This window comes from Pelobates fuscus, chromosome 12 (genome assembly GCF_036172605.1).
Source record: "Pelobates fuscus isolate aPelFus1 chromosome 12, aPelFus1.pri, whole genome shotgun sequence".
NCBI classification, from domain to species: Eukaryota; Metazoa; Chordata; class Amphibia; order Anura; family Pelobatidae; genus Pelobates; species Pelobates fuscus.
This window is the reverse complement of record NC_086328.1, coordinates 105,275,905-105,810,434: the sequence shown is the minus strand read 5'-3', so window position 1 is coordinate 105,810,434 and position 534,530 is coordinate 105,275,905. Positions and strand designations below refer to the sequence as shown.

The following is a 534,530-nucleotide window of genomic DNA, read 5'->3' as shown; positions in this document are numbered from 1 at the left end:
CTCATTTTGAAATTATTAATTTATTTTTACGACTATTTATTGAGTATGTAAAAGCCGGTAATGGTTTTCACTTGGATCGGCAGATATAAGTGATGAGCCGCATAGTAGCCTAGCGAGTCTGACCGACGGTAATCACAATCATGGGGCCAGAATATTAACGCAAAATAATAGTGCCTTATCCAGAGCTCAAACAGGGTTAATACCGAACACCTTGTGTCAAATAAACCTCATTCTAATGTCAGAGTGAAGGCGTAGAACAAAATATCAAAATCTTATGCAAGATTTCAATCTGTTTATCCTTAACCCTGGATATGAGTGATCTAACTCACCGAATGCTATCTGGCGTTCAAACTTCATGGGGTATAGTCACTAAGAAATTAATTGCACTTAATAAAAAAATTGCGGAATTCAGGATTAAATAACCGAAACCATGGTCGAGTTGAAGAATTTTTCCAGATCAGTGTTTTTTGCCCTAATTTTGCATTTTTGTATTTTTTTTTTATTCCCTACAACATGCTGTTTAATGAATAATCCTTACGAAGTTACACACACAGTATAGAATCCCCATATGAGATCAGTACTGCCCACAAAGGCCATCCACGGACAGTTCCACTCTGCAACGACTGCAAACAATTAGTTTCAACAAAAAGACCCGAGAATATTAAAAAATGACAAAATAAATAAATAACCTAACCCCATACAGGCTGTATCCACAAACTCAGGCATCTTGCTGACACAACATACTTTCCAATGTTTTAAAAAAAATAAAAATATATATATATATATATATATATATATATATATATATATATATATATATATATATATATATATATATATATATAAATAAATGTGATATCTGTAATCTAGTTATCCTTTAACAACAAAAATCCTGGTCATAGAAGTGCCACATAAATGTGAAATGATGGGATGATTGAGGGACTCTTTTTGTAAAATCAAGACACTTGGCAGGTATGACAACAATATGTTGGCAACACAAGTCTACATGTCTATATAATGAGTGACTATGATCCCAGAACTAACAATACACCGATATGCTGCTGTCCAGAGATTGTACATAAATCACATACTTTAATCCCAGTCGGTATGCGAGATTATTTAACATACTGTGTTCCTATACTGGGGGGGGAAACAAATTATATTTTAATCTTTACTTTGATCTTCTCTAAGAGGTTGCCTTGATAAGTACTATTTATTGTCTTTCTTTTTATACAGCATGGAATTAATTTGATTTGCACAGCACTGAACATGAAAATGTAAAGAAAAAAAGTCACAATTTGTTTTTGTGTAGATTGTTTAAGGTTTTGTTTGTTACATTGCACACACCATGTGCCGCGGCGTACTGTAACATACCACATACTTGAGTTTGGAAATAAAAAAATAAACAGGTTTCTGTCTGTTTTGTGATCTTTGTAATTTCAGAACGATACAATATCTTCTGTGGGTAGATTCATACCCAGCAGGAGTGGGAGAGATATGGGGAAAAATGTACTCTTTTACGAGTACGAAGTTGTGTGAAAAGTGCAAGCGAAGAATAAAAAAATGATGGAAATGTCCTTTATTCCATGCAAGAAAATTAGAAAATGGCAATATGGGATGGAATTTGTGCCAAGTGAGGACAGGAGTTTTTGCAACTGAAACAATGTATCATCCGCTTTGACATTAGGAACTGTTGGTAGAATACCTCCCAAGTGTCCCTATTTTGGGCCCGAATCCCTCTGTCCCTCTTTTCCATCTTAACCCCTTAAGGACACATGACATGTCTGACACGTCATAATTCCCTTTTATTCCAGAAGTTTGGTCCTTAAGGGGTTAATGTCCCTGTTTTCTCGGAGCTCCATATTGTCGGTGTGTCTGAGTGTATAACAGAGCTCCACAGCAATAATAATGTGTTTTTAACCCCTTAAGGACCAAACTTCTGGAATGAAATGGAATCATGACATGTCACACATGTCATGTGTCCTTTAGGGGTTAAACTACAATAAATGCATTTCGAAATCAGTCTGTGTAGATAAGATACATTGCTCTTAAACAAAATTACTTCTATAAAGTGTAAGTAGGTCTGAACAGCCCCGCCCCTGCCCACACCCCTAAAGTTAAAGTCCCTTCTGTGTGTTTGAAAAATGGTATATATAGGTACCGGTTGAAGTGCTACATCTACCATATATAGTACTGGGCCATGAGTGAATAGTCCTGACCTGCAGTCTGTAGTACTCATTTGCTGCAAGTCTGAATGCGCCTGGTCTGAATTAGTAAATTAATTTGCCATTAGTTTATTAACTAAACTGGCTATTCACATGGAAGTACAGCGCTGTGGAATTTGTTGGCTCTATATAAATAATAATAATAATTCCAAATGTTTGGACAACATATTCAAATGGAAAACCAACACATTCTTTTCCGGTTTGACTGTTTGGTCTAAAATGTGCAATTTTCTTTTCAATCCTATAGAATGTGGATGAGGTGGCTGAGGGTGATGTGGGTTAAAAACTGCATGTAGGAGCAAGCTTCTGTTTATATAATGTACGAGGGAGATGTGATTGATTATCAGGGATGACAAGATGCTCTCGATAAAAGACATAATGATAAAAACGTTGTGAGTGTAGTCTCTCCTCTCAATGAGCTCAGAAGGGATCATATTAGACTACCTAGCACAGCGGCTCATGGTAACGGAGATATATCACTCTGTTGCTGACATATTACACATGGGACGTAATTTAGCTTTTTAACATTCTCGCTTCCTGAGATAGGGAAAAAGCAACAAATTATTTTGCAGCAAGGCAGTGAAAGGATGTGATACACAAGTTACTGTGAGTTTAAAAGGGCACGTCAGTCACCATAACTACCACAAGAACAGGGGGGGAAGAGTCAGTGCTAGATAACAGACTAAAGGGCAGCAACCCAAAAAGGGAATCCCTCAATACCCTTTTGAACAAGGTAGAAAGATACAAAGGGTGTAAGGGCTGCGCCCAAGGCTAATAACAGTAATCTATAATAAACAACCAGACCAAATGGTCTAAATGGAGATACAACAAATATGCCTATGTTAAAAATTAGAACAGAAAGGAGTGAAAAGTTCCAAGTGAATAATAAAATTGGATAAAAGGGGTAATCCTCAGGAGTATAACATGGTAAATAAAAGTCACATAAAAAGTGTCTCTATATACCAGGATGGGGGGGGGGGGGGGGGGGGGGGAGTTGGCAGTCCTAAGGAGTTGATCGGTCCGGATGGTTAAAATATCCGTATATGTGGAGAGAAAGGAAAAACGACAAAATAGCCAATGGTGTAATATAGCCAGGATCCAGTAAAAGGTTAATAAAATTAAGGTAATACACTCACATTTAGAAGAGCTCTAGCCAGCTCTGGGGTGAAGGGCGTGCAACGGTATGATCCCAGCTAACGCCTATAGTGGAGAGGTACGTCCGTCAATCCAGTCTGGTTTGGCAGTGCTCCAGGATATATATATATAAAACAGCAATAGTGCTCTCAGTAAATAATGGAATAATAATAAAATATGTAAAATGTACTTACAAGTATAGAGCAGAAGGTACTGCTCTATTAACTCAGCGCTGGTGGAATAATCCCCACCTCAGATTTCTTTAGTACAGGATACAGGATAAAATAGAAAAAAAATGCCATGAGAGTAAAAAAGTGCAAATAAAATACAATAAAAAGAGAATTGGTAAAAAAAATGTAGTGACCAAAAAACTTTTAATTCTTTAAAATACACAATTTAAAAACATTAACGCATTTCACCTTAAAAGGCTTTATCAAAATGGTATGATATCAAAATGGTAACTACCACAACCTGCTGGAGTGATTATGGTACCAGTTGTACGCTGGTGCTGTCCCAATATAAACTGTCAAACCATTTTATCATGGTTTGACAATTACATGGGCCCTGCTGAGATTTAAATCTTTTTGACGCTCTTACCCACCTGTCCTATTTCTAGACTCCCAAAACGGGAAGCATGACTGCCTCACAGAGTTTTACACCACCTGAATCCCGCCAGGTGCCCACACTCTACCTCCGCTCCTGGATGCTCTCAGCCAATCAATGACTTCCCATCTTGCACAAAACTGAAATTTAAGCTCTCTAGCTTGAGAATAGCGGAGGTAGCGTGGGCACCTGGCGGGATCCAGGTAGCGTGGAGCTCTCTGATACATTCTGTTTCTATACATAGGACAGCTGGGTAAGACAGGCTAAGTATTGAAATCTCTAAAAGGATTGTCCCTCCAAAATTGGATCCCTTATCTGTGTGAAGATCCATTTGCAATTAACAACACTAGGCTAGAGAGGACCCGTCTTTCTAAGAGAGGAGAACTCCAGAAATTATCTAAAACTAGATTGTGAAATGCATAGAAACAAGCATTTGTTTAATGTTAGAGTGCAGATAAAATAGTGATTTTTATAACAACCCATTTACTAAGCTAAATAAATGACTAGTAAAAAATGTTCAATCTGCAATGAAACCAGAATACGAGCGATTCACACATTGTGCCAAGGTTGTCAAGATGAACTTGAGATTTTGCCAACTGTTTATAAGTTCGTTCCTAAACAAACTTATCTTATTTCCTCAGTTTGACTGCAAGGGGCCTGAATCAGCACTGTCCTATCTTTCCAAACAACCCTACAGCACACGAATTAGGAAAAAGAGGGTCCCTTGGAACGTCACAGGTTTCCACCCATTGTCCTTTCATCACCATGACCGGAGCATAGTTTATCAGCTCCAAACCTAGATCTGAAGTTTCATTGTTAACGGAGTAAAGACAGAGTCTGACCAAAGACCGCCTAACGTCCGCCGTAGCGCACGGATTAGCAGTTATTTGGTCCTCAAAATTCCAACGTGCGGACACTAGTTTTTATATTGAACCAAGATGTCCTCAAAGCTTGGGTTTTCCCCTGTTCTGCTGTCAGTATTTCTGTGGATTTCCGTGGCTCAATGTTCGTTTGATATACAAGGTATGAATTTCTATTTGACAATAGATCTGGCTTTTATAAATCAATAAGTTGAGAGAGATCAAGCCACCGCAGGTCTCCTGCAAGACAATCAAATCAATTACATTTTCCATGAATATCTGTGCGATTTTCTCTATATTTAAATGAAGGCGAGAAATTTTGCGATAATGTATATGATATTATACAGGTTTATATAAGGTGTTCCAGAAATAGTTTAGAGCTGGGTTAATAAGAAAAGATTAGATGATCTTAGAAAACCTAATAGTGAAGGATCACAGGGTATGGAAGGCATGCATTATTAAATCATTTTCTAAGAGCTAGGTAGATGGATTTGAGAGGGATCTATTATTAAATCATTTTATAAAAGCGTAGGTGGATAGGTTTCGCTATGGATTTATTATGAAATATATGAATTAATCAGAAGCTATGGCAACTGCACTTGTTCTCTAATTTTAATTAAGAGGTTGTTTCATTTTATTTTCCCGTGTTTGGCTGCCTCCTGAGATCATTTCTATCACCGATCTTCAGCAAAGCTAATTAAAATGATTTAATAACAGAAGCATTTTAGTAAAATAAAAAATATAAGTAGAAGGTTTGATTTGCTTGCTCAGTTCTTTCTAAACCCGTGGATGATATTGTTTGGAAGATGCTGGACCTTTGGATAAAGTAAGAAAGTGTTGCGATTGAGTTGCATGAAAGGGATTTTACAAAATCCCTCTGTCTGCGGCAGATTTAATTTGACGTAAGATTTGTGGGTCTTGCAAAGTAGTATTACAAGAGTGTATCTAGATCGGTGGGAGGATTTATTACTTATTGTGCCAGGCTGAAGAATCTCAAAAGAATGACAAGGCTGTGCATGTCTAGAGAAGTAAAGCATGTATTGATGTAAAAAGCTGCTAGAAAACTGCGGGTAGACTGAGAGACAACAACTGAAACGTGGAAAGGGGAATCAGATAACAAGCAGAGCTGCCTTCACGCATTTACATATATATCTGCTTTATGGCATTGTGGGCAAGTATGGCAGTTCACAGAAATAAATACAGGAATTATAGAAAGAATAGTACATACTGTATCTGTACCTATTACCAGAGTAAAGACAAACAGTGATATTGAAAGGGTAGTAGATACAAGGAATAGCCTTCTAGTGGAAGCAGTAAAGGCTAACAGTGATAAAGAAAAGGTAGTAGATACCTGGAATAGCCTTCCAGTGGAAGCAGTAATGGCTAGCAGCCTAGCAGTGATATGGAAAGGGTAGTAGATACCTGGAATAGCCTTCCAGTGGAAGTGGTAGTGGCCAACAGTGATACATAAATGGTATTAGATACCTGAAATAACCTTACAGTGGAACCAGTCAAGTCTAACAGTGATACAGAAAGGGTAGTAGATATCTGGAATAGCCTTCCAGTGGAATCGGTAATGGCCAACAGTGATATAGAAAGGGTAGTAGATACCTGGAATAGCCTTCCAGTGGAAGCAGTTAAGGTGAAGAGTGATATAGCGAGGGTAGTAGATACCTAGAATAGCCGTGCAGTGGGAGCAGTTAAGGCTAACAGTGATATAAAAAGGGTAGTAGATACCTGGAACAGTCTTGCAGTGGAAGTGGTAATGGCCATCAGTGATATAGAAAGGGTAGTAGATACCTAGAATAGCCTTCCAGTGGATGCAGTAAAGGTTACCAGTGATATAGAAAGGGTAGTAGATACAAGGAATAGCCTTCCAGTGGGAGCAGTAATGGCTAACAGTGATATAGAAAGGTTAGTAGATACCTGGAATAGCCATGCAGTGGGAGCAGTAAAGGCTAACAGTGATATAAAAAGGGTAGTAGATACCTGGAATAGTCTTGCAGTGGAAGTGGTAATGGCCATCAGTGATATAGAAAGGGTAGTAGATACCCGGAATAGCCTTCCAGTGGATGCAGTAAAGGTTACCAGTGATATAGAAAGGGTAGTAGATACAAGGAATAGCCTTCCAGTGGGATCAGTAAAGGCTAACAGTGATATAGAAAGGGTAGTAGATACCTGGAATAGCCTTGCAGTGGGAGCAGTAAAGACTAACAGTGATACAGAAAGGGTAGTAGATACCTGGAATAGCCTTCCAGTGGAAATGGTAGTGGCCAACAATGATATAGAAAGGATAGTAGATACCTGGAATAGCCTTGCAGTGGGAGCAGTAAAGGCTAACAGTGATACAGAAAGGGTAGTAGATACCCGGAATAGCCTTCCAGTGGATGCAGTAAAGGTTACCAGTGATATAGAAAGGGTAGTAGATACAAGGAATAACCTTACAGTGGAACCAGTCAAGTCTAACCGTGATACAGAAAGGGTAGTAGATATCTGGAATAGCCTTCCAGTGGAATCGGTAATGGCCAACAGTGATATAGAAAGGGTAGTAGATACCTGGAATAACCTTGCAGTGGGAGCAGCAAAGGTTACCAGTGATATAGAAAGGGTAGTTGATCCCTGGATTAGCCTTCCAGTGGAAGCAGCAAAGGCTAAAAGTGATAGAGAAAGGGTAGTAGATACCTGGAATAACATTGCAGTGGGAGCAGCAAAGGTTACCAGGGATAGAGAAAGGGTAGTGGATACATGGAACAGCCTTCCAGTGGAAGCAGTAAAGGATAATCAAGAAAGCATAATATCACATAGTGGAATAGTAAGGGTAGTAGATGAGCAGATATAATCTTGGTCAATAAATCTGCTCCACCTTTTACAGTCAACAATTAACATATATTAATTTCTGCTGTAAACCTTTCAAAGCATAAAATATCCAGGCCCACATACTCACAAGGAAGCATTTAAAGAAATGATAACAAACCATCCAATCGATTTTAATCTAAAACTACCAGTGTGACTGTCTGATATGAAACATCTGACTTCCGTCAACTCAATTTAATTGGGTTACTCCGTCAATGCCTCCCACCCCCAATGAATAAAATGAGCAGCACAGGCCAGTTCATGTCTTTAGAGAATGGACAGACGGGCACAGAAAGTGGAGGATATTAATTCTGTGAGTTTTTATTAATTCACCAAAATGTGAACACAGTCTAGCTTAGCAGGATTCAGTGACAGTTCACCAGATTTTCCTGTATTTGCCAATTGGATATTTACTACAGACAAAGCCTAGGATATTCAGTGATAGGCACATCTCACTTGACACTTGTTTATAATGAGAGATTCACAGGGTCGATTCCAGTGCAACAGAGGTGCCCAAAAGGTAGATCCTCAGATGTTTCAAAACTACAACTTCCACAATGTTTTGTCATTCTAAAGGCATGCAAAGCATGATGGGGGTTATAGTTTTTCAACTTCGGGGGATGTACGTTTTGGGCACACCTGTCATACAAAGTAATGATCCTGGTTCTCAAACCCTGAATTTCTGACCCATTCATTTTGAATTGTTCTAACAGAAGGAACACAAAATAAATTCACGTTTTTATTTCCAGGCACTCTACAGAAATCGCCAGCAGGCAAATAGTTCAAACAAAATTAAATTACTAAAATAAAGCAAATTATGGTCCCACAGATCCCATATTAACTAAGGTGTAGGGTAACACACAATTTTCTACTATGGGCAGTGGTGTGAGGTTTAAAGATGGAGCAAGTGGGAAGTTATAATCAAACCTCTCACCACCATTTCTATCATTTTGAGAGAGAGAGAGAGAGAGAGAAAGGTGTCAATCATTTGTGGTTTATGATAGCTTCTAATTATTTAGATAACTGTTCTTGAATGGAACACTCTGTGCACCATAACAACTTAATTAATGGACAGTTTAACTCCAATGGCCAGTGTTTTTTCACTGCTCAGAATCTTCAAAGGAGAAGCCTTGGTCAGGGGCACCACTGATTGGCTGAAAGCACTAGCCGATGCTCTAAGACAATCAGTAGCTTCCCATTCACACAACGGCTTGAGAAAAAGAGGTTTCCTATTTGAAGACTCTGGGCAGCGGAACGGCAGGGGTGCAGAGCGATCAGGGCGCTGGATACTGAACTTTTCAAGCTTACTAACGGTAACCCGGTGCCAGCAATACCCTTGCTCCATAACAATTTAATACCAATGAAGTTGTTATGGTGTACAGAGTGTTCTTTAAGCTTGTTTGACTTAATTCACTACTGACCACTAGCAAATTCTAAATATCTGGATTTTCAGGGTTGGGTGATATCCGACGGGAGTGCAATCCACTGTAAAGTTATAAGAAGCTAACTTAATAGACTAAAAAACTTTTAATGTCTGAATTCTTACTTTTGAAGTTCCGAATGCCCCAGATTGTCACTAATTTTATTTGCTATCTGAGCTAGATTTGTTTTGTATTTTCGTGAATTACCTTGTAAGAGATAACATTTGCAAGACTTGCATGGACGTACTCCACTATTCAGTTTGCTTTATCTAATATATAAAAATAATATTTAATAATATTTAGAATCAAAAGTAATTTCTTTTATTTCAACTGACTATTTATAATACTGTTATTTATATTGCTTGCATTGTATCCACACAGACTATTTTGTTATCATCAGGATTTTGCAACTAGGATGTGACTGAAATGCATTAGCAATTCACTGACCCTTTAACCCCTTAACCCCTTAAGGACCAAACTTCTGGAATAAAAGGGAATCATGACATGTCACACATGTCATGTGTCCTTAATGGGTTAAGGACACACGGCAGAATTGTTTTGCTGGCCTTTCAATTCTGTAGCTGGTTTCTTAAGGGGCTTATCTCCATTTCCACAAATTAGAGACACACAGCACAGGTAGAATGAGAAGCATTTGTGTGACATAATCTAATGACATGAATGTGAAAATCACACTTCCTGTGTCTACTTCCTGCCTGTTCCAATCCATTTCCTGGTGGAAGCTGAGGAAGTCATTGTAGGTTTCACCAAGAGCATACACTCTGTACCCATGGCATCTTCCCTTCTGTTAGTATATATTCAGGAAAGTTAAAGTTCCTAACAGGAAATTCTAAAATAGCATTTTTTTATTTGTTCCCCTAAATTAACCATGTTTTAAAATAAAGGTACACTATAGGCACCCAGCTCACTTCAGCTCATTGAAGTGATCTGGGTGCAGTGCAGTAGTGTATCCTGGTTTTGTGCTGCCCTAGGCATGACAAAACTCATATTCCGGCTCCGGCATCACTTGGGTACGCGCGAGGGAGCTGAACAGGAGGATAAGTGCTCCTTCGCCGCCAGCCCTCAAAGCTCCGCCGCTGCCTGCCTGGGGAGCCCTGAGGTGGCCATCCAGCCAGCTCCTGGGCCCCCAGGACAAGAGGCTAGCAAGGCACCCCTGGTGCAGTGTCCCAGGTCCCTTAACATGCAGTGATAATTATTGCAGTTTTTGATAAAGTGCAATAATTACCTTGCAGGGTTAACTCCACCTCTAGTGGCTGTCTATTAGACAGCCACTAGAGAGACCTCCGGGGTCATTAGGCGATTTTTGGTCATCTAACTAATGCTGGATGTCCTCATGCTATGCATGAGAATATCAAGAGTCAGTCAACTCCCCATAAGAAAGCATAATGCAATGCTTTCCTTCTATGGGGGAAGTCTTAATGCAAGCATTGCGAGCGCCTCCCATGCACATTAGGTCCCCCCGCTGGTTGATGGAGGGGGAGAAGCGGAGGCGGAGTCTGAACTAGCACAGAGCGGACATCGGTTTTTAACCCCTTCTACACCATGGGGGTGGAGGGGGGGGGGGGGAGAGGGCGCTATAGGGAGCTATAGTGCCTGGAAACCAACTTTGTTCTCCTGGCACTTCAGTTTCCATTTAATTATCTACAAAGCAAAGGTGAATTATGAAATAGAAAATGGTTCAATATTACTATCAGACTGGAAAAGGTGGAAAAATTGCTGTTTTTAAATTTAAAATAAGCTAAGCGATCACACGCAGGATGAATTAATCTCCCGGAACTAATGTAAGAAGTGTAAGCTTGTTTGAGCAGTGTCTTCACCAACCTACTGTTCCTGTAAAAATTTGTAACTGTCTCATTTATCGTTACATTTTCCCATTTACAATATTGTAAGGCGCTGCGGAATAAGTTGGCGTTGTATAAATTCTAATAAGTGAAAACGCCCAGTTGCGCAGTCAGTGTACTCTGGTCACGCTACATGCTTATATAAACGCTCAATGATGCTATAGCACTCATCTTTTCTTTTACAGATCTTAATCCAGTGAAATGCCGACTTGCAGGGATACTAGTGGCTGTGCCAAAAGATAATAAATATAAATTTAATTTTACAACAGCAGTAAGCGTGTGTCAGGAACTTGGATTAACTCTGGCCAGCAAAGTGCAGGTGCAGAAAGCAAACAAAAACGGATTCGAAACATGCAGGTAATGTCCCTGCACAGTCCCTGTTTTGGACCCAAATCCCTCTCTTCTTCTTTTCTATCCTCTGTTATGTTTTGTTATGACCAGACAGTGTTATCTATCCCATATATCCCTGATTTCACTTGCCTTATATATGCCGTTAACTGGAAAAATCATTAATAAAACTGTTTTAATATACACTACAATAAGTGCAAATAGAAATCAGTCAGTGGAAATAGAACACTTTGATCACATTCAATATTTATTTTCATTTCTATATATGTTAATTTCACCTAAAAGACAACTGGTTAGATGGATCATATCGTGGTCATATCACCCAAAAGACCACTGGCCAACTACATCATCCATTAATCTCTGCATCATGAAGACCACTGTCTTCTTGACCGATGCAGGTTAATATCACTCTGAAGACCATTCTATGCATGGTTAATATCACTCTGAAGACCACTCTATGCATGGTTAATATCACTCTAAAGACCATTCTATGCATGGTTAATATCAATCTAAAGACCACTCTATGCATGGTTAATATCACTCTAAAGACCACTCTATGCATGGTTAATATCACTCTAAAGACCACTCTATGCATGGTTAATATCACTCTGAAGACCATTCTATGCATGGTTAATATCACTCTAAAGACCACTCTATGCATGGTTAATATCACTCTAAAGACCACTCTATGCATGGTTAATATCACTCTGAAGACCATTCTATGCATGGTTAATATCACTCTAAAGACCACTCTATGCATGGTTAATATCACTCTAAAGACCACTCTATGCATTGTTAATATCACTCTAAAGACCACTCTATGCATGATTAATATCACTCTAAAGACCACTCTATGCATGGTTAATATCACTCTAAAGACCACTCTATGCATTGTTAATATCACTCTAAAGACCACTCTATGCATGGTTAATATCACTCTGAAGACCACTCTATGCATGGTTAATATCACTCTGAAGACCACTCTATGCATGGTTATTATCACTCTGAAGACCATTCTATGCATGGTTAATATCACTCTGAAGACCATTCTATGCATGGTTAATATCACTCTGAAGACCACTCTATTCACGGTTAATATCACTCTGAAGACCATTCTATGCATGGTTAATATCCCTCTAAAGACCACTCTATGCATGGTTAATATCACTCTGAAGACCACTCTATGCATGGTTAATATCACTCTAAAGACCATTCTATGCATGGTTAATATCACTCTGAAGACCACTCTATGCAAGGTTAATATCACTCTGAAGACCACTCTATGAATGGCTAATATCACTCTGAAGATGAAGACCACTCTATGCCTGGTTAATATCACTCTGAAGACCACGCTATGCATGGTTAATATTACTCTGAACACCACTCTATGAATGGTTAATATCACTCTGAAGAACACTGGCCTACACAACATTGGCCATTCTGGCTTTGGTGTATCACAGACTGATATAGCTTGATAGACTCCTGGTCTGTTGATGTACACTAGAGATGTTTGATTACCCGTGCCCAGAACTGTCTAGATTAAATCCGAACCATGTTCTATTTCCTGCAGTTATGGATGGGTTAGCGATCAAATCGCAGTGATTTCACGCATCCAACATAATGAAAAATGTGGCAGAAACCAGACGGGCGTTCTCACGTGGAGTGTGGAAATCAGCAAGCCATTTCACGCATATTGTTTCAACTCATCAGGTGAGTCTCCCATTAAAAAAAGATGTAGACATAAAAGACAATTTGTCTGTTTAATAGATGCTCACTTTGCATCCAGTTTTAGCATTCGATTACTAAGATACACAATATCACAGTATTCCTCTGACATCCCACGTGTGGACACCAGAAACTAGTATCTAGCAAACACACAACAAATGAAGCACTAAATATTGCATTTCCTTTGTGCGAGAGCTCTTCCCCTGGGCTCTGCGCATGGGCTGTCCGGGACGGGGCACTGTATGGACATGCCCACTTCGGGGTGGTGCCATATCACGCCCCTCCTATTTGGCTGCTCAACCTTTAAAATCTGGGTGGGATTGTTGTCCCAGTCTGGCCTTGCTGTCTGTTAATTTACACATAGAATTGCTGTGAACTCCCTTACACAATACACCATGTAGCATGGGTGAGCTTTTTCCTCTGCTCAGTAGAGCGCTGTGCAGAGCGGCAGGGGCATGATATGAGTGAATAAACCCCACTGATGCACCACAATGTAATGTATTTGGGGCCAAGATGATTAACAGATTTTAAAGGCTGTGATAACAAAGAGATGGTGGCATTGTAGTGGTTATAGGACCAACACACAGATCACACACATAACACTCACCCAAGATACACATAACACAGGCCATACACATTACACACAGTCAACATGAACATTAAAAATAGCACACACTCTTTAGTTTGCAATTCACTATAATTCAGTGTTTAGTAAATACAGCCCTTTGTCACCGATGGAGCAATACCGTGTTCTCTGATATTCATATTTGCTTTGTTTGTCTTTATCGCAGATATGTGGATTAATTCCTGTAAACCAGAGTTTCCCACCACGAACGTCCCCACTAATGTCCCCACAACAAAACCCCAAGCCTCCACGGCCAGCGAGGTTTTATCTAACGAGACTTCAAGCACAGAAATTCCTCGCACAACCGTGATGTTACATCATTTACAAACAACATCGACTATCTATAATATAGAGGAGGATACGGAAACAGCCACCACTGAAATGTTATCGACTTCGACAATCCCTGAAACAGAAGCAGACAACAAATCGGGAAAACAAGCTTCAACGCATAATGGAAACAGCTTTGGAAGTAAGCGACCAGGATCCTAACGCTATCAGTTATACTCATAGTAAATGTAATTTTACTGAATAGAATTCTAAGTAACTAATCCCCCACTTGCCTTCTATTTGAAATAACAGTTACTAAAATGATTGATGTTTTTCTGGTAGGGATTTTTATTATCACTATTATTAAAAAGGGACACTATAATCAGTAAAACAACTTTAGTTTAATCAGGAAGTTTTGGTGTATAACTCATGCTCCTGCAATTTCACTGCTCAATCCTTTGCCATTTAGGAGTTAAATAATTTTGTTTATGAACCCTAGTTACACCTCCCTGTATGTGACTTGCACAGTGCAACGGGCCGTTTCGCCCACAAGAGGATAAAAACCGTTTAGGCGATAATCCCCTTCCAGATAGACAAGCCACTACTGCAAGCACCAATCTCCCGAACTACAAACTGTACGAATTCACCAACTCCCGAACTGGAAACACACGAACCCTGGAATCAGCCGAACAGGAAAAGCATACAATCCGCTTACACTCCTGGCAGTCAGCATACAATCCAATTCCCCCCAAAAACGAGACGACACATCGATTTGAGGGTCAAGCAGAATCTGATTTTACTGAGGGCTACCTGCCCAGTATTTATGCAGGTCTCCCACCTGGTGGACACTCCCCTAAGGGACCAAATGGGAGTCTGAAACAGCAGACAGACATGTATCACTTTAGTACACACAGCCACAATACTTTCCCACAATGCATCCTGGCTTCCTCCTCTCTGTCCTGGAGATAATTAGAGAAGTAATTCAATTATCTCCCAGGACAGAGGCAAGACTCCATTATGCACGTGGTGATACAAATACAGTATATCACTTTAAAATATACAATAGCACAAATGGTACAGAGAATATACACATTTAACATATTCCGAGATAGCTCAGGTCTGAGTGCACATTATTAGGTGAATACGAATACAGTTTAATTGCCATGGAGCCAAAGTCTTTAATTACACGAACAGGCTCCATGGCATGGCTATCTGGGTTAAAACATTCACATAAACCAAACTACCGAATTTTCATGCATTCGCCTAATCCATACGAATAGAACCAGGAGTTGGAGGTTCAGCTGTGCCTGCACGTAAAAGTGTCCGGGTTTGGTGCATGAAAGCCGGGCAGACAAGCGCTGGCTGCCCGGGGAGCTCCAGAACACCGCCATCGTGTGGCGGCTGAGTGTAACCGCGACCACCCAGTAACAATCAATTAAGCTGCGGTTAACCGCAGCTACTGGGTGGTCAATTGCCGGCACACGCTTGTTAAGCCGCGGTTAACCGCGGCTTCTGGGAGGTAGATGGGAGGCACACGCCAGACTCTGGATGGCCCATTAACAACGCCGGCCGGCTTCCCACGGCTCTGGGGAGGTTGGTAAACGGCTGTTTGTTCGGTAGATGGAATTGTTGGGTAGTTCGGTATGGAATCTACCGAACTGCTGTGCAGAAAGGGAGAAATAAATCCTTCTGCACAGCAAAATTAACCCTTTAGTTGCCGGCCCATAATCTAAAGGCAGCAGGCGGGCAACCAGGCTCCTCTAGTTCACAGTGGCGAGGTTGGCTTCGCCACACAAAGCCTTCCTAAACACTTCCTGTAAAGAGTCAACTAATGTTTACACTTCCTTTATTGCAAATTATGATGAACTAAGAATGTCCTATCTCCTACTCTGTTAATAGCTTGCTAGACACTGAAGGAGCCTACTGTATGTCATTAAAATTACATTTACATAGCAGGAGGAAAAAACTTTTAAAGTAAGTTACGTCTGAAAGAAAGTGAAACCAGTTTTTTTTTCCTTGCAGGCTGTGTCAGTCACAACCAGGGAAGGTGTGGCTAGGGCTGCATAAACAGAAAAAAGAAAAGTGATTTAACTCCTAAAGGGCAGTGAATTGAGCAGTGAGACTTCAGAGACATGCACTATATGCTATAACTGCTTAACTAACATTGGTTGGACTTGATTCATTGTTTTATTCTCATACAGGCTTACCAGCTGCCCTCCTGACACTTGCGCTGCTGTTTTTTGCCGTGGCCGTCGTACTTGGCGTTTGCTATATCAAAAAGTAAGTAAATATATATGTTACACTATCTTGCTTACCTGTATTATGCTCTTGAAAAAAAGGGGTATGGCATAAACGAATGAAGCTGAACATAATATTTGATTCGGTACAGAAACCATTTCTAGACCCATACCTCTCCTGGGCTCCTTCGCTATAAGTTTACATGGAGAGGGCAGGGTGGGCTGCCTCGGGGTGTTGGTAAGTAAGGGGTATCTCTTCCCAAGCTTAGCCTGTGGATATCTCATCTTCCCCTCAATATCTCGACTGAAGGGATTTAATACTCCCAACTCCTATTGACTGTAATGGGAAAAATTACTCCACCTTTTCCAGAAAAGTTCCATTTTGTTTTTTTATATTAATGGGAATGACCCCAGTAGCATGGCCATATTCATTATCAGGCATCCTGAGTTATCTTACCACTAGTGGGTGATTTCACCTGTGTGTCCTATGATGTAACCCGTGACATGTTTTTTTTAATTAATCTGGGTGGGATTAGTGCAGCCTGATCTATCAGTATGAATGAATCTGGGTGTGATTAGCACAGTCTGATCTTTCAGTGTAAATTAATCTGGGGGTGATTAGTGTAGTCTGATCTATCAGTATCAATTAAACTGGGGGTGGTTAGTGTGGTCTGATCTATCAATGTACATTAATCTGGGTGTGATTAGTGCGGTCTGATCTATCAGTTTAAATTACTCTGGATGGTTTTTTTATTAGCACAATCTGATCTATCAGTGTACATTAATCTGGGTGTGATCAGAGCAGTTTGATCTATTAGTGTAAATTAATGTGGATGTGGTTAGCGCAGTTTGATCTATCAGTGTTAATTAATCTGGGTGTGATTAGTGCAGTCTATCACTGTAAATTAATCTGGGTGTGATTAGTGCAGTCCGATCTATCAGTGTAAATTAATCTGGGTGTGATAAGCACAGTCTGATTTATCAGTGTAAATTAATCTGGGTGTGATTAGCGCAGTCTGATCCATGGGGAGGAGTTTACTTTGGCGTTGTAACTGATCACGTCATAGCGTACGTCCACTCCAGCTCTCTTTATATTTCTGTGCTTTTTGCTCCAGGTACAAAACAAATTTGCTCTTCACTCAAAAGAAAGAGGAAAAGGAAAATGTAGAGACAAAAGTATTTAAAGAAAATGGGAACGGAGAACTTCCAAAAACAGAGGAGCAGACGCCTCCATCGGCGACCATGAACGAAACCTTAAACTGTTTAGAAGCTGAGGTGTAATGACCACTCTCTACCAGTAGGGGACAGAGATTATATGGACAATGAGAGTACTGAAAACCGAGGGTGAAAGGACTGTTGAGTCAGACTGTATCTTTTGGTGATGTTGGATCCTGCCGTATTGTGCAACCAATGGGATCGCAAACATTGTCCCTTATGGTTGGCAGCAAAAATCCCAGTAAGGAAAGCACTCCGCTCCATGTTAAACCTCTCTCTCGGGTGTTTGTAAAATATAATATATTAACCTTTGTATAAAGCCATGCATGGAAAAACTACATTAGCAGGACTTTACAATAAACGGATTGTCTTTACAAAACTAGACTGTATTCACGGTAACGGATTGCCTTTACAACAACAGGACTGTCTTCACAGTAACAGGATTTTCTTACAATAACAGGACTGTCCTTACGGTAAACGGATTGTTTATACGATAACAGGACTGTCTTTAAAGTAAACAGTTTGTCTTTACGATAGCAGGACTGTCTTTACTGTAAATGGATTGTCTTTACAATAAAAGGAGTGTCTTTATGGTAAACAGATTGATTTTACAATAACAAGGCCTTCTTCACGGTAACAGGATTTTCTTACGATAACAGATCTGTTTCTACAATGATAACACTGGAAATCATTACATTTTTTATAAATTGTGTGGCTTATCTGATCAATTTCTGGGATATGCTGTGTATTGTTTGTACATTTTATGAAACTTAGTTCTTGTTTAGTGTTAGGAAAATCTGCAGCATTTGGTTATCTGTTAATACCTGTTAAAGGGACACTATATTCACAAAAACAACTCGTGTTAATGAACCCGTTTTTGTGTATAGAGCATGTCCCTATAGTCTCACTGCTCATTTCACTGCTAATTTAGGAGATAAATCACTTTTGTTTCAGTTTATGCAGCCCTAGCCACAACTCCCCTGGCTGTAACTGACACAGCCTGTTTTAAAACAAAATGTTTTCATTTTCAATAAGAGGTTACCTACTTGAAAGGTTTTTCATCTCCTGCACTGTATACTGAACTTCAATTACATACAGGATGCTCCTGCAGGAATGCAGCAGGCTTATAACAGAGCAGGAGAATAGAAATGCTAAATTAAACATAATTTGCAGTAAAGGAAGTGTAAAGATTAGATCTCACTTTATAGGAAGTGTTTTGGAAGGCTGTGCAAGTCACATGCAGGGAGGTGTGACTAGGGTTCATAAACAAAGTGATTTAACTCCTTAATGGTGAAGAATTGAGCAGTGAGACCTCAGGTGCATGATCTATACACCAAAACTGTTTCATTAAGATAAAGTTCTTTTGACGACTCTAGTGTCCCTTTAAAATTACAATTGATAAATATTTACAACTACCTTTTAAATGAGGGAAATTTACATGACTTGGATTTAAAAAAAATACAAAACATTTTTATATTCTAACTCCAAGCTGTCTGGTTAGTTGTCTAAAGACAGAATGTTATCCTAGGAGTTTGTTTAACTCTCTTTGATTTGGTGATTTGGGGACGTGTGAATTCCCAGGTTTATGTGATGTGACGCGAGTTTAATAAAAAAAAATAAAAAAAGGAAAATGCTGTCAAAACAGAACTTTAGAATAGAAACAAAAACAGAACAAAACTTCAACATGAAACTGACACTTTATATTTGTAACACAATAACTGTGAAATCTCTAAAGTGGGAGTCATGGCAACTGTTACTCACATTTCCGTGGTTTGTACTAGCATGAACTTCTAGCGTGTTGCTTTCCAGGCATAGGCAACCTTCGACACTGCAGATGTTTTGGACTACACCTCCCATGATGCTTTGCCAGCATTATGTGTGTAAGAGCATTATGGGGGATGTAGTCCACACATCTGCAGTGCCAAAGGTTGCCTATCCCTGCTTTAGACCATTGTCAAAAACTTGTTGGGTACGCTATCCCTCATTTCCTGACCAATATGTGGGCCTCTGGGCTGCTGTAACCTGACGCTGTCATTGATTTGTTGTAGTCGCTGACACAGAACAAGGCAAACACAAACAGACAGACTTTCAGTCACACATACATACTGTATATAACAGGAACTCATAACTTTTTTGACGTGTTTTTTTTATTTCATTTTGTTTTTGTTATTCTGTCTCTCACTGTTAAAATACACCTACCATTAAAATTATAGACTGAACATTTCTTTGTCAGTGAGAAAACGTTTAAAATCATCAGGGGATCAAATACTTTTTTTCCCTCACTGTATATCTTTGTTATTTTTAGTATATGGGGTTCTCTCTAGTAGATGGGAGCTATTTCTATCTTAATCTTAAAAACTGTAAAACAGAGAGAGAATGGTCGTCTCCAATTCCATATTTTCAGAAGATTGTAAACTCAGAGCTGGAATTTTTCAGGATTCCTCTTGCGGCCCCAGCCGGTACAATGCCCAAAACAACATTCCTGGGTACATATGTAACATGTAAATTATTCAGACCCCAGTAACATACACCGCCTTAAAATATATGCAATGATCAGCAACAACATTAAAACCAACTGCCTCATATTGTGAAGGTCCCCTTCGTGCCGCCAAAACAACTTCGATGCATCGCCGAATGGACTCCAAAAGACCTGTGAACGAGTCCTGTGGCATCTGGCACCAAGACATTAGCAGCATATCCTTTCGGTCCTGCAAATTGCAAGGTGGGGCATCCATGTATCTGATATGGTTACTATGAAATAGTGGTGGGCTCAACACAAAATGGCCATATGGTGAAACTGAATCCCCATGTGTGTTTGTTGCAATTATAAGTAGCCTTATAAAATTCTAAAATGTAAAAATGTACTTTTATGTTTGCACTGTGCCTTAATCTGTATAATGTATACATTTTGGTTACTACTGCAGTACCATTCCCTGCAGAATTCATGTCTCGGATGTGCCACCAATTCGTTTTTGTCTTTACTATATTTAGAAATCTGGCACACCACTAAAAACTCACTGTGATATCACTATATATGGAAGAATGGCACACACAGTTATAAACTCACTGTGATATCATTATATATAGAATTCTGGCACACACAGCTACAAACTCACTAGGAGAATACTGGCACACAGCTATAAGCTAACTGTGATATCACTATATATGGAATTCTGGCACACACAGTTATAAACTCACTGTGATATCACTATATATAGAATTCTGGCACACACAGCTACAAACTCACTAGGAGAACCCTACATATGGAATACTGGCACACAGCTATAAACTAACTGTGATATCACAATATATGGAATACTGGCAAACAGCTATAAGCTAACCATGATATTACAATATATGGAATACTGGAGCACAGCTACAAATTCACTGTGATATCACTATACATGGAATTCTGCACACACAGTTATACACTCACTGTGATATGACTACAAATAGAATTCTGATACACACTGCTACAAACTCACTGTGAGATCACAATATATGGAATACTGGCACACACAGCTACACACTCACTGTGATATCACTATATATGGAATTCTGGCACACACAGTTATACACTCACTGTGATATGACTACAAATAGAATTCTGATACACACTGCTACAAACTCACTGTGATATCACTATATATGGAATACTGGCACACACAGTTACAAACTCACTGTGATATCACTATATATGGAATACTGGCACACACAGTTACAAACTCACTGTGATATCACTATAAATGGAATACTGGCACACACAGCTACAAACCCTCTGTGAGATCACAACATATTGAATTCAAGCACACACGGCTATAAACTCACTGTGACATCAAACTCACTATGAAATAATTATATATAGAATTCTGGTAAACAGGTTTAAACTAATTGTGATATAATTGTATATGGAATACTTACTGGAGCACAGCTACAAACTCACTGTGATATCACTATATTTGAAATACTGGCACACACAGCTAAAAACTCACTGTGAGATCACTATATATGGAATTCTGGCACACAACTACAAACTCACTGTAATATCACTATATGGAATTCTGGCACACACAGTTACAAACTCACTGTGATATTACTACAAATAGAATTCTGATACACACTGCTACAAACTAGCAGTTACTAGCAGTTACTAGCAGTTACTAGCAGTTACTACTATATTTGGGATTCAAGCACACGCAGCTATAAACTCAATGTGATATCACTATATATGGAATACTGGCGCACAAAGCTATAAACTCACAGTGATATCACTATATATGGAATACTGGCGCACAAAGCTATAAACTCACTGTGATATCACTATATATGGAATACTGGCACACACAGCTATAAACTCACTGTGATATCACTATATATGGAATTCTGGCACACACAGCTACAAACTCACTGTGATATCACTATATATGGAATTCTGGCACACACAGCTACAAACTCACTGTGAGATCACTATATATGGAATTCTGGCACACACAGCTACAAACTCACTGTGATATCACTATATATGGAATTCTGGCACACACAGCTATAAACTCGCTGTGATATCACTATATATGGAATACTGGCACATACTGCTATAAACTCACTGTGAGATCACTATATATGGAATTCTGGCACACACGGCTACAAACTCACTGTGATATCACTACATATGGAATACTGGCACACACAGCTATAAACTCGCTGTGATATCACTATATATGGAATACTGGCGCACACAGCTACAAACTCACAGTGATATCACTATATATGGAATTCTGGCACACACAGCTATAAACTCACTGTGAGATCACTATATATGGAATTCTGGCACACACAGCTATAAACTCGCTGTGATATCACTATATATGGAATACTGGCGCACACAGCTACAAACTCACAGTGATATCACTATATATGGAATTCTGGCACACACAGCTATAAACTCACAGTGATATCACTATATATGGAATACTGGCACACAAAGCTATAAACTCACTGTGATATCACTATATATGGAATTCTGGCACACACAGCTATAAACTCACTGTGAGATCACTATATATGGAATACTGACACACACAGCTACAAACTCACTGTGAGATCACTATATATGGAATTCTGGCACACACAGCTATAAACTCACTGTGATATCACTATATATGGAATACTGGCACACACAGCTACAAACTCACAGTGACATCACTATATATGGAATTCTGGCACACACAGCTATAAACTCACAGTGATATCACTATATATGGAATTCTGGCACACACAGCTATAAACTCACTGTGAGATCACTATATATGGAATTCTGGCACACACAGCTATAAACTCACTGTGATATCACTATATATGGAATACTGGCACATACTGCTATAAACTCACTGTGAGATCACTATATATAGAATTCTGGCACACACAGCTATAAACTCACTGTGAGATCACTATATATGGAATTCTGGCACACACAGCTATAAACTCGCTGTGATATCACTATATATGGAATACTGGCGCACACAGCTACAAACTCACAGTGACATCACTATATATGGAATTCTGGCACACACAGCTATAAACTCACAGTGATATCACTATATATGGAATTCTGGCACACACAGCTATAAACTCACTGTGATATCACTATATATGGAATTCTGGCACACACAGCTATAAACTCACTGTGAGATCACTATATATGGAATACTGACACACACAGCTACAAACTCACTGTGATATCACTATATATGGAATACTGGCACATACTGCTATAAACTCACAGTGATATCACTATATATGGAATTCTGGCACACACAGCTACAAATTCACTGTGATATCACAATATATGGAATTCTGGCACATGCAGCTATAAACTCACAGTGATATCACTATATATGGAATTCTGGCACACACAGCTATAAACTCACTGTGATATCACTATATATGGAATACTGGCACACACAGCTATAAACTCGCTGTGATATCACTATATATGGAATACTGGCACACACAGCTATAAACTCACTGTGATATCACTATATATGGAATACTGGCACACAAAGCTATAAACTCACTGTGATATCACTATATATGGAATACTGGAACACACAGCTACAAACTCACTGTGATATCACAATATATGGAATTCTGGCACACACGGCTACAAACTCACTGTGACATCACTATATATGGAATTCTGGCACACACAGCTATAAACTCGCTGTGATATCACTATATATGGAATTCTGGCACACACAGTTATAAACTCACTGTGATATCACTATATATGGAATTCTGGCACACACAGCTATAAACTCGCTGTGATATCACTATATATGGAATTCTGGCACACACAGTTATAAACTCACTGTGATATCACTACATATGGAATACTGGCACACACAGCTACAAACTCACAGTGATACAGCTATATATGGAATTCTGGCACACACAACTACAAACTCACTGAGACATCACTATATATGGAATTCTGGAACACCATTATAATCGCATTGTGATATCACATGGAATTCTGGCATAGTTACAAACTCACTGTGATATCACCATATATGAATTCAGGCACACAAAGCTATAAATTCACTGTGATATCACTATATATGGAATTCTGACACACACACACACACACCTATAAACTCACTGTGATATCTTTATTTATAGATTTCTAGCATCAGGGCCAGTGCTTCCTATAGGCCAACTAGGTGGCCGCCTACAGCGCTGCTGAAGGGGGGGCGTCAGCACTGACTTTATGTGCCTGTTTGTTCTGCAGCTGCCCCTCTATTATTTCGAGTGTGTCGTCAGCCATGTTACCGGGCGCTAGGGAGCACATACATTGCTGCTTACTAGCGCCCGGTAGAACACCGGTCCGGCGGCATCCACATCAGCCCTCAGAGCCAGGCCTCCTCCCAGACATCCAATGCTGAAGCAGCACGAGGCAATGGCAGATCCAGAAGCTAATCTCAGGAAGGGCACTGGCAGATCATTTAAAGAAACAATCCAGGCACAATAACCACTACAGCTCTCTGTAGTGGTTTTGGTGCCAGGAGTGCCGTAGCGCCCTCCCAGAGTAAGTAGTCAAACTGTTTAAATAACAGTTTGATAATTTAACCAGGGTCTGCCGGGGTAGGGGCAGTAGTGTGTATGTGTGTGAGGGGTGCAGTGTGTGTGAGGGTCGCAGTATGTGTATGGAGGAGCAGTGTGTGTGCGAGAGGGGTGCAGTTTATGTATGGGGTAGCAATGTGTATATTGTGAGCAGTGTGTTCGTGTGTAAAGGGTGCAGTGTGTGTATTGGGAGCAGTGTGTTTGTGTGTGAGTGATGCAGTGTGTGTATAAGGGGGCAGTGTGTTTTTGTGTGAGGGGTGCTGTGTGTGTATGGGGGGCAGTGTTATTTATATCTCCTGAAACAGGCAGTAAATGCAAGGGTGACAGTGTGTGTAAGGGGGGGCTGTGTGTGTAAAGGGGGTTGTGTGTATAAGGGGGGCTGTATATTTGTGTGTGGTGCAGTGTGTAGGAGTTTATAGTTTGTGTGAGCGGATAGGGGGGCAGGCTAAAGATATTTTTTTTAAATTATTAAACAATTACAAAAAATATAGTTAATGTCCCCCTTCCCTTCTTACCTTTGCTGAGGGAGGGGGAGACATTGCTTTCTTTCCAGTCCCTGGTGGTTCTAGTGGTGAGAGTGAACCCTACCTTGCAGTTCAGGGTAGAGTTCACTCTCGCGAGAACGGAGCGTTGCCATGGTAACAGCGGCAACGCTCCGTGCTCGCGAGAGGAGAACCTGGCGGAGCTGCAGGTAAGAGCTCCCTCAGGTTCTCTCTCTGTCTCCCTCTCCTCCCGGCGGTCCAGCAATGTGCCTGTGGGCTGGGAGGGAGATCACTTGGATAGCGCCAGCCCTGCATGGGCCTGCAGGGGAGAGCCTCGGCCCACTATTTTCTCGGGAGGGGAGGGGTGGGGGAATTGCCCCGTTGTCCCCGGATCTGACACTGGCACAAGGGCGCTTTAATTGCTTGCTCCCGTCCCTTCCCCTGTATGTGGGGGCAGGTGGGCGGGAGGAGAGCAGAGGCGGGGCTGAGACAGGAAGTGATAGGCCACCAGGCGCAGGCAACATAGAAACAGCTATGGAGGTAAGATGTTTGTCAGAGAATGTATGATAGTCTGCTTCAGTCAGTAGGTTTGTGTATGTCAGTCTGTATGGGTCAGTGTGTGTCTGCATGGGTTATTGTGTGTCTATATGGGTCAGTGTATGTGTGTGCATGGGTCAGTGTATGGTTCAGTGTTTGTTTAAGCATAGTGTGTGTCTGCATGGGTCAGTTTGTGTCTATATGTGTGTCTCTGCATGGATCAGTGTGTGTATGTGGGTTAGTGCATGTGCGTTCGTTTGCATGGATCAGTGTGTGTTTATACTTGAGTTAGTGCGTGTGTTGGCCTGCATAAGTGGGGGCGGCAAAATATTTTTTGCCTAGGACAGCAAAAATGCTTGCACCGGCCCTGTCTAGCATACACAGCTACAAACTCATTGTGATATCACTATACATGGAATTCTGGCACACAGCTACAAACTCACTGTGACGTCACTATATATGGAATTCTAGCACACACAGTTACAAACTCACTGTGATATCACTATTCATGGAATTTTGGCACACACAGCTGCAAACTCATTGTGATATCACTATATTTGGAATTCTGGTGCACACACAGCTATAAACTTAATGTGACGTCACCATACATGGAATTCTGTTGGTCCATGTAAGGGTTAAACAGGAAACCCTTAAGTTAATCACAGTTGCAGTGGCCTACATCTTTAATGATTACAGACCAGGCCGGTGAGAGAGGAGGAGCCACCACCATGGGTGAGTGATTGGCGGCATTCCCATCACCACGTGGGAATGACCCAGGACCGATATGTGCCTGCCGGGTATGAGCAGACCCGGCGGGCGAATACCTAAAAGGTAGGAGATCTGCGGCATTCCCCGTAGTGTGTGGGAATGCCGCCGCAATGATGTGCGCCCGCTGGAACCCATGCCTCTCTCTGACAGGAGCGGACCCGGCGAGCGGGGTGACAATTTGGAATTTTGGCACACACAGTTACAAACTTACTGTGTAATCACTATTTATGGAATTCTGGCACATACAGCTATAAACTTAATATGACGTCACCATTTATGGAATTCTGGCACACACAGCTATAAACGCACTGTGAGATCACTACATATGGAATATTGACTCACACCGATAAAAACTCACTGTGATATCACTATATATGGGATTCAGGAACATTCAGGAACACACAGCTATAAACTCAATATGATATCACTCTATATGGAATTCAGACACAGCTATAAACTCACTATGAAATAATTATATATAGAATTCTGGTACACATGTATAAACTAGTTGTGATATAATTATATATGGAATACTGGAGCACAGCTACAAACTCACTGTGATATCACTATATGGAATACTGGCACACACAGCTATAAACTCATTGTGATATCACTGTATATGGAATTCTGGCACACACAGCTACAAACTCACTGTGATATCACTATATGGAATACTGGCACACACAGCTATAAACTCATTGTGATATCACTGTATATGGAATTCTGGCACACACAGCTACAAACTCACTGTGATATCACTATATGGAATACTGGCACACACAGGTACAAACTCACTGTGATATCACTATATGGAATACTGGCACACACAGGTACAAACTCACTGTGATATCACTATATATGGAATACTGGAACACCATTATAAACTCACTGTAATATCACTATATGGAATTCTGGCACACACATTACAAACTCACTGTGATATCACTATTCATGGAATTCTGGCGCACACAGCTATAAACTCACTGTGATATCACTATATTTGGAATTCTGGCACACACAGCTAAAAACTCACTGTGAGATCACTACATATGTGTCAGGATTACTAGAGATGCCCAACACGCAGAACTAAAGTACCTAGATAATAAGAAAATACCTAAGAAGTATTACCGAGCCTTAGAATGGCCGGATTTAACATATAAAGGTAAATAGCCACAAGACTGGGAAAAGACAAGACGTAGAAATAACGTAAACGATAAACATGCCACGGGTCAAGGAATGGAGAAATCAGAATAGTTAGGAGGCAAGCCAAAGGTCAAGGAATACAGAGATTGAATAGTCAAAAGGGAAGCCAAGGTCAAATACACTAGAATCAATACGCGCTCTCGAATAACCAAATGGAAACCATGACAGGACACAGAGAAATGGACAAAATAGTTTTAAATAACTTAAGATGTTCCCTGATAGGCTGTAGGGAAATGTGATCATAGGTGAGTGTGTAACACACCCACATGATAATTAATGGTCTGGCCCTTTAAGGGTTAAACAGGAAACCCTTAAGTTAATCACAGTTGCAGTGGCCGACGTCTTTAATGATTACAGACCAGGCCGGTGAGAGAGGAGGAGCCACCACCATGGGTGAGTGATTGGCGGCATTCCCATCACCACGTGGGAATGACCCCGGACCGATATGTGCCTGCCGGGTATGAGCAGACCCGGCGGGCGAATACCTAAAAGGTAGGAGATCTGCGGCATTCCCCGTAGTGTGTGGGAATGCCGCCGCAATGATGTGCACCCGCTGGAACCCATGCCTCTCTCTGACAGGAGCGGACCCGGCGAGCGGGGTGACAATTTGGAATTTCGGCACACACAGTTACAAACTTACTGTGTAATCACTATTTATGGAATTCTGGCACATACAGCTATAAACTTAATATGACGTCACCATTTATGGAATTCTGGCACACACAGCTATAAACGCACTGTGAGATCACTACATATGGAATATTGACTCACACCGATAAAAACTCACTGTGATATCACTATATATGGGATTCAGGAACATTCAGGAACACACAGCTATAAACTCAATATGATATCACTCTATATGGAATACTGGCACATACTGCTATAAACTCACTGTCATATCACTATACAGTGGAACCTCGGTTAACGAACGCCTCGGTAAACGAAAAATTCGGTTTACGAATGAAAATTCGTAAAAAAAAATGCCTCGGTTTACGAATTTTTTTCGCAATACGAAACAAGTGTCCTGGTTTATAGCTCCGCCCCCTGCATACTGAAGTGTGGGTAGCACGTGAGTGTGTAGTGTGGAGGTGTTGGGAGGTTTTGGAGCCATTTGCAGCAAGTTGTTGAGCCTTTTGGAGCCATTTGCAGCAAGTTGTTGAGCCTTTTGGAGCCATTTGCAGCAAGTTGTGGAGCCTTTCGGAGCCTTTTGCAGCAGGGTTTGGAGCCTTTTTGGTGCATCTCAAGAAGTGGAAAGGTAGGGAGCTGAGCTTGGTTGTTTGCATGCCTTTTACTGTGTGTTCTGCATTCTGGGGGTGATTTCCATGCCAGCTCATGTGCTGTGCATGCCTGTTACTGTGTGTTTTGCAATGTGGGGTTGCTTTTCATGCCAGCTCATGTGCTGTGCATGCCTGTTACAGTACTGTACTGTGTGTTTTGCAATGTGGGGTTGTTTTCCATGCCATCTCATGTGCTGTGCATGCCTGTTACAGTACTGTACTGTGTGTTTTGCAATGTGGGGTTGTTTTCCATGCCATCTCATGTGCTGTGCATGCCTGTTACAGCTCATCTGCTGTGCATGGCTTTTACTGTGGTTTCCATGCCAGCTCATGTGCTGTGCATGCCTGTTACAGCTCATGTGCTGTGCATGCCTGTTACAGCTCATGTGCTGTGCATGGCTTTTACTGTGGTTTCCATGCCAGCTCATGTGCTGTGCATGCCTTTTACTGTGTGTTTTGCATTGTGGGGTTGTTTTCCATGCCAGCTCATGTGGGTGTAAAGCATCTTTAATTTTTTTTTTGCATACTTAGGGACGGTGGTGTCATGGCACCCAAGAAAGCAGCGGAAGCTGGGAAGAGGAAGAAGGTGATGATTCTGCTTGAGGACAAGAAGGAAATCATCAGGAAGCATGAAGGAGGAATGCGATTGACCGACCTTGCCAAAGAGTATGGAAGGAGTGCATCCACAATCGGTACAATCCTAAAAATGAAAGAAGATTACTGGGAGAGATGCAGCCAAGGGAGTCACCAGGGTCTCCAAGCAACGCCCACCTGTTCTGGACGAGGTCGAGAAGTTGCTCCTGCTCTGGATTGAACAGAAGCAGCGTGCAGGGGACTCAGTGACCAAGGCGATCATCTGCGAAAAAGCCAAGGCCTTGCACGCTGACCTCCTCAAACAACAGCCAGGAACGTCAGCAGATGCAGAAGGCTTCAAGGCCAGCAGGGGGTGGTTCGAAAGGTTCAAGAACAGATCTGGCATCCACAGTGTGGTCAGGCATGGAGAGGCTGCAAGTTCCGATGTTGCTGCAGCTGAAGAATTTGCTACGGAGTTCCTGGAGGTCATAGTTTCAGAGGGCTACCTTCCTCAGCAGGTCTTCAACTGCGACGAGACTGGACTCTTCTGGAAGAGGATGCCAAAGCGTACCTTCATCACAGAAGAGGAGACCTCATTGCCTGGCCACAAGCCGATGAAGGACCGTCTTACCCTCCTGTTCTGCGCCAACGCCAGTGGGGACCTTAAGATCAAGCCTCTGCTTGTCTACCATTCAGAGAACCCACGGGCCTTCAAGAAACACAAGGTGAACAAGGAGCAGTTGAGCATTTTGTGGCAGTCTAACGCAAAGGCTTGGGTCACGCGCCTCTTGTTTGTGAAGTGGGTCAATGCGGTTTTTGGTCCTGCTGTGAAGAAGTACCTTCTGGACAATAACCTGCCACTCAAGGCCATGCTGCTCATGGACAATGCTCCTGCCCATCCTCCAGGCCTCGAGGAAGACTTGCTGGAGGACTTTAATTTCATCAAGGTCATGTTCCTTCCGCCTAACACCACCCCACTACTCCAGCCAATGGACCAGCAGGTCATCTCCAATTTTAAAAAACTCTACACAAGGGAGCTTTTCCGGCGATGCTTTGATGACAGATCGCTCAAGCCTCACCCTCCATGGATTTTGGAGAGAGCATTTTGACATTGTGAGCTGTCTGCAGATTATCACCATTGCCTGGGCCGGGGTCAGCCAGACAAACCTAAATTCTGCTTGGCGCATGTAACGGATCACCTGGCACCCCGACTTGGTACCTCCGTTAAAGGATGCTCCTAGCGCTTCCTGAGGACTCCAAGCACTCTGGCAGACACCACAATCACCGAATCGGAGAAGCATATGAATACTCTCAAGCATATGAATGCCGTAGACAGTTGAATAGGAACCATACGAATAGGTTTGCATTCCTAGCAGTCAAACTGGAACAGCATACAATAAATCCTCCCCCAATAATGAGACGACACTTCACTTTGAGGGTTAAACAGGAACTCTGGACTGGCTCATCCAGCCTGGCTTTTATTTCCAACTCACACATACAGGCCACACCCAGGGGGAGGCATAAAAGAACCAATGACATAGATGTTACCTCCCACACATCCCCTCCCCTTAGTGTGACACATAATCCCATTATTCATACAGTTTAAAATATACTTTTTACACAATATTTATAACTTCAAAACCATACATCACATTCACACAAAATTACATATCCACAATCAATCCATTCAGGGGAACAACATATTAAAAAATGGCATGGATCAGACCAGGGGTTCAAAAGTTACTAAAAGTATCTTTTAAAACCCCTAGCTTTCCAGGGCCTTCTCTGTGCTGGAGAAGTAATCCAATTATCTCCCAGCACAGAGACAGACTCCATTAAGCACATGGGGACACAAAGACAGTAAAACACTTTAAAATACATAAATTCACCTTTTACACATAACACACAGACATTTCACCTATCCCCAGATAGCTGGGATCTGCGCGCACAAAACTACCGAATAGCGCGCAGATCCTACTCACACAGTACAATTGCCATGGAGCTAAAGTCTTTCCCATAGTCTTTCATTATGAATAGGCTCCATGGTATAGCTATCTGGGGTATCACATTCCCATAAAGTCTGGTCCATAGTCCAAAGGCAAGAGGCGGGCAATCGGCCCCCTCCAAGGACACGTGGCGAGGTCGGTTTCGCCACAATCCCAAAAAGTCCCAATATGTCCATCGATGATTTTAAAAGGGCCAGTTGCAGCAATATAAAGTACAATATGCCCCAAATAACCCAGGGGCCATAGTCAGCAGGTAGGAGGCTAGCAAACAGGCTTCTCCAGGGCCCAGTGGCGAGGTTGGTTTCGCCACATTTCTCCCCTTTTCCAAACAGACTAACAGGGTACCTGACCTCTTGCCGGTCAGTGCCCTTGTTAGTCCAGCAGCCCACCCACAAGACAGAAACAGCAGTACAGCCCACCCGCAATAAATGGTTGCTACACCTGGGTAAGGGAGAATCTTGTCCATGTCCAGGTGCCTTACCACGGCTGTGTGGGGGACTGGTAGGCTGCCTTGGTGGGTTGCTGAGGGGGCAGAGACCAGCGGTACTCTGTCCTGGTGCCAGCACTACCACGGGAGTAGTCTGGTTGGAGCCTGGTTGCTGGAGACCGACTGTCTCCTCTTTAGTTGCACAGCTCTGCTGCTGGAGACCGACTGTCTCCCCTTTGGATACATAGCTCCGCTGTTGGAGGGGGAGACAGACTGTCTCCCCTTTGGCTAAGCAGCCTTGTTGCTGGGGGACAGGACTGACTGTCCTTACCCCCTGTGCTGTAGGTGCAGAGACCACAGTCCCATCTGCACAGTTGTGGGGCTTACAGTCTCCCCCTGGTACATTAAGCTGCCGCTGGGGAGAGGTGGTAACCAGCTCCTCTCCCATTAGAACACTCTGCCGCTGGGGAGAGGTGGTAACAATCTCCTCTCCCATGCATACTTTCAGTCTTTGTGGAGGGAGACCGACTGTCTCTCCTCCCAATGCAGTGTCCTGCTGCTGGGGAAAGGAGACTGGGCTCTCTATTCCCTGCTGGACACTCTGCCGCTGGGGAAAGGAGACTGGGCTCCCAATTCCCAACAAATCACACTGCCGCTGGGGAGGGAGGACAGCCCCTTCAGCTCCCTGTAACTTGGGCGCAGAGACCACGGTCCCATCTGCGCTGGTGTGGGGCTTACTGTCTCCCCTTGGTGAGCTGCGCTGCCGCTGGGGAGAGGGAATAACAAACTCCTCTCCCTTACACACCTTCAGCCGCTGGGGAGAGGGGATAACAGGCTCCTCTCCCTGCACCGTAGACTGCCGCTGGGGAGCAAGAACGGCACCTTCAGCTCCCTGTAACGCACACTGCCGCTGGGGATCTGGGCCGACTGCCCAGCATCCCTGTAGGGCCGGTAGAGAGACCGCAATCCCATCTCCACCTGCCATCTGTGGGTCTTCCCAGGACCAATCCGTGAGGCCCCTCAACATTTGTGAGTAAGGGCCAGGGCCACCTGCTTCCCCACCTGGCAACTCTGGCTGCTGCTGGGGATCTGGGCCGGCTGCCCAGCATCCCGGTGGGCCCGGTGGAGAGACCCTGGTCCCATCTCTACCTGCCTGTTGTGGTTCCTCACAGGACCAGTCTATGAGGATCCCCACTTTGGGTTCCTCCCGCCGCCTCAGGGAAAGACGGCTAACCTCCTCGGATGCAGCCTCTACTCGGCTGCTGTAACGCTCCTGCTGCTGAGCATACTTCCTCTCTTTTGCCAACCGGAATTCTCGGTCCAGCCTTGTGTTTCGCTCAGCCATGACCTGGTTCCAGATCACCCGGCGTGTCTCCATGGGTATATCATCCCCATACTCGGCCACTCGCTGCCTCACCTCGGCCAGCCAATCATCTCCAGAGCCAGAACCTTCCATACTTGTCTGCTCCCAGGGGCGCTGCACGACTGCTAGCGTTGCCCTCAATTTGTAAATCCAAACAGTGTCTCTGAGCTGCTTTACCTCGCACTAGGACGCCATCCCACCGCTTGCCACCAATGTAACGGATCACCTGGCACCCCGACTTGGTACCTCCGTTAAAGGATGCTCCTAGCGCTTCCTGAGGACTCCAAGCACTCTGGCAGACACCACAATCACCGAATCGGAGAAGCATATGAATACTCTCAAGCATATGAATGCCGTAGACAGTTGAATAGGAACCATACGAATAGGTTTGCATTCCTAGCAGTCAAACTGGAACAGCATACAATAAATCCTCCCCCAATAATGAGACGACACTTCACTTTGAGGGTTAAACAGGAACTCTGGACTGGCTCATCCAGCCTGGCTTTTATTTCCAACTCACACATACAGGCCACACCCAGGGGGAGGCATAAAAGAACCAATGACATAGATGTTACCTCCCACACATCCCCTCCCCTTAGTGTGACACATAATCCCATTATTCATACAGTTTAAAATATACTTTTTACACAATATTTATAACTTCAAAACCATACATCACATTCACACAAAATTACATATCCACAATCAATCCATTCAGGGGAACAACATATTAAAAAATGGCATGGATCAGACCAGGGGTTCAAAAGTTACTAAAAGTATCTTTTAAAACTTCTAGCTTTCCAGGGCCTTCTCTGTGCTGGAGAAGTAATCCAATTATCTCCCAGCACAGAGACAGACTCCATTAAGCACATGGGGACACAAAGACAGTAAAACACTTTAAAATACATAAATTCACCTTTTACACATAACACACAGACATTTCACCTATCCCCAGATAGCTGGGATCTGCGCGCACAAAACTACCGAATAGCGCGCAGATCCTACTCACACAGTACAATTGCCATGGAGCTAAAGTCTTTCCCATAGTCTTTCATTATGAATAGGCTCCATGGTATAGCTATCTGGGGTATCACATTCCCATAAAGTCTGGTCCATAGTCCAAAGGCAAGAGGCGGGCAATCGGCCCCCTCCAAGGACACGTGGCGAGGTCGGTTTCGCCACAATCCCAAAAAGTCCCAATATGTCCATCGATGATTTTAAAAGGGCCAGTTGCAGCAATATAAAGTACAATATGCCCCAAATAACCCAGGGGCCATAGTCAGCAGGTAGGAGGCTAGCAAACAGGCTTCTTCAGGGCCCAGTGGCGAGGTTGGTTTCGCCACAGCGCAACCTTTGGCCAGACTGTGTTGTAAAACCTGCCTCCAGTGCTTCTGCACCTGCACCAGAGTCAACAGTGTTGGAGGAAATTGTTTCCTTGGGGAGGACCATGGGCCTGGAGGTGACTGAGGAGGATGTCTACGAGCTGGTGGAGGAACACAACCATGACCTAACCACCGAGGAGCTGGTGGAATTGCAGAAGGAGTCGATGGAGGAGCAGATCGCATTTGAGGAGGAGGAGGAGGAAATGAGTGAGGAACAGCTCTCTTCCACGGAACTCAAGGAGGCATGCCAAATGTGGGTAAACCTACAGACTTTTGTACAGCAGCACCACCCAGATAAGGCTCTAGCCCACAGACTTGTGAGCAGTTTTGACACAGACATCATGTCCCCTTTCCGAGGGATGCTTAAAAGGCGCCAGAGGCAGCAGACAATGGAAAGGTTCCTACAAAAACAGCCTAGACATGAAGAAGAACCTGCTTGTGTTAGTGCTGCCCAATTGCCCTCATCCTCCTCATCTTCCAAACAGTGTTGAAATAGTTTTGCTATTTTCCATGTTTTCCCTGTTGACGTGTGATTTATGTACAGTTAAAGTGTACTGTACCATGTTACCAACAGTCTGCCATGTTTTAAAAGTTGATGTGTGATGTTTTAAAACATAAAGTTGGATGTTTGAAATGTTATTTCTTGATTAACCATGTCCCTGTACAGTATTTATGCCTTTAAAGTGCACTTTATAAAGAGTTTTGAACAGATAAAATACTTTATTTGACTTTTTTCTCACCTCCGGAACGCATTAATTGGTTTTACGAATTTTTCGCAATACGAAACGTCCCGGAGAACGCATTAAATTCGTAAACCGAGGTCCCACTGTATATGGAATTCTGGCACACACAGCTACAAACTCACTGTGATATCACTATATATGGAATACTGGCACACACAGCTACAAACTCACTGTGATATCACTATATGGAATACTGGCACACACAGCTACAAACTCACTGTGACATCACTATATATGGAATACTGGCACACACAGCTACAAACTCACTGTGATATCACTACATATGGAATACTGGCACACACAGCTACAAACTCACTGTGATATCACTATATATGGAATACTGGCACATACTGCTATAAACTCACTGTGATATCACTATATATGGAATTCTGGCACACACAGCTACAAACTCACTGTGATATCACTACATATGGAATACTGGCACACACAGTTATAAACTCACTGTGATATCACTACATATGGAATACTGGCACACACAGCTACAAACTCACTGTGATATCACTATATATGGAATACTGGCACATACTGCTATAAACTCACTGTGATATCACTATATATGGAATTCTGGCACACACAGCTACAAACTCACTGTGATATCACTACATATGGAATACTGGCACACACAGCTACAAACTCACTGTGATATCACTATATATGGAATACTGGCACATACTGCTATAAACTCACTGTGATATCACTATATATGGAATTCTGGCACACACGGCTACAAACTCACTGTGATATCACTACATATGGAATACTGGCACACAACTACAAACTCACTGTGATATCACTACATATGGAATACTGGCACACACAGTTATAAACTCATATATAGACTGAGCTGCAATAATACAAATAGCTGTAATAGCACAATGAGCTGTAATAATAATACACAGACCTGTAATAGTACAATAAGTTCTCGGGGACTTCAATATTCCTATAAACCCACCTTTGACCTCTGCAGCCACTAAACTACTTTCAATTACTTCCTCCCTCGGGCTATCGCAGTGGGCAAATTCTCCCACCCATGTAGCTGGCAATACCCTTGACCTAATCTTCACTTATGCATGTACAGTATCTAATATCTGCAACACTCCATGTATCCACTCTCTGATCACCACCTCTTATCATTTGCTCTCACATACCCCCTCACCCAAAAACCTCAGCCTAACCCCCCTCAACTCAGGAGGGACCTTAATTCTCTTGATCTCCAACAGTTGTCAGCTGACATTGATTCACAACTGCTGTCCATCCCTTCCCTCTCCTGTCCTTCACAGGCCATCTCCATATATAACTCTACTCTTACATCTGCCTTGAACACTGCAGCGCCACTCCAAACAAGCACCTCGAGGAGGACCCACCCCCAACCATGGCATACTAAATCAACGCGCTACCTGCAAAGATGTTCCCGTTGTGCTGAACGCTCCTGGAGGAAGTCTCGTACACAATCAGACTTTCTCCATTATAGATTCATATTGTGTTCATACAGTGCAGCCCTTGCCCTTGCCAAACAGTCCTATTTTTCCACTCTCATTAGTTCATGTTCCCGCAACCCCAGGCGTCTCTTTCACACCTTTAATTCTCTTCTTCGCCCTGCTGTTGCCACCCCTAAAACTAACCTTACTGCTGATAACTTTGCATGTTACTTCACTGACAAGATTGAACAGCTAAGGAAAGAATTCTCCCCTGCTCGCCTTTCTGTTTCTCAATCACACATAGATCATGCCTTTCCTACCCTTCAGACATTCTCCCCAGCTACTGACCAAGAGGTGGCTGCTCTTCTTTGCTCCTCTCGCCCCACCACTTGCCCGCTCGATCCTGTCCCATCTCACCTTATTAGATCTCTCTCCACTTGTCTTGTGCCTTCTCTAACACACATCTTCAACTGCTCGCTCTCTTCTGGCATCGTTCCTGCTGACCTTAAACATGCCACTGTAGTACCTATACTAAAAAAACCATCCCTCGACCCATCCACCCCCTCTAACTACCGTCCCATATCCCTGCTCCCTTTTTCCTCAAAGCTTCTGGAAAGACTTGTCTTTACCCGTGTGTCTCATTTCCTCAATTCCAACTCTCTCCTTGACCCCCTTCAATCTGGCTTCCGCCCTCTCCACTCTACAGAGACTGCCCTTATCAAAGTTACTAACGACCTAATCGCAGCTAAATCCAAAGGCCACTATTCCATACTAATTCTTCTTGACCTCTCAGCGGCCTTTGACACCGTTGATCATGCTCTCCTTCTTCAAACTCTTCAATCGCTTGGTCTCTGTGACTCTGTCCTCTCATGGTTTTCCTCTTATCTCTCCCAACGCTCATTCAGTGTCTCCTTTTCTAATGATACCTCCTCCCCTTGTCCTGTCTCAGTTGGCGTTCCCCAAGGCTCCGTCCTTGGTCCCCTTCTATTTTCTCTTTATACTGCCTCTCTTGGCAAACTTATTACCTCTTTTGGATTTCACTACCACCTGTACGCTGATGACACCCAGCTATATCTCTCCTCCCCGGACCTCTCCCCTGCCGTCCTGCAACGTGTCACTGCTTGCCTTTCTTCCATCTCTGACTGGATGTCCTCCCGCTTTCTGAAACTCAATCTCTCAAAAACTGAGCTCCTTGTCTTTCCTCCTCCTAATACTGATCCTCATCTCTCCCTCCAAGTTTGTGGTACCAACATTAGTCCATCCTTGCAAGCGCGCTGTCTTGGCGTCATACTTGACTCTGGTCTCACCTTTGAGCCTCACATCCAGCATGTTGCCAAATCCTGTAGATTCCATCTTAAAAACATAGCCCGCATCCGCCCCTTTCTTGCACCAGATACTACCAAGGAGCTTGTCCATGCTCTAGTAATTTCCCGCATGGATTATTGTAACCCTCTCCTGATTGGTCTTCCCAATAGCCGTACTGCACCCTTACAGTCCGTAATGAATGCTGCTGCTAGATTGATTTTCCTCTCTAGTCGTTTCTCTCACACCTCACCCCTCTGCCAGTCCTTACATTGGCTTCCTGTATGCTATAGGAGTCAATTCAAGGTACTAACTCACACCTATAAAGCACTGAACAACTCTAGCCCCTCTTATATCTCCTCACAGATCCATAGGTATGTCCCTTCTCGGTCTCTCCGTTCTGCCCGTGACCACCTGCTGTCCGTTGTCCGCACTCGTACGGCCAACTCGCGCTTGCAGGACTTCTCACGGGCGGCTCCCTTCCTATGGAATAGCCTGCCTACCGCCATCAGACTCTCCCCTAGTCTTGCATCTTTTAAGAAGTGCCTTAAAACCCATCTCTTTAGGAAAGCTTATGGCCTCCAAGACTAACCCTTACCTCACATACCTGTCTCTTGCCCTCTCCTAAAGGGCAGCCCACCTTATTTGATTGTAAATTCCTGTCCTAATGTGTTTTACACCCCACCTCCTATAGAATGTAAGCTCGTTTGAGCAGGGTCCTCTTCAACCTATTGTTCCTGTAAGTTTATTTGTAATTGTCCTATTTATAGTTAAATCCCCCTCTCATAATATTGTAAAGCGCTACGGAATCTGTTGGCGCTATATAAATGGCAATAATAAATAAATAAATAAAATAAGTTATATAACAGACTGAGCTGTAATAATACAAAAAGTAATACTACAATAAGTTGTATTGTGATGTAATTCCAGTAAAATACAAGTTTAGCAGGCTAAGATTGCCACAAGGCATATGTATGTATATGTGTTTGTAGTATCAGTTAGTTAATTACACGTAGCTAAGATACTGTTATCACTGTACTGACCAGGTGCAGGAATGTAAGAACTGGAATTACGCGTCCCTCTCCTTTGTATCAGATGAGCCACGTGGTTAGACCGGATGGATGAGTTTAGACTCTATTTATTAAATAGGTTAAGGGTATGTGTGGGTGTAGTTAATTGTGGGAGGAGCTACAGTGCTATATAAGGAATGTACTCTATGTATTCAGTACTCAGACTTTGCTGTATTTTGGTGACGCTAGTCCCTCTGAGTCCCGATCGGTGATCCAATAAAGAATCTCTTCCTTCCTGAAGAAACCTGTGTCCATCTCTCTGTGCTTGGCTTCCGTCAGTTTCTCCGGTATCATTTGGTGCATTGGCCGGGAAGCTCATCGTTCAACGGTAGCTGAGAGGCAGAGGCGTGAGACGGTCTATCTTTGCCCACGTTCTCTACGGCTGCACCCCTGAACTTCTGCGTGGACCTCCCTTCGTCTCGGCGCCACTGGTCTGTTGTCCAGGAGATCATCGGCCTCTACGTGAGAAGTGCTGGGGTGTCCCCGTCGATGAGTGTGAACTCAGGTTCAGGAACGAGGAGGTAAGACAACTGCTGTTTTAGACGGCAGGACCCACTAGGGGTATACCGATTGTGCGGTAGGCCCAAAGGGGTTTTGAATCTGTGTATCTGCCCCCTCTGTCGGAGGGAAGGAGCGAAGGCGCACCGCTCGATCGAACGCTCTTTAGTCAGACCGTTTGATTTGGTTAGTCAGGCGGGGTCCTGGTGTAAATAGCCCTAGCCGGACACCGGTGTCTTGTCTAGACTAGCGTTCTAGGGTGTATATTACGTTCGCTAGGTCGGAGGGACCGGGAGACTAAGCGGCGCCTGTGTAAATTCGGTTCGCTAGTTCTCATCCTATCTGGGCTAAGTGGGAAGGCGTGTAAATTTGGAACCCACTAGACTTTTGATAGTGCGACTAAGAGGCGCCTGTGTAAATTCGGTTCTCTAGCTCGCTATATATGTGGTGATTGGGCAGTGTGGCTAACCAAAACGGGTGTATATAGTTTTAGGTAGTCCATTCAAGGTACTGGCCAATAGTTTAGTTGGGAATTGTAAATGTGTTAACGATTGTTTTAGTAAAGTGTATATCTTGTTAGATAGCGCGAGCTCAGCCGTCTAGCGAGAGTGTTAATAGTGTGTTGCTGTATTATAGTGCACGGTACCATAACCCTGTATATTTACTGACATTATATAATAAGTACTAATCATTGTCGTCCATTGCATGTTTAACACCATAACCACTAATAATTGTATTGTGACCTTAACTTGTGCTTTGACCTATGCTAACCGTACTGTAACCACTATTTGTAAAAGACGATGTTACTGGGGTGTGTTATAGACGGGTAATTCGTATATAGAGAATTATAGCGTGGGTGACTGTATAGTTACGCCAAAGGGCATAATATTGATTATATAGTGACTGGTGTAACAGCTGTGTGTGTACGGGAATTCCCTGAGTGTTTATTGTTATTGTGTACGTTTCACTTGGTAACCGTACCACGTGGTGCTGTTGCCAGAGGAAACGGGTGTGACTGTTGAATAGTACGCGTGTATAGTATTCGTTGTCGACGACGTTCCATTGTTAAGTATGGGTGCGTCGCAGTCAACGATTCCGGATCCCTTAGGATGTATGGTTAAGAATTTTAAAAAGGGATTCAAAGTTTGTGATTTTGGGGTAAAGATGTCTCCTGTACGTTTGGTCACTTTGTGTACTAGGGAGTGGCCTACTTTGGTTGCGGCATGGCCGCCACGTGGCAGTTTGGATCCAACTCTGGTACAGCGCTTACACGTGGCTGTATCGGGTAGGCCTGAACTTTACGGCCAGTTTCCTTATATTGACTGTTGGAGACAGGCCGTAAATGACTCGCCAAAATGGCTCCAGACATGCCACGAGGAGCAGTGTCGCCTCATGGTAGCTAGGACTTGCTCGTCCACTAGGACTGGTGTTAGGCCCATTTTGGACACGCCCCCTGAGTCCGAGATCCCTTTGCCGCCCCCTTACTTTCCGTTAAGAAGAAGTGACGCAAACGCAGGAAGTCCTGTAACCCTTCCCTCATTACCCTCATCCACTTCCGCTTCCTCCTCCAGTACAGGATCCACCCCCCCTCGTACTAAATCTCCCCTTCCGGAACCAGAACCCACCCCCATTAGAAACGAATATCCTGATTTGGCGCCACTTCAGACTTCCGGTCAAGCTTCATCTAGCTCGGCTCGAAGTGTTTTATTTACGACCTTTTCCCAAAACCGACCTCCCACATCCCCATACCCTATCTCTCCCCGACCGGAACCCATGACTGACGCCTCTCTACGTAGCCCCATCCAAACCCGACAGTTGACTGGTGCCCAACAATTAAAGCACTATCAGATGCCTCTTCGTCTGAATCCCGGGTCAGCTTATATCGATGCCGCAGGTCAAATGGCACACGCTGACCCAGTCTTCGTATATGTCCCATTTACCACAACCGATCTTTTAAACTGGAAGACCCATAATTCCTCGTATACTGAGAAACCACAAGCTATGACTGATCTGTTCACCTCAATAGTACAGACGCATAATCCGACATGGGCTGATTGCCAGCAGTTACTAATGACTTTATTTAACAATGAGGAAAGGACAAGAATAAATCAAGCAGCCATTAAAGCATTAGAGGATAGAGCCCGTGCTTTGAACCAAGCCAATCCAGCAGCATGGGCCGCGACACACTATCCCAACACCGATCCCGATTGGAACGTAAATGGTGCTGATATGGTTCAACTCAGAGCCTATAGAGACGCTATAATTGCTGGCATGAAAGCCGGAGGAAAGAAAGCCATTAACATGTCGAAGACAGTTGAGGTGATCCAGAAAAGCGATGAAGCGCCCAGTGTCTTTTATGACCGATTATTGGAGGCATACCGCTTGTATACCCCCTTTAATCCGGAAGACGCAGACAATTCCCGAATGGTTAACTCCGCCTTTGTCAGCCAAGCATACGGAGATATTAAGCGCAAGCTACAAAAGTTAGAAGGGTTTGCAGGTATGTCCATCACCCAACTAATGGAGGTAGCAAATAAGGTCTATATGAACAGGGATACAGAAAGTAAGAAAGAGGAAGAGCGCAAGATGCGTAAAAAGGCTGATATGCTAGCGGTAGCGATCGCAGGCGTAGATAAACGGGGCCCAGATAGAGGCAATAATAGATGGAGTAGGGAGCCTTTGAGTAGGGATCAATGCGCGTATTGCAAGGAAGAAGGGCATTGGAGGAACGAATGTCCGCAAAGAGAGCAGTACGAGAGAGACCAACCCAGGGCAGGCTACGGAAACTTTAGAGGTAGAGCGAGAGGTAGAGGAGGCCCCGGAGGGAGTAATGGTTATAGAGGGAGTAATGGGAACAGAGGAAGTGTTAGGGAAGACAGGTATATTCCAGCAGCGCAAAGGTCCCGCGATAGAGAAGGTAGGGACTTTGTAGGATTGGCTGACACTGTCATGGAGGACTATTGATACCGACCGGGCTCCATCCCCCTTGGTCGAGCGGAGCCTATGGTCGATGTATCAATAGGGGGGAAAAGGAGTGCGTTCATGATCGACACTGGTGCTGAACATTCAGTGGTGACTAATCTAGTTGCTCCTCCATCTGGAAGGACTATTACTGTGATAGGAGCAACTGGAAGAAGTGCTGAAAAACCGGTTCTTAAAAGTCGACTCTGTACATTGGGAGGCCACGTAGTAAAACACCAATTCCTTTATATGCCTGAATGTCCAGTCCAATTGCTGGGACGTGATATGCTATCAAAATTACAAGCGCAGATTACGTTCCTACCAAATGGAACAACATCCTTAAAGTTTAATGGACCTTCAGGTATTATGACTTTATCCGTACCAAAGGAAGAAGAGTGGCGACTTTATACAGTGTTGACTAGCCAAAACCCTAGGAGTGATGAGACATTGTTTAACATACCAGGAGTTTGGGCAGAGAACAACCCACCAGGACTGGCCCGCAATATTCCACCAATAAAAATTGAACTGAAACATGGGGTTTATCCAGTGAGCCTAAGACAATATCACATTCCGCAGAAGGCTAAGAAGAACATCCAATCCTATCTGGATAAGTTCATACGGTATGGTATCCTAAAATTCTGTACTTCCCCCTGGAACACCCCATTGCTGCCTGTTCAAAAGCCCGGTACAGATGAGTATCGACCTGTACAGGACTTAAGAGCAGTCAATGATGCGGTTGTTAGCATACATCCAGTGTACCCAATCCATATAACCTGCTTGCTTTAATTCCGGGCGGGGCTACTTACTTCACAGTCTTAGATCTCAAAGATGCCTTCTTTTGCCTCCGAATTGCCGCAGAAAGCCAATGTATTTTCGCTTTCCAATGGGAGAACGCTGTAACGGGCTCAAAACGCCAAATGACTTGGACAAGACTGCCCCAAGGGTTTAAAAATTCACCTACCCTATTTGGTTCAGCTCTAAGTCAAGATCTACTGGATTTCGAGTCTATCCCAGGAGAATGTGTATTGTTACAATATGTAGATGACTTGTTGATAGCAGCAGTTACAAAAGAAAAATGTCAGCAAGCAACGCACGATCTACTACATATTCTCTGGAAGGCAGGATACAAGGTGTCCAGGAAGAAGGCTCAGTTGTGTTTGCCAACTGTCAAGTATCTGGGATTCCATATCTCTGAAGGTCAAAGGATTATGGGGCCAGAGAGAAAAGAAGCTGTCTGCCAAATACCAATACCCAAGAATAGAAGACAAGTGCGAGAATTCTTGGGGGCAGCAGGCTTCTGTAGGATATGGATTCCCAGCTATGCGATACTGGCAAAACCTCTGTACGCAGCCATCAAAGGTACAGAGCACGACCCCTTCTTATGGACCCAAGAACAGCAAACGGCATTTGAAGATGTGAAGAAGGCTTTGATGAGTGCCCCAGCATTAGGTCTACCTGATCACACACGACCATTCTACTTATATGTACACGAGCAAAGAAGAATGGCTGTGGGAGTATTGACACAGTACTTGGGATCATGGCAAAGACCTGTTGCCTACATGTCTAAGCAACTGGATGCAGTGGCCAGCGGACTTCCACCTTGTCTAAGAGCCGTAGCTGCAGCCGCCCTGCTAGTAGCTGAAGCCGATAAACTCACTCTGGGTCAAGAACTTTATGTACGAGTCCCACATGCAGTACAGACGTTGTTGGATTACAAAGGAAATCATTGGTTTAGTAACAGCCGTATGACCAAGTATCAAGCAATGTTGTGTGAAAACCCAAGAGTGCATTTAGAGACTGTAAACACCTTAAATCCAGCTACCCTTTTGCCGCAACCTACTGAAAGTCAACATGATTGTTTGGAAGTAATGGATGAAGTATTTTCAAGTAGACCAGATCTTCGTGATTTTCCCATCCAGAACCCTGATGTTCAATATTACACCGACGGCAGTAGTTATGTGAAAGAAGGGATCCGCTATGCAGGATATGCAGTGACAACAATAGACAAGGTGATAGAAGCTCGGCCACTGGCGAAAGGAACATCAGCACAAAAGGCAGAATTAATAGCACTAACACGAGCGTTACAATTGGCTGAAGGTTTAAGAGTAAATATCTATACGGACTCTAAGTATGCGTTTTTAACCACTCATGCCCACGGAGCTTTGTATAAAGAAAGAGGACTACTGAATTCAGAAGGCAAAGAAATCAAGTACGCAGCTGAAATCCTACAACTATTGGAAGCAGTGTGGGAGCCGAAAGAAGTCGGTATCATACATTGTCGAGCGCATCTGAGAGGAGATGGTGATGTAACCAAGGGAAATCGGATGGCAGATAGTGCAGCTAAGCGTGCTGCTGAATCAGGAAGACAGGAGTATGTGGGGCATATAGCTGCTCTTATACCAACTCCACTGTCCCAATGGACTCCAGTTTATACAGCTCAAGAAGAGGAGTGGTTAAAGACTGAACCGGGAAAGTATTTGGAGAACAAGTGGTATCAGCTAGAAGATGGAAGAATAGTCATACCAGCATCACTAGCGGTAGAAATTGTCCAAAATTATCACAACGGGACACATTCTGGGAGAGACAGTACTGAAGAATCTCTCAGGAAACATTTCTACATACCAAGATTGTCCAACTTGACTCAGGCCATTGTACGTAGATGTGTAACGTGTGCTAAAAATAATGCAAGACAAGGACCAGTAAAGCCACCAGGAGTCCAGTTTATGGGGGGACTCCCCATGTCCGATCTACAAATAGACTTTACAGTAATGCCTAAATCGGGTGGACATCGTTACCTGTTGGTAATTGTGTGCACCTATTCAGGTTGGGTAGAAGCATGTCCTACTCGTACAGAGAAAGCAGGAGAAGTTGTGAGATTCCTGCTACGAGAAATAATACCCCGATATGGACTACCCTGTTCTATAGGATCGGACAATGGTCCAGCTTTTGTTCATCAGTGCCTACAACAACTGACTCATATGCTTGGTATAAAGTGGAGGCTTCATACTGCATATAGACCCCAGAGTTCTGGTAAGGTAGAGAGAATGAATAGAACTATAAAGAACCAGTTGGCTAAAATGTGTCAGGAAACCCAACTTAAGTGGAACGTTCTCTTACCCATAGCTTTATTGCGAATCCGCAGTACCCCTACCAGAAGGATGGGCCTCTCTCCTTTTGAAATCATGTATGGGCGACCACCTCCCGTACTTGGTAACTTAAGGGGGGACTTGAGTCAGTTGGGAGAAGGAATTACCCGGCAGCAGGTTGTAGAGTTGGGTAAGACTATGGAGGAGGTACAGAAATGGGTACAAGATAGATTACCTGTGAATATTTATCCCCCTGTTCATAGTTATCATCCAGGAGACCAAGTGTGGATTAAAGAGTGGAATAATGTACCGTTAGGGCCCAAGTGGAGAGGTCCTTATGTTGTTCTTTTGTCTACCCCTACAGCGATAAAAGTAGCCGAAGTAACTCCGTGGATACATCACTCCAGGGTTAAACCAGCAGCAGTCGATTCTTGGCAAATTACAGCAGATCCAGAGAATCCCTGCAAGATCCGGTTGAAACGCACTACTCAGTCGGAGTAACGAGGAATTATTGTGGATTACAAATTTTATTGTTACAGGTGTGAGTGAGAAGGCCATAATAAAGCCTGTCCGCTTACCAACACATAGTGTATAAGCCAGGAAAGTCTCGAAGGGACACCTGTGAAGACGAGCAGAACTCCATTCCCTGCAGCCCTCACATCCTGGAAGCTGAGGTTCCATCGCACGGACGAAGACTGAGGATGACGGCGAAAGATGTGCTTTTGATTGTGTTTATTTATATGTGTTTTTATATTCAGGAAGGTAGAGGTACCGACACTCCTAGCTGTGAGGTATGCATTAAGACTACGAGAACAGGTAACCATATTTCCCAAACCCTAATTTGGCATTCACAATACGAATGTAAAGGAGAGGTATCAAGATGTAGATACCTAAATATAGACTATAGTGTGTGCCATTTAGGAGTAGGAGAACCTAAGTGCTTCAGTCCAGAGTATCAACCTCGTACAATTTGGTTGACTCTCAGGAATGGAGATCCTCAGGGGACCCTAATTAATAAGACGGTGTTAGAATCCGTACATTCTTCGGGTGTTCTGCTATTTGATGCATGTAAGGCGATATCAAGTGGTAGAAAACCGTGGAATGTATGTGGGGATCTTAGATGGGAGAGGACGTATGGGTCTAATGATAAATATATTTGTCCCAGTAGTAAAAATAAATATGTGAGTCCTAGATGCCCAAATAAAGACTATAACTTTTGTCCATATTGGTCTTGTGTGGGGTGGGCGACTTGGGGACAGACAGTAGATAAAGACATGATAGTGACTAAGTTGCCGACTAGCCCTTATTGTAAGTCTATGGAATGCAACCCAGTCCATATACTTATTAATAACCCCGACAAGTTCCTAGATAAGTATGGAAATTTATTTGGGTTTCAGATATACGGGACGGGTTTAGATCCTGGGACATTATTGTTTATAGGAATAGAGACTGATACGGTATCCTCCCAGACTCATCAAGTATACCATTCCTTTTATGAAGAGATGAGTATAGATAATAAGATCCCCCATAACGCTAAAAACCTGTTCATTGACCTAGCTGAAAGTATTGCCGGTAGTCTTAATGTTACCAACTGCTATGTGTGTGGAGGTACTAACATGGGAGACCAATGGCCTTGGGAAGCAAAGGAGGTAATGTCCGGTTCTGAGGCAGTTGACCAACTAATATCTACACAAGCCGATTATCATTTGAGTGTTAGAGGTAAATCTGAGTGGAGATTAAAGACCTCCATCATAGGTTATGTTTGCATAGCAAGGAAAGGAATAATGTATAATACTTCTGTAGGAGAATTAACTTGTCTAGGGCAAAAAGCTTATGATGATGATACTAAAAATACAACTTGGTGGTCGGCTTCAAATGTCTCAGAACCATCTAACCCGTTTGCTAGATATGCCAGTTTAAAGGATGTGTGGTTTGATTTATCCATCACATCTACCTGGAGAGCCCCAGCAAATTTGTACTGGATCTGTGGTAAGAAAGCCTATTCGGAGTTGCCACAGGACTGGGAAGGGGCATGTGTGTTGGGTATGCTCAAACCATCCTTCTTCTTGTTACCGATTGAAACAGGTGAGACTTTAGGTGTTAAAGTGTATGATGTGAATCATAGGAAGAAAAGGGGACCCCTAGAGATAGGTACCTGGGAAGATAATGAATGGCCTCCCCAGCGTATCATAGATTATTATGGGCCAGCCACGTGGGCAGAAGATGGTACCTTTGGTTATAGAACCCCTATTTATATGCTCAACCGTATTATAAGATTACAGGCGGTGGTTGAGATTATTACTAATGAGACCTCACAAGCACTCAATCTTCTAGCGAAGCATAATACCAGGATGAGGACAGCAGTGTACCAAAATAGATTAGCCTTGGATTACCTTTTGGCAGTAGAGGGAGGTGTATGTGGGAAGTTTAACCTGAGCAATTGCTGTCTTCAAATAGATGACGAAGTGCAAGCAATAGCTGAGCTTACTAGCCATATGGTTAAACTAGTGCATGTGCCTACTCAGGTATGGAAAGGGTACGATCCAAGTAGTTGGTTTGGTAGCTGGTATGAGTGGTTTGGAGGGCTTAAGGCAGTGGTAGGTGGAGTCCTACTGATTTTACTGTTGTGTCTACTCCTACCGTGTCTTATACCCTTAGTAGTTAGGTCTGTGCAAAGCCTGATAGGAAGTATAGCAGAGAGGAAGGCTGCTGCACAGATAATGGCGATATATAAGTATAAGGCTCTAGATCAAGGAGAACCAATGCAGGAAGATGAGTGTTAAAAGATTCACATCATAAGATAAGTCTGGTCTGGTTCATGGTAACCTGAGGTATATGCAAACCAAGGTTAAGTGATGCCTCAAGTAATTGTGAAATATCAGAGGCATCAAAGGGGGGAATGTGATGTAATTCCAGTAAAATACAAGTTTAGCAGGCTAAGATTGCCACAAGGCATATGTATGTATATGTGTTTGTAGTATCAGTTAGTTAATTACACGTAGCTAAGATACTGTTATCACTGTACTGACCAGGTGCAGGAATGTAAGAACTGGAATTACGCGTCCCTCTCCTTTGTATCAGATGAGCCACGTGGTTAGACCGGATGGATGAGTTTAGACTCTATTTATTAAATAGGTTAAGGGTATGTGTGGGTGTAGTTAATTGTGGGAGGAGCTACAGTGCTATATAAGGAATGTACTCTATGTATTCAGTACTCAGACTTTGCTGTATTTTGGTGACGCTAGTCCCTCTGAGTCCCGATCGGTGATCCAATAAAGAATCTCTTCCTTCCTGAAGAAACCTGTGTCCATCTCTCTGTGCTTGGCTTCCGTCAGTTTCTCCGGTATCAGTATTAATAGACTGAGCTGTGACAATAATATTAGATGTAACAATAAACTGAGATAATACAATAAATAGTACAATAATGATGATGATAGCACTTTGTTTTAGTACAGGGACAGTACTCGGAGGGCATTTGCCCAATTTAAAGATGGCCACCGGTCAGTTATACAGAGAGCTCTAAACAGAGAGTTTTCACAACTGTAGGTGACAACGGTGTTCTATGAAACATAGCAGATGGCTCCGACAAAATGGTTCCGGATAAACTCCTGACAGACTTCTCTGTGATTTAGAACTCCGTGACTGTGCCCTCGCGCGCCCACTGTTTGGGACGCGGCTGGTGATGACGTCAGAGAGGCGTGGCCAGGTCTGAATGTTTGAGGGGTCGGATTCTCGCACCATGCCGGGCACTGACGGTAAGAACTGACAGTGTGCTCTGTGTACAGCTTAGTAACCTGAATTACCCAGCATTCCGTGCAACAACACCATGTTATTACCCAGCATTTCCTGCAGCAACAACACCATGTTATTACCCAGCATTCCCTGCAACATGTTTATTTACACCCAGCATTCCCTGCAACACCATGTTATTACCCAGCATTCCCTGCAACATGTTTATTTACACCCAGCATTCCCTGCAACACCATGTTATTACCCAGCATTCCATGCAACATGTTTATTTACACCCAGCATTCCCTGCAACACCATGTTATTACCCAGCATTCCATGCAACATGTTTATTTACACCCAGCATTCCCTGCAACACCATGTTATTGCCCAGCATTCCATGCAACATGTTTATTTACACCCCAAATTTCCTGCAATAACATGTTATTACCCAGCATTCCCTGCAACACCTTGTTATTACCCAGCATTCATTTGAACATGTCTGCTCCCGGCATTGCTCTGCGTGACATAGAATGTGTCTGTTCCCGGCATTGCTCTGTGTGACATAGAATGTGTCTGTTCCCGGCATTGCTCTGCGTGACATAGAATGTGTCGGTACCCGGCATTGCTCTGCGTGACATAGAATGTGTCTGTTCTCGGCGTTGCTCTGCATGACATAGAATGTGTCTGTTCCCGGCGTTGCTCTGCGTGACATAGAATGTGTCTGTTCCCGGCGTTGCTCTGCGTGACATAGAATGTGTCTGTTCCCGGCGTTGCTCTGCGTGACATAGAATGTGTCTGTTCCCGGCGTTGCTCTGCGTGACATAGAATGTGTCTGTTCCCGGCATTGCTCAGCGTGACATAGAATGTGTCTGTTCCCGGCATTGCTCTGCGTGACATAGTGTCTGTTCCCGGCATTGACATATGTGTCTGTTCCCGGCATTGCTCTGTGTGACATAGAATGTGCCTGTTCCCGGCATTGCTCTGCGTGACATAGTGTCTGTTCCCGGCATTGACATATGTGTCTGTTCCCGGCGTTGCTCTGCGTGACATAGAATGTGTCTGTTCCCGGCATTGCTCTGCGTGACATAGTGTCTGTTCCCGGCATTGACATATGTGTCTGTTCCCGGCATTGACATATGTGTCGGTACCCGGCATTGCTCTGCGTGACATAGAATGTGTCGGTACCCGGCATTGCTCGGCGTGACATAGAATGTGTCGGTACCCGGCATTGCTCTGCGTGACATAGAATGTGTCGGTACCCGTCATTGCTCGGCGTGACATAGAATGTGTCGGTACCCGGCGTTGCTCTGCGTGACATAGAATGTGTCGGTACCCGGTGTTGCTCTGCGTGACATAGAATGTGTCGGTACCCGGCGTTGCTCTGCGTGACATAGAATGTGTCGGTACCCGGCGTTGCTCTGCGTGACATAGAATGTGTCGGTACCCGGCGTTGCTCTGCGTGACAGAATGTGTCGGTACCCGGCGTTGCTTTGTGCGACATAAAATGTGTCGGTACCCGGCGTTGCTTTGTGCAACGTGGTACGTGTTGGTGCCTGCCATTGCTCTGCATGACACGGAATATCTCGGTACCCGGCATTGCTCTCCATGATGGGGAACATGTCGGTGCCTGGCATTGCTATATTGCTATGTGTGATGTGAAATGTGTTAGTTCCTGGCATTGCTTTGAGTGATGTGGAACGTTTTGGTACCCGGCATTGTCCTGGGCAACGTGAAACGTGTCGCTACCCACAGCCCTGTATGAGCTGTTGATTCTGATCTCACTAATGGTGGGTTTAAAATAGGTGAACGATGTGACGTATTGACACTAAACTCCTAAATATACACTTGTTTTACTTGTTAAGGTTTTCCACTATTTTATAGGACCTGTACATCTGAATGAAACTTAATTCACCTGGCAAGTTGTGTGCTATTGGCTGAATGATGGGACAGCAGTTATCCAGTCAGACCCAAAGTGTGATGAACAAGCTGCCGGAGAAAGTTTTAAAACATGCGGCTTTGGTACGAGAGAGCGGCTTTCTAACATATGAGGAATTCCTGGGAAGAGTTGCTGAGCTAAATGATGTGTAAGGTTATATGTTTCTTACAAACTTCGCTCTCACTCATCAGTGAGTTTGAGCTTTGATGTCATTAATGTGTACGTTTATTCACTATATTGAAAACCATTAGTACACAAGAAACAGTTTCACACTTTAGGTCAAAATTGCAGATTGAGAATATTTTCCAACTATTTTTTTTCTATTTTCCCATGCTTGTCTAGAATTAGCAATTCCATGGTCAATTTCCACAAATTATTTGCTAATTAACTGTGATCATGTTTACCAACAAGCAGAAATTCCATTCAAAGGAACCCTCCAAGCACCATAACCACCGAAGCACACTGTATGCACCACTGGGCTTTGCGCCCGACTTTCGTAAAACAGAGAGCTGTAAGGATGTAGTGGAGGAGAAGAGCTGACTCCAGCTAAGAAGTCTAACCGTTCTAAAACAGTTTGACTACTTACATTGAGGGGCACTAGGGCACTCATGGCACCATAATCACTGCTACTCACCAAATACTGGATTAATACATATAGTCTATTCGTTATTCCCAATGTATGAATTGCAGGATTTCAAAACAAAGTCAGCTTCTCCCTACATTTTGGGAGCGGTGGACCTTGGGGCTGGTCTTGTGGGGTGCTGGATTTTGGGTGGCGGTTTTGGTAACTCGACATACTGTCCCTGACCACAGTTGATGCTACTGAATTATCTGCTGTTTGACTTGCAATATTGTCTTGCAAATATTTTCTCAAATTAAAATTTATTTATCTCATATATTAAAGTCAACTCTGTTTTCAGTTCTGCTGTTTTGCTCTAAAATGTTTAATTCACTTTGAATTCACAGTAATAACCATATGGAGTTTATTCATTAAAATTGGCAGACCTATTGTGTCAGTAGGTAAGGTGCTATCTGTAACATTTTCAATACTGGTAGTTGTCTTATACATAAGTAACTGGCCACAGTGATCCATTATTCTAGACCAAGGGTAGTCAACTTTTCAATACCTACCTTACCACCCGCCTGTGCCACATGAACTCAATTTTTTAGCTCATGTGCACATTGTTTTTTTTAATTTTTTTACAAAGGAGGGTTTAAAAAAAAAAAAAAAAAAAAACTTAAATGTATCCATATATAATATAAAATATAAATCTAATGAATTTCAGCATCTCCATCGATGCAGCACCTACTAATGCAGGAGCTGCTTAAATTGAAGAAAAAGAAAGTTAAATGTGAAAACAATAAATAGAAACAATAATAGATTTCTTTATTTTATATCCTATTTTAAATTATTTTTTTCTTTTTCTCCTTTTCCTTTTTTTCTTTTCTTTTCTCCTTCCTTATTGTGATCACCAGCAGGAAGGCTGAACTAGGATCCCGCTTTATTATTAGCCAGCAACAAAAAAATAAAACCGAAAAAAAGGAATTTCTATATATCAGGGGTCCTTTTTTTCCCTTTCTCTTTATTCCCTTTCTCCTTCCTTTACGTCTTTTCCTACTTACTTTTTTTATTTTTATTTTTTCTTATTTTTTTTTTATGGTAAGCAAACCAAGTAAACAGAAAAACACAGAACTTAGCTGGCCAAAATTCAATATCAGGAACCCTTCTAACTGTCCCTGCTTTCACATCGATTGCATCAGCTCCCCTCCTTTTCCGACGCGTTACATCATGCCCCTGTCCGTCCTGATTAGGAGTGCAGTAGCGCACGCTTTCTTTTAGCCATCGAGAGAAATTTAGCAAACAGGCGTTCACACAATGCATGTTTGCCTTTTTTGTGAGGTCTCTCTCGATGGCTGGTGGGAGGCGCACGTCTGGGCTGAGCATGTGGTTGTGCCGGAGAACGATAAGTCGGTGGCGCCCACCATGAAAGCTTGAATCGCCCACTGGTTTGCGGTAGGAACCAAGTTGACTACCACTGTTCTAGATGGTTTTCTATTAGTAGAGGAACCGAATACCATATCCCAAAGTATGCACAAGACCTTGTATCTGGTTTTTATCCCAGAGCTTTCCTAGACATGGTCCTGAGTATCAGGGAAACATGGAGTCCTTCCTTGAAAAAGATACCTGTTCCCTTTTGGATCTCCATTCTATCCTTGGTTCTCTGAACTTTGCCATACGCGTGTACCACAAGGTCACTACTTCATTTCCCGACTACTCAGCCTGCTTCCTGGTTACCTACCGACAATTGCACTGAGACACTTGATGCTCAAACAGACCCGTTCATGGGGCTAAACTTCCTATCCCTCTGTAACTGAAAAGCCATGTTCATTCCCCCACTGTCCCACAAATCTCCCATTATCTGTACTGACACTGCTGCCCACACTGGGTTTGCAGCCATTTTCAAGAATAACTGGTCCAATGACATCTGGCCTACAGAGACGCTCTTTGAATTAGACCCCATCGTGGCCACTGCACACGCCTGTGGGTCTCTATGTAGGGGATATTTGTCAAATGCTACTCAGACAACACATCAGCATGTGAAATTATAAATAAAGGTTGGTTCTCCTCACTAACAATAATGAGGTTAATCAGGTAGTTGACTTGGTTGGCAGCAACACCGCAATCTTACCTTGTCCGTATACACATATCAGGCCGTCACAACATAGCAGCTGAAATATTTCAATTTTGGGTATTCTTCCAAGTACACCCTACGGCTCCCAAATGACCTACCAAAGTTGTGGGAAGGGATATTCAGCCTATAAATACACAGGCCGCCCCTTCCTCTGGGACGATACTGCCTGGTTTAGCCCATCCACCACTTCCTTTATCAAGCCATTCAATGTTGGTTGGCCCTCTTTTACAGGCTTATCCGAATGTCAGTTTCTGCACACCACAACCAGCCCACACCACCACTATAACTAGGCATATTGTCCCTGACCACAAGTGATGCTACTGAATTATCTGACTGTTCGATTTGCAATATTGTCCTAAATAAAAAAATATATTTACCTCATAATCAAGTCAACTCAGTTTTCAGGTCTGCTATTTTGCTCTTAAATTTTAAATTTACTTGGAATTCCCAGTAATAGCCATGTAAGGAGTTTATTCATTAAACAAAGTTTGCAAATTGTAGCATTACATGTCCAGTTATTTTGGTAAACATTTTGTATAGTCTGTTTTGAATGTACTGTACTGGAATGCCCAGTTTAGTAAATAAGTTCCCTGTATATTAATAAACATAGCACATATATTAGCACCATACACCGAATTATTGGTGCCCCTTACTATTTTTTTTTTTTATGCTTAAAGTAACTTGTATTTTGTGTCATTTTTGTATTTGTGTAGCTCTCGTATTTCTAGCATATTTTCCTCGTTTATTTTTTTACAGCTGACGATATTTAGAGGATTTTGTTTACGCTGTTGTAGGGTGTTGGGCTTCTTGTGTATTGGATTCATGTTACTGGATATGGGCTGAGTTTTGGTTAAGGTATGTGTTTGGTACAGTTAATTCCATGTTTGTTTTTTTTCTTTTTCCAGGACTGCAAAGCTGGCTTCGGGACAGGACAAACATCTCCTGTTTGAAGTGCAGCCAGGCTCGGATTCCTCAGCTCTGTGGAAAGTTGTTGTGCGTGTTTTGTGTACGAAGGTGGGTATTGCTGAGTGTTGTGTGCGTTTTGTGTATGAAGTGTGTACGGGTGTTGCTGAGCACTGAGAAATGTGGGCTGTAGACTTTAAATGACAATGTCCCACTGATATTGCATGAGCCGCCATTTTGCAACAATGAGACCTACGCCCAGCTGCTCTCAGTTCTGTCTGCAGCAAATTATATGGACACTATAGTCACCAACTTAATCTAGTTGTTCTGGTGTGTATATTATGTCCCTGCAGGCTTTCACAAAAGTCTTAATTCCTGCAAAATATCCCAAATGGCAAAATTGAGGCAGAAATAACTACGTTGTGACTAGAGGAGTTAGATAATTTTTCCATATCTGCTATTTTTTTCCCTCCATTTTTCCATTCAGGTTTAATTTGTGAAAGTTCAGCAAATAACTGTTTATGTGCAGGACTCTCGGCAGGGGCCCCAATCTTTGTAAATTGAATTATTTAGTGTCAGGACAAGTAGGTTGTCATGATGGACAGGTCAGTTGGGCTACTGCTTTAGACCATTGGACAAGTAAATTAAAAAAAAACACAACCCTGTATATGTAGTATGTGTGTGGAGATTTTGTGTTTTTTTGTTTGTTTTTTTTCTTTCCTTTTTTGCATTAAACTAATTTCTGAAGCAATAGTTCACTTATTTTTTGGTAGTGGAAGAAAGGCATTAAAGACTCACAGCAGGTTAATCTTTTACAGAGGGAAAACTAGAGGATATGGTACAGCTTATTATAGATGTTGAGATGGGTGCAGTTTTTTTTCATACTGTTTTCAAATGGTTTGGAAAAAAAAAATCTGTTTTTGATTTTCTAAGACCCAAAGCCTGGCTGTGATAGAATGTGATCCACACCCTGCACTCATGGGCCGTTGGTGTTCACATTTAAGATGAAGATAATGGTGGAACTGATATCTGTATTATATTTAAAGAAGCATAAGGGACAGGACCATAACCACTTTCAATGCGCTGTAATGATTATGGTGCTTGTCATGTCTGTTCATTCTAGTGAAGCTATGAGAGCTATCTACACGTTTAGAATTGTTTAACGTAATGGGGATCACACTGATGTTTAAATGTATAATATTATTTCCATTCTGCAGATTAATAAGGTCACCGGCATTGTGGAAGTGTCCAGGATCATGAATCTCTACCAGTTTATCCAGCTCTATAAAGATATCACGAGTCATGCTACCGGAGCTTTTTCCCAGGACAGCTGTGGTGCCGCCGCAGAGGATAATGCTGAAAGTTTCTCCTCCGTGTCTTCATGTCAAGCCAGCATTCTAATGGGAAAGTATGTCCTCTCTTTAAAGGGAAACTTCCCTGCCCAAAAATAAAAATCACTGTTTAGTAGATATAACCCAAATTAAAACATGCGTGTGCATTTAGTTATGCATTTTTTTCCATTGGGGTTATATTTAAAAACAACTCAGCTCTCTTGTCTGCAGCATTTGCAAGCCCTCCCCTTCTAACCCTGCCCAGACTTTCTGTGGCTGTCCAATCACAGATTTCCTAATGCAACTCAATGAGAAGATAGGTGCTCTGGGCATTTGCTGCCTCTTGAGTTTAGCTCCACTGAGCTAACCAAACTAGGCAGTAACAGGACTCTTTGTTCGATTGACAGCCAAGGGGGTGTAACAAGATTAATTTATAAAAGCGCTAATTTCTATTGAATCTGCACTTTTTGTGAAATGAAAAAAAGAGGACACATTTTTCACACATAAAGCTTTTCAGCAAGATAAAGTGCTCTATGTATACAACAAAAAGAATACAGGTTTAGGAGATTGTAGTTCCAAAAAACAAAAGAAAACAAAACTCACTTTTTTGCAGCAAGTTCAGCAACATTGTCTCAAAGACTGTGTAATATAATATAGCAAAACTATAGGCACAAGATTTCATTTCTCACAGCGAATTAAAAAATTGTTGATAACAGCACCTAAGTGCAAAAGCATTTCATGAATACCTTTCCGGTATGACCCCTTTAAAGGTCTGAAGTGTCCCTTTAACTGCTGCCATGAGTGTGCATGTTTCAATCTTCACTCAGTGATCCATTTTCTAGGCACTGTGTATTTATTTTTATAATAGTAACCATTAGTAATTCCAGTATTTAGATTTACAGTTTCCATGCTCTTCCCCAACATGATGCAGGAAAGTGCATTTTGACTGCTACCTGTTTATGTTAGATTTTTCATTAATTATCTTTTTTTTTATAGTAGCGACAGGAAGGGCCTTCACGGGAGACTCTCTGATGACAGTGGGTTTGGCAAACACTAGCATTTTGGTGGAAAGCGCAAAAGGGAAATAAATCAGTCGTTCTGAATATTTTGTTATATGTTTACAAGTCCTGATATGATAATGTTCTTTATAAGCTGTTTCATCCGATACGGCTGGATTCTGGTCTTTATAGTGCACACCTGCAGTTCCTGGACATAGTGTCCACATTGCGCACTCTGCTAACCTGCATTGACCTTTACACACGGCAAATGGTAAATGTTCTTTTCCTGTTTTAGTTTGAAAGGAAGGACAGCAAATACAACAGGCAGTTAGTCTCGTCAAGAGGTTCTGCAAGTGCTACATTACTATGAGAAGAGGTTGTGTGTCTGCCAGTTCTTTTAGCAGGTGTTGTACTAAGAACATTAGGCCCATGATAAACATTGATGGGAAATTTCAAGATGAACCTTTTGAGTTTTGTATGTTTGAAGTTGGACGTGGGTTTCCTTGTTAAATATTTTCTTTCTGTGTTTTAGGGTGAAACAAGTGACTGATGACGAAGAGTGCTGTATATGTATGGACGGTCGAGCAGACGTGATCCTGCCATGCGCACACAGCTTTTGTCAGAAATGCATTGATAAATGGTGAGAGTTAATACCCCCACACTATGCTATGCTCCAAATACAGTGTTTGTTTCCCATTTAGGTGGGGCCCGCTTTACCTGCTGTTCCTGTATTTCAAACATGTTTTGTAAGAATTGCTTGTCTTGTTTTTACCTGTTGTACATTGCTGTGGAATATGTTGACGATGTATGATTTATTGTAATTACAAAACTTTCATCACTCCTGGGCCACTTGAATGTATACTTTAATAACCCTTGCTTGTTCTGTTGAAGGTTTTATTGGGGTTTGATAACGAGCCCAAGTAAATCAAATTATTCTACGTTTTCAATCTTAGCTGCCCAGTTCAAGCTTGATGTTCCTATTATTTGTTGGCATCTGTGAAAAAGTAATGAAAGTTAAAGGGAATAGGCCCTTGAGTCTTGATTATAATATTATGGGTAGTGGACGTCCTGTTTCTGACCTGCTCTACACAATATCCTGAAATATAAACAAAAAGGTAACCTGAACAATATGAATGTAGAATCTGGTGGTAGAAAATCCTTTTGGAATTGTTTTATTTTTAAATATGAAAAAGCTTGGGGCGAACCCTTTTATAGTCCTGGATCAGTGTTAAAACCATCCCTGTGACATTAGTGGTCCGTGTTCATGCTAAGCATAATCAGTAAAAATGTGAAGCCCTCCTTTCTAAGCGGAAAACTACCAGATTTCATGATTAAAAAAAATGAAAGGAAACAGTCTGTTGAACTTTGATCCAAACAAGACCGTTTGAGAATGTATTTTGACAGTTCCTTTTCCTGGACAATTCCATCAACCTTTAACTCTTCCATCCTCATCCTCCTCCACCTCTATTAAAACCCAAATAACATCAACATTAAAGTGTTTTATTTCCCAATAATGACCCACGAGGAACCCAGTAATATAAACCCGTCTGCTGTGTTTAGTTGATAAGGAGGTGCCAGGTAAAAAAACTCTGCCATTGCATTCCAGTATTACCCCTGCTGTCATGTCTGCCTCTAGGGATTTGAAAAGGATGGTGCTTCCTCTGAAAGGAAATTATGATTTTCTGTTTGTTTTCTAAAGCGAATCAGATTCATATTCCCACTCATGCATGCCAAAAGATTTAAGCGTTTTGTTGCATCTTGCCAGTCTTGTGGTGAAAGATTGATGCTTTTTATGATCTCATAAACCTGTAAGCTGAGATCTGGCCACTTAATAGTATTTACTGAGAGATGGGACCCTCTGGGGACAATCTTTTAGGAGTGCTAGGCTCTGTACACACCGAGCAAAATGTTCCATTCGCACACCAGGACAGACCACACCCAAAGTTGAAGGCGAGTCTCCTAAAGCAACACCGGACGTATGTACATTTAAGTCTGTGAAGAGTCTTATCCAAAAAGAATTGACACCCCTCTACACACAGGGAGCTAGATTCAATGCCTGTATTAAAGAGACTGTCACCATCTGGAGTCTTGGCATATTTTGCAAAGACCCCCAATAGCGATTGCTCCTCTTGCAGTGCTGTGGCCGCAGAGTGCAGGGAATACTGAGTTTTACTTACCTGAACCACTCTGTACCTCATAATTCAGGCCTCACAGGGAAATGACTACACAGTAACAGTGAGCAAAAAAACATACGGTTATCGTTTTGTGTTTAAGGTTTTATTAAAACATTTCCATCAATGCTTCCTGTCTCTTGGTCAGTTTATCTGCTTGGCCTATCAGTGTAAATATTTGTGCCTGGGTGTAACTCGGATGGGGGAGGGTAGTCGAGGGTGCCTTGGTAATCTCTGGTTTGTAAATGTCTTCGCAGGTGAATTGATACTTTTTTCATGAAAAGTTTTAATTAGAAATAATTTGAAAAGTGTAATTCAGAAACAAATTCTACAAAAGTACAAACCATATCAGCATATTTACATTTCACAATTATTTTTGATCTCTTCTTGCAAGGAGTGACCGGAATCGCAATTGTCCGATTTGTCGGCTACAAGTGACCGGAATGAATGATTCCTGGGTGGTTTCGGACGCCCCTACCAATGAAGATGTGGCTAGCTACATACTGAATTTAGCTGATGAAGTCGGGCAGCCACACGACACGTTCTTCTGAGCACTGCATTGTGGGCAGGCTATCCATTCCCAATAACATGGTCTGTGTTCTCAGAATGTAACAATCTGTGTATTGTATTCGTATTAAATCTCCTACAGACTCTCAGATGTTAGGGTGTAAATAGAACTCAACATGTCAGCAATACATTATTATGCTACTGAGTTATATTAATTCTCTCTGAATCCTGGAGAAATTAACTGTTTGAATTCTTCCATTCGGCTAACACTGTAAGAGACGTACTACTATGTAAATTTTTTGTTTTGGGGGTGGGGGGGAGAATTTTTTTGTTCTGTTTTTTTTCCTTTTTTTCTAATAATTTTAATTTTTTTTTGCTGATTTGTAAATGTATAGTTATTTGGGATGGATTCCTTTGTACTGTGTTAATCTTTGGTTTTACCCCATTTGGGGCTCCCTGTAAGTAATAGTGGATTAAAGCACAGAGCACATCCCTTTGTCTTACAACTGCTTAAAATTGTAATAATCCCTTTGTTGTGCTTTGTTTTAGGTATTAATACAGTTGGGTTTGACTGCTCTACTAGTGTCTCATTGTTGGGGCCTTTAATGCAGTTGGTTTGATGGTTCTGTCAGTTTCCCAGTGTTTGGGGGCCTTTAATGAACTTCAATAGTTCTGTCAATTTCTCAGTGTTGGGGGCCTTTAATGCAGTTGGTTTGACGGTTCTGTCAGTTTCTCAGTGTTGGGGCCTTTAATGCAGTTGGTTTGATGGTTCTGTCAGTTTCTCGGTGTTGGGGGCCTTTAATGCAGTTGGTTTGATGGTTTTGTCAGTTTCTCAGTGTTGGGGCCTTTAATGCAGTTGGTTTGATGGTTCTGTCAGTTTCTCGGTGTTGGGGGCCTTTAATGCAGTTGGTTTGATGGTTCTGTTATTTTCTCAGTGTTGGGGGCCTTTAATGCAGTTGGTTTGATGGTTCTGTCAGTTTCTCACTGTTGGGGCCTTTAATGCAGGTGGTTTGATGGTTCTGTCAGTTTCTCCGTGTAGGGGTCCTTTAATGCAGCTGGTTTGACGGTTCTGCCAGTTTCCCATTGTTGGGGCCTTTAATGCAGTGGGTGTGGTGGCTCTTTTTTGCAGTCATATTTGGGGGTATTCTAGGAACCTCTACTTTCAGGGCTACACTGACATGCCCAATATTCTCATCCAGTCAATGACTAAATTACATCCTGACCCCTTGGAGATGTTGGGAAATGGAGAAAACATCATCTCTCTATCACTAAGGTTATAGTGTGCCCTAGACTATAATGTCGCCATGTCACTTGGGATTGTGGAAACTGCTTCTGCTGCTGCTTGTGGACATGCTATTTATAGCCCTTACTGCTAGGCCAGTGCCGTAACCATAGTAGAAAAGTCCAAGCAGAATTTAGTCCATTCTTAAAGGGTTTCTCCAACCCTGTTTCATGGTTAGAAAGATACTCTATTGGCATTAGTCTGTATGTCCTGCTGTACAAAAATGCTCAAAGAGCTCTTTAACTGGGTGAAGCTCCCCTGCACTGCTCGGTGTATCCTCGTCTTACAGGAGCCGTGCCAAGGTCCAATCTAATAATGTTCATAGACCAGGCTTTAATTGGACCATTTTCCCAGCTCATGACACATACGTGCGCTCTGAGGGGAAGTGGGAGAAAGGGAAAGAGGAAAAGATGGGAGGGCGGGGGAATTTAAAATGATAACGCACTGAATTGGCCAACATAAAATATGCACAGAATTGACATTAGGCAACGTGAAACAGAGTTCTAGACTGCCTAAGTCATGTGTGATAAGAGGAGCAAGTAACCCTGGCACACAATGAGGAAATCAAGTAGAAACACTGCACATCCAGACTCCTACTACCATGACCACTTCAAAAAGCAGAAGTGGTTGGATTAACCCTTTCAACGGATTGATTTGGGCAATAAAAAATTTGCTTCCTATAAAAGCTGTTATCTAGCCTGAGTACATCGAAGGAAGGTGGCTGATCCCGTGGCCAGGGTGGTGTCTGATTTCTGTGTTGCTGCAGCTAAAGCAGACCGCATGACTGTGCTCAGGGATGCAGAGATCCAATTACTTGGCAATATTAGTACCCAAAGGATAAAGACTTTTGCAATAGTATGACTTAACCAATTGGACAAGCACTGCTTGACAATCAATCAGAATAAACTAAATGGGAATTTATCAGAATTGGGATGTTCTTTCTGATGATCCGTAATGATTTCCACTTGTAAACATGCCGCACAGGCTCTGTAATGACCCTTATTAACACTCCTTCCTTTCTCTGACGCAGTGATATAAATTGCTTTTATAAATGGTATATGAATACATGTATACACACATTCCCAATATACAGATGTGCAATATCTTCTTTTCATGATTTAACATTTTTTTTTTTTAAATGCCCCATTTGTAACAGCTCTGAAAGAGCATATTTCCTCTGCACTCCCAAAATGCATTGCAGTTATATGCAAATGAGTATACTTAAATGTCCCACTTTAGATTTGCTGCCTATATTTCTGTAGGTTTCCCTTGTAGTTGAATCAAACTCATGGTTAGTTATAAAAGCTTTCCGAACCAAGTTAACAGCTAGTTATCTGTAACAATAAATAACCTGGGATAACCACGATTTCAGAGAATGCTAGTAATAGGCTGTATGGAGAAACATGGAAAACAACTGGCTACGATTTAAAGCAGCGTTATTTACACATTTTCATTTTACGGGTCACTCCAAGTACCCTGGGTTTAATAAAATCCCAACCGCTTTACACTGTGCAGCACAGGTACAATGCAGAGGTTTTATTTACCTTTTTAAGGAAATTATAATTTATTAACTTTTTAAACATAATATTCCATCCATTGCAGCCACGTGTCGCATGCATGTGTTTTTAGTAAATTTAGATTTCACCAATTTAGAGATATTTGAAATATTTTGTACATTAATATAATGTCTCATCTGATTAGCCAGAAGGACATAGAATTTCGGTGAACATGAGAATCCCAGTAAAAGGTCAGTTAATGAAAAAGGTGTTTGGGAGACAGTCACCCTTGGAATGCAGAGCTCTGCGTTGTGCCACACTGGCAATTTAAGGGTTAAATGTATTGTGTAAGTGGACGGGGCTGAAACCCCATAAGGCAGACACTAGTCTTTTGCCTAGGAGTGGTTTACAAATCGTTTTACCCCTGAAACGTAAAGGGAATGTATATATCTTAGACTAAAGGCAGATCCCCAACTGCGGTATAGCTACAGCTCCCGTTGATGTTTTACCAGTTTTAAGGCTTTCAAGCTATCATGGAATTTTTGTTTCTGAGCAGGGATGGAGAGCAACATTTGTGCTTTTCTGGTTTAGGTTGTTATTGGACTATTAGCTTAGATTTGTAAGGAATATAACACAATAATTCTTGTTAATTTCAGTGTTTTTGCTTTACTTTTTTTGCTGTTCCCAATTTTTTTTTTCTTATGGGTGAAATCCTGTCCCCTGCATGTAGTTTGTTTCGTCCCAGAGCACTTGTTATGTCACAGTTACTGTTCGAAGGAACACTTGTTTATTAATTTAATGTACTTAATGCACTTTAATTAATGGAAACCTACGTTTACCCTAGATTCACACCACGAGGGTGTCTACCGCTCTCTGTTCCCACGGGCAGAGCATATTTTTAATGCAGACTACTGGCACATTGCTTTGTTTTGAGAAGAAACCAATCTGGTTCAGAGAAAATCTCATAAAGCATTAAATTGCAATATTTAATGAGTTTGCAGAAGGTCTTGGTGTATTTTGAATTGTGTGATAAATAATAAAATATTTTGAAACAAATCTGTTGGCGTTTGATTTATCCTGATCTCATGTTAATCTGGTAGGATCACTGTGGATCGGGATGTGTTCTTTCTAAAGTAGCGAGTTCGTTCTACCCTTAATGTTATTTACCTGATTAAGCCTAAGTGCTATCTGCCAGTGATAGTCCCTTTGCAAAACTGGGGGTTTTGAAGAACTGAAAAGTGAACTGTAGATTTCAGTTCCATTTGAAATTCTCCACAATTCCTCAAAAAAAAAAAAAAAAAAAATTAGTAAAAGACAAAAATATCAGAATTGAAAAAAATTCCCGAACTGCACTATAGTCACAGTACGGCTACTTTAGCGTGACTTTTGCAATTTTATATTCAGTTCATCACGTTTGATATAAAGTACCCATGTGATGGATTCCTGGACAAAGTTTATTTAATGACTATATATTCCATTCCATGTAACCCATTATAAATTTGAGGGTGATTTTATCCATTAAAGATTTGTACTGAGTAAAGTAATAATTTTGGGATTTTCTGATTGGCTTTGCTTGCCCCTTATTTACTAACTAAAAATCTAATCAGTTGTATATATATATATTTTTTTAAATCTTTATATTCAGCTATAAAGTTGTCAGTTCACATAGATTGAAGATGCACAGGTAAACCTGCTTTCACAGAGCAAGTTATAAAAGTGAAACATTTGTTCTAGATACCTAGGCCGGTGTTCTATCAAATCCCCCTACCCCGTAAGAATTCCTAACCCTAACACCGGCATTGCCCGAGAATAAGTCTGTAGGTGTGCTCAGTAGTGTTTATCAATGTGTGATCTCTAAACACATGCTGGCAGACATACGGTGCCCATTCAGAAAGAACTAGTGTGCCAGTAACAGACTGTGCCCCCAGCACTGGCAATTGGAGGATTGACTTGTGAGTGTTCCTTGGTAGTGATGTACCGAACTGTTCGCTGGCGAATAGTTCCTGGCGAACATAGCGTGTTCGCGTTCGCCACGGCGGGCGAACACATGCGCGGTTCGATCCGCCCCCTATTTGTCATCATTGATTAAACTTTGACCCTGTGCCTCACGGTCAGCAGACACATTCCAGCAAATTAGCAGCAGACCCTCCCTTCCATACCCTCCCACCTCCTGTACAGCATCAATTTTAGATTTATTCTGAAGCTGCATTCTTAGATAGAGGAGGGAAAGTGTAGCTGCTGCTCATTTGATAGGGAAATTGATAGCTAGGCTAGGGTATTCAGTGTCCACTACAGTCCTGAAGGACTCATCTGATCTCTGATGTAAGGACAGCACCACAAAAAGCCCTTTTTAGGGCTAGAACATCAGTTTGCTTTTTTTTTTTTTTTTTTCTGTGTAATGTAATTGCAGCTGCCTGCCTGCCAGCTTCTGTGTCAGGCTCACAGTGGATACTGTGCCCACTTGCCCAGTGCCACCACTCATATCTGGTGTCACAATAGCTTAAGCTTGCATTTAAAAACAAAAACATTTTTTTCACTGTAAAAGATTGAATAGCAGTTAGTTGTCTGCAAGCGTCTGGGTGTCAGGCCTTCAGCGTGTACTCTGCCAACCTCTGCCAGTGTACTTTGCCACTCATATCTGGTGTCACAATAGCGTGCCTTTAAAAAGAGAAAAAGTTTTTCACTGTAAGCTAATAGCAGTTAGTTGTCTGCAAGCGTCTGGGTGTCAGGTCTTCAGCGTGTACTCTGCCAACCTCTGCAAGTGCACTTTGCCACTCTCATCTGGTGTCTCTATAGCGTGCCTTTAACCCCTTAAGGACACATGACGTGTGTGACACGTCATTATTCCATTTTATTCCAGAAGTTTGGTCCTTAAGGGGTTAAAAAGAAAAAAAGTTTTTCACTGTAAGCTAATAGCAGTCAGTGTCCTTAAAGCGGGTGTCAGGCCTTCAGCGTGTACTCTGCCAACCTCTGCCAGTGTACTTTGCCACTCATATCTGGTGTCTCTATAGCGTGCCTTTAAAAAGAAAAAAAGTTTTTCACTGTAAGCTAATAGCAGTCAGTGTCCTTAACCCCTTAAGGACCAAACTTCTGGAATAAAAGGGAATCATGACATGTCACACATGTCATGTGTCCTTAAGGGGTTAAAGCGGGTGTCAGGCCTTCAGCGTGTACTCTGCCAACCTCTGCCAGTGTACTTTGCCACTCATATCTGGTGTCTCTATAGCGTGCCTTTAAAAAGAGAAAAAGTTTTTCTCTGTAAGCTAATAGCAGTTAGTTGTCTGCAAGCGTCTGGGTGTCAGGCCTTCAGCGTGTACTCTGCCAACCTCTGCCAGTGTACTTTGCCACTCATATCTGGTGTCACAATAATGTGCCTTTAAAAAGAGAAAACATTTTTCACTGTAAGCTAATAGCAGTTAGTTGTCTGCAAGCGTCTGGGTGTCAGGCCTTCAGCGTGTACTCTGCCAACCTCTGCAAGTGCACTTTGCCACTCATATCTGGTGTCTCTATAGCATGCCTTTAAAAAGAAAAAAAGTTTTTCACTGTAAGCTAATAGCAGTCAGTGTCCTCAAAGCGGGTTTCAGGCCTTCAGCATGTACTCTGCCAACCTCTGCAAGTGCACTTTGCCACTCATATCTGGTGTCTCTATAGCGTGCCTTTAAAAAGAAAAAAAGTTTTTCACTGTAAGCTAATAGCAGTCAGTGTCCTTAAAGCGGGTGTCAGGCCTTCAGCGTGTACTCTGCCAACCTCTGCCACTGCACAGTGCCACTCATATCTGGTCGCACAGTAGCTTGCACGCATAGTACCACTAATCCAAAAAAAATGACAGGTGGAGGCAGGCCACCCCGCAGGGGCCATCGTGGTCGTGGTGCTGTGATTCCCTTTTGCCCTAGAATAATGCCCAGTTTTCAGAGGCCACGAACCCTGAACTTGAAAAGTTCTGAGGACATAGTTGACTGGCTAACACAGGACACCCAATCTTCTACAGCTTCCGCTCGGAACCTTGACGCACCATCCTCCTCCAGCTTAGCTTCGGGCACCTCTCAAGATACCACTCACCCGCCTGCCGCCACCACCAACACTAGCACCACAGCGGCTTCACTTGGTATGTCAGAGGAGTTATTTACACATCCGTTTGAAGAAATGAGTGATGCGCAACCATTATTGCCAGAGGATTTAGATAACAGGGATATGTCTCAGTCAGGCAGCATTACACACATGGACATACGGTGTGATGATGATGTTGTACCTGCTGCTGCTTCCTTTGCTGAGTTGTCAGATACAAGTGAAGCGGTTGATGATGACGATGCGTCCATGGATGACACGTGGGTGCCCGCTCGGCAAGAAGAAGAACAGGGCTAAAGTTCAGATGGGGAGACAGAGAGGAGGAGGAGGAGACGAGTTGGAAGTAGGGGGAGGTCGTCGCAAGGAGCTAGTGGCACAGTCAGACAGCATGCATCGGCACCCGGGGTCAGCCCGACAGCACGCCAATCAACGCATGCTGTGTCCACCACCAGAATGCCGTCATTGCAGAGCTCAACAGTGTGGCATTTTTTTTGTGTGTCTGCCTCTGACAACAGCGATGCCATTTGCAACCTGTGCCAAAAGAAACTGAGTCGTGGGAAGTCCAACACCCAACTAGGTACAACTGCTTTGCGTAGGCACATGATCGCACATCACAACGCCTATGGGATCAACACATGAGTACAAGCAGCACACAAACTCAAAGCCGCCATTCTCCTCCTGGTCCAGCATCTTCAGCCACGTCAACCACTGCTGTCCTCCTTGCCCCCTCTCTACCATCCGCCACTCCGTCTCTCGCCTTGAGCAGTTCCCGCTCATCTGCCCACAGTCAGGTGTCTGTCAAGGACATGTTTGAGCGTAAGAAGCCAATGTCAGAAAGTCACCCCCTTGCCCAGCGTCTGACAGCTGGCTTGTCTGAACTATTAGCCCGCCAGCTTTTACCATACAAGCTGGTGGAGTCTGAGGCGTTCAAAAAATTTGTAGCTATTGGGACACCGCAGTGGAAGGTACCCGGACGAAATTTCTTTGCACAAAAGGCAATCCCCAACCTGTACTCGATTGTGCAAAAGGAAGTAATGGCATGTCTGGCACTCAGTGTTGGGGCAAGGGTCCATCTGACCACTGATACCTGGTCTGCAAAGCATGGTCAGGGCAGGTATATCACCTACACTGCGCATTGGGTAAACCTGCTGACGGCTGCCAAGCATGGAATGCGTGGCTCTGCAGAGGAGTTGGTGACACCACCACGACTTGCAGGCAGGCCTGCTGCCACCTCCTCTACTCCTCCTACTCCATCCGCTTCCATAACCTCCTCGGCTGAGTCCTCTTATGCTGCTGCGTCTTGCTCCACATCAACGGCACACCCCCAGCTACCCAGGTACTATTCCACATCCCGGATACGGCAGTGTCACGCCGTCTTGGGTTTGACTTGCTTGAAAGCAGAGAGTCACACCGGACAAGCACTCCTGTCCGCCCTGAACGCACAGGTGGAAAAGTGGCTGACTCCGCAGCAACTGGATATCGTCAAAGTGGTTTGTGACAACGGAACAAATTTGTTGGCGGCATTGAAGTTGGGCAAGTTTACACATGTGCCGTGCATGGCACATGTGTGTAATCTGATCGTACAACGCTTTGTGCATAAGTACACAGGCTTACAGGACGTCCTGAAGCAGGCCAGGAAGGTGTGTGGCCATTTCAGGCGTTCCTACACGGCCATGGCGCACTTTGCAGATATCCAGCGGCGAAACAACATGCCAGTGAGGCGCTTGATTTGCGACAGCCCGACACGTTGGAATTCAACACTCCTAATGTTCGACCGCCTGATCCAACAAGAAAAAGCCGTTAATTAATATTTGTATGACCGGGGTGCTAGGACAGCCTCTGGGGAGCTGGGAATTTTTTTGCCATGTTACTGGACGCTCATGCGCAATGCCTGTAGGCTCATGCGTCCTTTTGAGGAGGTGACAAACCTAGTCAGTCGAACCGAAGGCACCATCAGCGACATCATACCATTTGTTTTCTTCCTGGAGCGTGCCCTGCGAAGAGTGCTGGATCAGGCCGTAGATTAGCGTGAAGAGGAAGAGGAAGAGTTGTGGTCACCATCACCACCAGAAACAGCCTTATCAGCATCGCTTGCTGGACCTGCGGCAACGCTGGAAGAGGATTGTGAGTCAGAGGAGGATTGTGGCTTTGAGGAGGAGGAGGAAAACCAACCACAACAGGCATCCCAGGGTGCTCGTTGTCACCTATCTGGTACCCGTGGTGTTGTACGTGGTGTCATGCCTTAACTATGGTATCCTCTTACTTCCTGGTTCCACGGAGCTTAGCCACACCCCTTTATGACACGGTCTCCCTATTTAATCCGACCGCACCAGCTGATCGACGCTGGATTATTGAACTACGTTCCGTACTCACGAACCGGCTACAACATCGTCGTGAAAGCCCTCTGTTACCGGACCGGACTGGAAGACTTCAAGTTCCCTTCACCTCTCCTCATCCACGACTAAAGCTGAACTCTCTCCATCCAGGATAACCGCCTCTGAGGAGATCTCGGGAACCAGTGTTCTATGTGCCGGAAGCTAAGTAAAACCTCTGTGATAAGCGTTGCATCTCAAAGCTGTTATTTCCTGTCTCCAAAGTCCTTCGATAAAACAAACCCGTTACAGCTAACTTCAACTCATACTTTATCTCAGTTAGCTGCATCTGTCTCGCTTCAGTTAAAGTCTATGGAACAGCTATTGTAACTTCTTATCACCTAATTCATTAATACTACTAAGAGACTCTTTCTGATTCAGTGTCTGCTAATTACTACCGTTTACTACTTAAAGCTACAGTGCCTATAATTGTGGACTTCAGTTATCGTTTACTACTTAAAGCTACAGTGCCTGTAATTGTGGACTTCAGTTATCGTTTACTACTTAAAGCTACAGTGCCTATAATTGTGGACTTCAGTTATCGTTTACTACTTAAAGCTACAGTGCCTGTAATTGTGGACTTCAGTTATCGTTTACTACTTAAAGCTACAGTGCCTATAATTGTGGACTTCAGTTATCGTTTACTAATTAAAGCTACAGTACCTGTAAATTGGACTTAAAGTCAATACCTTTTACTTTTTATAATAAATATTCAAACTATAAGAAATCTGCAGTTGTGTTCCTTCATAACAAATGTTTAGACGTGACAGAATAATCCAGCCCTTGTAATGGATCCAGCAGATTTCGATTCTACGATAACTACGCTGAATCAAAGAGTTGATACACTAGCCCAAGGTGTGCAAGACCTGCAAGTTACTAACGAAAGAATTCTCACTTATGTCAGAGATCTACAAACTCATACTCCTCATACTATTCTGCACTCGGCTAGTGATCCTGCTGTATGTAACCCTGAAAAGTTCTCTGGAGATCGTTCTAAATACAGGGAGTTCCTCAACTCTTGCAAACTATTAATTGCTTTGAAACCTAGATCTTATCCTACAGAAAGAACTAAAGTTTGTTCGGTTATTTCCTTTCTAAGAGGTGAACCTATGTCATGGGCCCATTCCTTTCTGGAAAACGATGACCCCATCTTAGACTCACTGGATGAATTTTTTGAAGCCATGTCTCTTCTCTATGAAGATCCTAACAAACAAGCAACAGCTGATTTAACAATCAGAACACTACAGCAAAGACATAGACCCGTTGAAGATTACATTGCTGAATTTAAAAGATGGGCAGTAGAAACGCAATGGAATGACATCACATTGCGCAACCAATTTCGAATTGGTTTATCTGAAGCTGTAAAAGATGAACTATCTAGAACAGAACTCCCTACTACTTTGAACGCTCTAATTCACTTATCAATCAGCATTGACAGAAGATTAAGAGAAAGAAAGGCCGAAAAAGCCCTCTTACATTCTAAAGACCGCAAACCTTTCACTCCCTCAAAAGCTCCTGAAAAGACTTCCTTACCAAGTGAACCTATGGAAATAGGGGTAATAAGAAGTCCTCTCACTCCTGAAGAGAAGAACCGAAGACGTCAATTAAACCTATGCATGTATTGTGCTTCTCAAGATCATTTGGTTCCTGATTGTCCCTTATTAAAACGGACAAAGGCCGGTAGGCAAGCCTATACCTCTGCGATCTTCAGTGCACTCCCTTCTACACCAACCACTCAGTTCACTCCTATATCTCTTATACTACAGTGGGATAAGGTGAGAATTATGACTGAATCTATCATCGATTCTGGTGCAAATGGAGTATTCATCGATTCAACCTTTGTAACAAAGAATAAAATTCCTTGTGTTCGAAAAACCATTTCTGTTCCTATTAAAGTGATTGACGGCTCCCTTATCTCCTCGGGACCGATTCTTCATGAAACCATCCCTCTAAAGGTAACCACCAATCATATTCATACTGAATTTCTAGTATTTGATGTTATTCCATCACCTCTCTATCCCGTTATAATAGGGATCAACTGGTTAAGGAACCACAACCCTCAAATTTCTTGGTCTCCTTTCTCTCTCACCTTCAACTCACATTATTGTAAAGAAACATGTTTACAGCAAATTCCTATTCTTCAGATCTCCAAAGAACCAACTATACCTCCTTGTTATTCAGACTTTTCAGACGTATTCAGTAAAAAAGAAGCTGAAACGCTCCCACCTCATCGTTCCTATGATTGTCCTATAGACCTCATACCTGGTGCCCCAGTACCTTTTGGGCACATCTACCCTCTCTCTGAGGCTGAATTGCAAATTCTCAAAGAATATCTGGATGAAAACCTACGGAAAGGGTTCATTAGACCCTCTAGTTCACCTGCTGCCTCAAGTATGTTTTTTGTGAGAAACAAAGACCAGACTATACGTCCTATCATTGATTACAGAGCCTTAAACAAAATAACAGTTAAAAATCGTTATCCTCTTCCCCTCATCAATGAACTGGTTGAACGATTGAAAACTGCTACCATCTACACTAAGCTTGACCTTCGCGGGGCATATAACCTCTTCAGGATAAAGGCTAACGATGAATGGAAAACTGCTTTCCGAACAAGATATGGCCTCTTTGAATATCTGGTGATGCCTTTTGGCCTCTGCAACGCCCCTGCAACTTTTCAACATTTCATAAATTATATCTTTAGAGACCTATTGGACGTCTGTGTCATCATTTATTTAGATGATATTCTCATATAGTCCAACACTCCTGATGAACATAGAAAACATGTCAGATGGGTGTTATCCAGACTCAGAACTCACAAACTATTCGCTAAACCCGAAAAATTTATTTTTCACGTCAAAGAAATAACCTTCTTAGGTTATGTTATTTCCCCTCATTCAATAAGTATGGATAATTCAAAAGTCGATTGTATCATCAACTGGCCTGTTCCCTCTACAGTAAAAGAATTACAGCGATTTCTAGGGTTCGCCAACTTCTACAGAAAATTTATTAAAAACTACTCTGAGATAGCTCACCCACTCAATCAACTTAACAGTAAAAAACATCCCTTCAATTGGAACGAGAAGGCTCAAACTGCCTTCAATGAATTAAAGAGAAAGTTTACAACAGCTCCTGTTCTTCAACTTCCAAATCCTTCATATCTTTATGTCCTTGAAACGGATGCTTCGGAAATTACAATTGGAGCTGTCCTTTCTCAACACAAAACTCCTCACGAACCTCTTCATCCTGTCGCCTTCTTCTCACGATCATTATCTCCTGCTGAAAAGAATTATCCTACAGGGGCAAAAGAATTATTAAGTATCAAAGTGGCTTTAGAAACCTGGAGACACCTTCTTGAAGGTGCTCAGAACTCTTTAATCGTATATACTGACCATAAAAATCTCGAATATCTTCACTCCAATAAAACACTGTCTGCTCGACAAGTAAGATGGAATCTCTTTTTTTCCCGGTTCAACTTCCAAATCGTCTTTAGACCTGGGTCTAGAAACAAAAAGGCTGATGCCCTTTCCAGGATCCATAAAGACACTAAAATTGAACCTCCTTCGCCTACAGTCATTGGAATCTTATCTTCTCTTATTGACGACATTAAAGATCTCAGTGAAGATGCTCTTGAACTTCCTAAATCAATTAAATTATCCAAAAAAAACGGTCTCTACTATTTTAAAGACCGGATTTACGTACCTCCCTCTTTCAGAATTAAAGTACTCGAATTTATTCATGATTCTCCTCTGGCAGGTCATCCAGGTATAAAAAAGACCCTTGAATTGTCTAAAAGATACTATTGGTGGCCTCGTCAAGACCAAACTATTGAATCTTATGTCAAATCTTGTTCTATATGCCAAAGATCCAAACATGTCCACCATCAACCATTCGGTCAATTATTGAATTTACCGATTCCTGAACGACCTTGGCAATCCATTTCTATGGACTTCTTGGTGGAATTACCTCCTTCTCATCATCATACCACCATTTTAGTGGTAGTAGACCGCTTCACGAAAATGTCTCATTTTATTCCTTTAAAGAAGTTACCCTCATCCTCTGAACTTTCGAAAATATTTCTTGACAACATAGTTAAACTTCATGGACTGCCAGACGAAATCATTTCAGACCGAGGAACTCAATTTACCTCCAAATTCTGGAATGCATTATGTGCTACTCTTCATATCCAACGTAAACTATCATCTGCATATCATCCTCAAACAGATGGACAAACTGAAAGAGTCAACCAATGCTTAGAGCAATATCTACGATGTTATTGCTCTCACTTACAAGACGATTGGATAACATGGTTACCCATGGCAGAATTCGCATACAATAACTCTTTTCATACCAGCAGCAAAATGACTCAATTTCTATCCAATTATGGATTTCATCCTTCCTCATTTCCTGCTCAGACAGTTTCTTCATCTAATCTCTCCGATTCGAATCAAATCTCTCATATGTCCTCTTTATTCAAGAAATTGCATGAAAATCTAGAATTGGCCTCCTCCAATCAAAAGAAGTTTTTTGATACAAAAAGACAACCTTCACCCTCTTATAAAATCGGTGATCTTGTCTGGCTTTCCTCAAGGAACATCTCTACAAACCGTCCATCAAAGAAGTTAAGTTCCCTTTTTCTTGGTCCTTTTCCAATAATATCGGTTATCAACCGTAATGTTGTTAAATTGAAACTTCCACCTACTTTGAAGCTACATCCTGTTTTTCATGTGTCCTTACTAAAGCCTCATCATCCTGACCCTTTCCAAAGAAATGTCACTACTTCTCCTGATCCCATATTGGTCCAGGGTGAAGAAGAATACGAAATTCAAAGTATACTGGATTCAAGGATCCATCGTGGCTCTTTACAATACCTCATCAGATGGAAAGGATATGGAATTGATGAAGATACATGGGAAAACTCCTCTGTCGTTCATGCTGACAAATTGATTTCCAAATTTCACGAGCGTTACCCTTCTAAACCAAGTCAATAGCACCCAGAGGTTGCTCATTAAGGAGGGGGTACTGTCATGCCTTAACTATGGTATCCTCTTACTTCCTGGTTCCACGGAGCTTAGCCACACCCCTTTATGACACGGTCTCCCTATTTAATCCGACCGCACCAGCTGATCGACGCTGGATTATTGAACTACGTTCCGTACTCACGAACCGGCTACAACATCGTCGTGAAAGCCCTCTGTTACCGGACCGGACTGGAAGACTTCAAGTTCCCTTCACCTCTCCTCATCCACGACTAAAGCTGAACTCTCTCCATCCAGGATAACCGCCTCTGAGGAGATCTCGGGAACCAGTGTTCTATGTGCCGGAAGCTAAGTAAAACCTCTGTGATAAGCGTTGCATCTCAAAGCTGTTATTTCCTGTCTCCAAAGTCCTTCGATAAAACAAACCCGTTACAGCTAACTTCAACTCATACTTTATCTCAGTTAGCTGCATCTGTCTTGCTTCAGTTAAAGTCTATGGAACAGCTATTGTAACTTCTTATCACCTAATTCATTAATACTACTATGAGACTCTTTCTGATTCAGTGTCTGCTAATTACTACCGTTTACTACTTAAAGCTACAGTGCCTATAATTGTGGACTTCAGTTATCGTTTACTACTTAAAGCTACAGTGCCTGTAATTGTGGACTTCAGTTATCGTTTACTACTTAAAGCTACAGTGCCTATAATTGTGGACTTCAGTTATCGTTTACTAATTAAAGCTACAGTACCTGTAAATTGGACTTAAAGTCAATACCTTTTACTTTTTATAATAAATATTCAAACTATAAGAAATCTGCAGTTGTGTTCCTTCATAACAAATGTTTAGACGTGACACGTGGCTGGGGGAAGAACATACCTTCATTGAGATGGGGTCTTTCATGCTGAAATGGGGTCTTTCATGCTGTCGTGCCTGTTGAGGGACCCTCGTATAAAAAGGCTGAAGGACGGTGGGAAATGTACATAGTTTATAGCTTCGCTGTGGTTATATGACCATTGGGCACCCTACCAAACACAGAACCCAAATCATCAGCACCCCGGGACTCCCACGCACCTAGGACCACAGGCCCTGGAGGTCCCACAACAGTGACACACAGGGCAAAAGCTTTACTACACGCGGTTACACCCCGGCACACACCCCGGGGCACCGACAGGGCCAATGCATACATTAGGTCAGCCAACAGCCCTTGCAGAGGCTATCCTCAGCCGCCCCCCTCCTATGACAGACATCTCAACGCGGTAGGAAAGGGCCTTGGTTGTAGGGGAATGCCCGCTCACTCGCAGGAGACCACCGGGCCGCATGAGCGGCACCCACAACAAGCACATAACGAGGGCACACACATACACGACTCTAACAACTGCTAGACGGACACTGCCCGGAAAAACACCTAGGGACTCACGCCACTGAGGCAGAGGTGACGCAGGGGTTGGATGGAGGCAGACGCAACTGCACTATACACGTGGATCCCCAGCGATAGGGATGGAGAGCCGGGGACTCGGACACGGCAGGGCAGGCCACTACAGACTGGGGTGGCACAGGGTTGCCAAGAGATCGAGGGCAACACACCAGACACACACACACAAATCTATCCCCCATACCGGACTAGAACGCGACCTGGGTGCCGACGGAGGGGATAGAGGACACACTACAAACCTCCCAGATGACCATTCTCACAAGGTGGTACCACAAACCTCACTGTGACCGACCCCAACTGTAGATACTACCGAAGTTCATAGGAGCAGACGGGAGACGCAACCCTTGAACGACTAACTCGGTACAGGGTTAAAGTCACACCACTACCTAACACACTCTTAAATTGACCGCGACTTAGACCTACCCAGACTCATCCCCCCCCCCCACCTTCTATCCTTTTCTCATCCCTTTCCCCTCCCTGCTTGGGCCGTGGCGGGCCGGATTCCCCCCCCTCGGGATGCAGGCGAACGGAAGGGGCTTTGCCCCGGCACGGCTGACCTACTGGTCCAGCAACGTCAGAGGCCTTAACATCCCGGAACGACGAACACAACTGATGAGGAGGCTGTGGACGGCGAGAGCGTCCGTGGCATTCCTACAGGAAACACATTTCAAGAACAGAGAAGCACCGAAACTTGAAAACCGCCGCTTCCCAGTAGGATTCTACGCAAACCACCCCGACGCCAAGAAAACGGGAGTGGCGATACTGTTCGCACATACGACGCAGTTCACCTACACGGCGACACAGGCGGACCCGAATGGACGATTCCTATTCGTTAAGGGCACCATTGCATACCACACCTATACCTTTGCTTGCCTGTACAGCCCCAACAGGAAGCAACATACCTTCCTTAACTGGACGTTGACCAAACTGGAGAGCTTCAGAGAGGGTCTCCTGGTGGTCGCAGGATACCTGAACCTACCGCTAGACCCCCGCACCGATACCTCCAGGGGCCACAGCACAATCCCCGCACACTGCCTACGGGCGACGTTACGATCCATACACAGGTTAGGGCTGGTGGACTGCTGGAGAGCGAGTCACCCGGAGGGTCGAGATTACACTTATTACTCCGCCGTCCATGCACATTACAGCCGAATTGATTACATATTCCTCGCTCAAGAATACCTGACATTACTACAAGGCGCAGAAATCGGGACAATGGAACAGTCCGACCACGCACCGATGCTAGTTCTCCACTCTTCAAACCTAAAGAACGGCAATGGAAGCTTAATGAGACCCTCTTAGACGACCTCGAACTCACCACCACGGCGGCACACACATTGACCCAATACTTCACAACGAACGCCACCCCAGATGTCGCACCACTCACGCTCTGGGAGGCACATAAGTGTGTCATACGGGGACACCTCATAGCAGTTAGCACCAAACGTAAAAAAGACCGTACTGCACGCACGGTCCAACTGACTACACAGATTGCCGACCTGGAACAGGAACATAAACGTACCCTCGATGATGGGACCTATCTCCTCCTAACTGAAGCCCGTAGCTACGAACCATACTCTCCCAGGGCCTCCTGAATACCGCACGTAAATCAGCAAGGTTTTTCTACGAGCACTCTAACAAATGCGGCAGACTGCTCGCAAAGATGCTGCAGGAGAAGCAGAGGACACAACACATTCATAAGATCTGCCCGCTGGGACAAAAAGCCACGCATCTTCCCGACACGCGTTTCATGACTACTACGCGGCATTGTACGACCAAACGCAAACCCGGACAGACGCGGCAACTCGGCACCACCAGGACCGAATAGCCACTTATCTTAGAGACCACGTCGCCCGCAAGCTTACCCCAGAAAGGAAGCCGAACTAGACCAACCCCTGACAATTGAAGAGCTGGCCAGTGCACTGAAGGCAGCTAAGCCGCACAGAGCCCCCGGCCCAGACGGTTTACCCGTTTCGTACCTGCGCACCTTCAAGGAGATCCTGCTGCCGAGACTTCTGGAGGGATTCAACTCGATAAGAACAGGCGGACAGTTCCCTACAGACGCGCTGAGGGCGACGGTCACAATCATCCCGAAAGAAGGAAAGGACCCCACGAACTGTGCCAGTTATAGACCAATCTCGCTACTGAATGCTGACCTAAAGATCTTCGCCAAAGCTCTGGCACTCAGGGTAACCCAGGTGCTACCTGACCTAATACACCCGGACCAGGTTGGTTTTTTACCAGGGAGAGAGTCTCGAGACAATACAATTTGGGCCCTTAATGTGATCCATGCGGGCAACAAACGCGAGCTGGTGCTTCTCTCCACGGACGCCGAAAAGGCGTTCGACCACGTAGACTGGACGTTCCTCTCTGAATCCCTGCGACACATGGGGTTCGGACCACATCTACGTACCTGGGTGGCAGCACTACACACGACACCAACGGCGCGTATACGGGTCAATGGAGCACTCACTGGACCGTTTAACATCCGAAATGGCACACGGCAGGGCTGCCCCCTATCCCCCCTCCTGTTTGCCCTCACTCTAGAACCCTTTCTGGAGGCGGTCAGACGAGACGGGGGCATCACGGGGTTCCGCGTGGGCCGGGAGGAACATCGGGTCGCGGCCTACGCGGACGATATGCTCTTCTTCTTGGACCAGCCTAGAGTCTCACTCCCGGAGTGATCCTGGAGAGACCAAAAAACGCAGGAGGCGTGGGACTACCGTCGATACTCGCCTACTACCAAGCGACCCATCTACATCGACTGGTCGATTGGCATGCCAACCCGACCACCAAGCGATTGGTTTGGACTGGAGACGCAGCAGGCACGGGGATAGATCCCCTCCCTGCTGTGGCTAGGAGGAGCCACCCCGGGGGAAATGTATACAGAAAACCCGATGATAGATTCCACACTGAGGATTTGGTGCAGGATTAGATACGCCAAAAGACTTACCACATCACCTAATCCCCTCACTCCCATCACCAACAATCCAAGACTGGCAGGTGGACTCCAACCTGCGGCCCTGAGGAACTTTCAGGCGTCGGACTGGACGTACTTACGCCAATGGTGCTCCAACTCGAGACTCCACACCCTCTCAGAACTAATGCCAGAACACAGACCGACAGGGCTGGATGAATACCACTATCACCTGCTACAGACTTACTTTTCCACCCGAACGGGTAAAGGTCATATACATCGATCGCTATCACAAATGGAACAATTATGCGTTGAACCGCGACACCTCACACATGGCGTATCAACGCTGTACAGCATGCTCCAGCAAAGCGGTGATGGGAACCCACTGGGCTTCACCAGGCGCTGGGAACGGGAGACGGGAACGGAACTCACAGCCCATGAGTGGGACAAGATCTTCCAACTGACGCACAGAGGGAGCATTAGTTCCAAATACCAGGAGTGTAATTATAAAATATTGACACACTGGTACAGGACCCCAGACATCCTCCGACACGTACACAAAACCATATTCGGGGAATGCTGGAGATGCGGCACGGAAACGGGCACAGGACTCCACATATGGTGGACATGCTCACTTATCGCACCATACTGGCAGCTGATCCACCGAACGATTAAGTAAATCACCGACGCGGACCCACTACAACCCCTGACGATGCTGCTCAATCACACACAAATACCACTGAAGGAGTACAAAAGGGGTCTCACTATACACCTGCTCACAGCTGCAAAAACACTCATCCCGACACACTGGAAACGCACAACGGTACCCACCTTCCAACAATGGGTTGACAGGGTGGAACACATATACAGCATGGAAATGCTGACAGCCTCCCTGCAGGGCCGATCGGACAAATGCGCTTTTACCTGGTTCCCGTGGATGGACTTCATGTCCAAGAGGACGACGCGAGCCGGCGCCCGGGGTGGGGAGGCTGTGCCCGTCGCGGAGCTGGCTGACTCGACAGGCGACTTTGGAGGTGACGGCCCAGGCGCATCTTCCACCCCTTCCCCTGACCAGTGGTGTATCTTGGTTTTGTGCTGCCCTAGGCAGGACAAAACTCAGACACCCCCCCTCCCCCCGCGCGCCACACCCACCCAACCCTTCCCCCCTGCCCCGCCTTCTAAATACACACACATTCACTGAGAGATACGCATACACTAGCTAACACACACACAGTCAGACACACACAGTCGGACACACACACACACTAACAAACACACACACACAGTCGGACACACACACTAACAAACACACACAGTCGGACACACACACACTAACAGACACACACAGTGAGACACACACACTAACAGACACACACACTAACAAACACACACAGTCGGACACACACACACTAACAAACACACACAGTCGGACACACACACACTAACAGACACACACACTAACAGACACACACACTAACAAACACACAGAGTCTGACACACACACTAACAAACACACACAGTCGGACACACACACACACACACTAACAGACACACACAGTGAGACACACACACTAACAAACACACACAGTCGGACACACACACACTAACAGACACACACACAGTCAGACACACACTGTCAGACACACAGTCAGACACACACACTAACAGACACACACATACACACTAACACACACACACTATCAGACACACACACTAACAGACACACACACTCACATTAACACTTTTTTTTTTTTTATTTACTCCCCCCCCCCCCCCCCCCCCGCCTCCCTACCTTTGGGAATGCTGGGGGTGGGGGGGTTCTCCCATTCCCTGGTGGTCCAGTGGCTGCAGGACGGCACTGGCGGGCAGGCTGGGCAGCCGGCAAGGGAGCTCTTCCCCTGAGCTCTCTGCTCAGCTCCCTCGCGCGCTGCCCGCAGAGTGAGGCTGGGAGGCGGAGCCGGAATATGACGTCATATTCCGGCTCCCAGTCTCACTCTGCGGGCGGCGCGCGAGGGAGCTGAGCAGAGAGCTCAGGGGAAGAGCTCCCTCGCCGGCCGCCCAGCAACCAGCCCAGCATGTCTGTTAGCCGCAAGGCTAACAAGACATTTGCCTTGGGCATTTGGGGGCGGCGTTTTTTGCCGCCCCCTGGAAAATGCCGCCCAAGGCAAATGCCTTGTTTGCCTCGCGGCTAATACGCCCTGCCCCTGACCCTACTGCCCTCTACCCCCCTACACAAGACGGTTGACAATCTTAGCTCACACTACTGACGAGGAGACCGACCACGCTGTGAGAACACACCAACCCGAGTCCCCGAGACACAGAGGAGGGAATGGAGATGTGGGGACCCTCGGGTTGCACAGGACACAGACAACACAACACACCCCCAACACACACACACAGTCTACGAATAAAGAGATAGATAGACGACACTAGTAACCGACCTAGTGACGGGGCGACAACCCCCTCGGAACAGAGAGGGTCTACAAAGCCAGAGGGGTTGCTTAAGTCACACGAACTGGGAACTTCATGGGGAAAGAACCGGGATGCCAGAAGACCGATAGTAGACGAGACAAAGCTGACGAACTCCCAATGGAATCAGACCCATCAAACTGACATTCAAGGACCGGGACGTAACCCGGGATCGTAAGCAGCTAGCACCCCACATGACATTCTCAAACATGATAGGTCTCCGACGGCTAAGGGTCAGATGCCACCACTAGGGCATACATGATCCCCTAACCACACACCGACAGACGCCTGATGATATGCTCGGGCTTCCTACAAACCTACCCCACTTCTGCTGAATACCAGCTCTACTCACCCACGATAGAAAACCACATAGCCATACACCCTCAAACCACGGAGAGTCTGACATCATAACCCGATCCCCAATTCGGTACCTACTGCCACGGACTTGCCACGGGGCACGACACTAGCTACTCAGTTAACTGTAGACACAACGCTGGGGCCGGGTTGTAGGATGACACAGTAACGCCATACCAGACTCCTGTCTAAATGTTTCACTCATGCACGTCATGGTGTAATATATGACACAGCGAAACAGGGACAATCACATGGGGAGGGGGAGGGAATGCTGAGGGAGAACAAAACTACGTTATACTTCTTCTATTACTTAACACCCAGTGGCAGCGAGGCAGTTACGACTTCGCTATTTGGCTAACAAGTACACCCTCTTGCACTCACCTACATAATACCTTCATATATACTCATCTGGACTCCCAGAGATGCCAACCCAACGCTCAATGCATAAGTTCAGCCAGTTTTTTCTTATACACAATCCGTATGTTTAACATTGTATACGTGTTCTTGTACTCTTATTCTCAACTTACAACGAACCACCGCAATCCTATATGGAACTTACGGTACTAATTATGCTGAAACGAATGTCAGATTGCTAAGAATATTTACTGTGTATGTTACTGTAATTCACATACAAATGTTGACGCCTGTACCACAATCTCATGCTTCAATAAAATTTGATTGACAAAAAAAAAGGCTGAAGGTGAATGACCTGTACTGGGTGTCCACGCTACTAGACCCCCGGTATAAGCAGAAAGTGGCGGAAATGTTACCAAATTACAAGTCGGAAAGGATGCAGCATTTGCAAAATGAATTAAAAAGTATGCTTTACACAGCGTATAAGGGTGATGTCACAGCACAACGGGAATCTAACAGGGGAAGAGGTGAAAGTCATCCTCCTCCTCCCACGACCACGCCGGCAAGGACAGGACGCTTTAAAGACGTGTTGTTGATGGAGGACATGCGGAGCTTTTTAAGTCTTACGCATCGCCACAGCCCTTCGGGATCCACCCTCAGAGAACGACTCGACCGACAGGTAGCAGACTACCTCGCCTTAACTGCAGATATCGACACTCTGAGGAGCGATTAACCCCTTGACTACTGGGTGTGCAGGCTTGACCTGTGGCCTGAGTTATCACAATTTGTGATAGAACTTCTTACCTGCCCTGCTTCAAGTGTCCTGTCAGAAAGGACCTTCAGTGCAGCAGGAGGTATTGTCACTGAGAAGAGAAGTCGCCTAGGTCAAAAAGTCTAGATTACCTCACCTTTATTAAGATGAATGAGGGATGGATCCCGAAGGGACTGACAGTGGGCGATATATTCGACTAAAAAAGGCCTGATGAGATGAGCTGCCTTGGGCTAAAAATGGTCCACACGCTGCTGTATTTTAGCTCTGAATGCCGGTTGACTTGCGTGACTTATCCGCCACCAACTAGGGTTCAAGCTGCAATGTTTCAGGGCACTTTCTGCCTGGGAAACAAACATCAATTTTTATGGCCGCTGCTACAGCAGCGGCTGCAACAATACCTAATTTTTCAGGCATGTGTACATGCCTAATTTTTCAGGCCTTTGCTGCTGCACTGTGGCTTCAAAAACCAAACCAAAAAAAGGGCACATAACAGGGATTAAACTGATAGGAGTGGTGTGTTAAGTAGTACTATTCCTATCTGGTGGCACATTAGATTGCACGCACAGTGCCCCAAATTTGAAGTAGGAGGACCGACCAAGCATCTTTTTCCATCTCCCGGTTCCTAAAATCGATGCCATATACACGTCCCCTGATAGGGCGCCAGCTCGTTATTCTCTTGGGCGCCAGCTCGTTATTCTCTTTTTCACTCCACTAGGGACACTTTACTGCACTATGGGCACTTAGACCCACTCTTTGTCTTGCACACTGTTATTCCTAGCCGGCATCTGTGATGGGAAGTCAGGCAGTCATCTAAACGTTTAGATTGAGCTTTAGCTTAGAACACCCTTGAAGGTGTTTAAGGAGATTAGGGCTAGTTTAGAGGATTCTTCTTAGACCTCTCTGAGTCTTTATAGCCCTTCTACCTATCCAGCATTTCTGGAAACTAGCTAAGAGAAAGGGTGGCTGTGTGTCTGTGATACATTAAACTTTATATCACCTTATTGACACTTTATCACTCCGGTCTCCATACTCTCTGCCTATACCCATCTATTTAGAGGGAATTTCCTTGCCCCTGCCAATATTATATAATAGGTAATAGTATTACCATTATTACACAATTAGGTCACTGAGGACAGGTGTCAATCCATTTCTGCCAAGTGACCCTATGTAGGGGGAACAGTCCCTATTCTGCTCTGTGTCAGTGTGTATCAGGGATCCTTAGGATAGGTGTCAATCCATATCTGCCAAGTGACCCTATATAGGGGGAACAGTCCCTATTCTGATCTGTGTCAGTGTGTATCAGGGTCTCTGAGGACAGGTGTCAATCCATATGTCAAGGTGCCAATATGTCAGGTGTCAATCCATATCCATTATGATTTAGGAATGTTAGGTGCTTTATGCCCTTTATGGATTAAAACCAGACTCTTCATCAACTGTGTAATTTTCCATGGGAGTTTTGCCATGGATCCCCCTCCGGCATGCCACAGTCCAGGTGTTAGTCCCCTTGAAACAACTTTTCCATCACTTTTGAGGTCAGAAAGAGTCCCTGCGTGTTTTAAAATTCGCCTGCCCATTGAAGTCAATGGCGGTTCGCCCGGTTCGCCGGTTCGCGAACGTTTGCGGAAGTTCGTGTCAGCCGTTCGCGAACCGAAAATTTTGTGTTTGCGACATCACTATTCCTTGGTCACCCAGCATTACCCCTGTATTGGGAAAGGTGAGACAGAAGTCTGGGGCTCCCCTGTACTCCTGCCCCAAGCACAAAATACATCTTTGAAAGTTCATGATTTCTCTGTACATCAACTACATCTTAGGTTTTTAGGGCTATGATCCTTAACTAAATATATGTAGTTAGTAATGTGGCTTCACATTTAAAGGTGTGTTTGTTTTGTCGGGTTTTTTTGTCTTTTTTTTTTTTTTTAATTGACAAAAAGTAAATCTTAACAAAATAAGTAGTCATTGGCTTTAAGTTATGCACCAATGACGACACATAACAACATTTTCCTTTTCAGACTTTTATTGATAAAAGTAAAACATTTAAGTAAAACGTACAGCAGCTAAATATTACATTTTAGTACATTGAATACATATAACACAATGGGGGAGATTTATCAATGTTTTCTGTTTTAAAAAGTGCAAAAATGTAAAAGGAGAGGAGTCACCAGTGGTTCATTTAGTTTCAATAGTGATTGCCCCACATTTAGAACTGTAAACCACTTTTTAGAACAGAATGCTTTGATAAACCTCCTCAAATACAATCTGCGTAAAATGCACAACCTTATAATATACTAAGCATTTCGGTAACTCTATGACAGCTCTGGCGCAAAGTATTAGCGTTAGACTTGTGACACAGATATGTATATCTCATATATAATAACCTTTTCTATCCATCAAACACGTCATACTGGATTCGAGACTTGGACACACTTGATGGAATATTCTAAGTGATTCGGTTGTTGTAGTCCTACAGAATATACAGAAATATTGGACAGGACCATAAACTTGCAATCCGCTGGTTTTATTCTTCTGGCAGACACTGCACCCCACTACAAAATTCAAGCAGGAATTGGGATGTAATTAAAGTGACACGCCACTGTCCAAATACAAATAAAAAAAAAAAATGCAGCTCAATGAGAAGTCTTTGCAAGGTGGTTGCTCTGGGCAATTGCTGCATTTTGAGTTTAGCTCCACTGAGCTAAACAAACCAGGAAGTAACAGGTAACTTGTTGTTTGATTGACAGCTGGGGGGGTGTAACATGGTTAATATATACGTTAATATATAAGTGCCACTTTCTATTGCAATCTCTTTTGTAAAGAGAGGGACACACTCTTCACACATAAAGTGCTTCAGTGAGATCAACTGCTTTAGGGGCCTGGATTGTCCCTTGGAAACAAAATAATAATTTAAGAGTTCCTGGTTTAGCTTAATCCGTATAGGCCAAAATAAGTTGGGAAAAAAATCATCATTTAGTGAATTGCTCCTAAACATATTCCAAGTTCTACATTATTACATGGAGAACGAGACACAAGCTGGGCTTGACTCGGAGTATTAAAATATATTCAGCCATTGAGGTGTGATATGTTACTGCAAATCTACCCTTTTAACCCCTTAAGGACCAAACTTCCGGAATAAAAGGGAATCATGACATGTCACACATGTCATGTGTCCTTAAGGGGTTAAATTAATATTGCTGTAAGATTTCTAATCCCATGTTCAGAGTATTGTAAATGTAAAATGGGTTCATAAGAGGGGGTTGTGCGTTAAAATACATTGTTTTGGGGACAAGCAACAAAACAACATAATTTAATTTCCATCTCAGACAGATCTAAGCTAATTCTAGGCATCTTGTGTAAACTATTGTTACTATTCATTGATTCTCACAATCTGACTGACGGAGCTCCCCAATACCTGTCTCATTAAATATCTCTATATGTTACATATAAGAATAACGTCACCTGCAGTGACATTCAGAACAGAATCCAGGCTGAGAGCAATACATTTTTTTTCCTAACTTTACATCTGATAACTATGAAATATTCCAAATAGAATTCACGGTGACTCTTCACAACCCCCTTTAGGACCAATGACGTTCTTTCGCAATCTGGGAGCTTTTTCACCCACATTAATAAAGCGCACTAAAATGTTTTACTGAAATAAGAAATTCACAGATCTGGTAACATGCTAAACATTCTTCATCGCTGTAACAGCAGGAAATGCTCCCAGTGTCACATTATGTAAATTGAGCAACATTTAAAATTATTGATAAATTATCTATGGGCAGTGTCTAAGGCATTGAAGAGTGGATGACATAATTAGTCCTTAAGAAAATGACTACACAAACCGATCTATTCACCGCAGTGTAAACTCTTGTGATTGTCATTTCAAACGGTGAAAGATTTATTAGGCACAACAATATGCGCTTGGCAAGTAAGAAATCTTAATTTGCATGAGTGTCAGTAATCTCCGCAGAATGCATTGCGTCTGCCAGGAAACTGAGCTCATTGCATAAAGTTTCATATCTGTAAGCCATCCGGATCTGAGCGACGTTCGTTCTGCTAATGTCATTTCCCTCGGGACCTTCCTTCATGTAATTTGCACCCAGGAAATGCTTCTTTTCCTATAAATTAAATTTAAAAAAAATAATCAATATACCTTACTAAAAATACCATTTGTACCATCTGCAATTTAAACCACGCACTCCGTATTTCAGAATCAAATTACCGTGGGAAAGATTTTTATTTGTACAACATAGGACTTTGGATTCTATATTTTAATACTTTATGCTTTGTGTATAAAAATATTATACACAATATAGTTTATATTAAAGAATAAACTGACCAAATAAAGTCCTAAAGGAAAAATAAAAACAAATATAGCCCACCACACAAACTTGCATTAGTTATATTCTGTGTATCCTGCTTTTGTCATAACAGCAATAGTACGGAAAATTTGTTTAAATGTGATCAATCACAGATGGAGTGAGCGAGTGGATCATCGTTGAGTTATATTATCTGTCGCCAGTTTTACTTTTCAATGTTTCATAAAGATATACCGTATTTTTCGCTCCATAAGACGCACCTAGTTTTTAGAGGAAGAAACCCAGAAAAAAATATTCTGAACAAACTGTCCCATAGTGTTTCTTACTATGGGACAGTTTGTACAGAATATTTTTTTCCCCCCCTCCCATAGTCTTCTCCTCTCTCCCATAGTCTTCACTCACCCCCTCCCCATAGTCTTCACTCACCCCCTCCCCATAGTCTTCACTCACCCCCTCCCCATAGTCTTCACCCACCCCCTCCCCATAGTCTTCATCCACCCCCTCCCCATAGACTTCATCCACCCCCTCCCCATAGACCTCATCCACCCCCTCCCCATAGACCTCATCCACCCCCTCCCCATAGACCTCATCCACCCCCTCCCCATAGACTTCATTCACCCCCTCCCCATAGACTTCATTCACCCCCTCCCCATAGACCTAATCCCCCCCCATAGACTTCATCCCCCCCCTCCCCGTAGACTTCATCCCCCTCCCCATATTCTTCTCTCCCATACTGTCCCCCTCCCCTTGTCCCATAATTACTTACCTGTCTTGTAGCGTTGGCCGGCAGCACAGGGCGCACCGCGGTAGTGGAACTTGAATTTCATGTTCCGGTTTCCGGCGGGACTGAAAGGAAGTGCGCACTCAGCTTGTGCGCACTCAGCTTTCAGTCACGCCGGAAACCGGAACATGAAATTCAAGTTCCACTACCGCGGTGCGCCCTGTGCTGCCGGCCAACGCTGCAAGACAGGTAAGTAAAGCTTCATATTCGCTCCATAAGACGCACAGACATTTCCCCTCACTTTTGAGGGGAAAAAAAGTGCGTCTTATGGAGCGAAAAATACGGTATTCTTTATGAAATACTGATCCAAATTCTAAATCCACTGAAATGCCAACACAATCCAAATATACCATAAGACAAAGTGGGTATTACATTGTCTTTTGGACAAGAGTTAGGTTCACAAACGTCAACCTAGAACTTGTGTCAAGGTCATCACTATGGGATTCAGGCATCGATCTCGAGAAGCGATGTTTATGGTGGATCTCGTGGGATCCTCCTTAGACATCTGTGTTGTAGCCTTGCGCATGCACAAGAGTACATAACCAGTGCCTTGATGTATAGATTGAGATTTTATTACCGCTAGTCTCCACTACATAGTTACATAGCTGAAAAGAGACTTCCATCAAGTTCAGCCTTCCTCACATTTGTTTTTTGCTGTTGATCCAAAAGAAGGCAAAACAAAAAAACACAGTTTGAAGCACTTCCAATTTTGCAACAAACTAGGAAAAAATCCTTCTTGACCCCAGAAGGGCAGTCAGATTTATCCTTGGATCAAGCAATGTGTACCCCAGATACTGACCTTGTCTGACAGGCCACTCTGTAAGACGCTGTATCGTGCAATCTCGCACAAGTCACATGTACTGAGCTTCCAGACCTGGGCTGCAATGGCGTATTCCTCCATCAGTGCTTCCTGTAACAATGCAAGATACGAAAATGTGAGTAAATAAAACGATGTAGCACCTTACTGTATTGGAAAAAAAACACAACTATAACACAGGGCTGTTAGTGGGATTTTAGCTGTACAGTGGGCAAGCGTCGCAGTAGCCACATCTATCAAGCATTTAAGTTATAATATAGTTATAATATTCACATGACTTCTCATATACTTGCAGAAATCCTGTTTTTTATTTCTGTTTCTGGAAGACCGATATTACAAAAGATGTCGATATTTAGTCCTTGCAGCCGAGTTTGTGTTTTTGGGGTGCCCTAATGGTAATATGGAAAGGGGTGAAATAGGGATACCCAAAAGGTGGATGCCCAGACGTTGTAGAACTACAACTCCTTTGATGCTTTGCATACCTTTAAAATGCTTTTAGAATGACAAAGCATCATGGAAGCTGTAGTTTTAAACTGTCTGGGGATCTACCATTTGAACAACCCCTGACCTAAAGCATATATAGAGATTTCCCAGAATACTTTGGTCCCCCATGGTAAATACTGGGGTTTAAAGATCTGTTACATTATATCAGAGTGCCGGAGTTAGTACAGGAGACCGGCTGCACCAAACATACCTTGGTGTAATGAAACTGCATGGGATCATCGGTGGAGAGAGACACAATGAGCCCTTTGTGTAGAAATTCACGGAGTGGATTCTTGGAGTATTCCAGGAACAGACTGTTGTTACTCAGTGGGGACATGGCGATGGGTATCTGGGCGAGGTAATATAGATACTGCAGTACTGGACTCTGGAGGGAAGAGAGACACCATGATTATTATTCCAGGAACCCAGAATAAAGATCACAGGAAGGGTGATCTTGTGGACCCAAGAACCACAGTTGTAGAGGATAGAATGGAGGCCTGGAAAGTCCTCCCTTGGACTGAAAGATTATACATTATTTTTATTTATATATTTAGGAAACATTTCAGCAGACATTTTCCTTTTCTAGCAGACTACAGGTTTTCAGGTTAAATTGATTTTCCAAATTATACAAATCACTACGAAGATAGATATAACTACAGATTTTCCAGGTTATTCACCAAAGTGAGAACTGTAGAGAATTTAAAGTGAATTCTAAATTTTGGACCAAAATGGCCAAACTCCAAGCTGGGCTTACATAGCGAATGTTTTCAGTTCTGGAAACGTAAGTTCTGAACTTAAATTTGAAAGTCACTTCAAATTCTCACTTTAGTAAATAACCCTGTTAGTTTTTGTTGCGTTAATGGACCAAACAGACTGGGAAAAATGACATCTATATATATATATATTTTTTTTTTGTTTGTTTTGTTTGTTTGTTTGTTAAACGTTACCTTTTTGAGGTTTAACCCGTGCGATATATTGTCAGCCGATAAAAAGGCAGATACAAGGTGTGTGATGGAACCAGCTTCTCCACAGTGAGGTCTAAACAGAAATGTGCTCATCCCTCTCTCCCTGCCAAACATAAAAAAACAACTGTAAATATCTAGATAAACTGGCATACAATATTCAACAAATCCACATCGATATAGAGCAAAGCTGTCCAACTTTGGCCCCGTGTAACTGGTAGCATCATATAGACATGAAGGAGGAAGAAGGGTTGGATATTTGTCCTCTAGAACATTTCCTTCTTTACAATACTCATGAAGCAACGCATTTCGCAGTATTCAGGGCCATAAAGTCACTCACTTGCGCAGGTTGTTGAGAAGCATGACGTTGGCGTACATATAGAACAAATAGTAACTGTACGGAGGGTTCTGTTCCTGGGTCCACTCTTCAGGGGCTGGACTTTTGTTTGAAAACATGTGGTCGTTGTGTTTTGACTCATCATCCACACTATCAAACCCGGTCACCTGGGGTAAAAAAAAACATGTCCCGTGAATGACAAAGTATTGGAAAAAAAAATATTATTTATCAGTAACAAGTTCTGATCTCCGGCAAGAGCTGCGCGCGCATTCAGCTGGTCTCATAGGAAAGCATTTACAATGCTTTCCTATGGACGCTTGCGTGCTCTCACTGTAATTTTCACAGTGAGAATCACGCAAGCGCCTCTAGCGGCTGTTAGTGAGACAGCCACTAGAGGATTTGGAGGCTGTATTAACCCTATTATAAACATAGCAGTTTCTCTGAAACTGCTATGTTTATAATAAAAAGGGGTTAATCCTAGAGGGACCTGGCACCCAGACCACTTCATTAAGCTGAAGTGGTCTGGGTGCCTAGAGTGGTCCTTTAAGGGGTTAAACTGATTAGTGGTCTGAGCTCCAGGCTAGAATTGCTACACTGTGATTATAGCAAAGTATAGAACATTCCCATATCTGTTATTCTGGTAACTCATCTTCTAGATAGACTATAATCTAGTGCAGGGATGCCCAATAGGTAGATACCAAGATATCCCATGATGCTTTGCATGCCTTTAGAATGCCTTTAGAATGACAAAGCATCATGTAATCTGTAGTTTCGAAACATCTGGGGATCTACCTTTTGGGCACTCCTGATCTAGTGCTTAGCGTATGAACCCTGTTGTGGTTTCATTGCATGCAGACATATTGCTCCCTCCATATTACGGCTGCCGACACAAAGCAGATATCTGATACTCACATAGTTCATGAAGAGATAAAGCTCTTTGTGATCCGAAGGGTTAATAGTCGCCTCAAATAACGGCAAAAATATATTTTCTAGCATTTTGCCAAAATCCGGAAGAATCTTCTTTGTTCTGAATATGTCACTGAAAAGGGAATTAACATATTATTAACGACAGATAAACTGTCGCCAAATTCCCCTAGAGTAAGGAAGAAAACATAGAGGGAAAGGAATAACGTCGGTCATGCCAGATTGGATACCGCAATGAATATCCGATAATAAACAGACAAGGGACAATTAGCTGCCAGCAGGGCCGGTGCTTGGATTTTTAGGTACATAGGCAAAGATGCATTTTTCCGCCCCCCCCCCCCCCCCCCAAAAAAAAACATCTTCACCTATGTGCCTCTTAACCAGCCCCTCCCTGGTCCCTTCCCTGTCCCTCAGTGTTCTTCTCCCCTCCCCCCTCTTTTCCCTGTCTCTTGGTGTTTCTCTCCCATTCCCTCCCTGTCCCTTGGTGCACCCCACACCCCTTTAGTGGTCACACTCCCCTTCCTGGTGTGTCAGTGTGTACAGAGTGTAGCGGAGCGGAGCGCGGTACAGGAGCTTCAGTTTTCTGTACCCGGCAGAACTGACAGGGAGTGCTCTCTCTGTGAGCACCTCCTGTCAGTCTGGCCAGGTACAGGAAACAGAAGCTCCTGTACCGCGCTCCGCTCCGCTCCACTCTGTACACACTGACAGTCACACACTCATACACTGACAAACACACAGATCATACACTGACAAACACACTCATCATACACTGACAGACACACTCATACACTCACATGCACACACACAGACGCACTCACTCACACACACACTGTCACTCGCAGACGCACACTGTCACTCGCAGATGCACACGCCGTCACTCACAGACGCACACGCCGTCACTCACACAGACACATACACTCACACACAGACACACACACACACACATACACTCACACACACACACAGACACATACACACACACACACACATACACAGACTCACACACAGACACATACACACACACATACACACATACACTCACACACACACACACACACATACACACACACACACACACATACACAGACTCACACACAGACACATACACACACACACACATACACACATACACTCACACACACACACATACACACACATACATACACACACACACACATACATACACACACACACACACACACACACATACACAGACACACACACACATACACAGACACACACACACTCACATACATACACACACACACACACATACACAGACACACACACACATACACAGACACACACACACATACACAGACACACACACACTCACACACAGACACATACACTCACACACATACAGACACATACACTCACACACATACAGACACATACACTCACACACATACACTCACTAATTATTTTACAAATAAATATTTTCCACCCAGCCTCCCTACCTGGAGAGCTGGTGTGGATGATGAATCCTTCCCTGGGGTCCAGTGGGACTGCTGGGCGGCGTGCGGCTGTGCTGAGATCAGACGCGGCGAGGGAGCTCTAACCTCTCTGCTCTGCTCCCTCGCGCGCTGTCTGCTGATACCGCGGGAGCCGGAATATGACGTCATATTCCGGCTCCCGCGGTATCAGCAGACAGCGCGCGAGGGAGCAGAGCAGAGAGGTTAGAGCTCCCTTGCCGCGTCTGATTACAGCACAGCTGCATGCCGCACCGGGAGCGGGAGCTTCCCTCCTGTCGGTCACTGAAATCTTGCGCCCCCAGAGCCCGTGCGCCCTAAGGCGGCCGCCTGTGCCGCCTTATGGACGCGCAGGCCCTGGCTGCCAGTATGGGTTTGGAAGGAATGGAGGGGGCAATCGTTCACTCTCAGTCGCTTCCTAAACTTGCCGCGTGGGTTTAAGCTGACCAACTAGGGTTGTGCAGCCACAGCAGTTCTCCACTCGTTGAGAAGAACACTAATTGATTTGCGATGCTTTGCTCTGGAAAAGAGGTTATAAATAGAGGTGGTCCCTCCCAAACGTATGGAGATTATGGAGGACGGAGAGGTAAGTTGTATATTATAGGCCAGTTGTAATAGTTGAGTTATAGAAGTAGCAGCCAGCAGTTGGCACATTTCACAGATCAATACACAGCGGACATAAAACAGCACTTTAAATAACACAGTGATTTGTGGCCGTTTGCGTGGTACGTACAAGATTCGTGGAACTTGGATCATGAAGCGCATGTGGGGAGAATATACCCTGTGTTTAATGAACCATTTTGCCAAGACATCCCATTCCTTGGGGGATCGTCCATAGATGGATAACCGTGGCTCACTGTATTGATATTTACTTTCTTCCAATTCACCAGCAACTTCCTGGTAACATAATCAGAGGAGAAGGGAGTAAGGAACACAGAGATAGCTGGAATAGGGAGTTATGAGCCTGGAGTCATCATCAAATGGACTTTACAGTCATATATAAACCATCGCCACCTCATTAATAAACTTCAAATATCAAATATATCAAAATACATATTCACAAGCATAACTTTGCTTTAAAAGCAGTCACAGTTGATCCTATAGCTAACGGAGCACAGGGAATCTATCCTATCAGTAACAGGGCCCAGGGAATCTATCCTATCAGTAACGGAGCACAGGGAATCTATCCTATCAGTAACGGAGCACAGGGAATCTATCCTATCAGTAACGGGGCACAGGGAATCTATCCTATGAGTAATGGGGCACAGGGAATCTATCCTATCAGTAACGGGGCACAGGGAATCTATCCTATCAGTAACGGGGCACAGGGAATCTATCCTATGAGTAATGGGGCACAGGGAATGTATCCTATCAGTAACGGGGCACAGGGAATCTATCTTATCAGTAACGGGGCACATGGTTTCTATCCTATGAGTAACGGGGTACAGAGAATCTATCCTTTTAGTAGCAGAGCACATGGTATGTATCCTATGAGTAACGGGGCACAGGGAATCCATCCTATGGGTAATGGGGTACAGGAAATCCTTCCTATGGGTAATGGGGCACACAGAATCCATCCTACGGGTAAGGAAGCATAGGGAATCTATTCTATCAGTCACAGGAACACAGGGAATCCATCCTATGGGTAATGGGGCACAGGGAATCTATCCTATGGGTAATGGGGTACAGTAAATCCTTCCTATGGGAAGGACACAGAATCACACAGGGGCACACAGAATCCATCCTATGGGTAAAGAAGCACAGGGAATCCATTCTATTGGTAGCAAGGCACAGGGTATCCATCTATAGGTAATGTAGCACAGGGAATCCATCCTATGGATAATGGAGCACAGGAAATCCATCCTATGGGTAGCGGCACATGGAATCTATCCTATGGGTAATGGGGCACACTGAAGCCATCCTATGGTTATGGGGCACAGGGAATCCATTCTATGGGTAATGGGGCACACAGAATCCATCCTATGGGTAATGGGGCGCACAGAACCATCCTATGGGTAATGGGGCACAGGGAATCCATCCTATGGGTAATGGGGCACACGCAATCCATCCTATGGGTAATGGGGCACAGGGAATCCATCCTATGGGTAATGGGGCACACGCAATCCATCCTATGGGTAATGGGGCACACGGAATCCCTCCTATGGGTAATGGGGCACACAGAATCCATCCTATGGATAATGAAGCACATTGAATCCATCCTATGGATAATGGGGCACCGGAGATCCATGCTATGGGTAATAGAACACAAGGAATCCAGGTTTGATACAGGAATACTTATTGTGGGCTGGGCAGAACCTGGAGTCTGTCAAATCCAACCAATAGGAAACAGTGAAAATTGTATGGCAAACCAGTTTTGGTATCACCTATCAGACTCTGACAGCTTTTTACAGATAAACAATGTTCTAATGCTGGTTGTACAAATGCACAAAACAAATAGATTAAACAATTTGCCTCAAGTGGAATATAGAAGGGATATACACTAAAAATAGTGAATAAACCAGTTATGCTATAACTTTGATAACTCCAGCCTTTTAAACTTTCCTAGGACTGAGCTCCTGAATTCAGACCCCATGTGAGACGGTGTACTGTTGCCATCTAGGGTCCATCTACTGTACTTCAGATCAAAATCATGCTTCAAAAGTATTGGAGATATTTTTTTTAATACATATCTATACTTACTGTACCTTAACAATCCGAGCAAAATATTCCCCGTCTATATAGTTTTCTGTCTTCAGATAGAGATCACGTAACTCGCTGGCTCCCACAGGATTATATTTGGCATTAAATTTATCAAACCGATGAAATGTCTGTCTACCCTGTAATAAAATTGAAACCTTTTAAAAACAAGACTCAAAAATATTAAATAACATTCAAAGTGAATTTAAAATGTAAGTTCAAACTAGATAAAACTTGGGCCTTCCATAAGAAATTCTCTTTGAATTTGGTAAATAACCCAGATTGTACAAATATTACGGTACAAGAAAACACATGACTGTAAATCGTATATAAGTGACAATTGTAATTGCATGTTTTCTGCCAAAATAATCTAATTGGAAAATTTTCCGTTACAGTTATTTTGAGCCAAAATGTGCAATTTCCTTATCAATTCTCCACAATTCCTCGATACGTGAAAAATCCCAGCAGTGTATTTATAGTACAGACGATAATTTCCCACTCACAGCGTGAACATCAAGTGAGTCCACCGTCAGATCGTAGGGGTCCATGTGAAGACTTTCAAACAATTCCTTCAGAGTCATCTTTTTCCCATTTTTCTCCGTTACGACCTTGTCGGGCTCAGTGCGGTAACTGTGTTTGATGAATCGTAGTAAGTGTTTCTGGTTCATGCAGGCCGCGGCGTGGATATGAGTGTCCACCTGCAAATAAACACCAGTTACTCGGCTTCTAACTGAACAAATCTGATATTTACTGTGTTTTAATGGTTTTAATAGCATATAAAAAGCACTGAGCAGTAGCTGCATGTTATTCCTTTCACTGGCCCTTTTCAGAACAAAAAAAAATCACGTCTTTCTCTTAAATGTATCCCTTTTATCAAGGTGCTTAGAATGTACTTTCTATATGTGGGGGTAAGTTGAAAATTGAAATAAAAATGTGAACAGCAACATGGTGGAAGTATAAATATTTATCCCAGAGCTCAACGGCAATGAAACTCCCAGTTGTGTGCATGTGTTTGTGTGTCTACCAGAGCTCCACAGCAATAAAACTCACAGTAATGTACAGTGCGTATAAGTGTATCACAGAGCTCCACAGCAATAAAACTTACCGTAATGAGAAATCTGTATGAATGTATCACGGAGCTCCACAGCAATAAAACTCCCAGTAATGTAGTGTGTATGAGTGTATCACAGAGCTCCACAGCAATAAAACTCACAGTACTGTACAGTGTATCGCAGAGCTTGATAGCAATAAAACTCACAGTAATGTATGGTGTGTATCAGTATCACAGAGCTCCACAATAATAACACTCTAAATGTGTGCTTAACGTTCCGTAAATACTCTTTGTTTATCCCTGTTAGTAGGTTTTGTATGAACCATATAAGGGATTGAGAATCTGCAATAAGTTAACTGGTCACCTATGTTACACATCGGTCCATTGACGTGCTGGGAGGTATGTGTTGATGCAACCCCATCATATCACCCAATATTCAGACACACTTGGCTGCTGTTGACATTCATTACTGAAATTAGAATTCTTATCTTCCCCGATGAGTCCGGAATAACTTTCTTTAAATACATACAGATATCCCACACATTCTCAGAAAAGCTAGGACAGAACTAGCATCACGCAGCTAAGGTTATTGACAATCATCTCAGTATGTCTGCCAGATGTCTGTCTATAACCAGAAATAGATGGTTTAATGTGTCTTTATATTAAACTGTCAGCAGTTAACCTTTTAATAAATCATGTTACCATAGGAGATAAATATAACGGTAAAGATAAATTAATATTTCAAAAGTGAAATAAAAGGTTTATTCAGTAACCAGTTAAAAAAACACTCTGGACACCATAATAACGTCATCTCAATGAAGTTGTTATAGTGCCAGGAGTGTTCCTTTATCTGCAGTGAATCTCATTTTTAAATTGACACTCTAGGCACCATAACCACTTCAACTAATTACTGTGAAATGGTTTAATCACAGATGTTCTGCCATCCAGACCCTAATTGAGATATGGAGAAGACAGTGGTAGTTATGGTGCCTGCAGTGTCCCTTTAAGGCCATGATCAGGGCCGGTTTTCCCAGAAGGCCACTGAGGCAGTGTGGCAGGCATGAGAGGGCCAGTGGGGAGATCAAAAATCACTGGCCAGCCCATTCTCATATGAGCGGAGCATTTGTTGTGACAGACCGGCTTGTTCTCCGGCAGGCTGTTGAGCTGCTAGACCAATCAGATGAGCGCAAGCGTAGTTACATGACATCACTGTCTGGACTCCCACGCAACCTCCACCTCACACGTAAGAGAAGCAGAGGGAGTCAAAAGAGGTCTGTCAGCACAGAAGGCCTGCAGGCAGGAGCAATTGCTCTCAACTCCCCTACTCTACACTATACTGCCCTTTTCACCCTCCATTCCAGCTAGGCAGAGGTGAGTGCCAGCCACCAGCCTTCCCAGCAGGGTCAGTGTGTGTGTCTGCATGAATCAATGTGAGTGTGTGTCTGCATGAGTCAGTGTGGGTGTGTGTCTGCATGAGTCAATGTGAGTGTGTGTCTGCATGGGTCAGTGTGGGTGTGTGTCTGCATGAGTCAATGTGAGTGTGTGTCTGCATGGGTCAGTGTGGGTGTGTGTCTGCATGAGTCAGTGTGTGTGTCTTCATGGGTCAGTGTGTGTGTCTGCATAGGTAAGTATAAGTGTGTCTGCATGGGTCAGTGAGTGTGTCTGCATGGGTCAATGAGTGTTAGTTAATCTGTGCTCTCAGTCTAATCACTTCAATCCATTCCTCTCGCCCCACCACTTGCCCGCTCGATCCTGTACCATCTCACCTCATCAGATCTCTCTCCCCTTGTCTTGTGCCTACCCTAACACACATCTTTAACTTCTTTCTCTCTTCTGGCACTGTTCCTGCTGACCTTAAACATGCCACTGTAGTACCTGAAAAAAACATCTCTTGACCCATCCTCCCCCTTTAACTATCGTCCCATATCCTTGCTCCCTTTCTCATCAAAGTTTTTGGGAAGACTTGTCTTTACCCGTGTGTCTCGCTTCCTCAATTCCAACTCTCTCCTTGACCCTCTTCAATCTGGCTTCCGCCCTCTCCACTCTACTGAGACTGCTTTTATCAAAGTTACTAATGACCTAATCTCCGCTAAATCCAAAGGTCACAACTCAATATTAATTCTCCTTGACCTCTCTGCTGCCTTTGACACCTTTGATCATGCTCTCCTCCTTCAAACTCTTCAATCGCTCGGTCTCTGTGACTCTGTCCTCTCTTGGTTTTCCTCCTATCTCTCCCAACGCTCATTCAGTGTCTCCTTTTCCAAGGATACCTTCTCCCCTCGTCCTGTCTCGGTTGGAGTTCCCCAAGGCTCTGTCCTTGGTCCCCTTCTATTTTCTCTTTATACTGCCTCTCTTGGCAAACTTATTGCCTCTTTTGGATTCCGCTACCACCTGTACGCTGATGACACTCAGATATACCTCTCCTCCCCAGACCTCTCCTCTGCCATCCTGCAACGTGTCACTGCTTGCCTTTCTTCCATCTCTTACTGGGTGTCCTCACGCTTTCTGAAATTCAATCTCTCTAAAACTGAACTCCTTGTCTTTCCTCCTCCTAATACTGATCCTCCTCTCTCGCTCTCCCTTCAAGTCAGTGATATCCACTTAAGTTCAACCCTGCAAGCGCGCTGTCTTGGCGTCATACTTGACTCTGGTCTCACCTTTGAGTCTCACATCCAGTTTGTTGCCAAATCCTGTAGGTTCCAACTCAAAAACATAGCCCACATCCGCCCCTTTCTTACACAATATGCTACCAAGGAGCTTGTCCATGCTCTAGTAATTTCCCGCATGGATTACTGTTACCCTCTCCTGATTGGTCTCCCCAAAAGCCGTATTGCCCCTCTACAGTCTGTAATGAACGCTGCAGCTAGACTGATTTTCCTCTCTAGTCGTTTCTCTCACACCTCACCCCTCTGCCAGTCGTTACATTGGCTCCCTGTATCCTATAGGAGTCAATTCAAAGTGCTAACCTATACATTTAAAGTACTGAACAATTCTAGCCCCTCTTATATCTCTTCACTGATCCATAGGTATGCCCCTCCTCGTTCCCTCTGCTCTGCCAGTGACCACCTCATGACCGCTGCTCGCACCCGTACGGCCAACTCGCGCTTGCAGGACTGCTCGCGGGTGGCTCCTTTCCTATGGAATAGCCTTCCTACTGCCATCAGACTCTCCCCTAGTCTTAAATCGTGTAAGAAGTGCCTTAAAACCCATCTCTTTAGGAAAGCTTATGGCCTCCCAGAGTAACTTCTACCTCACATACCTGTCTCTTGCTCTCTCCTAAAGGGCAGCACTATACTCTCTCCTCCAGCTCTGCTTCACTCCCACCCTATTTGATTTATATTTCCTGTCCTAACGTGTCTTATACCCCACCTCCTACAGACTGTAAGCTCGTTTGAGCAGGGTCCTCTACAACCTATCGTTCCTGTAAGTTGTCTTGTAATTGCCCTATTTATAGCTAAATCTCCCCTCTCATAATATTGTAAAGCGCTACGGAATCTGTTGGCGCTATATAAATGGCAATAATAATAATAATAATCCAAGGTCAGATGGATTATACTTTGTTAATGCTGATATGTAATTTTGTCATTATCCGTGCGAGTAGGAGAGCCAGGGAAAGCCAAACTGCTTTCATTGGCCCTTAAAACGCTGTTTTCTCTAGTGTACGTTTCTGTATAAATCTCTCAGGCAGGGTGCATTATAGACATCACAGGATTATTCAATAAAATCTGAACTGCCACTCGGCCAGGAATTCAGTGAATTTCAACATTGAGGCCAAAACAGCTGGAACTTGAAATTCACTTTGAATTCCTGACAATTGAGGCGGGCACATACCTTCCGCACGTTATAGAAGTCACGGTGAGGCACGCTTTTCAGTTCCTTTAATTCGGACATTTCATTCAACATCTCGTGAAGCTTAAATTTAGATTGCAGGAAATTAAGTCGTCTGTGGCAGTACGTCTTTCTGCAAGTAAAATGTAAAGTGGATTAATAAAACGGTTAGAACTGTATGAGCCGTACAAAACTATCAGTAAAATCATCTGTCTGGAGCCATGTCTGCGGTCTGCTTTTGTCGTTGGGCTCGGACAGGTGGTTATAGTAGCTGAAGCAGCTACAATGACCGTGTGAGGAGACGGCAGCACTGAACCAATGGGGACAGAATCTCTGCAGATTTGTTTTATTTTATAGAACATCAACATTGTATCAAAACACAAACACACACAAACAAACACACACGCACACATCCCAGACGACGACAGCAGCTCACCTTAAAAAAGGAAGTACAGAATAGGTGTGCGTATCCCATTTTATTAGGATGCAGACCCATTTATTTATTTTTATTTTAAAAGGTCAGACATCTTTCGATACGCAATATAAGAGGTTTATTGTATTTTTTATTGTAATTACTAATCTTTAATTCAAATTTACTAATGTAAAAATGTCTGACAATATAATGAGTAACACAAAGGTATCTAAACACACAGCTAAAGTCTGAAACATGGAGGACAATTTAGCAGTTTATAAATGGCCTGATGCGACACACCCCTTGCGCGTGACTATATCCTACGCACTGTCTGTCTCTTTATATCCCTGTACTAAACACAGTGTTAATAAGTCAGTATTTACTAACAGAAGCAATGCTCAGATATCCGTGTCAAAGAATGAACTGGCGAACAGGGGAAATACATTCAGTATCTATTATCACACTCCCAACGCATTTCACATAATGTCTGGCTTTGGAATGAAATAGACAGATGTAGATATTGGAGGCGACTCCAAATACAGTTCAAACCCTGCATAATGCTACACTGATAATAAATACAATAAGAACAGTGACAAGGTTTGCATAATACTATAATAATCTTATTACTAACAAAACAGACTGATGCAATGTTATAAGTGCAATTTAGCTGTTGTTTCTCTGAGTGTGAACGATTTGCATCTTGCTATAAACATGTATCATATCATATTTCTGGTAACACGTGAATCAGTGCAGAAGAGCAAGCATTCTCTCCTCCGCTTTGGTGTGTGCTTGCGTTAATAAAGAATTTGCCCACAAAACCTGCCAAACCAGAAATGAGTCTTTTGTAACCGCAATGAATAATAACCAACCAATGCCAATAGGCCCAGAAACAACAAAGGAATGTCAGGGTTTAAAAAGCAATGTGACACAATTATATCTGATAACGCCTAATACAGCCTAGAACATGACATGATTCACATAAAACATGCATTTCACATTCTTTAAACACCTAACCTGCTTACGCGTGTGCTTTAATCATCAATCTAGAAACCAATTTATATCCAGCGGCAATCTCAAAAAATGCTAATATTGAGGGCAATTCTAAAAACTGCTATTATCCAGGGGGCAATCTTAAAACTGCTAATATCCAGGGGGCAATCCTAAAACTACTAATATCAAGGGGGCAATCCTAAAACTGCTATTATCCAGGGGGCAATCTTAAAACTACTACTATCCAGGGGGCATTCCTAAAACTACTAATATCCAGGGGGCAATCTTAAAACTACTAATTTCCAGGGGGCATTCCTAAAACTACTAATATCCAGGGGGCAATCTTAAAACTACTAATATCCAGGGACAACCCTAAAACTGCTAATATCCAGGGACAACCCTAAAACTGCTAATATCCAGGGGGCAATCCTAAAACTACTAACATCCAGGGGGCAATCCTAAAACTACTAATATCAAGGGGGTAATCCTAAAACTGCTAATATCCAGGGGGCAATCCTAAAACTACTAATATCAAGGGGGTAATCCTAAAACTGCTAATATCCAGGGGGCAATCCTAAAACTGCTAATATCCAGGGGCAATCCTAAAACTACTAATATCCAGGGGGCAATCTTAAAACTACTAATATCCAGGGACAACCCTAAAACTGCTAATATCCAGGGACAACCCTAAAACTGCTAATATCCAGGGGGCAATCCTAAAACTACTAATATCAAGGGGGTAATCCTAAAACTGCTAATATCCAGGGGGCAATCCTAAAACTACTAATATCAAGGGGGTAATCCTAAAACTGCTAATATCCAGGGGGCAATCCTAAAACTGCTAATATCCAGGGGCAATCCTAAAACTACTAATATCCAGGGGGCAATCTTAAAACTACTAATATCCAGGGACAACCCTAAAACTGCTAATATCCAGGGACAACCCTAAAACTGCTAATATCCAGGGGGCAATCCTAAAACTACTAATATCAAGGGGGTAATCCTAAAACTGCTAATATCCAGGGGGCAATCCTAAAACTACTAATATCAAGGGGGTAATCCTAAAACTGCTAATATCCAGGGGGCAATCCTAAAACTACTAACATCCAGGGGGCAATCCTAAAACTACTAATATCAAGGGGGTAATCCTAAAACTGCTAATATCCAGGGGGCAATCCTAAAACTACTAATATCAAGGGGGTAATCCTAAAACTGCTAATATCCAGGGGGCAATCCTAAAACTGCTAATATCCAGGGGCAATCCTAAAACTGCTAATATCCAGGGGCAATCCTAAAACTACTAATATCAAGGGGGCAATCCTAAAACTACTAATATCCAGGGGGCAATCCTAAAACTACTAATATCCAGGGGGCAATCCTAAAACTACTAATATCCAGGGGCAATCCTAAAACTGCTAATATCCAGGGGCAATCCTAAAACTGCTAATATCCAAGGGGCAAACCTAAAACTACTAATATCAAAGAGGGCAATCCTAAAACTACTAATATCCAGGGGGCAATCTTAAAACTACTAATATCAAGGGGGTAATCCTAAAACTACTAATATCCAGGGGCAATCCTAAAACTACTAATATCCAGGGGGCAATCCTAAAACTACTAATATCCAGGGGCAATCCTAAAACTACTAATATCCAGGGGGCAATCCTAAAACTACTAATATCAAGGGGGCAATCCTAAAACTACCAATATCCAGGGGGCAATCCTAAAACTACTAATATCCAGGGGGCAATCCTAAAACTACTAATATCCAGGGGGCAATCCTAAAACTACTAATATCAAGGGGGCAATCCTAAAACTACTAATATCCAGGGGGCAATCCTAAAACTACTAATATCAAGGGGGCAATCCTAAAACTACTAATATCAAGGGGGCAATCCTAAAACTACTAATATCCAGGGGCAATCCTAAAACTACTAATATCCAGGGGGCAATCCTAAAACTACTAATATCCAGGGGCAATCCTAAAACTACTAATATCCAGGGGGCAATCCTAAAACTACTAATATCAAGGGGGCAATCCTAAAACTACTAATATCAAGGGGGCAATCCTAAAACTACTAATATCCAGGGGGCAATCTTAAAACTACTAATATCCAGGGGCAACCCTAAAACTGCTAACATACAGGGGGCAATCCTAAAACTACTAACATCCAGGGGGCAATCCTAAAACTACTAATATCAAGGGGGCAATCCTAAAACTACTAATATCAAGGGGGCAATCCTAAAACTACTAATATCCAGGGGGCAATCCTAAAACTACTAATATCCAGGGGGCAATCCTAAAACTACTAATATCCAGGGGGCAATCCTAAAACTACTAATATCCAGGGGCAACCCTAAAACTGTTAACATCAAGGGGGCAATCCTAAAACTACTAATATCCAGGGGCAACCCTAAAACTGTTAACATCAAGGGGGCAATCCTAAAACTACTAATATCCAGGGGCAATCCTAAAACTATTAACATCCAGGGGGCAATCCTAAAACTACTAATATCCAGGGGGCAATCCTAAAACTACTAACATCCAGGGGACAATCCTAAAACTACTAACATCTAGGGGGCAATCCTAAAACTACTAATATCCAGGGGCAATCCTAAAACTGCTAATATCAAGGGGGCAATCCTAAAACTACTAACATCCAGGGGGCAACCCTAAAACTATTAACATCCGGGGGGCAATCCTAAAACTACTAATATCCAGGGGCAATCCTAAAACTATTAACATCCAGGGGGCAATCCTAAAACTACTAATATGCAGGGGGCAATCCTAAAACTACTAACATCCAGGGGGCAATCCTAAAACTACTAACATCTAGGGGGCAATCCTAAAACTACTAACATCCAGGGGGCAATCCTAAAACTACTAACATCCAGGGGGCAATCCTAAAACTACTAACATCTAGGGGGCAATCCTAAAACTACTAATATGCAGGGGGCAATCCTAAAACTACTAACATCCAGGGGGCAATCCTAAAACTACTAATATCTAGGGGCAATCCTAAAACTACTAATATCCAGGGGGCAATCCTAAAACTACTAATATCCAGGGGCAACCCTAAAACTACTAATATCAAGGGGGCAATCCTAAAACTACAAATATCAAGGGGGCAATCCTAAAACTACTAATATCAAGGGGGCAATCCTAAAACTACAAACATCCAGGGGGCAATCCTAAAACTACTAACATCCAGGGGCAATCCTAAAACTACTAACATACAGGGGCAATCCTAAAACTACAAACATCCAGGGGGCAATCCTAAAACTGCTAATATCCAGGGGCAATCCTAAAACTGCTAATATCCAGGGGCAATCCTAAACTGCTAATATCCAAGGGGCAAACCTAAAAACTACTAATATCAAATCCTAAAAATGCTAATATCCAGGGGCAATTCTAAAACAACTAATATCCAGAGGGCAAATTGTTATTAAATTAAATACGTCTCTATCACCGTTACCCGTTTCTGGATTAAATACGTCTCTATCACCTCTACCCATCACTGGATTAAATACGTCTCTATCACCGTTACCCATTACTGGATTAACTACGTCTCTATCACCGTTACCCATTACTGGATTAACTACGTCTCTATCACCGTTACCTTTTACTGGATTAACTACGTCTCTATCACCGTTACCTTTTACTGGATTAACTACGTCCTTATCACCGTTACCTGTTACTGGATTAACTTCATCTCTATCACCGTTACCCGTTCCTGGATTCAATACGTCTTTATCACTGTTACCCGTCACTGGATTAAATACGTCTCTATCACCGTTATCGGTCACTGGATTAAATACATCTCTATCACGTTACCTGTTACTGGATTAAATATGTCTCTATCACCGTTACCAGTTACTGGATTAAATACTTCTTCATCACCATTACCTGTTACTGGATTAACTATGTTTCTATTACCGTTACCAGTTACTGGGCTAACTTCGTCTCTATCACTGTTACCCGTCACTGGATTAACTACCTCTCTATCACCGTTACCTTTTACTGGATTAACTTCATCTCTATCACCGTTACCCGTCAATGGATTAACTACGTCTCTATCACCGGTACCCGTCACTGGATCAACTACATCTCTATCACCGTTACCCGTTCCTGGATTCAATACGTCTTTATCACTGTTACCCGTCACTGGATTAAATACATCTCTATCACCGTTACCTGTTACTGGATTAAATACGTCTCTATCACCGTTACCAGATACAGGATTAAATACATCTTTATCACCCTTACCTGTTACTGGATTAACTATGTTTCTATCACCGTTACCAGTTACTGGGCTAACTTCGTCTCTATCACTGTTACCCGTCACTGGATTAACTAGGTCTCTATCACTGTTACCCGTCACTGGATTATATACGTCTCTATCGCCGTTACCCGCCTCTGGATCAAATACGTCTCTATCACCGTCACCCATTACTGGATTTACTACGTATCTGTATATTTTATACACTGATATTAAGTTCATCACAGGTTTCCTAGTGAGGTTTATCCATAGAACGTACGTTGGACCGTCCGTGATGAGAGCCAGGATGTGGCTGAGGTCCAGGGTGTACGTCTCTAAATCCGGGTATGGATAGCTTCTCGGCTCATGCTTTTCTGCCATCTCGTTATTGTCATAGATGTGAGGGATTCCGGCTCTTAGTTTCACTACATAATTCAGATTTGCGGGAACATTTTCCAGATTGTACGTATCCTTGTCAGGAGGAGGGTTTAGCTCTGTATGAAAAAATAAAATAAAATACAAAGACAGAATGGGTTAACACTACGGGAAACAATGCCATTAAGCATCTCTGCCAGAAGTTACTGCGGTCAATCATTAACAACTGGCAGAAAGAGAAATAGTGCAATGCCTCATGTTCTGTATAATTACTGCCCATCGGATAATTACAAATTCCAGCTGCTCTGTTTGATTAGCAAAACATATTGACCAGGTAATTCTATCCGATGAGATATAATCTCACTCAGTCGCACAATAATGTCAGCAAAGCTATAGGTTGAGCATAAAAAACTAAAAATAACTGGGGGCTTCGTCCTGTGAATATTCTTATGGAGGAACTGTTACTAACGCTCAATAAAGGGACACTATAGGAACGCAGACCACGCCATTTCATTGAAGCGTTCTGGGTGCAGTGTCCCTATTGCACTTAGTGCTGCAATATAAAACATGTTTTAGAGAAACTGCAATGTTTACATGTCTACCAGAGAGCCACTAGAGGCGCTTTCTGCAGTTTCACAAAGTTTATTGAACGCAGTATAGGAATTGAAGAGTGCTCAAAATGTGTGTAAGGCTAATGCAGTAAAGGAATTGAACAATGCTCTAGATGTGTATAAGGATAACATAGTAAAGGAATTGAAGAATGCTCAGGATGTGTATAAGGCTAACGCAGTAAGGGAATTGAAGAATATTCGGGATGTGTATAAGGCTAACACAGTAAAGGAATTGAAGAATTATTAGTATGTGTATAAGGCTAACACAGTAAAGCAATTGAAGAATGCTCAGGATGTGTATAAGGCTAACACAGTAAAGGAATTGAAGAATGCTGGGGATGTGTATAAGGCTAACACAGTAAAGGAATTGAAGAATGCTCGGGATGTGTATAAGGCTTACACAGTAAAGGAATTGAAGAATGCTCGGGATGTGTATAAGGCTAACGCAGTAAAAGAATTGAAGCATGCTCGGGATGTGTATAAGGCTAACACAGTAAAGGAATTGAAGAATGCTGGGGATGTGTATAAGGCTAAAGCAGTAAAGGAATTGAAGAATGCTCGGGATGTGTATAAGGCTAACACAGTAAAGGAATTGAAGAATGCTGGGGATGTGTATAAGGCTAACGCAGTAAAGGAATTGAAGAATGCTCAGGATGTGTATAAGGCTAACACAGTAAAGGAATTGAAGAATGCTGGGGATGTGTATAAGGCTAACGCAGTAAAGGAATTGAAGAATGCTCGGGATGTGTATAAGGCTAACAGTAAAGGAATTGAAGAATGTTTGGGATGTGTATAAGGCTAATGCAGTCGAGGAATTGAAGAATGCTCAGGATGTGTATAAGGCTAACACAGTAAAGGAATTGAAGAATGCTCGGTATGTGTATAAGGATAACGCAGTAAAGGAATTGAAGCATGCTCGGGATGTGTATAAGGCTAACAGTAAAGGAATTAAAGAATGCTCAGGATGTGTATAAGGCTAACGCAATAGAGGAATTGAAGAATGCTGGGGATGTGTATAAGGCTAACGCAGTAAAGGAATTGAAGAATGCTCGGGATGTGTATAAGGCTAACACAGTAAAGGAATTGAAGAATGCTCGGGATGTGTATAAGGCTATCACAGTAAAGGAATTGAAGAATGCTGGGGATGTGTATAAGGCTAACGCAGTAAAGGAATTGAAGAATGCTCGGGATGTGTATAAGGCTAACGCAGTCGAGGAATTGAAGAATGCTCAGGATGTGTATAAGGCTAACGCAGTAAAGGAATTTAAGAATGCTCGGTATGTGTATAAGGATAACCCAGTAAAGGAATTGAAGAATGCTCAGGATGTGTATAAGGCTAACACAGTAAAATAAATAAAGAATGCTGGTTATATGTGCTCTTGCAATACATGTATACATTGTTGCCCAAAAATACATGATCAGTTCTAGCAGGTAAGTGTTACCTGGAAAGACTTCATCCTCCATTTTCCAGCTTTCATCATTCATAGTGCACAGATACTGGGAAGTTGTTCGCGGGAACCGATGATATGCCAGTCGCGAATATTTCTCTCGGATGAGCAAGGCTTTGGAGAGTCCATTTGCAGCCTGTTCATAGTCATCTAAGGTTATCTGTGTTGGACAAAACTGGAACATGAGCACCGGAGAATGGAAATAGGGTGTGTGTCTGTGTGTGTGTGTGTGTGTGTGCATGCGTGTGTGTAAAAGCATTGATAAAGAGATACATGCATTGCACTGTCAGCGTTTTTTTCTAACCATAAATCACAGCGCAGCAGCAATTAATAAATAATAATTAAAAACATTAAAATGCAGGTTTGTGATGAAAGTACTAATGGTTTAAACTCAGAGTAAAAATTTCCTTTTTATATAAAAGGTCCACAATAAAAAAAAATACTCTATGACTGCAGGATTTCATTTGTTTGGTTATTTCTTTTTTGCCGCATATAAATTAATGCTGAATAATACAGCGCAGCAATTTCATTCATGGTACGTACAAGTAGGTATATGTCCCTGTGCATCTGATAACCCTAGTGGCAACACTTGGCATTGCATTACATGTTAAACGATCCAGCAGTAGACCCCCTTACCCCAGCACAGTAATCTCCAGAAATGGTCATTCTCTGAAATTCAGGAACATCATATGCCTCTTGGACTGATGGCCCTGGACCTCGAATAGTGGCTGGCGGTGGAACTGGAGACACGGGGGAAAGAATAGGCGTCACGGCTGGTGCCTTCCAATCCAGAGATGGGATTTGTAAGGATAGGGACTGGGACCGGATCATCTTAAAACTTTTCTTTCTAAACCAGACCATTACAGAAAATTTAAGAGACACAAATTTAAAGAAATAAATTGGAATAATACATAACGCTTATTGATATGTTACAAAATGATGGAAGTGATTCTTGTACGTGGTAGACAAATATAAACACATAATGTTTAACTGATTTACAAATATCCTGCCAATATGTAATTAACAATCTATCTATAGCTCCATCTATCAATATGTAACCAATGACCTATCTATAGCTCTGTCTACCAATATGTATCAATAATCTATCTATAGCTCCGTCTGCCAATATGTAACCAATAATCTATCTATAGCTCCATCTATCAATATGTAACCAATAACCTATCTATAGCTCTGTCTACCAATATGTATCAATAATCTATCTATAGCTCCGTCTGCCAATATGTAACCAATAATCTATCTATAGCTCCATCTATCAATATGTAACCAATAATCTATCAATAGCTCTGTCTACTACGATGTATCAATAATCTATCTATAGCTCCGTCTGCCAATATGTAACCAATAATCTATCTAAAGCTCCACCTGCCAATATGTAACCAATAATCTATCTATAGCTCCGTCTGCCAATATGTAACCAATAATCTATCTATAGCTCTGTCTGTCAATATGTAACCAATAATCTATCAATAGCTCTGTCTACTACGATGTATCAATAATCTATCTATAGCTCCGTCTGCCAATATGTAACCAATAATCTATCTAAAGCTCCACCTGCCAATATGTAACCAATAATCTATCTATAGCTCCGTCTGCCAATATGTAACCAATAATCTATCTATAGCTCCGTCTGCCAATATGTAACCAATAATCTATCTATAGCTCTGTCTGTCAATATGTAACCAATAATCTATCAATAGCTCTGTCTACTACGATGTATCAATAATCTATCTATAGCTCCGTCTGCCAATATGTAACCAATAATCTATCTATAGCTCCGTCTGCCAATATGTAACCAATAATCTATCTATAGCTCCGTCTGCCAATATGTAACCAATAATCTATCTATAGCTCCGTCTGCCAATATGTAACCAATAATCTATCTATAGCTCCGTCTGCCAATATGTAACCAATAATCTATCTATAGCTCCGTCTGCCAATATGTAACCAATAATCTATCTATAGCTCCATCTATCAATATGTAACCAATAATCTATCTATAGCTCTGTCTACTATGTATCAATAATCTATCTATAGCTCATTCTGCCAAAATGTAACCAATTATCTATCTATAACTCCGTCTGCCAATATGTAACCAATAATCTATCTATAGCTCCGTCTGCCAATATGTAACCAATAATCTATCTATAGCTCCGTCTATCAATATGTAACCAATAATCTATCTATAGCTCCATCTATCAATATGTAACCAATAATCTATCTATAGCTCCATCTATCAATATGTAACCAATAATCTATCTATAGCTCCATCTGCCAATATGTAACCAATAATCTATCTATAGCTCCATCTATCAATAAGTATCAATAATCTATCTATAGCTCCATCGGCCAATATGTAACCAATAATCTATCTATAGCTCCATCTATCAATATGTAACCAATAATCTATCTATAGCTCCATCTATCAATATGTAACCAATAATCTATCTATAGCTCCGTCTGCCAATATGTAACCAATAATCTATCTATAGCTCCGTCTGCCAATATGTAACCAATAATCTATCTATAGCTCCGTCTGCCAATATGTAACCAATAATCTATCTATAGCTCCGTCTGCCAATATGTAACCAATAATCTATCTATAGCTCCGTCTATCAATATGTAACCAATAATCTATCTATAGCTCCATCTATCAATATGTAACCAATAATCTATCTATAGCTCCATCTATCAATATGTAACCAATAATCTATCTATAGCTCCATCTGCCAATATGTAACCAATAATCTATCTATAGCTCCATCTATCAATAAGTATCAATAATCTATCTATAGCTCCATCGGCCAATATGTAACCAATAATCTATCTATAGCTCCATCTATCAATATGTAACCAATAATCTATCTATAGCTCCATCTATCAATATGTAACCAATAATCTATCTATAGCTTCGTCTGCCAATATGTAACCAATAATCTATCTATAGCTCCATCTATCAATATGTAACCAATAATCTATCTATAGCTCCATCTATCAATATGTAACCAATAATCTATCTATAGCTCCGTCTGCCAATATGTAACCAATAATCTATCTATAGCTCCATCTATCAATATGTAATCAATAATCTATTTATAGCTCTGTCTACTATGTATCAATAATCTATCTATAGCTCCGTCTGCCAATATGTAACCAATAATCGATCTATAGCTCCGTCTGCCAATATGTAACCAATAATCTATCTATAGCTCCGTCTGCCAATATGTAACCAATAATCTATCTATAGCTCCGTCTGCCAATATGTAACCAAGAATCTATCTATAGCTCCATCTATCAATATGTAACCAATAATCTATCTATAGCTCTTTCTACTATGTATCAATAATCTATCTATAGCTCCGTCTGACAATATGTAACCAATAATCTATCTATAGCTCCGTCTGCCAATATGTAACCAATAATCGATCTATAGCTCCATCTGCCAATATGTAACCAATAATCTATCTATAGCTCCGTCTGCCAATATGTAACCAATAATCTATCTATAGCTCCGTCTGCCAATATGTAACCAATAATCTAGCTATAGCTCCATCTATCAATATGTAACCAATAATCTATCTATAGCTCCATCTATCAAGCTGTATCAATAATCTATCTATAGCTCCGTCTGACAATATGTAACCAATAATCTATCTATAGCTCAGTCTGCCAAAATGTAACCAATGCAATCACATGATTTCCCTGACCCACTGTACAGAACTACGGAACTTGCTGGCGTTGCATAAATAAAAAAATAACAATAAAATAATAATGAGTCCCTGGAGCAGATGTAAACCCATCCAGGATAGAACATGAAGTGTAAAGGATTTAAAGGACCACTATAGTGCCAGGAAAACAAACTTGTTTTCCTGGCATTATATAGTCCTTAGGATCCCCCCACCCTTAGGGTCCCCCTCCCACTGGGCTAAAGGGGTTAAATCCCCTTCAGCCACTTACCTTAATCCAGTGCTAGGCTTCCTCAGTGCTGGTGACCTCTCCTCCCCCTCCGACGTCAGCTCTTGCGTGTAGCCGAATGCGCATGCGCGGCCAGTGCTGCGCGTGCAGTCTAACCGCCCATAGGAAAGCATTACTCAATCCTATGGACGTTCTGCATGCTCAATGTGATTTTCGCATTGAGCGTCGCGGAAGCGCCTCTAGTGGCTGTCAGGAAGACAGCCACTAGAGGCTGGGTTAACCTTCAATGTAAACATAGCAGTTTCTCTGAAACTGCTATGTTTATAGCTGCAGGGTTAAAATCTGAAGTGGTCTGGGTGACTATAGTGGTCCTTTAACTACATTTTAAATAGGTCAATTGTTTGTTTCTTTTTCCTTAAAAACCTGTTTTATGTCACAAAGTTTAGTTTTGGCTGAAATGATGTTATTTCATGAACACAGGGGATTATGTTTTAAATATTATAACTCTTAGCATACAGAGAGGCAGTGTGTTTTCTGAAACCTATCACGTACATTTATAAATTTCTGTTGGTTTTTTTTTTTTAGAAATTTTTCAAAACATGTATTTTCATTCCCAATCTGTTTCACATGCACAAACCTTTTAACAGTTTCAGCGGAATTCTGCTCCGCGAATTCCCTCTCCAGTTCCCTCTCTTTGGCCTCCTTCTGTCCGATAGGACAATCTTCGGGAACGGTGAAGAGTGAAAAGGCATCTTTACTGTCTTCTTCTCTTAAGACTTTAGCAAAGACCTTCTCGGCCAAGAGCCGGACCTGTTCGTCCACCTCCGAGACACTGAGGCGCGGAAACTGGCGCGGCATCTCTCCTGAAGAGGGAAAAAATATTTTATGAGAATGAAAAGTGAGTTTGGGTCATGGTTAAGTCGCAGTCACAAACACATTACATAACCCCTTATTTATTCTGAAACCGATTCAAAGACGCAATATTATTCTTTTTAGATTTAAAAAAAAACTTATTCTTTTAAACTTTTTAGAAAAATATTTCATTTTTATTGTTAACATCAAGATAGGCATTTGTTTCTACACAGCAGTACCGCCAGACATGGATCTTTGTTCCTCAAAGGGAAGGTTTTATCCAGAAAAGAGAAGGAGGCCAAGTGTACTTAGGAAGCTGGTACGAAATGCCACAATGTAATCATCCTGTAGGAAGTTTCTCAATGCAAAAAGCTGTGTGTTGTCAATTTAAAGAACTTTTTGAATTGAAATAAATGATCTGAGCTGAAATAAACATGTATAACGAACGATGTGTTTGCCATAACTTGTTCAACTAATTAAATTTCTTTAATGCTCAGAATACATCTCGTGTGGTCATCAGATTATTGGAATCTGATCTTCCACATTCTCTGGAATGTATACCAATAAAACATTGACAATCTGCTACAACTTGTGTTAAAGATTTATCAAATTACACCACAATCCAGTTCAGACAAGGCACAGCCAGGGCACACAATGCCTGGAGGCAAAGGTTTATGGCCCTTCCCAGCCCTATACAATGCCCTATGCCCAACCCTATATTCTAATCACATTGTGACTACAAATTATTAACTGAAGTCAGAGTACTGTTTAAACTGCACACTTGCTGTATTAACCCAATATCTCCTGTTTTAATCCTCTTTCCTGCTCTACTAATCTTAAGCGATGCTGTATTAACCCTGCTGTACTAATCCCCTACCTGCTGTATTAACCCCATACCCACTTTATTACCCCGTACAGTTAATACAGCTGTATTAACCATATACCTGCTGCATTAATCACAAGCCATGCCTTATTAGCCCCCTTTCCTGCAGTATTAACTCCACATCTGCTGTATTAACCCTGTGGCGGCTGTAATAATCACATACCTGCTGTATTAACCCTGTACCAGCTGTTTTTACCACGCATCTGCTGTTTTAACCACGCACGTGCTGTATTAACCCACAGAAATGCCGCACGGTTCTATATCAAGAACTTCAAATTTGACTATTTTTCTACTACTCTGCACTATTATTCCACGGACATGCCACGAGATCTACAGTTATCATTTTCTTACAGTATAATGAGTCTTACAGAACAAGTAACCCCGAGCATTTTCCCACCATACTCCGTCAACTTTCCCTTATCATTTACATTGTCACCTACTGAATTATCCCCAGTGACGGGTAGCCAAACAGACAAAATAACACTTAATGCTCACCCTCTGAGCCAAATGCCCTCAATGGGTAGATTTAATGGTGGTGCAAACAGTCTTTATTGGATGGATCCACAGCCTAAATACAAACAACATTTAAAAAATAAGATATACCCTCAATGACAACTTAAATGTGTTTAATTATGCATTTTTGCATCGGGGTATATATAAAAACTGCTTGCTACAGCTGCAGATCGCTTGTCTCCCCTTCTAACCCCGCCCTTAAATTCTGTGGCTGTCCAATCACAGACTTGCCAATGCAGCTCAATGAGAATTCTTTGCAAGGCAGGTGCTCTGGGCAATTGCTGCCTTGACTTTAGTTCCACTGAGCTAACCAAACCAGGAAGTAATTGGACTGGTTGTCTGATTGACAGCTGGGGGGGGGGGTGTAACAAGGTTAATTTATAAACGTATCAAATTTCTATTTTTCTAAAAAAAAAGAGGACACACTCTTCCCACATAAAATTCTTCAGTAAGCTAAACTGCTTTAGGGGTCTGCAGTGTCCTTTTAACTATTTCTCATCTCGGCACAGAGACCAGCATTAAAATGCCTTGCACAAAAAAAAAAAAAAAAGCTGAATAGATTATAAAGATAAAACATTGATATTTAACAACAATGTGTCTATCTATGAAATTAACTCAAAGTAATGAGAACAAAAAACAAAGAGTCTTAATACAAAGTGTGAACTGGAATTTCTGGTTCCCACAAACAATGTAAACTACAGTATTTCTTGCAGCCAGTCATGCTCCATCAATCGCTTTCTATACAGAGTGGATTCAGCTCAGGAAATTGTATTGAGTCAGATAAGACGAGAATTGTAACTTCTTTAAAACAGGAATTCAAAATTAAAAACAGTGCGATTAGCCCCGCATTTAAACTCCCACTACTCCTTGGTGGCAGCAAAGGATATAGTATTAATCAGCCCAAATATATAAACAAAAAACAAACAAAAACAAAAAAACACACACACAGGCACTGTTCCAATTCACTATGGACATTTAAATAACAGTGGCTTTTACAATGGACCCTAAAGCAACATTTAAAGTACCATAACCACTACAGTCTGCTGTAGTAGTTACTATGCCAGGAGGGCACTGCCCCTATCCCACGATAAGATGTCAGACCATTTTAACAAGGATTCCGGCAGGAGAAGTCGCATGCACTCACTGGTTGAGTGTGCCAGCTGGTGTTCGCAATCAGAGTGCGGCTTTATTGAGTCTGGGTTTGCTTTGTAGAGCAATTAATTACGTGCCATACAAAAAATTTAATCTATGCCCTTAGATGTCCATGCAATCTTATGTATGTAGGCAGAACTAAACGCCCCCTCCATACAAGGATTGAGGAACATACACGTAACATTAGAAAAGGGTACAAAAAACATAATGTATCTTTACATTATAAAATACATCATAACAACAACCCACGTTTGTTAGAATTATTTGGAATTCAGAAGGTGTGTACCAATTGGAGAGGAGATGATATAATAAAAGATTTAGGCCAATCAGAGATGAGGTGGATTTTTAATTTGGAAAATGTAACCCCTCAAGCCCTGAATGTGGATTTCGAATTATGCCACTTTTTATCATTTTATTTTATAGATTTTTTAATCCTATTAATTTTATTAAAAATGTTTTCCAATTTTTATATACCAATTTTATCCCATCAGTTCTCTAAAATGAGACCTCTCTGTTTAAAGCCAACAATCTTTTATTATAGTGGTAGTCCACCTACTACAAAGACTTCATTCTCACATAACCTTGCAAGTAGGGATTGTACCACTGTATGCCATTCATACTGGAGCATACTACTGCATACTACTGCATACTAGTTACAGCTCCATAAAATGTGAGTAGGACTATATCGTTTTCCTTTTATTTTCCCTGTAAGAACATACTACCCTATTATTCCTTTCTGTTGTTTCATACGGACTCCGCTGCTGAACCCACCCTGCTACGGCCATTGAGGAATCACCTAGACACTTGGTAGAAAAATACTTCTGATAAGTGCATATCTACATTATCTCTTGGACTTGTTTTACCATTTTGGACTTTCAACTATATATTTGTTTATCTATTATATAATACATACTGTATATATCACTGTACATATCAAAATTGTGGCGCTACCCCTAGCTCTTTCTTTTTTTCTGTGTTTTATTTCCATTAGTAGGAAAAGAGGGATCCCTACTCTTGGAGTTAGCTGCCAGCCCCATTTTCATTCCCTCTAGTTAGATATCTACAGCGCTGATCCATCCCTCCCATTTCTAGATTTGGCCATGGAGCCTGGGAAGCGCCACCTGTAGGTTGTGAAAGATCTTGCAAGCCTTTAAAGCGCCACCTGTTGGTTGAAACAATTCTGTGCACTACCTGGATAGCAAGACTAGTTAATTTGCATATTCAGGTAGATTTGCATATTATGATTTATGTTGGTAGAGGATGTATTTCTTGTTAGTAATTGTCTTCCCCACCCCTTTTAAAATATTGTATTGTGTTATTATCAGTGCCTATATGATTCACCATATGATTTTACTATATGTATTGTATTGAGTGTGTCGCCATAAGTTTACTGTAATGTGGATCACTTCTAATCCTGAGTGACTAACGCAAAATAAAGCATTGTGTGTTAGTTACATTGAGAACTGTGAGTTTTCTCTGGTTTGTTCAGGGTTCCCAGTAACATAGTTTTTCAACCTATTTGCTCGCTGCACTAGTCCTCGATTCCTGGGCCGCGTTAAGAAAGCCCCAAGTGCCTTTGTAAAGGCAGTAGTAGGAGGTATCGATACCTGACTGGGGGATGAACAGAAGAAGTAGATGGGTTGACACCTGCCTGGAAGGAGAGAATGGCAATCTGGTCCAGTAAAGAGGTCCTCAGCGAATCCAGTCAAGCTTCGGTGACTGGGTTTGAAGCGCTCCAGAGTCCTTGGTATCAGAGAGCAAGCTGACCTGACGGAGGTACTCAGTCAGAGTACAGGAGCAAAGTGATTTTGGTGCTTGAAGTGTTTCTTTTAAGTGTGAGTCCTACACAAACAACTTACCAACACTTTACCTTACTGCTGTCACCTAAAAGGCTAAATCTGTAATGAGACAGAGAGTGGTAATCCTATAAACCCCAACACATTTATTAACCCTTAATAGGGCACACATGGGGTGGTACTATATACCTCTGTTATTTAAATGTACGTAGGGATTTCGGATAACAATAACAATTTATAAAACTAAAATGTAATTTGTGGTCGGTTAATATCGATACTGTGAAATACCTTGTGATTGGAATTAAGTTGGTGTGGTGTGCCGCAACCGACGTAGGGGTAGGCCTGTAAAATGGGGCCCTCCAGAATGGATTGTATGATAGGGTGAGGTGGGTGGGGTGAACAGCGTGCGTATCCGGTAAGGTAGGAGGGGGGGAGTAGCGTTTATATAGGAACGCTAACTCCTCCCACAAATACAGGCCTTTGGCCTTAAACTTATAACAAGAACAATCAGGGCCAACTTTAACGCGGGGCAAACGGGGCAGCTGCCCCGGGCCCAGTTGCTCCTGGGGGGCCCAAAGCAGCTGTCCCGTGGGCCCCGCGATTTGCGCAGCCCCTATGGACCGGGTGGTGCGGCTCCCTTACACTGAGGAGGCTCCCCGGGTGGCCCATGCACTAAGGGACACCCAGGGAGCATGTGTCAGCAGACCGGGCCCCTTCCTGTTCTGCAGCCGGCTGGGAGGAAGTGACGTCACTTCCTCCCACCGGAGATAATAGCCGCGCGGGAGGAGAAAGGCAGGGAGGGGAGTTCCAGAGGAGAACTCCCATCTGCCTCAGCCTGCCACTGGACCCCAGGGAAACCACCAGCCAGGAAAAGGTAAGAACCTGGAGGGTGGTTAACGGTATGTCAGTAGGTCTGTGTGTGTGTGTATGTCAGTATGTCTGTGTGTGTGTGTGTGTCTGTCTGCCAGGATATATTTGTGTCAGTATGTATCTGTGAATGTTTTAATGTCTGCCTGTGTGTATGTGCCAGTACGTCTGTCTGTGTGTATGTCAGTATGCCTGTGTGTGTGTCAGCATGCCTGTGTGTGTGTGTGTGTGCGTGTGTGTCAATACGTCTGTCAGCGTATGTCTGTATGTATGTATGTGTGTGTGTCAGTATGTCTGCCAGTATATATTTGTGTGTCAGTATGTATCTGTCAGTATGTATCTGTGACTATTTTAATGTCTGTCTGTGTGTGTATGTGCCAGTACGTCTGTCAGTGTGATTGCGGGTTGGGCGTAATTGGGGGGTGAGGCGGTGGGAGGGGCAGGGCCCTGGGGGCCCAATATATTGCATTGCCCAGGGTCCTAATCCTATTATAGACGGCCCTGAGAACAATGTATCTTATTTACATAGACTGATTTCTAAACACATTTATTGTAGTTCAAAGACACATTACTGGGAGTATTATTGCTGTGGAACTCCATTACACTCAGACACACCAACAATATGGAGCTCCTAGAAAAGAGGGACATTAGAATGGAAAAGAAACAGGGATTTGGGCCCAAAAATAGGGACTGTCCCTCCTCAATCGGGGCACTTAGGAGGTATGGTACACAGTACACACCCACACAATGCTACACTTACAGTTGGAAATTATACACCCAGTGTTAGTAATTTTTTATGATATAGTGAATATTCCCTCCTGTTTTTTTTTCCTTAATGTTTCGTAATATCTGTAGACTGTGTCCTGTGATGTCACCCATATATAATTAATTATGCAAATGAGATTTTTTTGGTATTATTTCTTTCCCAAGAAAGGTGGTAACCGTGTTGGTTTCATATTACTTTCACATTTAATCTTTCCACAAGACTAAGTGTTTCCTAAACATATAAAATGATGTTATAAAATGACTCTTACATTAAAACCACAGGTTCTGTTTGATGATCTTAGCATTCTAACGAGCTGTATAGAAAGTGAGACTGTCTGCTCTAAGCAGAGACAAGACACACCGCTGGGAATTCACTATCATGTGAAGATGGAAAGATTAACCTGTGAGATGACTTCAGGCGGGTAGTACTGCACATGGTGTCACAGTAACATGCACGCTGGGATCCAGCACACAGAGGGTGAATATCATTATATCATTATTCTGCAGAACTCAGTTTTACCCAACTGTCAGGCCACAAACTACAGGAAACAAACAGGGAACCTGTCACCACTAATTTAATAGTCAATCACCCAGCAAGAACCAAACATTGCATTTAACCCCTGGGTGCCCAGTGACATGACAGGACACCCAGGGGTTAAATTTACAGTCCTAAACACACCGGGAAGGGGTTAAACATCACACTATATGCCATAGACACGGAGAAGTAATAAAATACAAATTAAATTACTTTATAAAAAAAAAAACTGACAGAAAACATCCATGATAAATATCACACATAAAAAAGACACACACAATGTACATGCATGCACACACACATGTCAAATCAACAAAGAGGGACACTTTCATTTTGGGGGTGTGTGGCCAAGGGTGGGCTGTTCTGACTTACTAATAACAATTTATGGAACTAAAATGTAATTTATAACAAGAACAATGTATCTTATTTACACAGTCTGATTCCTTAACACATTTATTGTAGTTTAAGTACACATTACTGGGAGTATTATTGCTGTGGAGCTCTGTTATACAGTGACACATTACTGGGAGTATTATTGCTGTGGAGCTCTGCTATACACTCAGACACATCAACAATATGGAGCTCCTAGAAAAGAGGGATACTAGTATAGAAAAGAGGGATTTGGGTCCAAGGTAGGGACTGTCCCTCCTAAATAGGGACACTTGGAAGGTATACGTACATACACACACACCTTTGTTATGAGGTCTTTCTTTGAGAAAAAAAAACAAGCCCAGAAAATAAAAATGACATACACACCCACATTTTCAAACAAAAACATACAAAGTACATACGAACACGATACAGACGTGCTAGATAATAATAAACATGACTTATATGTATTTGGAAAAATTGGCTCTTTTTGCGTATTAATCTGAGTATACTCCTCTACCTGGGTATTAATTTCTGGGGTTTCTTATCCAGACCTTCTGTCACTTACCTAGTGAGCCAGGGAGAGTCATGGCCTGTGCCAGAGGTCAGTAATTCAGTATAAAAGCCCTGTGCCAGAAGTCAGTAATTCAGTATAACAGCCCTGTGCCAGAGGTAAGTAATTCCAGGTAATTCAGTATAACAGCCCTGTGCCAAAGGTCAGTAATTGAGTATAACAGCCCTGTAACAGTAATCCCAGGTAACTCAGTATATCAGTGCCAGAGGTAAGTAATTCCAGGTAATTCAGTACGCCAGGGATGCAGCCTACAGAGGCTAGTTGTACTCTGAAACCTGAATGCTAAGTGCAGGACCTAGACACCAAGGGGGAGGAGGTCTGACTGATGACAGATCTACATCTTTTGCTGCACACATAGGGAAGTATTTTTAGAGCAGATTATGTGCATTAATTCTCTGTAATTCTACCCTAGTCATGCTTTATAATAACATCTCATGCCAAGAGGAAACATGTTTGGGATAGGTGTCACCTTCACCTCACATGTCACAGTAAACACATACATTGTCTGCATGGCTGGGCTATTAGTCACTGGCCAACTGCAGCCCGCCTAGAGGAAGCTACCTGCATTAAATGCTGTGTGAGGAGGAGACCCAAAGCTGCCTGATCAATATTTACTCGTTATCACGATTATTTCTCTATTGTTATACGTTGTAAAACTTTAGAAAGTCTCTCGGAATATTTCCGCCATATAACAAGTAGGGAAGATACGGAGCCGCTATGTCAGCGAGGGGGAGGATGTTTACGGGGGCCACACTGTGACATTTCCTTTTTTTCTGGTCGGCTAGACACCACTGAAGGCTTTACGGTTGTTGAGGCGTGCAGTGCGTTTAGTGAAATACACACTCAATTTGCGCAGCACACCGCCGCTTGCGCCAACTTCCTCCCACGCCGGCTCCTTGTGAGCGCGTGTACGTACAAGCACGGACTCCCAGAATTCCATTTCAGACCGTGGGCCATCACACACCCAGGCACACAGCATGATGGGAGTTACTATGATTTACAATGTGGCCTCGACAAACTCACCTATGATGATATAAAAAAATTGAATTACATATTTTTCAGTAAAATAAATCAAACACCTTAGTTTCTCAATGGGCCCAGTTGATAACCCAGAAGTGATAGGTCCCCTTTAAGAGTTTGTTTCTTTTTTTGTGACATTACCCCTCCCCCTCCCCGCCCCCTTTGATTCTATTTTGTTAAACGCTCTCAGTCTATACAGTTAATTATACATAAGAACAGGGAGTGTCGCTCAGAATGCTACGCAGTGTTCCATGTGCGTGGGCCACCCACTATATATTTATATTTACACTTTTTGCGCTTTATTTCCCTTTTTATGTGATTAACATATTCCTGGCGCTACTGGAAATTAACCCCTCGTGTACCTTTAGCTGGGAAGCCTCCTATAATCAACATAGAGCAGTAATAATGAGATAGGATTTCAAAGCTTCTCAATGCCAGTGGGCAGTTTCTAACTTACTATTAATTACATATACACACACATAGACACATATATACACACACATATATAAACATGTATACACACATATACACAGACAGATGCATACATATACACACATGTATATATAGACACATATGTATGCATACACAAACTTAAATGTGAATGTAAATATATTCCAATGAATGGTCTGAATGATTGACATTCTATAGGTTTATTTATATGTATCTGCACTCTTTACTGCCATCAATGAGAAGGGCCCTAAAATAAAAGACAAATAGTGTATTTTCTATTTTTATTCGAACTCTAGGTCTCCAGGTTTTTGATGGTAGGCAATAAAATGGGGCGTATTCTTTAAGTAACAAACAAGTTCACTACATAATGAATAGGGTCCTGCCTTATCTCTCCTTACAACATGACAATGTAAATCTCCGAGGCAGAGCATTGAGTAACAAACCACTCAGCAGGTGATTTTGAAGTTACAAAGTCCCCATCACGCACGCAGTAAGAATAATGATCTAATAATAATACGCAATGAGATTTGCCTGGAGTAAGTTGACCTTGGAGCTGACTGTTCTTCTTGATTACCCAACACAAGTCTCTTGCAGCAACCAGTATCGCAAATAATGTATCCAAACCCTGGATTCAGCTATAGCCTTGCATACTGTGTTATAGAGCACCTGAGAATGTTTTTTTTTAAATCCTATTAAACCGTAACAGCTTGTATATTTTCACCCATGGCTCAGTAGCGAGCCTTCGCCTGGGTGTTACCTTAGCAGAGCCTTCCTGGATGATGAAGATGGGTCAATGCTGCGGACAGTCCGTTAGCCGCTCGTTGGGTGGGTTCAGTGCTGCGTTGACCTTCGTTGCAGCTGCAGATTCCGTTTCAGTACCTGCTGCAGCCCTCGCAGTCTCTGCCCATACAGGATCCTTCTACAAGGCTCACATTACAGCCCCGTGCAAGTATACAAATATGTAATCATTCGCATACCTCTCCAGCCTTGGCAAACCCTGTACACAAGCTCTGGCAAAGTGTCAGATGAGAGCCAAAAAAGGCGTGTTTGGCGTGCACAGGACGATACTGGAATACGTCCAGTTATATCACGTTTGCTTGATGCTGAAAGCAAGGAAGGTCTCTAAGTGTTCAGGAGCGACATGATGGGTTAAACGGAGTTATGTTTGTACTTCCTGATACTGTTCAGAGAGCTTTTAGCAAACCGCTCGCTGCATTGCTTACCATCTATCAAATATACGGCCATGCAGTATTCATAGTTAGGAAAATCCTGCGCCACACACAGTTCTGAAAGATTTTCCATCTTATTCACTGTAGAGTGAATTGTTAGGAATTCAAAGTGAATTTTTTTCAAGTTTTCGGCTGCAATTAACAAACTGGAAAATTTTTACAAGTGAACTATATTTTCAATTCTGCTGTTTCGGCCTAAAGTTTGAAATTCACTTTGAAAACCAATCAGTTCACACTTTAGTGGATAATTCATCCTGTGCTTCTACAACACTCCCAGAATGCTCTGTATGATATGCAAATAGGCACAAACCTCTAAGTCAGTTTTTTAAATTTCACTCTATGTTGTTCTGCTTGATAATTAAACATTTTGGGGGGGCTGGATCAATATATTTGGAAATTGACTTAAGTCATTGAAGTTTTGCAGTTTTTTTCCTCTCCTCATGTTTAATAATGCCTAGTGACAAACTTTCACAGTGACAAAGACAGATCGACGTCTGCAACTCAATAAAAACTCTGGATTCAGGTCCAGTGGCATTGTGTACATTGTGTACATTTTATATATGACTGAAAACAGGAGATAGATTGTCTTCTCAGATTTGGCCAAATTCAGCAAAGTTGATTGGACAGCGCTTCACTTTACAGATGGGCAATGACCCAAAACATATTGCTAAAGCAACCCAGGAATTTTACAAGGCAAATTTTATAATAAACATACGCGAGAGAGATTTTTTTATATATATATATATATTTTTTTTTTTTGCCAGATAAGTTAACTCATCAAAATGCCTTGGGCAAGTTATTTCTGTACAAACATTAATATTCGGCTACATTTGGTTGTTTAAGTTTTATGGATGACTTTTCAAGATGGAATCCTGGTGTACTGTCCATTAGGGGGAACACTGATGTACTGTCCATTAGGGGGAACACTGATGTACTGTCCATTAGGGGGAACACTGATGTACTGTCCATTAGATGGAGCCCTTGTGTACTGTCAATTAGGGGAAACACTGATGTACTGTCCATTAGGGGGAACACTGATGTACTGTCCATTAGGGGGAACACTGATGTACTGTCTATTAGGGGGAACACTGATGTACTGTCCATTAGATGGAGCCCTTGTGTACTGTCAATTAGGGGAAACACTGATGTACTGTCCATTAGGGGGAACACTGATGTACTGTCCATTAGGGGGAACACTGATGTACTGTCTATTAGGGGGAACACTGATGTACTGTCCATTAGATGGAGCCCTTGTGTACTGTCAATTAGGGGAAACACTGATGTACTGTCCATTAGGGGGAACACTGATGTACTGTCTATTAGGGGGAACACTGATGTACTGTCCATTAGGGGGAACACTGATGTACTGTCCATTAGATGGAGCCCTTGTGTACTGTCAATTAGGGGAAACACTGATGTACTGTCCATTAGGGGGAACACTGATGTACTATTAGGGGGAACACTGATGTACTGTCCATTAGGGGGAACACTGATGTACTGTCCTTTAGGGGGACCACTGATGTACTGTCCATTGGAGGAAACAGATCTTCATTTAGGGGGAACACCTGTGATGTATTTTTAGGGAACACTAGTGCAATGTGAAGATAGAGGGAATATTAATGGAACGTCCAATTAGTGGGAACATTAATGAACTGATACCTTTAACAGAACCCATGCTGGTCTCAACACAGCTTTCTCTTGGTCTCCAAAACATGAAAGCTGTTGGAATGGTTCTTAGAAGCAACATTGAATCGAACACATAAGGGTCATCACATTGCAATTAAAATAAGAAATGCATAGTTCATGATGAGATGTCGATTTAAAACCCTTATTGTCTCCACCCCAGACCTAGAATAGCTTTTTAACACACGGCTCTCATTAATTTTGCTCATCTTAATAATATATATATATATAATTTTTGTATATATCCATGGCTTATATTTTCCTCTTTACTGTGCACACTATGTATTCCAATAACGACATAGAAACCAGCAGTCTGGGTTTTTTGGTTTATTTTTTTTTAGTATCTTGTCTTCACAATAAATAAAATAGACAAAAACTATTCCATGATAGAAAACAACACAGCTTTGTGCAGCGCTGCAGTCCGTAGAAGATTTTATTTTTATATTCAGTTTATCGAACCTTTTTTCTTGCAATCGCACAACAAGCTAATGGATGAGAGAAAGCTTTTAAAACGTGTAATGGATCTGGCATAATGCATCTTGCTGTAGCAGACTCTTCACATCCCGCAGTAAAAGCTTCCTGGAGCTGAGTACTTACTGCTGATGCTTCTTGGACGGCGAGTCTGTCCGCTAGAGATACAGCCATCGACCACGTCTTGATAACAAAGGCTTGGCGAGATCATGCGTTGGGCCATATTTATCAAGGCCAAGACTTGGGGAAACAACTTAACTGCTTTACTGATCTCCTTTTATGTAACCACATGTCCCAGAAATTACTGCAGATAAATATTACCCAGGAATACATCATCTGGCCAGGGAGTCTCTATGTACTAACCAAAAAGTCACTGGGAAATGTGGCTGACGGGCGTGCTAGGGCTGACAGCTGAAATGCTAGATCAGATAGTTGGGCTCGGGAACTTAAACAGCAACGATGTTTTAAAGCTCTTCCCTGGTGGAGTTAGAGAAAGGGTTAAGATCAGCCTTGTAGCGATCATTTCTGGGAAATAAAACACAGAAAAAAACTGGATAAAGAAGCATGGGGGGTGGGGCTTTTTTTTTTCTTTTTCTGTAAAAAAGAGAACATTTATTTATTTTGGTTCTAAAGGAGTTTTTTTTCCCCCAAAAAAACATTTATTTAGAAAAATTAAACTACCAGTTATATTTTATTTAAATATGTGTAGTGAGGTAAAAAATTAAATACTATTTGCTACCATATTGCTGTAGGATAACAATGGGGGAATCAGCTCTCTAATGTGTTTTATTGTGGCTTATCGCACTCTTGGCTATTAGAAGAACTTGGCATCACCTGAACACTAGTCTGGCACTGATAAGATTATCGATTATACCCAGCGAGATCTAATGAGAGAATTTTTCAGAAGCTTTATCAGGGGAATTCAGTGAAACAGTGTAACGAATATATACCCCAACTCGCAGATTCAACTCAACAAAAGACAACACAGAGGAGAGATACGTCTACCGGACCTTAGAATGGCCGGACTCGACGTATATGAGAGGAGACAGAGTCAGGAACGATCCGAGGTCAAGGGCACAGAGAGGCAGCGTAAACTAGGACTAGCCGGGGTCTGGTACACAGTAAACAGCAAGCCGGCAAACAAAACAGATAAGGATAAAGAGATAACGTAGTCAGAAACAAAGCCAAGGTCAATACGAAGGAACACAACAAGCGCTAAAGGGAACTGAAACAGAAACCACGATAGGGCAGGGAGTAAAGGGAGAGGTAAGTTTAAATAGCTTCTAAACTAATGTGACTGGCTCCTGTCATATCCACACCCCCAAAAGGTAAGTGTATGGGGAGTGTGGCATGACAGGGGCCAATGGGAGCCTTTTGACAATTTAGGCTCCCACTGTCTCTTTAAGAGCGCGCCCGAGACCCGCGGCGCGCTCTTAGATTCAGGCGGGACACGTGACCGCTTCTCGCGGTCACTGCCCGCCTTCCTATTGAAGCCGTCGGATGAGCCGCGCGCGGCTCGTGCAGCAGGACCGCGCGCGGCTTGAAGAGAGGACCGCGACCGGCCCCTGGATAAGGTAAGTAACGCTACAAACAGCTGGAGAGTCTTTGCTTCAATTTATTTGTATTAATAATATTTCTTATAAGAGAAAATAAAAATTGGAAACAAAGTTGAGAAAAGGGGTTAATACAGAATAAAGAGGAGAGGGGGCATCCTTCCTAGGGCCAGGACAACTAAAGTGTTATCAATGCACATTTAGTGTTCGTTTAGCTGACTGAATCCTGTCTGACACCTTTTATTCTTATAATTCAGAGTTTATTTATAATTACATTTTCGAGCAGCACAGCTTTCCATGAATGGTTACATTATCAGCAAATAACTTATACCTAAACAAAAAAACGTATTAAAAAAAAAAGGTGTATTAATCTAAGGAGGAGTCCATCTGACTGCTTTTCGCCGGTTCTGTCAATTCATCATTATAATCAAGTCTTTGTTTAAATTTAGTTCAACTGTCAATATAAAGAAAAATAGAACACTGAACTTAGAGCAAAGTCAACAGAAAGAGAAGAGAGGGTGTAGAGGGGGGAGCTTGTGGGTGAGTTAAAGTTAGGTCCGTAAATATTTGACACAATTTCCATAATTTTGTCTCTGTACGCCACCACATTGGATTTGAAATAAAACAACTGAGATGCAATCGAAGTGCAGACTTTTAGCTTTAATTCAAGGGGTTGAATAAAAATATCATATGGAATGTTTAGGAATTGCAACAGTGCCCACAGTGATCAAATGTAATTGGACAAATTAACACAATCAAAAATAAATTTGTTCATTTTCTTTAATATTTTATCGAGAATCCTTTGCAGGCAATGACTGCTTGATGACTGGAACTCGTGGACTTCATCACATGCTGGGTTTCCTTTCCTCCTTTGTTTGCTTTGCCAAAAATTTACTGAAGTGGTTGCTGTTTGTTCATCTGTCTTTCTGCCTCAAGTGTTGTCTTCAGCAAGTGAAATGCCTGCTCGGTCGGATTCTGCCATTGCAGAATATTCCACTTCTTTGCCTTCTAAAATTCCTGTGTTGCTTTCGCAGTATGTTTTGGGTCATTGTCCATCTGTAACGTGAAGCGCCGTCCAATCAACATTGCTGAATTTGGCTGAATCTGAGAAGACAATATATCATTATAGTAGAGACATACTGGATATCGCACTCACCAAGTAACCCAGGTGCTCTGAAGCCAGGGATGGCCGGGCTTCCCTTCCGAGAAACGCAGAATAAATAACGGTTCAGGCAATCCGGGATAACAAAAATAACAGCTTTATTGGGGCAAAAACAGCAACATTTCAACCATACCGGGTCTTTATCAAGCTTGAAAAAGACCCGGTAGGGTCGAAACGTTGCTGCTTTTGCCCCAATAAAGCTGCTATTTTTGTTATCCCGGAGTGCCTGAACCGTTATTTATTCTGCATATTTTCAATATATCATTATACACTGCAGAATTCATGCTGCCGCTTCTGTCTTCTGTCACATCATCAATAAACATTGTGACCCAGTGCCATTGGAAGTCATGCATGCCCATGCCATCACAATGCCTCCACCGTGATTACAGATGATGTGGTATGCCTCGGATCATGCCGTTCCAAGTCTTCTTCATACTTTTTTCTTCCCACCATTCTGGTTCAGGTTGATCTTAGCTTAATCTGCTCAAAGAATGCTGTCCCAGAACTGGGCAGGCTTTTTTTTAGATGTTTTTTTAGGAAAGTCTAATTTGGCCTTTCTAGTCTATCTCACACCAACACCCAAAGTATAGCTGCCTCTTTTGGGGACACTGCCATCTGAACCCCACATGACTCACACCCCCTGTTATCTGCTGGACTTGCTCTACTCCTCCTAACCGCACCTGGGGACCTGCTACTTCTCGATCTGTCCAATGCCTTGCGTGACCCATACAGCACCCTGCGCCTCTCCGCTGCACCACCAGACTCACAGCTCCTAGCCAAAGTGTGACACCTGCGGTTCGCCTGCAAGCCTCACCTCCCGCCAACATCCGCCTCAGCTGACCCATCTGCATTCTGTATTCCTGACCCAACCCTCTAGTGACACTGGCAACCCACCCCAGCAGATGCTGTCTAGCCTCTGTGGACTCAATGTGGGTGACCTGTGAGGGGACAGTTCCCGTGTCCTGTCCCCGGCAGCCCCCCGCACACTTGTGATGCCTGCTTCTCCAAGAGCCCTGCTAGGGGGCCACTACCAATTCCCTGCGCTTCACCCTAGCTGCACCCCTGCACAGGAAGGACCAGCGGCAATGCCATCCTCCTGCATATCCAAGGGATCCCAAACCAGACTTGCCAGGGGCCTGCACCCAAACCCAGTAGTACCCCCTCTGCCAGAGGGGCCTACTGACCGCAAATCCATCCTGGCACTAGTCTGTGCCAGAGGCAAACCCCTGGAAGTCCTGCCACTACCCCAATAAAACCCCTATGAGGAAGAGTCAGCTGTAACTGACCAGGGACAACCGTGCTGCCTCCAGGTAATGGGCTTACAGGTTCCCGGTTGTGTCGCCCCCTCCGCTCGAAGTCGGCAGCAGGGGCCCTCCTCCCCAAGATCTTTCATTTTGTATCCAGTGGCTGCTTTGAGAAACCACTGCCAGATGTAAAATTAAAAAAAAAAAACACCAGCTCCCTCCACTACTTGTAGAGATCCTGGACTAGAGTCTCACATTTGGGGCTTCAGACCCCAAAGCCCAGCCCCCCCCCCCCCCCCCAGCCCCTCTAGCACCCCCCAATGGCTTTATCCCTACATCATTAGAGCACTTTACATATTATCCACATGAGATTTCTGGGGATCCTGTGGATTTTAATGTCTATCTGATGTGAACCCCTAACATTCCACCATTACGAAGAGTTCTGACGTGTCAGCTTAGTGCTTTGGACTCACCTGACGATGCAAGTTTTGTTGGAAATAAACATGAGAATTATTTATATTATATGAAACCGTTGAGAAGGGTGCATGGGTATGAGAAGGGTGCATGGGTTTCCTCTAAATATATCAGCTGTAAATATCTTAATTTTACCACCTAACTTGCTTCATGTTCTTTCCAGCAAACAGCCTGCGCTCGCTTCCTCTTGTGCCATACTTACAGTTATTTCCCACCTCCCTGAGGTGCTGCTGATGGCAGATTACAACAGATCTGGTATCTGCATGTTATGTAGAATAATCAGGGTTAAATATGTCCCCACTTAACAGCATTCCAGATAAATACCCTTTCAGGGGCACAGTTTTTTTTACTAACTGTTAATGGAGGATACTTTTTATATGAAACGCTCATTTGTTAGGGGCACATGACTGATCTAATTTAATCATGGCAATGTCTGCAAGATCCCGTGTTTAGTATTTAGATATGGACTGTGAGAGATGAGGGATGGAGATTAAAAGATCAGATGGTATACAACTGTGATATGCACATCCTGGACTATAGAATGAGAGAATGACATCAAAGGGTTGACCAGTGGAGCTCCGGCACCGGCGGTCAAGACAAAAATTGCATAAACAATATGCATTTAAAAGAAAATTTAACGGGATAGCTTCCTACGATTATAACTGAGACAATGAGCTGTAACAACACGATGAGCTGTAATTTTTAAAGTCAGTGCTTGATAAATATTCTGGTTCCTTTATGTGGCTATTTCACACTCCCTGACTTACCCTACCTCCCCTTCTGGGCTTATACCAAGACCGCTCTTCCCCATCCTACCCTACAACAAGAGAGAGTCGGGGGCAAGCTGTGTCTAGATTTCAGCGGGATATCAGTGCCATCTTATCAACAATATGGGCCCCCGGGCAAAGCAGTACACTGGGATCCTGTCTACACAACCACTCACAAGAATAAAAATGTTAATCATCGATAAAATGAAGCTTATATTTATTGGTACCTCCAACAAATACAATACATTCATATAATACAAACAAACAGACTGCTGAATACATACACACGGACTGCTAAATACACACACATGGACTGCTGAATACACACACAGGCTGCTGAATACACACATGTGCTGCTGAATACACACACAGACTGCAAAGTACACACAAAGACTGCTTAAAACACACACACTGACTGCTGAATCCATGCACATTGACTGCTGAATCCATGCACACTGACTGCTTAATCCATGCACACTGACTGCTTAATCCATGCACACTGACCGCCAAATCCATGCACATACTGCTGAATACAAACACATACTGCTGAATACACACTGACACACACACACAGACTGCTGAACAAACACACATACACACACAGACTGCTGAACACACACAGACTGCAGAACACAAACACGCAGACTGCTGAATACACACAGACAGCAGTGAAGGGTGCATTGTGTGTATATGTGACGGGAGCAGTGTGTGTATGTGTGAGGTGTGCTGTGTGTGTGCAAGTGGTGCTGTGTGTGAGGGGTGATGTGTGTGTGGCATGATGTGCTGTGTGTGAGGGGTGCTCTGTGTGTATGTAAGGGATGGAGTGTTTAGTGTGTGAGGGGTTCAGTGTGAGTGTGTGGTGTGGGTGTGTGAGGGGTGCTGTGTGTGTATGTGAGGGGTTCAATACGTGTGTAAGGGGTGCTGTGTGTGAGAGGTCTGTTCTGTGTGTGTGTGTGTGTGTGAGGGGTGCTCTTTGTGTGTGTGAGGGTTGCTGTGTGTGTGTGAGAGGTGCTGTGTGTGAGGGGGGGCTCTGCGTCTGTAAGGAGTAATGTGTGTGTATGAGAGGTGCTGTGTGTGTGGGGGGGGGGTGGGAAGGTGGGAGGGGTGGGTGAGTGTATAGGGACAAGGGTTTTTTGTTTCTTTTATTTAAAAATATATTTTTTAAAAACTTAATGCCCCCCCCCCTCCCACCTTTCGTCTTACCTTGAAGGAGGAGAAGGAAGGGGGACACCGCCAACCCTGGTGGAGAAGTAGATCTTCAGCCTGCAGCTCCTCTGGCTGCAGCCTGTCTCCTGTCCTCCCTCCCTCCAGCAAGCAGAATGCTGTGTAAGAGCGTTTCCACTGCAACGTGCGCCAATGCTCCACACTGCATGCTCATGGGAGGATCTGCCTCCCAGGTTCCCTTCCCTCCCTCCTGCCCTCTCTCTCACTAGCGAAGGGCCTTTGGGCTGGTGAGGGAGATCTGTGATCTCCCCACCAGCCCAAGGGGGCCCAAAGCATGAGAGCAGGGCCAGCTCTCTGTGGGCGGCGGGCCAGCAGGGGAGATCAATGGAGTGACTACCTATGAGAACAATGGAGACCCCCAGCTGGGGATCTGTGTATAAAATACCACTTTGTCCCATTAAACTTTGTCATTGTCCCCAACATCAAGTGTTGTCTGATGTGTGTGGGGGGGGGGGGCGGGCTATAACACTAAACAGCACTTTTTTCCACCTTGAAGGATATTCCAGAGTAGATACCCAGCCAGGGTATAGGATCTCAGCTACACTATAACTTGTATATGGTTCGAATTGATTTCAAACCAGACACCGAATGCATCCGACCGTTTGGTACAGATTTAGTCAGTGGACAAAATATGGTGAGAATGTCCGAATTCCAACCAGAATTGGCTTCAGTAAAGATAAGATTCGCATTACAGTTGGAATTTGCCCATTATCACCTAATATTGTTCATTTGGATAAAATACGGTATTCAATAAATAAACCACGTGGAGTACCTTTCTAGTGGGAGTGGTAAAAAAAACAATAAAATATAAAAACTTAAAGAAAGTGAATGAGGAGATTAAAAAGAAAAACTGGTAGTGAGGAGGTATCGAGTGTTACTGCCACTTTAAATCATTTAAGACTCGACATTATTTTACGTAAAATTTTTATAGATAGATTTAGTCAACTTAAATATACCATAATTCTTACATTAATATTACATTTAAAATGAAAAACATTATTTGTTCCGTAGTCTGTTGCTAATGTAATTTAACCCCTTAAGGACCAAACATCTGGAATAAAAGGGAATCATGACATGTCACACGTCATATGTCCTTAAGGGGTTAAAGGCATGTAATGCCAGCATTCACAGTAATATTAGTTTTGACATTTTTATCTGTAAAATTCTGAATCGGAGTCCTGTCATCCAAGTGTCTCCTTGGAGGGCTGTCCTTGTCAAATGGCTATCGGATCAGATCTTAAACCGATTAATTACCAGAATCTAACACATCAGGCTCTTGACATCATGTACAGCGTGTAAAAAGAACAGATTGTTTCCCAATTTAGTATTTCATTTCCTTTGTGATACGTACCTGGAATTTCGATTGTTATCTAGTAATTGCAGGCTGTGGGATAATTAGCTTGTATGATGCAAAATCGGATTGAGTTCCTTATAATTAAACAAGTCACCAAGAAATTTCCTCTTTCCTTTACTTGGACTTAATAATCAGTATCAGTAAATTACATTTGATTTTGGTTCACGCAACATGAGCATTAGATACAATTAACTTTGTGTGATCAATAAGTTTATTGATTAAAGGGACACTCTAGGCACCCAGACCACTTCTGCTCATTGGAGTGGTCTGGGTGCCAACTCCCACTACTCTTAACCCTGCAAGTGTAATTATTGCAGTTTTTTATAAACTGCAATAATTACATTGCAGGGTTAACTCCACCTCTAGTGGCTGTCTATTAGACAGCCACTAGAGGTCACTTCCTGGGTTCTAGCACAGGAAACCTGTGCTAGAGCGTCGCTGGACGTCCTCATGCTGTGTGAGGATCTCCAGGGTCGCTCAAAACCCCATAGGAAAGCATTGAAATAATTTTTCAATGCTTTCCTATGGGGAGACGTAATGCGCATGCGCGGCATTGCCGCGAATGCGCATTAGGTCCCCTTGGACGGCCAACGCAATGAAGAGGAGGAGCGTCGCGGAGGCGGAGACAGCGACAAGGGACATCGCCGCTGCCTCAGGTAAGTCACTGAAGGGGTTTTCACCCCTTCAGTAACCGGGGATTGTGGGGTGGAAGGGAGAGGGACCCTCCAGTGCCAGGAAAACGGATAGTTTTCCTGGCACTGGAGTTTCCCTTTAATGGTTTAGTTGTAGAAGTATTTTCACAAGCAGGCATCCAGCAGGCATCCAGTTTGAAGGCTACAATTAAATGGATACCCCAATGACATATGACAATAGATATACCCCAATGAAAACTGTCACGCATTTAATTATGCATTTTTTCATTATCTAAAAACAGTTAGCAAAAGTTGCAGATCTTGTGTCTACAGCCTTTGCAAACCTTCCCCTGCTAACCCCTCCCAGACTTTCTGTGGCTGTCCAATCACAGACTTCCCAATGCAGCTCAATGAGCAGTCTTTGCAAGGCAGGAGCTCTGGGCAATTGCTGCCTCTTGAGTTTATCGTCACTGTTTCTCTATGCCCCACCCACTTTGCATGCATGCCCCACCCACTTTACAAACATGCCCCACCCTCGAGGTATTTTAGTTTACATTATTCCCTAATTCAGGGCTTGCCAGCGTCCTGTCCCAGGGTTGGTCACATATCTCATTATTCCCTATATGTAGATATAATTCTATATTACACTGATTAACCTGCCTCTGCATAGCTTCCCTACACAGAATATTATAATGATGAAACATAACATGCTTCTCAACTAATGATGGCTCTCTGAAATGAGCTCAGAGAAAAGTTTTTTGTAATTTTACTGGTCTATAGCCTCCCTATTTCTCCCTAAGGACAGATGGATTGTCCGGGGGGCAGTTTGGTTGGATTCTCTCCCTGGGTTTAACCTCAAAAAATAAAACACCCTGACATACAGGTTTCTAGTGGGGCAACTCCTGCTATACTTGCAAGGATGAACCCTTCCCAGGATGGTAGATGCTGGGGATGCCGTGGGGCACTGGATACCGTCCCTCATAGTGGGTGGGATTACCCTTGGATATTTGGAAACAGATACATGGTATTCTACATCAGTTTTATAATCACCCCCCTCCACTCCAAGCAACCCCTCTCCTGGTCCACCCTCCATGCCACGATGGCCACCTCTGCTTACAATACATTGAAAACTTTGGGAATGTTGAACTCCGTTAAGCATTTGGTGACAGTCAGACGCGCCCAGTTTGCGTCTCTGATTTTAATATTTACCTCCTCAGGCGTCATTAAGACGTAGACAGCAAATTGGGCTCAGTGGTTGACATAGTATCTCATGGCTTCCAGGCAGTCCCGTACAGCACATAGATTGTCCATTTGCATCAAATTTATTGGCACTTTTAGATCTATTGCTGTTATGGGAGCTTGAAATTCCCCTCCTCTCTATCTTTTTTCTTTTTCTATTTCCCCCTTTCATTATTTTGTTAACACCGCCCAGACCAGCTCATTGTTATCAGTTATATAGTTTTTTTGTGAAAACATGGTTCCTAGCATGAGACCGCTAAAACTCAAGGTTTTATCACAAGCAACAAACCGCTCCCCAAAAAATAGATGGCCCTCATTGCCCGCAGAGGTGTCTTCACGGTATTCTGGGATCCCTAGAAAGACACATTTGCCCTACCGCTCAGCAGGGCCGGATTAAGAGCACACTGGGCCTGGTGCTGACAATTATGATGGGCCTAATTACGGAATTTTATCAACCAAAAACACTAAATCAGTTATACCTCCCAAGCGTCATGTATCTGATGGAGATGGTGTTGGAGGGAAACTCATAGGATGCAGCTATAAGAAAACACATACTCTATGCTAATCTCTCTCTAATTTATGCTTTCATCTTACAAGTAAATCCATAACCCCTAACAGCAGTGTCCAGTGAAGCAGGAAGTCAATGGGCGGGGTAAAAGGGTGGGCCACTGGTGCGAATCATGTGACCAGACCTGCCAAAAGGGGAGAACATGCCCAAAAAGGGGGCATGTCTGTCCAAAGAATTTGAAGGACAGCCTGGCATGAATGCATGTCAGACTGCCCGCCAATCCTGCAGACTGTCCAACTAAGGGCATACTATGCAGACAGCACCCTGAGCTTGACATAAATGTGTCTAATGATGCGCTCACTCCATGCTTTCTAAGGACTGTCCCCTAGCACTCGCTGGTCCACTTCTCTCCTTACCTTCTTACTAGCAAGCAGAAGTTCCTGGTATATAGTCTGGGACAGAGAAAATGTATATGTAGTAAGTGTAAAAGAAAGGGGACATGCCACAGTGTTAGAGAGACCAACGTCTGCATTACCTAAACTAATTTTATTGTCAGCCAGTCCACACAAGTTTTGTTCCCATACATCCCTCTTAAGCTTCCAAACTTAAAAGGACACTATAGTCACCAGAACAACTACAGCTTATTGTATTTGTTCTGGTAAGTAGAATCATTCCATTCAGGCCTTTTGCAAAAAACACTGTCTTTTCAGAGAAAATAACTCCACTGGCCACTCCTTAGATGGCTGCTAGAGGTGCTTCCTGGGGCAGTACTGCCTAGTGTGCAGCACTGCCATTAAGTGTCTCCACCCTCTGCATGCAGACACTGAACTTTCCTCATAGAGATGCATTGATTCAATTTATCTTTATGAGGAGATGCTGATTGGCCAGGGCTATGTTGAGCTTGTGCTGGCTCTGCCCCTGATCTGCCTAGTTGACAGTATCAGCCAATCCTATGGGGAAGTATTGTAATTTGCTCAGACCACCACTTCTGATGATGTCAGCAGACAGTCAGTTCAGATGCAGACCCAGCAGCATATTTTACTATACTTAGGGAGCCAAGAAGGGGCCAGGGTGGTGGTTTTAACATAATAGGGTCAGAAATACATGATTGTGTTCCTGACCCTATAGTGCTCCTTTAAGCAAGAGTATGTGAAGAGTAGTTAGGGTTGCCACCTTTCTTGAAAAAAAATACCAGCCTTAATCATTTGTATAATCACAAGGAGTGACATCAGAGAAAATTCTGTAAAATCACCAACAAACTACTCACAGTTTAATTCTGCTGTATAGATGGATTGCTCCCAGTGTCTCAGTCTCGCAAGTCACCCAGTGTATCACAGTGTCCCCATGCCACCCAGTCTCCCAGTGTCCCCATGTCTCAGTGTGTCCCCATGTCACTAGGATACTGGGGACACAGTGAGACATGGGGACACTGAGAGACGCAGGGACACTGAGAGACATGGGGACACAGAGACCCGGGGACACAGAGACCCGGGGACATAGAGACATGGGGACACAGAGACATGGGGACACAGAGACATTTAGGGAAACTGGGAGAAATGGGGACACTGAGACACTAGGGACACAGACACTGGGAGACATGGGGACACTAAGACACTAGGGACACAGAGACATGGGAACACTGACACTGGGAGACTAGGGGACACTGGGAGACTAGGGGACACTGGCTGGGAGACAGACACTTGGGGATACTGGGAGACATGGGGCAGTATTGGACATAGACATGGGGACACTGGGACATATAGGGACACTGGGACACATGGGGACACTAGGCACACAGAGACATGGGGACACCGAGACACTAGCGACACTGGATGGGGAAATGGGGACACTGGGAGAAATGGGGACATAGTGTCTCCGTGTCCCAATGTCTCAGTGTCTCCCAATGTCCCTATGTCTCACAGCGTCCCCATGTGTCTCAGCATCCCCATGTGTCCCAGTGTCCCCTAGTGTCTCAGTGCCCCCATGTTTTCCAGTGTCCCCAAGTGTCTCAGTGTTTCCAGGTCTCCCAGTGTCTGTGTCCCCATGTGTCCTAGTATCTTAGTGTGTCCTAGTGTCTGTGTCCCCATGTGTCCCCTAGTGTCTGTGTCCCCTAGTGTCTCAGTGTCCCCATATGCCCCCTAGTGTCTATGTCCACATGTGTCCCCTAGTGTCTCAGTGTCCCCATGTGTCCCTGCTGCCTTTCCCCCCATCCCTCACTTACCTGAGCTGTAGAGATGCTGTCTGGACTCTGTGCTGTGTTGCTGCTCCCCCACGGATCAGTGAGTAGTAGAGAGAGGCAGGGATATGCTGTAATTTCCTATCCCTGCCTCTCTCCACACACAGTGACCCCTACTGGCCGGTGCTGGTATTGCAGAGTAATCTCCATTTATTCTGAGAAAAATACCTGCATTTGTATTGCCGATATTACTGCAATACTGGTATGGACAGGCAGCCTCAAATACTGGCTGTGCCAGTAAAATACCAGTCAGGTGGCAAACCTAAGAGTAGTGTGTGTTAAAAAAATTAAAAAAAAAATTTTTTTTTTTTTTTTTTTTTTTTTTTTAAATGGGCCTATTCCATGGGCCTGGGCCTGGAGCTGCAGCTCCATCAGCCCCTATGTTAATCCGGCCCTGCCGCTCAGGCAGCCTCTATGAGCTTATCTTATGATGCCTAAGGGTTACAGGAGTTGGATTTTGGTAGCAGTTTTAAGATGATTAGACATGTTTTAATATTGTGGTATTTGTGGAAATATGTGTTAGTTGAGCTTGGTACGATCTATTTAAGTCATTTGATGCAAAACCGGACTTAAAGATTAATGTTAACACAGGATTTTCCCAGAATCCTTTGTGTCAAAATACTTATATCACGATGAGTCCTGTTTTGGAGATTAGCATATAAAAATATTCTGTGAATGTAAAAGGCGTGTTGTTCATGCCATAAAAAAACTAAAAAAACGCACAGTCACCAAGTTTGTTTTAATCTTGTTTCTGAGTAATTGAATTGGGTATTAAATAACAATGAATCATTTTAAGGGGTGTGGCCAGTCCAGAACCGGCGTCAAACATAGAACACCAAACATTAATCTTTTTACGTAGGCTCAATGTAGGCTGCTGACAAATAATGTTTTTGGTAAAAACAATACACTTACAAGGGATTAATTTAATGCCTTTTGCATAAAATGTGAATTGTGGGAAATTTAAAGTGAATTCATAGTGATTCGTACATTTTAGTTCAAGACAGACAAACTAAAAACACAGTAGACAACGAGGACTCAATATCGACAGTTTTTGCTCTTATAAAATTACTGTGACGTAAACCAACATGTCTTACAAGCTTTTAGCCAAATAGAGATCTTTTTAGATGTAAGAAATCCCTTGTATCCCTCAATAAATTGCCGCCACTACAGCCGCAGTTTCCAAAGCTCCATTTGTCCTGTAATTGGTGACAAGTTAAAGGATGTAATAAAATCATAGAAAATGTACGTGGAAATATAGATCAGATGTTTAGAAGTCAGTATCCGGACTACATCACCCTGTGGAAGGTCGATTGGCTAATGATTCTGTAGCAGTCGAAAAACAGTAAATAAGACCTAAGGCCATGATTGCCCAACGCTGTCGGCGCGGCTATATATAGATGTTATATACAGTCTGAAAATTGTGCAACATAAAGGTTCCTCTTACTGTAGACCGAGCAGGTCTTCTTACATCAACACAGAGCATCCTATAACTTCTTGTGAAACATACTCTTTTTCATTAGATAACCTCGGATGCCGACTACGGGTGATAGATAAACGTTTAACCCTTTTGGTGCCTAAACGTAAGACACATTATGGAAATCCTCTTATAGCGGCAGCGGACTGTTGAGATAAGACCTTGTTTGGTGAGGCTAGGCATTTCGCCTGGAGCGATAAATCATTAAACCATTCCATGCTATGCAGCAGGCGAGGAGTGCTTTATGATAATTATCCTTCACAAGTACCGATTCGGCATTCTAAGGAATTCGGCATTCACTCAAAGTGGCCTCTGTGGATGGTGATAACGTGGCACTTATTACTTAATATGTTACAGAAATACCAAGTGATCAGTAAATAGATTATCCTCAATGAACTGTCCCATAATGAATTCTGGGTGTTTTTATTAGATAGTTTCAAAGAGTCAGACTAGTCTTAAATCAGGTTGTTCTTTTAATGTGTAATGGAAATGGTATTAAAAAAATAGAAATAGAATCTTTCCGTGCGAGATAAATCCAGTTGATTAGATTAGAAATTTTTACCCTTTAGGACGGAGGCAATGCTGCACATTCTAAACAAAAAAAAATGTAGCCCATGGAGCAGCGCAGCTAGGTGGAATGGGCCTTGACAGGGCTAGGAGACAGGCATAGGAGCGGAGGGTAGGTGGCTATAGAAAGTGGGGATGGGGTTTTAGATTATGGGAGTAAATATAGCGGTCATTTTAGATCAAGGGCCATCTTAATAAATCATCACTTACCTGTATTTGTGGCAGGTCTGTGTGGTGTCTCCTTTTTCTGTCTTTCAGGTGCTGCTGGCTTGAAGAATGGAAGATTGGCTGGTTGGTGTACGTGCCGCTGTCTGGCAGAGAGGTGTCGCTCTGCTCCAGGAAAGGTTAGGAGAGGCCCTGGTCCCATCTGGGCTTGCTGCTGCTGGGCCCACTGTGATGTCCGAGATAAAGCCTGGACGTCCATCTTGCAGGACCCGACCGCTGCAATGTCTGAGCCCAGGTAAGGGATCCGCTGGGCTTCAGAGAGTGAGACCATCATTGCCAGCTAGGCCGGAGGCTGGCGGGAGGCTGGGGAGTTCTGGAGTTCATGGCCGGCATCGCCGTACGGCCGCCCACACTGCAAAGATGCCAGAGAGAGAGGCCGTGTCGGCACGTTCAGGCTGCGAAGGACCGGGACGTTCGGGCCGCGAACAGGCATCGGTAGATAATGGTGAACAGGAGAATGGGGAAGTTGCCGAACGTTAGGGAGCATGCAAACGCTCTGGCCACGAACAGCTGCGTTCGGGAACAAGGGGCCGTTTTGGCCGCAAACAGGTGATGGCTGGAAGTGGTTAACGGTCGGGCTGCAAACATGCAAATGAAACTGGCGAACATTCGGGTCACGAACAGGCGAATGAAACTGGCTAACGTTCGGGCCATGACCAGGCGAATGCTGTTCCCCACGAATAGGCTGTGAGCACAGAAGGAGCACAGAAAGCTGCTGAACGTTCAGGCCGGCTGGGAGGAGCTGTTCGGGCCACGAACAGGACAGTACACATACGGGTGCTGGTTCGGCCCGCGATTTCAGTTTGGCGCATAAGGCTGTCAGAACTGGCCGGGTATGCAGGACGCCTCAGGTGACCAGGAGTTTCACTGGCAAGGCTGGCTCTGCAGCAGGCTGGATGGGCGCTAGGAGTGCAGTTGGCCACGGAGGTGTCACGTATTCACCCGCTTATAGAAATGTGGTTAATGACATTTACTGTCCACACAGGAAAAGTTGTGCCGAGCAGCAACCTAATCCACAGAAGGGTTAATGCTGAGTAGCAATTATGCAAATTAAGCCTGGTAACTAACTTTGGGGTCAAAGGCCGGTTACAGCCTATCAGAACTAAAGGAGGGGTATTTAGGCCCAGTTCTCATCCTGCTCAGTGCCCTGTCGTGGTTTCCCTTGTGGTTGTCCGATAGCGCGTTCCTGTTATTAGTTTTCTACCTGGTTTTTGACTTTGGCTTTGTTTATTGACTTCTCTATATTCTGGTATCCTGACTCCTGGCTTTCCTCATCGCTGTTCCCTGACCTCAGCTAGTATTTTTACTATTCTATGTACGTTAAATCCAGCCATTCTAAGGACCGGTAATACGTTACTTATTTGTCATCCGTGCTATACAGTTCTACGTGCTGGATCAAACAGTAATCTTGACAGGAGGCACGACTGATGATCCCAGACTCAGTAAGTCGTCCCCCATACTGGCGGCTGCAGTCTCGAGGCAGCGGGTGGGCAGAGAGTGCCAGGGAGTTAGTTGCCAGGGCCACGGCGGGGTCCCTTGCCGCAGATAGGCAGGTATCCCTTCCCCCTGGCAGGTCACGGGATCGCAGTGTGTCCACAGGGTCGCCTCCCAGGTCACGGTCAGGGTCTCTGGGGGCGAGCAGGAGTTGCCAGCGGAGGGCAGCATGGCCGAGGGACCGGAGCCAGGAAGGGGGCAGGAGGGATTCTACACCCCGCAAGGCGCAGGACAGGCGGTCGTGCTTCTCTCCCGCATGGGTGGGCATACAGTGCCGCACTCAGGACAGGCACATTGGGCTTAGGGGGGGTGCTGGCAGGTATGAGTCACAAGAGAGGTCTCAGAGCGGTCGCAGCGACCAGAAGCAAAGTTACAGCAGGGGCTTGCCCAGGGAGCGTAGGATGGGGAGGTCCCCTGTTAGGATGGCGGGTGGCAGGCGAAGCTGGTCAGTTTCCTGCAGCGGGAGTTCCTGGGGGGGCTCCAGGGGACGGGCTGGAAGCAGAGGACACTGCTTCAGGGGTTTTGATGACAGGCGGGCTGGGGACAGATCGAAGGGGTCTGTCAGGATCGGGACAGGGATCCAACACGCAAAGTACAAACAGGTACAGGGTACGTATACCGGTCCTTAGAATGGCCGGGCTAACGTACAGAGAGTATAGAGAATGGTCAGAGACAAGCCGAGGTCGAGGGAACGAGAAGACAGGTAAGCGAGGAACAAGCCGGGTCAGGGATAACGGAGGTAAACAGAGTAAGGAAACGAGCCGGGTCAAAACCAAAAGGATAACTGAGAAACACCAGAGCACTGTGTGACTAGACAGGCTAGAACCACGACAGGGCAATGAGCAACAGGGCGAAGTATGTTTAAATACCCTGGCTAGGGAGGATAGACACGCCTCCGACGAAACCTGATTAGTCTGTCTCGGACTGAGTGACAGGTCGTTCCGGATTGGCGTGATGACGTCGGTCTCCGGACACCATGCTACAAAAGGAAGAGACTCCCTCGCGGCCGGCGTTAGTGTGACCGGGTCGACCGCGAGGAACAGAGGAAACATGGCGTCCGGACGGATGAACGTCTAAGTCTCTACCTCTCTCGGAGGTAGAGACTTCAGGTACCCTGACAGTACCCCCCCCCTCAGATACGCCCACCGGGCGGAAAGAACCGGGACGAGATGGAAAGCGAGAGTGATACGCCCTGCGGAGACGAGGAGCATGAACATCCTCCTGAGGTACCCAACTCCTCTCCTCAGGACCGTATCCCTTCCAATCGACCAGATATTGTACTTTCCCCCGGGAGATACGAGAATCAATAATAGAGTTAACCTCATACTCTTCCTGACCCTCCACCTGAACAGGACAAGGAGGGGCTGTTGTGGAGGAGAACCTGTTACAAATAAGAGGTTTCAGCAACGACACATGAAACGAGTTAGGGATGCGTAAGGTATCAGGAAGAGCTAGACGATACGCAACTGGATTGATACGAGACAACACCCTGTAAGGTCCAATATAACGGGGAGCGAACTTCATGGAGGGCACCTTTAAACGGATGTTCCTCGTGCTCAACCATACCCTATCACCCGGAACAAAGAGCGGAGCCGCCCTTCTACGTTTATCAGCATGTTTCTTAACCAGCATAGAATTGTGCGTAAGGATTTGCCGAGTTTGATCCCACAACTTCCTCAAATTAGCAACATGAACATCAACCGACGGCACCCCCTGGGAAGGAGAAGCCGAAGGAAGAATAGACGGGTGAAAGCCATAATTCATGAAGAAGGGGCTTGAATGAGTAGAATCGCAAACGAGATTGTTGTGTGCAAACTCTGCCCAAGGAATCAAACCGACCCAATCATCCTGGTGTTCGGAAACAAAACATCGCAAATATTGTTCAATTTTCTGGTTGGTACGTTCAGCAGCTCCATTAGACTGAGGGTGATAGGCAGAAGAAAAGTTCAATTTGATGCCAAGTTGCGAACAGAAGGACCTCCAAAAACGGGAAATAAATTGGGAACCTCTGTCAGACACAATTTGAGAGGGTATCCCATGTAGGCGAAAAATCTCCCTAGCGAATATCTCGGCCAATTCGGGAGAAGATGGAAGTTTAGGCAGAGGAATGAAGTGTGCCATCTTAGTGAATCTGTCAACCACGGTGAGGATAACAGTCTGTTTTTTAGAGATAGGTAGATCGACAATAAAGTCCATGGCCAAGCAGGACCACGGCTTCTCTGGAACTTCTAAGGGGTGCAGGAATCCACAAGGAAGCGTATGAGGTTGTTTGGTCTTAGTACAAACCTCACATGCAGCGATGAAATCTTTAGTATCCCTACGTAAAGCAGGCCACCAGAAATCCTTAGAGATCAACGCAAAAGTCTTGCGAATACCAGGATGTCCCGCCATCTTGCTGTTATGGAAACACTGCAACAGTTCCAGTTGAAGAGCAGGAGGAACGAAATGTCGACCCACAGGAGTCTGTCTAGGTGCTAAATGTTGTAGCTTAACGATCTCGGCCAGTAACGGAGAATGAATCCTGAGATTCGTATTAGCAACAATATTGCATTTCGGAACTATAGAGGAAAGAACCGGCTCAGTTACAGTAGAAGGTTCATACTGGCGAGATAAGGCATCGGCTTTAGAATTTTTTGAACCAGGTCTATAAGTCAGCACATAGTTGAAGTGAGTCAGGAATAAGGACCAACGAGCCTGCCTAGAGGACAGGCGCTTAGCCTCCCCAATGTAGGACAAGTTCTTGTGGTCCGTCAGGATAGTAATAGGGTGTAAGGTTCCCTCTAATAAATGTCTCCATTCCTTTAAGGCTTTAATGACTGCTAAGAGTTCTCTGTCGCCGATGTCATATCTGCTCTCAGGGCCCGAAAGTTTCCTAGAAAAAAAACCACATGGGTGCAATGGTTTATCTACCCCCAATCTTTGTGACAGAACCGCCCCTACTCCTGTCTCAGAGGCATCGACCTCGAGCAGGAACGGTAAGGTCGTATCCGGATGGACTAGTATTGGAGCAGAAGCAAAAAGTTCTTTGAGACTCTTGAAAGCAGCTAGAGCATCAGTAGACCATGTCTTAGTATCCGCCCCTTGTTTGGTCATATTGGTGATGGGCGCAATAATAGACGAGTAGCCCTTAATGAAGCGTCTATAATAATTAGAGAAGCCAATAAATCTCTGAATAGCTTTGAGTCCCTGAGGCAATGGCCAATCTAAAATAGACTGGAGTTTGTCAGGATCCATCTTAAAGCCCTCCCCAGAAATCACGTATCCAAGAAAGTCTATCTGGGTCTGGTCAAAACTGCATTTCTCAAGTTTACAGTACAAACCATGTTGTAAAAGTTTGTGTAATACCTGTCTGACTTGTCGATGGTGGGTCTCAATCTCTTTAGAGTGTATGAGTATGTCATCCAGGTAGACAATAACACAATCATGTTGAAATTCCCTAAGAACTTCGTTAATCAAATCTTGGAAAACTGCAGGTGCGTTACAGAGACCAAAAGGCATGACCGTATACTCATAATGACCATAGCGGGTATTAAACGCTGTCTTCCACTCATGGCCTTGCTGAATTCTCACCAAGTTGTACGCCCCTCTGAGGTCCAACTTGGTGAAAATCTTAGAGCCCTTTAACCGATCAAAGAGTTCTGTAATCAAGGGGATAGGATAGGCATTCCTGATGGTTATTTTATTCAACCCTCGATAATCGATACAAGGTCTGAGTGACCCATCCTTCTTCTTAACAAAAAAGAACCCAGCCCCGGCAGGAGATGAGGATCTCCTGATAAATCCCTTGTCTAAATTCTCCTGAATATACTCCTCTAAAACAGCATTCTCTTTAGTGGATAGAGGGTATACATTGCCCCTAGGAGGCATGGTACCAGGTAATAGGTTAATTTTACAATCAAAGGACCTGTGTGGAGGTAGAGTATCAGCGTTCTTTTTATCGAATACTGCCTTTAAGTCCATGTACAAAGGAGGTATCTGTCTCTCTTTAGGCTGGGTAGTAGTGTCAGGTGTGTAAATTACAGCCAAAGGGGATACCTTCTGTAAACACCTCTCCTGACAACCCTGACCCCACGAGAGTATCTCCCCTAACTCCCAATCGATAGTAGGGTTATGTCTCTTTAACCATGGATACCCCAGGACTATGGGAACGGAAGGGGACGAAATAAGCATAAGAGATATACTCTCCTCGTGTAAGATACCAACAGACAGGCTCATGGATATAGTCTCACGAGTAATAACAGGCTCGAGTAGTGGTCTACCATCAATGGCCTCAACGGCCAAGGGGATCTCTCTTAACTGGGAAGGAATAGTGTGCTTAGTGGCAAAGGCTTGATCGATAAAATTCTCAGCAGCGCCGGAATCTATCAATGCCACGGTCTTAAGTACTTCCTTCTTCCATGTTAAAGAAACAGGTAGTAAAAGCCTGTGATTTTTGTAATTATGCGTAGAGGACAAAATAGAAACACCCAAGGCCTGTCCTCTAGAGAAACTTAGGTGCGGGCGTTTCCCGAGCGAACAGGACAATTCAGGCGTAAATGACCTCTGACTCCACAATACATACACAATCCCTCCCTTCTCCTGTACAGTCTCTCCTCTTCTGAGAGATGAGTATTGCCTATCTGCATAGGTTCAGGAATTAGTGAGGTATTGGACTCAGGACTTAGAAATGCGGGTGCTAATTTAAAGGCAGGTCTTAGGTTCCTCTCTCGAGTGTTCTGTCTTTCTCTTATACGTTCATCAATACGAGAAATGAACGAAATTAAGTCCTCTAAATTCTCTGGTAGCTCCCTAGTAGCAACTTCGTCAAGGATAACATCTGATAACCCGTTCAAGAATACATCCATATAAGCCTGTTCATTCCACTTAACTTCTGACGCCAGAGACCTGAACTCTAGTGCATAATCCACTAATGTTCGGTTCTCCTGTCTCAGGCGCAACAGTAATCTGGCTGCATTGACCTTTCTACCAGGGGGGTCAAAAGTTCTTCTAAAAGCAGCTACAAAGGCAGTATAATTGTATACCAACGGGTTATCGTTCTCCCATAATGGGTTAGCCCATCTCAGGGCTTTCTCAATGAGTAAGGTGATAATAAACCCAACCTTTGCCCTATCGGTAGGATAGGAGCGAGGTTGCAATTCAAAGTGAATGCTGATCTGGTTTAAAAAACCACGACACTTCTCAGGTGACCCACCATAACGTACAGGTGGAGTAACACGGGAAGAGGCACCTACAGTAGCTACCTCTAGGCCTGAACCTACAGAGGAAATAGGAGTAGGACGCGTCTCCTCTGGAGGATTATTAGCACGAGACAACAATGCCTGTAGTGCTAAGGCCATTTGGTCCATTCTGTGTTCCATGGCGTCAAACCTGGAATCAGAGGAACCAACCTGACTGTTTGTACCTGCAGGATCCATTGGCCCTGTCGTAATGTCAGGATCGGGACAGGGATCCAACACGCAAAGTACAAACAGGTACAGGGTACGTATACCGGTCCTTAGAATGGCCGGGCTAACGTACAGAGAGTATAGAGAATGGTCAGAGACAAGCCGAGGTCGAGGGAACGAGAAGACAGGTAAGCGAGGAACAAGCCGGGTCAGGGATAACGGAGGTAAACAGAGTAAGGAAACGAGCCGGGTCAAAACCAAAAGGATAACTGAGAAACACCAGAGCACTGTGTGACTAGACAGGCTAGAACCACGACAGGGCAATGAGCAACAGGGCGAAGTATGTTTAAATACCCTGGCTAGGGAGGATAGACACGCCTCCGACGAAACCTGATTAGTCTGTCTCGGACTGAGTGACAGGTCGTTCCGGATTGGCGTGATGACGTCGGTCTCCGGACACCATGCTACAAAAGGAAGAGACTCCCTCGCGGCCGGCGTTAGTGTGACCGGGTCGACCGCGAGGAACAGAGGAAACATGGCGTCCGGACGGATGAACGTCTAAGTCTCTACCTCTCTCGGAGGTAGAGACTTCAGGTACCCTGACAGGGTCCAAGCACGGGAGTAGGCAGGTCAGGATGCTCTCGCACAGACTACCCACGGTTCTTTCTCTTTCCTGGTCACCAACGCGGTCGCCCATGGTGTGGGTGAGACCTTGAGAAGGGGACTTATAGCTGGAGGCGCCGTCGGGCCCAGGGTTGGACACCGGTCTGAGAGATGTGGCCTTGCAACCTGCGATAACCAGAGATTCGGATGGTGAGTTATCAAACGTCACTCAGTCTGGGGATCTTTTGGAGGGTCTGGAGTCTCTTATAGAGTCATGGAGTGGGAGTTCGGGCAAGAATGTTAGCTTTGGTCAGGTATGGGCCCCGGGGCAGGAGGGCATGACTCCGGGGTTTGCCCTGGCTGGGGGCGGACTGGGAGTAGTGGATCCAGCAGTGATGGTGGGGACTTCGTCCCTGCTGAGGGAAGAAAGGGAGGAACTGGTTGGGGGGATTCCGGATGTGGCCCATCAAAATATTCATGTTTCCTTTGCGGGGCCCCTGGGTGGTCATCTCAAGGTTGAAGTGAAGGAGCGGATTTGGAAGGGGTAATTCCTCGAGATCTTTTCTCTTCTCCCTCTTGATGAGTATCTAGATAATATGAAGGAGGAGAATAGGAAAGATGCTAAGAAAGAGGAGGAGAAGAAGCGTCGGCACTACCGCAAGATTCTCAAAACCTTTGGGAACTGGTTACTGGCGTTTTGTATCCTAGCCAGTGTGGTGGGGGAAAAAGCTCACAGCTCTTTTGCTACCTGGCAATACCTGGCGATACGACGAGCAATTCCCGCAGCGGTTGTTGGTTAACCCGGGAAACCTAGACCTGCCATTGTGGATTCAACTCATGATGGCGCAGAAGGCGTCACCCTTTCAGTTCTCGACCGGCGCGGGTATGGCTTCCCCCTAATCGGCCGTTCACAAGAAGGGATTTTGCTGGCTGTTCAACGACAGCCAGTGCAAATGAGGGGCGGCATGTCGGTACAAACACGAATGTTCCGGGTGCGGGGGCGAGCATGGACTCGTTGTTTGAAGCTAGGTAAGGCAGCTGCCACAGAGGGTGCGCCTGGGGCAGCTGGTGAAGTTAGGCACGATGTTGCCGTGGCTAAGCAGCTACGGTAACTGGGAGGATGCGGCACTGCTGCAGGTTTGGTTCACGGAGGGGTTCGTTATTCCATTCCGGGATTTGTCACCTCCGTAAATTGAAGTCGGTGGAGCATTTTCCGGAGGTGGTGCGGGCAAAGCTGCTTAAGGAAGTACAGCTTGGGAGGATGGCGGGGTCGTTTCGGGAACCACTGTTGCATGATCTCAGGGTTTAACCATTAGGGGTACTGCCCAAGAAGGAACCCGGTAAGTACCGGCTCATTCACCATTTATCATATCTGCACGGATCGTCGGTGAATGATGATATTGATAAGTCCCTCTGATCAGTGTCGTATGCATCATTCGACCAAGGGATCGAATTGATTTGGCGCCCAGGAATGGGGGCTTTGCTGGCCAAGGCTGATGTGGAGGCGGCCTTTCGGCTGCTGCCAATACACCCGCAATGTCATCATCTGTTGGGCTGTTTCTTTGAAGGGCAGTTTTTCGTCGACCTCTGCCTTCCCATGGGGTGTTCTATCTCCTGTGGGTATTTCGAAAAGTTCAGCACTTTTCTGTAATGGGTGGTTAAGGTGGAGGTGGACACAAAATACGTGGTACATTACCTTGACAATTTCCTTTGTGACGGTCCGACGGGATTGGATGGGTGTCGGATAGGTTTGAGACCGCTGGAATGGGTGGCGAGTGTGTTCGGGATTCCATTGGTGGGTGACAAGATGGTTGGGCCAACCACCTGTTTTTTTTGGGCCTGGAGATAGATTCGGTCTAGGGCGAGTGTAGGTTGCCAGGACACAAGTTGCTGGCGCTCCAGCAGGCAGTGGCGGAGGTGCGGGGGGCCAAGAAGGTTACTTTGTGGGCCATTCAGTCATTGGTGGGCCGGCTAAACTTTGTGTGCCAGATTATCCCCGTGGGGCGGGTTTTTAACAGGTTCCTGTCCAAGCTACTAGCGGGGGTTAATATTGTTTTGCACGTGGCACATACCAGGGTTTCTGAATGTGGTGGCTGATTTGCTTTCTCGATTTCAGTGGGACTGATTTTTGGAGGGGGCTCTGGACGCAGAGGAAGAAGGTATGCGGTGTCCGAAAGATGTGTGGCAACTCGGGACCTCTCTGCTTTAAGGGGTGGAGTGTTTTGACACTTTGTTGTGGTTTCTCTGATGGTTGTTTGCTGAGGGGGCGTCCCCGTCGGCGGTGGGACGCAATATAACGGCGTTTGCCTTCCTGTTTAAACTCAATGGCTGGGAGGATTTAACAAAGCATTTTCTGGTGAGACAAGCTATTAAAGGGTTTCAGAGAGGGAGGTCGCGCCGGATTCGCGCTGGCCGCAGGGATTCTGCAGGGATTGTTGGCTACCCTCTGTATGGTGTATGCAGTGTATAGTGTATGCAGTGTGTGTGTATAGTGTGTGCAGTGTATAGTGTATGTGTATAGTGTATGCAGTGTATAGTGTATGCAGTGTGTGTGTATAGTGTATGCAGTGTGTGTGTGTATAGTGTGTGCAGTGTATAGTGTATGCAGTGTGTGTGTATAGTGTAGGCAGTGTATAGTGTGTGCAGTGTGTGTATAGTGTGTGCAGTGTGTGTATAGTGTATGCAGTGTATAGTGTATGCAGTGTGTGTATAGTGTATGCAGTGTATAGTGTATGCAGTGTGTGCAGTGTATAGTGTGTGCAGTGTATAGTGTGTGCAGTGTGTGTATAATGTATGCAGTGTATAGTGTGTGCAGTGTGTGTGTATGCAGTGTGTGTGTATGGTGTATGCAGTGTATAGTGTATGCAGTGTGTGTGTGTATAGTGTATAGTGTATGCAGTGTGTGTGTATAGTGTATGCAGTGTATAGCGTGAGCAGTGTGTGTATAGTGTGTGTGCAGTGTGTGTGTATGGTGTATGCAGTGTATAGTGTGTGCAGTGTGTGTATAGTGTGTGCAGTGTGTGTGTGTATGCAGTGTGTGTGTATGGTGTATGCAGTGTATAGTGTATGCAGTGTGTGTGTATAGTGTATGCAGTGTGTGTGTGTGTAGTGTGTGCAGTGTATAGTGTATGCAGTGTGTGTGTATAGTGTATGCAGTGTATAGTGTATGCAGTGTGTGTGTGTAGTGTCTGCAGTGTATAGTGTATGCAGTGTGTGTGTATAGTGTCTGCAGTGTATAGTGTATGCAGTGTGTGTGTATAGTGTGTGCAGTGTATACTGTATGCAGTGTGTGTGTATGTTGTATGGTGTGTGTGTGTGTGTGTGTATAGTGTATGCAGTGTATAGTTTATGCAGTGTGTGTGTGTATAGTGTATGCAGTGTATAGTGTGTGTGTGCATGCAGTGTGTGTGTGTATGGTGTATGCAGTCTATAGTGTATGCAGTGTGCGTATAGTGTATGCAGTGTATAGTGTATGCAGTGTGTGCAGTGTGTGTATAGTGTGTGCAGTGTATAGTGTGTGCAGTCTGTGTATAGTGTGTACAGTGTGTGTGTGTGTATAGTGTATGCAGTGTATAGTGTGTGCAGTGTGTGTATAGTGTATGCAGTGTATAGTGTGTGTGTGTGTGTGTGTGTGTGTGTGTGTAGTGTATGCAGTGTGTGTAGTGTGTGCAGTGTATAGTGTGTGCAGTGTGTGTGTATGGTGTATGCAGTGTATAGTGTATGCACTGTGTGTGTATAGTGTATGCAGTGTGTGTGTGTGTATAGTGTATGCAGTGTGTGTATACAGTGTGTGTGTATGGTGTATGCAGTGTATAGTGTATGCAGTGTGTGTGTATAGTGTATGCAGTGTATAGTGTGTGTATAGTGTGTGCAGTGTGTGCAGTGTGTGTATGCAGTGTGTGTATGGTGTATGCAGTGTATAGTGTATGCAGTGTGTGTATAGTGTGTGCAGTGTGTGTATAGTATGTGCAGTGTGTGTATAGTATGTGCAGTGTGTGTGTATGGTGTATGCAGTGTATAGTGTATGCAGTGTGTGTCTAGTGTATGCAGTGTATAGTGTATGCAGTGTGTGTCTAGTGTATGCAGTGTATAGTGTATGCAGTGTGTGTATAGTGTGTGCAGTGTCCAGTGTATGCAGTGTGTGTGTATAGTGTGTGCAGTGTGTGTATAGTGTATGCAGTGTATATTGTGTGTATAGTGTGTTCAGTGTGTGTGTATGCAGTGTGTGTGTATGGTGTATGCAGTGTATAGTGTATGCAGTGTATAGTGTATATAGTGCATGCAGTGTGTGTATAGTGTGTGCAGTGTATAGTGTATGCAGTGTGTGTGTGTATAGTGTATGCAGTGTGTGTATAGTGTATGCAGTGTTTAGTGTGTGCAGTGTGTGTATAGTGTGTGCAGTGTGTATGGTGTATGCAGTGTATAGTGTATGCAGTGTATAGTGTATGCAGTGTGTGTATAGTGTGTGCAGTGTGCATGTTGTGTGGAATAAGTGCTGCCACTTACCTGCCCGTCCTGTCCTCCTCGACTGGTGGTCCGGTGGCAGTGAAGAGGGGCCCAGTACTTTGCATCCTCGTTTTCCATCCAGCAGCAGGGTCCTCTGTTCTCGCGATCCACGAGAGTGTTGCCGCGGGTCGCGAGAACAGGACTTACTGCTGCTTGATGGGAAATCGCGTTAATACACAAACTCGCGGCACACCAGTCCATTTTCATAAGACACAGGGGTGGCGAAATGCCGCCCCTGTGAAAGTGCGCCCCGGGCACCCCCTTAGTGAGTGGTACCCGGGGCGGACCGCCCCGCCGCCCCCCCCTTAGTACGCCACTGCATTAACCCCCTCCAAACAAACCACACTTACCTCCCTTCGATTTGCCACACTCCTCCCAATCCTGTTACACTCAACTTTTCTCTCACTGTCCCTGTTTCGAGTCATCTTGTTGTGTTTTGCAAAGCATGACTCAGCACTGAGTAGCTAGTGGAATAATGGGCCAGTCTATCAAAATACAAATTATATAATGTCATAAACCACTGGAAACACGGAGGGATTTATGTACTGAACACTGAATCAAAACTGCTGGTTGGAAAATGCCTAAAATTCATTAAAATCAAGCATTTATCCAGACCTGCTGTGATTAACGCTTTAGTAAATAAGCCCCAGAATCTGCTCCTATTTTTTTTTTCAAATGCAGTGTTAACGCGTTTTGCAGCTTGCTTATTGATTAGAAAAATATGCAGCTTGTTTTATTTTTCACTATCTGTCAGCTTTTGTTGCCCAATCATAGCCAGATTTGAAAATTAATATTGTTTCTTGCTGGATAAAAATGAGATGCTTCCTTGTAGGGAAGATGTTTCCAGTATTAAAGGGATGCTGTGCATATCAAAAGCACCTTGAGGTGGACTCTTGTTTTGTTTTACCAAAAGTTACCCCAAAAGATTATACCCCTACTTTTGGTTCTCTCTGTCTGCCCCTCCATGTCAAACACCAAAGAGTGCCTTTTCCCATTGCCTGCTGACAATTCGGGGGAGTCGTAAGGTCTATAGTGTGACCTAGCCATATTCTTCTAGAACACCTACTCGGTCACGGTTAGTCGGTTACCAACTTGCCCGGTCAACTTCACCCCCTGTTTTCACACACATTCCCCAGAGAGCTAGGAGACCGTTAATTGGGAGGGAGGCACCAGAGACTATGCTGAACAATTGCTGCCTGGTAGCCAGGGGGAGCGGCCCACTTTTCAACCCACAGGAGCTCCCATTATTTGACCGGCAAATAGCATACCTGCTATAGAACACATTTCGGATAGGACTTTGACAGTGGCCTGTCAAATCTTTATACCTGTGGTGATTTGCTTATTCTGCATGGATCCGGAAGCTATTTTGCCAGGATGGGTGCTCGGATCATACCTACCAGGGAATATACAATGTGTGGAGATTCATGGCTGTTTTATTGTTATTTTGGGGGTATTTGGTGTTGGGCTCTCTGTATCCAGGAGTTAATTAGTTTAAGCAGTGGATAACTCACTCTTCACCCGACACAGTGGCGCCAAGGAAGGATCACGTATGTATTAAACGGAGACTGTGACGGAACCGCTGGCACTCCGACTGAGTACCTCCGCCAATCGATGCGCCTAGTGCTCGCTGAGGACTCCAAGCACTCCAACCGATACCATCAGCACTGCAGACCCCACTTCCAGCGATGCAGCTGTGCCGGGGTCTCGCCGTCTCCACCCACCCTGGACCCAAGGCCAGGATCCAGCTTCCAGTGGGTGAACCTCTCTTTCCCCAGAGAGCAGGAACAGGAATAAGCTCTTAGCAGAACTTAGTGATCATACCCTGTGGAGTATAGTGATTATAGCAATCCCCAGAGTGTAGTTCTCCAATCCCCCAAACATGAGCCAAGGCTTCAAGAAAGGTTCAAGATGATCTCATTTTAATGACCACACACTGGCTTTTATGCAAGTCCCCATGCAAGGGGACATCACACAGGGTGGGACACAGTACAACCAATCCTTTACAGGCAAACCGTAAAACACACCCAACACAAACATACAATCCCTCCCCTCTGCCTGTGATATAATTACTGGACACAATTGGTTAATGTAATTTATCACAGGCAGGAAAAATACACTTTATGCCACATATTAATAACTTCCAAAATATACATGTCACAAACATAAAAATCACATATTCGAACTCATCACACTTTAATTATAAACATAGTCAGAATTGAGCCAATTCCATTCAGGGGTTAAAAAGTTAGCTGGATGTCCCTTTATGACCGACCGCAAGCACATTTTCATGCCCAAAACAGTTCCATAGATTTGGGCTGTGCGTTCGGTCTATTTCAGGCTGAAAAAATGACTAAGTCCCATTCGAACGAGCGTTCGAATCTTCGAACGGGACTTAGTCTCTGCGGCTGTAAAATCACTATGGGAGAAGGTAAGGGTCAGCGGTGTTCGCGGAACTGTGTAGCCGATTTCAGTTCCATGGATTTACTAGCACTCACCGCTGACCGCGTTCGACTAAATTAAAATGGCCGCCGCAACGTGTTCGGTTTTCAAATGGCGGCCACTTCGACTACTTCGGCACTTCGATCCGAAGTGCCAATTTAAAAGTACAAATCCTTTCTCTGGGAGTTAAAGGGCCAGCAGCAGCACAACAAAAATCCATTGTGCCCAAATCTGGTATTTAAAGGGCCAAACCTCCCAGGGACCATAATCACATGGCAAGAGGCTGGCAAGTAGTCCTCTCCAGGTACAAGTGGCAAGGTTAATTTCGCCACAGAGACCTCATGCTGGATGTCAATGTATGAAAGACCACTTTGTTTCCAATGAAACCAGTTGTACTTTCAGATTCATGTGTCGTCTGATTACTGGGAAAAAGGAGATATAATCAACGACCAGCGCTCCACCGAAGCATCAGATTATCAGAGTGAAGCAGTTGTGATGTACATACCATAGCTCACCATTGTTTCACATATTTGTACAAAAAATAATAATTAAAAACATATATATATTGCCAGCTTTCTCAAGGTGAATCTACTGAAATCCAATATTTTTTAATGAAAAAAATATTAAAATAATATAAATGTAATAAATAATGTAAGCATATTTTAATTGCAATATACTATGATTGTTATTATTTCAATCAATTAATGTAATACGCATTTCTTAATTAAATTAAATATATTCTATTTATTGTAACATATTGGACCCTTTCATGGAATGAACCCTTTTTTCAACATTCTTTTGCTGTCCAGTCGGAGCTACTAATATCATTTTGTGATATAAGATTTGTGTTAATCCATTTAAGCTGATTCCGCCTAATCTGAGCATTTGGCTGCGTATTTCCATTTTTTGGTTTCCTATTTCAGTGTTTTGGTAGAGTCTTGGAAGGTTAAAATCTGATTGATAAATTTCAACAACAGATAATATTTGCTAATCCGAACAGGAGGCATTCGAATTTTGGTAAATAAACCCCCAGAGCGTCAGCCATATGTTGTCTTGTTTTAATAATGTTGGATAAGCTTTTTAAATAATTTATAGGAACACTATAGGGTCAGAAACACAAACATGTATTCTTGACCCCATAGTGTTAAAATCACTATCTAGCCCCCTTAAATGTAGTAAAAACTTACTTTTATTCCAGCGCTGCGCGGGTCTGCCGGCGTATGCCTGTTCCCTGATCCGCCTCCTGGGATGACATCATCAGAAGTGATTGTGGCGAAACCGACCTCGCCACGTGTCCTTGGAGGGGGCTGATTGCCCGCCTCTTGCCTTTGGACTATGGACCAGACTTTATGGGAATGTGATACCCCAGATAGCTATACCATGGAGCCTATTCATATAATGAAAGACTATGGGAAAGACTTTAGCTCCATGGCAATTGTACTGTGTGAATAGGATCTGCGCGCTATTCGGTAGTTTTGTGCGCTCAGATCCCAGCTATCTGGGGATATGTGAAATGTCTGTGTGTTATGGATAAAAAGTAACTTTCTGTATTTTAAAGTGTTTTATGTCTTTCTGTAACCATGTGGTTAATGGAGTCTGTCTCTGTGCTGGAGATAATTTGATTACTTCTCCAGCACAGAGAAGGCTCTGTGTAAACCGGTCTGAGTTGGAAAGTCATGCTGACAGGGGTTTTAAAAGATACTTTACTAACTTTTGAACCCCTGGTCTGATCCATGCCAATTTTGAATATGTTGTTCCCCTTAATGGATTGATTGTGGATATGCATTTTTATGTGAATGTGATGTATGGTTTTGAAGTTATAAATATTGTGTAAAAAGTATGTTTTAAACTGTATGCATAATGGGATTATGTGTCACACTAAGGGGAGGGGATGTGTGGGTTGCACCCGTGATACTATTGGTCATTTTATGCCTCCCCCTGGGTGTGGCCTGTATGTGTGAGATGGAAATAAAAGCCAGGCTGGATGAGCCAGTCGAGAGTTCCTGCTTAACCCTCAAAGTGAAGTGTCGTCTCATTATTGGGGGAGGATTTATTGTATGCTGTTCCAGTTTGACTGCTAGGAGTGTAAACCTATTCGCATGGTTTTTCCTATTCGGCTGTATACAGCATTCATATGCTAGAGAGGATTCCTATGCTTCTCAGATTCGGTGGTTGTGGTGTCTGCTGCAGTGCTTGAAGTCCTCAGGAGCGCTAGGAGCATCCTTTAACGGAGGTACCCAGTCGGGGTGCCAGGCGATCCGTTACAGTGATGATCTCAGCAAATCATAATGCTTTTCCATAGGAAAACGTTGGATTGGTTGAGATTATTAATTTTGATTATCTCAGAGAAGGAGGTGGGGGCGGAGCCAAACCCAGTGCTTGCCAATCAGCATCTCCTTGTAGATGCATTGAATCAATGCATCTCTATAAGTAAGGCTCAGCATCTCCATGCAGAGGGTGAAGACACTGATTGTCAGTGCTGCACACTGTGTAACATTGCCCCTTGACATAGGCACACACACACATCATCTACACACATACAATACACACACAGCACCCTTACACACACACTAACAGCACCCTCACACACACAGCACCCTTACACACACAGCACCCTCACACACACAGCACCCTTGCACACACATCACCCTTACACACACAGCACCCTTACACACATAGCGCTCTCACACACACACACTAACAACACCCTCACACTAACAGCACCCTCACACACACAGCACCCTTACACGCACACACACACAGCACCCTTACACGCACACACTAACAGCACCCTCACACACACACACTAACAGCACCCTAACGCACACAGCACCCTCACACACACAGCACCCTTACACACACACTAACAGCACCCTCACACTAACAGCACCCTCACACTAACAGCACCCTCACACTAACAGCACCCTCACACACAGCACCCTTACACATACACACACACAGCACACACTAACAGTACCCTCACACACAGCACCCTTACACATACACACACACAGCACCCTTACACACAGCACCCTAACAGCACCCACACACTAACAGCACCCTCACACCTCCCACACACTAACAGCACACACAAACTAACAACATCCTCACACTAACAGCACCCTTACACACACAGCACCCTTACATACACACACACACACACATTAACATCACACACACACTAACATCACCCACACACATACAGCACCCTTACACAAACATACAGCACCCTTACACAAACATACAGCACCCTTACACACACATACAGCACCCTTACACACACACAGCGCCTTCACAAACACACAGCGCCCTAACACACACACACACACACAGCACCCTCACACACACACACACACACACACACAGCAGTAAATGTGTATGTGTATGTATGTATATATATATATATATATATATATACGTGGCGTGTGTGTTTGTGCTTTAGGGTGCACACTCTTATACAATAGGCTGCGCACGCCTATTCCCCTTGATGTACCTGTAGTAGCCATCTGAGGAGTGGCTACAAGAGGTGTTCCTAGGCAGTACTGTAAACTCTGAAAATACAGTGTTTACAACAAAAAGCCTGCAGGGATATACTTTAAGCTGTAGTTGTTCTTGTGACTATAGTGCCCCTTTAATATTTTACAATTTTTTTTAAAATTATTATTTTTTTAAATATCAATAAACATATTTTAAAAAGAAGCAAAATATTCAATCATTTCCAAAGTTTATCCAAAAATAATAAATTGAGGCCTAATTTGGTTGAGGAGAAAAAAAATTGAGGTATATTCACTAAACACTTTATTGTAATTATAAGAGTCAAGCTGGGACTGTAACAGAGTCGGGGAATGTTCCCAGATCAGAAATTTTTTTAACCAAATTTTTACATTTGGCTAATAAATCCCACTTAGACTGTTTTATCCCCTAATGATACCCCACCCCGCCTAGACTACGGATTTAATACACGGAGAGGATTAATTCCCCAAATATTATTATTATTATCGTCATTTATTTAGCGCCACCTTATCTGACAGCACTTTGTAATATTATAAAGGGGAATTTAACAACAAATTAGACAAACCATTACAAACTGTGACGGGAACAATAGGTTGGTGAGGAGGACCCTGCTTGAACGAGGTTACAATTTAGAGGACAGGCTTAGGGTCTCAATCTCACTCTACTCCCCAGGTTTAAATCCCCTGACGTGTCACACCTCCCCCCCATGTCTTAATTTTCCTTAGTACATTAAAGAGAGTTATCAAAGTATATTTTTTAATAATTTCTTATTACTACAGAGCAGAAAAGACAATTTTTTGTGCATTTTATTAATACAACATTAACACATTTGCTAAAAACATTAAAGAAACATAAAAAAATTACAAAAATGCTCACTTTCAAAGAATTTCTAAGCCCTAGACACACTACAGTTTATTGACCCTGCAGTCTCTCAATTGCAAACAATCATTTCCTGTTAAAAGACAGAGCTCACATTTATCCATAAGGTCACATCAGATGACTGTCACTAAAACACTAAAACAGTCACTCATACAAATACAATCAATCAGTCTCTCAGACACTCAGAAAATCAATCAATCACTCGGGCATTTAAACATTCACTCGGACAATCAGTCACTCAGACACCAAATCAGGCACTCTGATATTAAATCATGCACTCAGACAGTCAGTCACTAAGACACCAAAATCAGGCACTCAGACAGTCAGTCACTCAGACACCAAATCAGGCACTCAGACAGTCAGTCACTCAGACACCAAATCAGGCACTCAGACAGTCAGTCATTCACTCACTCACTTAGTCAGTCACTCAGACACCAAATCAGGCACTCTGATATTAAATCATGCACTCAGACAGTCATTCGAACACTAAGTCAGTCACTCAGTCAGACACTAAGTCAGTCACTCAGACATTCAGTCATTCACTCAGTCACTTAGTCAGTCACTCAGACACACACACACACTCACTTACACAATCAGTCACTCAGACACTTACTCACACACACACTCAGTCAGTTCCTCAGACACTCAGTCACTCACTTACACACTCACTTAGTCACTCATACACACACTCACTCACGCACACACACACACACACACTCAGTCAGTCTCTAGAGACCCTTCCTGTGAGATTGGTGAAGGATAAAATGTGAGGAGATCTATTTTATATTTTGTTATAGAGGGGCCCTGCATCTAATTTGGCTGCTGGAAACTCTTAATGCTAGAAATAAATGTTAATGTTTGTGTTTCTCTTGAAGTACGGTATATATTAAAATGTAAACTACTGGTGTGTTATTAAAAAATTGTCACTAGGTGGCAGTGTTATATTAAAAATAAAACGACTATGGGACTCTCACTGTTTTTGTTGGCTTATTTTATAACAGAGGATCTTATATTATATTATTATAGAGAATATTTAACATTAAATTCAGCGGTTTTCATTCACTGTCTGACCTGTTAAAATCCCAAAACAACAGGGAATACAATGGGGATTCTCAGCAAATGTAGGACAAAATAATTAAATATTTGTTTTTAGATTATTAGATTTGTTTGTCATTGTAATGTTATATTTACTGAAATAAAATTAACACCCAGCTTGTAATGTCCCTTTAACAAGCTAATCCCAGCCAATCACATCGCATTGTCTGATGTTAAATACGTTTGTTCTCTCTATAAAAGTTGGTAAATATCCAGAGCTGTGGCTATAAATCCAAGCATGCACCAGGCCTCACCTCCCAGCTTAGCTCTCCAAATTTCAGATGATTTGTAAATATGACTCTAACTGAAAAGAGTAGCAGTTTCCATAGAAACCAGTGGACTGTACCTGCTGATTGCTCCACTTAAAGATGTTTGCCCCAACTAGCAGTTACTTGCAGTATATCTTCAGGGCAGTCTATAATATTAATAGGACCCTGGGCAAAGTATTTTCTTTGGCCCCTGCTTACAAACGCCATTTCCTTTGGCCCCTGCTTGGTGTGCGGGCCTTTGGGGGAGGAATAAATTGTTGAGGCAGCGGGGCCCCGGGCCGGCTGCCTTAGGCCTTCAGGAGTAACTGGGTCCAGGGCAGCTGCCCCGTTTGCCCCGCGTTAAAGACGGCCCTGTATGTCCTTTTAGATATTGGAACATGTCCTGCATCTGGAGCAGGTCTAAGAGGAGGAGATTAAGGGGCTGATTATGAATCTAAGGTTTATTATTACATGTGTTGGGCTAGCGACAGTTCATTTAAAACAAACGACTTGGTTGGAAGTTTTCGGCTCTTTAGGAAAGCTGTTTTGGTTTAGGTTTCCAGCTCAACACGACTCTCTGTGTACTGAACCTACCCCTTGGATAATTCTAGGGGGCTGATTCAGTATTTAGGGGTTCCTGTGCTCAGTGACTAAAACTGAACCTGACTCTCACTTGGCTCCCTTCTGTATGCAGTCTGGGGGGCCCCAAAAAATGGGTCATGTTGGAGGTAAACCTAGTGAAAGTTTTGGGATGGTGCATAGTAAAACGCCACTTAGTAAGCCTATTGCCCCTCCAGTAAACCCACATTATCTGTATGAGAGAGCTGTTTTGGCTGCCCCTGTAGGCCTCCTCTCTATTAAACTCGCTGAATGAACAGACTGATCCTTTTAAAGTAGATTGAAGATTTCTGTGTTTACTTAAGCTGTTTTCTCAAACCTATTTTTCAGCGATTACAGCATTCATTAAGATTGATATAAATGGCCCAAGTGTTGAGAAAATACCATCAAGCGTGATGTTACTAAACATTAAATTGATACATTAGCGGACGAAGAACAATATTTAGATAGTGTCTTTCAGTTGCCAGCATTGGCGTTCCGTATGACCTAAGGTCTCCTGAGTTCTGAGCAGGCCAGAAACCGCGATGCAAGTCCATAAATATTCCCTATTATTCCCCTTTGTCATAGTTCATACAGAAAGCTTCGGCTTGTTGGCAGACCATCCGACTCGCTTCGTGAAGTCATGATACTCTGCAGATATTTAAAGCATGTGAGATAAAAGCAGGTCATTGGATGGAAACGATGCAAGGCTAACAAATTTTAAAATATTCCCTGACTCCGTTCCTTCTTTCATAATCAAATGAAGAGCGATCGTTTACTGAGCAATATGTAATTAGAACGAGGGGCCCAGGACGCTCCTTGGGGAGGACGAGCGATATTGAAAGGGTCCAGGACTAGTGTTTGTTGATTGCCCTATATAAATTTATATATATATATATCTATATAAAGCCCTGTCCTAGCGGGAAAGGTCTCCAACATCACCACTTGTTTGCAGGATTTATATGAATTCTCCACTCTGTCCAGACTAAATTCAGCCAATAGGATTTCAGTTAATTATTCCCTGTGTTTCCTGGAGATACTGGATGTGGTCCGATAATTATAATAATAATTATTATTATATTTATTATTATTGTACAGCGCCAATATATTCAGCAGGGCTGTCCAATGAGAGAACACAACAACCAATAAGTGATGATCACATTCAGATAAATAAACACTCAGTATTAAAGGGACACTATAGTCACCTGAACAACTTTAGCTTAATGAAGCAGTTTTGGTGTATAGAACATGCCCCTGCAGCCTCACTGCTGAATCCTCTGCCATTTACGAGTTAAATCCCTTTGTTTATGAACCCTAGTCACACCTCCCTGCATGTGACATGCACAGCCTTCCATAAACACTTCCTGTAAAGAGAGCCCTATTTAGGCTTTCTTTATTGCAAGTTCTGTTTAATTAAGATTTTCTTATCCCCTGCTATGTTAATAGCTTGCTAGACCCTGCAAGAGCCTCCTGTATGTGGTTAAAGTTCAAATTAGAGATTGAGATACAATTATTTAAGGTAAATTACATCTGTTTGAAAGTGAAACCAGTTTGTTTTTTTCATGCAGGCTCTGTCAATCATAGCCAGGGGAGGTGTGGCTAGGGCTGCTTAAACAGAAACAAAGTGATTTAACTCCTAAATGACAGTGAATTGAGCAGTGAAATTGCAGGGGAATGATCTATACACTAAAACTGCTTTATTTAGCTAAAGTAATTTAGGTGACTATAGTGTTCCTTTAATGTCCTCTTCAAACTCTCTTCACAATCAGAGATCAGGACGTTGATTTTACTCCATGAGTGCAGACTGCTGGGCAGGATTTTCAATCCCTGGTCATCGCAGTGCAGAATTCTAAAACTGGGACAATCACCATGGAAACACTAAAATAAGATGCTACATTCCTTTGGTGATTAAAGCAGTTTTACAATCTTTGCAACACTTTTCAAAAAACATTTTATTTTTAAAATCTTTTTTCATTTTAGGATAAAGAGGTACGAGGAACAGTAAACAGTAACAAATTAGAAAAAAAACAATAGTATACAAATAAATAAGGAATAAATATCAGAAAAAAAGTCAATGTAAGTGAAGTGACTAATTATAGGTCAAATAGCCTCAACCAAATAGGTAAACTGGGGAGGAAAGACATTGGTAATTAATTAATTAAAACTAATCAGAATTCTAAGTTTAATCTGCAGGGGAAATTTAAAGGAAAAAGTACCAGTTTGATAAATCTACCTGAATTTCTCTCATCATTATCAACAGTGTGAATTGTGAGGAATTCAACTTGAGTATCAAATTTAAGGCCGAAGTAGCCAAAATGGAACAATTCTATTCGTTCACTTCACTTTAAATTGCAGACGGCTCACACTTTAGTAAATAAACCTGTGTTACAAATCCTGTTTATTTGAAGTTAAAACAAAATTATTTAAAAATTCAAAGAGAATTTCACAATTAAGGCTAAAGTAGTCGAACTGTAAGCATAGTTGACTTAGATCATTTTTCCGGTTTGGCCTTTAATGTGAAATTATTTTTTGAATTCTCAACAATTTTCACTTTTGTAAATAACCTGCCAGCCAAACTGCCGACTTGACACTTCCATCCCACACTGGGTAGTTTCCGCTTGACACTAACCGAATGTCCTACAAGGTCCACCTTCTATGCGCATAATTTAAATCACTACTGATTCAGCTGGTATATAGACCTCATGTCAAGACAAAACTGTGCACTGATACTCTTGTGCCTTGTATGCCCAATTGAAAAAAACATTGGTACCATATGAAGCTGGGGCTTGATGTTGCTTTTATTCTGTGCACAAAATAAATAAAGAATTTAGAAAATTAAAAAATAAATAAAAAGGGCTATTATAATATGTCTGGTGTTTGTTATAAGGTTGAGGTTAAAGAGACACTACAGACCTCCACAGCAGTTTAGAAGTGCATTATATGTGAAGAATGTGTCCTCTCTTTTTAATTTTACAAAAAGTGTTGATTTCAACAGAAATGAACACTTTTATAAATACACCCTCCTGGCTGTCAATCAGACAACAGGTCATGTTACTTCCTGGTTTGGTTAGCTCAATGGAGATCAACTCAAGAGGCAGCAAGTGCCCAGAGAGCACCTGTCTTGCGCGGGGTTAGAAGGGGAGGGTTTGCAAAGGTTGCAGTGGAGAGATCTGCAGCTTTTACAAGTCTTTTTTAGATTTACCCCTAATTTAAAAAAAATTATATATATATATATATATATATATATATATATATATATATATTTCATTATATACCTACTAAATAGTGATTTAAAAAAAATATTTTGGTGGTGGAATGTACCTTTAAGATAAGTTTGTAGTTAGTTATCTAATATGTTTATTGACACTATCTATAAATATATATATATATATATATATATATATAAAGATAGGTAGACAAGGCACTCCTCCTGTATTAACTCTAATGAATCAAATGCCTAGGTGCAATCCCGCGTTTCAAATATGTACCAATCAATATATATACACATTTACATCTGGAATTTGTTTTTAATAGTATAAGACCCCTGTGCCCATTCCTTATTACTACATCTGTGTGTTATTCAATAAATTAAATGCCAGTAGGTGTGTGTTTGAAGGTCCATGGGGGGCTTGCCTTTAGTTCTCTGGTCTAGTGCCAATTCCAGATCTAGGCATTAAAGGATCACTATAGGTTTAGGAACACAAACATGTATTCCTGACCCTATAGTGCTAAACCCACCATATAGGTGGCTTGCCCCCCCTTAGCACCCCTTAGCAGCGTCGCGTGTGTCCACCGGTGTTGGTTCTGCCCCCATTGTGGCATCAGCAAAATGGACGATTTTTAGCCAATCCAATGCTTTCCCATAGGGAAATCATTGGATTGGCTGAAATCGGCACGGGGCAGGTCCAAATGCCCAATCAGGACCTCCTCATATGGATACATTGAATCAATGCATCTCTATGAGGAAAATTCAGCTCATACACACTGTGGGGACCCTGAACGGCCAGGAAGCCAGGAAGCCTCTCGAGAGACCATCTAAGAAGTGGCCACTTGGAGGTGTCCCTAGGGGCAATGTAAACACTGTATTTTCTCTGAAAAGGCAGTGTTTACATGAAAATGCCTGAAGGGAGCTATTGTACTCACCAGAACAACTACATTAAGCTGTAGTTGCTCTGATGACTATAGTGTCCCTTTAAATCTTGGGCTGTTGTCTCTGAATAGTTTATTTGAATCCCGATGGATCATTTCTTTATATTTAATGTTTCACCCATGAAAAGTTCCCCGAGCTGAGCTGTGCAGACCTGGTACATTTAGCAATGTACTAACTGTCCATGCTGCATTGCTCACCTCAGAGGGAACACGGGCCTAGCGATCCTTGAACACACCTTCCTTTCTAGCAGTTTGAAATCCTACTGGGAAAAATGAGGTGAAAATAGCCCAGCTGTGACTGGTTGCCATTCAGATTTGAATTTGCTACAATTTGGAGCTTAGCGAATAAATCCCCACATTCCCCACACTGTGTTACCGCTGAAATAAGCAATTGAGCATTGCAGCCCCAGTAATTAAAGGGACACTATAGTCACCCAGACCACTTCACCTCAATGAAGTGGTCTGGGTGCCAGGTCCCCCAGGTTTTAACCCTTCAGATGTAAACATAGCAGTTTCAGAGACACTGCTATGTTTACATTGCAGGGTTAATCCAGCCTCTACTGTCTGTCTTCCTGACAGCTGCTAGAGGCGCTTCTGCAATGCTGGATGCAAAAATCGCATCCAGCATGCAGAACGTCCATAGGAAAGCATTGAGAAATGCTTTCCTATGGACTGTTTAAATGTGCGCGCAGCTCTTGCCGCGCATGCGCACTCTGCTCCACTCGGGAGCTGACATCGGTGGGGGAGGAGAGGTCACCAGCGCCGAGGGATCCCGGCCCTGGATTAAAGTAACTGAAGGGGCTTAACCCTTTCAGCGCCAAGGGAGGGAAACCCTGAGGGTGGGGGGACCCTAAGGGTTGTATAGTGTCAGGAAAACAAGTTTGGTCACGCGAATATCTTCAACATCTACTGTATCTCTAAATCTTTACCTTAAGTAACTATTAATAAATGCAGCATAGCATTACGGATTTTCACTTCTCGGGGAACTAATACTATGTGTGTTATGATATAAAGTAGTTTATCATGAAAGGGTTAAGGGGAAATGCTAAAATCCTGGCTAAATTCTATACAACATATACTCTTACAGTCATGCATTACCATCACAAACCACTAGATGGCGCTATAGGAGCAGTTGAAATGGTGCAGTGTCAGGGTTACATGACATTCCTGGGGCATTGTGCTTGTTGCTGTTTAACTTGAATCAGAGATCTGGCTCAGGACCTGCTTCCCATTAATAACCTGGAAGAATTCAGAGCTATATATTTGGAAACTGTTACACTAATAAATACGCTCCCTGCTTGCACAATCTGTGGCTTTCAGTAGTTTTTGTTAGAATGTGGGAAAACAGAGAGCAAGCTGTAGCCAGGGGTCCAAATAGTTGGAAATTTCTAAAGTATGCACAGAAATCACTACACACAGCTTCCCCGCTTTCACCAATCCTAGGATTGTCTTCTTATTACATAGGAGACTTCTTGTACAGCGCTACTATTTATGTTGGAGCTCACAAAAAAATAAAAAATCATAGCATTGTTTGCTTATACAAATAACACTCACTTTACCAAGAGCTGTGTTAAAAGTCTTATCCTTCAATAGCATGAGTTTTACCACACCAGCTTAACATGTCCCCAGAATATTTGTGGCTAAGAGGTTAGTGTCCCTACTAGAAACTCTGCTCCCTGCTCACACTTCAGGGCCACAGGTCTGGGTCCTGGGCGGGTTCATCTCTGCTTTACATCCCTTAAAGAGTACCAGTTAATTTAGTGATAATATCAAGATTCAGGAGAATATAGATTTTATATATTTATTTAATTTTTTTTCTTACTTAAAGAAAATTCATTTTGAGTACATGCACGATATCCCATTGAATTATATTTGCCAATCTCTAAAATTGTGATCAATTTTTTTTTTTTTTTTTACACATTTTAATTTGGTGATAGAGCAAATATGGGGACTTTTTATACAGTCCCATCTTTTTTTAATTAAAAAAAATTAAATAAATGTCAACCCCTCAATTGACCCTTAAGTTTTAAATGTAGAGTGAAGTCATTTAAATCCCACATTTTAATAACCGCTCATCCTGCCGGTTGCCAGAACACTTCATAGAGGAAGACCTGGCAAGGGTGAGTGGAGCAAACATATTTTCCAAGTATTTTATTCATACATTTAAAATGTTTTTAGCAAAACATATTTTGTGCTGTAATAAGGATACAATACACATTGAATAAATAGAAGTATTTTTTATTATAATGTGAAACATCTGAATAATAAAATGATACATAATAATTCTCATAACGGAATGTAAAAAAAACAGTTACAAATATCACATTTTAATAAAATAAGCGATATAATGCCCTTAGATAAAATAGAACGTAAAAAAATAACTTTTGTTTTGAAGACGTACAACATATAAACAGTAGCATTTTAAATATAGGAATCTGACTTACACACACACACACGCACGTTAAAATAAAAAAAATTGCACTTTAAGGTTGAAGTTCAAGTATTTGGTAAAGTTCACAAGGAACCAATTACATTTTATCCAGACTGCCCTTTACAAGTAATCGGGATTAGAGTCTCTGTAACAAGTCCATTGGCAATAATAGAACAGGAGGAGGTGGGTAGGGGTTGGGGAATTAATGTGCTTCCAGAGATACCTGCATTACAGCCGGCTTCTCCAGTAACCAGAAGTTAAAGAAATTGGGGCAACGTAGCCCATGAGGTCTGTCCGTTCAGCTTTATAAAGACTTGTTGTGGCAAATCCAAATTGCAAATCGCCCGGCCTATGTATTGCAGCACCTACCCCCTACAGCACTGAGCATAGGTGAGTGCTCCCAACTCTGGTGACGAGTACAGGGATCTTGCAACCAAACGTTTAACAGGAAGACCCCCAGCACTCCTCGATTAGCATTCAGTTCTGCATTTCATGTCCATTCAGTGCCAAGTTCAACAAATCGTCCTTACAAGTGCAAAATTACTACATCCTGTGTTGGCCATAGAAATCCTCAAATGGTTGGTGAAATGTCCAAAAATCTGGACGAACCGCGACCAGACCACAACGATGCAATTCTTCATTCCAAGTCAATACTTTAAGGCAATTTTGGCTCATCTTTTCCTTCTCAGCTCTGTCTGTGCATCTCTTGGTTGGCACCTGCAGTTTCACTAGCCCTCCAGGGCAGAGATTTAGCCCCAAATCCAGTTGCGTTCGATATGGTACAGTCTGGTTTAAGTGCTGAGCAGGGCTCCCCATAACTTGCCCTTTCTCCAGGTGTCTCTCTCCTGGTCAGGTCTAGATGTCTGGCTGGTGCGAACCCATGATGGGGTTAGTTTACCATCGACCAGAGTTAGGAGAAGTCTGTTGTCTGGGACAGACCTTCTCCTGCGGCCGTAGCCCTGGGAGCTGATCTTCCTGGCCGGTGCTGTGCTGTCCTTGTCTTTGTCGGTGTACTGGTAGATCTGATGGGCCAGGTTCTGAATAGTGCATGTTCCAAACCTGCAGCCCACTCGGAGAGAGTGGACGTTGTTAAAATGGTTTGAGCTGTGTCTGTATCTCTTCACACGAATGTGGGCAGCGTTACTGCAAAACAAGACAGGACCCCCATTAGAAAACATACAATAAACTCGATACCCACCCATGATGGCCCTCACTCTTGCCACACACAGCTCTGCCCCCACCCCCACATTCTATACATTAGTTCATACACAAATTGCAAACACAAGCTTCAACCTTTGCCCCCTGATATTAGGAAATAGCTTGCTTAGAGAAGTAAAGTCAAACAGATCAATTACCTGCTGGAAGGAACCAGGGGGTCCATTATATCCTCCGGCTTGATCAAAGCGGATTGGGACGTTTCATCAGTTAGTTGTGCAGAATTCTGGGTATCACTCAGCAAATCTCTTCTGATCCGATGCTGTTCTATTAAACCCCACCTGGAATGGGACAGAACAGAGAGATCAGAAAACTATCCAGGCATTCCAAACACATTTCGAAGAATTTAAAGGCTCTGGCTAATGGACAGGTGAATGGTCTGTAATAATTCACAGTGATAGGATTAGATACTTACATTTTTTGGTCTTTTCTCAATTCCATTATCGCTGCAGCTGAACCCAGGACAGCCAGGTAACTCAGATGGAGAAGGATGATGTGAGTAAGTTCCATTCTGATATAAACCCTGGATGGAGGGACAGAGTTGCAGTTTTTAGTGAAGTGATATAAGGGGTACACATCCCAAAACCCCAGCAGGTTCTGTTCCAAGTCTCTGCTTCTTCACTAGACTAGACCCGAACACAGAACTAATACTACTTGAAATTAGAGAATTAAGTGTGCAAACTTTCCAGGAATTTCTAATGAAGCAATTTTAGTTTAAATGTTAAATAATATTTATTTCTGGTATTGATAATCCTAGCACAGATTGCATGATAGTAACACCATGCATGGAGAGTTTAAATGACAGGAGGTCAGGGTATTATATATCCCCATTATAATAGGTTACTAAATAGCATTAAATAGCAGTAAGCCTCCCCTCCCTCCCTCCCTGTGTGCAGGGCAGTAAATGGAACCTACCTGTAAGTGCTAATAATCCACAGATTGTGTCAGCAGAGAAGGAGAGTTGCTGTAATCCAGATCCAAGGTGAGAGTGAACTCAGCTATTCTGTCTGCAGTCCTGGGCTGGAGCTGCCTTATATACTACAGCACCACCAGGGGGCGTGCCCACCAAGATTGAGTGACAGCACACAACAATCAACACAGATTAGAAAGATCTTTATTTATTTATTTATTTATTGCTGATGAATTGGGTGTAATAAGCCTTAATCATGGCTAAAAAAGCTGTTTATTTGCAACCCAGAATATCTGCCAATCCTTGCCATTACAGCCTGGATCTTGCCTAATATGGGCAGTTTTTGGTACTGTCCTGATCTGCAGTGAGTGGGGGAGTCCTGGCATGTATACTAAATAGTGCTCGGCTATATCATCTCACCTGACACCTGGAGTGGAACCAGAACCTGACATCAGAGTGTATCACTGGATCTCACATTATATCTATACAGTGTATCACTGGATCTCACACTGGATCTATACAGTTTATCACTGGATCTTACACTGGATCTATACAGTGTTGCTCTGGATCCCACATTATATCTATACAGTGTATCACTGGATCTATACAGTGTATCACTGGATCTCACACTGGATCTATGCAGTGTATCACTGGATCCCACTTTATATCCATACAGTGAATCACTGGGTCTCACACTGGATCTATGCAGTGTTGCTCTGGATCCCACATTATATCTATACAGTGTATCACTGGATCTATACAGTTTATCACTGGATCTCACACTGGATCTATGCAGTGTATCACTGGATCCCACTTTATATCCATACAGTGCATCACTGGATCTCACACTGGATCTATGCAGTGTTGCTCTGGATCCCACATTATATCTATACAGTGTATCACTGGATCTCATACTGGATCTATACAGTGTAGCTCTGGATCGCACATTATATCTATACAGTGTATCACTGGATCTCACACTGGATCTATACAGTTTATCACTGGATCTCACACTGGATCTATACATTGTATCACTGGATCTATAGTGTATCACTGGATCCCACTTTATATCCATTTAGTGCATCACTGGATCTCACACTGGATCTATGCAGTGTATCACTGGATCTCACATTATTTCTATAGAGTGTATCACTGGATCTATACCGTGTATCATTGTTTCCCACATCATATCTATAGGTGTTTCACTAGATCCCACACTGGATTTATACAGTGTATCACTGGATCTCAAATAGGATCTATGCAGTCTGGATCTCACATTATATCTATAGGTGCACTGGATCTCACATAGGATGTATACAGTGCATCACTGGATCTCACACTGGATCTATGCAGTGCATCACTGGATCTCACATTCTATCTATACAGTGTCTCAGTGGATCACAGATACATTTATACAGGGATTCCCTATGTCTGTTCATAATGTGAATCTTTTTATTTCTCCTGATAAATCAGAATTGCTGCCGTTAACCATATCGTGCCAGGATATCCTGATCCATTACACATTGTGTTGGCATGGCAATAATTCGGTCAGAATAAATTAATTCAGTGTATCTGAGACTGTGGGCATCAAATGATGTCAGTATCTGAATGGTTTAGGGGTGAATCATTAAACCTGCGGGGCAGATACATTGTTATAATTCCCAAATTATTTAGGAATGGCAGGAATTTATAAGAAGTCTCCCCCCCCCCCCCCCCCCCAACCCCCTAACCCCCACACACGTCATCCCCCATGTGGTGTAAATCTGCTACTGGGCAGATGTGGTAATGTGGAGGGCACGGCAGGTATGTATCATATAAAAGGCGTTATACCATACAGGTAGGTAGGTAGATATAATATAAAGTGAGTTATACCATACAGGTAGGTAGGTAGATATAATATAAAGGGAGTTATACCATACAGGTAGGTAGGTAGATATAATATAAAGTGAGTTATACCATACAGGTAGGTAGGTATAATATAAAGGGAGTTATACCATACAGGTAGGTAGGTATAATATAAAGGGAGTTATATCATGCAGGTAGGTAGGTAGGTTGGTAGGTATAATATAAAGGGAGTTATATCATACAGGTAGGTAGGTATAATATAAAGATAGTTATACCATACAGGTAGGTAGGTAGATATAATATAAAGTGAGTTATACCATACAGGTAGGTAGGTATAATATAAAGGGAGTTATACCATACAGGTAGGTAGGTATAATATAAAGGGAGTTATATCATGCAGGTAGGTAGGTAGGTTGGTAGGTATAATATAAAGGGAGTTATATCATACAGGTAGGTAGGTATAATATAAAGATAGTTATACCATACAGGTAGGTAGCTATAATATAAAAGGTGTTATACCATACAGGTAGGTAGGTATAATATAAAGGGAGTTATATCATGCAGGTAGGTAGGTAGGTTGGTAGGTATAATATAAAGGGAGTTATATCATACAGGTAGGTAGGTATAATATAAAGATAGTTATACCATACAGGTAGGTAGGTAGATATAATATAAAGTGAGTTATACCATACAGGTAGGTAGGTATAATATAAAGGGAGTTATACCATACAGGTAGGTAGGTATAATATAAAGGGAGTTATATCATGCAGGTAGGTAGGTAGGTATAATATAAAGGGAGTTATATCATACAGGTAGGTAGGTATAATATAAAGATAGTTATACCATACAGGTAGGTAGGTATAATATAAAAGGTGTTATACCATACAGGTAGGTAGGTATAATATAAAGGGAATTATACCATACAGGTAGGTAGGTATAATATAAAGGGAGTTATATCATACAGGTAGGTAGGTAGGTTGGTAGGTATAATATAAAGGGAGTTATATCATACAGGTAGGTAGGTATAATATAAAGGGAGTTATATCATACAGGTAGGTAGGTATATTATAAAGGGAGTTATATAGGTAGGTAGGTATAATATAAAGGGAGTTATATCATACAGGTAGGTAGGTATAATATAAAGGGAGTTATATCATACAGGTGGGTAGGTATAATATAAAGATAGTTATACCATACAGGTAGGTAGGTATAATATAAAAGGTGTTATACCATACAGGTAGGTAGGTATAATATAAAAGGTGTTATACCATACAGGTAGGTAGGTATAATATAAAGGGAGTTATACCATACAGGTAAGTAGGTAGGTAGGTATAATATAAAGGGAATTATACCATACAGGTAGGTAGGTATAATATAAAGGGAGTTATATCATACAGGTAGGTAGGTATAATATAAAGGGAGTTATACCATACAGGTAGGTAGGTAGGTATAATATAAAGGGAGTTATATCATACAGGTAGGTAGGTATATTATAAAAGGAGTTATATAGGTAGGTAGGTATAATATAAAGGGAGTTATACCATACAGGTAGGTAGGTATAATATAAACGGAGTTATACCATACAGGTAGGTAGGTAGGTATAATATAAAGGGAGTTATACCATACAGGTAGGTAGGTAGGTAGGTAGGTATAATATAAAGGGAGTTATACCATACAGGTAGGTTGGTAGGTATAATATAAAGGGAGTTATACCATACAGGTAGGTTGGTAGGTATAATATAAAGGGAATTATACCATACAGGTAGGTTGGTAGGTATAATATAAAGGGAGTTATACCATACAGGTAGGTAGGTATTTTATAAAGGCAGTAAGAGATAGAGGGTGTATTGTGTTGCTCTATCTGTCCAGCTGCAGTTGGGGCAGCGCTGGGTATTATTAACCCCTGCATGGACTGGATTCACTATAATACCCCCTACTATGCCTTCCTCTTTGCTAGCTGCATTCACCCCATGTACAAACACTTCACTGACCTCCTCATTCACACCCTACCCTCCCCCCAATCTCTTTCTACCCTTTCCATACAATGCCCCCTCCTACTTCTACCCCCACTTTTTCCCCCATCTACCAAGTATGTATCCACGTCTTTCTGCCTCCCCCACTCTCTCTGCTTTCTTTCTAACACCCTAACTCGCTCTTTCACATCATTTTACCCCCATTGTCTGCCCCCCCTTACTATCTGCCCCTATCATCTGCCTACTCACTTTCTGCCCCCATCCCTTGAATCCCACTCCCTTTCTGGCCCCCTATTCCCTAACCCATTACTTTCTCTATCCCCTATTCCTTAATCCCCAGTCTCTGCCCCCTCTCCCAATGTGCCCCCGTTCCTTAACCCCCCCCCCCTTCCCTCTCTGCTGCCCATTCTCTGCCACTCGCTCTCTATGCCCCCCTCTCCTCTACTCTGCCCCCTCTCTGCCCCCTCTGTATCCCTGTTTGTGGTCGCTGTCCCATCCAGGGGTCCTGATTCCAGACCTGCACTCCCTCCTATAGGACCCTGTAATGTTGGGGCTTGTTGTGGCCCCGGTTTCCTGCATCCCCCAGCAATAGACATAACCTCTGACTTTTACTGATAGGGTCCCATTAATCACATGTCTTTCTCCATGGAGATATGTTTGTTTAACTAATTATAGATCAGTAGTCTCACAGAATGTGGATAAAGGGGCAATTTTTGGGGTCAGAGGAAAAATGTGGCTCTGACAAGCCACCCAGAGATAATGGGTAGAAACTAACTGTTAATTGGATACTTAATTCATTACTGTTCAATAATTAGTGGAACAAAACTTGTAATCCACCTCCCCCCCCCCCCTCCCCCCTGCATTATTGTAAAATTGCTGTGGAATAAGCTGGGGCTATATAAATGGCAATACTAATGATAACTAAACAAGGAGTCAGGGACAGACAGCAGAGACAGACAGACAACCGATACACAGAGAGACAGGATAAACAGTCACCATGTACAGGAGAGATTGAAGAGATAGTCACTAAAGGACAGATACAACACAACACAGAGAGACAGACATGGCAACGTAGGAAAGACAGACAGTCAAAGAGACAGCCACAGAGAGAGAGAGAGAGAGAGAGAGAGAGACATTGCAACACAGGAAAGACAGACAGACAGCCACAGAGAAAGAGACATGGCAACACAGGAAAGACAGACAGACAGAGAGACATGGCAACACAGGAAAGACAGAGAGACAGCCACAGAGAGACATGGCAACACAGGAAAGACAGACAACAGATACACAGAGAGACAGGATAAACAGTCACCATGTACAGGAGGGATTGAAGAGATAGTCACTAAAGGACAGATACACAACACAGAGAGACAGACATGGCAACATAGGAAAGACAGACAGACAGAGAGACTGCCACAGAGAGAGAGAGAGACATGGCAACACAGGAAAGACAGGCAGACACAGAGACAGCCAGAGAGAGAGAGACATGGCAACACAGGAAAGACAGACAAAGAGACATCCACAGGGAAAGAGACAGCCACAGAGAGATGGGGAGACAGACAAAGACAAACGTAGAGAGACAGGAGAACACACACAGAGTATGGAGAGATACAGAAAGACAGACGCAGAGCAAAAAGACAGGAATGGGAACAGAGTAAGACAAACAGCAGGGTTTATTCACTAAATGGTAAATTGTAGTGAATGTGAACCCTCATTGTATAATCCACGCTGTGACTATAGTGAGATGGACCCCTCCCCCAAATCAGCAATGTTTGCTTACACTCCTCTCCCCCCAAGAGAGGGTTTTTCACTAAAGTATAAATGGAAGTATAAAAAAGTATAAATGGAATGAAATGGATTTACAATTTTTAGGCCAAAGTAGCTTAAGGGAATAAGTAACTGACATTTTTTTTTCTTCAATCTCTTTAGTGAATAAGTCCCCTTTTTTGGCAATGAAGGGTTAAACAGACCATTCAACTGGACTGTAACACTTAATGTTATACAGGAAGATATGAAAAATAGAACCAGACATTATGTTAGCAACTTCTGGCCATATAGACAGAGCAAGGAGTGATCACCAGCACGCTAAAGGTTAATCGGAAACCTAGCAGTCAGCACTGGACTGAGGACAGGTAATCAATTAATGAGATAAAGTGTTAATTCAAGGGTTAAACTCATGGGGAGAAAAATAAGCCCCATTGTAATGCGGGGGCACACAGGAAAGATCCGGACTGTTTCCTTAAATTACATTTTCTAATTCCTGTTTGGTCATTGCTTAGAAAAATGGGCAGACTTTTTAACTCTTTAATTGCCAGTGAACTTTGCTATTAAACATATAGAGTTAATGTGCTCCCTTTAGGAGGTGTTACTCTGTGGGTAATAATTTGTAATCGAAGATTACCGATTCCATGTAATGGGCAGAGACTAGAATCAGCATGTCTCACCCACCCTCCCCAAAACTCACACACCCCTGGGCATGGAGAGGGTTGGGGAGGGGGTAGGCAAATGGTTTCGGTGAGGATTCTTGCAAAAAAATATAACCAAAACTCCAAAATCTTTCAATTTACTTCTAAATAATGCCATAATCTAACCCTTTAACCCTTTCCTCCTACCTCTCTCCACTGATGCATGCTGAAAGGGTTTACAGATCATAATAATAGAGTATTGCTTTATAAAGAGACATTCCAACGCCGAATGCTCCAGTCGGAATTGCTATAATTGTTTTCTGTGACAGAACAGAGAAAGAACTGCCCAATTTACTATCGATTCCTAATTTATTCAATCAATTTTTTCCAGGGGCCGTGAGGCGGTGTTATAGACATCAATATGTCCCCTGGCAATCTCCGGCACCCCAGGTACCACGATGCCTGGACACAGCCAGGTGTACACCAGGGACAGAATGCCAGAAGCTGCCTAAACGTAACCGAATCGCGGAAACTTGCCCCATGATCAGGCGGTAGAACCTGTGCCTAAAACAAAAGAAAGAAGAAATGTGCTTTAAATGATTCGATTTCCGCTATTTAGGTTAAAATTTGCAATTCCTTTGTCAAATCTCCACAACTCCCTGGTTAGTAAATAAGACTCATTGAGAGAGTGGGTGGCTGAGTGCATTGAACCCCGGGGGCTCCAGGTGACCGCATTTCCCATGTGACCCCACTGACTAAATGCCGCTCTATAAATTCCCCATATTTGGAGTTCATTGCTGCTAATTAGTTGTACGATTGCTCAAACAATTAAAATGTTGCTATAAACAGGAAATGCCGATCTGGCCCCTTAGTCATGAGCGACAGCTTCGTGCAGAGATCCCTGGGCTGCAGGCATTGCCTCCATATAAGGATCCTCCTCCAGTGCAGGTGTGAGAGTCAGTGTGCTTTACATGTACTGCACGTTCGGCACATACTGCAGGTCCCCACTACGTGACAGCTTAGAGCACACAATGAGACAGCTTAGAGCACTTTGTGATTGAACAGACTGGCATGTGACCGCACACTCTGAACCCAGTTAGCCGGCATGGGAGCAGTGAGAGTCCCTGGGCAGGCCTGGGTGGATCCTGGCTGTTCCCAGGTGTAAGAAGGGAGGGTTCCTTACCGCGTCCCTCCCTCTCTCAGCAGACCTAGGTTAACCCTACGCTCATGGTTTTACAGGCAGATTCTCAGGGTGAATGGGCAGATTCGCAGATTTAATTGGGCAGATTCTCAGGGTGAATGAGCAGATTCTCAGATTGAATGGGGCAGATTCTCAGAATGAATTGGGCAGATTCTCAGAATGAATTGGGCAGATTCTCAGAGTGAATGGGGCAGATTCTCAGAGTGAATGGGGCAGATTCTCAGAGTGAATGGGGCAGATTCTCAGAGTGAATGGGGCAGATTCTCAGAATGAATTGGGCAGATTTTCAGGGATTACAAATCCTTCACATTATTAGGATCAATGAGCAGATTCGTGGGTCTCGGTGTGAATGAGCAGATCCTACGGTCTCAGAGTGAATAAGCAGATCCTTGGCTCTCGGTGTGAATGAGTAGATGCTTAGGGATTAGGTTTTTCTGTTGGCTAATAAATTGTCATATATTAATCACTGCTTAAATACAGGTGATTTTTGTTGTAATATCTTCAGTCCTTGGTACGAATGCCAAAAAGACACCTTCAGGGACTTCTTTTGGCTGCAGGTGATAGCTTGTTATACAAAATAGTTGGTGTTTATTTTCTAAATTCCAGATTGTAGAGAATTTATATCTGAATGGAGAAATCTAGGCAAAAGTGGCAGATTTTCAGATTGTCTCAAAGTCCGCTATAATTAGAGTTTGTTATTTTTTTTACATTTTTGGCTCCATGCAATACAGAGTTTAGTGGTTAATCCCCTTGGTGTCAAGCTAATAATGAGTTAATAGTTCAGATTATAGGTTATATTCATTTAGATTAATCTGCACAGTAACAGTCTATGGCATTACTAGTCTACTCAGCAGATCTTCTGCAACTGACAAGAGCGCCACTTCTGAATGAAGAGGGCACAAAAGGAACTGCACCCAGAATCTCAATTATTCTTTGTGTTATTCAGGGGAAATAGTTCAAACCATTTCCATAATTAAAGGGACACTGTAGTCACCATAACAACTTTAGCTTAATGATGCAGTTTAGGTGTATAGGTCATGCCCCTGCAGTCTCATTGCTCAATTCTCTGCCATTTAGGAGTTAAATCACTTTGTTTATAAAGCCCTAGCAAACCTCCCTGCATGTGACTTACACAGTTTTCCTTAACACTTCCTGAAAACAGTGATCTAAAGTTTAAACTTCCTTTATTGCAAATTCTGTTTAATTTGGAATGTCTTATCTCCTGCTCTGTTAAAAGGTTGAAGACCCTGCAGGAGCCTCCTGTATGTAATTAAAGTTCAATTTACAGAGCAGGAGATAACTTTTAACGTAAGTTACATCTAATTGAAAATTAAACGATTTTGTTTTCATGCAGGCTGTGTCAGTAACAGCCAGGGGAGGTATGACTAGGGCTGCATGAACCGAAACAAAAGTGATTTAACCCCTAGATGGCAGAGAATTTAGCAGTGAAACTCCAGATGCATGGCCCAAACACAAAACTGCTTAATTAAACTAAAGTTGTTTTGGTGACTATATTGTCCCTATAATCTTAAATTAAAGAATTTCTGCACCTCTGCTGTCAGTGTCTGCTTTGTAAAACAAATACAAACACACAATATAAAGCAAACTCCCACCACTCGTAGGCAGTCGCAACCACTATAGTACACATCAGACCCAATATGTACAATAATAACCAAAGAAGATAGTTATTTGCTCACTAGCTCAAATCCCTACGCACATTTAAATAGCTGGAGTTTTTTTGTATAACTCCAATGGCCATTAAATTGTAAGCTCACCTGCCACGTCAAGGTAAAACCTCTTAGGTGAGTCCCACACTAACAATTCACCTTGCTATTTTCAGCTATAAGGTAACATCTCTAATGAGACAAGAGGGCTATTTTAATAAGCCCCTGCACATATATTAACCCTTATTAAGGAACACATGGGGTGGGCAACAGCATTGTAACATGGCTGTGTAATACAAAAGTAAATACAAAGGTGAATAGTTAGTGCAGGACTCACCAAAGAGCTTTGCCTTGATGTGGCAGGGGAGCTTACACTTAAATGGCTACTGGAGCGATACTAAAAAGCTTCCAGTTGTCTAAATTTGCATAGGGATTTGGGATAGTTTGCAAGTATCTTTTTTCGTAGTTTTTTTTTTGTGTGTGTGTTTTTTTTGTAAAACAAGCCAGAGCTTTAATGATATCCATGGAACGGAGCTCCCTGTACCCCGACTGGGTACCTCCAATAAGGACCACTTCCTAGCGGGAACAGGGACAAACCGCAGCACTTCTGCCCACAGTCACTGTGGCTTTACTGGGGTCCTGGAACCGCTCACTCCTGGAGCCGAATGGGGAATTCGCTCTAGACACCCCCAGGCACTGGACGACACTCAGTCCTGGGAGCTCTAGTCCTTACAAGGACTTTCCCAATAGAATCCTCCACACTGGAACAGTGGGTTATAGAAGAATAGTCCTTTCCCCTCTCAGTAACCAGACGACACATAGTTCTGGGAGTACAAGCTGGAATAGGTTTAATGGCAGCCACAACTGGCCTTATATGCAGATCCCCATGCAAGGAGCATCCCCCCTGGATCTGAGAGCAGACTACAGTAATAACATACACACGATTACATTGGCCAGGACACTCCCATACAAAACAAGACAAATCCTCCTCTGTGCCTGGGAGATAATTGAGTCAAGCACTGTATTAAACTCAATTATCTCCAAGCACAAAAAAAAACCCCACATTTAACAAACATCCCAAAAGTACCTTAAAGATACATAAAACCTCACAAAAGTTACATACTGATAGCCCTGATCTGGGTGACCAACATATCCAAAAATCACCCAGATCCGTTCAGGGGTTCAGGAATTTCCTGGAAGTCATAATTTGACTGACCGCACGCATGGTTCCATGCCCAAAACAGTTCCAGAGAATCAGGGCTTGGGGTCGCTCTAGTTCTGTCATTTTAAAATTAACAAACTACCGAAAATAGTCAATAATCTTACCCTGAAGCTTGTTCCCCTTGTTCGTGGAAACGTTTCCACCAAATAGTGTCTTTCTAAGGGTTGTAGAACCAAACACAGGTGATCATGGAAGTCCAGCGGTGTTCGGGAGTTTCATTATCCGAAAATAGTTCCATGAACTAGACGACCAAACACCGCTGCCTGTGTTCATGCAAACAAGATGGCCGACACCTCGTGGTCGTCCATAGGAATTGCGGCCACCCAGACAAACCCTTAGAACTCTGAGGTGGAAATTACTACAAAGTAGCAATTAGGCTTAACAAGCTCCAGATCTTAAATCATATGCATATTTAAATAAATGAAGGCTATTTAGTAACTCCAATGGCCATTAGGTGTAAGCCCACCTGCCATGTCTAGGCAAATCTCTTAGGTGGGTCCTACACTAACAAGTCACCTTGCTTCCTTTAGCTCCAGGCAAATAAATCTCTAATGAGACAGAGAGGAGTATTTTTCTAAACCCCTTCATACTTATTAACCCTTATAGGGAACACCTAGGGTGGGCGGCCGCATTGTAACATAGCTGGGTGATCCAAAAGTGAATACAAATACACAAAAATAAGTCCTGCACTCAAACTCAAACTCTTGGACGGCAGCAACGACCATAGTACACATCAGCCCCCATGTTTACCAATGGCAGTATGCTATCACTCCAGGTATACACAGACAGGAACATTTTAGAGGTATTCCAGCCCAGGTATACACAGACAAGAATACTACACAGATAAATCCTAGCCCAGGTATACACAGACAGGAACACTTTAGAGGTATAATCCAGCCCAGGTATACCCAGACAAAAATACTACACAGGTATATCCTAGCCCATGTATACACAGACAGCAGTACTACACATGTATATTCACCAGGTATTTACAGACAGGAGTACTATACAGGTATATCCCCCAGGTATACACAGACAGGAATACTATACAGGAATATCCCCCAGGTATACACAGCCAGGAATACTATACAGGAATATCCCCCAGGTATACACAGACAGGAATACTATAAAGGTATATCCTGCAGGTATACACAGACAGGAGTAACATACAGGTGAATCCTTCAGGTATACACAGACAGGAGTACTATAAAGGTATATCCCACAGGTATGCACAGACAGGAGCACTATACAGGTATATCCCACAGGTATACACAGGCAAGAGTACCATACAGGTGTATCCTTCAGGTATACACAGACAGGAGAACTACAAAGGTATACCCCCTAGCTATACACAGACAGGAGTACAATACATGTATATCCCCCAGGTATACACAGACATCTATAGCATCATTCATGATGAGTGTAAATTGTGCCACCAGGAAGTTTAAATCAGCAGCAATGCTGTTTCTGTTAACCCGGGGTGCAGGATTATATATATATATATATATATATATATATATATATATATATTGTATAGCATTGTTCTCCAATTAATGGAAATGCTCATCTACATATTATATGCAAGAGTTTATGGGATACATTCACCCTAAGAACAACAGAATAGCAAAGCTTAACTACCGGGTTCCAACCACTTCCTGGTCTAGGCAACACTTCCTGGTCTAGGCAACACATTCTTTTGCATGTTTTTTGAAATTTATTATCTGTACTATTAATTACAAATTGGGGCAAAGTGTCCCTTTAAGCAAAATAAATGAGACTATAATAAAAGCCGTGTATACTGTGGTGTGAAAACAGAACGTTTACGTGCTACAAGTGTCATTATCTGCCAAGATCTGCACTGTCAAAGGCTTATTTAAACCCTATAAAAATCACGAAGATTCTATTCAATCCAAATTCCAAAGCAAGGAATGCAAACCTTGTGGTTGGCTAAGACCGGACCAGGTGAACCAGATATGAGCTGTTTTATATTATTACAATTATGTATAATGGGATAATGTGCTTATGTAATAATCTTATTTTCAGATAGTCCCACTTATAAAATCCATCTAACATGTTCCATTCTGATCATGACTGCTACATAAACCACAGAATTATTATTTTAACTGCCTTATGAATTCATAGAGGTTCAACCATAATTTAATGTGAATCAGCACGCATGAGGTTTAAATTAATTTAAAACATTTTATTAAATACTATCTGCAATTTTTATTTTAGTTTTTTTCCCCCCATTGCTTTGATGTTAACTACATATTTTTTATTCTCTAAGGCTTCAAAACATACGTTCCCTGTTTTGGTTTAAATGGACACTCCACTGCACAAGTCAAAAGAAAACAAAATCATTGTTTAGTAGATTTACCTCCAACAAACACAGGCACTCCTTTCATTAAAGCAAATCTATAGCATTAGGAATACAAAATTGTAGTCCTAATGCTAAAGTAAGCCCCTGTCCCTAACTTATTAGGTGACCTCCCCCACATGTATAAAGAGTTAAAAACCCTAGAGCTTGTCTTAACCCTGCAATGTAAACATCGCACTTTCTCTGAAACTGCAAAGTTTTACATTGCAGAGTTGAGGGGACAGTTGCAATGATATGAAGTGGCCCTGGTGCCTATAGTGTCCCTATCTAGAAACAGCTTATAAAACCTACAGATCTCTTGTCTGCAGCCTTTTCAAGACCTCCCCTTCTAACTCCGCCCAGAATTTCTGTGGCTGTCCAATCACAGACTTCCCAATGCAGCTCATTGAGAAGTCTTTGTAAGGCAGGTGCTGCTGGCCCTGACAAAAGTACAGGCGGCACAGAAACGTGCGGCAAACACGTTTTACATTTTTTTTTTGTGTGTCTTTTGTAAAAGTGGAAATAAATAATTTATACTCACACAAAACTATTTCAGTTTTAATAACAGTAGCTACTTACAAATGACTGGGACAACAATGGGCACAAAAAAAGTCACCACAATACTCTTTTCTTTTTATGGCTGACCGAGAAAACAGAAACTTATGTACATAGCCAGTGGTGTACACACAACCCATGGGAAAACTGATCCATGGGCCCCCTCCACCCCCGCGCTTACTCTGCGCGGGCTGGGGCCGCAACACATGGCGGCGGGCACCTGGTATGTACGCCAGTGCATGCAGATACACATACACTTAAAGGACCACTACAGACACACAGATCACATCAGCTCAATGAAGTGGTCTGGGTGCCAGGTCCCTCTAGTTTTAACCCTGCAGCTGAAAACATAGCAGTTTCAGAGAAACTGCTATGTTTCACTGAGGGTTAATCCAGTCTCTAGTGGCTGTCTCATTGACAGCCGCTAGAGAAGCTTCCGCGATTCTCACTGTGAAAATCAGAGATTGAATGTCCATAGGAAAGCACTGAGTAATGCTTTCCTATGGGCGGTTTAAAGGTGCGCGCAGCTCTTGCCACGCATGCGCATTCGGAGCTGAGAGGCAGATCGGGGTGGAGAGATCCCCAGGCCAAGGGAGTCCGACGCTGGAGAAAGGTAAGTGCTTAAGAAATACTCACGAACAGACGCATACACATTAGCTAACAGACTGTCAGGGTACCTGCGGTCTCTACCTCCGAAAGAGGTAGAGACTTAGCTGTTCCTCCATCCAGACGGCCTGATGGCTCCCTTCCCCACGGTCTATCCGGTCATGCAAGGCCGGCCGCGAGGGAGTGACTGCCTTTTACAGCATCTAGGCAGGAAGTTGTCATCAGGAAACTCCTCCGGAACGACCTGTCACTCAATTGCTGCAGGACCAATCAGGACGCCTCGGAGGCGTGGTTACTGCTCTGAACAGGGTATTTAACAGAGCTTCGTTCATTAGCTCATTGCCCTGTCGTGGTTCTAGCTTGTTCTAGTCACTCAGTGCTTGTGTATTCTATTATCCCTTTTGGTTTTGACCCGGCTTGTTTACCTTACTCTGCTTATCTCTGTTACCCTTGATTCGGCTTGTCTCTCGCTTACCTGTCTTCTGTTACCCTCGACCTCGGCTTGTCTTTGACCATTCTATACTGTACTACTTACGTTAGTCCGGCCATTCTAAGGTCCGGTATACGTATCTGGCTACTGTTTGTACTCTGCGTGTTGGATCCCTGTCCCGATCCTGACATTACGACAGGGCCAATGGATCCTGCAAGTACAAACAGTCAGCTTGCTTCTCCTGATCCTAGGTTTGAAGCCATGGATCACAGAATGGATCAGATGGCGCTTGCGCTACAGGCTCTATTATCTCGTGCCAATAACCCACCAGAGGAGATACGTAATACCCCTGTTTCTCCTGTCTGTTCAGGTCTAGAGGTAGCCACAGTGGGTGCTTCTTCTCGCATTACCCCCCCAGTACGCTATGGTGGGGCTCCTGAGAAGTGTTGTGGTTTCTTAAACCAAATTAGTATCCATTTTGAATTGCAACCTCGCTCTTATCCTACAGATAGGGCAAAGGTAGGATTTATTATCACCCTACTTATTGAGAAAGCTCTGAGATGGGCCAACCCATTATGGGAGAACGATAACCCATTAGTTTATAACTATAACGCCTTTGTAGCTGCTTTTAGAAGAACATTTGACCCTCCAGGTAGAAAGGTTAATGCAGCCAGATTACTGTTGCGTCTGAAACAGGAGAACCGAACACTAGAGTTCAGGTCTCTGGCGTCAGAGGTCAAGTGGAATGAGCAGGCGTATATGGATGTATTTTTGAATGGCTTATCTGAAGTAATCCTTGATGAGGTTGCTACCAGAGAACTCCCTGAGAATTTAGAGGATTTAATTTAGTTCATCTCTCGTATAGATGAACGTTTAAGAGAGAGACAGAACACTCGAGAGAGGAACCAGAGACCTTCTTTTAGGTTAGCCCCCGCTTTTCCAAGTCCTGACTCCACGGTATCTTTGCTTCCTGAACCTATGCAGATAGGGTATACCCGCCTCTCTGAGGAGGAAAGACAGTACAGGAGAAGAGAGGGTTTGTGTATGTATTGTGGAGCTAAGGGTCATTTACTCTCAAACTGTTCTAACCGCCCGGGAAACGCTCGCACCTAAGTCTCTCTAGAGGACAGGCCTTGGGTGTTTCTATTTTGTCCTCTACTCCTAATTATAAAGATCACAGGCTTCTGCTACCAGTTTCCTTAACTTGCGGGAGGGACGTAGTAAGGGCTATGGCTTTGATAGATTCCGGTGCTGCTGAGAATTTTATCGACCAAGCCTTTGCTAGTAAAAACAATTTCCCATCCCAGCTAAGGGAGACACCCTTGGCCATTGAGGCCATAGATGGTAGACCACTACTAGACCCTGTTATCTTTCGTGAGACCATACCCATTGAGTTAAATGTTGGTATCCTACACGTGGAGAATTTATCTCTTCTGCTCATTTCGTCTCCTTCCGTTCCCATAGTTCTGGGGTACCCATGGTTGAAAGAACATAACCCTATTATTGATTGGGAGTTAGGGGAGATACTCTCGTGGGGCCAGGGCTGCCAGGATCGGTGTTTGTGCAAGGTTTCTCCATTAGCTAATATTAACATACAGGAGAATCCTACTCAGTCCACAGAAAGACAAATACCAGACCTTTACCTAGACTTAAGGGCATTTGACTGTAAAATTAAGCTTCTACCCGGGACTATGCCTCCGAGGGGCCATGTATATCCTTTGTCTGTTCAGGAAAACTCGGTTCTAGAGGAGTATATTCAGGAGAATTTAGAAAAGGGATTCATCAGGAGGTCTTCTTCTCCGGCCGGGGCGGGGTTCTTTTTCATTAAGAAGAAAGATGGCACGCTGAGACCTTGTATCGATTACTGAGGCTTGAATAAAATAACTGTCAGAAATGCCTATCCCATCCCACTGATTACCGAGTTATTTGATCATCTTAAGGGCTCCAAAATCTTCACCAAGTTAGATCTCAGAGGGGCTTACAATTTGGTGAGAATCCAGCAAGGTCACGAGTGGATGACAGCATTCAATACCCGGTATGGCCATTACGAATACACTGTTATGCCATTTGGACTATGCAATGCTCCTGCAGTATTTCAAGAGTTGATTAATGAGGTACTTAGGGAGTTTCAGCATGATTGTGTTATTGTTTACCTGGACGACATACTAATACACTCTAAGGAGATTGAGACTCACCATAGACAGGTCAGAAAGGTGTTACACAAACTTCTGCAACATGGTCTATACTGCAAATTGGAGAAGTGCAGTTTTGATCAGTCTCAGGTAGACTTTCTTGGGTACGTGATTTCTGGGGAAGGTTTTAAAATGGATCCTGGTAAACTCCAATCTATTTTAGACTGGCCTTTGCCCAAAGGACTCAAGGCTATCCAAAGGTTTATTGGTTTTTCCAACTACTATAGGCGCTTCATTAAGGGTTACTCCTCTATCATTGCGCCTATTACCAATATGACGAAACAAGGGGCTGATACTAAGTTCTGGTCTGAGGAAGCTCTTGGTGCTTTTAAGACTCTCAAGGAACTTTTTGCCTCAGCTCCCATTCTAGTTCATCCTGATACGACTCTGCCTTTCTTGCTCGAGGTCGATGCTTCTGAGACAGGAGTTGGGGCTGTTCTGTCTCAAAGGTTAGGGGTGGATAAACCGTTACACCCTTGTGGTTTCTTCTCTAAAAAATGTTCTGGGCCTGAGAGCAGATATGACATCGGGGAGAGGGAACTGTTAGCGGTCATTAAGGCTTTAAAGGAGTGGAGACATTTACTGGAAGGGACACTACACCCTGTTACTATCCTAACGGATCATAAGAACTTGTCTTATATTGGGAAGGCTAAGCGCTTGTCCGCCAGGCAGGCTCGCTGGGCTTTGTTCCTCACTCACTTTAATTATGTACTTACGTATAGACCTGGTTCTAAGAACTCTAAAGCCGATGCTTTGTCTCGTCAATATGAACCATCCACTATAACTGAACCACTTCTGTCCTCCATAGTTCCTAAGGGGAATATCATCGCGAACACGAATCTCAGGATTCACTCTCCATTGCTTTCTGAGATCATGAAGTTTCAGCATTTGGCACCCAAACAGACTCCTGGGGATCGACACTTCGTTCCTGCCGCTCTCCAACTGGAGGTGCTACGCTGTCTCCATAACAGCAAGGTGGCTGGGCATCCTGGCATCCGCAAGACTTATGCGCTGGTCTCTAAAGATTTTTGGTGGCCTGACTTACGCAAGGATATTAAAGAATTCATCGGGGCATGTGAAGTTTGTACCAAGACCAAGCTACCCCATTCGCTTCCATGCGGATTTCTGCACCCTTTAGAGGTTCCTGAAAAGCCTTGGTCCTGTCTGGCAATGGACTTCATTGTTGATTTGCCTATCTCTAAAAAGCAGACTGTCATCCTCACTGTGGTAGACAGATTTACTAAAATGGCTCACTTCATTCCCTTACCTAAACTCCCATCTTCGCCCGAATTAGCGGAGATATTCGCCAGGGAGATTTTCCGTTTGCATGGGATACCTTCCCAAATTGTCTCTGACAGAGGCTCCCAATTTGTTTCCCGTTTTTGGAGATCATTCTGCTCCCAACTAGGCATCAAATTGAATTTCTCCTCTGCCTATCATCCTCAGTCCAATGGAGCTGCTGAACGCACTAACCAAAAAGTTGAACAATATTTACGTTGTTTCGTTTCAGAACACCAGGACGATTGGGTCGGTTTGATTCCTTGGGCGGAGTTTGCACATAACAATCTCATTTGTGATTCTACGCATTCTAGCCCTTTTTTCTTGAATTATGGATTTCATCCTTCCATCCTTCCTTCGGAGTCTTCTTCTCAAGGGATACCGTCGGTGGATGTTCATGTTGCCAATTTATGAGAGTTGTGGGATCAAACTCGACAAATCCTTCTGCACAATTCTACGCTGGTTAAAAAACACGCTGACAAACGTAGAAGGGCAGCACCGGTGTTTGTTCCAGGCGATAGAGTATGGTTAAGTACTAGAAACATTCGGTTAAAAGTGCCGTCCATGAAGTTTGCTCCTCGATATATTGGACCTTACAGGGTACTGTCTCAAATTAACCCAGTTGCGTATCGTTTAGCGTTGCCTAATGCCTTACGCATTCCTAATTCATTTCATGTTTCCTTGCTAAAACCATTAATATGTAACAGGTTCTCCTCCAAGATCGCCCCTCCCCGCTCAGTTCAGGTGGAGGGTCAGGAGGAGTATGAGGTCAATTCCATCGTTGATTCTCGAATCTCCCGGGGGAAACTGCAATATCTGGTCGATTGGAAGGGTTATGGTCCTGAGGAGAGAAGTTGGAGGTGCATGCTCCCCGTCTCCGCAGGGCGTTTCACTCTCGATTCCCTTCTCGCCCTGGTGTATTCCGCCCGGAGGGCGTATCTGAGAGGGGGGGTACTGTCAGGGTACCTGCGGTCTCTACCTCCGAAAGAGGTAGAGACTTAGCTGTTCCTCCATCCAGACGGCCTGATGGCTCCCTTCCCCACGGTCTATCCGGTCATGCAAGGCCGGCCGCGAGGGAGTGACTGCCTTTTACAGCATCTAGGCAGGAAGTTGTCATCAGGAAACTCCTCCGGAACGACCTGTCACTCAATTGCTGCAGGACCAATCAGGACGCCTCGGAGGCGTGGTTACTGCTCTGAACAGGGTATTTAACAGAGCTTCGTTCATTAGCTCATTGCCCTGTCGTGGTTCTAGCTTGTTCTAGTCACTCAGTGCTTGTGTATTCTATTATCCCTTTTGGTTTTGACCCGGCTTGTTTACCTTACTCTGCTTATCTCTGTTACCCTTGATTCGGCTTGTCTCTCGCTTACCTGTCTTCTGTTACCCTCGACCTCGGCTTGTCTTTGACCATTCTATACTGTACTACTTACGTTAGTCCGGCCATTCTAAGGTCCGGTATACGTATCTGGCTACTGTTTGTACTCTGCGTGTTGGATCCCTGTCCCGATCCTGACACAGACACACACATTTACTGACAGACACACACTCAGTGACAGACATACATACACACTCACTGACAGACAGACACACACTCACTCACTTACAAAACAAACACTCACTAACAGACGCACACAAACTAACACACTCAGTAACAGAAACACACAGTAACACACTTATTGACACACTCTAACACTAACACACACACACACTAATACACACACTCTCTAACACACTAACACACACACACACACACACACACTCTAACACACACACACTAACACACACACTCTCTAACACACACACACTAACACTAACACACACACTCTAACACTAACACACACAAACACACACTCTGACACTAACACACACTCTAACAGCACCCTCACAAACACACACAGCACCCTTACACACACAGCACCCTCCCACAGCGCACTAACAGCACACACACACAAACAGCAGTATATGTATGTGTGTGTATGTGTATGTATGTATATATATATATATATATATATATATAATGTAACAGACCCTTACAATCCCTTGTGCTCTGTGGAATAATCAAGGGAATTGCATTGTATATGATCTGTTCGGTAGTTTGATTCATTTCTTTATAAGTATATTTCTACCGAACACCGGACCACCTTGGTGTGTAATTAAGAAGTACTTTACCTCCCAGCTTGTTTCCAGCCGTTCGCATAGTCCAGCACGAACTACGTGTGTAAAATATAGGTGGCCGCCATTTCGGGACTTACACGTGTTCGCGGCCATCTTGCGCACGAACAGCGGTGTTTGCCTGTGAACGCATGGAACTAAAAACGGATACGCAAATAGGCGAACACCGCTGAGACCTCCATAAACCCATAACTTCGTGCTGGAACTACCGAACAACCGGCCGTTCGGTAGTTATACTTAATTTGCTATGGGGATTCCAGCGAACATCAAGATAGCTGTGGATGGCAAGGATTTCGTGGAGTTTTAATAAGCGAACGGAGACCGACCGCAGGGCCAAAACTTATGGAAGTCTTTGCGGCTAGAAAATCTGTGCGGTCGGTCAAAACTTCAAAGACCCATAACTCCCGAACCCCTCAACCGAATGAGCTGAAATTTGGACATGTTGTTCCCCTGAACGAGGTGTACCCCCTGTGTTTGGGGTACATCCAGAACTTGGGTAAAAGTGGGTATGCTCTAATTATGTTATATGTTTATCTGAGGGGAGGAGACGTGGGGGTTGTACCATGTATGTAATTGGTTATTTTCAACCTGCCCCTGGGTGTGTTCTGTTTGTACCTTCTTGTAATAAACGCCAGGCTGGGTGTGCCAGCACCTCAGTTCTTCTGGACCCTTCAAAACGTAGCCTTGTCTCGTTCTTGGAAGGGGATTCTTTGGGAATATTACTCTGCTCTTTTTACAGCTGAACCTGACTCTCCCTCTGGATATCGTGAATAGGATTATACCAGCTTTACTTTTACACAGCAGCTTGCAGGGAAAAGGACGTCTCCAACGGCTGATACCCTCTCACTACCTGGGTAGCCGTTATAATATATATATATATATATATATATATATATATATACATGCGGCGTGTGTTTGTGCTTTAGGGTGCATACCCTAATGCAATAGGCTGCGCACGCCTATGAAAGGGTCGCATTTATGCACCCTTGGTATACATGATACAGTGTACAGCGTATGACAAAGGTTGCTACATTGGAGGAACTGGTCTTAAACTGCATCCCAAAATGAACCTACAGAGATACTTAATCAAGAACCACAAGGAAAAAGAAAATTGTACCCCTGTTAGGCATCACTTTACCCAGACTGATCACTCCATCCAAAACGTCAAGATTAAAGTACTTAACCCTTTCAGGACCGCTGACGGTTCAGGACCGTCAGCGGTAAAACATGCGTTTGGACCGCTGACGGTCCTGAACCGTCATAACGGTCTGGGGCTACTTACCTGATCGCCGTCGGTCCCACGGCGGCGATCAGTGCTCCTCCCGGTCCAGGGGGGTTGCCTGTCTGCCCGGGCAGTCCCCCCTCGGCAGATCAGGACCCCACGGCCATGTGATCACTCGATCACATGACCGCAATAGGGGTCTGTGTATCTGCCTGCAGGGGGACTGTCTGTGCTGACAGGCAGTCTCCCTGCAAGTGAAAAATCAAAAAAATAAAGTTAAAAAAAAAAGTGTAAAATCAGTGTAAAAAAAAATAATAATAATATGTGTATATATATATATGATATATATACATGTATTATATCTATATATAATATATGTATATGTATCATATATATAATGTCATATTAAGTGTATTTTTATATTTATATATACGTATATTAATATAAAAATACACTTATATTTAAATTACACACGAATATATACAATATATATAATTGCTATATATATGGTATATATATATTATTATAAAATACAAATAATATGTTAATAAAAATAAATAACAAAAAATAAAAATAATTTTTAATAATTATAAAAAAATATTTATATATGCAATTTTATTCTAACAGTATTTTGATATATATATATATATATATATTTATATCAAAATATACTTAGAATGTAATGATATATATATATATGTATAAATAAATAAATAAAAACAATACGAAATATACACATGTCCATATACATAATTACATAAATAATTTCATAAATATACACGTAGACGTCAAATATATAAATATGTATATATATTAAAATTCTACATGTGTATTTATGTAATATTTTTACCTAATTAAGTAATTTTAATGATTGCAATTTGAGGGACCTGCCTGCCAACCCAGGCCGAAAGTCCAGATAATTTAATTTGCTAGCACTGTGTTTAACCCTGTAACTTTCTATGACACCCTAAAACCTGTACATGGGGGTACTGTTTTACTCGGGAGACTTCGCTGAACACAAATATTAGTGTTTCAAAACAGTAAAACATATCACAGCGATGATATTGTCAGTGAAAGTGAAGTTTTTTGCATTTTTCACACACAAACAGCACTTTCACTGAGGATATTATTGCTGTGATACATTTTACTGTTCTGATACACTAATATTTGTGTTCAGCGAAGTCTCCTGAGTATAACAGTACCCCACATGTAGAGGTTTTATAGTGTTTGTGAAAGTTACAGGGTCAAATATAAGGCTTGATTTTACTTTTTTTTTTAATTGAAATTTGTCGGATTGGTTAGGTTGCCTTTGAGAGCGTATGGTAGCCAAGGAATGAGAATTAGCCCCATGATGGCATACCATTTGCAAAAGAAGACAACCCAAGGTATTGCAAATGGGGTATGTTCAGCCTTTTTTAGTAGCCACTTAGTCACAAACACCGGCCAAAGTTAGCGTTTCTTGCATTTTTAACACACAAACAAATATAAATGCTAACTTTGGCCAGTGTTTGTGACTAAGTGGCTACTAAAAAAAACTGGACATACCCAATTTTGAATACCCTGGGTTGTCTACTTTAAAAAAATATGTACATGTTAGGTGTGTTTCAGGGATTTATGACAGATAACGGTGTTACAAGGTCACTATTGATACATTTAAAATATATATATATTGAAACAGCAATTTCCTACTTGTATTTATAGGCCTATAACTTGCAAAAAAAAGCAATAAAGCATGTAAACACTGGGTGTTTTTAAACTCGGGACAACATTTTGAATCTATTTAGCAGTTTTTTTCATTAGCTTTTGTAGATAAGTAAAAGATTTTTCAAGTAAAAGTCCAAAAACATGTTTTTTTTTTAAATTTTTCACCATATTTTATTATTTTTTTTAAATACAATATTGGACATAATACAAATAATGGTATGTAAAGAAAGCCCCTTTTGTCCTGAAAAAAACAATATATAACTTGTATGGGAACCGTAAATGAGAGAGCGGAAAATTACAGCTAAACACAAACACCACAAAAGTGTTAAAACTGCTCTGGTCCTTAACGTACAAACATCGCAAAAACAGGCCGGTCCTGAAGGGGTTAAAGGGTATTTTAAAGACTCTGACGAACTGAAGACATTTTAAGATGAAAATGATCACACATTTCAGCTCTAGCAATCAAGAAGATTCTGCTTTTTAAAACACTACCAAATCTTTATATTTTCCTGGCACTATATAGTCCTTAGGTCCCCCCCACCCTCAGGACCCCCTCCTGCTGGGCTGAAGGGGTTAATCCAGCGCCGGGCTCCCTCGGTGCTAATGACCTCTCCTCCCCCTTCGACGTCAGCTCCCGAGTGGCTGCGCGCGCATTCAAACGGCCCACAGGAAAGTATTACTCAATGCTTTCCTATGGACGTTCTGCATGTTCAATGCGATTTTCGCATTGAGCGTCGCGGAAGCGCCTCTAGCGGCTGTCAGGAAGACAGCCACTAGAGGCTGGATGAACCCTGCAATGTAAACATAGCAGTTTCTGTGAAACTGCTATTATTACAGCTGCAGGGTTAAAACCTGGGGCACCTGGCACCCAGACCACTTTATTGAGCTATAGTGGTTTGGGTGATTATACTGGTCCTTTAATGTCTTATATATTTCTTCTTCGATACTCCCACTTTTACTATTTAAACAATTTATATATACACCAGGGCAGCAGGACTGGAGGAAAAATGTGGCCTGGGGATGTAGTGTGTAACGGATGTAGTCTGTATAGGTGATGTTGTGAGGGCAGTGTTTGTGAGGGGTGAAGTGTGTGTAGTGGTACAGTGCGTTTGTGTTAGGGGTGCAGTGTTTGTGTGTGGAGTGCAGTGTGTGTGAGAGGTGCAGTGTATGGGGTGAAGTGTGTGCAGGAGTGAACTGTGTGTGAGGAGTGCACTGTGTGAAGGGTGCACTGTGTGAAGGGTGCACTGTGTGAAGGGTGCAGTGTGTGAGGGGTGCACTGTGTGTGGGGTGCAGTGTTTGTGTAGGGGTGCTATGTGTGTGAGGGGTGCAGTGTGTGAGGGATGCATAGGGTCTGTATTGTGTTTGGGGGTGATAAGGGAACAAACATTTTTATATTTTACATTTTTATTAAAAAGACCAGAAAATCGGGGGGCGGGGCCTGAGCAGCATGGCGACTGGCAGCCTTTTCTTGGAGCTCCTGCTTCAAGCCCTATCCTGAGCAAGTTCCAGTTCATCCTGAGGCCCTTAATGCAAGACTTACCTGTGTCTGAAGCCTACCGGAGCATGTCGGAGCATCTCTAGAAGCGGCTCCCTCTGCAAACCCAGGTAGAGCGAATGAGGCTTAGTGAGCCCGTCGGTACTGAGCGTTCGCAGGACAAGCTACAGCTCCGTTCCCCACCCTTTGGACTTGTGAGGGATATCCCGGTCCACACTGGCTGGCCTGCTGCACTAACAAACCTCTGCGACACAGACCCTGAGACTGCAAATTCTGCGACACTCAAGATGGCGGCGGACTTGGAAGTCGGCAAAGCACTATGCACATGGCAAGGGAGGCCACAACCCAACTTCATCAACAGTTCCCTATAGCGACGGACAAAATTTTCGCTCACATCTGGGCCACCCTGGAGGCAAAGCAGGTGAATGCTAAACCACATCAGCCTGCACTGGAGTCCGGGAGCGGAACATGGAGTGGGAGTTGTGGGACACCTCTGGGCGCTCTAATGTCCTAAACACGAGGAAACCCTTATTCGGGCCCACTTGGGCAAAAGGCAGTAAGACCCTGATGTATCGACCACATGGGCAGGAGACCGCCCGCCATCAATGAAGACACACCACCAAGGCCTTCCGTCTCTCCAATATGGGGCAGGACTTGGAATCTTTGAGCCCCCAAGTCTTTGGATCAAGGATGCTGGCTTGCAAATCAGCCTGGGGCGGGAGGTCTGTCCCCGAACGTGCTCCCTCTACAGAATGCTGGCACCCTCCTAGCACCAATACCCTGACCAAGCCGACAGCCGGCATAGGCTGAGCGACTCTATCCAAGAGGCACCAACCTAGTCCACGCTCCGGGACTGTAAAGTAACATAATATTGGCATAGTGATACCTGTATTTCTTAGCCTGCTTTTATTCACTCTATCCGTCTAAGCTAGATGCCCTACCTTATGCAGCGCTGTGAAAGGCCTTTCATGTTAGCGATTTTAGAGAACCAGTGCTTGAGGACCAAATGTAGCTAACACTAGGGCACCCTCCCGCAGGTTTGACATGCTGTATTACTTTTGCACTAAACGTCACACACCCCGACTAGGGAGAATGTAAAGCACTGCACAACCTACCACTTATCCCAGACCATACTCCTGCAACTGAGCGCACTAAGCGATAGCGCTCTCCATGCTTGACAACACAATCAGCCTACCCAGGCCCCAGCCAGTGGCACACAAACCTCTGTTTTAGCAATATTACTATCATAAAGTTTTCTACCCTCTCTAGCATTAATCAACATGGCTACCATTTTATTTTTTTTATTGAAAAACTGTGTATGTTTCTACGAGTACCCCAATTGTAATACATGATAATGAGTGTGAGGAATGCTGTTGGGACACCTCAAGCCTGTATGTAACGTTCCTATGCACTGCAAAAAACACAACAACAAAAAAATAATTAAAAATACACAAAGTAAAAACGAGAACATCTAAAAATAAAGATTGTGGAAAAAAAAAAGCTGTTTCCCCTACCCTTCTTCTTAACTTTGGCCAGAGAGGGGGGACTTTGTAAGCCCTGGTGGTCCAGTGGTGGTGAGGTGAGCACTGTGTAAGAGTGTTGCCTTGGTAACTTACAGTAACGTTACTAATTGCCTGCTCGTGGGAGGAACATACAACCTCCCTGGTCCTTCTTCCCTCCCTCTCCCCCAGTTAAGTGCTTTTGGGGCGGTGAGGGAGATCTTTGATCTACCCTCCAGCCCGAAAAGGCAGACAGCGAGGCCGGCTCTAAAATATTACAGAAAGTAAGATCTCTTTCGCTTGTTTGTGGAGCAGGTAGAACAACCCAAATCAGAGTCTCTTCTTTCTGGTCATGGATGGTGTGGAAAAATGACAGAGGGAAGCAGCTCCCGAAAAGTATCCTCAAAATCCAATCAGAAAAATGTTATATGCAAAAAAGAGGTCAAAAACGAAATATGGTGTAATACAAGAATGTCAAACTCAAAGACTAGCACAGGCCAAATAAACAAGGTTTAAGTTTATGTGGGCTGCAAAAAAAAACAACTTACATTTTCATAGAAACTTAGGTGGATTTTGAAAAGTACAGTATAAAAAAAACAGCATCCCCTTCTTCTAAACCCCAACACCCTCCTCTACTAAACCCCAGCCACCCTCTACTAAACCCCAGTCCCCCCTATACTAAATCCCAGTCCCCCGCTCTATACTAAATCCCAGTCCTCCCTCTACTAAATCCCAACCCCCCCCTCTACTGAACCCCATTTCTGCGACACTCAAGATGGCGGAGGGAATGGAAGTCGGCAAAGCACTATGCACATGGCAAGGGAGGCCACAACCCAACTTCATCAACAGTTCCCTATAGCGACTGGACAAAATTTTCGCTCACATCTGGGCCACCCTGGAGGCAAAGCAGGTGAATGCTAAACCACATCAGCCTGCACTGGAGTCCGGGAGCGGAACATGGAGTGGGAGTTGTGGGACACCTCTGGGCGCTCTAATGTCCTAAACATGAGGAAACCCTTATTCGGGCCCACTTGGGCAAAAGGCAGTAAGACCCTGATGTATCGACCACATGGGCAGGAGACCGCCCGCCATCAATGAAGACACACCACCAAGGCCTTCCGTCTCTCCAATATGGGGCAGGACTTGGAATCTTTGAGCCCCCAAGTCTGTGGATCAAAGATGCTGGCTTGCAAATCAGCCTGGGGCGGGAGGTCTGTCCCCGAACGTGCTCCCTCTACAGAATGCTGGCACCCTCCTAGCACCAATACCCTGACCAAACCGACAGCCGGCATAGGCTGAGCGACTCTATCCAAGAGGCACCAACCTAGTCCACGCTCCGGGACTGTAAAGTAACATAATATTGGCATAGTGATACCTGTATTTCTTAGCCTGCTTTTATTCACTCTATCCGTCTAAGCTAGATGCCCTACCTTATGCAGCGCTGTGAAAGGCCTTTCATGTTAGCGATTTTAGAGAACCAGTGCTTGAGGACCAATTGTAGCTAACACTAGGGCACCCTCCCGCAGGTTTGACATGCTGTATTACGTTACTAATTGCCTGCTCGTGGGAGAAACATACAACCTCCCTGGTCCTTCTTCCCTCCCTCTCCCCCAGTTAAGTGCCTTTGGGGCGGTGAGGGAGATCTTTGATCTACCCTCCAGCCCGAAAAGGCAGACAGCGAGGCCGGCTCTAAAATATTACAGAAAGTAAGGTCTCTTTCGCTTGTTTGTGGAGCAGGTAGAACAACCCAAATCAGAGTCTCTTCTTTCTGGTCATGGATGGTGTGGAAAAATGACAGAGGGAAGCAGCTCCTGAAAAGTATCCTCAAAATCCAATCAGAAAAATGTTATATGCAAAAAAGAGGTCAAAAACGAAATATGGTGTAATACAAGAATGTCAAACTCAAAGACTAGCACGGGCCAAATAAACAAGGTTTAAGTTTATGTGGGCTGCAAAAAAAAACAACTTACATTTTCATAGAAACTTAGGTGTATTTTGAAAAGTACAGTATAAAAAAAAACAGCATCCCCTTCTTCTAAACCCCAACACCCTCCTCTACTAAACCCCAGCCACCCTCTACTAAACCCCAGTCCCCCCTATACTAAATCCCAGTCCCCCGCTCTATACTAAATCCCAGTCCTCCCTCTACTAAATCCCAACCCCCCCCTCTACTGAACCCCAGCCCATGTTTAAAAAAACAAAAACAAAAAAACAATATTAGCCAACAAGCAAACTCCACTCACATTGCCGCTGCCAGTATGCGACTCCGGTGTCCAGCCTCTGGTATACCCCCAATGGCGCCGTCCACACCCTGTGCCAAAGTGGATCCTCCCGCTACTCCTTGAAACCCTGTGAAGTTGGAGCACCTTAACGTCACATCTGAATGTGATGTGGCGTTGCTTGCCTCCATGTCCTCCACTGTCCAGCCGCAACACTGACCAACACACACTCACTGACAGACACACGCACTGACAGACACACACACTCTCACTGACAGACAGACACACACACACACTGACAGACACATACTCACTGACAGACACACACACTCACTGACAGACACACACACACACACTGACAGACACACACCATCTTCTCTCTGGAGATCTCCTTTCCTGTTCCTCGCTGCTCCCTCACGTGTGCAGTTCAGTGATGCCGGACGGAATGATGTCATATTCCGGCACTACAGAGGGTTTGCACGAGCAGTGAGGAGCAGGAAGAACAAACTGTGCTCCCTTGCTGCGGCCAGCGATCTCTCCCCTGGCCGGGTAAATTTTAGCAGAGTAGGCACCTGCAATGTGGGGAGGGCAGGTGCCTACTCTGCCTTAACATGTCAAACTCGCGGCTCGCTGGGTCACAAAGATATTCATTGTGGGTTGCATGCGGCCCGCAGCCTGCGAGTTTGACATGCTTGGTGTAATATGTTGGTGGTTGGTGAGAAAAATAAACTGATATGCACCTGTACTTTTTTGGAGCCAGTAATTAGCTCCAAATATATGCGTTCAAGCTGTTTAACCCCTTCCTATGTATCTGTGAAATATCTTGATCTTGCATGTGGGAGTCTTTCCGGTCGATAGTTATTTTGGTAGCTGGTGTGGTATGAGCTCCCTGGCTAAAGATATTCAGAATTTACGCTGGTCAGTGCACAGGACTATAGCAGCAGAGGGTCACCAGGATATTCACCATATATAAAATAATAAAAATATATATTGTGCTCTCTGTAGTAAAATAAATATAGGTTAGGGCCGGAAAGTGAGATGAAAAGATTTCCTCTGTAGGTCTCGACTCATGGCCATCACAGCCCACTGGGCATTTGCCTAGTTTGACCAATGGCAAATTTGGGCCAGATATACAAATATATGCAGCTGTGAATCTGTATGCCTTTCTCTGCTGTTTATGCTTTTTCTGACTCTTCTTAGGAAATCTCACCTATCATTCTCAGGCATATATTCAGCTATTTATGACACCCCACTCACCCTCATCCCCTTCACTAAAATCAGCTGTTTTAAGTGTTAAACTCCATCATATTGATCAGTGTTGCTTCAGATCTAAAAAGCTTGTCTTTTAAGTATTATGTTAGTCCAATAAAAATCATTGTATACTGCAATACTCTGGGTTTTTGGCATCTTGTCTACTAGACTAATACAGCTATCCCAGTCTACATATACAGGGTTGGCCATAAGTCCCTACCCATCCATATATCTTATGTATTCAGTATATCTGTGTGCTGGCTGGTTAAAGACTTATGGGCCATCCTGTATATCTCAGTTCATGCTATAGATCTTGAATTCTATAGTTTTACATAGCATGACATAATAACAATAATTTGTTCCTTAGCAGATCTTAAAATTAGGTAAATAGAACCTCAGAAGAACAACACATGACATATTACACAGTGTCATGATTTTTTGAATTAAAATAAAACCAAAATGGAGAAGCCATGTGTGAAAAAAAGGTACACCCTTACTGCTTCTGAATTAAGAGGCTAAGTAGCAGACAGGTGCTGCTAATTAAATGCATTTGATTAATTGATTATGAGCAAGTGTGACGAGCTCTATAAAAGCCGAAGTTTTAGCCTTTTGCTGGTCTGGAGCATTCAGGTGTGTGTTAACACAATGCCAAGGAGGAAGGACATCAGCAATGATCTTAGAGAAGCAATTATTCAAAAGTGGAAAACATTCAAGACAGTTGCCAATCTTCCAAGGAGTGGACATCCCAGCAAATTCACCCCAAGGTCAGACTGTGCAATGCTCAGAGATATTGCAAAAACCCGAGAGTTACTTCTCAGACTCTACAGGCCTCAGCATGTTAAATGTTAACGTTTAATGACAGTACAATTAGAAAAAGACTGAGCATGTATGGTTTGTTTGCAAGGATTGCCAGGAGAAATCTCCTTTTTCTCTCTAAAAGTGACAAAAATAAATAAATAAAATAAAAAGAACCTGGCAGCACAGCTTAGGTTTGCAAAGTTACATCTGAACAAGCCACAAGACTTCTGGAACAATGTCCTTTGGACAGACAAGAAGAAACTGGAGATGTTTGGCCATAATGCACACTGCCATGTTTGGCGAACACCAAACACAGCATATCAGCAGAAACAAGTCATGCCAACTGTCAAGCATGGTGGTGGATGGGTGATAATTTAGGCTTGTTTTACAGCCATAAGACATGGGAGCCTTGCAGTCAATGAGTCGACCATGAACTCCTCTGTATACCAAAGTATTCTTGAGTCAAATGTGAGGCCATGTGTCCAACAGCTAAAGCTTGGCCAACAGTGGGTCATGCAGCAGGGCAATGATCCCACGCACACCAGCAAATCTACAACAGAATGGCTAAAAAATAAAAGAATACAGGTGTTGCAATGGCCCAGTCAGTCAAAGTCCAGGCCTCAACCCAATTGAAATGCTATGGTGGAACTGTAAGAGAGCTGTGCATAATCATATGCCAGCAAACCTCAATGGACTGTGGCAAACATTGCAAAGACGAGTGGGCCAAAATTCCTCCACAACGGCGTGAGAGATAAAGTCATACAGAAAAATATTACTTCTGCTAAAAGTGGTTCTACAAGCTATTGAATCATAAGGTGTAATTTGTTTTTTCATGCATGGCTTCTCCATTTTGGCTTTATTTTTATTAAATAAATCATGGCACAGTGTAATATGTCATGCATTGTTCACCTTAGGTTGTATTTACCTATTTTCAAGACCTTCTAAGGAACATATGATTGCTATTATGTCCTGATATGTAAAACCATAGAATTCGAAGAGGGTGTACTTTCTTTTCCCATGATTGTGTACCCATGCTATATGAATATATCTATATATCAGTCAACCCATGGTGAACATTTCACCCAGCCCATGATATATACATATAGCTTTATATCTATACATCACTGAACCCATATATATCAGTCAGCCCATGCTACATGTGTATATATATCAACCAGCCCATGATATATTGTAGAAGCTGTTTCACTCATGCTACAAATCTCACAAGCAGCACAATGTGAGAAACAGCTCCAGACCCCGCCCTCTCCTTCTGGCCCCGCCCAAGCCAGAAGCCCCGGCGCATGCGTTCTCCCAGCTCGCTGTCTCCGCGCATGCGCAGTGTCCTGGAGCTGTCCGTACGCCTCTAACATGGCCGAGCTGCTGCGGCCAAGATGCTGAGATTTTTCGTGGGAAGGGAGGAAAACGCGCAGCCATGGCTAGGTTGGCGGACTACTTCATAGTGGTGGGATATGACCACGAGAAGACAGGTTAGTGCGTGGGCCTTGGCGGTGGGCAGGATCCCAGTGAGGAGAGAGGAGGGATGCTGAACCCCTGCACCGCTACACATGGGCTGATCCCCCCCCCATCCCCTGCATTTATCGGAGCAAACCAACTCACACAGACAGGAGTATTAGGGGGGGTTTGGAAGTGCCCCTGAGATTTGTTTGGGGTTTGTCTCCTCCACCCCCCCCCCCCCCCATGTCACATCCTGAGTGACGCAAAGGGGAGGAGGGGATCTGGTCATTACACTAAAATGGGATGTAGGAAAAATGGCAGAGAGTGGGGCTGTACCATGGGCAGCTAGCAAGCTGGCATACTGTAACATCAGAAGGGATTGTGCCCTGTGGCACCAGTGGGTGGAAATATCAGACCCTGTGGCACCACTAAGTAGTGTTTATTCTGCCTGTGGCATCAGTCGTGGCTATATCTGCGCCCTGTGGCATCAGTTGTGGCTATATCTGCGCCCTGTGGCATCAGTCGTGGCTATATCTGCGCCCTGTGGCATCAGTCATGGCTATATCTGCGCCCTGTGGCATCAGTCGTGGCTATATCTGCGCCCTGTGGCATCAGTCGTGGCTATATCTGCGCCCTGTGGCATCAGTCGTGGCTATATCGGCGCCCTGTGGCATCAGTCGTGGCTATATCGGCGCCCTGTGGCATCAGTTGTGGCTATATCTGCGCCCTGTGGCATCAGTTGTGACTACATCTGCCCAACGTGGCATTAGTCGTGGCTATAGCTGCACCCTGTTGCATCAGTCGTGGCTACAGCTGCGCAACGTGGCATCAGTTGTGACTACAGCTGCGCAACGTGGCATCAGTTGTGGCTATAGCTGCACAACGTGGCATCAGTCGGGGGGCCAGAGCTGCGCAACGTGGCGTTAGTCGGGGGGCCAGAGCTGCGCAACGTGGCGTCAGTCGGGGGGCCAGAGCTGCGCAACGTGGCGTTAGTCGGGGGGCCAGAGCTGCGCAACGTGGCGTCAGTCGGGGGGCCAGAGCTGCGCAACGTGGCGTCAGTCGGGGGGCCAGAGCTGCGCAACGTGGCGTCAGTCGGGGGGCCAGAGCTGCGCAACGTGGCGTCAGTCGGGGGGCCAGAGCTGCGCAACGTGGCGTCAGTCGGGGGGCCAGAGCTGCGCAACGTGGCGTCAGTCGGGGGGCCAGAGCTGCACAACGTGGCGTCAGTCGGGGGGCCAGAGCTGCGCAACGTGGCGTCAGTCGGGGGGCCAGAGCTGCGCAACGTGGCGTCAGTCGGGGGGCCAGAGCTGCGCAACGTGGCGTCAGTCGGGGGGCCAGAGCTGCGCAACGTGGCGTCAGTCGGGGGGCCAGAGCTGCGCAACGTGGCGTCAGTCGGGGGGCCAGAGCTTCACCCCGTGGCGTCAGTCGGGGGCCAGAGCTGCGCAACGTGGCGTCAGTCGGGGGGCCAGAGCTTCACCCCGTGGCGTCAGTCGGGGGCCAGAGCTGCACCCCGTGGCATCAGTGGGCTTGTGTGACGTGCCCTCTAGTATTTATTGCTCTCTGGCATTTATTGGTGGTTGAGCTCTACCCAGACTTTGTGCCACCAGTTGCACTTAACCATCAGCTCTGCTATGCCCACTGTCATCCAATCCGATATTAGCTGTCAAGTATTTTTATATTCTGTTGTAAGACAGTTTTTACTGTTTTCACAGAAAGAATTACTCTGTTAGTATCTTAGTGCTATTTACAGAGAAACAAGCCGTGTATGCTGTCTAATCTCAGTTATACACAGCTTGTGGACCACTCCTTCATACACCTGTATTCCTGGGATGAGCTTTCATTCATTCATTGGGATTTACTATTCAGAGGAACTTACACTAAAACACCTGGGGAATCATAACAGTAGTTCATCCTATATTGAGTTTTATGGCTGTATATTTAAAATACTATATTGAGCTTTATGGTTGTATATCTAAGATACCATATTACTCTCTGTTTTAATTACTTTATAGCTGGAACTGTTTCTTCAGATTTAATAATTAAGTAATCTGACATCGTGCATGGTGAACTTTTATTTCCCTCAAACTGTTATTGTGCAGATATTGACTTTGATGTGGATCTTAAATAAAGTATTCGACAATTATAGTGTATTGTAGTAAAATATGCCAGTCACTGGAGTTAATGGCATGTCAGAGGATCGGAGATTACACAAGAAGTTTATATAAGAAATGGATAAACTATGTTTAATAATTTACTATATTCGTTGGGTGATATAGGAAAAGTAACATCATTTATTTATTCTTTCGTGGATGTATACAAAGCAGGGATTCTTGCATTCTGTACGGTGTTCCTGAAAGAAATCCATATAGTCTCTCCCTTTTCTTATAGTGACGTGGGTCCTGTTTTGGTTCAGTGACTGGGAGGAGAGAAACCCAGAGAATGGGATCACGCAACATGTGTTTATTTTGGCTTTGTCATGTGATAATTTCCGTCATGTGTGATTGGCTGTTACAATAATCAAGTTTGAAAATGCACTGTAGCTTGAGTGGGAATATACTGAGTAAAAGTGTTATTTAAATCTTCTATTAGCCTCATGACATGCCCGCTCATCTTCGTCCCCCCTGGCATGTCATTGCTATCTGATTTTCCCCCCCCTTTTTTTTTTCCTTTTCTCCCTCCATTGACATTTAATGATCAGGACATATAGTGCGCCTCCTTACTTGTGCATACCCCTGCGTCTTGGCACTTTATAGAGAAAATAAACCATTTATTTAAAGCAATATGAAAAATGAAGGGTGACCTTACTGGATATCCTGTGCTCATCTCCTGAAAATATTCCAAATATTAGAATTTTTCCCTTTGCAGTAATTTGGGTTGTTTCTCACTTGTAAAACCAATTTACAGTTAAACTGGCAGTGAATTACTTGTTCCCTTATTTAGATTTTTCCTACTCTTCAGCTGTTAATTGCTCAGCTCCACCAATCATTATACATTCACACGCGTTCTGGATACACCTACACTTTTAGCGTTCCCGAGTCATGGGGAAAATGCCAGCGTATACTGTGCTGCCAAGACTGTTTATGGGTTGGGTAAAGTTTTTGCAATGTGAAGTTCTGAACAGCCATGTAGACATACTTGTATATTTTTCTTTATTTTAACTTTCAAATAATGAACGTGAAACATAATGCAGTTTACGGATGCAGGCCGTAAATGCAAAATGGCTGAAGTTTCCTTGTGAAAAATGGATGCTACGATTAAAATGCTAAATGTAGCTTTTATACCAATGATTGCAGACTAGCCTAGACTAGCTAGTTTTTAGGAATGATAAGGAACTGAGAGTCGGCGTGGAATGGAGAAGTGACAGAAATAAGCCTGGATAGAGAGAAGGCTGTGACCGCTTATCGTTTGTGTTTAAATCAGTAACATTACAAGGCAGGACTTCCTGTTGGGTGTTTGGTATCTCCCAACTCTGTCCTTCTCTAGAGTCTAGCTCTGGTACAAGAGCTCCAGCATTGGGAATCCACCTTATTCCACATAAGAAATGTCAGAAAACAAAATTATATTAACTAAGCGGTGGTCTCAAACTGCTAGTCGTGGACCCACTTTATGGCAAGCCGTTCTTCACTCGCCTGGCAACTCTTTGCCCATGTCAGAGGGCTTTACACTGATCACTATGGATAAGTGTCTGGGAGCCGATGAGTTTGCTGTGCGTTTATCATTTCATATCACACAGCACACCAAGAGCGCTCTATTAAAAAAGCGTATCAATTAAACTGTTAATAGCTCCCGACTGATTCCTCTTCTGCAACTGTCACTAGTCTAATACTGTCCTTACTTTCTGTGTCATTTTACCCCACTCCCTCTAGCATGTAAGCTCATTGAGCAGGGCCCTCAACCCCTCTGTTCCTGTGTGTCCAACTTGTCTGGTTACAACTACATGTCTGTTCGTCCACCCATTGTAAAGCGCTACGGAATTTGACGGCGCTCTATAAATAATATAATAATAATTAACATTGAACATTTTCCTACCCAACTCAGCAAATACACACTTACAGCACGTGTACAGCACTATGGAATTTGCTGGCGCTATATAAATAATAATAATATTATCTTCAATTTGTTATTTATTTATTTTTAATCACTAATTTTCATATACAGTTTGAAAATTGTGAGGTTTATTCGCTAAACATTGAATAATAGTATGTTGAAAATGGCAATCGCAAAATTTAAGTTAAAATGCTCATTTGGAAAATTTCTCCAACTTTGCTGTCGTCATAACTTGGCTATTTTAGTTGACATTTTGCTGTTAAGTGTTTAGTGGATAATTCTAGGTAATTTGATTTGAAAGTGGCCACCTCCATCTTGAAACACAAATTTTCTTCTTGTGTACGGAACCCAAAATGTAGATCCCCAGCTGTTGCAGAATTACAGTTCCCACAATGTTCTGGGAACCTTAAAGGAACACTATAGTCACCTAAATTACTTTAGCTAAATAAAGCACTTTTAGTGTATAGATCATTCCCCTGCAATTTCACTGCTCAATTCACTGTCATTTAGGAGTTAAATCACTTTGTTTCTGTTTATGCAGCCCTAGCCACACCTCCCCTGGCTATGATTGACAGAGCCTGCATGGAAAAAAAAACTGGTTTCACTTTCAAACAGATGTAATTTACCTTAAATAATTGTATCTCAATCTCTAAATTGAACTTTAATCACATACAGGAGGCTCTTGCAGGGTCTAGCAAGCTATTAACATAGCAGGGGATAAGAAAATCTTAATTAAACAGAACTTGCAATAAAGAAAGCCTAAATAGGGCTCTCTTTACAGGAAGTGTTTATGGAAGGCTGTGCAAGTCACATGCAGGGAGGTGTGACTATGGTTCATAAACAAAGGGATTTAACTCCTAGATGGCAGAGGATTGAGCAGTGAGGCTGCAGGGGCATGTTCTATACACCAAAACTGCTTCATTAAGCTAAAGTTGTTCAGGTGACTATATAGTGTCCCTTTAAGACTGTCAGAGCATCATGGAAGGTAGATGTCTACCTTGCTGGCCCGTTTGTGTTAATGGCGGTTAAACTCCTTGAATTGTTTAGATAAAAGTCTGTGCCATGTTAAGGACCGCTCGCTGATTTCCCCATCCTCTGCACTCCCTTCCATGTGCATTGTTTGAGTAATTTCAGTGAACAAAACATTAACTGGAACAACAAGTAGAAATCCCCCGATGTTGGAATTTACAATAACTAATTAGCAGAAGTTACTGACCATGTAGAAAAGCACCCAACAATTACTGTAACCCAAGAAAATGTAGATTATTTAATAAGTATAAATACACTTTATTATGCTACACATACTGTGATAGTGTCTGTGTGATTCTGTTTCATAAAAAATGATCTTTGTTCCCCAAACAGATTTAATCAGTTATCGTTTATGAATGTGTTGTGTAATATATTCAGCCATCTGTATGTATGTTTGTTTTTCTTGTTCCTTTTTCACTCCCCAAGAGCCATTCATATATATTTATGATTCAAATTATCAATATGGGGTTACAGGAAGCTGCCATTTTTTTAGACTTTAACGATGAAAGGCAGAACCAGTGTCACTGGCATGACTTAATTGATGGCTGTTATCATATGCCGTTGTGTGTGTGACCAGGAAGATATACCGTATATACTCGAGTATAAGCCGACCCGAATATAAGCCGAGGCCCCTAATTTTATCCCAAAAAACTGGGAAAATGTATTGACTCGAGTATAAGACTAGGGTGGGAAATGCAGCAGCTACTGGTAAATTTCTAAATAAAATTAGATCCTAAAAAAAATATATTAATTGAATATTTATTTACAGTGTGTGTCTATAATGAATGCAGTGTGTATATGAATGCAGTGTGTGTGTATGCAGTGTGTGTATGAGTGCAGCGTGTGTGTATGAGTGCAGTGTGTGTGTGCATGAATGCAGTGTGTGTGTGCATGAATGCAGTGTGTGTGTGTATGAATGCAGTGTGTGAATGCAGTGTGTGCAGGGCCGGTGCAAGGATATTTGCCGCCGTAGGCAAAAAATTTTTTGCCGCCCCCTCCCCCCCCATATGTCCTGACTTCCCCTCCTCCTCCCTCAGTGGTCCTTACCTCCCCACCCCCGTGTTCCTTCACTCCCCCCCCCCAGTGGTCCTGACTCACCCCTCCCCTAGTGGTCCTTACCCTCCCCTCCCCTAGTGGTCCTTACTTCCCCCTCCCCTCCCATAGTGGTCCTTATCCCACCCCCTCCCTCTCATAGTGGTCCTTATCCCCCTTCTCCCTCCCATAGTGTTCCTTATCCCCCCCCATCCCTCCCATAGTGGTCCATATACCCCCCTCCCTCCCATAGTGGTCCTTATACCCCCCTCCCTCCCATAGTGGTCCTTATCCCACCCCCTCCCATAGTGGTCCTTATACCCCCCCTCCCTCCCATAGTGGTCCTTATACCCACCTCCCTCCAATAGTGGTCCTTATCCCCCCCCCTCCCTCCCATAGTGGTCCTTATCCCCCCCCTCCCATAGTGGTCCTTATACCCCCCTCCCTCCCATAGTGGTCCTTATCCCCCCCCCTCCCTCCCATAGTGGTCCTTATACCCCCCCTCCCTCCCATAGTGGTCCTTATCCCCCCCCTCCCTCCCATAGTGGTCCTTATCCCCCCCCTCCCTCCCATAGTGGTCCTTATACCCCCCCTCCCATAGTGGTCCTTATCCCCCCCCCCTCCCTCCCATAGTGGTCCTTATCCCCCCCCTCCCTCCCATAGTGGTCCTTATACCCCCCTCCCTCCCATAGTGGTCCTTATCCCCCCCCTCCCTCCCATAGTGGTCCTTATACCCCCCCTCCCTCCCATAGCGGTCCTTATACCCCCCTCCCTCCCATAGTGGTCCTTAACCCACCCCCTCCCTCCCATAGTGGTCCTTATACCCCCCCTCCCTCCCATAGCGGTCCTTATACCCCCCTCCCTCCCATAGTGGTCCTTATACCCCCCCTCCCTCCCATAGCGGTCCTTATACCCCCCTCCCTCCCATAGTGGTCCTTAACCCACCCCCTCCCTCCCATAGCGGTCCTTATACCCCCCTCCCTCCCATAGTGGTCCTTAACCCACCCCCCCTCCCATAGTGGTCCTTATACCCCCCCCTTCCATAGTGTTCCTTATACCCCTTTTTTTTGTTATTATTAATTTTTTTTTATTATTATTATTTTTTTATTATTGTTTCTTATTTTATTTATATTTTTTTTTTCGTCCCCCCTCCCTGCTTGATATATGGCAGGGAGGGGGGCTCTCCTTCCCTGGTGGTCCAGTGGCAGTTCAGTGGGGGGGGAGAGGGGGGCTGGCAGAGCTGTAACTTACCTGTCCTGCAGCTCCTGTCAGCTCTCTCCTCCTCTGCGCCGTCCGTTCTGCTCTTCTGTCAGCTCCCAGTGTAAATCTCGCGAGAGCCACTTACACTGGGAGCTGACCGAGGTGCTGACCGGACGGTGCAGAGGAGGAGAGAGCTGACAGGAGCTGCAGGACAGGTAAGTTACAGCTCTGCCAGCCCCCCTCTCCCCCCAGTCTGTATTATGGCAATGCAAATTGCCATAATACAGACCTTGACTCGAGTATAAGCCGAGTTGGGGTTTTTCAGCCCAAAAAATGGGCTGAAAAACTCGGCTTATACTCGAGTATATACGGTAATTGCCATTTCTTTAATTCATGCAAGTCCCAGTGCAGAACAAACCGTTTACAAAAATGTTGTGTTAAAAAGGTAATACGTATGGGGTCTCTTTCTAAAGGGAGAATGCAGATAGGCTTGTCTCTGTATGACAGAGAGACTGCAGCTTTGGGCATTCTATCCAGTAGCGAGAGGAAGGAGAGAGACCTCCAATCCTATAGCTGGAGGAAGGAGAGAGAGACCTCCAATCCTATAGCTGGAGGAAGGAGAGAGACCTCCAATCCTATAGCTGGAGGAAGGAGAGAGAGACCTCCAATCCTATAGCCGGAGGAAGGAGAGAGAGACCTCCAATCCTATAGCTGGAGGAAGGAGAGAGAGACCTCCAATCCTATAGCTGGAGGAAGGAGAGAGAGACCTCCAATCCTATAGCTGGAGGAAGGAGAGAGAGACCTCCAATCCTATAGCTGGAGGAAGGAGAGAGAGACCTCCAATCCTATAGCTGGAGGAAGGAGAGAGAGAGAGAGACCTCCAATCCTATAGCTGGAGGAAGGAGAGAGAGACCTCCAATCCTATAGCTGGAGGAAGGAGAGAGAGACCTCCAATCCTATAGCTGGAGGAAGGAGAGAGAGACCTCCAATCCTATAGCTGGAGGAAGGAGAGAGAGAGAGAGAGACCTCCAATCCTATAGCTGGAGGAAGGGGAGAAACCTCCAATCCTATAGCTGGAGGAAGGAGAGAGACCTCCAATCCTATAGCTGGAGGAAGGAGAGAGAGAGAGAGAGACCTCCAATCCTATAGCTGGAGGAAGGAGAGAGAGAGACCTCCAATCCTATAGCTGGAGGAAGGAGAGAGAGAGATACCTCCAATCCTATAGCTGGAGGAAGGAGAGAGAGAGACCTCCAATCCTATAGCTGGAGGAAGGAGAGAGAGAGACCTCCAATCCTATAGCTGGAGGAAGGAGAGAGAGAGACCTCCAATCCTATAGCTGGAGGAAGGAGAGAGAGAGACCTCCAATCCTATAGCTGGAGGAAGGAGAGAGAGAGACCTCCAATCCTATAGCTGGAGGAAGGAGAGAGAGAGACCTCCAATCCTATAGCTGGAGGAAGGAGAGAGAGAGACCTCCAATCCTATAGCTGGAGGAAGGAGAGAGAGAGACCTCCAATCCTATAGCTGGAGGAAGGAGAGAGAGAGAGACCTCCAATCCTATAGCTGGAGGAAGGAGAGAGAGAGAGACCTCCAATCCTATAGCTGGAGGAAGAAGAGAGAGACCTCCAATCCTATAGCTGGAGGAAGGAGAGAGAGACCTCCAATCCTATAGCTGGAGGAAGGAGAGAGAGAGAGACCTCCAATCCTATAGCTGGAGGAAGGAGAGAGACCTCCAATCCTATAGTTGGAGGAAGGAGAGAGAGAGACCTCCAATCCTATAGCTGTAGGAAGGAGAGAGAGAGAGACCTCCAATCCTATAGCTGGAGGAAGGAGAGAGAGAGACCTCCAATCCTATAGCTGGAGGAAGGAGAGAGAGACCTCCAATCCTATAGCTGGAGGAAGGAGAGAGAGACCTCCAATCCTATAGCTGGAGGAAGGAGAGAGAGACCTCCAATCCTATAGCTGGAGGAAGGAGAGAGAGAGAGAGACCTCCAATCCTATAGCTGGAGGAAGGAGAGAGAGAGAGACCTCCAATCCTATAGCTGGAGGAAGGAGAGAGAGAGAGACCTCCAATCCTATAGCTGGATGAAGGAGAGAGCGAGACCTCCAATCCTATAGCTGGAGGAAGGAGAGAGAGACCTCCAATCCTATAGCTGTAGGAAGGAGAGAGAGAGAGAGACCTCCAATCCTATAGCTGGAGGAGAGACAGATAATAAACCTTTCATGGCTTCCTGTTTTTGTAGTCCCTGCTATTAATCAAGTATTATCAGTACAGGAAACCCACTGCCATTTTGTATTAGCACATACGAGCAGGATATTTGATAACAATAAATTTTATTTTTAATATTCGGGGGTTTCATTTCTCTGGTCTATGTGTGCTGTCATTTATGAAAATATTATATATCCTGAGCATTATTTCTAATTGGTAATATTTCCTATATTGGGAATAATTGTGCTGTAGTAATTTTGTATATGAGCCATAAGGATGGAGGGGACATTGTATAAAGATTGCTGAGCAATGTGCTCAAACTGGAGCAGTTGCTGTGGAAACCAATGGAGTGTGCTGCTGCTGATTGCTTCACTTGTAGAACTCTCCCCTGGAATGACTCCATCTTAATTCTGTGATGGTTTTGTGTGACGGTAAACCGTGATTGAGTGATAATTTAATTCCCAAAATAGGCTGACGGGCATTTAATGTTTAAAGTATTTCTAGTCCCTTACTCCAGCCTGGATTTGCATAGTGTATTATAAGATTGGTATGTTTTGCTTATCTGCTGCTTTGCTAACTGTTGTTTTTCCCGCATGCTGGTATTCACTTTGTGTTTGGCCGTAGTGTCCCTTGTACAGATAGTTTAGCGGGCTACTCCAGACTGCCATATTTTAGTACGTTATAACGTTAGTAAATTAAATATAAAGCCTTTGATCCTGCGCTTGTGCAGTTAGCTCTCCCCAGACCAGGAAATGGCTCAGCCAGTCATCTTGCTCTTATTATTTTTACTGAAGCTGAACATTTAATTCAATACGTGGGAGCAATGCGATTTATCAAATACGATAGCTGAAACAGTTTGTGTTCTCTGTCTGTCACAGTAGGCAGGTTTATAGTGGTGTGATATTTTTTGTTTTTAGTAAATCGCTCCAGTTAAAAGCACATTTGTGCGGGTAGCCGGGGACAAAAACCTTCTTGCACCGTAATGGCTTGGATCGTGTAGTGTTAATGGTGTTTTAAGGGTCCCTTTAAGCCGCATTTTGCCTACACACCGGACACTGCATTCTTATCCTGTATTTGCACCAGCTTCAGAAATGGGCATCGCAGATCAGGTATGTGGCTCCCAGTAGCCTGGTGATAGCCCTGCAAGCCTTAAGCTGGCACCTTTTGACAGCACGGTTTAAACTTTAAAGAATTGCTCCCAGTTTCTGGGTTGGTGCATGCATTTCATTATTAAAAAGTTCTATATTTCCCATGCACTGGGATTTGCTTTGAGGAATGCAGCTGGGATTAGAGCAAATTGACAGATGTTTGTAGATATCAGAAGAGGACATGGGAAACAGTGGGGAATTTACACCAAAACACAACAGCTGTTCATTAATTTAAAGGGGCATTTCTCAAGTACCATAACCACAGATTCTCCTTGCATACTGTACAAGTAGCTCCGTGGTCCTGCTTTCTTTCATACTGCTGCAAAGATTTGCCTTATTCACCAGAACCACTTCCATACCCTATTAACGTCACATATATTAGGAGAATCACAGACCCGTACGTTACCTTTTATCCCTGAAATGCATAAGAAAAGAAGTGGACGAGTTCCGCCATGAAACTACTAGAATTCTCATAGGGACCAATATTTGTTTATTTTAACTCATGAATGAAAATTTGTGTTTGCCTGATATTACAGCTTAGATAGCCAACAGATGGAATAGAGCAAGTGTCCATGGGAAATCCATAGTGCAATGGAAGCAACAGAATTGGAGCCATTTCCTGGTATTTGCAGATCCTGGTGTTTTATGACAAATGGGGGCAATGTGAGGTGTAAACATTTTTTTAATTTTTTTTTGGTGCATGTTTGTGGCAGCTAAATGTTAGTGTCCCTTTAAAAGCTCATGTTCACCATTGGCTTTAATAAGAAATTAAGGGGGATATTTGCACATTAGTCATTTGTGGCAATTCCTCTTGTTAGTCAATATTGGTTATCCTAGCTACAGTTGTTTTTAATATAAAGTTTACTAATCGTGGTGGGCAGTATGGCACCAGGAGTATGCTGAGGGCTTCATATGTGCTTTGTACCTACGGACAGTCTGTTGGATGCACTGACATCACTAGAGCTGGAGAAGCAATTCCACTTTCACCCCTGCGTCTTACTTGGGAATCGGTAGTTGATGGGTTTACTTTGTATGACCAGGGTCCGAGGATCAGCCCACAGGGGAGTCAGACCACCTCACGAGTAAAGGTCCCTAGACAAGACAAATGCTCGTTTAAATGGGGCCTTCAAATATGCCCTTTCATTAAAGCGCTGAGACATATGTTGGAGCTATATGATATTAATTACATTAAACCCGGTCCTTGGAGAAAGCCTGGTCTGGACTCCGGGCCCTGGGTTCATGGCTGGGTATTTCCTGGTCTCTGAGGCAGAACATATGTAGGGCCCTAAATAGGACATCTTTAAAGTCTATATTTAATCTTCATTTTTAGGTCATCAGGGTACATTGCACATGATGGAGGCTGAGTCAGGCAGTAAGTATAGAACCTGTCAGAGATTTGGGGTGTACAGTATCAGCAGCAGATATTATAGAATACAAATTACAATTCCCTTTCTATGTTCAAAACACAACCCCCCCCAAAATCCAGTGTTTTTCTGAGCTGTGAACATTTTTATTTGATGTGCAGTGTTTTTCTGCACAATGTTAAAATCTAGTTTATCGTAACACTGGCTGCAGGCGTTAGCGTTGCGTTCTGCAGAGCTGACATTTTATTTCACAATAAACAATAGAGAAGATATTTCCATATTGTGGAGCTGTCTGCCCACTGGATTCTGACTGCTATATCATTTACTGTTGATTTTAGCTCATTCCTGAGAGAATTCTATGAAACACACTGTAAGTCACATCGCATACTTGAAGTTGACATGCAAAAATGGTTAGAATACTAGACAGATTTGGAATTTGTGTAATGGGCTACATGTCAAGCATGGAATTGGCATTGTGATACGTCACAAGTTTGGAGTTAGCGTGCTTCATCAAATAACTTTACAACGAGTGGAAACTAGCGTGCATCAGGTTTAGAATACATCTTTAACTAGTAAGATAATGTGTGCACGCAAGCTTAAATTACCGCACACACAAGGCTGAAGATACATCACAAGCTGCGCATGATATAGGTCCCAGTGCCTGTGACTTTACGTTGCTGTGAATGTGTCCTAGTGAAGGGGGTTTATACAATGGCTTCCTTGCAGGTGGAGCAGAGAATCCTAGCTCGCAGAGGATTTCCTGGAAGAGAGAGAAAACATTTCCGGAATCCAAAAATACTTTCAGAGGACAAGTGCTGTCTTGGCTAATAACTGGAACTTTCCTTCTCTAAAAGCGATCACACTGATTTTCTTTTTATTCTAGTCATGTTGGCGTTTATTTACCTAAAGTGTACCATTGCTGCTCTGCTTGGTATAGCTGCAGATTGACATTCCGGACTATGGATTTGGGAGTAAGGAGATACCATCTTTCTTCATACATGATATTAAATTGTATAATATATACAAATTAATGGATTATTGATACCGGAGAAACTGACGGAAGCCAAGCACAGAGAGATGGACACAGGTTTCTTCAGGAAGGAAGAGATTCTTTATTGGATCACCGATCGGGACTCAGAGGGACTAGCGTCACCAAAATACAGCAAAGTCTGAGTACTGAATACATAGAGTACATTCCTTATATAGCACTGTAGCTCCTCCCACAATTAACTACACCCACACATACCCTTAACCTATTTAATAAATAGAGTCTAAACTCATCCATCCGGTCTAACCACGTGGCTCATCTGATACAAAGGAGAGGGACGCGTAATTCCAGTTCTTACATTCCTGCACCTGGTCAGTACAGTGATAACAGTATCTTAGCTACGTGTAATTAACTAACTGATACTACAAACACATATACATACATATGCCTTGTGGCAATCTTAGCCTGCTAAACTTGTATTTTACTGGAATTACATCACATTCCCCCCTTTGATGCCTCTGATATTTCACAATTACTTGAGGCATCACTTAACCTTGGTTTGCATATACCTCAGGTTACCATGAACCAGACCAGACTTATCTTATGATGTGAATCTTTTAACACTCATCTTCCTGCATTGGTTCTCCTTGATCTAGAGCCTTATACTTATATATCGCCATTATCTGTGCAGCAGCCTTCCTCTCTGCTATACTTCCTATCAGGCTTTGCACAGACCTAACTACTAAAGGTATAAGACACGGTAGGAGTAGACACAACAGTAAAATCAGTAGGACTCCACCTACCACTGCCTTAAGCCCTCCAAACCACTCATACCAGCTACCAAACCAACTACTTGGATTGTACCCTTTCCATACCTGAGTAGGCACATGCACTAGTTTAACCATATGGCTAGTAAGCTCAGCTATTGCTTGCCCTTCGTCATCTATTTGAAGACAGCAATTGCTCAGGTTAAACTTCCCACATACACCTCCCTCTACTGCCAAAAGGTAATCCAAGGCTAATCTATTTTGGTACACTGCTGTCCTCATCCTGGTATTATGCTTCGCTAGAAGATTGAGTGCTTGTGAGGTCTCATTAGTAATAATCTCAACCACCGCCTGTAATCTTATAATACGGTTGAGCATATAAATTGGGGTTCTATAACCAAAGGTACCATCTTCTGCCCACGTGGCTGGCCCATAATAATCTATGATACGCTGGGGAGGCCATTCATTATCTTCCCAGGTGCCTATCTCTAAGGGTCCCCTTTTCTTCCTATGATTCACATCATACACTTTAACACCTAAAGTCTCACCTGTTTCAATCGGTAACAAGAAGAAGGATGGTTTGAGCATACCCAACACACATGCCCCTTCCCAGTCCTGTGGCAACTCCGAATAGGCTTTCTTACCACAGATCCAGTACAAATTTGCTGGGGCTCTCCAGGTAGATGTGATGGATAAATCAAACCACACATCCTTTAAACTGGCATATCTAGCAAACGGGTTAGATGGTTCTGAGACATTTGAAGCCGACCACCAAGTTGTATTTTTAGTATCATCATCATAAGCTTTTTGCCCTAGACAAGTTAATTCTCCTACAGAAGTATTATACATTATTCCTTTCCTTGCTATGCAAACATAACCTATGATGGAGGTCTTTAATCTCCACTCAGATTTACCTCTAACACTCAAATGCTAATCGGCTTGTGTAGATATTAGTTGGTCAACTGCCTCAGAACCGGACATTACCTCCTTTGCTTCCCAAGGCCATTGGTCTCCCATGTTAGTACCTCCACACACATAGCAGTTGGTAACATTAAGACTACCGGCAATACTTTCAGCTAGGTCAATGAACAGGTTTTTAGCGTTATGGGGGATCTTATTATCTATACTCATCTCTTCATAAAAGGAATGGTATACTTGATGAGTCTGGGAGGATACCGTATCAGTCTCTATTCCTATAAACAATAATGTCCCAGGATCTAAACCCGTCCCGTATATCTGAAACCCAAATAAATTTCCATACTTATCTAGGAACTTGTCGGGGTTATTAATAAGTATATGGACTGGGTTGCATTCCATAGACTTACAATAAGGGCTAGTCGGCAACTTAGTCACTATCATGTCTTTATCTACTGTCTGTCCCCAAGTCGCCCACCCCACACAAGACCAATATGGACAAAAGTTATAGTCTTTATTTGGGCATCTAGGACTCACATATTTATTTTTACTACTGGGACAAATATATTTATCATTAGACCCATACGTCCTCTCCCATCTAAGATCCCCACATACATTCCACGGTTTTCTACCACTTGATATCGCCTTACATGCATCAAATAGCAGAACACCCGAAGAATGTACGGATTCTAACACCGTCTTATTAATTAGGGTCCCCTGAGGATCTCCATTCCTGAGAGTCAACCAAATTGTACGAGGTTGATACTCTGGACTGAAGCACTTAGGTTCTCCTACTCCTAAATGGCACACACTATAGTCTATATTTAGGTATCTACATCTTGATACCTCTCCTTTACATTCGTATTGTGAATGCCAAATTAGGGTTTGGGAAATATGGTTACCTGTTCTCGTAGTCTTAATGCATACCTCACAGCTAGGAGTGTCGGTACCTCTACCTTCCTGAATATAAAAACACATATAAATAAACACAATCAAAAGCACATCTTTCGCCGTCATCCTCAGTCTTCGTCCGTGCGATGGAACCTCAGCTTCCAGGATGTGAGGGCTGCAGGGAATGGAGTTCTGCTCGTCTTCACAGGTGTCCCTTCGAGACTTTCCTGGCTTATACACTATGTGTTGGTAAGCGGACAGGCTTTATTATGGCCTTCTCACTCACACCTGTAACAATAAAATTTGTAATCCACAATAATTCCTCGTTACTCCGACTGAGTAGTGCGTTTTAACCGGATCTTGCAGGGATTCTCTGGATCTGCTGTAACTTGCCAAGAATCGACTGCTGCTGGTTTAACCCTGGAGTGATGTATCCACGGAGTTACTTCGGCTACTTTTATCGCTGTAGGGGTAGACAAAAGAACAACATAAGGACCTCTCCACTTGGGCCCTAACGGTACATTATTCCACTCTTTAATCCACACTTGGTCTCCTGGATGATAACTATGAACAGGGGGATAAATATTCACAGGTAATCTATCTTGTACCCATTTCTGTACCTCCTCCATAGTCTTACCCAACTCTACAACCTGCTGCCGGGTAATTCCTTCTCCCAACTGACTCAAGTCCCCCCTTAAGTTACCAAGTACGGGAGGTGGTCGCCCATACATGATTTCAAAAGGAGAGAGGCCCATCCTTCTGGTAGGGGTACTGCGGATTCGCAATAAAGCTATGGGTAAGAGAACGTTCCACTTAAGTTGGGTTTCCTGACACATTTTAGCCAACTGGTTCTTTATAGTTCTATTCATTCTCTCTACCTTACCAGAACTCTGGGGTCTATATGCAGTATGAAGCCTCCACTTTATACCAAGCATATGAGTCAGTTGTTGTAGGCACTGATGAACAAAAGCTGGACCATTGTCCGATCCTATAGAACAGGGTAGTCCATATCGGGGTATTATTTCTCGTAGCAGGAATCTTACAACTTCTCCTGCTTTCTCTGTACGAGTAGGACATGCTTCTACCCAGCCTGAATAGGTGCACACAATTACCAACAGGTAACGATGTCCACCCGATTTAGGCATTACTGTAAAGTCTATTTGTAGATCGGACATGGGGAGTCCCCCCATAAACTGGACTCCTGGTGGCTTTACTGGTCCTTGTCTTGCATTATTCTTAGCACACGTTACACATCTGCGTACAATGGCCTGAGTCAAGTTGGACAATCTTGGTATGTAGAAATGTTTCCTGAGAGATTCTTCAGTACTGTCTCTCCCAGAATGTGTCCCGTTGTGATAATTTTGGACAATTTCTACCGCTAGTGATGCTGGTATGACTATTCTTCCATCTTCTAGCTGATACCACTTGTTCTCCAAATACTTTCCCGGTTCAGTCTTTAACCACTCCTCTTCTTGAGCTGTATAAACTGGAGTCCATTGGGACAGTGGAGTTGGTATAAGAGCAGCTATATGCCCCACATACTCCTGTCTTCCTGATTCAGCAGCACGCTTAGCTGCACTATCTGCCATCCGATTTCCCTTGGTTACATCACCATCTCCTCTCAGATGCGCTCGACAATGTATGATACCGACTTCTTTCGGCTCCCACACTGCTTCCAATAGTTGTAGGATTTCAGCTGCGTACTTGATTTCTTTGCCTTCTGAATTCAGTAGTCCTCTTTCTTTATACAAAGCTCCGTGGGCATGAGTGGTTAAAAACGCATACTTAGAGTCCGTATAGATATTTACTCTTAAACCTTCAGCCAATTGTAACGCTCGTGTTAGTGCTATTAATTCTGCCTTTTGTGCTGATGTTCCTTTCGCCAGTGGCCGAGCTTCTATCACCTTGTCTATTGTTGTCACTGCATATCCTGCATAGCGGATCCCTTCTTTCACATAACTACTGCCGTCGGTGTAATATTGAACATCGGGGTTCTGGATGGGAAAATCACGAAGATCTGGTCTACTTGAAAATACTTCATCCATTACTTCCAAACAATCATGTTGACTTTCAGTAGGTTGCGGCAAAAGGGTAGCTGGATTTAAGGTGTTTACAGTCTCTAAATGCACTCTTGGGTTTTCACACAACATTGCTTGATACTTGGTCATACGGCTGTTACTAAACCAATGATTTCCTTTGTAATCCAACAACGTCTGTACTGCATGTGGGACTCGTACATAAAGTTCTTGACCCAGAGTGAGTTTATCGGCTTCAGCTACTAGCAGGGCGGCTGCAGCTACGGCTCTTAGACAAGGTGGAAGTCCGCTGGCCACTGCATCCAGTTGCTTAGACATGTAGGCAACAGGTCTTTGCCATGATCCCAAGTACTGTGTCAATACTCCCACAGCCATTCTTCTTTGCTCGTGTACATATAAGTAGAATGGTCGTGTGTGATCAGGTAGACCTAATGCTGGGGCACTCATCAAAGCCTTCTTCACATCTTCAAATGCCGTTTGCTGTTCTTGGGTCCATAAGAAGGGGTCGTGCTCTGTACCTTTGATGGCTGCGTACAGAGGTTTTGCCAGTATCGCATAGCTGGGAATCCATATCCTACAGAAGCCTGCTGCCCCCAAGAATTCTCGCACTTGTCTTCTATTCTTGGGTATTGGTATTTGGCAGACAGCTTCTTTTCTCTCTGGCCCCATAATCCTTTGACCTTCAGAGATATGGAATCCCAGATACTTGACAGTTGGCAAACACAACTGAGCCTTCTTCCTGGACACCTTGTATCCTGCCTTCCAGAGAATATGTAGTAGATCGTGCGTTGCTTGCTGACATTTTTCTTTTGTAACTGCTGCTATCAACAAGTCATCTACATATTGTAACAATACACATTCTCCTGGGATAGACTCGAAATCCAGTAGATCTTGACTTAGAGCTGAACCAAATAGGGTAGGTGAATTTTTAAACCCTTGGGGCAGTCTTGTCCAAGTCATTTGGCGTTTTGAGCCCGTTACAGCGTTCTCCCATTGGAAAGCGAAAATACATTGGCTTTCTGCGGCAATTCGGAGGCAAAAGAAGGCATCTTTGAGATCTAAGACTGTGAAGTAAGTAGCCCCGCCCGGAATTAAAGCAAGCAGGTTATATGGATTGGGTACAACTGGATGTATGCTAACAACCGCATCATTGACTGCTCTTAAGTCCTGTACAGGTCGATACTCATCTGTACCGGGCTTTTGAACAGGCAGCAATGGGGTGTTCCAGGGGGAAGTACAGAATTTTAGGATACCATACCGTATGAACTTATCCAGATAGGATTGGATGTTCTTCTTAGCCTTCTGCGGAATGTGATATTGTCTTAGGCTCACTGGATAAACCCCATGTTTCAGTTCAATTTTTATTGGTGGAATATTGCGGGCCAGTCCTGGTGGGTTGTTCTCTGCCCAAACTCCTGGTATGTTAAACAATGTCTCATCACTCCTAGGGTTTTGGCTAGTCAACACTGTATAAAGTCGCCACTCTTCTTCCTTTGGTACGGATAAAGTCATAATACCTGAAGGTCCATTAAACTTTAAGGATGTTGTTCCATTTGGTAGGAACGTAATCTGCGCTTGTAATTTTGATAGCATATCACGTCCCAGCAATTGGACTGGACATTCAGGCATATAAAGGAATTGGTGTTTTACTACGTGGCCTCCCAATGTACAGAGTCGACTTTTAAGAACCGGTTTTTCAGCACTTCTTCCAGTTGCTCCTATCACAGTAATAGTCCTTCCAGATGGAGGAGCAACTAGATTAGTCACCACTGAATGTTCAGCACCAGTGTCGATCATGAACGCACTCCTTTTCCCCCCTATTGATACATCGACCATAGGCTCCGCTCGACCAAGGGGGATGGAGCCCGGTCGGTATCAATAGTCCTCCATGACAGTGTCAGCCAATCCTACAAAGTCCCTACCTTCTCTATCGCGGGACCTTTGCGCTGCTGGAATATACCTGTCTTCCCTAACACTTCCTCTGTTCCCATTACTCCCTCTATAACCATTACTCCCTCCGGGGCCTCCTCTACCTCTCGCTCTACCTCTAAAGTTTCCGTAGCCTGCCCTGGGTTGGTCTCTCTCGTACTGCTCTCTTTGCGGACATTCGTTCCTCCAATGCCCTTCTTCCTTGCAATACGCGCATTGATCCCTACTCAAAGGCTCCCTACTCCATCTATTATTGCCTCTATCTGGGCCCCGTTTATCTACGCCTGCGATCGCTACCGCTAGCATATCAGCCTTTTTACGCATCTTGCGCTCTTCCTCTTTCTTACTTTCTGTATCCCTGTTCATATAGACCTTATTTGCTACCTCCATTAGTTGGGTGATGGACATACCTGCAAACCCTTCTAACTTTTGTAGCTTGCGCTTAATATCTCCGTATGCTTGGCTGACAAAGGCGGAGTTAACCATTCGGGAATTGTCTGCGTCTTCCGGATTAAAGGGGGTATACAAGCGGTATGCCTCCAATAATCGGTCATAAAAGACACTGGGCGCTTCATCGCTTTTCTGAATCACCTCAACTGTCTTTGACATATTAATAGCCTTCTTTCCTCCGGCTTTCATGCCAGCAATTATAGCGTCTCTATAGGCTCTGAGTTGAACCATATCAGCACCATTTACGTTCCAATCGGGATCAGTGTTGGGATAGTGTGTTGCGGCCCATGCTGCTGGATTAGCTTGGTTCAAAGCACGGGCTCTATCTTCTAATGCTTTAATGGCTGCTTGATTTATTCTTGTCCTTTCCTCATTGTTAAATAAAGTCATTAGTAACTGCTGGCAATCAGCCCATGCCGGATTATGCGTCTGTACTATTGAGGTGAACAGATCAGTCATAGCTTGTGGTTTCTCAGTATACGAGGAATTATGGGTCTTCCAGTTTAAAAGATCGGTTGTGGTAAATGGGACATATACGAAGACTGGGTCAGCGTGTGCCATTTGACCTGCGGCATCGATATAAGCTGACCCGGGATTTAGGCGAAGAGGCATCTGATAGTGCTTTAATTGTTGGGCACCAGTCAACTGTCGGGTTTGGATGGGGCTACGTAGAGAGGCGTCAGTCATGGGTTCCAGTCGGGGAGAAATAGGGTATGGGGATGTGGGAGTTTGGTTTTGGGAAAAGGAGGTAAATAAAACACTTCGGGCCGAGCTAGATGAAGCTTGACCGGAAGTCTGAAGTGGCGCCAAATCAGGATATTCGTTTCTAATGGGGGTGGATTCTGGTTCCGGAAGGGGAGATTTAGTACGAGGGGGGGTGGATCCTGTACTGGAGGAGGAAGCGGAAGTGGATGAGGGTAATGAGGGGAGGGGTGCAGGACTTCCTGCGTTTGCGTCACTTCTTCTTAACGGAAAGTAAGGGGGCGGCAAAGGGATCTCGGACTCAGGGGGCGTGTCCAAAATGGGCCTAACACCAGTCCTAGTGGACGAGCAAGTCCTAGCTACCATGAGGCGACACTGCTCCTCGTGGCATGTCTGGAGCCATTTTGGCGAGTCATTTACGGCCTGTCTCCAACAGTCAATATAAGGAAACTGGCCGTAAAGTTCAGGCCTACCCGATACAGCCACGTGTAAGCGCTGTACCAGAGTTGGATCCAAACTGCCACGTGGCGGCCATGCCGCAACCAAAGTAGGCCACTCCCTAGTACACAAAGTGACCAAACGTACAGGAGACATCTTTACCCCAAAATCACAAACTTTGAATCCCTTTTTAAAATTCTTAACCATACATCCTAAGGGATCCGGAATCGTTGACTGCGACGCACCCATACTTAACAATGGAACGTCGTCGACAATGAATACTATACACGCGTACTATTCAACAGTCACACCCGTTTCCTCTGGCAACAGCACCACGTGGTACGGTTACCAAGTGAAACGTACACAATAACAATAAACACTCAGGGAATTCCCGTACACACACAGCTGTTACACCAGTCACTATATAATCAATATTATGCCCTTTGGCGTAACTATACAGTCACCCACGCTATAATTCTCTATATACGAATTACCCGTCTATAACACACCCAGTAACATCGTCTTTTACAAATAGCGGTTACAGCACGGTTAGCATAGGTCAAAGCACAAGTTAAGGTCACAATACAATTATTAGTGGTTATGGTGTTAAAACATGCAATGGACGACAATGATTAGTACTTATTATACAATGTCAGTAAATATACAGGGTTATGGTACCGTGCACTATAATACAGCAACACACTATTAACACTCTCGCTAGACGGCTGAGCTCGCGCTATCTAACAAGATATACACTTTACTAAACAATCGTTAACACATTTACAATTCCCAACTAAACTATTGGCCAGTACCTTGAATGGACTACCTAAAACTATATACACCCGTTTTGGTTAGCCACACTGCCCAATCACCACATATATAGCGAGCTAGAGAACCGAATTTACACAGGCGCCTCTTAGTCGCACTATCAAAAGTCTAGTGGGTTCCAAATTTACACGCCTTCCCACTTAGCCCAGATAGGATGAGAACTAGCGAACCGAATTTACACAGGCGCCGCTTAGTCTCCCGGTCCCTCCGACCTAGCGAACGTAATATACACCCTAGAACGCTAGTCTAGACAAGACACCGGTGTCCGGCTAGGGCTATCTTACACCTGGACCCCGCCTGACTAACCAAATCAAACGGTCTGACTAAAGAGCGTTCGATCGAGCGGTGCGCCTTCGCTCCTTCCCTCCGACAGAGGGGGCAGATACACAGATTCAAAACCCCTTTGGGCCTACCGCACAATCGGTATACCCCTAGTGGGTCCTGCCGTCTAAAACAGCAGTTGTCTTACCTCCTCGTTCCTGAACCTGAGTTCACACTCATCGACGGGGACACCCCAGCACTTCTTACGTAGAGGCCGATGATCTCCTGGACAACAGACCAGTGGCGCCGAGACGAAGGGAGGTCCACGCAGAAGTTCAGGGGTGCAGCCGTAGAGAACGTGGGCAAAGATAGACCGTCTCACGCCTCTGCCTCTCAGCTACCGTTGAACGATGAGCTTCCCGGCCAATGCACCAAATGATACCGGAGAAACTGACGGAAGCCAAGCACAGAGAGATGGACACAGGTTTCTTCAGGAAGGAAGAGATTCTTTATTGGATCACCGATCGGGACTCAGAGGGACTAGCGTCACCAAAATACAGCAAAGTCTGAGTACTGAATACATAGAGTACATTCCTTATATAGCACTGTAGCTCCTCCCACAATTAACTACACCCACACATACCCTTAACCTATTTAATAAATAGAGTCTAAACTCATCCATCCGGTCTAACCACGTGGCTCATCTGATACAAAGGAGAGGGACGCGTAATTCCAGTTCTTACATTCCTGCACCTGGTCAGTACAGTGATAACAGTATCTTAGCTACGTGTAATTAACTAACTGATACTACAAACACATATACATACATATGCCTTGTGGCAATCTTAGCCTGCTAAACTTGTATTTTACTGGAATTACATCACATTATGTCACTGTCCGTTTTTCTAGTTAGGTTTGTCAGATCCACCATGTTTCCTGGGCGCATGTCCCCTCTCTCTGCCTCTGCTAGTATGTAAGATTTATATACCGTATATACTCGAATATAAGCCTAGGCCCCTAATTTTACCCCAAAAAACTGGGAAAACGTATTGACTCGAGTATAAGACTAGGGTGGGAAATGCAGCAGCTACTGGTAAGTTTCTAAATAAAATTAGATCCCAAAAAAATTATATTAATTGAATATTTATTTACAGTGTGTTTTTTATATAATGCAGTGTGTGTGTATGAATGCAGTGTGTGTGTGTGTGTGATGCAGAGCCTTGGTGGGGGGTGGGCATTTTTTAATTTTATTATTCATTATTATTTATTTTTTATTTCTATTTATTTTTATTTATATATTTTTTTATTTTAATATTATTAAAAAAATTTTTTTTTTTTTATTCTCTGGTGGTCCAGTGGGATGGGCTGTGTAGGAGGGGGGCTGGCAGAGAGCTCCTACCTTTCCTGCAGCTCCTGTCAGCTCCCTTCTCCTCCGGTCCGGTCAGCTCCACTGCAAGTCTCGAGGTGTGACTGCCGTGCGGAGCTCTGACCCCGCGAGACTTGCAGTGGAGGAGAAGGGAGCTGACCTGACCGGAGGAGAGAGATGGGAGCTGACAGGAGCTGCAGGAAAGGTAAGTTACAGCTCTCTGCCAGCCCCCATCAGGACCGCCGGGCTTGAAATGAGCCTGGCGGTCCTTGTCTGTATTATGGCAATGTAAGTTGCCATAATACAGACGTTGACTCGAGTATAAGTCGAGTTAGGGTTTTTCAGCACAAAAAATGTGCTGAAAAACTCGACTTATACTCGAGTATATACGGTACTGCATGAATTCTACATACTGCTGGGAAGCACTCTCTGTGTATTGCCCAATAGCACTGGGAGGTTCTATGTGTCCAGAGTCTTAGTCCAGCTCCTTCCCCCCATGATTTAATGAAAAGTAAGAAGCGGTTGTGATTTAAAGCCAATCTTTAACTGAGAATTTCGTAAGCTATAAGCAGATCTGTGCATTTGCGGTTTATTGGTGACACATGGGCTAATGCATAATCAGTAGAATCTGTTCAACCCTTGGGTTGCAGGTTCAAATCCCGGCAGGGTTGACTCAGCCCTTCATCCTTCAAAGGTAGATAAAATGAGTACCATTAAATTGGGTAATAGTAACAACCCCTGGATCTTGGGCTAAGGTAACATCCCCAGGACGTACTTTAAAACCAGAGTAATCTGAATGTACCTTTCCTGGTTAAATACTTTATTATTATTGTGGCCGCCTTTTATGAATGCCTTATCCCAGGGGGTAGGCATTTTTCTTCCTCCGGTTTCTTCAACTCCCATCATTCTTCCCAAGCATGTGGCTGAGCATGAAGGGGTTAAGGATCGCTTAGGGATTAGATTACTTGAGCCATGAGTATCTTAATAATTATACCTAATATGCTCCGGTTTTTGTGTCGGTCTGGATATCTACGAAGAGGTTAAACATTTTGCTTTATTGTTTGTCTTTTAACTGATTGAATGGTGAAGGCTCTGCAATCAATTATCTGTTCTATTAGACAAGTTCACTGTAATGAAGCTTTAGGTTTATTTATTTGAATGCTTTTGGTGAATTGTCAGCGACTTGTTGATGATTAATGATTTGTTTTACAAAAGGGTTAAAATCTGCCCCTTGTGCATGCTTTTACTCTTGTTAAATAGAAATTGTCTCTTGAGTTCAGTAGCACTCACTCAGTCACACAGGAGTTGCACAGTCTGTCTGTCAGCACTCACATTGAGTGTCTGGTGGGGTGTCTTTCTAGTGGAGTGGAGTTGGTGACATGATACCCTCTGAGAAACCTGTAAAATGCCAAATGGGATTGTAACATTTGGCATTGTAAATGCTTGTTTTGCACAGCGAGCCTGGAAAGGAGTCCTCTCTCTAACCTTTTCACTTTTGGCGCACTACTGTCTCCATACAGAGCTGAAAGTATTAAAGGAACACTATAGGGTCAGAAACACAAACATGTATTCCTCATCCTATAGTGTTAAAACCTCCATCTAGCCCCCTCCCCCCTTGCCCTCCTAAATATAGTATAAATCTTGCCTTTATTTCAGTCTGCTGCTGCTGCTGGCTCTGCCCCTGATCTGCTTGCCTGACATCATCAGAAGTGTTTATCACAGCCAATCACAATGCTTTCCTATAAGAAAGCATTGGATTGGCTGAGCTTGTCACGGAGGCAGAGCCAGCACAAGCCAAACAGCCCTGGTCAATAAGCATCTCTGAGGAAAGTTCAGTGTCTCCGTGCAGAGGGTCTCTAGTAGCCATCTGTGGATTGGCCAATGGAGGTGTCCATAGGCTGTAATGTAAACATTGCCTTTTTTTCTGAAAATACAGTGTTTACAGCAAAAAGCCTGAAGGGAATGATTATACTCACCAGAACAAGTACAATAAGCTGTAGTTGTTCTGGTGAATATAGTGTCGCTTTAATTCAAGCTTTGTTGATGTGTGTTAAATAGGATGTTATCTGCCCAATCAAAATCTCACCAGATAAGGATTGTAACATTATATGACCGGAATAGAATATTCACTGAAACAAGAATCCTGTATAACAACATATTTTATATGTAACCGTTACCAGCTTAGAGGGACATAGATTACCAATTCTGACAGTGACAATAACCGGGTTATTTACTAAAGTGAAAAGTAAAATTTTAGGCGAAAGTAGCCAAATTGATTGCATAGCTGACTGGGAGAATTGTTCTAGTTTGAGTAGCTGACCTTTAAAGTACAGGCTATAGTCACCAGAACATCTACAGCTTAATTTAGTGGTTCTAGTGTCTGTAGCATGTCCCTGCAGGCTTTTCATGAAAAAGGCAGTGTTTGATGCTTAGTAACACCTCCAAGTGCAGTCATTCAGACTTCCACTAGAGGTGCTTCCTAGTCCAGTGCTTCACAGTGTGCTGCACCTACGATCCGTGTCTCTACGCTCTGCATGGAGACATTGAATGCTCCCCATTGAGATGCATTAATTCAATGCATCTCTATGAGTAGATTCTGGTTGGTGCAGCATGGCAATTTGCTGTGCAAGCGCAATAGCCTCACCCCTTGCGGAGCCTTGGGTCAATGCTGGTGGAAGTTTATAGTTTTGAAAATACAGAAACTATTGATCCACGAGATTGAGGGGGCACAATGGAATATTAACAGCTATTAATTGAAAGTAACTGCAACTTGTCTGTAAAGTCATTTTTACTGATTTGGGATTAATGAATATACTTGACATTCCTGCTCGGAATGCTGATCTATGAACGAGCTCCTCCTGTGACAGTGGCTGTGCTCTGTCCCCATTTATTGTGTATAATGTTGTCAAACCAGGACGCCGGACACAGGGACCTCCGACCTTTACTGACCTCTCTCATTGGATTGTGAAATCTGCTCTCATAAAGTTTGGGGGAAAAAATGAGGATGTTGGATTTTATTATTTCTTAATGTATGCAGTGCAAATAACAAACTTTAAAAGAAATTTTTTTTTTATGAATTTCAGTTTTTGTTTTCAAATGCTTTTAATAACGTAGAAGCTTAGTCCCTTTTCTCTTGTAAAGGAAAGGTTTGCACAGACAACGGCATTCTGTTCAAGTCTGTAGGATGGAAGCTTGTTACACTGTGATGTCAGCAGGCAGGTCTGATGTCACAAACCACTCTGGGAACTGATAATTGGGTCCACAGTGGGTGCTCCCCTGGCACTGCAAGCTGCCACTTATGCTGCCTCAGAAGAACAGTTTTACAGAATGAGTGGATGCTGCCAGTCTTAACATGACCAACATCATACAGTAAACTTTTAGAATAATACAATTCAAGACCATTGTTCCATAGACTGCTCCTTTACGTAAAGTGCGGTCTCCTCCTTCCATGAATGTCGTCTAAGGGTCCCAACATCTCGCTCAGGGCAGCAGTACAGAGCGTGGCTGTTTTTTTTTTTTTTTGATTGCACAGCATTCTAGATTTTCTGTACAATTCTTCCATTGTTTCCTGTAGGGTATTTTAGATGTAAATCTCAGTATGACTAATGTCTAACTGCTCATTATAGAACAGCCAGCTAGAACTGCATGAATATTGTAGTTGTTTGCTGGACGTTTATCTCATTTTGCAAGGGGGTGGTCCATACGAAAGCAGAGAGTCCTTATGTCCCCATACACATAAATTGTGAATTAATACAAGGTTTATAAATGAAGCCAACCTCCATTATTCTGCCACATATAGAAAGATACAGGACACTTTACATGCTCCATCACAAGATCTCAGCCAAGAGACAGGCTGATCACTTTTATGAATCAGTCTGGGGCACTTTGCTGTTAGCTCATTGCTCCTGCAGTTAGAAACACTAGTTTTCATTCTGAATAAAATGCTAGTGGCTCTGTCTGCTGGGTGCAAGGTGATCTAATTATTGTTTATAGGTCATAAACTGTCAATATGTTGTATATGAACCAGTTTGTTTTTTAATTTTAGTTTCTTCTTTAACCCCTTAAGGACACATGCCATGTGTGACATGTCCTGATTCCCTTTTATTCCAGAAGTTTGGTCCTTAAGGGGTTAAGTTCTCTTGCATTGGGAGGCTCTTGCGCATGTGCAACAAAACGCTGTGTTGCGCCATTCAGCATTTCCTCATAGAGATGCGTTGAATAAGTGCATCTCTATGAGGACGCTGAATGTAGGTGCTGCACACAGTGCAGCAGGAAGCTCCTCTAGTGGCCGCCTGAGTGACTACATCTAGAGGTGTTACTAGGGAGCATTGTAAACACTGCCTTTTCATTGCTCTGTCTGTAGGGCCATGCTATAGACACCAGAACCACTACATTGAGCTGTTGTGGTTCTGGTGACTATAATGTTTTTGTCCAGTGCGTTCTATATTTAGCGTTAAAACCACTGTTGTCATGCGGCTGTTCAGAGCAGAATGCTTCACATGAAGTGAAGACTTATGATAAATGATCCAATAGAAGCTGTGCTTAGTGAATGGAGAATCTTATGGACAATACAAACAGAGACACTTGGACTAAAAATATGGTAAACAGAGCAATAGAAAGAAGCCAAACTTGTATAGGGATTCATTAGTTGGAGTCTACGAAGCCATAGGGAGCGATCACTGTACCAAAAAAAAAAAAAAACACTATCACAAAAGCAACCCACAGTAATTTTAAAGAAAGTTAATGTAATATTGGGAAAATAATCCAAATTCATAGTGAGCCTGTACGGTATGCCAAGGTAATTTATAATAAAGAGTAGAGGGATTCCCACTGCTTACACCAATAAAATATAAAGCACTCAGACTCTACAAAACCCACATTGTAAATCCTAAAAGGTCTTTTTATACCCGAGCAGCCACATAATAAGCAGCAAGTACTATAATTAATGAACATTAATAACCACAAATATGCTGACAGACTGAAATAGAGCGTGAGTCATCAAAGGAGAAAAAGTAACAGTGAATTGCACTAAAACAAACTCATTTGTCAGTGATGACTAACCTTGGCTCCCTAGATAATTGTTTACAACAATTCCCATGACGTATAGCCAATCTTAAAAGGTATATACGTTATAAACATCTGGGACATCTAGGTTACCCAACTCTGGCCAGAGTCACATGGTTATATCTCGTTGTGAACTGGACAGCAAGCTTAATGACGATCATCATGATATAGACTCTCCATTAGCTCTGCAAACATTGAGCAGAACAGTTTGGTTGTGGAGCATTCCTGAAGCAGAAGAGCCTCTTCTAGTTCAGGTATAGCTTGTGCTCCACCCTGTTTGTGGGCATGGAAGCTTGATCATGTGGCGGTAATTAGAAGTATAACATGTGTCGGAACAAGGTAGGGAAGTAGAGCAGAGAGCCTTGACTCCTTTTGCCCAGGAGCTCAAAGTGAGAGGTAGTCCATCTGCTAGACCGTAGAGGTGAATAAAGTTCAGCATTTGGAGCTGGGAAGGTTTGATTAGATGGAAAGCCATAGTCTAAAAAATGTTTTAAACAAAATTGTAAACATTGTGAAATCCGTATTCCCCTTTGGTTCATTAAATAGTGGTACCCACAGATCCCTACATTTAATTTATAATGTCAGTTTGCTGGAAGGATTTTGTAGTATACTGTTCTTGAAGCTATGAAACACTGAATCTCAGACATTGTTTCCTTTGAGATGACAACCCTCTAACAAAGAAATAAGATTGTAATCGAATTCAGTAAAAAGGTTGACCATCTTGACCATAGACTTACTTGGTATAATTATTAATGATGGTTGTGGCACATAGGGAACATGTGACGTGTATTGCTTACCATCAAACCTGCGATTTCTACTTTTTCCCTCGCTTGTGATGGGTAGAAAAAAAATATTGGTGACAGAATTGTGGCAAAACCACACATTTACTATTGCCTTTCTTTTACTTTGGCTAGGACAAAGATTTATCCCAAATCTGGTTTGAGTTTCTGAAAAACAAATTTTCTCCCTGAGAGGATGAAACCCACAACCATAATCTAAACGCTCACATTGTCCCCTTCCAAGTGACCAGCTGGAACCTTCTTCCTTTATTGCACCATTCTTGTCCCTCTAGACCCCAACTTTGGCTGACCTCTAAAACCCACTTCCTATGCTCCTGCATTCGAGCTCTCTGGGGACCAACTCACACCCATGTGCCTTTTTTTTTTTTTTTCCACATTTGCAATTTTCCATTCTCGTGTTTTAATCCCATTTCCTCTCTGACCCACAAACACCACTTTGCTTGTTCTTCATGCCAAAAACAAACATCACATCCGTATTTATTTTAGGGTGGTTTGTGTGGCCTAATATTGCTGGTTTAGAGCTGCTCCATTATCCAGCCATTGGGTTAATTAATGGGGCATTGAGCGGTGCAGTTGGCACTAGGTGGCACAGATGTGGACTCTTTGAGAAGTTCAATATGCTGAAATTGCTGGATTTCCATAAAATTAGAAATACTGGTCCCTGCTCTCTATGTCTGTCGCATGAAGCTGATAGAAGCTGCAGTCTGTCTGTTTTCTATGTAGGGATCGACCAATATTGATTTTTTTTTTTTTTGTCGATACCGATATTCTGTACATTTACCATTTTGAAAAAAGAAACCATTTCTACACACATCTACTGTTAACTGAATGTGTTTATAATTATTTATTTTTGCAAATCTTTTTTTTATTAAGTGGTAAATTTACAAAATATACACGCCAGTCATATTTTTTTTATGTTTTCAAGAATATTAAGTGTTCCTCTCCCCTCCCGGGCGCTTTGTATACCTCTCCCCTCCCTGTCCCTTTTGCCTCGTTTCTACTAAGCGGTTCGGGTCGGTACAGTTTGGAAGGTTTAGAATGGTCCAGCCTATTCTGGTGAGCGTTTCCACTGCAAGTCAAACCTTCATGGGCCATGCAGGGTTTAGAAAAAATGCTCTTCCTGTCCACCAATCAATGGATTGTATAATAGCTCCGCCCTAACCGAACCGTACCATTTCCTATGGCCCTACATCTGAAGCTGGACCCTGAATGCTGCAGTACAGTTCGGTTGTATGGGCCACTTTCATAATGGAAACACTCAAAATAGTGAACCGTACCGAACCGAACTGATCCGCTCAGTGGAAACGAGGCATTAGTGTACCTCTCCCTGTCCCTTAGTGTACCTCTCCCTGTCCCTTAGTGTACCTCTCCCTGTCCCTTAGTGTACCTCTCCCTGTCCCTTAGTGTACCTCTCCCTGTCCCTTAGTGTACGTCTCCCTGTCCCTTAGTGTACGTCTCCCTGTCCCTTAGTGTACGTCTCCCTGTCCCTTAGTGTACGTCTCCCTGTCCCTTAGTGTACGTCTCCCTGTCCCTTAGTGTATGTCTCCCTGTCCCTTAGTGTTTCTCTCCCCTCCCTGTCCTTTAGTGAGTCCCCCCTTAGTGGTCCTCTCCCGTCCTTGGTGTGCCTCATTACCTCTCTTATAGCGTGGCTGAGCTGTGCGGACCGCAGTACAGGAGCTTCAGTTTCCTGTACCCGGCCGGACTGACAGGAAGTGCTCTCTCAGTACGTGCTCTCAGTCTGGCCGGGTACAGGAAACTGAAGCTCCTGTACCGTGGTCCGCTCTGCTTCACTTGACCACGCTACACAGAGTGACTGGTAGAGGGAGCACTGTGCGCTTCGTTCCTGACAGTCACTTGATTCTTGGACCCTCAGAGCTGGTGCGCCCTTATACGGCCGCGTGTTCCGCTGCATGGACACACCGACCCTGCGTGCGCTGGGCCCCTGCCGCCTCTCACATTATCGGCAAAATTGGCATCAGTAGTGGCCGATACGATACTTGCAAAAATCTGTAATGTCGGCCAAACCGATAATCGGTCTATTTCTATGTCGCATGAAGCCGATGGAAGTTGCAGTCTCCCTGCTTTCTATGAATGTTTCATGAAGCTAATAGAAGCTGCAGTCTGCCAGATTTCTGTACGAGAAGCATTTGATTGCCGTTTATATGCACCTTGTGTCCTCAATGCCTCCTTATGAGAAGTGTCTGATTGGACAGGTACTTTGTATATATATATGTGTGTGGTGTGTGCAGTGTGCGCAGTGTGCCGCTATGCTGGTTCAGTGCATCCGTCCTTATTCTGACCATTCAACTGCCTGGCTGCAACCAATAATGCTTAACTTTTATCCACACATTGAGTCATGAGATGGTAGCTGTAGTGGTATGGAGACAGGAGTGCTCTGTCCCCCAGTATAAGTCTTGTCGACTTACCTGGTGTTCTCCTGGCACTTCTCACCTCCTTGCTTGAGAGACAGAAGCTCACTGCATTGTGAAGAGTGTTTACAGAAGCTCTGTGTGATATTCAATGGGCGATGTTGGCAAACGGTTTGACTACTTACATTACAGGTGCACCAGGGCATTTCTTTCACCATAACCACTACAAACTGATGTAGTTATGTTGTTCAGAGTATTCCTTTAACCCCTTAAGGACACATGACATGCGTGACATGTCATGATTCCCTTTTATTCCAGAAGTTTGGTCCTTAAGGGCTTAATAAATGTCATTAGACTGATTCCATTTATTCTCTTGGGTGATTTTGTCTGTATGTTTGTATCACATTGATGATTTACCGTGTCACACTGACTTATCTCTCTTTTTAACAGCTGTTTTAAAGGACAGATGCAAACATGTTGATGTTTTCAAATCCTAAAGGAAATAGACAGGATGGGTGCTGCACAATGACAATAGTTTATCACCTGTTACTACATACGCGCATGCCATGTTCCTTGTTTTCTGATCATATCAATCTTTTACAGATTATCATATCTGAAACAATGTTATTTTTCTAACACATCCCGTAATATTGTGGAAATGGCACATTTATGCCATTTTATCAGTGTTTGTAACGCAGGTTCACATTCGCTATCTACCTCCAAACATACTGGCTCACTGACCGATGTTATAAAATGCATTCAGCACCATGCTCAGTCTTCAAGCTGTCTGAGCACCTTGCGAGACATACCCAACTTGCTTGTATTACAAGTGTTGAACCATCACTATGTCCAAGAACTTGCATTCTAGTATTTTTCCTGACAGCTAACTGAATTCCTAAAGGGACACTATAGGCATCCAAACCACTCCATCTCATTGAAGTGATCTGGGTGTCCCTGTCCCCTTAACCCTAGAGCTGAAAGCATTGCAGTTTTTAGAGAGGAGGGGGCATAGGGACACTATGGTGTTAGAAGTAGAACTTTGCATTCATAACATTAGTGTTCCTTAAACGATTTTAAAATAGGTTGATCCTTAAATTGTTCCAAATATGACAATATGATTTTTTGAATATTTTAGACCCTTTGTTTTAAATAAACTCTTTTTTTCCGATAGAAGTTGAACTTTTTTTATATACACTAAAGAGAATATTTTGAATATTTGTCTGGAAAGAAGGACGTGTCTTTGATTTTACTATATGGAACACTCAGGATAAGGATGACTGTTTGGACTACTAATGAAATGTAAACTGACCACAGTAACAAAATAAAATAAAGTGATTCTGTGTTAGGACAGTGACGCTGATTTTATGTCCATATTGGCGGTAAAAAACATTGGCTTTCCATCAGAGGATGATCATAAACCAGAAGTGCGGATTGTGAAGAAAAGGCTGAGCAGAACAAAGAATTTGTCATTTACATTTATGATGGGCTGACGTCCTGTGCGTCTGATCTGCAACTGGTTTACAAGGGAAGATAGTCCGATCTTAAAGCTTCAGCACAGACCTAGCAGCAGTTGTTCTCATTCTAAAATGCATGTCATTAACGAGTGAATAATTTAATGCCCAAAGGCAATCAAATTATGGAATAGCAGAGCATGACTGAACAGTCATATCGTGCATTAGCTAAGCAGTACTTTAGAGATGAAACAAGTTCTGGATAAAGAAATGGATGGCAAAGGGCAGTCATGAGAACATCCCAGCACATTTTGGAGATCGAGAGTTAAAATTCTTCCGATATTTCATCCAAAGCCACTACAGAAAACGACAAGATTAGTGAAGGCCATAAACAGATGCTCATGGGGCTTCCCTTGTAAGATACAGAAAGCTTCCAGAAAATATGTGATAGGTGTGTTTTTACTTTCAGAGTTCTCCAGATGCCTCATTGTCACATAACTTTGCACAGGTGTATAGTGACACAGAGCCATGAGTGTTTGATCTTTTGATATTGTAAATGATCACAATTACGTGGAAGGACTTCTAAAGACAAGCAAAGTTGACACAGTGGGAGGGAATGTAACTTAAAGACCACATTTTGTTTTTGAGCTGAAATGGTCTGGTTGACTATAGTGTCACTCTATCATTTATCCAAAAATGTTATCTTTTATTCTATCCCTAAATAATATACAAAAAAATAAATAAAACAAGCCTTAACATGGATTAAAAGTACTTGATAAGGCAGTGGGTATACCTTGCTCACCTCCACTTTTATCAGTGAGAATCACAATTTGCACAATGACATGAACAAAGAATTTTTCTAGTGTCGACATCATACACTAAACATGGGTCAAACTATAATTTATGCTAATGCTGATACTGGACATGGCCATCTTCTTCTAACTATACATCCCTGAAGCTTTGTGTCTCCTAGTTTCTCATTTCTGTGATTGCCGAATCCTATGGCCTCTGACGCCATCATATAGATACAGAGTATTTGTTTATAAATGGTTGGAGACCAATGAACATCCTTTGGTCCGATACGCTATGTGAACCCCCCCGTAACTTAGTGTTAATGCATGCAAGCATTAAGGTTCTCAGAAATTAAAATTCTTTAATAAAAATTCCCATATCGTGGCTGTAATTCCTCTGGGCCCTTGCTTTTGTTCCGCTGAATGGCGACAAACGACAAGCAGATGTCCTAACGTCCTGTTGACATTTGTGTGTGAAAGAGGAAAGCAATTTGAGGAGTGTAACACCTTCGCTCCCATTTCCATCTCAGAGATCTGGAACACTGCTTGGTTCCGAACTAGTGGAATATTTGGAGTTCTGTGTGATAGGAACTTTGTGATCCTACCCATACGCCAAATTGATGGAAATCATTAAAATAATAATGGACAATTTAAGGAATTTTTTTTTGTATATTTACAAAAAAATAAAATAAATTCAATGTATTTAATGTAGGATGCATGTTGAGGGCGAAGACTCCTTCTACATCAAATCTTGCCATTATATTGTGAGTGCATAATCTGAATAATTCTCTTGACTATCCTGTAATCTGTTCCTTGGTTGCCTGCAGTTAATAGAAGGTAATGTTAACAGTGCACCTGTTACCTGGATGTGTTTATATTAGATGTCAAAGTACCACAGTAGTGCAGTAAGCAAAGGTACCCTTTTTCCCTATTAATCTTTATTGAAGATTTTTTTTCATTATCATTACATACATACCTTTTTATGGGATTAAAATGATACTTAAAAGACTAGCTTTCGAAAGTTTCTCTCTCTCTTTCAGGTTTGAAACAATACTTATCAATAGTATAGAGTTTAATATTGGGCAATATTTACCTTACAAATAGCTGATGAAAGTGCTGATTACAATCTCTGGGATTACAGCGATTGGTGTCTGCTGAAAATCTTCAATCTGCAGAGGCATTATTTAAATCAAACAAAGGGCAACTTTATTGGATAGTGGGCGGGAGAGTTGCACACTTGCCCCATTTTTCCAAAACTGCAATCTCTCATAGTCACTGCGGTGTCTGTACTGCAGAATCCATGAAGCCTGATCCTTAGGGTCTAACTGGATGTGCATGTTTAATCTGAGCATGTGTTATAAATATACATTAACTTCAATGACTCCAACTGTCATAGATTGATTGGATGATGGAATGAGGAGAAGATATAAGCCTGAAAAATATATGTTTGGGAGATAAGAACAATCAACTATTTTAAATAGGGATTCCATGCTTCTAGTACAGCAATTTAAATTAGTATCTAGGAGGACCATTTCATTTATCCAGCCAAAATGTACACGTAGGACACTAACCTCTGAGCTATCTCCGCTCCGTAGATCCGATTCCTGCCATAGTCCACTCAGTCTTTCTTTCTTCTGAATTTGCTAAATGATGTGCTTTATGATTTGGGTTGTAATGACAAAAATAACACGGTAAATGTATACACCTCAGCTACATGTCTTATACAGCATGTTCCAAACATCGTGTGTGATGTATGCAAGTGCGGGGGCTACATATCCCAGAAATCTAGCTACGTAGAGATTTATGGGATAAGAACCAAAACAAACCAGAATAGGTTTGCTTGTTTTTTTCCCTTTTCCATATTATTTGCTAGCATAATATAATACATCTTCAATAAGATCTTGTCTCGATTTTTGCTGCTTGGTTTGTTAAAGTTCAGCCAATAAACTTCTTAGTGTGTCTGAATTCTACACAATGAGCATCGAGCTGTGAGGTCACCCATTTGATTTGCTTGGGGCGAGCAGTATTATGTAACAGTTCTGCTAAAAGGCCTGCCGTAATATCTTAATTAAAAGATCCCCACCTGGCTTTGTGTGGCCTAAGAAGAACCAGCTGGCCTCCCTGTTCTGCGTTGCTGGCTGCATCCATATTTGTTCACGCGCTGCGCTGTCTCAGCTGATATCTGCCATGATGTTCATGGAAAGTGGGTTTGAGGAATTCTTGGTTTCTAGATAATCGTCTTACTTTCCTTTCAGCGCTGACTTTTCTGTGGGAAACTCTGTTTTAAAGCTTCAGTTGAATATATTTACCAAACCGTGAAAGGAAATGTTTAGTGTTTAAAATGCACTGTCCGAGATTGTGATCTCTAACAAACTGCCTTATTTTAAAGTCAAATGATCTCTTGATTGTTTGCATAGACATAGTGCATAACATATTTTTGTGTGCAGATTGCTGTTCAAATATACAAAAAAAAACATTTGTATTTCAGAAATGGACCTTATAATATATTCACCCACTCTTTTTAGACATATTGGAGAAGCACTTGGCAGTGTAACCTATGTAATCAGTATGCATGGTGTGCAGTGTTCAGTCCAGGCAGAGCTACCGATTCAGTGTTAAGTCTGTGGAGAGCTGCAGGGTTCAGTGTTTAAAGGAACACTTAAAGCACTATAACCACTATATCCTGCGGTAGTCCTCATGGTCCCAGGAGTGCCCTGGTACACCCCTGAGTAAGTATCTTGTCTGAGCTTAGCATGGGCTGATCCCAGCAAATGACAGCAGCCATTTATAGCCCTGTTTAGGGAAGTGGAGTTGTACATGCGAAGGGGCCAAAATATGTTGTGAAACCATTTGTAAATGGTTTGACAACTTAAACTGGGAAGGGAGTCGGGGTACTCCTTTCAAGATAAATATTAAATTGGGCTGTAGTAGTTATGATGCTTTGATTCCTTTTAAGTTTGCGTAGAGCTGCAGGGTTCAGGATACAGTCTGCGTAGAGATGCAGGGTTCAGAATACAGTCTGCGTGGGGCTGCAGGAATTATGATACAGTCTGGGTAGAGCTGCAGGGTTCAGGATACAGTCTGGGTAGAGCTGCAGGGTTCAGGATACAGTCTGGGTAGAGCGGCAGGGTTCAGGATACAGTCTGGGTAGAGCGGCAGGGTTCAGGATACAGTCTGGGTAGAGCGGCAGGGTTCAGGATACAGTCTGGGTAGAGCGGCAGGGTTCAGGATACAGTCTGGGTAGAGCGGCAGGGTTCAGGATACAGTCTGGGTAGAGCGGCAGGGTTCAGGATACAGTCTGGGTAGAGCGGCAGGGTTCAGGATACAGTCTGGGTAGAGCGGCAGGGTTCAGGATACAGTCTGGGTAGAGCGGCAGGGTTCAGGGTACAGTCTGGGTAGAGCGGCAGGGTTCAGGGTACAGTCTGGGTAGAGCGGCAGGGTTCAGGGTACAGTCTGGGTAGAGCGGCAGGGTTCAGGGTACAGTCTGGGTAGAGCGGCAGGGTTCAGGGTACAGTCTGGGTAGAGCGGCAGGGTTCAGGGTACAGTCTGGGTAGAGCGGCAGGGTTCAGGGTACAGTCTGCGTGGGGCTGCAGGAATTATGATACAGTCTGGGTAGAGCTGCAGGGTTCAGGATACAGTCTGGGTAGAGCTGCAGGGTTCAGGATACAGTCTGGGTAGAGCGGCAGGGTTCAGGATACAGTCTGGGTAGAGCGGCAGGGTTCAGGATACAGTCTGGGTAGAGCGGCAGGGTTCAGGATACAGTCTGGGTAGAGCGGCAGGGTTCAGGATACAGTCTGGGTAGAGCGGCAGGGTTCAGGATACAGTCTGGGTAGAGCGGCAGGGTTCAGGATACAGTCTGGGTAGAGCGTCAGGGTTCAGGATACAGTCTGGGTAGAGCGGCAGGGTTCAGGATACAGTCTGGGTAGAGCGGCAGGGTTCAGGGTACAGTCTGGGTAGAGCGGCAGGGTTCAGGGTACAGTCTGGGTAGAGCGGCAGGGTTCAGGGTACAGTCTGGGTAGAGCGGCAGGGTTCAGGGTACAGTCTGGGTAGAGCGGCAGGGTTCAGGGTACAGTCTGGGTAGAGCGGCAGGGTTCAGGGTACAGTCTGGGTAGAGCGGCAGGGTTCAGGGTACAGTCTGGGTAGAGCGGCAGGGTTCAGGGTACAGTCTGGGTAGAGCGGCAGGGTTCAGGATACAGTCTGGGTAGAGCTGCAGGGTTCAGGATACAGTCTGGGTAGAGCTGCAGGGTTCAGAATACAGTCTGCGTGGGGCTGCAGGGTTCAGGATACAGTCTGGGTAGAGCGGCAGGGTTCAGGATACAGTCTGGGTAGAGCTGCAGGGTTCAGGATACAGTGGGTAGAGCGGCAGGGTTCAGGATACAGTCTGGGTAGAGCGGCAGGGTTCAGGATACAGTCTGGGTAGAGCTTTCAGGGTTCAGGATACAGTCTGGGTAGAGCTGCAGTGTTCAGGATACAGTCTGGGTAGAGCGGCAGGGTTCAGGATACAGTCTGGGTAGAGCGGCAGGGTTCAGGGTACAGTCTGGGTAGAGCTGCAGGGTTCAGGATACAGTCTGAGTAGAGCTGCAGGGTTCAGGATACAGTCTGGGTAGAGCTGCAGGGTTCAGAATACAGTCTGCGTGGGGCTGCAGGGTTCAGGATACAGTCTGGGTAGAGCGGCAGGGTTCAGGATACAGTCTGGGTAGAGCGGCAGGGTTCAGGATACAGTCTGGGTAGAGCTGCAGGGTTCAGGATACAGTCTGGGTAGAGCGGCAGGGTTCAGGATACAGTCTGGGTAGAGCGGCAGGGTTCAGGATACAGTCTGGGTAGAGCTTTCAGGGTTCAGGATACAGTCTGGGTAGAGCTTTCAGGGTTCAGGATACAGTCTGGGTAGAGCTGCAGTGTTCAGGATACAGTCTGGGTAGAGCGGCAGGGTTCAGGATACAGTCTGGGTAGAGCGGCAGGGTTCAGGATACAGTCTGGGTAGAGCGGCAGGGTTCAGGGTACAGTCTGGGTAGAGCGGCAGGGTTCAGGATACAGTCTGGGTAGAGCGGCAGGGTTCAGGATACAGTCTGGGTAGAGCGGCAGGGATCAGGATACAGTCTGGGTAGAGCGGCAGGGTTCAGGATACAGTCTGGGTAGTGCAGAGTTCGGGATAGTGCTGCAGGGCTCAGGTTACAGTCTGGGTAGTGCTGCAGGGCTCAGGTTACAGTCTGGGTAGTGCTGCAGGGCTCAGGTTACAGTCTGGGTAGTGCTGCAGGGCTCAGGTTACAGTCTGGATAGTGCTGCAGGGCTCAGGTTACAGTCTGGGTAGTGCTGCAGGGTTCGGGATACAGTCTGGCTAGTGGTGCAGGGCTCAGGTTACAGTCTGGCTAGTGGTGCAGGGCTCAGGTTACAGTCTGGCTAGTGGTGCAGGGCTCAGGTTACAGTCTGGCTAGTGGTGCAGGGCTCAGGTTACAGTCTGGCTAGTGGTGCAGGGCTCAGGTTACAGTCTGGCTAGTGGTGCAGGGTCGGGAGACAGACTACGTGGGTTCGGTGTTTAGTCTATCTGCAGCTGCAGGGCTCAGTGTGCTCTCTGAGTATAGCTTAGATTATGGTGTAGTACTCTTGCTAAACTCAGTAAACCACTTCTATAGAATGGACTCTGTGATTGAACTGCTTTGAGATATGTCAAAAAGCGCACCATTTCTGCCCTCAGCTGGACAGTATTTCAAGCTGTGTGGGGTCACGTTAATACAGCCATAATGTGAAATTCTATCTTAGAATGCATCCAGAAGAATTCACTGTGGTTCTAATGACCGGCGTTTGTCCAAGATCATGTCAGCACCTGATCGGTCAGATGTTCAGGAGCGGCTTTGAAAATATTTATAGTGTGGTTAGGGGACTGTAACGTAATGTTACTGGCAGATCTGTGGGCGACGTGTCCTTTATCCCGCCATTACACAGCACATTGCACTTTACTGTGTGTTTAACATGTGCAGTGCCTTTCTTATGCAACAACAAAAACTGTTAATTTTACTATTTTTGTACTTCAACAAAATGGAATAAAGAAATTCTGTAATCCCTGCAGGCTGTGGTTTTAAAAGATAAAGGACTGTACTCTTCTTTAATTCCATAAAGTGCCTGTAATTTCTTGGCGGCCTTTATATAAAATAGCACACTGAAACTTAATCCTTTTATTCATTATCGGATTTGACCGTTCTGGGTTTGCTGCCGTGCATTTTAAAGCAGGTGGATAAGAGCTGCAGGAAAATACCTGCAGAAACCCTTATATAGAGAGTTTAGATCAGACCTGAGATGTGATTGGTTGGTTGTGTTTCCAGCCAATCAGAATGTAAGTAGAATTGAGATCATGATTCATGATGTGGAACGTTCATTGAAAATACCTGCAGAAACCCTTATATAGAGAGTTTAGATCAGACCTGAGATGTGATTGGTTGGTTGTGTTTCCAGCCAATCAGAATGTAAGTAGAATTGAGATCATGATTCATGATGTGGAACGTTCATTGGTGATCTAATGGTGGCCCCTCTCGAACATGCAAAATGCTTATTCTCTGGTCAAATATACAAATAGACCATGCAAAGGTTTTTAATTATATGGATTAATATTATTACATTTTAATTATATGGTACAATAGAATACCCGTACTTTGAAGTCTCCATAAAAGTGGATTTTAATAGATGAAGTGGTTGAAATTTAGTTACAGGTCTCTCATGTCACTCTGTATATGAACAAACACACTCTAGTTTGGGACACTCCAGGCACCCAGACAACTTCTCTGCCCATTGGAGCAGTCTGGTTGCCAACTCCCACCACCCTTAACTCTGCAAATGTAATTATTGCAGTTTTTATAAACTGCAATAATTACCTTGCAGGGTTAAGTCCTCCTCTATCAGACAGCCACTAGAGGGACTTCCGTGTTCTTAGAACATGAAAAGTGTTTTAAACAACGCCGGACATCCTCACGCTATGCATGAGGACCGCTAACGTTGCCGGAATCCCCGTAGGAAAGCATTGAATAATGCTTTCCTACGGGGAGGACTAATGCGCGTGCGGCCATTGCGGAGCCTGACCCAGCGCCGAGGGACATCGGCGCTGGATTCAGGTAAGTCACTGAAGGCACTGATATGTTTACCTGGCACTGGAGAGTCCCTTTAATTAACATCAGTGGGCATTGTTTATGGAGCAGGTGATAAATGGAATAATTAAACATTGCTTTAAGACATAAGAGTAACCATATCTCTTTAAAATATACATCTAAAAAAGCGCTACAATCGCAAATCTTACTTTTAAAAATCGTTGTAAAGCGCGTCTTTCCCTGATTCTGGCTCCCATGACCTGATTTCAGCTGGTTGTATTGTATTCAGTGTAATAAAGTAAATTGGGTAAATTAGGGATTCTGATTTTCGTTTTGTATCTATAAATTGGAGAATTAGTCCTCAGACCCAGCTGGGGTGTGTAACTATGACAGGCGGCTGTGCTGGAGCACATTGCTGGTATGTAAGGCATGTGCTCCTCATTTAATAAGGGCATCTTGACATGATTGTCTGACCTTTCTCCAGCTCAGTGTATGGGGAAGAGATTCATCATTGGCTTTGGGAAACTGCTGTTTGTTTAAATACTGGACTGGGTTTTCGGTTAACTCTCACAGGGTCTCCTGTGTATGTATAACGAACAACATTTTATGGGAAATTGGCTTGTAAGTGAATAAAATTTGCTTTTACCACCCATTTATTATTTGCATTTTTATGTGAATGCATTGCTGCTTCCATCTGCCTTCAGCAAATATTTGTCCTGGCATTGATTGCTATTAGAAATTAGGGAAATAAATATTTGTCGAATTGAAAAGTAATGGAATCAAGGGATTGGCTGAGCGCTCTTATCCACTTCCTGATTTAACTGCCACATCTTATAAATCAGACAGGAACTGTAAAATTATTGCCTATTTTGTAGCTGCTCCATTACCCATCAACCATTGTCCTGTCAAGTCATGGGGAATCACTCTTTTTATGATCTCTGATTTTATTACTTGAGCTGCCTGTTGGTATTTTCTTATCTCCATGGAAAAGCAATAATAAATGTGTTGCAAATTAGTGTGTACTCCAGGCAATAAGTCTCGCTGTAATATGCCATAATTCAGATAAAGCTGTGACCTATCACATTTTAAATCCCATTTTGATTACATTTTATAATTTATAGGTAAAATACCAAGCCGTTTGAAACAGAGGTCATGCATGATCAGTCACTGTACAATTTATCTGTAAATAATGATGGAGGTCTCTGGTTAAATGTAGGTTATCTCCTTGTTTCATTTATCTATTTTGTATAATATAAAAAGTGTGTGTATGTGTGTATATATATATATATATATATATATATATATATATATATATATATATATATATATATATATATATATATATATGTGTGTGTGTGTGTGTGTGTGTGTGTGTGTGTGTGTGTATATGTATGTACGTATAAAAAATATGGCTTGTATTGTTATTGTAGGGTCGTTTCAGCAGGACCCTCATCTACCTATTGTTCCTGGGTCACTGTGTAATTGTATCATTTATTGTAAACGTCCCCCCCTTTCATAATGTAAAGCGCTACGGAATTAGTTAGCGCTACATAAATACTAATAATAATACTTCCTGGTACTATAATACCCTGAGGGCTCTAGGGAGTGGAAGGGGTTAAACTTACCTCTTTCTCCAGCACCGGGCGGGGAACTTTCCTCCTCCTCCTTATCTGAATGCGCATGCGCGGCAGGAGCCACGCGTGCATTCAACCAGTCCATAGGAAAACATTATTAATGCTTTCCTATGGACGCTGGCGTCTTCTCACTGTGAAAATCACAGTGAGAAGCGCGGAAGCGCCTCTAGCGGCTGTCAATGAGACCGCCACTAGAGGCTGGATTAACCCCACTAAAAACATTTATAGAAAAAGGGGTTAATCCAAGCTGGACCAGGCACCCAGACCACTTCATTAGGCTGAAGTGGTCTGGGTGCCTATAGTGGTCCTTTGAGTGTTCCTATATTGTAGATACGTTACAAAAAAAACAAAAACGTAGAAAGCACACCATTAAACTCATGTTTCCCAGCATCGGGTATAATGGCTCACCGGGCATTTGTTTTTCCAGGATCTGAAACTCAGGTGCAGTGGAACTGCAATCCCTTGCAAGCACAACCCACAAGGTTCACTGGAGGTAGAAATGGGGTATTGGTGGGTCTATGATGGCACTGGTGCTTTATTAGAAGAGAGATAACCAGGCATCAAATCTAAAAGAGGAAGGCAGAAGGTCCTACAAGCAGTAGGAGAACAGGTCAGGTAAAAAAAAACCAAATACCGGTAACCCGGAGGACACTGTAAGCATTATAAAGCACAAGGATACACTGGTTTTCTGAGAGTAGGCTACAGAACAACTGAGCAATTACTTGAGGGAGTGAGCAGAATTTGTAGGGCTGAGTATCACATGTCCAACCTCTTCCCCCTGCAGGTGGAGTTACAGAATCCTATAAATGCTCATGGGACTCGGCGCCACTTTAAGTTGCATCATTGTCCTAACTCTTCCTCAAGGACCGCTCACCTTACACGTGGTCACACTGGCTCGGTTTCCTGCATGGCAGCCACCGTTTTGAGAAAATGCAGCGTCTGCTGCAGACGGACTTGTGGAGGTAGCAGGTGTCATGGAGCAGAGGATCACTTCCAGCTGACCTCATAGGCACCCTGGGCAGCTGAGTGAGCGCTGGCGTCTGTGACACCGTCACTGCCTCCTCACAGCAGTTCTCTTCTGAGATCATCATGGCAGTTGATCTTGTTCCAGTCCAATGTTTCTTAGAGAAGCATTGATGACTTGTGGCACATGCAGTTGCTGCTCTGCCAATCAGACTTCAGTATTGGCTGCATTTGGCGTCGTCCTACTGTGAGAGATGACGTTGAACATGAAGACCTTTGATTTTCGCTCAAAAAAACTCCAGAATAAATAAACACTCCAAACACCTAAAGCACTTTAGCTTGCTAAATAGAAATTGTCACATGTAGTAAAACTTGACAAACCCCTCTGGCTGTAAATCAAACAACCGGTCCTGTTACATCTTGGTTTGTTAAGCTCAATGCAGTTAGACTCTAAATGCAGTAATTGTCCAGAGCACCTGCCTTGCAATGAAGTCTCTGGTTGAACAGCCACAGATTAGAAGGTAAGGGCTTGTACACAGAGAGAAGCTGCAACTTTTACAAGCGGTTTTTAGAAATACCTTCAATGAAATAGTGAATAAATAAATGCATGTATGTCTTCATTAAGGTATACCTCCTAAATAGTGATTTGTTTATTTTGTATTTGGCCAGTGAAGTTGTCCTTTAGGATGGATAGATTGCTGCATCAGTGGTTTTGTGGTTATATTGTCCCTTTAAGTGCTCTCAGTATGTACTAATCCCAGCACCTGATTCTATTCTATTCCTGACTCTGTCACGAGTTCACTGCAAACTGTAATTATACAGGAATTGCAAATCATGGGGCGGATTACACGGCCGAGTCTTGACAGAGCAGTTTGACAGCTGTGTGAACATTCGTAATGTTTTACATGATATTAATCAGTGCCCGATCTAAACTGAATTGGCATGCGCAACCCTTGACTTTCTTAATTATTGCTCAAAATGTATCATTATGTTTCCCAGTGTAGAGCACAGTGATATACTGCAGCTGACCCAGGCATAACACTGATTGATAGAAAGTTATTGTCCGTTACCTTGTGAGACACCCCTGTTCAGTGTAATTGGAATTGTGAAATGCAAATTTTTAGTGTCCAAAAGAGGAAAGCTTCACCGAGGGCGGACGGTTTGTACACATTGAGGGATTCATTAAGCTTTCTAAAAAGTCTCTCTTTTGGGATAAAAAATCCATTTCAGTTTATTAAAGGGACATTGTGTGTTAATGTCCTATTACTCAGACCGTTGAAAATGGTGCTAATTTCTGAGCAGGCACCCATGATCCAAGTATGTCTCTAACGGATTATGTCATCATAACTGATTAGGTCATCATAACTGATGAGGAGACCGTCTCGACATGGAATAAAGGCGAGTTTAATAGTTTTTTTTTTTTTGGTTTTTATGATTAAATAAAAAAAATGGGTGGGGGTAATGTTCTAAAAATAAATATGTCTAATGAAAAAAAAATTTTTTTTTTTAAGTGTTTAAAAATAGTCTGGAGAATGCCCCCTTTCTTCTTTGGTATATTCAATCACCTTATTTTTGCACCTCTATGGTTATGTACCACTAAGAATACTCTGTGAATATTTTGCATGTACTCTTCCTCAGTTTCTACAGAAAAATAAAGCTCGTGCAAGAGAACACCAGAAAATACTTTTGTTTTATTTAAAATACACTTTGAAAAGTCATAGAATATCGCCTTATTGTCATTCTGCTGCGAGTGTCTGGGTCTGGTCACCGCATGGCTGTGTCTGGGATTTTATGGACCGGTTAATGTGTCATTGATATAACCAAATCCACTGATTCAATGCCAGTGTGTTTTGTCAATTACAGTGTATGCATAGTGTGGTTTATGTCTAGTTTATCCCGTTCAGGTACTGTATTAGACCTTTATTATTGTACAGGTACAGGCTTAATCAATATCTTTTGGGTCTTCTATTTACAAAATATGGCCGGGTTGGGAAGGAGGTGAGCATAGAGAATAGAAAGCAATAAGAGACTGGTATGTTTAAAGGAGCACTATAGGGTCAGGAACACAAACATGTATTCCTGACCCTACAGGGTTAAAAACACCATCTAGCGCCCCTTGTCCCCTCATGCCTCCCTAAATATAGTAAAATCTTACTAGTATTCAAGTCTGCAGCTGCTTGCATTGTCACTGTTTCCTTTAGACCTGGCCACTACCTGCTGACATCAGCAGAAGTGGTAGCCTGATCCAATCACAATGCTTCCCCGTAGGATTGGCTGAGACTGACAAGGAGGCAGATCAGGGGCAGAGACAGCACAATTCAAACACAGCCCTGGCCAATCAGCATCTCCTCAAAGAGATTAATTGAATCAATGAATCCCTATGAGGAAAGTTCAGTGTCTGCATGCAGAGGGAGGAGATACTGAATGTTTGGATGCATTTTAGGCAGCCATGACCCAGGAACGATCTGTAACAGCCATCCGAGGAGTGGCCAGTGAAGTTATCAGTAGGCTGTAATGTAAACACTAAATTTTGTTTACAGCAAAACGCCTGAAGGTAATGATTCTACTCACCAGAACAAATTCAATAAGCTGTAGTTGTTCTGGTGACTATAGTGTCCCTTGTATGGAAGGACCATTGCATAATTCAGCCTAAAGTAAGCAGAAGACGACTCTAATAAGGGCAAGAAAAATTTGCAAGCCCTGTGTTGTTGCCCACAGTTTTTCGGTTTTCCATACATTGATTAAAACCAGTTGTGTTGATTATTTTTTATAACATAATTGTTCTTGGAAATATCTGTATGAGAAAGCAGAACATTAGTCTGAACATGACTCCAGGGATTTTAATTAGATACAGCTATATTACACCCATTTAATCGTCTGCCACCCTGTGAATGTTCCACCAGGTCCGAGGACATTTATTAGTTGCAAAGCTTGTAGACGCTTGGTGTAACATTCGCAGCTATTTTTGGCTCATTCACCTTCAGACAACTTTCTGCTCACCCTAGAAAGCTTTGATTTCATGTCGACATCAACGTCAACGCTGAGGGAAACTATTCCTCTTTATTTGTTTTCTGATTAAAATTGCACGTCATGTCTGCATGCTCATCATATATATATATATGATAGTTATTAATACATTGCTAAACACAAATACACACACCAGTCAAGCCATAAGACTTGCTTTTCCCACAGAAATCTCACTTTAACAGTGCTCTCAGTACTGCAAGGGATTATGGGTAGGCATATGCAAATGAGCTCAACAGAGAACCACATGTTTGCCTCAATTCCATTTTATACATGGATTCCTTGGAGTATGTGTCTGCTGTATATAACAGCTTTGAAACACAACTCAGGAAGAGGAGCAAAGCCAGTGTGTTATATATATTTGTGTTAAGGGCTCATGATAGTACAGAAGAAACAAACACTGATAAGTGTAGGATGGTATTAAAAGAGCAAGTCGGTTGTGGTGTGCCGGAACCGACGATGAGGTAGGCCTGTAAATAAAGAGGGCAAAAGTAGAAAATCAAATTTATTACATACCAGCAATATACATACGTTTAACCAGACATGTCTTGAAAGGCATTTCTTACTTCTGGTACCGGGTTAGGTATGTATCTAGAGTAAGCAGATGATTTCCAGCGCCCTAGTGACTTGATAACATGTACTGGAATGTTGGCACTGGATGCTGTGGAGGCCTCTCCTATGCGGAAGGAGTGGCCCGAATAGTTAGCTGATTTGAGGCCCAGCTGTGTAAGTAAAGACCTGACGTGTGTCATAAAGGTGGTGGTAGTGAGTACCGAACCTTGTAGATGGAAAAGTGGTTGAGGTGGTGGTGCGTTGATATGCTGGGTATATGAGTCGTGTAGTTTAACAGGGCACCACCTGCTGTGAGTAGGATAGTATTTAACCTCTACTGGAGGTGCATGTTGATTGGTTTTGGAGTGAGGGAGAGTCAAGATATAATAGTCCATGTGTTTTGTTTAGTGTGAATGAAGTAGGATGTGAGTGGACTGTGTTGTGTTCATGGCGGTAAATTCTCTTGGTCTCAAAAAAACATAAAAAGCTACGTATATAGCGGTTTTAATGACGAGATTTGTGTTGTTGGCAAAGGGTTTTAAATCTAGTAAGCTGGATAAGTCTTTAAAAATATGGAAGTCTATAGGTAGTCTCTGGGCCGTACGTGGGGGTTCGGATCTCTGAATACCCCTAAGGATGGTCTTAATTTGGTAGGAGGACATGAAACTTGAGTTGTTTGGTTGTAAAGTTAGCATGTGATGTTGGACGCCTGTTAGATATAGTTTGATTGTGTTGTATGATAGTTTGAGGTGGCAAAAAGAAGCAAAGCCCAACAAGGATGTCATGATGAAAGTTTGTAAGATGTTGTGTTCCGACAGGAATCTTTTAAATAAAATGAAGGCCCTGTCGTAACTTTTCCGGGTATTGGTAGACAGTGGAATAGTGGAGTGGTCGTGGCTGTGAGTGCGGCTGACGGGAGTATTTGCCGAAAAGCCTGGAAATTAAAACGAGACAAGTTGTCAGCAGCCGTGTTACATACACCTGGAACATGAACACAAAACAAGAAGAAATTGTGACATGGAGCCAGCCAAGTGAGTTTTCTCAGGAATCTCATAATAGTCAGTGATTTGGATCGGCCTTTGTTTATAATGTGACAGGTTGCTTGGTTGTCTGAGTAGCAACGTACTGACGAACCTGCCCATAAATGCCGGCAGCCGCCACGATGGGATATATCTCAAACAGAGCTGAGGTAGTGGAAAAACCCTCCAGGTCCTGAACCTCTGAAGGCCAGCTGCCCCAAAGCCATTCGTTCCCGAAAATTGCTGCAAAACCTGTGGTAGACGCCGCGTCTGACCAAATGGTAGGTGAGGAGTCAGAGAATTTAGGAAGGAACATACTTTTACCATTCCAGGTGGTTAAAAAGTTTCTCCAGATAAGCAGGTCTGCCGTGGCTTGGGTATCCAGGGCTAACCTGTGTGCATCATGTCTAAAAAGTGGGAACATGTAAAGGAGTCGTGAGATGAAAGCCCGGCCTTGAGGTATGATGCGCATGGCAAAATTCAGTGACCCAAGCAGAGACTGTAATTCTTTGCGGTTGCAAGTACCGAGTTGTATGTAGAGATTTATGTTGGTAAGAATGTTTTCTACCTTGGTGCGTGGCAGGCTAGCTTGCATGGTGGCTGAGTCTAGCATGATACCCAGGAATGTGATGAAGGTATCTGGTCCTTCAGTCTTGGTGGGGGAGACTGGGACGCCCACCTGTTTGAAAAGGCTTATGGTTTCTTTGAGGCTACTGGGAGGGGAAATATTCTCCTCGACCAGTAAGAAATCATCCAGATAATGTTTAACTGTAGGGCATCTGGCTATATTTAATAACAACCAGCATAGGGTTTTGGCGAATACGTCGAAAATGGCCGGACTACTTTTGGAACCAAAAGTTAAGCGTGAGAAAAAATAGTAGTTCCCGGCTCACTTAACACCATGCAGGTGCCACAGTGTAGGGTGGATAGGCAATAACTTGAAGGCATTTGTGATATCAGTCTTGCTGAGCCATGCTCCGACCCCTGCCTGCATGATAGCCGTAATGGCGTGATCTATGGTGGAATATTGCAGTGAAAATTCCTCAGAGGGTATGAGGGAGTTCAGACTAGGAGTGGCAGAGGTGTGAGGTGCAGATAGATCGATGATAAGTCTCTGTTTGTGGGAAGATTTCCCCGTGACAATACAGATGGGGTTTGTCCGCCATGTGGTGAAAGGAGGGGACTGGAATGGCCCCAATAGGAAGCCCTCTGCCACTTCTTTGGCTATGAGTGTGTCCACCGCTGTAGGGTTTTGTTGTGCGGATTGAGACCTGTGTGGAATCCTTCTGATAGACATGAGATAATGAATTCTACCAAATGCCTAGATGGATGATGTGACAGTAATGCCGTAAGTACAGAAATGTTTATCGACGTTAAGTATTGTTTAGGGTACATTTTATTTGGACACATAGTTTTAGCATGTGCCCTGAAACATTTTGAACATATATGCAATAACCGACATCCACTGTAATTACATGCTCCAACATTAAAATTATTACATATCTGGGACTTGCCCAGAAACTTGATAAGCCGTCCCAGTTTGTTTTTGGGTGTTTTTTCTGCAGAACCAGCGGAACTAGTGCCCTGCGAGGGGGTAGGTTTTAGCGGTAAACACATAGAAACTATAGAACAACTAAGGAGCTATATCTCGAACTAGGCTATGCTAAAATAAACATAATAAACAAGATGAAGCCACTTTAAGCATGGAGAGGCCTCCCCACCAAGTGATTCAGGTAGCGTCAACTGCAGACAAGTTCAGTGTGGTCTGGTTGGGTATGAAAGGTATTGCTATTGCTGGGTTCCACTTGTGAGGTGCTTGTCCTGGTGTACTAAGCCCCTTGGGATCCAAAGAGTACTGTGGGGAGATTCAAGGTAGCCAATAAGGCCTTTGCCTCGGTAAGGTCGTGAATTGTATACTTGGCTTCAACCTTGATAACCAGGAGTGCATGAGCCATCTGCCAGCTGTATTGGATTTGGTGTTGTCTGAGAAGGGATGTGAAAGGCAGTAAAGACCTTCTCCAGGCTAGCGTTCCCCTTGATAGGTCAGCATAAAAGGCAAGTGGCATGGATTCAAAGTCATAGGGTTTACGTTCCTTGACGACCTCTAGGACCGCGACCTTGTCTCTGCCACTCTGGAAGCGGACCACCAGATCCCTAGGCGCTGCGGCTGGAGCTTTAGATGATTTGGGTACGTGGAAGAACTTATCCAGCCCAATCTCCCTTCCTTGCCTCTGAGGCAGGAGGGCTACTAAGAGGCGCCTCAGTAAATATGGCAATTCTGCCACTGAGATGTCCTCCCTGATGCCCCTGACCATCACGTTTTCTGTGCCTTGTGTCTTCCATCACTGCGAAACAGCGGTCATTGTGTTCAGCTCCTTGTAGGTCCAGCACTGACTGCTGCAGTGAGTCTATTTTCAGGGTGTGACACATGTGGTAGTCTCCAAAACTCCCATCCGCCCACCCAGGCACTGAATATCTGTTCAGATCGTCGCTATGTCAGACTGGATGGTTGTCTGGAGGTCTGAGAGAAGCGGTTTGAGCACTGCTGTAGTCACTGGAGCAGTGTCTGGGTTTAAGAGGGCAGGTGTCTGTGGTAGTTTCACCGGCTGCACATCTGCCTCTTTCTCTGGGTAAAAATCATTTGAGGATTCTGAATAGGCCTTGTGGTAGGCCACCATTTTGGGTCGGACTGCACCATGTTCTTGCCGCAGGAGACCTCCGATGTTCGGGCCCAAGCGTGGTTTATCTGGCTTTAATTTTTTGGTTTTCTGCCCCATCTTGTTACTGTGTCGGCAGGCGTATCCCGCAGATGAACAAATCAGGCCTGCGGCTTCCCGGGGGAGTTAAAATAGCTCAAGTCGCTTGGAGCTCGTGAACAGTGCAACCGCTCGGTTTGGGTGCTCGATAGGTGTCCCTTTTTAATCTGCCTTTGTCAGATTTCTCCATCAAGCTACAGGAATCATTGCTGTTACTAGTCTACATTTGTTAAGGTCAGCTATCTGTGCCATTGCATCTACTCAATCATGTAGTCACCCATTCAGCATTCAGATATCCACAAATCAACTATCTTCTGGCCAGAGATATTTGGGATGCTTTGAAGTTTGAGGTGCCATTGATCCCTAAGAGAGATCATTCAGCTGGGCGATTTCTCACTTTTTACAAAAAGTGGTTAATAAAATTATAAAGACAGTGAGCACTGCCAACTGCACACCTTCTACATCCTGCACCAACTAGGTTAATGGAGTTTACCGGTAATTTGTTTGGGTACCGAAATTGTTCGGTTAAGGGAACGTTGGAGTTCAGAGGTTCCACTGTATATATATTTCTAAGTCAATGAAATTAGTGGGTTTTTTTTGTTTTGTTTTGTGTTTTAAAAGAATATTCAAGGATATAATTATGTGTGTGAGAACAGGTTAGTAATCCAAGGAGAAATCTGATTGCTATTATGGAGCTAAGAAGGATTTTTTTTCCTTTTTGTAGCCCAATAGGAAATCACTACAGCTGTTTTTTGTGTGTGTTTTTATTTTATTTTATTTTTTTATTTCTCTCCTTCGTTTTGATCAACAGCATAAAAGAAAAGGGTTTCAAAGTAGGTTATTTTGTAACTATGATCCTAAAATGCTAGTTTGAGGAGTTTACTCTTTGGCCTTAGTATGCCTCTCTGTGTTTCACTGTCTGTAAAATAAAAGTAATTTGAGTTTGCATGAATTTGAAATCAAACGTCTCATGTTTAATATAAGTAAACCTGAATTGTACCAATGAGCTGTGTGTCAAAGGGCCCAGTGGGGTGGGGATAGGTAAAATAATATAATATGTCAGTCATAAGATTAAAATGTTTATTTGTCGGAGTATAATTGGGGTGTCTGAAAATAGTACCAGTGATTCCCCTTTAAAGTGGAATAGTACCCATTGCAGAGCTGCAGTTTTTCTCTAAAAAGATCTGGGCATCCAGCATGTTTTCCTGGCACGATAGCTCCCTATAGTGCGCCCCTTCGTCACCAACTCTCTCCATGGTGCCGGTGGGGGAGACATAATGCGCATGCGTGGCGGTATTTGTGCTTGCATTGGTACTTATCCCATAGAAAGGATAAAACAAATCAAAACATGCCTTTTAAATATATACATTGTAAAAACATTTTGTTTACATTTTTGCATGACCGTGGATGGAAAATGTTGGTGACCCGCTCCATTTCGCTCCCTGCACCTCTAACCTCTGTCTGTTCTGACTGCCCCGTAGTGGTTTAATGATATAACCAGTGACGCATGCAAGATGGATCTTAAAGAAACACCGTCGTTCACACTCCTGTCTGTGTGGAAATAACCCTCATGGCTGTGTATGTGTTGTATAATTTAGGGTGAAGCAGGTACATATAGTCTGTCAGTTACCCTCATAGTCCCCATGTTTTCTATACCCGGGAAACTTTCCAGAAGTAAGTCACAGTGTGAGCAGACAATGAAAGCGTGTGGTGTAAAATGAGATTGAATTGTACAGGTGACAGGTAATGCAGCACCTGCTCCCATCATGCTTAGCCGTATGGCTACATTTTACTTTGCAGGATGTAATGGCTGTTTGTAGACAGCCATCACTGTACTAAACAAGGGGCTGCAGGCAAATTCTAGGCTGCTTTATTTTTAATTTTTTAAATCTTTGTAAGTTTCATATATTTCATTATATTTGGGTACACAAAATCCATCTGGTTCAATCTTTATATTGATTCAGAAGGCAAATAATATGCTCTGTTTCCAAAGCTGCATTTAAATGGTTAATATTGCCTCTCAACCCACTTAATATTAATTTAAGAACACATTTCTAAAATTATTAGAAAATGCAACATTATAGATATAGAGCAAACACAAGAAACCTCTTTGCATTTAAGTATGTTTGACCTTTTGTGTGTGTACGTGTCTGTGTGTAATTGGTGACTGTGATCTCACCCGAACTAGCGGTGACTGTGTCTGATAACCAACAGACCTAGCGGAGGAGGCTTTTAGGCAGGATCCGGTGTATTAATGAAGCTGAGAGAGTTACAGATTAATCTGGGTCCTATCACCCAGACAGACAGGATCACCCCATCTCGTTCTCTTAGTTATGCTTTTTACTGAAACATCAAACCTCCATGGGGACAAAGCGTCTAGTTGAGCTGCTCAATAAGGAAGATCTTCTGTCAGCACATTTTAAAATAGAACTTCTTATCTTGGCAACTTCTAATATAAAACTATTTATCTCGCGTTCATGATTAGTTAGGGCTTTTTTTTTTTCAATAAACAAATTGAATTTCTTGTAAATACGGTGTAAGTGTTGTAACACTGACTCATTTGTTCTCTTGTTATTCTGACCATAATGGCACAGTCCAAGCATGTGCTGTAGTGGTTATGGTACCAGGAGTGCTAGTAGCCTGTCTGATCACCCTGGTAGCCAATTCCAGCAATCACTTGACTTTGCGTTGAGTTAAGGCAATACGATCACTGTGATCTTTCAGCCAGGGGACAATCTGCTAAACAGTTAAAAGATCGATCCAACCTAAAAAACAGTGTTTATATAAAATAACCCCAAATAAAGCATTAAATGGGCACTCCAGGCACCAATGCAACTTTAATACATTTTATAGATTTTAGCCTCATTAAAACTTTATAGTTTTTGCATAGAATACATATTTAGCAGAATGCTTCTCCATAAACCTGCCTCCTTAGCCCTGCCCCCTCATTCCAAAAATACTTCTTTATCAAAGGTATGTACACCGCTCAGCCCCAACAGCAATGAGTGAGCTGCTTTTAATTCACAACCTGGCTGCAGACTACACAAATAATCAAACAGGTAGTGATATCCTTACTATATGCCTCCCTGGATGTCCCCTCCTTCTAGGCTGTTTTGTTATTCAGATCACTCAGTACTGTCAGTCGCTAAGCTGTGTACATACACTGATAAGGAAGTCTTTGTGGCATGAGGGGGTGTGGCTAAGGAGGCAGGCTTATAGTGCAGCAAAACATTTAGTGTTCTGCAAAACATTTCTTTACTTTATGAACAAACTATAAATATTTGAGCATGCAAAAAAAATAAAAAAAATATAGCATATCAATAAGGTTACAACATATGAAAAGCATTAAAGTAGTATTAGTGCCCAGTGTGTCCCTGTAACTTACCTTTTTGTCCAGCACTGAGGCCAAGTTCTTCCTCAGCCCTATGTTTCTAAGCTTACATCACTTGTGGTAGAGGGGAGGACAGGGGCGGCACAGAGAGGGGGCATAACCATTGCTGTCTGGTGTCACCGGTTTTGCCGTATTATTTTTCAGATTAACCAGCCGGTAACTTTTTTCTGGACTGGCTAATGACACTGTTAAAGGTAAATTTACACCTTGGTCAGCAAAATGCTGCACATATAGACTCCAGGCACCATGACCACTTCATGTCACTGAGATGGCCATAGTGCTTGGAGTAACCCTTTAATTGTTAAGGGACCATTATAGGCACCTGGACCACTTCAGCAAAATGGTACCTCTAGTTTTAACCCTTCAGCTGAAAACAAATCAGTTTCAGATAAACTGCTTTTTTTCACTGAGGGTTAATCCAGCCTCTAGTGGCTGTCTCACTGACAGCCGCAAGAGGCGCTTCCGCGATTCTCACTGAAAATCACAGTGAGAAGACGCTGGACGTCCATAGGAAAGCATTGAGTAATGCTTTCCTATAGGCGGTTTGAATGCGCGCGCGTGCGGCTCGCCGCACATGCGCATTCGGAGCTGATGTCGGAGGGGGAGGAGTGGTCACCGGCGCTGGAGAAAGGTAAGTGGCTGAAGGGGTTTTAACTCCTTCAGCCCTGAGGGTGGGGTCACCTAATGACCCTATAGTGCCTGGAAAACGAGTTTGTTTTCCTGGCACTATAGTGTTCCTTTAAGGTTATAAATAGTGCTGCGCTGCTGAATATGATGACACAGATAATGTCACTTTGCCAAGTAGCAACTTTGGAAAGTAAGCAAAGGAACATTGTGGCATGTTTCTCCTTTATCCTATCAATTCCCCAAACACTTGGCAAAGGTATAGATGTGGGGCATTGCTGTACTTGGGAGATGCAGTGAAATACCAATCTAAGGCCTTTGAAGTATTATGACACAAGATTTGTGAAATCTTGTGTTAAATTCAGTATGTATGTAAAACTTTACAGAAATTAGTCGCTTTTACATATGCCATGCCATGATTGTAGCAAAGTACAGCAGTGGGGGCTACTATATGTCTCTAATTTGACCTAGAAAAAAATTGTCTATATTTATGAATATTGGCAAAAAAACTACCTGGGGTCATCACAGTAATGGTGGAACACAGTCTGGGAAATTCCCAATGAAAATAATAGTAAGTTAAAATATTTTTTCACTACTTCTACAAGTCAAAAGTGAAGCCCTTAATTTAAATAGGGACTAGGTCACTAGCATTAAAAATATATGTGTATATAGTACTCTTTTCAAAACAGATTTTCTTTTTTCTTGGTGATTGACTGCAGAGAGAGTGGAGTTAATAAATCGTATCTGATGAGTGTACACTGATTCATTGATGTATATTCTGACTATCTCATTGCGAACACATCTGAGTGTATTGAGATACATACTACAGGGATTCCTGCTGACAACCGTAAGAAACCAAAAACTAGGTTACATCAGGCTGGGCTGGTAAATTGCATTATAGCATTCTTGATTATTTAAGTCATTTCCAAGAAGTGAAATGAAATCTCTGCAAATGACAATACAATTCAATGCTGGCTTATTATTGAACCTATTATGTAAGGTCTGTTACATGCATGGGTCTCACCCAAAGCTTTGGTAAATAAAGTGAAGGTATATATTAACTATTATTTACAGGGCTATTCACTGAACACAGAAGGTTTGCAAATTAAAGGACCGCTAAAAGCATATAAACCACTTTATCTCAATTAAATGGTTTGGATGCAGTGCCCCAGCGCCGGTTTTATTTTTTTTTGGAAACTGCAAAGTGTCCTTTGCAATGTTAAACACACCCGTAGTGTCTTCCTGTCAACTGCTAAAGGGGCTTCCATTGTGAAAACCGAGTAAAACACAGCTTTTGGTCAAATGCAGCTCTTAGATATGCCGCGCATGTGCACTGACCTCGCGTTGTTTCCCTGTGCAGAATCATTTAATTGACTGATATTATCAACCTTGATAGTCTCAACCAGGGAGGCGGAGTGGCCACTGAAAAACCAGCATGGCGAGAGAAGAAAGCGAAGAAATATTCCCCTTTCAAAGCCTCGTGGGGAGCGACATCTAAATTGTTAGGGTAACACTATAGCGTTAGGACTACCTGTTCGCATTCCCAACACTTTTATGTTGCAATAAATCTGAATGGCAAAAATAGCTCATCTGGAAAGGTAACCCAACGCTGCTCTAGTCACAACTTGACAATTTTTTTTTGCTGTTCACACTTAATTTGTGAAAATTCAGAGTTTAGTGAATCACCTTGGGAGTATTGCGTAGTTTACACTTTTACTGAAACCAGGATTATATTGTACCATCCTGGTGAAGGATACTGGCAACTTATGGCACTGTATGCTTTCTTCCTTCCAAAAATGGACATACTGTTTGATTTAAAAATAATATATTCATTTTTATTTATTTTATGTTTATTTATATTTTTAATTATTTTTCCCTTTAATACATGCCTGACGTGGCAGAGATTGGCATGGGACTGGTGTGTTTAGCCTTTCCTGCCAAATCAGGGCTTCTCTCTTCCCTTGGCATAAGTGCCTTGGACTTGTTCATGAGTGGAAAAAACAAACACACATTGGCAGATTGAGGTTAATTTTTATTGCAGACAGTGTAGCGCTGTGTAATTTGTTGTCCGAAGCCAAAAACAACATATCTTTCTGGTGTTTATTTAAAGGGACACTACATGCTAATCTATAATGGATCTTTACATAACCTGTTCTATAAGACGCTCCCTGTCTTCAATGACTTCATGCAATAAGGCTTCTGTGATTTGCCAAAATCTTTCCGATATCACATATGGGCAGAACTCTGATTATCCTGATTCTACAAGATCAAGCTATTTCTTCATTGTCTGTAAAGCAGCTATGTGTGTGAATTAGGTTTTATTCATGAACAAACAAAAAGCTACAAGCTTCAATTACTCATTCATTCATAGATTTTCATAAAACTATTTAATGACCTGTTAACCACGTGTTATTTAATCCCCTGCAGAGTCATGGCTGATTACATGTGCAACTATTTTCAGCAAAGGAGAAATATAGATGTGAATGAGCTATTTTAAAGGAGCTCTAAAGGCACTCAGACCACTTCATCTCAATGTATGGCCATGTCGTTGTAACACCGCAAAGTAAAAAAAGCTATGTTTCCATTGCAGGGTTAACACACTAGAGCGCTTCCCTGGGACAACCAAGTCAAACTTTGTTTCTAATCTTTTGCTGCTCTAAGAGAAACATTTGATTGGAGCAGTGCAGCAGTTGAAGTAACCTTCCAATGGTTTCTGTTTGGAAGATTTGGATTGGCTGAAATCATCAAGATTGTTGTTCTCAGCCAGGGAGGCAGGGTGGCAGTGGAGAGAGTAGCACGGTGATGTAGAAAATAAATTGACCTTTTTAATGCATTCGGAGGGGAGCTGGACAGACAAACCGTTACAGGACACTATAGTGTTAGGAATGCATGCTTGTGGTTTTAATCATCTTATTTATGCATTAAAAGTGGTGGGAGGGACATAAGTTTTCTGGAGAGCTCTAATTTTCATAAAATGCATAAAGAAAGGTAGGCACTACTTCCTGTTTAGCAAATAGACAAAACGTGACAATGGGTGGAGCGCAAAGCAAGGTTCTGTTTTGGTTGCCAATCAGATTTACCCATAATCAATCAGTAAAATCAATCCCACAGAAGGCAAACTGCAATTATCATGGCTGAGGAAAACCAAATTGGCTGCTCTCAGGTATTGGGGATTACAATGGAGAAAGGATAGTAAATATAGATAAAGGCAAATGACAACGAGGGAGTGTAATCGTTAAGATGCAGGGAGCATAAGGAAAGGGAAATCAAAAGGAAATAAACATGACTGGGCCACACTAAAGAATTGATTATTTGAACACTCGAAGTATTATCACAACCTGTGCTCCTTGTATATGTTATGAGCTGCAACTGTTTGTTTTTGTATTCAAAATACTTGTACTACAATTTATCACTTTATTCAGAAGTTCCAGCCAATCCGTGTAAAGAATGGAACCGCTGCTGTAACATACGCTGAGCCCCATGGGCTACAATTTAAAGGCTTCTGGTTGGCAGATTCACCTCCATGTCTTGGCAGAGCTCATTGTTGCTGTTTGCAGTGTCTGCAGGCATATTTACTTTTAATATATTATATTTGAATTTTCATGTCACATTTTACCTCCAGCCTAGAGAGACAATTTAAAAATAAACAGAAAAAACAATTTACATTGCATGTTAATCTCTAATTGTTTATGGAAGCTACCTTCAGCACACCGCTAGAAAATGTAAAGAGAAATGGGAGAAAACAAGTAATCAGATTAATTACAAAAATAAGAAATAAAGTATGTTACAAGTTGACATTTAAGTTTCAGTTTGATTGAAATTCAGAAATGTATCTGTTATTACAAGTAACAAAAAGAAATGAAACACTAGCTTACGAAACCTGTCCTAAAGCTGGTCCGTTAGTTGCTTATTATCATTAAAACAATATTTGCAGAAGATAATGTGAGTGTAGCAAGTTAATGTATTGGTTTTCTCTGAATTTGTGCTTTCTAACTAATAAAGCATTTGGAAAGCCAAAGATGTCCTTTCTGTTTGTGAAGCCTATCGGTTTCCAAGCACCAAGTTAAAGTTTATCAAGAGGCTCGTTAATTAGCCGAGTGGCTCTCATGCCAAGATAGCTGCAAGGGGGGTTGGGGGGGAGATAGTGTCAGACGCCTGATTGCTAACATTTATGGATTCCTTGTGTTAGCATTGAGCTGCATGTGACATTCTCAAAGCACTATCTGGCTGATTCCTTGTTCTAGATAATCATGTTCAGTCTACAGGGACCTGTTAGTCTGGAGCGATGATGGCCCATCGCTGAGGATCAGGACTGCTTAGAGTTTGGACTATGACTGTGTTGTCCAAACTGTTCATGGGGCTGGTGTAAGATTTCATTCTCTAGCTCGATTTAACCAAGTACAAGTACACAGTCCAAAGAAAGAGGTTGGAGAGGGATTGGTTTACGTTTGGTAAAGGCAGTTTAGGCAAAGGTGTGCGCCCTTGCCTTTTGTATCACTTTACCCCACTCCCTCTAGCATGTAAGCTCATTGAGTAGGACCCTCAACCCCTCTGTTTCTGTGCATCAAACTTGTCTGGTTACAATTACATGTTTGTTAGTCCACCCATTGTAAAGCGCTACAGAATTTGTTGGCGCTATATAAATATTATTATTCTAATAATAATATTGGTAATAATGTAGATTTTTGACTTCACCTCTAAAATGACTGTCTACAACTTCCATAATACTGTAAAGCTGATGACTAGTATCCTTCATCATTTGTTTGTATTATGTTTGGGGATGCTGTGGCACCTCTCCTCAGTAAGAAAAGCTGCCTCCACTACTTTGGACAGAGCGCCGGAAGCTCCTAAGCAAGCTCTCCTGAGCTAACCTTGCAGTCAGTTGATTGATCTCAGCCAATGGGCTAAGCCATGCACTGCCCCGGCTTAGCTCAGACAGAGCTTCCAGTTCCTAAGTAGTGGAGGTAGGGAGCGCATAAAGAAGTCAAAACCATTCTAAAACAGTTTGATTGTTTGTGGTTTGATTACTTACATTGTCAGAGGGCGGGCGCTGAGGCACTCCTGGCACTATAACCACTACAGCACGCTGCAGTGGTAATGGTACTTGTTAGTGTTTCTTTAATCTCCCCCTATGTCTATCAATATATATTTTGTTTTGTGAGACCATGGGCTTCTGTGTGCCATATATGCGAGCAGAGGGTGTTTTGTATATACTATTAGCCTGGCGGAGAATGAGCGTTAGAACTGAACAACTAGTTTTGAATTATGGTTACGGAGTATATTTGGTATATGACAAAGCCCTGCGATGTTGGGCTAACTTTCCTTTTATCCGCTCCAGACCAGAATTAGGAAAATTCCATCTTATCTTGGCTGTCCAGAAAGGCTTAACGGAACAAAAAAAAAATTAGGTTAACTTTGCTGCCTTTTTTTTTCTTTTTTTAAATTGTTTTTACATTTTTTTTTCTTCATTTGCGTGATCATGCTACATTCTATGTTTTCTCTTTCTCTTTGTATAAATTCCTACGCTGCATCTGAAGCCGCATTTCTTTCAATTAGGGTTTTACAGTTGTCTTTGCTAAGGATTCCTTACTGTTTCTCATTTCTGTGTTCTTTCTTTTTAGCATTAGCGGGGATGGTAATGAGTGAGGAATGCTGCCATCTATAATACTGTCTTCTTTTAAAGAATAAAACCTGTTTTGAATAAAATCTCTGCTGAAAAATTCCAAACATTTTTTTTTTTTTGGAGGGGGGGGAGAAGGCTGCATTTTCTTGATAAACATGTTTTGTTTATTCTTTGCACATTTTGTTAAAGAGAAGATTGCTAAGTACAGTCAGGGGACAGATCTATTTGTTAGTGAGTTACTGGAACGCGGCTTGCGGATATGTGTGGAATGCGCCTATTACTTCTCAAAAATGCAACTGCGCTTGTCTGCCCCTTCCATGTGCTTCTAATAATACGCAGCTTACACCTGATGAACCTCTGTGCCGACGAGTGAAATGATCACTTAACTAGTTTCACTTTTTTCTAGAGAAATCTGAGGATGGATATATGGTTATTCTCCTTGATGAAGGAGCGTCGAAAGAAATGTACATAACTTTTTTTTTACACAACATCCCATGCATTTTTACATTGAAAAATGAAACCCATAATACAGTTTTTACTATAATTTCAAGGCACAAACAAGTAAAGGTGTTGGAGAGTAACTGTGACTGTGCCTAGTTTGCAAGAGGGACACTGTGAAGACCAGCGTTGCCCATTAATTTCTATTGTCAAACTACTCAAATAGTTTGGTACAGAATGGGTGTCTGTGGTCCATCACCATAACCACTACACCATTCTGGAGTGGTAATGTTGCTTAGATTGCCACTTTAAGATTTCTGAAACACAAGATTCTGAGTCATTGTCATAAATGAAAGCTATACAATAACTATTGTAATTTTCCGTAGACTGGCCAGGAATGCTTTAATGACTAATGAAGGTGATGCCTTGCTAGCTGCGTGACTCGAGACACTCTTCTAATGGTGGACCCCATGTTCCTGGCTGCTAACCTCAGATTTTCCAGTGCCCAAAGGCTTGCATTTTGCCAGGAACCTTTCTCTCTATTGGCCAGATGGATAAAGGCTCACACTGATGTCAGATCCTGACTATTCCAGCTCTCCTGTTCATGGCATCATTTTACACAGCTGTAAAAGACCTATGGTTTTTAATTAAACACGTGCCGGTCATTATTAATAAATAGAGAGAATAATGAAAATGTTCTGAGTTTCTTTAGAACACATACAGTGGCACGCATTAAAGTCTGTCCTACTTGGGCTGCACGTGGAATTTAAAGCTTTAAATTCTATTTGTTTTTTGTTTTGTTTTTTTAACCAGAGAGGGTCAGTTTTTGACCTAATGTGCTGTCAGTTTTACAGTAACAAGTTTAACCCTTCCAGTGTCATATTAAACGGCAGTTTGCTGCCTGGCTGTTGGATCCCAGTTGTAGTGAAGAGGTTAATTACGTTCTTGCTTATTATCCCACTGGACACTTTAGTGATTTGCGTTCCTATAAGTATGTGCATCCTGTCAACTCAAGCCATTCTCTAAACTCTACTAATCCCGTTGGGCCTCCTAAATCAAATGCATGTTTACCCTGGAATGAGACTCTGTGTCCCAGCCGCTACCAGCGCAGACCCACAGATCTGTGATCATCCCCTACTCAAGCTAGTCGTTTTCAGGCTACTGTGCTTAAAGCCGACTAGTCCTTTCACATTTATTATTGTGATTGTCATTTATATAGCGCAAACATATTCCGCAGCGCTTTACAATTTATACAATGGGCATGTTTGATAACAAGTATGTAACATACGGAATCTTACCAAGACGAGTTGAAGAAACCCTGCTCAAATAAGCTTACGGTCTATGAAATATGTATGTGATGTATATTTTTTTCATCTGATGAGTTTGCAGTCAGTTGATTAATATGGTTTTATTAACGTACCAATCAAACGGCGTGTAATCTGCATAGAGTGTTTACGTCCTCTTAATAGCAGGGTCTCTGGAAGGAAAATTCCTAAATGTTAGGAACATTACAGCATGCCCTTATTGTTTAGCGTCTGTTCTCTGATGTCTGTTATGATTTGTGATGTTTTGTTCTGTGTTCAACGATAACATATTATACACAAACAGTTGCTGTTGCAATCTTTGTTTAGTTACAAACTTTGCCTTGTGTTCCTGTGGGCACTGGTTGTGTGTTCCTGTGTGGTCGTTCTGGGCACTGCAGCAGCCCTGACTGGCTCTGTCATTTCATTACCCTTCACGGCTCTTTGGGGAGAATGATCTACTTGCCCTTTGTACAGGCAACCAGCAGGCAGTCAACCCTCAAAGAGAGGCACTTTACAGGCCGTGTTCCACTATGTTTAGGAACCCTTTCACCGCCAAGTTCTTTTCAAAGCCCAGATACAATGTTTTATGATGATGACGCAAGTAATGTTCAGTCATTATCAAGTGTGAATAGCCAGTTCATTAAATCATGTCAAACACACACAACCCCCATGTGCAGTTGCATGTGGACACTGTAATAAATCACATTCATTGTACAGGATACTGCAAAATATAGCTTAGATGCCATTTGATCCATTTGCTAAAAAGCGAGTTTGGCACAGATGACTTATGCTTTCTGGAATTTGTTTTCTTAATTTTTGGATAATGGAGGGGAAATTTAGAACTGGAATTCTATGTATGAGAATTAACAATCACAGCGAGTTTGGGGTGAGGCGAGATACAAGTTGCAAACTTTGGTCAAAATAATCGGGTTGAAATAATCTATCAAACATTTCCATGATGTTTTATTCATTAAATCAGCAATTTTGGCCCAGGTTTTCCAAATCACTACAACTTACCACTTTTATTAAACCCAGTGTCCTGCATTCCAGCACTAATTGTTCTATCTGCAAAATTCAGAAAACAAAGTCTAGAGGTCACCAAACCACAGAGTGAATTCGCATTCCATCCGGTAAACAAAGACAAATTTTGGTATTTTATAAAATCATTTTTGGGCAGGCATCTATTGTAATGTGATTAGATGGGAGGACACACATCAAGTTAATGCTGGTGAATAAATCGATCTATTGAGAGGCACACCACATGCACAGACCATGTGAGTCTAATGTGGATGTTGAAGTTTTCAGTTGGTCTGCTCACTGTCCTGGTAATGGAATTTTTTTATGTTCTCTTGAGAACAATAAGCTATACAAGCTGAAATAAATAGGACCTCTCGGCATTAATAATTACAGTATCTCAAATGCAGGTTATTGTTACAAAATCCACAGCCTGTTATTTTACTGTAATAATAGATGTCTCATAGGCTGTCTGACGTCATGATTAATAGAAATCATGAACTTTATCACTGGTCAAATGTTATCTTGTGGTGAAATATGCTTACTCCTGCATCTGCTCCTACTCACAGCATGGAGTGCAGGCGTTTTAGAGTACGACTTGAGCACTAGCACTAGTACTTGAATGGGTCAGCATTGACTGGTACCAGCTAGCATGTCACGAGATATTAAACTGGTCCCAGCTAACACAGTACGAGTCTCTGACCGATCCTAGCTAGCACGTCGAGGGACTCTGACCGATCCTAGCTAGCACGTCGAGGGACTCTGACCGATCCTAGCTAGCACGTCGAGGGACTCTGACCGACCTTAGCTAGCACGTCGAGGGACTCTGACCGATCCTAGCTAGCACGTCGAGGGACTCTGACCAGTCCTAGCTAGCAGGTCGAGGGACTCTGACTGATCCTAGCTAGCACGTCGAGGGACTCTGACCGACCTTAGCTAGCACGTCGAGGGACTCTGACCGACCTTAGCTAGCACGTCGAGGGACTCTGACCGATCCCAGCTAACCCGTCGAGGGACTCTGACCGATCCCAGCTAACCCGTCGAGGGAGTCAGACCGATCCCAGCTAACCCGTCGAGGGAGTCAGACCGATCCCAGCTAACCCGTCGAGGGAGTCAGACCGATCCCAGCTAACCCGTCGAGGGAGTCAGACCGATCCCAGCTAGCACGTTGAGGGACTCACACTGATCTCAGCTAGCACGTTGAGGGACTGAAAAATAGGTCTAAAATTCTAAAAGTGCAGCAATCACCACGGAAGCTAGTAGAACCAGCAGGCACATTACATTACAGACTTTTTAGAACAGAAAACTTTAATAAATATCCCTCTTAGTTTCAGATGGGAGATTTCTTGTTGACAGATTAATCAAGATTCAGTATTTTGACCAATAATTGGACAATGGACAAAAAAAGACAATGCTTCATTTGGGATTATTTACTGAACGGAAAACAATCAAGACTTTTAACAAAACTTTTCCATAATGGAAAATTTCTCCACTTCCTCTATCAGTGTTTTTCAATGCCCAGTTTTGGAGACAACCGTAAAAGGGTTAAAGGCAATCATGTAAAACATGGCATTGCGTCAGAAACGTCAGAGCTGGCTTATTCACCTCAATCAGCTGAAACCTTCCCTCCAAGTCTAGAATTAGGTGTATCTTATTGCGATAGTGGTTTATAAAATGAAGGAGCGGCAGGCATTGAACAACCTGCAGCCGATCCTGGTGAATGCTGAAACCCTAGTTAATAACGGGCTTTCGTTCATATTGTAATGTACGTTGGTGCCAGCTCTGATCTCCTTCGAGCGTAGAGATATCATATTAATAATTGCATCTAGGTGGTTTTGACACAGACACATATTCACTTTCATTTCACTTTTCCTCAGCACTGACCCTAGACCAGGGGTCCTCAAACTGTGGCCCTCCAGATGTTGCTGAACTACAACTCCCATGATTCTTTGGCTATCTATGTAATTCAAAGAGTCATGGAAGTTGCAGTTCAGCAACATATGGAGGGCCACAGCTTGAGGACCCCTGCCCTAGACTTATTACTGAAAGAGGTGTTGGTCGTGGCCCGCCTGTGCCATTTCTGAACAGATTAAAAATTAGCCTATAGCGAGTGGCTGGAGGTCATTGTATGGTCAAAGTGCACTTTATAAACTAAAGGTCTGCTCAAATTACAACTAGTAATTAAACACTGCCTACCGCGAAGTATTTATGAACACGCTCATGACCTTGATTCCTGATTCGGCTGCTGTGTAACGTCTCAATATCTTTGTAACAGTCGGGTCTTTGCAGAGTGAGACTGTGTGTGTAAATATGTTTAATCTATATTATGCCTTAATGTGAAACGAAACAGATAAATCTGTCATTGGGTGCTAGGCATCAGGTAAAATCTGATAATTCAGCTATAGGTGTCTGAGTCTGCACACTAGTCATTTAGTAGTTTTACAGATTTCTCAGTGCCTTGTCAATGGGTAATTGATAAATATTTTTTTTTGGAGGGCAGTAGAAATCAACCAATGCCCCTGCAGACAGCTGTGCCATGCTTCTCTGCCTGACATGTTATGTGGGAAGTACTTGGCATCATGTCACAATATGCATTTTCAGAGTATGGATCGCACCTGCTTCACGTAGGCACTATTCGGCGGCTCTTATAAATAAACTTAAAAACAACAACTCATTACAGACAAAACAAAAACTAATTGGATTGTGATTACAGACCAAACAACTTTCTCACGGGCGCACACCCGTAGTGAAATCACCTTAATTAACTGTGACGAGGTGTTCACAGTCTTTAAGAGGAGAGTGAGCTTACTGGCATCACCTGTTATTCCATAATAAAACGCGTACCTTCTGTACCAGCCATATCTACCTGGCACAGTGCCTGTAGCTATCACAGAGGGAAACAAGGAGTGCAGTTACAATTATCTTCACTTATTGTATTTGTTTTTGGTCTGTCTCTCTCTATATGCCAGCTATAATGTGCCCATTTACTGCAGATGTGCCTGTCTGTTTCTTTTACATAACACAGCAGTCTAATATGACATCTTTGTATGTCTGCCGTGCAACACATGCCAGTTTATAATGTCCAACCTTTGTACCCACAGTGCAACACATGCCAGTTTATAATGTCCAGTCTTTGTACCCACAGTGCAACACACGCAAGCGTATAATGTCTTATCTCGGATGCCCGTAATATGCCATATAAGCGTATGCTCTGTGCCAGCTCTATAACTTATGCCAGAGTAGGGGGAAAGTTCACTGTGCCATTGTGGAATGTGACATCCTTGTGTCACAACCTATACCAGTCTGGTAATGAATTTTGTGCCTGTGATATTCCAGTTGCCAGTCTAGTTGTGAATGTTATGTTTGCAAATTAACTACCGGTTAACTCTCCCAGTGCCCATAATGTAACACACATTTACCAGTCACGAAGTGCTGATAATATCTGGCTAGATAGGTAAGAAATAGCTTCTAAACTTTGCTGTTGCCATCTAGTGGTGAAAGTGCACAGGTGTACTTTCCGCTGGCTCAGCATTTCACATGGCTTGGCACAGTGACTGCAAATCGCACACAGTTCTAGATATCTTATTGTGGGAGTTTTTCATTGCGTAGGATGGGTGATAGTAATTGCTGTGTTTTTGTGAAGCTGCTTGCAGCACCCCATGGTCATTGTGTGATCTATCACAGCTTCTCACATAATCAAACATGTGAAGATCAAGCTGCACCTGAATAGAACACAATGATTGAGGAGATCTATTACTATTATTTGACGTATTTGGTATCAGGGCAGGTCGTTTACAATGAATATAAATGATTTATTTTAATTAATGTTTCATTCACAGTATGAATAACTTCCCTTTGCAGCATCTTTTACAAATTATCGATAAGCCTCACTTTACACATCACTGTCTAGAAAATGTTCTCAGTAAGGAAGAAAAATGTAATATGTTGTCAGAGTAAGCAGACTACACAAGATAAAACATGGAAAAACACAAACCTGAAAATGCACGCAATGGAATTTTATATCCCACCAGAACTGGGCTTCCCTTACATCCCGCTAGAACTGGGCTTCCCTTACATTCCACCAGAACTGGGCTTCCCTTACATCCCACCAGAACTGGGCTTCCCTTACATCCCGCTAGAACTGGGCTTCCCTTACATTCCACCAGAACTGGGCTTCCCTTACATCCCACCAGAACTGGGCTTCCCTTAAATCCCACCAGAACTGGGCTTCCCTTACATCCCACCAGAACTGGGCTTCCCTTACATCCCACCAGAAGTGGGCTTCCCTTACATCCCACCAGAAGTGGGCTTCCCTTAAATCCCACTAGAACTGGGCTTCCCTTACATCCCACTAGAACTGGGCTTCCCTTACATCCCACTAGAACTGGGCTTCCCTTACATCCCACTAGAACTGGGCTTCCCTTACATCCCACTAGAACTGGGCTTCCCTTACATCCCACTAGAACTGGGCTTCCCTTACATCCCACCAGAACTGGGCTTCCCTTACATCCCACCAGAACTGGGCTTCCCTTACATCCCACCAGAACTGGGCTTCCCTTACATCCCACCAGAACTGGGCTTCCCTTACATCCCACCAGAACTGGGCTTCCCTTACATCCCACCAGAACTGGGCTTCCCTTACATCCCACCAGAAGTGGGCTTCCCTTACATCCCACCAGAAGTGGGCTTCCCTTACATCCCACCAGAAGTGGGCTTCCCTTACATCCCACCAGAAGTGGGCTTCCCTTACATCCCACCAGAACTGGGCTTCCCTTACATCCCACCAGAAGTGGGCTTCCCTTACATCCCACCAGAACTGGGCTTCCCTTACATCCCACCAGAAGTGGGCTTCCCTTACATCCCACCAGAAGTGGGCTTCCCTTACATCCCACCAGAAGTGGGCTTCCCTTACATCCCACCAGAAGTGGGCTTCCCTTACATCCCACCAGAAGTGGGCTTCCCTTACATCCCACCAGAAGTGGGCTTCCCTTACATCCCACCAGAAGTGGGCTTCCCTTACATCCCACCAGAAGTGGGCTTCCCTTACATCCCACCAGAAGTGGGCTTCCCTTACATCCCACCAGAAGTGGGCTTCCCTTACATCCCACCAGAAGTGGGCTTCCCTTACATCCCACCAGAAGTGGGCTTCCCTTACATCCCACCAGAAGTGGGCTTCCCTTACATCCCACCAGAAGTGGGCTTCCCTTACATCCCACCAGAAGTGGGCTTCCCTTACATCCCACCAGAAGTGGGCTTCCCTTACATCCCACCAGAAGTGGGCTTCCCTTACATCCCACCAGAACTGGGCTTCCCTTACATCCCACCAGAACTGGGCTTCCCTTACATCCCACCAGAACTGGGCTTCCCTTACATCTCACTAGAACTGGGCTTCCCTTACATCCCACCAGAACTGGGCTTCCCTTACATCTCATTAGAACTGGGCTTCCCTTACATCTCACTAGAACTGGGCTTCCCTTACATCCCACTAGAACTGGGCTTCCCTTACATCCCACCAGAACTGGGCTTCCCTTACATCCCACCAGAACTGGGCTTCCCTTACATCCCACCAGAACTGGGCTTCCCTTACATCCCACCAGAACTGGGCTTCCCTTACATCCCACCAGAACTGGGCTTCCCTTACATCCCACCAGAACTGGGCTTCCCTTACATCCCACCAGAAGTGGGCTTCCCTTACATCCCACCAGAACCGGGCTTCCCTTACATCCCACCAGAACTGGGCTTCCCTTACATCCCACCAGAACCGGGCTTCCCTTACATCCCACCAGAACTGGGCTTCCCTTACATTCCACCAGAACTGGGCTTCCCTTACATTCCACCAGAACTGGGCTTCCCTTACATCCCACCAGAACTGGGCTTCCCTTAAATCCCACTAGAACTGGGCTTCCCTTACATCCCACTAGAACTGGGCTTCCCTTACATCCCACTAGAACTGGGCTTCCCTTACATCCCACTAGAACTGGGCTTCCCTTACATCCCACTAGAACTGGGCTTCCCTTACATCCCACTAGAACTGGGCTTCCCTTACATCCCACTAGAACTGGGCTTCCCTTACATCCCACTAGAACTGGGCTTCCCTTACATCCCACTAGAACTGGGCTTCCCTTACATCCCACCAGAACTGGGCTTCCCTTACATCCCACCAGAACTGGGCTTCCCTTACATCCCACCAGAACTGGGCTTCCCTTACATCCCACCAGAAGTGGGCTTCCCTTACATCCCCCCAGAACTGGGCTTCCCTTACATCCCACCAGAAGTGGGCTTCCCTTACATCCCACCAGAAGTGGGCTTCCCTTACATCCCACCAGAAGTGGGCTTCCCTTACATCCCACCAGAAGTGGGCTTCCCTTACATCCCACCAGAAGTGGGCTTCCCTTACATCCCACCAGAACTGGGCTTCCCTTACATCCCACCAGAACTGGGCTTCCCTTACATCCCACCAGAACTGGGCTTCCCTTACATCCCACCAGAAGTGGGCTTCCCTTACATCCCACCAGAAGTGGGCTTCCCTTACATCCCACCAGAAGTGGGCTTCCCTTACATCCCACCAGAAGTGGGCTTCCCTTACATCCCACCAGAAGTGGGCTTCCCTTACATCCCACCAGAAGTGGGCTTCCCTTACATCCCACCAGAACTGGGCTTCCCTTACATCCCACCAGAACTGGCCTTCCCTTACATCCCACCAGAACCGGGCTTCCCTTACATCCCACCAGAACCGGGCTTCCCTTACATCCCACCAGAACCGGGCTTCCCTTACATCCCACCAGAACCGGGCTTCCCTTACATCCCACCAGAACCGGGCTTCCCTTACATCCCACCAGAACCGGGCTTCCCTTACATCCCACCAGAACCGGGCTTCCCTTACATCCCACCAGAACCGGGCTTCCCTTACATCCCACCAGAACTGGGCTTCCCTTACATCCCACCAGAACTGGGCTTCCCTTACATCTAACCAGAACTGGGCTCGCCTTATATCGCACCAGGTCTGGGCTCGCCTTACATTGCACCAGGTCTGGGCCCGCCTTATACCCCTCCAGAACTTGGATCACGTTATACCCCACCTGGTCTGGGCTTGCCTTATAATCTGCCAGAACTGGGCATGCCTTATACCCCACCAGATCTTGGCTCGCCTTATACCCCACCAGATCTTGGCTCGCCTTATACCCCACCAGATCTTGGCTCGCCTTATACCCCACCAGATCTTGGCTCGCCTTATACCCCACCAGATCTTGGCTCGCCTTATACCCCACCAGAGCTGGGCTCGCCTTATACCCCACCAGAGCTGGGCTCGCCTTATACCCCACCAGAGCTGGGCTCGCCTTATACCCCACCAGAGCTGGGCTCGCCTTATACCCCACCAGAGCTGGCCTCGCCTTATACCCCACCAGAGCTGGCCTCGCCTTATACCCCACCAGAGCTGGCCTCGCCTTATACCCCACCAGAGCTGGCCTCGCCTTATACCCCAGCTTCCAATTCTTTCTGTATGGATGTATTCATTAGACAGAATGCAAGGGCCCAATGACCAGACATTCACGTTCTCCCACGTCCCCTTTACACACAACGGTTTCATTACCTGTGGTTCTTTCATCCTGTGCCCAGTAACCACCAGTACTGATATTAGATTTGGCAGGGACATTTTTTTTTTTTTTTATGTCAGTAGTGGCTAACCTTGGCACCCATGAAGCTGTTTGTATTGGCTTAGGGGAGTAATGCCTTACCTTGGCACCCTTAAAGCATCATGGGAATCATTGGTACTTGAGTATCATGGGACTTATAGTTCAGGAAGATTTGGGGTGTCGTGGTTAGCCATCAGGGGCCTAACTTCCAGATGCTGTCCTGTTTACGTGTAATGGATTTATAGTGATGTTCCAGGCTCAAAATAGCAACCAATGGCAGAGTTTTCTGGCCAGACGCTCTCCGCGGCCTCCCTGGGACAAGGATGAGGACTCTGTGTTACCGGTGCAGATTTGCTGTGCTATTTTTTATTTATGTTTTCTTGAGTCATGCTTTAGGGATGCGTCTTTAACATGTGCTCTCAATTATCTGAAAATAAACCAAATGTCCCATTTCATTAATCTGTGTATCATGTCCTGTTTTTTAATTTATGTTAAACTCTGCAGAATCTTTTTCTGCTGCATGTTTAATATCTTTGCTGAGCAGCACTGAGTGCTCACTAGTGGATGTCAGAAAGGAAAGCAGGTAAAAGATGATGAATTATTTGAAACCAAATGTTTGTAGGTGTTAAACCACGAAGAAAGCTTCAGCGTATGGTGCGGCTAACCACTTTAATCAAACCCCAAAAATCACATCCTCTGTCTGCTTCGTTTGAAGGATTTTCTAACACATCATTTAACTAGTTCCTGTGTGACATTTCACCTATTAAAGAGACTCGTTATATGCACTTTGTAGTAGGGATTGACCGATATTGATTTTAAAGAGCCGATACCGATAATCAGTGAACTTTCAGGCCGATAGCTTAACTTACCGATATTCTGTACATTACCGTTATGAAAAAATAAACAATTTCTACACAAATCTACTGTTAACTGAACATGTTTAATTTTTTTTTTCAAATCTTTTTTTAAGTGGTAAATGCACAAAATATACATGCCATTCAGATTTTTTTTTCGTTTTTAGTGTACCTCTCCTCTCCCCTCCCCTCCCTTCCCTGTCCCTTAGTGTTCTTTCCCCTCCCTCCCCTGTCCCTTAGTGTTCCTCTCTCCTCCCCTCCTTGTCCCTTAGTGTACCTCTCTCCTCCCATCCCTGTCCCTTAGTGTACCTCTCCCCTCCCATCCCTGTCCCTTAGTGTTCCTCTCTCCTCCCATCCCTGTCTCTTAGTGTTCCTCTCTCCTCCCATCCCTGTCCCTTAGTGTTCCTCTCTCCTCCCATCCCTGTCTCTTAGTGTACCTCTCCCCTCCCATACCTGTCCCTTAGTGTACCTCTCCCCTCCCATCCCTGTCCCTTAGTGTACCTCTCCCCTCCCATCCCTGTCCCTTAGTGTACCTCTCCCCTCCCATCCCTGTCCCTTAGTGTACCTCTCTCCTCCCATCCCTGTTCCTTAGTGTTCCTCTCCCCTCCCCATCCCTTAATGGTCCTCTCCCCTCCATGTCCCTTAGTGTTCCTCTCCCCCCCCCCTCCCCTGTCCCTTAGTGTTCCTCTCCCCTCCCTCCCCTGTCCCTTAGTGTTCCTCTCCCCTCCCTCCCCTGTCCCTTAGTGTTCCTCTCTCCTCCCATCCCTGTCCTTTAGTGTTCCTCTCTCCTCCCATCCCTGTCTCTTAGTGTTCCTCTCTCCTCCCATCCCTGTCCCTTAGTGTACCTCTCCCCTCCCATCCTTGTCCCTTAGTGTACCTCTCCCCTCCCATCCTTGTCCCTTAGTGTTCCTCTCCCCTCCCATCCCTGTCCCTTAGTGTTCCTCTCTCCTCCCATCCCTGTCTCTTAGTGTTCCTCTCTCCTCCCATCCCTGTCCCTTAGTGTACCTCTCCCCTCCCATCCCTGTCCCTTAGTGTTCCTCTCCCCTCCCATCCCTGTCCCTTAGTGTTCCTCTCCCCTCCCATCCCTGTCCCTTAGTGTTCCTCTCTCCTCCCCATCCCTGTCTCTTAGTGTTCCTCTCTCCTCCCATCCCTGTCCCTTAGTGTACCTCTCCCCTCCCATCCCTGTCCCTTAGTGTTCCTCTCCCCTCCCATCCCTGTCCCTTAGTGTTCCTCTCTCCTCCCATCCCTGTCCCTTAGTGTTCCTCTCTCCTCCCATCCCTGTCCCTTAGTGTTCCTCTCTCCTCCCATCCCTGTCCCTTAGTGTTCCTCTCCCCTCCCATCCCTGTCCCTTAGTGTTCCTCTTTCCTCCCATCCCTTCGTGTTCCTCTTTCCTCCCATCCCTGTCCCTTAGTGTTCCTCTCTCCTCTCAGCTTCAGAAATCAGAGTAGCAGCAAAGTTTTCTGGGGATTTACAGGCCCTAAATGCAGGACCTTCAGTTGCAAAAAAAATTCACTTCCAGGCTGTAATGCCCCTTTAATTCCTAGCCGTATGCTTTACATTAATTTTTGCATTTAATCTGTTGAGAAATCTATAAGTAAATGTTGATATTGAGATGTTTGTTGATTGTTATGGTGTGAAAAAAAAATGTGTGTGTATTTGTTTTATATATAACATTTCAATACATGATAAAATAAATTGTCAATTTCAATTACATTTCTTTCCTCAGGTTCCAGCGAAGGTTTTGGCAAAATAATTCAGCGTTTCCCACTGACCGATTGGAGCGATACCCCTTTCCCGCAGGGAATAGAATTGGTAAGTAAATGTAACATCTACAGAGTGTTTCTGTTACTATGTTGTCGTGTCATGTCCGGCTCTCTGGAGGGTGAATCGTACAATTTCTGTACTATTGGCTTTGAGCTTTGTAATTGTTTGATCCACATATTACACTGAGCAAAATATTCCTTTTCACATCCCTTTTCTCAATAGGACACGTAGTTAGTTCATCATAAAAACTGGATTAATTTTCACAAGGTATATTCCTTTTATAATTGTATACATTATGCATACAGTGTATCTTATATAAGGCATTCATCTACATTTGTAAAAAAAAGATATGATATAATCATGTTTAAGAGATACTATGATGTGCTCATACTTATTTCTAATATAACAATCTTAATCCAAAATTAAAGTTTGTGCCTTTTTAAAGGGAACTTCTACTCCAGAAAATAGCAATAATTTTGTGGGAATATAGATTCCTTTTGACATTCGCTCTTGTTGTGCTGTTCACAATTCTGCTCTGTAACAGTGAAGTTAGATAAAGGTTACTTGCCTCTTTTCAAAGGCAGAGACTGCTCCGCTACAGCCTCCAAGCCCGCCTCCATTGTCCCAGCTGATGTCACCTGCAATCGTGTCCAATCCAAAACTCAATTCTAATAGAGAAGCATTGGGGACGAGAACAAATGCGTGGCAAAACGCTGCACTCCTCCAATCAAATGCTGATTGAAGAACAGGGTTTTACTCGGTTGAGGTGGTGATGAAGTGGTCTTGTTGACTTTAGTGATTCCTTAAAGGCACACTAAAGTCACTAATTTAACTTAATGAAGTGGTGCATCTGCTCCTGCAGTCCCACTGCTTAATTCTCTGCCATTTAGGAGTTAAATCACTTTGTAAGTTAAATCACTTACACAGCCTTCCTAAACACTTCCTGTAAAGTAAGATCTAATGTCTACACTTTTTTATTGCAACTTCTGTTTAATTTAGAATTTCTTATCTCATGCTCTATTAATAGTTTGCTAGGAGTCTCCTCCAATGTAATTAGATTTCATTTTTACAGAGCTGGAGATAAAAACTTTTAATGTGGGGGGCGGAGCTAGCACGCCGAAGCGAACGGTCGCACACACGGGGAGCTCCGAGCGGTAAACGGAGAAAAAGTGCAGAAACACCCCAAATATCCCCCCCGCGGGACCCCAATAACCGGGCACAACCTCCTGGACAGTATGGGGAAAAAGGGGAACAAAAAAACCCCGAACAAGCCCGCCACGGGACTCACGATAGGGCAGATGTGGAGGCAGGCACAGGGAGCAACAGAATCAAGCATGGCGGCCCTGCATGGCGGATACTCGGATTTCTCAGAGGAACTGTCGGAGGAGGAGGAAGAGGGATGCACACAACCTGCTACCACTCAACCCTCTCATCCACCACCACAAAAGGCAAAACAACGTGGCAAACAAATAGACTCGGAACCGGTCACCACAGCGGTCTTGAAGGCACTGCTGCTGGACCTGAAAAGCAGTATCCACGAGGATATTACAACACTCCGTGCAGACCTGAAAGGCCTGACAGGCCGCATCTCCAACCTAGAGGGCTCCATACACTCTCAGGCCCAGGAAGTCACTGCACTGCAACATACTGTACAAGAATTAAAAAGGCAGAACCAGCAATATGAACACCGCCTCGCGGCGCTTGAGGATGCCAGGCGTGGCTCCAACATCAAGATCAGGGGAATCCAGGAGGACATCCCAGAAGCCGACCTACCTAAACTTCTGGGGCGCCTGATCCCAGCTATTCTGCCTCCCAGACAGGCCACAACGATCACCCCAGTAGAGGTGTTCCGTATCCCTAAACCAGCAAGCGCACCAATCAAGGCCACAAAGGACGTCATCATGACGCTCCGCAACAGAAAGGATAAGGCGACGATCCTGTCCACCCTCCGTGGCAGGACCCCCTTCAGTTTCGAGAATATGGAACTTTCGTTTTACACGGACCTGTCCAGCGGCACCCTGGCCTGGCGTAAGTCGCTCAAGCCACTCACCACAACGCTACGGGCCCACAAGATAGACTACCACTGGCGGTCCCCTAGGACACTGGCGGTCCACCGAGGTGCAACTGTGCACACCATCCAAGATATGCACGACGCCCCGGCCTTCTTGCAGACCCTTAATCTACCTCAGGACTCCCTGCCCCCGGTGGGGCCGGCCGGCAACAACAGCAGCTCCCCAAATCGCACCCACATCTGGGACCCAGACCTGACCGTCCCTTTCACCCCCCAAATTTCCACGCCAGACGCATACGCAACGATCACGACCTAGAAACAAGAAGGTACCCACCCGCCTGAATCTTAACCCCGTAGCATGATACCGGTAAGGACGAGACGCACGAACATGGACGCCACCACCTGTACACCAACAACCACCCCCTATAAAGACCTACTTCAGGGGCTCCCCTTCACCACTCCTTCCACAGAACTCCAGCATTGTCACAGCAGAAGGCCGCACACTCCCGAACATGGCACCTTATGGCTGCCCCCCAACAGACCTACAACCCACTGGCTATATACACAAGAGCACCCGTAACAACCGGCGGCGAGCGGCAACCGATGGGATCCAGCGATGGGAACTTGTCACAGTCACATACTCTTCCGAGATAATGGACTTATGCCCTAGCCACCAGAAACCCTCCAGAAGGGGCATTGGATGAAGCCAAACCAGGAGCAAGACCCTTCCAACTGCACTAGGAGAAGACTACAATGCTACCCATGACTCATGTTACACTAAATGTTCTTTTTTTTTTTTTTTTTTTTCCCCCTTTCTTGTTCTTTCTATTTTTCATAACTGATGGTATAGCTACTAAATAGCCAGTTAGCTAGCACACCCTTACTCAGCACCTGCGAGGGTCCAAGCCCATATGAATAGCACGGCAGGTTAACCCCTCGTGTATCACTCCCTACCCAACAGAGCGCACTCTCAGGCATACTGCCTACACACGTGGCTTCCCCCTCATACATGACCCGCAGTTTGGCCCATCTAGCCATAGACCTAAGACAATACTAGTCGGCATTGGGCAAAGACCCCTATCAATGCCAGCACATAAAGATTACTCTAGCTTAACGCCTAGCTAGCTTTCGCATAGCTTTTACGCAGCATTATACTCACATGGCCAGAGACACGGCGAGACTAATCCCTATACCAAGCCAGGTTCGGCCATGAAATCTTTTATTGTTACCCACTTAACTTACTCTTAAAGATTTTTGGTTTAGTACTAGCAAGTTTACACACTAAGCGCTCAATTATAGCATCTTACCTAACTCTATTCATACACACAGAGGATATGCACTCAAACTACTGGACAACATCACCCAGTATAATATTACCTAAGCATGTTTCATACCAGGTTAACACTTAACTTCATTTGAATATAAAATTTGTGCTAGCTATCTCTTGTACCTCTCTGTTAAACTGTCTATATTACGTTGGAGGACTGCCTTTGGGGTACCTCTCAACCGATTGTTAAAGCCTATGCACTACAAAAATAAAGAATTTAAAAAAAAACAAAAAAACTTTTAATGTAAGTAACATCAGATTTAAAATGAAACCATTTTGTTTTCATGCATGCTGTGTCCTTCATGGTCAAGTGAGGTGTGGCTAGGGTTGCATAAACAAACAAAAGTGATTTAACTCCTTAATGGCAGAGGATTGAGCAGTGAAACTTCAGGGGCATGATCTATATACTTAAGCTGCTTCATTAAGCTAAAGTTTTTTTTGTTGACTATAGTGTCCCTTTAATATTGATAATATTGTCCAAAAGAGGCAAAAATATTAATTTTATTATCAAAGTTAAGTGTTTGCCACCATAACCGCTACACTCTGCTGCAGTGGCTATAGTTCCAAGAGTGCCATGACGTCATCCGATAGTTACACATCAGGCTATTCTCAAACAGTTGAGGCTTGTGTGGACTCCTGTGCACCTCCAGTCTGGACTCTATTTCTGACATTTCAAAGCAGACGTTTTCCTTCCGCAATTGATATTTCATTTTTGTCCCTATTTGGAAGAAGTTCCTTGCCCAAGAGTGCCAGCTGATGCTTTTATCCAATGATCTCTGTCCAAATACAGGAGGAACTGACATCACTAGTTCTGAAGTAGGGAATTAAATATGTATGGTTTGAGGTGACCAGATGGAGACACTCAGGGACATGGACAAATCTAAAACTGTTTGAAATTGGTTTGATTACTTACTGTGGGATGGCGCCCGTGCACTCCTGGTACCATAACCAGTGAGGCTGCCTGGTTGTGGTATAAATAATAACAAAGTATTTAACCAGGAAAAGTACATTCAGATTACTCTGGTTTCCAAGTACGTCCTGGGGATGTTACCTTAGCCCAACATCCAGGGGTTGTTACTATCACCCAATTTAATGGTACTCATTTTATCTACCTCGGAAGGATGAAGGGCTGAGTCAACCCTGCCGGGATTTGAACCTGCGCTTTTTGCATTATTACATTGAGATGTTGATGGTTTTCACTAAACACGGAGACATTTTTTATAACACTGCTGTTTTCCAATTTGGATTAATTTCTCAACTTATCTTTTTCATGGTTAATTTTTCATTTAAGTGAGTAAACTTTTTTTTTTTTCTGTATTCATTTCTTTTTTTTTTTTTTTTTTTTAAACTTGACCAAATGTGATCCTAAATGTATTTTTTCTAAACAATGGTGTGAGGTGAAATTTGTAATTAGAGCCTTGAAGCTTTTGCTTCAGAAAAACACTTTATTGTAGCAATTCCCCCGCCCCCCAAATCCATATCTACAAATCAATAGCAGAATTATCTTCACTGTTTGATTTTAAAAATATATGAACACCATGCCAACATATGCAGGTGACATTTCTTGTTGCCCATTTAGTCTGTTTGCACCCCTCTCTGGCTGTTAGTGGTACTACAGGGCACTGTCTGATTAGCACAGAATCTTGGTATCCCTGCGGTTCTAGAAAAATCTTAAGTTTTTATAAAATGTCATTGTGCTGTCTAGCAATAATAGTTACGCATGTTTTAATGGGCCTGTAGCACCTTAATTTTAAGTTCATTATTTGTTCATTATTTGTTATCTGTGTTCTCTTTTTTTTCTTGTATTTTTGTGCATGAGCAAGGTCCTTGTATCAATTTTAGCAGAATGCTGGGATCCAGAGCAGCGATTGGTTTCTAGTAAGCTTGAATTGGGCTTAATGATTGCATAAATCTAAAATTGTGAGTGCTAGCATGTCATACGGATTGTGTGTGATTGCTTAGGGCACCTGGTGCAACCATTCAGATACGCAGTCTTTTCCCAAGAGCAGTCTGTGCCAAGTGTCCATTATTGTGCCTGTATGCATAGCATCCAGTCTTGGCACACTCAGCATGGTTTGATGGCTTGCCAATCCCCTGGCTCACATGTAAAGGGGACAATGAACACCAAGTCTGCACCGTATGCTGTCCACGGGACAGGTCTTTTTTTATGTTTTCAAATCTGTGGCTGCTTTCAAATATATCCGTGAATGTCAGTGGACCTACTTTAAAACACAGATAAGATAAAAGAGAGTTTATATTGTGCAGAATAATCCTTGTGTGAAGAAAGAGGGATTCCAGCAGACCGATGACTTTATGGCCATAATATGGCTTTAATCCCGTGGCCTTTTCATAGTTTGCAGCTCAGGACGTTGATTCAGATGACTAATTATGTGGAACTGGCAGTCAGTAATTTGTGTTGTGCCTTCGTGCGTGGAGAGGCGTCTCTCTGTCAAACTGTAACCACCGTCTGTCAAAATGTAGCTGAGTGCAGCAATTGTCGTTATATGTACAGCATTTTACCAGAATGGAATCTGACAGCACCAAGAATATGGAATATTGGCTGGAAGTCTGCTCCATGTATCTACTGCTCAGAGCACAGGACACTTTCCTGATCCCAAACATTTACATAATATGTTGGGCCCATTTCCTGCTCGTGGGCAGAATTCTGATTTTCCTGGGATCTAGGAAAGGACAATTGTAAAAAATTTTTGCAAACGTTAGAATATTTTATGTATTGTACAACTGGCACATTCGATAAATGCTTTATGTTGGACTTCTGTTCTTTTAAAAATTAGGTTTAGCTAATGTGGCTGACACTTTGTAACCTGAATCCTTACCTAATCTTATCGTACAGCGTTGGAGTAATTCATGCTGAATGATATCAGCTAATCATGGAATTTAACCGCAAATAAATAGAAACCTGTAATTATATTTTAGGTTCCATTACTCTATATTGTCTGTCCCTCTTCTTATTATACCACCGTCTGTCCCTTTTACATTCATATGTTATTATTATTTTATTATTTATATAGCGCCATCAAATTCCGTAGCGCTGTTCAATGGAATATACGATGGTGTATCTCATTGATATTCCAAATAATATCTCATTCATATTCCAAAATAATTCATTATTCATTTTCCAAATATTATCTCATTAACCTTCCAAATAATACGGCTTTAATATCCCAAGTAGTTTTTCAATCAGAGGAAGTGAACCAAACAAAAAAAAAGTGTGCTGTAGTGGTTATAGTGCATGGTGTGCTCTTTTAAAGGGACATTGGCGTCAAGCTACTTTTGAATTAATTGTAGATATTACCAGCAGTTTCATTCTTGTAACAATATGGATGAAACAAACTCACAGATTACCTTTTCAAATCTTAATTCATGTTTTTTCCTGTTGTGACTGCAACACAGTCTCTTTAATAAAAATGTACGAGAGGGTCTGTCAGAAGAGGTGGGAGTCCTTACAAAGGGCTGGTAGGGTTGGCACAAAAATTATATTATGGATTGTTAAAACCATCATATTGAAGGGATACTCGGCCAAGATATGCCTTTCCATTGTGACTGTACAAGGAGAATAGTGTATTACAGTGTTTATGTTCCTTTAAGCATATTATCATTTTATCACTTTCAAAATGTATTTCCTGTCCAATAGAACCACATCTTTTCTTTTACACATTCTCGAGCATATTCAGATGATATATGTGTTTTCAGCAAATGTAGCTGGTTAATATTCCTGAGACTTTTTTCCAGAGACAATGTCTTTTTAAACATTTTGTTTTTACTCTGTGGGTAAAATATCCAGTAAATTCTCAGCAGGTCGTTGTGATTGAGGAGATCAAAACCACTTGAATTTCCTCTAATTGACTTGAAATGGAAAAGGTGTCTTTTCAAACATTGTCACTCGACCTCGGATCACTTCTGGTTCTTAGATATTTCTCAGAGTAATCTGTAGTTTACTTTGAAAACCTATAAAACATTTATTTTGTCTTTGGCAAATTTGCTTTTATCCCAATATGAGCGCTATGGGTATACCAAGCATCTGCTGCGTGGGGATTTATAAAGATATTAAAATATAAAATATTTCCTTATTGCCGGAGAGACTGGTAAAAAAAAAATAATAATTATGCAGATGCTTAGTTGATGATGACGCTGGGCTGTGTGACAGTGAGAGATTTATTAGTTTTGCATGGTATGTACAGTATAGCATTATTAACCCTTTCAGTGCAAGATCAGGTAAGCATTGCTCCCTTCCCTTTAGATACTCCCTCTAAACTTTGCTCTGTTTGATAGACTCTTTCGCATGAGCACAGCAGTGATTGTCAGAAAAGCTCCTTAACATTTCAACTTCTCCAAGTCTGTTTACGTTTTCTGAGCAACCGTGGGCTACAATTTGACGTTTTCTTTGAATTCCCATCAATTTACTCTTTAGTCATTATCTCTGATTGAAGGCATTCAGCAGGAGTTATAGGACTTTGTGATCATTTACCTTTCCTTCAGATTTGATTCACAAAGTCGTTTAGTCATTAATTTGACGAAGGCTGCTTAAAACTGTCAGCGCTTGGAAAATCCAATATTCCTTCCTTCCCGGGCTATATGTGCTTTAAGTAAATGATCTCTGCATTGCGGTCATTCGGTTGCTACAAATGTGCATAAATTACGTCTGGTGCATGATTAATCAATTTTACCTGCCGTTCAACATTTAGATTGCTTGTGCTACAAAATGGCAGAATTGTCTACTGTTGGAGAATTGAGGAGGATGAATTGTGGGTAGTCTGGTAATCGACAAAGATATTTAGGACTAAAGTTTGCATACATATGGCTAAGTCGAATGGTAGATTGAGTACAAGAGTATATCTCATAAAGCATTGTGGGAACGCTGTATATATGCACCCACATATGGTTTCTCAGTACTCATAATACTGTTGTCTAAAAAAAAACAACCCACGTAAATATATCTTATTACACATTGTCAGCGATTACATGCGGTTTTCTAGAGAAACATTATCATTTTCCAATAAGGCTAAAATTCAAAGTTTTGTTTTGTCTTGTTGAATATTTTAAGATTCACTCTATGGTAGTACTGTCCAGAGTTCTGCTTTCAATATTATGCTTACTTTGTCCAATGTTTGTTTGTGAGATCTGAATAAAAATATGTATACTTATCACTATCCCTAAAGTGAATGTGTCTATCTTAGCTCTCTGTCAATCATTGTTAGAAGCCCTCCCTTCTGGATTGTGATGTGAATTGGTGTTAATTTTTTTAAAATTTTAGTGAATATAATAAAATTATTGATTGGATTTATTGATTGATTGGATTTAAAGATTCTTTACATTCAAAATTCTTGGCACTGCTCAGGGCAGACATGTGGTTCGTTAGCATTCAGCAGAGAGCCCTATTCTATGTTTATGTAGTTATACATTGATACAAGCAGATCACCCCAAACGATTCCTACTTGGGGCAGTTACGCTATAACAGATTCACGTCTGGTAAACACATTCTGATCTAAATAAACACAATTACTGACCGTTACAATTACAGGCCTGCGTGGCTGACATTTGTGTGTCTGCAGACTGTCTGAATTAACTGTAAAATTACCCAGTAGCTCAAATATTTATTTTGGGGTGAAATGAAACAGAAAAATGTGAAATTCCTAAAAACAGCGTTATCTTGTACGACTCATTTGCGTTTGGCAGGATTAGTTGTACAATTGAAATATTATGTCTTTCTCTCCTTTATATATATATATATATAGTGCTAGACGATACACATCTTTTATGTAGACACAATACCCACAAAACGTTCAAGAGACACTATAGTAATGAGAACAACTACAGCTTATTGTATTTTTTTCTGGTGAGTACAATCAGTCCCTTTAAGATTTTTGCAGTAAACACTCTTTTTTTTTAAAGAAAAGGCAGTGTTTACATTACAACCTAGGGGTACCTCCACTGACCACTTCTCATATGGCTATTAGAGGTTCTTCCTGGGGCAGTGTTGCTCAGTGTGCAGCAGTGAAATTCAGTGTCGCCACCCTCTGCAAGTAGACACTGAACTTTCCTCATAGAGCTGCATTGATTTAATGCATCTCTATGAGGAGATGCTGATTTGCCAGGGCTGCATTTTGTTTGTGCTGGCTCTACCCCTGACCTGTCTCCTTAACTCTCAACCAACTCAAAGCTTTCCTATGTGAAAGTATTGTGATTGGCTTAGAACACCACGTCTGATGATGTCAGCCAAGGAGGCAGATCATGGTGAGAGCCATCAGCAGCAGACTGAAATAAAGGTAAGATTTTACTATATTTAGGGGAATCAGGGGGCTAGATGGTGTTTTTTTAACACTCTATGGTCAGGAACACATTGTTTATGATTCTATAGTGCTCCTTTAAGAATACGCAAATGTGATCAAATATTTGTTCAGGTCTATAAAAGTTTATTTTTGTGGCCTTTACTACTGATATATATATATAAAAAGTAAAATAAAATAATACAGATAACTGCAGTAGTTAAAGCAGATAAACACATGTATAATGTATTGGTTTACTTTTCACTGTACAAGGGGCAATATAGGATTGCTTTGTTGACTGTGGAAATATTAGACATGAATATCTATCCAATTCAGACTACAGTGCTTTTCTCTTTCCATATTCGTGTTCTTGAATGATGGCAGAAAGGAAATAAAACCATCTTACTTGATGGATGTTAAATGACAGCGACATCTCTGGGGTGGAGAGAGAAGGCACACGTAGTCAGTAGATCTCACCCTCCAACTGACTTGCTTGTGACGAGGGGGGGATATTTTGCAAACGAAATTCATAGAACTCAGTGACCTTTCCAGTTTGAATATAGTTTGTCTAATGAACATTCACAGAATATAGAGCGATAACCGGCATTAATGTGCCGCGGGTAATATGATGCACAACTGTGTAACCCTTTCCTGAGAGAGGATTTTGTAAATGCCTTGTATATTATGATTGTCCTGGAAATATGAGAGAGTTAATGCTTACTGGGTCTGGACAGAGTAATGGTGGAACATCTAGGGCTTCTAGAGAGGCTCCACCTTTTCTGTGGAACTCCCTTCCCTTCTCCGTTAGACTTTCACCCAGTCTCCATTCCTTGAAAAATCATTGCAAGCTTACTTCTTCAGGAAACTGTATCAATTAAACTGTTAGCAGGTTTTCATCCCCACACCCTGACTTCTCTCCTGCAACTGTCAAAAATAACCTACTAAGTTCTCAGTGAATACTTTCCTAGCAACCTATTTTATTACACCTACTTATACCCTTTGTGTCACTTTACCCCACTCCCTCTAGCATGTAAGCTCATTGAGCAGGGCCTTCAATCTCTCTGTTCCTGTGCGTCCATTTGTCTGGTTACAATGACGTGTTTAGTCCACCCATTGTACAGCGCTATTGAAGTTGCTGGCGCTATATAAATAATAAAATAGTAATAGATATATTTTACACTGTATCTTGAGGGGTGCCTCTTTATTGACGTCCAGTATTTCCCATCTTATTTCCATGGAGGCATCGTTACTTATTAAAAATCAAAAAAATATATAATAGTGTGGGGTATGATTCGATTATTGGTAGTTCTTCTGTATTGGCAGGAAATCTTTGGGAACGTAGGGGAGGTCTGGATGTACACCCGTGGTCTAAACATTTACATCGTGTAATAATTTATTTCCCAATTTTACATTTAATCTTCTGACCCTGTTTGGGGCTCTCTTGTTCCAGGGGTAAATGTTACGTTAATGTAAACTACTTCCAATAATGATCATCTGGGAAATACAATGCTTGCTCACCCTCTGGCACTGTCTTGGGTAAAGATGTTTCAAATAGGGTGACCACAGCACACGCTGACTCACACATGCTCCCATTAGCACTTAAAACGTTTTACCCTTATTGTACACACATGGGAAACTCCTCAACCAGTCCCTAACCCATGTTACCAAATATGTACGTCCCCTCTGTATCCATCCTATGTGTCAGGGTGTCCTAGTGGCCTTGGTGTTGAACGCGTTGCCTGATGGCTGTCATCCAGGAATTATATGTTAATATTTACTGTACATTTGATTATTGTGTCTGTCATTTCATGCTCTTGAAATGCTTCCTGTTTTGCAGCAGATATCAGCCTGTTTTCAGGCAGTGTCTCCCCGTGTCATGTCGCACGTTTAGAAAGATCTGTTGCGCAAAACTCAAAAAAATATTATGTGTTTTCTTAGTTTCCCAGCACTTTGAAACTCCAGTTTCCTTCTGTTTAGCCTCTGTTTTCTTTTGCTGATATTCAGTTATCATTCTACTGGCAGGCTAAAATTCTGAATTCACTTGATCAATGTGCTTAGTTATATATTGTGTTTTGTACAGTGTTTGATGTTCTATGGCTATGCTGACGACTCTTCAATTGGGTGCTTTAGGATTTGGCCTTTTTACTTGGATTCATATATGGATTTGGGTTTACATATTGTAGTCTAACTTTGGCTAGTTCCGTTGTGCTCTCTGCTTAGCTCCTAGCTTTGGTAGTGGTTTGGCATTGTGACATATAGAACTATATGTTTTGTTTTAGTTGCTATTTCTTAACTTTGCTGCTGTCATTGTCATTGCTGTTTTCATTGTGCTCAATAGTTTTTTACAAGTTACTCTTGCAGGGTTAAAATAATAATTAAACACGCCAAAAAGACACCAAATGTCGGTCCTGCAAAGATCGCTCGACTGTCATAGGCAGGGCCTATTGAGGCTGTCTGAGTGACTGACTGATTTTCCCTAAGGACACAGATATTTCTTTAGGGACAGATGTAAACCATTTTTTTTCCTCTCACAGACATGGGAGTGTTTAAAGTGCTGAGACTTTTTGCACCAAAACTACTAAAATGTTACTCCAAGTAACTACAGCCTACTCTATACCCTGGCCTGGTTTCCCGGTAATGGGGCAAGCGGTCTAGCAACGGTTTTTGCCTTTACCAGGGTCCCCGCCATTCTCGGAAGTTCCCTGGTCATCCGGCTTCTGCAGAGCCACAGATGCTGAAAGCCGAGGCCGCACCATTTGTTGGCTAACTGTGCTCAGCCAATAACACAATTCTGTGCAATAAAGTTGCACAGAGTTGACATTACTCAGCTCTCTAGTTCCAGGCTGGCTAATGACGCCCCAGTGGTGCTGCAGAGGTAGACTTGCACCTCCAGCAGCAGAGGTGTTAACATATGTGCAGCATTTCATAGAATAAAAGCTGCACAACGAGACTCCAGGCACTAATGTGTTCATAGTGGTTGGAGTAATCATGCAATGCTTTTGGTGCTTACAGTGTATCTTTGAAGTAGAAATGTTAAAATCTTTTCAGAGGCTGAGTGGGTACAATTAAAGTCATGACATTTTGTGTTGTAAGGTAAGGTGGGTTGTTAACCAGAATCACTGGATGTTCTGTATTCTGTGTGATTATTGGGCAGGTTATTGCCCAGAATCCCTGGATGCAGGGGGCGCTCTGTATACTGTGTGATTATGGGGCAGAACAAGTTATTACCCAGAATCCCACTCTTCATGTGGTATGATTATGGTGTAAGGAGGGTTATTACCCAGAATCCCTGGCTGCCGGAGGCACTATAGGCTGTGTAATTTATGGAGTAAGGCCGTTCTCTCTGTAGAATATGACATCTGTAACATTTGTTGAATTTTCTATATCCAAACGTATTCTGTATAAATGTATAATACTGAACTGTAATATTTGTGTAACATTTGTATTCTTGCCGTTGTGTATTTTCTGTGCTCATGGCGAGGGAATCATTTGTTTGTCCAGCAGAGTAATGTCTCCTTAATAATTAATTATTTTAGATTATTGCTTTTGATCACTATTACAGGATTTAAAAAAAAAAAACGGCATCTGTTGAAAGCCACCATCCCTCTGCTTCCTGCACAAATAAGATCAAAGTCAATCAAACAAAATGAAATGTGATTAAACACATATTTTCATCACCTGAACAAATGTTTTGGTTCATATTTTGAGAATATATATCAATATCAACGGTTTGGAAGATGATCATAGCAATATCCTGATTTATTTTAGTTTAGAAATCTATATTTTACATCCAGTATTTCCTGTGTCCTATGTCATACAGATTAATGTTTAGGGTCGTTTCAGCCCTAATAAACTTGTCTGTTTTTATTTTTTCTAAGCTTTGATTTATCTTATATTTTGGTTTTCGGTAAGGCTTTAAATTGTATTATATGTTTATGCAAGATATTTGGTTTATTGCTGCTGTTATATACATATTGATAAACCATTTCTCTAATAGTCATTATTTTTTTCCCTCCTCATTTTCCAGACACACCACCGCATTTACCTAGTTGGGGGTAATCCCTTTTTAGTTGCGCCATCAGGAAAAATTTAACCATGTCCCCAAGTGAATCGAAACTTTGGTACGCATTCTGTCATGGCTGTGCAATGGCGAAACCTGGCAAATAAATCTAGCTTGGTCATAGTTTGTTTGCGAATCCGCCTGCATGATACATTACATTCTGTTTTTAGTTAAGTGGATTGTGATAAATTATAAAATTGGCAGATCGACTTTGGCAGAATTGTTCGATTCTATTTTTATATATTCACTTCGGCAGATGTTAATGGTTTATTTAAAAGTTGCATATTTATCTCGATGTTAGGATTGCTTACGAAATGCTAAACGAATGGAGGGTTTTATTCCTCATGAGTATTAATGGGATAGGAAATTATATGCCCCCCCCATTCCCCCTGGATATTTTTTCAGTTCTTCTGTTGTTTGTGCTGAATGAATGATCCCTGAGCGCCCCTCAAAGCCATTTTTAAAACTTGGACGAGCTAATGATTGTGAATTAGGGACTTTAAAGGATAAATTTAGAATGACTGATTGTGTGTGTTTAATTATAAGCTGCATTTTGTACATGATAATTTAAACCTTTTGATTTTTAAAATGTATTTGTTTTACTTGAAATTTGAAATTGTGCAAAACTCTCACAAAGGAATTGTAAGTTTTAGTTCAAAGGAAACAAATGTGAAAAATTATTTAAGCCATCGATTTTCCCTGCTTATGTATTTTGGGCTAAGGTATAAAATGTCTTTGTAAATTCTCCACGATTCCCAGGCCACACGTTTAGTGAATAAATCCTTATGCTGGAGGTGGTACGTGCAGCACAACCCTCCTTCCATCTGTGCCACCCATGCCCTCTCGTTAGCCCTGTCCTCCGTGACAAAACTCCCCCTACAAGGAGCTGTGACACTATGCATGCTGTGAGGAGTGAGGGAAACTGGATACTATGCATGCTGTGAGGGGTAAGGGAAATTCAACACTATGCATGCTGTGAGGGAAGCAGGACACTATGCATGCTGTAAGGGGTAAGGGAAACTGGACACTATGCATGCTGTGAGGGGTAAGGGAAACTGGACACTATGCATGCTGTGAGGGGAAACTGGACTATGCATGCTGTGAGGGGAAACTGGACACTATGCATGCTGTGAGGGGAAACTGGACACTATGCATGCTGTGAGGGGAAACTGGACACTATGCATGCTGTGAGGGGAAACTGGACACTATGCATGCTGTGAGGGGAAACTGGACACTATGCATGCTGTGAGGGGAAACTGGACACTATGCATGCTGTGAGGGGAAACTGGACACTATGCATGCTGTGAGGGGTAAGGGAAACTGGACACTATGCATGCTGTGAGGGAAACTGGACACTATGCATGCTGTGAGGGAAACTGGACACTATGCATGCTGTGAGGGGAAACTGGACACTATGCATGCTGTGAGGGGTAAGGGAAACTGGACACTATGCATGCTGTGAGGGAAACTGGACACTATGCATGCTGTGAGGGGAAACTGGACACTATGCATGCTGTGAGGGGAAACTGGACACTATGCATGCTGTGAGGGGAAACTGGACACTATGCATGCTGTGAGGGGAAACTGGACACTATGCATGCTGTGAGGGGAAACTGGACACTATGCATGCTGTGAGGGGAAACTGGACACTATGCATGCTGTGAGGGGAAACTGGACACTATGCATGCTGTGAGGGGAAACTGGACACTGTGCATGCTGTGAGGGGAAACTGGACACTGTGCATGCTGTGAGGGGAAACTGGACACTGTGCATGCTGTGAGGGGAAACTGGACACTGTGCATGCTGTGAGGGGTAAGGGAAACGTGACACTATGCATGCTGTGAGGAGTGAGCAGGGAATATGAATCTGTGCCGTTATGCATGTCCCATTTTTTTTATACGAGGCGCACATTTCATGACTTAAAGGATCATCATAGGGTCAGGAACACAAACATGTATTCCTGACCCTATAGGGTTAAAACCACCATCTGCCCCCCCTGGACCTCCATAAATATAGCAAAATCTTACTTATATTCAAGCCTGAAGCTGTAACTCTGCATGCTGTTTTCTTCAGAAAAACAAGCAGTCTGCTGACATCATCAGAAGTGGTAGCCTGATCCAATCACAATGCTTCTCCTAGAATTGTCTGAGACTGACAAGGAGGCAGATCAGGGGCAGAGCCAGCACAATTCAAACACAGCCCTGGCCAATCAGCATCTCCTCATAGAGATGAATTGAATCAATGAATCTCTATGAGGAAAGTTCAGTGTCTGCATGCAGAAGGAGGAGATACTGAATGTTTGGATGCATTTTAGGCAGCCATGACCCAGGAAGGATCTCTAACAGCCATCTGAGGAGTGGCCAGTGAAGTTATCACTAGGCAGTAATGTAAACACTGCATTTTCTCTGAAAAGACAGTGTTTACAGCAAAAAGCCTGAAGGTAATGATTCTACTCTCCAGAACAAATTCAATAAGCGGTAGTTGTTCTAGTGACTACAGTGTTCCTTTTCCTTGCTCACTCCTCACAGTATGCATAGTGTCATGTTTCCCTATTCTGTGCCCACTCCTCACAGCATGCATACTGTCCCGTTTCCCTATTCCCTGATCACTCCTCACAGCATGCATTGTGTCCCGTTTCCCTTTTCCCTGCTCACTCCTCACAGCATGCATTGTGTCCCTTTTACCTATTCCCTGATCACTCCTCACAGCATGCATTGCGTCCCTTTTACCTATTCCCTGCTCACTCCTCACAGCATGCATTGTGTCCTGTTTCCCTATTCCCTGCTCACTCCTCACAGCATGCATTGTGTCCCTTTTACCTATTCCCTGCTCACTCCTCACAGCATGCATACTGTCCCGTTTCCCTATTCCCTGCTCACTCCTCACAGCATGCATTGTGTCCCTTTTACCTATTCCCTGCTCACTCCTCACAGCATGCATTGTGTCCCTTTTACCTATTCCCTGATCACTCCTCGCAGCATGCATTGTGTCCCTTTTACCTATTCCCTGCTCACTCCTCACAGCATGCATTGTGTCCCTTTTACCTATTCCCTGCTCACTCCTCACAGCATGCATTGTGTCCCTTTTACCTATTCCCTGCTCACTGCTCACAGCATGCATTGTGTCCCTTTTACCTATTCCCTGCTCACTCCTCGCAGCATGCATTGTGTCCCTTTTACCTATTCCCTGCTCACTGCTCACAGCATGCATTGTGTCCCTTTTACCTATTCCCTGCTCACTCCTCACAGCATGCATTGTGTCCCTTTTACCTATTCCCTGCTCACTCCTCACAGCATGCATTGTGTCCCTTTTACCTATTCCCTGATCACTCCTCACAGCATGCATTGTGTCCCTTTTACCTATTCCCTGATCACTCCTCACAGCATGCATTGTGTCCCTATTCCCTGCTCACTCCTCACAGCATGCATTGTGTCCCTTTTACCTATTCCCTGCTCACTCCTCACAGCATGCATTGTGTCCCTTTTACCTATTCCCTGATCACTCCTCACAGCATGCATTGTGTCCTGTTTCCCTATTCCCTGCTCACTCCTCACAGCATGCATTGTGTCCCTTTTACCTATTCCCTGCTCACTCCTCGCAGCATGCATTGTGTCCCTTTTACCTATTCCCTGCTCACTGCTCACAGCATGCATTGTGTCCCTTTTACCTATTCCCTGCTCACTCCTCACAGCATGCATTGTGTCCCTTTTACCTATTCACTGCTCACAGCATGCATTGTGTCCCTTTTACCTATTCCCTGCTCACTCCTCGCAGCATGCATTGTGTCCCTTTTACCTATTCCCTGCTCACTCCTCACAGCATGCATTGTGTCTCTTTTACCTATTCCCTGCTCACTCCTCACAGCATGCATTGTGTCCCTTTTACCTATTCCCTGATCACTCCTCACAGCATGCATTGTGTCCCTTTTACCTATTCCCTGATCACTCCTCACAGCATGCATTGTGTCCCTATTCCCTGCTCACTCCTCGCAGCATGCATTGTGTCCCTTTTACCTATTCCCTGCTCACTCCTCACAGCATGCATTGTGTCCCTTTTACCTATTCCCTGATCACTCCTCACAGCATGCATTGTGTCCTGTTTCCCTATTCCCTGCTCACTCCTCACAGCATGCATTGTGTCCCTTTTACCTATTCCCTGCTCACTCCTCACAGCATGCATTGTGTCCCTTTTACCTATTCCCTGCTCACTGCTCACAGCATGCATTGTGTCCCTTTTACCTATTCCCTGCTCACTCCTCGCAGCATGCATTGTGTCTCATTTCCCTATTCCCTGCTCACTCCTCGCAGCATGCATTGTGTCCCTTTTACCTATTCCCTGATCACTCCTCGCAGCATGCATTGTGTCCTGTTTCCCTATTCCCTGCTCACTCCTCACAGCATGCATTGTGTCCCTTTTACCTATTCCCTGCTCACTCCTCGCAGCATGCATTGTGTCCCGTTTCCCTATTCCCTGCTCACTCCTCACAGCATGCATTGTGTCCCTTTTACCTATTCCCTGCTCACTCCTCACAGCATGCATTGTGTCCCTTTTACCTATTCCCTGCTCACTCCTCACAGCATGCATTGTGTCCCTTTTACCTATTCCCTGCTCACTGCTCACAGCATGCATTGTGTCCCTTTTACCTATTCCCTGCTCACTCCTCACAGCATGCATTGTGTCCCTTTTACCTATTCCCTGCTCACTCCTCACAGCATGCATTGTGTCCCGTTTCCCTATTCCCTGCTCACTCCTCGCAGCATGCATTGTGTCCCTTTTACCTATTCCCTGCTCACTCCTCGCAGCATGCATTGTGTCCCTTTTACCTATTCCCTGCTCACTCCTCGCAGCATGCATTGTGTCCCTTTTACCTATTCCCTGCTCACTCCTCGCAGCATGCATTGTGTCCCTTTTACCTATTCCCTGCTCACTGCTCACAGCATGCATTGTGTCCCTTTTACCTATTCCCTGCTCACTCCTCACAGCATGCATTGTGTCCCTTTTACCTATTCCCTGCTCACTCCTCACAGCATGCATTGTGTCCCTTTTACCTATTCCCTGCTCACTCCTCGCAGCATGCATTGTGTCCCTTTTACCTATTCCCTGCTCACTCCTCACAGCAATCATAATGTACTGTTTACCTTTTCCCTGCTAACTCCTCACAGCTATATCCCTCACTGCTTACTGCAGGCATTGTGTCCCATTTCCCTATTCCCTGCTCACTCCTCGCAGCATGCATTGTGTCCCGTTTCCCTATTCCCTGCTCACTCCTCACAGCATGCATTGTGTCCCTTTTACCTATTCCCTGCTCACTCCTCACAGCATGCATTGTGTCCCTTTTACCTATTCCCTGCTCACTCCTCACAGCATGCATTGTGTCCCATTTCCCTATTCCCTGCTCACTCCTCGCAGCATGCATTGTGTCCCATTTCCCTATTCCCTGCTCACTCCTTGCAGCATGCATTGTGTCCCATTTCCCTATTCCCTGCTCACTGCTCACAGCATGCATTGTGTCCCTTTTACCTATTCCCTGCTCACTCCTCGCAGCATGCATTGTGTCCCTTTTACCTATTCCCTGATCACTCCTCGCAGCATGCATTGTGTCCCTTTTACCTATTCCCTGCTCACTCCTCGCAGCATGCATTGTGTCCCGTTTCCCTATTCCCTGCTCACTCCTCGCAGCATGCATTGTGTCCCTTTTACCTATTCCCTGCTCACTCCTCGCAGCATGCATTGTGTCCCGTTTCCCTATTCCCTGCTCACTCCTCGCAGCATGCATTGTGTCCCTTTTACCTATTCCCTGCTCACTCCTCACAGCATGCATTGTGTCCCTTTTACCTATTCCCTGCTCACTCCTCACAGCATGCATTGTGTCCCTTTTACCTATTCCCTGCTCACTCCTCACAGCATGCATTGTGTCCCTTTTACCTATTCCCTGCTCACTCCTCGCAGCATGCATTGTGTCCCTTTTACCTATTCCCTGCTCACTCCTCGCAGCATGCATTGTGTCCCTTTTACCTATTCCCTGCTCACTCCTCGCAGCATGCATTGTGTCCCTTTTACCTATTCCCTGCTCACTCCTCACAGCATGCATTGTGTCCCTTTTACCTATTCCCTGCTCACTCCTCGCAGCATGCATTGTGTCCTGTTTCCCTATTCCCTGCTCACTCCTCACAGCATGCATTGTGTCCCTTTTACCTATTCCCTGCTCACTCCTCGCAGCATGCATTGTGTCCCTTTTACCTATTCCCTGATCACTCCTCGCAGCATGCATTGTGTCCCTTTTACCTATTCCCTGCTCACTCCTCGCAGCATGCATTGTGTCCTGTTTCCCTATTCCCTGCTCACTGCTCACAGCATGCATACTGTCCATTTTACCTATCCCCTGCTCACTCCTCACAGCAATCATAATGTACTGTTTACCTTTTCCCTGCTAACTCCTCACAGCTATATCCCTCACTGCTTACTGCAGGCATTGTGTCCCATTTCCCTATTCCCTGCTCACTCCTCTTGGCACACATAATGTCCAATTTCCCTATTCGCTACACACTCCTCACAGCATGCATTGTGTCCCTTTTACCTATTCCCTGCTCACTCCTCACAGCATGCATTGTGTCCCTTTTACCTATTCCCTGCTCACTCCTCACAGCATGCATTGTGTCCTGTTTCCCTATTCCCTGCTCACTCCTCGCAGCATGCATTGTGTCCCTTTTACCTATTCCCTGCTCACTCCTCGCAGCATGCATTGTGTCCTGTTTCCCTATTCCCTGCTCACTCCTCACAGCATGCATTGTGTCCCTTTTACCTATTCCCTGCTCACTCCTCACAGCATGCATTGTGTCCCTTTTACCTATTCCCTGCTCACTCCTCACAGCATGCATACTGTCCCGTTTCCCTATTCCCTGCTCACTCCTCACAGCATGCATTGTGTCCCTTTTACCTATTCCCTGCTCACTCCTCACAGCATGCATTGTGTCCCTTTTACCTATTCCCTGCTCACTGCTCACAGCATGCATTGTGTCCCTTTTACCTATTCCCTGCTCACTCCTCACAGCATGCATTGTGTCCCTTTTACCTATTCCCTGCTCACTGCTCACAGCATGCATTGTGTCCCTTTTACCTATTCCCTGCTCACTCCTCACAGCATGCATTGTGTCCTGTTTCCCTATTCCCTGCTCACTGCTCACAGCATGCATTGTGTCCCTTTTACCTATTCCCTGCTCACTCCTCACAGCATGCATTGTGTCCCTTTTACCTATTCCCTGCTCACTCCTCACAGCATGCATTGTGTCCCGTTTCCCTATTCCCTGCTCACTCCTCGCAGCATGCATTGTGTCCCTTTTACCTATTCCCTGCTCACTCCTCACAGCATGCATTGTGTCCCGTTTCCCTATTCCCTGCTCACTCCTCGCAGCATGCATTGTGTCCCTTTTACCTATTCCCTGCTCACTCCTCACAGCATGCATTGTGTCCCGTTTCCCTATTCCCTGCTCACTCCTCACAGCATGCATTGTGTCCCTTTTACCTATTCCCTGCTCACTCCTCACAGCATGCATTGTGTCCCTTTTACCTATTCCCTGCTCACTCCTCGCAGCATGCATTGTGTCCCTTTTACCTATTCCCTGCTCACTGCTCGCAGCATGCATTGTGTCCTGTTTCCCTATTCCCTGCTCACTCCTCGCAGCATGCATTGTGTCCCTTTTACCTATTCCCTGCTCACTCCTCGCAGCATGCATTGTGTCCTGTTTCCCTATTCCCTGCTCACTCCTCACAGCATGCATTGTGTCCCTTTTACCTATTCCCTGATCACTCCTCGCAGCATGCATTGTGTCCCGTTTCCCTATTCCCTGATCACTCCTCGCAGCATGCATTGTGTCCCTTTTACCTATTCCCTGCTCACTCCTCGCAGCATGCATTGTGTCCCTCTTACCTATTTCCTGCTCACTCCTCACAGCATGCATTGTGTCCCTTTTACCTATTCCCTGCTCACTGCTCGCAGCATGCATTGTGTCCTGTTTCCCTATTCCCTGCTCACTCCTCGCAGCATGCATTGTGTCCCTTTTACCTATTCCCTGCTCACTCCTCGCAGCATGCATTGTGTCCTGTTTCCCTATTCCCTGCTCACTCCTCACAGCATGCATTGTGTCCCTTTTACCTATTCCCTGCTCACTCCTCGCAGCATGCATTGTGTCCCTTTTACCTATTCCCTGCTCACTCCTCGCAGCATGCATTGTGTCCCTTTTACCTATTCCCTGCTCACTCCTCGCAGCATGCATTGTGTCCCTTTTACCTATTCCCTGCTCACTCCTCACAGCATGCATTGTGTCCCTTTTACCTATTCCCTGCTCACTCCTCGCAGCATGCATTGTGTCCTGTTTCCCTATTCCCTGCTCACTCCTCACAGCATGCATTGTGTCCCTTTTACCTATTCCCTGCTCACTCCTCGCAGCATGCATTGTGTCCCTTTTACCTATTCCCTGATCACTCCTCGCAGCATGCATTGTGTCCCTTTTACCTATTCCCTGCTCACTCCTCGCAGCATGCATTGTGTCCTGTTTCCCTATTCCCTGCTCACTGCTCACAGCATGCATACTGTCCATTTTACCTATCCCCTGCTCACTCCTCACAGCAATCATAATGTACTGTTTACCTTTTCCCTGCTAACTCCTCACAGCTATATCCCTCACTGCTTACTGCAGGCATTGTGTCCCATTTCCCTATTCCCTGCTCACTCCTCTTGGCACACATAATGTCCAATTTCCCTATTCGCTACACACTCCTCACAGCATGCATTGTGTCCCTTTTACCTATTCCCTGCTCACTCCTCACAGCATGCATTGTGTCCCTTTTACCTATTCCCTGCTCACTCCTCACAGCATGCATTGTGTCCTGTTTCCCTATTCCCTGCTCACTCCTCGCAGCATGCATTGTGTCCCTTTTACCTATTCCCTGCTCACTCCTCGCAGCATGCATTGTGTCCTGTTTCCCTATTCCCTGCTCACTCCTCACAGCATGCATTGTGTCCCTTTTACCTATTCCCTGCTCACTCCTCACAGCATGCATTGTGTCCCTTTTACCTATTCCCTGCTCACTCCTCACAGCATGCATACTGTCCCGTTTCCCTATTCCCTGCTCACTCCTCACAGCATGCATTGTGTCCCTTTTACCTATTCCCTGCTCACTCCTCACAGCATGCATTGTGTCCCTTTTACCTATTCCCTGCTCACTGCTCACAGCATGCATTGTGTCCCTTTTACCTATTCCCTGCTCACTCCTCACAGCATGCATTGTGTCCCTTTTACCTATTCCCTGCTCACTGCTCACAGCATGCATTGTGTCCCTTTTACCTATTCCCTGCTCACTCCTCACAGCATGCATTGTGTCCTGTTTCCCTATTCCCTGCTCACTGCTCACAGCATGCATTGTGTCCCTTTTACCTATTCCCTGCTCACTCCTCACAGCATGCATTGTGTCCCTTTTACCTATTCCCTGCTCGCTCCTCACAGCATGCATTGTGTCCCGTTTCCCTATTCCCTGCTCACTCCTCGCAGCATGCATTGTGTCCCTTTTACCTATTCCCTGCTCACTCCTCACAGCATGCATTGTGTCCCGTTTCCCTATTCCCTGCTCACTCCTCGCAGCATGCATTGTGTCCCTTTTACCTATTCCCTGCTCACTCCTCACAGCATGCATTGTGTCCCGTTTCCCTATTCCCTGCTCACTCCTCACAGCATGCATTGTGTCCCTTTTACCTATTCCCTGCTCACTCCTCACAGCATGCATTGTGTCCCTTTTACCTATTCCCTGCTCACTCCTCGCAGCATGCATTGTGTCCCTTTTACCTATTCCCTGCTCACTGCTCGCAGCATGCATTGTGTCCTGTTTCCCTATTCCCTGCTCACTCCTCGCAGCATGCATTGTGTCCCTTTTACCTATTCCCTGCTCACTCCTCGCAGCATGCATTGTGTCCTGTTTCCCTATTCCCTGCTCACTCCTCACAGCATGCATTGTGTCCCTTTTACCTATTCCCTGATCACTCCTCGCAGCATGCATTGTGTCCCGTTTCCCTATTCCCTGATCACTCCTCGCAGCATGCATTGTGTCCCTTTTACCTATTCCCTGCTCACTCCTCGCAGCATGCATTGTGTCCCTCTTACCTATTTCCTGCTCACTCCTCACAGCATGCATTGTGTCCCTTTTACCTATTCCCTGCTCACTGCTCGCAGCATGCATTGTGTCCTGTTTCCCTATTCCCTGCTCACTCCTCGCAGCATGCATTGTGTCCCTTTTACCTATTCCCTGCTCACTCCTCGCAGCATGCATTGTGTCCTGTTTCCCTATTCCCTGCTCACTCCTCACAGCATGCATTGTGTCCCTTTTACCTATTCCCTGATCACTCCTCGCAGCATGCATTGTGTCCCGTTTCCCTATTCCCTGATCACTCCTCGCAGCATGCATTGTGTCCCTTTTACCTATTCCCTGCTCACTCCTCGCAGCATGCATTGTGTCCCTTTTACCTATTCCCTGCTCACTCCTCACAGCATGCATACTGTCCCGTTTCCCTATTCCCTGCTCACTCCTCACAGCATGCATTGTGTCCCGTTTCCCTATTCCGTGCTCACTGCTCACAGCATGCATTGTGTCCCTTTTACCTATTCCCTGCTCACTCCTCGCAGCATGCATTGTGTCCCTTTTACCTATTCCCTGCTCACTCCTCACAGCATGCATTGTGTCCTGTTTCCCTATTCCCTGCTCACTCCTCGCAGCATGCATTGTGTCCTGTTTCCCTATTCCCTGCTCACTGCTCACAGCATGCATACTGTCCATTTTACCTATCCCCTGCTCACTCCTCACAGCAATCATAATGTACTGTTTACTTTTTCCCTGCTAACTCCTCACAGCTATATCCCTCACTGCTTACTGCATGCATTGTGTCCCATGTCCCTATTCCCTGCTCACTCCTCTTGGCACACATAATGTCCAATTTCCCTATTCGCTACACACTCCTCACAGCATGCATAATGTCCCATTTCCCTATTCGCTGCATGCTCCTTACCATTCAGTGCTTTGTGAAAGCTGAGTCACTTGTTTTCATTCACTCCCTGGAATTGTTTAGTTAATTAGAAATGTCAGGGCACATTTGCCACTAGACGGTCCCTGACGGGAGTCTCCTGAGTGTGTGACCTTGACCTTAAACAAACTGGACCCCACATTCCTCGTCACTCTTAGCTCAGGAATGCCTGACTTTTCGACTTATGGCCTCCTTTCAGTCAGGTCCCTGTTGTATTTTGGAATGCAGACTGGGCTTCCGGGAAGTGCATAGCTAAGAGTAAACCCCCTTCTCCCCCTACACTGAGATTGTCCTTAGATAGACACAGGCATCCATCAGTCACCAAGGACCCGTATCCAATGTCCATCCTTTTCCTACTGTCTCCTTTGATAAGAACTTTTCTAGGCCCAATGCTGGTTAGTTGGAGCTGCACAGCATGACATGGTGGGGGATTTTTACAGTGACGCCCCCCCCCCCCCCCCCCCAGTCCAAAGTGCCGGAAGCCCTTTTGGTATCCAGTTTAACTGTTTGGCTTTTTTTCCTGTTGTTCTGATAACTGAGCAGCCTGAGATGGCTTTTAGGAGACATGCGTCCCCTAATCGGCTCCAGAAAACGTTGTGGTTTTTGTGTGTTTTTTTTTCTGTTGCTGACATGACATGTTAGTTTGCACGTTTTTTCTTTTCTAACACAGGAAAAAAAAACAAAAAAAAACCAAGGTCAGAATTCTTTTTTATTTCTAGAATGTTTTTTGAAGGAACATGTCCTCCCGCCCCATATAATCCACAATACGGCTCCATTGGATAATTATATAATAAATCTAATTTTCCCATTTAGTTTTTTGTTGTTTTAGGGTATATTTGAATCTGTTACAGCTTACTGTCAAAATCAAACTCTTCCACTCAATCAGATTGGGCCATTTTAGCTTCTCACGGATGGAATTCTAGTTAAAGAAATCACTATCCAGTAAATTCTGCAATTTATATTTCTTAAACACAGAATGCTGTTTTAAATGTTAAGACTGAATTGTAGTTTTATGATTGGTGAGTTTTTGAGTCTTGGTTTCATTTGGGATTGCTATATTGAAGGGCCAGTTTAATAACTCTCTTATTTAATGTCACTTTGCATTATGAAATTTAAGTGTCTTTATTATCACAGAGTGTTTTCGTTTTGCAATCTGGGGCTTGGGCCCAGTATTCCTGCCTTATTTTCAATAGCCATATAATATACCTAGATCATATTATTCTTTAATATGCGTTACAGTCCCTTGCTGTCAGTCAGTTGAGCCGTTTTGAGTCGGGTCTCCCTGGAGTGCTGCTCCAATTAATGAAGGAGGTCGAGGACAGGATGGAATGTGGATGGGAAACATTGCTGGGATTAGTCATGTATGGAATGTGACCAGTGGTTCATGTCACTAATGAAAGCAGTGGCACGTGGATTGACACACTCCAGATAACTCACAGGCAAACAGACACGGTTTCTTTAACGTTATTCCGCACACAGAGCATAATAAATACATAGTTACACTAACAAGCTGCGTACAGTATAAATGGCGGAGTCCACTGCTTCATCGGAGGCGGTTTGCTCTCTGGCTTGTGACTCAAAGATTAATCGTTTATTTAAAAAAAAAAAAAAAAATAGGGTTATGGATCGCTGGAGAAATGTCAGTTTCTTTTATTTTTTTAAGATCATCACCACAAATGTGTAAGTCTTCTAACACCCTAATGACCAATTATGCAAAGCCTTTTCCATCATAACGTGACGCACGTCATGTCATTGGACCTTACTGAATTTCGGATAAAATATTTGACCAGTCCTTCTAAATGTCACCTCATCCTTTGTTCTCTTGTTTACAAAGTCATAGCGGCCTTTATGCCTCGAATATGTCTTTGAAGAATTACATTTTTGCTGGGTTTCTGAGAAATATGTGTGCAATCTGAATAATTAGCTGGGCATTCTTCCTTAACATCTGTAATCAGTGGAAGAAAAAATTCAAAACTTAACTAAGACAATTTTATTTATTGCTGGAGGGGCTTAAAACAGATTTTATTGAAAATCTTATGTGAAAATCTTTTCCGGTGTTTATATTTATTTTCAGCCATAAGAAATGTGTAATAATTGTTCATATTTATATCAGTTTGTTTTAATTCCTTATAACTTTGCAGCCCTAATCGTCATGATTTTCCTATTTAATTTAATTTTTATTTTTTTACATGCTGACTACCTTGCAGTATCATTCTTTATATATTTTTTCTTTGTTCAGTGTGCCAGTCTCTGCCCGAATCCCGTCAGTAGGCATAAAATATATCTTTAACTTCTAATACTGACCTGGGATTCTCAAAGTTCATCAACTGCAATGTTTTAAAGCGGTCAGCAGATCTGTTTTTTTCTTCTGCAGTAATTCATCAAGATAGATCCTTTATGAAATACTGATTGAGACTGTGTTGATACATCACTGAAATTCCAACACAATCCAAAGATACTATAGGATTTGCAAGACGAAGATGGCAGCAGCCATGAAAGACCATTTGAGGCTAGTACATTGTACTGTCCCATAGACCCTGTGGCCACATCTGTTCGGTCACTTTGAGTGGTCTTTACAAAATAACCAAAGACCCCCGAAAGTGACAGATCTGCTCTAATAATATCAAAAAATCTTTTACATGAAGAAAGATGTTTAAATATGTGCTGGTTATGTGTTGTCATTCTACAAGAAGCCCTGCGGGTTTCTTTAAACGTTGCTTGGGGTCTTTACCCAGTCAGACTTCCGCAATGCTACAGATCAAAAAACAAACAATTATTAAATTAATGGCAACAGTCCTTTCATTAAATGCTGATCTCACAAATTAGACGTGTTCCGTAAATTGAAATTTATTTTACTGACATTTTATATGAAATGAACCTAATGCTCTACAGCGTCTCTTTTTAAAATGTGTATCAAGGCTGCCTGGCTTCTTTCTGTGATAATATTCCTGCAAATTTGCATACAGGAGCAATAAGCCGACATCCTGCCAGTAATCTCTGTACTGCTTCCAGAATATAAGACCTTTCATATCCCCAAGGATGGGTCCCTAAGCTTGTACCTGGAACCAATTGTAGCTTTTTTTTCTTGCCTACAGAGCACTCTCCAAAAATACATCACTTCCTTCAATGGCATCAGGCTCTCACATTCATAATCCTCACTCCCCTACATCTGTTTATTGGAAAATGTCTAAATATTGGAATTACCAGATCTGGGATTTGGGGACACGTCAGGAATGTGAAGTATCATGCATAGCGTTGGCCTCAGAGGTATTCCTCACATTCTAAATTTAGGAGAATTGCTTTCTTACTGGTTCTTGTTCCCGCTTGTTATCACGCTCCGAATCCTTATCAATCACTTATCACTCCAAAGCGTGTAAAATTGATTAACTTTTTTTTTTTGCCTGCCTTCTTTCTGAAATTTCACATTGTTTGCTTTGTTTGGACCACCGTCATGAAATTATATAAAATTAAAAAGGCTACAGCTTGTATATTTTCTGAGTTTGGCTGTGCCATTTCAACTTCCCACTGCATTTTCCTCTCTGGCGCAAGCATAAAGTGAAAAAATTAAATGTGGCTCTAGGTGTTGCCGAGCGGAAGATGGCTCTGGGTTAGCACTAAGAAAGCAATTTTCATATTTTGTAGAATAAGCATATTTCAAATCCCAAGATAATTAAGTTATGGCAATACATCATTTATAATATAGTTTCAACTGTTTCTTTTTCTTTCTTTCTTTTTTTTTTTTTTTGGGTTGTTGCTGTTTTTTGTTTGAATGAATAATGCCGATATCAGCTTAAATTTTCGGTTTGACCCAGGGAGACCCTCACACTATTTATGAGACACGTTTGATACAATGTGAAACCGCCAGAAAGTGCCAGTAATGAGGTAAAGTTCAGCTGAGATATGCACAACCGTGTTGAATAATTGATGTGTCACAAAATGAATCACAGTTTAATAGCCACTTTCGGCCATATACCTATTCCATAGAACATCCATCCATCTGATCTTATTGTTTAATTGCATTTTAATGGCGTTTACATGTTTTACATCACGAGATTGTGCTGGAGGACTTTAAATTGCAGATACGGTCGCAGGGAGAGATCGCGCCGTGCCTGCTGACTTGCAAACTACGCTCACTGTTCATTTGAGGTCAAAGCACTCATCATAACTTTAGTCCATTAGTTATCGCCAAGTTTTTTTAAACCACTCCGTATATGAAGTTAAAGGAACTATTTACCCCGAAAAACTGCCAATTTACTCTGAAAGACTGCCCATTCACCCTGAAACCCTGAAAATCTGTCCGTTCACCCCAAAACACTGAAAATGTACACCTCACCTTAAGAGTTTATACATTCCCTGAAAATCTGCACATTTAACTCCAAGACTCTGCTTATTCACTCTGTAAACTAGAGAATAAATCTGTTTGTCCTTGGAATCGGTAATAGGGTTAAAAAGTACAAAATGTGCATTGGACACTCTGTGCAATGGAAGTCCACATGCCTGCCAGTCAGTGTGTAGCACGCAGGGCTCCATACTGCACCGTGGACCCAGCCTCCTGCTGTCCATTGAACGGAGCAGAGGTTCACTTTTACTGAGGTTCTCTTACCTTTGGAAGACGTGTAGCTGATGAGCGTTTGTCGTTGGCATTTAGAAGAGCAATGAAAGGTCGGCTTTTTAAAGAATGCGTAAGCTTTAAAAAATATGGGGGTATTTCATTTTATAAACTTCTAAACAAAATGTCACTGACAAATAAACATGTGGGGTTGGTATGCAGTGGAAACTCACGCTAGACATCTGATGTGGGACATTATCCTGGTACACATTAAATGTGTTTATTGGTATCTGAATGTATTTTGGGACCTTGCTGAGAGGCACGATTTAGCCGCTCAGTCAGTGTTGGGCAAGAGAATAAGATTTGTTTCCATGTTAAAATGCGTTTGTAGCCCTGTTTCAAAGTCCGATTTTATTTTTTTGTTTAACACACCATGTGTAGTCCATACCCTATACACAGCTCCAAATGTATTACCACTGTTCTCTTGTCAGAGTTAGAATGTCTTTAAATGGCTAAATTTTCTTTGTCTGTGAGTTATATCTACCTGCTGCATCTGATCACAAACTATGTCCATCTGCTGTCTGTGTATTGGATATGTCTGCTTGCTACCTGTGTCCGTCTGCTCACTGCTTGTGTCCTTCTGTGTCCTCTCTGCTTGTGTCCGTCTGCTCGCAGACTTTAACAGTACTTCCATTTCTGTGCTAGCAAAGAATGAATAACATTTCCCAGTATCTGATTCAGATTCTGAAATCATGACTGGGGATGGAAGTGGAACGTACCTGCCACAATCATGATTTGGGGGGTGGGGGGGGATGTGGTAGTGGAATGTACCAACCAGAAAGGAAGACTGCCTTTTTACATCTTCTCTGCTCTGTTCTGTTGTGCAGTGTAAATCTTATCTCTCTCTCTCTAACATGTACGATGCATTTTATATTTTCACATCACATTCTGAAGTCTGAATAAATGAGCATCCAGTAGGTAGTTCATTTCAGGGTTGAGAAGGCTTAATGGAAAGTACACCAGTCTAGCGATGTGTTCACAAGCGTTCTGGGTTTTCCATATCGAGAAGAGCATTCGTAGAGAAATACCTATCGTGCCCTGGGTAACTTTCCATTCTCCAATTGTATTAATCTTAAAATTTTACCAAACCGTTTACCGTAAAAACCAAAAACAACAACAAATGGAATATATCCCATTAGCTGGATTCCAAGCACTTTACATTCTGAATGTCTTTCCACATTAAATAGCCTGACAATCTTTTAAGCCAGCTGCAGTATATTATACCCTGGAAAGATTGTTATAGTGCGCATTTTCTGGTCGGAGAAGTAACATTTTGACAAATGCTAACAGAAGTGTCAGCCGTAGCCATATCTTCCCACAGCACATAGTGTGAATGTAATGCTGAACTATTAAACAGCGACTCGATATGCAATCAGAGCAAGATGTGCAATGCATTAAATTGGAATTTTCTGCACCTCGGTCTGGTGCTATGACACCGCACCGAAAAAAATGAACGCACAAAAAGTCCGCAATAATCGGAGAGAGGTGGTGGGAGATTATTAGAGGTCATATAGTCTACTGCAAGCCTGGAGGGTCCATGGCACACTCACCATGATTACATTTTCACTTGCCAATGGCTATACAAGAGTTTATTACGCTATAAGGATTACATTACTTTGTGATAATCATTATTATGATTTTATTATTTATACAGCGCCATCACATTACGTAGCGCTGTACAATGGGTGGACTAACAGACATGTAATTGTAACCAGACAATTGGATGTACAGGAACAGAGAGGTGGAGTGCCCTGCTCAATGAGCTTACATTCTAGAGGGAGTAGGGTATAGTAAAACAAAGGGTAAAAGTAGGGGTATGAAGTAGGCTGTTAAAAGTATTCATTGAGGGCTTAGTAGGTCATTTTTTACAGTTGCTGGAGAGGAGTCATGGGGGATAAAAACCTGCTAACAGTTTAATTGTAGATTATACTAGCTTTAGTGTAACTATAATCTTAATTTTATTAATGACAGGAGGCGAATATGTGCTTAAGTCTCTCTTTACTAGAACTCCACAGCAGCACATTAACAGAGAGATAAACACCAAAGACAAAAACATAAGGTATCTATATAAGGCTCCTCCCAAGCCACCATTTCCTCTTTCACGCTGCGACAACGTAACGTACACAACAATGACAAAACTAAATAAAGAAAAATCCACAACATAACAATGAATGTCATCTGGAAAAACTTTGGATAATGGATGAACTTGATCTTCATCCAGTCAAACAGCCGATTCTATGAACTGAAGACGAACCATTAAACTGAAACGAAATAAACAGAATCGAAAACACTGATTAGTGAACGAAATGTACTGATAAAACATAAATCCCACGATCCAGTACTGATAGAATAAAGACATGAAATCCATCACTAATGACCGTCAATACAATAAAACATGCACTTCCCCAAAACATCACCCCAGATACCAAACCTAGCCCAAGTAATCAGACAAATCAACAGAAATACAATCAAAGCGATCCATCCAAAACAAGGGGGGGGGGAAGAAACCAAACTGGGTGGGAAATATTCGCCTCCTGTCATTAATAAAATTAAGATTATAGTTACACTAAAGCTAGTATAATCTACAATTTTATAGCATGACAGGAGGCTTCATATTTGCTGTTTTAACGCTCCGACAGCAAAGCAAAAGAAGCATGGTCCGACGGTCTAAAGTAGAATTGACGAAAAGTCTCTTCCCGGGACCAGTCCGCTGAACGCAAAATGTCCTGAAGGGCAGCACCCGCCAGAAAAGCTCCGGAAGCCTCGGCGCCCCTAACCGAATGCGCTCCGAAGGTCGCACTCACGCCCGCCAGAGTCAGAAGCCATCTTATCCATCGAGCCAGCGTAGGGGACGAGACCGGTTTATGGGGCCTGACATACGAAATCAACAACTGCCCAGAAAGAGAAGAGCGCAAAGGAGCGGTAACCGCAACATAACGTGCCCTCGCTACACACAGCTTAGGCGAGTCCTTGAAGTAAGGGTATAATACCACCGTCGAATCCGACTTGGTACGTCTAACCACCTTGAAGGAGACCCCCTCCGGAGAAAATGAGAAAGCGTCGACATCGAAGGCCCTGACATCCGAAACTCGTCGGAACGAAACCAGACACAACAAAAGGGCAAATTTTGCCGAAAGCTGACGAAAAGAGAGGTCCTGGTTATCAGGCCAATCTTGAAGGAACGTCAAAACCGATCGTACGTCCCAGAGGGAAGAATACTTGGGCGCCGGAGGGCGCGCCAGTCTCATTCCACGCAGGAGTCTGCAGACTAGCAGATCCTGGCCGATGGGAAAACCTCGAAGCGGAACATGCGCCGCCGAGATTGCTGACCTAGCCACGTTAACCGAGCGATACGACCGACCCAGATCAAAGAGGTGAGACAAAAAATTTAATACACTAGAGACAGGACCCGTAAAGGGATCGGTATCCCGTTCCAAACACCAGCGACACCAGGAACCCCATGCTGAAAGATAACACCTCCTTGTCCCAGGATCCCAGGAATCCCAGAGGAGGTCTCTAGCCGATTGCGATAACTCCTCGACATTCCAGGCACCCCTGAAAGAGTCCAAGCCACCAAGAGTAGGTGGCCGTCTCCCACCAGCGGGTGAGGGTTGCCCAGGGGGTCCGAGAGGAGCAGTCGAGATGACGGTTACAGGAGAGGGTCCTGACAGGAGAGATCCAGGAGCTCCGGAAACCAGGCCTGACTCTGCCACAGCGGGGTCAGCAACACCAAGGACACACGTTGACGTCGAACTTGCAGTAACACCCTGGGAATCATAGCGAACGGAGGAAACGCATACGCTCCCTGCGAAGGCCATTCCTGGAGAAAAGCGTCCACCGCTGTGCACGCCGGATCCGGGAGCCAACTGAAGTACCTCTGGGTCTGGCGATTCGTCCTGGAGGCGAATAGATCCAAAATGAACAGGCCCCTCTGGGTCTCGAGTACCTGAAGTACCTCTGGGTCTGGCGATTCGTCCTGGAGGCGAATAGATCCAAAATGAACGGGCCCCTCTGGGTCTCGAGTTCGAGGAAGACGGATCGCAGGAGTCTCCAGTCGCTGGCATCCCGCCAATGTCTGGAGAACCAGTCCGCCGTCAGGTTCGACTCCCCCAGGAGATACTCCGCCTGTAGGGTGATGTTGCGCTGGAAACAGAAGCTGTAAATTTCCTTTGTCACCTCCGACAATGCTCGAGATCGAGCGCCCCCCAAGCGGTTGATGTATTGCACCGCCGAGATATTGTCCATCCGAAGGAGGACGCAGCAATCAGACAGGTGGTTCGCCAGGCTCCGAATTGCAAACGACCCCGCAATCAATTCCAAGCAATTGATGTGGAAGTCCGATTCCTTGTCCGACCACGGCCCTCCCGTGGACCCAGTCGCGCATGTGGCACCCCAGCCCCACAGGCTCGCTTCTGACTCCAGCACAAAGTCTGGGGCTGGTCCGAATATCGCTTTGCCGTTCCAGGCGGACATATGCAGGAGCCACCAGCGTAGTTCGGTCCTGACATCCGGAGACAGGGATATCATCTGGTCGTAAGAGGGTCTCCTGCGCAGAAAGTGAGCCTTCAGCCGTTGCATGGCCCTGTAATGGAGCGGGCCCGGGTAAATCGCCTGTATCGAGGCCGAGAGGAGACCCACCATGCGTGCCAAAGTCCGTAGGGGAATCTGGTCTTGACGTAAGATCCGCCGTATCTCCTTCCGAATGGTCGCTAACTTCGCCAAGGGCAGTCGAAGAACGCACTCCTTCGCATCGACTTCGAAACCCAAGAATTCCATCGTCTGGGAAGGTTCCAATGCCGATTTCTTCAGATTGACCACGAATCCCAGATGTTCCAACAAGGAGATCGCAGAGTGAATCTGATATCTGAGCCTGGAGGGGTCCTCGCAAAAAATCAGCAAGTCGTCCAGGTATATTATGCATCGGACACCTTCCGATCTGAATCGGGCGACCACCGGTTTTAGGAGTTTGGTGAAACACCAAGGGGCCGAGCTGAGGCCGAAGGGGAGGCACGTAAATTGGCACGGAACGCCCTTCCATCGGAAGCGGAGAAACCTGCGACAGTCCTCGTCCACCGGGACGGAGAGGTAGGCGTCCTTTAGATCCAGCCTCGTGAACCAGTCTCCCGGTCTGAGGAGGTCCCGCAGAAGATGAATTCCCTCCATTTTGAAGTGGTTGTAGACCACGAAGGCGTTCAATTCCCGTAGGTTGATCACCGGGCGGAACTCCCCGGACTTTTTCCTCACGAGGAAGATTGAGCTGAAGAAGCCCCCCGAATCCGGGGCTCGTTGGACCGCGCCTTTGGCGAACAGCGCCCGAACCTCTGTATCTATCAGTGATTGTTGTTCTCTGGCGATGACTGGGACCCTCGGGGGTCCAACCTGTGTAGGAGGGGAGTGGAAATCTATTACATATCCCCGCACAGTCTGAAGAACCCAAGCGTCTGAGGATACCTCCCGCCACCTGTCCCTGCAGTGAAACAGTCTGCCCGCATGCAAGGAATGGTGAACGAAAGCGGAAGGAGGTGTACTCACCAGCAGGAAATCTCGCCCGTCCTCTGGCGCGGTATCCACGACCTCTATCCGACCTCTGAGCGAAGGGGGTTCTGGGTTGGTAGGATGGGAAGAAGGACGGACCACGGGATCTGTGGCGGCACGAGGACCAACCTCGGCTGGAGACACGACCCCGCTGTCGTCCAGCCCGCCCAAAAACCCGGGAGGTCTGCGGCCGAAAAACCTTCTTTATGGAAGACTGGGCCTTGTCCAGGGAAGTAAACAGGTTGACGTGCTTCTGCAATTCCTTAATGAACGGCTCCCCGAACAGTAGACCGTTAGCCATGGGGCCCAATTCTTTGGAGCCCAGTTCCGACAGTTTGTTGTCCATACGGAACAGAGCAGTCTTCCTGCGTTCAGTGCAGAGGGCCACGTTGGCATTGCCCAGCAGGCAAATGGAGCGCAACGCCCAGTCCCGCATGGTGGCCGGATCCAGGGTCGTACCCTCCGTGTAGGCTTCGTCCGCTAAGGCCAACATCCTGCATAGAGGTCCCAGCACGTCCAGCTGCTTATCCTGTGCGGACCGGAGGCTCCGCTCCACCCCTTTCTTGGGGTCTCGACCCGTCCGGGTCAAATACGTGGCCACCAAGGGGTCAAATTCCGGGGTCGTTGCCACCTTGTCCGGCAGGACGGGTCTCGGGCATTCCGCCCTCAATTTCTTGCGGGCGTCCCCGTCGAGGGGTCTGCGGACCCAGTAGTGCACAAACTGTGCCAAGTGGTATGGACCGAGGATCAAACAGGGGTTCCCCTGTAGCATCCAGAAAGGAGTCGCCTTACGGGGCCGCTGAGGGGGTCTCAGTCCTTGGCGCATCTTCGTCCCAGCGCCAACTGTGGTCCTCCTCACGGTCCTCGTCCCAATCTCCGTCTTCCTCCGAAGGGGACTGGTCCGCCCGCCACTCATCCAACACGGCCATATTAGGGGGGGGGGGGTAAGGAGGCCTCCTCCCCTGCGCCCGACCTACGACGGCGCCTGGCCGGCGAGGTTGATAACCTCGAACCCTGTCGCTTCGCCGGAGCCTTGCCCTTCCGGGAGCGTGGTTCAGGGCCTTCACCCTTCCAATAGCGCATTTGCGCACTTGCCTGCTCTCTATCCTGAGAGTCTGACTCAGCCGAGTCGTCTGCCACAAGGGGGGATCCTCTCGCGCCCCTGTCAGTATGCGGTTGAGGTAGAGCCCTCGCCAGGGTCTTCTCCACCGAGGCGGCCACCGCCGCATTAATCAGTGCCTGTAAGTTTTGCTCCTGTGTAGTAGCCTCCATGATGTTTGAGGCACGGTACGTGATACCTAAGGGGGCAGAGAACAGGTATCAGTAACAGGCAGTAGGGGCAGCACCCCTAGTATGGCAGAGGCAAGCAATAAAGCATGCAGGCTCAACAAACCTTAATCCAGGGGAAGGAGCCGTCAGGTCAATAGCATGCGAAATATGGCACAGACAAAGCAGGCCAATCACGGGGCACTGACAAAAGCAGGCCAATCAGGGGCACAGACAAAGCAGGCCAATCATAAGGGCACAGACAAGGCTGGCCAGCATAAGGGCACAGGTAGTGCCGGCACAGTGATAAGGGTAGGCAGGAACATAAATCATCACATGAAACATGCAATTAAATCTTGTGCATGCAGGGCAGGGATGTAACTGATCCCCAGGACAGGCCCAACTCTGTGGGGTAAAGTCACCAAGCAGGGTCCCTCGCAGGAGCATGCAGAAAGGATGCACAAATCAATCCCCACATAGTCCAGGTAGCAAGCATGGAAAACAAAATTATACAGTATCCATGCACTGAAAGAGACTGCAGTCAGTAGGGAAAAAGTAACATGCAACAGCTACTACATGCATAGGGGAGAGGGACATGCACAGGACAAAACCTATTGACTTTAAATGGCCCCTGCAAAAGAAAAATATGGACACATATACTGAAAAAAAACATATAAACTGAAAAGAGGCTCTGCGCCTTTAAGGCAGAAGAGCCGATAGCCGCGCACCCCCGGAACTGATCATGCGGTCGCGGAGGGAGGGCGGCTAGCGAACACGAGGTAACGAAGAGGCTCCCTGATCCCTCCCCACGCCGCCCGAGAGGAAAGTGTGAGCGGGGGAGCGGGAGGGACAGGAGAGCGGCAGGATAGAACAGAGAGGATTCCCGTCCGGCGCCGAAAGGCGGCGGGCGGGAACCAGTAAGTGGGGCCGCCGGAGTCTTTCTCCGGGGCCCGACAGCCGGCACGGGAGGCGGTCGGGTGACCGCTTCCTGGTAACCGGAAAACAATTAAAGGCAAAAGGACCCGAAACCTAAAAGTCCCAAACACACAAAATAAATAGGTAAAAACGGCAGACAGGCAAACTGTCAAATTAGAAAGCCCACAAAGACAGAGTTAGAAATAAGGAAAACCGTAATAAAGGTACAGAAGGAACACACTAAGAATATAGTAATTAAACACACAGCCACCCATATAAAACAGGAGGCAGTGGTACTCTGACCTGTACTGTTCTGCGGAGCAGCAAAGAAAGAGGAAATGGTGGCTTGGGAGGAGCCTTATATAGAATACCTTATGTTTTTGTCTTTGGTGTTTATCTCTCTGTTAATGTGCTGCTGTGGAGTTCTAGTAAAGAGAGACTTAAGCAAATATGAAGCCTCCTGTCATGCTATAAAATTGATATGCTTTCTTGAAGAACTGAGTTTTCAATGATTTTTTGAATGAGTGGAGACTGGGTGAAAGTTTTACAGAGAAGGGAAGGGAGTTCCACAGAAGAGGTGCAGCCCTGGAAAAGTATTGGAGGCTAGCATTAGAGGTGGGAGTACGAACAGAGGATACACTTAGGACTGTGGCAGAGCGTAGGGGCCTCGACGGGACATACTTGTGTATTAGGGAGGATAGGTACCGTATTTATTCGAGTATAACGCGCATTTTTTTAAACCGATTTTTAATTTAAGATTAGGGGTGCGCGTTATACTTGAATAAATATACCTCCCAGGACCGCCAGGCTCATTACAAGCCCGGCGGTCCTGTGGGGGCGGGCAGCAAGCGTTTACTCACCTCCGTGCAGCTCCTCCAGCTTCCCAGTGTAAATCTCGCGAGACCCGCGGCCAGCTCTGACGCTCTTACGTCGTCAGAGCTGGCCGCGGGTCTCGCGAGATTTACACTGGGAAGCTGGAGGAGCTGCACGGAAACGCTTGCTGCCCGCCCCCCCAGGACCGCCGGGCTTGTAATGAGCCCGGCGGTCGGTATTATCGAGCACCCACTCGAATATTTATTCGAGTATAACAAGCACCCTAATTTTAGATTAAAAATCGGTATAAAATTTTATACCGATTTTTAATCGAAAATTAGGGGTGCGCGTTATACACGTGTGCGCGTTATACTCGAATAAATACGGTAGGTAGAATTAGATTAGGATTATTACATTAGAGAGTTAATGTACTCATGCATCATCACACTTGGGTGCTTTATAGTTAGGTGGATCAGATCAGGGTGTCCTGATTGATTAATATTAACACGGTTTCTTTATCCTACAGATTGTAAAGAAGCTTAAAAATAAACAAAAGAAGGATTATATTGTCACCACACCGGGAAATGTCACGACATATGTTAAACACTATTTAAAAACACCAAAGAATACATGTGTTTCCAAAGTGATCCACAAACATTTTTCCTTTTCTCTGAAGTTCTCATGTATTTTAAAGGGGCTATGTTTGTGTAAAGATGCAATAGTTTTGTGATCTATTTCCTTCACTTTATCCCTTTAAATCCCGTGTTAGACAATGTGTGTAAAAGGAAGCTGGAGAATGTGGTCGTCGGCTCGATGAGGCCCGCAGCGGATTTATATTCTCATTATTTAATGGAGATTTAAACCTTGCAGGAATTTCCCATGAACGCCAGCAATTGCAGACCCAGGACTATTTTGTGTATGTTCCATTGCTCTCTTAGAGAGGTTACTGACCTTTCCTTAGCCAGACACCCTAAATAGCCCCCCTTTTCAGGATTAAAGAATACATTCCAAAGCCCTCTGCCAGTTGTATGTTATATTAGATGTCAAAAGGCAGCCACATCTCGAGTTATTTGAGACTTTAGCAAGATCTACATCCTGCCCTCACCTTAACGAGAGTGTAATTTAGAATCCGCACCGCAGTCCGCAACTACCCTAACTGCGAAATTGATGTATGAGGAAAGGTCTATTATTTGAGCAATATGGTGCCTATAACTGAAAATATGCATGAATACATTACTTTGGCGTACGTACAATGCAGGCCACGGTTATTTAGACAGTGATTTGCTGTTTAGGCTTTTACTCCAACACATTGGATTTAAATAAAAGTTGATAAAATACAGATTGTCATATTTAATTTGAAGGTATTTACAGCTATAAACCCTAAGCTATAGAAAGTACAGTTTACGCATGTACAAATCCAGATGTAATTGGGTATATTAATCTTAAAATTGTCATATTTGCTACTTGACTGAAAATACTTATTTTCCTGTGATGACCTGTACTCTGGTCAGCCTCAGTTCCAGTTTATTTTTGTTTTTTTAAAACCTTTATTCAACAAGTGAAACACCTTTTCTGTTGCATGCAAATTGCCGATTGACTCAGAAAATGCCTTGTTTGTCTTAGCAATGTGTTGAGGGTTATCGCCCTGCTGGTGAAATGGCTAGCAATAATCAGTGGCCCCCCGAGCAGATAACATGCTTCTGTTAGAAGGGAAAATAGAAAAAAAAAGACAAACTTTATAGTGTAGTATTTAAAAAGAAATGCTTTACTGTTATGAGGACAGTAAAACCCTCATCAGGCATATTTGCTTGACGTCTACTGTCTGGACCAATCTACTTTCACTTTATTGAACACTTTTGTTTTCTTGTTCCCTTGGTGTACCCCTTTGGGGTGGAGGTATTCTTACCTCTTATGATATTAACATAAACCACTCCTGTAAGAGTTACTTTGTACTTGTTCTACTGAATCGGTTTTTTTAGCTGAGCCACTTCCTTTCTATATAACACAAGACTGATCACCTATTATTGATCGGTGTGGGCTTTTAGCTGCAGTCAGTATTTTAGACTGAGGGTGGCACTCTTTACCAAAACAGAAACCAAATACAAAATCTGGTCTAAAACCGATAGACCAGAAATCGGCAAAAGGTAGATTTGCACAGGTTGTAGAAGTACAGCTCCCATGGTGCTTTGCAAATCATTCTGGAAGTGGCACTTCTAAGTCATCTAGGGATTTGTACTCGATCTTATATTAACCATATGGTAGTTGACCTGATGGCACAGCCACACACAAGCCCAAGACACTATGGAGAGCAGCCTTTTAGTCAACTACTTTTGGGCCCTAAAACTGACAGACTGTGTATAAAAAAGGCTGTGCTACCCTCCTGGCATCAAGATAAAACGTGACAGTCTGCACTTTGTCTACGTAGACATTACAGTACAGTCTCGAGGTACTCCGCTCAAACATCAAAACCAGGGTTCACATTTTTCTAGGCCACACCGTGTATATATACAATAGTTTTGCTTTTTGCATAAAACGTGTATGTTCAATTATACTTTATTCCAGATCCCAATCTGAGCACAATATCTAGCTAAGCACTTTGTATAAAAGAGCTTCAATGGCTAGTTATCAGGTTACGGGCAGGGCTCTCTCTACCTCTTGTATTTGTCTGTGTATATTGTACGTTCTCCACTAATTGTACAGCGCTGCGGAATCTGTTGGCGCTTTATAAATACCAGTAATAAATAAATAAATAAATATGTGGTCTGATACAGTCACAATCAATATGTTTTTTTTAAGTCACACTTTTTATAAATTGCAATCAGACTGTAATCTAGCAGAGTAATAAATAAAACTATGTATTATGCTTTCATGACTCTGCAGGCCGGTGATTAGGACTAGCAACTGTTCAGCATTTCTGCTCACCCATTTCTGATGGACTATGGCTGCATGCTGCACTATATATCCCTTAAACCCCTTACTGGACAATGATTTATGGGATAGGTCCAGATACAGTTGAATCTGAATTCAAACCGCAGACTTTTAGCCTTTATTAAGCTATGAATAGGGGCAATGCTTATAACAAAGATTTGACTTTCCCACTGTTTCTTCTGGAACCTACCCTATCATATTTTACCACGTAGGTAATTATTATCTAACCAGGAGAAATGATTTGCTGACCTGTAATATTTTCTTGCAGATAACAAAGGAATATTAAGATATACATTGATTTCTGGCAGTATCATGTTAATCTTTAAATCCTATAATCGCACTCATTGTATTGTATTGATAGAGGGGTCGTTTCAATGTCACGCCATACCACACTGTATTTATTTTTAGATTTATTAAATGAAACCGGAATACTTTTAATGATCTGTTTATTTTGTTGCCAGTTGGAACATTTTATATTGCACATGAGGTGAGTTCACTCTGGATTGCACCTAGAACCGGCTAGTAACTGTTTGGTAGGATTGCGGTGTGAAGTGGATGGGGCTAGTATATAATCTCCACCTAGGGCATCTCAACAGGTGTAGGATTTGCACATAATACAATTGCTGCAGGTGTAAAAATATTAAGCATTTTGTGTTCTTTAAAAGGTGTAGGATTAGCCGACTCAAGTATCTGTATTTAAATCTGAACTCATCCTTAAAGCATGACCGGAAATGTCTAGATTATTGCGGCTTTTTCCTGCAGTGAGAATGGAATAGAATGTTCTTGTTTGGTGACTGTTCTTATATTTGTTCTGCTTTAATGCATTGTGTGATATTTGTAAAAGTCCAGTAATGTTTACTTTTTCTTCATCTAACACAGATTTTCTATACTATATTTGCATTATGGACAGAATGATTCGCCCCTATATTATTGAATCCGTGTCCTTTTTTTGGCATTGGGAAATGGTCTGTTGGTCTAAATGTATGCCACAAATCCGGTATTTTTTTCCTATTTTCTGCCTTCTCTTGTGGACATCTTTTCAATTACTTTACATATTTAATAGTTGTGGGGGCATTTACTGGAAGCTAAATTTAATGGTTGCTTTCATTTTTTCTTTCAAGGAAATTTTTCAAGGTTGTTTGTGAATAATCGTTTTGTTTTTCCTTTCTTAATAAGATAAAAAAAAGATAAAATAGCTGTTTGTTTGCTTTTTGCTTCACACAAAAATTTGGGGCTTTTTAAGCTCCCTTGTTGACCTATAAACGATTACTATAATTTAATAACCAAGTATTCCCAGATACTGAAATTGTTATATAATAAATAACTAATTGTCTTTAAAAAAGTATTTTGCTTTAAGATCATCTTTATATTACCGTAAATTATTTGTATTAATAAAAGTATATATATATTTTTTCAAAGTTGGTTCTATCCCATTTTGTTATGGTTTCATGATTTTAGAAATATAATTTCTCTTCCTTTTGATTAAATTGAGTTTTAGTTAGTATTTATGTTTATGGTAAACATGCTGATTGGGGTTCGACCGATATTGATTAATTTTTTTTAGAGCCAATACCTAGAATCTATGAACTTTCAGGCCGATAGCTGATAACTTACCGATATTCTGTATATTTACCGTATTTTTATTCCTTTTTCAAATTTTTTTTTTTTTTTAGTAAGTGGTAAATGCATAAAATATACATGCCAGTCAGATATTTTTTATATTTTCAAAAATATTTACATGTGTGTGTAGTGGATGCAGTGAGAGTATTTGATTAGTAAATGCAGTGTGTGTGTGTTTGTGTAGTGGATGCAGAGCGTGTGTTTGTGTAGTGGATGCAGTGTGAAAGTGGATTCGGTGTGTGTGTGTTTGTGTACACCCCAGGTCCCTTAGTGCCCAATTCTCTCTCCCCTCCTTGGTCCCCGCTCCCCGGTGTGTCTCCTGGTAGCGTGGCCGAGCAGAGCAGTGAGCACCGCGATACAGAAGATTCAGTCTCCTGTACTCTGCCGGAATGACAGGAAGAGCTCTCTCTTCCCCCCTCCCCCTTATGGAGGTGCTGGCCCACTCATTCATTATCGGTATTGCCAGTGATTATCGGTAGATACCGATGCTTACAAAAAATCGAAATATCGGCTAAACTGTTAATCGGTCAATCCCTAATGCTGATATTGGCAGATACTGGAAAGGTACGCTTCATTATAAACTGATAATTTGGAACATATGGGATTAAAAGGATTTCCCCCTCTCATTTTGGATGAGAAAAAAACGTGACCCAGGAATAACTGTAAATAGTTAATAGTTTAATAATGGTGTAGATTTTTAAGGAGATGTTAGCGTGACTCTTCATTTGTGTTTTTGGCCTGATCAACTGTGATATTGGCTTCTCGTTCACGTTTTTATTTCTCATTTCTGCAAAGAATGTTGGCATTTTTCTCATAGTCTTTACGAATGATTCTCGAATGAATAATAAAATCTTTTTGGGCAGCTGTAATGCTGATCAGGGAGGGCGAAACCCTTGTGCTTTTAAAGAGAAAGCTTTATGCAGTTTATTTAATACACAATGTCGATTAAAATCCACAACTGTTAAGTGTTTAGAAAGTCCGTTTTAAAACCTCTTATTGTGATTCTATCGGATATTGATTGGAAACGGGTCCAGTATTCCTGTATCTACACATTATGTTGGCAATGTGAGAAATTACTAGACCACGAACAAGCTCCTTAGCAGCATCCTGTGCAGGTAAAATGAAGTTGCAGACAATGTTTTTAAGGTGGAATCGTCAGGATGTGGTGAGGCTAGAATCAAATATAACCCCATATGCTAATTCTTGGTAAGCAGATGTTCCTGAACTACACTTCCCATGATGCTTTTCCCGCGTGGGTGCCATGGTTGTCAATTGAATTTTGCAAGGCCAGAGGCTGCCTAGAGGAACCTCAATTCACCAAGTATGAAGTTTCCTGGCGAGATCTGGCTTATCACCAACAGTCACAAAATATTGAAACTTCACAATCAAATCAACTGGGCATGTTAAATAGGTGCTGTCTACTGTGAATGATAAATAATGGATTAAACTGGGTAGTAGATTTAAAATGGTTCATGGTATATGTTGTTCTACCCTTAACAATGAATGTATCTATGTAATCATTGTTACATTTCCTATAGTTGTGCCTTATCTTAAAACAATGATCCTAAATGGTAGATGTTTCCAGTTATGTGCTAGAATATCAACGGATCAAATTAATTTGGCTTATTTTCTATCTTCTGCCTGGAACACGTGCACATCCAAAGCGTTCTTCAATTGTGTTAATATGTTGGCATGTACTACTGCCCCAGGGAGGTTATTCTGGGTACCTTTTACCCTTTCCGGAAACAAATATATTTCTTCACTTAACCACTTGAATTGCATCCTCCAGTTTTCGAGGTGTTCTTTTTCTTCCTTTTCTCATGTTTGGTGTAATCCACGCTGGATGAACGTTTGCTCTGAGGTTCCAACACACTGGCTCAGCTTATTGTGAAAACTCTGTCACCAACATGGAAATTCCCTTGTCTAGAAATTACACCATTTAATAAATCATAGCATGGCACCTATAACTAGTGTCAATCTTTTCATGAAATGTTCTGGTTTCTTTCTTTTCTAAATGTATATAAAAATTTAACAGTTGACATCACAGTCCAGTTGAGTCCTGGCACACATTTTGTTGAAGGAGGAGACACTCTTCTAAAAAGTGATATAAAATGGATGAAGCCACCAATGCAATGTGACTGCCCTAGTTTTACTGCTATACACCACTTTTCAGAAGGCAACACTTTTTATACATTACCAAATTGTTTCTGTTCCTCCTCCTCTCTGTAAACCAGGGGTAGGCAACCTTTCAGTAGTACTGTGCCAAAACAAGATCTTAAAGTCCCTTGGCGTGCCGATCCTGTTTTTCTTTTTTCAATTGAAGTGTGTATGTTGCCGTATTCGGTTTGTGTTATTTATGGATACTGCAGTTGCTTTGCTGCATTGTGTTTGTGCGTATGTGGGCTGTTATATTTTATATGTTCATGAGTAGTTTGTGGTATTGTGCATGATTAAGAGCAGAGGGAAATTCAGCACTTGTAAAATACTCATATAGTTCAAACAAAGGGCAGCTACAGATCACCAGATCTGGGGTCTCTCTTGTCTGGTGGAAAATGAGAAAAACAGAAGGGTTGGTGTAGCACTTACCATGTCCGTGAAAATAAACGTAACAACAAAGAAAAAAAAAAAAACGAATAGTGTAATAAGTAAAATATTGTAGAATAAGAGAGATAAAAATTGTGCACTCACGTTTTAGGAGCTTGGGTTCAGCTCCAGCTAGGAATAAAATGTGGTGCAAGTTTTGCACATAGTCTTTGTAATGGTAGATTTTTTCGTAGATACGTGGAAGAAAATCAAGATATATAATGCAGTGTGCCAGACCAAATAGCAGCAATAAATAAGTATAACAATGTGATCATTCCACCCAAGCATTCAAGTTGGAGCTGGACCCAAGCTCGTAAAAAGTGTGAGTGCACAAATGTTCTTTTATTCTACAGTATTTTACGTATTGCACTGTTTTTTTTTCTTTGTTACATATATTTTCCAGGACATTTTAGGCGCTACGATAACCCTTCTGTATTATGTATTATACCCATGAATGTGAGCTGTGTATGGGAGCTGCTTGTGGAATTGTCTCTGTGTGTTTGGTGTGTGTATGTGTGGGCCTGATTGTGGTTTTGAATGTGAGGCTGCTTGTGGGGTTGTGTGCATGTATGCAGATTGTCAGTTGTGTGGGATGTTTGTATTATTTGTATGACTGGGAGGCGTCTTTTGCAGTTCTGTGTATATCTATCAGTGTGGGTGGCTTCCCTCTTGTGGGGACCTGTATGGTCAGTTGTAGGTCAAGGGCAGAAGCCGCCATAGCTGCTTTTTGCTGGTTAACTCCATTGTGAGTTCCTGTTCACAAGTGCTAGGACTTAGTGCGGCAATGCATAAATTGAGGATTGTCCCTCACCACCTGCAATCTGCAATCACCAATTGGTGATCAGTGATATCACTGGGACTCTTGATAAGCCTGCACCTGTTTGACTCTGGCAGCCTTGAGTGCTGTGCTCTAGGTTGTTCATTCTAAACTCTCTACTGACAGATTGATGGGCAGAGGTGTTAACGAGTAATAGTGACTTAAGATGGAGGCACCCTTTTCCAAAACCGAGTTAAATACATCTAATTTTATTTTCTTGGATCTCACAAAAACATATTTGTTAAATATACAAGATAAACAAACTATTGCAAATCCTGTGTAGTGATGGTTTTTCCTAGGACTGGCTTTTGTTGGTTCAAAGGACTGGCTTTTGTTAGTTCACTAACAGTGAAAAAGTCAGTTGACTTGTCTATTGCTTAGGATCAAAAGAGAAGCCATGATGTAAAATATATTCTTCATTTACACAATTGTAACTTGAAAAGGGAAGACTCCCCAACATGTAGCTGGAATTAAATAGAAAAAAAAGTGTTTATTACAAATACTGTCCCCAAAGCACTTCTAAAATGAATAATTTACTGATATGTAATCCCAGGACTCCCCACCACTCAGTGACCGATCTTTATTTCCCTGGACTAATTTAATTATAGTTCATTAATAACAATGTGCGTGCAACAAGCTGTCTGGGATCTTCTTTTTAAAATTAGAAAGGCCTCGTTAATTAGCCCAAGGTTGCTCTGCTAGCTTTCTATTTACATAAAAACAAGAATCCCAAATATTCTGTGCAAAAAAAACCTAAAATCTTCCCCTGAATGGCTCAACTTCCAGATCACAGCTTCAAGGCGGGTTCTATTTTGTTTCTGCCAGCTTTGATTTTTCCATCCTTTAAGTACTCTTAATAGAGCTTCAATCGGCATTTACTGTTGAATAGTTTTAACATGGTTGCAAGTTTTCAAATGTAGCGTTTCATTTATTTCCTCTGAAAACTCAAGTGTGATTTGAATAAATGAAGGCATGGCCCCCCACAAAATATATAAATTTGAAAGTAAGAAATATTACCAAATGGAATATCAAATGAAAACTAACGTTGGGATTCCATGCCTGTAGTGTCCTTTATATCAGTGCACCATGTATGACCCGTAAGTGGCCGAATGTCTCTCCTGTGCGAGATATGGCCAGCCCTGAGTTAGTACCGGGCGTGTATGTAGATCTCTCCTGACTGCCTCCAGTGCTGGCTCATTCTACTAAAATACTGAATTAATACAGTCTATTGATCACATCGTCTGACTGCTTACTCTGCACTTCCTACAAGCTATCAGGCCTTGAAGCTTCTTTTTAGAATTTATTTATATTAATTTTATACCTAATAAATATGGCCTATCGGCAGCAAACAGAACAACAACAAAACAAAAAAATAAATTATCTTGGCTCTCTTGCGGGCTAACGAATCATAAAAATGCTTAGGATACAGAGATATAAGAACAGGAACCATTTTCTATGTACAAGGAGCTTCTCTATTCCCTTTCCTTTTTCCCTTCCCTAATGTTTCTTCTTTATCTATGCCTAATATGTTTGGCCCTGTTTTCTTTCCCCCTATATTTCTCTTTTCTCTTCTCTACCATTCCTTTCCCTTTTTTTCCCGCATCTCCAACAATTTGGTAAAGCATTGGGATACATTTTGCTAAGGGTTGAGGGGACTCTATACCAGTGGTCAATTAATTTATATTGGACCTCAATGAGATTCAAACAATGTACTGATTTATAGAGATTCTCTAAAAATGTATTCCACGCATTTATATTGATTTGAATTTTTAATTCCTTAATTTCCACGATGTACGTCTTTTAGATCTGGTATAGAAAGATAGGTCTGGATTTTTAATTTTTTTTTTTTTTTTTTTTATAAATAGGTCTGCTAATGGGACTTCTTTTATAGCTTTTACAATGTTATATTTTATTTGTGAATCTCTTGGTGGATCTTCTGTTGATGTTGGGAATTTTTCCGTCCTTTTAAGAAAGTTGCTAATTTGTGATGGATTCAGCAATTCCTCTTATCCTCAAATTGTTCCTTTTGGAACAATCTTCCAGGTCTGCGATTTTCTGTTCCATGGACTCCATTGTTTTTTCCTGTTGGTAATTTGCATCTTTCTAATTCTTTTTTTTGAAACTCCAGTTGTGTCACTTTGTCTTTGTTTTCTTTGACTCTTGATCCTAGGGTCACTAAATCTTTTGTATTTCCTGTTTAATCTATTGAAACTGTTGATCGAGTGCTATAGTTAATTGATGTTGTAAAGCTGATTCTTTGATTCTTTCTCTATAAAAAATGATTTTTCCCTGATCTCCTCAATTTCTACAGGATTTTTCTCTTCTGGGTCATTTTGTGTTGATTTCTCCAGTTCTGTATTAGTGAAATGTGGTGGGGAAAAAAAGGACAATTGCTTTTCAGTCATTGGCGTATTTTTTTAAAAATCTTTTTTGTGGGGGTGTGAAATTTATATTTTTTCCCTCTATTTTTCTTAATTTATTTTTCCCTTTCCTTCTTCTCTTTTCCTTTCTGCCTTTCGTTCCTTTCCCATTTGTTTACTTTTTTTCCCCTTTCTTTGTAATTAATTCCTTCCTTTCTTTTTTTTTTAAATTCTTTATTTTTAGACAGGTAGAGAACAACGTGGGAGCAGGAAAAACAAAAAACAAAGCAATAACATGAGCAAAAAACAGATGCTTGTTAACCTCGCTCACTGAATGGGAAGGCAGTGCAGCATGCTCCCTGAACTAGAATATCTGAACGGGCAGGGGCTGCTTGTTAGTCGCTCATTCAGCCAATACCCCTAGCACACTCACAAAGTCCTGGCAAGTATGTTAGCTGATAGAAACCTCTCTGGGTTCTGCTGATTGCCCCATCTCTCCAACTCCCGTGGCTACATATCTGTCTCCGCTCAGTGTGGTAAAGTCCTCGAGATTGCAGGGGACTGTTTTTTTCGCGGGTACACTTAACCCTTGGCGCCCGTTTGGTTCTTCTAGGGTTCCTTCTCAGGGGTTGTTTCCCAGACGGAGCTTTACGTGCAGGCGGCGCCACTGTTATCTGCAGTGCTGGGTGCTGTCTCCTCGCCAAGCGTCTCCAGAACCGCCGGCATATTGCATCAAACTTGTTTAGGAAGGCTTCCGCCCAGGTCTGTGTCTCCGCTTGTGTAGCACGCCTCACGGCAGTGCCGTCATCCGCCATCTTAGGTAGGCCCCAGAGTGGTATGGTCGGCAGTGCTGACCTAGGAGCTGTGGACAGCTGGGTAGTTGTTGTCTGGTGGGGACCGGGATAACCCCCGCCGGTCCAGAGCGGGGGGGGGAGGGGGGGAGGGGAGGAGTGCAGGGCTATGAGGGTTCACACAGAGAAGAGCTTCAGTTGCCCCAGGCAGAGAGATCGGCCGTTTCTCCCGCCGGGACAGCACCAGGCCACGATTTGCCGGAGGCCACAGCCGTCAGGCCGCCCACAAGACCGCTCCAAGATTGCCCCAGGAGTATCAGACGAGGGTACCAGTGTGGGTAAGTCCGCGTGTAAGAGATTTTCACCCTCTATTGAACGATTAGAGTGGGATTGAGCAGGAACCCCAGCAGTCTGCGACCGTCCGGCTTAGCGTCCACGCCCCGTCCCCCTCCTTCCTTTCTTTTTATTGCGCAGTAGGGATTAAAAATTCCTCCCCAATTACCAAGCACCTTTTTAGCAGTTTATGCAGCAAAAATCCAGAGGATGTAATTATTTAGATATTATATTCGGTAAACATTGCAATTTGAATTAATATTCCTCTTTATTTTTCCGTTCTTTTTTCTTTTCTTTTAAGCTTCTTTTTAATTAGAGGCATAGTTATTCCATCATTATTTAAGGAAGAAAAAAAAGCTTGAGCGGCCATGGTTATATTTTTAAAAAAATATTGTTTTGGTAGGCGGATGTGGAAAGATGGGCATCATTGTGACAGTGTGTAATGTGATAACCGACAAAATGTTTTGAAATGGCTTCAAGAAATGCAACAACTACATTATTACATTATCTGCTAATTTCCAACGTTGGGGTTTTGTCGGATTTTCATGTATTTAAGGTTTACAGGCTGTTATGACAGTCTACGCATGTTTTATCACACAATGAATTGTGGAGAAATTAAAGCTGAATTTGTGAACTTTGGTAAACAATAGTCAAGCTGTGCAGAACCAAATATCTGCTAGGCCAACATACTCCTGGGTCTCAGCAGGACTGGTTGCAGTGAGCTTTGACAGGCAGCTAACATAAATGTTAAAATGTGGTTTTCAATCAACTGTTTAATGACTAAACCCTTTCTGTATTTTAGTGTGTGTGTGTGTGTGTGTGTGTATATATATATATATATATATATATATATATATATGAGAGAGAGTTTATACTATTGTACAATGCTATAGATTAAAGTGGTGCTGTATTAATAATATATTGCTTATTAATAGGCATTCAGTGGCCTTCAAGAACAAAAGAGGGCATTCTGAGCCACGTGTAGTGATCTGGTTAATATTGGTTTATTGTGGATGGGGTGTGCCTTCTGTAAGCTCTATGACTGGAGAAAACTGAAGGATTCTGGGGGAGGATCCAATGCCTTGCAGACTTATATCACGTTTATACATCTGTTTACAAACTGTTACCATGGTAACAAGCGTGACACGTGCATGATTCAGACACCTGCTGCACCTTTAACATTTACTCAGCAACACCTTCCCCCTTAGCAACTAATTGTCACACTTTTATTTTAGCTTTGGAGCCGTGCCACATTCATACACAGAGATTAAAGTCGCTCTGTTATTTGTTTTTGTACTCCTCGCCAACAATGCTGCAATCTCTGAATAAATTAATGTTAAATACGGAGCCTGCTGAGATCTCGGGAAGCCTTATTTTACGTGAACCTCATTCTTCTGTCATATTGATGAGTAAAGTGACTGAATAACAGCATCCAGCTATGTAAAATACAAAGTGTTATGTGGTACTAGCTGCGCTGTTGTCATACACTGTGCAGATCTTCCTGTAGGTTATTTGTGCCGTACTTTTTCGCAAAGTGGGTAAAGCAGATCACTAATCCAGTTTGTTGTTACACTGTCCCCAGCGCGTTCTGATATCCAACTTTATGTAAAATCATTGGGTGATCAAAAAAAAAAAGCAGGGAAATGTGTTGAACACCTATGATCACTATTGAAAGATCTGATGTCTGTCAATATGAAGATATCCACCAAGACAACGTCTTGCGATTTGGGAAAAGAGCTGGTGTGAATTAAGTTATTACCCGGTTGTTTTCTAAACTATGTCCTTGGTGTGAATCTATTAGGAGAAGCCTTGTGAATGTTTGGATCATTGGCACTAAAACGACATCATGTTCTGTGTGAGTCCATATCCAGGACATTACTGGCATCCTTTGTAGTTTGTCTTGAGAGTAAAGCAACGGGGAGAGATTGCAAAGGGCACTGGTCCAGGTGGTTTGGATTTGAATCACTAGGTAGACTACCGTATTTTAAATCTGGATCTGAAAACATAAAGACTCACTCTTGCTGGTTGTTCGAGTCTTTAATATTTGCAACCAGATGAAGATTTCATATTTCAAATAATAACTTTCAGATTAGTTTACCAATTATAACAGAACAGATATTGTAATAAACTATTATAAATACATAGATAATGATAAATTACTGCAAGTTGAACAATCTCTGGTTTAATCCCTAATATTTGAAGAACAACTTAAATTTATAGTGTCCAAAAATTTGCAGAATAACAATGGAATTAAGGTCTTTTTCTGAACTTTATTTTTTAATTATTGAACGTTCTCTCTGCAGACACAAGTTCAATTAATACAATCTGTATAACTAAAATATAAGGATACATCTGGTACCTAAAACAAGTTCAATTAATGTGGATTAATACAATTAATTTACCAAATATTGCTTGACTACACAGCCTCATGCTACGTACCTAATCCCTGTTTCAGACTGAATAACCTACGACTATAATGTTTCTTAAAGGTCTTGATAAAAGTCCTAGTGTGAGGACTGGAACGTTGACATATGTGATTGGACACAAAAAAATTCTAAAACTCATTACAAAGCCCTCTGGAGTGCAGTTCTTGGAGATTTATATTTCGATTGGAATTTGCACAGAGGAAAGGAACAAAACGGGAGAGTGAGTGCCAGGCCCATGGTGAATACATAGAAAACTATCAATAAATAGAATTCCTCTTAAGAGCAGTTTATTAAAAGAAACCCAATTTTAATAACTAAATCAGATTTAAAGGAACACTATATATAGCATTAGGAATACAAACCTGTACACCTAACTCTTTAGTGTGCCAATGTCTGGTTAGGTAACGTTTTACCCCTCATTTTCAAGCTTATAAAATGTTTACAAAATTCTCCATTGCCAAAACTGTCGCCTCTCCCCCCCCACTGTGTCATCTGTCTTTCTAGCCAGTGGTCCAGTCCAATGGTCCTCACAGGCCAGGATTGGGGACTGATGGGCATGAGTGGCTGAATTTCTCCCATCCTCTCTGAGTATTTGTTATATCTTCCTGTAGGTTATTTGTGCCGTACTTTCTTGCAAAGTGGGTAAAGCAGATCACTAATCCAGTTTGTTGTTACACTGTCCCCAGCGCGTTCTGATATCCAACTTTATGTAAAATCATTGGGTGATCAAAAAAAAAAAAAAAGCAGGGAAATGTGTTGAACACCTATGATCACTATTGAAAGATCTGATGTCTGTCAATATGAAGATATCCACCAAGACAACGTCTTGCGATTTGGGAAAAGAGCTGGTGTGAATTAAGTTATTACCCGGTTGTTTTCTAAACTATGTCCTTGGTGTGAATCTATTAGGAGAAGCCTTGTGAATGTTTGGATCATTGGCACTAAAACGACATCATGTTCTGTGTGAGTCCATATCCAGGACATTACTGGCATCCTTTGTAGTTTGTCTTGAGAGTAAAGCAACGGGGAGAGATTGCAAAGGGCACTGGTCCAGGTGGTTTGGATTTGAATCACTAGGTAGACTACCGTATTTTAAATCTGGATCTGAAAACATAAAGACTCACTCTTGCTGGTTGTTCGAGTCTTTAATATTTGCAACCAGATGAAGATTTCATATTTCAAATAATAACTTTCAGATTAGTTTACCAATTATAACAGAACAGATATTGTAATAAACTATTATAAATACATAGATAATGATGAATTACTGCAAGTTGAACAATCTCTGGTTTAATCCCTAATATTTGAAGAACAACTTAAATTTATAGTGACACAAAAAAATTCTAAAACTCATTACAAAGCCCTCTGGAGTGCAGTTCTTGGAGATTTATATTTCGATTGGAATTTGCACAGAGGAAAGGAACAAAACGGGGGAGTGAGTGCCAGGCCCATGGTGAATACATAGAAAACTATCAATAAATAGAATTCCTCTTAAGAGCAGTTTATTAAAAGAAACCCAATTGTAATAACTAAATCAGATTTAAAGGAACACTATATATAGCATTATGAATACAAACCTGTACACCTAATACTTTAGTGTGCCAATGTCTGGTTAGGTAACGTTTTACCCCTCATTTTTAAGCTTATAAAATGTTTACAAAATTCTCCATTGCCAAAACTGTCGCCTCTCCCCCCACTGTGTCATCTGTCTTTCTAACCAGTGGTCCAGTCCAATGGTCCTCACAGGCCAGGATTGGGGACTGATGGGCATGAGTGGCTGAATTTCTCCCATCCTCTCTAATTGAGTATTTGTTATAAATGTTTGTTTTGTCGCTTTATAGAACACTTCTATTCTTTATATATCCGTTTCACAATTTAACTCTTTGATCTGTGTCACAAATTGGAAAGAAAGCCAAAATTTTAATTTTTTATTTTATTTTATTTTTTTCTTCTTATCCCCTCAGTTTTGTCAGCCGGGAGGATGGCAGCTTTCCCGAGAGAGGAAACCACCGACCTTCTTTGTGGTAGTTTTAACGGATATCGATTCTGATCGTCACTACTGTGCTTGTCTGACATTTTATGAGGCGGAAATTAATCTACAGGTAAAAACAATTTAGATCAATATGGTACAGGTGTGTTACTATGGAGGGAAGGGGGATGTACAGTAAGTAGGTCTAACAGGTGTACTTAGCACTTTACAGATTACATTACAGTAGAGGGAGGTATGCAGTGTATGTATATTTTATTTTTATAGCTCTAACAGGTGTACTAGACACTTTACAGGATACATTACAGTAAGTGCAGCAGGAGACACCAGGAGGATTTGGGAATTGTTATAGACAACAAACTAGGCTGCAATGTGCCAAGTCAATAAGTAGTTGCAAATTCCATTAATTCTCAGGAAGAAAATATAATTTTGCCTCTTTATAAATCACTGGTAAGACCACACCTTGAATATGCTGTGCAATTTTGGACACCGTTTCCAAAGAAGGCTGTGGACTAAAAAAATAATAAAAGGAATTTAGCATTTTAGGTATGAAGAAAGGTTAACAAATTTAAATCTCTTTAGTTTGGAAAAACAGCATCTCAGAGGGCATGTGACAGCATTATACAAATATATTCGGGGCCAATACAAACATTGTCTGGAAATCTATTCATGTACAGGACTATACATATAACACAAGATTACGCATTTAGACTGGAAGAAAAGAGATTTACTCTAAGGCAAAGGTAAAGTTTTTTTTACAGTAAGAACAATAAGGATGTGAAATTCTCTGACTGAAGAGGTGGTTTCATAGTCTGTACAGGTGTTTAAACAACAATTCGGTAAATACATGCGAAAATGTTCAGTGATATAAATTTTACTTAGTGGGGTAATAGTTTCTTGATCCAAAGAGATATCTGACTGCCATTCTGGGGTCAAGATGGAATTTTTTCCTAGTTTGTTGCAAAATAGGAAGGGCTTCAAACTGTGTTTTTTTTGCCTTCTTTTGGATCGAAAACAAATGTGAGAGAGGCTGAACTTGATGGGTGTATGTCTCTTTGCAGGTATGTAACTATGTAATATAGTGCTAACACATGTACTTAGCATTTTATCTATACATGCATGTTTTATTTCTACTCAAATATTACCTGCCATTTTCTGTGTGCTGTACTAGACATCATCTCTAGGGGGTGCTGTGTACAATCTGCTTGCTGTAAGTCAGTGACATATTGCCCAGACCATCAGATAATGAAAACAAACTGGTTCTATAAGCTTACAGTAGTAGTGCCTAAATATCAATTTTTTTTATAACAAAATCAGTTTTTTTTGCCCGAGCACCTGATTTGCAAAGACTTCTCATTGAGTTGCTTTGGGAAATCTGTGATTGGACAGTCACAGAAAGTTTGAGCAGGGTTATATGGGGAGCGCTGTAGCCTTCACAAGCTGTTGAAATAACCTCAGTGGTAAAATGCATAATTAAATACACATATGTTTTTTTATTGGGGTGTATCTACTAAACAGATTTTTTTACTATATTTTTTCTATGTATTTGGGCAGTGTTGTGTCCCTTTAAGCATAGTAGGAAGAAGGTTCGGCAGTTCGCCTTTCGTTTTTGCCATGCCCTATGGGATTTTACTTTTGTTTCGTAAGACAAAGTAACGCCATGAATTTCAACACTTAGCGCTAAATTCCCCCTAATTCAATTAGTATTTTTTTTTATGTATACTTTCACCCAAAGGCTAAATGTGTGGGCTTTGACCTTGCACCAAAGGAAAAATGTCTTCTTATAAATGTATAAAATGAAACGGAGGATGGTAAGATTTTAGTAACCGATTTCTGCGTCCCCGATGATATGATCTCATTAATCACATTCATCTTGCCTGCTTTTGGGATCGTGCTGGAAGCCTCACAAAGCACCTAATCCAAGAGATTACACTGTAACGGAGGAATTATACGCAGTGCAGAATCGCTGTTTTTTTTCCCTGTGATTAACGTTCCTTTTGTGAAATCACAACTAAGTAATTTTTTGGCATTGATTTCCTTGTCACAGATTTTTAAAGCCGATGTCTTAGTAAGTGATTACAAACGTATGTGGACACAGGAAAGAAATGCAAACTTCCCCCAAGAAATTTCTTAAAAATCTGCGAGTTTCAGTAAAAGAGGATTGGAGAGTAATCCATCGGTTATGTGCTTTCTGTGTAGTGCATGCAAAATGAAACCTGCTGTGTGAAGAGTGAGCTATACATTCCATTAATGACATGGTAAAAGGAAAGGGTTTACCTTCCAGTCCTTCTTAATATTTATTTGATCTCCGAAAAAGCTATATTTGCCTCTCTGCTTGTGAACCACGTGTTCATTTTATTACCCCCGTACCCTCTTGCACTCGCTACATTTCACACCCTGTGGAATGGCTGGTACTCAGATACCACTCTTAATCATACATTTGATTCCTTTCCTTTCACCTCATCCTCCCAGTGTCTGCCTCATCTTATTATACCTTCTACATCAGTGATTTAACTAATGTATATAATATAAACACCTGGCCCCAGATACCTCTTCCTACACATGGTAAATTTGGGGTGCCTTCACTTTTTCCCATTTCTCTACGTTTTCTTCTTGTCAATTGCGTGACTGTACTATTTGCATGGTACTACTGACCATGTTGGTGCTGTGGAACTTTGTGTTTTGAAGGAATCGGGATCAACCAGTCTTGCAGAGCTCTGCAATCTTCCCTAAATAAAGACAATTTAAAAATGTGGGCTAAAATCTTAAAAATGTAAAGTTGATGTATATTTCTTATTTTGAAATGTTTAATTAATGAAGTGTTAGATTTTGCAGGAACTTTACGCCGTCTCTATTTCTCAGTGTGCATTATCAATATATTCCACACAGCCCATGTGAAATGTAGAAATGGTGTGCGCGTTGAGGAATCTGTGCATCAATTGACCTTCTCCGTTTTAGTTCATACAGACCCCGCGCTTTAGCTGCTCGCTGGCTCACTAATGCTTTCACAATAAAAATAATCTTTAAATGAGCTGGCCATTTATCATTATTCGTATCTAGGGTCCAAAATGTGTTTGGAGAAAACACAAGGATGGTTTTTACAGAGGACATTTTATCGGTGACAGTTCCATAAGCCCTGTTTATCCATTTTTCTAACTGTGCGATGGTAAGATCCTGACACAATGTTGCTGTACTGTCCCATATGACTAATTACAATTAGTGAATTGACAAGGATAAAATATCCAATTATCAAATATATGTAAACAAGTATTCAATATGGTGATGTACCAATGTGCAAATGCCAACTATTTAGTAGAGGTAAAAATAGATCCCATTATAGGATATATTTAATCCTTTTCAAATAACTCAAAAACATGCATCAAAATTTCCTGAAATTCTGAACCTTCTGATGCAATGATTAAGACTCAAAAAAGATAGAAAATTCTTAAATAAGAAGGTTAAATAACCATAAATCCGATCTGAAAAGGTAAAATATTACAAAATTGGGAGGTTCTGTTCTAACGTTTTCAGAAACCTATTCCCAAATACATGTGCAAAACATAGTTTTGCAATCCACAGTGGTCGAATGAAATATCTATTGCTGAATGATTCGTGCATTGTTACCCGTCGGGCATCAGAAGGTTCAGGGTTCTCAACCTGACCTTAGAGGAAATTTTGATGCATGTTTTTGAGTTATTTGAAAAGGATTAAAAAATATCCTACAATGGGATCTATTTTACCTCTACTAAATAGTTGGCATTTGCACATTGGTACATCACCATATTGAATACTTGTTTACATATATTTGATAATTGGATATTTTATCCTTGTCAATTCACAAATTTTAATAGAATTATTAAGTTATATTTTATTGATAGGACACTCATTTCTTGTTTGTTTATCGCTTTTGTCTATGGGTTAACCCCTTATAGAGTGTTCCTTTAGCTTCCTTTTTCTCTCTCTTTTTTTGTCCTATATGACTACACGGTGTCCTGCAGCTGCTCCCCTTTAACCTGGGGAACGTGTTCAATGTTTAATCCATTAAGGGTCACTGGGGTGAGCTGGATCTTTCTCTCACTGTTTTAAAAAATGGGACGCTTGCGATAAGCTGTGAGCATCAACTGACACTCTCTGCCTATCAGAGGCACTCAGTCTTATTGACGCCTGACACATTGCAGGAAACAAGGTGACACAGCGGACAGGACCATCTTCACAACTTTGGGGTTAAACAGTTTGTAAACCGTTTAACACCTCAGGACCTCTTGGCACCTTAACAACTTCATTGAAAGTATTCATTTGAGTGCAAAACTACATGTTGGCATTTACTGGACAGGTGTTTACGGGATATTCTGTTTTCTGTAAGAGAAGAAGAATTGGCTGAATCACTTCCTGTCTTCATGAAAGCTCACTACAGAAGCTATAAACATAGCCGATTTTTAAGAAAATGTTAGAATATGAAAGGTTAGATTTCTCTCTCTCTCTCTTTTTTTTTTTAATCTTGTTTTATTTACAGGTGGTCCTCGTTTTGCGACCTACCTGTTTTACAACAGCTCGCGCAGGGTGGTAAGTGCGAGCCCTCATGGGAATTAGAGGGATTCCCTGATCTGCTGCGTTCATCTATGTTCTGGGACATTTCCCCGAACATAGACAAACGAAACATAGCAGGGAATCCCTTTAATCTATGCTCGGGGAAATTTGTCCGAACATAGATTAGAGAGATTCCCTACTCTGGTGCGTTTGTGTATGTTCGGGGAAATTTCCCCAAACATAGACAAGCGCACCAGAGTAGGGAATCCCTTAACTCCTCTCTTACCGACCAATTCATTCTACGACGGGGTCGTAGAAACGGAACCCGGTCGGTAAGTAAGGAGTACCTGTATTTATTTTGTATATTTCATTGCCTTAGCTATATGTTACAGATAGATTTTTGTCTTTCTGTCTATCACTGCATAAACTCAATATTTTGTTAACATATTGAAGGAACCTGCCCCAGTTTATGCCAGGGACAGTTTAAATATTTGTGGAAACTATTGATCATTGGCAGTCTTGCACAACCAGCTGATAAATTTATTTTAAAAGCCAGATTGCCAGAATGACATCTTAGACTCATTACGTTAGCTTTTCTTGGTAACCATTTGTTTAAATATTATGACTTTATATCAACTTCTGCAGTAAATGAGGTTAATCTAGCGTCCAACACATACTTTCCTGGTTGGAAAGCAAGCGACTGTTATGTCTGGACATGAAACGATAGAAATGCTTGCAGACCCTCTCAGAAGACTGTGAATGGTACGAAGAGCTGTCCTATAATCAATAACATCATCATATTCTGATACCTTTTACTCGTTTTCCTGTTTTCTATGTAAGGTCTCCGGTGATGTGCTGTGGTTTCTTTCTGAGATGAGGTATCCTCTTGACTTGTGTTTGGCAAACTCGTCCTTTGGATTAGTGAGGTGTAGGCTGATATGTTATGTTGACCGTTTCCAACATTCTGGGCGTTTCTGGAAATGTGATCTCCTGTGCTACCTGTTTCTACTTAAGATTATAACATGTTCTGGCATTATCTCGATTTAGTTGAGCCAGCACGATTGAAAGACCGTTTTATGTTGATCTTACACCAAGATCCAATATGATCTTTAATCACCTTTTGTACTTTCCATAAACTATAACTGTGTCTTCTGATACCTGCTGGCACGTATTATCCTTCACTCTATGATTTATTTCTGAGCTCCTCAAATTCTCCAAACATCTCGTGTATGTGATGGTAATTCAAAGACCACACTTGGACCTCTGCTGTTCGCTTATGATTAGCTGATGAGATATTAATACTCATTTACAATTCCCTGGCCGTGGTTGTTGACACATCATGCATACAAGTGAAAGAAGAAAAAAATATATTAAATATACCACCAAGTGATTCACTAAAACCTGAAGAAGCTTGTGGTTAGAATATAGGCAATAGCCATGTTCTCTGAAGATGGATATCGGGATGAACCCATTTTATACAATATCGAAATAAACATATTAGAAGATTGTCTGAAACGTTTTACTTGAAATGTTTTAAACTATTTGACTTAATTTCAATTTTTCAATAAAATTCTTGTTGCCATGTGGTTTGTGTGTGGTTTTAATGTTGTTGAGACCAGTCTCAAAGTGGTAATAATTTCACAAGTGCCATTAGCTTGTAAAAAAAATAATTAAAAAAAAGGTCACTAGAGCACCTTATATCTCATCAGGTGTACCCCATGGGGTTTGCCTTCCAGAGACCGATAAAGCCTCTATCCAGTGGGGGGAACTTATAACTACCCTTTTCTCATTTGAAGATCAGTGACCGGCCTTGGGATTTTCTTCTTTAAGGTAAATCCAGCAACTTCCCATGTAGCTGTACCTGGTGGGCTTTCTGCTAGGTGTTGGAATATTGATATGGGGAATTTCTTCTGTCCTGAGAGCATTAGTGAGTTAAACAAAGACCATGACATAATAGATTGGCTCACAGTTATTGATCCAAATTTGTTGGGATTGAGTTCAGGGCTCTTTGCAGTCACCACATTGTGATGATCTTGGCAAACTTTTGAAACTTGTTTTGTACATGGGGAAATTGGCATTTCGAAACAGAGAAATGGCCTTCTACAAATTATCATAAATAATCTAGAATTCCATTGTATATTGCAGCAAGGGAGCATGGCGGAGTTTGTTTAAAAAAAAAAAAAAAAAGCTCACATAATTCCAATACCTAAATAAAAAAATATATAAATAAAGAGAGAGAGAAATGAAAACAAAGCTAAATAAAAAGCTTATGTAAAAAATGTTTTAGCCTATAACATACAGAACAGACTCGTATTTATTTACTTTCTCATTTTAGATATGAAATTCCCTTTGCTGTTTTTTTTTGTGTAAATTCTGCATGTTTTTTTATGAGATAGTTTAAAGGCACAGATACATCCTATCAAAACACAATTTATAATTACGTTTTATCTACTAAAGTGTGAATTTCAAATTTGAGTTTAAAATAACTTAACTTTCTCATAGCTATGCTTTAGTTCAGCTACTGTGGCTTTAAATTTGTAATTCCCTTGGAATTTTGACTTTAGTAAATAACTGTTGTTATTATATCCTGACAGGTCATGTTTATTCTCTGCGATAGTCCCAGAGTGACGCCACACTTTATAGAGTGCAGAGCATGTAATAATAGGCCGAGAGAGTGTCAAAATAAAGGTATCGAATTTGTTTTTTAATGGCGAGCTCACTAGGGCAGCGTGTATGTTCAAACAGGAAGTAAGTAGATCAACTCTGTGAAATGACTTACATACAGAGCATAAGTAATTACCATCACATGGTCTGCAGGGGAAAAGCATGTCTGCATGTTTAGAAAATAGAAATATTTGCCCATTTATGGCACTTGCCCTGGTTTCTTTTGTATATTATATGAATTATACTGACTCTTAAACTGGATTTGTTTATAAGGATCCAAAGCAGGCAGTCAGTCTGTATTGTCTGCCAGAGACTTTATAGGTTGCATTTTCCTCTTATGTGACTTAAAAGATACTCTAGTGTAAGAAATATAAAGTGGTTTTCCTTACACTATAGTTCCCTCTCCCCTCTTTATAGTAAAACATTGACTTTCCTACTGGGATTTCACTAACTCTGGATATCCTCATGCAGAGCGTGAGGACGTCCAGCGTCAGGCGACCAAAAGTCACCTAACAAGCATGAAATGCCTCTAATGGCTATCTGATTGACAGCCACTAGCGGCACTCTTAGTCCTGCAATGTATTTATTGCAGTTTCTCAAAAATGGCAATGATTTACATTGCAGGACTAAGGGGGTCAGGGACACTGCACCCAGACCGCTTCAATGAGATGAAGTGGTATTGGTGCCTATAGTGTCCCTTTAAATTCCAGCCCAAATCTTATTATCTCACTCAACACAGCAAGCCTTGTGGGTCAAGGGTCCGCTGACCAGGGTTGAATTTTCACTTTCTGATGGACAAGTGGAAATAGAGAGCACTGTGCAATTATTGTTTACCTCACTAAAGATTTCCCAAATAAAGCTATGAAACATTTTGGGAAATTGAAATGCCTCCCTGACATGTTTTATTTTAGTAGATGTGTAATAGTGATTGTGTGAGGACTTGTTCTTATCTGCTATAGTGGATTGTTTGTTGTATATGGACATTGGGGTACAGTGGTAACTCATGTCCTTTCATGCTCCCCAAAGGTGCTACAATGGAGAATCAGCTCCACTATAAAATCAAGTTACATTCCTGTCTTTGTACAGTGCCCTCCATTAGTATTGGCACCCTTGGTAAATATGCGCAAAGAGGGTGGTGAAAAATTTATTTTAATTTTTTGTAACCTTTTGTTAAAAACGTAAACAAAAATACTCTGCTGTCGTGTAGGCCACACAAGCTGCAGGGAATAAACCTGCACTCTTGTCATTAGCCCAGATCTTGTCCTTCTGTTGCTAAGTGTCAGGAATCCAGGTGCAATTTGTGACGTTCCGTGGCTCTCCTCTGATCCTGTGTGTGACTGGTAGCTGGAGGTGTTTATGGCTGTTTGGCCGTGGTTTCTGTATATGTAGACTGGGATGATTTGAAAGGTTAGGTAGCACCTGTTAAATCTCCAGTAAAAGATTATATTCCAGCTACATTTTAGCCACTGTTAAGGTTTGTGTTAATATGCAGATCTATCCAGGGAAGCCCGTTCCCATTATATGTCATAAATCCATTCAGAAACATAGTATTTCTGACTGATATAATTGCCTTTAAAAATCAAACTGTGACAGGTCCCGTGAGATGCTGTGAATTCTCAGAGAAGGGATTTCAGCCTGGGCGGTTGGCAGACTCTCTGTATACCAGTTCGTATTACTCTCTTACTGAATGGATAACAAGAAGTACCTTCATAAAGCAGGAGTTTACACTGAATAAATAAGGAAAGTTAAATGAACCAACCAGTGAGATAGTTACCTGTAATCCAGTCCCTGAATAGCCTCCTTACTACAGATTTTCTTACTAGGGAGGAGGGGATGATTGGCAGTCATAGAGTAACACTAAATCCAATTCTTCCCTACAAGAAGTCTCAGCAGCGTTTGGTGTCACCTAGTTAAATGTCAAGGCCTTTTCAAAATCAAAGTTTTAAACTGCAACGAGGTCCCTGGGCACAGGTTTCCTTTAATGGGTTAAACGGTTAATGAATGGTTTAACTCCAAAGTGTTGAATTTGTTACCTGATTGCTCTGAACGAACTAACGTACGCCAAAGTAAAGCACTCATCTCTCATCAATGCAGGAACCTCACAGGGGCAGAGTTACATAGGGCACAAATCAGTATATAAGAGGCATTAAAGTGGCTTCTGTTCTGTGACAAGTCACTGTGTTCACCATTCATCCACGCAAAGCAATTGATTTTACATATAAATCCCTCCAAATATAGATGAGAATTATTGAGCGCTTTATTTGGCATACGTTAGAAAGTCTGGCCAGCGATGCTAATCAAAGGCTTGTTTCAGGAGCCTGAGCCATTTTGTTTATAAAATGTAGGTTACATGAAAAGTTGTCCGAAACACAAGTAACAGGTTATAGGGAATGGATCTGTAAGGAAACATTTGTTACCCGGGGGGAGGGGATCAGATCTTCTACCGCCTTACTGAGCTGAATGCTGTTTTTACAAGCTGTAATTTTAGTATTATCATTTATCGAGCGGCATCTCTTTTCTGTAAAGTTTTACAGTGGCAAATTAAAACAAATGGAATTAATATAAGTGACAAATTAAAATGAATGGGACTAAGCAAGGAAGGCTGTCCTTAGACAAGCTTGCAGTCTAGGAGAAAGTATTGTAAATGACCAAAATCAGACCGATGTTCCTGGGAGAGATCACCAGGTATGACGCTCTAGGCCTGCTTGTCCTGCAAAAGGATGGGGCGTGGGGAGCTGTGGGACTAGGACTGTGAAAAAAACCTATTTATGAGAGGGCTGGTGTGAAGAGATGGTTTTCTCTCAAGATGAGTTTTAACACACAAAGGGTAGGGCAGGCCATTGTGATTTCAAGCTGACATGGAATTTCGAGATGAAATGTAAGGGATATTGCCCATACTATAAAAGAGTGAGTTACTGTGGTTCTGTTGGTCAATAAGTGCATGGATAAGTTCCCTATTTACTTAGAAAGTTGCATTAAACCATCACTTTTACTCCGTTATTCTGCAGACATTTGAGTACTAGACAACGCACATCCTGAAATACTAGACTGTGTTATTGCTCAGACGCTAGTCTGCCTGTATCACTGAGCTACTAAATTGCAAGCATTGCTGAATTGCTAGACTGCAAGCATTGAATAGATGCTAGACTGCAAGCGTTGCTGAAATGCTAGACTGTAAGCGTTGCTGAAATGCTAGACTGCAAGCGTTGCTGAAATGCTAGACTGCAAGCGTTGCTGAAATGCTAGACTGCAAGCGTTGCTGAAATGCTAGAGTGCACGCGTTGCTGAAATGCTAGAGTGCACGCGTTGCTGAAATGCTAGAGTGCACGCGTTGCTGAAATGCTAGAGTGCACGCGTTGCTGAAATGCTAGAGTGCACGCGTTGCTGAAATGCTAGAGTGCACGCGTTGCTGAAATGCTAGAGTGCACGCGTTGCTGAAATGCTAGAGTGCACGCGTTGCTGAAATGCTAGAGTGCACGCGTTGCTGAAATGCTAGAGTGCAAGCACTGACTAGATGCAAGACTGCAAGCATTGTGGAGAAGTTGGACCTCAGGCATTGCCGAGAAGCAAGACTACAAGAATTGATTTGAGCAGTCAGTATTTCTCTGCTTTGTTGGACATCTTTTAATGAAACTCTGTCTCCATTCCGGTTGCGCTCCATGCAGTTAGTTGCTGCATATTTTGTGTGTTTCTGGTGTGGAACACTGCTGGCTGCTAGGATACCGATACTCCATTTATCTTTCTTCTTTGGCATGCTTTAATCCATTGGGATGAATTCTCTGAATTAAGAATGAAAACATTTTGTGATTCAGAACAGACCTGAAAGTTAAAAATTAAACATCTGTGATCGGCAACAGAATGAGCAAAACTCTTTCCACTGAGTTAGTGCTTTGCTGGACATCGCTGCCTTGTTATTGTCCTAACTACATTTCACGCTGCTTTTCAAAGTGCAAATTCGCCACCTGCTTCTCAACGCAAGCTACACTTCTCTCCACAAGAAAAAAAGGATAAATAACAGCCGTAACAATTTACAGGAACATACATCTGTAACATGAAAGCTGATCAGAATTTTACGTATCCCCTATCCTCTTGTTAGATTTTCACTTGTTGAGTCCTGAATCCCCCTGCATTGTGTGATCTTTTCCTGATTTGGTTTGGCATTCAGTAATCGCTGTAATGATATTTGACTTACTATAATAAAAGGACAAGTACTTTTCGGGAACAGTATGCAATTATCTGCATGATGCCAGGGATAAAGAAAAGGGAATAGATTTTTTTTTTAATTGTTCCACTCTTTCAGCTGATACATTTCATGTATAAACCTCATCTTTATTATGATATCCAGACAAACAAGAAGAGAGCTTAACAAAACGAACAATGTGTTCTGTACTTTACTCGATTTTAATATTTTTGGATATACTTTTCAAATTATATTTTCAGGTTATTAATTTTTTTTTAAAAATCCTATATAAAAATGTTATTGCGTCAAAATATAACGCAGTGTAAATATCTTTTTGATAATATTTAAAAGGACACGATAGTCACCAGAACAACTACAGCTTATTGTGTTTGTTCTGATGAGTAGAATTACCCTTTAGGCTTTTTGCTGTAAACACAGCCTAGTGATAAGTCCACTGGCCACTCCTTAGATCAGGGTTCCCCAAACTCTGGCCCTCCAGATGTTGCTTAATTACAACTCCCATGATTCTATGAATGAAATAAATGAGAATCATGGGAGTTGTAGTTCAGCAACATCTAGAGGGCCGGAGTTTGGGGAAGCATGCCTTAGATGGCTGCTAGATGTGCTTCCTTGGGCAGTCCTGCCTAGTATGCATCACAACAGCCATGTCAAACGCCCGGCTGTGGGCCGCATGAGGCACACAACTAATATTTATGCGGCGAGGGGGCGCTGAGTGTAAGCTCTCCCTGCTCAGCTCCACACAGTGATGCGGGAGCCAGAATATGACGCCACTCCGGCTCCCAGCATCACTGAGCAGGGGGAGCTTACACTCAGCGCTCCATCGCTGCAAGTCCGCCCCCCTGCCTGCCTCCCCAGCAGCCCCACTAGACCCCCCCAGGTAAGAAACCAACCCTGTCTGTGCGTATGGCTGGCTGAATGTATAGGTGTATGGCTGGCTGTGTGTATAGGTGTATGGCTGTGTGTGTGTGTGTATAGGTGTATGGCTGTGTGTGTATAGGTGTATGGCTGTGTGTGTATAGGTGTATGGCTGTGTGTGTATAGGTGTAGGGCTGTGTGTGTGTGTATAGGTGTAGGGCTGTGTGTGTGTGTATAGGTGTAGGGCTGTGTGTGTGTGTATAGGTGTAGGGCTGTGTGTGTGTGTGTGTATAGGTGTAGGGCTGTGTGTGTGTGTGTGTATAGGTGTAGGGCTTTGTGTGTGTGTGTGTATAGGTGTAGGGCTTTGTGTGTGTGTATAGGTGTAGGGCTGTGTGTGTGTATAGGTGTAGGGCTGTGTGTGTGTGTATAGGTGTAGGGCTGTGTGTGTGTGTGTATAGGTGTAGGGCTGTGTGTGTGTATAGGTGTAGGGCTGTGTGTGTGTATAGGTTTAGGGCTGTGTGTGTGTGTGTGTATAGGTTTATGGCTGTGTGTGTGTATAGGTGTATGGCTGCGCGTGTGTGTATAGGTGTATGGCTGCGTGTGTGTGTATAGGTGTATGGCTGCGTGTGTGTGTATAGGTGTATGGCTGCGTGTGTGTGTATAGGTGTATTGCTGCGTGTGTGTGTGTGTGTGTGGGATGGGGCCATTGGGGGTATGCCATAGGCCGGACTCCGAACACTGCTTGTTGGCTGTTTTTTTGTTTTGTTTTTTTTAAACAGGGGCAGGGGTTTAGTAGACGAGATGGGGACTGGAGTTTAGTAGACGAGATGGGGACTGGAGTTTAGTAGACGAGATGGGGACTGGAGTTTAGTAGACGAGATGGGGACTGGAGTTTAGTAGACGAGATGGGGACTGGAGTTTAGTAGACGAGATGGGGACTGGAGTTTAGTAGACGAAATGGGGACTGGAGTTTAGTAGATGAAATGGGGACTGGAGTTTAGTAGATGAAATGTGGACTGGAGTTTAGTAGATGAAATGGGGACTGGAGTTTAGTAGATGAAATGGGGACTGGAGTTTAGTAGATGAAATGGGGACTGGAGTTTAGTAGATGAAATGGGGACTGGAGTTTAGTAGATGAAATGGGGACTGGAGTTTAGTAGATGAAATGGGGACTGGAGTTTAGTAGATGAAATGGGGACTGGAGTTTAGTAGATGAAATGGGGACTGGAGTTTAGTAGATGAAATGGGGACTGGAGTTTAGTAGATGAAATGGGGACTGGAGTTTAGTAGATGAAATGGGGACTGGAGTTTAGTAGATGAAATGGGGACTGGAGTTTAGTAGATGAAATGGGGACTGGAGTTTAGTAGATGAAATGGGGACTGGAGTTTAGTAGATGAAATGGGGACTGGAGTTTAGTAGATGAAATGGGGACTGGAGTTTAGTAGATGAAATGGGGACTGGAGTTTAGTAGATGAAATGGGGACTGGAGTTTAGTAGATGAAATGGGGACTGGAGTTTAGTAGATGAAATGGGGACTGGAGTTTAGTAGATGAAATGGGGACTGGAGTTTAGTAGATGAAATGGGGACTGGAGTTTAGTAGATGAAATGGGGACTGGAGTTTAGTAGATGAAATGGGGACTGGAGTTTAGTAGATGAAATGGGGACTGGAGTTTAGTAGATGAAATGGGGACTGGAGTTTAGTAGATGAAATGGGGACTGGAGTTTAGTAGATGAAATGGGGACTGGAGTTTAGTAGATGAAATGGGGACTGGAGTTTAGTAGATGAAATGGGGACTGGAGTTTAGTAGATGAAATGGGGACTGGAGTTTAGTAGATGAAATGGGGACTGGAGTTTAGTAGATGAAATGGGGACTGGAGTTTAGTAGATGAAATGGGGACTGGAGTTTAGTAGACGAGGAGGGGGGCAGGGATTTAGTAGATGAGGGGGACTGGGATTTAGTAGACGAGGGGGGGGACTGGGATTTAGTAGACGAGGGGGGGGGGACTGGGATTTAGTAGACGAGGGGGGGGGACTGGGATTTAGTAGACGAGGGGGGGGGACTGGGATTTAGTAGACGAGGGGGGGGACTGGGATTTAGTAGACGAGGGGGGGGGGACTGGGATTTAGTAGACAAGGGGGGGGGACTGGGATTTAGTAGACGAGGGGGGGGAACTGGGATTTAGTAGACGAGGGGGGGGACTGGGATTTAGTAGACGAGGGGGGGGACTGGGATTTAGTAGACGAGGGGGGGGGACTGGGATTTAGTAGACGAGGGGGGGGACTGGGATTTAGTAGACGAGGGGGGGGGACTGGGATTTAGTAGACGTGTGTATAGGTGTATGGCTGCACGTGTGGGCGTATGGCTGTGTGTGTGTGTATAGGTGTATGGCTGCGCGTGTGTGTATAGGTGTATGGCTGCGCGTGTGTGTATAGGTGTATGGCTGCACGTGTGGGCGTATGGCTGTGTGTGTGTGTATAGGTGTATGGCTGCGCGTGTGTGTATAGGTGTATGGCTGCGCGTGTGTGTATAGGTGTATGGCTGCACGTGTGGGCGTATGGCTGTGTGTGTGTGTATAGGTGTATGGCTGCGCGTGTGTGTATAGGTGTATGGCTGCGCGTGTGTGTATAGGTGTATGGCTGCGCGTGTGTGTATAGGTGTATGGCTGCGCGTGTGTGTATAGGTGTATGGCTGCGCGTGTGTGTATAGGTGTATGGCTGCGCGTGTGTGTATAGGTGTATGGCTGCGCGTGTGTGTGTATAGGTGTATGGCTGCGCGTGTATGGCTGCGTGTGTGTGTGTATAGGTGTATGGCTGCGCGTGTGTGTGTATAGGTGTATGGCTGCGCGCGTGTGTGTATAGGTGTATGGCTGCGCGCGTGTGTGTATAGGTGTATGGCTGCGCGCGTGTGTGTATAGGTGTATGGCTGCGCGTGTGTGTGTATAGGTGTATGGCTGCGCGTGTGTGTGTATAGGTGTATGGCTGCGCGTGTGTGTGTATAGGTGTATGGCTGCGCGCGCGTGTGTGTATAGGTGTGTGTCAGAATGATTCTGTGTGTTTGTCAGTGTGTGTGTGTGAGGGTTTCAAGGAGTAACGTGAGGATCTACTTTTTTAAGGTGCGGATGGGGCCATTGGGGGGTATGCCATAGGCCGGACTCCGAACACTGCTTGTTGGCTGTTTTTTTGTTTTGTTTTTTTTAAACAGGGGCAGGGGTTTAGTAGACGAGATGGGGACTGGAGTTTAGTAGACGAGATGGGGACTGGAGTTTAGTAGACGAGATGGGGACTGGAGTTTAGTAGACGAGATGGGGACTGGAGTTTAGTAGACGAGATGGGGACTGGAGTTTAGTAGACGAGATGGGGACTGGAGTTTAGTAGACGAGATGGGGACTGGAGTTTAGTAGACGAGATGGGGACTGGAGTTTAGTAGACGAGATGGGGACTGGAGTTTAGTAGACGAGATGGGGACTGGAGTTTAGTAGACGAGATGGGGACTGGAGTTTAGTAGACGAGATGGGGACTGGAGTTTAGTAGACGAAATGGGGACTGGAGTTTAGTAGACGAAATGGGGACTGGGACTGGGATTTAGTAGATGAGGGGGGACTGGGATTTAGTAGAGGGGGTGAAAATTTACGTTTGGTTTTTTTTGCGGCCCACATAAACTTAAACCTTGTTTATTTAGCCCTTGCTAGCCTTGGGTTTGACATGCTTGCATCACAACATTCAGTGTCTCTACCCTAAGCATGCAGAAACTGAACTTTCCTCATAGAGATGCATTGATTCAATCCAGCTCTATAAGGAGATGCTGATTGGCAAGGGCTGTGCTTGACTTGTGCTGGCTCTGCCCCTGATCTGCCTCCTTGAAAGTCTCCGTCAATCCTATGGGGAAGCATTGTGATTGGCTCAGACCACCACTTCTGATGATGTCAGATGCAGTTCAGGGGCAGTGGCAGCAGCTCCAAACTGGAATACAAGTAGGATTTTTCTATATTTAGGGAGGCAAGAGGGGACAAGGGGGCTAGATGATATTGTGAACCCCTTAGAAGAAAAGACGCACAGAAGGATTTGGATACCACATAATGAACATCACTTGGGAGGTATAGCTGAATCTGGGATATAAAGAGGGATCCGTGTGGCACAAAGGTGCAGTGAGATACGATGAAGTTTGAACTCTGAACAGGTAAATCTGATGAATAAAAAAGCTAAATTTAGACAAAAATATTGTGGATTTGTTAAACATTTTCCAACTGGACTATTTCAGACTAGTTTTTGAAAATCCATGATCAATTCTTGACTATAGCAGGGCCTCCTGAGGATTTGCAGCCATCAGTTCCCGAAATAAATTCGTTGAGCAAATGTCCCTAATGTTCTGAGGGGTACAACCACTAGGCATTCTAGTAAGCAGTGCGCGGTAACCCTTTCAGTCTCTGGCTGGAAAACATAGCTGTCAGCCTCCACAAGATCAGCAATAAGTTGTGCCTTGTGTTTGCCAAAAGTTGGTAAATCCCTTGCTTGGCACAACAATTCCAGGGCCTCTTTAGGTTGTTCGCGATAGGCTTCCATATTTACAACTCTCGTGGTTCTCCTCCTATCTCTCCCAAAGCTCGTTCACTGTCTCCTTTTGCAATTACACCACCTCCTCTCGCCCTGACTCGGTTGGAGTCCCCACAAAAGATCTGTTCTTGGCCTCCTTCTGTACTCTCTTTATACTGCCTCTATTGGCAAACTCATTAACTCCTTTTGATTCCTCTACCATCTGTATGCCAACAACACCCAGATATATCTCTCCTCCCCTCACTGCTCTTCAATCACTGATTGGATGTCCTCCCGCTTTCTGAAACTCAATCTCTCTAAAACTGAGCTTCTTATTCCCCCCCCCCATAATGCAGATCCTCCTCCTTCACTTCCCCTGCAAGTTGATGGTACTTACATCAGTCCGTCCTTAAAAGCTCGTTGTCTTGTTGTTATCTTTGATCCTGGCCTCAGCCTTGAGCAACATACCCAGTATGTTGCTAAAACCTGTCGATTCCACCTTAAAATCATTGCCCACATGCGCCCCTTTCTCCCGCAAGATGCTGCCAAGGAGCTTGTTCATGCTCTGGTAATCTCTTGCATGAATTACTGTAATTCTCTCCAAGTTGGTCTCCCTAGAAGTCGAATTTCCCTGCTACAATTAGTAATTAATGCTGCCGCCAGGCTGATGTTTCTCACCCATCGTTCCTCCCATACCTCGCCCATCTGTCGCTTCTTACACTGGCTTTCTCTATACTATAGGTGTCAATTCAAACTACTAACCCTTACTTATAAAGCTCTCACCAGCTCTAGCCTCTCTTACTTCACTGATTCATAGATATGCCCCTTCTCGGTCTCCTGTCCGCTGCTCGCACCCTTACTGATAACTTGCGCTTGCGGGACTTCTTGCAGGCGGCTCCCTTCCTTTGGAACAGCCTGCTTACTCCCATCAGATTCACCCCTTGTCTTCAATTGTTTAAAAAGTCCCTCAAAAAACATCTGTTAAGAAATGCTTCTAGACTCCCAGAGTAACTTATCTATACCTATTCATACCGGTCTCTTGCTCTCCTGAAGTGCCATACTCCTCTCTCACTTCCAGTTCTGCTACTTTTCCACCTTGTTTGGTGGCTGTCACCCTTGCTGCCCTGTTGTGTATTTGTACCCTACCTCCTCAAGACTGTAAGCTCGTTTGAGCAGGGCCCTCATCTACCTATTGTTACTGCGTCACTGTGTAATTGTCTCATTTATTGTAAATTTACACCCCATTCATAATATTGTAAAGCGCTGCGGAATTAGTTGGAGCTATATAAATACCAATAATTATAATAATACATCCTTTCATGCTGTAAGTGTAAACGTAGCAGGTGATTGTGATTTATGATCACGACAGAATGAATGGTCAACAGCATGGGGTAAGACTCCTGTCTTACAATTTACTTAAAGGGTTACTCCAACCCCAAAAAAATGGTCATAAAACATTGGTTTTGATGAGAATATACCCTTTCTGTGGCGTGCTGGGCTATTTTGGCGCCATCATACACAGCATACTGGCACCAGGCAACCAATGGCAGCAGTGACAAATGATTTCCAGTGATGCTGCCAGAGGTGGCGTTACACCGATGGCAGCAGATGGATTATTCTTTTTATAGCACAACAACTTTAGGTACTATGACCACTTCAAATCACTGAAGTGGTCATGGTGCTTGTAGTAACCCTTTAACATTTTTCAGCAGAGAGTAAATGACGTGCATTAAAGTGAATAATCCAATTGAAAACAAATTAGCAAAAAAAATACCATGAGCGTTTCTGGGATTTGCAGTTTATTCTTAAATCCTCGGGTTTGAGTACATGGATCTTTTGTGGTTTTGCCATGATGTTCACTCTCTCTCCCACAAAGATGGGAATTCTATGTCTGGCCCCTTCCTACTCAGTTTGTTTTGGGGACCAGTAAGTGGGGAGAAGATTCTGGACGGTAGTTCCATTGATGATTAATGTACCTCTAATGTCTTTCTCAAAACACAACAGATTCCTGTTATTCCAGTTATTTTTGGTATAGAATAATGGAATACATTTTAATGTATAAAAGTGGCTATTTATCAAACGGTGCTGCTGGCCGGTGTGATTTCTGCAAAATGTATAAATCTAATTATGTTGGTACAGAACATGTTCCACAGCTGGATTTTGAGCTGTTTTGTACTGTTTATATGGGTTGGTGCCATGAAGAGGTTGAACGCCACCAAGTTATAGTTAGCCCTAATTCCTTTGTCCTGAAAACATACCACTCTTTAATAGATAAAATATGTTGCTTATTAAGTAGGAATCCGTGAGTTTCAGGCCACAGATTTGGAAATGCTCAGCGTAGTTTGAAGTCTGGCTCTGCTTAATTTACTTTGTTTTCAGATCTGCGTATTTCTGCCGCGGTATCTAAAGATGAGCGAACCCTCAAGGCCATCGCAGCAGACGAAAGAATCTATATTTGGGATTGCGGCCATTAGGGAATGGCCCAAAGATGTATTGCACTTAGAACAAAGAAAGCAGCATAATATTTACATTCTTCCAATAGGTCAGATCTTATCCTGGTTTATTTAGCTTTTGTGGTCCAGAGGAGTGGGTTAATCCATTAACCCCTCAATTCAGATCGCGTCTCCAGGTAACACAACTTCTACTTTCACCAGGTGGTAGATAATTGCATTGGCACATTAAATGTTCCCCTTATATTTTGTCTTCTTGCCTTGAACGCTTATCCATTTGAGAGTTTTTTGCACATTGGCTCTATTTATAGAAGGATTTCTGTGAAGAATGTGAGCTGAGAGAATTTTGTCACCGTTTCTAGATAAAAAGAGATGATTATAATCGTTATGGGTGACTGTGTCACTGTCTGAGTTGTGACATGTTATTTGTTAAGATAAAGAATTATTCATTTTAAAGTGTTTTTTTCATGGCAAATTGGATCACAAAATGAAATAAATTGAGATATTTGTTAAACCCTGGGACCCCAGCTGAATGGTTGTTTAGATCACTGTGCACCCCTGTAAACAAGTAACAAGTGAAGAGCATGAATTAGGTGTGATTGCTGATGGTCAGACCGTGACCATAGCTCTGAAAAATGGGATTCACATGGTCATGAGACTTTTACTCATGGTCTAGAGTCAGACGGAAATAAATCAACCCAGTAATTCAACAGGCAATTGAATGACAATAAATCTTTTAAAATAACATTTGGTTTAGGTACATAGGGTTCCGGTTATCTTTCTGCCATGGACATTCTCCCAGCTGTCTGATAACCCTCGTTTTTCATGTTGCATTGGCTTTTTTTTGTGTCTGTTTGTATAGGCAGCTGTTCACCCATGACTCCCAAGGCCCCGTTATGGAGTGTTTTATTCACACTGTAAGCTCTTAAGATCAGACTCCCAGCCTTAGAGTCCCAAACTTGCAAGGTCTGTCTTCATATGTACATTATGTTTACTCATAATAAATCTCTGTGGGGACATGGATCAGCTTGCTACATAAAGGAGTCTAGTAAAGTAATACAAATTTCTGTTTCGTTGCTTGTGGTCTATCATAGACTGAGCGAACTCCGTCAAATGCAAGGCAGGAGTCACTGTGGTTCTACAAGATGGACACTCTATAATATAAGCTGAGTCTGATACATTTTCACTTTTAATAATAGAGAAGCTTTGGGGACCTACTGGGCACACACGGCAATTACCACTGTCAACCAGCAAGAAGCATTCACATTGTTTGGCGAAGTGTGAAGGCTTTACGTTTTTGAAAATGTTCATTCGGAAGTCACTGTCTGACTTACAAGCACAATGTTTATAGTTTCCAAACTGCTATGACAGGGTCTTTACACCAAAATCACTGCATTGAAGGGACACTGTAGTGTCACGAAAACAACTGTGTATTCCTGACACTGTAGTTCTAAAACCACTGTTTCGGGGGTCAGCCCCACTTCGAAGAAAGGTGATTAACTCACCTCTTTCTAGTGTTGCGTGGTGCTCCATGTGTCTCACTCTGCCTCCTTGGTTGACATCATCAGAAGTGATGATTTCAGCCAATTACAATGCTTTCCCATAGGAAGCGGGGAGGGAAAGTTCAACATGGAGATATTGAAAGTCAGTGCTGCTAACTATGTAGCACTGCCCCAGGAAGCACCTCTATTGGCCATCTGAGGGGAGTGGTCACTAGAGGTGTTCCTAAGCTGTAATCAGTCTCTGCCTTTTCTTTCAAAAGCCTGCAGGGACTGATTATACTCACCAGAACAACAACATGAAGCTGGTGACTGTAGTGTACCTTTAAGATATATTGTTCTCTAGTTTTCAACTAATTGTTTTGTGCAGTTTCTAAAATGTGTTGAATTTTTTTCATCTGTTGATTGTTTGCACCATTTTTTCAGAAATGCAACAGAATTATGACTTTTTATGACAGAAAAGTGGTGGACTTCTTCCCGCCACTGTAAATTTAGCTGTCTTCCAAAATGGACATTTCAGGGAAAGCTGTCAGAATTTACTTTAAATAAAACTATCGCCTTTCAGCTCACTTTAATAAATACAATCAAAATAAAGATGGAATTGTCACTTTTCAGTACAATTATATATTTCCCCCCCATGTGTTGATTTCCTCTCCGGCACTTCCAGGGTTAAGCTCTATTTATGACGTAGCATTTGAGAGTTTGCTACAACATTACAGCAGTGCTTTATATTTTCACAGTCTGAGTGATTGTGTAAAATTGTGTTTTTCAGGGAACGAAACATCAGAACAGCGATGGTGAAGAGGACGAATCAGGCTTAATCCGACCGGCCCAAGTGTTTGCACCTAAATGCTTAGTGCTGGTATCCAGGTTGGACTATGCCGAAATCTTCAGGGTAAAGTTATTCTAATTCCGATAACTCCCAGAGACCCTGTTAAAATAGTTTATTCTTTGCCAGGCAATGAATCTCTATGAGGAAAGTTCAGTTTCTGCATACAGAGGGAGGAGACACTCACTGTTTGGATGCATTTTAGGCAGCCATGACCCAGGAAGGATCTCTAACAGCCATCTGAGGAGTGGCCAGTAGAGTTGTCACTAGGCTGTAATGTAAACACTGCATTTTCTCTTACAAGACAGTGTTTACAGCAAAAAGCCTGAAGGTAATGATTGTACTCACCAGAACAAATTCAATAAGCTGTAGTTGTTCTGGTGACTATAGTATCCCTTTAATATCTTTGCTAAACTGTTAACATGATTTAATATTATGAAACCTGTTTTATATATACAATTTTTTGTTATATATATGTTTTTCTTATATTTTAATATGATGGATTATTTTTTTTAAAGTTTATCTAAAAATATGAAATCATTTGGAAAGCTTATCTAAAAATATTAATTCACAATCTAAATTCGTTACTATGCAACAAGTTAAAGGGACACTATAGTCACCTGAACAACTTCAGCTTAATGAGGTTGTTCAGGTGAGTGCTACAGCTACCCGGAGCCTTTTTCTTGTAAGCACTGTATTTTCTGAGAAAATGCAGTGTTTACATTGGAAGCTTGGAACACCTCTTGTTGCAGTCAATCAGACGGCCACCAGAGGGACTTCCGAGTTCAGAGGCCCTAAAAAGGCCTCTCGTCCGATGCATTCTGGGTGAATGCATCAGACGGGCTATCAGCACACAAAGCACTGTGAACGCGCTTTGTGTGCTGATAGCCTGTCAGCACTGCTGCGGGCGTGGCTTCAGCTGACAGCTTCAGCTTCAGCTGACAGCTGAAGCCCGAACCCACAGGGAGCTGACTGTCCACAATAGTGGTTGAAGGGGGGGGGGGGGGGGGGGGGGGAGACCTACTCTCCTTCCCCCCCCCCCCGGCCCCCACCGCTGTGCGGCGGGTGGGGGCCCTAAAATTATCAATAAGGGGGGGGACCTACTGTCCCCCCCCGGCCCCCACCCCTGTGCGGCGGGTGGGGGCCCTAAAATTATCAATAAGGGGGGGACCTACTGTCCCCCCCCGGACAGTAGGTCCAATAAGGGGGGGACCTACTGTCCCCCCCCGGCCCCCACCCCTGTGCGGCGGGTGGGGGCCCTAAAATTATCAATAAGGGGGACCTACTGTCCCCCCCCCCCCGGCCCCCACCCCTGTGCGGCGGGTGGGGGCCCTAAAATTAAAATTATCAATAAGGGGGGGACCTATTGTCCCCCCCCGGCCCCCACCCCTGAGCGGTGGGTGGGGGCCCTAAAATTATCGATAAGGGGGGGGGCCTACTGTCCCCCCCGGCCCCCACCCCTGTGCGGCGGGTGGGGGCCCTAAAATTATCAATAAGGGGGGGACCTACTGTCCCCCCCGGCCCCCACCCCTGTGCGGCGGGTGGGGGCCCTAAAATTATCAATAAGGGGGGGACCTACTGTCCCCCCCCGGCCCCCACCCCTGTGCGGTGGGTGGGGGCCCTAAAATTATCAATAAGGGGGGGACCTACTGTCCCCCCCGGCCCCCACCCCTGAGCGGTGGGTGGGGGCCCTAAATACAAAGGGGGGGGGGGACCCTAGTTAACCCTCCCCCCCCCCCCCAAAAAAAAAATTATCTCCCTACCTACCCCCCTCACCCTAAAAATAATGAGGGGGGGAACATTAACTAAAAACCTGTAAAAAAATAAAAAGAGATAAAAAAAACTTACCATTCGATGTTTTCTTTCTTCTAAAATCTTCTTTCTTCAGCCCAAAAAAGGCCAAATAAAAATCCATAATAACCGACGCAATTAAAAAAAAAAAAAAAAAAAAAACGAGCGCAAAAAAAATAATCCATCTTCACCCATGGAGGGCTCCGCGCAGACTGAGCTCCGCAGGGTGGGCAAGGCTTATAAAGCCTTGCCCCGCCCTGCAATTAGGCTAAGAACACTCTGATTGGTGGGTTTAAACCAATCAGAGTGCTCTTTGTCATTTTACAAGCGTGGGAAAGTTCTTTGGAATTTTCCCACGCTTGTAAAATGACACAGAGCACTGTGATTGGATGGATTTCAAGCCATCCAATCACAGTGCTCTGTGTCATTTTACAAGCGTGGGAAAGTTCTTTGGAATTTTCCCACGCTTGTAAAATGACACAGAGCACTGTGATTGGATGGCTTGAAACCCATCCAATCACAGTGCTCTGTGTCATTTTACAAGCGTGGGGAAATTCCAAAGAACTTTCCCACGCTTGTAAAATGACAAAGAGCACTGTGATTGGATGGCTTGAAATCCATCCAATCACAGTGCTCTGTGTCATTTTACAAGCGTGGGAAAATTCCAAAGAACTTTCCCACGCTTGTAAAATGACACAGAGCACTGTGATTGGATGGCTTGAAATCCATCCAATCACAGTGCTCTGTGTCATTTTACAAGCGTGGGAAAATTCCAAAAAACTTTCCCACGCTTGTAAAATGACAAAGAGCACTCTGATTGGCTCAAACCCACCAATCAGAGTGTTCTTAGCCTAATTGCAGGGCGGGGCAAGGCTTTATAAGCCTTCCCCACCCTGCGGAGCTCAGTCTGCGCGGAGCCCTCCATGGGTGAAGATGGATTATTTTTTTTTGCGCTCGGTTTTTTTTTTTTTTTTTTAATTGCGTCGGTTATTATGGATTTTTATTTGGCCTTTTTTGGGGCTGAAGAAAGAAGATTTTAGAAGAAAGAAAACATCGAATGGTAAGTTGATTTTATCTCATTTTTTCTTTTTTACAGGTTTTTAGTTAATGGTCCCCCCTCATTATTTTTAGGGTGAGGGGGGTAGGTAGGGAGATATTTTTTTTTGGGGGGGGGGGGGGGGGAGGGTTAACTAGGGTCCCCCCCCCTTTGTATTTAGGGCCCCCACCCACCGCTCAGGGGTGGGGGCCGGGGGGGGACAATAGGTCCCCCCCTTATTGATAATTTTAGGGCCCCCACCCGCCGCACAGGGGTGGGGGCCGGGGGGGGACAGTAGGTCCCCCCCTTATTGATAATTTTAGGGCCCCCACCCGCCGCACAGGGGTGGGGGCCGGGGGGGGACAGTACGTCCCCCCCTTATTGATAATTGTAGGGCCCCCACCCGCCGCTCAGGGGTGGGGGCCGGGGGGGGGACAGTAGGTCCCCCCCCTCATTGATAATTTTAGGGCCCCCACCCGCCGCACAGGGGTGGGGGCCGGGGGGGACAGTAGGTCCCCCCCTTATTGATAATTGTAGGGCCCCCACCCGCCGCTCAGGGGTGGGGGCCGGGGGGGGGACAGTAGGTCCCCCCCCTCATTGATAATTTTAGGGCCCCCACCCGCCGCACAGGGGTGGGGGCCGGGGGGGGACAGTAGGTCCCCCCCCTTTTTGATAATTTTAGGGCCCCCACCCGCCGCTCAGGGGTGGGGGCCGGGGGGGGCAGTAGGTCCCCCCCCTCATTGATAATTTTAGGGCCCCCACCCGCCGCACAGGGGTGGGGGCCGGGGGGGACAGTAGGTCCCCCCCCTTTTTGATAATTTTAGGGCCCCCACCCGCCGCTCAGGGGTGGGGGCCGGGGGGGGCAGTAGGTCCCCCCCCTCATTGATCATTTTAGGGCCCCCACCCGCCGCACAGGGGTGGGGGCCGGGGGGGGACAGTAGGTCCCCCCCCCATTGATCATTTTAGGGCCCCCACCCGCCGCTCAGGGGTGGGGGCCGGGGGGGGACAGTAGGTCCCCCCCCTTATTGATAATTTTAGGGCCCCCACCCGCCGCTCAGGGGTGGGGGCCGGGGGGGGACCGGGGGGGGACAGTAGGTCCCCCCCCTTATTGATAATTTTAGGGCCCCCACCCGCCGCTCAGGGGTGGGGGCCGGGGGGGGACAGTAGGTCCCCCCCCTTATTGATAATTTTAGAAAGCGAGCTGAGCTGTCAGTCAGACAGCTCAGCTCGCGAACGCACATTCCGCGCACATGCGCGGTAAAGCGCTCAGGTTCTTCATAGGGCGGCATTCAATGCCGCTCTATGAAGAACGCGATTGGTCCAGCGCGAAGCCGTCCCATTGGGCCCCGCGATTTCGTCATTTTGACGAAAAAGGGGGCGCGGCCTAGCGGGGAGCTCGGCGCTGGAACGGAGGTAAGTTTTTAATATAAAAACACCGATTTTTTTTTTTTAATTAATGAAAGTTCATATAAAAGCAAGAAGGAAGGCTGGGGGACCTGTCTTTCTTGCTTTTATATGGTGACTATAGAGTCCCTTTAACATTCTGAGATGTTGTGCCTAAACTGTAGCTACATTGTGGCAGGATTGTTTGTTACAGTCTATGTGCTTCTATTCACTTTATTTTTAGCTTGATGTTCACCCGACTTCATAACTGGCTATAATTCAATTATATGGGTTAATAATTTAATATTACATTTACCAATATATTTGGAGGAAGGAAGGGTTAAAATAATTATATCAATAATGGCTCATTCAGAAAAGGTTACATTTTAAATATTAAAGAGTAATAAGAGGGCAGCTAGCCAAATGACTGAAAATGAAATAAAATCACCTTAATTAAGTTTTGGTTTCTCAATTATTAATAGGTAGTGACGAAACCTATTTACTCTTTTCCCTGATGGAACAATATACACCATTTTGAATGTTTTATCATAAAAAAAAAAAAAAAAAAAAAAAAAGAGAGATGATCTTGGCACTCACCCTGTTGCAATAGTAAATGTTCTTGCCTGGGTGCAACCTCAGCGTTGATATATAAACAAAAATTGGGTACAAGATGCACTCACAGGTCTTGATGAAAAGATTCTTTTATTTAGTGATGCAAATTACATGTGCAAACAAAGTTTTTGGTCGACGTTTCGACCCTTATATAGTCTTTTTCAAGAGCAATATTGATCTTGAAAAAGACTCTATAAGGGTCAAAACGTTTATCAAAAAACGACGTTTCCACATGTAATTCACATTACTAAATAAAAGAATCTTTTCATCAAGACCTGTGATTGTGTGCACACGCACACGCACACACACACACGTAGTTTGACTTCTGTGGGTGCAATGTGACTATTCTCCATATACTCCAGAGCATGCAGCATTGTGGGATTCTTACTGGGTTTATTTGTTAAAATGTGAATTTTTGAGAAATCACAAGACATTTTTGATCATTTTAGGTCAAAATATTTTGGCCTAAAATGTTCCTTATCTTGTCATTTCTCCCCATTTGCCAGTTCAGTGAAATAAACACCATAGTGTATAGATTACATTTTATAATCTAAAGCAGATCCTATTCTTTGTGCGTGAAACACGTATGTTAACAATACAGAGGGACAGAAATATTGAATTTTCCTACTTGAGGTAGCTTTCAATGAACATGCAGTATTTATTCAAATGATTGCTGTCTGTTGTCAGGCCTGCCTTGGTTTACTTTACACCGTTTACGTGGACAGTCTGAACGTGCCTCTGGAGAATCTAGTCGCCAGCCTTCTATCCTGCGTGGTACCATCTGCCGGGGGGTCTCAGGTGGGTGTGCAATCTATTTACCTGTTTGGCCACAAATGCTTGTATAGAACTGATGTGATTTGTTTGCTGCACCTCTGGAGATCACAAATACCAACCCTGCTGAGAAAGGAGTTCCCTATGAGAACGATTGTAATGGGATTTGGGTCCCTATAAGCATATGTAGAATGGACGATGAATATTTCTATCCAATGCAAGGAGTAGTGATTTTGTCTGTGAGCATTTTTAAATTTCACATATAAACGGGGAGTAATGATGAGCTGTCGTAGTATCCTGTTAACGCTGCACAGTTTGGTAGTCAGCCTACACTTTATTTTCCCTGTTGTATGTTTACAAATGTCCATGATGGTCTGTGAATTAAATAGAGTGCTCTGGATTAATAGATTGAGCTGCAGTAGCGGTGTTTGTTAATCCATTTGTCTGAAGTATTGGGATTATTTAAAGCAGGGGTGCTCGACTGGTAGATCCCCAGATATCGTAGAACTACAACTCCCATGATGCTTTGCATTACTTTAGAATGACAATGCATCATGGAAGCTGTGGTTTTAAAACATCTGGGGATCTTCCTTTTGGGCACTCCTGATTTAAAGAGTCTCTTGCTCTGTCTGACCTTATGGTTGGGAATTCCAGCCAGCTTATCTCTTCTCTGGGAATAATGCAGGTAATTATATCAAGAGACTATCCTTTCTAGTCGCTCCGTACATTTGCTAAAACAATATGGTTTAACATTTTGGCCTGTGACCTGTGTAATTAAGTTATTATAGTGTGTTATAAAGAAAAATAGATTGTCAGCCATGATCACATTCAGAAATAGTAGCACAGCGCCAGAGATTGTTTAGTCTCTTAGATTTGTGTCTTCAACGTGTAATTTCTGGACCTCTGATTTGCCTTACTTTCTAGTCAGATTGAAGAGTACAGCTCATCCATGCGGTTTGTTATGAATCTAACAAGTGGCCGCTCACTAGCAGATATTTTGTAAACACACGTGGACTGAAAGGAATACAGCCACTTTATTTACTCTAGGGTAGTGTTCATCCTGACAATCTATTTTTGAAACAGCTGTCTGTACATTATTGTGCTATCTCACATGTGAGGGCAATAGGCTGGGAGTAGGTAGGTCATTGAGGGACATAGAGGGATTGCCGAGAAGAGACAGGGCTGACCTAGATTAGGGATTAGAAGGCGGGGCTGGCCAGGGTCGGCGGGAGATGTCAGGGGCTGGCCGGCGGGAGATGTCAGGGGCTGGCCGGCGGGAGATGTCAGGGGCTGGCCGGCGGGAAATGTCAGGGGCTGGTCGGCGGGAGAGTGCAGGGGCTGGCGAGAGAGGGCAGGGTCGGAGGGAGAGGGAAGGGGCTGAGGGAGAGGGAAGGGGCTGGCCGGGTGTCGGGGGGAAAGGGCAGGAGCTGGCCGGGGTCGGCGGGAAAAGGAAGGAGCTGGCCATGATATGTCGGAGGGGTAAAGGTTGGCCGTGATATGTAGGAGGAAGTGGAAGGGGCTGGCTGGGGTAAAAGGAAGCAGCAGGGGCTGGTTGGGGTAGGAGGAAGGGGCACGGCTGGCCATGGTATGTTAGAGGGGCAGGGGCTGCCTAGGGTAGGTGTGATTGACAAAGGACTTTGTATGGGGAGGAGGGGCAGGGGCTTTGCTGTGTGGGTGGTAGTGGTAAGGGTTGGTCATTGCGGATGGGAGGGGAAGAACTGGCCAAAGGGCTGGAAGGGGCAGGCTTGGCTGGATCGTAGGGGCAGGGGATGTCCATCGTTCAAGACAGTGGGCCATACTGTGTATCTATATCCTGAACTAATTCCCCTATATGAACAAATTTAAACCAGACATACCTAAAGGGAGGGCTTTTAACCTTATATTTCATTCCTTTTGCAGAAGTTGTTTTCATTGGGAGGTGGGGACCGACAGCTGATCCAAACTCCACTATCTGAAAGTCTCCCTGTGACTGGCAGTAGCGTGGCCCTTCTCTTCCAGCAATTAGGTAAGTCCACACCGTTTCTCTTCCAGCAACTTGGACAGTCCACTCCTGTTCTCTTTCAGCCACTAGAAAATTCCACGGCCCTTCTCTTCCAGCCTGTGGTCAGGTGTGTGGTTTTATGTGCAATACACTACCCACAGACCCAACACAACAAACCACAAAGGACAGCGCAAAATCCCTGCCCAGCATAACTAAGAAGTTCTTTATCTAAATACAGCAGCAGTTAAAGCGGCACTGTCATGCCGAACTTACCTTTCCTCAATCTCTTCCTCTTCTCCCCCTCTCTCAGGATCTGTTATTCTTTTCTTCCTGTCTTCTTTAGTTTTCTTTAAAATTATAAGACAAAGTAGGGACTCTTTGCCTTATGGAGGATTCCTCCGCTTGACCAGCTCTGACCAGCAAAGTGTGCTTCATTTCCGCTGGTCAGAGCAATTTTCCCATGATCCCTAGCTTTCCTCCCAGTTCCCACAATACTTCCTGTCAGTATTGCCGAAAGTCCTGTCACTTAGACAGAACGCCGGCAAAACTGCCGAATTGCATCCTAACAGAATGAGAAGAGTTTCTCCATTGGTGTTAGGATGCAATTCGGTACTTTGTTCGTATCGGAATTTCATTCTAATGAATGAAACTCTGATCCTATTCATTGCTGTGGCTTGAAAACCATCCTATCACAGTGCTCTGTGTCATTTTACAAGCGTGGGAAAGTTCTTTGGAATGACACAGAGCACTCTGATTGGCTTAAACCAACCAATCAGTGTGTTCTAAGCCTAATTGCAGGGGGGGGCAAGGCTATATAAGCCTTGACCCGCCCTGCGGAGCTCAGTACGCGGCGTGCCCTCCATGGGTGAACATGGATTAATTTTTTTTTTGCGCTCGTTTTTTTTTTTTTTTTTTTTTTAAAGTGCGACGGGTATGATGGATTTTTATTTGCCCTTTTTGGGGGCTGAAGAAAGAAGAATTTAGAAAAAAGAAGACGTCAAATGGTAAGTTTAATTATTTTTTTTACAGGTTAGTTATTTTATTCCCCCCTCACTATTTTTAGGGTGAGGGGGGTAGGTAGGGGTTAGAATGTTTTGGGGTGGTGGGGGGGGGGGGTGACTAGGGGCTTGGGACCCCTAGTCACCTTGATGGGGGGGGGGTTCATTTAGGGCCCCCACCCACCGCTCAGGGGTGGGGGCCAGGGGGGAGGACAGTAGGTCCCCCCCCTTATTGTTTTATTAGGGCCCCCACCCACCGCGCAGGGGTGGGGGCCAGGGGGGAGGACAGTAGGTCCCCCCCTATCTTTATTTAGGGCCCCCACCCACCGCTCAGGGGTGGGGGCCAGGGGGGAGGACAGTAGGTCCCCCCCCCTTATTATTTTATTAGGGCCCCCACCCACCGCGCAGGGGTGGGGGCCAGGGGGGGGAGGACAGTAGGTCCCCCCCTTATTATTTTATTAGGGCCCACCCACCGCGCAGGGGTGGGGGCCGGGGGGGAGGACAGTAGGTCCCCCCCCCTTATTGTTTTATTAGGGCCCCCACCCACCGCGCAGGGGTGGGGGCCGGGGGGGGAGGACAGTAGGTCCCCCCCCTTATTGTTTTATTAGGGCCCCCACCTACCACGCAGGAGTGGGGGCCGGGGGGAGGACAGTAGGTCCCCCCCCCCCCTTATTGTTTTATTAGGGCCCCCACCCACCGCGCAGGGGTGGGGGCCGGGGGGGGAGGACAGTAGGTCCCCCCCCCCTTATTATTTTATTAGTGCCCCCACCCACCGCGCAGGGGTGGGGGCCAGGGGGGAGGACAGTAGGTCCCCCCCCCCCCCCTTATTACCATTTATGTTTTTACAGTGAGCAGCTCACATGCTCACTGTTTAGTGGACATGCCCCTACTCGCGGTATAGCGAGTAGGGGCATTGGGGAGATTTTAATCTCCCTTGTGCTATTATGGGGGTCATATTGACCCCCATAGAGTGAGGGGGGGACCTGGGGGGCTTATGAAGTGGTGGGGAGCACAGCTCCCCCCACCGCTTCTGTCTTTACATATTACAAGGAGGGAGCTGCACGTCGGTAGCTCCCTCCTTGTAATAAACTGATCGAACAAACGAACACTGATACTCAGTGTTAGTTTGTTCGTCTGATTTTTTCTATTCATTCATTCGTCTGTCTGATGAATGAATGAATAGATGAAATTCCCGTTCGCATGTCCAGGTGTTTCACTGGGCATGTGCGGGAATCTCACAGTCTGTGTAGTGTGGGTAGATGACGTGTCCCACAGGGACTTCACCTACCCACACAAAGATGGCGGCGCCCTGAATAAAGATCGGGGCAGAAGATACAGATTTAAAAATAGGTAATCTGGGGGGCTTAGGGGCATTTGGGGGTGAATAGTGGGTCAATTGGATGTAGTGGAGGCGGGTTAAAAAAAAAACGGGATTCGGCATGACAGTGCCGCTTTAAGGACATTATTCTAATCTATGACGATACCTGTGTAAGCATTCTTTTCTCTTACACTGTTACATAATTTAAAGAGTTTCCTTTATGTGACCCCTATTTGTTCACATTGATTCATCAGACCAGTAATTCTTGCAGATAAGGTTTTGTCAATGTCAGCTGAATTATCCTGATATCAAGGAGAGGTTTGTGGAAAGAAGCAAACCATTCCACTGTCTAGCATGTGTTTAAATATGCCTTCCGTTTGAACCAGTACGTGCAGTTATATGTGTTCTGATCTTCCTCTAACAGCAGTCAGACAGTAATCGGCCAGCTTCATTCAGTGCACAAAAGCTATGTCTAAATCCCATTAATATATAATACACCCCGTGCCTTGCACTCCATTACTCTACTGGCAAAAGGAAACCATCCAGCCGGAAACCCACCTGTCAGAGCACGCCGTTCCCTCGATAACAATGAATCTGTTATATATGGAAAGCATGGGTCAGTGTTTATGGGAATCATTTATGGCTCTATAAGCGCATTTTATTAAACCAAACTAGCCTGTTGGCTGCCTTAAAGCTTGTATTTAGAGGGTTTACCCAGAATTTCACCTCTGTTACATAACAAAAACATGACCCCAACTGCAGGCAACTTACAGAAAGTTTTAATCCCTTTAACTGCGGTGGGATGACTCTAAACAATGCCATATTATGCTGTGTAAAAAGGGTTAAAGAATCAAAGAGCACTAGCTGTAAGCTGGCAAAGGATATGCTATCTCTCATTGTAAGAAACCCCAACAAATACACTATAATAAAACATAAAAAAAGAAACTTGGGTTTAAAATTCTATTCTTTAACGAAAATCCCCACATTTTACATTATCGGTGTTATGAATGCTGGTATATCAGATACCTATTCATATTCGGTTCCTCTCAAACTGCTAAGAGCTGAGTGATTATAGCTTGCAGTTCGGGTATCAAGACGAATATTCTTCAGCTGGGGAATACAAAAAGTCTTCCCCAGCAGTCAGTCATATACCCAAACATCAGCCTGAACTAGATGAAGGGTACAACAGGAATGATTTTATTCAGGCCAACTGGCCGACTTTTTGTACAAGTCCCCAGGAACGGGGTGGGGTTTACAATAACATATTCCAGGGGCATTCCCCACTGGACCTGAGAGGGCACAGGGACAAATTACATACTGTAGTTACATTGTCTCTCAGGTCCAGGACACTTCCACATAGAATACAATAATCCTTCCCCTTTACTTAGGAGATAATTGAGTCAAGTATTGTACTCCACTCAATTATCTCCAAACTAAAAAAAACACTTTTTCACAAAACCCCAAAAGTGCCTTAAACCCTATGGGAACCCCGCAAAAGTCATATCCCCTGAAAGCCCCAATCTGGGGGACCAACATATCCAAAAATAACCCAGATCGGTTCAGGGGTTTAAGAGTTCCATGGAAGTCATAATTTGACCGACCGCACACGAGGCTCCTGCCCAGAAAGTGTTCCATGAAATCAGGCTGTGTGGTTGGTCTCTTTTGGGAAGTCTGTTCCCCTGGCTCATAGGTAGCGTTTGTTCCCCTAGTTCGTGGGAACAAACCTACCAAACAGCGCCCTCCTGGCTGGTTGGTGAACAGAAGCAGGCGTTTGTGATGTTTGACCGGCATTCGGGAAGTTTAGTGTCTGATTTTAGTTCCAAACACTCAACGACCAAATCCCGCTGCCTCTGTTTGTGTGACAAGATGGCCACGTTTTCTCCAGCACGTGGTGTTCGGTTATGCGAATGGCGGCCACACAGAGAGAGCACTTAATTCACCGTTTCCTTTGAAGTTAATGAGCCAGGGGGTGTTCAGTAGTTTCAACTAACGAACGGGGAAAATTCAAAATACCGAACTAAACAGGGTAGTTTCTTCACAATCTGCATCAAGATTTGCAGCCCTATAAAGTAGCTTGGCCATTTAGAAGCCTCCCATTGTGCTCTGTGGCATCTGAACTCTCAGGCATGTTTAACCGAGCAGTGCTGGGGTAAAACTGCAGATCGCATGCTAACTGTTTAACTCTATTCGTAGAGATTAGATGTGAGACAGTCACTAGTATACATGTGACATAACTCACTCACTATAAATACGTGGGTCTGTGTGAATAGGGCGCAGGGATTGTGTGACTTGTAGTTCAGTCATTAGGTTTCTGTTTATCAAAGCTGCAGGGTCTCCATGTTATCTTTTGTGCTGGAATTATTAATTGTACATTTCCCAGGAAGCCTTGCAGTTCTTCTTGATCACTTACATAACTGTGTTAGGTCAGGAGAGATAGACAGAAAGAGATAACAGCTAGTTATTTGTGCCCAAAGCTATAAAATATGTAAAAGTTACGTTTGTATCTGGAATGTCCATTTAAATTAAAGCATCACAGCCCCTTTAAAACCGTCTCATGGCCTGCTGGTCTCTTCCCTGTACCCGTATCCTAAGTCGTGCCTCATGCAATCAAATGTTCATAGAATTTACAAGCCAAAGGGGAAATGCAGAGTTTTTTTCTTTTCTTTTTCATAATTACCAAATAATACATAGGACCCAGAAGTAGGATATGTAGATGTTGGGTATTCCTGGCTCCGGGATTTGCTGACACTTGCTTTTATACTCGTATGGAACTATCACACACAGTCAGTGTCAGTCGCTCTATGTGTGAGTTTATGTGTTTTGTTAGTTTTTTGGGGCTGGGAAGGTTTGCTCTCGTTCTTTAAGCAGAGTTCCTGATTTCTGTTTCTTTTGGCCCGATGAAATGGTATTTTATGATCTACTGATGGGAGAAGCTATAATGCAGTCCTGTCCTATTTACAATTCCTGTATTCCAGATAAATACTTCCCCAACAGAAATCTGCCTTTTATTTAAAGCTGCATTGTGTTTCAGTGAGAAACTGGCTGATAAGTCTTCTTTACATTCATGAAATATTTTCCCACTTTGGAAATGACCCTTGGCAACCCCTCGCGTTCTGTGGCTATTTTATTGATTCATCATTCACACTGTTTTAATATAAGAAAAGGTATTTTTATTGGGCTGGGTTAACTCTTTCTTAGACCAGAATTTTACGCCGATTGCATACGTGTATACCTAGTTTTAAGTTATTCTCAGACAAGCACACACACACTGTATATAAAGGCACAATGCATACACAAACACTATATAAAGGCACAATACACACACACACACTGTACATAAAGGCACAATTCACACACACACACACTGTACATAAAGGCACAATTCACACACACAAACACTGTATATAAAGGCACAATGCATACACAAACACTATATAAAGGCACAATACACACACACACACTGTACATAAAGGCACAATTCACACACACACACACACTGTACATAAAGGCACAATACGCACACACTGTATAAAGGCACAATATGCATACACACAGTGTGTATAAAGGCACAACACGCACACTGTGTATAAAGGCATAAAGGCACAATGCACACAGACACAGTGTGTGTATGTGTGCGCATATTGTGCCTGTATATACAGTGTGTGTGCGCTTTGTGCCTTTATATACAGTGTGTGTGCGCTTTGTGCCTTTATATACAGTGTGTGTGCGTATTGTGCCTTTATGCACAGTGTGTGTGTGTGCGCATTTATGTACAGTGTGTGTGTGTGTGTATTGTGCCTTCATATACAGTGTGTGCGCGCGTATTGGGCCTTTATATTGCAATGATTTGTGGGCCCAGGACATACTTGAAAATGAGAGAAATCTCAATGTATCTTTCCTGGTAAAATATTTTATAAATAAATAATATACAGTGTGTGCGTATTGTGCCTTTATATACATTAAATGTTTGGTTTTACCAGCAGCAATATGTTTCTTGTCGTTTAACACGTTTGGATGAGAAGTGGGATATGACATGTCTAATCAGTATCAGAAAATACCTGCGTTTTATACATAATGATGGAAACCAGTCAGGCTCGGGTGATCTGCTCAGTGTTCCTCGTCGTGTAAAATTGATATCACGTCCGCAGTGTTTCACTCTGTCATGATAACACATTTTTAGCAGATTACTAATCCGGGATAATTACTCAGACAATTCACAGCCTGGCCATTTTTTATAAGGAACATCTCTCTCTGTACAGCTCAGTGCTCGCATGTTCTGAAGCTCAAAGTTAAATCGTCACAGAGGTAGGATTTTGTGTATAAAGAGTGGAAACTCATGGAGTGCACCTGTAGATTGCTTCAGATTTAGAAATTTGCTCCATAATCTCTCTACAAACCCTCAATATACATCCATGTTTCTGACTCTTCACCCCTGAATTGGCTCCTGTCCATGGCTTTGCACACCTGAATTGGCTCCTGTCCATGGCTTTGCAACCCCTGAATTGGCTCCTGTCCATGGCTTTGCAACCCCTGAATTGGCTCCTGTCCATGGCTTTGCAACCCCTGAATTGGCTCCTGTCCATGGCTTTGCAACCCCCGAATTGGCTCCTGTCCATGGCTTTGCAACCCCTGAATTGGCTCCTGTCCATGGCTCTGCACCCCAGAATTGGCTCCTGCCTGCCTCTGGCTCTGGACCCCAGAATTGGCTCTGTGAGAGATCCCTCTGTCTTGGAACAGTGCCTTTGGTTTCGTCTGTTTTTCGGTTAATTGCCTGTCTGTTTATTTATAAAATTGACGAACGGCCGGCCACCCAGCATGGAAGTGTGCTGCTTGTTAACCTCTTGGCCTCATTAGAACGTTGTGGTTAACCGCAGACACCTCCTAATTGTCAACGGTATGCTGGGTGGTTATTCGTATGCCGACCGCGAGGCGGTGGCCATCTTGGATGCACGAATGATCAGCGGTGTTCGTCGATGATTTCATGGAACTGAAAACGGACACTATTTCTCCCGAACACCGCTGAAGCCACCGACCTCCCTTCTCTGCCATCCAGCATACGAACGCCGGTCCTGGCTTCTGACTCTGGCTATTCACCCCAGAATTGACTTCTGCCTCTGGCTATTCACCCCAGAATTTACTTCTGCCTCTGGCTATTCACCCCAAATTTGGCTCCTTCCTCTGGCTATTCCCCCCAGAATTGGCTTCTGCCTCTATCTATTCACCCAGATTTGGCTCCTGCATCTGTCTATTCCCCTGAGAATTGGCTTCTGCCTCTAGCTATTCACCTCAGAATTGACTTCTGCCTCTGGCTATTCACCCCAAAACTGGTTCCTACCTCTAGCTCTACACCCCAGATTTCCTTTTTATTTAAACCCATATGGGTTCCACCATTATTCACTTATTTAAAGTCTTTTTTTTTTTCTGTTTTTAATAATGGAGGAATTAGACATATTGCAATATCTTAGAGATGTGATAACTATGGTGGATGAGGCTCCAGAATTATGTCTGAAGTATTGTAAAAGGTGTTAAAGGACCACTATAGTGCCGGGAAAACAAACTATAGTGCCCTGAGGGTGCCCCCACGCTCAGGGTCCCCCTCCCGCCAGGCTGAAGGGGGAGGAAGGGGTTAATCCCTTACCTTTTTTCCAACGCCGGGCTCCCTTGGCGCTGGGACTCTCCTCCCTCTTCTGACATCACCGACTGAATGCGCGTGCGCGCATTCAGCCAGTCTCATAGGAAAGCATTCTCAATGGTAGAATATTATAACATATTTAGACATAAATAACCCATTCACTCCGGGAACACAGACTGAGCTAAACCCAAACACTGCAGCTTCCATCGTCTCATCTATCTCGCTCCGTGATATTAACATGCAAATTACCATACTGCTGTAAGTTATTAGTTATTTCATGTGTCAAGTATTGTAAGAAGAGTCCATGATTGTTCTCAATAAACAAAAAAAGAACAGTGCCTGCGCTCCAAACATGACCGGTTTTATGGGGAACTTGGGGTGATTGTTGCTCTTTTTGTGTTTTTACGTAGTGCTAATGTTATTGGATTCAGATGATCTCCTAGAAGCCTCCATGTTTGCATTATATGTAATAAAATTACCCAGCTGCGTCATGGCGTCCGATTTCAGGGCAGAGTAAAATGCCGGTGACCACCTATAAGTGACGGATTCTGTATGCAGCCACCTTATTATAATACATCAGGCCGGTGCCAATCGCTGACACTCTTTGGGATATTATGAGATCGGATCTATGCGTTCAGAACTTTAAATTATCCAGAGGTGTATATCATTGTACATTATTAAAGGCAGGAATAAAATAACGGCAACACTTTCATTGTATGTAATTTAGTTTGTGTATTTTATTGTAAAACAAAAGATAACGCCAACCCAGGGAATTTCCCGTTAAACCTGTTTATGGAAATTAGCTTTGTGCAAGTGGAAACCCCCTGTATGTCTTCAATAATAATATAATACATAACATAATAAATAGGGGGGATATTAGTGAGAGGCATTGAGCAGTGACTGAATTTAACTTTTTGGATAACAAATCTTCACTTACTCCAGTGACTAAAAATCTTTATACATCTATTATTTGAATGTGAGAAGCATTTGTTGTACATTATTTCAATCTATCTACGTTGTGTGTGTGCATAGTGGGAATTGTGGTAACTTGATATTAGCCTATCTTCACAAACTGCTTTTCATACAACAGATCTAGCCACACAATAAATATAGTCCCAGCCAATTAAATCCCGACTTTGTGTCCAGTCACTCATGGATAGGCACAATCCGGTTTGACAACCCAGTGTCATGGGCGGTGGACAGCATAATCCAGAGACAAGTGATGTCATGGCTCAGTTTATTAGACCTGTCTGTTTTTTTCCCATCTGATGATACTTTTTACACCCTAGCCATCCTTTGTGAACGTACGCTTTTTTTTTTTTTTGGCAATGCAATGGATTTGTCAATCTTTCAGACTGTTTTCCTCTGGAAAAGTTTCCCTCAAAATTTGTCAGTCTTTTCTAAAATGTATATTTTTTGTGAAAAAATGTAGGCAGAGAGAAGCCAGTTATACCAGTTTATACTATTTTCTTAGAACCATTTAATAAATACAAACAGATTAGACACCAAAAATGAAGACCCTAACATAGCAATTTGATAAAACAACCCCATTGAGATGACTTTAGAACGAGCCTCACAGTTCCCTACCCAACCCCATATCCAGATATTTTTTTATAAGATCTTTTCTAAGACGTGCTAATACTGAAACAAATAAATCCTATGGTATGATTCCAATATCAGTTATGACCAGACACAGAAATAGCTTTATTTTACCAAAACACCAGAGGGTTCATGGGCTGCAGCTTTTTCCAGACCTGTTCTGTGTGTCGTGAAGCCATTAAATTCAGTCACTACTGCACTAACAGAGAGCCCCATACAGCCCTTTCAGGAATGTACTTACAAGCTCCTATTGATTGCTTTATAATAGTTGTCATATGACGGTTTAGAGCACATTATTAGTTAATAATGAACGTCTTGTTTACAGGCCCCAGGAGAGACGCCCTGTGTGCATAGCACTGTATCCATATGAGATCATTTTATTCTGCCTTCAGAACTCTGGCCACAGAAGATGGTTTGGACAAGTACACACATAGATGTGCGAATTGTGGTTTAGAGAGAGACTTTGATTTTAGATCACCAACAACGCCAAAGGCGATCTGGACTTTATAGAATAAATGGAAACGCCAGCGCTTAATTCAGAACCTTTTGTGATCGTTGTTTTCCCTAAAACGAATTCCCCACTTGTTGGCAAATTTAAAAGAGAAATGTGAATTTTATGTCTGTGTTGTTGGTAGTTTTACAAAGTTCTTAATTAAAAAAATAATATTAATCCGCTTTATTGGATACATTTTTTTTTACTTCCTTCTCTCAAACGCTATCACGGAGGATAGCACACAACCCATATTTCTTTAATCATTCTAAGAATGCCACGGCCACCGTTCCATCTCATAGCGCACTCACCCAGTAATGGATCCTGGGTAGTTTTTATGACTGGTAAATGCTATAATAAATCCACAACAGAAGTGCTATGGATGGGTAGTTCATGCTACAAGCAGACATGTAGAAAATGATTTGGTGGTGTTATTCGGCTTGGGCCAAAGTTCAGTCAAGCAGTGCACTGAAAAGAGACATATAATAATATGTAGAGCAGAACCAACAAATAAGTTTCTTGCACACTATCCCAATGTTTTCAATGATATATGTCCATTACGATAATGTACACTGAGGCTATAATGCATGTAATCATTTAGACTTAATAATAAAAATGATTACAGATTTCTATCCCATTGTGAAATTAGGGAATATTTACATGTACATTGTGTTGTCTTCATCCATCCTTTAAACTTTAAGCCATTACTAGCATAGTATAAATCATCCCGTTATCCTGATTACTTAATACTGTGATTGTATGACCTCTTCACTATAAAATGTAATAATACTGTGCTTGCAGAGAATGGTTTTGTGTTCATGCCATCATATGCTGTGTCCGCTGAGACTGGGCCGTATATGCACAATCTGCATAGTTCAAGAGTTAGATGGATCCTTTGCCAACAAATTCTTTTACTCAACTAAGATTATTCCTTAAAGGAACTCTCCACTGAAAATGCGCTTGTTATTTCTTCTTTTAACAATTTAGTTGAAATATACCCCCATATTTGAAAAAACTGCTTTGCAAAAGCTGCCGAGCAGTAGCTTCTTTCCGAGAAGCCTCTATGCTGGGCCACAAATGTGATCAGGGATTTCCTATGCGTGTCAATGAGCTCTAGTAAAGCTCACTGAGAAGGAGGGAGGGGAAGGAAGGCAGGTGTTGGCACAGCACAGCTGCTGCTCCGGTTAGCTCCACAGAGCCAAGTGGGAGAAAGCATCCCTAGCTGTCTGAGTGACAGCCAGGGAGGTGTTTCTGCCACAATTATAAAAGTGTTGAATTCTATTAAAATGAATGTCACAAATAAGACAGATTCCAGACACATGTATCTGTATCAGCTGGAACGAATTCCTAGAAACATGTTGTAATCCGTTTGAGCCAGTGTTCCACACTATTTAAATGGAACATTGGCACATTTCTGGAATCCATTCATGTGCAGAGATAGTGTGCCAGTTTTATTTCATTTGTTGTTGGTGGAGCTGAGCCATTAAAGGAACACTAGAGGGTCAGGAATACAAACATGTATTCATGTCCTGCTAAAAACACTAATTCTGTGGCTGGCTCTCCCTTGCCCCCCTTAAATAAGGTAATAAACTTACTTTGGTTCCAGTGCTGCACGGGTCTTCCGGAGCTGCCTCTGCCGTCAATCCTCCTCCTTGGTTTAGTTAAGAATTGACAATGGGAAAGCATTGGATTAGCTGAGTTAGTAAATTCTATTTATTTAATCTGAGGGGGCGGGGCAAAATGCTTCTCTATGGGGAAAGATCAGCATCTCCATGCAGGACGTGGGGACGCTGAACGTAGGCGCTGCGTGTTGTGCAGCACTGATTCAGAAAGCACCTTTAGTGGCCGTCTGAGTGACTGCCAATGGAGGTTTCCGTAGGGACCAATGCAAACACTGCTTTTTATCTGAAAAGGCAGTGTATACATTAAAATGTCTGTAGGGACTGAGTATACTCACCAGAATAACTACATTGAGCTGTAGTTGTTCTGGTGGCTATAATGTCCCTTTAAGGTCTCACCATATAACGGTCAGTGTGACAATACATTTTACCATCTTATTCATCCTGTCTGTCCATCTATCTATTTGAGTCTGTCTCTTTGTCTGTATCTCATTCCATCTTACCTGTCTGTCTATCTCCCCATCCCATCTGTTCTATGTGTTATAATAATTTTGGCTGTGCCTGCAGCACCCTACATTCATGTTCAAGTGAATGATCCCTATTGTGTCTGTATGCTCTGTCATCTACATTCGAATATATCATAAGTAAGCGTTACATGTTCGCCAGTGTAATGCATGTTTTATGTAGATACATGGAACGGCCTTCCAAAAGTGGTGGTAGAGGCTTATATGGGTAGAGTTTAGAATGGCTTTGAATAGACAAACTGCTGTTTTGAACTGGAAATACAATGAATAAGACCAGTGCTTCTAGATAAGAGATGGGCAGATTGGCTGATTGGTTTTTTTGTGCTCGATACATGTTTCTAACCTTCTAACATTATACTGTACCTTGTACTGCCTTCTGATAAAGTGAAAGGACATTTCATTTCGGGATCTGTTTGCACCAGGGAGTTCTTTCTTGGAGAGCTGTAGATCAATATATAAATTATGTGTTTGGAAAGATACAGTCAGTTTTTCATACACCATACAAAGTTTCCATCATGCCACTAGTGAGAACTAGAAGAAGGGGTAGTCTGCTCTCTCCCTGTTTTTATCTTTCTCAGCTCTCACTCCAGCAGTTAATGAGATGAACTGTAAGCTAATGTGATGTTAAGAGGTGTTGTCTGGTGCCTATATTTATCACTATGTTAGATATTTATTCTGCTTCATGCAGAGAGCTCTGTGTGGGATCCCTGACCACATGTCAGAAATAGTCAGCAGGTGGCCATATTTGAGGACACTGGGGGCAGGAATTGGTGACCAGGGCTGATCACGCTTGGCTGACCAGGAGCAAGTCTGTCTTAATATCTGCTGTGGATAATGACCAAATCGTTTACACAAGCCAAGCCGCAAACACCAACCCCGGCTTCTCAGGGACATGACTTCCTGCACATCGACAACGATAGGAGACGTGTCTGCTTGTTTATCAGTTTCTCAAATTATCCACAAACAGGAAGAGGCCATATTCACAAAAAGCATTTCCGATCAGGAAGTATAGATGTATAAAAAAAAATAAAGTTTAGTTTATTCCAAGTATGGAACAGGATGTATATCTGTGGGAGGAAAATCATCCCTAAATAAATGTTGTTTGGGTCAAACACTGAAATATTAGTACTAGTTACGTGGGGGCAGCCTTCGATTGGTAAATGAGATGTAAAGGTAATGTGAGATTCGGTATATCCAGGTCTCGCTAAATGCAGTAATCAGTGAGCCCTGTGGCTAAACTATCAATCCCTGGCAGGTAAAACTTCTGCCATCGTGGACACAGTGTTTATCAAAGGGGGGGTTGTATTTGCAATACTCTAAACTTTTGTGATCATTACCCACCAATGTGAATACGTGAGTCCCCACCAAACTGCAAAGTGAGCCAAAGAGCCATTGTAACGTAACACTGTATTCTACTCCCTCAATTTAGTCTGATGTCTGGGGACAATGTCTGTATATAATACCTTTAATGAGTCGTGATGTGTGTTTGAATAAAGTCTGACACTTTTCTTGTAATATTGTATTCACTAATTATATGTGTGCTGTGGAGTGGATCACTGCGCTGCATGCTTGATGTGATTATATACTCGTAAATTATTAAATTGAGTTTATATTGTTCTCTGTTACTCAGTGTGTGTCTGCCGAGCAGTTGAATTGGTGGGAGGAAGAAGGTGATAGCACTATATTTAGATGTAGTTTATATATAGATACTGCAGCCTTAATGTGACCAAATCCAAACAAATGCCCTTCTTTCTGAGTTCTGAGATTTCCTTTCCCTTCAAATGTTTTTGATTGTAAACATGTTGATGGATATGTTGTCACGGTTACAGCTTAGTTACATGTATAATTCCTTCAGAGTAAAAAAATAAAAAATAGAAAAACAGCCTTGCTGTCACATGTTCGGCACATGTGGTACCCCAAAACTAGGAGGCAGGGAAATCAGTAAATTAAAAATGCTGTAACACCAAGAGTGGGTCCACCACACAGGATGGACCAGGTATTCGTAAGGCCAAAGCAGACGAACTGGGAGAATGTTTTTTTTTTTTTTTTTTTAGTTTGGCTATTTTAGCCTCTTTGAATTCATGACAATTCATACTTCAGTGAATAACCCAATCTCTCTCTTTTTCTATGCCCTCGCTCACACAATGCATCTATACTCTGACTGTCACGCTGGGCAGCCTGCAATATAAGTTAAACCAATTTACAAAAGGTCTGCGAAATATTTACCTGTAAACATTTTTTTCATATTGTTCCATCTTGGAAAACTTTGTAGCCGTGGAATCCTGTGCGAATGTGAAGACTGTGTCTAGTTTCTCCGATTTGTCAATCACGTTTCCCATCCGTTGATACTGATTCCAATAGTTAGATTTCCTGAATGTAAACTTCTTTCTTGTTGTGCCTTTGAAATGTTCATTAACCAAATCTAAAGGAATTTTTTTTTTTTTTTTTTTATAGGAATTCAGAACGTTCTCAGCCTCTTATCCGCGGTTTTAACAGAAAACAAAGTTCTGTTCCATTCCTCCAGCTTCCAGCGCCTTAGTGATGCCTGCAGAGCTCTGGAATCATTGATGTACCCTCTGAAATATAGGTGAGATTTAGCAATTCACAATGACAATAAAAAGAGGGAAAATTATATCCGTGGAAGAATGGAGCATCTAATTTATTACAAAAATTCTTCCATGTTCTGTGTATTTTACTCCTAATGCTGCAGTGTTGTTACTTTCTAAACAGCATTTATATCAATATCTTCATTAAACCTGGGTCCTTCATCAAATGTCTGTGAATCATGACCATTACTTATTATTCATGCTGGGTGGGTTTATATTATTAAAGGGACACTCTAGGTTCCCACACAAGTTAGGTGCACTATGTAGGTTAGGTTACAGTTATACTGGGTGGGTTTATATTATTAAAGGGACACTCCAGGCTCCCGCACACGTTAGATGCACTGTGTTGGTTAGGTTACAGTTAGTTATACTGGGTGGGTTTATATTATTAAAGGGACACTCCAGGTTCCCACACAAGTTAGGTGCACTGTGTAGGTTAGGTTACAGTTATGCTGGGTGGGTTTATATTATTAAAGGGACACTCCAGGTTCCCACACAAGTTAGGTGCACTGTGTAGGTTAGGTTACAGTTATGCTGGGTGGGTATATATTATTAAAGGGACACTCCAGGCTCCCATAGATGTACTGTGTAGGTTAGGTTACAGTTAGTTATACAGGGTGGGTTTATATTATTAAAGGGACACTCCAGGCTCCCACACAAGTTAGGTGCACTGTGTTGGTTAGGTTACAGTTATACTTGGTGGGTTTATATTATTAAAGGGACACTCCGGGCTCCCTCACACATTAGGTTTAGGTTTAGGTTTAGATTGTTAAAGGGACACTCCAGGCTTCAACATAAACCCAAACAGAATAACTAAAACGTATAAATTTAATCTGATTATGGATGCTGTGTGGCTATTATTTTTAAGGTGTATAAAAAAAAAAAAAAAATGAAACAAACTAAGGGATGGTGCAGGTAGGCGATTCCTATTGGCATCAAAACCGCTACACTGAGCTGTAGTAATTATGTTGCTTTGAATGGCAGTAAAAAAAAAAAAAAAAAAGATTGTATCACACCCAGCCTGGAGCGTCCCTTTACTTTCTTAGCATTGTGTGAAATGCAGTCTTGAGACATGGCAAGTGCCAAAGTTAGCCTTCACAGGGGGAGAAGAATGAAACTGTGCTGTCCTGTACTGCTCACAAGAGCTTCATTTTAGGAGTGTTTGTTTCTTGCAGTTACCCCTACATCCCGATCCTTCCAGCGCAGCTCCTGGAGGTGCTCAGCTCTCCTACACCATTCATCATTGGTGTCCATTCCGTTTTTTGCACTGAGCTTCATGACCTGGTGAGGATATTACCCCAGACTGTATTGTGGAATAATCTGTTTTGTTCAGTGTGTGCTATTTATCCCTGGGGATTAAAGAGGTTTAGACCGGACTTGGTATAATGATATAGAGTTTATACATTCCCCTTGTTCGCTCTTACAGTAAGCATCTCGGAGTTGGCGGCTGAGGGGCGTTGTATGTGTATGGGGCATATTTCACTGGAAAAAGCATGAAGTGACAGCCCTGATTCATTCCATATGTCCTGAATCGTCCTACCTCGCAGGCACTCCACTCTGGATCCATCCAGTTTCGCCCTCGGGGTTACTCAATATTGGTTCTGGCAGCCAGTTGTTTGCAGGACAGGTGCAGCACATTTAATTTATAGGCGAAGATTAATTGTGACAGGTTCATCCTGACCCTCTATTCCAAATCTGGGCTTACGCAGTGAAGCTCCTGACGTTTGCCGAGTGATCAGTGACGGCTGTTACAGCTCATCTAGAACCAAGTGTAAACAGATTGATGTATCAGACAGTGGAGATCATGTGTTTCTGTCTTTCTGAAGCAAGCCCACTGCTGTTATTTGGTAAATTACAATGGTTTTCACACCTTTTACCATCTTTTTTTGCAGCTTGATGTGATCATCGCCGATCTAGATGGTGGGACAATAAAGATTCCTGAATGTATCCATCTGTCACAGCTTCCAGAACCACTTCTTCATCAGACAGCAGCTGCTCTCTCACATGTACGTCAGATCCCGCATGTTTGGCAGGTGTAGGACTGGATCTAAGTTTCTAGTTTTGCACATCACCCCGACACATCAACTGTAGATAAAAAAAATGGCTGAAAAATAATTCAGTATCTTTCTTTGTGTCATTTGTATCTGATTTTAAAGCTGGAATTGATGTAGGAGGGAAAGCCTGTTTCCCGTTTATTAATAACGCCATTACAGGAAGAACTGAGATTGACTGGTCTTGCACATACACTGAAATAGTATAACATTCGTGCAGAGAGAGAGAGCAGTTAGGGGCAAGAGTATATTATCAGTAATTCAGGGAGCAGGAAATGAAGGTGTAATGTAAAAAATAAATAAATAAGCTTCGGGTAGACTCTCCGCTGTGTACACAACGATAAATAGTGTGGAGAATACAGCTATAAATCTACAAGAAAACATAAAAACAAATAATATTGCAACACTGTAATAAAAAATATTATAATGCGCTATTGGGTTACACTCACAGGATGAAGATAGGTATAATCGCCTTAGGGTGCCTATCCTGATGTAGATGGGGGGATCATCCAAGTCACCTCCTCTCCTTTCAACAGCACTGCAGTATGAAGGGCCGGACTCAAGTTAAAGAGAATATATAACTTCTGCCCAATTGTATAAATAAATAAACAAAGAATATATATAACATTTTGCTATGTCTGGTCCAACATGTTTCGCCCCAAAGGACTTCCTCAGGGACCGTCAAAAAGTGAAAAGCAACCAAAGTAAAATCCAAGCAAAATGAAAATCACAATAAAAATAACAATTTAAAAAGCAGTACCCTAATGTGTTTATACCTATCTTCATCCCGTGAGTGTAACCCAATGGCGCATTATAATATTTTTTATTACATTGTTACACTATTATTTGCTTTTATGTTTTTTGTAGAGTTACAGCTGTTTTCTCCATTTTGTCGATATTTGTGCATTATTCACATGAGCCTTATTTTTTGGTCAGATGAGGGAGTAGAACAACCAATTAATCTCTATTAGTTTCTTGTCTTCCAATAAAGTGCCTTCATATTTTGCAGGTCTTGCACCCTGACTTGGATGTTGCAGATAACGCCTTTCCACCGTTACGTACCTCAGGGTCTCATGTAAAGATGTTGGTAAGATCTTTATTAAATACTAAATCCATTGATTGCATGCTTTTCTCTCTGTTTTTTGGGTCAGCTTGCTGCACGGAATGTTATGTTGTGTACAGTATGATGTCTGTACACAATGATGGGCGTTTTGGATATCTGATAATGCCTTCCTAGCATCTTTGCTCATTCTCACAAACCGAAGCTGTTCCGTTTTCAATGTTTGTGATTTAAAAGATAAAAAATTGCACCTGTTGTGGAAAATTGTGTTTGGCACTGGGTGCCATGTGGGGCTAGTGCAACAAACCTTTTACTAAAAATGCTTCTTCTTCTCTTATGAGAAATTTATATAGTGATTAAAGCTTTGTGGGGCTGGGTTTATTTCACACATAACGTGTCGGTTTTGTGATTTGAGCATAGTCATCATTCTCTGTTCCTGTGCGTTCAGCTGTTTTTGTTGCAAAAACTTGTCTGTTTGTCCACCATTTGTACAGCGGCAGAATTTGTTTTGGCACTTTATAAATAATAATATGAATAATAATAATAATATATCTCATACAGAAAAGTTGTGTTAAACTGTCCTTAACCTTTCTTTAAACCATGAACTGTAGGATAAAGAAGTGCGAGCCATCTTCCTGCGACTGTTTGCCCAGATTTTCCAGGGGTACAGGTCCTGCCTTCAGCTCATCCGCATTCACTCCGAACCAGTCATTCACTTCCACAAGGTAGACCTGTTGATATGTATATGCAGAGACTGAGTTATTTTTGGAGAGGATGGGTTTCACTGGAATATGCCTCTATGTTTTGCACATCATTTTAATCATTTAATTAAGCATGCTCAGACTGTACTGAGCGTTCTGCCATGGCCAGTTATAGGATTTAAAAAGTGAAACATTTCTTTCATGTCCATTATGTGCTGGCTTGCAGTCAACAGATTGGGTATTCTGAGGGTATGTTTGCTTGCAGTCGACCGATTTGGGTATTCTGACTTTGTGTTTGCTTGCAGTCGGCAGATTGGGTATTTTGACTGTGAGTTTGCTTACAGTCGACTGGTTGGGTATTCGGACTGTGTGTTTGCTTGCAGTCAACTGATTGGGTATTTTGACTGTGAGTTTGCTTGCAGTCGGCAGATTGGGTATTTTGAATGTGAGTTTGCTTGCAGTCGGCAGATTGGGTATTTTGAATGTGAGTTTGCTAGCAGTCGGCAGATTGGGTATTCTGACTGTGTGTTCGCTTGCAGTCGGTAGATTGTTGCTGTCATCTGAGTCTTTCAAGGTTTCTGTATGTGATATGCTTTTCTGGATTTATGCTATATGTTGTTTTTCTCCGCAGACTGCTTTCTTGGGGCAGCGAGGATTGATTGAGAACGATTTCCTCACTAAAGTGTTGAATGGAATGGCATTTGCTGGATTTGTATCCGAGCGTGGCCCTCCATTCCGAGCCTGTGATCTCTTTGATGAGGTATGCTAAAACTGGGTTGGACACATTCACCCTTTTATGTGTAATTAGCGTGATACTAATAAAGTAGGTTAAATAAAACCGTTTCTGTTAGAACATGCTTATTCTCAAACTTGTGTCCAAGATGGGGGCAGATAATCTTTTAAATAAGGGAGCTGCCCCATCATACTATGCTGTAAGACATGGGTTTTCAATCCAGTTCACAGGAGCTATACTGTACCACGTAGTTTCGATCTCTTTATTGTAAAGGGTAAAATATTAATTCCTGGGACTTTGAGTATTGGTCCTGTTAGCACTCATTGGAATGGAACCCACTGCATTTTACATAGCTAACACTAAATGCGTTATGTAATTTATTTATTTTTTACCCTTGAATTTTCTGAGGTCACAATGCACATCCACTCAATCCACTCAATTCGAAACAAAAAAATATAGCGTGGGATTGTGAGATATTTATAGTTACCAGCTATTAACCTAACCTAATCTGTTCTGCCTCCTGCAAGGATAAATATATATGATTGGCTGACGTTTGATGTTTGTGAATGTTTGCTGTGTATTGCCTATAACAACTAAACAATGAAGTAAACATTGAGATGGTGAAAACATCTGGATGTCTTTTTATAAATTTATTTTTTGTTTTTTAGAAGTTGCCTTAGGGTTGAATTACTCATGTTGCTAAATATAATTTTTAAACAGCAGAGCGATTGGTAAAATTCTTGGGGATATCTTATGAAAGGCAGATAGAGTTTTAATCTTTTTTTTTTTTTTTTTTACACGTGTCACATCTTTCTCCCTCAGCTGGTTTCTTTTGAAGTTGAAAAAATTAAAGATGACGAACAGAGCAGTATCCACGCGATAGTGAAACGCATCAGGGAACTTGCAGAGCAACTCTTCAAAAATGTAAGCATCATCTCCTACGTCGGAACTAAGGGGAAGCGTGGCTGTCGTATACAGTAACAATACTGCCTTGTAACTTGTAAATTTCTGCACTTTTTTTCGTTCAGTACTTTCCTAAAATATTTGAAACCCTTAGAACCCTTAGTGGCTTCACCGCTTGGCATCAGGCAGGGGAAGGAAAGTTTACTTACCTGAAGCTTTTACTCGCAGCCGCCATCATCGTAATTATGATTATCTCTGACTCTTAGTGCTTCATCTGCCAGGAGCCGGCATTGGCTTTGTACTCTCACGCATGCGCGAAGGTACAAAACTGAGATCTATGGAGGATTCAGCGAGACTGCGGGAGCCTCCAAGACAGTGCTTTATTCCCTCAACTGTCACTTGTTAGAAGTAACAAAACTTGACAATGGTAACTGTTTTTTATCATGTTTAGTCAAGCACTTAAAAGTACATGAGACAAAGTAATCCAAACTTTGCCTTATGTACTTTAGGAGAAAAAGAATAATAGATTAGGAGTGAAGAAGAGAAGAAGAACAGAGTGAAGCAAGGTAAGTATAGGGTGACAGAGCCACTTTATTTCATATTGCTATGATGTGAGAAAGCCATTCTAGTTGGTTCAGCATTATTGGAGTAGTAACTCAGCTGTATTTGTTGGGACACATTTTATTTGGCAAAATATTCGACCCTATTGTGCTCTACTTGTAGAAATATAGCTGTTGGCATATTTTCTTATCTGGTTTTCAAAGTTAAAGGGACACTGTAGGCACTGTGCCTGCTTCATCTAATTAATGCATCTATAGTGTATGGAGTCCCCTGTTTCCATCATTTCATTCAGCATTAAACAGTTTTCAATGTTTTAATACTAAACGAGAGTCCCCTCTGTGCTGCTTTGGCAAATGAGGAAGTATTAGCCTGAGCAACCGTTGTCAGCTGACTGCTTTTAGCCTATCAGAACTCCCATTGACTGTATGGGAACTACAAGGAAGTGTTTAATCTCTGGCTTAGCTACACCTCCAGATCGTCCGGACTCTTGGTCGCTATGGACCCTAATTTAGTGTTAAACTGCTCAAACATGGGGACTCCAGGCACTCTAAGCAATTCAAAGAGATGAAACAGTTATAGTGCCTATAATGTCCCTTTAAATCTGCACATATCCCAAATCATGAGAAACTAGTTGTCTGCTCATCCAGGTAGCAGACAACTCTGTATTATGTTGTCAGCCGCCGCTTGGATCTTCCTGTATTTACCTTGACCAGTAACTGATACAGTATTATAAATCATCTCGTAATGTTAGTTTTAGAATTCCAGTTATTACCAGACTGTTTTTTCCCTTCCCTGCTGTGCTGATTCTCCTAACTCGGTTGGAAGTGCCGCATTTAAAGAATGTTGTTTTGGTGGGCCGGGTTTGTGCCAGTAACAGTGAACAAAAGACAAACCACAGGATCGGCTGCGCCGTGTAAACATTTCCCGTATTCGTTGTTCAGAACGTGCCTAAGGAGCTATCCTCATCCAGACCCTTTATTAATGATGCTTTAATAATTTCTCTTTGCTCCCAGTCAGACGTTGCTAAACTGAATATATTCGGATTGTTTCCTAAATTGACTGTTTTAATTGTTTTAATACTGTGAATGTTAATGAGAGATGTTTTTTTAAATGTTCAGTATTTAGCGCAGGCTGTAATGGTGCACGAGTTATCCCAGCTGCTGCCAGACACTGCATTTAAAGACTTAATAAAGGTTTAATGAGCTAAAATGTTGTGGGTACCTATAGTGTCCCTTATTTACTCACCAGAACCAACACCTCGGGTTATCTGTGTTTTTGACTTTGTTGTTGTTGTAAAGTTGTTTTTAATTCACATGTTTATTTACAGGGACACTGTAGGCACCCAGACCACTTCTGCCCATTGTAGTGGTCTGGGTGCCAACTCCCATCCCCCCTAACCATGGAAGTGTAATTATTGCAGTTTTTTTAAACTACAATAATTACCTTGCAGGTTTAAGTCCTCCTCTAGTGGCTGTCTACCAGACAGCTACTAGAGGGACGTACGGCTTCTTAGACTAATTTTGGTTGTCTAAACAACGCTGGACGTCCTCACGCTATGCATGAGGACCTCCAGGGTCGCCGGAATCCCCATAGGAAAGCATTGAAAAAGGCTTTCCTACGGGGAGGCCTAATGCGTGTGCTAGGCCTTTGCTGCGCATGCGCATTAGATCTCCCCTGCCGGCGGAGGAGTGTGGGTGGAGCCAGACCCAGCGCTGAGGGACATCGGCGTTGGATTCATGTAAGTGTCTCAAGGGGTTTTAACCCCTTCAGCGACGTGGGATGGGGGCAGAAGAGACGGAAGCACTCCAGGATTCTGTAGTGCCAGAAAAATTGGGTTGTTTTCCTGGCACTCAAGAGTCCCTTTAAAGAACTAACCTATAGCAGTGTTCTCTGTATAAATCCCCCCCCACCCTCCATATCTTTTCATTATAGACCTGTAATGTGGCATCAGAACATGTTATACAATGTCTTGTATAACACCAGAACCCAGGGAGTCTAATAACCATGCACAATAAGGTGTGTGACCACTAAAACATGTGATTTTGGTTATTAACAATTGTAGAGTTTATGTATCAAGACACCTGCACATGAATGAATATAGTCGTGTTCTCTCAATAGACTCTGTTATCCCTCTAGTGATTGTCCATTCTCTCATGGACATCTCCAAGTAAGGATGTTCCCGTGTCTTGTTCAACGATCTCTGATGTTAATTATTATAAATCTGCTCACCTTATGAATATCTTCCATGGTTTTGATTTTTTACTTTATATACAGGAAAATCCCAATCCGCACATGGCATTCCAGAAAGTCCCAAAGCCCACGGAGGGGTCGCACCTGCGTGTTCACATGCTTCCTTTCCCCAAGATTATTGAGCACAGAGTACAGGAGCTGATCCAGGAAGCACTTCACAAAAACCAGAACAGCAACGCCACCACGCGCGTGGAAAAGAAATGTGTTGTCCCTGCAGGCTCCCCCGTTGGTAGGTTCTTTAAAAAAAACAAAAAAAAAACAAAAAAAAAACTGATAAGCTCTCTCAAACTGACTATTTAAACGACATTTAATTTTTTTTGGTTAAATATACTGCCACCTCCATTAGGCTCTCATTACTACTTCTACATACCCCACATTGCTTAATTTCCTCAATACTACCGAACTCCATATTACCTTACATTCTCCTGACCTTAGTATTACCTCTCATTGATTAATACCTTCGATACTTCATGCACTTTACTACTTTTCCCCACCTTGTTTACTATTTGCCAAACATTTCCTATTGAAAATCTTAATAACATTCCTGGTAAAACAAGACAAAACAGAATATATTCTCTAAAAGAAGTAGTACTTGGGCACAGAAATTGTCCATATGGATACTGTTGCATGTTTTAGGAGTACAAAGCCGAGAGTGTGATTAATACACTTGTTATTACCTCCATTTGACACCCCGATACTGCCACATCACTCCTCCCGTGTATCTTACCTAAAATCCTTATACTGCCACCAACGGATACCTCACCTGAAACCCTAATACTGCCACCAGTGGATACATCAATCCTTCCCATGTACCTTACCTGAACCCTAGTACTGTCACCACTGGATACCTCACCTGTAATCCTAATACTGCTACCAGTGGATACATCAATCCTTCCCATGTACCTTACCTGAACCCTAGTACTGTCACCACTGGATACCTCACCTGTAACCCTAATACTGCTACCAGTGGATACATCACCCCTTCCTATGTACCTCACCTGACTCTACTGAAACGGTCACCATTGAATACATCACACTTTCCTGTGTACTGCAATTTAAGTCTAGCCCTGGTACCTGAACTCCGATGTGTGATGTTAATTTCTGGCCTTGACACATATAAATAATTGCTTCATGAGGACATGGACATTATTCTGCGAATAAAATAACCGCATGCAAGGAAAGCAGAAATTTACTAAAAACAATTCACCGCCAGGGACTCGTAGATCTCAGCTGTCTTATAAAATATGTTGTTGGCATCATGGAAGCAGCGCAGAAAAACTTCATTAACATGCTATAAATATTGCAGTGGGAAAATGTTTTAATTTAGAAGCCCTTCAATGAATTATAATAAATAACAGCTTCTTTCAATCAGGTCACGAAATCTAAATACCACATTTTAGTTCCCAGCCAACACATTGGTTTCGGTTTGTTAGATGTTGGCGCCAAGCGCCCTGCTCGCATCCTGGCGGCCTCCCTTTCAGCTGTGTTCTCCCTCCAGGTCTGTATATACCCCAGTGTGTACCTACCCCCCACTCCCCCAATCTACCTTCCCAGCATTTGTTTTTTCTCCCCCACCCACAGGGTCCAGCATTAGTGATCAGTTCCTGGATCAATTGGTAGCCCACAAACCTGGTGTTTGGAGAAAGACCTAACTGACCCATAGAGCCATGTAGCCATGGCTTCTCCGGACGATACTACTCGCTCCTAACTTTGCATGCTATGGTTTAAACAGCTCTATAGAACTTTAAATCTTAACATCCTCAAATATTTGCAGTCTTCTCAATAAACTGGAATATAACAGGGTCACTCATCGGTAATTTAGATCGACGTGTCTTGTAATGATAAAGATGGTGGGGTAATGGTTTTAACTCGGTTGATAATCCAGACCTATAGATCAGAAACACTGGTTTGAAGAATGCAGGGGATTTTATGTTTACAGGTCTGTGGTTTTTAACAAGCATCATTAACCGTGTTTTCTGACAGGTCCTGGGGACACATAAAGCTTTAACTAAATCCATGTTTGTTACTGACTGCAGACATTTCCTCCAAATTCTTGTCATGTCATGTCTGCTCCACATTTAAATAACAAGTAAATTATCCATTCAGACGGGAGGGGCAGGGCTTTGTTCTGTCATTAATTGTCTTTATGGATGTGTGAAAGGGCTCCGTAAATGTGTTCACACATTTAAAAAAATAAAATAAAATAATTTTCCAATTTCACCTTTATTGAATAGCCTTGTATGTCATCAATGCTATTGGTGTCCAGTCAGACTCTGTGCACGTTACAGTACATTCTCACAATCTGTTTGTGTTATTTTCAAAGGATCCATCCATTTTCTTGATTCTAAAATATCATGTTCAGACAGACAGAATTCCTTCCTCGCTGCCGTCAGTCACCGTCTAGTGATACATACTGTCTTTTTAGTTCTAGTGAAACTATTAGTGCCTGCAGGGAACCCAGAATTAGATGCATATACAAATAGTAATTAGAAGGGAAAGTATTGTGTGTGCTGTAGCTCAAGCTGAAGTAATAACTGAAAGTTTGTGAATGCAAATATATGCATTTCAACAAAGCGGGGGCTGACCATAGGATAAGCTCTTATTGAAAACCATGGGAAGGCTGAGATTGGCTGAAAGGAGTCAGCTAGTTCCCAGTCTCAGCAGAGCGAACTGCAAATCCTAAAACCTCAAAGGTGAGAATATACACTGGGAAATGAATACAGTGTGATTATGCTCGAAATTAACCCTTGTCTCTCCTTTTCCGCCAGTTTCCATAGTGGACAAAGTAAGTTCCGTTTTCAACAGCGCTCGCAGGCTGGAGGTGGTTCGGAACTGCATCTCATACGTGTTTGAAAATAAAATCCTAGAGACTGAGAAGGTAAGGCGAGATTTCACGCTTATTCATAGAGCGTTAATGGACAGCATGTCAGAGCAGTCTCATATTAGGAATTTCTGTTTATCTGTCCTGCCTGTATATATGTATATAAACAGATATTCTGTAATGGTGTTTAATTTTGTCCAGACAAAGTGTGAGCAAATACTGTTATAATTGCAAAGAGTGCGCATTGTTTTTTTTGTATTCTATTCAAACAACATGTTTCTATAAAATAAATGTTAAAATACATGTGCCACTCAGGCTGAATAAAATGGGTGGTATATTAACAGACACATGTGCTAAGCCTCTTGCTGAAATTCTCTCACTGTCCCAAAAGGAGGGGCACTTATTTATAATCAACAGTTAGTAGGCAGTTATGGTATCACGTTCGCTTTCTTGTAAGTTTGCTGTTAACCTTCTTCATTGAAAAGCTGGCAGACTTAAACATCTAGAAACCCTTGGTTTACCAACAAATCTCTGCTCATCTGCTATTTCTGCCTGTCTGTAAAATGTCTGTGTATATATTTTTTAATATGTATGTCTGCATAATATTTAGCATTTACAAAAGAACGGGTCTGCCCCAGCCTACAGTATCCTTTTTTTTTTTTTTTTTTTCCCATTAAATAATATACACTCTGATATAATGTAAAGTATCCACTGTACTGTGCTTTATTGCATATAGAGATCTATAGGGCTGAATTTTTTGTTACAGATGCAGCTAACACGAAGTGTAAATAATATTGCTTTAATTCCCCTGCAAAAATTAGGTTTAATGAACCATACCAAATATATAAAAGCCACATCTGCTCCAGGATTGCATTGCAGCAGCATCTGTAACAAGGAAGTATCGCACCGCCTCTAATCACGGATGTGCCGATATATCTGCTGTGAAGTGCTTCACTTTAAATCACAAAGTATATGAAGCAAACATTTAATGGGTCGTTTTTCTTCTGCAGATTGCGGTGTTCATATTTAATCATTTATTAATCATTGTCCAGCCTAAGCGCTGACTGCAGGATTCTAAACTGTTGTTAACGTAAGTTTCCAAACAGGCTTTATCCTCAGAACAGATAAAAATAGACCCTGTAATGTGTTTAAAGGCTGATTTATCGCATGCTTATTATTATAACATTGCAATGTCAGCCCAGTCTTCCTGTGACATTCCGTGCATGTGTCATGTTTGGAACACATTGGCTTACTCTGAGATAGAGCCAAATGTCTGCTACCTCGTCTGTCACTCTTTTAAAAAGATCTAAAGCTTCAGATCAGAAAGCACTTTTATGTCTTCAATTGGCCGAGATTAAATATTAGCTGGGAACCATGTGAAAATACAGATTTGTAGCCCTGCTAGTGTGCATTTCAATAATAAGAGTGCATTACATTTAACTAATCACACTGCAATTAGTTGGCTAATATAGAGACAGAGATTCTAATGCCTGTCAACGTGTTTTTATACTGAACCGGACCATCCTCTCTGGTGTTAAATAAGATAACACCATTCCCCATGTAGGAATTTATCTATCCCGTACTTTAAACATAGCTTGAAGAATTAACCTTGTTTTAAAGGTTGCTTGTTTTTTTATTTTCCTTGTGAATTACATTTTTTTGTTTGTTTTTCTTGTTTCATATATTGTATAACATTGTTTTCATTTTTGAAATGATGTTTTCAAACTTATATATTAGCAGTATGGTTTAGATAAAAGGTAACACCGTAACACATGGTACAATGGTTTGAAAATTGTTTGAAAAGACAAGATAGGAATGTCATAGGATGAGTTCACTTTTCTCAGCATTAAGTATATAATTAATTCCATGTTATTAGAACAATATTTGCAGTTTGAAATGAGAAGTTGGTATTTTGTTTCATTTTATTGCATTTGTTTTAAGGGGATCTGAATCTTACATGAAACACATTTAATTTTCGGCTGTGTAAATATTTACTGTGATTATCATCTCAGTTTATTGACTTTGTGCGATCTTTCACCTCTGTAAAAATGTAACATTTACAAAAACAGATTAGAATTGTCATCATTGTTCCCCCCCCTCCCAATGTCCCCTATTGACCCTATTTTCAGATTATTAAAAGAGGCAAGACATATTTTTTTCTATAGTGTCTGTAATCATATTTAACGAGTCCATGTTTGCCTTTTTAGACAATGGCAGCTGCCCTGCGAGCGTTGAAAGGAAAAGCAGCGAGGCAGTGTTTGACAGAGGAATTGGCCCTTCATGTTCAACAAAACCGCGCTATACTCAACCACTCGCAGTTCGATTACATAGTCCGCATGATGAACTGCACACTTCAGGTAGAGACTTTGTCTGATTGTTTGTGAGAGTTGTCTTCCTAACAGTAACTCTGCAATTTCACGTAATTTCACTGTAATGATTGGCCCTAGTAAGTACAATAGGGGGGGGGGGGGGGGGGGGGGGGGAGGGAGGGGCAGGCATTCTAAAAGTGGAGCAATCACCATGGAAACCAATGGACTTGTCCGGCTAATTACTCCACATTTAATACATTCTGATTAATGCACTTGCTGAATTTGCTGTTTAATACATTCACCCTTTTCAGGCCAAGACCTTGTTTTAACAGGAGGTCAGTACTGTGCTAGTGTCAGTATCTTACTTATTCCTCTGTGTGTGTATTTTCTTTATTTATTTAGTTTTTTTTTTTTTAATTTAAACACATATCATCCCAAGGATGCCCAAAAAGTAGATCCCCAGATGTTGAAGAACTACAACTCCAATTATGCCTTGCATGCATCCAGAATGTCTTTAGAATGACAAACCGTCATGGGAGCTGTAGTTTTAAAAATATAAAATGATGTCATATGTGAGCACTCCAAATTAAATACAACTTAAAAATAATAAATCGATATACAATAAATCCATGTTTAATGTGCACAAGATACAATGCGAACTCTCAATATTGAAATAACAATATGTCAATCCTGGTGTAGATGTATTCACTAAGAGATACTAATCTTTGCAGAGAGCTAAACCGCAAACCAAAGCAGTATTAGGCCATCATAAGCGAAGCTGTGGAGGTGTGTAAGCCTGGCTCCCACTGTCAGCGTTTTTGGTATTTTTACTATTTCTAAGTCGATCAAAGATGTTGTAAAGCATCCTGTGGTCTATCATTTTATTTACCGTACCTACTGAATTTGACTAATATTAGCTGTAGTTTTAAAATATTTGTGGGCCCCTGTTCTAGCTGTACGCACGCTGCAAGGTTACTTTAATTCAGAGTAGGATAGGTACATTGAGCTTTGAGTGCAAAGTGTGCCTGTAATTCATGAAATGGCTTGATATAGTCCTAGTGGGATCTGTATGTTATCCCGTGCTGGAGTTCCCCCCTGCACTTAGCCAAACACACAGAACTGCATGCTCATTTTTTGCATTCCCAAAAATGTCACACGGTTCATTATTAAATATTTGATATACATTTTGCAGTACAATATAGATTTATGTATCATACTTGTAATAAATAAAAAATCTAAAAAATACAGATTTTTATTTTCTACTCCTCCTTTTCCCCCTCTATTAAGTCAATATTCACTTGATCTGTGAGCCGATGAATAAGGTCAGCATTTAGCGGATGCCCCCATCCATCATCTTATTTCTCATCAGGCTTCTCCTTTTTTTGATGCCATCCGTATGGCATTTCAGAGTTCGTTATGTTTTGACCAAACTTTGGACACATCTTTGTTTTAGTAGTTCAGACATCTCTGCATCTCCAGCCCAGATTTCCACTCGGTTGTGTCCTATGCAGTGCATGTACATATGGTTTGAACTTTAAGGGCTTGGAATCAGGGCCTCTGTATCCGTGCTGTAGGTAGGTCTGCTATGGCGCTTAATGTGCGTGCGCCGATCAGCCCTGTTCATGGTACCCCAGAATATTGGATGTTCTTACCCCCAACAGCTGCAGTGCTCCAGTCTGCCTGTAACTGGCGTCTGCAGTCTCAGCAGTACATCGGATGTGTGTGGAGTTGTGTGTTTGATGGATCTCACTTGTTTAGTAAGCAGACCTTGCATTCCCGCTTGTGCTTGCTGAGTGTGGGATCTCTTTGTGCAATTTATTACCTTCTGCGCAAGTTGCTTTTGATGGATTGAATACGATTGTGAGCTCAGCTGCCAACTCGGATATACACGGCATGCAGGACAAATTATTTGGCTCACTTTATCTGATAAAGTATATTTGCTATCAGAGCTTTGGCGCTAATCGTAGTGATAAACTGGCTTATACAGATTCCATGACTTGATTTGTTTGTTTGTGCGAGCTGGAAGTGTCAGAAGTAACTGCAGTGTTTTTATATTAAGCCTCAGCATGCAGATCAGCTTCAATCAATAACGGCCACTACCTCTAGTGTAAACAGAATGACCACAGGGAGGCCACTACCTCTAGTGTAAACAGAATGACCACAGGGAGGCCACTACCTCTAGTGTAAACAGAATGACCACAGGGAAACATTCAGAGCCCAGGGTTAAATAATGCATTTAACTTTCTCAGTGTCAAAAATCATGCAACCAGCTACATTCATTGTCATTTCTACTGTAAGTTTCTACCTTATTCATATCATTTAGATTCCATTTATTTATTTTTATTCATTAGCAGTCATTGGTGTGTCCCTCCTCTCTTCCCCTAATTTTTATTTTTTTTGCGGCGGGGGGGGGGGGGGGGGGGTTAGTAACTAGTATTGTTACAAAAAATGGGTTTTCCAATTCTGAAGCAAAAATGTAATTTTTCTTCTTAATCTTAATCCTCCACAGATTTGATGTTCTTCGCTGTGACAGCTGATAGTCCAAAATTGCAAAATATTTATAAATTACTGATTTAATTTATTGTGAGCAGAACATTATTGCATAATTGTGTTCAATGCGCCTTTTAATGTCTCAGAAGCACAAGCTGGCTTATATGTTGCAGGATAACTTTGAAGCTGTTATTTACAATTAGCATACGATTTATAGCTATTTATCAATCTTTTTACAGCATCGTACTCTGCAAGCTTAGCTCCTCATTTCGTACATTTTTATGAGGCTTTGGGTTTGACTGTCTGTAGTGTCTGTTTATTAAGAAATGCTGGCGATTTTTTACATTTTGGATTTGTCTCAAGAGCAAATTGCAGATCTGAATTTTGAGCTATTAGATTCTTTTTTAAATTTATTGCTCGTTTGTCATGTAAAAACTTTAGATTTTAGTACATTCAACCCTCATAAGTTGAAAAGCAATTTCTGATCTGAAAGAATTATGAAAGTATTACATTTAAAAGTGGAAAAGTGAGCAGTGGTGACTGCTTTACTTTGAGCCGTTCACTTAACTTTCCTTTTAGCAACACCTTACCTTAGACTTTTATTTTAAATCCTGTGAGTTGGCCAACAAGCCTTTACAATCATATGTACATTGTATCAGCCGTTGAGCCATGTTTAGTCTTTGTATATCTATTTTTTATTTGTCTTTAATTCCCATAATTTGTTCCAGCTCAGAGAACTTTAAAGGGAAACTATAGACACCAAAACAACTTTTCCTTAACAGAACACTATAGGGTCAGGAACACAAACATGTATTCCTGACCCAATAGTGTTAAAACACCGTTTAGGTGTCTTGTCTGACATCATCAGAATTGATTATCTCAGCCCACAGGGAAATCATTGGATTGGCTGAGAATCACCAAGGAGGCGAGGCGAGGCTGGGCTGGGGCCAAACGCAGCCCTGGCCAATCCGCAACTCCTCATCAAGATGAATTGAATCAATGCATCTCTATGAGGAAAGTTCAGCGACTCCATGCACCTCCAGTGACCATCTGAAGAGTGGCCACGGGAGGTGTCCCTAGGCTGCAATTTAAACACTTCCTTTTCTCTGAAAAGGCAGTGTTTACAACAAAGAGCCTTCAGGGACAGACTACATTAAGCTGTAGTTGTTCTGGTGACTATAGTGTCCCTTTAATGAAGCAGTTTTGGTGTATAGATCATGCACCTGGAGTCTCACAGTTCAATTTGCTGCCATATAGGAGTTAAATCCCTCTGTTTCTGCACCCGAGTCACACCTCCCTAAAAAAATTTTTGGGGGGGTGGGGGGTTTAGTAACTAGTGTTGTTACAAAAAATGGGTTTTCCAATTCTGAAGCAAAAATGTAATTTTTCTTCTTAATCTTTGTAATCCTCCACAGATTTGATGTTCTTCGCTGTGACAGCTGATAGTCCAAAATTGCAAAATATTTATAAATTACACAGCCTTTCTAAAAACTTCCTGTAAAGAGCCATCTAATGTTTACACTTCCTTTATTGCAAATTCTATTTAATTTAGAATGTCTTATCTCCTGCTCTGTTAATAGCCCCTGTAGGAGCCTCCTGTATGTAATTAAAGTTCGATTTACATAAAAGGAGGGCAAAAATAACTTTTAAAGTAACGTAACATGTGCTTGAGAATGAAACAATTTTGTTTTCATGCAGGCTGTGTCAGTCCAGGGGAGGTGTGGAGGGAGGTATGATCTGTACACAAAAACTGCTTCATTAAGCTTAAGTTATTTTGGTGACTATAGTGTCCCTTTAACGGAGTAAGATGGAAATAACATGTAATCCCTGTAAATGTTTACTGGTATAACAATTGGAAAATGTATCTTTCTGAATCTTTCCCACATTTCCACTTCACCCAGAGCTTTAAATGGCCTTTGCTCACATTGCTATTTTATTTTGTATTAAAGTGCCCCACTGATCCTGCTCTTTAATCAGCATATTCTTCCTTTCTAGGATACTCGGTGAGTTTGCACAGGACATTGTTGCAGTAGTTAAAGGGTCGTCATGCTTGGAGAGATTGAGTGTAAATTGTAGAATATTAGGCCGATTATGTGTTATTGCTGTTTGGGGAGCAATGCAGGGGAATGGTTTCTGGACCTGTGATAATATATAATTGCTGTCTGAGCCTTCACTACTAGCTGCTTGAACTGATTTAGTCTGTGTCATCACTCCACGATCTATTTGAACAAATCATTGATTAGGCCAATGCATATCCTATGTGCAAAATACTTAACAGCCTCTTCTGTTAACATCCCTTTACCCTATAGTTTGAAGGACACAAAACCAAAAACTCTTAATAATCCCCTATATTTCATGTCATTCGCAGTGTTCAACACAAACAAAATCCCCCTCTTTTTAGTCATTTCAACTCCCAATACCCACAGTTCCTGGCTTCATTATAAGCAAAGAAAATAATTTGTGGTTACTGCATTAAAAGCAGGTTTTGAGCTTGTTTATGGACTTTAAACCTTCTTCTTTGGTCCGCTACAACTTGAAATGTTCTTTGGAGTTACTTAACAGAGGAGAAACTTGAGTGGATTATGGTTTCAATACACAGCGTGCCAAGTAAAGATCCTTTCCCAAGTGCCTCTGTCCTGTTTTCTAAATTAACAAGCTTCAACTTAAAAGCAGAGTTTAGTAGTGCTAAGTGTGCTCCCGCTGTAAAATGAAACGTCCCATTAAAAAGAAATAAAATGTTTTATTGCAAATACTCAGTGAATCAGGAGTAAATTTATATGTGAATGCGCAGAGTGGAGGAAAACCGCATTGAGAGTTCGTTGTCATCAACAAAAATCCGCTTTCAATCAGGGAATTTCGACATATGAAAAGTAAATTGCTATTTTTACTTTGAGTTGTTTTTGTTATGTTGACGCCAGTCGGTATACAAGAGCAGGAGTCTGATTTTCATGTTAAACAGCCAAAAATAAACATGAAATACTATTTCTAAATTCTGAAAAAAGCTAATTAGTTACGGTAGAATGTCATACGTTTAAAATAACTTCCGCTGGAGGAAGAGAATCACTTAGAGAGCAGAGCCAAAATGAGAGAAAATAAAACAAAACGTGCGTCCCTACCTCTTTGCAAATGCAATGATTTTCCCAGAGCAGGCTTTACAGAAGCCAAATTTATTGGTGCCATTTGAATTGTCCTGTAAGATCGATCTCTTTATTAGATCCTTCATCTGGAACTTAGTAGAACACACTCTGCCTATGGGATTCCAAAGGCCTAACATTCCCCCAATCATTAAACATCCACTACCGGCCTTTGTTGTTGACACAATAGATGATGAATCCTGTGCTTCATTCTGACCGTACCTTCTGCATCTCACCGCAGAAACCAAGATGCGTCGAACCAGACAACATTTTTCAATTCTTTGATCTTGTTCCCATTTTAATCTCATCAACACATTCTTACCTGACAGTGGGAACGTGTGATCCCATCTGCTCCCGATATAATGTAATTTATGTAAATTAATAACGGCATGGCCAGTCAAATTCCAAGAATCTGGTTACTGTCGGTACTGAATTATTCCTTCTGACTTATACCGGACAGCATGGGATGTACTCCTTTTTGACTTCTAAACATGTCTGTCGTGTATAGCATCCAGCACTGGGTACCAGTCGTGATGTAATGGAAACTTTCTGCATGTAAACATTATTAATATAAAAGAAGATTTATGATCACAAACCGTTCAGAAAGCAAAAGTTTGTGATCATTAATGTTTTTTACACATCTCTTGTGGAGTCGAAATCTTAGCAGACACCAGCATCCATACATCATAACATATACCCCCTTTCATTCTGCGTGTTTCCTGCTGAAAAGCATTACTGTCAATGGCTGCATTGAAGAGGCAGCAAGCTGTACTCATTGCTTTTCTATATAATAAAAATGAATTAGATTGTGGCTAAAATATGCTTAATGATGGATCTTGTTTTCCAAATTCCAATGATGAGCTGTAGAATGCACACTTGCTGCAGATAATCTCTCGTGCTTGTACATGCTGCTGACAACTCTGAGATTATGGTAAATCTCTGCAGGATAGTAAAATAATCGTGTGTTGGCCAACATGTTAACTGCTTATCGATGTAATCATTCCTTTGTATCCATTCACTTCTTGTGATCAAATGAACAAATCACTTGTGTTTGTAAAAGTGCTTTCTCATTCTCCAGATATCGCTCCCGCGTCGGTTAGATATATCTGAGCGCGCCTAACGTCTGGAGAACATATGCAGCCATATTTCAGCTCTCAGCGGATAAATTATTTCGGCAGCTCATCTTTAAACAATAAGTCACTGAAAGCCCCTCTATGGGAGTTTTAGCACGCCTTGCTTGTGGTCGCTGACTGCATCTGATTCAGATTTTAATGTAAATACCATGGGGAGATAACCAGTGATCACTAGATCTGTCAAGCTGTAATGCAGATATATGGATAGCTTTTTCATTTTTGGGTAATCGCTCTGTGGCATCTTTAATCCTTAATCTGAAAGTGTGTGAGTCCGGGTCTCCAATCATACTGTATTGGTTTATATCTGCCTTTCAAACTAAATCTTGTTATCCCCATTACTTAGTGTACATAATATTCTTGACATTTTATAAATAATAGCAAAGCAGCCGTAGAAATAGTTCCTCACATTGTTTCTGGGATAATTCTTGGACCCATAGCTTGCTCATATAAACTGAGCCTACCTCCTCCCACCTAATTATGTTTTTCTTAATAGACTGCTCAAATTCTAGACATGTTTTCCAGATACCTGAGTTACCTCTGCACACCTGATCCAGTTCTCTGCATAATCTGACAAGGAGTCCTGAGTCGCAGTACATGCACACATTGTTTGCAAATTACAAGTTGTCTGTGTGCATGGGTCACACTAAATTTAGAACGATCTAAACCTTTAACGCAGTGCCAAGTGTTTGTGTGACTACGTGTACGATGTCTTGGCTAAATCTGAATACCCTTTATTGTCCATGAATGTCGAAAAAGGTCACTGCCAGTCCCCAAATCATGCCAATCCTATTAAAGACCGCAGTTATTCATCGTTAACAAAGTAGATTAACTTCTAATTTTATTTCTTTCTCCGGGAAACTGTGTTTTGTTTAGTAGTGAATTGAAGCTGAATGAGTCTTTCTTTCACAAGCCCAGAATGTGTCTTTAATCCTCGTATCTTAACAAAACCACCAAGAAACTGTGTTCTAATCACGTGGACATTGCATTTTCTGATCCAAGCGTGGCCTGTTTGCACGTTCCCACTCCCCACCTGGAGAGTTTCTATCATATTTATATTTTTACATTATTTAGATGACATATTAAATCATATTTAATTTTAAAAGGGAAAACTAGAATGCATGTTAAAGGAACACTATAGTCACCTAAATTACTTTAGCTAAATAAAGCAGTTTTAGTGTATAGATCATTCCCTTGCAATTTAACTGCTCAATTCACTGTCATTTAGGAGTTAAATCTTTTTGTTTCTGTTTATGCAGCCCTAGCCACACCTCCCCTGGCTATGATTGACAGAGCCTGCATGAAAAAAAAACTCGTTTTACTTTCAAACAGATGTAATTTACCTTAAATAATTGTATCTCAATCTCTAAATTGAACTTTAATCACATACAGGAGGATCTTGCAGGGTCTAGCAAGCTATTAACATAGCAGGGGATAAGAAAATCTTAATTAAACAGAACTTGCAATAAAGGAAGCCTAAATAGGGCTCTCTTTACAGGAAGTGTTTATGGAAGGCTGTGCAAGTCACATGCAGGGAGGTGTGACTAGGGTTCATCAACAAAGGGATTTAACTCCTAAATGGCAGAGGATTGAGCAGTGAGGCTGCAGGGGCATGTTCTATACACCAAAACTGCTTCATTAAGCTAAAGTTGTTTAGGTGACTACAGTGTCCCTTTAAAAGCAGTTTATTGCAGAAAGCCTCATATTTTTGTTCAGGATAAAAACGTGGGATTGCTTTGTTAATCGCAATTATAACATATTCCTGTTATAGTAGTTATGTACTCTTAATAGAGATCTGTCAATCTTGCATCTTAAGGACAACCTACAGATAGAACCTTTAACCTAGCAGGATCTGGTAGTTCTCATAATCTCCAGCAGGTGAGGCAAGGGGATGGGGGATACTGAGATCTTTTAGACAAACTAACTTAATACAGGAATCATTTATGTGGCATTTATGCTTGGGGCGGTTGGTGTATTAAAGCATTATTCTCTATACAGCGGGCATTAATAAACTGCTGTTCAAACTACAATATTTAGACCAAAATAGTTACATTGTATATATTTGTTTTTTCATAACCCAAATTGTGCGGTTTGTTTTTAAACTCCCTGAATACATTATTATTTTTTTTGTCTATTTATTTTTGAAAATACACCATTTAGTAAATACCAGCATCATAGAAACATAAAATGTGACAGCAGACAAGAACCATTCGGCCCATCTAGTCTGCCCAATTTTCTAAATACTTTCATTAGTCTCCTATATCTAGGATAGCCTTATGCCTATCCCACGCATGCTTAAACTCCTTTACTGTGTTAACCTATACCACTTTAGCTGGAAGGCTATTCCATGCATCCACTACCCTCTCAGTAAAGTAGTACATCCTGATATTATTTTTAAACCTTTGCCCCTCTAATTTAAGACTATGTCCTCTTGTTGTGGTAGTTTTTCTTCTTTTAAATATAGTCTCCTTCTTTACTGTGTTGATTCCCTTTATGTATTTAAATGTTTCTATCATATCCCCCCTATCTTGTCTTTCCTCCAAGCTATACATGTTAAGATCCTTTAACCTTTCCTGGTAAGTTTTATCCTGCAATCCATGAACCAGTTTAGTAGCCCTTCTCTGAACTCTCTCTAAGGTATCAATATCCTTCTGAAGATAGGGTCTCCAGTACTGCGTACAGTACTCCAAGTGAGGTCTCACCAGTGTTATGTACAATGGCATGAGCACTTCCCTCTTTCTACTGCTAATACCTCTCCCTATACAACCAAGCATTCTGCTAGCATTTCCTGCTGCTCTATTACATTGTCTGCCTACCTTTAAGTCGTCAGAAATAATCACCCCTAAATCCTCAGATGTTGAGGTTAGGACTCCATCAAATATTCTTCACTGTGCCCTTGGGTTTTTACGTGCAAAATGCATTATCTTGCACTTATGCACTCTGACCATTTTTCTAGTTTACCTAAATTATTTGCCATTTAGCTTATCCCTCCTGGAACATCAACCCTGTTACATATCTTAGTATCATCAGCAAAAAGACACACCTTACCATCAAGACCTTCTGCAATATCCCTCATTAAAATATTAAAGAGAATGGGTCCAAGTACAGACCCCTGATGTACCCCACTGGTGACAAGACCATGCTTTGAATATACTCCATTGAGTACAACCCTCTGTTGTTCTCTGAAACTGCTATGTTTATTAAAAAAAAGGGTTAATCCTAGAGGGACCTGGCACCCAGACCACCTCATTAAGCTGAAGTGGTCTGGGTGCCTAGAGTGGTCCTTTAAAGATTGCAGTTTATTGATGAGCCTTCTATGTGTATATCATTCAATGATTTTTGGTACTCGGGAATAGAAACAGAGAGCCCCCAATCTTTCTCATGTGAAAAGAGTCTGAATCCTTTAAATACTCATTTTGGAATTTGTGCCTTTTCATCTTTGTGTGGATCATCAGCAGATACGGGATCTGTAAAATGCCAGACTTAATAGAATTGTCTTCTTTTACAAGCAATGTTACTCTATATCTAGCACCTAGTAGTCACTGTGCCACTCTGGAGATGCAGAATTCAAGATTAAATGATCCGTAGAGCCGTGTCAGCAATATTTCTCTTTAGATGGATTCCCTTGTCGGTGATCAATAAATTGAGCGTGTAGCCATGTGTCTGCTGCCCTCGAGTAACATGCGTCGAGGGATGGATTGTGAAAGACCAAGTTCACATTCTGTCAATCTGTACAGGAGGCTGCAGTCTCCTAGCTACGGGGCTGTGGTATTGACTCCAAACATGAAGCAGAGCAGTTAGCTGATGATTTATGTGATAATTCGACCCACGTGTATGATATGTCAGGTGTGTTAATATGAGAGCACGCTGTGCCTGTAGATGAGTGTGTCTTTTAATGTGTCCGAAACATGCTAAAACTATACAGGGATGGTCCTTCCTATTACAGTCATTAATCAGAGCTCATTTGTACCCGAAATGTATCTGGCTCCCTCCTTTATTGGCAGCTCAGTGTGTATCATGTTAATTCTTAGTTAATTGTTTTGTAAATGGTTCTTTAATTAAAGGTACGGGCACAGCTAGAGTACAGCATGCCCCAAGCATAATGTCATACATAGGAGGACGTACAAGAGTCGGGTAATGCCAGCTTAATATATTCCAAACACTGTATCATACACGGGTGGAGGGTTATAACCGAATATTAATTTCTATAAACTATTCCAAAAACGCTTTCCATATCACACAGGCACTTTATATGTTCTCTTAGTGAACTTTGATTTTTTTTTTTTTTTTTTTATGGTACCTTTTAATGTATGTTCCCAGGGGTCTGCTTTTTGTTTGTAATATTGGGAAATCCAGACGGTCACATAAAATCCAGTGATCTACGCTGAGTCTGCAGTTTGATGTGCACAGGTCGGCAGGGGAACCCACTTAGTTGGTGCCTTGACGTTCTATCTAATTGCGTTGGCGTTCTAAAGTTGCTGTAAATGACATTCTTTAATTTGTATACAAGATGCTTGGTGACTGATTAAACGTCGTTTTATGATGTCTGTTAGCAGCTTAGAAAACCATTGGTGCAATCCTCCAGGATAATTACTCACCGTGGTTTCAGCATTTCTATAAAGCACATACTCGGAATGAGAAGTATTTTCTGTACAAAGGAAAATAATTATGAACCAGATTGCCTAAAGCAATGACATTGGGCATTCTGACATCCGGGAAAAGTCTGTCTTTCTGATTAATTGAGGACAGACTCCAAATATATTAATGAACTCCCCGAGTCATATGGCGTAATCTGGAAATAGCGTGAACACGTACGGTTCCCTGAGTGAGACCCACGTCCACATTTCTTATGACGATTTTGAGGTCTATTTTGCAATGTTTATTATTAATATTCACATTTTTTTATAGTGATTTACGTTAAGAAAGCATATGTTTAGAGATGTTCATGTGAGTCTGCCATCTATGAGGATTTGAGGTCAGCCGATAGAGATATATATATAAAGATCACTGACCGGAATTTGAGCTTGGGTTTCCCAGTTCTATGGCAGTGTACTCTATGCATCATAAGGTACCCAGGTCTCTATTAAATTATTTTATGCCTTTCTCTAATTTTAGTGTCATTACAACTTAAGTGTAACACAACGTCTGTGTTTAGCCCCAAGGTTTTTTTTTTTTTTGTTTAAACCCAGTGGTTCTTTTTGTGCCAGGGGTGTGATCAACGTCACCGGAGCGATGACTGTGTCAGACAAGGCATGATGGGGCAGATTGACTGTTTAGAGGTGGCTGATGTGATCACGGTCATGCTATAGTAGAAAATAATAATGAAATAGTTGTTTACAGCCAAAATAAATGAAGCAATGTGCTGTACAGTATATGATGAGGAATGTGTGCTTTCCATTCTATAAATTGTATTGTAATTAGAAGCAGTTGTTGTGTTTGTGGCTGACATTTGGGGCTCACAAACAGCTAATGTTTCTGTCTGCAGTAGTTTAGACGTCTGAGCTGCCAAAAGGCGATTTTATGCGAGGAATGTTTGTAGATTTTCCATACATTGAATTAACTGTTTGCCTTGTCAGTTCTTACTACATTTGAACGTTTTGATCTGTAGTTATGGAACGGCTGCCATCTAGTATGAGAGAGCTGGGTGATTACTGGGTGCCAGATGATTACATGGTTTTTCCTGTTTGCCAGGTGATTACCATGTTAATACTGGGTGCCAGGCTAATGCCAGATTATTACTGGGTTAGTACTTTGGGCCGGGCTAGTACAGGGTGAATACTGGATGCCATGTTAATGCTGGATGAATACTGGGTGCCTGGCTGATTACCAGGTTAATACTGGGTGAATGCCGGGTGCTGGGGTAAGGTGCCGGGCTAATACTGGGTAAATACCGGGTGCCGGGCTAATACTGGGTGAATACCGGGTGCCGGGCTAATACAGGGTGAATACTGGGTGCCGGGCTAATACAGGGTGAATACTGGGTGCCGGGCTAATACTGGGTGAATACTGAGTGCCGGGCTAATATTGGGTGAATACCAGGTGCCGGACTAATACTGGGTGAATACCGGGTGCCGGGCTAATATTGGGTGAATACCGGGTGCCGGGCTAATACTGGGTGAATACCGGGTGCCGGGCTAATACTGGGTGAATACCGGGTGCCGGGCTAATACTGGGTGAATACCGGGTGCCGGGCTAATACTGGGTGAATACCGGGTGCCGGGCTAATACTGGGTAAATACATGGTGCCGGGCTAATACTGGGTAAATACATGGTGCCGAGCTAATACTGGGTAAATACATGGTGCCGGGCTAATACTGGGTAAATACATGGTGCCGAGCTAATACTGGGTAAATACATGGTGCCGAGCTAATACTGGGTAAATACATGGTGCCGGGCTAATACTGGGTAAATACATGGTGCCGGGCTAATACTGGGTAAATACATGGTGCCGGGCTAATACTGGGTGAATACCGGGTGCCGGGCTAATACTGGGTGAATACCGGGTGCCGGGCTAATATTGGGTGAATACCGGGTGCCGGGCTAATACTGGGTGAATACCGGGTGCCGGGCTAATACTGGGTGAATACCGGGTGCCGGGCTAATACTGGGTGAATACCGGGTGCCGGGCTAATACTGGGTGAATACCGGGTGCCGGGCTAATACTGGGTAAATACATGGTGCCGGGCTAATACTGGGTAAATACATGGTGCCGAGCTAATACTGGGTAAATACATGGTGCCGGGCTAATACTGGGTAAATACATGGTGCCGAGCTAATACTGGGTAAATACATGGTGCCGAGCTAATACTGGGTAAATACATGGTGCCGGGCTAATACTGGGTAAATACATGGTGCCGGGCTAATACTGGGTGAATACCGGGTGCTAATACTGAGGAATTAATGGGTGTTGGGTGATTACTGGATGCTGGGTGAATGCTAAGTGATAAATGGGTGCTGGGTGATTACTTGATGCTGGGTGAATGCTAAGTGATTCATGGGTGAGGAAGGAGAATACTCAAGTCCACTGATCCTCTTGCTTTCCATATATGCAAATTAGAGAGAATTTGCCTGTGATAGGTCATATCCACGCAGAGGATCGTGAGAGTTGTAGTCTATTGATGCCTGTAGATCTGCAGGATATTGACCTCCGACCTTCATATTGAAATTCCTTAAATCCAAATACTATTATTGATCTGAGCCGTGTGCTCTCCTCCTGCCCCACCAGTTCCATGTCTTTTTATTTCCTGTTTCTCCCAGGGTCATTCCTTCCCGCTGCTTCGATCAGTCTGATACCTTGTCCAAGGTTTAGCCCTTTATTTTTGATGTGTTGCAATCTGATTAAAGCAGCAATTTCTCCAGGACAGAGAGACTATTCCTTGGCAGTCTGTATTGAATTGAGAGAGTTTTCCTTTCCTTGTCCACTATCCCGTTACACGCCGTAGTTTAATTAGAGCCGCGCAGATTGCGGTCTGCACGTTGGTATCACACCTGGTGTAGTTTAAGGTTTGGACAGGACACAGCTACAGAAACCCCGCTGTGAAGTAAAATCACAGAGGTAGCATGGCATTCCAACCATTTCCTTGCTAGAAGATTGCAGACAGAATACGCTGGAGTTTTTTGCCAGGGGGATCATGACACTTTTCACAAACATGCATGGCATTTCATCTTAAGAAAAGTCAGATGTGCTGAGATGGGGGAAGTCATTTTCCTCATCAACATCATGCAGTGCATCACCCTGAACCACACTGACAGCCCTAATGTTCTCCTAAAATGGCCAACACTATATTCTAGGTGACCGTCTGAATGGAAGAAATCTTGCTCCCTCACTTGCATTGGCTCTTTGTGTCGTCAGCAGGGAAAGTTAATGAGGTTTAGGATTTTACAATTTTATTTTGTATTGTTTGCATGACAATCTAGCTCACATACATGTACATTCTACTTGTATATTGTGGGTCCTCCAATATTGGGGATTTTATACTGGGGAGGAAGGTAATATTGGGGATTTAATATAGGGGAGGAATGTAATATTGGGGATTTAATACCGGGGAGGAATGTAATATTTGGGATTTAATACCGGGGAGGAATGTAATATTTGGGATTTAATACCGGGAGGAATGTAATATTTGGGATTTAATACCGGGGAGGAAGGTAATATTGGGGATTTAATACCGGGGAGGAATGTAATATTTTGGATTTAATACCGGGGAGGAATGTAATATTTGGGATTTAATACCGGGAGGAATGTAATATTTGGGATTTAATACCGGGGAGGAAGGTAATATTGGGGATTTAATACCGGGGAGGAATGTAATATTTGGGATTTAATACCGGGAGGAATGTAATATTTGGGATTTAATACCGGGGAGGAAGGTAATATTTGGGATTTAATACCGGGAGGAATGTAATATTTGGGATTTAATACCGGGGAGGAAGGTAATATTGGGGATTTAATACCGGGGAGGAAGGTAATATTGGGGATTTAATACCGGGGAGGAAGGTAATATTGGGGATTTAATACCGGGGAGGAAGGTAATATTGGGGATTTAATACCGGGGAGGAAGGTAATATTGGGGATTTAATACCGGGGAGGAAGGTAATATTGGGGATTTAATACCGGGGAGGAAGGTAATATTGGGGATTTAATACCGGGGAGCAAGGTAATATTGGGGATTTAATACCGGGGAGGAAGGTAATATTGGGGATTTAATACCGGGGAGGAAGGTAATATTGGGGATTTAATACCGGGGAGGAAGGCAATATTGGGGATTTAATACCGGGGAGGAAGGCAATATTGGGGATTTAATACCGGGGAGGAAGGTAATATTGGGGATTTAATACCGGGGAGGAAGGTAATATTGGGGATTTAATACCGGGCAGGAAGGTAATATTGGGGATTTTATACCGGGGAGGAAGGTAATATTGGGGATTTAATACCGGGCAGGAAGGTAATATTGGGGATTTTATACCGGGGAGGAAGGTAATATTGGGGATTTAATACCGGGGAGGAAGGTAATATTGGGGATTTAATACCGGGGAGGAAGGTAATATTGGGGATTTTATACCGGGGAGGAAGGTAATATTGGGGATTTTATACCGGGGAGGAAGGTAATATTGGGGATTTTATACCGGGGAGGAAGGTAATATTGGGGATTTAATACCGGGGAGGAAGGTAATATTGGGGATTTAATACCGGGGAGGGAGGTAATATTGGGGATTTTATACCGGGGAGGGAGGTAATATTGGGGATTTTATACCGGGGAGGAAGGTAATATTGGGGATTTTATACCAGGAAGGAAGGTAATATTGGGGATGAAATATAGATAAATGGGTGCGCAAATAAGTTATACAATTAAACATCTGATATTTCACAAAGCTTTATGAAAAAGTGACTCCCAATATTTTCATGCAAATCAATATGACAAAGTGCACAAGTGACAATATTCTCAATATGAACTAGGTAACTTTAATTGATTAATTAGTTAAAAACATAAATTTTACTATATTCCACAAGGATATTGTGCAAGTATATACCATCTGTTTGTGCTTATATCACTTTTTCACCTTTGTGGAGATTTTAGTATAAATTTATGTTTTTAATTAATTGATCAATTAATGTTACCTAGTTCATACTGAGAATATTGTTGTCACTTGTCACTTCCCCTGCTACCTCTTGTCTTCACCTGCTACCTCTTGTCTCAAATACCCACTGTATCCTTTAGGTTGTAAGCTCACGGTGCCGTCTAGCTAAGCACTTTGTATAAAAGAGCTCCAATGACTAGATATCAGCTTACGGGCAGGGCTTTCTCTACCTTTTGTATTTGCTTGTGTATATTGTACGTTCTCCACTAATTGTACAGCGCTGCAGAGTCTGTTGGCGCTTTATAAATACCAGTAATAAATAAAAATAAATAAATTGTGCACTTTGTCATATTGATTTGCATGAAAATATTTGGATTTCACAAAGCTTTGTGAAATATCAGTTTTAATTGTATACTTTAGTTGTATAATTTATTTGTGCACCCATTTATGTATATTTTGCTGTTTGAACCGTTTTACCAGGGTTTTGTGTGGTTGCTGCATGCAGAGATTAGTGACATATTTAAATATGTATTGCACTTTTTAAAGTGAACCTGTGCCGTTTTTTTGGTTTTATATTGCAGATGCAAATACAGGGAGAAAGGTAATATCGGTGGTGTAATACCGTATAGGAAAGTAATCTCGGGGGTGTAATACCAGGGAGGAAGGTAATATAGGGAGGTGTAATACCGGGGAGGAAGGTAATATAGGGAGGTGTAATACCGGGGAGGAAGGTAATATCGGGGGTGTAACACCGGGGAGAAAGGTTATATCGGGGGTGTAATACCGGGGAGGAAGGTAATATCGGGGGTGTAATACCGGGGAGGAAGGTAATATCGGGGGTGTAATACCGGGGAGGAAGGTAATATCGGGGGTGTAATACCGGGGAGGAAGGTTATATTGGGGGTGTAATACCGGGGAGGAAGGTAATATCTGGGGTGTAATACCGGGGAGGAAGGTAATATTGGAGGTGTAATATCGGGGTGTATTACCGGGGAGGAAGGTAATATTGGGGGTGTAATACCGGGGAGGAAGGAAATATTGGAGGTGTAATACCGGGGAGGAAGGAAATATCGTGGGTGTAATACCGGGGAGGAAGGTAATATTGGGGGTGTAATACTGGGGAGGAAGGTAATACTGGAGGTGTAATACCGGGGAGGAAGGTAATACTGGAGGTGTAATACCGGGGAGGAAGGAAATATCGGGGGTGTAATACCGGGGAGGAAGGTAATATTGGGGGTGTAATACCGGGGAGGAAGGAAATATCGGGGGTGTAATACCAGGGAGGTAGGTAATATTGGGGGTGTAATACCAGGGAGGAAGGTAATATTGGGGGTGTAATTTCGTGGAGAAAGGGAATATTGGGGGGTGTAATATCACGATAGGTAATATTGGGGAGTGTAATATCGTGGAGAAAGGTAATATGGGAGGTGTAATATCGTGGAGAAAGGTAATATCAGTGCGTGTAATATCGTGGAGAAATGTAATATTGAGGGATGTAATATCGGGGAGAAATTTAATATTGAGGGATATAATATCGGGGAGAAAGGCAATATCGGGGATGTAATATCGGGGAGAAAGGCAATATCGGGGATGTAATATCGGGGAGAAAGGCAATATCGGGGATGTAATATTGGGGAGAAAGGCAATATCGGGGATGTAATATCGGGGAGAAAGGCAATATCGGGGATGTAATATCGGGGAGAAAGGCAATATCGGGGATGTAATATCGGGGAGAAAGGCAATATCGGGGATGTAATATCGGGGAGAAAGGCAATATCGGGGATGTAATATCGGGGAGAAAGGCAATATCGGGGATGTAATATCGGGGAGAAAGGCAATATCGGGGATGTAATATCGGGGAGAAAGGCAATATCGGGGATGTAATATCGGGGAGAAAGGCAATATCGGGGATGTAATATCGGGGAGAAAGGCAATATCGGGGATGTAATATCGGGGAGAAAGGCAATATCGGGGATGTAATATCGGGGAGAAAGGCAATATCGGGGATGTAATATCGGGGAGAAAGGCAATATCGGGGATGTAATATCGGGGAGAAAGGCAATATCGGGGATGTAATATCGGGGAGAAAGGCAATATCGGGGATGTAATATCGGGGAGAAAGGCAATATCGGGGATGTAATATCGGGGAGAAAGGCAATATCGGGGATGTAATATCGGGGAGAAAGGCAATATCGGGGATGTAATATCCGGGAGAAAGGTAATATCGGGGAGAAAGGCAATATCGGGGATGTTTCTGAAGTCAGATGCTGCTGGAAGACTTGAGGATTTGGCGCAGGAGGCAACCTTTGGGATTAAACGGTTAACCCTTTATTGTAAAAAAAAAAAGCGTCTGTGGCATCCTGGCACCATCACAACTTCATTTACACTATGTTTTTATGGTGAGCGGAGTGTTCCTTTAAAGGAAATGTGCGTTGAAGGGAAAGCATTAGCCTTTATTGATAATTGTTAATGGAATTCGTGAAATTATCCAGATTACTGACTATTTAAAAAAAAAAAAAATTACAACTTTTTTTTTAACCTAATGATTTCTTGTTTCTTGTGTGTGGTGGTGTTTTTCCCAATACTGTTGCTATAAACATACAGCACAGACATATTTATTGGATTCAAGAGGTTTAAAGTAAATGTTTGTACGGAGGTGCTGAAGTGTCTAATGCTTCTTGTGTGTTTTTGTTTTGTCCAGGATTGTTCAAGTTTGGAGGAATACAGCATCGCAGCGCAACTACTACCCCTGGCCACTGCCTTCTGCAGGGTAAGTCCCTTTTAGTTGATTTTTAATGATAGTATTCTATCAGTGCAATGCATAGCCGAGAAACATCAGAGATTAATGTATCAACAACTTGGTTTCGGGTTTTATTCACTAAGCATTGAATTGTTGTGCTTAACAAGTAGTTGGCTTATAAGAACAATTCTCAAACTTAGTTATGTTTCCATATTTGTCAATTTTAGTCTAAATCTTGCAAATATTTATCATTTCTCCACAATTCGCTGTTCAGAAACTTTTCTGCTGAAGTGCCGAGTGTTTGAGAAATATTTTAGCCTGTTTCCTATTTGAAGAATGCTTTGGCCCATTTTTGTGTTTGAAAAATGTTTTGCCCCTTTTCATGGTAGGAGGTTCTTTTGGTCCCTTTATATTTGGAAGATGTTTTTTGCGCCTTTCCATGTTTGCAGTATGTTTTGGCTCTTTTCTGACTAGAATGTGGTTTTGGCCCTTTTCTGGCTAGGCTAAAAGACAATTTTGGCGCCCTTATGGCTAGAAGAAGGTTTTGGCCCTTTTCTGGCTAGAAGAAGGTTTTGGCCCTTTTCTGGCTAGAAGAAGGTTTTGGCCCTTTTCTGGCTAGAAGAAGGTTTTGGCCCCCTTCTGGTTAAAAGAAGGTTTTGACCCTTCTGGTTAAAATAAGGTTTTGGCCCCTTTTCGTGTTTCAGGAGTGTTTTGGTTCTTTTTTTTTTTGTGTGTTTGGAGGATGTGTTGCCCAAGTTTGGTTAGTTTCTGGTTAATAACATGTTTTGTCCCTTTTCTGGTTTGGAGAATAACCTGACCAGATTATCTCGTATATGGTTTTGAGAATGGTTTGGACCACATCCAGGTTTGGAGAATGATTTGACCTTTACCTGTTTTTTAGAATGATTTGGTTTTGTATATTTTACTTCATACTGTTTACATTTTTCTGCTTGTTTATTATCTCTTTGTTGTACATTGAGCTTACTGCTTATTTAAGCTTCCTGAAATGAACCACGAGAATAGAATGTCTGATTAATTTCTGACCTCAGCGCAAGGACAGGGGTGAATCATGTTCTAATCATTCTCTTAGCCCCAGGAGTGCACATTGTAACCTTAGTGGTTATTTTACCAGTTAATGTTTGGGGGAGGTGATGGTGACTTAAATATGTACCATACATTTATTGCAAGCTGTCACTAACCAAAAGTTTCCACATTATGTTTACTTATTCCTATATTTAACAAAGATCTATTTCTCAAGTGTGAAAAGGGTATAAGAAAAAAAGTGTGCATTGCTTTTTTAAATAGTAGTTCAAATATACATATGTGTGTGTGTGTGTGTGTGTGTGTGTGTATATATATGTGTATGTGTGTGTGTGTGTGTGTGTGTGTGTGTGTGTATATATATATATATATATATATATGTGTGTGTGTGTGTGTATATATATGTGTATGTGTGTGTGTGTGTGTGTGTGTGTGTGTGTATATATATATATATATATATATATATATGTGTGTGTGTGTATATATATATATATATATAAACAAACAAACAAAAATAGTAATGCACTCCACCTTCCTTGATGTACTTGCCCGGTGCTTATCAGCAAACAGATACAGCCAAAAGTACAAGATAGCAATCCTGATGAAAGTCTGTGATACAGACTGAAACATTGATTTTTGTTTTGAGCTAATAAAAGCTAAGTTTTATTCATTCGACTTGGAAGTCCCTGGAGTTCTATCTTGTACTTTTGGCTATATATATATATATATATATATATATATATATATATATATATATATATATATACATACACACACACACACACACACACTTTTGTGAAAGTGCAATCCCAAATGCACTATAAAGTATCAAACTGGTCATTTTTATCCGAAGAGTATTGTGTGCGTGCACTGTGTGACAGAACACAAGAAGAACACTTACTCCTTAGAACTTGTGATGAAGGATTAACCAATATACCCTTCCAAACATAGGTAGTGCAGATTGGAACATAAATGGAAAAAGATACAAATTATATAGTGTAATTCTGTAATAACAAAGTAAATAAAACATGAATCCTTTATTTGCAGCAGTAAAAACATTAAAACACAAACTCTTTCCCTGTAGTATAGTGTTAGTCTTTCGGGAACTCAAGCTTCGTCTGACACATCCTGACGTCGTGAGTCTGCGGACAGGATGACGCGTTTCGCCTGATCGGCTTCTTTAGATCACATCCTGGTTCTGCTGTCTGCCTGAATTTATATCCATCCTCATAGATCTAATTGATAGTCAAATACTGATTGGTGCTAATATAAAACTCATTATCAGTCCTTATGCAACTAAGATGAAAGGCATATGACCTAAATGTCTCTCTTTGAAAGTCCATGTAACCTTAGAAAACATTATAAATCCTTTAGGATTACACAAATACATAATAGACCCTTTAGGAATACACAAATACATTTGTAATTTCAATAGTCTGGTAATAAATAACATATAAATTCATCTCAAAGGGAAAAAGAGAAGAGAAATAGGAGAGGGCATATCGCCTAGATGTATATTATGGAAAAAAAAAAGGGGGAGAAAAATAATGGCTATAAAAAGATATAAAAGATAAGAATATTTGGGGGCGGGGCCAGTCCGCCAAGCTGGACGGTCGCAGGAAAGATCAGCTCCTGCAAACTACAATCTATTAAGCCTATATACCCTGCTTTTCGACAAATTCAACAACCAACAACTGCGACCCTCAATGTGCAAGGGTTACCGGATCCGAGGAGAGGCTTGCTCCCGGAGTTATAGTCCTTCGGAGGAGAGATCTCCGCTGATCCAGGCTGGACCTTATCCAGCGTTGATTGGAGTGGACGGCCGCTGCCCCACTATCCTGCCTAACGGAGCCCGACAGGCACTCTAAACCTTTGCGGACCTGGTCCTGTAACCCCCCTCTGGACCGGTGGGGGGGGCTAATCCCGGTCCTCACACTATAGCCACACTCACTAAAAGGCAGATAAGATCCAGAAGCCACTACATAGGCCCAAGGCCTATATCTAAAATGGCGGAGGCCATGTGCGAAAGAACCGACTTGCAGAGCCTGCGGATTCCAGCTGGCCAGACATACAACGCAACCAACAACAAGACACTTGCCTCTTGAGGTGGGCGGAAGAAGAGGAGGGGAGACACCAAGCAAGCAGCGGCACCACAGCAACCGCCATCTGCGGCCTGCCCAGGGTTACCTACCCCCAGAAGAATCCAGGGAGCTGGCACCCAGGGCAAAACATTGCCTTTTCCCCCTGTTTACCGTATGGTACCTCCTGCCCAGCAGTCCTGGAACCGCGGACAAACAGCAGGATCGTGATACCAGGGAAGGCGCGGAATGTGCTGACACTCAAGGGGACACTTGCTAGATATGCCTCACATCCACTCAGTATATGCACAGTGAGACTGAACAAACGAGACCTGAGCTTTGCTGATGTGCCAACCTTGATGTGCCAACAATGTTGTGCTCAGTGCCTCACCTAATCGAATGTGCCATAGAAATGTATGTTAGACAGACTGAGCAAAAAGTTAATGTTGATGTCTTGCTTACACATTTTTAAATAATAAAAAAAAAGCAGTTCTATCTATTGCCACTGATATATTATGTGTGCTTCTACCCTTGCTCATGCTGTTGTGGCAGAAGCAAGAACGTTTTAACCATGCACGACAAAAATAAAGAATTTAAAATAAGAAAAAAAAAAAAAATAAGAATATCTAATAAAAAATACATAAATACATTACCTAAAAAATGACCTACTATGAAGGGAAGGAAAAGGGAAAAACATTAGTACCATATCAAAATATCATATAAAAACAGTAATATAAAACTATAAAAAATTAAATCAAATTCAATGTTTAATCCTTTGGGTTCCAGAGTCTGCAATTTATGGACCCATTTCATTTCCTCTTTCCCTATGTCTAAAATATAATGTCCCACCCTGCCATGATTTTTTAACCATCTGAATACCTAAAAACTTTAGCCCATTCGGATCTTTTTTATGGCGTCTTTTAAAATGTGCTGAAACGCTATGTTGTTCAAAACCTTTTTTAATATTATTGTTGAGAAATCCTCTTGTGAAGAGGACGAATAGTCCGGCTGACATATTGTAATCCGCACAGACAAATTAAAAGATAAATACATTTTTTGCTAAAACATGTTATAAAATCATTAATATAACATTCCTCTTCTTTATATTTAGTTCTGAACTTGTTAATACCCTTTAATGTCTTGTTCTTGCTATATTTGCAGCCTGCGCATTTTCCGCCGGAATAAAAACCTTTTTTGTTAGCACTTTAAAAAGTATTGGGTATTTCAACCTTAGGATGGTTAAAAGTTAAAATTACTTTCTTTAGAAATTAAGCTATCCTTTTTTTTAAATTTTTTTATTCTTTATTTAAGCAGTGACACATGAAAAAGAATCATACAATTGCATGGCTTGCGCGGAAGCCGAATAACATGCTCAGATACAATTACTAAGCGTGCCAAATATGTTTATCATCTGTCACGGATTTTCACACTATATAGATAACAAATAATAAAATCATAGGTACAATTGAGTTAATTACTGGTAGTTTTTTTGTTTGGTATCTACACGGGCTAGTGTGTGCATTATCGGGTTCAGAGCCGAGATGCCAAGAGCAGTCCGGCAGCGCAAGCCGGGTGTCCTCCAGCACCAGTGTCCCCCAGCCAGGGCTCCTTTATTGGCTATAAGACGTGACACTGACCCGGTTCTCCCCCAGAGTGCCCAACCAGCAAAGCTGCAAATTTCTGCCGCCGGTCCCCCAGCCCGTCACCATGTCCCTGTGTCCGTGGAGACCCTTATAGGCTGTTATTAGCACATGTTGATAGCTGTATTACCAGTCAAGTGTACCATGTGGCCACCAAGCTGGTTATGATTAAAACGAGACCAATGGCTCGTGGTGCACACACACACCCATGCCAGTACGAGGGTGCCCCCAGAAGGGTCAACTTTTGTTAGCGTGTCATGACCAACTGCGGGATAGCTCCGCGCCGGGGGTGAGAGATACCCCCTCCAGCGTCCCCCTCTGTCACCGTCCGGTGTTAAGTGAGTGTCCCTCCTCAAACTGCTCCCATAGAACCCATACTTTTTGAAAGGTGACCGTTGTATTTCGAACCTGTGCTGTCAACTTATCTATCAAATAATTGTCTTTGATTTTGGCAATGATCAGCTCTGGCGTCTCTAGTTTTATCCAGCATTGAGCTAATGCCCTGCGGGCTGCTAGATATATCATATTCAGTAACATTTCTTCAAACTTATACAGGCTTTCTGTAGGTCTGGATAAAAAGGCATGCCAATGGATCTAAAGTTAGCCTCCATTGTAGGATGCGTGAGCTCAGGTCCACCACTTCCTTCCGGTAGTCTCTGACTTTGGGACAGTGCCACCACATGTGAATTTAGCTGCCTTTCTCCCCACATAGGTGCCAGCATGTGTCCATGGGGCTTATTTTCATGTGATGCTGTTTGACAGGAGTCGTGTATCACCTGATAAGTGTTTTGTACGCTTGTTCTTGTAACATTGTACAAATGGAAGTTTTCGCACAGGCTTCCCAGATGTCCTGCCATTCTGTCCCCTCTAATGCCTCACCCAGATCCTCCTCCCACCGGTCAGTGTATTGTAATGTAACCCCTTCCCCTGATTCTGAGCTTAAGTGACTATAGAGTAGGGAGATTAGCCTCGTTGGTGAGCTTTCCTTAAGGTACATGTTTACAAAAAAGGTTAGTCGTTTCGCTATCACTATCTTAACTTCAGTGGTCCGTGCAAAGTCTCTAAGCTATATATAGCGATAAAAGTCTCGGGAGCTCATAGTTGCCAACGTTTTCAGGTGTTCGTATGTCCCTACCTCTTTGTCAACATATATGTGCATGTAACGTTGCAATCCAGTGGCTTCTATGCCCTTAAAATCTTTTACTCTCATGTCTGGTAGGAACGCTGTTCCTCAGCACTGGGGTCAGGGGTGAGGGGTTGCTGGTGAGCTCATATTTCTGTGCTACTCGATCCCATTTATCGATGGAGTTTAGAACTAATGGGCAGGCGGCCCTGCAGAGCACCCTGTGCTCTCTAGGGTTCGATATGTAAAACTGGGGTAGGTCGGCGCCAGTCAGTAGCGATTCAATGTCTACCCATCTCCTACGTTCCATGGGGCAGTGCCAATGGGCAATTTGGGCTAGTTGCGCTGAGAGATAGTACATGCAGCGGATGGGGCAACCCCAATTCCCCTCTCCACTTAGGTCCATAGAGTATAGTACAGGCCACTCTGGGTCGTTTCCTCTGCCATATAAAGGTGTCTATGGCCTTTTGAATGTCTGCTAGGTCCCCCTTCGTGACTCATACTGGTATGGCTTGAAACATGAACAGCAGCCTAGGCATGACATTCATCTTTACTGAGTGCAAGCGCCCCAGCCATGAGATAGGTTTATCTGTCCGATCATTTTTAAGTGTAGCGAATAGTGGGGTGTAGTTGTACCTAAAAAGTGCTGCGGGATCTGCTGTTAGTTGAACTCCCAAATAAGTGAATGCTTCCGTGGTAATCTTAATTTGATGTGTTTGCCTAATAAGCGTTATGTCCTGGTCAGTCATGTGAATGGGCATTGCTATCGATTTAGTTAGATTCACCCTGTAGCCTTAGACCTTTCCATATTCATCTAGTAGCATTTTAAGTGTGGACATAGAGCGTATCGGATCTGTAAACATGAGCAACACATCATCGGCACAAGCTGCCACACTGAATTGCTGATCTGCTATCGGAACACCCTGTATGTGTGGATCTGTTCTGATTGAGTGGAGGAGTGGCTCCAGGGATATCGCGAAGAGGATAGGGGGCACCCCTGGCGTGTACCATTGCTCAATTTAAATGGAGTGTTTTGGGATCCGTATACAAGGCTCTGATCGCTGTTATGAATGGCTTGGGGAAACCCTGCGATTCTAAGAGGCTGAAGAGGAATGACCATTGAACTCGATCAAAAGCCTTTTCGGTGTCCAGGGAGGGCTTTTAAGATTCCCTCATGTACCAGATCATGTCTGCTCCACGACGGGTGTTCTCATACAATTGGCGACCCGGATGAAGCCGACCTGATCCAAATGGATTATTTTAGGCAACAGAGGCGTCGGTGTCATCGACAGTATTTTAGCAAAGATTTTTGGATCGAAGTTGATGAGGGATATCGGATGAGTTTTTTTTACTTCCTCAAGAGCTTTATTTATTAACTCATAGGGTATTTTTTCGGTGAAAATGTATTTCAAACTATGGTAGCTTGTTCTTCAAATATTTCTTTATTAGTGCAATTTCTTATCCTTTTGTAGTTTCCCCTTCGGAATATTATTTAACCAGGGCGTATAATGTCCACTGTTATAAGGGACATATAACTATTTGCATCTACCTTTTTGAAAAAAAAAATAGTTTTTAAAGTGCCATTTTCTATATAAATTTTCAAATCGAGAAAAGTTAATACTAGTGGTACTGAATTGACTAATTGAATACCCCAGTCACTAGCATTAATATACTTTAAAAATTACTCTGAGAAACCCTTCCATATAAAAAAAAAAACAGATCATCTATATATCTGTGGTATGTGACCAGGGCCGTCCCCCATACTGGGCTGTTGAAAATTACCTCATCTTCCCAACCCAGCATGAACAAATTGGCATAACTAGGAACCTGTTTTCCTGGCACTATAGTGGTCCTTTAAGTATGAGGGCATTTCTTTTAATAGATCTTGTAACCAGATATCCACATACTTAGAGATATTTGCTGAAACAGAACCAATGCCCGAAACAATGGGCCTACCAGGAGGTTATATCGAACTCTCATGTACTTTAGGTAGAGTATAAAAGACAGGTATTCTTGGGAAATCGACTTTAAAAAAGTTATATTCTTTCTCATTTAACACCCACGTCTCACTACCTCTTTTCAAAAGTACATCCAGAGAGGACTTAATGAGGAGAAATGAAGCAATGGAGCTGGTTCTGAAAAGTGGTGTAAAGTAGCAAAAATGGGACAGTTACCATGGAAACCAGCAGGCACATTGCCTTTGTGACTCCTCCCCATTCTACATATTTTCAGAACACTTTTTATCTTTGTTTCTCCTCATTTGCATAGTGTGCTCTGACTGTGCCTGGACTGAAATGGATTCTGATTTAATTTGCTAATTCTTTAAACCCCTTAAGGACACGTGACATGTCATGATTCCCTTTTATTCCAGAAGTTTGGTCCTTAAGGGGTTAATATATATTTCAAACAAAACAGAGCATCACATGAAAAAAAAGGTAAAAACCGCAAGTTATGAGTAATTTTCAATGTTTTATGCAAGGGAGTCATTTCCATGAAAGTGAGAATTCCCTTTAAGACTCTCATACTAATATCAACCATGGTGAATGGTCTGGTCCTTTTCTCAGTCTTATCTCTACAGCCTTCCCAAAGCATTTATACCTAAACTTGGTTTGTGGTGATCGAATCCACAGCAGCCTCTGTAAAACTAATTATCGGGTTGTTTAAGATAAACTCTTATAGTTCTGGTGGAGATGGTATTAGATCGCTGATGGTATGCCATCGCTGTATCAACTTCCATGTTGATTGACGCACTTTTAGTACTTCACACCACTTTTCAGAACAACCTCCATTGTTACATTCAGTGGTGCTGCACCACTGCATATGATGGTGCTTTATATGTGGAATAATTCATTGGTTACAGAGCCTGTTCCTCTGTTAGCCAAATGATTAAAAATATTTTTAGTTCTAAAAAAAAAAATGCAGTTTCTCTTAGATCTTCTACAGTGCAATATGTCAATCGTTCATATCGTGATATAGGGATATTGTGACCAGATCTGCTGGGTTTTCAGTGAGGTCTTGGGTAAATGACTGGCGAGAGGTGATTTACTCTGTCTGCTCTGAAGATAACCTAGTTAATTAAAGGAGACCGCACTCACCGGATCCAGAGAATGCCAGACCCCACGACAAGTGTATGAAATAAAGTTAGTGGTCCAGGCACTCAAGTAAAAGCAAAACAGCAGCTTTATTGGAGCAAATAGCCAGCAACAAGTTTGACAAAGACACGGTCGGGTTGAAACGTTGCTGTGTAATTTCTCCAATAAAAATGCTGTTTTGCTATCAACTTGAATGCCTGAAGATAACCTAAACCTCACTTTGCGGTGATACCCCTAAGCCCAAGCGTGACTGTTCTCGGCTGTTTATTGTGAGTCATTATTGTGGTCACAAGAGCCACATGTCTTGATCATTTATTTATTTATTTTCTTCCCACATGGATGATTGGAAATGTTAATCTTCCCTCACGTCCACAGACAGTCATCAGTTTGTGCAATTTCTGGGGCTAAACATTGATAAACAGTCGCACAAGACAGGCACGCTGACTCTCTGCTATGTCCAGCTTTATTTCATTAATTTTCCTGCATACTTCACTAGCACAGGGAACATTGTGTATATAATCTATCCTTATACTTTAATAGATAAGCCACAAAGTCAAATGGGCAGAATGTGCAATTTACTAAAATAGCATTCAGGTGGAAGCAGTAGTGGCTAACATGATATAGAAATGGTAGTGGATACCTGGAATAGCCTTCCAGTGGCAGTAGTGAAGACTAACAGTAATATAGAAATGGTAGTAGATACCTGGAATAGCCTTCCAGTGGCAGCAGTGAAGACCAACAGTGATATATAAAAGGTAGTAGATACCTGGAATAGCCGTGCAGTGAAGGCAAATAATGATATAGAAAGGGTAGTAGATACCTGGAATAGTCTTCGAGTGGCAGCGGCAATGGCTAACAGTGATATAGAAAGGGTAGTAGATACCTGGAATAGCCTTCCAGTAGAAGCATTGATGGCTCACATTGATATAGAAATGGTAGTACATACATAGGATAACCTTCCTTTGAATGCAGACATAGTGTGAGATGCGGCATAAGTAACTGCCCTTGATATTTACATTGCTTAGATTATGGACGCTGGAACGGGCTCCTCACATCAGCCGATTGGGGGAACCTAATTAGCATGTTAGGCCTTTCCCATAGTAAACATTGACTCTGTGCTTTCCATGCTTTCCTATGGTGATTTGGAAGACGCTGGACACCTCAAGCAAAGCTTGAGAACATCCAGCGTTGTTTCACCGCGTTAAACTCCTTGTAAATGCAAGCAGCGCCTCTAGTGGCTCTCATATAAACATTGCAGTTTCTCTGAAACATTGCAGGGCTAAGGGGACTGGGTCACTGCACCTACACCACTTCAATGATATAAAGTAGTCTGGGTACCTATAGTGTCCATTTAAGGAGTGGATTCTGCAGCTGTTTCATTTGTTATAAGGTATTTCACATGGGTAGGTTCCCTCTCTGTTTGTTTGAGGCTGAGTCATCAGCCGCTCCGAAGGGACTTTACACTTCCGGTACATTCCACGGTGTGATTGTACATTGTTGACACACAATTGCCATATTCTTTCACGAATTGCCCCATCTCTCCCCTGTTTAAGGAAATGAGTTGAATTTTATTACAATGTTTTATGGCAGGATAAATATAGCATTTATGTAAATCACTTGTTGCTGACCCTGTTTTCTATATAGCACCAATAAATGCAAGAAAAGGAAGTAGATCTTGTTCAACTGCAGATGGTTTCTGATTGATACCATTTACAGCCATCTGTCCTTCACCCTATATCCTTATAGTCAGACACTGGGATAGGCATCCAGCAACCATTGCCAGACTCACTCTATTTATAGAATGCCATACACTAGGAAATCATTTATATTAATATTATTGTTGCTACAATACTGTCAGATTTTCATTGTTCTTTTGAAAAGATTTGTGACCGTACATACTGATAGAATTATTGTAAGATATGTATTAATTCGTTTTTTCCCCAGTTTATTTATTTTTCACAGAAGATAAACAAGAGCATGTATTTAAACTGTTTATAGCAAATGATAGCCAGAGGGTGTAGTTTCTAGCATGACTAGGGTAAATGAAAAGAAAAACATGACTTTTCAGCCCCAGGCTACTGGGATATTAAGGGAGAGTATAGTAAACCGCAATGAAGTACCCAGTCTAAGCTTAGTCCTGTTTATCAGCTCTTTATCTACACTAGGAATCTCATAGACCCTTGAAGGGTCACATCTTTCCACGGCCCCAGATTACAGTATTCGCATCCGTGTCACTCCATAATGCTCACTGGTTGGTTAGAGAATTAATCAGCCACATTTTTCGCATATAAAAGCCATAAGAATGTAATCCTTGTATATACAATCTAAATAACCGTGCAGTATAAAAAAAATAAAGCTCTCAAGGAGGTGATAAGTTAAGGAATTTTAAGTATGACCCATCTGATGTGATTCAGCCTCAGAAACTGCCCATGCTGTCGCGAGTACACAGAGGATTAATGTACCATCATTTTTTTTTCAGCAATTTCCGTTTAGCTAAAGTAACCAGCAGACGCTAAAGTTATTCTGAATGTCACTGCCCATTTATACAACATGTCATATTGTCTACGGCCTCTGCTTCCATTCTAATAATTGTACAAATCTCCTTAAAGTAATTCAGTTGCAGGTTTGGTTTTTTTTTTTGGTCATACCACAAAAAGTAACCTGGGCACTGTCCCATGACCCCAATGCACACTTTTAATAGCAGTTTTTTGTGTGTCACTGCAAGTGCCAGTTCATTTCTCGCAGACAATATTTTATCTTACAGGATATACATTGCATTTAAACATTGTTAATAAATACAATTCGTACTGATACCTGGTTCCTGAGTTCCTGTATGTATTACCTTTTTCCTGAATATCAGCATTAAGAAGTTGATGGTGGGGGGGGCGGAGCTTGCAACTCAACATGAATGGACGCCATATCTCACAGCTCCCAGACCAAACGGCCTAAATCCACGATAATCCCTGTGTTCCTGCAACCATCCAGCCAAGATACCCACCTAGACGGCTACAGCACAAAATCTTACACCCTCCAATGCCGTTCTTCCAACCGCAGAAGCTCCAGAAACAGAAACACAAGACTGGGGCCTACCACGCACCCTCAAGCCTGGGCCTCGAGGAAATCCTCACTTGTATATAGTCTCACTTGTATATAGTCTCATCTATATGTTGTACAAGCGGAATATGTTAATGCTCAGTCAATATTATTGTCTTTCTTTTAAGCAGAGGTAGTGGGACCGGTGTGAGAATTTGTTTCTAAACAGGTGAAAGAGCTTAAATTCTGAACTGCCAAGAAAGAGACTTTGCAAAGGCATGCAAAAAGAGAATACAGTATCCCGACTTTCTCCTCTGTCGCTGCTAATTATTCCTTTGATATGAGGCACAGTACATTTTATTGTTGAGTGCAGGTCAGAGTCCCGAAATAGAAGTATGTTCTGTAATCGTTTCCCTGCGCAATGTGTGCTGGGCTTTGCATGAAACAAAGCAATCCTCTTAGTTTAAAAATCTACTGCTATTTCTGGACGGGAAAACCAACAATTGTCTTTAATTATACGTCTTACCGCCAGGCTACAGAAGAAAACACATGCCGTAAATATGGAAAATGTGCGCTTATGTAAGCTCAAGGTCTCGTTGTCACAGAGGTCAGAGCTGGGTTAACCATATCTCGAAGCCTGAATGGCCAGTAAATGTTTACAACGCTGATATATATGATAGCCCAGTGTTCCAGTGTTTGTCATTGGTCAGTAGCCTGTCTGATCTAGAACTTGACTTGCTAAGAGTGATGGCAGGTATGGAAACCCTCCAAGCCTCTTCATATCCATAATTTATTCAGTTATTGGCAATATATTGAATTTCTAAAATACTTAAAGACACATACACTCGGATATCTTTATTTTCCACCATACCCCCTCCATTTCTTTAAGTGATTTGATTTTGTCTAATTAACATTGACCCTGCTGCCTTGTGGGAGCTTTTCAGCAGTCAGCGTGCGGTCCATCAGATCATGTCTGACTGGTCACCGGGGGTGAAGCAGGATAAACAGGTTTAAGCAGCTAGGCATTCCTCGTCTGTCCATCATTCACGCTTCGTCCGTCAATCATTCACGCTTCGTCTGTCAATCTTTGCCTTATAACTTAAACATGGGAACACATTCCAGTTTACTTTTACAAATCACCTCTTAACCCATTCCTGGTCAGCTTATTTGACATTAGGGGAGCTGCATTTTGGAGTGTCTATGGTGCCCTTTTATTTATACTGCTAACCAGCCACAGGACAAAGTTTTTAATTCAGTCAATGTAATGTACGGAGAGCACCTGCCAAACCTACTCTACTGCTGCTTTGATTTTTATCTGATTAATGGAAATTCCTACGCTGTGTGTTGTGTATGCACCAGAGATTGCAATTTCCTACAAGTAGCAAAGATACTAAATTAATACACAAGGGGCAAGCATACAAAATTAAACCCTGTGCTCAAAATCCTACAAACAAGTCAACTTGCTTCTTTAAGCTGAAAGGTACAATCTCTAATACCAAGAGGGGTATACAGTATTTCCAAACCACTACACACTTATTAATTCTCACTAGGGAACACATGGGGTGGGCGGCAGCACTGTAACATGGCTTTGTAATACAAAAGCAAATAAAAAAAACACAAAATTAAATTCTGCCTACAAACTTTTACCTTTCAGCTCTGAATGTGAATTGTTACTGTAAGATTCACCTAAGAGGTGGATTTACCTTTTAATGGCCATTGGAGTGATGATGAAAATCCTCCAGTCATTTTTCCAAATACAAATTTTATTGTGAAGGTAGTGTTGATAATGACATATTGGACATTCACTTTTTCATAAGAAACATAACTTCATTTAAATGTGTTTAGGGATTTAAGAGTGCAAAATAAACTTTCTTTGGTTGTTATTATAATAAAGGGCACATTGAGTACCACTATGTATAATGATTGTTTAGCTGTTCTGCTGGGTTTCTCTGCCCTCTATTGGTGAGATTTATGTAAAGATGCTCTCTTTCACTGATCCCATGAGAATAGTATGATGCAATACTGCTGTACTGGGGTTGGACAAATTAATGGAAACCCCTAATCTATTTCTGCCAAGGACCTAACAAGATTTGGGGGCTGTTAATTGCCTTCAGAACCACTTCAACCTTTATCTTTATGGGAATGTGGTCATATTGGAGGATAGGGGGTGCTCAAAGACTAAAGCTTTCAGTTCCTGAATGATGGAGGACTTGGGAATTCACTCCAAACTCTAGAAATTCCTATAAAGATGTTCTAATTAGAAGCCATGGGGTGTGATGTCATTCTGTATGCAGTCCTGGATTTCTTTAGCAGCGTGGATGGGAATTGTCTTCCAGGACCTTGTGAACATCATGAAGGACTGGAGTGACTTTATTCCTGTAAAGAAGACTTACATTTATCATCCATTACAGGGCTGAGCAGAGTAATCATCCCAGGTGATAGCTGCCCGTACCATTATAGATGCCAGGAAACCATGCCTTACAGTTGGCAAAAGACACTGTGGGTTGAGGGTTCAACGTAAACTCATCCTGATGTTGAAAGTAAGATAAAAGATTACGCATTAGACCATGTCACCATTTTCCTTTGCTCAAGGTCTAGGGTTTATGCTCCTTTCTCCAAGTTATGCATCGGCAGACTCCATGTTTGGGACGGTCAGGTTTATGGTGAGACTGGGATCTCCTAATTGATTGCCGCATAAATTTCTGAATCAACATTCCTGTGGCGTTTAGCAGCTTAATCCAGGCTGTGTCTGTGCGATTGCACCTATTTTTACTTGTTTGGGTATTTTATAAGAGGTTAATTATGGTGCTGTTTTTGTTACTGATGCACCCGAATGTAAGCACCAAAGTTTTACCTCTTTGGAACTTTTATCTAGTGAAGATTCAGAAAGTCTCCTATTAAAATGCTAATTATCGCAGATCTTTTCTACTTAATACATACAGCTAGTTGTTAATCATCATCATATGACTCCTATCTGCAGCTGCTTTTATTTCATTGCCATTTAGGAAACTTAGAGGTTTTTCCACCTGGTGTCTACTACTTTTTTTACCTCTATAGATTGCACCGACACAGTCATTTAGTGGTGCAGTGGCATCCATGGTGGCTGGTCACTTTTGCAGCTGGTAGTTTTGTAGAGCCCGATGGATCCAATGGCTGGACGAAAAACATGAATGTAAAAAATGCTCAGTGATGGCTGAAATATTCCGGATGAATTAAGTCACATTTGTTTATTACTGAGGAATGTAAGTGTTTAATTTATGAGCGATGACTTTATCCTTTTAACAACAGTTGTACAATGTCCCCAGCGGCATGGAAGGATGACACAGCATCTTGGAACAAAGATTTTACCGAGAGACATATGGTATTAGCATGTTTAGAAGTCACGTTCAGAATCGAGTTACCGCACTGCCTTAAATGGTCTCATTATTGTCTATCCAAGAATCCAGATAATGCCAGAAAATACATGATCAACTTTGTAAATTTCCATATTGCTTAATTATGGGTCCTTATCCTTCGTACCATGAGTAGTAATCGTGCCCCATCTCAATAATGCCAGCGTGTTCGGTTACGCTAGAAGTGACATGGAAGGGTTAAGATTGATAGAATTGCAAGCTGGGATCTTGGATGAAAACCTATCTCTTTTGCTAATAATAATAAAAATAAAAATCGCTTGCTTGTTCAGAAATTTGAAGACTATTACAAAACAGACACAAATTTGGCTTTCTCAAAATGCGGACTGTTTTTCATTAACGTATCTCTCCTTAAATAATCTTTATTTCAGGGAGTTTAGCATTTACCGGCTCGACTCTTTTTGTTGTTGGTTCGCTTCCCAAAATCCCTTATCAGAAGCAGGTGATAATTTTGTCAAACATATGCAGAACTGGAAGGGTTAAGCCTTTTCTGTTTCATAAGAGAAGAATGTGTCCCATATATGTAAAGAGTATGGTTGGCTTCATGTCAAATATTAACCCGTATCTTGGTGAATGTTCAGCCGCTGCAACTTACTAACACTGCAGGAAATAAAAGTTTACGTGAATTATATGGATTTTTATACATAGAATTCTACTAGATTTCACAGTTTTGTAATAAAAATCGCACAAAAGTTATACGCTTGTGAATAGGATACATAGAATTTAATGGTTGTTACTGGGGGGAAAAAAAACATTACTTCTAATTTCAGCCTTTCCCTATGTTCGTCTGTGCTATTCGTTAATATAACTCGTCTTTTATCTGTTGTCTTGCAGCATTAGTCACTTTGTAATGTCACAAATAAAGCTACCGTATATACTCGAGTATAAGCCGAGTTTTTCAGCCCATTTTTTGGGCTGAAAAACCCCAACTCGGCTTATACTCGAGTCAAGGTCTGTATTATGGCAATTTGCATTGCCATAATACAGACTGGGGGGAGAGGGGGGCTGGCAGAGCTGTACTTACCTGTTCTGCAGCTCCTGTCAGCTCTCTCCTCCTCTGCGCCGTTCGGTCAGCACCTCGGTCAGCTCCCAGTGTAAATCTCGCGAGAGCCGCGGCTCTCGCGAGATTTACACTGGGAGCTGACAGAAGAGCAGAACGGACGGCGCAGAGGAGGAGAGAGCTGACAGGAGCTGCAGAACAGGTAAGTACAGCTCTGCCAGACCCCCTCTCCCCCCCACTGAACTGCCACTGGACCACCAGGGAAGGAGAGCCCCCCTCCCTGCCATGTATCAAGCAGGGAGGGGGGACGAAAGAAAAAATATAAATAAAATACGAAATAATAATACAAAATTAATAATAACAAAAAAAAGGGGGATAAGGACCACTATGGGAGGGGGGGGGGGGTATAAGGACCACTATGGGAGGGAAGGGGGTATAAGGACCACTATGGGAGGGAGGGGGGTATAAGGACCGCTATGGGAGGGAGGGGGGGTATAAGGACCACTATGGGAGGTAGGGGGGGGATAAGGACCACTATGGGAGGGAGGGGGGGATAAGGACCACTATGGGAGGGAGGGGGGGGATAAGGACCACTATGGGAGGGAGGGGGGGGATAAGGACCACTATGGGAGGGAGGGGGGGATAAGGACCACTATGGGAGGGAGGGGGTGGGATAAGGACCACTATGGTAGGGAGGGGGTGGGATAAGGACCACTATGGTAGGGAGGGGGTGGGATAAGGAATACTATTGGAGGGAGGGGGGGGATAAGGACCCCTATGGGAGGGAGGGGGGGTATAAGGACCACTATGGGAGGGAGGGGGTGGGATAAGGACCACTATGGGAGGGAGGGGGGGTATATGGACCACTATGGGAGGGATGGGGGGGATAAGGAACACTATGGGAGGGAGAAGGGGGATAAGGACCACTATGAGAGGGAGGGGGTGGGATAAGGACCACTATGGGAGGGGAGGGGGAAGTAAGGACCACTAGGGGAGGGGAGGGTAAGGACCACTAGGGGAGGGGTGAGTCAGGACCACTGGGGGGGGGGGGGTGAAGGAACACGGGGGTGGGGAGGTAAGGACCACTGAGGGAGGGGGGGGGGAGGGGGCGGCAACATTTTTTTTGCCTACGGCGGCAAATATCCTTGCACCGGCCCTGCACACACTGCATTCATGCACACACACACTGCATTCATGCACACACACATTGCACTCATACACACGCTGCACTCATACACACACGCTGCACTCATACACACACGCTGCACTCATACACACACACATACGCACACACTGCATTCATTATACACACACTGTAAATAAATATTCAATTAATATATTTTTTTTAGGATCTAATTTTATTTAGAAATTTACCAGTAGCTGCTGCATTTCCCACCCTAGTCTTATACTCGAGTCAATAAATTTTCCCATTTTTTTGGGATAAAATTAGGGGCCTCGGCTTATATTCGGGTCGGCTTATACTCGAGTATATACGGTATTATATTTATAACTGTCATGGCGGGCCGAGGTCCTGTGCTCCCTTGGGCAATGATAGTTTTAAAGTGGGTGCTCTGCCCTTATTTGACATTTTATAAATTTACATGAGTGGCCATTCACACTCCAAGTCTGTCATGGAACATTGCCCGCAGTACAAAGAGCCAGGGCTGACTCTCTACCTACCAGCAGTGTGAGACTTTAAGTGCCATCATGGTTAGATAATACATCCCTTGTAAATGAAGGATATGATATTTAGAGGGACAAAGGTTTAAAGATAATATCAGGAAGTATTACTTTACTGAGAGGGTAGTGGATGCATGGAATAGCCTTCCAGCTGAAGTGGTAGAGGTTAACACAGTAAAGGAGTTTAAGCATGTGTGGGATAGGCATAAGGCTATCCTAACTATAAGATAAGGCCAGGGGCTAATGAAAGTATTTAGAAAATTGGGCAGGCTAGATAGGCCGAATGGTTCTTATCTGCCGTCACATTCTATGTTTCTATGGTCATTTTGTAATCGCGTACTTTAGGAAAACACAATTGTCCGTGTTAACAAGCAGACTGCGTCTGTAGAAGCTGTTCTCCACGAACAATCTGATTTGGAAGACTTTTTTTGCTGTGTAATCTTTGCTAAGGTTTTCCAGTGGGTTCTAAATGCTTTTCCACTTGGTATCATCTCACAGAGGATTTAGATCATAGAGTTGGATACATTTTAAAATCTGAGGTCAGCTCCCAAAAATCTCACCCCACGATTAGCCCCAAACAATGCAGGATATGTTTATCCTCCTCTTAATCTCCGTATTATTTTGGCAAATTGAGAATGACCGCAGAATGCAAAGTTAATTAAAATGTTGTGCGTAAAAGTGTAGAGGTAAAAGCTGCTGTTTTTTTTTGTTTTGTAATTGACATCTCCTATTTAATTCGTATAAAAAATGTTAAATACACAAAAAAGATTGATGTAATATATTTATAATATTACTAGCTTAATGACCCAATTTCTTGACAATATGAATATAGTAAATTGATGTGACAATCCACCATCGATTCCGTTTTCTTTCTTAAACTTTCATAACCTTTGAATTTTCACTATTGGCTATGTTTTTCCTGACCATTTAAATGTACATTTATTCAAGCTTTGAGTTGGCAGTGCAGAATTTAGCAAACCTCACGTGTTGGAGGTGTCATACCAGCACTCAATGCAGTACCTGCGGTGTCTCCCGATCTCATGTTGTATACTCTGCACTCAGAGACAGATATATATATATATATATATATATATATAGAGAGAGAGTTGTGGTTGGGGGAAAAAGTGTGGATGAAAACCCCTTCCACCTGAAGTAAGTGGATAGGTAATACATTGCTAAACACAAATACACCCACTAGTCAAGCCATAATACTTGCTCTTGCCACAGAAATCTCATTTTAACAGTGCTCTCAAGAATGCGAGGGATTCTGGGTAGGCGTATGCAAATGAGTTCAACAAAGAACCACATTTTTGCCTCATAATTCCAATTTATACATGGATTCCTTGGAGTATGTGCTGGCTGTATACAACAGCTTTGAAACACAACTGAAGAAGAGGAGTAAAGCCATGAGTCGTATGGCTTGACTGGTGTGTGTATTTGTGTTTAGCAATGTATATATATATATATATATATATATATATACATATATATATATATATATATATATATGGACTACCTTTTCATTTACTTTTACTTATGTTGGCATGTATCTATACCAAATAACTTGCCATTGTTTTTTGTTTTTTCTCGTGCCGTTTTGGGTCTTGGTTTGACCACTTTCACAGTTGTGAATATTTTGCAAATGTGAATTTATAAAGCCTAGCAGTTCTTTTTTTTTTATGTATAGGAAAATGGTGCACATACAAGAACTATTAAGCATTTCTAATAAAGATTCCTCCATTTTTATATAGAACAACCAAAATGTTTCATCCCTATGTGGTCTAGCATATGTTCTACAACAGTCCTGGCCAATCAAGGACACACAGCCTGCTCTGGTCCCCTGTACTAAATATGCCTAAGGAACAGACGCTGTGCTGTGTTATGTAAACTATCCGTTAAGTTCTAAGAATGCCTTTTTATTGAATTGTTGATTGTGAAAGTCCATGAGAACAGAATTCTTTTGGAAGAATGTTCTTTAGGCGCTGGAAGAGCAGTAACCTGCTTGCTGTTTACTGTGTCTAAATGCAGCTCTAATTGGAATAGTTGAATACTAATGATTGAGCAGCACTGTGCGTTACATACCGATGGGTTATACAGCAACTCGCCTTGACCTGACCTTGATCAGCGGCTGTGCTTTTGGCCTGCATCCTAATGTCCTACTAGGGAAGAGTTCACACGGCTTATCAATGTGAAGCCAAGTGACTGAAATTTAATTATTCTCTGTTCCTTCATTAAGTGATTAATACCTGCCATTAATACAAACCAGTAGATATCATCTGTCGAGACGTCTGGCTTCCTTTTTTATTGTGTTTTTTTTTTGTTTGTTTTTTTCTTTCTTGGGGTTATTCACTGTACCTTGGTTATGGAGAACTGACCAGGGTATAACCGATTGTAGACCAAAATGGAAAATTATGGCGCTTTTTATAGTTGTTAATTCTGTTGTTAATTCTCCGCAATTCCCAGTTCAGAATTAATCCCTGTGCGTCAGTTTGTCTATAATATGTGCCAAAGAAGGTGTTTGTCTCTCGTGAGAAGACTTGAGATTCCACGATGCTCTAGACAGGTTACCAGTTTGCCGCCCCCCCCCCCCCCCCCCCCCCCTCTTCATTGTTCACATTGGGATGGTCAATGGGTCCAAACAAATTAATGGTTCCCTGTCCCTGTCTAACCTCTGGGCCCTGGCGGCTGCCTAGGGTCACCTTATGGCTAATCCTGCTCAGCTCCTCATTACTGAAAGTGTTACTCTGAACACCTTGTTCCAGAATAGGTTTGGTTGGGTAGTGTCTGCACCGTAAAATGAATCCTAAAAATATAATCCTCAGAATTCTTTAAATATTAGCTGGGTTGCCTCTAGATTTTCTGAGAAAGCGAGGCGCAGTTTTCCAGTTGAGGAATTGTCATGCTGTTGAAGTTTATGTAGGACGGAATATAAGCATGTCTGATGTGCACACGGTACCGTAATGTTTACCAGAGTTAATAGTTTGCCTTGCTCTATAATTCTATCATATCTTCATTTTTTTTTTTTTTTTTTTTTATTTATTTTTTTTTAAACTTCTCTGGCCTCTCACAGCTGACCTTGCCCAATGTTAAGGGTCTCATATTCAATATTTATTAATGGCACCAAGGACATACAATAAATCATTCCAGAGATAAGAACTAAAGAGGGGCGAAAGGGTGGCTGTGATTTAGAGTCTTGTTCTTGTAAAAGACAACCTTTGTTTTAGTTGGTGAATAACTTGAAAGGAAAAATAAAATTGCTTTGTTAACTCGTTACCCTTGTGCAGCGTTCGTTGGGGCTGACCTGCCCCCTGCTGGTGAAGAAAATGTGTGTCACAGTCTTTCAGAACTATAGTATTTGGCTGGCATCTGGAGTTCTCTGCCAGTTTACAACCTGCAAATGCTTTTTTCCTAAATAATTGCACCGTTCTCTGCAAAGAAATTAAGAGTGTTTACTTTATGGGAATAAAAGATCTGTGGACTCTTACTCATGGAATTCATGGCAAGGCGATCGCCAAATCCTGCTGCTTCCATCTCAAAAACATAGCTTGCATCCCCCCCTATTTAACACCCGACGCGGCTACGGTGCTGGTCCATGCCGTTGTTGTTTCTCGCCTTGACTACTGCAATCCCCTTACGTGTTGGTCTTACATGTTCCCAGATTGCACCGCTGCAATCTATAATGAATGCGGGGGTGAGGCTCATTTTCCTGTCCGTCCGCACCTCCCACGCCTCCCCCTCTGTCAGTCCCTACATTGACTTCCAGTTAGATATAGGGTTCAATTTAAGATTCTGGTGCTTGCTTACAAGTCCCTACATAATGCTGCTCCAACCTACCTATCCTCCCTTATACACAAGTATGTCCCGTCGAGGCCCCTGCGCTCTGCCAAAGACCTACGTCTATCCTCTGTCCGTTCTCCCACATCTGATGCTTGCCTCCAAGACTTCTCTAGGGCTGCACCTTTTCTGTGAAACTCCCTTCCCTTCTCCGTTAGACTTTCACCCAGTCTCCACTCCTTCAAAAAAACCTTGAAAACACACTTCTTCAGGAAAGCATATCATTGAAACAATAATAATGGAACGTCTCATAACTGTTATTCATACCTTTATTGATGCTTTCACAGTCTCCACTCTGAGGTTTTTCACTTGATCTGCATGGCAGAGTTTGTTCCATTCAGCCTTAATGAGATCATGCCGACATAGTAGGTAACTAGGTCTATCCTTTACACTGGGTTACTAGGCCTCTCCTTTAAAATGGGTTACTATGCCTCTCCTTTAAACTGGGTTACTATGCCTCTCCTTTAAACTGGGTTACTATGCCTCTACTTTAAACTGGGTTACTATGCCTCTCCTTTAAACTGGGTTACTAGGCCTCTCCTTGAAGCTGGGTTACTAGGACTATCCTTGAAACTGGGTGACTAGGACTATCCTTGAAACTGGGTGACTAAGTACTAGGAAATTAGGAGACTGATACTGAGTGAGTATGCCCAGCTTTGATATTGGGTGATTAGGCTTGGCTCTGATTGTGGCTGGGATAACTAATAGAACGGCACATAAAACTCTAAATAAAACTACTAAAACCAGACTGTAAAATACATAAACATGCAACAACCCACAAGGAGCCCTGATACAATAAGTCCCCAAAAATAGAAGAAAAAAAATAGTAGGTGCACATGCAATTACAAATACGAGTGTTGTAGATGTGGTAATCACAATATAAGGAATTCCCAGAAATGCATTAAAACATCGCAGTGAGACAGAGACCCTAACATTTAAAAATACCCACACTGTGCTAAAACAACCATACATACTTGCACTCTCTTTTAGAAGCAGGTCTCCATAATCTACAATACAAAAAAACACCGACCTAGTGCAATATAGTAAAAAAAATTCTATACTGTGTAACTCTGTAAGAAGTAAACTCACAATTGTGGAGTGGTTATAGTACCACTCCGGACTCTCAGGCACTGGGACGATCAGACCCTTGAGAACGTAGGATCCAAGTGTGGGCACTTAAAGCAAACTCACCAACAGCCAAACTCATAGAAGTATCATCCTTTATTATTCATTCGAACAGTGATATAAAAGAGTGAACGAAGAGTTAAAATCACACTGCACAGGAGCAAACTGAAGTCCTAGGTTTAAATAGAAAGTACAGTCTGAGCGCGTCTCCACACGTGCAGATACTTCCGGGTTCGGCGTGGGAAAAAATATATATACAAACAAAATATATATATATATATGTTTTTAAAAGTTTCCCTCAATGCACTGACAACATCACCAATCAAGTTTATTTACTAACTGAAATAACGTGAACTACACAGCAGGGATTTATAGAACAAGTAGTCCTTCATATAACTTAAAATGATGGGAAAGTCCTCTGTGAGTTGATACCATACAAAGCACGGCTGCTATCAATTTACTCACAGCTCGGTTCATTTACAGCCAAGTCACAGTCTGTGGCCCGCGAGAACTGTCCGAGCTATGCATCCCACATCGGCAATACCGCCTGACAGCTCTAAAAGGGCCATTTATTGTGTCATTTTTACAAATCGCTGCAGTTTAGTACAGGTACCACAATGACCAAATCCTTTGAACTTTAAAAAATGAGAGATATAACAGCCCTTACTAGGTATGCCAATATGGAAAAATAAATTGTGGTTTAACTACTTCATGTCCTCAAGGCCAGCCTGCCCCTTATGTTGTGCGCATTTAAGGAACACTATATGGTCAGGAACACAAACATTTGCCTCCCTAAATATAGTAAAATCTTACTTGTATTTAAGTCTGCAGCTCCTGCATCTGCCCCTGCTCTGCCTGCTTACAGCTGACATCGTCAGACGTGATTCTGTGAGCCAATCACAATGCTTTCCCATAGGATTGGCTGAGACTGTCAAGGGGCAGAGCCAGCATGATTCAAACACAGCCCTGGCCAATCAGCATTTCCTCATAGAGGTGAATTGAATCAATGCACCTCTATGAGGAAAGTTCCGTGTCTACATGCGGAGGGTGGAGACACTAAATTGCAGTACTGCACAGTGTACAGCACTGCTACAGGAAGCACCTCTAGTAGCCATTTGAGGAGTGGTCAGTGGAGTTCACTACGCTGTAATGTAAACACTGCATTTTCTCTGAAAAGACAGTGTTTACTACAAAAAGTGTGAAGGGAATCATTCTACTCACCAGAACAAATACAATACGCTGTAGTTGTTTTGGTGACTATAGTGTCCCTTTAATGAGACCAGCCAACCCTATGCTTTCTGTCCTGGCTCCTTGTCCAACACGTACACCATCAACTTTCAGTATCAGTTCAACTCTCCCACTGATTGGTTCACAAGCAAAAATTAATAGGTTTTAGCATTAACTCTTTTTGTACCAAATTAGAACACATTAATAAAATGTCTCCTCTTCATTGCTTAGGCCATGTCATTTGTTATCTGCATCCTAATCTTCCAAGGGAGAAACCAACAGCCGTCCCTTCACAAAAAGGTCTAAACTTATTCTTTATGATAGCTGACCTGTTGTGAAATTTCCTCTCTGGCGTGCAGAACATTCGTTCTCATTACTAATCTTTTTAAATTGTCCTGGACAGTGACTCAATAAAATAAATGCAGTACATTACTGGTCATTAAAAAAAAAATTTGGCAAATAGGATTGTAAGGATACTTTGTCATTAGAATGTCACGTTTTATGCCACACCGTAATCCATACAATTGTGCTCATATCGGCTTACACAAGGATGAACTACAAGCTCAGTGGCACTTTTCTGTGAACACACAGAAACAGAATGTGATGGCAGATAAGAACCATTCAGCCCATCTAGTCTGCCCAATTTTCTAAATACTTTCATTAGTCCCTGGCCTTATCTTATAGTTAGGATAGCCTTATGCCTATCCCACACATGCTTAAACTCCTTCACTGTGTTAATATCTACCACTTCAGCTGGAAGGCTATCCCATGCATCCACTACCCTCTCAGTAATACTTCCTGATATTATTTTTAAACCTTTGCCCCTCTAATTTAAGACTATGTCCTCTTGTTGTGGTAGTTTTTCTTCTTTTAAATATAGTCTCCTCCTTTACTGTGTTGATTCCCTTTATGTATTTAAATGTTTCTATCATATCCCCCTGTCTCGTCTTTCCTCCAAGCTATACATGCTAAGATCCTTTAACCTTTCCTGGTAAGTTTTACCCTGCAATACATGAACCAGTCTACTACCCCTTCTCTGAACTCAGTCACTGTTCTTATATGAAACCACACCTACTGGTGATCACTAGATTCTAAACTTTCACCTACAGTAATATCTTAAACCAAATCTCCATTTGTTAACACTAAATCTAGTATGGCCTCCTTACGAGTTGGCTTGTTTTAGTTATAATCCCAATAGGGAGTCTAGAATATGTGTACTCCTGGCACAAGCACTATTTTGGTTTTCCAGTTCACATCAGGAAGATTAAAGTCACCCATGATGATAACTTCCATTTTCATTGTCATTTTAGCTATCTCCTCAACTAGTAGATTATCTAAATCTTCTATTTGTCAAGGGGGCTAGAAATCACACCAACACGAGTTACTGTGCGATTACCAAATCTACCCTCTGGTTATTCTCATTATGCCTAATAATTTAAAGAGGACCCATGCATATACATTGTTAAAAGCCGAGAAATTGTCAGAAAATACTTTTGTTTAAATTAAAAGGAAAAGTTTACATTTACTGATGTTTTATGTAATATACAAACTATCTTTTGCATGACAGTTAAACTTATAATAGTAGGACGCAATAAGCGGTGGTAAATCTTCCAGAAGATTTGGTAAAAACGCTTAGAGTTAGCAATTTGTCAAGTTCTTTGTTTCTTAATATACCATCACACGAACAAGACTGTGAATAAAATAGAATTTGACAAGCTTGATTGCACGTATACAGACAATTTAATTCTGGAATTATATACAAACTATGGCCAGTGCCAAAATCAGAACTTACATCCATCATCTATAGCCTTTCATGTTCTCCCTTTCTAACATATTCAGGTCTTAATTGCTTGTCGGGACTTGACCACAGCAGCACATTGCCAAGTGCACGTTTGACAGCAAGCTGGTCGTTATTGATGACTAGAACCTTGAACTCATCAAACACTGTATAGTTAATCCAAGCAATCTACGTGGGAGTATATTTGTCAGTCTGACCACCCTGTCCAGCTGGTCTTCCATCTCCGATAATTCTTCCACCAGCAGAACCAAAAATAGGCCTGATTAAGACACTTTCGCACTCAATTTAATAAGCTTTTACAATGATTCAGTACTAAAAACAAACTTTCAAAATGATTTACCTACAAAAATTCCCATAGACTTTAATTGTGATTTCTGTAGATAAATAATTTGAGATGTTTTTCTAACAGTATTGAATCATTTAAAAAGCTTATTAAATCGAGTCCTTGATTGGATTTCACACTTAATTTGTTAACTAAAGCATCCTATTTATTAGTTTCATGTGATCCTTCATAGATATTAAGGTAACTCTGGCCAGAGGACCTCCCAGGAGCTGGATGATGACCAGAAGCCCCATTTCAATAAGAGCTGAGCTTTGTCTGTTGTGTTAAGACAATTGTACAGCACTACGGTACTTGCTGGCGCTATATAAATAATAATAATAATAATAATATGTAGCATGCTTGGGTTAACATGTTCCTCAGTTTGGAGATAATAACCCTATTAGTGAATTTGCAGACATCCATCACATGGCGATTAAACTACTCTTTGTTTTGTATTTCTCAATGTGCTCTAGAACTTTATGGTGTCAGAGAATGTTATTGAGCGCACACTCCGTAAAAGAGATTTTAATGTGCTCTTGATCTTTATGACCTCAGACGAGGTAACTAAGTGGACACTCAGTAACAGGAAGATTTTAATGACCTTTATGGCATCAGAAAAGGTATCTGAATTCACCCTCCTTACCGGATATTATAATGTGTTATAGACCTCTATGGTGTCAGATGAGGTGTCTGAGTGCACACCCAGTAAGAGGAAGATTATAGTGTGTTCAAGACCACATGGTCTCAGATGTGGTATCGGAGTGCACACTCACATAGTTATTAGATACAACAAATACAGGGTGCACTAAGTAGGACAATGAGAGATAATAAACAAAAATAATATAAAGAGTCTCTTAAAGTACAGCGAAGACCTGGCGTGTATATTCTTCAGTCCTTGCTTTTAATCCTCAGGGGTAAATATGAAATACAAAAGCAAAAATAGAGACCAATAGTGCAAAACCGTTTTAGGAAAGCTGGATCACGAACAACATAGAAGTAGAGAAGTGCCAACTCACAATTTAAAGAGCTATGCCCAGCTCTAGGTAAAACAGCATACAGTGGTATTTAATACTCCCCACTTGTAGGATATAACTGGACACTTGGAGGTGTATCCTCAAGACTTCTTAAAGCATTCCAGATAAGCGTCAGCATATAAAATACATCGCTAGAAGGATATCCTACATGTGGGGAGTTTAAATACCACTGTATGCTGTTTTACTCAGAGCTGGTTATAGCTCTCCCAATTGTAAGTTGGCACTCTTAGGACCTAAGTGTTGTCTGTAGTTGCAGTTAACCTACGTTATTGCACCATTGGGTTTTTCCCCCTTTTATGTATTTTATATGCTGACGCTTATCTGGAATGCTGTAAGAAGGCTTGAGGATACACCTCCAAGTGTCCAGTTATATCCTACATGTGGGTAGTATTAAATACCACTGTATGCTGTTTTACCTAGAGCTGGGCATAGCTCTTTAGATTGTGAGTTGGCGCTTCTCTACTTCTATGTTGTTCGTGATCCAGCTTTCCTAAAACGGTTTTGCACTATTGGTCTCTATTTTTGCTTTTGTATTTCATATTTACCACTGAGGATTCAAAGCAAGGACTGAAGAATATACACTCCAGGTCTTCACTGTACTTTAAAGGGAAACTCCAGTGCCAGAAAAACGATCCGTTTTTCTGGCACTGGAGGGTCCCTCTCCCTCCCACCCACCAATCCCCGGTTACTGAAGGGGTGAAAACCCCTTCAGTGACTTACCTGGGACAGCGGCGATGTCCCTCGCCGCTGTCTCCGCCTCCGCGACGCTCCTCCTAATGATTACGTCGGCCGGTGGGCGAGACTAATCTCGCTCACCGGCCGAGGAGACCTAATGCGCATGCGCGGAAATGCCGCGCATGCGCATTACGTCTCCCCATAGGAAAGCATTGAAAAATCATTTCAATGCTTTCCTATGGGGTTTTGAGCGACGCTGGAGGTCCTCACACAGCGTGAGGACGTCCAGCGACGCTCTAGCACAGGAAACCTGTGCTAGAACCCAGGAAGTGACCTCTAGTGGCTGTCTAATAGACAGCCACTAGAGGTGGAGTTAACCCTGCAATGTAAATATTGCAGTTTATGAAAAACTGCAATAATTACACTTGCAGGGTTAAGGGTAGTGGGAGTTGGCACCCAGACCACTCCAATGAGCAGAAGTGGTCTGGGTGCCTGGAGTGTCCCTTTAAGAGACTCTTTATATTATTTTTGTTTATTATCTCTCATTGTCCTACTTAGCGCACCCTGTATTTGTTGTATCTCGTTCTCTCCATTCTTTGAAGGGTTTGAGGGTTACCCTTCCCCTCAGGTGTGCAGCTCTATTCTCCCCTGTGATCAGTACTGTAGCGCTGTTCCTCTCCTGTTTTTTTTCACATAGTTATTAATTAAAGTGAGAATTGTCAGGAACGCAAAATGAATTTGAAATTTAAGGCCAAAATAGCCGTATTAGATAAATTCTCCTAGTCAGCTATGCTTCAAGTTTGGCTATTTTAGCCTTAGAATTGCTGGGAACCCAACGTGAACATCAAACCGAATTGTAGTGAATAACATGTCAGTAAGAAAGAAAGGCAGGCCGATGTCTATAGTAACACCACAAAATCTCTGACTACACTTTTCTTGCCTCCCACAGAAACTGTCCGCTGGAGTTAGTCAGTTTGCCTACACCTGTGTTCAGGACCACTCAATATGGACCAACCAGCAGTTTTGGGAAACTACATTTTACAACAACGTTCAGAATCAAGTGCGTTCCCTGTACCTTGCGTCAAAAGAGCAAGGAATATCTGAAAACTCCATGGTAAGAATCCTCCAATCCCGATCACATCTCACTGTACTCTGCTCAGTTATAATGCTTATTCTGGAATGTCTGTGGTTTCCGTACGCAAGTTGTCCTTGCCTTCGTTACACAATAATTAGATATACACACTGCAGGGCTCACAGTCTGAACTGCTGTGCTACTAAACAGGCCTTAAACGTTACTGGCCACTTCAAGCCATAGCATACTTAACAGGGGTTAATTGTCACCCACCAATTGCTAGTGGCAAGTGAAAATGTTGAACCCTGCACACAGTTAGCGCTATATAAATTAAATATACATACACTGTATTCCTACTGTATCTCTCTACTGTAATGTAACCTGTAAAGTGCGGAATACACCTGTTAGCGCTATATAAAATAAAATATACATACACTCTATACCTACTGCACTTTCTGTACCTCCCTCTACTGTAATGTAACCTGTAAAGTGCTGAGTACGCCTGTTAGCGCTATATAAATAAAATAAAAATACACTGTATACCTACTGCACTTACTGTACCTCAATCTCCTGTAATGTAACCTGTAAAGTGCTAAGTATACCTGTTAGCGCTATATAAATAAAATAAAAATACACTGTATACCGACTAAACTTACTGTACCTCAATCTACTGTAATGTAACCTGTAAAGTGCTGAGTACACCTGTTAGTGCTATATAAATAAAATATAAATACGCTGTATACCGACTACCCTTACTGTACCTCCCTCTACTCTAATGTAACCTTTAAAGTGCTAAGTACACCTGTTAGTGCTATATAAATAAAATATACATATACTGTATACCTATTGCACTTACTGTACCTCCCTCTACTGTGATGTAACCTGTAAAGTGCTAAGTATATCTGTTAGAGCTATATAAATAAAATATACATACACTGTATACCTACCGCATTTACTGTACCTCCCTCTACTGTAATGTAACCTGTAAAGTGCTGAGTACACCTATTGGTGTAAACGTTACATGAACTGTCTTCTGACAAAGTATTTCTAGGGGCTGATATTTACTAATAACATTAACTGTTTCTAATCCAGGACAATGGAGTAGAAGCAGAAGGCCAGAAGCAGGAGGCCACGGTAATGGACCTTGCAGCTGAGCAGTTGCGTCTGTGGCCGACCCTGAGCAAGGAGAAGCAGCAGGAGCTAGTCCAGAATGAGGAAAGCACAGTGTTCAGCCAGGCAATCCATTTCGCCAACCTTATGGTATATCTGCTAGTGCCACTGGACACCAGCAAGAACAAACTGCTGCGGACATCGGCCCCGGGGGACTGGGAGAGCGGAAGTAACAGCATTGTCACTAACAGGTTGGGTACTCCTTGCTAATGTGGATATTACCATCTAATAACGTGAATAACTGGACCCCACACCATAATGGGTAACCTGTGTCTTTCAGATTAGAGTGTTAGCTTTTCAACAGAGTCCACTTCACATAGTAGAAACAATGTACTGAGGGTTCCTATAGTCTTATTAATGTCTTCAGCTCTTGTTCGTGGTTGTCATGCAGACATTTTCCTGGTCAGATTTGGCAGAAATTTTGTTAAACACGGATTCTGATGACACTGCCATTTGATGTCTTCATAATCACAGGCTTCCGGATCATGTCCAAACTATCAGCAGTGCGTTGAATCTAAATTAATAGTTGTATATCCAGAAATACAAACGCACAGCGCAGACCAACTGATCAGATTGTCTGCGTTTGCCTTCAGTGGAATGTTCCGCATGTCTTTCTGCCGCCACTTAGATTAAATGTCTGATCAGAATGTGGTAAACAGTTGCTGTTGTGTTGTAAGAGCGGAGCATAGTTTGGGCTGAGATCATAGTTTATGTATCTGTGTATCATTCTTTATAAGTGACTCGCACCCTTTTCGATAACATTTACTGTGAGACTATCATTATCTTGCAATTTTATGAGACACAACGGTGACATGCGTGGTCTGCATCAGTTTCAATATATGCTTTTACAGCTAAACAGTATGTTTTAAATCAAGTTGTCAAAATAAATTAGGTTTGATGAATCTCTAAGAAGAGATATAACCCTTAAAATATGATCTCAGTGATATGATTTAAGCAATTACAAAATTGTAATAAGATTAGTCTGTTATATACTAAATAAATATGGTTTTGTTTCTACAGGGAGATTACAAAATCCATGTCAATAAGTTATACTTCATGTAATGCAAGAATGCTACGTATGTCCATATAAATACATGTAATGGTTGAGAATTGGTTTTACTCACTAAACTGGAACTGCAGAGAATTAACCAATTAAAAATGTGCAATTCCCTAGTCATGTAATATGATTTATGGTTAGATAAAAAGGTCTTGGACAAAAATAGCTGTTTTTAGTTTTTGAATGTTTAATGTCTGCGTTTGTTTATGTGTGTGACAGTATCTGTAATTTATGTATATATGTATTTATGTATACATACTCTGAATTGTTCTCTCCTAACCTCAGTATGCAATCATTAGCTGTATAAATTCTTCAGATGGATTCCCAAGGCCAGTGTAAATTTACTGATCTGCAGCTGATTAGACTGTTAGCTTTTGGTTAAGAAAGTAATAATATTTGCGTTCTGCCACAAAGGGATCTAATCTTAACTGTAAATAAAGTTAGATTCTGCATATTTGAATTATTTAAGTGTTTAGATGCCAGTAATTAGACAATATTGTACGTTTTGCTGCTGATATTATACCTTTTCTGAAACACATGGTAACGCACTGCCTGCGAGCTCAGCTGATCAGCCTTGTGTAATATATTTCCCAGCTAGAGATTTTCATGGGGGGAGAAGAAGGCTGCATTAGGATCCTTAGGAAAAAATTTTTTTATTTGGCAACATATATTATTTAATAATGTTGAAGCCTAGAAAGGCCAGTTTATACATAACACACAGTGTGCACTCAAATTATTTAAGCAGTTTTCAAACATTCTATCAAGGCTGTTTAAATCAGCAGTCCAATGTACAAAGTATGGGGTTTTTAGTCACCCCATATTCCAAATGGGGTCTAAGCTCATCACTGTTTACAGAGTACTCCAACATCACTGGGTGATCGGGAGAAATATACGGTGCAGGCTGCATCATATACTGGATCATTGATTATCTGCTTCAACTCTCTAATAATTTAAATATTCTCCCGGATACTAATTATGTAGCAACTGGGCAGGGTGCGCGTACAAAGCACGGTAAGGGGTAAAGTCACCAAGTGAACAGGTGATTGCAATTCTAATGGTAGTTATCTGTCGCCTACAAAGGACACGAGACTCGTCATTTAAGTAAAAATAATCCTCTTTCATGGTGTGTGTGTGTGTCTGTCTGTCTGTACGATATCCTCCATACCGGGCAGATATTAGGTAGGAAAAATTTTTAGCCATCTTTTATTCGTTAAAAGGGGTGTGAAACTCTACACTGGAAAGAGGGGTCTCTTCAATTTCCAAAACAAGCTTATGCTCCTCTATGATTGTAGGTGGCAATAGAGGCTGTACAGCAATTGTCTCTTTAGGGCAGTATACCGCACACACCCCTCATTTTAAATTCTTATAATCTGGGAATCAGCATGGATAAAGAGCATTTATGTCTCTTCTTCCAGTTGGAGGTCTCATGATACAAAAAGATATGGGGAGGGGTTTGGGGACTCTGAAAATACTGTGATGCTGGTCAGTAAGGTAGGTGATCACTGTTTGTAATGGGCAACAACGGACCCTCTTATAAAGAGCCGGGTCTGTAAGAGAATTTTCTCTGAATCCTCTGTTTTTTGGTGAAAGTTGCCTCATACGATTACATATGATCCCTATTCCATTGAATGCTAACTGGCGGTGCATTATGGGAAACATTGTGTTCTGAGATTGCCATGTCAGGTTTCACAATGTGTCTTCGATATTTTGATATTTTTTATTTTGTTACTCCCGTAGCATTGCAGGGAGCGTGGCGGAAAGCTACGATACAGAAAGCGGCTTTGAGGATTCTGAGAATGACATTGCTAATTCTGTGGTGCGCTTCATCACGCGGTTTATTGACAAGGTGTGTACGGAGAGCGGCGTGACTCAGGAACATATCAAGAACCTGCACTGCATGATCCCAGGTGAGCGTACACTCAGCTCTCTGATTCTAGCACATTCTGATTCTAGAATAGCCTGCACTGCATGGTCATAGGTTAGCGTAAACTCAGCTCAGTCTGATTCTAGCACACCCTGATTCTAAAATAGCCTGCACTGCATGATCCCAGGTGAGCATACACTCAGCTCTGTCTGATTCGAGTACAGCCTGCACTGCATGATCCCACATAAGAGTACACTCGACACAATTTAATTCTAGTGAAACCTGCACTGCTTGATCGCAGGTAAGAGTACACTCAGCAGAGTCTGATTCAAGTATCGCCTGCACTGCACAATCCCACATGAGAGTACACTCCACACAGTCTGATTCTAGCACAGCCTGCACTGCATGACCCAGATACGTGTACACTCACCACAGTCTGATTCTATGGTGTATATGTGTATTCCAAACATGGAGACAGAGAGTACTTTAAACATAGCAACAGAGTATTGCAGTACTGACTGCTGCAAACCTAGAAACAGAGAGTACTCCTAACAGAGACAGAGAGTACTCCTAACAGAGACAGAGAGTACTCCTAACAGAGACAGAGAGTGCTCCTAGCAGAGACAGAGAGTGCTCCTAGCAGAGACAGAGAGTGCTCCTAGCAGAGACAGAGAGTACTCCTAGCAGAGACATAGAGTACTCCTAGCAGAGACAGAGAGTACTCCTAGCAGAGACAGAGAGTACTCCTAGCAGAGACAGAGAGTACTCCTAGCAGAGACAGAGAGTACTCCTAGCAGAGACAGAGAGTACTCCTAGCAGAGACAGAGAGTACTCCTAGCAGAGACAGAGAGTACTCCTAGCAGAGACAGAGAGTACTCCTAGCAGAGACAGAGAGTACTCCTAGCAGAGACAGAGTATACTGCAGTGCTGTCGGCTGTAAAAATAGACAGAGAGTGCTGCAGCAATGTGTGCTGCAAACATAAGTTTATCTCAAACCTTTGAAGTTAATCCATATACATAAACAACTCATTGTATTATCATTTTATCACTGTAAAACACGTACTAATTGTATTATCATTTTATCACTGTAAAACACGTACTAATTGTATTATCATTTTATCACTGTAAAACACGTACTAATTGTATTATCATTGTATCACTGTAAAACACGTACTAATTGTATTATCATTGTATCACTGTAAAACACGTACTAATTGTATTATCATTTTATCACTGTAAAACACGTACTAATTGTATTATCATTTTATCACTGTAAAACACGTACTAATTGTATTATCATTTTATCACTGTAAAACACGTACTAATTGTATTATCATTGTATCACTGTAAAACACGTACTAATTGTATTATCATTGTATCACTGTAAAACACGTACTAATCGTATTATCATTGTATCACTGTAAAACACGTACTAATTGTATTATCATTTTATCACTGTAAAACACGTACTAATTGTATTATCATTGTATCACTGTAAAACACGTACTAATCGTATTATCATTGTATCACTGTAAAACACGTACTAATCGTATTATCATTTTATCACTGTAAAACACGTACTCATTTTATCACTGTAAAACACGTACTAATTGTATTATCATTTTATCACTGTAAAACACGTACTAATTTTCATTTTCCCATGTGTTTGCAGGTATTGTCGCTATGCATATCGAAACACTAGAGACGGTACATCGAGAAAGTCGCAGACTGCCCCCTATTAAAAAGGTGAGCTTGTTATAACAGTGAGGGACATTAAAAACCCTAACATTCTGTGAAACCGCACATAACATGACTGTATTTAAATGATCACTTCAACATTACTGGCACATATATTTATTCATTTGGATAGAGTCTTACTTTTATCATTTAGGCTATTTAGAAATTTTAAAAAGAAGGAAAAAAAATCACCTTTAATCCAGTGCCATACCGGTCTCACCACAGCCTCTCTGCCGCATCCACCATAAAATAATCTGTGATTATTATTTTAGGCCGTTCAAATGCTTCTCATAGAGAAACATTTAGGCCGTGTGAGGTGCATGCGCAGAAATCACTGCGCCAGGCAATCACAATGCTTCTCTGTTGGAAGTATTTGCAGCATTTTCATGCCATGCGGGATGATGCCGAGCATGAATATTTCCAATTATTAAGTGTTCACTAGGAAGTGATTGACTGCCTGACAATCACTGACAATAACAAATGTAAAAAGTGCTATTTTTTTAGATTGTCAAGACTACAGGGACAGGATCTTAGTAGTGGTTTTGGTACTTAGTGTCCCTTTAATATTAATACAATACATATTATAAAGTGGAATTTCTGAATTACATTTTGCTTAACCCCTTAAGGACCAAACTTCTAGAATAAAAGGGAATCATGACATGTCACACACATCATGTGTCCTTAAGGGGTTAAAGGAATACTGTTGTCCAAACACTTTAGTGTCCCTCTGCACCCACGGTGCCCACCCATTGGCAGCATATAGTGTTAATAGCCATTTTTTCACTTGATTCCATGTCCCTTGGCGCTGGAATGGGCACCTACTCTGCCGAAATCACAGCGATTCGGAAACCTAGTGCGTATGCACGGAGAGAACTGTGCGTGCATTCGCCCTTCCCCGTAGGAAAGCATTGAATCAATGCTTTAATTAAATGCTGATTAAGAACTGCATTCAGGATAATTCTATTCTGTTTCCACTAATGGTTGTCCTGTCTTGATTAACTTTGTGTAATTTATTAGCAGTACAGGTGGGATCCCATTAAGATGCCCTGTAGCCACATGTGTTGCTTGAAGTCTGTAATAAGATTGCAGAATTGCTTCTTCAGATACATGTGGACGACCTGCGACCCGCTGTTAGACTGAAATTACTCTTTCCTATATGGTCATTATTCAGACCATAGCTTAACCTGTTGGCTCACAATCCATATCATTCACGTGGGTTTTAAATCGTATTAATTTCTTACCGGATTCGATTTGTGTAATAAGATTCCAGTGTAAATCTTGATTTAATATGCTTAGAGACGGACGAAAAGTGAAACAATATAACCTATACTGATCGTGTATAATAAAGTTTGTTTATTGCACGATTTACGCTCTGCCCTAGTAAGATGAGATACAGTTTATGACATTACATTGGGAATCTTGGGGGTCGTTTTAAATGTTTCTGCATTAAAATGGAGCCAGACAATAATTTTACTGCCCCTGGGGGTGCTGGTAACTGGGGATAAATGATTAATGGCCTCAGATGGATAATATGTACATACAGTTTGGCTGCTCCGGTCTCTCTTCAGTAACAAGATTCCTGCATTCTTGTGTGACAGACCCGCAGAGTTAAAGGAGATGTGTAGGTGTAGGGCGCTCTCTGCTCATGTGTGTTTGCAGAGCATTCCTTGACATCTCGTCTAGTGTTTGGGTCTTTCTATTATCTTCCTTAATCAGCAATCTGTACTCTATCAGATACAGTGAAATCTAATCAAAATACCAAACGTCTAGCTCATATAAATACCTTCTCTGCACAATCATCATTCTTATGTTTTATAGCCCAAAATCCTGAGGCCGGCTCTGCTGCCTGGTGAAGAGTTTGTGTGTGAAGCTTTGCGTGTTCTGCTCGACCCAGATGGTAGAGAAGAAGCGACCGGGGGAATGCTGGGAGGTCCTCACATTCTACCAGCAGAGGGAGCTCTGTTTCTTACCACTTACCGAATCATCTTTAAAGGGACGCCGCATGATCCACTAGGTAATTCTACATTCTTTAAATAATGTTTTATTACTCACAATTACCGCGTGGTCATATCAGAATTTGTAAAAAAGGATTTTATGTTAACGTATATGAAAACAACCAGTTCATGCTTTACAGGCTACACCAGGAATGGCCAAAAGGAGGATCTGCAACTGTTTTAGAACAGCAACCTCCATGAAATGAAAAGCATTGTGGGAGTTGTAGTTTTGTAGCAGCTGGATGTCTACCTTTTGGCCACCAGTGGGCTTCATGTGTAAGTTGTGGCAGGTGCAGTTCTGTTTAAAAATCAGGTAATGGCTGTGGAGCTCTCAAACCCTAGACAAACGACTTCCTGAGCAGGTAATCATTACTTGTCCTTTTAAGCGAACCTGAAACGCCTTCATGTAACTCAGTGTTGAGTACAGAGTAATCCTGAATTCGCTACAAAACGCTGTTTATTTATTCAAACTATCTGTCACAGTGTACGGGAAGGGCTACATTTACTCTTGGAGCTTCCTGGTACCCGATCCCAAGCCTGGTAATTAATAGGTCAGACGTGCTTGTATTGAGGGATTTCTCATTCGAAATCAAAGTGAGCTCATCCATTGTACCGTTGCTTTTCCAGCATTCATCAGTTGAGGTGTCTTTCAGAAGGCAAGATTGATTTTAAAGTGCAGTTATCTCGAAATAGCTGCAAAATTTAGTTGTTGCAGGTAAGATAGTTCAGTAGTATGAGCTCCAACTGCAGTATCTCTTGAACCTGCTCTCATTGTGTGCTGGAATCCTAAAAAAGGGTCAGCTTAGCCTTTAATGCTAACAAAATACAAACAGGACATCAGCTGCTGATCCAAATGGAACTCTCAGTACAAAAACTTTACTTCACCCCATAGGGTATAAAACTTCCCCAATAACTATCTTCGATTTCCGAGAACCCCTGGCTGTCGTCATAATCTGCGCTTTTGGTAGTTTATGTAATACTTTATCAAGAGCCTTACATTCTTCCAAATTCGATAAAATGTGCACGATTGAGATGGGTAATGAGCGCTGTCAATTTGGTCTGATTATTATTATAAAAAGGAATTGCATTAGCTGCTTAACGTGCTCAACCATGACAGCAAATTTCTTGCTACATGATGCGATGGAAATAAATGGAATTTAGTATTTGGAATGTGAAGTATCCTGACTTGGATAAATGGAGGCTTGGCTTAGACATGTTAAATCAGTTTGATTAATAATTCTCCTCTTACGCATCTTGTTCATATGAAACAAATTACAACTAATTATCAGAGCAAAAATCAGCAGAATGCTAATATCTACATCTGGTTGTGAATAACAATTCATTTATTCTGCAACAGATACTCCACAATATGCAGATTTTCTGCCAACGACAGGATTTGCTGCCTTTGAGTTGTCGTCTTACTGGCAAATGAACATAAAGCTCGCAGACCAGCTTCCAATGAGGAATTCATTCTGTCTTTTTGTATACATTTGGATATTTGTGTATTTATTTAATCTTGACCTTTTCCTTTTGTATACATTATCCAAGAACAATTTGTACCCAACATAAAGGAAAAACATTGTTCAGTGCTTGCCAGCATTTTCTATACTCAATCAATGTCAGGGTAAAACCACAGTTGTTGTATAAATGGAATTCGGTAATAATTGGACTCATTTACGCAGCACCAATATCTAGATTGCTGTGTTGGGTAAAGCAGTGGCCTGGTGTTTGAGGCACATTGAGAGATTGTCAGCAGACAGTCAGTGCACAGCCATATACCCTGACCAGGCCATTTACTGAGCCGATGGATACCTTCTAACCAGTGTGAGAGTGCTATATCCCATGAGCAATTGATAAAGGTTAATGGAATGATGAAGAATTTTAGAGGGACATTCCAGGCCCCCACAAACGTTAGATGCACTGTGTAGGTTAGGTTACAATTATACTGGGTGGGTTTATATTATTAAAGGGACACTCCAGGCTCCCACACACATTATATGCACTGTGTAGGTTAGGTTACAATGAAACTGGGTGGGTTTATATTATTAAAGGGACACTCCAGGCTCCCACACACATTATATGCACTGTGTTGGTTAGGTTACAGTTAGTTATACTGGGTGGGTTTATATTATTAAAGGGACACTCCAGGCTCCCACACACATTAGATGCACTGTGTAGGTTAGTTTACAGTTATACTGGGTGGGTTTATATTATTATAGGGACACTCCAGGCTCCCACACATATTAGGTGCACTGTGTAGGTAAGGTTACCGTTAGTTATACTGGGTGGGTTTATATTAATAAAGGGACACTCCAAGCTCCAACACACGTTCGACACACTTTGTAGGTTATGTTAACAGTTATACCAGGTGGGTTTACGTTATTTTTAAAGGGATACTCCAAGCTTCCACACACGTTGATCTAATGAGGCGTTTTATTTTAAAATATCTTTAAGATTAATCTAATCTTTGCTTTTATTTGAACGAAGTGGGAGAGCAGACAGTTATCCGCAGTGTGCCCATCGCATCGATAACGAGAGAGAAGAAGATTAATGTCCAGAATCACCTGCAGCAGAATATGCAAGAAGGTCTCCAGATCCGATCAGCAACATTCCAGGTACTCCACCACTAGGACAGACCCCAAGGCCACCCAAGGGAACCCTATTGACATTTACTGGTTATGGCAAATACTTTCAGTATGAAAATAGAGTGTGACAATATTAGACTCCTTACATTAAGGCTACATTAGTGCTAATTGTGAGATACTTTGATAGAGTGAGGATTGGGTTGTAGAGCACATTTGAATTGCCTTTGAGGAGCTTTAGTAGGTTTCCCCACAGCTGAGTTACATGGCATGTAGAAAATGTAGACTTGTGCAAAATTTGTTTGATCCTGGTGATCGTCAAATAGATTTGGAATAATTTTACCAGTACACGTAAGATCGATTCAGCATTGATGTGTTACGTTTTCCTTTAAAAGGAACTTATGCACAAGTCTAATAACATGTTAAATTTTCTGATATTGATTGTAGCCTGAGATGGTTCTATACCCTAGTTTTTGGACATTTTGAAACTGGAGTAGGTTCGTTGTCCAGTTTTCTTGAGTGATGATGTGGCTGCCAATGGTTCCATGTTTGCAGTTCTGTCCCTGGTGGCCTTTGGGGATTTAGGGCTTTGGTTCCGTGTTAATGGTGGGCTCAGGGGCTATAGTGGCTGGCATTGGTTTGGTTTCACTGTTCTTTCTTGGGGGGTAGTGTGGCTGCACTGTTTCCATATTTGTTGTTCCGTCCCTGGTGGTCTCCAGGGATGATGTGAAACTGTCACAATCCGTTTTATTCAGTAGTCACATTTGAAATAACCATCTCTGTAGTGAGCTTTGACATGTTTGTGTTTTTCATGGAGACTGTCTATAAAAAAAATCTGGTTTCATTTTCCTAGGAATTTCTTTATTTACATGTGAAATTGGTCGGGAAATTACATTTTTCATCTGATTACATTAGCTGTGTAATTATTGTTCATTTCACTGGGGTATTCTACCTCCACAAGCTGTGCACCACGAACAAAAAAAGATATCTTGAATTGTATAATATATTCCATTTCTGTTTCTGGTCATTGGCTGTCACAGAGCTCCCAGCTGTATTCTGAACTATTCGAGAATATAGTTTATTATTCTAGCGATGCCCAGACTGAGAGATTGCTTTATGAAGCCATAGTAATGAAACACATGGCATTTTGGTGCCTTCAACTGGTAACTCTGAGGTCTTATATTATGGATCGAGGTGCCCAAAAGCTAGATCTACATATGTTGTAAAACTACAACTCCCATGATGCTTTGCATGCCTTTCAGAATGACAAAGCATCATGGAAGCTGTAGTTTTAAATCATCTGTTGATATACCTTTTAAGCAACCCTGTTATAGATAGACCAAGTTTTATATCCATCCATCCTCTTACTTAAACATATTTACTATGTCGCGGGCAGATATGGACCAGCGATACCGTAGTATAGGGACCCGAATATCCCCAGTTTTTGGTCAGGGGTGTTTGCAGCCTTAGCATATTCTGTAGCGTTGTACAATGAGGGTTAAGGTGACAAACCTGAGTTGTGGTGGGTACTGCCCAGATGAATACAATCTAGAGTTTTGCGGACTCGGAGCTCTCTGTGAGCTCTTCCTGGTAATCTATGGTCCAACTCTTGACAATGTGCCCTCTGCCCAGTCCACTCCTGCACACTGTGCAAGTATTGACAGTCCCTGGGAGTTCAGAAATGTATTTAGAACACTGGAAAAGAGCTGATACAAACATACAAAATTAAGCCCTGCACTCAAACACCCACTACTCCTGGGTGGCAGCAATGACTATAGTACACATCAGCCCCAATAAAAATAAAATAAAAAAAGTTACTTGCGCACTATCCTAAATCCCTATGCATATTTATATAACTGGAGGTTTTTTAGTATCACTCCAATGACCATTAAAGTGTAACATCACCTGCCACATCACTGGGAGCGCCTGGCATAGGGAAGACACAAGATACTAAAACACTCAATGCAGCCACTCCGTTTCTTAGCTCCGGTCTTTGCTTACTGATATTTTTGTGCAAGGAACACACTAGCTTTCCCAACTATGATAAAACTCCACGTTGAACTTGTTGGAGTCTAATGTTGGCAGATAAAGGTATTTGTATAATGAAGGTCAGTGTGCTTTTCAGAGCTAAGCATATATTCTGTATTTCTGTGCAGTTAATTAAAGTCGCATTCGATGAAGAAGTCAGCCCAGAAATGGTGGATCTTTTTAAGAAGCAGCTGATGAAATTCCGATACCCTCTCTCTGTCTTCAGCGTTTTCGCATTTGCAACTGGACAAACAGCGCCCTCGATAATCCTACCAAAACAGAAGGAAAAGAACACGTCGTTTCGGTAAGTCCATCAATGCAGGGAAACTATCTAAAGATCTGTGTCCTGGTTAGCACGCTCCGTGTGTCCTCCCATTGTACCCTATTCTTAGTATCTCTCCTGTAAAGTCGCTACAGGCAGGTACTACATTTTCATAAACTAATGATACTTTTACTGTCTTGTTTCTGCATTAGATATCATGCTTTTATAATGTAATTTAAAGCTGCTCTGCTCCTCCGGGACGCCCACCTAGCAAATGACGATGTCACCTATTGGGGTCTTTGCAAAATATGCCAAGACCCCAGAACATGACAGAGCTGCTGTAACCCCTTAAGGACCAAACTTCTGGAATAAAAGGAAATCATGACATGTCACACATGTCATGTGTCCTTAAGGGGTTAAGACTAAAACACAGCTGCAATATCATGGGAGTATAATGTCACTCTGCCCGTGATGGGAGCTTGATATGGTCTTCAAAATGCATGTAGTGGCATTATTAGCCCCATGTGCACGGAAATACACCTATTACCCATTTTTAGCAACCTTTTTTTTATTTTATTTTTTTTTACTTCTTTTCAGGACGATCTCAAAAACAATTGTAAAAAATGCAAAGCGGGCAAGCAAAATGACGATTGGACGGCCATACGCTACTAAGAAGAAAACTGGAACTATATTGGAAGAAAGGGGCAGTCGCAGCGGAGCAAATGAGGACGATGACATTTCTGGTAATTACAGTTTTCTTTCATTGGTGAACTTTGTGTAGAAAAATACACCACAAAGGGAATAATGTACTAATAGTGTTACTCACCTTTGTTTAAGTTGGAATTGTGAGAGAACAACTTTGGAGTTTTTTCTGCAGTTTTGAATTAGACTTAGTAATTTAAGAAGCCTCTTTATTCACTCATATTTGGATTTATAAAGTAATATAATGCACCGCCAACTGCATTATATGCACACCTTATTAGATTTACCTGCTTTCTACCCCAATAGATTAGCCTGCTCTCTACCCCATTTTATTAAAACGCTTTGGACCCCAATAGATTAACACCCTTCCTACCCCAATAGATTAACTCACTTTTTACCTAAATAGATCACCTCGCTTTGTACCCCAATATATTAACTTGCTTTGTACTTGTGAAGGAATACCACATCACATTCGTCTCTTTCTGTTCGTTTGAATTCATGTCCCAGTTTTGTTTTGTTTATGTTGTTCGGTTCCCGAACTGAGACCACCCCAGGAACCCATTAGAAAATGGAACGTTATGTATCTTGTACAAAAACCACAAAGGAAATAATTAATAGAATGCTCCACTAGGTGGCCACCATTTCGTACATACGAATGCACGTGGTTGGGACAATGGATGGCGGCCGTCTTGTCTCCCGAACGCTGGCAGCGGGACCTGGTCGTCGAGTGCCTGGAACTCATCTCGGCCAGGCACTCCCGCGAACACTGGTCACCATGGATCTACGGCCCGTTCTAGTTCCTGTTCACTTAGACAAACAATGTTCATGAGTTATAGGGGGGGATTATGTGATACCGGCGATATTCTACCTTGTGGATTATTGGCGTGTTATTATAAGAAAAGGGTGTCTGGGGCGGTAGTACCTTGACAGACCGCCATAGTACCCCAATAGATTAACATGCTTATTACCCCAGTAGGGTAACACGCTTCATATCCCTATAGGTTAACACGCTTTGGACTTCAATAGATCGACAACCTTCCTATATTAGCCTGCTCTGTACCCTGTTAGATTAAAACGCTTCTTACCCCTGTAGATTAACACGCTTTGGACCCAAATAGATTAATACGCTCTGTACCCCAATAAATTAACATGCCTTGTACCCCATTAGATTAACATGTTTTGTACCCCCAATGGATCAAAATGCTTTGGACCCCAATAGATTAACCTGCTTTGTAACTTCACTAGATTAGCACACTTCTTACCCCATTAAATTAATCTGCACCATACTCCAATAGATTAACACACTTCCTACCCCAATAGATTAACATGATTTCTATCCCAATAGATTAACATGATTTCTATCCCAATAGATTAACATGCTTTCTACCCCAATAGATTAACATGCTTCTAACCCAATTGAATAATATATTGCACACTACCATAAAATAATGTTCTGCACATCCCTTATTCCTGAAGGATAGTTCCGTGTATGTCCCATGCAAAAACTTCATACTCCATGTACTGTTTGTGAATTAATCGTCCATGTCCTATACAATATTACTGCATATTTTTGAATCCCCCTAAAGCATGGATAATTGCAAGTGCTTTTTGTAATTGTATGACTGTAATTGGATATTGAATGTGTCTAGTTTCAGATGATAATGAGCTTCCGAGTGGAACCTTGAAATCCTCAGAGAAATCGACCATGGAGCAGCTGGTGGAGAGGGCCTGCTTCCGCGATTACCAGCGCCTTGCCCTGGGAACCATTAGCAATAGCTCTACACGCTTAAAATCTGAGCACTTTAGGATAACGGCGATGAACAGGATGTACTCTCTGTGTAGGAGGTTGGTCAATTCAATCAGGTCTTGGGCCAGGAGTTAGCAATATAGCGCTCTGCTCTCAAACAATAAAATGCTCTGCTGTCAAACAATAAAATGCTCTGCTGTCAAACAATAAAATGCTCTGCTGTCAAACAATAAAATGCTCTGCTGTCAAACAATAAAATGCTCTGCTGTCAATGAAACCTGCAAATTATTCACATCCCGATGTAGTCACTAGAATAAACTGAAATCTCTGATTCATCTTCATGTGACTATATAGATTTGTGTGTTTGTGTAATATTAAGAACATAATTAACATTCCTTTCCATTTTTCGGCTTAGTTACCCAGGACTTCTAGTCGTACCTCAGTCAGTCCAGGAAAGCAGTCTGCCGAAGGTTGCTCGTTGTTACCGCCATAATCGACTTCCAGTTGTCTCCTGGAAGAATTCAAAAACCAATGCAGTATTGCTCCGTTCAGGAGGTTTTCACGGCAAGACAGTAGTTGGCCTCTTCAAATCACAGAATACACACAATGCTGGTGAGAATATATGCATTTGCTGATGGATAATAGGGCCCTATAGAGCTCTCGTTATCTTGTGTCTTTCTTGAATTAGGCTGTGGGTTCTAGATTCAGCCAGTGTAATAAGAAATAAACCAATAATGTTAGTATTTAACATTCTAAGATCTATAGTAATACAATATATGCTAAATGCCCTTAAAATGTGACCTAAACCCTGAATCCTCTTTGTTTAATTAGCTCAAGCCTCATCCTTAGAGTCTTCAAGCAGCATCGAGCAGGAGAAATATCTCCAAGCCTTGCTCAATGCCATCTCTATCCACTACAAAAGTAACGGCAACGGGACACTTACCATCAGACCGACACTTGTCCTCTCGCCAGGTAATGAAGGCCACACAATTTCTTGCTTCATGACAGTCTCTTATTTTTTTCAGATTTCAGAGATATAATTGCACAAACCTAGATTTCTGTTTCTTGGTGCCTTGAATTGCTGCTTATTATATAAACCTGGTGGAGGGCTATTTCTTAACTCTGCTTTCATTTCCCTTTTTCTTTTGTTCTTTTCCTCTGAATAATGGGAGGTGGGAATCTCTCAGCCTTGCATCTTTTACTGGAGATAATGTGATGATTTTATCTCAAAAAAATAATTGCAAGTGTCCGTACACAGAATTGGTTTAAAAGTGACATGTTTTAGACATCGTTGGCTTTAAACCAGCATCCGCTTCAGAGAATACTCACGTTTATTCATTGATTAATCCCAGCCTTAGCGAATTCCCTTATTTATTAATTAATTAAACCCAGCCTTAGCGAATTCCCTTATTTATTAATTAATTAAACCCAGCCTTAGCGAATTCCCTTATTTATTAATTAATTAAACCCAGCCTTAGCGAATTCCCTTATTTATTAATTAAACCCAGACTTAGCGAATGTCCACACTTACCTCTAGTTTATACCTAACTTCACTGAACATCCACACAACTTGCCCTTGCTTAAACCTACCCTGAGCAGATACCCACCCTTACTATTAGCTTAAACCACCATCAGCCTTAGTAAACACTCATGCTTACCACTAGCTTAAACCACCATCAGCCTTAGTAAACACTCATGCTTACCACTAGCTTAAACCACCATCAGCCTTAGTAAACACTCATGCTTACCACTAGCTTAAACCACCATCAGCCTTAGTAAATACTCATGCTTACCACTAGCTTAAACCATCATCAGCCTTAGTAAACACTCACGCTTACCACTAGCTTAAGCCACCATCAGCCTTAGTGAACACTCACGCTTACCACTAGCTTAAACCACCATCAGCCTTAGTGAACACTCCCGCTTACCACTAGCTTAAACCACCATCAGCCTTAGTGAAAACTCACGCTTACCACTAGCTTAAACCACCATCAGCCTTAGTAAACACTCATGCTTACCACTAGCTTAAATCACCATCAGCCTTCGTAAATACTCATGCTTACCACTAGCTTAACCACCATCAGCCTTAGTGAACACTCATGCTTACCACTAGCTTAAATCACCATCAGCCTTGGTAAATACTCATGCTTACCACTAGCTTAAACCACCATCAGCCTTAGTGAACACTCATGCTTACCACTAGCTTAAATCACCATCAGCCTTAGTGAACACTCATGCTTACCACTAGCTTAAATCACCATCAGCCTTAGTAAATACTCATGCTTACCACTAGCTTAAATCACCATCAGCCTTAGTAAATACTCATGCTTACCACTAGCTTAAACCACCATCAGCCTTAGTGAACACTCATGCTTACCACTAGCTTAAATCACCATCAGCCTTAGTGAACACTCATGCTTACCACTAGCTTAAATCACCATCAGCCTTAGTAAATACTCATGCTTACCACTAGCTTAAACCACCATCAGCCTTAGTGAACACGCATGCTTACCACTAGCTTAAATCACCATCAGCCTTAGTAAATACTCATGCTTACCACTAGCTTAAACCACCATCAGCCTTAGTAAACACTCATGCTTACCACTAGCTTAAACCACCATCAGCCTTAGTGAACTTTCACACTTAACAGTAGCTTAAACCAACATCAGCCTGAGTGAACACTCATGCTTACCACACTAGCTTAAATCACCATCAGCCTTAGTAAATACTCATGCTTACCACTAGCTTAAACCACCATCAGCCTTAGTAAACACTCATGCTTACCACTAGCTTAAACCACCATCAGCCCAAATGAACACTCACGCTTACCACTAGCTTAAATCACCATCAGCCCGAATGAACACTCACACTTACCACTAGCTTAAATCACCATCAGCCTTAGTGAACACTCACACTTACCACTAGCTTAAACTATCAGCCTGAATGAACACTTACACTTAACACTAGCTAAAACCACCATCAGCCTTAGTGAACACTCACACTTAACAGTAGCTTAAACCAACATCAGCCTGAGTGAACACTCATGCTTACCACTAGCTTAAATCACCATCAGCCTTAGTGAACTTTCACACTTAACAGTAGCTTAAACCAACATCATCCTGAGTGAACACTCACGCTTACCACTAGCTTAAGCCACCATCAGCCTTAATGAACACTCACGCTTACCACTAGCTTAAACCACCATCAGCCTTAGTAAACACTCATGCTTACCACTAGCTTAAACCACCATCAGCCCAAATGAACACTCACGCTTACCACTAGCTTAAATCACCATCAGCCTTAGTGAACACTCACACTTACCACTAGCTTAAACTATCAGCCTGAATGAACACTTACACTTAACACTAGCTAAAACCACCATCAGCCTTAGTGAACACTCACACTTAACAGTAGCTTAAACCAACATCAGCCTGAGTGAACACTCATGCTTACCACTAGCTTAAATCACCATCAGCCTTAGTAAATACTCATGCTTACCACTAGCTTAAACCACCATCAGCCTTAGTGAACACTCATGCTTACCACTAGCTTAAATCACCATCAGCCTTAGTAAACACTCATGCTTACCACTAGCTTAAACCACCATCAGCCTTAGTGAACACTCACGCTTACCACTAGCTTAAACCACCATCAGCCCGAATGAACACTCACACTTACCACTAGCTTAAATCACCATCAGCCTTAGTGAACACTCACGCTTACCACTAGCTTAAGCCACCATCAGCCTCAGTGAACACTCACGCTTACCACTAGCTTAAACCACCATCAGCCCAAATGAACACTCATGCTTACCACTAGCTTAAACCACCATCAGCCTTAGTGAACACTCACGCTTACCACTAGCTTAAACCACCATCAGCCTTAGTGAACACTCACGATTACCACTAGCTTAAACCACCATCAGCCCAAATGAACACTCATGCTTACCACTAGCTTAAACCACCATCAGCCTTGGTGAACACTCACGCTTACCACTAGCTTAAACCACCATCAGCCTTAGTGAACACTCATGCTTACCACTAGCTTAAATCACTTAACACTTAGTAAATACTCATGCTAACCACTAGCTTAAACCACCATCAGCCTTAGTGAACACTCACGCTTACCACTAGCTTAAGCCACCATCAGCCTTAGTAAACACTCACGCTTACCACTAGCTTAAATCACCATCAGCCCGAATGAACACTCACACTTACCACTAGCTTAAATCACCATCAGCCTTAGTGAACACTCACACTTACCACTAGCTTAAACCACCATCAGCCTTAGTGAACACTCACACTTACCACTAGCTTAAACTATCAGCCTGAATGAACACTTACGCTTAACACTAGCTAAAACCACCATCAGCCTTAGTGAACACTCACACTTAACAGTAGCTTAAACCAACATCAGCCTGAGTGAATACTCACTTACACTAGCTTTAACCCTTAATGTCCCTCTGTGAATGTTCACACTTACCCCTAGCTAAGCGTGAATGTTCACACTTACCCCTAGCTAAGCTTAAACTTCCCATCAACCTGAACAAGCACTCCGATTTATGCCTCCATTAAAACACACGTTTAGCTGATGCCCTCCCCCAACCTGCCTGGAGCTGCCTCCAGCCCTATCTAAGCCAACACTGAGAATCTTTTATTTATAGGAAGATCACCAGTGGCAATCAATGTGGAAAAGGACCATACTTTATAATTATGATAATGTTATTACATAATTTTGTGAAATCCTGGATGACTTCTTACCCTATTTCCCCTTTGTTAGTATGTCAAACGAGCTAGTTAAATCTAGTATATAAAATACGGAATATAGCCATTTAATGGATTGTTCTACTGAATATTATGTGTTGACACAGGGCAGGTCCTGTCCTTTTTGTTTCATTCTGCTTTTATTGATCTGCGAGGAAAAACATTTCATATGTAATGTGTACTGCTGACACGGCGCGGAAGGTTTAATGAATCCGTGTTTCGTTTCAGTGTCATGTGATGAGGCCTGATAGGGTTCATGTAAAGGTAACCTTAGTGTGTCAGACAGAACCGCATGTGACTGGGAAAGTTACCTTCTTATCCTAATCCGCTTAACTTTTCTAGAAATTATCTTCTGATTGTGGCCTAAAACGATCAGAAAATCATGCATGCGTCGCCCTAACTCTGCGCGATCTAACCGCGCCAGCTGCACCTAATCCTTTAATCGAATGGCTTCACGTCTTTCATCTTTTAACGACTCCTTTGCAGGAAATCAATTGAGAATAAAATGGTGTGAATTTCAGTGTGCCGCACAAATGAATTAGCCAAATAAAGCATTTTCACTTTGCCTTTTGTATGTGTCTTTACCTGCATATGTCATACGTTCTGTTTTCTGTCTGTTTGTTTGACTGACTTCAGGCAGTGAAAGAAAGACATCGAGAATGACCGGTGTGGTAAAACATGTTGTACCCAGCCATTTGGATGGCAATTTATCCAATAGCTTTACACGTGGAGGTTAGTAAGACTAAGATCAGACATCATGGTAATGGGAAGTTAGAGGACAATTTTACTACTGTCTAAAATGATTTATTCACTAAACGGCAAAGCTCAGTGAGCAGACTACCGACTCGAAAAAACAGGTCAAGCTAGGAGAGTTTTTATTTTTTATTTTTTTATTTTTTATAATCAAAACGAGGCGAATTAGGCCTCCGCATTGTAAGCCATTCGTCAACTCACCATAAAGCACTGTTTAGTAAATAAAGCTCTGAGTTTGAAACTTTAATGTAACTACCAAACATGAGCTTTGATGCAAATGCTGGGAATGGAGGCTCTCCCTCTCTATGTAGATCGTTACCATTTTCCTGTACCAGCAATGACTGAAAATAGTTTTTTTTTTTTTGGCTACAGTTCAATCAAGCGATCTCGTATTTACAGCAAAAGGGATTTATGTAAATTCATGTAGAATCTCATGCTCATTTTATAATGTGGTTTTATGTTTCCTGATTGGTTATTAATATTTTAATGCTTGCTAATTTCCATTGTCTGCGCTAACCCTCCCGTTTGAAATGTTTTACACGTAACGTTTTATTACCTAACATACCCATTGGTTTTATGTCAAGCGATCATTTTAACCCCTCGGTAAAGACAAAGCAGTGGAATTTGTCAATCTAAAGACATCAAAGTAACCTCTGTACTGTAACCTGTTTGTACAACAGAAACAAGTAAATTAAACATTTCTCAAATATAAAGGGTACCGTTTCCTTCACCATGCACAGACATTGAATCCACAGATGGGATGTTTGTAGAAGTATTACATATAATTATTGTTAGTACTGTATATAATTTACGCTGTATGAGAAATAACCCAGTTTCCTTTCTGTGATCATTACATGTTTTATTCTGGAGTAGAAAGACGGTGCTCCATTTATTGGTATAATAGTGGCTAACTTTACTCATTCTGACAATATATTTGGATATTGAAAGGGTTAGCTCTCTGTACACAGTGAGACTCTTACATTGAGCCGTCAGAACGAAACGTATCTCAGTCAGATGAGGATGCTCAATGACTGTATTTCAATAAGAGTAACGCATTCAGTATGACCGACGTGGTGGCATTCCTTCTTTCTCATGCGTTATTTTATCTATAGAGCAATTATACCTCTACCTGTGTATATCACCCTTGGGGTTTTATACACGCTTTTGTGCATATTTTATATAGTGTGTGTGAGGTACACTTTTGGGGGGGTGTGTCTTTCTAGTGTATCATATAGTAAGCTAATTTCTTTTGTCTGTATCTATAGAGCAATTATCTCTGCAAATTCGGTCATGCCTCTCGCTGTCAGTATCGGAGTTCTGTTTTCTATGTCAGAGAGTATCGAAGTTATATATTCACCGTCAGTGTAATCTGTATCGGAGTTATATATTCCCCGTCAGTGTAATCTGTATCGGAGTTATATATTCCCTGTCAGTATAATCTGTATCAGAGTTATATATTCCCTGTCAGTGTAATCTGTATCAGAGTGATATATTCCCTGTCAGTGTAATCTGTATCGGAGTTATATATTCCCTGTCAGTGTAATCTGTATCGGAGTTATATATTCCCTGTCAGTGTAATCTGTATCGGAGTTATATATTCCCTGTCAGTGTAATCTGTATCAGAGTTATATATTCCCTGTCAGTGTAATCTGTATCAGAGTTATATATTCCCTGTCAGTGTAATCTGTATCGGAGTTATATATTCCCTGTACGTGTAATGTGTATCGGAGTTATATATTCCCTGTCAGTGTAATCTGTATCGGAGTTATATATTCCCTGTACGTGTAATCTGCATCAGAGTTAAATATTCCCTGTCAGCGTAATCTGTATCGGAGTTATATATTCTCTGTCAGCGTAATCTGTATCGGAGTTATATATTCTCTGTCAGAGTAATCTGTATCGGAGTTATATATTCCCTGTCAGTGTAATCTGTATTGGAGGTATATGTTCCCTGTCAGTATAATCTGTATCGGAGTTATATATTCCCTGTCAGCGTGATCTGTATCGGGGTTATATATTCCCTGTCAGTGTAATCTGTATCTGAGTTATATATTCCCTGTCAGCATAATCTGTATCGGAGTTATATATTCCCTGTCAGCGTAATCTGTATCGGAGTTATATATTCCCTGTCAGCGTAATCTGTATCGGAGTTATATATTCCCTGTCAGCGTAATCTGTATCGGAGTTATATATTTCCTGTCAGTGTAATCTGTATCGGAGTTATATATTCCCTGTCAGTGTAATCTGTATCGGAGTTATATATTCCCTGTCAGTGTAATCTGTATCGGAGTTATATATTCCCTGTCAGCGTAATCTGTATCGGAGTTATATATTCCCTGTCAGCGTAATCTGTATCGGAGTTATATATTCCCTGTCAGTGTAATCTGTATCGGAGTTATATATTCCCTGTCAGTGTAATCTGTATCAGAGTTATATATTCCCTGTCAGTGTAATCTGTATCAGAGTTATATATTCCCTGTCAGTGTAATCTGTATCGGAGTTATATATTCCCTGTACGTGTAATGTGTATCGGAGTTATATATTCCCTGTCAGTGTAATCTGTATCGGAGTTATATATTCCCTGTACGTGTAATCTGCATCAGAGTTAAATATTCCCTGTCAGCGTAATCTGTATCGGAGTTATATATTCTCTGTCAGCGTAATCTGTATCGGAGTTATATATTCTCTGTCAGAGTAATCTGTATCGGAGTTATATATTCCCTGTCAGTGTAATCTGTATTGGAGGTATATGTTCCCTGTCAGTATAATCTGTATCGGAGTTATATATTCCCTGTCAGCGTGATCTGTATCGGGGTTATATATTCCCTGTCAGTGTAATCTGTATCTGAGTTATATATTCCCTGTCAGCATAATCTGTATCGGAGTTATATATTCCCTGTCAGCGTAATCTGTATCGGAGTTATATATTCCCTGTCAGCGTAATCTGTATCGGAGTTATATATTCCCTGTCAGCGTAATCTGTATCGGAGTTATATATTTCCTGTCAGTGTAATCTGTATCGGAGTTATATATTCCCTGTCAGTGTAATCTGTATCGGAGTTATATATTCCCTGTCAGTGTAATCTGTATCGGAGTTATATATTCCCTGTCAGCGTAATCTGTATCGGAGTTATATATTCCCTGTCAGCGTAATCTGTATCGGAGTTATATATTCCCTGTCAGCGTAATCTGTATCGGAGTTATATATTCCCTGTCAGCGTAATCTGTATCGGAGTTATATATTCCCTGTCAGCGTAATCTGTATCGGAGTTATATATTCCCTGTCAGTGTAATCTGTATCGGAGTTATATATTCCCTGTCAGTGTAATCTGTATCGGAGTTATATATTCCCTGTCAGTGTAATCTGTATCGGAGTTATATATTCCCTGTCAGTGTAATCTGTATCAGAGTTATATATTCCCTGTCAGTGTAATCTGTATCAGAGTTATATATTCCCTGTCAGTGTAATCTGTATCAAGGTTATATATTCCCTCTCAGCACTTTTGGTATCTTAGTAATATATCTTTGTAGTTGATGCTAATATATATCAATAAATATATATTAATAAACTGCACAATGGCTAGTAGCCTGAAACAGTTCCACTAAAACGATTTTCCATGTAACTTAATTACAGTGAATAATTATTTATAACTTTTACCATTTCCATGAAACTCTAAGTCATACATTTAACACTAATAGTTGTTAAATTTAGTAAATTTTGACACTAATGTTCACACTGCTCAGTGGATCAATATGGATAAATCTCTTGGCTGAGAGTCGCTTGCCATTTCTGGCCCAGAACGCGTTAATTCGTTTTGTGTATAAAGCCATAACGACCAGTTCTAAAACGAAGCGTGTGGTCACAATTTCCGAGGTGTACACGGACTGCTTTATGTCTGACTTTACGAGGTGAGTTAGCGCAGACTGTGTGGGTGTTGGTTTTAATTTAATTTCAATTTCAGCTCCGTGGTGATATGTCGATTTCCAGTGCTCCCTTCTAACACTGATTAACTCTTTGTCAAGGTGTTTGGGCAAGTCTCCGCTCAAGCAATAGGTTAATCACTACACAAACTCCGCTAATTGATGTTGGCGTGCGACTGGCTGGGAAGGACCAAGCCGCTCTGTACAGCGATGGCACCACCCTTCAAAACCATCTCCTGAAACGCCAGGCGGCTCTATACATATTTGGAGAGAAATCTCAATTACGGGTAAGTGTTAGCTGGTCTTGTACTGTAGGTTAATGGGAATGTCGTTGGATTCTGCAGCAGCTTTTTGAATAGACTATCTCACAGTCATTAGCCTGCCAGTTGTTTTTTTTTTTTTGCTGATGTTTTTATAATATGTTTAGCAGTTTAGATATAACTGATTAAACAATATCTGGCTAATCTGGGGCTTCGTGCACATTGGAATGCTGGGAGATAATCGGCTTACGTTTATGAATCTCTGGCTCTGATTGGCTGCTGAAATCGCATCCTCACAGCATTTCTTTTTTTAAATCAATAACTATCAACATGTGGAAATTTTGGAGTGATTCCTGGGCAGCGCTCTTCGCATGCCTATCATTTCTTAAAATTCAAACTATAAACCTTCTATAACTGGGTTAGATTATAGTGATATCTAGTTAAAATGATTGTTTCTGTTAAAAGGAACAATATTGAATATGTTTTTTTAATTGAAGTTTTTCTTACACTCTTTATATATGATCATTAAAAGGATTATAATATGTTAAACAGTTTTATTCCAACTCCAGGAGAGTCTCCTCGCTGTAGCTCTTGCCCTCCTCCTGTGATGTTATTGTTAATGATATCTTCTGTCCAACCAGATGTTTCTCCTAGAGATGATTGGAAACACCAACAATGCTTCTCTTAGAAAATCCTTAAAATAACCTTGAAACTAAAGTCCAAAGCTAGTGATGCAGGAAATCATTTGGCTGTGAGCTTCATAACTGTGACGATTCTCCTAGACAATCTTTAAAACCACCTTTAACCTAAATTCCAAAGTGAGTGAGGCAGGAAATCTGCCTGCTCTCTGCTTCAAATCTGTATATGTTATGAGGGGGATTTATAAAAGTACAGGTATCTCGTGAAATTGGCACTTCTATAAAATAAGCCTACAGGGACATGTTGTTAACCCCTAAAGTACTTCAGGTTGAAGTGCTTTTGGTGACTGGAGTGTCCCTCTCAACTGATTTATTTAGACATCATTTCAGGCAGCAGGTTCACTTCAGTATCCATATTGGTTAATATCGCTGGAGATACTATGAAGCTGCTAATAAACACAACCAAGTATCAACGCTATGCAGAGAAACAGTATCACACAGAGCAGTGTCCTTTCAGCAAACAGGCCAACTGAGAAATGAACAGACAGCAAAACACAGCATAGTATTACTATACCTCTTCTATAAGATACCCCCGGAGATCAGCATAGTATTAATATACCTCTTCTATAAAATAACCCTGGAGATCAGCATAGTATTAATATACCTCTTCTATAAAATACCCCCAGAGATCAGCATATTATTAATATACCTCTTCTATAAGATACCCCCCGGGATCAGTATAGTATTAATATACCTCTTCTATAAAATACCCCGGAGATCAGCATAGTATTAATATACCTCTTCTATAAGATACCCCCCGGAGATCAGCATATTATTAATATACCTCTTCTATAAAATACCCCTGAGATCAGCATAGTATTAATATACCTGTTCTATAATATATCTCCGGAGATCAGCATAGTATTACTATACCTCTTCTATAAAATACCCCGGAGATCAGCATATTATTAATATACCTCTTCTATAAAATACCCCCAGAGATCAGCATATTATTAATATACCTCTTCTATAAGATACCCCCCGGAGATCAGCATATTATTAATATACCTCTTCTATAAAATACCCCTGAGATCAGCATAGTATTAATATACCTGTTCTATAATATATCTCCGGAGATCAGCATAGTATTACTATACCTCTTCTATAAAATACCCCGGAGATCAGCATAGTATTAATATACCTCTTCTATAAAATAACCCAGAGATCAGCATAGTAATAATATACCTCTTCTATAAAATAACCCAGAGATCAGCATAGTATTAATAAACCTCTTCTATAAAATACCCCTGAGATCAGCATAGTATTAATATACCTCTTCTATAAAATGCCCCCAGAGATCAGCATAGTATTAATATACCTCTTTTATAAATTACCCCCCGGGATCAGCATAGTAATAATATACCTCTTCTATAAAATAACCCAGAGATCAGCATATTATTAATATACCTCTTCTATAAAATACCCCCAGAGATCAGCATAGTATTAATATACCTCTTTTATAAATGACCCCCCGGGATCAGCATAGTAATAATATACCTCTTCTATAAAATAACCCAGAGATCAGCATAGTATTAATATACCTCATCTATAAAATACCCCCGTGATCAGCATAGTATTAATATACCTCTTCTATAAAATACCCCGGAGATCAGCATAGTATTAATATACCTCATCTATAAAATACCTCTGAGATCAGCATAGTATTAATATACCTCATCTATAAAATACCTCTGAGATCAGTATAGTATTAATATACCTCTTCTATAAAATACCCCTGAGATCAGCATAGTATTAATATACCTCTTCTATAATATACCTCTTCTATAAAATACCCCCAGAGATCAGCATAGTATTAATATACCTCTTTTATAAATTACCCCTCGGGATCAGCATAGTAATAATATACCTCTTCTATAAAATAACCCAGAGATCAGCATAGTATTAATATACCTCTTCTATAAAATAACCCCCGTGATCAGCATAGTAATAATATACCTCTTTTATAAAATACCCCCGTGATCAGCATAGTAATAATATACCTCTTTTATAAAATACCCCCGTGATCAGCATAGTAATAATATACCTAGTTTATTAAATACCCCCGTGATCAGCATAGTAATAATATACCTCTTCTATAAAATACCCCCGGAGATCAGCATAGTAATAATATACCTCGTTTATTAAATACCCCCGTGATCAGCATAGTAATAATATACCTCTTCTATAAAATACCCCCGGAGATCAGCATGGTAATAATATACCTCTTTTATAAAATACCCCCGTGATCAGCATAGTAATAATATACCTCTTTTATAAAATACCCCCGTGATCAGCATAGTAATAATATACCTAGTTTATTAAATACCCCCGTGATCAGCATAGTAATAATATACCTCTTCTATAAAATACCCCTGGAGATCAGCATAGTAATAATATACCTCGTTTATTAAATACCCCCGTGATCAGCATAGTAATAATATACCTCTTCTATAAAATACCCCCCGGAGATCAGCATGGTAATAATATACCTCTTCTATAAAATACCCCCGGAGATCAGCATAGTAATAATATACCTCTTCTATAAAATACCCCCGGAGATCAGCATAGTATTACTATACCTCTTCTATAAAATACCCCCCGGGATCAGCATAGTAATAATATACCTCATCTATAAAATACCCCGAGGATTAAGCAATGAACTTGGTGATCCAGTGACCCGTCTGTTTGCCTGTTGTGGAGCTGTAAGTTCACTGGTCTGTGTTTGACATGTTTTTGTCTGCATTGCTTTGACACTAGGTTGTGTTCCCTAGCAGCAGCCGTAGTTTCTCCAGCAATATCTGTTCTGTCAGATTATTTGTCTTGTATGAGGCATTTCCCCTGGAAGGAGTTAGGTTTGCTGTCTGGACCTGATGTTATTGAAGCTCTGTATCTAGGTCTGTATCACTATTCAAGCCTGAGATGCTCTTTTTTTTTTTTTTTTTTATGCAAATTAAAGATTTAGCAATTACAGTCCAGTTCAGGCATTGTCTTTCTTTTTGTTCCTTCTGTGTTGACTTCCGGGGGCAAATGGCAGAGCAGGGAGCAAAAATGGAGGCGCCCAAGTCCAGCATTAAAGTAAATACATTGGTGTAGATATCTACATTTAATTTTATTTTTCACAGCTCACAATATATTTGTTAAATATAAGGGATAAACATGTTGACAATTCTAGGAATGTTTTTTAATAATAGCGCCTGTTGTTAATAGGCCCTGTTATTTGGGGCTGCTGACCCTAAAGTCTTTGAAAGTATGTGAGCAGTACCGCAACAATGACTTAGCCACCCAGTTTATTTTTCTACTATGGACAGATTTCTTTGTGTAAGCAGAGATTGAAGTTTATCAGCATTGTAGCTGCTGTTTCTGTCCTGTCATTGTCAGGACATTAACATTGCAGCAGTTCATTCGTTGCTATAAACATTGGTTCTGTTGGTGGGCTGCGGGTGTCTCTGTGAATTCCTTGCTGTGTGTCTGGTTGGGAACCGTCGGTCTCTGACCTGATGTTCTGTTAATCTGAATGAGACACAGACTAGATCCTGTGGACGGGATTCTGTCTGCTTGTGACAAGTAGAAACATGTGGGATTTCTCTCCAGAATCTGGCAGCACCGCAAGCTACTCTCCCTTATTGTTTTCTATAATGAGGAGCTGAAGGTATTGGCGGTGGGTGAAGTTGCCCTGTAGATAGTCTTCGTCTCTGTGTACCATGCCTTGCCAGTCCTACCGCAGCAGTAATGGCTGTGATAGTGCGCAATATGAGTGGGAATTTGGTGCCAATGTGCTCCGTACTGCTTGCCATCTCTTACTTGTTATATTTTTTACTTGCTTTGAATCCAATCCAATGCATTGAATCCCCCAAAGGATTCCTGGAGCAATAACCCTCTCAGCAGCAGGCGGTTATTAACCCATTTTATTTTTAATGCTGATAAGTTGTTTTTATGCTGATGGCAGGGATAAAACATGTTATGTACCCAACAACGATCATCGGATAGCAGCTGCACTCTGTGAACACCTGCAAAAGAATTTGCGTCTTCACAGACGTAGCATTTATTATAAATAAAACTTGGCAAAAAAAAATATATATAACCAAAAAATACTTAATTGCAAATGGGCGTACAGCAGGCTAGCCCATTTCATGCCCTCAGTGCTTCCTCAGCAGCCCTTCGAGCAGGAAGAATTGCATTTTGGTTTTAAAAGATTATCTGGTGAAAGTTGGTTTGTAGATGATGATCTGTATGGTGCTAGAGAAAAATCAGTCAAACCTTCAATAAACTGGGAATGAGGATAAAGAGATAAAATAACCCAACTCTCTAAAGGGTATTTAAATTACAGCAAAGGGTGATTCTACTTTTTGCAGGTTTATTCTGTGCTGTTCTATTAAAATACTTTATTTACAGATTAGTCTCATAATAATGAGGGTACATTTTTAATTATGCTTTTTGTATGTTTATTTACCCCTCTCGCTTTGTCCTCACAGTTGAGCTATTTTTTTTTATATTCTCTTTACTCTGACACTACAGGGATTCAAGTGTGACTTTGCGCTAAATTGTGAATTTGTTCCTGTTGAATTTGGAGATATACGGCAAGTAAAGACCAGTTTTAAGAAGCTGATGAGAGCCTGTGTGCCAAGCAGTGTTGCTGCAGACTCCGAATTAACCTTCCTTAAATCCCTGGGCGAGTCGGAGTGGTTCTTGCAGGTAACGCACGTACAGATACTGCTTTGAGACTGGGTATTGTGGCGCTTTATGGGAGCATGAGAAATAACTGTCTCTGTTCTCTTTTAGCTTCACCGGATAATCCAGCTTTCTGTGATCATCTCAGAACTGATGGAGAGCGGATCCTCCGTCATGGTTTGCTTAGAAGATGGATGGGATATAACCACGCAGGTAAATCCAAAACCAATTAGTGTTATATAATGGGTGGCTAGATGGGCCCATGTTTGTTTTTCACGAGTGCTTGTGAATGAGTAATATACATTTTTAGGCATGCAGGATACATTTTATGTAATGTGTTTATTTTGTAGGTTGTGTCTCTGGTGCAGCTTCTCGCGGATCCCTTTTACCGGACTCTGGAAGGGTTTCGGCTGCTCATGGAGAAGGAATGGCTTTCATTTGGCCATAAGTTTAGTCAGCGGAGTAACCTCTCAGTCAGCAGTCAGGGCAGTGGCTTTGTGCCGATCTTCCTGCAGTTCTTAGACTGCGTTCATCAGGTGCGTGTCTGTATCGTGTTTCTGGAGTACTTTATCAGTATATTATATATTTATTGTAAGTGTTTCATGAATTACATGGTACATCCAAGCAGGAAAACTTAATAGCCCCTATACTGACAGAGAGGTAGTGATGTTTCAGCACATATTCCCAACTTTCTATGTTCTTTCCCCCTGAACTCTGTGTGGCTCGTGCTCAATGAAAGCACAGCCGGAAACAAGCTCATTCTGCACAGCCAGGTATGCTTTAAAAAAAGCCAGGGTTTTTAAAAAAAAAAAAATTCCCACCTAAGCAAATGCGGCTTTAGCCCACATAGCCCCACCTAGCGGCACCTGTGTATCCAAGTAAAGGTGAACTTGGCCATCCTCTAAACCGCATTCTTCCTTAAGGACAAACTAGTTTTCCTGACACTATATAATCCTTAGGTCCCCCCTCCGCTGGGCTGAAGGGGTTAAAATCCATTCAGCCACTTACCTTTATCCAGTGCCGGGCTCCCTCGGCGCTGGTGACCTCTCCTCCCCCTTTCCAACGTCAGCACCCGAGTGGAGGCGGACGCATTTCTCAATGCTTTCCTTATAGATGTTCTGCATGCTCAATGTGATTTTCGCATCCAGCGTCGCAGATGCGCCTCTAGCGGCTGTCAGGAAGACAACCACTAGAGGCTGGATTAACCCTGCAGTGTAAACATAGCAGTTTCTCTGAAACTCTGTTTACATGTGAAGGGTTAAAACCTGGGGGACCAGGCACCCAGACCACTTCATTGAGCTGAAGTGGTCTGGGTGACTGTAGTGGTCCTTTAAGGCTGGCTGAGCATGATGAGATTTGTAATTAACAAGCACATTAATTGAGGCGGTTTGTCAATGTTAGAATATTCCTTATTAAACTGTACTGATTTTTCACCCAGCTGTGATAACGTTATGCCTTTCATGGCCATTTTAATTGAAATATTTTACTAGTTACTGGAGACCTTGCCTTGATGTCCCATACCAGATGTGAAGCACAAGGAGTCTCTCTGCTGAGGACAAATACCCCAAATCTGCCCAGAACCAAAGCCAACACAATGGACTAACTTAGCAAAATAATAACTAGCACACCCCAAACCTCGGGGGGATTAGAAAGCAATATCAACCAATCCAGCATTCATAATATTTGTCCATATTTAGTAAGAAGATAATTGGTGAGTCACTGATTTAGTGGAATTCCATCTTCCATGCCTTGCCACTGGGGTATCTCAGCCGTTTCTAGCTTTATCCAGTCACTTTTTCTTGCAAAGACATTATGTGACGATTGAGGCAGCTTATAAAAACCTGTTTATGCCAAATCTCACAGGTGTCAGCTGAGTCATTAATGTAAAAATCCTCCCAGTGAAGAAAGCAGTCTGTTAGGGTTTCTAAAAGTCTAAAGACCGGTTTGTCTAATCAACTATTCACCGAAAACCATTTCATCTTTCTGGGTAAATCAGAACCAAATGATTGCTGCCACCCGACAGAATAAACTCTGCCTAATTCGCTTGCAGAAAAAGCATGGAGGACGTTTCACAGCCAGACCTGCATGAGAGAGCTTATTCTCCAGTTTGGGAAACGTTTCCATTTAGGGAATTTCTGGTTTCATAGTTTCACTTTAAATTAGAGGATTTTCAGTAGCTGCACTCTTCACCCTCTGCATGACAGAATGAGTAGTAGATACCTAGAACAGCTTTTCAGTAGAAGCGGTAAAGGCTAACAGTGATATAGAAAGGGTAGTAGATACCTGGAATAGCCTTCCAGTGGAAGCAGTAAAGGCTAACAGTGATATAGAAAGGGTAGTAGATACCTGGATAAGCCTTCCAGTGGAAGCAGTAAAGGCTAACAGTGATATAGAAAGGGTAGTAGATACCTGGAATAGCCTTCCAGTGGAAGCAGTAAAGGCTAACAGTGATATAGAAGGGGTAGTAGATACCTGCAATAGCCTTCCAGTGGAAGCAGTAAAGGCTAACAGTGATATGGAAAGGGTAGTAGATACCTGCAATAGCCTTCCAGTGAAAGCGGTAAAGGCTAACAGTGAAATAGAAAGGGTAGTAGATACCTTGAATAGGCTTCCAGTGGAAGCAGTAAAGGCTAACCGCAATATAGAAAGGGTAGTAGATACCTGGAATAGCCTTCCAGTGGAAGCAGTAAAGGCTAACTGCAATATAGAAAGGGTAGTAGATACCTGGAATAGCCTTCCAGTGGAAGCGGTAAAGGTTGACAGCAATATAGATAGGGTAGTAGATACCTGGAAGCAGTAAAGGCTAACATTATTTCCCATCTCCGATCTCCTGAATTGACTGCTGTGTAGATGAATGCAAGCCTACTTTTTCTGGAAATTAACTATTTTTTATTGATAAAATGCAAACATTCCCCAATCTACATCCACCTTGAACTGTCTGTGCAGCTTTCTGAATGAGTAAGATCAGTCCTGTGGGATGTTTGATAGGAAGCACAGTTACATTAAACCAAACATGTTGTCTTTTTACACTGTCAAATTGACATAAGAAAACGACCAGCACTGAGTCCTTCTGTCCATCTGTCTCTCTCTGCAGGTACAAATTCAGTTTCCGACTGAATTTGAATTTAATGGTTTTTATCTGAAATTCCTGGCGTTCCATCACGTATCCAACCGATTTAAAACTTTCCTGCTGGACTCTGACTACGAGAGGCTGGAGCACGGTATGGGGCCTTTTTATAAAACAAAGTCAGTCATTCCAGTGACTTTCTGAGGAATTGTAGTACTGTTTAAGGAAGACAAGGTTGATGAACTTGCAATCTATGTACAGAATGTATAAGAATGATGGATTGCTTCGAGAAATAATTACGGAGAGTAACATCTCGGGCAGCTTTGGAGACAACTGTAACCTCTCACACTCGCTTATCACTCTCATTTCATATAAACAGCTACCCATGCCCTCCTAATGTAATCCTTGGCCCCTTTTAATATTTAACCAATCCTAAAAGTAAAAGCTCAGCCCTCTATCTTGTAGACATGTACAGAAATTAGTTTTAGCCTATTCTTCTGAATCAAATTCCTTTTAATCCACACCTAAACATATCGATCCATGCAGAATTAATCTGTGGAGTCTTATTCAATGATTAAATCCTGGATGGATCGCTTTATTCAGTTTGGATTAAAAGGAATTTGATTCAGACAAACCTGCTTAATCTCATTTTTGCCCAAGTCTACGATCTAGTTTGAATGGTGTTTTACGCCCCAGCTATCCCTGTTCATATTTTACAATGATTGTAGTTCCCACAGTGTGACAGTGATACTAAGCCTTAGGAATTAGGGGATTTTGGCAGGCGGACACCCTCTTGTCTCACTAAGCAGACTTCGGGTAAGTGTTTCTTTTAGTCTTTAAGTGAAGTGGTGGTTTACTAGTACATCTCATAGTTTGCAGACTTGGAGAATATCTTCTCTCCCATATATTAAAAAAAACAGGCCTGTCATAATCCCATATTTAAACGACTTCTTCCTAGATACAAGATTTTTTGTATCTTAAAATCTATTTTTCTCTTTTTCAAGGAACGTTGTTTGAAGATAAAGGAGATAAGCACACGAGGAAGGGGATATGTATCTGGGACTGCATCGATCGAATGCACAGGAGGAGTCCAGTTTTCTTCAATTACTTGTTTGCACCAAGCGCAGTGGAGGTAAGAGAGAGAGATTGCTCACTGTATATTGTGTGTTTGGCTCCTCATACGGGCAACTGATCCAGCCATTTCTTACCACAGGCGTTAAAACCAAGTGCCAACATCTCCAACCTGAGAAAGTGGGAATATTACATGGAAGAGACGCTGTCGTCAGGACCCTCCTACGACTGGGTGATGGTTCCTTCCAGGTTAAACGCTGCGGAGGAGCTTGATCAAGCAGAGGACACTGCCCAGCAGGGGAAGAGGAAAGTAGTCTGGCCATGTTACGATGATGTCACAAAAGTACAGCCAGATGCCATCACGCACCTTATGAGTGTAAGCCGCATCCTTGGTTTGTGGTTGAATGGGATCCACCGTGTTTCACAAAGCTTATGTTTGCAGCAAATAAATGTTATTTGTTTATCTTCTATAAAGCTTTGCTTTGTTTTAGTTTTATTTTTTTTATTCTACATGAGTCCTGTAAGCAGCTCCATCCATTAATCAGCCGTATTGCGGTGTATAGTTATGCAGTGTTCCAGCAGATCCAACCATTTGTGCCAGTCCTAGCTATCGCCACCATGCACAGTCAGAGCCTGTTTACCCATAGGCTAGGTTAGAACCCGTGGCACATGGTCAGAGCCTAATTCCCTCTAGCGTAGAGTCAGATCCGGAGTACTGGTGCAGACATGTCACTTTATTAAAGTCGCTTCTTCTCCAGGGTTTTCACATGTTAGAATCAATTCTCAGGTTATTATACAAACAATCTGTGGAGCTGATGTGATCACCTTCCTGCTTCTTACAGAAATGCTTGTAAATTCTATAAGTACAATAGGTCACTTAACGGACAAGCAGGAATACTGAGAATGAATAGTCTTTTCAAAGCGTTTCTTTCAATGCTGGAGAAATGGTTGTTAATCTTGGCTCACTGTTACGGTCAGTGTCATCCTGAGGCATTCGCACATGTGAAAGTGTATAACCTTTCTAGCACTGCTGTATGGCGGATTTCCCCGTAAAATGTTTCAGAACAATCTGTCCTGATTTCAGGAAATTGAGAGGTTGGAGAACAAGTTAAACCAGAGTTCAGATCGGTGGCAGCTTCTGTGGGAAAAAGCAAAACTTAAACTCAAGGAAGATGCAAAAAAGGAGAATGTAAGTATGGTATTTATAGCGTGATGCTGGTTTATTGTAACAAATGACAAGTGTTTGGGCGATACTGACTGAGGGTCAGAATGTTTGCTGTAGTGTTGGGAGGAGCATTTGGGAACATATTCCTAATCGGTTAAACTCATTGGTTTAATTTCAGTGAATTAATCTTATCAATTCTACTGCCCCTGCAATCTCTTCCTTGCATTCCATTTCCCTTTTTCCTTGTTGCTCCTCTTTACAGCCATCCGTAAAACAGGAAGTTACAGGAAGTAGTTTGATGATATCATAGTTGGTGAATTAGAAAAGGCTGTTTTGGTGCTAGAATAAAGGTTTAATGTTTTTGTTCCTTTTAATAAAAGGACTTAGATGAAAATACATGTACATTTAATAATTCAGGAACATATAACTGTAGCAAAGTTGTTACACCTATGAGCAAATTGTTTTTTTCTCAGCATGATTGCTGTGTGTTTTTTAATTGTAGATAAATCTTGCCAATCCTACATCAGCCAACCTTCAATCCTATCAGAAGAGGTCAATGGTGCATCTTCCAGACAGTGGGCTGGGTGACGAACAGACTATCAGCTCCTCTCCTTCCAATGGAGTTGATAGAAGATCAGCAACTCTGTACAATCATTTCACCTCCAAAAACGAGGAGAACAGGTACGATGGCCAATCACATGTATGGCTGATTTTTATTAAATAAATATGTTCAGGGATAATCGGGGTTTGCATATAATATTAATTTATTAATGCAGGATCTCTGCATATCCAAATCCATTTTGTCTTCATAAGCTCCACCTATTCCATAACACACGTGGGTCGCTAGGTGATAATCCAAGCTTAATTGCACTTACTGCCAACGTATTATGTTCTAGTTGCCTGGGGTTTTGCAGTAAAAACATTGATTTTGCTTTGCAGTCCAGGATTGTGTGCCTTGATAAGCTGAATCTAATTTTTAAATATCTGTTGTCTTTACTAAAATGTCTCAGAGTCACTTTAGAGAGAATAAAATGTACATGGCTACCATCTGTAAGATTAAAGGACCACATGCACTTTAACGCTATGAATTGTATTTGGCTCAATAAATGATGGTGGGGCAAACGGCTGCTCTGTCTGCTTTGTCCTCCATGTTGGGTGAGGAGAAAAAATTACTTTAGATAAGTATATATTTTAATCTATACACTTGCTGGTGATAGCATAATCACATTGTATAGATTAGATATATATTTACCTCAATAAACTCGTCACCTAATCGATTTTTGAGTTTACATTTTTGTATGTTGTTTTTGGTTTGTTTACATGAAATTTTATGATTCTCTCCAGGTCATTTGAAGGCATTTTGTATAAAAGGGGAGCTTTGCTTAAAGGATGGAAACCTCGTTGGTTTGTTTTGGATGTTACAAAGCACCAGGTAAATGCAGCTTGCCTGCAGCTGCACTGGGACAAGAAGAGCCTTGTCTGTGGCTGCATTGGGTTTGAATAGGGGTTGCCCTTAGTTACAATAGGATGGGAGGCAAATCATTAGATGGGAGTCAACTAGGCTCTGATGGCATGGGAGGCAGGTTGGGTGCAATAGTAGAAGAGGTCGGTTAGGTGCAATGGTAGAAGAGGTAGGTTGGGTGCAATGGTAGGGGATATAGTTTGGGTGCAATGGTAGGGTGTGTGTAGGTTGGGTGCAATGGTAGGGGGTGTAGGTTGGGTGCAATGGTAGGGGATGTAGGTTGGGTGCAATGGTAGATGAGGTAGGTTGGGTGCAATGGTAGATGAGGTAGGTTGGGTGCAATGGTAGATGAGGTAGGTTGGGTGCAATGGTAGGGGAGGTAGGTTGGGTGCAATGGTAGGGGATGTAGGTTGGGTGCAATGGTAGATGAGGTAGGTTGGGTGCAATGGTAGATGAGGTAGGTTGGGTGTAATGGTAGATGAGGTAGGTTGGGTGCAATGGTAGATGAGGTAGGTTGGGTGCAATGGTAGATGAGGTAGGTTGGGTGCAATGGTAGATGAGGTAGGTTGGGTGCAATGGTAGATGAGGTAGGTTGGGTGCAATGGTAGATGAGGTAGGTTGGGTGCAATGGTAGATGAGGTAGGTTGGGTGCAATGGTAGGGGAGGTAGGTTGGGTGCAATGGTAGATGAGGTAGGTTGGGTGCAATGGTAGGGGATGTAGGTTGGGTACAATGGTAGATGAGGTAGGTTGGGTGCAATGGTAGGGGAGGTAGGTTGGGTGCAATGGTAGATAAGGTAGGTTGGGTGCAATGGTAGGGGAGGTAGGTTGGGTGCAATGGTAGATGAGGTAGGTTGGGTGCAATGGTAGATGAGGCAGGCTTCTGTGATGGAGGCAGACTTCCTTTAACTGCGTATATTCTTTGCTTTGCAGCTTCGATACTACGACTCTGGTGAAGACACCAGCTGTAAGGGACACATAGATTTAGCAGATGTGGAAACAGTTGTACCAGCTGGGCCAACTATAGGTGTGCCAAAACATGTGAACGAGAAAGCATTCTTTGATGTAAGTATTAGTTGAGCAGGAATAATCTGTTATAGTTTATAGGAACCAACATATTGCTTTAATTGACTTTAAATATAGAATAGATTGTGTTTATTAAATACTTAATTCAGACACTGGTTCTACAGGTGTAATGAGAATTCCATGTCTATATTTATTCCGTCAGTGTGTTACTTTATTAACGATGTTTGGTACTGTAACTCGGTGTTGGGAAATCTTCCTTTACTCAGAGGAAAGGTAGATGGTAATTGGAAGCAGACATTCAAACCATGTCATGGGTCTGTACAAAGAAGGGAAGGGCCCCAGATTCCAGTGCATGACATCGCACTCTAAACACGCTAAACATGGATAAGGAAGAAATAGCCTTGGAAACTCATACAAGATGCAGTTTAATGGTTTGCCGTCCACCTCACCCAGTGTCATGTTTCCATATTGTGTAATAACATAGAATTTATGGAACTGATCACAACATTAGCTTGCATTGTGAGCATGCTATGCTGAATTCACTAACAAGGCCCCTTACAGCAGGGGGTGAATGACAGACATCGAAAAAGTCCCATACTTTGCAGTAATTCATATTGTCTGCTGCTTGCACCTCTATTTGGCGTCTGCGAGGCTAGTGATTGCAAAAGCCAAGGAACAGAACCTCAGTATGACATAATGAAACACAGTAATGCACAGTACTATCTTGTGATGCTTGTGTGTATTTTATAGACCATGATTTTTATAGAATGTAGGAGACTTGTCTTCAGGTAAAAAGGTGCCTTACTCATGTCTGTAGAAGACACCTGCATATGGAAATCCCCCAAATGGCGTGGCAATCCTTTGGGCATCCACACTGTTAATACAAAGCAGCGTTTGTTCTGCATGTTATTTTCTGTGTCAGACTAAAGCTTACCTCCTTTCCTTTTGTACAACAGGTGAAAACCAGCAAGCGAGTGTACAATTTCTGTGCTCAGGACGCACAGAGCGCACAACAGTGGATGGACAAGATACAGAGTTGTATATCAGACGCGTAGAAATCTTTCAACAATGCAGCAGAATGGAGGAGTTTGTGTTTCTTCTAATTAAAGAGCAGTTTATTTCAGGTAACACCTCTCCCATGCGAAACACTATTAAAGCGGACGGCTTACACCCTGCTACCTGCAAAGTGTAAGGGAAAGTGACACTAAGTATTATTGCATTGCGGTGCTCTCTCTGGAACTTTCTGGCCTTTGAACCATTCCCATGATGTTTACTTTTGTGGCGTTTGTACGTGATTTAGGACTTTAAGGAAATGTGGAAATTTAATAAGGATTCTAAGTATGGAGTGCGATCGATCGGAAACTGGCAGGTTTGACGTGTTTACAAAACAGTTCTGTATATTTATTCCTTGATTTTATTCTATGTTTGCATCCATTACGGGGACGGGGGGGGTGAAGTACAGTTAAAACATTTTTTTTAATTTTTTTTTTTTTATTGCAACTGTACCGTAAGAATAGCGAATCAGATCAACGCAGGAATTATCATTCGACACACTACTCCTAGCACTTGCACTTACAACAATGAACCACAGTCATCTCTACCCAGGGAAATTCCCTAAATATATTTCACTATGTACAGAAATTGTGTAAAATGTGAAGTGATTGATCTCTTAAATGAATTCCTTCGATATATATATATATATATATATAACATTTTATCCAGGACACTGGATACATTTATGTTTTTTTACCCTTTACGTATCAGAGGAGTGAGCAATGGTTTTCGTTATTAAAGATCCCTCTGCGACTTTAAAGGGTTAAACGAGGGATATTTACAGCCAAAATGTAGGCAGCCACGCGCAGTGTTCAGAACGGCGTCATTCACTAGCCAATAGGATTTTAAACACATGTTCACGTGGTTGCCATCTGTCTCCGGGTTTGTACTGTATATAAATAATTTTGTAATGTTTTCAGATTAAAACTATGCTTGTAATTTAACAACAGAACCTCTCTTGGTGACAAAGGCGTTGCAGCTTCCTCCAGCAGTTATTTTGTGTTAAATTAACCCAAACTCACTTTGTTACTGACGACCACTTTTTATTTGTTTAATTTCCCTAAAGCCACACTATCTCGCTGCGCAGAACTCTTCAAATTGGAGAAAAAAATGCTGCCCAGTAGGAACAAGTTTTTTTACTTTTGTTTTTTATTATTATTTGAAATGAAGGCACATGTCAGATTTAGTCTTGAGTCTAAGTTGTCACAGGTGAAAAGTCACACTTTGCACATTTATATTTTTCTTTGTAAATTAAGTACTTTTCTAAACGTACTTTGTAAAATACGGAACCCATTGCTCATTAGATTGCGTTGGAGAAAAAAATGTAAACACTTTATTTTTTAACTGGTTTTAACAATTTTATGTATTTGTTATACGTATAAAGCCATCTCTTGTAATAAATATATTGCTGTAAATAAATCAATGCAGTGAACATGCGCCCAGTGTTTATTACAGAATTATCTGTTTATTCTACTATATACACACATGAACACGTTCTAGAACTTCGTGTCCCTGCTTGCAAACAGGTGAATTATTGAGAATGGTTGTGGCGAATTGTCATTCAGGTGTCTCTTTATAATTTTTCACTAATATGTGAACTTGGGAGATTTGTGCATTAAAAACAAATGTTGCGTTGTGTCCGCATTAGGAAAACAATCAGACCCTTATTTTCCGTGGTTGCGAAGGCTCTGTGCTCCTGCCATCCTCCATATTAAACCTGCAGGTTTCTGTAGTTGCCTGTTGGAGTGATGTGATTGGCTGATTAACACAGCACAGGGAAGCAACCTCCATCGAGAGCTCAGCCACGCTAGAGAAGCTGGGGAGGGTTGTTTTGGAGTTGTGCATGAATGGGAGTATGAATATGTGTACCACTGGCAGTATGGATCTCTGGCCCCCACAAGAGGCTACAACATAGGCCCCCAGTCAAATTGGCTTTGAAACTCCCGCTGTGTTGCATCTGCAAAGGACGGAAAGAATCCCAGCTCCTGTGGTTCTGAAACTGTCAGCGTCTGGTAAAAATGATCTAACAAGGCATTTTCGCATTAAATACTAGGATTCTTTACAAAAGAAAGTTAAAGATTAATAGGAGAACTGCCACTACACCAGTGAATAAAACATTGCTAATCTCCTGTAACTTGTGTTAAGCTTTTTTTTTTTTTTTTTTTTCAATTCATGCTCTGTTTTTTATTAAATCTATTTAGAAGATTTAGAAATTGCCTTCTCAGTCTAGTTTCACTGAATTGGTGGAGAAACACATCTTCAACTCGAGTTACCAAAGATGTTTATTGTGTGTGGTATTGTTTTTGTTTGTTTGTTTTTGGGGTGTCAAAATTGCTATCTACTAACTGCCATAACTTTGTTGTTATGGAGTGCTCGCTTTCCAGATAGATTAACTAATTTGAGAGTGAGCAATTCAAAGGAAACCACAGAAGCTGCAACATTATTTGGTATTAAATTGCATAACTGATATACATAGTGAAACCGGGTGTAAGGTTGAAGTTGCATTTCTACATTTAAAGGAACACTATAGGGTCAGGAACACAAACATGTATTCCTGACCCTATAGTGCTAAAACCACCATCTAGCTCCCGTGGCCTCTCCTTGCCCCCCTAAATATAGTAAAATCTTATTTCTGTTCAAGTCTCCAGCTCCTGGCTCTGCCCCGATCTGCCTGCTTGGCTGACATCATCAGAATGTATTTTCTGAGCCAATCACAATGCTTTCCCATAGGATTGGCTGAGACTGTCAAGGAGGCAGATCCGGGGCAGAGCCAGCACAAGCCAAACACAACCCTGGCAAATCAGCATCTCCTCATAGAGGTGCATTAAATCAATGCATCTCTATGAGGAAAGTTCAGTGTCTCCATGCAGAGGGTGGAGACACTGAATGTCATTGCTGCACAGTTTGCAGCACTTCCACAGGAAGCACCTCTGCTAGCCAGTGGAGGTGTTCCTAGGCTGTAATGTAAACACAGAGAAGTGGCCAGTGGAGGTGTTCCTAGGCTGTAATGTCCCAATGTACAGCGCTACAGAATGTGATGGCGCTATATAAATAATAAAATAATAATAATGTAAACACAGAGGGGTGTCCAGTGGAGTTATCAGTAGGCTGTAATGTAAACATTGCCTTTACTCTGTAAATACAGTGTTTACTGCAAAAAGCCTGAAGGGAATGATTATACTCACCAGAACAAGTACAATAAGCTGTAGTTGTTCTGGTGACTATAGTGTCCCTTTAATTTTATTTTTCACAGGCATATATACTTAAAAAAATATCGCAGATAATAAAATTATAAAAAAAAATCCTGGAAAGGATCCTTTTTAAGTTAACTTGGCTCAGCACTGAAAGACATTAACGTTAAATCTTTACTCGATGGAATTTCACATTCAGTAAAGCCATTTTACAAATGTTTCTTGTTTTTAAGAATGTATTCTCTGGTATTCTGGAATTTGTTAAAGTGAGCAGCAGAGGTGCAGTTTATAATGATACATCTTTTTTTCAGACACATATCTTAATCTAATGTGTGTTTGGGGAACATTTTACTTGTCTAATATGTTTTTTAAAAGACCCACTTTGTCAAATTATAATAGTCGCTTAGCGGTATCTATGAAATATACACACACTGTATTCCTACTGCACTTACCTGTAAAGTGCTGAGTACACCTTTTAGCGCTATGTAAATAATACTAAATGAGGAGCACATCGTGTACTCTTCATATAGGATTATTTAAAGATTGTTTAGGTCCTTGGGGAAATAGGACCTTTGAGTGAGCACCCAGTTTGGATATTTTGTTTCTACTGATATATCCTTATGTTATTCAATTAGTGTGCCTCAGTGGCATACTAACTAGGGCGTGAAGGGGAACTGTCTGCCCTGGGTCATTAAGCCGTGGTTGAGCATCACAACATAATCATGTGAAGGAGGTGCAACGCTGCTCCGTGTGGACGTACTCCTCCCGGTCTGCCTTTGCCCTGAGCCTTAGACATTGGATGCGAGTGGAGCCGCGGCGGCAGTGCCTCAGTAGCAAAGAGCAGCAAGCAGGCAATCCATCATCCCTGTTATCAACGGTGAATCTGCTAATGTTATGATATGTGGGGGGGTAGGGATTTGTGGGGGGGAGGAGGATTTGTAGAGGAGGCAGGAGTTTTGTAAGGGGAGCAGGGATTTATTAAGGGCTGGACAGGGGTATGTGGGGGGGGAGCAGGGATTTATAGGGGATGGCAGGTGATTGTAGAGGAGGGCTGGGATTTTTTGGGGGGAGCAGGGCTTTGTAGTGGGAGCAGGAGTTTTGTGAGGGGAGCAGGGATTTATTAAGGGCTAGGCAGGGGGTATGTTGGGGGGAGCAGGGGTTTATTATAGGGGATGGCAGGTGATTATAGAGGGGGCAGTGGTTTTGTGGGGGGAGCAGGGCTTTGTAGAGGGGGCAGGAGTTTTGTGGTGGGAGCAGGGATTTTTTAGGGGCCGGACAGGGAGTATGTGGGGGGGGGGGGGAGGGGAGCAGGGATTTATAGAGGGGGGCAGGGGTTTTGTGGTTGGAGTAGGGCTTTGTAGAGGGGGCAGGAGTTTTGTAGAGGGGGCAGGGTTTTTTTAGGGTCTGGACAGTCGGTATGTGGGGGAGCAGGGATTAATAGGGGGTGGCAGGTGTTTGTAGAGGGGGCAGTGGTTTTGTGGCAGAAGCAGGGTTTTGTGGGGGAGCAGGGATTTTTTAGGGGCTGGACAAGGTCTATGTGGGGGGGAGCATGGATGTAGAGGAGGGCAGGGGTTTTGTGGTTGCAGTAGTGCTTTGTAGTGTGGGCAGGAGTTTTGTGAGGGGAGCAGGGATTTATTAAGGGCTGTAAAGGGGGTATGTGGGGGGAGCAGGGGTTTATAGGGGATGGCAGGTGATTGTAGGGGGGGCAGGAGTTTTGTGGGGGGGGAGCAAGGATTTTTTCAGGGTCTGGACAGGGGGTATGTGGGGGAGCAGGGATTAATAGGGGGTGGCAGGTGTTTGTAGATGGGGCGGCAGGTGTTTGTAGAGGGGGCAGTGGTTTTGTGGGGGGAACATGGCTTTGTAGAAGGGGCAGGAGTTTTGTGGGGGGAGCAGGGATTTTTTAGGGACCTGGACAGGGGGTATGTGGGGCAGTGGTTTGTAGAGGGGATCATGGCTTTGTATGGGGTGGCAGAAGTTTTGTGAGGGGAGCATGGATTTGTGTGTGGGGGGGGGGGGCGGGCTGGTTTTTCTTTTTAGAGACGGGGGCAGGAAGTTTTGTAGAAGGAAGGGGGGCAGCAGATTTTCATTCATAATGTATTTTGATACATAAACATATATTAATGTCAAAATTCACTTTGTAAATTTTATTACATACATATATATATAAAAATTCTTGAAAACATAAAAAAAACAATTGCGGGTGCTTCTTTACATTTTAAAGGAGGGGGGGTGCCAATCACAGGATCCGCCCCGGGTGCCAAATACTCTAGGTATGCCTCTGGTAGGCCTACCTTCTTAATTATATTGCAGTGCTATATAAATAAACATATACACACACACACTGTATATGTATTGTGTTCATTGAACCTGCCTCTACTGTAATATAACCTGTAAAGTGCAAAATACACCTGTTAGTGCTATATAATAACAAAGTATTTAACCAGAAAAGGTACATTCAGATTACTCTGGTTTTGAAGTACATCCTGAGGATGTTAGCTTAGCGAAACATCCAGGGATTGTTGCTATTACCCCCCAATTTAATGGTACTCATTTTATCTGCCTCGGAGGATGAAGGGCTGAGTCAACCCTGCCGGGATTTGATCCTACGACCCAATGATTGAACAGTAGTCCACAGAGCTATCTCACCGGCTCAAACTAAAATATACACACACTGTGTACCTACTGCACTTACTGTATCTCCCTTTACTGTAATATAACCTGTAAAATGCTGAGTGCACCTGTTAGGATACCAATACAATTGTACATACAGTACAAAACCTCTGTTTAGTTTAATTATCCATCCCCTCACATGTAGTGAAGTTATCTTTGAGCTGTTCGATATGCTGTCTGTCTCATTATCCTTATATTGAGCATAACATTACATCACTTTGCATTCCGTTTAATATCCCACTATTTTTGTTTTTTCCTTTCTGTGTGTGTGTGCGCCTTGTAATTAAATGCTGTAATTGTAATATCTCTCAGTGGTAACAGGTGTAAATCCAAAAATAGAAAGCGTTTTCCCCCTGCCATTTCAGCATGCAGTCGCCAGGAGTATGACCAATTCCAGAAATATGGTCAAATTAGCGAATTCTTTCAACATCTGCTGCAGCGATGTTGAGTTCGGAAGAGGCTTGAGTTAAGAACGAGTTGTCCTTTTGGAGGTAACAGATGGAATGATTGTGGCCTGATGGAACAATTAGAATTTCGGTGAAGTGAAGCTCCCTATGAGGATATACCCATCAAATTCCCAATTCCCAGATTAGAAACTGCACTTCGTTTTACATGGAGTGAGTCAAAAGAGAACAAACATATTGGAAATGAAAAACGTTTTGGATTAGAGGAAAATCAGTTTGTAAATGTGTAAAATGTGGTGGTACCACCCCAAAAAGGATAATTTGTTTAGAAAGAACATATTCCACAGCGCTGTACAACAGATTTAAAAAAAACTAAAAAACTGTTGCTGCGTGTGATAAAACAAACCAGGGGAACAGTAACTGGTGCCTTGCTCAAACTTGCTTACACTCTAAGAAATTGGAAATAGAAACTATATATATTTAAATAGAATAGAACTAAATATGTTGATTTAATTTAAACTAAATGCTTTGGCCTATTTTAGGTATTCGGTGTGAAAATGGCTTCGTTTTCACGTTCTGAACAACATTATAGATTTTGAGCTAATTATTGCTTCCTTGAGAACAGGGGACAACGCAAAAAGTCAGGGACCGTCCGTCTTTCCTGCACAATGGACATCTGAGAACTGTGTCAAATAAACCTAGAGGTAAGTGTAAAACATTGCCTACCCCCCTCCTCCCCTCCCCACACCCCCTAATATAATATATACATGTTACAAGTGGATGAGACTTCCCAAAGTATCAAAAATGTTACATCGAAACTGTAGCCATATATGTGCCTTGGTATATTAAAAATGGGTTTTGACTTTAAATCCCAGCAAAATTTGTTGTTCTTAGGGTTTCTTTGTTTACGTACTGCATTATGCAGTATAGGAGAAATTGTGTCTTACATACATAAAGAAAATGCAAAACATTACAGAACAGCACCCAAGGGTTTTTTTTTTTTGTTTTTTTTTTAATATTAACTTTGCCCTTTAATTATAGTTAATAGCCCACTTCACAGAAAGATATTCAGGTCCTGAAACTTTGACAGTTACTAGCTTGCACATGTAACAAATTAAAAAGTCCTCAGAGCTGTTGAAGAGTTGATCGTAGGAAAGTCCTTCAGCTGATTTAGAACAGAGCTCTATAAGGGACATCATATAATGTACCTGTAATGCTCATTAAACGGTGCAGACATGAGAGGCTTTATGTACTTTGTAGGACTGGCAGGCTGTATGGCACAATTACCCTTTTTTTTCTGGGACATTCTACATTTTGGGAGAGATACCTGGGTGTTAGAACCCAACATTCCCTTGATACTGTTCTAAACTAACTGGTCCTAACATCTTTGACCTATCATTACATCCTCTGCCTCGTCTCCAATGAGAAATCGGCCAGTGCATCTTTCGAGGAGGCTGAATACAGCTAACTGGTAACGTCGCCTGAAGAAAGGTAGACCTTACCAAATCAACTTAAAGGGAAACTCCAGTGCCAGGAAAGCAATCCCTCTCCCTCCCACCCACCAATCCCCAGTTACTGAAGGGGTGAAAACCCCTTCAGTCAATTACCTGAGGCAGGGGCGATGTCCCTCGTCGCTGCTTCCTCCTCCCCCGCCGCTCCTCCTCTGCCGCTCCTCCTCTGCATTGCGTTGGCCGGTGGGCAAGACTGATCCCGCCCACTGGCCGAGGAGACCTAATGCGCATGCGCGGCAATGCCGCGCATGCGCATTAGCGCTCCCCGTAGGAAAGCATTGAAAATGAAATTCAATGCTTTCCTATGAGGATATGAGCGACGCTGGAGGTCCTCACATAGCGTGAGGATGTCCAGTGACACGCTAGCACAGAAAATCTGTGCAAGGAACCAATAAGTGCCCTCTAGTGGCTGTCTAGTAGACAGCCACTAGAGGTGGAGTTAACCCTGCAAGGTAATTATTGCAGTTTATAAAAAACTGCAATAATTACACTTGCAGGGTTAAGGGTAGTGGGAGTTGGCACCCAGACCACTCCAATGGGCAGAAGTGGTCTGGGTGCCTGGAGTGTCCCTTTAAAAACAACATTGCTCTGACTTTAAATGTAGACGAAGATTGTGTGTGCGTTCCCAGTTCCAGTAGTATTGCTGGTATTCTCCACAACATTTCTCGAGTTTCGTTGTAGCCAGAAAGTTGTCACTGATCAGCATTTTGGCTTTGTATGGCCAAATACCTGTCAGCGGAAGGAGACACTGTACAGAGTATATTGGCTGCTGCTTTTTTAAATGACTTTCCCACGGATTAGGTAACATGCGCAGAGCTTTATGTGCTAAACATTGTAACTAAAATTAGTGACAAAACAAAGAAGCAATGTAGTTTGGCACCTGAACATGATTGACATCGTAGTATTAAACATTGCCAATCAAAGAATCTGGGAAAGCAATGCATTTTTAATCTGAAACATCTAGAGCAATGTACTTTGTCTTGTAGACTGAACCTAATGAGATCTTTTCGATATTTTTATCCTGGGCTCCAAAGCCGGTTTTATTCCCCCCTGCAAGGTCAAAGTTTATAGTATTTTAAGTGCAATGATTTGCTGTACTGTAAAGGCCAAAATCACAGTTCGGCATGCTATCAAACTTCATCCCGTCTGTGACCTAGATAGGTTTTTTTCTAACTGGAAGACAGTCATGCAATAATACTATTAGACTGGGCTCAGCAGGAAGGAGCTCCCTTTCTGACCCTGTCGGTGGAGAGAAGACCTACGAAGAAGTAAGTAGAAGTATAGATCAGGGTGTTGCAGTGGATGTGATCTATTTGGACTTTGCCAAGGCATTTGATACAGTTCCACACAATAGATTAGTGTTGAAAATGCTTGTTCTTGGGTAGAACATTGGCTTAAAAACAGAGTACAAAGAGTTGTGATTAATGGTCAGAGGTGGCAAGTGGTGTCCCTCAGGGTTCTGTACTGGGACCCCTTCTATTTAACATCTATTTAATATCTTTCTAAATGATCTTGAAAAAAGCATTGAAAGTCATGTTTCAGTGTTTGCAGGTGACACGAAACTCTGTAAAGTAATACAATGTGAGAAAGATATGACTTTGCTGCAGAGGGATTTAGATAGACTGGAGGACTGGGCACTCAAATGGCAGATAAAATTTAATGTTGAAAAATGCAAAGTTATGCACTTCGGCGTAAAGAATGCACAAGCAACGTATACCCTTAATGGAAGCGAATTCGGGATAACAACACATGAAAAGGATTTGGGGATTGTTATAGACAACAAACTATGCAACAATGTGCAATGTCAATCAGCAGTGGCTAACACCAGTAAGGTATTGTCATGCATGAAAAAGGGCATTCATTCTCGGGATGAGAATATCATTTTGCCTCTTTATAAATCACTGGTAAGACCACAAATTGAACATGCTGTGCAATTTTGGGCATCTGTTCTAAAAAATGATATTTTGGCACTAGAAAAAGAGCAGAGGCGGGCTACAAAATTAATTAAAGGAATAGAATAAAAATGATATTTTGGCACTAGAAAAAGAGCAGAGGCGGGCTACAAAATTAATTAAAGGAATAGAAAGGTTAACTAATTTAAACCTCTTTAGTTTAGAAAAATGTCGCCAGAGAAGGGGATATGATAACATTATACAAATATATTCGGGGCCAATACAAACCATTGTGTGGAAATCTATTCACACACCGGACTTTACATAAGACACGAGGTCATGCGTTTAGACTGGAAGAAAGAAGATTTCGTCTAAGGCAAAGGAAAGGTTTTTTTTACTGTAAGAACAATAAGGATGTGGAATTCTCTGCCTGAAGGAGTGGTTTAATCAGAGTCCATACAGATGTTAAAACAGCAACTAGATGCATACTTGCAAAAACAGAATATTCAAGGATATAATTTTTCAATGTAGGGTAATAACTGCTTGATCCAAGAATAAATCTGACTGCCATTCTGGGGTCAAGAAGGCATTTTTTTCCTAGTTTGTTGCAAAATTGGAAGTGCTTCAAACTGGGTTTTTGTTTGCCTTCTTTTGGATCAACAGCAAAATACATATGTGAGGAAGGCTAAACTTGATGGACGCAAGTCTCTTTTCAGCTATTTAACTATGTAACTATGTAAATATGACTGGGTCGGATGGGGATTTTTGAGGAAGGTTTTGGCCTGATTTGGTCTAATAGGCTGGATAGCTAATGAGATTGGTACGTTATATTCATCTCCTTCAGCTAGATTGGTGGGACAGGATTTTTGTACGGATTGGTTTAATATATCAAATGGAACGAGGCAGGGGTGCCATTTATCCCCTTTATTATATATCTATCTATAGAACCCCTTGCTATTAATATAAGAAGCAACCCTCAGATCAAAGGGGTGATATTTAAAGACAGGGAATTAATGATATGTCTATATGCCAATGACATACTTATACCAGTAACAGATCCATATCTCTCTCTACCACAATTAATGCAGGAATCTAAAAGATATATTATTCTATATATTATTCTATTCTAATTAAAAATATTGAAGCCAATAACCTTAAAAGACTTAAAAAGGATTTTGATTTTACTTGGACATCAAAGGCCATACGATATATAATGATACTGGAAGAACATTTTTTAAAAAAAAAACTCCTTAAACATACCAAAACATACAAACATGCTATTAAGGGAATGAAGATATTATGAAATCTCTTGGTGGGGGAGAATTAATACTATCAAAGAATATATCTTCCCCAAGTGGGCATACTTATTTGGAATGATCCCAATGGCAATCCCAAATCAATGATTGGATATCATACAATCCAGCTTTACTAATTATATCTGGAGAGGTAAAAGACTCAGAATAAATACTCAGATTTTGTCCAGAAAAGACCACCGGAGGGGTGTAGGATATCCAATAATCAGAAACATCTATCAGGTGATTATGATTACCCACACCCATAAATTACAAGTTAGCGATTTGAAGGATCAGGCGTGGTATAAATTGGAAGCAAGTAGAGTAGGCATTGATAACCTGGGTTTTCTATTGTGGAATGATATAGGAAGGAAGACCAGTATTAATGATACAAAGAATTCATGAATGATGTCACAAATATTGAAAAAAGGGCAAGGTATAAAGAAAGATCTAAAAAGTAATAATAAGATTTATAAAGGTTCTTATAATAGAATATTGGAGACCGTAATGCCTGACATTGATTTAAGAAGTTGGACTAAACAACGGGAATGTACAAAAGGGGAAATATGTGAGAATTATCAAATATTATCTTTTGATAAATTGAAGCAGAAATTGAACCTCTCTCAACAAGATATATTTAAATACCCTTGAGTTCAAGGGTTTCTTAAGGAACATCTATTAAAGTCGAATAATGATATAATCATTCGATGGTACAAGTAAAAAATTATCTATTTCTAATGCATGGAAATTATTAAACCTGAAAACTTTGATATTGAAATCATCTCCTATGAAACAATGGGGAAATGTTTTAGTGATCTCTATAAATTATAGGGTTTGGGATTCTACACTTTTAAAAATCAAAAAACATAAACATTGTCTTAACATCTTAGAGACACAAGTAAAAGTCATGTATAGGTGGTGCATGGTGCCAGTGAGGCTGTCTAGGATCTCCCCGTCTAATCCTCCAGTTTGTTGGAGATGTTTACATCAGGAGGGAACCATATATCATATATGTTGGAATTGCCCTAGAATAGTTCAATTTTGGGACTTAGTATTTAAAACTGTAAAGGATATTATTGGAAGACCTTTGATTAAAAAAAAAAAAAGAAACTGCTCTGTAAAATATAAATAGTAAGGTAGGTGTTAAAAAACATGATATTTTGATTACCCATCTCTTAATGGCAGCAAAAATATTAATTGCTCGACACTGGAAGCAAGTAATTATTCCAACAAAAGCATTATTCAGAAAACAATTGTTTTATCAATTGGAAATGGAAAAAAAATATGCTACTTTACAATTATCATTCTGGATATAGATTTTCGTCCATTTATAGAGAACTAATAGAAAAGGTTACTGCCCTTCATATTGAGCCCTAACAAGAGCGTGTTTTTATCTTATACATTGGGAATAATACAAGTTAAAGTAGTAATCGGTCTCGCATTCGCAGAGTCCGTCTTAGTGATTGTTTAAGTGACGTGGCTGTAAGGTTATTTATTAAGTATGGGAACCATGCTCATGACTGTATGTGATTTATGAATACAATGATTGTCATAATGCCACTTTGTACGATATGTTTTGTATTTTATGTGTTAAAATAATATATGAAATACATTTTGGGGAAAAAAAAGATTAAGTAATAAGGCACTTAAGAATCCTGCAGAGTATGTATTATACATACTGCAGGGCAACCACTTTATTGCGTTTTCATAAATATGCCAAAATTATGTGTGTCCCTGGAAACATGGTAGATCTGGTCACTCTATTATTATTATTATTGTTGCCATTTATATAGCGGCAACAGATTCCGTAGCACTTTATAATATTATTAGAGGGGGGATTTAACTATAAATAGGACAATTACAAGAAAACTTACAGAAACGATAGGTTGAAGAGGACTCTGCTCAAACGAGCTGACAGCCTATAGGAGGTGGGGTATAAAACACATTAGGACAGGAAATAGCAGTCAAACTAGGTGGGAGTGAAGCAGAGCTGGAGGAGAGAGTAGAGTGCTGCCCTTTAGGAGAGAGCAAGAGACAGGTATGTGAGGTAGAGGTTAGTCTGGGAGGCCAAAGGCTTTCCCAAAGAAATGGGTTTAAAGGCAATTCTTAAATGATTGAAGACTAGGGGAGAGTTTGATGGCGGCAGGCAGGCTATTCCATAGGAAGGGAGCCACCCCCAAGAAGTCCTGCAAGCACGAGTTGGGACAGTACGGGTGCGAGCAGTGGACAAAAGAAGGTCACGGGCAGAGCGGAGAGACCGAGAAGGGGTATACATTTACACCTCTTTCATGCTGAATGGAGGGTCATCGAATTACTCAACAAATCACAGATTCCTATTGGCTGTTGGCATCATCCGCCTTGTGCAGACTTTTTTCAAAATGGCTGCCTCCATGCTGAAAGTCTGGCTTTCATTAAACCCTATCTTATTGTAGCTTTCTTAGACAATAAACAGTAATGTGGTTAATGTAAATAAGAATTATAGTCATGGTGATGTCTTAAACGCCTCTTGGATGTATGCATGTTCCTTTACACAAGTCAGTGCAGGCTGAGAATTCATAAAGAGATATATGGAGGGATGGTAGAATTTTTGGTTTAGGGAGGCAGTCTGTCTAATGGGTGTATAGTGCACAAAGTCTGTAGCTGGGAGATGTCTTTAAACCCACCAGGCCAGCTCCTCATATCTGCAGACAGCAGACACCAAGGTACACAGAGATCATCTGTGAATACACGGCCCTCGGGACGCCTTTCACCAACTAATCTGTGCAGCATGTTCTGGGAAGACAAGTGAGAGATTACAAGTCCCGTCTGATACAACACAGAACCGCAATCTGCAGTATTTCCATCAGTCATGTAGAGGAATAAAAACTTCACTGGAACAAGGAGATAAATGATCTTGTTAAATAAATGGCTATAGGAATATTGGGGACATGATGTTATTTTATATAAATATACTATTAATACAGTAACCATATCCATTAAAAGGACACTGGACCCCTAAAGCACTTTTAGCTTGCTGAAATGCTTTATCTGTGAAAAGCATGTCTTCATTTCTTTTTTCTATTTTACAAAAAAGTGCAGATTTCAAAAGAAATTGTCTCTTTTATAAATGAACCTTGTTACACCCCTCGGCTGTCAGTCAGATAACCGGCCCTGTTTCTTCCTGGTTTGCTTAGCTCAGTGTAGATAAACTCAAGAGGTAGCAATTGCTAAAAGCGTCTGTCTTGCATAAACTTCTCATTGAGCTGCATTGGGAAGTCTGTGATTGGTAAGCCACAGAAAGACTGCAGGTGATGTTAGAAGGGGAGGGCTTGCAAAGGCTGCAGACAATAGATCTGTAGCCTTTGCAAGCTGTTTTAGATATACCCTCTCCCCCACCCCCCTTCAAAGAAAAAATAATGGATAAATACAGATATGTTTTGGGGTTTTTTTGGAAGCAGAAATCTGTATAGTTTTTGCACAAAACAATGAATCATAAGTCGACCTTCTTAGCCATGCCCCCTCATACCAGAAAGACTTCCTTATCCGTGGTATGTCTCAGCCCCAACAGAGTGGCTTTTAATTTACAACCTGCTGCAAACAGGTTTTGATACCCTTACTTTATAGCTCACTGGGTGGCCTCTCCTGATGCAGGTTGATTTGTAGTTCAGAACACTCAGTACTGTCAGTGGCTGAGCTGTCGTTTCTGCAGGCATATGGTGCAGCGTTCTGCAAAACATGTATTTATTTGTTGCAAAAACTATAAAGATTTGAGCATGTAATAAAATACAGCATATTAATGAGACCAACACCACATTACAATACATTAAAGTTTTATTGGTGGCCAGAGTGTCCCTTAAATGGCAGAGATTAATACACACACTTCACTTTTACTGCAGTGCATTGGGATTCAAACTTGTTAGTTCTATCCTAGGACCCCAAACCTGACAGCCCTGTCCCACAATAAGAGAGCCCATCCATTCAAGGTCCCTGATGGAGGCCTGTAGAAGAAAGATATATTATTCATTCTATAGATTTATTTTTTTAAATCTGATAATCCACTGAATTAGGATCCTGTAACTGAGCGTGCCTGCAGCTGACTGGAGAACGTATAACTTCACCCAGTGTCTCAGGCCACATTTTTCCTAAAACATCTAAATTTGAGGCATGAGGAGTTTATTTTCAGCCATCTGTTCCTCAACGTTGGTTTTGTGCCAATCGCATTCTTTATGTAACATTTGTGTTGGCGCTGTTCACAACAAACAATAACAAAAATCGGGTTTGTTTGCCTCCCCGTGTTTAAATAGGAGAGATCACAGGAAAAGAGGGGGCAAGAATCGCATCCGCAACGCATTCCTAGAGAGCTTTGTTTCTCGACTCATGGAATCTGCACTAACGAATCGGCAGTGATACAGAATTCTCTGAAGATAGAGAAAACAAAGGACTCAATCCTTTGTTTTTACGAAATGCGTGGTTTTATAGCATTAAACAACTTTCAGGGCTTAGATAGTAAGCATCATAGAAATGTTAACTAAAGGAGCAGTGGGCCCAGGGATTGCAGATTTTATGGCAAAGTCGCAGAGTTAGAGAATATTTACAATTTCACCAGTTTGCCCTAAAATATTAAAATCCTTAGGGAATTTGTGGTAAGTCCCCATTTACAGAGAAACAAAGTCCGCAGCTATCTGCATTTGAAAAAGAATCAGCGGTGAGGACCAGTATATATTTCCCCTTGCATGCAGGAAGGCAGGGCAGGTGATTTCATTAATGTAGTGTCCCTGTATTAACAGCCCCAGTGCGTGCGATGGGAGCAGCTTCCAGAACTTCTGCATTTAATAATCTATCAAATCCTTCAATAACATTATGTTTCTGTTGCTAATACCGTGTCTGTATTTAGATTTAAGCAGAGTCGGCTGTGATTTTCAGAGATTGATTGCAGTATAATATATTAATGACTACAACACAGTGTTTCTTGGCAACCACGCTGCCAGAAAATCTTGAAAATGCCCCAAAATGTGCTTTTTAGATTATGATTAAATGGTTTGAGCCGTATATTTTTCCTAAGCACAGAATGTGCAAAGTGAAAAATCAGATTTTGCAGAGCTGCCAATAAAAGTGCAGGTTGTTAAGAACCGACTGAATCTAGCTCACTGTGTGCTAAACATACATAAACAGTCAAACTAATAATGGCCACAATGCTGATAATGTAACTGTCAGGATCGGGACAGGGATCCAACACGCAGAGTACAAACAGGTACAGGATACGTATACCGGACCTTAGAATGGCCGGACTAACGTATGGAGAATATAGAGAATGGTCAGAGACAAGCCGAGGTCGAGGGAACGAGAGGACAGGTAAGCGAGGAACAAGCCGGGTCAAGGATAACAGAGGTAAACAGAGTAAGTCAAACAAGCCGGGTCGGAACCAAAGGGATAACTGAAAATACCAGAGCACTGTGTGACTAGGCAGGCTAGAACCACGACAGGGCAATGAGCAAATGAGAGAAGCACTGTTAAATACCCTGGCTCAGAAGGGTAGACACGCCTCCGACGAGTCCTGATTAGTCTCCAAACAATTGAGTGACAGGTCGTTCCGGGTTGGCGTCATGACGTCGACTTCCGGACGTCATGCTACAAAAGGAAGTGACTCCCTCGCGGCCGGCGTTTATGTGACCGGGTGGACCGCGAGGAACATGGGAAACAGACCGTCCGGATGGATAGACGTCTAAGTCTCTACCTCTCCCAGAGGTAGAGACCTCAGGTACCCTGACAGTACCCCCCCTCTCAGATACGCCCACCGGGCGGAATGAACCGGGACGAGATGGGAAGCGGAAGTGAAACGCCCTGCGGAGACGAGGAGCATGAACATCCTCTTGAGGCACCTAACTCCTCTCCTCAGGACCATATCCCTTCCAATCGACCAGATATTGTACTCTCCCCCGGGAGATTCGAGAATCGATGATAGCGTTAACCTCATACTCCTCCTGACCCTCCACCTGAACAGGACGAGGGGAGGAGACCGTGGAGGAAAATCTGTTACAGACTAGTGGTTTCAGCAATGAAACATGAAATGAGTTAGGGATGCGTAAGGCAGATGGAAGAGCTAGACGATACGCAACTGGGTTAATTCGAGTCAGCACCCTGTAAGGTCCAATATAACGAGGAGCGAACTTCATGGAAGGCACTTTTAAACGAATGTTTCTTGTACTCAACCATACTCTATCACCTGGAACAAACACCGGAGCCGCCCTTCTACGTTTATCAGCGTGTTTCTTAACCAGCATAGAATTGTGCAGAAGAATTTGTCGAGTCTGATCCCACAACTTCCTCAAATTGGCAACATGAACATCAACCGACGGTAACCCTTGGGAAGGAGAAGCCGAGGGAAGAATAGATGGATGAAAGCCATAATTCATGAAGAAGGGGCTTGAATGAGTAGAATCACAAACGAGATTGTTGTGTGCAAACTCCGCCCAAGGAATCAAACCAACCCAATCGTCCTGGTGTTCAGAAACAAAACAACGTAAATATTGTTCAATCTTTTGGTTGGTGCGTTCAGCAGCTCCGTTAGACTGAGGATGATAGGCAGAAGAGAAATTCAATTTGATACCCAGTTGAGAGCAGAAGGACCTCCAAAAACGGGAAACAAATTGGGAACCTCTGTCAGACACAATTTGGGAGGGTATCCCATGTAAACGAAAAATCTCCCTTGCGAATATCTCTGCCAATTCGGGGGAAGACGGGAGTTTAGGCAGAGGAACGAAGTGAGCCATCTTGGTGAATCTGTCAACCACGGTGAGGATAACAGTTTGTTTTTTAGAGATAGGTAAATCGACAATGAAGTCCATAGCTAAACAGGACCATGGCTTCTCTGGAACCTCTAAGGGATGCAAAAATCCACATGGGAGCGTATGAGGTTGCTTAGTCTTAGTACAGACCTCACACGTACCGATGAAATCCTTAACATCCTTACGTAAAGCAGGCCACCAGAAATCTTTGGAGATTAAAGCATACGTCTTGCGAATGCCAGGATGCCCAGCTACCTTGCTGTTGTGGAAACACTTACGGTGTTTCCAGTTGGAGAGAAGGAACGAAGTGTCTATCCCCAGGAGTCTGTTTAGGAGCTAGATGTTGTAACTTCATGATCTCAGCAAGCAACGGAGAATGAATCCTGAGATTCGTGTTAGCGATGATATTACATTTAGGAACTATCGAGGAAAGAACTGGCTCAGCTATAGTGGACGGTTCATATTGGCGAGATAAAGCATCGGCTTTAGAGTTCTTAGAACCAGGTCTATAAGTAAGCACATAATTGAAGTGAGTCAGGAATAAGGACCAGCGAGCTTGCCTGGCGGATAGGCGCTTAGCCTCCCCAATATAGGACAAGTTCTTGTGGTCCGTTAGAATCGTAACAGGATGTAAGGTCCCTTCTAATAAATGTCTCCACTCCTTTAGAGCCATAATGACCGCTAACAGTTCCCTGTCACCGATGTCATATCTGCTTTCAGGACCAGATAGTTTCTTAGAGAAAAAACCACAAGGGTGTAACGGTTTGTCCACCCCTAACCTTTGTGACAGAACAGCACCTACTCCCGTCTCAGAGGCATCGACCTCGAGTAGGAACGGCAGAGTCGTATCAGGATGGACTAAAATTGGGGCAGAAGCAAAAAGTTCTTTGAGAGTCTTGAAAGCAACAAGGGCCTCAGTAGACCAGGTCTTAGTATCAGCCCCTTGTTTGGTCATATTGGTAATAGGCGCAATAATAGAAGAGTATCCCTTAATAAAGCGCCTATAATAATTAGAGAAACCAATAAACCTCTGAATCGCCTTGAGTCCCTTAGGCAATTGCCAATCTAAAATAGATTGGAGTTTGTCAGGATCCATCTTAAAGCCTTCCCCAGAAATCACGTAACCAAGAAAGTCTATCTGAGACTGGTCAAAACTGCATTTCTCCAATTTACAGTATAAGCCACGTTGCAGAAGTTTGTGCAATACCTTTCTGACTTGTCTGTGGTGGGTCTCAATGTCCCTAGAGTGTATAAGTATGTCATCCAGGTATACAATAACACAATCATGTTAAAACTCCCTAAGAACTTCATTAATCAAATCCTGAAATACTGCCGGAGCATTACAAAGACCAAATGGCATAACCGTGTATTCATAGTGCCCATAACGGGTATTGAACGCTGTCATCCACTCGTGTCCATGCTGGATTCTCACCAAGTTATACGCCCCTCTGAGATCTAACTTGGTGAAAATTTTAGAGCCCTTTAAACGATCAAACAGCTCGGTAATCAAAGGAATCAGATAGGCATTTCTGATGGTTATCTTATTCAAACCTCGGTAATCAATACAAGGTCTGAGAGTACCATCCTTCTTTTTAACGAAAAAAAAACCAGCCCCGGCGGGAGAAGAGGATCTCCTAATGAATCCTTTTTCTAGATTCTCACGAATATATTCCTCTAGAACTGAGTTCTCTTGAGTGGATAGAGGATATACATTGCCCCTCGGAGGCATAGTACCAGGTAGAAGCTTAATTTTACAATCAAATGACCTGTGTGGAGGTAAGGTATCAGCATTCTTCTTGTCGAATACTGCTTTTAAGTCCTGGTAGAGAGACGGTATCTGTCTCTCTGTAGACTGAGTGGAAGTACCTGGTGTGTTTATTACAGCCAATGGAGAAACCCTGCGTAAACACCTCTCCTGGCAGCCCTGACCCCATGAGAGTATCTCCCCTAACTCCCAATCGATAATAGGGTTATGTCTTTTTAACCAAGGGTACCCCAGGACTATGGGGACAGAAGGGGACGAAATGAGCATAAGTGATAACTTTTCCTCGTGTAAGATACCAACAGTTAAGTTAACGGGTATGGTCTCACGGGAGATAACAGGCTCAAGTAAAGGTCTACCATCTATGGCCTCAACGGCCAAGGGTGTATCCCTTAACTGGGATGGGATAGTGTGTTTAGTAGCAAAGGCTTGGTCGATAAAATTCTCAGCAGCTCCGGAATCTATCAAAGCCATAGTCTTTAGTACTCCCTTCTCCCAAGTTAAAGAAACTGGTAGCAGAAGCCTGTGATCTTTATAATTATGAGTAGAGGACAAAATAGAAACACCCAAGGCCTGTCCTCTAGAGAAACTTAGGTGCGAGCGTTTCCTGAGCGATTAGGACAATTCAGGCGTAAGTGACCTCTGACTCCACAATACATGCATAATCCCTCTCTTCTCCTGTACTGTCTCTCTTCTTCTGAGAGGCGAGTATTGCCTATCTGCATAGGTTCAGGAAACAGTGAGGTAGTGGAATCAGGACTTTGAAATGCGGGAGCTAATTTAAAGGAAGGTCTAAGGTTCCTCTCTCGAGTGTTTTGTCTCTCTCTTAAACGCTCATCAATACGAGAAATGAACGAAATTAAATCCTCCACATTTTCAGGGAGTTCTCTAGTAGCAACCTCATCAAGGATTACGTCTGATAGCCCGTTCAAAAATACATCTATATAAGCCTGCTCATTCCCCTTAACTTCTGACGCCAGAGACCTGAACTCTAGTGCATAATCCACAAGTGTTCGGTTATCCTGTCTCAGGCGCAACAGTAATCTGGCTGCATTGACCTTTCTACCAGGGGGGTCAAAAGTTCTTCTAAAAGCAGCTACAAAGGCATTATAATTATATACTAACGGGTTATCGTTCTCCCATAGTGGGTTGGCCCATCTCAGAGCTTTCTCAATGAGTAAGGTGATAATAAATCCAACCTTTGCCCTATCTGTAGGATAGGAACGAGGTTGCAATTCAAAGTGGATACTAATCTGGTTTAAAAAAACACGACACTTCTCAGGTGAACCACCATAACGTACTGGTGGGGTAATGCGGGGGGAGGCACCTACAGTGGCTACCTCTAGGCCAGAACTTACAGGGGAGATAGAAGTAGTACGTGTCTCCTCTGGTGGATTATTGGCACGAGATAATAACGCCTGTAGCGCTAGGGCCATTTGATCCATTCTGTGTTCCATGGCTTCGAACCTAGGATCAGAGGGACCAAGCTGACTGTTTGTACTTGCAGGATCCATTGGCCCTGTCGTAATGTCAGGATCGGGACAGGGATCCAACACGCAGAGTACAAACAGGTACAGGATACGTATACCGGACCTTAGAATGGCCGGACTAACGTACGGAGAATATAGAGAATGGTCAGAGACAAGCCGAGGTCGAGGGAACGAGAGGACAGGTAAGCGAGGAACAAGCCGGGTCAAGGATAACAGAGGTAAACAGAGTAAGTCAAACAAGCCGGGTCGGAACCAAAGGGATAACTGAAAATACCAGAGCACTGTGTGACTAGGCAGGCTAGAACCACGACAGGGCAATGAGCAAATGAGAGAAGCACTGTTAAATACCCTGGCTCAGAAGGGTAGACACGCCTCCGACGAGTCCTGATTAGTCTCCAAACAATTGAGTGACAGGTCGTTCCGGGTTGGCGTCATGACGTCGACTTCCGGACGTCATGCTACAAAAGGAAGTGACTCCCTCGCGGACGGCGTTTATGTGACCGGGTGGACCGCGAGGAACATGGGAAACAGACCGTCCGGATGGATAGACGTCTAAGTCTCTACCTCTCCCAGAGGTAGAGACCTCAGGTACCCTGACAGTAACAAAACATTTTCAAACCATGACCACCTGATTCTCAAGCCATACAATGTGTTATTACATCTCTGCTCTGGGAACCTGTGTGTGCAGCAGTACCAGGAGCGTTTTCAGTGTACAAATGTTCTGCAGTAAAAAGGGTCTCCCCACATTAATAAGTTACCCCCACATTAATAAGTTGGCGCCCCCTCCCCCCCATTAATCTCTTAATAAAGCGCCACATTAACATCGCTAAACGATTCATTCACACACTATATGACCAAACGTAGCGGGATACATTCAGGTGTTTCAATCAGACTCATTACTGCAGGTGTATAACATCAAGCACCTAGCTATGCAGTCTGTAAAAACATTTGTTAAAACAAAAAAAAAAAGGGCCGTTCTGAAGAGTTCCGTCAATTCTAGCATGGTACTGTGATAAGGATGCCAGCTTTGGAATAAGTCAGTTTGTGAAATTTCATCCTTGCAAGATATTTCATGGTCAACTGTAAGTGGTATTACTGGAAAGTGGAAGCATTTAGAAATAGCAGCAACTCAGCCATAAAGCGAAACACCACGTAAAGTCACCGGTAGAGGTCACCGAGTGCTGAGGCACATGGTGCGTCAAAGTTGCCAATGCTATACAGATCCTATTGCTGAAGAGTTCCAAACCTCCACTGGCATTAATACCTGCCCAAATACTGTGCTGCGAAAGCTTTATGGGATGGGATAAATCTCTCCCACTGTGTTTGATGTGATGTTATTGTTCCTGCTTCAAAAAACAAAAAAATGGGAAAAAGTGGTGCCCCTGGTAAATAGACCATTAAATGGAGCGATCTGGGTAAAATTGGTCAGTGGGAGGTCGTTCATCATCTTTGTAGAGTTGATGCTATATTTCAGTGTAGCGTTATTCTATGTGAAATGACATAATGACAGGTCGGAACGTAATACACAACGGTGAGACTCCTACACCGTCTACAACCTCTCTGTAAGAACATAAATCCCTGGATTTAAAGAATCATATTTCAGAATTTTAGCATTAAAATCCTGCTACATTGACGTAAGGGATCTCTGAAATCTCACGTGCTCTCTTGGTAATTTGCCAAATAGTTTCAAGAGGTATTTAGCTTTTAGGTGAAGCTGAGGCCAAGCCATGAGCAATACCCCACAGTTTCCTACACGCCGCAGCTTGTGCAGCTGTAAGCAAGAAAATTGCCTAATCAGAGAACCTTGCTCTGCTCCTGGTGAATCCGTTTGCTACAGCTGAAGACTCCGAATACAAACCCTCTGATATATTGCCATCTAGTGACTGTACCATCTGCAAATCCTAATCAAATACTTCTACGTTCAAAGGGCAGAGTGCCATTCTCTACAGACTCTACTCACTATAACAGTCCCAAAAGACCATCTAGCTAGATAGCCGTAACAAAATATCAGATTTATTTTCTGCAGGTTAGCCTCATACACATCCCTAGCATTCTTCAATTTCTTTATAGCGTTAGACATACACATCCCGAGTGTTCTTCAGTTAATTTTTAAACATATGTGAGAAAGGCTGAACTTGATGGACGCAAGTCTCTTTTCAGCTATGTAACTATGTAATTTACTGCATTAGCCTTATACACATCCTGAGCATTCTTCAATTCCTCGACTGCATTAGCCTTATACACACCCCGAGCATTCTTCAATTCCTTTACTGTGTTAGCCTTATACACATCCCCAGCATTCTTCAATTCCTGTACTGTGTTAACCTTATACACATCCCGAGCATTCTTCAATTCCTTTACTGTGTTAGCCTTCTACACATCCCAAGTGTTCTTCAGTTCATTTATTGCATTAGCCTTATACACATCCCTAGCATTCTTCAATTTCTTTACTGCATTAGCCTTATACACATCCCGAACATTCTTCAATTTCTTTACTGCATTAGCCTTATATACATCCTTAGTATTCTTCAGTTAATTTTTAAACATATGTGAGGAAGGCTGAACTTGATGGACGCAAGTCTCTTTTAAGCTATGTAACTATGTAATTTACTGCATTAGCCTTATACACATCCCGAGCATTCTTCAATTCCTTTACTGTGTTAGCCTTATACACATCCCAAGTGTTCTTCAGTTCATTTATTGCATTAGCCTTCTACACATCCTGAGCATTCCTCAATTTCTTTACTGCGTTAGCCTTATACACATCCCGAACATTCAATTCCTCGATTGCGTTAGCCTTATACACATCCCCAGCATTCTTCAATTCATTTACTCTGTTAGCCTTATACACATCCCCAGCATTCTTCAATTTCTTTACTGCGTTAGCTTTATACACATTCTGTGTATTCTTTAATTCCTTTACTGCATTAGTCTTATACACATCCAAAATATTCTTCATTTCCTTGAATGTGTTAGCATTATATACATCCCCAGCATTCTTCAATTCCAATAGCAAATTATAAGCGCCTCTTGACTTGAGTTGCTTCCTAGTCATAACTGAGCTCCCTGAAAAAGTCTGCATAATCTAGGTTTAGAATAAATGTAAGCAATTCAAATGTTATATTTTTGTTTGCAATGTACACAAACATTTTTTTTCTTAAATCATTATTTAAAAAAATATTGGCAATTCATATTGTTGCAGTGATCAAACAAACATTGCCAAATGTATTGATATACTGGCTTATATAGTGCTCAAACATTTTTGTATGCTTTATGTATCTGGTTTTGTTATGTCTTTATTATATAAGAAAAAAAAGTTGAGCTCGTCTTGTTTTAGGCCATTTTAAAAATTAACTTCTACAAAACAAAATTATTAAATAGCCCCACCTGCTGGGGATATTACAGACACTTATTCAAGCAAAATAATCCTTCCCAGCTCAATAGGGTCTTACCTCTAAAGACTGAGGGGCAGGATTTAACCCATTTATTTATAAATGGCCAATTTAGTTATTTTAAATGAATTTTCTCCTCCATTTGGTTTTCTATTGTAACCAAATAACATTCATTAATGTAATACGGTTATCCAGATATAGACAGGGTATTATCACCTGCACCTATAACAAAGAACCCCAAGTAAGCCTAATGCGTCTCACACTTGCCCCCCTTTAACCTTATAATGATACCTTAATTCTAATACCCCCAAACCCTACTCTCACCAGTTTTGTGCCGGTGAGGTTCGGTTAGGATTCAGTTGAGCTGTTTTTTGAGGGATTCAAACGTAAATATTGAGATAAAGTAAAAAAATCTTTAAATATAGTTTGCATTGGTAGTGAATACGCTTAACCTTAGAGATAGTTTATCATCGAATGCTAGAAACCTGAGTAGTCCCAAAAGACCATCTAGCTAGGAAGCCAGTGGCATACTTACCGGGGTCGCGACTGCGACCGGGCCCGGACCACCAGGAGCTGGCCACCTCAGGGCCCTGCTGTCACCGGGCGGGTGGGCGGGCTGGCTGGCGGTCGCGCAAGGGATATCATCTTCCGGCGCCGGCATCAGTATGCGGCGCGCGAGGGAGCTGAACAGGAAGCACTCAGGGGAGAGTGCTTCCTCGCGCCAGCATGCCCGCCCGCCTGCCCGCCCGGTGGAATCAATGTCCCTCCACTCTGGGCAAAGGTAAGAAGGAAGGGGTGAAAAAATATTTTTTTTTACACACACACACCACACCACCCCTCCCATCCCCTCCCCTTCTTCCCCTCCCCTCACACAAACATTGTGCCCTTCACACATTCCAGCAGGGCTGCCATCAGAAATTTTGGGGCCCCGGACACAGCTCAAGTTCTGGGCCCCCATGGCCCTCCCCCAAGTCTGCCCACAGGGCCGCCCCTAAGTCCGCCCACAAGGCCCATCCCACAATAATGAAATGTATGCGTACTGTGGTGTGTGTATAGTGGATGTGGAATGTGTAAAGTGGATGCAGTGTGCATGTCATGCATGCGGTGTGTATAGTGGATGCAGATTGTACGTTTCTGTAATGTATGTAGTGTTTGTGTGTATTAGATTCAGAGTTTGTGTAGTGGATGTAGTGTGTGTATAGTGACAGCAAAGTTTGTGTAAGAATGTAGTGTGTGTATAGTGGCTGCAGAGTGTGCAGTGTGTGTTTGTGTAAGGATGTAGTGTGTATATAATGAATGTAGTGTGTGTGTGTGTAAGGATGTAGTGTGTATAGTGATTGGAGTGTGTAAGGATATAGTGTGTATAGTGAATGCAGAGTGTGTGTTTATTTTATCCTCCCCCCCACCCCCCTTCCCTGCAACTTACCTGTGGCCAGGGAGGGGGAGACCATGTTCCCTGGTGATCTGGTGGCATAGTCCGGGCCTAGCTGTACACTGTAGGGGGGCCCAGCACACTCCATCTCCACTTCTGGTGAGCCGTGCGGAGCTTTGCCATGGTAACACATGGCAACGCTCACACGGCCGTGTAGCTCGCGGGTCTTGGAGAGAGAAGTGCAGCTGGGAAGTGGAGATGGAGTGTGCTGGGCCCCCCTACAGTGTACAGGTATTATCTAAGCTCTTTTGTTGGGTTTTCTTATGTGGAGAATCTGTGTAGATCATTAGTAGATAGCTCCAAATTACTGTTAAAATGAAAGGTACCGGGGACCATAAAATGTAACACCTTAGTACAAGAAAACAAAATACAGGAAATAAAATGACTTTCCCCCACCCCCCCTAGTTCATTTCCAGCACTTTCCCTGTGGAAGAGTAAGCCATTGCTGTTATTAAACCTGTAAACAAACATTGTTTTATCAAATGGGAGAAACAGAAACGTTTTTTGTGATTACTAACAGCTGAATGAAAGAGTTAAACCACAGGATAAGTCTTTGCATTTTGTCTGTTTAGCTGGTCACCCAAGTGAAGCCACACAGATAAATACTAAATACAGATAAAAATGTCGACTGTTTTTACAGCAATGCCTCGAAGCGCCACCCAGAATCCACGTGTCCTTAAAATCCTGCTTTTACTGCTACAAAAATCCAATACTCAGACTGTTTTATAGAGTCCGCTACTTGCCTTTAGATCCTTTTATGTGGTTTAGTGTTTCTTCCATAACTCTTACTGACGTAATTATGATCCATAATGGAATTTGTTCTGTCCTGTTCTAGCTCTTCGTTATTTGTCAAAATGCTTAGTTTGAGATGATTAACCTCCATTAACATTCCCCATATTGAAATAAAAATGTTACATTAATTTGCCCTCCGGAAATACCTGAGATTCCACTTGAAAAACCAAAGGGATTACGGATTGGTGAGTCCGACGTCCTTCTTGGTCACCCTGAGGTTACCGAGTACAGAATGCAGGCATGGTTCAGTTAGCTAGAGTGACCAATGACATTGTCCCCGAGTGTCTTGGGACATTGTGCCCGAGGGGCCAGCGGCACAGAGCCCGAGGAACCAGCGACGTTGTGCCCGAGTGTCTTGGGACATTGTGCCCGAGGGGCCAGCGGCACAGAGCCCGAGTGACCAGCGGCGTTGTGCCCGAGGGACCAGCGGCGTTGTGCCCGAGGGGCCAGCGGCATAGAGCCCAAGGGACCATTATACAAACCTGAACAAGAATATTCTCCCAGATTAGTTGAATATATTTAATTAGTTCCACTTTGTGGTGCTACATGTTTGATTGAAAAAGCTGATCGTCTGTGGGAGGCGAATCAAATGAATGTAATCCTTAACACTGCTTTCTATGAGCACATTGAGAGTAAAGCAAAATTAAAATGACAAATGCTGTAATAATCTGTGTTCTTCTAGTCCCTTCAGTCTGAACATTGAACATCTGATTAGAAACATAGAAACATAGAATGTGACGGCAGATAAGAACCATTCGGCCCATCTAGTCTGCCCAATTTTCTAAATACTTTCATTAGTCCCTGGCCTTATCTTATAGTTAGGATAGCCTTATGCCTATCCCATGCATGCTTAAACTCCTTTACTGTGTTAACCTCTACCACTTCAGCTGGAAGGCTATTCCATGCATCCACTACGCTCTCAGTAAAGTAATACTTCCTGATATTATTTTTAAACCTTTGTCCCTCTAATTTAAGACTGTCCTCTTGTTGTGGTAGTTTTTCTTCTTTTAAATATAGTCTCCTCCTTTACTGTGTTGATTCCCTTTATCTATTTAAATGTTTCTATCATATCCCCCCTGTCTCGTCTTTCCTCCAAGCTATACATGTTAAGATCCTTTAACCTACCTGGTAAGGTATCCTGCAATCCATGAACCAGTTTAGTAGCCCTTCTCTGAACTCTCTCTAAGGTATCAATATCCTTCTGAAGATACGGTCTCCAGTACTGCGTACAATACTCCAAGTGAGGTCTCACCAGTGTTCTGTACAATGGCATGAGCACTTCCCTCTTTCTACTGCTAATACCTCTCCTTATACAACCAAGCATTCTGCTAGCATTTCCTGCTGCTCTATTACATTGTCTGCCTACCTTTAAGTCATCAGAAATAATCACCCCTAAATCCCTTTCCTCAGATGTTGAGGTTAGGACTCTCTCAAATATTCTGTACTCTGCCCTTGGGTTTTTACGTCCAAGATGCATTATCTTGCACTTATCCAGATTAAATGTCAGTTGCCACAACTCTGACCATTTTTCTAGTTTACCTAAATCATTAGCCATTTGGCTTATCCCTCCTGGAACATCAACCCTGTTACATATCTTAGTATCATCCGCAAAAAGACATACCTTACCATCAAGACCTTCTGCAATATCACTAATAAAAAATATTAAAGAGAATGGGTCCAAGTACAGATCCCTGAGGTACCCCACTGGAGACAAGCCAAAGCTTCGAATATACTCCATTGACTACAACCCTCTGTTGCCTGTCACTCAGCCACTGCCTCACCCATTCAACAATATTGGAATCCAAAATTAAAGATTGCAGTTTATTGATAAGCCTTCTATGTGCAACAGTGTCAAAAGCCTTACTGAAATCTAGGTAAGCAATTTCTACTGCACCACCCTGATCCATAATTTTAGTTACCCAATCAGAAAAATCAATAAGATTAGTTTGGCATGTTGTCTCTGATCTTGAAATCCATGTGTTTTTAGATGTTCAACAATCCTATCCTTTAACATGGTTTCCATCACTTTCCCCACTACTGAAGTAAGGCTTACTGGCCTATAGTTGCCCGACTCCTCCCTATTACCTTTCTTGTGAATGGGCACAACATTCGCCAACTTCCAATCTTCTGGGACTACTCCTGTTATCAATGATTGATTAAATAAATCTGTTAATGGTTTTGCTAGTACACCACTAAGCTCTTTTAATAGCTTTGGGTGTATTCCATCAGGTCCCATTGACTTATTTGTCTTTACTTTTGACAGTTGAAATAGAACCTCTTCCTCTGTAAACTCACGTGTAATAAATAACTAATTTATCCTTTTTCTTAACTGAGGCCCCTTTCCTTCATTTTTATCTGTAAATACCGAACAAAAATATTCATTGAGGCAGTCAGCTAGACCTTTATCCTCTTCTACATACCTTCCTTCTATTGTTTTTAATCTAACTAATCCTTGTTTTACTTTCCTTTTCTCGTTTATATATCTAAAAAAAAGTTTTGACCCCCTTTTTTTTACTGACTGTGCTATTTTCTCTTCTGTGTGTGATTTGGAAGCTCTTATAACTTGCTTAGCCTCTTTCTGCCTAATCTTATAGATCATTCTGTCTTCCTCACTCTGGTTTTTTTTATAATTACTAAATGCTAACTTTTTGTTTTTTACTATTTTGGCCACATCTGCGGAGTACCACAGTGGTTTCTTGAATTTGTTGCTTTTACTGACAAGCCTAATGCAATTTTCTGTTGCCTTCAGTAGTGCAACTTTTAAATAATCCCTTTTCTCTTAGAAGCCATTTAAATTTCTCCAGTCTGATAATGACTCTTTTACACATATTCTAATTTTAGAAAAGTCTGTTTTTCTAAAGTCTAAAACATTTGTTTTTGTATGGTGTGACTCAGTCACTGTTCTTATATTAAACCACACTGATTGATGATCACTGGATCCTAAACTTTCACCTACAGTAATATCGGATACCAAATCTCCATTTGTTAACACTAAATCTAGTATGGCCTCTTTACGAGTTGGCTCCTCAACAACTTGTTTTAGAGACAATCCCAGTAGGGAGTTTAGAATATGTGTGCCCCATGACACAAGCAGCTATTTTTGTTTTCCCATCAGGAAATTCACATCAATTCACATCAGGAAGATTAAAGTCACCCATGATGATAACTTCCCCCTTCATTGTCATTTTAGCTATTTCCTCAACTAGTAGATTATCTAACTCTTCTATTTGTCCTGGGGGCCTATAAATCACACCTACACGAGTTACTGTGTGATTACCAAATTCTAACGTAACCCAAACGGACTCTATGTTCGCCTCACTAACTTTTATTAGGCTAGATTTTATGCTATTCTTCACATACAGGGCCACCCCTCCCCCTTTCCTGCCTTCCCTGTCTTTTCTATATAAAGAGTACCCTGGTATTGCTATGTCCCAGTCATTTTTCTCATTATACCATGCCTCAGTAACAGCGAATAAATCTACACTATCAGTTGCCATTATTGCCACGAGTACATGGATCTTATTCCCTAAACTGTGAGCATTTGTAGACATGACTCTAAGCTTATCATTTAGATCATTTAGATTACATCTAAAATACAACCCATGAATTACCGTAATCTGTATATCTTTCTATTCTCTAAACAGAGCAGCTCCTCTTACTGCACTTTATTATTATTATGACTTTGTTCTCTAACTAGGTGTATTTAAAGGAACACTCCAAGCACCATAACCACTGCAGTACTACAATATAGAGCGCTGTAGTGGTTATAGTATTGGAATGTTCCTTTAATAGTATTGTAAACATTTTTTTTTTTTAAAGATAAAAATACAAAATAAGTTCGTTAACTCTGTGCACTATTTAGTGAATAAGGCCAATTCTCTTTTTCAGGTACTGTATTTTAAAACCTGCACTCTCAAATCGTATGCTGATATTTTAAAGATCAACCCTTCCCCCACCCGACGTTGGACCATGGGGCGCAACGTAAATAAAAATTGCCCTAACACGTGCCAGAATTATCCGTCCCCAAGTGATGAATCAATAATTGTGCGAGAGCAAATAGGATAAAGCGAGGTGCTGACAGAAGGGAACTCTCCGTAATAATTACTGTATTTTGAGGTATCAGTCATAGATTGGCTAAATCTCCTATGTCAATAGTGCATTCACATAGATTCAGTCTATAAAGCAATAAATACATATTTTGGGGGTTTGTTTGTTCATCCCTTGTCCCAGGATTCATTCTTTGGCTGGAACATTCATTGCTTAACAAGCAGCTGTATTCTAAATCTCTCCTAGAACGGACACGGGACTCGGAGTGGGAAATGCATTTTTTAGGAGCTGAAGTAAATAAAAACAGATTCCTGGGACGCGATCCATCCTGATTGTGATTAAATGTCCAGTGGATGTTTTTCTGCCAATAACAATTTTGGTACAGGAAGTCTGTAATGTCACGAAACGCGAAGACCGAGGACCAGGCTTATTGAGGAAGATTTTACACTTTTATTCACCTGCTAGTTGAAGGGTTTTGGCGTCTGATGGAATATTCCCAGAGCCTGCTTTAAACCTTTCAAAAACCTTGGTGGTAAGACGATGTGAAACAAACCAAAGTAGCTTTTTTTTTTATATCTTTGTTTCCACCATTTTTTTCAGAATTTAATGATTTAAAAACCATTAGTTTTGTTAAAGGGACTGCGTGAAGAGGAACAGCATCTTGTGCTCTCCATCATCAGACACTATGTATACATTGTGCTACTGTAATAATACCACGTAGCAGTGTATATAGATAAAATGATAATGACCTTAAAGTGCCACTCTCACTAAAATATTATTATCATGAATCAATTTAAAACAATTATTCCAGCATGTTAAACGACCACTATAGTCACCCAGACCACTTCAGCTCAATAAAGTGGTCTGGGTGCCAGGTCCACCAGGTTTTAACCCTGCAGCTGTAAACATAGCAGTTTCAGAGAAACTGCTATGTTTACATTGCAGGGTTAATCCAGCCTCTAGTGGCTGTCTTCCTGACAGCCGCTAGAGGCGCTTCCGCGACTCTCAATGCGAAAATCGCATTGAGGGAGGAGAGGTCACCAGCGACGAGGGAGCCCGGCGCTGGATTAAGGTAAGTGGCTGATGGGGTTTTAACCCCTTCAGCCCAGCGGGAGGTGGGTCCTGAGGGTGGGGGGACCTAAGGGTTATAAAGTATCAGGAAAACAAGTTTGTTTTCCTGGCACTATAGTGGTCCTTTAATGTTAAGTTCCGCTAAGTGGTCTCAGAAAAGTTTAGCTATAATCACTGTTTTAATATCTGACAGTTATTCAGCTTGGAGACGGCCATTTTGAATACAGCAACGTGTTAAGATACTCAATGACAGTTACTGATAAAGAAACCCAGGCTGCTGAGATCATGAAATAGCAGCAGCCAATCACTATCCACGATTTGTAAAGTGAATTCCTGCTTTCTGCAGGGCATTCTATTCGATGACGCTCCGTGCTCATTTAGAAACATAGAATGTGACGGCAGATAAGAACCATTCGGCCCATCTAGTCTGCCCAGTTTTCTAAATACTTTCATTAGTCCCTGGCCTTATCTTATAGTTAGGATAGCCTTATGCCTATCCCACACATGCTTAAACTCCTTTACTGTGTTAACCTCTACCACTTCAGCTGGAAGGCTATTCCATGCATCCACTACCCTCTCAGTAAAGTAATACTTCCTGGTATTATTTTTAAACCTTTGCCCCTCTAATTTAAGACTATGTCCTCTTGTTGTGGTAGTTTTTCTGCTTTTAAATATACTCTCCTCCTTTACTGTGGTGATTCCCTTTATGTATTTAAATGTTTCTATCAAATCCCCCCTGTCTCGTCTTTCCTCCAAGCTATACATGTTAAGATCCTTTAACCTTTCCTGGTAAGTTTTATCCTGCAATCCATGAACCAGTTTAGTAGCCCTTCTTTGAACTCTCTCTAAGGTATCAATATCCTTCTGAAGATATGGTCTCCAGTACTGTGTACAGTACTCCAAGTGAGGTCTCACCAGTGTTCTGTACAATGGCATGAGCACTTCCCTCTTTCTACTGCTAATACCTCTCCCTATACAACCAAGCATTCTGCTAGCATTTCCTGCTGCTCTATTACATTGTCTGCCTACCTTTAAGTCATCAGAAATAATCACCCCTAAATCCCTTTCCTCAGATGTTGAGGTTAGGAGTCTATCAAATATTCTGTACTCTGCCCTTGGGTTTTTACGTCCAAGCTGCATTATCTTGCACTTATCCACATTAAATGTCAGTTGCCACAACTCTGACCATTTTTCTAGTTTACCTAAATCATTTGCCATTTGGCTTATCCCTCCTGGAACATCAACCCTGTTACATATCTTAGTATCATCCGCAAAAAGACACACCTTACCATCAAGACCTTCTGCAATATCACTAATAAAAATATTAAAGAGAATGGATCCAAGTACAGATCCCTGAGGTAACCCACTGGTGACAAGCCCAAGCTTCGAATATACTCCATTGACTACAACCCTCTGTTGTCTGTCACTCAGCCACTGCCTTACCCATTCAACAATATTGGAATCCAAACTCAAAGATTGTAGTTTATTGATAAGCCTTCTATGTGCAACAGTGTCAAAAGCCTTACTGAAATCTAGGTAAGCAATGTCTACTGCACCACCCTGATCTATAATTTTAGTTACCCAATCAAAAAAGTCAATAAGATTAGTTTGGCATGATCTCCCTGAAGTAAACCCATGTTGTCTCTGATCTTGAAATCCATGTGTTTTTAGATGTTCAACAATCCTATCCTTTAGCATGGTTTCCATCACTTTCCCCACTACTGAAGTAAGGCTTACTGGCCTATAGTTGACCGACTCCTCCCTATTACCTTTTTTGTGAATGGGCACAACATTCGCTAACTTCCAATCTTCTGGGACTACTCCTGTTAACAATGATTGGTTAAATAAATCTGTTAATGGTTTTGCTAGTACACCACTGAGCTCTTTTAATAGCTTTGGGTGTATTCCATCAGGTCCCATTGACTTATTTGTCTTTACTTTTGACAGTTGAAATAGAACCTCTTCCTCTGTAAATTCACGTGTAATAAATGACTCATTTATCCTTTTTCTTAACTGAGGCCCCTTTCCTTCATTTTCATCTGTAAATACCGAACACAAATATTCATTGAGGCAGTCAGCTAGACCTTTATCCTCATCTACATACCTTCCTTCTTTTGTTTTTAATCTAACTAATCCTTGTTTTACTTTTCTTTTCTCATTTATGTATCTAAAAAAAGTTTTGTCCCCCTTTTTACTGACTGTGCTATTTTCTCTTCTGTGTGTGATTTGGAAGCTCTTATAACTTGCTTAGCCTCTTTCTGCCTAATCTTATAGGTCATTCTGTCTTCCTCACTCTGTTTTTTTTTATAATTACTAAATGCTAACTTTTTGTTTTTTACTATTTTGGCCACATCTGCGGAGTACCACAGTGGTTTCTTGAATTTTTTGCTTTTACTGACAAGCCTAATGCAATTTTCTGTTGCCTTCAGTAGTGCAACTTTTAAAAAATCCCATTTCTTTTGGACTCCATTTAATTTGCTCCAGTCTGATAATGACTCCTTTACACATATTCTAATTTTAGAAAAGTCTGTTTTTCTAAAGTCTAAAACATTTGTTTTTGTGTGGTGTGACTCAGTCACTGTTCTTATATTAAACCACACTGACTGATGATCACTGGATCCTAAACTTTCACCTACAGTAATATCTGATACCAAATCTCTATTTGTTAACACTAAATCTAGTATGGCCTCTTTACGAGTGGGCTCCTCAACGACTTGTTTTAGAGACAATCCCAGTAGGGAGTTTATAATATGTGTGCTCCTGGCACAAGTAGCTATTTTTGTTTTCCAATTCACATCAGGAAGATTAAAGTCACCCATGATGATAACTTCCCCCTTTATTGTCATTTTAGCTATTTCCTCAACTAGTAGATTATCTAACTCTTCAATTTGTCCAGGGGGCCTATAAATCACACCTACACGAGTTACTGTGTGATTACCAAATTCTAATGTAACCCAAACGGACTCTATGTTCGCCTCACTAACCTTTATTAGGCTAGATTTCATGCTATCCTTCACATACAGGGCCACCCCTCCCCCTTTCTTGCCTTCCCTGTCTTTTCTATATAAAGAGTACCTTGGTATAGTTATGTACCAGTCATTTTTCTCATTATACCATGTCTCAGTATTGCCACAAGTTCATGGATCTTATTCCCTAAACTGCGAGCATTTGTAGACATGACTCTAAGCTTATCATTTTTTAACACACTTGCTACAGGCACCTTCTGTCCTTCTTTTGGGGGACAATTGGATTGATGTTTTATCACCCTTTTGCCCCCCCACCCCTCCTAGTTTAAATACATCCTAGCAAAACCTCTGAACTGCTCACTGAGAACATTTGTTTCTTTTGAGAAAGATGCAAACCATCTTTTTTGTACAGTTTATTTCCATTCCAAACAGAGCTACCATGAGCAATAAAGCCAAATCCTTGCTCCCGACACCATTCACCAAGCCACAAGTTAAAGTCCCTAATACGCATCAGCCTGTCATTCTGAGTGTTATGCACAGGCAGAACTTCAGAGAATGACAGTGTGGAAGCAACCTGCCGTATATCATTGGCAAAAACACTCAAAAACTTCCTTAACCTCTGAAACCTCATTGCAAGCCAAGTCATTTGTCCCTAAATGGACAAGTACATCCAATTCCCCTTCCTGCTTTGCTTGCTTAACAATATTACATATACGTCTCCTGTCTCTGTGAGCAGTAGCTCCAGGAAGACACATCACAAGACCACCATTGTCCATCTCCACACCTCTTATGATGGAATCCCCCAACAACAACTGCTTTCTATTAGGCCTCACCATAGTCTTCAAGCCTCTCTGCACAACACCACTAGCCTCAGTGCCTCTCTCCACAACACCACTAGCCTCAGTGCCTCTCTGCACAACACCACTAGCCTCAGTGCCTCTCTGCACAACACCACTAGCCTCAATGCCTCTCTGCACAACACCACTAGCCTCAGTGCCTCTCTGCACAACACCACTAGCCTCAGTGCCTCTCTCCACAACACCACTAGCCTCAGTGCCTCTCTGCACAACACCACTAGCCTCAGTGCCTCTCTGCACAACACCACTAGCCTCAGTGCCTCTCTCCACAACACCACTAGCCTCGGTGCCTCTCTGCACAACACCACTAGCCTCAATGCCTCTCTGCACAACACCACTAGCCTGAGTGCCTCTCTGCACAACACCACTAGCCTCAGTGCCTCTCTGCACAACACCTCTAGCCTCAGTGCCTCTCTACACAACACCACTAGCCTCAGTGCCTCTCTGCACAACACCACTAGCCTCAGTGCCTCTCTCCACAACACCACTAGCCTCAGTGCCTCTCTCCACAACACCACTAGCCTCAGTGCCTCTCTCCACAACACCACTAGCCTCAGTGCCTCTCTCCACAACACCACTAGCCTCAGTGCCTCTCTCCACAACACCACTAGCCTCAGTGCCCCTCTCCACAACATCACTAGCCTCAGTGCCTCTCGACACCACTAGCCTCAGTGCCTTTACTCAAGAGAAAAGCAAGTATTGCCACGAATTTACTACTTTTTTTTTGGGGGGGGGGGGGGGGGAAACGTTACTAAAAACTGAAATGTAGTGAATTAAAAAAACAAAAATGCAAACCTTGAGCAAAATAGTTTCTTACTTTGCCACAGGTTATTTTAGATTAATTTTAGAAATCGATTTTCCTTTTAATACAGGTGTGCGGTTTAGTGAATAAACTCCCTCAATTCACGTTTGTTAGAAAACGATACGTCTCAGACTCCCATTTAATATCCCAATGTATTGCTGTAGGCGTTGGCCCTGATGGTAAATGTTTGATCATGAAAGACGTGGATATAATGTGCAGGGACTACACAGCTCTACCTGTAATGGGGCAATTAACCCATTTGTTACAGTCTAGGAATACAAAGTGTATTCTCTGGTACTGAATATTGGTAAAGTAAGATATAACGAAAGCCTTCGCACACACATTATTTAATAACAAGAACATACTTTGAGCGTCCACAATACAAAACAATGCCCTTCTTTAAGGAAATAACGCTGATAGCCTTTAGTGAAATAAAATGGATTTACCACGTTTATTAGTTCACTAAAATCAGCTGGAATCTATGAAATGTGAATGTCTGATTGGACAATAAAATAATAATAGAATACTAACCTTAAGGCACAAGATGACAGATTTACAGCTACATACTGGTCTGAGCAGAGCTCACTGCACCAACTGCAAATCCATGGACATTTGCAGCACATCAAGGTAATCCTAAAATAAATATTATATCCCCTCCAGGCTGGAATGTGTAATTATTAATGCCCTGGACCTTAAAGGCAAGCAGTTGACTGGCATATTGAATTAAGACGCTTCATATACTAGCAGATCAATTAGAAATTCAGGTTAAAACAAGGATTTAAAAATTTTTTACAATCTGCATTCAAGACTTTTTTATTTTTATTTTTAAAGTTCATGAAGACCTGCGAGCACTTGGCCACAGCAAGATTCAGGGATTGTTTTTGCTTGAGATCTCCATAATTTGCTAAGTATTTGGCCCCCGGGCACTCAGGTGGAATTGTATTTCTAGTTAAGCACTTAGGAGCGATAAGGTCCACATGTGTCTACCTCGTGCTCATCTCCAAATATCCTGGAATGAACATGTAGAAATATCAGACATTGTTCTAGGAAACATTGTAACAGCATTGCTTGTCCTCTTGGGTAAAATGTTTTACTGGAAATCATCTTAAAATATTAAGATTCTTGTCCGAAATGTCATATTTCCTCCAGATGCTCTTGAGCCCTTATTAACATGTTTGTTTTTAGAAACACAACCCACCAGTGTGTTGATTAAGCCTCGTGGTCTCCTTGGAGAAGAAATTCCTGGTCAAGTCTCTTTGAATGTCCACTGCCTCTTTTGCAGGACTCTGTTAATGACCAAAGACGACAACTATTCCTGTTATGCTATATTGTAATCATATAGTCTCATTGTTATCTTCATTAGTAAACATCTTCATGCGGTCATTATTTGTTCCTCTCATACCATTCTGGGCAGAAATTAGAAAACCGAATTATCAAGTAAACATACAATTAGATGATTCCATTATTGTTGAATAGTTTGTGTTTCCGTCTCAGAGACCTGCAGAGTTAATTTAACCTATGCCAGCCTGATGGAGGTTTGCTCTATCAATCCTCCATCGCGGTAAGAGAATGTTAAAGGACCACTATAGACACCCAGACCACTTCAGCTCAATGAAGTGGTCTGGGTGCCAGGTCAATCTAGGGTTAACCCTGCAGCTGTAAACATAGCAGTTTCAGAGAAATTCGTGTTTACAATAGGGTTAATCCAGCCTCTAGTGGCTGTCTCATTGACAGCCGCTAGCAGTGCTTCCGTGCTTCCCACTGTTAAACTCGCAGTGAGAAGACACTGACGTCCATAGGAAAGCATCGAGAAATGCTTACCTATGGACTCTTTGAATGCGCGCGACTCTTGCTGCGCATGCGCATTCAAAGCTGACATAGGGAGAGGGACGAGAGTTCCCCAGCGCCGAGGGAGCCCGGCGCTGGAGAAATTTAAGTGTTTAACCCCTTCAGCCCGGCAGGAGAGGGCCATGAGTGTGGGAGGAACTTAAAGACCCTATAATGCCAAGAAACAAGTTTGTTTTCCAGGCACTATAGTGGTCCTTTAACCCCTTAAGTAGAAATAGAAAAATGAATCCAGGCACTCCAAATGAATTCCAAGAAAAAGGCAATTTATTGGAACCAGCAGCTACAAAGCGATGTTTCAACCCCTAAGGGTCTTTATCAATCTGCTGGTTCCAATAAATTGCCTTTTTCTTGGAATTCATTTGGAGTGCCAGGATTCATTTTTCTATTTCTACTATTATATTTGGTCCATTTGGGTACTGGGACATATCCAGTGAAGCACCCTGGATTCCTTGGCAAGGGGTGGAGTGCACTTCCATCAATTTTCTACTTTAACCCCTTAAGGACCGAGGACGGTTCAGGACCGTTATCGGCATTTTTGCATTGCCGACCGCTGACGGTCCTGAACCGTCCTAACGGTCTTAGTTACTTACCCGATCGCCGTCGTTCCCCCGGCGGCGATCGGTGGTGCTCCCGGTGTGGGGAGACTGTCTGCAGCCCAGACAGTCTCCCCATGGCGGATTAGGACCCCTGGGGCCATGTGATTGCCCAACAGAGCGATCACATGGTCACAATAGGTGTCCGTGTGTCTGCCTGCAGGGGGACTGTCTGTGCTGACAGGCAGTCTCCCTGCTAGTGTAAAATCATTAAAAAAATTAAGTTAAAGTTCATTTAAAAAAATTATTATATATGTGTGTGTATATATATATATGATATATATAATGTCATGCTAAGTGTATTTTTATATTAATATGTAGATATATTAATATAAAAATACACTTATAATTAAATTACACACGTATATATATAATATATATAATTATATATATTGTGTATATATATATATTATTTTAAAATACAAATAATAAGTAATTTTAATTCAATTAAAACATTTAAAAATAATAATAATTTTTACAAAAATTATATATCTATATGAAATTTGATTCTAACTGTATTTTGATATTAAAATATATATATTTATATCAAAATACACTTAGAATGAAATTGTATATATATCTATGTGTATATAAATAAATAAAAAGAATACGAACTATACATATGTCCATATACAAAATTACATAAATAATTATATAAATATACACGTAGACTTCAAATATATAAATATGCATATATATTTAAATTCTATGTGTGTATTTATGTAATATTTTTACATTATTAAGTAATTTTATTGATTGCAATTTGAGGGACCTGCCTGCAAACCCAGGTCGAAAGTCCAGAGAATTTAATTTGCTAGCACTGTATTTTACCCTGTAACGTTCTACGACACCCTAAACCTGTTCATGGGGGGGTACTGTTTTACTCGGGAGACTTCGTTGAACACAAATATTAGTGATTCAAAACAGTAAAACATATCACAGCGATGATATTGTCAGTGAAAGTGACTTGTTTTGCATTTTTCACACACAAACAGCACTTTTACTGATTATATAATTGTTGTGATACATTTTCCAGTTTTGAAACACTAATATTTGTGTTCAGCAAAGTCTCCCCCCCCCCATGTACAGGTTTTATAGCGTTTTTGAAAGTTACAGGGTCAAATATATGGGTCAAATATTTTTACATTGAAAATGGCCAGGTTGGTTAAGTTGCCTTTGAGAGCGTATGGTAGCCTAGGAATTAGAATTACCCCCCATGATGGCATACTATTTGCAAAAGAAGACAACCCAAGGTATTGCAAATGAGGTATGTCCAGTCTTTTTTAGTAACCACTTAGTCACAAAAACTGGCCAAAATTAGCGTTCAATTTAGTTTACTTTTTTCACACGCAAAGAAATATGAACGCTAACTTTGGCCAGTGTTTGTGACTAAGTGGCTACTAAAAAAGTCTGGACATACCCCATATTGAATAGCCTGGGTTGTCTACTTTAAAAAAAATATGTACATGTGGGGTGTTATTCAGAGATTTATGACAGATAATAGTGTTACAATGTCACTATTGATACATTTTAAAAATGTATGTTTTGAAACCGCAATATCCTACTTGTACTTATAGCCCTATAACATGCAAAAAAATAGCAAAAAGCATGTAAACACTGGGTATTTTTAAACTCAGAACAAAATTTTGAATCTATTTAGCAGTTTTTTTTATTCGCTTTTGTAGATGAGTAAAAGATTTTTCACATAAAAGTCAAAAAACATGTATTTTTTAAAATGTTTCATCATATTTTTTCATTTTTTTTTTAATTAAATTACATGAGATTATATAAATAATGGTATGTAAAGAAAGCCCCTTTTGTCCTGGAAAAAAAACAATATATAATTTGTATGGAAACAGTAAATGAGAGAGCGGAAAATTACAGCTAAACACAAACACCACAAAAGTGTCAAAAAGATGCCTGGTCGCAAATGTACAACATCGCAAAAACAGTCCGGTCCTTAAGGGGTTAAACATGTTGAGTTTGTTACCATTTTCATTCAGTGATGTGAAGATTTTAAAACATAGATTCCTGCCCAGGACTGTCCATACTTTTTTCCACCTTGTGTGCCTACATTTCTCAAATGTCTCTGCCAACTAGAGTGGGGTGTCATATTAAGCCATCACGGATGTGGGGTTTCAGGTTTGGTTTGTTATAGGGAACTGGTCGTATATTTAAAAAATGCAGTGATCTGGACTTGCTATTCGCTTTATTTACCGCTTTCTACGCTGTGTGCGTATTTACTTTTTCTTGAAAACAACAGAACTTTCCTTTCCTGTTCTGCTCACCGTCCTGCTTGTAGAATATTGCCGGCTGCAGAATAAACCGTGGTGTGTTTTATTTATTTACTGTTCGGGTACGAGGTCCGTCGGTCATAGACCACCAGCAATAAACACGTCTAGGGTTGTTTAATAACATATTTTAAAGATTAATCGCCGGGTTTGCAGAGAGGATGAGAAAGTTAATATTATCTTTGTTTTGTGTTGGCGTTTGGGGAGAGGAAAATACTTAACATTAATTTAATTTGGAAAAGGAAATGTTTTGTAAAAATCTATTTTGTGCTTGGATTTAACAGTCACCTTTATATCTGACAGTGAAAAAAGTGATAATGCTCTCTATCCAATAAAGCAGCTATTCACCAACAAGGAGTTCCTTTTACCTTGTGAACAATAGAACAAAACACCTTTATATCTGCATTCTAAAACTTAATATAAAATCTTAGAGATATGACATATTGTGTGACGAAGCTCTGGCGATCTCCAAACTTTATATGTTATGTGCTACATTGTAATGTAATGAAAAGTGCGAAATGCCTGGCTTTTCATTACCAGTCATTTTATATGCAGCCAGGAGGTCACAGCTGATAATCATATAATCTCTTGTCTCTGCACCTCCCTCTTTTTTTTGAAACATTGTGCTGTTTGCTTTAGGGTAGAGTAACCATAGTCTTCAAAAGGTGAACTATACTCCAAAGCACATCTTGGTTACGTGCAATACAGACGGTTGGTGAAATCTCAGCTTTACGTGCTCTCTTGGCTCCAGAGATAGTATGTCAGTGGAACGCAGAAATGCGTTTCACAAAGAAAGAGGAAGTGACATCACTTATTGAGACGCAAGCCACATTTCACTGGACTTCACTGCCAGACGACGGACAGAACATATGTTCCACGAAGACGGAACGTGCGTTCCCCAGAACACACTTCCGGAGTACACAGATGCTGATAATTTTACAATTAAGATGATATAAAAGACGGAATTATTAAATACACTTTATTCACCAACTAAGGAAGCCTATTTACAGCGAAATGCGTTTTGGACTTAATTAGACTGAATATTCACTTGTTTTAAGTCTATTGATCATGTGATCGGATTTGTTTTATTTTAGTATTATCAATAAATATACTTATTTGCCAATACACTAAAGTTTCCTGCCTTTCCCTTCTGACGGCCATCTGGGGCTCAAGGACATGGAAAAGGGCTGTGGAGCTCCCTAAAGCAGGGATAGGCAACCTTCGGCTCTGCAGATGTTTTGGACTACACCTCCCATGATGCTTTGCCAGCATTATGTGTGTAAGAGCATTATGGGGGATGTAGTCCACAACATCTGGAGAGCCGAAGGTTGCCTATCCCTGCCCTAAAGGATCCAAAGGTGCTATACACTAGAGCCAGGTGACCTATTGGCTCTCTCATTGTGAGTTTAATATCTTCCATCCGTTTTTTATATTATATCCTGTACCATCTGCACGATTGCATGGTTTTTACATTCTTTACAGATTTGTATTTGACATTTATCATCTGCACCACTTCTCAAGTAGCAGATAGTACAGGGTTTACCGTTAAGCCGGAGGCAATATGTGTTTTTTTTTTTTTTTTATGTATGATACGATTTGGAGTGTTCAGATTTGGATTCTGTAGGGACAAGACTCTCTTGCTAGTAAACCATTGTGATCATGTTTGCAGGGATCACTACCATATAAAGTTCACATTACCTTCTCCATTCCACTGGTTTCTCTCTCTACAGTTAGTGTAACTACTTCCTCATATTCCGCTCAACAGTTTCAAATATATTTTGTATTTTTTTGGTGCGATAAGTGTGGTGTGTATTGCATCATCGTATTTCTTGTATAACTGTATCATGCTGCTTCAGTCCCTCCTTCTGTAGCCCACTTATATATTTTACATTCTAATCAATAAAACACGATTTACAACAGTATTGTACATCCTAGACTCTGACCTTGTTTTGAGCAAGGCCATCTTCAACTCTTTGTTCAGTTTTATTTTGTTTGTGAACTACTTGACAAATTCCGTGATAATTTAATGTCAGGAACGGTCTTGGCAAACATTATAATTTTAAATGAAATTTGTTGATAGATTTATTTTAGTTTTTGTATGAACTATTACAACAATTTACATCTTTGATTCAAACTGACAGCAAAATATTTTCTTCCTGTTTAACTCATTTAAGATAAAATATGAACTAATAAAGCAGGTCCATCTAATGTTGGATAAACAAATGTATTAGTTACATAGTAAGAAACTTGAGTTGGCCAGCAACGCCCACTGTACGGGTAACGGGCTGCGATGTAAACCGCATTATGTAACTTTCCAAGATGTGTTTTATATTTTCTATCCTTCATTTTTTCTTTGTTTTCCTTCTTAAAAAGATATTTTTTCTTACTGCCCACACTCCTAATCATGAACTTGGTTTAACTAAAATATAGAATTAATGTAAAAAAAAATGTTGATAAATTGCCAATTACAGTTAAACAGTAGATTTTCCGCTACTGGAAGGAATGGATGATTGTAACGAATGGCAAGCCTTGGTATATCTAAAAGGCATATTTACTTAACAGTCCATTAGCATACCTCCCAGCATTTCCCATGGACAAAGAGGGACCCTTTAATTTTAGGGGTTTGGCCAGAGGCGGGACTGTCCTGAGAAGTTTTAAGTGACTTACTAATTGAAAATTATCTTATTATCTTAATTTTAGTAATGACAGGAGGTGAATATTTTGCTTCAAGGGACATTACAGTCACCAAAACAACTTTAGCTCAATGAAGCAGGTTTAGTGTAAAGATCATGGCCCTGCAGTATCACTGCTCAATACTCTGCCATTTAGAACTTAAATAACTTTTTGTTCTCTTTATGCAGCTCTTCTCCCCTGGCTTTGACTCACACTGCCTGCATAAAAATTGGTTTCATTTCAATGAGGTATTAACTTACTTTAGATGTTTGTTTGTTTGTTTTTAAATCTCCTGCTCTAAAATTGAACTTAAATCAAACACAGGAGGCTCTTGCAAGCTATTAACAGAGCAGGAGATAGAAAAAAAATCAAATTAAACATATGGTGCAAAAAAGGAGGTTAAAAACATTAGATTTCACTTTACATGAAGTGTTTAGGAAGCCTACAGGCTGGCATCTGATTCTACAATGAAATCCAGCATGAGACTGAAAATTACCTCGCCATTCCAGACTTGCATGTGGAACAGCTACTAACAAAGTTTGATCCTGACATCTGGTATGAGCAGGAACAGCTGATCATATGAAGGAGTATCACAAAGGACTCTGGCCTTTAGAAGCTGCATAGCCTGGTAGTGCAGAGGGCCCGGGAAAGAGAGGAGTCCCACGATACACACCAGAAGTTGAAGGGGAATGTGCTGTGGATTAAATAATCTTCTGATTTCTTTCTTGTTGGAACTAATCTTCGATTGGGGTAGACGAAGCATGCTGGCAACAGCGTCTAACTTGAACCCCAGAAACTCTATTACGTGGGAAGTGGAGAGCTGATTTTTCCTGATTCACCACAAATCTTAGTGATTCGAGCAAACAAATTGCAAAGCACATGTGAGATTTCAGTATGGAGACTGCAATGAAAAAAATCAGCATATTATCCAGGCAGATGAGACAGCGTATACCCTCGGAGCGCAGATGACCCATGACTGGTGTGAGGAGCTTAGTAAAGCACCACAGAGCCGAGTTCAGCCTGAAAGAGACATATGAACTGCCACGCCCGTCCTTTCCATAGAAAGCAATGAAAATGACGGCTGTGCAGGGTCACCGGAACGAGCAGTTTGGCGTCCTTCAGGTCTACTCGTGTGAACCAAGTCGGAGCAGATGCTTAAGAAGATGGATACCTCCATTTTGAAATGCCAGTAAATGACAAACGCGTTCCGGTAACAGAAATTTATGACCAGGCCGAAATCCACTGACTTCTTCCTCACTCTCGTCTGAGAAAAATGTATTTTCTCTATAACATATTAAATAAAAGAGAGAGTGCAGGGGGCGGAGCCAAGCAGCCGAGTAAGACGGACGCACATTTCATGAGCTCCGTAATACCCAGCTTCCAAATACCTCCGGTGACCCGAACCCGGGAAAGACAAGCACCCACACTCATAATGGGTCGCAAAGCAAAAAAGCAAAAACCCGACAAGCCTTTTTGGCAACTTACTGCTTATCTCCCAACATTGAGGAGAGCAAAAATAAAGAATTTAAAAAAGAGAGAGGGCGAGGCCACTTCCAGCCCGGGGTGCCATTTAAATGTCTCTTTATATTTGTGAGAATGACTCTAAAGATAAAGCTTTGTTTGTTCCAGAATTTCTATGGAATGATTTCACTTCTTCGCAATGCAAACCTTAATAATGCAATGTGATTTCCACAAACAGGGGCGTTGTCACAACCAGTGCCCAGATGGTGTTACAATAATAGAAAATAGCAAATGGTGACGTTTCATTAAAACTATGGTGAGACAATGCGTGGTAACACGCCACACTCTTAATGTGCTATATATAGTATGAGGACAAAGCAGGACTGTAAACACTGAATAAATCAAATGATTAATAGAACAAATGTTCTCTTTATATGTTTTACTTTTTTTTTTTATTTCTTTTTTTTTTTTGAAAATCACTTTACATCTTGTGCATAAAGGAACAATAGGCATAAGGTATAAAAAAAAAAAAGTGTTTAGCATGTGTAACAGCACAGATAATGTTTCCACTCATTTTTATGTTAAGTCAAGCTGAGCCCCCTCATGTCTACTCAAAGGTTGTGGAAGTACTTGCCTAGGCGGGGGCGGGTAGTTTGCATTATGTGCCCTACCGAGTGATGGTGGGATAGTACCCCATACGTAGGTTAATGCAGGGGTTGGTCGGAAGAACTTGGACGTAATGGCCGTTAGTTACCTAGGGCCTTGGGCAGTTATCTTGTAATAGGTAAGGTACTCCAGGTAAATAGCCGAACGTGTGACAAGGAGCTTAAAATGAGGAGAGTGGAACTTAGCACGTTCGAGGTTACGGGGGGAGGTAGGGATATTGCTTAGACGGTGTCATTGGCAGTTTGCTTACGGAGCCAGGTTATAGATTGTAGCCTATAAATATAAAGCTATGAAATGAACAGTTATATGAAACCCAAAACGGTGTACTGTACTTAGAACAGTATAAATTGGTACACGAAGATGCAGCCGTTCTTTGCCCTGTTCCTCTGGGCACAAAAGGAATTTATTTCTGCAACATTCCAGGGTGGACGGGCATCCCTTGGTGCTACTGTCGCTGGGAGACCCAATGACTGGAGGAAAGCTGGAGCCTCGGAGAGATGTGATAGGAGGTGCGTCTTGCCGACGTGTTCTGCCATCAAACGGTGAGGGCCACATTTATAAGGGATAGAGATCTCCCAAAGCTGCTGGGTTACTTGGCGAAAAGCTCTGCGCCATGTAAGGGTGTGTCTTGAGAAGTAGCTGTAAAATATCAGGCATGCTCCTTCAATAGTAACCGTGGGAGAGCACCTTGCGGCTCCCATAAGGACCCCCTGGTCTGAGTCCCGGACATACTTAATTAGCACATCCCATGGTGCATCCTGGGGTGCCTTGGTAGCTCTGGAGAGACAAAAGCAGGAATCCATTCCTTGCTGCTTTGGTATTAATAAAGTGACTATGAGCCTCCTGCAGTAAGGAAGCTGGGCCGTCAGGGTGGCACACTGTTTTTGTAAATATCCCAGGGCTGCGTCGGTGGCCGTTTGCACCATTCTGGAGCTCTTGAGGGTCTCCTCCACAGACACAGCGCGACCATTAAGCGTAGCAATTTCCTCTCGGACACGCGCCATGTCGGCATTAAACATAGTCTTAATATTTAGCATCAGTGCCTTTATGTCTGCTTTTGTGGAAGGAGCTGCGTCTCCTAGCTCTGTTAGGAGCACAGCTGGTACCTTGGAGGGTGCAGGTGAGGAAGCAGCTAAGCTGTCGTCGTCCGACGACTATGAAGAGTAGGCCTCAGCTGGCGCCATCTTGAAAGGCTCATGCTGCGGAGCCGTGCGCATGAAAACGCTGATATCTCTGGATCCGGAGCCAGGATCTGCTCAGTATTTGCTTGTTTTTCCCTCTCATGGAGCAGGGTACTTGGAGGACCCCTCTCAGAGCCCAAAAGGCAAGTTTCAGGCTCCGGTAAATCAGTTTTATCGGGTCCAGGACATGGAGCTGTGGCAGGCTGCATCTTGCTCATTCAGGCACTGGCCCCGCCTCCTTTTTTTTGTCTCTTTAAAGGGAAACTGTAGGTACCATAACCACTTCAACAGCTTGAAGTTGTGATGGTGCCTGGAGAACCTTCTAAGCAATTTGCTTACTACTTAGTAGAGATGCGTGATCCGCAGAAGCATGCAGCCCATTTTGCAGTGGAGCAATGGTGAGGTGGAACATAGCTCTCCTTTTGCCATGTCATCACTGGAGGCGGGCTGCTGGGGACTGAGAATCTCTATACAACAGTGAGTAAATCATTTAGCAGAAATGCAGGACCTGGTGCCCATCCCCAGGCACCATAACCACTTTAATCACTTGACGTAGTTATGGTACCTACAGTGTTCCTTTAATTCTGTTGCTATATTGTGTTTGAATAGTAAAGATTTGTTAAAGGGACTTTCTTAATTTTAATGCATTATATAAATGCTTTCAAAAGATATACAAAATATGAAAACATGAATAAAACATACAATGTATGTGTCCGTATGTGACTGCCCTGCTTATCCCTGCACACCGTGCGTTATTGGCACGCTAAGAATCTGAAACTGCGTGCTTGGTGCGTGCTGATTTCTGGTATTAGCGCCCGCTGTGAGTAGTACTTTCCAATTATTAATATTGGGTTTTAATGTTTCTTTTTGGAAATTAGTCAAAACAAATTGATACCAATGTGTTTTTCAGTGAAGGATGTAAAATTAATGAAGTTAATTGCATAATATCAGACAGAGGCCTAGAGCATACTCATTAGAGACAAATATTGTCATATATCCCTCTCATTCCTCATGATAACGGGATGTTTTATATATTTAGCTTGTACAATGCAATACACCATTTGTTTATTTAAAAAAAGAAAAAATTGGCACTGGAGGTTCGACCTTTTCCAAAGTGTCTCCGTGGGTGGACGGGAAACAGTTTGACTTGTGTCAGCTCGGCTGCGAGGGAGACTTTCTCTCATTACAATACAATTTGTGCGGAAAAAGTTCCAAGTGTTAATCAACTTAGATAAAACTGAATTATTAATACAGATGTTCAGTCAAACTGGTTTAGAGACCAGTCCAATGATGGGAAACGCAGTGTTTTTTGCAGGACTATTTTAGAAAACAATCTAATCTTTACGTATGTTTCTTATTCAGCCATAAAATTATACAAAAATATGTAAATGTGATGGGTCTAGTAATAACGGAGATTTGGTTCACGTAACAGACGCATGATGGACGAAATATATTTAAAATACATGTTTCATAGCAAATTGAAAAGGAAAGAGCAGTTTGGAATTCACTCTGCATTCCAAACATTAGGTGCCTTGTGTAGGTTGTTATCGTTATGTTGATTCAAAAGAGCTTGCAAACTACAACTCCCAGAACCCCTTGCTGTTCCCATAAAGTTTTATTGTCTGAGTCCGTTCCCAATTTAGTGAGCGCTCATTACAAAAGCTGCAAAGTCTAGTGTTTGGTAGAAAATGCAGGAATTTCAAATGTGAGTATTGTTTTGTACAAATTATGTTAAAATTGCTTGGTTTTTTTGGCACCTATATAATATAATGCATTACCTATGTCATTTTACCAACAAGCCATTAAATGTAAATAAAAAAATAAAGAAAACAAAATTTTTCCTGCGGACGCACTGTTCCGCAGGTCTAAATGCAGACACAGGTAAAACCTCGTCAGAGGCTGGTTTTAAAACCTCTATACATGCTGACGTGGCTAATATTTTGCTCTATAGGCAGTTTAAGATAAAACGAGTGTTTGGTGTTGCTGTAACAGACCGATTATTATTGACTGCGTAATCTGTGATAAAGGATAATAAGAAAGTTTGGGGAACGCTGTCCTCTACTAACAAGCATTGCTCATGTGGAATTAAGTACATTTCTGTGTCCCCAGTTTTATTATTTTTTTTATTATTGTGTTTGTTCTCAATAATCTGTTACAAAGATGCAGATAGGAGCCGCATTCAATCCCAGCAAGTACCCGGTGCACTGAAACAGGACCAGCAATGCCACAACTATAAGGCAACAAAAAAGAAAATCTCCAGGCACTCAGGGTGTTCAAGCCGCAGGCAGACTGACAAAGACATCTTGGCAGGTCGAAACGTTGCATTTCATAGTTACATAGCTGAAAAGAGACTTGCGTCCATCAAGTTCAGCCTTCCTCACATTTGTTTTTGCTATTGATCCAATAGAAGGCAAAAAAAAACCAGTTTGAAGCGCTTCCAATTTTACAACAAACTAGGAAAAAATGAATTCTTGACCCCATAAATACGCTACCCCAAACTACCAACAGCTTTTCCATACCCACTTGGCATAGACTGTGAGTGCGATTTTAATATTATTTATCTTGAAATAAACTATGGGTTTCTGTTTTGTCTTCCCATAGATCGGAGATACTATTTAACACTTGAGATCCCTGCATATGATCCCTGCAGTGTACAAATTCATATATATACACATCATGTCAAGAAGAACATATTGTTTTTTGTACTTTATTAAAATTGCTTGTTTAGCAGATATACCCCAGTTAACACAGTAACTGAAGATGACTGCTATTAGCTAACATTGAAACGAACTATTTATGCAATTGTATCCAACAAAGACTGCACAAGTTGCAACTATTGTGGACTTTAACGCAATATTTTCTTACAATACTTAATTTTTTATTTATTTTATTGACCAGTATTTTTAATATTTGTGCTGAATAAGGTTAACAAATGGCGCAATAATTGTGGATTCCAATATACATCAGCATTGCTTTTTTATGAGTATTGTTTTTATAAGCAATTTTATCAGTTTTTATTTTACCAGATATATACCCTATTTTACTCCTGGATAATCATTAGAGTTAATCTAATAACTTATCGTAGCTGAACACCCGGAGTGCCTGGAGATTTTCTTTTTGGTTTCAATCATCTTTCTTCTGCAGATGTTTTTAAACTCATTATTAAACGCATCAGGCTTGTGGAGCATTATGGGTAGTGTTTTACACATAGTTACATCTGCAGTGCCGGTCTAGCCCCGTGTATTCGCTTACTGTGCGCAGTGTTCAATGTCTCTTAACTACTCGCAATGCACTCATCAATTATAGGGCAAGGGTCGCCTCTCTCAACAAGTGCACCATTTATTACACTTTGCCATCTGTAAACATCCTCTTTATCGTGTCTGTTAAGCAGAAGCCATTAACCCTGTTCTTGTAACATCTGGGTCAATTACATTATGAGATTAATTTATAAAACAATATTTATGCAAAACAAGTAAATGTGCAGTGATGGATTTATAAACCGAAGCAGTGCCATACTTCTATCCATTCTTCACGCCGGTATCAAACTGGGGTCTGAAAAGAGACAACCGCCGACAGATTGAGAAATGGCGCATGTTGTGGCTTTATTTATGGCATTTAGACATTTCGTATTAATTAAGCAGCTTATCTTAATATCCCGGTTATTATCTACTGGAAGAGACAGTGAGTCCCAGAGATCGGTCCGTATAAAAAAGCTAATTGCCAGACTTTCTGCTGGAGAATGATTGAAATTTCTCATGCAAAATCATATATTTTTATTTTTTTTTACCCATTCAGGCATATAAAGAGTTAAGCGTTTTGCGGAGGCGCACCCTCGGCCACCTCACTTTTTATATTAACGGAAAATGAGTCATGTTTTACATGAGGACGTTATGTTCATTGTGTTTTGCGCCAGATTATTATAAATCATTTCCAGAATTTCTGTTAAAGAAAATCACAAATGATTACATTACAGTCTGGAGATCACACATTGAATTAAAGAGACTAAATTACTTGTACATAAGGTAGGCTCTTCCTATTTTTTTATGAACAGTAAGCGATGATGTAAAGAGAATATGCCGCGTAGTAATTTAATTTCTGACTGTTAGAATGGCGGATCAGAGCAGCTGGTTCCATTGGATTGTGCGAGCGTTTAGTACAATTTGTTAAAGAGACGCTCCACTGCCCAAATACAAAACAAATGTGTAAAAACAACACTGTTTAGTAGATATACCCCAAATTAAATCTTGCATGCATTTAATTATTTATTTTTTGCACGTATATCTAAAAACAGCTTGCAAGACTTGCAGTTCTCTTGCCTGCAGCCTTTGCAAGTCCTCCTTTTCTAACCCCCGCCCAGTCTTTCTGTGGCTGTCCAATCACAGACTTCCCGATGCAGCTCAATGAGAAGTCTTTGCAAGGCAGATGCTCTGGGCAATTGCTGCCTCGTGAGTTTATCTCCACTAAGTTAACCAAACCAGGAAGTAACAGAACTGCTTGTCTGACTGACAGCCAAGGGGGTGTAACTAGGTTAATTTATACAATTTCTATTGAAATTTGCACTTTTTGTAAAATAAAGAAAAAGGAGACTCATTCTACACATATAGATCTCTTCAGCAAACTAAAGAGCTCTAGAGGTCTGGAGTGTCCCTGTAAGCAGGGCCGCTGTTGCATCAAATTTCTCTAACCGTGAAAATCCCCTAACCTCGTCACTTCCGGTGAGGGAAATCAGCTGGAACCTGTGCTGCACATGCGTGCTATCACTCCTGCTACTCCTCCACTGCAAGGGTTAGGGTAAGAATAAGATGTGAGAGAGGTTAGAATAACTTGCCTAAACCTAATTTGAACACTCACTTAACCCTAAACCCGTGTTCCTAAGCTTTGTGAATGCACTAACTATAATGAAAGTGTAAAACTAGCTTTACTTACTGTTACAAAGTACCCTCTGTCTGCCACTTTGCTACAATGTTTCTGTATCTTTGCCCTGAATAAAACCATGAAAAGTAATTCACTCGGTCATTCGTATGAACGAATGATCGACCACCCGGCATATGGAGTGTGCCGCCTATTAACCAGCCGGAGGCTGCGGTTTGCCTTGTTGACCTTTTTAACCTTCCAATAACCAAACTGCTGAACGGACGACCACCCTGCAAGAGGAGTGTACCCCTTATTAGCCGCCCAGAAGCTGCAGTTTGTGGTTAACTGCAGCTTAATTGACGAACGGCTTAATTGACGAACACGTGGCGGTGACCATCTTTAACTGCCGAACGCCCAGCGGGGTTTTCTCATCGACCTCATGGTACTGTTTTCGGTCACTATTTCTTCACAAACCCTGCTGGGACCTCCAGACTTTCATCCGTTTGTGGATAATCATATGAACACAGCACCGTTCGGTACTTTTATACTCCCGAAGCGAGACCGACCATATGCCTGAAATCTGTGGTTCTAATTCTCGGTTGACTTCTGCCAAGCGGCCGCGGTGTCACATTTTAACCCCATGGCGTTCCCACTATATTCGTGAGCGCTTTTTGAAAATATTGTGCGCTCAGATCCAAGCTATCTGGGGATATGTTGGACATATAGGTTAAATATTGTATTATATGAGATGTATTTTTATGTGGTTTTTGTTACATGTTCAACTTTAGAATATTTCTTGTACCTGGAGATAATTAAGTTACTACAGCCACTTAAGAAAATTATCTACAGGATAGAGGGGAAGGTTCAGAAATATGCACTTTATTCCGATTGGTCTATGTTCCCTGTATCACTGTGTTCCATCAGGTCCAGAGGGGTGTGCCCCTGGCCTGAAAATGTGTAAGCAATGCCTTTCTGCTCAATAAAACAGACTTCTTACCCTCAACTCGCAGCCTCGACTCGTGTTGTAGGGAAATGCTGATCACTAGCTCTGCTCAGAGCTCTAGAAATACTCTAAACTTCCAGGAATATTGATAGGTGCTGAAGTGGAACTTTTCATCGCTCTCCAAGCTCGGTGACAAGGACATCCAGGCAGTCCAACCCTCAGCTAGCCTGGGGCAACCGTAACACTTACCTTCCAGAACATTGCTGTGGAAGAGTAGCCGGAGTGCTAGCATGCATGTGCAGCACAGGATCCAGCTGATTTCCCTCACCGGAAGTGGCGAGGGTAGGGGATTTTGAAGGAACACCGGTGCCACCATAAGGCGAATAAGGCATTCGCCTGGGGCGCCAACCTGCAGGGTGTGCCCACTGGGAAGTTTCTTGGTGGGCTGCTGCTGTCTGGGGCTGGAACACAGTGTGAGCTGCTCTTTAGCCACCTCCCAGCGCAGCTGTTTCATCTCAGTGGCGGATCCAGAGCCTGATCTCGGGAGGGGCACTTGTAGATTATTTAAAAAAAATAATCCTAGCACAATAACCACTACAGCTCAGTGTAGTAGTTATGGTGCCAGTAGTGCCAGGATCCCACCCCGGAGTAAGTAGTCATACCGTTTAAGAACAGTTTGACAACTTACCTGGGGTCTGCTGGGATATAGGGCATAGGAGAAGTGGTGTGTGTTAGGGGTGAAGTGTGTGTGAAAGGTGCAGTGTGTGTGTGAGTGGTGAAGTGAGTGTGTGTGTTAGGGGGCAGTGTGTGTATGGGGGCACTGTATGTCTGTGTGGGGCAGTGTGTGTATGGGGGGGCACTGTATGTCTGTGTGGGGCAGTGTGTGTATGGGGGGCACTGTGTGTATGGGGGGGTCGTGTGTGTGTGTTTGGGGCAATGTGTGTATGGGGGGGCAGCAGGGTGTGTAGGGCACTGTGTGTGTATAGGTGTGCAGTGTGTGCGGGGCAGTATGTGTATGGGGCAGTGTTTGTGGGGCAGTGTGTATGGGGACAGTGTTTGTGGGACAGTGTTGTATGGGGACAGTGTTTGTGGGGCAGTGTGTGTATGGAGGCAGTGTTTGTGGGGGCAGTGTGTGTATGGGGTCAGTGTGTGTAGTGTTTGTATGTGGGGCAGTGTTTGTGGGTCAGTGTGTGTATGGGGTCAGTGTGTGTAAGGGGGAAGTGTGTGTATGGGGCAGTGTTTGTGGGGCAGTGTGTGTGTGGGGCAGTGTGTGTATGGGGACAGTGTGTATATGGGGACAGTGTGTGTATGGGGACAGTGTGTATATGGGGACAGTGTGTATATGGGGGCAGTGTGTGTATGGGGGCAGTGTTTGTGTGTATGGGGGCAGTGTTTGTGTGTATGGGGGCAGTGTTTGTGTGTATGGGGGCAGTGTTTGTGTGTATGGGGGCAGTGTGTGTATGTATGGGGGCAGTGTTTGTGTGTATGGGGGCAGTGTTTGTGTGTATGGGGTCAGTGTGTGTATGTATGGGGTCAGTGTGTGTAGTGTGTGTATGGGGGCAGTGTTTGTGTGTATGGGGGCAGTGTTTGTGTGTATGGGGGCAGTGTTTGTGTGTGTGGGGTCAGTGTGTGTATGGGGTCAGTGTGTGTATGGGGTCAGTGTGTGTATGGGGTCAGTGTGTGTAGTGTGTATGGGGACAGTGTGTATATGGGGACAGTGTGTATATAGGGACAGTGTGTGTATGGGGACAGTGTGTGTATGGGGACAGTGTGTGTATGGGGACAGTGTGTGTATGGGGGCAGTGTTTGTGTGTATGGGGCAGTGTTTGTGTGTATGGGGGCAGTGTTTGTGTGTATGGGGGCAGTGTTTGTGTGTATGGGGGCAGTGTTTGTGTGTATGGGGTCAGTGTGTGTATGTATGGGGTCAGTGTGTGTAGTGTGTGTATGGGGTCAGTGTGTGTATGGGGTCAGTGTGTGTGGTGTGTGTATGGGGTCAGTGTGTGTATGGGGTCAGTGTGTGTAGTGTGTGTATGGGGTCAGTGTGTGTATGGGGTCAGTGTGTGTAGTGTGTGTAGTGTGTGTATGGGGTCAGTGTGTGTATGGGGTCAGTGTGTGTAGTGTGTGTAGTGTGTGTATGGGGTCAGTGTTTATATGGGGACAGTGTGTGTATGGGGACAGTGTGTATATGGGGACAGTGTGTATATGGGGACAGTGTGTGTATGGGGACAGTGTGTGTAGTGTGTGTATGGGGACAGTGTGTGTAGTGTGTGTATGGAGACAGTGTGTGTATTGTGTGTATGGGGACAGTGTGTGTAGTGTGTGTATGGGGTCAGTGTGTGTATGGGGTCAGTGTGTGTATGGGGTCAGTGTGTGTAGTGTGTGTATGGGGTCAGTGTGTGTATGGGGTCAGTGTGTGTATGGGGGCAGTGTATGTTGGGCAGTGTGTATGGGGGCAGTGTATGTGGGGCAGTGTGTATGGGGTCAGTGTGTGTATGGGGGCAGTGTATGTTGGGCAGTGTGTATGGGGGCAGTGTGTATGGGGGAGGGGAGGAGGGAAGGGAGGCTTTTTAATAAAAAAAAAAAAAAAATGTATTTAATAAAATATATTATGTCCCCCCTCCCTTCTTACCTTTATTGAGGAGGAGGGGGGACATTTCTGGATCCCTGGTGGTCCCAGTGGGGAATCCCTGGTGGTCCAGTGGTTCCAGTGAACTCTAGCCCGCGCTCCAGGGCTAGAGTTCACTCTCGCGAGATTTGGAGCGTTGCCGTGGTAACCGCGGCAACGCTCCAAATCTCGCGAGAGGAGGACCCGGAGGAGCTGCTGGTAACAGCTCCCGGGTCCTCTCTCCCTCCCCTGCCGGTCGGCTGTCAGTAATGTGCCTGCGGACCGGGGAGGGAGATCACTGATCACTGATCTCCCTCCCGGTCTGCAGGCACAATGCAGGGCTGGCACTTGGGCAATGTCAGCCCTGCACTAGCCGGCAGGGGAGAATCTCGGGGGGGGCAATTGCCCCGTTGCCCCCCCCCTGGATCCGCCAATGTTTCATCTGCTGGGCTCCCTCCATGTCACTGAGAGTCCAGCTCCCTTCCTGCAGTCAGAAGTGAAATGGTATCCTGGCTGTGCTCACTGTACATGGCTCCCCTGCTACCCCCGCAGAAACAAGGGCAGCTTCCTGCACTGCAGGCTGGAGAATGGTTCATCCAAAGTCTGTACTGCACCTTCATGCACAGCCCCCGTGCACAGATTCACAGTCCTGGTGGTTTCTAACCTTATTACCTTTAGACTGTGTTTATCTGCAAGGATGAGCACACATCTCTGCCTACCGGACTCCCACCTCAGGTAAGACTCAGGTAAGACCCTGTCACCCCCTCCCCCCCCTCCCCCCCCCGGTGGGTGACTGTGTTCCCGGAAGAGACGGCGAGGAAGCTGTGTTCTCCCTGCTGTGCTCCCTTATACGCTGTTTGCTGATACCGGGAGCCAGAATATGACGTCATATTCCGGCTCCCGGCATCAGTAGACAGCCCGCTCAGCACAAAGGAGCAGAGCAGGGAGAACACAGCTCCCTCGCCATCTGCCGGGAACACAGCCGCCCGCCGTACTGAAGCCCCACTGGACCCCAGGGACAGATCCACGCCAGCTCTCCAGGTAGGGAGGCTGGGTGGACATTTTTAAATTAAAAACATATGAATAATTTGTGTGTGTGTGTCTGTGTTTGTGAGTTGTGTGTGTGTCTACATGTATGTGTCTGTATCTATGTCTCTGTCTGCTTGCGTATCTGTTTCTCTGCATGTGTGGGGGGGCCATATGGGGTGGGAGGTAGATGTATGAGGGGGCTCCAGGGGCCCCGTGGTTTCTAGTTATGCCTCTGCATCCAAAGGGTACGGTGGTGCCATTGTTCCAGACGGCATCTTGACCGGGGGCTGCATTTTGCCACCCCTGTCACTATCTAACAAGATATTAACCAGTTGGGGAGAGCTCTCGTATTTCCCATTCAGTCCTTCTGCCAGGCCAGGCTGGGACGGCCACAAATAAATTCTATAAAGTCAGGGGATAGGGAGGTGGAGGCTGACCTGTGACTCATGCTAAACTGATGTTCCAACTGATGTTCCAGTGCTCTGTGATTACTTGCTGTGCATGCTGGACCTTCAATGGTTACTAGCAGCAGTGCTCTATGTCGGAGTGCTCAATCCCCATACTATGTTGTGCTGCTGCCAACCACAGCGCAGCACAGGCGGCAAGACACTGAACCCCATAATGGAGTCAGGAGCCAGAACTGAGCAAGTAGTGATAAGGTCATGAGAAGCGAAGCCCCTAGGAGACAGTTCAGACTTCCCCTTTTTCTAAACACCTTAGACACACCCAGGTAATCCCCAAATCCTGGACTGGTAGGGGGTCCTGAGGACTGGGTTGAGAACCCCTTAATTTTAAAAACAAGTATTGCTGACCCTATAGTGCTAAACCCACCATTTAGGTGGCTTGCCCCCCCTTAGCTCCCCTATAAAAGTATAAAACTCACCTTATTTCCAGCGCCACCTGGGTCCGCAGGTGCTGGCCCGGCCCCATTTGTGACATCATCAAAATGGCAGATTTTTAATCGGCACAGGGGCGGGGCCAGATGCCGTTTTGGTCAATCAGGACCTCTTCATAGAGATACATTGAATCAATGCATCTCTTTGAGGACAATTCAGCGTCTCAATGCAGAGCGTGGGGATGCCGAATGGCAGCCATCTAAGGAGTGGCCACTTGGAGGTGTCCCCAGGGGCAATGTAAACACTGTATTTTCTCTGAAAAGGCAGTGTTTACATGAAAATGCCTGAAGGGAGCTATTGTACTCACCAGAACAACTACATCAAGCTGTAGTTGTTCTGGTGACTATAGTGTCCCTTTAAGCCCTATAGCGTGTCTGTAAACACTGTGTATGTAGCTTTCGATAAATACCAGTTCAATTTATAAGGTCACAGACAACTAAGAATGCATGATAACTTACTAAAGTAGGGGGCTCTATAGACCTGCGGTATCACAACACCAGTAATTAATAAAAAAAAAATATTAAAAAAATGGCATGGTCCAGCACTCTAAGGTCAGGGACTATGGTGCAAACCAAGATAGCGCTGAGTCCCTGACCTCTCTTTATAGTTCCTGTGTGCCCCACCTACTGGTGGGAGGTGAAAGGTGGCCGGTCATGTGATCCTGGCTCCCTTTAAACCAACTGCACCTTCCAGTCAGTGCTTGGTTATTTTTCTTGCCTTTGTATACCTGCCTTTTGCCCTGATTTACAGCTTGCGTTCCTGGTTCCTGACCCTTGATCATCATAATTGACGATCTCAGCCAAGGAGTGTTGCAGAGTGTGGAGATTCGAAACGTTAATGCTGCACCCAGGAAGCACCTCTATTGACTGTCTGAGTGACTGTCACTGGAGGTGTCCCTAGGCATCAATGTAAACAGTGCCTTTTCTTTGAAAAGACGGTTTACTGCAAAAAGCCTGCAAGGAATAACTTTACTCACCAGAACAACTACATTAAGCTGTAGTTGTTCTGGTGGTTACTATAGTGTCCCTTTAATGTATATTTTATGGGCGATCGTATTAAATACTGTCATCACAATTCTGAAAAAACACTTGAAAAGTTATCTCAGGGTTGATTTACTTTTTCCCGTATGTACCCCAATGTTTTTTGTTTTTTTTATTTATCTGTATTTTGGGGGATTTCATTAGGATGCAAATATGTTTATTTCACTATATATCTTATCATCTTTGGGAAGATGTACTGACATGGTTAGTAATTTCAAAAAGCCTGACCTGTTTTGGCACGATGTGCCGGCCGTACCATTATCTGCAAAGTTCATTATATTCCATATATTCATGTAGGTTTGTTCGTGCTTGATTATCCGTCCTGCCATTAATTATAAAAATAACAGGTTTCTTACTGAATGAATTGTATAGTGTATGCTGGTGCATTCAGTTTTGAGTGATGTTTTTGTTTAGTTATTTTTTTTTGTGTTTTTTTTTTTTTATATAATTCTTTATTTTGTTGTGCATGTGAGTACAAATCAACTTAACGCCACAACAGCGGATACTTTGATATTTCAGTGAAACAGTGGCAGGAAAAAACTGTGCACATTTTTAAATTATTAACAGGCTTAACCTTTTAACACGTCACATGTTGATGAGTCGGGTGACAAGATGTGGTGGGCATGCGTGCGTGTAGGTAGCTTAATTTGCAGATGATAATTAGGTTTGAACTTACGAGTGTGTCGCTAAGTTAAGGAGTTGAAGGGCAATATGAGTAGGACATGCGTGTGTTCTGGCTTTAGTGTGGAGACTTAGTTTGCATATTGTAAGCCGGCTGAAGTTTCCTATCATGTCTTATATGGTAAAACGGTGATGATACGTGGGGGTTATCATGCTGTGCTAGTCAGGTTAACTTGAGCCCCCTAGAGTGCTGAATATGAGTATGCTAACTGCTATACATGAATATTGTGAGAATACATGCTTAAAATTCAGGAGAAAAGTATTGAAAAACAAAAGTATAGCACAATCAAGCATTATTCAAGTTAAATCCTCCAGGAGGCATCTAACTGGTTAAAGGCATAACGTGGTGAATGAAGAGCAACTGACACACAGACAGCAGAGGAGGGTGCTTGATTGGTACACAGTGGCCCATATGTGTCCCCACCTCACCAGAATGGAGAGTAAGGTGGGTGACCAGGAGTCCCTTCTGTCTCAGATTAACCTGTGCTGTCCATGAGTATAACATAGTCCCGCAACCAGGGTGAGTACTGCAAGCTTTAGTGTCTCGAGGTGGACCAGTAGACAAGCCACATGTCGCGGTCGGGCTTCCCCCCCAGTACCCCAGAGAAGGCAAAAGACCCTGTGGCGAAACCAACCTCGCCACTGGGCCCTGGAGAAGCCTGTTTGCTAGCCTCCTACCTGCTGACTATGGCCCCTGGGTTATTTGGGGCATATTGTACTGTATATTGCTGCTACTGGCCCTTTTAACAGCATCTATGGACATATTGGGACTTTTGGGACTACTGTCCCTTTAAGACTGTGATACATATTCTAGTGTACTGCCTGTAATATTATATGTGTATTTGTGTGTTAAGTTTAACCTGGGATATGTATGCAGCATTCATCTGATTGTTCGGTAGAATCACTCCATTTATTATATTGAGTGAAACTACCGAACAACCAGACCACCCAGGAATAAGTGTGCCTCCAATTACAGTTTGCAACAATGTTGCAAACGGGTAATTGGCAATCAGTGTAATGTATTCTGTGTCCTCTGGGTGGCCGCCATTCGGGAAACAAACACGTGGCGGCGGCCATCTTAAACTACCGAACAGCGGTGTTTTGCCGTCGAGTGTCTGGAACTAAAATCGGACACTTGACTAGGCAAACACCGCTGAGACCTCCATACTTCCAGAAATTCGTATAGAAACTACCGAATGACCCGCCGTTCGGTAGAAAGAACCCCTCAAACAAGGGAATTCATTCAAACCCTCTCCAGGCTCTATAACACAGGCAATTCGCCTGTTTTCATTCCCTTGTTTGTGACCGACCGCAGGGCCAAAATGCATGGAACTGTTTTCGGATACTTTACCCATGCGGTCGGTCAAATCTTTGGAACCCCATATCTCCCGAACCGTTTATCCGAATGAACTGATTTTTGGATATGTTGTCCCCCTGAATAAGGGCTGTCCAGCGATGCTGGATTTAAAGGTGTACCCCCTGGTTTTGGGGTACATCCAGAACTTGGCTGAAAAGGTGTACCGGATAATTGGGTTTAATGTTATCTGAGGGGAGGGGATGTGTGGGCTGAACCATGTATGTGATTGGTTATTTTATGCCTCCCCCTGGGTGTGGACTGTATGTGTATTATTGTAATAAAAGCCAGGCTGGATGAGCCAGTCGAGAGTTCCTGTTTTAACCTCAAAGTGATGTGTCGTCTCATTATTGGGGGAAGGATTTATTGTATGCTGTTCCAGTTGACTGCTAGGGGTACAAGCCTATTCGTATGGTTCCTATTCAATGGTCTACAGCATTCATACGCTTGGGAGAATTTAAAGGTTTCTTGGATTCGGTGATTATGGTGTCTGCCAGAGTGCTTGGAGTCCTCAGGAAGCACTAGGAGCATCCATTAACGGAGGTACTCAGTCGGGGTGCCAGGTGATCCGTTACATTGGTGGCAAGCGGTGGGATGGCGTCCTAGTGCGAGGAGAAGCAGCTCAGAGACACTGGTAACGTTTGGAATTACAAATTGAGGGCAACGCTAGTATCCGTACAGCGCCCCTGGCTACAGCAGGATGGAATCAGCTAGTTTTCGGACAGCGTTCCATGATGAGGAGGAGGAGGCGGCCGCGGACTACAGGGATGCAGACAGAAAGGAAGTCTGGTATGATGCCCTGGAAGACGCCCAGTGGCGGCGAGGTGAGAGTCTCCCCAGTGATGAGCAGCGGCTACAGAAGCGTGTGGCAATGCGCATGTATCTATTGGGAGAGCAGCCCCATGATGAGTGGGTGACAAGACTAGAGACCCTGGTATGGCGAGAGATCTGGCTAGACAACGCATACCAGGCCCTCTGGTGGCATACCATTCGACTTACCCCCTGGACGGCCGAGCACGACTTACCGGAGGGGGATGATTATGATGGCCCGGGTTTATTATGGGATGCCTTGGAGGACGACATTGATCTTGGCAGCACGGAGGGGTC

General features: G+C 42.5%; 5 protein-coding genes across 9 annotated transcripts; 3 read left to right on the top strand and 2 right to left on the bottom strand.

Moving 5' to 3' along the window:
• Window positions 1-4,642: 4,642 nt before the first annotated feature.
• Window positions 4,643-17,970, top strand: LYVE1 (lymphatic vessel endothelial hyaluronan receptor 1). The gene is made up of 6 exons (XM_063438668.1): window positions 4,643-4,985; window positions 11,141-11,312; window positions 12,874-13,013; window positions 13,820-14,122; window positions 16,122-16,200; window positions 17,273-17,970. Exons 1-6 carry the CDS (start codon window positions 4,901-4,903, stop codon window positions 17,436-17,438), a joined length of 945 nt encoding a protein of 314 aa, XP_063294738.1. The 5' UTR covers window positions 4,643-4,900; the 3' UTR covers window positions 17,439-17,970.
• Window positions 17,971-49,280: 31,310 nt separating this feature from the next.
• On the top strand, window positions 49,281-60,174 carry RNF141 (ring finger protein 141). Its single transcript, XM_063438827.1, has 6 exons — window positions 49,281-49,366; window positions 51,222-51,424; window positions 54,875-54,983; window positions 56,090-56,280; window positions 57,734-57,841; window positions 59,767-60,174. The coding sequence occupies exons 2-6, from the start codon at window positions 51,279-51,281 to the stop codon at window positions 59,921-59,923; spliced, it is 711 nt and encodes a 236-aa protein (XP_063294897.1). The 5' UTR covers window positions 49,281-49,366; window positions 51,222-51,278; the 3' UTR covers window positions 59,924-60,174.
• Window positions 60,175-86,063: 25,889 nt separating this feature from the next.
• Window positions 86,064-122,928, bottom strand: AMPD3 (adenosine monophosphate deaminase 3). 4 transcript variants are annotated; one of them, XM_063438788.1, is made up of 16 exons: window positions 122,600-122,928; window positions 114,297-114,369; window positions 112,704-112,929; window positions 108,770-108,980; window positions 108,128-108,293; window positions 105,980-106,193; window positions 100,042-100,171; window positions 95,663-95,857; window positions 95,168-95,299; window positions 93,196-93,359; window positions 90,979-91,105; window positions 90,070-90,233; window positions 89,715-89,835; window positions 88,979-89,152; window positions 88,267-88,377; window positions 86,064-86,485 (listed from the first exon to the last, which is right to left on the bottom strand). In XM_063438788.1, exons 3-16 carry the CDS (start codon window positions 112,922-112,924, stop codon window positions 86,306-86,308), a joined length of 2,310 nt encoding a protein of 769 aa, XP_063294858.1. In that variant the 5' UTR covers window positions 112,925-112,929; window positions 114,297-114,369; window positions 122,600-122,928; the 3' UTR covers window positions 86,064-86,305. The 4 variants fall into 4 exon arrangements, with proteins under 4 accessions (XP_063294858.1, XP_063294857.1, XP_063294856.1 ...); XM_063438787.1 differs by lacking the exon at window positions 122,600-122,928 and adding an exon at window positions 120,367-120,663; XM_063438786.1 differs by lacking the exon at window positions 114,297-114,369.
• A 44,190-nt stretch (window positions 122,929-167,118) lies between these two features.
• ADM (adrenomedullin) lies at window positions 167,119-169,437 on the bottom strand. The gene is made up of 4 exons (XM_063438671.1): window positions 169,353-169,437; window positions 168,853-168,960; window positions 168,578-168,718; window positions 167,119-168,365 (listed from the first exon to the last, which is right to left on the bottom strand). Exons 2-4 carry the CDS (start codon window positions 168,945-168,947, stop codon window positions 168,014-168,016), a joined length of 588 nt encoding a protein of 195 aa, XP_063294741.1. The 5' UTR covers window positions 168,948-168,960; window positions 169,353-169,437; the 3' UTR covers window positions 167,119-168,013.
• Window positions 169,438-200,783: 31,346 nt separating this feature from the next.
• On the top strand, window positions 200,784-474,388 carry SBF2 (SET binding factor 2). 2 transcript variants are annotated; one of them, XM_063437861.1, is made up of 41 exons: window positions 200,784-200,921; window positions 274,588-274,673; window positions 328,339-328,476; window positions 349,863-349,985; window positions 355,429-355,539; window positions 357,412-357,517; window positions 372,128-372,260; window positions 373,455-373,563; window positions 374,172-374,285; window positions 375,340-375,417; window positions 376,002-376,115; window positions 376,723-376,851; window positions 377,647-377,748; window positions 380,563-380,767; window positions 383,307-383,416; window positions 385,567-385,716; window positions 404,703-404,771; window positions 433,803-433,967; window positions 435,018-435,286; window positions 437,890-438,059; window positions 439,689-439,762; window positions 441,572-441,767; window positions 444,235-444,362; window positions 446,486-446,661; window positions 447,217-447,362; window positions 448,971-449,166; window positions 449,484-449,680; window positions 449,900-450,040; window positions 454,468-454,563; window positions 458,608-458,792; window positions 463,979-464,155; window positions 464,243-464,344; window positions 464,482-464,667; window positions 467,226-467,352; window positions 468,203-468,330; window positions 468,412-468,645; window positions 469,354-469,458; window positions 469,937-470,115; window positions 470,779-470,866; window positions 471,828-471,959; window positions 472,877-474,388. In XM_063437861.1, exons 1-41 carry the CDS (start codon window positions 200,867-200,869, stop codon window positions 472,973-472,975), a joined length of 5,628 nt encoding a protein of 1,875 aa, XP_063293931.1. In that variant the 5' UTR covers window positions 200,784-200,866; the 3' UTR covers window positions 472,976-474,388. The 2 variants fall into 2 exon arrangements, with proteins under 2 accessions (XP_063293931.1, XP_063293932.1); XM_063437862.1 differs by lacking the exon at window positions 454,468-454,563.
• The last annotated feature ends 60,142 nt before the right edge of the window (window positions 474,389-534,530 follow it).

What these genes read in the sequence shown, in the direction of transcription:
- LYVE1 (XM_063438668.1), top strand. Translation starts at nt 4,901, where the DNA reads ATGTCCTCAAAGCTTGGGTTTTCCCCTGTTCTGCTGTCAGTATTTCTG. An exon ending in ATGTTCGTTTGATATACAAG is followed by an intron (nt 4,986 to 11,140) that starts GTATGAATTTCT and finishes TTTCTTTTACAG; the next exon opens with ATCTTAATCCAGTGAAATGC. An exon ending in GGCGTTTGCTATATCAAAAA is followed by an intron (nt 16,201 to 17,272) that starts GTAAGTAAATAT and finishes TTTTTGCTCCAG; the next exon opens with GTACAAAACAAATTTGCTCT.
- RNF141 (XM_063438827.1), top strand. Translation starts at nt 51,279, where the DNA reads ATGATGGGACAGCAGTTATCCAGTCAGACCCAAAGTGTGATGAACAAG. An exon ending in GTTGCTGAGCTAAATGATGT is followed by an intron (nt 51,425 to 54,874) that starts GTAAGGTTATAT and finishes TTCTTTTTCCAG; the next exon opens with GACTGCAAAGCTGGCTTCGG. An exon ending in TGCGTGTTTTGTGTACGAAG is followed by an intron (nt 54,984 to 56,089) that starts GTGGGTATTGCT and finishes TCCATTCTGCAG; the next exon opens with ATTAATAAGGTCACCGGCAT.
- AMPD3 (XM_063438785.1), bottom strand. Translation starts at nt 120,388, where the DNA reads ATGACTCTCCCTGGCTCACTAG. An exon ending in GACTCTCCCTGGCTCACTAG is followed by an intron (nt 112,930 to 120,366) that starts GTAAGTGACAGA and finishes TTCCCTCTTCAG; the next exon opens with GAGAGATGCCGCGCCAGTTT. An exon ending in GGAGGATGAAGTCTTTCCAG is followed by an intron (nt 106,194 to 108,127) that starts GTAACACTTACC and finishes TTTTTCATACAG; the next exon opens with AGCTAAACCCTCCTCCTGAC.
- ADM (XM_063438671.1), bottom strand. Translation starts at nt 168,947, where the DNA reads ATGGAACTTACTCACATCATCCTTCTCCATCTGAGTTACCTGGCTGTC. An exon ending in TTGAGAAAAGACCAAAAAAT is followed by an intron (nt 168,719 to 168,852) that starts GTAAGTATCTAA and finishes GTCCCATTCCAG; the next exon opens with GTGGGGTTTAATAGAACAGC. An exon ending in CCCCTGGTTCCTTCCAGCAG is followed by an intron (nt 168,366 to 168,577) that starts GTAATTGATCTG and finishes CTTGTTTTGCAG; the next exon opens with TAACGCTGCCCACATTCGTG.
- SBF2 (XM_063437861.1), top strand. Translation starts at nt 200,867, where the DNA reads ATGGCTAGGTTGGCGGACTACTTCATAGTGGTGGGATATGACCACGAG. An exon ending in GGTCTCATGTAAAGATGTTG is followed by an intron (nt 375,418 to 376,001) that starts GTAAGATCTTTA and finishes CATGAACTGTAG; the next exon opens with GATAAAGAAGTGCGAGCCAT. An exon ending in TCTTAGACTGCGTTCATCAG is followed by an intron (nt 464,668 to 467,225) that starts GTGCGTGTCTGT and finishes CTCTCTCTGCAG; the next exon opens with GTACAAATTCAGTTTCCGAC.